The sequence below is a fragment of the Odocoileus virginianus genome, chromosome 1, assembly GCF_023699985.2.
Source record: "Odocoileus virginianus isolate 20LAN1187 ecotype Illinois chromosome 1, Ovbor_1.2, whole genome shotgun sequence".
NCBI lineage: Eukaryota > Metazoa > Chordata > Mammalia > Artiodactyla > Cervidae > Odocoileus > Odocoileus virginianus.
In genome coordinates this window covers 14,824,578-15,401,293 of record NC_069674.1, presented here as the reverse complement: position 1 = coordinate 15,401,293, position 576,716 = coordinate 14,824,578, and the positions used below count along the sequence as shown (strand labels likewise).

The following is a 576,716-nucleotide window of genomic DNA, read 5'->3' as shown; positions in this document are numbered from 1 at the left end:
TTACAAGTAGGAGTTGTCGAGTGTCCATCTGCTCTGGCAGCTAACAGTGCCACAAGCTGGGGGTCGGGAACAATAATTTCGCCTTGACATTCCTTTGAAAATTCTAGGCAATGTCACCTGGTCCTGGAGATTTACCCATATGCTTGTGCTTATGTCCTCAGTGGCTAACTCGTGGCTGACTCTTTGTGACCCCATGGACTGTAGCCCACCAGGCTCGTATGTCCATGTCATTTCCCAGGCAAGAACACTGGAGTGGGTTGCCATTTCCTCCTCTAGGGGATCTTCCCAACCCAGGGATCGAACCTGCATCTCCCTCGTCTCCTGCATCGGCAGGTGATTCTTTACCACTGAGCCATCAAGGATTACTTGTCTTAGGTTGGCTCTAAAAGACGCTGCCATGTGATCCCATGTTCAACATCCCTGTGAGCATCACAGGAACTCCCCAATCCCCATCCCTCAACTCTCCAGAGGCTGTGCTGAGGCTGAGTCAGGTGAGGGGAAGCCATTGGCATTTCAGACAGGGTTACAGGGCTAGTACTGGGGCTGAGCTGCAAATAGGAAATGAGGTCAGAACACAGAAGAGCAGAATCAAGTTGCTCACAGCTGGGAGAAATTAGGTTTGGGAATGAGGACGGCCAGGGTCAAGAAGGGACGCGTCCGCTGGAGCCCTGATGGGTAGAGAAGCTTACAGTCTGAGGGTGGCCAGGCGGCTCCCCAGTGGCCTGCACTGGGGGCATGTCCCCTCCTTGTTTTCCCAGAAGTGATGCTTTCCTGGGAGCTCCTTAGCATCTCCTCGGAAAGCTGGCCATGCCCACCTAAGGGGAGATTCCCCCGCAAATCCCCCTTTCCATTCTGAAATCCCTTTCCTCCTGACCTCCCACTTTCTCTTATCAGCGAACCCCACCTGTTCTTGATCCCCCTCTGTCCACCTAAGGCTCCACCCACCGGTGAGGTTCCACCCACCACTCATCTCACTGGAATTTGCAGCCTCGCCCATTGTCTAAGCCTATCAGGACCACTGACCTTGAAAAGCCTCTCCTACTTCCTCAAGCTACTTCCCCTCTGAATCCCCACAGTCCTCTGCTAGTTTTTAGGGGCCTGGTAACCTGTTTCATGTTATGAAGATTTGTACATGTCTTATCTTGCTTATTACCCTGCAAACCTCCCGAGGACAGAGACTGTCTATCTTATTTATGCAGCACCTGCAGTTCCGAGCATAATATCTTACCAGTGGGGCCAATAAATATTTACCCTGTTAAATTTTACGATAGTCTGATTTCTAAGAATGAGTACTTGTATTTCCCCCTATCTTTTTCCTCATTACAAAATGCAGTCACATTAATGTGGTCACATTACACAAAGGTTTCTCTATAAATAAAATAGCTACTGGTTTCTGTTTTATCCTCCACAGGCTCCAGTACCCTCTCCTGCCTTCCTGGGTTCTCAAACATTTCTTCAAGGCAACAGTTATTTGATCCCTCTGGAAAACACTATTTTCTCATTCTGTGAGCTTCCCATCACACCTGTGGACAGCTGACAACTTTCTCGGTTTCGCTCTGGCCTCCAACTGCAGCCTCCTATGTTTGACGGAATGTCTCTGGTGCATCTTGTTAGCCTGGGCGGGCAAGCAGGCCGGCCCCTGCATCTTCCGTGTTACGAACCTTTGGTACTCAGCAGCCCACTGTCACTCACCATCTCTGGCTGTCGCTCACACATGCACCTATCGTCGGGCCCTTCTCTGCCTTCCCCTAAGTCGTGACTCACTGACACCAAGGTCCTCCCTGCTGCCACATGCTTCAGCTCTGTTCTTTCTGGGCCCTGGGGCTGCTGCAGAGGCAGCCTGCACTTGCGGCTTGCTCTGTGCCCTCGGCCCTGGCAGCGGCCTGATGGGTGGAGAGCTGGCTTTCTCATCCTCCTTCCCTTCAGATTCACTATTCGGTTCTCTCCTGAGCACATATGTGGAGATTCCGCATCAACTCAAATGTTAAAATGATATTCCAATCTAGTCAACTGTCAGATTTTAAAATTGCCTTTTTCCAGTTGTGGCAAAGGGCTGTGTGAGGTTGCCTGTTCTTCTTATGCCTGATGCCACAGATGTGTGGACACGCTGCTCCAGGCCAGGGCCCAGGCTGGAGCTGGGAGGAGCCTTTCCCTTTGGGAAGGGACTGGGAGGCATGGGGCATGGACTCAGCTTGGGACTGTTCTCCTAAGGAAACAAAGGAAACTGAGGCCAGTTCTGGAACAGGCAGGCTGAGGATGAGGCACTACGCTCCAGCCCTCAGCTCCTTGGCCCCTCTGGCACCTGACCCAATGCTAGGACAGAAATGCTCCATCATGTGCTTCTCTGAGATACACTGAAGATCGGGCTGGGCCGTTAAAGAGGACACTGGATTGAGTGCTACACAAGCCCTCTCGTGAAAAGACAAGACGCTGAGCTCATTATAGAGGTGGGAAGGGAATGCCCCATACAGGAAGGAATAGCTATAGTGACAAGGTTTTAATCAGTCTATCAGCACATCGTGTAATGATTTCAAAGGTAAGAATTTATTATCTAATCAAAAGGATTTGTGATTATAATCAGTGACATTGTACCCAATTAGGAATTAATAATTTGGGCCTAAATGTGAATATTATCTTTACACTGGGTTACAGGATGTGCTCTAACTGGCAGGCCTCCCTTCCCGGGTCCTGGGTCCCAGTGGGAAGAGCCAGCAGGTTGGGGTTGTGAAATTTCAGATCTACAAGGTCCTGAGGCCCAGGAATGCTAAAGACCAGGAGACTGACTGGAGGGAAAAGTTCCAGGGGACCATCAGACAGCCCAAACTCACACCAAACTCTGTTTCAGTCTGGCTGGCAAGCATAGGAAAGAGGCTCTGGCACCAGGCTTAACAGTCTTCACAAATATAATAAATATTTCTTCCCTCTCCACCAGAAGCATACAGAGAGTGAAATGAGTTCTTACTACTTTGGAATAAACAGTAATGTTCTCTGGATAAAAGGCCACCTGGCAGTTTGAAAGATTGGGTTAATCAGACACAGGGAAATTTCTGATTAGTTGGACAATTACCTCAAATTTTGAGAGAACCAAGGCAATGTTTGAGAAACAGCCTGACCAACTGGGAAACATTCAATAGCCCGAGGCAGAGATTTTTTAGCTTATGAGGGCTGAAATATAATGACACTGTGTGCCATATTATGGTCTCACGCCCCCCAGATGTAGAGGGTCTATAACTATTTTTTAAGACCAAACTGACTCAAAATTATTTTTGGCTTTCAATAATTATAGAAATCTGTTTGAAAAGTAGAAAGTGAAGTGTTAGTTGTTCAGTCATGTCCGACTCTTTGTGACCCCATGGACTACAGCCCACGAGGCTCCTCTGTCCATAGGGATTCTCCAGGCAAGAATACTGGAGTGGGTTGCTATTCTCTTCTCCAGGGGATCTTCCCCACCCAGAGATCGAACGGAGGTCTCCTGTGTGACAGGTGGATTCTTTACTGTCTGAACCACCAGAGAAGCCCAAGTCTGTTGGGCCCTTGAAATCACTTCAGGGCTCCAGGACCTGGCAAGGCCAGGATTCAGGGGCCAGGCGAGAAGGATGGATCATCACTTTGGATGACGGGGAAGTGGTCCAGGCCCAGCACCGTCTCTGGGTGAGTCAGCCATGCACCGCGCCTCGACTCCGCTCCTTCCTGGTGTCCGAGGCGGCCTCACCTGGTGGGGGCGTGCTTTTGCTCCTCCTCCTCGTCCGTGTCGCTGCTGATGGTGATGACGCTGACCGTGGGGCTGGGGGTGTCGGGGATGACGATCGTCTGCCGCTGCCGCTCCCTGGTGGTGCTGGAGGCCCCGTCGCCCCAGCCGCACGTGACGGACGAGCTGCAGGCGGGGCTGCTGTGCACCAGGGCGCAGCGTGGCGGCGTGTTCTCCTTGACGCGCTTGGACCGCTGCGGGGAGCTGACGGCCTGAGAGGAGGACACCTCACAGGTGGAGACGTTTCTGGAACGACAAAGCCACACACGCTCATGGAGAAGGTCAGGGCCGGCAGGTCCTTGCTAGAAGCCAAACTGTCTACAAACACCATGGCCAAATTGAGAGGGTAACAGGCCTCGGGTCTCCAAATGGAGGAAACAGGCTGCAAATGTCAGACATTTTTTTAATCTCTCCCTTAAGCGGCAGGAGGAAACAAACTACAAGTGTCAGAATTTTTCCTTTTAAAATTCTCTGTTGCCATGACGACACCTAGTTCCACCTGAACTTAACTTTTCTCAAACCTTGAGCTCACCAATGCGTTTTTCTTATGGAAATGTTTTTCTTAAGCTGTGTTAATGAAACTATGTATTTGCTTTGGAATTTGCCTTTTTTCAAAATGGTTCCACCTAAGACTAACTTTTGGCTGATAATAGCTCAACAAACCAGTATTCATATCAATTGTTTTATGGCTGGGGGATAACACACCTCGTGTCATCCTATCTCAAAAATGTATATTGTGGGAGAGGGGCCTGGTGAAACTCCCTCAGCCTTGAGGTGTCTCTATCTCATTAGTAGCTTTCTTACAGACATAAAACAGCTTGCTAAAACTAGCAGGGGGGGCACTCCCCCTCCCCGTTCCGATGTCTGTGTCAGAAACTTTCTCTGTCTCTTTTTTATACTTTAATAAAACTCTGCTATACAGAAGCTCTTGAGTGATCAAGCCTGGTCCCTGGTCCCCAAGTTAAATCTTCTTCTTTGGAGATCACAAATCCAACACCGTTCATCGTAAGTCATCAAAATCTCCATAAATCGGATAGAGGACCAGCATACTTGAGCCTAACCAGACTGCAGAGGCGGTGGCCTATGGGGCTCTTTCTTTCAATTGCTAACACAGACAGGGCAGCATCCTGGCTTCTCTGGGCTCTGTCCGCTGCGGGACAAAGTGGGTAGCCAGGGCCCTCAGGAGAGGACAGAGGACCGTACCCAAGGACTGGGCCGATCTTGTGCTGGTGGTAGTGGTGGAGTTTCAGGGGCGTCTGCCCCAATGCAGCCCCCTGCCATCAGGGTTAAAGCCCAACTTCATAAGTTCAATCTTGTCATCCTCCCCAGTGTACTGAGTGAGGTCTTATTTTGGAAGGAGGTGGAAGAAAAGATATTTGCACATAAAGCTTTCGTTTCCTTGCTCATGGCTGGTTTACCACCGATTCAATGACAGCACTCATTTCCTAAGACTTCCTGGAGCTAAAAGATCTAAGGTTAAAGTGTAGCTTTGCTTCGTTCCTCCTCTGGGAAATGGACATGACCATAAAAATATCTCTGGGGGTATAATTTTTCAAAAATTTATTTTTCTGGGGACTTAACGGGCAGTCTAGTGGTTCAGACTCTGCCTTCTAATGCAGGGGACATGGGTTCAATCTATGGTTGGGGAATTAAGATTCCACATGCCTCGCAGTGCAACCAAAAAAAAAAAAAAAAAAAAAAACCCAAAACAAATCCTGGATTTTGACACATGAGCCTCACAGGAAGCTTACCAGTCTGTTTCAATCATAATGAAAAACCAGGAAAAATGAAAAAGGAAAATGTATGCTTAAGGGACCTGTAACTCTTGATTTTGACCAACTAGAAATTACTTACCAAAAAAGCCAACGTAGTTTCTGGTAACGTTACAGAAAAAAGACCTTACCTTTCCCCTCCCCATCAACCATTGCTGACCTTGGTTGTATCTATACAATGAGACCAAAGCCAGCCTATAATGAAACTTAAGATTGTGATATGTCCTTAGAGATTGTAGCACCTTCTAGCTAAAGGGAAGGTAATTAAATGAAAATTACTCCATAAAGGTGGGTCTATTTAATTTTCTATTTAGTATCAGATATGTTGCTTGTTCCTTTTGGGGGGCTCCGAATAAGAAGTTTCACTGATAAGATTGTTTTATTATTTATACTTACCAGAGAACTTTGTATTTGTTATTACTAACACAGTACAATTTTGAGATTAAGTTTTCACTACTTGAGCAGTTAAAATATGTCTACTTGGCATTTTTAAAGAAAAGTATGCCTGATGGTACTGCCTGCCAAAGGGGAGAGCCTTCTGGTTTTTCCAACTGTTTTGCCTAAGGCATTGGTCTTAAAAATAGGCAAACCCATAATTTTCACTATAGTCCCACTGATCTTGAAATGCACTGGCAGTGAGCCTTCCAAAGCCAGCTGGGTGGTAAGAAGGCAACAAAGAGGGACTTACCAACAGGTCAGAGGCTAAGGGTTCTTCTTGCCCCTCCCTGGCCAAGGTGAGCACACAGAGGCTAAGCTCAAGCCAGACCAGGGTTCTGGCGACCACCCACCAGACTGAGCATGATAGCACGTGCGGAGTGAGACAGGGGCCTCTGGTGCCACCCAATCTAACACAGACATGGGTGTTCTGTCACAGGGCTGTCAAACAAAAGCATTCTGGAAACTGCCACTGATCTGACATGAATTTCCCTAAGTTGTCAGAAACAACCAAGTAAGAATCTTGTTCAGGAAGGATGACAACTTCAGGAAGTCAGCTCTTGGATTAGCTTTCAAGTGAAAAAGAATCAAAAGAGGCAGATCTAATTTCTGGCATCTTGCTATACAAGGAAGTATAAAATTCACTAGACATTTCATGTATTACTTGACTTCTCTTGATTAACCTATTCCAAATAAGCAATTAAGGACCTCCAAGCCACTGGAGAGAGATGCAGGAATAATTTTACAGCCATACAATTTTGATATCGATTTTTTTGTTTGTTAGGAAAACTATTTTTTTAAGTAAGGTATATTGAGGTATCATTTACATATAGTGTAAGACACCCCTTTGAATTGTTTGATGAGTTTTGACAAATGTACAGTCATGTAATGCCCATCACAATGCAGATACAGAAATCTGTCATCACCTTATAAAGTTCCCTCTAGTCCTCAGCAGCTCCTGATCCATGTCTCTGTAGTGTTGTTGTTCAGTTGCTCAGTTATGCCCAACTCTTTACGACCCATGGACTGCAGCACGCCAGGCTTCCCTGTCCTTCACTACCTCCCAGAGCTTGCTCAAATTCATGTCCGTCGAGTCAGTGATATCATCCAACCATCTCATCCTCTGTCCTTTTCTCCTCCTAACTTCAATCTTTCCCAGCAATCTTCAATCTACACATTCTATGATTTTACCTTTCCCGAAATACCATATAAGATGAATCAAACAGCACATGGCCTTTGGTCAATCTTAATTTTTTTTAAAGAGTTCATGGAGATGAAACTGAATTTAGAGGAAATGGGAAAGATCATTGTTCTTCTGGTAGTGTCTATGATTAACCAAAGTTATTGCTTATATTTTAGCAAATAGCTGAATGAGTTGAATTTCTGACATTAGACTTCAAATAAAACACATCTCTCTACTACTTCTAAAAAAAAGTTATGGTTTCAAAAATGCATCTTCAGAGGGCAGTCTGAGTGTTTTCTAGATAAGTGGAAGGGGACAAAATCACTCAAGACATGGACACTGAACACTGTGGTCTGAGGGCCCCACCCTTAGGGTGCTGGTAGGGCCAGCACTCACATAGGCCTCAGGATGAGTGCCTCCTTCAAAATCCCATTCCAGGGATCCAGATCTTTAACTTCCAATCTCCTTGAAGTTTTCTTTCTCTGACACTTCTTACACACCTACCTCGCAGAGGACTGGTGTTGCTTATTCTTCCGGGAGGAGGTGGTGCTGGTAGGTTGCTGCCGCATCACGTGGGCCACGCCCACATTTAAGGGTTGAGCTGCTGGAAGGGTCACATGACCAGTCAACAATGCAGGCTGCTGCATGATGGGATTGTAATGGCTGCCATGAGCATGTGTGTTCCTGAAAGGGAGATAGGAAAACAGATTCTTTGATGGTTTAATAGAAACAGAGCTCCTTGAGAAGATAAAAGTTCCCTCCCCCCATTAAAAGTCAAATTAAAATCAAAAGGTAGTTCTCACACGGAGGGGAGAGTTGTTGAAGAGATGAGCCTTCCCAGGTGACTTCATTGGGTATCTCTGGTGTAGGAATGTTTAAGTGGCATGGACACAATTTGTTGGCGAGTGAGAAAGGGCATATTTCAAGTGGGGAGAATGCCAAGTAGGCGGACTCAGCTTAAGTTCTGGGGAGAGGAAATAAATATTCCCTTCTGCTCTTTAAGGCCCTAAACAGCTAACTGGGCTGTGTATTTTATTTTATAATTTACAAAGTGCCTTCAATGGGTTGTTTCACTCTGTGAGGTAGGCAGGATATCTTAGTAATACCGTTTTGTAAGTGAGAATATTGCAGTTTATGTGAAAAACAAACTTTGAAGACTGGGAGTCATGTCTTTCTGGCATTAGGAAGTGTTAACATTCTTTAGAATTCTCTCAGCAGTTAGCATAATGTTCAGGAATGTAGCAGCTGATCAGTGAGTTACATGCTTTCTGAATGAACAATTAGATTAACTGAAGGTTGACTAGACATGTATAGAGTTTGGTACTAAGAGCAAATTAGTAACAGACACATGTTGATAGAAATATTGGCAGCCATAATCCTGAAAATGGGTTATGTGAGATCTGGGTTGTAAGGTGCTGTTAGGCTTATTCCCACAGAAATATTAAGAGTGATGATGAATTTAGAGAGTTTCCCATAAAAACTCATTTAATACATGGTAAAATGAAGAGCTATAGGAGAGTTCATATGAATTTTAGGAAAAAAAATTGAACACAAAGAAAAGAAGTAGGGAGACACTTTTGAAGAGATCCTGATAGTCTTTTGGACATTTAAATGAACTTTAAAAACTGATGTTATAGCTCCTTCATTTTGTTGATATTTCTTCTACAGACACGGCATTTTCCCCTTTGACACAGATCTAATACTAGCCATGATTCCAGATGTACATATGAAATGGAGAAGAGACTGAAAAGAAACTGTGTTGGCTTTAGGTCTCTACTGTGGTAACCAGGTAAGAGATGAGGAGGGACGAGAGATAAGATGATGTGCATGAATGAGTTAAGAATGTCAGTATCTCTGAAATAAGCTGTAAATGCTGAAAGACAAAGGAAAATGGAAGTACAGCATATTGTGGTCTTCTGGGAGAAAAAGGGGTAAGGAAAAAAACAACTGGTCAAACAGCTTTCCACTTGGTTGCTGCTGCTAATGAGCTGGAGAGGGAAGGTGGTCTTGCTGAGCGGTCATGCTGTGAACGGGGGAAGGGCAGATAACAGATTTATTGCTGCCTGTCATGGATCAGGCGCTGGTATGCAGTGAAATGTTATTCACCCAGTCATGTCCGACTCTGCGACCCCATGGACTGTCACCCGGCAGGCTCTGTCTGTGGGATTCTCCAGGCAAGAATACTGGAGTGGGTAGCCATTCCTTCCTCCAGGGGAGCTTCTCAAATTAAACCCAGGTCTCCTGCATTTCAGGCGGATCCTTTACCCACTGAGCCACCAGGGAAGCCTGGGGCTGGAATGGTACATGTTAAATCCAGTCAAGTGCTTTGTCTTTTATCTTAAATTTAAACTTCCCAACAATCCGATGAATAGGCATTACTGTCTCTACTGAAGAACTGAGGCTCATACAGGTTTAAGTAACTTTTCCCAGGTCACGCAGGGCCAGAAATGAACCCAGTTTACCTGGCTTGAAAGTGCTTCCAGTGAGAGGGGGTGGACGTGGGGGGATAGCATTATCAGTGGAAAGTGAATGGGACTGTTATAAACAGCCTATGTTCCTCTCTTCTTCCTACTAAATTAGAATTAATAAATTAGTAATTAGAAAACTAAATGGCAGGACAGAGGATGCTGCAGTTGAGGCTTAACTGGGGGCCTGTCTCTGCCTTTCATCAGAGCTCTTCACTCACAGCAGCCTTACAGGACAGGAAGAGAACTGTCGAGAGGCTCCATGGCTGGTTTGGGGACTGTCAGAGGGTGAAGGGTGTGAACTACTCTGATGCTTCGGCTGAAAGAGAGACAGGCCAGAGGGCCATGGGAAGTTAGGGCCAACTTGGGGGACTGACATTCAGCTCTGCACTGGTGAAAGCGGACACTGTGGGTGGTGTTGGGATGGCACAGGTGGCAGGTATAAGGAAAAGAGGAAAGTGGCCATAAAAACAACAGAGCCACATGTTAGTGATGAAGCTGGTGAGTAGGATGGGGTGGAAAGTTCTGGAAACAGATGCAGGGGTCGTGGTGTGCTTGTGGCTGTCAGCTGGATGTCTCTGGGCTCTGTGGAAAGTGTACTTTGATCTCAAAGATATGAGCATCAACTGAAGAGACACACTCAGCAAACACAGCAGAGTTTACCATTCCAAATAAACCCCTGTCTGTCAAGCCTTCCCCAGGAGGTCTGATGTGACTCCCGCGTGCTCATGTCTGAAAATGCCTCGAGAACACTTCCTAGAATTGCTTAGGAGCCCCTGGATCTCTTCTGCCTCCTTTCATGGGTAACAGATCTTTGTTTTCTGGGAGTGGAATTGAATTCGGAGAAACAACCAAAAATCATCCCAAGTCAAGTCTGGTGAATCACACTGGTGATCAGATAATGGAACTGGATTTGGAGTTCAAAATGACAACAGATCCTAAAGTAACCAAGCTGGTTTGCTGGTGTCCCGGTGTACATTCATTTAAAAATAACCTCTCGTTACACTGCAGCCTTAGGCCACATGGTGTGCTTGTGTGCTTAGCTGCTCAGTCGTGTCTGACTCTTTGCGACCCCGTGAACTGTAGCCTGCCAAGTCCCCCTGTCCATGGGATTCTCCAGGCAAGAATACTGGAATGGGTTGCCATGCCCTCCTCCAGGGGATCTTCCCAAACCTGGGATTGAACCCAGGCAGGCCACATGCTACTCTCTTTAATTTAAAAAGCCCTCTACAAAGCAGGGGACTCTGGTACTGGCCAGCCTGGCCGCCCTCTGGGTCAGGGGTGGGCGAGCCTCCCAGCCCAGCCCTGCCTGTGCCTGCTCACCTCCAGTCGGCCAGCTGCTGGGTGCCGGCCATGGTCTCGGGAATCACAGTTGCGTGCTGCACCGAAGTGTGCGTGGCCACGCCGGTCAGCTGTTGCCACGCCGGGGGAAGCAGGATCTGCTGGGTCCCACTTGGCCAGGCCTGCTGCAGACAGAGGACACCTGCCATCACTATGTCTGACAATCATAAATCAGCTGGCATGAGTCAAGTGCTTATTCTGTGCTCAAGGTTGTGCTAGACCCCTTGACAGGTGCGACAGTGGAGACCCGCTCTCTGACCTCAAACACCAGGGCAGATAAAATGAACACTTGTGAAGTCAATAGAAGATAATAGGTAGGTATATGGGCAAAGAACTATATGGAAGCGATTCATTCACACTGAGGAATGATTTATTTATAAATCTGCTCTAATGAACAATGCTTAAAATTCCCCAAAGTTCACTTATTGATTTGTTTTGTGACACAACTGTGTGCAAGAGATTGAGGGAGTTGATTTGGGTCATACAAAGGTAACTCCTTGCCCTCAAGAAGTTTTCTGCCTAGTATCCTTTATTTAATATTTTACATTTTGTTTAGCAGTTAGAATGTAGAGGTGCAACTTGTGTTATTTTCTGAATCTAAGTTAACATAATTCTGAGATCACCAAGTATCTGACACCTGCCTATATCCGAGGGCAAACAAGCGTGAGGTGAAATTCTTAGCTGGGATCTTGAGCTTAACTGAGAATACTTTGACTCTTCAAGGCGAAAATGAAACAGTGAGGAAGTCACAGTTCGATTTTTTTATAAATACCAAGCTATTTCTTAAAAAGTTGAAAATGAACTTTCCTGATTCCTCCTTGAATAGACCTACAGGCATGTGTGTGTACACGTGTGGGTGTGTGTTGTTTTGAGCCCTCTGTATCTTCAGTCACTATTCTGCTTGCCTTTGGTTATTAAATGATTCATTCTGAACAGTTGTCCAAAGTTGGACACTTGAGGGAACGCTGCTAAGGTAAAACACCTCTTGGGCAGGTCAAGGATTTCAAGACTTGGGATCTTAGCTCTTTCTCTCTCTTCCCATCAGGATGGAGATGACTAACACTGGCTAATTAACCTGAAGTCGTGCTCCACAAACTGTGCATATGTTCAATATGTGTGTTTTGGCTCATATCAACAAACAAGCACTTCGGGAAATGGATTATAAATCTGAGTCAAAACTTCATAAACAGTGATGTGTACTAAAATGATACGGCTTCCTCTTAGATCTAAGTGCATAGTTCACCTGGTCTATCCTCTTATCACTGTTGCACATGAGACTCAGTGAGATCTCTTATGCCTTTTAGATATGCCTGTTTGCTAACTGATCTTTTACAATATAGTCAAAAAGCTCTGGGACCACAGATTATACAATAAGTGCTTAAGAAATGTTTGTTGATAAAATGAAAGAAGCGATTCTACCAACGCAATTAACTATACTTAGCTGTATTTCAGGTTTACGGAGTTCAAACACAGTAAGCAGAAAAATAATTTAATTGATTAAAATAGTTATGAGCTCAAAAGCTTAAATGAATAATCGTCTCATTGGCAATAAGAATTCTACTGATTTTGTCTGGAACTTATTTCAGATCCCATGAAAAGCCTGTGTTTCGACTTAATGTCATTTTGAAATAATATATCTTGATATCAAGCTAAGGACATTATTTCTTCCCTGTTTCCCTAAAATGAATCTTAGCATTTTACCTCAAAGAGATGGGGTAAAAAGATATTTCTGGACCTCTATCACTGATGGATATGTTCAACTCATTTGAGACAATACTTTGCATCAGATATTTCTATAATTTATTACTACTCTATAATCTGTAAGATTAGAGCCAATATTTCTGGATGCACATTGTGTGCCAAGCATACAGCTGAGACCATAAATGGATTTTCTGACTTTATCTTAACACCAATCCTGTGAGGTAGGGACTATTCTCCCCTCCCATTTCTCAGATGAATAAACTGAAACACAGAGAAGTTAAATAGCTTGCCTGGACATATAATAAATTAAACACACATTTACAGCCCTCCTTCTTTTAAGCCCAACTAAAATGACAGTGAAGGAATGAAAAAAAAAAATACAGATCCATAAGGACACAGAGGACAGGGAGGGACGGCAACAGTTCACAGAGTTTTAGAAGCTGGAAAACAGAAGTGTGATCACTAAGTTCGCAGACTGAAGGGATGTGAGGTCAAGTCTAAATATTAAACCCTGGGATTCTGTCACCCTCAGGTTCCTGGTACGAAGGATTGTTACCCCCCACCCCCACCCACAATCTTAAAGCAGGAACCTAGTGGATTCTCTTCGGGGAAACTGACTATTCCAAGAGGAAAAAAACTATAGATACATTCGATGAGAGGGGACCGGCCAATGAAAATGCTGAGGTCACTCCTTATTATCCGATAGAGAAGTCCATGCCCCTGTCCCTGAAGCTTGCCAGTCAGCTTTTAGTCCTTCAGTCTTAGATATGAATGAACAGCCAAGGATCACCAGACTTTAAAGGAAGTTTCTATCATGAAGGAGACTAAAACAAAAAATGAAACTCTGAGGAGCAACAACAGTATAGGAATCGGAAGAAAATCTAAAAAAAATGTAATTAGTGTCCTCAAAGAGGCTAAACGTGTATATATATCCATGAAACAAGATATAAAGGATATATATCTATATTCTGAAAACAAGAAAACTCTTGGAAATGAGAACAATGACAATAGAAATGAACAATTCCATACAGATGGGAAAATTTTAGAAAGTAGCATAGATAGAATATACACAGAGAAAAGGTGGATGGGGTGAAGGTGGGAGATATGAAAATCATTAGATCAGTTCAGAAGTACCAGCACTCAATTAACAGGAACTCCACAAAGAAGGAACAGAGGAAATGGAGGTGAAGAAGTTAACAAAGGCAAAAATAAAAGAAAATTCTTTTATCTTTTCAGATAAAAAGGGCAAATAGGATGTACCAGACAGTGTATTCTAAAAGACTCATAAGAAAGCATGTAGCCATGAATCTCAGACCACCATGGACAAGGAAAGTCTTAAAAAGTTTTCAGAAAGGAGGAAAAACAATAGCCACTGAACTTCTCAATATGCTCAAAGACACCAATACATCAAACACACAAGCCTTTTAGAGCTCTGGAAGACTTTGGGGCTGCATGATAACACATACAGAGAAAACTGACCCAATGAAAAGATGAGACAATATTAATTCCAGGAAAAAAAAGTTATACAGGAAAGGAAGCAGAATCGTAGTATGTTATGAGGCTCAGCTGAGAATAAAACAATGCAATATTGATGACAATAATTATGTAGATAATATAAAGTGGTTGAATAAAAACTTACAAGGGAGGAAAAGGGAGAATGGAAAAGTGAGAGAGAGGAAGACAGTGTGCATGCGAGTGGGCTTTATGTTCCAGGGATTGAGGGTTAGAGGGCTAAGCATTCTTCCATAGTTGATTGATACCTAAAGTGGAAAAATCAGTAAGAGGCAGTTAAAGAATGCTATCCAGAAACATGGATTTAAAAAACTAAATGAAACAGAAAAACAGATGACCATCCAAGTTCAATGCATGAAACAGGGCACTCAGAGCTGGCTCACTGGGACAGCCCAGAGGGGTGGGATGGGGAAGGGGTGGGACAGGGATTCGGGACGGGGGGACACATGTACATCCATGGCTGGTTCATGACGGTGTATGGCAAAAACCACCACAATATTGTAAAGTAATTAGCCTCCATTTAAAATTAATTAATTAAAAAAATGATAGTTTTGGGGGAATGGAAATTGGGGACGGGATTGGCAGGAGACTAATATTTTCTTAGAAGTTTGTGGTGGCATTTAACTGTAACAATTAGACACATGTATTACTTTGAAAAAGAATTAAATTTAAATTCAAAAATAACTTCTCCGAAGTCAAACAGCCAGTGAGTGGAGGGGCTGCTATCTGAACATGGGCAGTGGAATTCCAGAGCCCATGCTCTCAGCCAATATACTACTCTTTTTATGGAGGTGATACACAAAAACGATGGCCCAATTCAGGATCAGGTGCCCAATAGTCGTATGAAAAAGTCTTCCTTATTTATTAGCAATATCAGGCACCCAGCAAGACTGACACAGACAGCAAGACAGAATGGTTGGAAGGAGTGGTTGCTGAAAATGACCAGAGGAGGCTTTGAGAAGCGTTGAAGGAGAACTACAGGCCAATATCACTGATGAACATAGACGCAAAAATCCTTAACAAAATTCTAGCAAACAGAATCCAACAACATATTAAAAAAATCATACACCATGACCAAGTGGGCTTTATCCCAGGAATGCAAGGATTCTTTAATATCCGCAGATCAATCAATGTAATACACCACATTAACAAATTGAAAGATAAAAACCATATGATTATCTCAATAGATGCAGAAAAAGCCTTTGACAAAATTCAACATCCATTTATGATTAAAACTCTCCAGAAAGCAGGAATAGAAGGAACATACCTCAACATAATAAAAGCTATATATGACAAACCCATAGCAAGCATCACCCTCAATGGTGAAAAATTGAAAGCATTTCCCCTGAAATCAGGAACAAGACAAGGGTGCCCACTCTCACCACTACTATTCAACATAGTTTTGGAAGTGTTGGCCACAGCAATCAGGGCAGAAAAAGAAGTAAAAGGAATCCAGATAGGAAAAGAAGAAGTGAAACTCTCTCTGTTTGCAGATGACATGATCCTCTACATAGAAAACCCTAAAGACTCTACCAGAAAATTACTAGAGCTAATCAATGAATACAGTAAAGTTGCAGGATATAAAATTAACACACAGAAATCTCTTGCATTCCTATACACTAACAATGAGAAAACAGAAAGAGAAATTAAGGAAACGATACCACTCACCATTGCAACAAAAAGAATAAAATACTTAGGAGTATATCTACCTAAAGAAACAAAAGACCTATACATAGAAAACTATAAAACACTGATGAAAGAAATCAAAGAGGACACAAACAGATGGAGAAATATACCGTGTTCATGGATTGGAAGAATCAATATTGTCAAAATGGCTATACTACCCAAAGCAATCTATAGATTCAATGCAATCCCTATCAAGCTACCAACGGTATTTTTCACAGAACTAGAACAAATAATCTCACAATTTGTATGGAAATACAAGAAACCTCGAATAGCCAAAGTAACCTTGAGAAAGAAGAATGGAACTGGAGGAATCAATCTGCCTGACTTCAGACTATACTACAAAGCCACAGTCATCAAGACAGTATGGTACTGGCACAAAGACAGAAGTATAGATCAATGGAACAGAATAGAAAGCCCAGAGATAAATCCACGAACCTATGGTCACCTTATCTTCGACAAAGGAGGCAAGGATATACAATGGAAAAAAGACAACCTCTTTAACAAGTGGTGCTGGGAAAACTGGTCAACCACCTGTAAAAGAATGAAACTAGAACACTTTCTAACACCATACACAAAAATAAACTCAAAATGGATTAAAGATCTAAATGTAAGACCAGAAACTATAAGACTCCTAGAGGAGAACATAGGCAAAACACTCTCCGACATAAATCACAGCAGGATCCTCTATGACCCACATCCCAGAATTTTAGAAACAAAAGCAAAAATAAACAAATGGGACCTAATGAAACTTAAAAGTTTTTGTACAACAAAGGAAACTATAAGCAAGGTGAAAAGACAGCCCTCAGATTGGGAGAAAATAATAGCAAATGAAGCAACAGACAAAGGATTAATTTCAAAAATATACAAGCAACTCCTCCAGCTCAACTCCAGAAAAATAAATGACCCAATCAAAAAATGGGCCAAAGAGCTAAACAGACATTTCTCCAAGGAAGACATACGGATGGCTAAAAAACACATGAAAAGATGCTCAACATCACTCATTATCAGAGAAATGCAAATCAAAACCACAATGAGGTACCATTACACGCCAGTCAGGATGGCTGCTATCCAAAAGTCTACAAGCAATAAATGCTGGAGAGGGTGTGGAGAAAAGGGAACCCTCTTACACTGTTGGTGGGAATGCAAACTAGTACAGCCGCTATGGAAAACAGTGTGGAGATTTCTTAAAAAACTGGAAATAGAACTGCCATATGACCCAGCAATACCACTTCTAGGCATATACACCAAGGAAACCAGATCTGAAAGAGACACGTGCACCCCAATGTTCATCGCAGCACTGTTTATAATTGCCAGGACATGGAAGCAACCTAGATGCCCATCAGCAGATGAATGGATGAGGAAGCTGTGGTACATATACACCATGGAATATTACTCAGCCGTTAAAAAGAATTCATTTGAATCAGTTCTAATGAGATGGGTGAAACTGGAGCCCATTATACAGAGCGAAGTAAGCCAGAAAGATAAAGACCATTACAGTATACTAACACATATATATGGAATTTAGAAAGATGGTAACGATAACCCTATATGCAAAAAAAGAAAAAGAGACTCAGATGTATAGAACAGACTTGTGGACTCTATGGGAGAACCCGGGGGTGGGATGTTTCAAGAGAACAGCATCGAAACATGTATATCTAGGGTGAAACAGATCACCAGCCCAGGTTGGATGCATGAGACAAGTGCTCAGGCCTGGTGCACTGGGAGGACCCAGAGGGATGGGGTGGAGAGGGAGGTGGGAGGGGGGACCGGGATGAGGAATACATGTAAATCCATGGCTAATTCAATGTATGACAAAAACCACTGCAATGCTGTAAAGTAATTAGCCTCCAACTAATAAAAATAAATGGGAAAAAAAAAAAAAAAAGAGAGAAGCGTTGAAGTTTTGTATTTTGGACAGTTTAAAGAGTCCAAGACAATGGTTTAGCCTCAGGGAAACATTTAAAGGGGTTCAGGTGACATGAGTTAATTGGTTAGAAGAATGCACTAAACTTCTTCACGGCAGGGCAGAGTCTACAAGGATCTGGCAAACAGAAATCTCCATATCCTGGGGGCTCTGGATGGTCCTGGGGGTTTGGGATCCTGCCATTTGAAAAGTGAGATAAATTCAATACCATCTCAATCAAGACGTGTACTTCCCATCTCTCTACCTTTACTGGCTCATGCACAATTTCTTTTTTAAAATTTTAAAAATTTATTTTATTTGTTTATTTGGCTGTGCTGGGTCTTAGTTGCAGCACATGGGATCTTCAACCTCTGTTGTGGCAGGCAGCATCTTTAGTTATGGCATGTGAACTTCGTTGTGGCATGTGGGATCTATTTCCCTGACCAGGGATTGAACTTGAGCCCCCTGCATTGGGAGCGTGGCGCCTCAGCCACTGGATCAGCAGGGAAGTCCCTCATTCACAATTTCTGATGGTAGTCAAGATGCCAATTCTGGGCACTGGGTGGACAGAGGTGAAAGCTCCTTTTAGGCGATACCAAAAAAGCATTACTGGTAAGGCAATCTATATGATCACCCTCGTTTTACTGAAATGAGAGGTGTGATTATTTGCAGAGACACATCTTTGGGGTGCACCAGAGAGACTGTTTCCCATTTTAGGGACATATGATGCTACTGGAGAGGGGAGGTTGGAAAATGGCAGAGCAAACAAAGCTAACATGAGGGATGGATTCAAAAGACTATTTTTAAACATGCACAAACTCCTTGAAAAGGTTTAAACATTTAGATAAAAAGAAATGTACTGAAATTTGGGGATATATTTAAAGTAATAATATTTGGAGTACCTCTGCCTGATACCTAACCTAACCCCAAGAAAAATGAGGGCATCAGTGTCAATGTGTAATTATTGCTTAAAAAAAAAATAGCTGCCATACTTGTTTTATAGGGCTTCCTTGGTGGCTCTGACGGTAAAGGATCTGCCTAGTTTTGAAAGTTGCTTATTTTTTTTCCTTTGAAGGGATCATTAAAAAATATCTAGGAGAAAGCTCCACCTTAATAGGCTAACATATTGGCATGGATTGGGTGACAAACAAGAAAAATCAAAAGCAATCAATAAACAAAAAAGATACACAGTGACACTGGATAGAACAGGATCGTTCTTGTTTTTTTGTTTTTTTTTAAAGTTAATATCTCTTAGACAACTCTGCATATCAAGTCACTTTGGTCTTCCTTGTCCTTTTAATGGCTATGTGGTGTTCCATTTTATGCCCTTATCAATTTAAACCGATTTCCTACTGATGAACATTCAAACTGCTTCCAGCAGTTCCCTGTTATAAACACGGTAGCAATTAAAATCCTTGAACATGTATTTTTGGTTCACTTCCCCACTTAAAGCTGTAGGTTAAATCCACTTGGAGATTTATAGTGCTCCAAGGACTCCTTTTCAAGCAGGCAGTTGCTAAAGCCCTTCCCTGCTATGATTAAAGGACTAAGACAAATTCGGAAATGCTGGGCCTATTAGTTTCCACCGAACTGAACAACGAGGAATATCTACTTTAGCTGGTAAGCGATGCTATGTATTATTTCTTTCAGAGATGGTTCCTGGGTTCCTAGGGTTAAGTATGCAAATACAAAGGATCTATACGTGTACGTTTTAAGAGTACGTGTGAATTCTACAGGTTTTGGCTCACAGAGGAGCAGCACTGGGAAACTGGCCTGAAGTCGGCTCCCAGTCAGATGAAGTGTGAACAGGCTGCCGTGCCCCTGGAGTGAGTGGTAGTTCTCTTGATCTACCAGGGCCTTTTCTGAACTCCGTACTACCAAACTGTGCAAACAAAAGGGAGCTATGAGAGAGAGGAAGCAATACAGGTGTGCTTTATATATCAAAGGCTCTCTATTTAAACTTTCAGCAAGACAGAATTGCGTGTGCCACCAGAAACTGGTGAGACTGGGCATCTGCAGTCTCAATCTGGACATAAGAACAAAGAGATGAAGAATGGCTAGTGTCAATCTCAAACAAGCTGTTCCTGAAAACAGAAGTAGTAATATCCAACGTATCTTATGAGCCTGGGTATAGTCTCCATGCCCAAAACAGATAAAGATTCTATAAGAAAAAGAAATCCATGCCACCTCCTCACATATGAACATAGATGCAAAAATACTAACTGCAGTATTCACAAACAATCCAGAATTGAAAAGCATACAAACACATCAAGTACCACATGATCAAATAAAGTTCACCTTGAAAATATTGATACAAAGATGATTTAACATTACAAATCTATTAAGTAACTTGTTACATTAACAGTTAAAGGAACAAAAACACAGGAGAATTTCAATAGGTGGAGAAAGAAAATTTGATGCAGTTGAATATTAATTCATCAAAAAAATTAGCAAACTTCATAAAGTGTCCCTAACCACTTTAAACAAAATCTCTAGTGGCAAACAGCAAGAAGAATTTCCTTTAAAGTTAAGTTCAAGTTAAGAATGCTCAATATCAGCACTCTTATTAAACATTGTTTTGGAGGTACTGTTAGCACAGTGTCATTAGAACAATAAATAACAGTTATAAAGACTGGAAAGGAAGAAACAAAATTGTATCACTTGTAAAGGAAAAACAGTCTACATAGAAAATCCAAGGGAATTCACAGAAACAATCAGAACTAATCAGAGTTTGGAAGGACTGCTGGATAACAAACTCAGTGGAGCAAAACCAGTTATATTCCTATTAACCAAAGACAAATAATAAGAAAATATAGTTAATAAAGTTATTCATAACAGAACTATAAAGTATTTAGGAATGATTCTAACAAAAGAAAACTCTAGTGAAAGGAATAAAAGGTAACTTATATACAGTTATATACCGTGTTCAAGGATGAAATGACAATATTACAAAGAGGTCATTTTTCCTAAAAGTGAATATAAATCCAATGCAGGTCCAATAAACACAAATCAGGGTGCTGGGTTTTTGTCTTGTTTCTTTTGGAACTAAAATTCTTATGTAAAGGTGAAGATAAAATTCACACAGGAAAGCAAAGGGACAAGAAGAGACAAGAAATTTTGAAGAACGTGATAGGATCAGGGCTTTCCCCACCAGATATCAAGACATACATTAAAGTTATAAAATCAATAGTAAAGACAACAGGATATTAGAGAGGCCAATGAACTAGAACAGAGTGAGTCCAAAATTGCTGTTCAGTTGCTCAGTTGTGTCTGATTCTTTTGTGACTCCGTGGACTGTAGCCCGCCAGGCCCCTCTGTGCATGGGATTTCCCAAGCAAGAACAGTGGAGTCAGTTGACATTTCCTTCTTCAGGGGATCTTCCCGACCCAGGGATCAAACCTGTGTCTCCTGCATTGCAAGTGGATTCTGTACCACTGAGTCGCCAGGGCACCCCATGAGTCTAAAATAGACCTATGCCATTTGACTACATTAAAATTAACCCCCAAACTTCTGTTCAACAAAAGACACCATAAATAGTGTCTTTGGGAACCAACTTCATTTAACAAACAAAGGTGCTTTAAACTAACACTTCAGTCACGTTATCCCTGACTGCCAACAACAGAAACCATGATAAAGAAACAGTGCAGCGTGACGGGTTAAAGCACGCGTGCTGGTGTCAGACTTCTCGGTTAGTGTCCTGGTTCTGTCACCTAATTGCTGTGTGACTTTGAGCCGCTGCTTGTGCCTCATTTGTCACAAGGAGACAAATACTTTACCGTATTGTGGGGATTAAATCAATAACAACTACCAAGTGCTCAGCACAACCAAGATGTATTTGTTATTAATGTCCAAGTGACATTAAGGATCGATTACTTATTATCATTACACCACTTTGTTACCTAAAATTTTCATAACACGTCACAAATTTTCAACCAGTTTCACCTCTGTGATCTCATTCGAGGAATCTACCAGAGTACCTATGTGAACAGATAAGGAAGGTTCCAGCCCAAAGCCTCTGTGATCCTGGTTTTCAACTAGGAGACAAAGAGATAATCTCCAAGGCTTTTTTTCTGCTTTCAAAAAATAGTTTTAGTTTATAATAAGGAAATACTAACTGACTTGCCTTGGGTCACAGAGAGTTATTAGTAGAGTTAGGATTAAAACCTAGGTCTCTCATATTAATCTGCATTACAAAGAGACAATAATAATAATAATAATAATAATAATAAATTTCCCCAGACTCCCCTTGTGTCTAAATTTCTTCTTGGAACTGTAAGCTAGATACTTAGGAAGGTAATTCACCTGGGGATCATTCGGAATACTACTTATATATTCTAATGACTTGAGGCATCTAACTCACTGCCAGGGAGGGAATTATCGGAGATATACCTCTTTTGTGAACAACATTAACATGGATCGTGGTAACACCAGTGATAATAAAGAAAGAATTACCTGGGCAAGCAGACCTGGTTGGATTTGAAGAGGCTGAGCTCCTGGGGCTTGAGTGACGATGGGAACGGCATTTTCCATTCGTACAGAGTAGCCAGCATGTTTAGAGGGAGAGGCCTGCAATCCTAGTGGAGACAAGGAGTGAGGGGGAGAAGGGCTGAGTAACTGGAAAGAGCTGGATGAGGAGAGCTTCCTTGCCCGCTCTGTCAGCCCTCAACATCCCTTTGCACTAGTCCCCACCAGACACTGCCCGGTCCTTTGGAAGTCTTCCCCACCTCAGTTTTTAACTTAAAAAAAAAAAGGTTTTTTTTTTGTGTTTTTTTTTTTTTCTTTGGCCATGCCACATGGCTTGTCGGGATCTTAGTTTGCCGACCAGGTACAGAACCCAGGCCTTCATCAGTGGAGGCATGGAGTCCTACCCATTGGACCACCAGGGAATTCCCTCTAACTTAAAATAAAAAAACCAAAAAAACCCCGACCTTTTTGAATTTTTCAAAGACTCAGTCAAATTAAGGAGTCTTTAAAGCCAAGAGTGGAACAGTTATGCTGACAAATTACAGCAGGAAAACAGCTGCTCTTGTCATGAAGATATTGGGTCAGAGCGGGGGAGAGAGGGTAAGGCTGCTGGGACAGCACTGACTCAAACTGAACCACACAGACTCACACCAGGGCGTTTTCAGAACCAAATTCTCGAGTTTTCTGTGTAAACTATAACCAGGTACCCGGTCAACTCTTGCTTAGAATTTTTAGGAGAAGAGTGCCGGGGTGCCTGGCCAGAGGTGGGGGGTACAGGCCAGGAAGTACTTTTCAGAAAGGTTTATATTCTTCACAAGAACGGGGGCTAGTGCACTGTCAGAGGCTGGCAGTGTGCTATAGATAATCCACACAGAGGTTATTCCACGGGAGGCACCGCGAGAGCTGACATCAGCATAACAATGGGAGCGCACACAATGTGCTGATTTACAGATGGCGGCTGAGCCAGGACAAAACCACTGGCAGGTGGTGCGAATAACAAGGAACGGACTTGATGCAGAAGCCAAAGTCCATTGTTTCTAGGTTGGCCGCCCCTGGATGGGGGCCCTCAAGTTCAGTGATGCCAGGGCTCTCGCAGAAAGAAACAAAGAGGGCTTTAGCAGGACAGAAAAGCATGGGGCCAGCACCACAGAGGCGGTCCTGGTGGAAGCAGGTGGGAGGCTGGGTGCACTCCGCCTTACCTTGGAAGCCGGGTGGACACACGATGAGTGCTTGCTGGAAGGGGTCGGGCCGAGCGCAGATCTGGGCGGCTCCCGTCTGCAGGGGCATGCTCCGCTGGGCCACCGCGGCCATGGATGCCGCTGAGGGCTGGCAGAGTGCAGATTGGTAGTTTAGTATGGAGACCTCGGGATTGGCTAGGGAAAGAGTGGCACTGGTGGAGGTGGGAGCCTAAAGGAATGGTGGGGTTAGACAAAAATAAATAAAACATGAGGGAGATGGCATGTTGGGAGACACGGATCTAAATCAAATAAATGAACTCAAAAAAGAGCAAACGAATGAATGAAAACAATGAGCCAAAAAAAAAAAAAAGCAAAAATAGGGGAGTGGAAATACAGTTGGAAAGTCTCAGGGGAAAGTAGGCACCTGCAGCCCAGGACACAGAATCACCTCTGATGCTTAGATTTGGGCCTGTTCTTAATATTTTCAGGGCCTGTTCCTAATACTTGCAGGGCCTGCAAGTGCACACGGATGCCTGCATGTCAAGTCTAAACTGCAAAGTTAAGGACTGGCTAGAAAGAATTATGATCTGCCCTTCTACTTGGACATAAACACTTTTATAACCACCTGGAGGGCTTTGGTTTGAGTCTGAATCCGGGTTCCTTGGCTTGGGCCCTGAATCTGGAGGCGAGTGCCTGCCTGCCTTCTCTCCAGGCCCCAGCTCCGTCCCACAACCTGAGGGCCCTCGGGTGCAGGTATTTGGATTTGGTTTCTACTGGGGAGGACAAAACTAGAAGTGGCTCCTCCAGGCCCCGGGTCTCAGACTCCTGGAGCCTGACACGGAAGCAAGCGTGCTCGGGGAGAGCCTGGGCAGCAAGGTCTAAGGGTAGCACTTTAACAGACGCCCTCAGACGTTCACAGACCACAGCTGCCGTGGAGAAGTAACACTACGGACACAGAGACACAGGGGGACAGGCTGAGGCTCAGGCTACTTGTTGGAACTCGGTGCGTTCTCGAGCTGGCATTCCGCAACTAAGGCTAAAGGGCAAGGAGAAGGTGCCAGGGGGTCAAGAGAACTTGAGATGGGTTAAGTTCAATGGAGCTGTGTTAGACAGACATTGCAGTTATGTCCTCTCTCCTTTCTCTTTCAGAAAGAGACAGCATTTGAGGTTGAAGTTCCATGTGAAGCAAGGTCATGGAAGGAAAAGGAATTCTACATTGGCAGTTTTCCAGTTTCACCCCATCTTAGTCTTCTTCATGCTGATCCTTTAGTAAGATAGGTGGAGTAACCCATGGCTTCAATGTCAACCTCACTTATGAGACATTTTGCTACTAGAGGCTACAAGGACTAAAAAAGTAAAAAGGGAAAGAGCCACAAGGGCATTGGGAAATTAGGACCTTAGGAAAGGTATGCATATGTGTCAAATTTGATGAAAAGGATAAAGTCTCATTTTACATGTCTTTTACACTTATATTTTATGCTGAATTTCAGTGCAAAGCATAGAATTTGTTTGAAAGTAATCACCAAATTAGGTACTGCCCATGTTTAGATTTTAAGATATTATTGTAACAACAAATGTCTCTTTGTGCAGCATCACACAGTCAGCCTGCAGGTAGTGTGACTGGGAATGCACGTGTGACACATGTGTGGCCAGCATCTCTTATCACTATTTTTTACTGAAGTGTAGTTGATTTACAATGTTGTGTTATATGTATATATTCTAACAAAGGGAAACTCTAGTGAAAGGAATAAACACATATGCTTTTCCTATTCCTTTCCATCATAGGTTACTAAAAGGTACTAAATACAGTTCTTTGTGCTGTGCGGTAGGTCCTTGTTCATCTACTTTATGGTCACTTGCATGGGGCCAGCATTTGGGGTTGCTGCCAGCGGCATGCCTTGTGTTTCCTCTCTGTCTCTCTGCAGCCTCACCTCTCCTGGAGGCTCCCCTCAGACACACCTCCCACTAGCACCCTGCCTTCTACACACCAGAGTCCACACTCTCCCCTCCTCTTCCTGCCTCCTGGCTCCCCTCCCCGGGGCACTAGCAGCAGTCTCCTCCAGGTTCCCACACGGGTGCTCAGTGGCTCCCCCTTCTGGTCAGCCACTGGTCCTGCTGCTCCTTCCTTCCAATGTCCCTGGGACCCTCTCCCTCTTTTTCACTGATACTTCGCTAAGGCCTTCTGTCCTGGGGCTTGGGACCTGTAAGGCCTTGACTAGTGATGTTCTGGTCTCCAGTTCTCTTCTAATTCTTCTTGGGCACAGAGGCTAGAACATTCTTTCCAAATGCCTACTTTGTGTGTGATGCCACCTCTGCTCACAAGTCTCTGGCTGCTGCCTAATGAACACTGTACACGCATCTTAGGCTGGCCCTCCTTCCTCACAGTCAGGCCCAACTTCCCGTCTCAATGTATCTTCTACTCTCCCTGCTCAGGGCACCAGCCAGACGGTCTGCTCACCGTGCTGGGACTCTGGTGACGAAGAGCAGAATCCCCGTGGTCATTGAGTTCACCTGACTGGCGGTGGCTGCCCTAGCCTGAGGACTGAGCTAGGCGCTGGGTGAGAATGTTTATCGCACAGGACTCCAGGCCTTAGAGAAATGAACTCTTCCGGCCGAGGAGAACAGTAAGGACACCAGTGGCCTCCAGGGGGCAGCAGATTCTAGGCGGCCTCTCCTAGAGGGTAGGCAGAGGGGGACAGGAACAGGCTGGGAAGGAAAGCTGGGCCTTAGCAACCAAACGTGCTGGGAATGGCCTGGGAAGCAGGGTCAGTGACTCTTCATGGGAGCACGGGACCTGTCTAAAGAGAGTGGATGGCCAGGCAGAGTATTCACACTGGAACATATATGCTCCTTTGCTGTCGAGGGGTGTGGTACGTGCATGTATACACACACACGCATACACAGGTGTGTTGTTATCATTAAAGACTGATACCAAGACTGAAGAAAATCTAGGGACACTTTCTTTGGGGGAACTGGTAATACTGGTAGGTAGGAATAAAAGTTAAAGCTCTTAGATACCAGAGGCTGCCTGAGCAAGGGCTTGGAGACTCTTCATATAGTACGTATTTCCTGGGTATCATCCATATTTCCAGCAGTAAATTAGGTGCTAGATTCTGCAAGTTTTCTGCAAGAGGTTTGAAAGCTGTGGGTCCCCTTTTAGTTCTCACTGCTGAGATTCTGGTGACAAGACTTGGAAAAGGACAGGTTTTGTCTGTGTTGAAAAGAGATCATGTGGACCCAACACTGTGGACATGAGGAGCTGGGGCCTGAGCTGGATGACCACTAGCATCCATCCCTTCCAGTTCTAGAATTCTCCATCAGGCAGATGTCAGACATGAGAGGATCCCAGCATCTCCTTTACCTTATTCTCACAGCAGGACAGGAAAGCAGTAGGAGGTACCATTTCAGAAATAACTCTCTTAGTGAGTCATTTCTGGGACCTTTCAAGGGTCTAGGAGTCAACACAAAGAATGCCTGAGGATCTCAAAGGAAATAACGACGAGGACAAACACCTTCTTGCAGAGCTGAACGTGACAGTAGAGGGATTCTGTCTGTTGTATATGATAGTGGAGTTGCCTCCTGACTCAGCTTGGTGGGAAAATATAATCCCTGACCTTCGCTCTGTCAGCCCCCTGTCTGCCTTCCCCTCTGCTCCCCACTCACCTGGTTGTGGACAGTGTTCAGCTGGTTGTTGAAGGTCATGGTCAGGTTGGTGGATGTGCTGGGGGCCACGTGCGTGATGAAAGGGGTTTTGCTCTGGTTCACCGTGTCATACATGTTCACCCGACGCTTGCAAATCTCCATGTTCTGGAAACATGATTTGACGCTGTTCATGCAAAAGGTAGAGACAGAGGTGTCAGGGAAAGAGAGTAACATGGAATTACAGGGGAGAAAATGGAGAGAGAAAAAGAGAGGAGAGTTAATCTAATAAACGAAACAACCAAGACACTTCACTTTGGGTCTCAGGTTCCTGGATTTCTCAGGCAATGTCTGCATTTGCAAGAGTTGGTAGTATTTACAGGAATTCCACTCCCCTCCCCGCCTCCTCCCACCCCACACCTTCTCACTGCCTCCTCCCCCTCCTGGGTGGGTAACAGTTCTCCACCAACACAAAACAGACCTTTTGGCTCTCACTGCATTTCCTCCTGCTGCTGATCTGCCTCCTAATTTCCACAGCTCATTCTTGGTTTTCAAAGTGGTTTCTGGCCCATAAATAAACGTGTAAGTTCTCTGATTGGGACAGGTCAGCAATGGATGACCTGCCTCCATCTTCCTTGCCCACACCCTTTCCAGCTAATCCAGGGCACCAGCGCCATCTAGGGGTCAGGCAAAGAATAGCCAACCCAGTATCAGGACCTATTGGCACTCTTAATCCTCCCTGGATTGTGCATGGATGGAGAACAATGATTTTAACAACTACTAATAGCGATGACGTTTACTGACAGCGTGGCAGCTGTTCACAAGCACTCTTTCACTCAGTCCTACAACAACCACGAGGGGAAGACAGACAACTGTTACCCCTATTTTGCGAGTAAGGATAAAGCAGAGAAGGGATAGGTAATTTGCCAAGATCAAGAGCTTCACAAAGACATGTACATTCTCTTTAATTTCCTTCATTCTTCCTTTTTTCTGATTCTTACCCAGTTACATAAAATAAAAATTCTCTCCCTCTTTTTCTTCTTCCATTGCATTCTTGAATCAAAACAAAACTCTTAATTATGAAATTCAAGTATAAAAGTGTTGCAGACACCAGCATTAAGGACAAAGAAAGCCATAAGCGGCCCTGACCAAGTTCTTGAAAACCCACCACAGGATTTTCAATTGTTTGTACATTGTTTCTCATTCACGTCTGCACCTCTCAGGTGGTGTGGAGGTAAAGAATCCGCCTGCCAATGCCGGCGACACGGGTTTGATCCCTGTCTGGGTCGGGAAGATACCCGGGAGTAGGAAATGGCAACCCGCTCCAGTATTCTTGCCTGGAACATTCCATGGACAGAGGAGCCTGGTGGACTACAGTCCGTGGGGTCTGAAAGAGTCAGACACAACTGAGCGCATGTGCCACGCCAAGTCTCATTCACTTCTGGGTCTTCTTCTAATTAAACTTACTTTTTCCTCAAACGCTAATATTTAGGATAGCAAGATCCCATTTAAAATACTTAATTATAAGTAGTGTAGTCACAATAAAATTCTACCATTTTAAGATGACAACTACATACTGTACTACAGGTAAGTGAGATTCTGGGCCAAGTAGATGCTTGTGGGCTATCCCAAAACATCCTCTCCGTGAAATATTTTCTGAACTGACTTAGACATTCTTTGTGAGTTAGTGATGACTTACACTGGCCACACAACGCACATGAAGTAAACAATGACTGATGACCCTGGAAAGAAGGAAAACGTGTTCTCCGGTGACCAAGAGCTAAAAACACGAATGCTAGCAATGCCAACACGTTCTGAGCATCGACTCAGTACCAAACCTACTGCTCAGTGCTTTCACATGGAGGCTGAAAGAATAAAACAATGGATTTTGTGTTCTTTTGGACCGTATTTAATGCATCAATGGTTTTTCGACAATTCAACACAAAGCTTTCAGACTCCGAATTCTCTAACTGAAACGATCTGAGTTTTTAGTTTCAGAGGGAAGGACTTTCACACTGGGTTAATGTTGAGAATGGTTTTTAAGGAATTCGTGCACTAGAATCTTGGCATGGAGAAACGAGTGGAGTGTCTTTCATCTGATAATCTAGATGTGGGGGCAGCCCTGGCCCAGCCCCAGGGGTGGGCTGGAGGTTTCTTTTGGCCCCAGACTTCTTCACGGTCTGCCCAGCAAATTCTAGGGTTACTTGGGGATCAGGCCTACTTTGTGCTCCAAGACCCTTCTTTCCTTCGGAGGCCTATTTTCTGAAACCTAAGTTGTCAGTGCATCCCCTGGTCCCACACCAGGTTCTGAGTTAGGAGCTGATGCCCGTGGTTTCCGTGCTGGGTCTTCACCACACACAGTGAAACACCCTGTATTTGCTTCCATGCAGAATCAAGAGACAGGCAGCACCCTGAGGTCATCCAGCCAAGCCTCAAACTTTATGCATGAGACTGTCTCACTGACAGTGCAGGTGGCTCCCCAGGTGGCTCAATGGTAAAGAATCCACCTGCTGATGCAGGAGACGTGGGTTTGATCCCTGGGTCAGGAAGATCCCACGCAGAAGGAAACGGCAGACCACTCCAGTATTCTTGCCTGGGAAACTTCTTGGACAGAGGAGCCTGGCGGGCAGCAGTCCACTGGGTTGCAAAAAAGCTGGACACGGTTGGGCATGCACTAATGTCTCACTGACAGTGCACGTGGCTACCAAGAACCGTCCCACCAGCGCCCCTGCATCTCCTATCCACAGCTGTTTCTCAGCCATCCACTTCACTCCTGATGACACGAAGGCTGATCTTATGGGGGCCCTATGCAGTAAATCACCAAGTCTGCCTCTCTTCTGTGGTTCTGACTGACACCCCTTGACTTATCCCTCCTATACCCAGAAACAGGACAAATCCTGTAATGAGAGTTTGCAAGGGATGGGTCCCAGTTCCTTCTCTGTACTCGGGTCTGGTTGTTTCAAGCATGCTTCTAAGGCAGAGGCACTATCTGGTTGTTGCAATACAATCTGACTTGCTCAACAACAGCTAGTAAGGAACAGACCGAAAAGAGAGGAAGCACCATTGGTGATGGGTGCCACACCCTCATTTCTCGTATGCTGCTGAGGGTCAGATCTAGTCTTGAGACTTGACCCGATCTGATTCTGGCTGTGGCAGGGCCCATGGTGACCCGTGGCTGTCTCAGCTGCAGGCTCTTTCCATGTATCCCTCTCTCTCCTGATGCCATCTGAAATCTGCTGCTCTCTTGAGCACCCTGCTTCTCCCTGCAGACACCCAGGGAGTGGGCTGTTTATTCTTTCATGTTCCAAGTGCCTCAGAGGTTGAAGTGATCTCTCTCCTTACTCTCTGTTTATAGGCTGAACTGTGCCCCTCAAATTCACATGTTAAAGTTCTAACCCCCCAGTACTTAAGAATGGGACTGAATTTGGAGATAGGATCTTTAAAGAGGTGAAATGAGGTCATTAGGGTGGGCACTGATCCAGTTCCTTAGAAGGAGGAGGAAATCAGGACAAAGACAGCATAAGAGGAAGACCACGGGAAGACATGGGCAGAAGGCAGCCATGTGTAAGCCGAGGAGAGAGGCCACAGAAAAAGCCCACTCTGCCGGACACCTCGATCGCAGGCTTCTAGAAGAAGAAAGTGAGTGTCTGCTGTTCATGACACTCAGCCACTCAGTGGTGCTTTGTGGTGGTGTCTCCTTAAACTAATCCTCCCTCCTCTTCTCTCCCCCTCAGTCACCGGGGCCAGGCCACTAGCTCAGTCCTGCCTACCTGGGAGACTTCCAAATGTGAAAAAGTAGAAGTGTTAGTTGCTCAGTTATGTCCGACTCTTTGCGACCCCATGGACTGTAGCCTGCCAGGCTTCTCTGTCCACAGAATTCTCCAGGCAAGAATACTGGGAGTGGGTTGCCATTCCCTTCTCCAGGGGATCTTCCCGACCCAGGGATCGAACTCGAGCTGCCTGCATTACAGGCAGATTCCTTACTGTCTGATCCAGCGGGGAGGCCCTTCGGAGGTCACCCAGATTCCTGGTCGGACTCCCTGGCTCCTTACTTCCTTTTCATCTCCAGGGACCTGCTGTCAACACCAGCCACTCCAGACCGTCAAGCCTGAAACCGCGCCATTTCCACAACCACAAATTCAAGCATCCCACCTCCTGAACACACTTTCCACCCATCTGGCTAGTTCAGCTATTACTATACTAAGCATTCTCTGAGCTGATCAGACCACTCAGTCTCTTTGGACCCCTCCCAGCTTCACTTCCTTTCTCTTTTAGCTAAGCCTCGCATGGCCATGACTTTGGATTACAGTCTCTTCACTGCCAACACCATAAATCTGTGTCAATCTTTTTCTCTTAGCAGCCCAGCCAAATGCCAACCTGGAAGGACCCTGTTGATTCCATGCCTTCACCTGGGGAGTTAATTTACACCCCGCGGTTTTCACATCCAACCCCCATACTCAGCGATTCTGCTCTGTTTCTCTGTTCAATTGTCTCTGCTACCTTCCACTACCTAAGCTTTCCAGCCCTCCTTTAACCACCAATACCATTTTCAACAAGGAGAGACAGAAGCTGGTGGAAGAAGCCCCTGAACTCTCCTCCACTGCACCAGGCACTTGGAATAGCCAAATGCTCTCCTCTGCCCACCCTCTGATGTTGCCTATTCCTCTACCTGCCCTCTGAATCCTGGTCCTTCCCACTACCTCGAGAAACATTTTCTTAGTATCCTTTATCTTTAATCTTTTACTTACTACCAGGCACTTCCCATTAGCCTCTTAAGATGCTCAAGTCTCTTCCATGTGAAAAGAAAACTCCCCTTTGGGCCTTCCTGAGTCACCCCTCTATTTCCTCCCTCCCCTAACACAGCCTTCCTTCCTGAAAGGGTACCATCTATTTCTTCACCTCTTCCTCAATCTTTCAGCCTGCTAAACTGGTTTCTGCTTTTACCATCCATGGAAACAGCTCTCCGTAAGTTAACAGCAGCCTCCAAGTTGCCAAATCTGATGGGCATTTTTTCCAAGCTTATTTGACTTGATCGACCGACAGCAGACCGATCTTTGTTTAACACAACTCCAATCAGCCATTCCCTGGCCATCAGTCCTTTAATGACTTCCCATTACTCTTAGGAGAAAGAGCGAAATCCATAACACGGAAGCCCTGCCACTGGCTTATCCTGAGGCCTCACCTCTCCCTGTCCCCGGGCTCTTGTGCTTGATCTTGCCCATGCTGGGGTCTCCGCCTGACAAGGCCCCTCCTGCTCTCACTGGCCTTTCCACCAAGCACCTCCTTCTCCTTGGGCGGTCACATCCATGGGTCATCCCCGCCCTGCCTCCAGCAAGGTCCCCTTGTTACATGCTCTGCTCGTCCTTTGTATCCCCTGAGAACAGCCTGGTTATTTGGGGATTGCTGGTTTAGTGCCTTCCTCTCTCCAATAGGGGCTTCCCTGGAGGCTCAGCTGGTAATCCGCCTGCAGTGTGGGAGACCTGGGTTTGATCCCTGGGTTGGGAAGGTCCCCTGGAGAAGGGACTGGCTACCCACTCTAGTATTCTGGCCTGTAGAATTCCATGGATTATAATAGTCCATGAAGTCACAGAGTCAGACACAACTAAACAACTTTCACTTTTCACTTTCCCTTCTATAGACTCTAAACTCCCCAGGGTGGCCATCTGCTCTGCTCCCCACTGCCTCCAGCCCCTGGCCCAGCCCTGTGAATGAATGAATGAATGAACAAACCAACAGATCCCAATCCACACGGGACCAAGTCCACGCGTGACCTCTGGCTTGCACATGGCTTTACATCACAGATGCCGCCATTCTGAGCACCTCCTTTTGTGCAGACACCCCGGGTCCGGTCCACCCGGCCTCTGCCCTCTCATTCCCCACTGTTCCCTCTTTTTGGTGTTAAGAAAACTTCAGCCCAGGGTCCCAATGTGGCTGCCGACTACTTTTATAAATACTGTTTTAGTGGAACACAGCCTCCCTTGTCAGTTTCTGTAATGTCTACAGCTGCTTTCAACTCTAATGGAAGAGCTGAGTTGTTGTGACAGAGACCATACGGCTACAAAGCCTGAATTTTTTTTTTTTTTTTGGGCCTCGAGGCATGTGGGATCTTGGTTCCCTGACCAGGGATCAAACCTGCGTTCCTTGCATTGAAAGGAGCTCAGAGTCTTGAACACTGGATCCACCAGGGAAGTCCCTACAAAGCCTGAAATATGCACTACCTGGGGCTTTAAAGAAAAAGTCTGCCGACCTCTGGGATAAAGCACCGACTGGGACACCTACTGTGTGCTGTGGGGAAAGTCGAGTAAGTGCGTCATGGTGACGAAGGGGTGGTTCAGGGTCTCGATTGGAGTGATTCTCTTATCGGCATCTATGGTCAGCATCTTCTTCAGCAGGTCGATGAACTCCCGCCGGTCCGCCTTCTCCACCAACATGTCACTCCCTTCCAAATCTGTCGTCATGTTCACCTGCAAGCAAGTGGGGACAAGTTACCAAGACCCTGCTGGGCCTCCCTAGCCCCATTCCTCTTATTCTGTGCTCTGCGGCTCCATCCTAATCTCTCAGTCACCCCTTCCCAACCCCCAGAAGGCTGTGTCTGCCCCGTGGGGGGTGCTGCCACAGGTCATCACTGCCTGCAGGTCATGGCTGTTCTCTCTGCAGGAGAGGCCAGGGGAGGCTGCTGAGGGAAGAGAGGCCCCTGTGGGCACCTGCACACATATGAATGTGCGGGTGCAGCTGGCTCCAGCTTTCATCGGTTAGGTTGAAATGCACCTTGCATCATGCCTCATTGAAAAGAACCATAAGATGAAAAGAATTCTGGAGACTGAGCTTATGACAACGTGAATATACTGAATGGTATACTTAGAGTTGTACCATTTTCAGTTCAGTTCAATCGCTCAGTCGTGTCTGACTCTTTGCGACCCCATGAACTGCAGCATGCCAGGCTTCCCTGACCATCACCAATTCCTGGAGTCCACCCAAACCCATGTTCATTGAGTCAGTGATGCCATCCAACCATCTCATCCTCTGTCCTCCTCTTCTCCTCCTGCCCTCAATCTTTCCCAGCATCAGGGTTTAGGCTACACATATTTTCCCATGGTTAAAAAACAATAATTACAACCAAGCAGTAAAAAATAAGATGCAAAAAGGTTTATTTCTTTAACCTTCCAAGAGAGGTATTGGGGCCTGCTTCCCACACCTATAGTGGGTCAGTCTTCTTGCAACTCCTGAGCCAGGGTCTGAGTTATTCGAGTCCCTGGGTTCACTGGGACTGCCTCTGGTGAAGGCAGGCAGGATATCTGAAAACAGATTTTTCTTCCAAGAGCAAGTCTATTTTGTGTGTGTGTGTGCTCAGTTGTTTAGTTATGTCCGACTCTTGTGACCCCATGGACTGTAGCCCACCAGGCTCCTCTGTCCGTGGGATTTCCCAGCAAGAATAGTGGAGCAGGTTTCCATTTCCTTCTCCAGGGGCTTCCTGACCCAGGAATTGAACTTGTGTCTCCTGCATCAGTAGGTAGATTCTTTACCACTGTACTGCCTGGGAAACCGATACTGGGATGACCTTTAAAAGCCTTGTTTTGTGGTGCTTTCTTTTTCTCCCCCCCAAGACATGCACTGGAAAGCAATTTCAGTTTTCTCAGAAAATCAAAGCTTCTCATCAACTGACAAGTATACTTTACTTGGAGTCATGAGTTTTGGTTACGCTTATCTTCAGTAAGAAGTGTCCTAAGTGTTTATTGGTCTGGAGCTGTGTTCCTCATTGCTTTGAAGAAAAACTCACTTTGGGTTGCCCTGATTTTAGACTAGGTTTTTACTCTAAAAATAGCTGACGTTCTAGAATTCTCTCTGGACACAAAGGTGACCTGAGAGAGACTGACTGCAGTGGGTTGTGTTCTCACAAAAGATGGATGTCTTGGTCCCTAGTATCCGGGAATGGAACCTAATTTGGAAACAGTCTCAGCAGATGTACCCAAGTTAAAGTCACAATGAAGTAGGGTGGGCCATACAGCCAATGACTGGTGTCTTTATAAGAGAAAGAAGGGAGATTTTGGATCCAGAGAAAAGTGGGATCACAGGGATGAAGGCCACATGAAGGAGACAGAGATTGGGGGATGCAGATACAATTCAAGGGAAACCGAGGGTTACTGGGGGCCACCAGAAACTAGAACAGCCTGGGCCAGTTTCTTCCTAGAGCTGGTAGAGGGGACATGGCCTGCTGGTACTGTGATCTCAAATTTCCAACCTCCAGTGTCGCAAGAGAATAAACGCTGTTGTCTTAAGTCACCCTTGTTAAGGTGGCACTAGAAAACTCATCATGGTACTCAAATGAACTAACAGGCTTGAATTCTTCTCATGAAGACATCAGTAAGATTGGCTAGTGCTATTTTACAATTGAGAGCCAGTGAACTAAAGCTATTTTTAAAGAGCTGGTGTAAGGTCTTAAAAATGTTCCACAAACCCAGTGGTATACTTCCTAAGGCCGACATATCACTGTTTAAGGTCAAGGTCAGCCACCACAGGTGGATTTCTACCCTCCATCCTCTGTTAATTACTCTGGCAGAAGTGTTGTGCTTGGTTCTGAAAGGGCTAACATTGTATACTCACCCACGGAGCTTACCTGGGCCATGTCATCTAAACAGTTGAAAATGTACTTCCTTGCTTCTTTTGACTTAATCCCCGTCTCTGCTTCATGGTCATCTGGTGTCTGGTCAAGAGAGGCAACAGCCCATTGGTAATGTGAATTATTTCCTAGTCACTGTGACTCAAACCTGTCAACCTCTGCTTCTCCCCCTGAGGATCTTTTCCCACCTTTCAGAGGAGACAGGATTCTTAAAGCGACCTGCCCAGGAATTCCTTCCTCTCTTCCTGCTCCACACTTAGGTCACCCCTCCTCCTTCCTCCCTTCCCATGAACACCTGTTGGGGGGGGTCAGCTCTGAGTTGGGTCTAGGGGATCCCCAAAAGGCAGTATATGCCACAACCCCAAGAGAACCACGTTTTCCTCTAAGTTTAAGGGATGCGGTTAGGTTTCATATGTGGAAAAGCAGAAGCCCTTTGTCTGCACATTTTAAAATTTTAATTTATCAAACTCATACAGACAGAGCTCTTCCTATGTGTCAGGCACTACTTTCTGAAAAAATTATTTATCTATTTAATTATGTATTTATTTTTGGCTGTGTTGGGTCTTCGCTGCATGTGGACTTTCCCCAGTTGTGGCCACTGGGGGTTTCTCATTGTGGTGGCTTTTCTTATTGTGGAGCATGGGCTCCAGGGCATGCGGGCTTCAGTAGTTGGGGTGCACAGGCTTAGTTACCCCTCTGCATGTGCAGCCTTCCCGCAACAGGGGTCGAACCCGAGTCCCCAGCATTGGCAAGCGGATTCTCAACCACTGGACTGCGAGGGAAGTCCCCAGGTACTGTTCCAAAGCATGTGAACTCATGTAATGCCCTTCACAGCCAACTTAGGGAGGCTGATTACCAGCCCATCTTCCAGAGGGGCAAACGGGGGCAGAGAGCTTGAGGAGCTTGCCAAGGTCCCATGACTGCTGGCTCAGGAGTCTGCTTGGCAGTCCCCTCTGTCTGGGTCCAGGGGACACACGTCCGGTTCCTGAACTGGCCTCAGTCTAGGAAGCCGCTGTTTCCAATGACTATGGGGTTTTGGACTCATTCATGGATCACAGGTAACTGATCCTCCAAGACTCAGTCAAGGACAGCACACCTGGAGCTGCTAAGATCCAGGCTTCGACGCGGGAACAGCTGGCCATGAAGGCCTGAGGCTCCTAAGACGCAGAAGTGAACCCCACCCCTGGCCGGCCTCAGCCTCCTCCCGCCAGGACTCTTTTTCACTGGACCTGACCTTGAGCCGCTCACCCTCAACAGCTACCAAATGCCAGCCTCCCATCAAGAGCCTCAGAGGCCTGCTCAGCTGCCAGATCTCTTTTCTAAATCTTTTGCCATCACTGACCATGCATTATCTCTAAATGTATTACAGTTTGGCTGTGGTTTCTGTTAAAAAAATACCCACCCACACTCTTGCAAAAAATAAAGAAACACCTAAAATGAACACAAAACACACTTAAGACATGTATTATTTTCTCCTTCCCAGGGGGAAAAAAAACACAACATTAATTTTAATTACTAGGCACAGATCAAAGTGAAAGCAAAATATGTTTCCGTTAAAGTCAAACTGCCCGAGTTTACAGTGTGCAGTGAGGCGCTACACCACCTGCTGGCGGGGCCAGCAGAGCCTCCCGGAGCCTCGGGATGCTGGCTGCTGCCCGCAAAGCTCTGCACCCTTCAGGGCCTGGCTCAGATGCTCCTCCTCGCCCCTCTGCCGTAGCAGGAGCCAAGGCTCCCTCCTCCAGGCCCCCACACTGTTCCTGCCTGGAACAGGGTGCTGGTCATGGGGAGGGGGCAGGGCCTGTCACACAAGTTCAGTCTCCCTCTGCACTGGGAGCTCCTTAAGGGCGGGGGGCCGTTCACTTCTTTCATTTCTCTACCCAGTAGCCAACCAGGCAGGTCGTCCAGGTTTACTGGATGAAATCGAGGGAGTTTAGCAATCAGAGCTTGAGCTGCAAAGGCAGTAGGTCAAGCAAAGCGGTGCTTTCTGAACATTCGAAAATCCATCCACCATGTATCAACCACAGTCGCGCCTCCCCTGTAGCCGAATCAGTCAGAGCCAGGACCAACATGCCTCATTTAAAGGCTCCCCACAAATGGGACCTTCTTCCCCAAAAGCTGGGTGTTGGTGAGGAACGAGGTGTGCGTTCTTCCTACCTTCAGCCTCCACAGAGGATACGGCGAGTCCGTGTCCCGGTTGAAAAACCTAGTTGTCTTTGTCCCTGCGCTTAATAAATATTCTGCTGGCAAACCCTGTGTTTGTGAAATATACCGGATCTGCAAGGAAAGATGGGAATGAGGTCAGGGCTTTTCCTGTCACCATACACGTGGTATACTAACGGCTCTAGCGTCTCGGAGAAAAATGACAATTTTATAGGGAGAGAAAGAAGTAATCAAAGGAAAAGGAAGAAGAACAAAGAAAAGCCAGGCGATCCTCAATTGTAAATTTGGATACTGGTACTTAAGGAGATAACACAGATAAGATGCTTCAATAAAGGTCGTGGCTAAATTTTTTAAAAAAAGCAATAGAAAGGAAGCAAGGTTTGGGAGACAGTATCACACCTCAGAGCCCCACCCCTACGTCAGGTTATGAAAGGGGTGCCCATCCAGACAAAGGGAGAGAGCTGGCTGAGGACACCTGTCCTGTCTGGACCCACCTGATCGTACTCTGAAGCTCCTGGATATAGCGGCCAGCCCAGGAACAGCTCTGCGATGACGCAGCCCAAAGACCACATGTCAATTGCCTCACAAAATGGTAAGCCCAGGATGATCTCAGGGGCCCTGAAAAGGAAGAATGGGAAAAAAAAAAGTCATTAGCAATTTGGAAATGCAGGAAGCTATTTCTATATGAATTCTACACACACACACACAAAATCCAGTCTTTCAAACCAAGCTATCGTTAGTGACCCTCTCAAGGTTCTGTTGTTCTTGAGCTGGGTTGCAATGATCCCTGCATCCTTTGGCCTGGTTCTCCCTTCAGCGGGGAGCCTGGTTGGATGACTGGCTGAGATGCATGATTGGTCTGAGGTTGCAGAGAAGACCCAGAGGGAACCACAGCTATTGCTTCATTACCATCATGCTCCAGCCAGATGAGCTAATCAACGCTTTTGAGATACTCAGGAATTATCTTTTGTAGCTGAAAACCCAGGAAACCAACCTTTAGAGAATGCCCAGGGTTTGTTTTTTTTTTTTTTTTTTTTTTTTTTGCTGAGTGGCCTACAGGATCTTAGTTCCCTGACCAGGGATCAAACCTGCACCCTGAGCATTCAGTGGAAGCTCCGAGTCTTAACCACTGGGTCACCAGGGAAGTCCCAAGGATGCTCAGTTTTTATAAAGGAATTCTGAAGCAGAAGTATTCTATTTTCAGTCATATATAAAACAAGTTGCCTCCACCCAGAATGGGATTAAATCCACTATCTGTTTATGCCAACAATCCCTTTTTAGGAGTTTGTATCACACTTTTCCAAGGAAACACTAGTTTTGTTTTTTTATTATCTTCTAAAGAATTCTCTACCATGACAATTATAGTACCTGGTTCATGATCTGTTAACCAGAATTCCATTATAAACCCTTTCCTAACTTTAGAAACGACGTTCCTTCACATGATAAACCTGGTTATCTGCTGGAACTTCTGAAGGAAATCACCTAAACTCAAAGAGAAAATTTCACATGTAGTTGGTAATCAAAACCAAAGACCACAGAGTAGCTCCGCTTTTCTAGGAATTGGTCATGACTGCTAGGTGTACATTTTGGAGAAAACCATGTTCAGAGCATGAGATATGAACTCAGTTTATGACTTTTTTTTTTTAAACGTGGCTCAATGCACTCTGCTGATGCACTGGCCCAACTTCTGTTTTCTCTACCAACTGTCCCCTTGATGAAGTGATCCAGGAAGATGAAACTCCACCTTTTTAGCAGCCTGGAGGGGGAGCCCGGGAGCTGGGAGACTTTTCTCTCTCTGGGTTATCTTTGCCCAGCCAGCAGGAGAGGAGGGAGGGAGGGGGTGCCAGGAGCACCTCCACTTGTTGGAGCTTCGAGCTGAATTTTCCCTGCCCACAAAGCATCTCCCTGCCTGCTCCTTTAAATTGGCTCCATTGCTGTTTTTTTTTTTCTCTACATTTGAAAAAACAAATAAGAACCAAAAGGTCTTGCTATCAAGTCTTTTGATTTTTCAGCTGTGAAAAGGAGTCTCTTCCCTTCCTCGGAGCTGGAGAGGCAGCACTACTGTTGGTGCTTCCAGAGCGCCGAGATTGTGGTCTGGGCGGCGAGGCCAAGGTTGGGTCTCCGTGGGCTTGGAAGGCGGGGATTGCTGCGGAGGGCTGGGGAGAGAGCTGTTACTTGAGGGGTCTCCCCTGTCCCCGTCCCCTCGCTGCTGGGTGTCTTCTGCTCCAGTGTTGTGCCTGGCACTTCACCCTGTCTTTGGTCTTTGTCTCCTCCCAGCCTAGTTGCTGACAGTTCGTGTGGACGTGGGGGACGGCTCTTGCCCTCCAGCATGGATGCCCTGGGGAGGCATCACTGCTGGACTGTCCCGGGTCATGGGACCTTTGACCTGGTCCAAGTCACTGTGTCGAGCGGTGCCCCCACACACCAGGGCTTCCAGAGCCACAGATCATTATGTGGAACTGATGAGACTACCGCAGGTTGCTTCCAGCAATGCCACTTCTTCCACGGTGGTTTTGATTTAAAAAACACACACACACACACATCTTTTTGAAAAGAAGGGAGTATCTCAAAAGAACATGATCATGAAAACAACTCTTATTACACATGTGGCAGAACCTGCTTTGCTCTGCTCGACAGTCAGATGTGTCCACCTGCCTCCTCTCACATGCAGGCTCGGGCCTCTCCTCGGGGAGGTACCTGTTCTGGTCCTGAGAAGCCCCTCCTGTGGCAGCTGCTGCTGGCTCAGAATCAGGCATCTTAGCACGTCTGTCCCCCGTTCTTGTGACCTGTCCCTTTGGCCACTGTAGCCTGGACACTCCAGTCTCCAGGTTGGGTCTTAGGGTCAGGTTGCTCTGGTTCTGTGGGGCCATCTCAGGACTTGACCATGAGGCTGCCCTTCCTATCAGGTTAGTTAACTGGTCCTCATGCCCCAGTACTCTTGTCTGGAGAATTCCAAGGACAGAGGAGCCTGGTGGGCTACAGTCCATGGGATCACAAAGAGTTGGACACCACTGTGTGACTAACTCACTAAGGGCATGTACTTTTTCATGCCCTTAAGCAGACCACTGGGAGCTCCTGGAAACCCATTTCCCAGATTCTGTTCCCTGATGATCTGCCCAGCAGAATCCAACAGGTAAGACTGTCATGCAAAGGGCATGCCAGTAATGTTCTTGGGCGAGAAACAGTAGGCTCACGTTTCAGGAACGGGACCTGTGAAAATCATTTAGCTGGGGACTTCCCTGGTGGTCCAGTGGTTTAGATGCCGAGGTCCTACTACAGGGGGCTCAGGTTCGATCCCTGGTTGAGGAAGTAATATCCCATATGCTGCAACTAAGAGTTCTCATGCCTCAACTAAGACCCAGCACAGCCAGATAAGTAGTAAGTAAATATTTTAAAAAATTGTTTAGTCCATCAGAAAACGGAATGACAGCAATTCTTGGTGTCACGATATGTACGGCAGAGGATTTCTTTTGCTGTGATCCTAGTGAGCAAATGCGTGGGCATCAGGCAAGGCAGCTGGGAGACAAAAGAAACAGACGGTGCAGCCCTGTCCCCCATGGGTCGCTGGGGAGGCGACACCAAAGCACAGGTGACAACTGAAGTCAAGCACGAAAACATACACAATACGCGCACACAGACACAAACACACACAGACCTAATCCAAGTGCACACTCTCGCTCCAGTGTCTCCCGTCTAAAAACAATAAAACAGAACGCAAGAACAAAACACGCGAAAACCAAACCTCTCCTAATCCCTTCAGCTCCCTGCAGCTGTTGCCCTAGTTCTCTGTTCTCCTTCCAAAGCCAAATCTCTGAAGAGTCATCTCCGGCAGCTTCCACTGCTCTGCCTCTCGCATCTTCCCTCCCTCCTCTCACTGGACATGCCCCTCCGCTCCACTCAAGCGCGGAGCTTGCGAGGCCAGCAGGGACCACGTTGCATCTACTGGTCAGTTTCTCAGCTCTGGAGCCTGACAGTTGTGTTTCTTCCACACAGGTGATCGTTTCGTCTGGTCTTGAAACACATAGTCTTGGTTCGCATGACACTACGTGCTCCTGCATTTGTTCCGCTGTTGGTCACAGCTTGTCCTCCTCTATCCAAGTGCTGCCAACCGCAAAGCCCCAGGACCCCTTCTCTTCTCTCGTTTCATTGTTTTTCTAGGTAATTCTTATGGGGTTGAACCATGTCCCAAAGTCACGCTGAAGTCCTAATCTAGCTCAACATGTGCCCTTCTTTGGGAACGGGGTGACTACAGATGTCACAGTTACGATGATGTCGTCCTGGAGCAGGGTGCATCCTTCATCCAGTATGACTGGTGTTCTTAGAAGAAGGGGGAGATCTGGACACAGACGTAGAGGGAAGATGGCCGTGTGAAGACAGAGGCAGAGACTGGAGTGATGCTGTCACAAGCCAAGGAGCCAGAAGCTAGAAGAGGCAAGAAGGCCCCTCCCTGGAGGCTTCAGAGGGAGCATGGCCTTGATTTTGGATGTCTAGCTTCCAGAACTGTGAAAGAACAAGTCTCTGTTACTCTAAGTCATGTATTTTGTGGTACTCGTCTCTGCACACTAGGAAATTGTGACGGTCATCGTGTCCATTCTTAGCGGTTTAAATCCCATTTTGTGTATTTCCAAAAGTCTGTCTCCTTCTTGGACTTTTCTCGGCTCCAGCTTTATGTTTCTGATGGCCTGACACTTCTGCTGGAATATCTCTCAATCACCTCAACTTGTGTTTAAAAGGGAATTCTTCTCCTCTGCACCCTCCCACCCCAAATAATTCCTCCTTCTGTCCTCTGTTTCATTAAATGGAATTACTATCGCACCCCCCATCCCCGGACCCTGCCCCATTACTCATGCTGGAAACCTGGGATTGATCTCTGATTCCTCTCTCTCCCTCTATATCCTTGCCACTCAATAATGGCAGCTCCGAAGTAGCTCAATTGGCCCCGGATTCTCCACTTCTGCAGCCACCGCTCTAGCCCTGACCACTTCACCTGGGCCTTCCTATCTTTCCACGTCATTGCTGCTTCCTGCAGTCCACTCTCTACCAGCTCAACAGGCCACGGGCCCTCAGCGTGAAGTCCTTCCCAGGCTCCCTGCCACCCTGAGAACGAACTCTCAGTCCCCTGCGCCGGCTGGGCCCTGCCCAGCCCGGCAGTCCACTCTCCCAGTTCAGTAAGCCCCAGCCTAACCAGTTTCCTGAGCCTTCCCGCGGAGCTGTTGCTTCGGCGTCAAATGCTTTCTCCGCTGGTTCTCAGGTGGCGGCTTCCTTCTTGCTCATCCTTCAAACCTCTGCTTAATTGTCACCACCACCGACAGGCATCCCTTGACACCGGTTAGTCTCCATCTCTGGTGCCGTAAATGTCACTTTACAGCACTTTCCCAATGACCTCCGCACCGTGTCTGTCTCCTCTGCCACGTCCATGAGGGCAGCACAGGGTCTGGCATTTAGGAGCCAATCAGTAAGGATTTGTAGATTGAATAAACCTTTATTAAATATAAGAAAGTGCTAAAATATGTGATTCGGATGGAAAGTTCTAAGGCTCGCAAACAAAGGAGGGTGTAAGGGGAGAATCTTCATGAAGGAACGGGAGCCCAGGCGCGAGCCTTTCGTCTGGGGAAGAGCGGGCCTCTGTGCGTATGAATGGGCAGGGCTGATAAAGGTCCATCTCTTCCCACTTCCTCTAGAAGCCATCATCCACTCAGCTCCACCCTGGAGGCTTGCTGGAGCCCTCTGTGGTCCAGCCCTCTCTTGTAAACCCCTACTGGTCTCCTGCCTTTGGGTTCAACCTTTTCCAATTTACTCTGAAACTCTTCCCCATTCAAAGGCTGTGTCCTCTTGTCTGCACACATGACACGCTGGTCACATTTCTGAGACAGCCTGTCCTCCCCCGCCCCTTCCTCACTCAAACACACCTTGCTCTCGGCGCTGGTAGACTGCGTGATGAACCTACAGACACGAACCACGAGATCGGTCCAATAGATATCAACTGACCACCTGAAGGACTGATGCTGAAGCTCCAATCCTTTGACCAACCTGATGCGAAGAACCAACTCACTGGAAAAGATCCTGATGCTGGGGAAGATTGAAGACAGAAGGGGATGACCGAGGATGAGATGGTAGGATGGCATCATCGACTGAATGGACATGAGTTTGAGCAAACTCCAGGAGACAGTGATGGACAGGGAAGCCTGGCTTGCTGCATTCCATGGGGTTGCAAAGAGTCGGACACAACTAAGCGACTGAACAACAACTGTTGTATATATATGTCCGGGTGTTCGCCCTCCACTATCCCAAGGGCAGGGCCTGTGTTTTGAGCCTCAGTCTGGTACATAGCAGATGCTTCATAAAAATCTGCTCAGCACGAGCCCTCAGGTCAGGAAGGTACTTCTCTATCTGGCCCCTCAGTAGTCCCTGGGGAACCAAAGACCCCTCTGCTATGATCGGGCAGATGCCTGGTCCCTGCTCCACTGGTCTGTAAGGCTCCAAGCTCCTGGATGTTCAAAGTCAAGTCTGAAATCGGTTTCTTTGTTCAGTGCACCAGAAGCACATTCGATGGTTGCTAAGGTGTATTCACTCTTCAGGGGAGACACCATTATTAGCAGGGGTTATCCAAAGACAGAGTTTAGCACCCCTCATTTAGTCACTTAGCGGGGAATAATTCAATTGCCATTTTCCTAAGCATTTCTATGTGCCAGGAACTGTGCTGGGTGCTGACGATCAGAAACCAGACCCTGTGGTTCCTCCAGGAGTTCACTATCTAGTAGGAGGCAACCATGGGCCTGCGGCCAGCACACACCTAGGTGAGGCAAAGCCTAGGGGGTGGGGTGGGGCGGGGGGAGGTTTCTGGGAGAGGTGAATGGGCGAGGTGGCCTCCAGGCACAGGGCGGGGTGAGTACAGGTCCATCCCTGGCCTCTGGCTGCACCTCTGGAGTCTAGCACAGGCCTGGAGCACCTAGGTGCTCACCACACCTCTGGAGAAGGAATAAACCTTTCTGTTTCAACCTCACACCCTTAGCAGGCACCAGTTCTTCCTGAAGCTGGCGCCATCTCCTTGGCAACACTGCCTATGACAACAGGCAGACTACTTGGCCTTTCTATTTCAAAGTTTACATGCTTTAAAAAAGAAAAGAAAAAAAATCATATCCTGATTTCTTGCATGGGGGCTGTCTCTGGTTTCGATTTGGGTCCGCAGCGGGTACGACTGCCAGCTTGGGACATGGCCTTTCCCCTCTGGACTCAGAACCGCCTGGGCTGTATCAGGGACTCAACCTTCATTTACCAGCCCATGGAATTCTCTTACAGAGGCTCCTGGCTGCTATTTTGGGACATCAAAAATACTTGAAACACACACGAAGTGTCAGACAAAATTTGCACCTAAGAAAGAGAGATTGTTCCTCTCCAACATTTCCATAGCAAGACATGGAAAATTCTATCTTTCTATAGAAAGAGAACGAACAACTGTCATTTTCAACACACCAGTGATTAAGCTTTGATATTTCACTCCAGTGGCTCTCCTGACAGTACATGTAGCTGGTGAGGCATTCCCAGATCATGTGCAGATGTTGTGACCCTATGGGGGAATGACCCCTGACAGAGGCGTGGACACCACCTGAGTCGAGTGGAAACACTCAGAACCCCAAGTTCACAGTGCCATCAGGTTGTGGCTGTATACCAATTTCCTGACGTTGGTAGGAGGATAAAATGAAACAGCATCACAGGAGCTAGCACAGGGCCTGGCCTGGCGAAAGCAGTCAACAGATAGCACATCACTTACGTGTTATGTACAATGTGTCTTAGTCCATGGGACGGCAATTAGATAGAGAGCATCCCTTTTCCTCATTAAAAAAAGTTTTATTTATGTTATTTACTTTTTGGTTGCGCTTGGTCTTCCTTGCTGCATGGGCTTCTCTCTAGCTGCAGCGAGCAGGGGCTCCTCTCGAGTTGTGGTGTGACGGCTTCTTATTGCAGTGGCTTCCCCTGTGGCAGAGCACAGGCTCTAGGCACACAGGCTTCAACAGCTGCGGCTCGCAGGCTCTAGAGCATGGGCTCAGGAGCTATGGCACAAGGGCTCAGCTGTCCCACGGCATGTGCGACCCTCCCAGGCCAGGGATCAAACACATGTCCTCTGCATTGGCAGGCGGATTCTTAACCAATGGACCACCAGGAAGCCCCCCTTTCCTCATTTTAAAGGTCCATTTTCTTCCTTATAAATTGAAACATTAGGAAAACTATTTAAATATATTAAAGCATAACCATTAAAGAGTTTTTTCATTTATCTATACGAAAAAGGTACAAAGATGAATATATCTAACAATGAAGTCCCCACCATTTAGCTTTAGAAAGAAAACTGCCCATCCACAACCCCCCACGTCCTCCTACTGGAGAGCATGACCCTAACCCTGTATCACCTTTCACAGTACAAGCCCTTCCTTATCCAACCTCCCCGGCCAAGTTCATGTCTCCATCATCCACACTAATAACACAAGTGCAAGGTTCACAGCCACTCCCAACTTGGGCAATAAATCTGCAACACTAATCAGAGAGCACAGGAAGGACTGTGCATTTCTGGAAAAATGTTACTCAATTTCTCTGGGTTTTTATTTCACCATCTATAAAATGTGATTATTAATCTTGCTTTTTCCCTTGTCTCTGCAGCAGCTTATGAAGATAAATTACATTTGATAGAATTGTAAAGCAGTTTGAACTCTCTGGAAGCAAGACACTCTGTTAGTCCATGGTATTTTATAATCACTGATATTATAAGGTGTACTTGAATTGAACTGCAGTGAAAAAGCCTGTTCCCACAAATATATGTAGATTGAAAGTAACCTCAGTATGGCTGGGGCAGAAGCAATCAAAATGTAAAATTGTATTTCAGATGGGTTGTTAAATCTTATGTTTCCGCTGCAAAAATAAGGAGACTTGGAAAGGCTGACACCCGCTCAGAGGCACTATTTGAGTTGGTGACCTGGACTAGGAGGCAAAGGATTACATCAAGGCAACACAGGACCCTAGGAGTGGCAGAAATCTGAGGACTCAGAGGAGGCTATTTTAGGGAAATTGGACCGCAAAGCCCAAAGGATTTTCACAGAAGACAACCTGAAAGGTGAATGGTGGAGAGTGCCTCGGGGCAGTATTCCTAGAAGATGGGTTGGTACCATGTCAGGGGGACCCAGAAAGGTCCGAGTGGAGATAGCAACTGAGGCCTGGCTAATCCAAGGTCAACCTGGGGTTCGATTTTGAAAAAAGATACAGCTTCCTTGGCACACAGGAGATAGTAAAGAAGCAGCTCTGTCTTTGAGGTGCTTGACAAATGGGTGAAAGACAAAGCGACTCAGAGACAGGGCTCCAGGAAATCACAGGGTGGGGTTGACCAGGAGCCCGCTCACTGTGCGGTCCTGCCCTGAGCCGAGGTGGCAAGGAGACTGGTCCAACCAAACACTGTGCATCCTAAGAGCGCCACACACCCTCCACAGAAGAGATTTGCTTCTGTAAGAAAATCTGCCTTGTAGTACGAGGAGGAGGACGCTGTCATCTGACAGTGACAAGGCTCTGACTCCAGAAGGGAAGCCAGGAACACACCCAGCTGGTGCCTGTGGGGGTCCCAGCTTGATGCTGCGATTTCACATGCAATGAAATTGTTTCAGAGGGGTTCTAGAAGTTCTTTCTCGGGGCCACTGCTGACAGCCATAAAAGTGTGTGTGTGCCGTGAGGATTCAAGATCCTCACTGGTGATGCCGCTATAATTGAGCATCTCCAGTTCTCATGAACAGAAATGCTCAAGCCATCAGAACAAAGCATCACATCCACCTGGAAAGTTGATTATATATAATCAGGGTTTGACTGTGGTGGTGACGTCATCCTCACGCCATACTTGGACAGTCTCCCATAGGAAGTGCGTTTCCTTGAGTCAATCAACCACTTCAGAACAATGTTAGAATCAGAGCGGAAATTTTTTTGGATTTGTACTGGCAATGAACATTTTGGCTCTGAGTAAGACTTGCCTGGTGTACACTAAATATATGTGCACACACACACACGCATACATATCTCCACCCTCCCATTCCCCACCCCTGTGCTGACCCTTGGTTCCCAGCTCGGCTTCAACTCTGCAAAGTTCAGCGCTAAAATCTAACCTTCTTGCTTATGTACCAGAAGAAAAGGTTGGATCTGGAACTCAATGACTATAGTCTCCAAAGGCTTCTAACAATATTGGTATAATTCGGAAACCAGTTCCCAGATATCTAGAGGATATTCTGATGCTAGCCTCTACTTCTTTGTAAATCGCTTTAAGAAAAGTTCCTGGGAAGAATGACTTGGACCCCATAATAGGTCATTTTGAAAACATGGACCCTGTCCTGGAATTCCTTATCCTCTTGACATGTACTGCTGTACTGAGTCTACTCAGCCCACCCCAAACCTGGTGATCCAGTATCTCTCAGGTCTCTGGGGCTTGTTATCAAGAAGTCAGGGGATGCTGGAAAATGCCTGCTCTTGCCTTCTAACACCCCATGGGACTATAATATTACCAGATTTTATGCTCATACTTTTGGTGAAAGTACATGCTCAGTAAATGTCTATGCAAGCACCTGTTGGCCAGGGAAATGTAATCTCAGATTTTGGCACCTGTCTACATCTGGTCCCATCACTTCATGGCAAATAGATGGGGAAACATGGAAACAATGACTATTTTCTTGGGCTCCAAAATCACTGTGGATGGTGACTGCAGCCATGAAATTAAAAGAGGCTTGCTCTTTGGAAGAAAAGCTATGACAAACCTAGACAGCATATTAAAAAGCAGAGACAGTACTTTGCCGACAAAGGTCTGCCTACTCAAAGCTATGGTTTTTCCAGTAGTCATGTATGGATGTGACAGTTGAACCATAAAGAAGGGTGAGCACCAAAGAATGGATGCTTTTGAACTGTGGTGTTGGAGAAGACTCTTAGAGTCTCTTGGACTGCAGGGAGATCAAAACCAGTCAACTGTAAAGGAAATCAGTCTTGAGTATTCATTGAAAGGACTGATGCTGAAGCTCCAATACTTTGGCCACCTGATGCAAACAACTGACTCACTGGAAAAGACCCTGATTCTAGGAAAGATTGAGGGCTGGGAAAGATTGAGAAGGGGGTGACAGAGGATGAGATGGTTGGATGGCATCACTGACTCAATGGGAGTTTGAGGAAACTCCGGGAGTTGGTGATGGACAGGGAAGCCTGGCGTGCTGCAGTCCATGGGGTGGCAGAGTCAGACACATGAGTGACTGAACTGAACTGAACTACACCTAGGGATTCTTTTTACACACGTACGGCTCCAGGTTATTTTATAAAATAAAAAAAAAAAATCTTTGATTGTGAAGGATAACACATTTAAAAAGAAGTGCATACAGCAAAACATAACAGCTCCGTGGCTCATCAGAAAGCAACGTCCAGTGTCCCTCATAGCTGGGTGGAGAGATGCGGTGGGCATCACCAAGCCCCTCCTGCACACTGGCCCCTCTCTGCATGCTGTGGTGACACGTGGCCTGTACAGGAGTGTGTGCATCTTGTAGCGTGGCCCCCACACCTCCAGGGATCAGGTCCTTAACAGGAGGACCAGACCAGAGTCCTGGCTCACAGTGATAGGAGTGCAGCGCAAAGCCCAGGGCAGCTGGCTGCGGGTGAGAAAGAAGACAAAACCTCGGATGTTCTTTTTAGTTCTGCTGGTTGACTGTTTCTTCTGCTTTGTTGCTAGTCTGCTGACTGAAACTGAGGGTTGAAACTGCATTTTGAGCTTCCCTGGGAAGTCTGCTGATATCAAGAAGGCCTCACCCAGGTGGCACGGACACTGGCTGTCACCCTTCGCTTCTTGAGGCCACTCCTCTTTTCTCTGCACTCAGAGGGAATTTGGAATTTCAGTTCCAACCCGTGGCAGATGCAGCCCCTCCACTTTATTCAGAGTGGTAATGTGTCACCCCCAGTGGGGTGGAAGTGGGATGTCAGGCCAGGAAGAAAGGAGGGGTCTCCTTCATACCTTTGAGTAAGTTAACTCAAGGCTCAGTCATTGATACCTTCAAACTGGGGTGCCAGAGAAGACTCTTGAGAGTCCTCTGGACAGCAAGGAGATCAAACCAGTCAATCCTAAAGGGAATCAACCATGAATATTCACTGGAAGGACTGATGCTGAAGCTCCAACACTTTGGCCACTTGATGTGAAGACTGATTCATTGGAAAAGACCCTGATGCTGGGAAAGATTGAAAGCAAAAGGAGAAGGGGGCAGCAGAGGATGAGATGTTTAGATAGCCTCACTGACTCAATGGACATGAATTTGAGCAAACTTTGGGAGACAGTGAAGGACAAGGGAGCCTGGTGTGCTGCAGTCCATGGGGTCACAAAGACTCAGACGTGACTTAGCGACAGAACAACAGCCTCTATCCCAAATGAAAGCACACTAAGAAGGTACTATTACTTACTTATAAGAAATTTTTGATTTCAGTGGAAAACTTTCCATTGGTTAACACTTAGCTTCCACTGGCCCATAGGGAGTTCTCAGAAATGTTTCTCAGGGCTGGACTGAACCAGCACAAGGCTGGAGAGCCAGTACGCTGTCCTGCGTGGGGCCCCCTGATGCCCAGCTCTTGGCAAGTGAACGGTACCAAAGTCAAGGCTCATCCTTGGGTTATTTCCCTTCTTAAGGCACCATCTGACTCTGTGGCTCACAGAGCTAAATCAGGAGGTGGTCTTTATGGCTGATGGATGGGGGTGAGGAAGACAGGGCCTGGCGATAAACCTGCTCCTCTTTGAAAGGGAGATGCATTCAGTGTCACCGATTGGAGACGTACCAATCGAGAGAGCCGGAGCCGAAACCCGAGATATGGAGAGAAGCCCGCTGAGTAAAGATGCTGAACACATGCTGGAGGGTCACTTTTCCTGTAGCCATGGGGATATTTCCATCCTCAGACAAGGCCTCCCTCCTGCTACTGCACTGTTGGTAGAGAGTTATAGAGAAAGAAGGGTCAAAGCCAGCTGATACGCTACCTAAGCAAGTTTTCAACTAAAGCCAGCGGCCATCCCGGCCGACGGAGCAGGTTCTGGTCCACAGAATGTAGGAAGGGTCCTGTCTGCACATGGACAGGTGTGTGGAGGAAGAGCCAGGTGGATGAGGCTGGCTCTGCCAGGAGACCAGATGGGTGGAGGAGAATGGAGGTACCATTCTTCACACAATTCTACCGCAGGACACGCTGCAGAGGGTCTGTTTGGACCTGCCCTGGTCAGAGCAAAGATGTGGCCCCCATGGTGGCTGGTTGTTTGCTCCGACGGGAGTTAGGACAAGCTTCTGCCGCCACTAAATCACTTCAGTCGTGTCCGACTCTGTGCAACCCCACAGACGGCAGCCCACCAGGCTCTGCCGTCCCTGGGATTCTCCAGGCAAGGACACTGGAGTGGGTTGCCATTTCCTTCTCCAATGTTAGGACAAGAGAGTGGGCATAAATCCCAGGTTTCCAGCCAAAGGCAGCTGATTTAGGGAAAACCTAATACTCAACTTTTCCTAGAGGAACTGGAAACAAAACAAAACAAAACTCCAGTTGCTTTCTTGTGCTCACTTGGGTCGTGGAGGAAAAACGAAGCTGGCTTTTTGCAGCTAATACGAGTGGCTGCCGGAGTGCAGGGGTGGATGTACGCTCTGAAAGGCCCCCCGTCCTTTGACTGCTGCAGGACAGAGGGATGGAGGCCACCGGGGACAGCCAGGGACATCACCATGACAGACCCACAGCACACTGCAGACAAGAGCCTGGAAGACGTTTCTGCCGGTGGAAGGGGAGCAGGCTGTCCCCCCAGATGAGAACACCACTGCTTATCTATCCAGAAACTTGTTTTCCTCATCCGAACAATGGGGCCTCTTTGTAACCCAAGAGTTGGGACTCTCGGATCTTGCCTTTGGAATGGAGCAGCCTTCAGCAAAAGAGATTAAAATGTTCATCTGGTTCCTTGGAGCACTGAACCCCAACCTAGCTGAGTGGATTAACCCGAGTGTAGAAAGAGGGTATTGCACGTCAGTTGGCTGGGGCTCAAGAGGAATAGGAAAGGAAGATGGACTTGAGAGGGAAAGGGGGAACTACCTGGTGGGAGCATAAGAGGCAACAGGGCAGAACCATCCAGACTCATCAGGGCGGTCAGGACGAGGCCCTGGCAGCATGCCGGCATCCCGTCCAACCCCCTCGCCCCCCACCCCCAGCTGCACCCCCAGTTTGCCTCTATGGAAAGCCTTCCTCTGGCAGTCAAAACTTCCGACTCGAATCCTGCCTCCTCTAGAATGCTGTCCTGACCAAGGCTCTCTCTGAGTCTGTGTCCCCACAATACATCTGCCGATTCCAGTCTTTCATTCATCCCTGCCCTGATCACTGTTTCTTAAAAGGAGAAAAATCTATCAGTGGCTTCTCAGCTGGACCGGAAGCATCTTGAGGCAGTGGGCGTCTGTTATTCATCTCTGTACGCCTGGCACAGGTGCTGTGGGGGCGGGTCCTCCACACGTATGGATGGTCACGCTTCACACGCACGGGCTGAGAGAGGCAGAGCTCTCAGTCTCCTCCTACCACAGACCCTGCAGGATGTAGTCAATGTTCAACACACAGACGCTTGCTGACGAAAGTCATTTTCTGAGGAAGAAGTAAACACGGGGACTTCTTACTATTTGTTGTTTATGTATCATAGATGTATGTGTGGTTTCCTTGATAGCTCAGGCAGCAAAGAATTGCCTGCAATGTAGGAGATGTGGGTTCGATCCGCTGGGTCAGGAAGATCCCCTGGAGGAGGAAATGGCAACCCACTCCTGTATGCTTGCCTGGAGAATCCCATGGACAGAGGAGCCTGGTGGGTTACAGTCCATAGGGTCGCAAAGAGCTGGACATGATTAAGCATGCACATGCATGTGTTTATGTGTCAGGCAAGAGAAGGGCTAGAGAACAAGTCAGCCCTCTCTAGTACTTCTCTGGTAATGGGGCTTTCCATGGAAAAATCCTTTATTTTTAATGGGAGAAGCTTGACTTAGGAAGTCTGTATCTTTCAAAGATATGGAGGAATGGTAGGTGAAGAGAAGAAACTATTTATCTGGAATTGAGGAAAGAAATAACAAATGGAGATGGGAAGAGAGGAGGCAGCTAGGGAGGTTTTAAAAGATACAACTAAAAAAAAGAAACAACAAACAATTAAATGAATGTTTGAAAGAAAGGGAGCCATCATTGATACGAAGTTTTGAAAAATCATTTACAGTAATGGAGCTTGTCATTCTTGCCTCTGTAGAGTGTCAGTGACATAAGCAGGTCTTTGTATGTGTGCATTTGGGCTTGTCCTGGCTTTCCCCATGAGATCAAAAGCTCCTTGAGAAGACAGAGCCTATGTGCTTCCTAAGGAAGTGCTAAGCCTCCAGAGAGCAGCCTGCACACAACAGGTGTTCAATCAGCATTAACCAACCAAGTTCCGACCCCTCACTGAAAGCCTCTGCCACAACTGTCTAGTTCCTTTTCATTCAGGCTCAAAAAGGGTTTGTTTTTCAAGAAACAAAACAACCCCAAATACCCCTAAAGATTCAACTCTAGATTCAACTTGGCGGCTAAGTGGAACATTTCTGCCTGACTCTTTCACGATGCTAACTTGTGTGAAAAAATCAAACAGATGTCTTCCTTCCTCTCTCTTCTGGGGTCCCCTGACTTTACAGAGGCTGACAGGCTTCAGATGATCACATGGCCATCACCGGGGACTCACAGTTCAGACCAGGAAATCAATACCGCTGGAGGAAGTGTGGCATGTACAACATGGAGGACTTGGGGTTGCGTAGAGGTAAGGCTGATAAAAGAAATACGGCACATGTTCCCTAGCCTGGTTATGTGTTTTATTTTCTCTGCGATTGCATCAGCAGTTTAAATGTGAGTTTCATTCCTAGGTGCACCTTAACATCTGGTGAAAATGACTCCATTTTGCAAGGTGGGGCTGAAGGTCTGTCATCGGTTCCATCATCCCTACTGAGAGGCCACATCCCAGACCTCTGTCACCAGCCCATCTGCATTATCCTTAGGACCGTTCTCAGGCCTGTCCTGCTTGCCTGGGGGAGCCAGCTTGTTGGGAGGGAAAGACAGGGGGCAGAAGTGGGGAAACGATGCTACGTGGGTATTTTTCTTTCCCAGTACTAACTGTGTTCAGTATGGACAAATATTTGTGTAGCCTCTATATTTACCATTAATACTGGGATGAAGTAATTAGGGACTACTAGATTTTACTGTGGGAAGCAGCAAAGCCTGGGGCCAAGTGGGGGAGGGGACAAGGAAAGCAAACCCCCCAAACGCAAGAACACAAACACGCTCAAAGCTGGCATATGAAGGTATTATTCACAAACAATATGGGAAAAGGCAGAAGTGTATTTCCTCTGTTCTTCTAAAGGGAAGTTCAGAAAAAGGTCAGGCATAGAACAATGCGGGCCATCTATCACAGCAGCCTCTAACCTATAAAGGTTACTTCCACGCCTGCAGCCTCCCTTCTCAGTTCTGTAATTACCCCTCCCCTTCCACAGATCGCACGCCACTACAGGCCTTATGAATTATGTATTTCATTTCCATCTACCTATACCCTTCTCGGTGACCGGGGCTAAGGCGGAGTGGGCGGGGCGAGGCGGGCCCCGCCCCCCCTGCGGCTGCTCACGCAGACGCGCTGGCCCCAGAGCACTGCGCAAGGCACACTAGTGTGGATTTGCCTGGTGTTGACCTTCAATTCCCAGACTAAGGTTTTGTTTATTGAACAAATAAGCACTAGCTACCAGCAGGGATTTTCCTAGGGGAAATCACGGTGGGGCACGTTTCCTTCCCCTGAACATTTTTATTGAGGCGAAATGTGGTTAAAATGAGTATTTAGGGTGGTCTTAAAGCAGGCAAAGGCAGGGCGCAGCCTGAGGGCGGGGTGTGTGTGTGTGTGTGTGTGTGTGTGTGTTGTGTCTGTGTCTTCGAGGTGCAGCCTGAGTGATGCATGTGGTGTGTGTGTGTATTTTGTGTGTCTACGTTTGGAAGCAGGCAGCAGCTCCCACTCGGTCCTGCTGCTGGAGCTGGGGTGGGAGCTGGCACAGGGGATACCTGAAATAGATACAGTGGCATGAACTTCTGACCCTCTGAAAACTGGCACGCCTCTCCTACCAATTCAGAGGGTCCCAGGAAGTCTCTGGGGGCTATTAGTCTTCACAAATGATATTAATATACCAAAGCGGGTACCATCCTTGGCTCAGGACACTACTTCTTGGGGATTTTCCTTTCAAATCTTTAAAAAACATTAGGCTCACTAGAGAAATGTCATCTCAGACAATCCAGAGAATATGAGAACAGGGAAACCCCCGAGAAGCAGACAGAAGGAAGCAGTAATTGAAAGCCCTTCCCTGAAAAGCAAATAGTACACTTGAGTCTATCACTGTGAGAGGTGATACAGGTAGAATTTATAAATCTACTTTTGAAAGTGATTTTTGACACATTGGGGGATGACAATTTTAAGACAGGATATGAAAATAGGGTATTTAATTCCCAAGGTTAAATTCATCTCAAGAACACAACAGCAAATGAGATGAATATTAGGGATAAATCACTAGGGCATACGTGTTATTCCTTTAGGTTTGTTTTTTTTTTTTTTTTTAAACTACTCTCAGTGATCATCTGTTTAAAAAGGATTTAGTGACTACCAAACTTCCCTAATGGCACACTGGCTAAGAATCTGCCTGCTAATGCAGGGGACACCAGTCTGACCTCTGATCTGGGAAGATTTCACAAGCTGTGGAACAGTAAGCCCACATGCTGCAACTACTGGAGCCCAGGCTTCACAAGAGAAGTCACTGCAATGACATCAAAGAGTAGCTCCCATTTCCTACACTTAGAGAAAGCCAGCAAGCAGCCATGAAGACCCAATGCAATCAGAATAAACTAAAAGGATTTCGTGACTACTGTGAGGGCAGCTGTGACACACAGCGTCCAGGAGCCTCCGAGATGGCTGCGAGACGCGCACCTCATCATATTCCATGGTGAATCCCCTCCCACGCTGAATCCAACAGGATGCTGCAGAAACAATGTGGCTGCTGAGACGAGGTCATAGCAGACGCTGCAGCTGCCACCCTGCTCTTCTTGGATCGGTCACTCTGTGAGAGCCCCGTGGCCATGTTGTGAGGGTGCTCAAGCAGTGCTGTGGAGAGGCCCACATGAACTGAGGTCTCCTGCCAACCGCCTGCACCAGCCTGACCCCAGCCAGGACAGACAGCCACCGAGGAAGACCCTTTAGCTCAGGCCAAGTCCTCGGACTGCGGCTCCCCCTTGAGAACCTGCCTGCAGCCCTGTGAGAGAACTGGAGCAGAACTGTCCAGCCAGGTTGCTCTCAGATTCCTGGCCCGCAGATACCGTGAGATAATACATGCATATTATTGTTTCATGTCAATGAATTTCGAGGTCATACATTATGCAATGATGGGTCACTAAAATCCACGTGTGACCAGACTTCTGAGAGCAGGGACCATGCAAAAGAAGCCTGAGACTTGTTCTCGAGACAAGCCTTAGCTGAGCATCTGCCTGGTGCCCATCGCTGTACTAGACGCTCCTCCTGGTCCCTTCTCTGCGGGCATACACACTCTGCATGCCAGTGATCACCCTCTTAAAAAAGTAGGTGGCACAATGAAACCAATGACCACGGAGGACTTTCAAGTGCCCAGAGGCAGGAATGCCTGAAAGACAGAACAAAGGTTGTAAACTGCTACCCCGTAGGAAGCATGTGACACAGACACATAAGTGGTTGGGCCTGCAAAGAGTTAAAAATTCTTTTTGAATTAGTTGTTAACATTTAGAAATCAAGTGGTATTTCTTAAAAATCTGGATTTCTGGCTTCTCTTGAAATTCCGAGGCTCTGGCAACTCAGGGCTACAGGCCTGTGCTGGCAGCAATTAGCCTGGGCTGGAGAGCCCTGCCCCCTCACATGGCATACAGGTGTGTCTCCTGCTGTGCCCTCACAGCTCGCTGACTGTACCCGCCTGGGCCCAGAGGCATGTGAGCTTGCCACCCACAGGAAAGAGGCAAGAGGAAGGATGAGTGCAGTAGCTAAGCAAAATGACTGATTTTAGCTTCTATACTGAAGACTTTTTTGAGTGGTATAAAGCTAATTATCTTTTATTAGACCAAAAAAAAAAAAAGTTTCATCAACAGCTACCCCAGCAGCCAGGGACACTTTAGAACTTAGAAGGAATGTACAACAGTGATTACACTTTACATTAAACAGCATGAACTTTAGAAGGATCCCACGTGAAGTGTATGCAGTGTTTGTTTATGAAGGTCTCCATTACAGAAGACCTCAGCGGAGAGGAAGTGGGATGCCGGAGTCTCACTGCTGACCTGGCTTTCGACGAGCACAATAATTCACAATAACAGAAGAAAGAAAGGCTCTGGCGCCATAACTCAGTGAATATCCGCTGGATTCGTCTCTCCTACAAGATACAATAATATACCCTTCTTTGGCCCTCTCCCAACTCTCCATTTGAAATAGGATTAAAATCAGTTTTCAGAGTGGCTTACCCAGGAATTAACCAACCAATCCCTGGATAACTTGATTCCTGAACAATTCTATACAATCCTTCGAAAATTTATAGACGAGGAATGCAGTATTAACAACGTCATGCTCTTAAGACTATCCTTTCTAAACAGTCAAGTGCTGAGTGGGAGGACAGGGCCCCTTGGGCTTCCTTAAAAAGCTGCTCAAGGTGGTTTTTAGAAGAGCAAGAGAAAGACACTCTGCCTGCCTCGCCACCCCCAGCCCACCCCACGCTCAGGGAACATTACTGAGTGACCATGTCGTAAACATGATCACCAGAATTTATGGAGCTCCTCGTGTGTTCCAGACTCTGCTAGAGGGTGATACAAAGTCATGGTTTCTGCTCTCAAGAAGCTTAGCAGCTGGTGGACACGGATGGAAGGATGAACACAGACAGAAGGGATATACCTCGGATGGCTGCTAAGTTTACAGACAGTAATCGCTGTCTTTCATTCAACAATACTTATCAAGCATCTACTCTGTCCTGGTGCTAAGTATTTGGCAATGAACAAAAACGGGGGTCTCTGCCCTCCTGGGGCTTACACTCTAGTGGACTTCAGTGACTCGATCCAGGCTGGGAAGAACGCAAGAAGGTAGGATTTACTGTGACCGCCAGGGGTGGTAATGGCTACCCACTCCAGTATTCTTGCCTGGAGAATTCCACGGACAGAGGAGCCTGGCAGGCTGCAGTCCATGGGGTCACAAAGAATCAGACACGACTGAGCGGCTCACACACTAGAAGTGGTAGACTTTCAGCTGACTCTTGGAGGGTCCCAGGAGGGGAGAGGGCCTGCAGACGGGAAATCTGTAAGTGAAGGCGCACAGGCAGGAGAACACAGTAGTGTCCAGGGGAACAAGGACGGGACACCAGGACCTATGACACCAGGGCAGCAGACACTAACTCTGCATTTCTGGTGCCCTGGTCCTGAGGTCAAATAATAACCTATTCTTTGATTCCCTTACTCAGAAAGTACAGACACAAGGGTGTTTGTCTCTAACCATGTGTAACTGGAGAAGATGGCACTGGGGATTATTAAATGTCATAAAGTAGATGGTGGGGTTAGGTACCGCATGGGACAAACCACACCTCCCACACCACTGCTGTAAAGAAGGCTGAGCGCCCAAGAATTGATGCTTTCAAACTGTGGTGCTAGAGAGTCCCTGAGACATTAAGGAGATCAAACCAAGTCAATTCTAAAGGAAATCAACCCTGAATATTCACTGGAAGGACTGATGCTGAAGCTGAAGCTCCAATACTTTGGCCACCTGATGCAAAGAACCGACTCACTGCAAAAGACCTTGATGCTGGGAAAGATCAAGAGCAGGAGGAGAAGAGTAACAGAGGATGAGATGGTTGGATGGTATCACCAACTCAATGGATATGAATTTGAGCAAACTCTGGGAGATAGTGAAGGACAGGGAAGCCTGGTGTGCTGCAGTCCATGGGGTCACAAAGAGTCGGACAAGATTGAGCAACCAAACACCACCACCAGAGCCATATACTGTAAGGGCCTGACACACGGACCTCGGAAGGAGACCTTCATGTCCTGTTGGCGATGCCACTGAGAGGTGAGAAGTGAGAAAGGAAGTGAGCCACACAGCCTCAGGGGGCACAGCCCAGGACATGATAGATGATGCCAAGTTCTCCGTCATGTTAGCAAAGCTTTTCCACCCATTCAATGTTTCTTCCTTCCCAGAGACTGTGTGTGTGTGTGTGTGTGTGTGGGGGAAAGCAAACCCCATCCCTCTGGCCCCAGAGACTTGGTCCGTAGTAACATGAAACAGTTTTGTGTACATGCAGCCTAGCATGTTGGATGACAGAGAAGCAAAACAGCATCCTAATGGTGCAGAGACCCAACAGACCCATGTTCAAGTGGGCTTAATGGTATGGGACACACAGAAGTGGCTGCTGCCTGAGTGGGGCTCTTCAAGGTAAACGTCATTCGAAACACATCTTAGGAGCTGCCTCACACATTTAGGAAGGAGTGGCCCTGTTGTGGACTGGGTTTCACTGACCTGTCATGTGATCCCCTGGGTCCCCCCATGATAGCATCAGTGCGGTCTCCATGGAGGGGGTGGTGGCCAAGCATGATGAGGATTCTTAACAAATCCAGCCAAATTCTGATTTTTCAAAAAGTGAGCTCGTTTTGATATTCTTGGTAATATCAACTCTCAAACCTCTCCTTGGATCGCCCACCCAATATTTATTTTGGGAACAGCTTAAATCAAGAGAAAAGCTATTTATTTAATAGGTTAAACAAAAGCTGTTGCAGGGATTCCTCATGAGTGGGAGGCTGGACGGGGTGATTTCTCAAGTCCTTGCCAATACCATGGCTCTAGGATTCAATTCCACCTTCCTTCTGATCACATGCAATTACACAGGCAGAGGGAACGCAGAGCAATGGAAGACCACGCGTTAGCATGAAGGGCCGTTATGACCATGGAGAAATTCACGAGGATCAGAAAGCATCCTTGGGGATGAGGGTCCTCAGCCTGGAGCTGCGGTTTGTCAGGCAGTGGCTGAATTCCAGGTGCCCACAAGGTGCAGAGTCAACGTCAGTTGTCAGTAACCAAGGGAGCGCCATTGCAATAAACGCAGACCAGGGAAACAGCGGGCAGAAGTACTGAGAAGGCAAACAAAGCAGGAGCAGATGAAGCAAGTGGTGATAGATAAGCAGACATCGATCTTCCCTTTAGCAAAGGGAAGGTGTATTATGAGTTAAGCCGTTAGCTGCAGTGGCCGGTCCTGGGTTCCTGGAGATGCAGGAAGGAGGCGCCGGCAGTGCTGTCTGCCTCCCTCTGTAGCTGCTGATCATCCCCTGCTGCAAGGCTTTTGCTTCGGGTTCAGAAGTGCTTACTTCTCTTTCTTTTCTCCTTTCCCTTCTCTCCTTCATCCTTTTTTAAAAATTTTTATTTTTGTCTGTGCTAGGTCTCCTTTGTGGCATGCAGGATCTTTCCTTGCAGCCCACAGGCTTCTCTTGCTGTGCACAGGTTCAGTTGCCCCGTGACATGTGGGATCCTAGTTCCCCAACTAGGGATCGAACCTGCATCCTCTACATTGGAAGGCAGATTCTTTACCACTGGACCACCGGGGAAGTCCCTCCTTCTTCCTTTTAAAGCAGTGTTGGCTACCCGACTTCAGTCTCTACTACAAAGCCACAGTCATCAACACAGTATGGTACTGGCACAAAAACAGAAATATAGATCAGTGGAACAAAATAGAAAGCTCAGAGATAAATCCACACACCTATGGACACCTTATCTTTGACAAAGGAGGCAAGAATATACAATGGAGAACAGACAATCTCTTTAACAAGTGGTGCTGGGGAAACTGGTCAACCACTTGTAAAAGAATGAAACTAGAACACTTTCTAACACCATACACACAAAAAAACTCAAAATGGATTAAAGATCTAAATGTAAGACCAGAAACTATAAAACTCCTAGAGGAAAACATAGGCAAAACACTCTCTGACATAAACCACAGCAGGATCCTCTATGACCCACCTCCCAGAATGTTGGAAATAAAAGCAAGAATAAACAAATGGGACTTAATTAAAATTAAAAGCTTCTGCACAACAAAGGAAACTATAAGCAAGGTGAAAAGACAGCCTTCAGAATGGGAGAAAATAATAGCAAACGAAGCAACGGACAAAGAATTAATCTCAAAAATATACAAGCAACTCCTGCAGCTCAATTCCAGGAAAATAAAAGACCCAGTCAAAAAGTGGGCCAAAGAACTAAACCGACATTTCTCCAAAGAAGACATATAGATGGCTAACAAACACATGAAAAGATGCTCAACATCACTCATTATCAGAGAAATGCAAATCAAAACCTCAATGAGGTACCATTACACACCAGTCAGAATGGCTGCTATCCAAGTCTACAAGCAATAAATGCTGGGGAGGGTGTGGAGAAAAGGGGACCCTCTTACACTGTTGGTGGGAATGCAAATTAGTACAGCCACTATGGAAAACAGTGTGGAGATTCCTTAAAAAACTGGAAATAGAACTGCCATATGACCCAGCAATCCTGCTGCTGGGCATACACACTGAGGAAATCAGATCTGAAAGAGACAAGTGTACCCCAATGTTCATCACAGCACTGTTAATAATAGCCAGGACATGGAAGCAACCTAGATGCCCATTAGCAGACGAATGGATAAGAAAGCTGTGGTACATATACACAATGGAGTATTACTCAGCCCTTAAAAAGAATACATTTGAATCAGTTCTAATGAGGTGGATGAAACTGGAGCCTATTATACAGAGTGAAGTAAGCCAGAAAGAAAAACACCAATACAGTATACTAACACATATATATGGAATTTAGAAAGATGGTAACGATAACCCTGTATGCGAGACAGCAAGAGAGACACAGATGCACTGAACAGTCTTTTGGACTCTGTGGGAGAGGGTGATATGGGCGAATGGTATTGAAACATGTAAATTATCATATGTGAAACAAATCACCAGTCCAGGTTCAATGCATGATAAAGGATGCTTGGGGCTGCTGCACTTGGGATGACCCAGAGGGATGGAATGGGGAGGGAGTTGGGAGAGGGGTTCAGGATGGGGAACACATGTACACCCATGGAGGATTCAAGTCAATGTACAGCAAAACCAATACAATGGTGCAAAGTAAAATAAATAAATAATTAAAAAAATAAATAAATAAAGCAGTGTTGGTCGCTCTATGCCCCCTCTGATCAGCGGAGCCCCTTCTCCTCAGACCTTCCGCCACTGCCCACGTAACTCACCCGTCCAACTTAAGATGTGTGATTAGATCTGTAGTTTAGAAACACAACCATTAATCACTTGTGACTAAGATTTGAAAGAAAGAACTCTCTCCTGTCAGGCCCCCAGAGAACCAGTCAGAGCTGAGAAGGCCGGGGGGAGGGAGTCCGGGGCCCAGCATATCACTCCAGGTGGGTGGGGAGCCCCCTGGAAGCCCCCCACCACTAGGAAAACTGCCCTTGTAGCAACACAACCTGCTTCTGTGCAGACCCACTGGCCTTCTCAGTTCCCATCCTTAGCCTCCCCGACCACCCCCTCCTTTCTCTCTAAAATTTTATTCATTTAGTTTTTGGCTACAGTGGGTCTTTGCTGCTTTTTGAGGGCTATTTCTCTAGTTGTGATAAGCAAGGGGCTACTCTTCATTGCGGTGTGTGGGCTTCCCATTGCGGGGGCTTCTCTTGTGGAGCACAGGCTCTAGGGGCTTCAGAGGTTGCAACGCATGGACTCAGTAGTTGGAGCTCTCGGGCTCAGTAGCTGCTCTTTGCGGGATCTAGAGCGTGGGCTCTGTAGTTATGGCAAACGGGCTTAGCCGCTCTGCAGCATGTGGGATCTTCCTGGACCAGGGATTGAACCTGCGTCCCCTGCATTGTCCCCTGCATTGGCAGGCGGATTCTTATCCACTGTGCTGCAAGGGAAGATCCTCCCCTCTCTTTGATAGCAGATAATCTTCAACTCATTCTTTTTTGGGGGGTGCTGCACTGCATCTTCACTGTGGTGCTCGGACTTAGCGATCAGATTCAGTAGTTGTAGCTTATTTTGCCCCGAGGCATGTGAGATCTTAGTTCGCCAACCAGGAATTGAACCCATGTCTCACAAATTGGAAGGTAGATTCTTAACCACTGGACCGCTTTCAAAATCCATTCAGATGTGTAAATGTGTTTCACTGGCTCTCCACTGGTTTCTCCTGTCATTCCTGTCTTTCCTTTCTGCCTCCTCTTCCTTACTGTGGACCCCCATCCCTCCAGTGACACTCGTTCACTGTGGTTCACTGTCAAGCATCAGCCATCAAACATCGGTCCCAAGCCCTTCACCTCTAGGCCCATATTCTCAAAGACAAAAGTATCTTTACTTGGGTGCCCCAAATGGAACTATCACCTTCCCCTTTCAAAATGGGGTTCCTTTCCCATATCACCCCATTTTATCCCAGTAGAAGCATTATTTTTCAACTTCAAAATTAGGGCCCTCAAGTCACATCTGCCCATGGCATCTTCCCTTAAATCCCAAGTTTCCGCTTCCTTTGTTTCGCACAGTCACCTTTCCCCTTCCCTCTCGGTGCCACAACTCCCAGGGGCTTTACCCAGATTTCTGAGAGTCTCCTGGCTGGTTTCTCTGCCTCTAATCTTTCTCCCTTCCCACCTTGTCTCAGATGCTGCCAGGCTTGTTTTCCCAGAACTGCTTTCATCATACCAACTTCCTTCCTCCAATTTTCTACCCCATGCAATCCAAGTTCTAATTGCCTCCCAGCCCCTGAGCAGCCGTTCCCATCTTTTTATCCTATCTTGTTTCTCTCTGTTTAATAACTTCTTTCAAGCCAGTATCTTCCCTTCTTACTCCTTACTTTTCTGTGTGTCACCTCCACCTGAAGCACCTTCTCCATCTCCTAGTCAAATTGTAAGCATCCTCAGAGTCCAGCTCGATGCTCTTTATTAGCCTCACCCACGCTCTTCCCCACCAGGAGCCCCAGACTGCTCTCTGTCCCTGCTTGCTCACCGCCTCTCACAGGAGGCATCGCACCAGCCTGGAGACTTCTCTGTTAGATACCGTTTGCTTTGCCTTTGCAGGTCACGATCCTGCTGTTTACAGACTCAGGATGACCCCAGTGTCCCTTCAGACCTCATCTACTCAGTTCTTCACTTTACTGGTCCAAACTCTTCGGCCTGACCTCTGTAGAGCTTGCGGACCTCACCTTTAGCTCCTCATCTCTAGATTGGACAGTTCCTGCATATTCTGCCTGCACCCAAACGACCCCTGGCCAGAAGGCCCTGCTTGCTAGCTTTTTTTTTTTAAAGAAAAGTTTTTTTTTTTCTTAATTGTGGTAAAGTCACATAATATAAAAGGTACTATTTTAACTGTACAGTTCAGTAGCACTAAGTATGTTCACATTGTAGTGCAACTCTCACTATGATCTGTCTCCTGAATTTTTCACCTTCCTAAACTGAAACTCTGTTCCCATTAAACACTAACTCCCCATTTCCGCTCCCAGTCCCTCAGTCTCTGGTTATGCAGTCTTATCTCTGCCCAACATGCAGTTCTAGTTCTTCCCCCCGAGACTTTATTGGTGCATTCCAATAAGTTCTTTCCCAGAACTCTCTTCTTTCCCTTCACTCACCTTCATTAAGGTTAACTGTTTATAGGAGTAGCAGTTTCATCCTTCCAATTAAGCTGTAAGCTTCTTGATGAAAAACCATGACATCTTCTTTTCCTGGACACCCATGCCTCTGCCCCTTGTCTTATACATTAGGTGCTCACTGAAACACAACTTGTCTTATTTTGCCTCACACCATGCACCTGGCCACCATTCTTCAAGATTCCCTTTAAAAGCTCTGGATCAGGGATCAGGAGACCTGGGTTCTACACCTGTTCCTGGTTAAATCTCTTAATTGTTATGAGCCTAAGTTTTCTCAACTCTTAGATTGTAAGAATAATTCCTACCTGGTCACCTTATATATTGGGGTAAAGATCAACAGAGTGTCAGTACATGTGAAAGACTATTAGTCAAAGCTTAATTTTCTCACTGAATTATTCAATGTATGCTATAGATATGACCAAGCTATTAAGGGACGATGAGCCAAGAATTTTCAACCCCACTATTTTCATGGAGTAATTTCCATGAGAAATGGGGAGGCAAAAACAAAATTTTTTTCATAGGAACTATCTCAATGCTAACACTACTGGAACCAAATACTAGAAGTTTTGATGCAGGAGAGCCTTTGGAAGCATAGATTTGGTTAATTAACTTCATCTTGGGTAAAGAGAGGGGGCAATTGGAGTTCTGATGGGTACCTCAAAGTTAGGAGATGCTTCAAAGGCAGCTAAGACCTTGTTCTGTATATTCCCAATCTCAAGTGCCCCCTAGTCCAGCTGCTACTGTAGTCCTTTTCAGGCGGAACCTTGGCAAGTTGCTAAAATACTTGATGATTTTGTATCAGAAGGTCAGGCACTGCCAGTCTTTCTTAAGGTGGGTTCTCCTCTTGAACCACGGGAGACAGAAAATGACCTGAGTCACTGTCATCTTTCCAGGCAGCACCCCAGGTATTCAGGGGAGAAGCTGCCTTTTTTTGGTTTTGGTTTATTTTTTCAAATTGGAGTACAATTGCTTTATAATGTCATGTTGGTCTCTGCTGCAGAACACCGTGAATCAGCCACGTGTGCTGTGCTGTGCTGCGCTTAGTCGCTCAGTCGTGTCCAACCCTTTGCAACTCCATGGGCTGTAGCCCGCCAGTCTCCTCTGCCCACAGGATTCTCCAGGTAAGAATACTAGAGTGGGTTGCCATGCCCTCCTCCAGGGGATCTTCCCAACGCAGGGATTGAACCTGGGTCTCTCACACTATAGGCGAATTCTTTACCAGCTAAGCCACCAGGGATGCCCTAATAATACATATATCCTCCCCCGATCCCACCCCTCTAGGTCATCAACAGAGCACGGAGCTGAGCTCCCAGTGTTATACGGCAGCTTCCCTCTAGCTATCTATTTTACACATGGTAGTGTACATATGTCAGCGCTACTCTCTCATTTCATACCCTCCTCTCCTTCCCCCTGCACCTACAAGTCCATTCTGTATATCTGTGTATCTATAACTGTGTCTCTATTCCTGCCCTGCAAATAGGCTCATTAGTATCATTTTTCTAGATTTCACATATATATGGAGCTGGCTCTTTACATACAGTCTAGGGCAGGACAGCTTCATTTTCCTGAAGCTCTGACTGCAGAAGGCGAGATGTTGACCAGCAGATATATTTCTCAGTGAGGCCGTTTCTCAGACAGCATGTGGCCAACCAAAACCAACAGGGCCTATTTTTCTGCTGCCAGAAGGGGCAAGGGGCTTACAGCAGCCCCAGCCTGCGGGCTCCACAGAGCTCTGACCCCAAGCTGGGGCTTTGGTAAGGCTAGATTGAGGTTGCTCCCTGGCCTCCTGGGGTCCTGGGATGGGCCTGTGGTTAATATGATCATCAAGTCACAACCTCCTGTCATCCTACAGCTTCTGCAGTAGGACCCATTTCCTCTTCACTCCCTGCCCTTGGCCTACACCTTTCTAAGGATGTGTCCCTAGCCTGAGACCTGGTGGTGCTACAGCTGCATTCTCTTTCCTGCCTTTTCTTCCTGTTTCACCTTTCCACCTTTATTCAGGTCTCTCTGACCCTTCTTCACACTCTAATCTCCATACAAGGACAGAGCTCATCTTCACTGGGTTTCCTGCTAAGTCGCTTCAGTCATGTCCGACTCTTTTTTTTTTTTTTTTTATGTCCGACTCTTTTTTGTGACCCCATGGACCATAGCCCGCCAGACTCCTCTGTCCATGGGACTCTTCAGACAAGAACACTGGAGTGGGTTGCCACGCCCTTCTCCAGGGGATCTTCCCAACCCAGGGATCAAACTCACCTCCCTTAAATCTCCTGCATTGGCAGGCGGGTTCTTTCCCACTAGCGCCACTAGGTTTAGTCACTTCTAAAACAGACCTCTTTATAGCTTCACATTACTGCATGTTAAAAACAATTAGATATTGAGGTCCAGACTAGCTTGCTCTATGGCTCAAAAATCACCTTTGGATAGGTTTATTTGGCAAGAAAACTTTTTATCAAATACAGACTGTTCCCTGGTTGGCAATGTGAACTTTCTTGGAAGGCCCATTCCCCCAGGTCAGTTCAGTCACTCAGTTGTGCCATCTAACCGTCTCATCCCGTCATCCCCTTCTCCTCCTGCCTTCAATCTTTCCCAGCATCAGGGTCTTTGCAAATGAGTCAGTTCTTCACATCAGGTGCCCAAAGTATTGGAGTTTCAGCTTCAGCCTCAGTCCTTCCAATGAATATTCAGGGTTGATCTTCTTTAGGATGGACTGGCTGGATCTCCTTGCAGTCCAAGGGACTCTCAAGAGTCTTCTCCAACACCACAATTCAAAAGCATCAATTCTCTGGCGTTCAGCTTTCTTTATAGTCCAGTTCTCACATCCACACATGACTACTGGAAAAACCATAGCTTTGACTAGATAGACTATTCCCCCAGGTACAGCCTACCTATTCCTGGGTGCTACTGTTTGTCTCTCCTGGGGAACCAATAGCAGGAGGGAATGGGGAGAAAGCATACTGCGGAAAACAGAAAAGCCTTCGGGGTTTCAAGTGGGATATAGGAGACATACGAGAAAAGTGAAAACAATCAGTTTCTTGACTAAGAACTTCAGAACAAACTCAAATAGTATTTCCGTGACCACAGTTGACTGCTGTCTTGTCTACCACAGGATATTTGCTTTTCCCTTTTACCTGACTCAGGCTTTCTTCAAATCCTCTCCGTAAAAAGAAGTGAGAGAGAAAAACAATAGGATGAAAATCATTGTTTACCCTCTGCCCATGAACCATGGGCACAGAGGCTGATCTGAGATCTACTATGGGCCGCATGGCCTGCAGGGGGGGCTTCGCTCTGGTACCTGTGACCACATGTTCCCTGCAGCCCCTGTGTTTCCAAATCATGGAAACATGTGTTTCCAAATGAGTTCAGATGGCTGAACTCATCTGTGACTCACAGTTCTTTCGGCTGGTGCTGAGAACGGAGTGGGGCTGCCTCTTGCTCAGGGCCAGCCAGTCGAGATACTGAACAAGGAAAGAATTATTCCAAGAAACAGAAGGTATCTGAGTTTCCCTGGCAGATCCGGTGTCAGAGAAACTCCCAGGCCTCAGATCTTGGCAGGAGATAGGAAGTGCTTTGAGCACCAACAATGGGAGCTGCACATAATGGAGGGAAAGAAAATCTGAAAAGTCCAAAGAACGTAAACAGGGATGTTCCCTTCTTCGATCTGCTGTCTCACATTCCAGAAGCTCACAGCTTCCAACAGACACTCTTTATTCTGGACAGTCCTGGTGGTGTGCTGGCCTGCTGATGCTGGGTGGGGATGGAGCGGGTCATCTATAATATTTGCAGGCTTCCGTGGTATAAATGAAGGCTTCCCAGGGGGCACTAGTGGTAAAGAACCCACCTGCCAGTGCAGAGACTTAAGAGACGTGGGTTTGATCCCTGGGCTAGGAAGATCCTCTGGAGGAGGGCATGGCAACCCACTCCAGTATTCTTGCCTGGAGAATCCCATGGACAGAGGAACCAGGCGGGCTACAGTCCATGGGGTTGCAAAGAGTCGAACACGACTGAAGTGACTTAGCATGCACACACATCATATAAAGAAAGCCCCCCATGGCTGATTTCAAGCTACCAACAGTTGAATTCCTGGCTTGCAAGATTCCTGATTATTTAACCATTAGCCCCTGCAAGCTGGTACAAGTCCCTAGCACATCACTGGAAAATGCATGTGAAACCACAGAGTATAACCCTACACCCAATATCAGAGTCTTTCTACAGCCTCCCTGAAAACTGTTCATCAAAGCTGTTTAATCCTCCATTGATGAGCTGCTCACTGGGTCTGAATCTGCTTAACCCTAGAAATTCCCTAAATGTGCCCACTGGAGGGGTGCAGGATGAATCTACATGTCTTGCATGGTGTCTAAAAATTGAATGAACTCTTTTTTTAAAAATTATATTTATTTATTTATTTGGCTGCACTGGGTTCCAGTTGCGGCACTCAGGATTCCTTTTAGTTGTGGCATGTAAACTCTTGGCTGTGTCCTGTGGGATCTAGTTCCCTGACCAGGGATCAAACCCAGGCTCCCTGTACTGGGAGCGTGGAGTCCAAGCCCCTGGACCACCAGGGAAGTCTCTGCATGAAGTCTGTCGACAGCTCTGTACCCACCACTCAGCCTTACATAACTCTCTCCCCCAAAACCCCCACCCCCACCTACATCCCCAAATCTTTTACCATATTCCACACCTAATTCACGTTTCTTCCGTTAATTGATTTTTTAACAATACCATGCTAAGACGATGTTATTCTTACTAAATGTAACACGGTAAGCTTGCCTCAGGCTTTGGTCCTATTGAGATCTTTTCCAATTTTGAGTCTACCGTCCAGGAACATAGCTATTCTTCCAGTTTGTGTCACCTAGAAACTTGATGAACAAGCCTTTTATGTCTTCATTTAGTTCCCTCACTGAGAGTTGTGGAGCGGCTATCAGAGACCTTCCACATAGAACAATTCTTTAACCCATGATCTTTGGGTGTGTTCCTCCCACCAGCTAAAATCTACCACCATCCGGTCTGTATTTCTCCATCTTGCTCCTGGAGTTTCAAACACCTGTCAAATGCTGAGCTGAAATTTAGAATGGACTTTTAGCAGAAAATCACTATAGAAAGGAAAGGATTTGCTTATTATCCACCCTTCCTCGCTGCAGATCTATCCTTCCAAAAATGTGACGAAAAAAATAACTGAGACCTTACGATGAGTCCATAGTTGTATACAAACCACTTGCCAATTAATCCTTTTCACAGTCTTCTTGGGAATCAACAACATATTTACTACCCGGGTTCTCACCTGGGATCCTACAAGTCTCTTTAACTTGCTCTCCTGTGTGTAACTGCCAAAGCAAGTTTCCTAAAATGCCCCTTTCTTTATGTTGCCCTGTGTTCAAGACGTTCCTGGCATCAGCACCGCACTAGGCCATCTTCAGCTCTATTTCTGGCGCCTCCTGTCTGTCCGCTGCTGGCCACACTGAGTCCTGCTTCCACCGCCCTCAGCTCATAAACTCTCCCTGCTTTCTGCCCTGCTCACTCCTACCTAATCTTCAAGGGGCCCTCAGGCCCCCTCCTCCATGAAGCTATTCCTCTCAATTCTGGTCCTTACTGACCTTTGCCTTCTTTGTACAATATTCATCTGAATGTTGATAGCCGTGGAGTCACAGGATAATGGCCTCTACGACCCAGAAGACCGGACTGGAGACCCCGGAGCCGAGCTCTCCGTTTAGCTCGGAAGGGAGTTTATACCCACAGAGGCAGCAGCCCACGTGGCTGGATGGCCTCAAGGCCTGGGCCCGAGTGACACCTCTGCCACTCAGGCGCTGGGGGACACAGCCCACGGGCTCCTCGACTGTCTGAACCTCAGGTGTGAGACGACAGCGAAAGTTCTCTAGGAAGAGCCACACAGACTTTGGCTGCCCGTGTTGGGACTAGTACCATCAGCTAGAGGGTGAAAACCTTAACAGTTAACTGTGGCTGGAGAGGGACTTCATTTAGCTTTTATTTTATTTTTCATTTAGCTTTTAAATAATGATGTTTATGGGCTTCCCAGGAGGCGCTAGTGGAAAAGAATCCACCTGCAATGCAGGAGACATAAGAGACTCAGGTTTGATCCCTGGGTGGGGAAGATCCCCTGGAGGAAGGCATGGCAACCCACTCCAGTATTCTTACCTGGAGAATGCCATGGACAGAGGAGCCTTGCAGACTACAGTCCACAGGTCACAAAGAGTCGGACCCTACTGAAACGGCTTAGCACGTACAATGCTGTTTATATGCATTAGGGACCAGACGAACTTTAATAGCTTCAGGTAAAACTGGGTTCTTGAGACATTTGAAAAAAACAGACAAACAGAAAAGATATAAAAGCTAAATTCAGTTAGACTCTGTACAGTTTAACCTTGACAGACCAGCACGTTCCACATTCCAACCTGGAAGCTAGAGACAGTAACTGATAAGAAGCAACTAGCCCAGAGACCTCCGCAACTCTGTCTCCAGCGTTCCTTCAAGCTCACCTGTGCTCTGAGAGCGTGTGGTCCAGCAACTGTCACCAACAGGCTGAAGGGGTGCCTGGGCATCCCACAGAGTGGCGGCTCCTACGGGGACCCTCTGTCCTCACACCTGATCACTCCCTTCACTGCCACCACCCTCCAGCCTCCACGCCTCTACACCCAGGCTTCTGACTGAGAAAGCCCTCACTGGGGTCACTCTGCATTCATCTTCCCTTTCCCCTTGTCATCTGCTTTGTTCTCACCCTCCTTTCTCAACTACTCCAATCTGCTTGGCCCCCTGAAAACTCCCTCCCTCATCTCACCACGTGGCTCCTGTCTGCGCCGCTGTGTTAGAACATTCCCTGTGGAGGACACAGAGTGTCCCCTCGGGTGGCCTCTGTGGCGGCAGTGAGGTGGGTCTGAGATCACACTGTGGCCCTATTTCCCTGCTGGCTTGGCTCTTTTCCCCTCTCCACCACTGACTTAATCCTCCCCTTGACTTTCTTTTTTTAAACAATTATATTTTTTTATTTTTGGTTGTCCTGGGTCTTCGTTGCTACGCGCAGCCTTTCTCAAGCTGTGGCGCGCAGGCTGCTCATTGTGTGGTGACTTCTTTGCTAGAGCATGGGCGTCAGCAGTTGTGGCACATGGGCCGGGCAACCTCACGGCATGTGGGATCTTCCCGGACCAGGGATCGAACCCGTGACTCCTGCATTGGTAGGTGGATTCTTTACCACTGAGCCACCAGGGAAGCCCCTCCCCTTGACTTTCAACTGGGTCCTCCTTCTGCATGTGCACTCATCTGAAGAACACAGATCGCACAAGTCTAACCTCTGGTCCTAACTGCTCCCGAATTCTATACCTTAATCGTCCAGATAAACATCCTACTGATACCGGAGAGTGACAACACACCAAACAAGCAGCCTGGAATCCCTCTTCCGTCTTATTATAGGTACTCTGTCCCCAGCCTGTCATCAACACCTGCACAACAACAGTTTCCAAATGCTTAGAATTCCTTCCCCTTGGTTACCCTTCCTTCTTCTCATCTCACATCCAGTACTTTATGACACCCAGCAGATTCTTTTTCGGTAAAAGATCTGACTTTTGTCTTCCCCATTTTCTCAGCAGACACCCCAGTGCTGCAGGCACTGACTCAGCTCTCCTGGGTGGACTCCTGTCTTCAGCCCCTTGGCCATACTCATCAGTGAATCCGTCCCCTAGTCATAATTTTTATTCCATTACTCACTTTCCAGAAATTGACAACTGCTCTTTATTCTCACTACCTTACCAAATTCATCCCTTTTTAAAATTGGTACCTGGTGCTTGACTTTCTCTTACACGCATAGTCACTCCAGCTGGGACATCCAGGCCTCAGCTAATCTGAGCCTGCTACTCACTTGAGGATCACCCAGAACTGGGGGTTCAGTGCAAATACTTATGGTGTGACCAGTTCATCTTGAACTTTGGGAATGTTCTTCAGTTGTTCTGTTTCCAACTAGACTGTGAGTTCTTTAAAATCAGCTAAGTCAGTAAGCGGAACTTTTAAAAACAAAAACATGGTGATGCTTAGATGGTGGTTTCAATGTGGCAGTTACTTAACATACTGTGTGGATGGGCAGTGACCATTAGTAGCCAGAGGTCAGTTTCTACAAGGGCCAGCAACATCGCACAAGCAAAAGTATGATGAACCTGTCTGAAAAGCAGAAACAGAGACACAGACGTAGTAACAAACATATGGACATCAAGGAGGAAAGGGGCGTGTGAGATGAATTGGGAGACTGGGATTGACATATACATACTACTGACACTCTGTATAAAATACGTAACTAAGGAGAACCTATTGTACAGCACGGGGAACTCTACTCAATGCTCTGTGGTGACCTAAATGGGAAGGAAATCCAAAAAAAGGGGAGGAAGGACTGATGCTGAAGCTAACTCCAATACTCTGGCCACCTGATGCGAAGAGCTGACTCATTGGAGACCCTGATGCTGGGAGGGGTTGGGGGCAGGAGGAGAAGGGGCTGACAGAGGATGAGATGGCTGGATGGCATCACTGACTCGATGGACATGAGTTTGGGTAGGTTCCGGGAGTTGGTGATGGACAGGGAGGCCTGGCGTGCTGCAATTCATGGGGTCGCAAAGAGTCAGACACGACTGAGCGACTGAACTGACTGACTGATGTGTATACTTACAGTTGATCCACTTTGTTGTACAAGAGAAACTAACACAACATTGTAAAGCAACTATACTCCAATAAAATTTTAAGAAAGAAGAATATGAAAAAAATACACCTAGAAAAAGACAAAGATGACGTGGTGAGTACGTTTCTGGTAAATTGCAATTTTTCAAAATAATTTATTGGTATAGGTGAAGAGCAAGTATTTCACTCTTTGGGCCGTCCTTCTTTTCATTAAAAAGGTTAATATATGTGTTAGGTAAATCAGAGTTTTAAAGAGGTGGGAATGCTCAGCTATTCTTAACCCGCAACCCAGCGACCATTTCAGCCTTCTGAGACTCGAGGAGGGGCTGGCCAAGGCATGCTCTTGTGAGAGGGGCTGTCACTATGTCACTATGATAACACAGAAATCCAAGGCTCACTCGAACCATTAAAGACCCTCTGGCACTTCTTAAAAGTCAAAGGTCAGGTGGCCAGATGTCATTTTATGGACTGGTAAATATCATCTTCCTCCTTGAGGTTTTAACTAGACAGATAAGACACTCCAGAAGAAATTGTTCCACCATGTAAATGACTCTCTGGGAGTTGGTGAGGACGCTTAGAAAGTGCAGACATTCTTTGAGGATGCCACAAATGGATGCAGTCATTTGCTAAATGGCACCAAGAGACACCTTATTGTTGATGGTATGATCTGCAGTCATTTTGGCTGATCCTTTCAATTCCTCATTGAAGTGCTATGGAACAAAAATATGCTAAGCGATGTATTCAACAACTTTGAAACAATATTTTAAAAAATTAACATTAAAGAAATCTAGATTACTAATATAACATAAAAGTTATTAACTTAAAATTTTTCATATCATTTTAATCACAGTCCACATATAATTTTGCATTCTTTTGTCTGGAACCCCTCTTGTATACTTTTGATCTTTATACTTATAATACAGACTCCACCTGACTATTAATACTCCATTTTCAAGCTTTCATCTGTCATTGCTCATTTGTTGATTCTGTTGTCTCTAACATTCAATTCTAATATCCAACTGTCCAATGATAGTTGGATAATTACATACATGCTGGTGGCTCAGATGGTAAAGCATCTGCCTGCAATGTGGGAGACCGGGGTTTGATCCCTGGGTCAGGAAGATCCCTGGAGCAACCCATTCCGGTATTCTTGCCTGAAAAATCCCATGGATGGAGAAGCCTGGTAGGCTACAGTCCAGGGGGTCGCAAAGAGTCAGACATGACTAAGAGACCTCACTTTCACCTTTAAAAATCAATTAGTTATAATTTTAAGCAATGAGATGATCAGGTGAAAGGATTTAAAACTATTTATGGCTGCTGTTATAACTGGCCAAGTTGATCTTTAGTAGCATTGTACAAACATAGAGTTTCAAATTCAATTTTATGATTTTTGATCTACCCCTTGCATTAAGTCACTGCTGTAGGATCCTAAAAGAGTGACTGCCATTTCAGAAATGGCATTGACTTGTTGGTTTTTATTATAAGAAAACCAATAACAAAGGGGAAGCTCTTACCAAAAAAGCCATAGTCCCTGGAGAAAGTTTGTACGTTTGTATAATATACAAAAACATATTGGTTAATTTCCTTTACACATAGAACAATCTGGTTTTATATGTAATAAGTGATGAATACATTCTATTTCACCTGGGTTATCTTTTAGGTAAGAGGGAAGAGAACATTTATGATTAAATAAATTAAAATTTATCAAATTTGAGTCAATTAAAATCAACAATATCTTATGCAACAATAGTCAGATGACTTACTATTAACAAAATAAGTCTGATTAATGCTACCTGTTGTGGGAACCAGACATGATTTACTTTTAACTGGGTGCTGGTGAGACATCACTCACCTGCTTTGTCAAGCTGATTTCTTCTAGATTGACTTAGAAGAAATTAACAAATGAAATCAATTCTATTAGCATTTAATGCCATTATTTCTGTGACAAAAATTATAAATGTTATTCAGATTTTCTGGGATTGTCTGGCTAATGCTAAAATTGCACATTTGATTGGATATTAGCTGTTCTATTTAGCTGAGACAGAATTCAGCTCTGAATTCAAGTGGTTAATGGAGATGTAAAAAACGACTGATGACTGTCTTTTATTCCTCTAAATTTAACTATTTACATTGATTGATTTTTGTCTATATGCCTTTTAACTTCAAGATATTTTGCAAATAATCAACCACAGAAGAATTTAAGTGGCAGGATCAACTTAACCTTTGCTTTCTAATGTGAGGTGTAGAATTTACAGAAGGTTCAATTCATTTTTCTTAATCAAAAACAAGACCAAGAACGTGGCCTTAACATTCTTTCCTTGGGGTTAATTAATCCCTTTAGATAACAATTACATTCAAAAGAGGAGGGTTTATTATTCTGGGTAGGGAGTGACCTTTCTTGAAGAATCTCTCCTCCTACTTAGGAGGTCACAGTCTATCTAGCCTAGGCCAGTGGGTCACTGTGTACTCAGCTTGCTCTTAAGTCCTTTAAAAGGATGAACCATAAACAGCAACGGTGATCTCTCACTTTGAAGAGGTGGTGATCTGGCAGGGGAGATAGCTACTTCCCAGGTGGTGCTAGTGGTAAAGAACCTGCCTGCCGACGCAAGAGACAGTGAGATTGGGACAATCCCCTGGAGGAGGGCATGGCAACCTATTACAGGATTCTTGCCTGGAGAATCCCACGGACAGAGGAGCCTGGTGGGCACAGGGTCAGACACGACTGGAGAGACTTAGCACGCACGCAACATTAATAAACCCAGTTTTTCTTCTGCAGACTGAGATAGATCTTAAAAACTTCTTGAATCCAGTTTTTCATGACTCATTTGTGAATGAGAAAACACAGCCGTAAAAGGTTCTTATAAATTATCTGATGAGTACTGTTCTTACAGAGATTCCATCTGGCGAATGGAGAGATGACCCTGAAACCACGTAAACACAGTGGGAAATTCCTGGGTCTCACCAAATTGTTCCACGAGCATCAGTACTACCACAGTCACCGAAAAACTTAAGCAATGAAGCAGAAAATCCTAGGATAATCAAAAAGATTATATCTCACAAAAGACTTCAATAATGATTGTGCGACTACATCAAATGTGATGGGAAAAAATAGTCTACACACATTATAAATGTGTTAGTGTGGCTTTTAGAGGAAATGGATTAAATATAAAGAGCTATTGATGGCAGTCATATGGCAATGAGGTCAACACAACAGCCAGGCACAGGCATACCCATGGCTGAATTTTAAACTGGGATAATTAAGCTTTATTTACTTCCTGTCACGTCCATCATTTTAATCTTATATTTATGGAGGTTCTAAGACAGGGCAAAATGTGGCACCATTAACAAGTTAAATGTAGTTCTTTACTGTGCTTTGTGTTCAGTCACTCAGTCGTGTCTCTTCGCAACCTCTTTGTGACTCCACTGACTGTAGCCCACTAGGTTCCTCTGTCCACGGGATTTTCCAGGCAAGGATACTGGAGTGGGTTGCCATCTCCTTCTCCAGGGAATCTTCTTGACTCAGGGCTCAAATTCATGTCTCCTGTGTCTTCAGCATTGGCAGGCAGAGTCTTTATCACTGCACCGCCTGGGAAGCCCTAGTTCTTTACTAGCTCTACTGAAAGATTTGGTTTGAATTATTCTCAAATTGCTTTCGGATACTGGGCAAGTGAGAACTTACAGTAGAGGCTAAACATTTTCATCTCTCATTACAGGATGGAGAGTCCAGCCTGAGAAGTCTCAGAAGTCATACAAGAAGCTGTTCTTCCTTCGGTGGACACCTCTCCCCGCACAACTGGTGGAGGGATGACAGAGCCAAAGGGTCCCCCCAGGGCCTGCACCATCATTAAGATTCTAGACTCTTACATGGCAGGCGTGACATGACAGAATTACTGATCATGGGAAGGGAGTGCCATGGGGGTGGGGGCGTGGGGGGTGGGGTCGCTCCTCTTATCCTGACACTCAACTGGATTGTCTTCAACCAAGTTTAAACATCTTAGTTTCTTGGTTTTTTTTTTTTTAAACATCTTCTAGTTTTAACTACAACTTGAAAAGTAACACTCTTAAAACCCACAATTTGAAATAGTGAACCCAAAGGAGTAATTTGCAACAGAAAGAACATTAAGATATTTTTATAATACTTGAAAACACAGTATTACAACTGGAATTTGGTGACGTGAAACTGGCATGTCAAACAAAACAGAAGATTACAAGAGTAAAGGTAGAATAATTAAAAGAAATAGTAATTACACCAAAGACAGGTTTACAGAAAACCACACTGGTTAACTTTGTATTTATAGACTTCAAAAGAACTGCGAACGTGACATTTTCTCTAATATTGTGATTGCTCTGCACCCAGCTTTATGCCAGTCTCTATAAAGACTGCTGAATACAGATCAGAAAATCAAAGTCGATTAAGAACTATTTCTATGATCTGTGCACCCAAACAGACTGGACTCCTTACAGTACTTTCAATTCTGAGTAAAGTTCTAATGCAGGGACTACAGTGCATCTACTAGAAAAGGGCATTACCAGAGTCTGAGCATTGAGTACTGCAGTTCAGATGGGCAATGCAGACTGTTTTAATTCTTCCCACTACAGGCAGACCTCAGAGGTTTGGTTCTAGAACACCAAAATAAAGCGAGTCACGTGAGTTTTTGGTTTCCCAGTGTATATAAGTTATTTTTACATTATACTGTGGTCTATTAAGTGTCTAAAAAAGGGCACTTACGTTAATTAAAAAGTATGTTGTTATTGCTGAAAAATACTAACCATCATCTGGCAAGGCAGGGTGGTCACAAACTTTCAGTTTGTAAAAACCACACTATCTGTGAAGTACAATCAATCACGGTATGTTGGTATTTACAGCCTTAGTTGAAAATGACACATTTGTGATTTAACATTATGATATATTCTGCATTTTTGTAAAAAGATTTTTATTAATTCTTATAGTTTGTCTATAGCTCACTTAATCACTCATTCATTCATTCATTATTTATCTCGTGACCACAACACATGCTCGGCACTGTTTTAGATCCTAGAGATAGTACAGTGAATAAAATAAACACAAGCCCTGCAAACATTGCTGCCCTCACAGAATTTACATTCTACCTTGTATAATACTTGGAATGCTAATAGAATTGATTAGCTATTGACTTAGTGATTTGAAAATACATTACGTTTAAGTTGGTGTGAGATTATACAATATCTTTGATATGGAAGACTAGTCAAATTTATAAGAAAAATTGGGACAGTTTTAAATATGTCATATCAACTAATCATAAACTGACTGTAGAAAGGTCAGTTCAAGTCCTGTCTCCAGAGCATAAGAACTTTAAAAAAATAATTAAAAGTAACATTTTTATTAATTCTGGGGTCAATTAAGGTCATTCAACCAGAATCATGATTTATTTAGTCAGGGTGGGTTGTCCTCTACATGTCTATCCCATCTTTAACTCCTATTATATTTAAAGAATTTAAATTTTACTATTCTCAGTCATGGTATGATTTAATACTTTATAATGCATTCAGTATCCTTCTTGCAAAAAAAAAAAAATAATAACGCAAGTTGGAACAAAGCCAAGAAGGCAAAATTACCACCTGCAACAATTAAGACAAATATTTTAACAGCCATAAATCTGTCTCAAACAGAAAGTCTCAGTGGTTAGAACAGTGGTGATTAGAAAAGCAGTGGTTGGAACATTTTAATGGAAAAAAAAAAAATGGGGGGGGGAGGAGAGGTGTGAGGGGGAGAGGATGGCCAGGAACTGATATTAGAGGCCCACAGAGTCACCCCCACCTACTCTGGGGCCCAGGGATGGGCTGAGAACACGGAGCCTGAAAGGGTGTCAGCTGGGAAGAAACAGAAGGAGCATGCTGGCTGGCAGCGAATGAAGAGCGCGGTGGCAGGCGTCTGACCTTGACAGTGATGTACTCTGGTTCTCATTCATATTCTGTCGGCTCTGCTCTCCCCCTCACAGAGGAGGAGCCGGCCAGTCACCAGTGCTCCTGAGCACACTGCCAAATTCCCTCTCTCCGAGTGGCGGTCCAGCTTGGCCTGCTTCTTTTCGTAAGACTACATGAGGAAGATGAGACTGGGGGAGCCCTGGGGACCGAGGTCCACGGGGCCATCTGTGTACGACGCTGGGCAGGTGGGGAGGGCGGGGAGATTCAGGCAGGACGGGGCCCAGGTGCCTGCATTTGAGTTCCCTCTCACTGTTTCAAGTGGGTCTTCGCTGTCCTTCGACCTGCAAGGGCAGTAGGTACCCGGAGGAAATCTGCTTTTAAAACCGTCTATTTGCAGCACGTTGTCTGGCGAGGGTAAAGCTCGTTTACAAAGAGTGGTGTTCAAAAATCTGTTGACTTTCGGTTTGGGGATCTTCAGTATAAACGCAGTAGAGAAGCTATACATACCCCTAAATAATTATGGTGCAGTAGAGAAGCTACACATATGCCAAAATAATTATGGTGCCGGTAATTACAACTTGTGTGGCCTTTACAGTGCATAAGGTGTCTTGCCTGACACCCTCTCCTCCGTCCCTCTGAGATGTGCTGAAGGCGGCTTATCAGAGCAGAGAGGTCCAATTTCACACTATGCAAAGTGAGGCAGAGATGTCTGTCTTTAATCTTTTAATACTTTCCCCTCATCCCACATATAAAGCAACAAGAAGCATTACACGAGAAACTGCTTGGTATTGATTAGGTAAAATGGTGACTTAAAGAGATCCACAAGGACCAAGACAGCTGGAATCCATGGCGGGGTGGGGGGGTGGGGGGCGAGGTGTGGGCGAAGCCTGAGCAGGTGAGGTGTTGGAGGGAAAGGTGGGGAGATGGGCCCTTGGCTTGTGGATGATGTAGGAACAGGAGCACAGAGCGGGGCACCAGACAAGCTGTGAGAAGAGCAAAAACGAATCTCAGGCTGACTGATCCAGCCTGGCCCCTGATGTCAAACCTGGCATGGACCCGACAGCGGCTCCTTTCCACAAAAGGAAGAAAAGGGAACACAGCAATCATGCTAATCAATTCATCTTCTGTTCCCAATGTCAATTACCGGAGCAAATTAATTACTCCATTAAGTAGAAGGTTCTCCATTGATTTAGGTCACTAATGAATATTACCAAGTAAAACTGGATTCATGCTTCTGACGTTTTTGCTTCTCATACCCTCAAGACGAGAAAGGGGTGCTGGATGTGACCTTGGGGCTCCAGCCCCAGCCATTACCTTCCCTCCATTCACCCAGGCTCTTCTCTGTAAGAACCATTGAACTGAACTGTCCTAGGAGTCCAGACACCTTAGCATCTGCCTCTGCAAATCTTTATTAAACTAACGTTTGGATAAACACTCTCATCTTTTGTGTCTGTGCTGTGTCTAATTTTAGTTTTATTGTACCAAAATGACTGACGTGGGTTTAACCGCTCTATCTGATGGACGTGGCTTCGTCAGACAGACAGATGCTTGCTCTTACAATTATCAGCCTGATGTTTTCTGACTAAAATGTGGAACGAGATAGGGTATGTTTTCTCTAACAACACGTACTGCTCGGTGACTGTCTCGTCACCAAACATTTAGAAGTGACTAGTGATGTTAAAAATACCAGCTAACCGCTGAGAGAGGTGTGGCAGGCTGAAGCCCCTGGCCTCAGGGCATGTGCACAGGCTTAGAGACAGGACACGTGTCCTGACAAACAGCACCACAAGTCAGGGCGCAGTCAGCTGGGTGGGACTGACGTGCGTTTTTTTGGAAGGAGGTGGACCCCCAGCTAGTGGTAAGGACTAGGAGAAGGCAAGGGTTTCTAGTCCAGGGACAAAGTATGCCAAGTCAACTCTCATCTGAGACTCAAAGCCACGTACTCCCCTCCACGATGCCTCAGCAGGTGACTGACTGCGGTTCTTGGTGGTTTTCCTACACTCAGTTCCTTCCTTGGTGTGAATCACTGCCACAGCAACGGTCTTCAACCACACCTCCTGTCAGGGCAGCCCCCGGCACGGGAGGACCAAGTGCAGGCTGTCCCTCTACAACATGGTCCTACGGTGCCTGTTCCTTCGTCGGAGGAGAGGCTGCCACCCTCCTTCTGTGAGTGAGCTAAGTGAAGTCGCTCAGTCATGTCCAGCTCTTTGCAACCCCATGGACTATAGCCCACCACACTCCTCTGTCCCTGGGATTTTCCAGGCAAGAGTACTGGAGTGGGTTGCCATTTCCTTCTCCAGAGCATCTTCCCAACCCAGGGATCGAACCCGGGTCTCCCGCATTGCAGGCAGACGCTTTACCATCTGAGCCACCAGTGAAGGGACACGTAAAAACCGATCTCAGTTTTCAGGCCATGTTGTTGCAACTACTCACCTCGGCCCGGCGGGCACAGGCGCAGCCACAGTCTCCTGGCGATGAGGGGATGGGGCTGGCCCGTGAGCCATGGCTTGCTGACCCTTCAGCAGACATCCCGAGGCTGGGCCCCGCCATGCGGAGTCCTTGACCGTCCCCCTCGGGCCTTCTAGCTGAGAGGCTGGCCCCCTCACCTGGGGCCTCCTCACACTCACTGCTGGACTATCAGCGTCCCATGCTCTCTTCTGCCCACTGCACAGGCTCCTCCACCGTCACACACATCTGCTCCCCCCCACAGCCCCCTTCAGCACACACTTGTGGGCCGCCTGCTGTGTGCTCAGCGCTGGGTACACAGAGTCAAAGGCCAGTCCTGGGTACGCGTAGGGGTGACAGACAGGTGAGGATGATTTTGACAGCCCGGAGGAGCTGGATGAAGCTCCCCTGTCTCTGACCTGCCAGGGCACCTTCTCTCTACCACCAAACACCTCATGCTTCTGTATCTGCACCTGGTAAGGGCAGTTCCTCGGGAGAAGACCACTCACCCAGCTCCTTGCACACGGTGGGTGCTCAGAAAACAGTGACCGGGGACTTCCCTGGTGGTACAGGGGCTAAGACTCTGTGCTCTCAATACAGGGGGCCTGGGTTCGATCCTGCACAACTAAGGCCTGGCACAGCCACATAAATAAATATTTAAAAAAAAAACAAAACTGTGACTAAAGTGAATTAAAGAAAATCTAAGTTAACAGTACCTTATGTCTACCTGACACATGCATACGAATTTTAGAACTTTAAATAAGAACCTATTGTATGACATAGGGAACTCTACTTGATACTCTCTAATGACCTACATGGGGACAGAGTCTAAAAAAGAGTGGATATATGTATACATATAACTGATTCACTTTGCTCTACACCTGGAATGAACACAACACTGTATATCAACTACACTCCAACAAAAACTAAAAAAAAGGTGTGTTGAACCCATTGAACACCTTACACACATGCAATGTTGTATGTCAACTGCATCTCAATACAGCTGGAAAGAATTTTAATAAAATAAATTTTTAAAATTATAAAAGTGCTTAGAACTTTAATATTTCTCAATAAATTCGATGTTACGGTGAGAGGACTGACTTTAAAGAACATGACCATAAAAGAAACCTGGTATTAAGCAGGAGCTGGAGGCTAACACACGTATTTTTGTTTTACGCGTATCCCAAACAACAACAATAACAACACAACAGCTCTGTGATCGTCCTTCTAGCCAGGCAAAGCAACTCTTACTTTGCGGACAAGCACTTGTGAAGATTATGCTCAGGAGATGTGGCCACTCCAAACAGATTAGAGGAGTGGAAATGGGGCTATGGAATCGTATTAGAAACCCCATATGCTTGGAGGGACCATCCTGAAATTAAACCTCCTATCAAGCCGCCTTCATGGGATGCTGCCAGTTATAAATGTGCTGCACTCGACTCGGATAAAATTCCATGAAAGCTTACAAAAAACCTTGCTAGAAGCATTAAAAATTCCTAGCCGTTTCATTATTTGTCATTCAGCAAATGTTAATATTTCTTTTTGTATTCCTACTGAAGCTTGAAATTAACATGGCTTTTTGTTTATTTCTTCATTTCTGCACTCTTGTCAGCTCATCTCAGGAACGCATTTTGTTAGTCGGCTGCAGCAGAGCCAAATAAAAAAAGCCAAAAGACACTCACACCCTGACTAGTAAAAGGCTCTGCATGAAATTACATTTGTTCTTTAACCTCTCAGAAGTAGAACATTCCGCTTAAAATAAATATTTAACACCTAAGACGCGTTCTATCAGGAATCACTTTGACATGGACATTAGTCTCTCTCGGTACCCAAAGCCAGAACCCTGGGGTGCAAAGCTTCTACCGATGAAGCCAAGGGAGAGTGTGGATGGGGTAGGAAGGCTGGCAAGCAAGGGCAAACACAGAATTTGCTAAAGCAAATTGATCTCTGAAAAATGCCCCTCCCCCAACCCAAGACTCTTCAAGCAGAATTTAGCCCAAATCTAAGTGGTTTTCAAATCAGGCTGGGATGCGGGTCCCAGGGAAGGGCCCCTCTGCCCCTGGACTGCTTGTGTGGGATCCAGCCTGCTTCCCAAGGACCTGGCTCTATGAAGCCTCCTCCCCACCAGGAACCTGATTATCACCCCAGTTTAACTGGTGCCCTGACAGCTCCTGTGGGCATGTGGCTTTGGAACAAGAGTCCTGCCCTGGGGCACTTGGAGAGGGCAGCCTCAGGCTCAGGTACCCAATAGTAAGCACTTCCCTGCTGGCTCAGATGGTAAAGAATCGGCCTGCAATGTGGGAGACCCAGGTTTGATCCCTGGGTTGGGACGATCCCTGTGGAGAAGGGAATGGCAACCCACTACAGTATTCTTGCCTGGAGAATTCATGGACAGAGGAGCCTGGCCAGCTACAGTCCATGGGGTCACAGAGAGTCAGACACGGCTGAGCGACTCACTTTCACCCAATAGTAAGTTTATGTTGCCGACTTAAAATCCTGCCCCATGGGGAGGTGCCTTGGGTGTCTGGAGTACGCTGCTTTATGAAGGTTTTGTGGGGGGCAAGGGATGTTTTGAAAAGTACAGACCATGACAGACACGGTACTGAATGCCCCCAGGAACAGAATTATCAGGGATGGTATACAAAACTGGCCTAAAGAATGCCTCCAAAGTGCAGGTCATTTTTTAACTTGATGTTCAGATGGCTCAAGAGTCTTTAGAAGACAGACTCTTTTGCTCATGCCTGTGGGCATGTGTGTGTTTAAATGTGCTTCCAGAACTTTCCAACTAGAACAGAAGGGAATAGCCCTCCCGGTTCAGGACACAGCGCCTGATAAAGCTCGGAGGACAGCCCCAGGGTAGTGCTGCATATCCTTTGAAGGCTATTTCCACATACTGTGTCTCCTGTCTGTCATGAGGACCCCCAACAGACCACAGGGCCTCTGGTTAGACCACAGCACCCCCTCGGGCCGGGGTGCCTGCCTGTGGAGAATATCGTGATGCTATATTCATCCTTCCTCCCGGCTGATGTTGACTCATTATATGACAAAGCCACTCTTCAATCTCTATTTCGGGTAGACTTTGCACTTTGGGGGAGCTGGTAACACGCCTCTCCTGATAAAAATGAACAGGAGAGGCCATTAAAGGCAGCCCTCTGAAGTCTTAATTGGGTCAATTTCTTCCCTGCCCCATCACGAAACCAATGCGACCTTTTCTCCGGTATTGGCTTTTAATCCCTCTTGTTCTTGGCTCGTCTTGATAATGGAAGCCCACTGCCACCCCACATGAGGATGGCAGACAGGATAGACGTGAGTAGAGAGGAAGAAATCCTGCTTTTAGGGTCCTTCCGTGTTGCAAGAATCTAATTCCAGAGCCAATTTCAGCATTACCTGCTGTTTTACACACCGAACCCCAAAGCTCCATCCACCTTCCCATCTCCTCCTCCCATCAACCTGGACAATCAAGAGGTGACTGTGAAAAATCATCTCCAATGATCATTAAATGCCGTGTAGGAAAAAAAGTCACATTTTCTGTAAATCCAAATTAAGTTCTGTTTACTCCACAGAAATTAAGGTTGCCGCAGCTACCATCCGGAGGCACATTTGAAGATTCTCACGTGACATGTTCTGTTACTCCAGGAATAAGAGGTTCTCTTTAAGCGAAGTCCAGAATGCAGCCTGGACCCTGCTCTGGCCAAGCCCAGTCCACGGCGGCATCCACAGATCCTGGGAGCAGAGGGCCTCCAGTTCTCCGGGCCGGAATCTCGCCATGCATCTCCATGGAGCCACCTGCATGCAGGAGTGCCTCCCTCTGGACTGGGAGTTGCCCCAGCCCGCGACGGCTTGGCCTCAGTGGGGTCTGATTTTTCTAGCCCAGGAATCACAACTGCAGCCCTCAGCTCTGGTTCCTTCTCTTAACATGCCACCTCTACTGCTGGCACACTTCCCTGGTGGCTCAGAGGTTAAAGCATCTGCCTGCAATGCGGGAGACCTGGGTTCGATCCCTGGGTCGGGAAGATCCCCTGGAGAAGGAACTGGCAACCCACTCCAGTATTCTTGCCTGGAGAATCCCATGGACAGAGAAGCCTGGGTGGGCTACAGTCCACGGGGTCGCAAAGAGTCGGACACAACTGAGCGACTTCACTTTCACTGCTGTCACACGGCTTGTGCCCCTTTGGGGACAGACCCTGGGTGATGCCGGGGCTCATAGGAACACACCGATGTGGCCCCCAGCTTCCATCTCTCCTTGGTGCTGCTGACTGTAGGCCACATTGCTTCCACATGAGAAGGAAAACACCCCTGGAGGCCAATTATTAGCTCAATATTCATGGCATCCCAGGCCCTTACAACTCAGCCCCAGTTACTTGCCAGTCTCATCAATCATCACTATGTATATTCACTCACTTTTTCATCTGTTCATTCAATCATAAAGATCCTGAGGCCTCCCGTGAGTCAAGCATTGTGATAGACACACAGAGACACTAATAACACCCATCTCCAGATGAGCTTCCTCAAGAAGCTCAGACTTGAGTAGTGGTAGCCGGATCTATCAGCACAGATGTGCAGCAAAGGGTCAGGATGAAGGGTCCTGAGAACCAAGGCAGGAGAAGGCAGTTCTCTGTTTCTCGGGGCCCAGCTTGGAGACCGCCTCTGATGGGAAGCTCTCTCTCCTCACTCAACCTTCTCAGGGTCCTTCTGGGGTCAGGGCAGTAATGAATGTACTCAGCCTGGGCCCCCAGAGGCATGGACACCCTTGAGAGCGGGAACAAGGCTCTGCTCCTCTGTGCTCTCCACACAACAGGCACCCTGGCTTGCACACGGCGGGTGCTCCGTGCGTGTCTACTGCTGATTCGAATGTGCCTAACGGTAAAACTTAGGATCAGGGTCAACAGCAATCCTTCCTGAAGTATTACTAGGAATCTATTCCTCCTTCTGATGGAGGGGGCAGAACTGTGCCAGATGGCTCCAGTAAGGAGTCTGACTGCCGGCCCCAGCTCTCCACTCTAAGCTGTGTGCTTTGCAAAGACCCTCCTCTGGCCCTTGTCCCCCAGTTGTATCTGCAGGACAGCAGAGGCCCCAGATGCGGAGCAGGCGGGAGGAGAGGTCCAGGCCTCAGGGGAGCGACACGGCAGCAGGAGGAGGCTTTCTGGTGGTGGACGGGGGACATGCCTCCCCACTTAGAGAAGAGGCACACTCACCACTGACATGCCATCCCATAAGGCCACTCAGTAACTACTGAACAAAACCTTGCTCTTTGTGTGATACCGAGTATTACCCATTGTGGGGGTTGGCTTTCAAACTCAAGAGTCTGGACTACGACCACTATGACCACATCAAGCTTGTGTGTTTCATACACACACACGGGTTACATGTACCGAGATAAAAATACCGTAAGACCCCATATTAGCTATCTGTTGCAAGGCTGACAAATTACCATGAAACTCAGTGGCTTAAAATAACAGTCATTATCTCATAGCTTTTGTAGGTGGGAGATATAGTAGCGGCTTAGCTGCGTGGTTTGGTTCAGGGTCTCTCATGAGGCTGTAATTAACATGATCTGCCTCTAAGCTCACCTACATGACTACTGGCAGGAAGACTCAGTTACTTTCTGGCTGTTGGCTGGAGGCCTCAGTTTCTTCCTATGTGGGCTTCCATTGGGCTGCTCACAATACACACACACACACAGAGATTTTTTTTTCCCCGCCTGTGATTTTGAAGGCTGCAGATGCTTTAGAGAAGAGCTGTGAAAATTTAACAAGGCTCAGAATTGGAGAAAGGATATTTGCCTGTCTATCCACGCACATATACCTATAAACACAAACATATATGTATGTGTTTTTTTTAGTGTGTGGGTGGTGGTGGTGGTTTCGTTGCTAAGTCGTATCGAACTCTTGTGACCCCCTGGACTGTAGCCCTCCAGGCTCCTCTGTCCATGGGATTTTCCAGGCAAGAATACTGGAGTGGGTTGCCATTTCCTTCTCCAGGGGATCTTCTGACCCAGGAATTGAACTCGGGCTATGAGGGAAGGCTAGTGTGCGGGTAAGGGACACTAAGTACATTCACATTGTTGTGTGATCACCGTCACTATCCATTTCCAGAATTCTTTTCATCTTGTAAAACTGCAAGTCTGTACCCATTAAATAACAACACCCCATCTCCCCTCTTCCCTTCCCCTGGCAACAACCACTCTTTCTGTCTCTATGAATTTGACTGCCGTAAGTACCTCATATGAGAGGAATCATACAATATTTGTTCTTTTGTGACTGGTTTATTACACTTGATGTCTTCAAGATTCATCCATATTGCAGCATGTGTCAAAATTTCTTTCCCTTTTAAGTGTGAATAACATTCCTTCCTATACACACACATAGCATTTTGTTGGTCTCTTCATCCATTTATGTACACTTGTGTCCCTTTTACCTTTTGACTATTCTGAATTATGCTGTGACTAACATGGATGTACAATGATTACTTTTAAACATGTTAAATATGTAAACATTTTAAACATGTCTAAAATATTTTCAACAATTCATGTCACTAATAAAATATCATTTCAAGACCTTAGTAGAAAATATTCTTGTTTCTGAATTAATGCCAAGGTTAGTGGTTGGGAAACTTTATGGAATAAGGGTAGATCTTCTCGGGACCCCCAGGGACTGGGCTGTTCACCTGGACAAGTTGGGGCATGGCAACCTGGTGAGTATCATGAATAACTGTAAAGAAACTCAAGTTTAACTCTATTCAAAAATGTTAACACTTTAAAAAATAATGTTGGATAGTAAAATATATGTGTTCTTCCAGCATCCAAAAAAACAGCTCCATTGAGAAGTTTACAACAGACTCTGAGTTAGAGCCTCTGCAAAGGAAATAATTATAACCAGACTTTGGCTCTTATAAAATTCAGGTAATAATTCTAAATAGCTGGGGTGGGAAGTTTAAAAAAAAAAAATCAATAAATATAAAAAGATAAAAATTCTTCCCTTCTCTCCAGCAGGAGGGCAAACTCCGGTCATTTGGTCTATGAAATGATTCCTTTACTAGGCCACGGCTACTCATCACGAGGTGAAACAGGGCTCTGTGCAAATGAGGGGAGAAAGGGGCGCTAACTGAGTTTCTCACGCCAGACCATCCAGAGCCCTGAGGCCAGTCCACAGAAGACGGAGGGGGTGTCCATAGAGACATATGCACTCATCCAGGAATTAACGAAGCTGTTAAAGATAAGTGATCAGTGATGGAATTTTATGTATTCTTCAAAACTCTAAATGTCTACCACTTTAAAAAGTTTATCTGTAACATTCAGCAATATATTCATTGAATTCTTATAATGTGCCAAGCATTGTTAGGTGCTTGGGATACGGAGCACACTGATATAGAAAACAGACAAACGAGCTGAACAGAGAACATCTGATGTTATATAAGAATTTTGGTTTTAGTTTGAACAAAGGGTATTATGGGTGCTATGCCCCCACCTTTGTCTCAGTCCCTGGATCCACGTGTCCCATCCACCACCAGGCACCCTTGCCAGGACCCACAGGCCAGCACTGGGTAGGAAATCCCTGGATTCCTCAACTTGCAAACATGAAGCAGCACAGAGCGGGTCTAATGATCAGCCCCTCCTGCTCCAACATAAATGAAATTCTGGCCAAAACAGCACAGGTTTATGTTCAATAATGTGAGGCAGTTTGGGGGCTGGTGGATGGCTGGTTGGTTGAGAGAACAATCTAGATATGAGATGAGACAAAATTTCCCACAGAGAGGGCAGAAGTCTCTGAGAAGCAGCTGATCTGGGGCCCTTCCTAGCCCTGTGCTGCAGAGCGGAGTTTGAGCACATCTGGGGGTGAGTCTGCCCTTGTTCTCCAGCAACACGGGTTCCTATCATCCCAGTCCGCTGTAAGTTGCTGCCAAGGCTGACAAACACAGATGTCCCGCTGGGTCTGCAGGGACAAGTCCAGTGGCCACTGCGTGTACACACCCATACTCACAGCCACGCACACACGCTTCGTCCTGCTCACTGCCCCGGCCTGCTGAGGTCCTGCTCCTCCTTGACCGGGGGGCTCTGGCGTGGAAGACTCTCATTAACCAGATTCTTTGCTGGCTCTGCAGGTTCCTCGAACTTCTCCACATTCACCCTCTCCAGCTCGCCTGTGGCCGATGCTGCTCACTGGGTTGTTGTCGTTCAGAAGCTCAGGCGTGTCCGACTCTTTGCAACTCCATGGACTGTAGCCCACCAGGCTTCCCTGTCCATGGAATTCTCCAGGCAAGAATACTGAAGTGGATTGCCATGCCCTCCTCCAGGGGATCTTCCCAACCTGGGTCTCCTGCATTGCAGGTGGACTCTTTTACTGTCTAAGCCACCAGAGACAATCTGACTTCTTCATGTCAGAAGCAGTTGAGGGTAGCCTGAATCTGGAAAAGCCAGGAAAGTCTGGGAGAACTGGCTTCTTTGTCTCCCACCTCTAGAGTCTGGGTCAGATGTCCAGAGTCAGGAGGTGGGAGCTGTCGGATGCTGTCTGGTTCTCTCCTAGGGGCTGTTCACAAGGGGTCTGCTCCCAGCTACAGGTATACATCTCAGAGGGCTGGTCTTCTAACTTATTTTCAACTCCAACCTACAATTTTAGCATCAAACACTTCCCTGAATAATGTGGTATGAGGTAATCATTGTCTATCACCTGTATGTCTCCGATGATCACTATTTTTCTAACATCAGAAACGAACGCCCATGTACAATCACTATCCCTCTTCCCACCTCCCACCTGACCCACACATGGACAACCAACTTAGAAATATTACTGTTCACTACAAAGGGCATTCTGCTCATGTGTATATTTAATATTACCGGGACAGAACCTGAAAAAAAAGTTGGTGAAAAGGTCCATTAACTTACAAGACTCTGGGGTACTTTCTGGAGCTTTTGTGTATTAAAATATACTTCTAGTTTTATCTATTCTTCTTTTTACTCTTTCCCATCTCTACTCCCTAGCCTACTTCTAGTTTAAGAGTTCATGTCTTCAGATATCACTGCAAGTCAAACCCCAATATTCATAAGGCATATGAAGAGAAATTCTCAACATGAAAACATAATTGCCAGTTGGTGACCCAGCACAATAGCTAAAGAATAATCCTGTTACGCCTTGGACCATAAAGAAGGCTGAGAGCTGAACAATTGATGCTTTTGAATTGTGGTGCTGGAGAAGACTCTTGGGGGTCCCTTGGACTGTAAGGAGATACAACCAGTCAATCCTAAAAGAAAGCAACCCTGAGTATTCATCGCAAGGACTGATGTGAAGAGCCGACTCATTGGAAAAGACCCTGATGCTGGGAGAGATTGAAGGCAGGAGGAGAAGGGGAAGACAGAGGATGAGATGGTTGGATAGCATCATGGACTCAATGGAGATGAATTTGAGCAAGCTCTGGGAAACAGTGGAAGACAAAGGAGCCTGGTGTGCTGCAGTCCATGGGGTCACAGGAGTCAGACATTGGGACTGAACAGCAACAACCCTGTTATAGTCAGGAGGTGCCTGGTGAACGCCAGATTTGCCAGATTTGCCAGGGAAGGGGGATAAAAGCAGCCCTGGACCCTGTGGTCTTCTCCCAAGAACTGGGAAATGGTGCAATTCTGTCAGGGAGGCCTGCTCCCTACAAGTGAACATCAACCAAGTCGGGCACAGGCAGAGAGAGGTGGCCCCACTCTGCTGCTGTTGAGGAGGCTGCCTAACCCAATCACAATGAAGTTCACCCACAAAACAGACCCCTGTTCTCACGATTAAAGTTTAGCCAGTACAAGCACCATCACCTTGGAGTTATTTACGTCACATCTTTTCCTATGAGAAAGAATCATTTTGCTATCCCATTTAAAAGAAAATAAATATTTCCTGTGAAACAGCCCCAAGTTATTTTCATACAATATCATTTATATGTATTTGCTAGACTGTTGAAGTTGTCCAGGATTCTTTCTGCTAGTCTGCCTGCAATGTGGGAGACCTGGGTTCGATCCCTGAGTGGGGAAGGAAATGGCAACCCGCTCCAGTTATTCTTGTCTGGAAAATCCCATGGATGGAGAAGCCTGGCAGGTAACAGTCCAGGGGGTCGCAAAGAACTGGACACGACTGAGCGACTAACTCTTTCACTTTCTTCCCTCTAATGAGCCCAGACCGGAGCTGTCCCCATGCAAAGCTGCACATCCCTGCCGGTCCCCCACTTCCCGCTGGCTGCAGGTGATGCCTGACCTCCACTCAACTGGCTCAGAACTCCCGCATTATGGCTTGAGTGTTGTGAGAGACTAATGGGGTGGACAGATACCTAACTCGGAATCAGAAAAAGAGGAGGAAAGGGTCGGGAGAAATGAGCCAGCAATCCTGAGAGACACAGAGCTTCCCTGACGGGGTCAGAGACAGAAGTGGCCCAGGGCACAGGGGCCTGATGGCAGGGACCCGAGGACAGGGAGCAGCAGAGATGACAGATTTCAAAGGGACAGCAGGGCACATGCTTGGGGGGGAGCTGCGCTCGGCGGGTCTGGAGCACCAAAAGCAGACATCGGTGGGTTAAAGGCCCAGGGACAATATCAACTAAGGCCCCCCTGCCTGTGTTTAGGGAGCACTGGCCACGGCATCAGGGGGAATGTCCCGGACATTGAGGAAAACTCTGTCCTCTTCTGTAAATTGGGGGTGGGGCAGTAAGAGCCACATGATAGTAACTATACTTCTATTATCTTCCAGTTGGGAAAATACCAAACGCCAAAAAGCTATGGTAACCAAGTAATGTTTTTCAATATATGAATCACAAGAATATCAATGTGCATCAAAAAAAAAAAAAAGTGGCATGCATCTGTACCAAACATAACTTAGTCTACACACGCTATGTGGAGGGAACACACAGAGTTTACCTACATGTGTGATCAAGGCTCAGCTGGGAGGCAGAAACTAGGAGCATCCAGCTCTGAGACTTCAGGAGGTTAATGACTTACTCAAGGTCACACATCTGGCCTTGAGGTCAGAATCCAGGTCCTTTGGTTCCTATGCCAATATTTTTGTAATACCTTTAACAAGTCTGGTTACTTGACTCTGCGGTCACAAACAGATTAGAAGGTCACTGTGGCAGGCGGGAGGGGTCAGCGTACTGACAGCAGTGAGCAGAGATGGCTGAACCCTGGGAGGACCAGGGGACAGTTACCGTGAGAAAACATGGACGCTCTGGAGGCAGAAGGATCCAGCTCTATCACTGAGTGGCTGTATGATCCCGGGGTGGGGGGTTCTTAACCTCTCTGAGCCCACTTCCTCATCTATGAAACGGGGATAATACTCAGCTGCAAGAGTCGTGGAGAAAAGAGATAATGTATGTTAAGTTCCCAGCACATAATAGGCATTTAACAAATGGCAGCTCTAGTTATTATTTTAAGAACTCAATGAATATAGATAACGGGAGCCTTTTAACTCTGGAGCAGAGAGAATGAAACATCTACATAGAATACGTAAGTGCATGTCTGTAGTTGAGCACATTTCATCACATCATAAGGATAACCCTGAGGGGTTAAGAAAAGGCTCAGCTGGGGAGAGAGCACCCTTTGGTAGGAGGAACCTGTGTCTGGGAGTCTGACACTCTGGACCCAATTCCAGCAGCACTAGTTACGAGCCTTGTGACATGTGGCGGGTGGTTCCCTGAAACTCAGCTTTCTCATCTATTAAATGGGGATAATGACGGTAGTCCCTGGCCTTTAGCAGGTATTTATTATACGTCAGAGCCATTCCCCCTTTGTCTTCTATTCCATATAAGAAGGCAGTGGGTGCTTTGATGTCTTCCTGTTAGATTTTTGTCCAGAAAAATGAAAACATTTTCAAGTATGGTATTGAAATCGGTAAGTTTCAGTCACCTGGGAAAACTTATACATACAGGATGTTCTTCTGTCTCCAATATTGTGCAACTCACACGAGCATTTCTTAAAAAAATCCACATTCATTGGAGCACTAAAATACAGTATGGAGCATGCAGTAAGCACTTAATGAATACTTGCTGCAAATCAAATACATGAAAGGAATGATAATCCAAGCGAAATAATCCAACCTAAAAATAAGCCACTTTTATGTGCATAAAAAGTGCAAGCTTTCCTTAAAATAATTCATTCTAAAGTGAGGAAAAAAATCTGGAATTGAAAAAGGACGAACATACTTTTTTTCCCCCTATTCAATAAGTAATCAAGAATGGTTAAGACTAGGTGTCCTGTATTCCTCAGCACTTGGGGTTTCTCAAGCTTCTCTTTTGACCTTGCTGAAATAAGACGATTTAATTTTGACTTAGCCAAAATTCATTTCATTTTCCTGACTCACGAGAGAGATGTATTCAATAAAATTCGTGCTGGCACAGCTCTCACATGGTCGGTCCTGCCCAGACATGCGCGCCATCAGGGTGCCACCAGACAGCAGAGATGAGCAGGAGTGAGGTTCTGTCCCTCGGCCCAGTGAGGCACAGGCCCATGTTCCCCACAGACAGGACGTGCCCTGACCGTGACACCCCAGCCACACTTGGCTCAGAGCTCCCTGGGCCGTCTTCCCCCAGGGCGGGACCAAAGGCACGTTCTTCCAGGTAGGACCACCTCCTGTCTCTGGAGACATGTGGGCACTCCGCTCTGGTCTACCTGGGTCTCAAAGGGCCCCAGGCGAGGGTTCAGGGGTCAGGGCAAGCTGACAGTCACCTGCTGGCCCGATCACTTGTGTACACTTCAGTGCTGTCTGTGGTCATGCAAGAACGGAGACAGATGGTGAAACGCGAGGGTGGGGGAGGCAGTGTCTGCTCCGGGTTGGTGGAAAGATGCTGCTGAGGAGAAGGTGAGGGATGAGGGCTGGGGGGTGCACGGTGAGTGGGGCGCAGGGCGAGGTTCCCAAGTCAACCGTGGGCGAGCGACGGGGCATCGCGTGTGGGGCGAGATGCTGCCGCAGCCACATCAGCAATTCCCTGAAACACTGCTGAACGACGGTACTTATCCGCCTTGCCTTGGATGACAGTCACAACATCAAAATCCCCAGGGTCACCCCATGTTAGAAGCCAGCTTCTCCTGGCTAGCTGCTCCTAAACATGCCCTTCTCTGGCTGTGTCTTCGCCATTTTGTCATGAAAACAAAATGCCTGTCTTCAGCCCGGTGCCTGGGCTTCACTCGCCAACACCGTCTCCATGAAAACCTAATGAAAAAGTAATGAAAGTGACGTATGGTTTATTAATATTCACGCTGCCTCCCTCTGGCCCGCCAGCATTAGAAGGGGAGGCTGCTGGCAGCTGGCTCTCTGGGAACAGCGGTCCCTTGCCACCAGCGTGCCCATCACAGCGGCGGTTCCAGAGCGAAGGGGGAGGCCTAAACGTAACTGAACGGCCATCGAGAGGTCCAAAGCCACCTTTCAGCCCCAGCCGGTTGGGTGGCCTCTGTGGGAGGTGTAGGGGATCTCACCACACCACCTCATGGGGCCACCCCAACCATGAAACAGAGCTGATAACGTCAGCCCAGTTACCTGACATCACGGCTACCGGGACGAAAACCTCTGTACTCACGACACAGAAGTGGATCTATCTGAGCTTGAGGATCTTAGAAAGTTTTCTGAGAGGCCAGAGAAGAACACAGAACCGGAACAAACCAGAGCTATTGTACTGAGTGACTTACGGGACAGACGATTTGTTACAACCAATACAAACTTCTGAGAGGAGAAAGAGTGTACGCTCATGAGAAAACTGTCGGGACTTCCCTGGTGGTCTGGGGGTTAAGACTTTGCCTTCCAACACAGGGGGTGCAGGTTCAATCCCCGGAATCCCTGATCGGGAAGCTAAGATCCTGGATGTGCCTCACTGCCAAAAAACCAAAACATAAAGCAGAAGTAATACTGTAACATTAAATTCAACATTAAGGCTCAACATTCAGAAAACTAAGATTACAGCATCTGGTCCCACCACTTCATGGGAAATAGATGGGGAGACAGTGGAAACAGTGTCAGACTTTATTTTTGGGGGCTCCAAAATCACTGCAGATGGTGGCTGCAGCCATGAAATTAAAAGGCACTTATTCCTTGGAAGGAAAGTTATGACCAACCTAGATAGCATATTAAAAAGCAGAGACATTACTTTGCCAACAAAGGTCCGTCTGGTCAAGACTATGGTTTTTCCAGTAGTCATGTATGGATGTGACAGCTGGATTAGAAAGAAAGCTGAGTGCTGAAAAATTGATGCTTTTGAACTGTGGTGTTGGAGAAGACTCTTGAGAGTAACTTGGACTGCAAGGAGATCCAACCAGTCCGTCCTAAAGGAAATCAGTTCTGGGTGTTCACTGGAAGGACTGATGCTGAAGCTGAAGCTCCAATACTTTGGCCACCTCATGCAAAGAATTGACTCATTGGAAAAGACCCTGATGCTGGGAGGGATTGGGGGCAGGAGGAGAAGGGGACGACAGGATGAGATGGCTGGATGGCATCACCAACTCGATAGACATAAGTTTGAGTAAACTCTGGGAGTTGGTGATGGACAGGGAGGCCTGGCATGCTGCGATTCATGGGGTCACAAACAGTCGGACACGACTGAGCGACTGAACTGAACTGAATATTGTAACAAATTTAATAAAGACTTTAAAAATGGGCCACATTAAATTAAAAAAAAGGAGAAAACTCTAGGGAAGGAAGATTTACAAAACCTGTCACTAACATCCCCTGAAAAAGATGGCTTGGACAAATTACCCCAAATGATGGGGCAGCATGACTGGGGAGTAAAAGAGCTATAAAAACAGAGTTTAGTGAAATCTCCCATTTAAGGCAGCTTAACTTGGATCATAGAGATTTCTAATTTTCCTTACTGGATTCTTCCTGAGAGAGCGGTCTACTTCTGGATTCATCATGGCACACTGCCTGGCTTATGAAAGGTATCCAGTAACTGCTTCCTGAATGAAGGGGGAAAGAAAAGCCGTAAGTCAAGACTTAGAGAAGAGCAGACCTATTATGAATGTGGGAAAACCGGCCAGGAGGGAAAAGCATATTGCAGAGCAGCAGACACCAAGGCAAGGAGTATCGGTGTAAGAGAATGTTTGTGGAACTTAGGTTGGTTTTGTGGATGGTAGGGGCAGAAAAAGCAAATACATAAATATACATGTGAAAGTGAAAGTCGCTCAGTTGTGTCTGATTCTGTGTCCCCATGGACTATAGTCCATGGAATTCTCCAGGCCAGAATACTGGAGTGGGTAGCCTTTCCCTTCTCCAGGGGACCTTCCCAACCCAGGGATCGAACCCAGGTCCCCTGCACTGCATGTGGATTCTTTACCAGTTGAGCCACTGGGAAGGCCAAGAATACTGGAGTGGGTTACCTTCTCCAGCGGATCTTCCTGACCCAGGAATTGAACCGGGGGGTCTCCTGCATTGCAGGCGGATTCCTTACCAGTTGAGCTACCAGGGAAGCCTTCTAAAGATTTGGCCTGCTTTAATTTAAGGTTCCAATTCTCACATAATCCAGAGAATATGTCCCATGTATTAGCTAATGAGTAATAAGGTGAATCTTCCCATCTGGGAATAAAAACTTCATCAACCTTAATCTCTTTTTTCTTAAAGAGTGGCATTTTGTCTCACAAATCCTGCTCACAGTGCCAATTAATGTTTTGTCGAAAGTTTTCACTTTGGTCTCAGGTTCAAAGGATTTGTTAACTATACATGTTAACATATGTATACATTTATATTTAACATTTACATATTAAAATATGTATATATTTAACACATGTTAAATATACATGTGGTAAGATGCAAATTCATTTTTCATCTAAAGGCTAGTGACAATAAAATTTAATCATCTATGTGGCAATTTGGGGTGGGGGAGGGTGAAAAGCAAAGTTTTTACTAGGGAAGACAGCTGATGTGAAAACAAATAAAACCCAGGTACCGTGGCACTTCCTTTAAAGTGCAGAGCCAAGAAAGGGTGTGACATAGAAGAGGCAGAGATGTAAGGAAGGGGGGAAAGGGCCAGATGGGAGGCAAGCACGAAAGGAAGGGACCTGTGTCTCCCTGGGGTACTCATTCCTCCGGGGACACACTCTCAGCGGTTTCCTCTTCAGAGAAGTTGACATTTCTGTGCACTTCCACGGGCCAGGCCCGAGTGCGTGGATTCATTTAATCCTCACGCTTTTCTAAGACGGTGTTCTTGTCCCTGATGAAGGGATTAGGAAGGTTAAATAACCTGCCCAAGGACACAGTCCGGAAGCTGCAGAACTAGAATTTTATTTCAGGTTTGCCAGCTCTAAAAACCAACAATACCATATACTTTAGGAATACTAAAAGTGTCATAAACAAAGGTCTTTTTTTTTAAAGACCAAGATTAGTCTCCCTTATAAGATAGAGCAAGCGCGCGTGTGCGCGCACGAGAGAGAGAAAGAGAGAGAGAGCGCGAGCGAGCGCAAGCGAGGAAGGCAGGCAGCCTGGCTCTAGGACTCCCAGCTCACTGCTCACATTGCACCTGCTCTGCAGGTAAGATCAGTTTCCTCAGAGCAGCATCGACTTCCACGTTTATACTCTGGGTGTCCAGCGACCTCAAAGAGAGTAAAGATAAAGCTGTTCCTGGGACTCCCCTGGGGGTTCAGTGGCTAAGACTCCACACTCCCAGTGTAGGGGGCCCAGGTTCAATTCCTGCTCAGGAAACTAGATCTCACATGTCACAACTAAAGATCCTGCATGCTGCAACTAAGTCACGGCTCAGCCAAATAAATAGTTAAAAAAATAAATAAAAGCTGTTCCTTCTCTTGCCAAGTCAAAAAATATATATATATATACTTCAGTGTTTTGGCCCAGCACCAGAAAAGTATAAATGAACATAAAAAATCTACTTTTGTAAGGATTTTAAAATCAGCTCCCATAGCTACCACACAAATACAGTTCTCAAAGCTACTCAGATTCAAGCTGGCATTTTTTAACAATTCTGGGTCCCAGTAAAATCTCATCCCACTCCAACTTTTTAGCCTGAAAAAGTTCCTTTCTTTTTAAAAAGTAATTTATTGAGGTGAAATACACATAATATAAAATTCACCATTCTGTGGTATTTAGTATATTCATGGTGTTGTTTGATCACTACCCCTACCCAGGTGCAAAACATTTCCATCACTCCCTCCCAAGAAAAAAACCTCTTCCTCACTCAGCAGTTTCACCCATTTCTCCCCACTCCCTATCCCATCAACCATTAATCTGCCTTCTGTATTTATGGGTTTATCTGCCCTGTTGCTGGGCTTCCCAGGTGGCATTAGTGGTAAAGAACCTGCCCGCCAATGCAGGAGACACGAGAGATGTGAGTCCAATCGCTGGGTCAGGAAGATCCCCTGGAGGACGGCATGGCAACCCACTCCAGTGTTCTTGCCTGGAGAATCCCATGGACAGAGGAGCCTGGCGGGCTACAGTTCATGGGGTTAAAGAGTCAGACACGACTGAAGCAACTTAGTACACTCTGTTCATATAAAGAGAATCACACAACACTTGGCTGTTTATGTCTGGTCTGTTTCACTCAGAACAGTGTTTTGGATGTACACCCATGCTGCAGTGTGTATGTGTCAGTACCTCTGTCCTCTTTATAGCTGACTATTAATAATATTCCATTGTGGGGATCCACCATAATCTGTTTAAACATTCATCCCCTACTGGACATTGGGGCTGTTTCCACCTGCGGGCTATTGTGAATAATGCTGCTATGAACATATAAGTATTTGTCTCAGTATCTGCTTTCAGTGCCTCTGGAATAATTCTACGTTTACAGTTTTGAGGAACCGCCAAATCTTTCTACAGTGGCTGTGCCATTTTATTTGACCACCAGCAATGTATGAAGCCTCCTGAAATAGTTCTTTTAAAACATCTAATTTATGAAAAAAAAAAAAAAAAAAAAGCCCTGAAACGATTAATGCTGACCTTTGCGGCTATGAAAGGCTTAGGGAATTTATGCAACAGCTTTCCTTTAACAGTTCTTGTGAAATCTCTAATCCTCAACCCCCTCTCATAAGTATGGAAGAATATGTTAATCACCAGAACCCTCAGGACATTAACAATCTCGCTGGTCGCCCAGGACTAATACCTAGGACACAATTACGAAACAAACATAAGTCCAAAAGTTCCATCAAATGCAAGGAGGCCTAAAATACAGACTTTTAAAGCAACAAGAATTTATAGCAGACAAGGGAGCGATGCACCGGAGAGCAAAGTGACTAGAGACAGATGAATAGAGAAATGAAGTCTAAGACCTTGAAGAACCGGGGTATAATAAATAAGAAACACAATAAGCCCTGGCTTCTATCCAATGGCCGCCCTAAGGACTGGGGGGTGGGGGGGTGGTGCTCTGTTACTGCAGGGCAGCTTGGGCAGCAAGCACCCTGAGACCCAGACGAAGAGCTGGGCTCTTCCATCTCCCTGGCCAGCACCTGGCACAATCTCATTTCCCAGGGGCGGCAGGGAACAAATCCCCTGCAGAAGAGCACCCCCCACCACCTGCTAAGAAAGGCGAAGTTGTCATGTTTCGTTAGAGATGTTCAATTTCTGTGGCAAAACAAACCCAACAATTCTCATGCTGTGCAGGCAAAATTGCAAGTATTTAAGTGTGGTGAGTCTCGATGGCTAGATAGAATGAAGGATCCCATGAATATGTACAAGGTCCCTCCTTGCTTAGACTGTGCGTGCTTTCCTTCCACAGCCAGAAGTTAGATTTTTGTGTGGAGGGACCCTTCACCTCAGCTCAGGCCCGTTTACATTTTTCAGTGTAAGCTCTTGGGGCCAAGGCTGACCTGTCCCCGAAGGCATGGAGGGGGCGAGGCACAGGCCAGGGACACCCCCAAAGGACGTGCACGTGCGCTGCAACCGCGTGCCTGCACCGTGGGCTCTCCCACTCAGACTCATTCATTTCTGAGTGTGCGCGGATGTCTTCCTGTCCTGCGTGTCAAGGATGCTGTCCACTAACACCAGGACAGGGAGGGAACAGCAAACAAAAGCAAACAGTATGCAAATCCGAGAGTTGGGTGCGGAAGCAAGCAGGCGCGTCCCAATGTGGCGGGAACACCAACCGTGGCTCCATGGTCCCTCCAGAGGAGAGTGGGAAAGACATCAGCCGGGACAGGAGGCTGCTCACATCAAATACATTCCTGGGCCTGCGTGCAGACCGGGTCTCTGCCTCTGCATCCGACGTTGTTCTAGGTTCCTTGGCTGGTGGCGGCAAGGCGCCTCAACCGGGCAGGAATCACCCGGGCAGAGTGGGACATGCAGGCTGCACCCGTGGGGCTAGTCACCAACACGTGGGTGACCCCTAACAAGCCACTGACCACACAGTGAGATGGTAACAACGCTGCCAGAGCTACCCTTGGTGTTATGGTCACATAAAGCCATGTCCCTGGGGCGCAGAAAATGCAAGCCGTCATCATAACCAAAGGCCCAGGCAAATACAAGCTGTTAGCTCTCACCCAGACAGGGTCTGGCAGACTCGGCACTTTCACTGAATTCTTTGATGGCTTCGTGTTCCTGAGACTTCTGTCCAAATGGGTGTGTTCCGAAGAGATGCTCTCTCCAGAGAAGCTGTGGTTCATCCCCCAAACCTGGGGGGTGTGTCCGCACGGGTCTGCAGCCTCACACACACACGTTTGACATCCCTTGCTGAACAGAGCTTGTAAAGTAAAGCAACGAGATGCAGATACGGGTCTTTCTATACAAACCATGACACAGAATACCAACTGGGAAAAGTTGGGGGAAATGTTAATGGCTCATTTTCAGAAAAAAAATCTATCTTCAATCTTACTATTTCTGTCCGCACCAGCAGGAACCTCATTTGGGTCTGCATGGCCCCAAACTGAGAAGTAACATGAGTACATTTCTTGTGGGGGCAGCAAAGCAATTAACTGGTAACACTCTGAGAGCCAGGGTCTCGCTTAATCGTGTCTTCAGAGTCTACTTATGGCGGTGCCTGAGACGTCCCACCGCTGCTGATGTACCTGGATTAGTGTGGGAGTACCTTGGGAACACAGGTAGAAGAAGAGAAGAAAAAGGAAAAGCCAGGGATAGAAAGGAAAGGCCGGGCATGGTTAGAAATAGTAACACTGACGGTCTCCGCCATGGCCAAGACTCGCAGGGCTGCATGAGGCTAAGCACAGAGGGGTGAACTCACACAGACCTTCCAGGTGCCCACGGCCCAGGTGTGCTACGTCACCTGGTCCAACTAAGGAGATGGCGTGTCAGGGACATTAGGAGACCCACCAGGAGTCACACGGTAGGCGGGATGCTGAGACCCGGGTCTCTGTCTCGATCTCACCTCCCTAGATGCGCCAGTGGTGGCTGGTCATGCCGGCTCCCTGGAACATGGGTTGTTAACCTCAGCCCTGGTTCTTTCACGGGGTCTAAGAGCCAGACTCTGGTCCCAGGAAGTGTATCATTTCCTTGGAGGTCAAATGGACGAGTGAATAATAATCAGTGTCCGAATGTTTCCAGAGGAAGAGGTTATTTCTAGTTGTGGTGGATTTGGCACTTGGCTTGCACAAAAGGAGTGGGACAGGGCTAGGTTTCAGGGTCTGGGTGTTGGGGAGGGTGGGGGAGGGATGCTAGGCTGAGGGCGCGGGTTGGGGGGTGCAAGGGAGAAGCTGGGGCCTTGGAACAGGACTCAGGATTCTGAAGCGGGACGTGGGAGTGCGGCAGGAAACAGGAAGGGACACGGAATCAAGGAAGGAGCCACAGGGGGCATCTTCTGAGAAGGAAAGGACACAAGGAAGAGCAAGCAAGGATGCCCTGGTGCTCCTTGGAACTGACACAGAGAGAGACAGAGGCCTGGGAGACAGGGCAGGGGTGGCCATGAGCTCCGACCTCCCACTGCAGAAAAGTCAGAGAAAACCCGTCTTCAACCAGCTCCTCAGAGCTGCAGAGGGCGCAGTGAAATGACATTTACATGCTGTGGACACTCCTGTTTCTCCCAAGGAAACGAGTGAAAAGTTCCTGTCAGTGGGGCGGGAACGGAAGGGCCTGTGGCTCGGGGCCCAGAGTGTGGCCTTGGGCCATGGCCCAGTCACTGGGGTGCGTGGCCCAGGTTATGCTGCTGGGAACCAGCCTCATCAGGCCTGGGATCACCACTGGGGACAGGGGCCCCGTCTCCAAGGCCTGTCACTCAGAACGCACCCAGCAGAACTCACTGCATCCAAGATGGCGCACAGATGCCCTCTCTTTGAGGGGATAAAGACCCTTCCTACAAAACCAGTCACCCCTCGGTGAAAAGCCAATGTCCTCACAGGTGGGAGGCTTGCCATTGGGAAAAGCTTGGTTTTTAGGAAAGCTACTTCATTGAAAACCATGTTGCTTCACTCCCGGGTTTGCTGGCCAAGGCCACAATGAAGTAAGAGCCAAGGGCAGGGCTCCGCAGACACAAGTGAGGCTGGATGACCAGATTCCACAACGTCTTCTTCATCTTCTTTCAGGAGTCTGAGATTTCAGAGGTAACAGTCCTTCACATCTCTGCTTCTAACGGTCACTGTCCTTCACTTTTAGAGGACAAGTCCATGAACTACATGGAACAGCACATGTAAAGAAACTCTGGGACAGAAACACTCCGTCATCAGCAGCTGTTTATTCCCCAGAGCTGTTTTCATAGTTCCCCGGGGCCGGCCGTTTCCAGTAATGACTCGCCCTACTGGCCCTCCTGTTACAGGATGGACAAAGATATCTCTTTTACCCAAACAACACAGCACAACAAAAACAGGAAGAGAAACGACGCAAGATAAAGCTTAAGGGTTTAATATTACTAACAGTTTCCTTGGAGAGCTTTGGGGTAGATTCTAAATGTTCATTCAGAATTTAAAAAATTTTCTGTGTAAGTTCTATGAGTTTTAACCCGTCACCACCTCGACAGTCGGGACACAGAGCCATGCCACCTCTCAAAGGTCTCCCTGCCGTGAATATTTACCTTTTACAATGACAACATCTGACTCTCGATGCCAGAGCTATTTCTATTCTGAAGGTTCACACTTAGTGCATTTTTATTTGCCAATATAAGTTCTAATTTACAAAGAGAAGAAGACTGGAAACCCTTCACTGGAGGTCAGTGGATGGTAAATAAACACTACCCACGGTCTCTCCCTCATGTTCTGGCCAAAAAACTGATTTTTATGGTTAATGATGACATAAATTAGGTTGTGACTGGAGGGTACACTTCTGCAGCCACACAAAGCCGGATCTGAAGGGATGGCAAACGTGGAGACCAGCCTACTTCCTGCCACTGAACCGCACAACTTAGCACACCCCCACCTACCAACACTTATCACATATATAATATACACCAACACACACGCCGTACACAATACACCCCCCACATATACAACACACAGACGTATACAACATATACCAACACACACACACCAACACACCTCCCACACAACACACATCACATATACAACCCACCAACCACAGATCACATATGCCACACATATCAACACACATTCACACATCCAAACACGCCACAGATATCACACACACACACACACACACACACACACACACAGACACACACACACACACACACACACACACACCCACCCCTTCAGGGAGTCCTTGAGCAGAGTGCTGCCTATCACTCTAGTCTTGGCCCCTGGACCTTCCTGATGTTGGAGGAGATGGAGAGTGGATGCAGGAAGCATGGCAGGTGGCAGATGCATGGTAACTTCCTGAGGCTTGCGTGCCCGGCTCCCCACCACCCCGAGGTTTTGGTACACGGCTCCCCACCGCCCTGAGGCTCGTGTGCCCCAGTCAAGCAGAAGATCTGAACTGCAGCGGCTGTCTGCAAGCAGCGAATGTGAGCAGCGGCAGGAGCGTGCCGGGCCGGTGCCCTCAAGTCGAGAACACTGTACCCGTGTCTCTCTCCTGACTCAGGAAGAGAGGTCGCTCCTCTCCTCAAACACTGACCCCCTCACCGCTGCACTGGACACTGTCTCTTTCTGACACCAGAGGAAGCCCACCAAACACAGTCCTTAAGCGCGTGCTGAACGTGAAGGAGGTGCTGGGCCTCCACATGTACAAGAGATGAGAAAGAAATGACATGTGACCCCAAGGAGTTTGGGGGTGTCTACAGCTAACAATGATACCAGGTCAAAGAAAATAGATGCACATAAACCAGCAAGGGGGCCCAGCGGGGAGCGTGATGGTCACTAATGGTCGAGGCAAGGTGCACACGGGTGAGCCACACAGCAGCCATCTGGTTTGGTTGGTCCCTGGAACCACCTTGAGAACCGCTCTCATATCTCTCTTGTAAGAAAAAGAACAGGGAGCCTCAGAGAGGTTTGGGAACTCACCTGAAGTCACACAGCTATAAAGCAGCAGATCTGGAATTCACATCCAGGTCTCTGCCAACAGAGTGAGGACGGTAAGAATGATGACAATGATGCTAAGAGTAGCAGCAGGGAAAGCAGTAAGAGCAGCTAGCGTGGGCTGAGTGCCTGCCACGTGCCGGGCACACACTGAGCGGTGGGTGATTTACTTTATCCTCTGCACACTCAGCTCCTAAGGAAGAAGACAAAGTTACAGGGCCCGCGATGAGCATGTTTGGAACATCTCCCAAAACAGGAAGCAGAGAAGGGGTCAGCGGCCTGGAGGACAGCACTGTCTGCACTCGCGCAAGGCTCCCTGGTCAGGTCGTGCTGTGCTCGGCCCCTTCTCTGTGCGGGGAAGTCATTTCTAATTTTCTGTAAAGGTGTAATGGGACATGACAGATGTTGGCTGATTTCAGGGAACTAATCTGTTAAAAGCCGAGTCAGCTGTCCTCGGGTTTCAAATTGAACTCTCACAGGTAGAAAAGCAAGATGGAATGAACATTTTTGGTGAGATGTGTCTGCTCCCCAAAAGGTTGATTAAGTGGACCTGTATGATCCAGGTTTCGGGGATGCTGGATGCCATGAGTCCAAGGTTTAGGGCAACGGTGAGAGGACTTGTAGGAAGAGACTATAAGAAGCTGGGCATGTGGGGGGCTTCTGGTGCATAACAGTATGAGTTGAGCTATAAACACACGAGGCCACTGAAACCATCCACCCATCCATCCACCCACCCACCCATCCATCCATCCATCCACCCACCCATCCATCCATCCACCCACCCACCCATCCATCCATCCACCCATCCATCCATCCATCCATCCATCCATCCATCCATCCATCCATCCACCCACCCATCCATCCACCCACCCACCCATCCATCCACCCACCCATCCATCCATCCATCCACCCATCCACCCACCCATCCACGCATCCATTTGGCAGCTGGTCACCAGCCCATTCATTTGACAGAGGTGCCCTGGGGACCAGCACCTACAGTCGCTACTGGGCACCAACAGAGAGAACCCGCCTCCCCGCACCCCACTGCTTCTGACAGATTCACGCTTCAGGCACCTCCCCCTGCTCAGGCATTTGCGCTCTCAGAGCCTGGCCCATCTTGCATGTCTAGCCAGCAGGCTGGACAGATCAAAAGGGAGTGGGGTGAAGGCAAGATTCATTCTTTTTTTTTTTTTTTAAGCTTTTAAGTCAGATTCTTCAACTCCAAAATCAAAATTTGGAGTTCAGTTCCAAATTCTTAGCCTCTAATACTTAAATTTGTCTACAAAGGCATTTCGCCTATATTCCCTTTCTATTTAAAAATGTCACACCTGCAACTGGTGGGGAGGACAAAGCAGATCCCTGGGCGTGGGGCTGGAGCTCACACTTTGGTGGCTCCTGGGGCCCGTGTCACATTTCCCGCTGATCTCGGCCACAGTCATGTGGTCTGTTCTGCCTCACGGGCTCCCCTGCGTCTGCTGAAGCCCACCCAGAACTCGAACAAGCCTGGCCCACGAAAAGGCACAGGACGGTCAATGCCCCTGAGGGCCCTCAGTCTCTGGGTGGGGAGCCCCAGAACCCCAGCCTCCCCTTGCCTGGGGCAAGATCCCTGAGGCCTATAGCAGGCCCCTAACTCCCTGCAGTATCACCCCCCCACCCCCCAGCTTCTTGATGTCTTCTCCCACATAGACGTGCAGCACTCAAGCTCTGCCCTGGGCTCTGCTTTGGGGACCTAACCCACGACAATTGTTTCTGCAATGTCACCATCTCCATCTCTACCCAGGAACGAGGGCCAGGGCCCAACACTCAACACCAACAGCCCAGCTCCTCCATCTGGTTTTAAGGCCCCGTGAGCCAGCAGCTGATGGAACCCAGGGAGGAAGGGAAGTCCTGACTGGAGTTGCCCTGCAGAGGCTGAGGCTGGACGTTCCCTCCTCCTCTGGAAGCCTGGTGAGGGGGTGCAGCAGGATGGCCAGGTCTGTTCCAGCTGTGAGGCAGAGATCCACTGCTGGGGGTGGGGCAAAGACAGGTGGGGAGGGCGGCATTCCCTGGGGAGGGCACCCAGGGAGACCGGACAGAGCCATTCAAAGGCAACGCGGTCTGCCTTCGGGTTTTAACAAGACATCTGCGCCGGGGCGGACCAGGACAGAGGAGCCCGACGCGCCCCCACTGCCTCCCTGGGGACAGCTCACTCCGTGACAGGCTTGGGGGTAGAGCCGCATAGCCGAGGGCACTCCTACTCGCCTCTTGAAACCTCAGCACAAAGCACAGTGTCTGGCACATCTTCGGAATTCAAAAAATTACTTGTTGGATCCAGAAATGAGGATTACAGCTTCAAACCCAGCTGTGGCTATGGGGAGAGTTCAGTAACTACTTAGCCGTAAATGCTACATCGATCGCAGATTATGCAAAGAGCCATGTGAATTAAAGTCTCCGCCATGCATTAATGCTTCTCCATGCCCACCCACCCCCATCACACCCCACTCCCGACCACCCACTTGTTAGTTTACCAACCCACATAAACCCCTCCTGTCCCATGCGCCAACTATTTTTGGATCTTCACTGTCACCACAGTTGAAACATAAAGGGTCTGACCACAAGGAATCTAACAACTGGGCCCCGAGGAGGGGCTGTCAGCCACCGAGGTGAAAGGTCAACAGTTCCACGCCAGGCTGTCAACAGTGGCCCCACCGCTCCCATTTTGACGGGGCAAGTAGTAATGCCCTCTGTGGGGTGAGGGACTCTGGGATCCAAGCCAACTTGAGCAACAGTTCTCAAAGGACAAAATAATAATTTTTAAAATGTAAATAAAGAAATAAAACAGGAGGAAACTCCTGGAGGTGATAGATCTGTTTAGGGCACTAACTGCAGTGATAGTTTTACCTCCAAATTCATCAAGTTGTACACATTAAACATGTAAGGCTTTTTGTATGTCAAGGCATACCTCAATAAAGTGGCTTTAAAAAAAAGAAAGAGCTGCAGAGCTTGTTTAAATCATCTGGCCCCACCCCCAGAGAGCCTGTTTCTTAGATCTGTTTTGCAACCCAGGAATCTCCGTTTTTAACAGGCACCTGGTTGGTACTGCGGGAGAAGGGTCCTTCGATCACACTTTGAAAATGACTGGTTCATACCCTCAGCTCAAGAATGATTCCAGCCCTACCATCCTCAGGTTTGGGGACGTGTGGATGGTAGTTCTGCAGCAAGGCAGAAAATTGGGTCAAGTTTCCAGGGCATCAGCACTGCTTTTGCACCTGGGCCTTTGGCCTTCAGGGTCACTCTGGTTGGCTCATGTGATCTTGAATGTATGTGGTTTTCCCGTGTCTGTGAAGTTGTGGGTATGTGTGTCCTTCTCCATGTGGCAGGCATCCGTGTACATCAGCATCTTTGCTAGAGCTGGGAGCTAGCTTCTGTCACCAAGATGCTCACAAGGTGTGCCTAAGTCATGTGTGGGCTTATATTGTGTCATCTGGGTTTATTTGCATGACTGTGCATATGTGTGTGTGTGTGTAAGAAGGACTAGAATACCGGGGTAGAGATACACTCAAAAAAAACCAGAGGGGTTCTCACTTTACTTCATACTAAAGCAAAATCCAATTTCAAATCATTTCACCATACAATTCAAGGTCTGAGAGAAAAGCAAGGGAAAACCAAAGATAACCTAACAGCCCAGATAACTTATTGATTACTTCTCCTCAGAAAAGAAATTGCAACTCTAAAAGCTTTCACATATTTATAAACCACCTCCTTCGTCTGGGTGAATGAGACTGCCAGCGGGTTGAAGATTTCACTCAATATTCTCAAGGGTAAACTAGCACCCTCTCCTGTTGCATCTACTAGTAATGAAAGACAAATTAACTGAAAATCTAACGCCTGCAGTTGCTTTCAGAGCTCTTCTTTCCAGTCAAACCTAACTTCCACTCAGGAATCTTTTACCCTTTTTAATCTGCACGAGCTTTGCAGTTTTGGAAACTATTTTTATGGCTTTATTAAGTTATGCCCCTTTTTTGAAGTGACTTAAGGCATTTTGGAAGATGCCGTGTTCCCTGTTGATGGGGAGGAGGTGATGGCGGGTCCTCATGTGAGCTAATGAGATCAAGGTCAGCCCACAGGAGGGGAAACTGTCCCCTGGCCATGGACGAAGCACAGGCCCTGGTCATAATGGGATCCAGATGGGGGAGTGGGGACGGCTCACAGTGGATATTCTATCAATACACCAACTCAGGGGAACACAGTCAGCTGGGGATGCACAGGGCCAGGGCTGGAGCTAAGATCTCTCAACTCTCCTCCCAGAGCCTGTTACTTAATAGCACTGGTGGGACTTGAAACCAGGTTCTGGAGGCCAGAGCCTCACAACTGTGCCTTAGGGAAAGCAGAGTCCATGAACAAAAGACATCAAAACAAACAAACCGACCTAGTCCCTCTAGCCAACTCTGCAATCACAATACCAGAATCTAAAGGCATTAAAAATGTTCACAAGAATTTCCCTGGGTGTCCAGTGGTTAAGAATCTGCCTTCCAAGGCAGGGGATGCAGGTTTGTTCCCTTATAAGTGGGAGTAGTGACAGACTTTATTTTCTTGGGCTTCAAAATCACTGCGAATGGTGACTGCAGCCATGAAATTAAAAGATGTGTGCTCCTTGGAAGAAAAGCTATGACAAACCTAGACATGTATTAGAAAGCAGAGATACCACTTTGCTGACATAGGTCTGTATAGTCAGAGCTATGGTTTTTCCTGTAGTCATGTACAGATGTGAGAGTTGGACCATAAAGAAGGCTGAATGCTGAAGAATTGATGTTTTTGAACTGTGGTGCTGGAGAAGACTCTTGATAGTTCCTTGGACAGCAAGGAGATCAAACCAGTCAATCCTAAAGGAATTCAACCCTGAATATTCACTGGAAGGACTGATGCTGAAGCTGAAGCTCCAATATTTCGGCCACCTGACGTGAAGAGCTGACTCAGTGGAAAAGACTCTAATGTTGGGAAAGATTGAAGGCAAAAGGAGAAGGGGGTGGCAGAGGATGAAATGGCTGGATAACATCACCGACTCAATGGACATGAGTCTGAGCAAACTTCGGGAGACAGTGGATAGAGGAGCCTGGTATGCTACAGTCAGTCCATAGCGTTGCAGAGTCAGACATGACTTAGTGACTGAACAACAACAAGAGGAACTAAGATCCCACATGCTCAAGAACAAAAGAAGCCCTGCACTGCAAAGAAGACCCAGAGCAGCCAAAAAAAAAAAAGTGTTCACATTTATACTGGCGGGGGTGGGGGAATCCCCATTATAATCTATGGCCTCTTCCCTTTATTCATGAATAACTAGTATTGTCTCCTAGCCTCTGCGTTCTCCCACAATTTCAATTGATTAACTTCACTAATATTCTTAATGTCACTGAATTATTCCTTTGTTAAATCCAAGCCCCTGAAGCCTCAATTAAAATTCTCCACTGTCCGGACTCCCTCACCTAACCCTTCCTTTCCAACCCAGGCCTCTGACTACTTGCAGGTCTTATGTCGTTTTCCCCATCCCCACCATATTCCCTTATTTATTCTAGTCTTCATGCCTCTCAGGCTGCCCCCAACCCCCCTCTCACATTTCCTTCAAGATGGACCTCAACAGTCCTTCAATATATAGCTGTGCTCTATAAATCGTCCCTATTAATCCATCTTGCAAAATCTTTCATTGACTTTGAATCTCTTTTACCGGTTTTTCTCATCACGGGTTCCCTAGAGTCTCAATGAGTATCTGCTGAGTGATCAAACATTTGCAATATCAAAGTATCAGAATTACACTCCAGGCAATCTGCTTGTGTCTTTTAATCTCCTCAGAGAAACCATAAACTCCTCCAGATTGGAAATCTTGTGTCTTATCTCTCCTACCCTTCAGTGCATCCACTACAGGACAGACAGTAGGCACCCAATGCACATGTGATGAACTGAACCGAATTAAAATATATCTCTGCCCCCAATTTGAAGATAGTGTCTGAAACCTTTAGAACCAGGCAAAAAAGGCTGGATTATTCTAAAGGAAAAGATTACTGGCCGTTTTTTATGTGTTTGGTCCTGGTAATAGTGTTAAGTATTTCAAATGAAATCTAGACAAGAGTATTTTGAACAGCTTGGAGCAGAAACAAACAAAACATTCACACATTTTAATCACTATCTCCTGCCTGAATGGCATGTCTTTTTGTTTTTCCTGGGTAGAGTTTAATATTTAGTCTTGTTTGCAGTCTGCCGGTCACACTGACAGTGGAAATATCCAAGCATCGATTTACTGCTTGCTCCAAAAAAAAGAAAAATAACTGGCATCAATACAGAATCAAATGCAGTAGTCCCTCCCCCTTAATCATAGTCAACCTCAATCCAAAAACATTAAGGGAAAAATTCCAGAAACGAACAATTCTTAAGTTTTAAATTGCCTGCTAGTCTGAGGAGCGTGATAATAGCTCACCAAGTTCCACTCTATCCCAGCCAGGACGGGAACCTTCCCTTCGCTCGGCATGTTCTGCCCATGAGCCCCCAGTAACGTCTCCGGGTGGCCAATCTGACGGTTGGACTGACTGTGGTATGGCAGTGCGTGTGTTCGGGTAGCCCTTATTTTACTTAGTAACAGTCAAAACCACAAAAGGAGTAATACGCTGGCAATTCAGAGATACCGAAGAGAAGCCATAAAGAGCTTCTTTTAAGTGGAAAGGTGAAAGTTCTCCATTTAATAAGGAAGGAAAAAAGGTATGCTGAGGTTGCTAAGATCTATGTTAAGAATGTTGTTGTTTAGTCACTAAGTCATATCTAAGTCTGAGCAACCCCATGGACTGTATGTAGTCCGACAGACTCCTCTGTCCAGGGAGGAGCTCCTCTGTCCATTTTCCCAACCCAGGGGTCAACCCCAACTCTCCTGCAATTCTCCTGCATCTCCTGCACTGGCAGGTGGGTTCTTTACCACTGAGCCACCAGGGAAGCGTCTGGGTCGGAAAGATCCCCTGGAGAAGTAAATGGCAATCCACTCCAGTATTCTTGCCTGAAAAACCCCATGGACAGAGGAGTCTGGTTGGCTACAGTCCATGGGGTTGCAAAGAGTTGGACATGACTGAGGACTAAGCACTGGGGATTGGAATACATAGGTTTGGAACTATCCTCAGTTTCAAGCACCCACTGGGAGTCTTGGAAGACAACCCAGAAGATAAGACATGGAAACAGCAGGGGCTTCCCAGGTGTGTTCACAGACCTGCCCGGGACTGCCTCCACATCCACTCCTTGGGGAGTGAGCACTTGAAAGGGGACTCCACTAAGGAAATTCCTTTCTCCCTGAGTGGGCCTCTGACCACCTGTACAAGCTCACCTTTGATTCCCCGTGGTGAGTCCTGGGACATGTGCAACGAGAAGACGTCTCTGGGGGTCCCCCTCTGGAGAACTGGGGTGCAGTGGGTCTGGGGCAGGACTGTGGCATAAGTGGGTTCTTAACAAACTCTCCAGGTGATCTTATGCACAATAAAGCCTGAGGGCCAGTATGGTCGGTTGGTTTAACAAAGTAACTGACCTTCAACTTGGAAGGTCAGGTTGGAAGGGGTTACCCATGCATCAAACAATGAAAACAAGCAGCCTTTCTTTCCTAAGAAACACACTGTCAGGCTTGCCCCACAGAATACCTACAGCAACGTGTTGGACCTTGACCAAGCACATGCCTAATAGCTGGGGAAAACTATTTGCTTCCCAAGACCCACCTACTTTTCTAGGTACCTCCTCTCCCTCCAGGAGGACAGGAAGATCTCTACATCATAAGGTTTCCACGTCGCTAGGTGGGGAAGAGGGTGGGATGAGACATTTAGTACTGTCCATTCAAAAACAGGGCAGGAAATGTAGACCTTCTCCCCTTTGAAAGTGGGATCCCTAAAGCAACTACGCATGCATACTAAGTCGCTTCAGTCATGTCCGACTCTTTGTGACTCCATGGATTGTGCCCCGCCAGGCTCCTCTGTCCATGGGATTCTCCAGGCAAGGATACAGAAGTGAGTTGCCATGCCCTCCTCCAGCTGGTGGTGGTTTAGTTGCTAAGTTGTGTCAGACTCTTTTGACATCATGGATTGTAGCCTGCCAGTCTCCTCTGTCCATGGGATTCTCCAGGCAAGAATACTGGAGTGGGTTGCCATTTCTTTTTCCAGGGCATCTTCCCAATCCAGGAATCGAACCCAGGTCTCCTGCATTGCAGGCAGATTCTTTACCAACTGAGCTGGTCTTCCCAACCCAGGGACTGAACCCAGGTCTCCTGCATTGCAGGTGGATTCTTTACCATCTGAGCCACCAGGGAAGCCCAAGAATACTAGAGTGGGTAGCCTTTCCCTTCTCCAGGGGAATCTTCCTGACTCAGGAATCGAACCAGAGTCTCCTGCATTGCAAGCGGATTCTTTACCAGCTGAGGAACCAGGGATGCCTGTTTTAAGTATGCACTGCCTTTTAAACAGAGCTTTTAAAAGCCTTTTTACAAGTTGCTGGGTTTGATTTTTAGTAAACATGAATAAAGCCAGTATTCTTTACTAAACAGCATCAACTTAACAAAATAATAAAAGCCTGAGCATCCTGACTCTGCTGCAGTTCACCCTAAATTCAGGCCAAGACCCAGGAAGAAGTGGCCTCTGACATGCTGGTCCGGCATCCCCAAGTGTAGGGGGACAACAGCAGCGGGGAGCTGGCCACAGAGCTGAAAATCCCTCGGACGGGCGGATGAGCCTACGTGATGCCACCCAGACTGCACGTTGCGAGAAGGGCACTTCAAGAGAACGCCTGCCATCCCAGCCCTGCCCAACCACCTCCTTCACACCCTCCCCTGGGGTGGAGGCCCAGGCCCCCTTCTGCGGCAGCCACGGCACCAGCCTTACAGCCTCCCTCTCTGCTTGGGGGCGGAGGGTCCGACAGCTGACCACAGAGGTTTAAGAAGCAGGTGAGTGGAGAGGAACCGGGTGAGCAATACAGATTCACCCCTCCAGAAACCTAGGGGACACGGAGGTGAGGCTCCTCCCTGGATGCTCAAGAAGGGATGGGGGGATGGTGGTGGACGGAACAGGTGGAATGGCCTGCAAACCTGTTTGAGTCAGGACTGAGATGAGGGAGGTGGGGGACCATGGGGATACCTGTCTCGTGGCCACAGACCATCCAGGGGAGGGGGCACGAGGCCATGGATGGAGACCCAAGGGTGAGGGCCGGGCTGGGACAGGAGACCCTGGGGTGAGGGCACCTGTGCAGATCTGGCCAGGGGGAGGGGTGGGCAGATGGGCAGACAAGGCCGGGAGGCGCCAGGACGGCCTCAGAATGGGCTGATGGGCTGGCTGTGCCCACGTGGCTCAGACACACTCCCCTCCTCCGTGGCCGGGACGGACGGGTGAGCGGAAAGTGTGTGCACCCTCGAGGGCCGGGCCCACGGGGCCTAGGCAGGATGAAGTCGAGGGATTCAGGTTTTACCTCCCACATGTCAACCTCCTAAATGTGTTGTCGGCCCCCAGCTTCTCGTGGGGGTTTTAGTTTCATTTCTTGCCAACCTTCAAGAGTCTCGGACCATTCAAACATTCCCTCGAGCGCAGCCCACTGCCATCTCCCAGAACAGATTCACTTGCTCCCGTTCCTATCCAAGCCCTGGGCGTCCACCACGTGCCGGACTCAGAGCCGAGCACCCAAGCCATGTCCCAGCTCCATCATCCAACAGCCTCACACAGCTGGTGCCTGGACCCACCCAGTTTCTGGGTCAGGAACGAAGGAGGAAGAGAACAAGGCAAACAGCCTAGCCACACACTTTAGTGAGTAGAGCAATGAGGCTGCCCTGACCCGAGCCAGTGCTCTCATCTGGGTCCCTCCTGAGCGGTGCCTCTCAACCTTGGCTGTGTGCTGGGAGCCCCAGAAGAGCCGTGGCAGTCACCCGCAATCACCCGTGCAGGACACCTCCCCCAGAGACGTCCGTTCAGCTTGTGGGGACTGGGACCTAAATCAGGTGTGTTTTTTTTTTTTTTTAAATCTCCGTCCACCCGCTGGTGACTTTGACACAGAGCCAAGGGTGGGAAGCTGTATAGATACTACAGACTCCAGGATGGTGAGGGCCTTGCGCCTGCTGTGCTGGCTGTGTTCCTGTCCCCAGCACTGTGCCTGGCTCATGAAAGACGTGAAATAAATCCTTGTTGAGTGAAGGAATGGAAGTTTCACATTTTCCCACCAAGGATGCTACAATCCTCCTCCTGACCCCAAACCTGTAATTCTCCCATCACCACTGGTCCCCAGGCTACAGACCCTCCCCCGGCCTCCTCCTTATACAGAGACATAGAGCCACCTTCTCAGAGCATCACTTTCACCCATTACCCTCTGCTACGCAAATGCTTCAGTGCTTGCTTCATGTTTACAGACGCAACTGCAACCCCGTAGTCTGGCAGCTCAGACCCCAGCATCCTGGTCCCAACCTATCGTTGTGATCAGGTCTTCCACCCCTCCATGGATCCTCTGTTCTGGCCAGGTGGGTGGTCCTCCTGGTCCACTGTGAGTCTTTTTCTGCATTTTGCTGGAGTGACTTCATAATGTGTGTCCCTCTCTCTCCTTCATCCGCATTTGGATTCTATCTGTCCATGACGACCTGACTCCCCTGCCATGCCTCTGCTCTTAGCCCCAGCCCCCACCCTGCCAGGAATCCCTCCCAACTCTGAACATCTATGCCAAGAATCTTACTTGGCTCTGTTTTCACGTGACTTCTAATCATCATTTCCAAGTGCACGTCCTAATTTCCCGACTAAATCGTGACCACTGAGAGCAGCAATTTTATCTCCCCGGCAGTGACCAACACGGCAAACGCCTTGTGAGTGCCGCTGGGCATTCAGCATCTCTTATCTCAGGGCACATGGCCTTACCTGTAATATCTAGACTGTAGGTAGGTGGAGCACACAGCCTTGGACACGTGACTGGCGGAACCGAAGTCGATGACCTTCACCCTGTACGGCTGTCTGGATGGATCCACCAACATGATGTTCTCCGGTTTGAGGTCGGCATGGATAAGACCTAGACTTTTCAGTTTCATCAGGGCGGTGGCAACCTGCTGGAGGACCGGGCGAATGTACTTGAGGGGCAAGGGGCTGAACTTGTTCTGCTTCAGAAAGTCATAGAGGTTCTGCTCCAGCATCTCGAACACCAAGCACGTGTGGTTCTTGTGCTGGAAGCACTCGTAGGCGCGGACGAAGTTGTAGTCGTCGGCGCTCTCTGTGCTCAGGCGCGCCAGGATGCTCACCTCGATCTGGCCTTGGCGGGCGTACGACGGGTGGTTCTTCAGGATCTTGATGGCCACGATCTCGTTGGTGCCCCGTTTCCAGCACTTGACCACTTGCCCAAACGTCCCTCGGCCCAGGAACTCTAAGACCTCGTACGTGTTGGTCATGGAGCACAGCACCTCATGCTGGACCAGCTGGTAATCCCCCTCGCTGTTGGAGCCGCTGTTTTTGGAGGTGGCAGTCGAGGTGGTGGCAGTGGCTACGGTGGCCCCGCTCGCATTGTTCTGAATCATGGGTGGATGCTCTTCGATGATCTGCACGCTGCTCGTGTTCTCGATCTCCTCACTCTTCCGCTTGAGTCCACATTTTTGGTAGGTGTCAAGAAGGCTCACAGTGCTGCGACGCATGAGGTTGTGCGGTCCGCCGAGGACGGGCCCGGAGACGGAAGTGCTGCTGGCTGAGGTCACGACAATGTGCCCGGTGCTTCCTGGGAAGATGATGGTCTGCTCGTACGGGAGGCTGGGGTTGGGGATGGGCAGGGAGGCGCTGACGGTCGCGGCGGCTGGCTGGGACGGTGGCGCGTTCTTGCTCGGGCCGTACACTTTGCTGTGGGAGCCGTACCCGGTCATGTCCCAGTTGGAACTCGGCTCTACTTTCAGTTTCTTCACGCTACAGAAGGCACTTGATTGAAGGGTGTGAGGGGAGAAAACTTGCACATGTGAGGCCATACCTGCGGGGGGAGAAAGAGATATATGAGTTGCCGTTGCATGAATAAACGTTGACACTGCCCCTTGGGTTCTGACCGGTAGCATGGTCCTAGAGAATACTGTCTTTCCACTTCAAAGCAAGGGTGAAGTGGCTTCCCTGGTGGTCCGGGGGTGAAGAATGTGCCTTGCGACGCAGGGGGACGCCGGTTCGATCCCTGGTTGGGGAAGATCTCACATGCTGCGGAGCGACTAACCCCATGCATCACAACTACTGAAGCTTGCATGCCCTAGAGCCTGTGCTCCACAACCAGAGATGCCACTGCAACGAGAAGCCCGAGCACCGCAACTAGAGAGGAGCCCCCACTCGTCGCAACTTCAGAAAGCCCGCATGCAGCAATGAAGACCCAGCACAGCCAAAACAGAAATAAATTAAAAAAAAAAAAAAGGTTGGAAAATCGGATCTACTCCACCCAGAAGCACAGTCTGGTCACTAAGCCTATGGGCCCGAGGAGTTCCAGAAGACTTGTAGGGTGGGAATACGGCCAAATCTCAGAGATGGAATTAGAATACCAGAATTTAGTTCATCATGTTGGGTTTTTTCCTAATAAATATTGTCTGTGATAGAAACAAACTCTTCCTCAGTTCTCACCGGGTGCCAACCCAGTTAAAACTGAAGGCTGCCTCAGGTGGCCCGGTTACCTCTCGCATACTTAGCTGTCTCACACGGTTTGGGTGCTCCCTGGCCATACACAGGCCCTGCAAGTGTCAGGCTTGCTCATTTGAGGAAAAAGCTTCCCACACAGGTCCAATCACAGAGCCACTCGTGATCTGCTAGCTTCCGGATGAACCATAATTACCCCCTGGTGTCTTAGTCACCTTAAATCATTCTGTAGGGCTGAATCGACCAGCAGTTGGTCTGACGTTTTCACTGAGATAGTCTGAATCATTTTAGCAACTTTTTTTTGCGGGGGGAGGAAGGGGAGGCTAGGGGGAATGGGTAGCTTAATTCATGGGCTTTATTTACTCACTTTTCCTGCTAAAGTCATGTATTGATCAATTTAGCTAGAAAGTATTATTATTTCATATCAAAACCTCACCCACAATTTAAGGAACCTCAGTAATCTAGAAGACCATAACTATGGAAGAGCTGTGCAATTTATAACTATGGAGACCCTGGACACAGACAAAAATTCATAGACAATGAATTAAGGAAAAGTAACGAGGTGATGAGGAAGGGTAAGTCTTAACAGGTAAAAGCAGAAATAAACACTGCCCATCTTCTAAAGTGTAGTTAAGAAACATTTCCTATAAAAGCACACAGAAAGTGTGGCTTCTCTTGAGCATCATCGGTGTTAAGTGATCCCAGTGTGTGTGTCTTTCTGACCCCCTAGCATTGCCTGTGGGTGGTTATTTAACATTTTCCCTTTGATCTCATCTACCTTTTCCCTCAGCAACAACCCACGTTCCACATCGTCCAGAAGCCTGAGGCCAGCAGCCTTGCTTTCCACGTCTATTCTCTTCATTTCAAAACACCCCTGAATTTATCCCTGCCCTCCATCCTCTCTTCCATCTCTCCGGTCTCAGGAGAAGGGTCTCCCTGTTCTGACACTAAAAGATTCTCAGGATTCAGCCTCTCCCATTTCCTTTTGAATTCCCTCCATGGTCTGTTCTCTTTCGCTTTTCAATTTCTCGGTGTTAACTGGATCCAAGTTCTTAGCAGGTACTTAATACAGTTTTGCCAAAAGAATCAACGACAGTCTTTTTCTTCTGCCTTCACATTGTGCACATGGACACTCTCAGCTTGGAAGGGGAGTACCAGCTGAATCCGTCCCTTTTGATCCTTCCCTTCTTCTCACCTGTAATCAGTGGTTGATGCTCCCTTGTCTTCAAGGCTCACTCCTTAATCCCTCTCCACCCATGCACACATACACCCTGGACAGGAGTGCCCTCTTAGAGGTAAACAACTTCCTAATTGCCCAATAAATGGCCTTTTTTCAGCTTCTATTCTCTTTGCCCTCTCGGCAACTGACCAATCTGATACTGCTGACCACAACTTCCTTCTTGATGCTCTTATCTGTGTGCCCTGAGAATCTGTAAACTCCCCATCCCGCATCTGATTGCAAACTGTGCTGGCTGCTTCCTGTTCCTCCTTTAAAATGCGGGCATCGCCAATGCCTGGACTTTGCTCTCTCTGGAGTTAAGCTCTCATCTCTATGCAGGCGACCCCCACACGTTCATCACAGGCCAACTGCTCTCACAGGAAGGTTATTTCTGCCTCCTGCTACAGTATCATAGATGCTCTTTCAAAGATGAACTCCCTATCTTTTCCTAAAAATCTAGCCATTTCACCTCCGTGATCATGTCCCCATGGCTGTTCATAAAATATTCTTCTAGTCACTTGGTTCCAAAACTGTGGATTTGCCTTTGATGATTCTTCTTCGCCTCCATGGACAAGAAGGCATGGACTCTTATTCTCCATCCTCCAAAATGTCCCTTGTAACCATCTCTTTGTTTCTGCTCTTGCTGCCACTTCCACAGTGAAAACATTTATCACTCTCCAGCAGAGCAAAGCAAGCCCAGACATCTGGCCTACCTGAGCGCTCGTTCTTCCCCCAAGCTGCCCATATTCAGCCACCAGATTATCTTCCCAGAACATTTCTAAGCATGTCACTCCTCTGTCCGAAAACTTTCAATGATTCCTTAGTGCCTAGAAGATAAATTTGAGGACTCTTAACACCTTCACATTCTGATTTGAACTGCTTTGCTGGCTTTACCTCCAACTATTAACCTTCCTGAACCCTCAGTTTTAATTAAGCTGTTCTACTCACTGTTTCTAGACTGTCTCTTTTGTTTCCTACCACCATGCTCTTATGCAGCGCCTCCTACCCCCATCTGACATGCCTTCACCACTTCTCTCAAGTTATCCAAAGATCAAACAATTCAGATGCCTCTTCTCCCCGGACACCACCAAACCACAGTGATATTCCCAATTCTCCGTTTCTAAGCCACTTACCACGTGCACTGCCCATTTGCTCACAAATTCATTTCTACCTTGCAGAATATCTTGTCTTGAGTTGAATGACTTAGCTTTTGTGCTATGTAACTTTTTCCATGTTTAAGTCATGTTTCCATAACCAGGCTACATTCAGAGGGCACGTGGTACAGTTCCCACCCCATACTTCTTTTTTTCCCCCAGCATTAAGCCACGATTGTTATATATAGAAGGCATTCAGTTGATGGAATGAAGCACTCTATCTGACCAGGCCTCCAGGAGAGCTTAGTTCTCTAGCAATAGAGTAATCACCAGTCACAAGTACCTATGGAACCTGGCCTCTCTCCGGAGAATAAAGAAAAACCTGCTTATACTTTTCCACCCAAACCAGGGCAGAGCCTAGGTAGCTCCTGTTCTGGTGTCAGCAACTGTGTTCTATCTATACTTCATCTTCGATGTGCTCTGACTTCCCAGGGTCAACCTCAGCCCAACACCCAACACCTGATCTGAACCCTACCTTGACCCTGACCACATAGATCTGACAGAGGCTTCCTGTCGTCTTTGGTTCCTGAACTCCAATATTTACTTGTGTGACATGACTACACTTCTGTAGACAGCCTTCTGCCTAACAAGACTATTCTGGCTTGCTCATTCAGAATAAAAAACTTAGCCTGTTTCTTCCTGCTGTACTTTTTGTTCAAGTCAATTCCCCCTCAGTTCTACAACAGCACAGAAAATGTCTATTCTATATACATCAGTATTAAATAACCATACTATTCTAGATCAAACCAGTCAATCCTAAAGGAAATCAACCCTGAATATTCATTGGAAGGATTCATGTTGAAGCCGAAGCTCCAATACTTTGGCCATCTGATGCAAAGAGACAACTCATTGGAAAAGATCCTGATGCTGGGAAAGATTGAAGGCAAGAGGAGGAGGGGATGACAGAGGCTGAGATGTTGGATGGCATCACTGACTCAATGGACATGAGTTTGAGCAAGCTCTGGGAGATGGTGAAGGACAGGGAAACCTGGCATGCTGCAGTCCATGGGGTCACAAAGAGTCAGACATGACTGAGTGATGAACAACTGTTCCAGATATTTTATACAATATATAAATGATCAATCCCTTGGCTTTTGGTTACTTTATCCCTGAAAAGGCAAAGCAGTAAGCATTTCCTTTATTCTCTGATATGAAGCTTGCCCCTAACTTCTTCATCCTTGGTATTTCAAGGCAGGAGAACTAAGGCCAAGGAATTGCTGGGGGAAGGGGGCAGGCTGTGCAGTGAAGAGGTCAGAGGTGGCAGAAGAAACATGCTGAAGTTACATAAAGGAGATGCAATTCTATTCTCTGTTTTCACTGTTTCAAAAAATCTTGGTGGAAAGGCCAGGATGTAGAAGTGGAATTTTACAAAGGGGAAGAGAATGGCTTACGACTTGTTTGCTACTGGGATGACAGCCAAGGGGCATAAAATTGTGGAAATTGTCATTTGCTGTCTCTGGTGACAGAGTCCCAGGATCAGAGAAGAGATCTGCATGGCTAGAGATGCCCTTTGCCACACCAGCCTGGCCTGGTATGGCCACTGCTGCCCCTTCATAAGATCAGCAGCCACTGTTCTAAGAACTAGTCACAAGTCCTGATACAGTCTTATTTCCCAACCCCCTAGCTTTACGAGATGTAACTGACATGAAATTGTGGAAGTCTGATGTGTACAACGTGATGATTTGGTATGCGCTGATATTGCAAAATGATAATCATAAGGTTAGTTACCACTTCCATCACCTCACATCTTACCTTTTGTGTGTGTGTGGTGAGAACATTTAAGATTTACTCTCTTAGCAACTTTCAAGGATACAATACATACAGCTTGTTAACTACAGTCATCAGATTGTACATTACATCCCCAAGCTTACTTATCTTGGAGCTGGAGGTTTGCCAATACAGTCTTATTACCCTTATTCTTTAGCAGAGGTCATTTTGCTCTGCAAAGCAAACTGCTCAAAGAAAATATAGCAAAAGAAAGTCTCCAATAATAACAACAACAATAATTTATTTTTAAATCTCCAACCTATAAGGGTTTATAAAAGACTGCTGGTAGCTGCATAGCTTAGTCTTAATCTTACAGGAATAACCAAACTTATGCAAACACTTCTTTTTGAGAATATTTTTCTTGAACAAAACCTCCTGATTAATGGAGTCCCCAGGGAGCCCAATCCACACCTTTTGCATTTGATTTATTCAGATCCCCCAAGAATGGGGACGAAAAAGGCGACAGTGTTTATGTTTCCCACTCTCAGTCAGTTCAGTTCAGTTCAGTTCAGTCACGCACTTGTGTCCGTCTCTTTGTGACCCCATGAATTGCAGCACGCCAGGCTTCTCTGTCCATCACCAACTCCTGGAGTTTGCTCAAACTCATGCCCATCGAGTCGGTGATGCCATCCAGCCATCTCATCCTCTGTAGTTCCCTTCTCCTCCTGCCCCCAATCCCTCCCAGCATCAGGGTCTTTTCTGATGAGTCAACTCTTCACATGAGGTGGCCAAACTATTGGAGTTTCAGCTTCAGCATCAGTCCTTCCAATGAACACCCAGGACTGATCTCCTTTAGGATGGACTGGTTGGATCTCCTTGCAGTCCAAGGGACTCTCAAGAGTCTTCTCCAACACCACAGTTCAAAAGCATCAATTCTTCGGTGCTCAGCTTTCTTCACAGTCCAGCTCTCACATCCATACATGACTACTGGAAAAACCATAGCCTTGACTAGATGAACCTTTGTTGGCAAAATAATGTCTCTGCTTTTTAATATGCTGTCTAGGTTGGTCATAACTTTGCTTCCAAGGAGTAAGCATCTTTTAATTTCATGGCTGCAATCACCATTTGCAGTGATTTTGGAGCCCCCCAAAATAAAGTCTGACACTGCTTCCACTGTTTCCCCATCTATTTCCCATGAAGTGATGGGACCAGATGCCATGATCTTAGTTTTCGAGCTATTTCCTCATCTCTTTTTTTCTTTTTGGCTGCACTGGGTCTTTGTTGCTTTGCATGGGCTTTCTCTAGTTGCAGTAAGCAGGGTCTACACTCTACTCATGCTCGGAGGCTTCTCTTGTTGAGGAGCACAGGCTCTAGGGCCCGTGGGTTTCAGCAGTTGTAGTGAATGGGCTTAGCTGCTCTGAGGAAAGCAACAAAGTTGTGGGATCTTCCCGGACCAGGGACCAAACCCATGTCCCACTGGTTGGCAGGAGGATTCTTATCCACTGCGCCACCAGGCAAGTCCTGTTTCATTTCATTTCTCTCTGTGTTGAATTCTGTACTCTGCAAGGCCTGCCACCCTCCTTATTGGTCGATTTTCTTTTTAGAAAAGGCAGGGGGGGTTAATGGACATTTTCGGTTTGATCTTATAGCACAATCTCAATTGCTTTTTAAGTCATCTCTGCCCTTCCTATTTGCCTCTTGGAAGAGAAAGAGAATTTTTTCTCCTCCTTCCATGGGAGACTAGGGTGTGAGGGGGGCTTCTGAGCTCATGAGGAGGAACCTGGGAAATAACTGTAGGATAAATCTGCAAAACTCAACACCTGCTCCTTAGAGGGGCCACGAGAGCTAGACCAATTCACAAAAGTCTGCGTAGCCTCCCCCAAGGTAACTCCTGACATGATGGTCACACTGTCACTCAAATGAATGCACAGCCAGGCACCGTAATTTAGAACTCCAGCTTCTAGAAGGCCTAGCCCTGTTATCATCTGTCTCATAACGAGGTCAAAATCATCAACACTGATTATTAGATATTCATCAGGGCCTTGTGTGCTTTTTAATGTTACTGATACAAGTTTATGTGGATGTTATAAAAGTGACCAGTGAGAGGCACTTAAATTTATTAAACTTTAAGTCAACTAATACAACTGTATGTAATATATTCTTCCTTGCATGGGGCAAATGAAATATAGCCCCTATAAAATAGGCATTAAGATACATCCTACAGTCAGCAGAATTAAAGCCCATGACTTGTAAGAAGGTATTTCTTCTTACCAACAAAGACAAAAGACCTCTCACACACCCCAAACAAATCCAGGCTCCTGATACTTAGGGTGCATGTTTGACAGCCTGTATACTAAAGGCAGAGAAAAGCACTGGGCTCTCTTTTGGTCACTTTATTCACATCCTCATTTTGCATTTAAAAAAAAATCATGTGGAATTTCCCTTGTGGTTCAGTGGTTAAGACTCTGTTTCCAATGCAGGGAGCCCAGGTTTGATCCCTGGTTGGGGAACTAGATTTCACATGCTATAACTAAGACACAGCACAGTCAAATAAATAAATAAATAAATAAATAAATATTTTTTAAAAAAGCATGCATATAAGTCTGCACTTCGAAATACTATTTTTAAATGTGTGTGCTCAGTCGCTCAGTCATGTCCGACTCTTTGCAACCCCATGGACTAGAGACAGCCAGGTTCCTCTGTCCATGGAATTTTCCAGGCAAGGATACTGGAGTGTGTTGCCATGTCCTACTCTAGGGGATCTTCCTGACCCAGGGATTGAATCCGTTTCTTGTGTATCCTGCTTTGGCAGGTTCTTTACACCGTGCAAGGGACTGAACCCACGTCTCCCACATTGCAAGTGGATCTTTACCGCCTAAGCCACCAGGGAAGTTAGAAGCCATTGATGTCCATAGATGTGATCACACTTGATTTCAAACCCTATTACTCAGGAGTCTCATGATTCTCCAGAAGTTAAAGTCTTGAGCACCTAGCATGTACCAGGCTCCAGGCCAGATTTTTCATGAACAGAGTAAACATACGTCTGACTTTGGGAAAATCTGGAACTACCCCTGTTACAACAATTCGATTAATGAGGGCACCCGTCTTACTTTCATTCTTACAAAGGTCCTAGTTTGAAAACTAGGAAGTCAAGTGATGGATTTAGTAAAGCACCTATAATAAAGTGGAAAAAACAGACCTTGGCCCCAGAGGTTCAAATCTGGGTAATTCTATGTGCCTTCTTTGTCTTAATAGTTCAATGAGAAGTTTATTTTTCTAGGGTTAAGAATAATTTTTTTCCACCTTAAAAAAAAAGGATAGTTTAAAAAATTTTCATGATCTTTCTGAGCTCTTAAGTCACAAGCATTTTTAAAAGGTCATTTGTTAAAGGATTGGTTTATTTAGCTCATTTTTTCCCATTTATTTGCTTAGTTTCTTCATAATTTTATATTTCACAATTAGATGAGCTGAAGAGTTGCTTCACATGAGTACATTTCCTTTTCATTTCACCACCCCAGAATTATCTACTGGAAGATCAGACTCTGGTGAAACTACAGGGACGAGTGAGGGTTCAATTATGATTAAAAAAAAAAATTAAACTGAATTCAATTGCACTGGGATTGAAGCTCAAAGCTCAAGGGAAGGAATTACAAGCCAAATAGTGGCACCATTTTTATCAGGATGTAGAGTTTAATTTTGGTGTTGCAGATCACCACCCAGAATCCAGTTACATTATTAAAGAGAATGGAATCACAAACATCTTAGTTTGGGAATTTCCTGGTGGTCCAGTGGTTAAGGGTCCACACTTCCATTACAGGGGGCAAAGGTTTGATCCCCGGTCAGGGAAACCAAGATCCTGCAAACCACATGATGTAACAACAACAGAACAACAGCAACCTAGGGAAAAAGAGAACACCGCAGTTTAAAAGGCGCCGGCTTCACCACCTTGACAGGCCTTCGGACACACACTTCTACCAAACAGCATTCGATAGAAGCTACAGACCTCTTCGTTTTTTTTGGAATCCAGAACTCAAAGGATGGATTAATTCCCATACCTAGCTGACTGCTACATCTCTCTTACGAATCACATTATGCACATAAGACATAATAAAATCACAGAATATTTCAAAAATATTAAAAATATATGAATGTTAGAAAAATGCATCTGAATGGACATTTAAAAACACTTAGAAAAGAGTTCATCAGTATAATCCTTGATTACCATAATTTGATGCCTCTGGGGGTTGAAAGCTAACAGAAAAAACTTCTTCATTGACATATATAACATTATTTATAAAATTTTAATGACAGTAATCCTACTTGTCAAGTTTCTATTTCACAAGTACAAAAATAATTTCAGGTTAGCCTATTTCTAAATGACATATTTTCAAAACAGTGTATACTAAATGTCCGTGAAATTTGTATATGGTTTTCCATCAAAGTCTAATTATCTGCTAGCTGTATAACGTTAAATGTATAGTCTATCCCACCAGAACTCAGTTTAGAATCAAACACAAGCTCTACAGAATTCTTTATCAATAAGGACAATCACAATACTACTGATTCCATTAAGGGTTCTCTCTATAAAAAGGCTGGAATTGGGTACAAAAGGAAGCATAAGATATCTAAGACATTGGCTCTGTGCTAAAGGAGCTTAAAATCTCATGGGGTTGCCAAGGTCAATGCAAAGTAAAAAGGACATCTGCCAATTCTGATCAACATAAGCAACTTGCCAAAATAAATGCAACAGGAGTTCAGAGGTGGGAATCACCATGGGCTAAACAGTTAGGCAAGGGTTTACAGGGGAGGTAAAATAAGAGTTGAGCTGCAGTGAGAGAGATGTGTCTTTTGAAGGGCAATGTTCCAGCTCCTGCTGACTGGGCATTGGGAGCTTGCAGCCAGCACTATGGCCCCTACCCTCAGGAAGATGAGGCTTTGCTTGGAAACAGCAAACTTAGGAGTTTTTACTAGTAGTCATACATTAACAAATGCTCATTCCCAACGTAACTACTAGTTTACACTGGTGCCCCAACAGTCTACTTATCCAGAATTGTCATCTTCTGATAACTTCAACCTTCTAGAAGTAATTTTTAAATACTGAAAAAGCTGGCGTGAAGCCCTACCACTAGATACTCACTTTACTATCATCTAACATGCAATTAACAGGTTGGAGAGCAACTGTTGTGACTGGGTTTGCTCTGTGTCAGACTCTAGGTGTGCACACCTCACAACTGTAAGGTCAGGTGCATTTCTCATTTCATTTCTTCTTATGTCTTTTAGTTCTACCAGTTTATTGCTACCAACCCATCTCCCTCCACCCTCATGCAAGCATGCTCAGTCATGTGACCCCATGGACTGCAGCCTGCCAGGCTCCTCTGTCCATGGACTTTTCCAGGCAAGAATACTGGAGTGGGTTGCCATTTCCTTCTCCTGCATTTCCCATTTTAAAGACAGGTAAGTTGACTGTGAAAGTGTGTTAGTTGCTCAATCATGTCTGACTCTTTGTGACCCCATGGTATGTAGCCCACCAGGCTCCCCTGTCCATGGGGATTCTTCAGGCAAGAATACTGGAGTGGGTTACCATTCCCTTCTCCAGGGGATCTTTCCGACCCAGGGATTGAACCCAGGCCTCCTCCATTGCAGGCAGATTCTTTGCCGTTTGAGCCACCACGGTAGTCCAAGAGATGATTTAGCTTGTCCAAGCTCACTCTACCACTACCAGCAGGGCTGGGATCTGAACTGAGGTCTGCCTGACTCACAAATCCGTGCTGTTAACCCTTTCTTCTTCTTCATGCTTTAGAGTCTTGGAGTCAAAGCACCAACTAAGGGGACAGGTACCATAACAGCCAAGAAAAAATGAAACCTGATGAGTGAGAGGAGACTGATCTAAAGTAGGGGGTAGGCTGACTGCACACCACCTGGGAAATCAATGCACCCCACAACAGTGCTCCCAAGTCACTGGCATTTCTCTATCCTCTGGTTAGGATGACACTGGAGAAATACAACCATTCAAAACTATTCACATAAATTTACCTCCTGAAAGAGGTAAACTTCACTTCTCTGATGCATAGTGGCATAGTGGACAGAACACTGGTCTTGGGTGAGCTGACCTGGGCTTTCCCAGCAGTGAGGACCTGGACTAAAGAATTGCCTGAAAGAACAGAAAGAAAACAGCAGAAACTAAGACTGTGCAGAGAAGAGAGGCAAGACACACTGATGGACGAGCCGAAAGGGCAACGGCGAGGGCGCAATCAAATATTAACGTCTGGGGGCCGAAAGGAGTGGGCTTCCATGGATGGTGACACTGAAGACGGGAAGTGGTCTGAAAGTGTTGTTTCTCTTAGGGCACGTGATAATCAAATGTGTTTTCAAACAAGTTGAATGACAAACAGTGAGAGGAGATCTAAGTTGAAATATTCAGTGTTCGACCCTCCATACTGAAACTCTGAGACAAGGAAGTGCTGAATTTACCAAAGTCACAGTGTCAGGACCTGCTGGTCACTGACGATCAAGCATCTACTTCCCATTTGCTGAGTTGAATCTCAAATGAAGATAAACCATTTGGAAAGAGAATGGAAATCAATAAGATGGGCTCAGCCTGTACAGCATGAATCAGAGGCGGAAGAGGGCAAGGTGACCCTGAACCAGTCCATGCACAAGCCCAAGGGCAAAGAGGTGGAGCCCAAAATATGGCTCGACAAAGATGAGCAGGTCAGAGTGACAAAAATATGGAAAGGGAAAAAGACTGAAATCAAAGGTTCATGTTTCACGACCGGAACCGGTGTTGCCAAAGATGAGAGCAGAGTCCACTAGGGAGAGCTTGGTCGGGGAGAGATTTCACTGTAGGATTAGTAATGACAGAGCGGAGATGTTCTATAGGTACCAGGAGAAAAACGAGGATAGAAGAATGGGCAAGGGGTCGCTGACCTGAGGGCTGTCCCCAACACATCTATGAACATGGAATCCACGTGGGAAAAGCTGCTCCCCAGGAGAAACGGTGTAGAAAGTAGAACAGATGGCAAATAAAGTAATCCTTGGGGGCACAGACGTTTATGAGTCACACGGAGACGTCAAAGATAAAACGATGAAAACAAACAAACAAATAAACAATTAAGGGAACAGAAAAAGGGCTACAGGGCCTGGCTGAGAATAAGCCACCAGCCCATTTTTCCCCCCCACAGGGTCAGGAGGAGAGAAGGAAGGGGTGCTCCCTTGGGAGAAGAACCAAATGCACTGTGTTATGATCCTTGTTTTCCCAAAAAATAAGATTCTCTTAGGATTCAAACTCCTTTACGTCATCTTCTTTGAATCTGCAAATTCTACCATAAGCTGTGTTTCTTCAGTTGAGAAAGTATCCTCTTCCTACCGTTTGCAAATTCTCCACATACCTATCTACCTACTGGCTCGTTATTCATCCAAATCAGCCCTTCTCCATGTTCAGACTGATTTTCTCTTTCTGAAAGTCGCCAGCTTCACCTCTGAAAGCTTCATGCCTCCCAAATTCCCTTTTCTATGTCTCTGTTTCATTGCTTGGGACTAAGCCATAAGTCACTGTGGATACACCAGCCTTTCACTGTCGTGGGTAAGTACAGGCAGCCTACAAATTGATTAGCTAGAGGCCATGTTACCAAGAGTTCATAAGCAATCTGAAAATTGCCAATCCAAGAGAATTCTGGTGAAGGAAATAAAGATATGATAAAACATGCATGCTTGTTTCAGGAAACTGGAAGATCAATGAGAGGAAAACAAATTTTATACACACACACACGTATATATATATATATATATATATATATATATATACACTCAAAACTCAAAAACTCTGTTTTCAAGGGAACTTCCTGGAGATTCAGTGGTTAGGACTCGGTGGGCTTATTGCCGAGGGCCCAGGCTCAACAATCTGTAACTTGACCACCTCTGTGAAGACCCTCCCCTTAACTGAAGTCACCTTGTGAGGTCCTGGGGTTAGGAATTAAACACAAGAATTTTTACAGGTGGGGAGACAATTCAACACTTAATGGTATTTTGCTACAGTGTAACTTTCTCAGGACATATTGTCATTATATTCTAAGAACTTTCTTTGTTTCTCCCTCCTTGGAGCCAAGACAGTCCACTCTGCGACTTCCCTACGTCTTGCCTCAAAGGACCCCAGAGGAGATGTCAGTTAGTTAAATATTAGCAAAAGCTAAGTGAATACTTTAAGTTAAATTCTGCATAAGTTTAGGTGACTTGTGCAGGGCTTCCAAAAAAAGTCATGCAGGAATATCTCTGCAATGTGTATCAAGGAATAATGGCAGTCATTCTGGTATAAAAGAGAATTGAACGTCACATATTAATAACACCAAAATGGGAGAGTAAACTAAGTTTCTAGTTTCTTTTAAAAAAAACATTTATTTTTATTTATTTTATTTATTTGACTAGCTGGCACAGAGCATCTTTAATTTTCGTTGTGGCATGCAGGACCTTTAGTTGCGGCATGAGAACTCTTAGCTGTGATGTGGGACGTAGTTCCCCAACCAAGGATTGAACCTGGGCCCACTGCACTGGGAGCGTGGAGTGTAAGCCACTGGACCACCAGGAAAGTCCCTCTAGCTCTGGTTCTGGGTGTGCAAACATTTCTGAGGGAGACCTTAGTACACTCAAGAGATAAATCAGTAACAAACTAGGTGAGGATGAAGCACTTCTGTTCTTCAGGGCCACCCCTATGTCTGGTGATGCTCAGGGAAGCCTTCAATTGAATTTGCTTGTCCTTCAGAAATGGTTTAGCAAGTCCAAATCAAGACTAAAAATCTGGTAGGTTTTTTATTTTTTTCTCTCTTTCAGGCCAAAAAGAGTAGTTATTCTTAAACACCTCTTACCCAATTATGCATTTTACTTAACCTTACCCATCCCATGGGTTACCCATGGGTATCCACCCCTTACCCAGCCCACAACAAACTTGTCTTGTGAACCTAGCTTTCACTTCAGAAATATTTGGCGCACTCAGGATCAAAACTGAAAATCTATTTTACTCTTTTTCATTTTGCTCTTCTTATTACAGCGCTGCTGCCAACTCTTTTGTACCCAACAACTTATGTATATCTGTTACTCTATATTTGGAGAAGAAAATGGCAGCCCACTCCAGTATTCTTGCCTTGGGAGATGCCATGGACAGAGGAGCCTGGTGGGCTCCAGTCATGGGGTTGCAAAGAGCCGGACATGACCGAGTGTGCGCACACACACATTATTCTATGCTGCTCTGTTACTCTAGGTAAATTATATTAGTAAGTATCCCACAGCAGGTATGTGGGAGTCCTAACCCCCAGTGCCTGTAAACATGACCTTATCTAGGAACAGGCTCTCTGCAGGTGCAATCAAGTTAAGGTGTTAAGGTGAGCTCTCATCCAATAAGACTGGTGTCCTTATACGAAAAGGAGAAGACACACACAGAGAATGCCCTATAAAGACAGAGGCAGTGCCTGGAGGGAGGCAGCTGCCAGCCGAGGGATGCTGGGGCTGGCTGGAGCGTGCCCCGGAAGCTGGGAAGAGGCAAGGAAGGCTTCTGCCTAGATTCTCGGCGGGAGCCCGGCCCTGCTGACACTTTGGTTTCCAACCTGCGGGCTCCAGAGCTGAGAGAATAAGTATCTGTTGGTTCAGGTCACCTGGTTTGTGGCACTTTGCTACAGCAGTCCTCAGAAACGCATACCCTCTGGAATATAATCCAAGATGCATTTCACTGAAGAAACATGTTTGTGCTCAAGCTGCGATAAAGCACTTATAACAATTGCAGACTCACGCTGGCCGAGCGGCAGTTTGCCCTGACAGCCTGTCTTCGCCGCCTCCCAGTTGAAAGACAGTAGAAGCATCCTCAGTCTAAACCCTCATCTCAGTTTTGGTACTGAGGTCCTGGGGTGGGGGGTGGTGCTAAACACTCCCTCTCTTTGAACAAATATACTTGTTCTTCATGTTGACGTGTGACTTTACAACCACATGACTTCTCTGGAAGGCAGAGAAAAATTCAGTCTGTCCTCACCAGCTAAGTGACAGTTAAGGAGTCCCTGCCACACTTCCTCACACCTGCCCTCTCAAGAAACCTCAGCTTCTTGCTGTCGTTCAGAGAAACCAGGACATCCCACGCTCAGTGCAACACCTGTCGCTTGCTGCCTCTTGTACTCGGGTTTCTGTATTTCTTTGAACACTTCGCTCATAAGACTGCTATCCACCTGCAAAGAAAACTTTGTGAAGATGTCATCCAGACCCCTTGGTAGCCCAGCGTGTAAAGAATCCACTTGCAGTGCAAGAGGCCAGGGCTTGATCCCTGGGTGGGGAAGATCCTGGTGAAGGAAATGGTAATCCACTTCAGTATTCTTGCTTGGAAAATCCCATGGACAGAGGAGCCTGGCAGGCAGCAGTCCATGGGCTTGCAAGAATTGGACATGACATAGTGACTAAACCACCATCAACCACCACATCCAGACCCAGCCATGGCCATAAGGCCAAGTGTGTAGAACTCTTTCCCCTGGGTTCTCTTCAGAGACCAAATTCCTTCCTTCCTCCTCTTAAAAGCCCAGTAATATAATCCTTACTTGATTTAAATGGTGACCGCTGTTTACAACAGTAACTCTATGTTACAGCTCCCTTGCTCCTTAGAGAATTTTTTCATTACTTTCAGTTGCCTTTAAAAGTGACATCTGATGAAACTCAACTAGCGATCAATTTGGGAGAGATAGAAGAAGCATTTCCTGACAGTGCAAAGGGAAGAAAAACCGGAGGAATGGTGGGGAAAGCAGGCTGGGATGCTGGAAAGGTGAAAGGTCGGGGAAGAGGAAAAGGAAAGAGAAATGAAAGATGGGGAAAAAGTGAGAAAATAGACTGCAGTGAAATGGTATTGTGAGCATAGGAGGAATAATAAAGCAACACTGAGATGTGCTTTGTAAACTATAAAGCATAATAAAAATGCAGCACAATATTATTTACAGTATTTGTGTGTGGATGATGCAGATATAAAAATCAGCTGGTACAGGGATCCCTTGGCCAGGCAACCAGTAGCCCGTTCTACACCGTGTAGATGGTAGCGGGTTTTTTGGGCTGCTGCAAGGACATTTTTATGCTGTGAGTCACTGTCATCAAACCAGTCCTGGTGTCGTTATGACCCAGCAACCCCACAGTGCCGGCCACTGGCACACGGCCTGAGGGGAGGTACCCATTCCGGTGATACCCGGTCTTGCTCCGTCCCCCCCCCCGGAGCACAGCGAAGACGTCAGAAAGCTCTCATGTGTCCTGCTCTGGGGCACAGAGGATGGCAGCTGGTGACATAGCTGGTCCCAACACTCAGGGTTTGTGTTCCGAAGGCTCATTTCAGGTTATTTCTGAGTTCCTGGCCACTGTGTCAGATGCGGGCTCTGCTGCTTGCTGGCTGCAAAGTTTCAGCAAGTGATGTAGCCTCTCTGAGCCTCAGTTTTCTCATCTCTGAAATGGGTGCCTCTTAGGTTCTGGTGTGAAGGGGAGGCGTCAGTGTCACGCTCTCACAGCACAGTCTGGCCCAGGGTGAGCTCTATGTTGGTGATAGAGGAGAAAAGAGAGGTCAGCTGGCCGGCTGAGGCCCAGGAACATGCAGCCCGGCTGATGCATGGCTGGCTGTGATGGACGGAGCTCACATGGTACCAGGGGCCTCCTCAGCACCATGCCTGGCTGGACAAGGACTCGGTACGCTATTTCTGAATGACTGGACAAGGCAAACACATGATGAAATGGGATAAGAGCTCATTTGTCACTTGTCTCAAATGCTGTTCCCCACGGAAAGGGAGGTCTGCTTAGGAAAAAAGCAACTTCCAAGGATTCTGAGGAAGACACAGAGGAAACTGGATGGATTCAGAAGATTGAGATTAAAAACTCTACTTTTACCTGTGCATGCATCCTAAGTCACTTCAGTCATGTCTGACTCTGTGACCCTATGGACTGTAGCCCGCCAGGCTCCTCTGTCCGTGGGATTCTCCAGGTAAGAATCCTGGAGTGGGTTGCCGTGCCCTCCTCTAGAGGATCTTCATGACCCAGGGTCGAGCCTGTGTCTCTTACGTCTCCTGCACTGGCAGGTGGGTTCTTTGTCACCAGCGCCACCTGGGAAGCCCATATTTTTACCTACTTAACCTTAAAAATGTATTCCATTTCTTTTCCATGTAACATTTGAATGAAAGGCACGATTCCTACACACTACTACACATAAAATAAACAACAAGAACCTACTGTATAGCACAGGGAACTATATTCAATATCTTATAACCACTTATAATGGAAAAGAATCTGAGAAAGAATATATATGTATAACTAAATCACTTTGCCGTACACCCAAAACACTGTAATTCAACTCTACTTCGATTTGAAAAAAAAAATTTTTTTTAAAAGCATTGCTCCAGGTCATAAATGGAAGTCACTTTCTATGTACAACACACTCATTGCACATTTGTATCTACTGTATAAACTATGACCTAAGCATTTCTGATTGACAATCAGTAAAAAAAAAAAAAAATGACCACTCCTAACACATGTGATATTTATTTTTAATAAATTATATACTTCTATTTTACTATTATGTTTCTTAAAAACACAAAAATAGAATATTTAAAAGGATGAAATAAAATATACATAGTCTAATGTTTTCTTCTGTACATGCATGCTAAGTTGCTTCAGTCGTGTCTAACTCTTTGCGACCCCATGAACTGTGGCTCACCAGGCTCCTCTGTCCATGGGATTCTCCAGGCAGGAATACTGGCATGGGCTCCCATGCCCTTCTCCAGGGCATCTTCCTGACCCGGGGATTGAATCTGTGTCTCTTATGTCTCCTGCACTGGCAAGCGGGTTCTCTACCATCAGCACCACCTGGGAAGCCCCCAATATTTTCTTCTCTATCCCAATAAACTGTCCTGAGCTCTTCACTTTGAAAATTCCTGTTATACCTCAAGTAGCTAAAGCCAAGTAACTTACAGTAAGTCTTGGCCATACGATTAAACTTGGCCAATAGAAAGTAGCCAGGTGAGAAGTGCCACTTCTGGGCAGAAGCTTTTCACAGCCAGTGTGCAATTGGCCTATCTGATCCCTCTATCCCTTGCTAAACTAACCAGTGATGATTCAGGGGTGGGAGCAGGAAGTGAATGAAGATGAGAAGGGGCTAAGACCACAGCTGACCCAAGGGGGACCCGCAGCAAGATGACGGAGCAAACCTTTGTTATTTTAAGTCCCTGAGATGCTGGAAGAAGTCTGCTGCCGCGGTATAACTTAGTCCATCCTAACTAGTACTGTGCTTTTCCTTGATGCTGACTCCCTAATGAGTCTGGATTAATGAGCTTGAATGTAATTACATTTCAGTGCTCAGCATCCTCACCCATCAAAATCAGAGCACACATTTCTAGAGACGACTTAAAAAAATTCTAAACAGTTCAATCCTTAGCTTCCAAAGTTTAGCATCACTTCTGTGCTTTGTGAAAATGCTTCCTGAGAGGAGGAAGAAGAGAGTGGGACGGATATAACACAGGCAGCCCCGCCTGGTGCTCTGTGATGACCTAGAGGGGTGGGAGGCAGGGAGGAGAGGGAGGCTCCCCAGGGAGGGAATATAGGTATAATTACGACTGACTCGCATTGTTCTACGGCAGAAACCAACACAATACAGTAAAGCAATTTTCCTCCAGTTAAAAAAAACAAACAAACAAACAAGAATTTACAAGTGAAAATAAAAATTAGTTTAAAAAGAAGAAAGAAAATGCTTCCTGAGATCAATGTGTCCAATGATGGGACAGCCCTGACCCTCACAGCAATTAGTGACCTCAGGTGTGCACCCACTCATCCCCAGCTGGTACTTTCCTGAGGAAGCAGGAGGTAGAGGATCACCCATCACAAATGCCTCGTTTGGAAACTTTGAAGCAAATAACTTCCCGGTGACAAAAACGGGAAGCTGTTCTCCAAATCCAAGCAGGAGTCCGGCACTGTAGAATTCAGGCTTCCCCGCCCTTGTGGGAGAACCAGCTTATGCTATCGCGTTCTCCGGGGAAAATGGACTTTTCACACCCTGCCCCCAGCTGCATGATGCAATGGTTATGTACTTGGTAAAGAATATTCAAGTTCTGACATCATAATAACCATGGGTATTACTCATGGTAAGCTCACAAGCCTGGCAAGGCACAGTCTGTACCCTCTTTATCACTGAGGTCAGCAATGGGTTTAAAAATAGCACTGCTCACATGTCCAGGGTACCACTGATTCATTAATGGCCAAACAAACACTATTCTGGATTCCTGACTTATATGGGATTTGGGACTGAGACGCCTAGACGTGTGCCACAGCATCTGTGACTCCCCTAGCAGGCGGGTTACGCTGCACTATTTCATAAATAGAGATCTGCAGATCCTAAAAGAATCCCCAACAATTACAAACCAGGAGGTAAGATGTCATCTTATTTGTGACTCAAACATGATAAGCCTAAAATATAAGTAACCAGAATATCTATAAATCTGGGAACTATAATGTGCAGAACATCTCAAAATAAAGAGGGCTGATGTGACAATAAGCGACGTTGTCCCAGTGAAGTCTATAAATAAAAGTCTGAGATTTTTCATTGTTTTGGAGGGGGAAAGAAGGTATTTGCATCTAGATGCCAGTTACTGGTTCTTGAGAGAGAAATATCCCTAGAGCAGAGAATGTTTTCATAATTTATAGGGATCTGGAAAAGCACAGAATGCCTAGTGCTCAAATTTTGTGCCCGGTAAGCAGTCTCTGATTTCCAACTGGGACTCCAGAAAGGACCTTGTGACTCAGGGAATGCCCCTGTAGATGCACGCCGAGGAGGAGATCTCTCTTAAAATGATTCAGATGAATCAGTCTTCTCTAAGATCGGTTTGCAGGCATCGGTCCTGCTGACCCTCAGAATGCTTGATGAGTTTACGAAGTCAGATTTCCAGATCTGCCAAGCTGAGGATTCTAGAGGCCATGGTGGGCATCTAGAAATAGTGACTAAGCGCCTGCTGTGTCCAGGCACCGCCTGGAGTGCTGAAGCAAGGCTACAGGCAGTGTGCAAAACAACACTACTGTTTTTCAAGAGACCAACAAGATGAGTGATAATGAGACAAGATAACTGACCGCAGAAGGCAGGCATAACCGTTACTGACCAACCGGCTAGAGGGGTCACAGGGAGGGTGGAGGCACAGGAGAACACCCCAAGAGGAAGAAGGGGGCCAATGGAGCACAGAGGCCAGGGGATGCACATCGGGCTTAGGGACTAAGATGAGAGCTGGTGTTAAGTTTTATAAGCCCACAGGACCTGGGGTAGTTTTTGCAGGTACAATGTAAAAATTAGATCACTTAAGACAAAAGCAGGGCAGAAGCCATCTAGAGGGAGCACAAGGAAGAAGGGTCTGACTGTGGGGGGGGCTCCTGCAGGGACAGTGCAAATGAACCTGGAGAGACTGAAGTTAGATGCGGAGGGCCTTTGTGCCAGACTTCACCTGTATCCGGGAGAGGGTAAGGGGTTGCAGAGGTGCTTGAGGGGAGAGCTGGGGAGGAAAGGATAGCAGGGCTATGGGATGGAAAAACAGACTTGGGGCAGAAGCCTGGAGGCAAACTGCTCACCTTGGAGGCGCATCTGGGAGGTAAGATCCTGGAGGAACCGTGGCATCGTGTGGAACTAAAGCAAGGTCACCGACAAGAGACCAAGGGGCAGTTAAAGACCTTGGCAACCGGTGGGGAAGGCAGAAGCCAGGAGAGGCGTCCACGATAATGTTGCGTCACAGTGACAGCCCAGGGGAAGGCTGGTCCCTTTCCTGGCGTGGCCGAGGGAGGCATGGCCTGGTGGGCATGGCCAGGCCGCCTGGGCAGTGGGCCCTGGGAACACAGGGGCTTCCAGGGAATGAGGACTCCGCTGCCAGAAAGAGCTGGGACACACCAGGGACAGGGTGGCTGCAGTGTTTCCCCGAGGAAACCCCGTCAGCAGAAAGCAGGGGGCACTCGTTGGCAAAGGACACCCCCCACCCCCACCGCCCTCCTGCCAGCCCCTAGCCTGCCCAATACTCAGTGCGTGTTACCTCCAAGGCCTGAAACAAACCAGTGCTCAGGCTGGGCCTATGTGTCCCTGTCCTGTGATGCTGGCCTCGGCTGAAGCTGGGACGCTCTCAGAGAACACAGAACCTTAGTCCTCAAGCTCGAAGACCTGCAACCCTGAGGGAGGACATACAGAAACCCTTAAAGAAACGCACGGATCAATCAGAACAATTTGGCCAATTAGGTACTTCTTTAAAAAATTTTTTTTGCTGCCCCACCAGGCATGTGGGATGGTCCCTGACCAGGGACTGAACCTGCAGTCCCTGTGTTGGATGCACAGAGTCATAACCTCTGGACCACCAGGGAAGTCCCTAGGGTACCTCGTGTTATACAGAAGACGTGAATGCAGAGCACATGAACCTATGTTCTCCTCTGATGGCTGGAGGCAGTGCCAGGGCTCTGAGTCTTTCACCAGCATCAAATGCACTCAGCTCACTCCTGCAAATGGGGAGGGGACCTGGTACTGCAAGTCCTTCCCGGGTCAGTTTTCAGAAGGCAGGGAAGGGCAGAAACTCCACTGCGCCTGCTGCCCCGCCTCAAGGTCCTGACCCTGCCAGCCAAGCCCTTTGCATTCTTTTTCAGTTGGAAAATGAAGCTATCAGTTCCATTTCCACTCTCTCTGCAGGACTCCATTTCTTCTTTCTTTCTTGGCTCAAGCTATACAGCTCATGTAAGATCCCCACTGAGTTCTTCGGTGATTCTTATCTTTTTTCTGCTGAACATTTTTCTAAGAAATGCTGAATCAAACTACAAGGTGGGAGAAGGTATGAGCATACGTTCTAAGGGGCAAATGGAAAGAAATATAAGAAAGGCGAAATGCATAAGCCTGTAGATTTCTTGCTTCCCAGCTTTCACGCTCTCCACATGATAAAGAGTCATGGGAATGGTGCCCTGTGGAAGTGAAGTCAGCAACCCAGGAATCTGTTTTCTATTCTTACTCTGCCGTAAAATTCCATGAAGTCACCAGGAACCCCCTGGAGGGTGAGCCAACACCAGTAGAAACCGCTCTGCAATTTGCTTGTTTCCCCCACATCTTATCCAAAGTATGGCTGAAAGATCACCAGAGTCCACGTTTCCCTGGACGGGGGTGAAGTGGGCTGAAGGTGGGCCAGGGTTGGAAGCACCTGGGCAAGTGGGCAGGGCAACCCCAGGCGGGGACCCCCTGGCCTCTACTCCATGATGGGTTCAGGCAGGAGGCTCCTCGGAGCCCCAGCCGCCCTGCGAAGTGATGTAGAGCCCCGGAATCACGACTCAGCCACAAAACAGAAAACAAACGGGCAACAAGATGAGGCTTTTGACTGCAGGCTGAAATGTGGAAAGTTATCAGAATAAAAGCAAAAGAGTGCAGTTGCTGGGGAGGCCAGTTGTCTTCGTCTCACAGGAAATCTTTCCTGCTGCTTTAAGAGCAGTGCTTCTTCACCTGCTCAGACACCCAACATCAGTGTTGAACAGGGAAGGGGGTTCTCCGGCCCGTGACAAAGATATCTAGCGATTTTTAATATGGGCCATTTTTAAAGTCTTCACTGAATTTGTTACAATATTGCTTCTGTTTTATGTTTTAGTTTTCTGGCCCCACGGCACATGGGAGCCTAACTCCCTGATGAGGGATCGAACCAGCAACACCCTGCATGAGAAGGTGAAATCTTAACCACTGGACTGCCAGGGAAGTTTCCTGCAAGGTCACTTTTGAGCTAAGGAAGTGCAAGCTGGCCCCAGCACATGAGTTAGAGAAAGGATTCAAGTTTGTGAAAAGAAGAGCCACAGGGAAGGAACCCCCAACACAAATCTGAACCGTCTCTATGTGGTTCACATGCTTCCCCCGAGCACAGACCAGGCCGATCTGTGCCACAGACAAGACTGCAGACCTCATTCCACAAGGAATGAGAACATCACTGGGTCTACTGACAAAACTGGAGTACGAACTGTGGCTGAGACGGGAGCTCTGAATCAGGGCTAAGTTCTCCTGAGTTGGGAACTGCACGGCGCCCTGTCCTCAGGACACAGGGCACACACGAGGAGCGTGGGGGAGGCAGGGCCGTCCACTCGAGCTCTGCACAGGGCTGGAAACGCCCGAAACCTCTTCTGACCCACACAGTCACCACCAATTGCACGTGGCTGCCAAACACTTGAAAGTGCGGCTGGTGTGACCCAGGAACTTTTTTACATTTTACTTTCTTAAAAAATATTTTTAAAATATTTATTTATTTGACTGTGTCAGGCCTTAGTTGCGGCATGTGGGATCTTATTTTCCCAACCAGGGACTGAACCCGAGTCCTGTGCGTTGCAAGGTGGATTCTTAACCACTGAACCACCAGGGAAGTTCCATATTTTATGGACTTTTAATTTAAATAGCCCTCTGTGGCTGTTGGCTACTGTATTAGATGGTGCAGAAATCAGTGGCCATGATATTTATAACTCACCCTCAAATCACTCAGAGCAAGTAGCATTTACATATATATAAATATGTATGCACACACACACACGTGTGACAACAGTGGAAGTGAGAAAGAGGGAACGTGTGAGTGAATGCAATGATAAAAGCAAATGGTGCAGAATGATGACCGGAGAACCTGGTGAAAGAATGGGGCTATTCTTCGCATTATTTTTATTTTTGTTAAGTTTAAAATTATTTCCAAATAAAATGTGTTTTCAGTAGGTGAGGGTGAACTCTCATCTGAACTCTGGGTCCAACTGGAACTTATGTGCAGATGGGGGGTTGAAATTAGGAAGTTCAGGGTACCGCCAAAATTTGAACAGATGTCATGGATTTCAGAGGACACTCGATGTCCCCTCAAAGCATGTCTCACCCCAACCCGCCACCTGGTGCTTCTCTTCTCCGCTCTTTTCATTTGTTTTCTAGCCTATACATCTATGTCCACAGAGCACTATACTGCAACGGCAAGTTCAGAGCCATTTTCTAAGTAAAGCTTTACTGACCTACAATCACATATCATAAAACACAGTTTCTTTTAAAACACAGTTCAGTGGCTGATAGTCTATTCAGAGTTGGGCGATCACCATCACTATATACTAAATAATTCCAAACATTCTGACTCCCCTCAACAGAAATGCCACACCCATTAGCAGTCCTGTTCCCTCTCCCCCAGCCCCTGGCAACAGCTAATCTGCTTTCTGTCTCCATGGATTTACCTATTCTGGACAATTCATATAAATTACATCAGATAATGTGGCCTTTTGTATCTGGTTTCTTCCACTTAACCTCATTTTTAAAAGTTCACCCTTGTCGTAGCATGTATCAGCATTTCATTCCTTTTTACTACCAATGTGCCATGGACTGCATACAGCACATTCGCTGACGCATTCGTCAGCTGATGGACATCTGGGTCGTTTCTAGTTTCTGGCTATATTTCTGGACAACGCTGCTGAGAACTCGTGTTTGGGAGTCCGTGTGGACAGACGTTTGCAGGTCTCTTGGGTGGAGACTCCGGAGTGGACCTGCTGAGTTGTGTGCTAACTCTGGGTTTAACCTTTTAAGGAACCGCCAGGCTGTTTCCCAGAGTGGCCTCTGAAGTCCCCAAGAGCCATGCCAGACAGCGGTCTCGGGAAAGCCCACAGCAGGCAGTTCCGCAGACACGGCTGCCCTTCTGTCATCCTGTGAAACTGCAGTCGCCATTCAAAGCAGGAGCCGGGGTTTGTTTGATTCGAGGTAAATAAATGAGGGAAGCTGTGACGTGCTGGGTGCCAGCAGCACGCCCAGCCCCGCACCGTCCCAGCACCTGGCGGGGCAGGCGGGGCTGGCACGTCGCGTGCTGGTGCCAGGCGAAGGGGCCTGTGTGCCCAGAGCAGCTGCAGCACGACGCAAGCCGGCACCCCCTCCGCCGGTCCCCTCGCCACGGCAGAGCCCGGGGAGGGTGATTTACTGTCGACCGCAGACTGCTCCCCAAACCACCTGCCAGGAAACTGGCAGAGAGAAGGGGGCAAGGACCTCGGGGCATCCAGGGAGCAACTGGACGGTGGCGGGGGTGGGGATGCGAGGGGGGTGTCAAAGGGACAGGGCCTTCGGGGCCTGTCGCCTGTTAGTCCTAATACACCCCTGGCCGAGGGCTGGGGCTGATCCCAGGAAAGCTGCCCTCATTGATGCAATTGGCAACCCAGTAGCAGGCTCGTTTGTGTTCCCTCCAGGCTGGTGGTAAACAAATGTCCGAGCTTCACATTAGACAGATATGCAAGTCCACTGACACGCAGCTTGTCTCTGTCTCCTTCCTGTTTCTCTACATGTGTGGACTGCCGGTACCTGGCTGCCACCTTCTTGATTTCGCAGAAAAGCCCACTCTACCCTCAGAAAGCATGTCATCTACTTGGAAGGGTGAAATAAATCAGAAAATTGTCCACTGTTAGAGCCAGAAGTTTCCTTGGAGATTATTCAATCTAATCTTTTCCAATCTCCCATCTTGACCGAAAACCACAGATACTAAATTCCTCTGCAAAAGTGCAAAAGTCACATGGGCAAGTTTTGTGATTGGGGGGATGGGCTGGGGAGGTGAGGATGATTTCTGCCCTGGGGAAACCTGGGCTCCGTCACAGCCCTGGGAGCCCCTTCTGCCATCCTGAACTCGGCCCTGCACTGCCCCATTCTCCCACAACCTGTCACATGAAGGTTTACTTCTCCCACCTGGGACAAACTTTGTTGCCAAATGTTTTAAAATAAATTGTATTCTCAAAGCAAACTGCTGTGTGTTTTACAAGGAACCTCCACCACATTTCCTTGCTGTGGGGATGGAGAAAGGGAAGGCGGGGGGCTTGAGATCTGAACGGCTCCTACCTTGGACAGAGGCTGCCCATCAGGCCCCTTGCAATCTACACGTTCAAGCCCATCCCTCCACCAGTGACCCCTTAATTCCATGAATATTTAGCAGCTCAATGCAGCTCTGCATTTCCATAGATAATTGCTGCTATCCCACGTGCCTTTATCCTATAAGTCAACACCATCCACTATGATCACTGTTATTGATTTCTCGGTGTCTGTAATATGCTTAAGCCTTTAAAAATCATAGACAAGGGGGGTTCAGCACCTGGTCTAAGGAGAAAAGTCTGAGGAATCAAAGATATGAACACAGATTCGAGCTGTGTACCATCTCATCTCCTCCTCACACCAACCCTATGAGGCTGTAACTGTCACCCTCTCCTTACAAACGAAGAGACACAGAGAGACTAAAAGGCTTAGCTGAAGGTCACAGTCTAGTAAAATGACAGGACCAGGGTTCACATACCGGTCACTATTATCCTAAAGCCTGTGGGTTTTTCATTAATAATGTGAATGACAATGTTTTAAACACCCTCTTTCAAGCATGCTATGGTTATTATTTGTAAAAAGAACAATGGATTGGGAGTTGGAAGATTTGGTTTCAAGTCTGGCTTTGTGTTCACGTTGAGCAAGTCATCTAGTATTTCTGAACACAGGTTTCCTTGTCAGTGAACGAGGTAACGGTTCCCAAAGTGTGCCTAGTGACCTGGGAGCTATAAATATCTGTTATGGAAAAAGAAGAACAAAACCTGTGATCAAAATGGTTTAAGGAAGGCCGGGTTAAATAAAATTAAGCTGTTGTCTTTGTTGCAGGACTTCTCAGAGCCTTTGCACATTGCGAGTCTCCAAGAGGGCCACACAAACATGCCCCACAGCCCAGAGTCATTTATCAAAGGAAACCTTTCCTTTTCCACATAAAGCACTTAATGGCTTTCAGTCAACATGGGAGATTGGCAAATATTAGACTGGATAATCTCCAAGGAATGCGTTGGCTCTAACAATGGACAATTTTCTGACTTACCTCACCCTTCCAAGTAGATGACACACTTTCTGAGGGTAGAGTGGGCTTTTCTGAGAAATCAAGAAGGTGGCAGCCAGGCAGCGGCAGGTCCACATGTGCAGGGAAGCAGCAAGGAGACAGAGACAAGCTGCATGACAGTGGACTTGCGTATCTGGAGGGTCCTCCTACCCTTTAAAAGTAAGAAGCCATCATCCAAATGCAACTGGACTGGCTTTGTCCTCTAGAGGGAATTTCCTGGGCATTAAAGTGATCTGAAACTCTCCTAACTGACTTAAGGGGAGAAATCAATGATATCTGTCCAAAACCCTTCAAATCCACATCCCAGGTAAGGCCATGTCTTCAGGGCAGATGTGTGACTTGACAGTTTTGAAAACTGGTGGTGCTCGCTCCCAAGGGGTCCATCCAGGCGGGACTGCCAAAGGCCTCTGCTTCTCTGGGAGGCTCCCTTCCCCTGGTGTGTGGCGAGAAGGGAACCCTAACTTCAGAGGCCCCGAGAGGCTTCTGGAGGGGCAGGAGACCATGCTGGGCCTTGAGGGGTGATCTGATTTGAGTCGGCAGAAAGGGAGTGGTTACCCATGCCAGGCTGGGGAAACGGGGAGAGAGGACGGTGGCTGCAAAGACATAGAAGCAGCAGGGACAGGACATGTCTCAGATGCTGAGTATGGGTCTCAGGACACAGAATCATTTCCAGGTCCTCTCAGTAGCTTCCAGGGTTTCCCATAAAACTCCCTTCTCTTTAAAACAGACCCGTGACTTTCCTTGGGACATTTTTATATACGACTTGAAATTGCCAAATAGTTCTTGGAAAACACGTGACTCACCGTGGCAGCGGCACTATGGAAAGAAGATGACGTTCTCAGATGTACCTCCACGTGGTCTTCAGCCCTGACACCCCGGTGCCCACAACACAGGATAAAGGATACCCTAGAGCAGCAGCAGCTAAGAAAGCTGTACAATTACCCCCCACCTCTACATTCTCCATCCAGAAAAAAAAACAAGACTTAGAAATAGCCACTGCTCCATGGGTCCCACCAGAACTCCTTTCTAGACCCTCAATCACTACCCCTGATTCTAGGTTCCAAATTTGGGCTTGAGGATCAAAAAGGCTGAGGACTCTGTGCTAAGAGCTTTACAAGAGACAGAAGTATAGGATTTAAGACCCAAGATACTGGATTTCCGTGGTGGTACAGAGGATAAGAATCCGCCTGCCAATGCAGGGGATGTGGGTTCAATCCCTGGTCTGGGAAGATTTTACACGCTGTGGGCAACTAAAGCCTGTGTGCTACAGCTACTGAGCCTGCGTGGCCCAGAGCCTGTGCTCCACAACAGGAGAAGCCACCACAATGAGAGGACTGTGCTCCGCAAGGAAGAGCAATCCCTGCTCACCTCAACGAGAGAGAGCCTTGCCCAGCAAGGAAGACCAAAAGGGAAAAAAAAACCTCAGGGGCTGCCCTGATGGTCCAGTGGTTAGGAAGCTGCCTTCCGATGCAGGGGATGTGAGTTCGATCCTTGGTCAGGGAACTAGATCCCACATGCTGCAGGGCAACTGAACCCACACACTGCAACCTAAAGGTTGCATGCACAATGAACATCCCATGTGATGCAACTAAGACCCAATAAATAAATATATATTAAAAAAAAAAAAAGACTCAGGATACTTGACATTCAATATCTGGGCAGTTAGTTCTAGATATCACCTAAAAGGTTACAGATTTCTGAGAATCCTGGTAAGAGCAATTAACATCGACTGCATGCCGATTTTAAAGGCAGGAACAGTATCTAGAATAAATTAAGAAGCCTTACAACTCAACAATAAAAAAAGACAAATAACCCAATTTTTTTAACGAGCAAAGAATCTGAGTAGACATTTTTCCAAAGGAGATGCACAAATGGCTAATAAGCTCACGAACAATGCTCATCAACACTAGTCAATAAAGAAATGCAAATCAAAATCACGAGACACCAAGAGAAGGGAGAAAACACGTCCACACGAAAACTCGTACACCAGTGATCAGAGCATCACTCGTAACAGCCAGGGAGTGGGAACAACGCAAGGCCCACCAGGCGCGGTATGTACGGCGCATCCATACGGTGAACGCTGCCTGGTGATGAGAAGGACGGAAGTGCTGATACACACTACAACGGGAACGAAACGTGAAAACGTTACACTCAGCAGAAGAGGCCAGACGCAACAGCCCACATGTTCTAGAACTCCATTTATATGAAACGTCCGGGCCAGGCAGACCCACTGAGACAGAAAGCAGATGAGACGGTCTAAGGATGAGGGGGAGGGGAGGACGGGGAGTGACTGCTAACGGGTGTGGGATTTCTCTGCGGGAGTGAGAAAAGTGCTCTGGAGTCAGATGTGTAATAATCAACGCACAACTCTGTGAATGTACTAAAAATTAAGTTGTACTTCAAAAGGATAAATCTTCTGTTGTATGAATTGTATCTCAATAAAACCGTTTGGAAAAAGAGCCAAAGGGTAGATACCCAGTGAAGCTGCCGCGTGTCCTCACTCCCTCTCTGCAGGTGAGGAGACCTGAGGGCTGGCGGGAATGCTCGATACATATTAACACCCAGTGAAGCTGCCGGGTGTCCTCATTCCCTTTCTGCAGGTGAGGAGACCTGAGGGCTGGCGGGAACACCCAAAGTGGCAAGAGGTGCCCGGCTGGCCATGGGTCGGGGTGCTCGTTTTGACTCGGGTCACTGACTCCAAAGGTTATATTCTGGCCACCTCATCATGCTGCTTCTTGCCAAGATGACAAGCTACCCGGCAACAGCCGAACGGCTCCTATGGAAAAAATAGCACACCCCAGACAAAGGATCACTGCCCGACATAAAAATGCTAGTGTTGGAAGTCACATTGCAGGGCATCTCGCCAAGTCCCTTCATTTTTCAGATGAATAAGTGGAGCTTCAAGGCAGTCAACTGACCTGCCCCACCAAGGCGGCAAGGCTGGTGGGAACGCTCACCCCTCTCCTTTTACAGAAGACGAGCGGGTGTATTGTTTGCTGCAATTAGTCAGGAATGAAAAGGCAGACGGAGTTCACCCAGTTGGGGCACATGGGTCAACAGGTATTCAGCAACCTTCAAACGTGCTGGCTGACCCCCGCAATCCAGCCAGGAGATCACTCAAGCCGGTTAGAGCTCATGCTATTTTGCAGTTACCCTGCAATTTCTCTCCCGACCCTGGGAGGGCTCTGAAAAGTCCCACCAGGGTGTGACTGTTCCAAGGATCCCTCAGAGCTTTTGAACTACTTAGTGGGAGCAGGGAGTTCAGGAGTTAGCATTTGAGTGTGAGGATAAAGCTCTGGGGGACTTAAGGAACGTCCTCCCCCCATAATCTGAAGTGACTCTTCGGGGAACCACTTGAGAAGGGCAGGGAAGGAAAAGTGAAAGTGCTACTCACTCAACTGTGTCCAACTCTTCTGCGACCCCATGGACTGTAGTCAGCCAGGCTCCTCTCTGTCCATGGGACTCTCCAGGCAAGAATGCTGGAGTGGGTTGCTATTCCCTTCTCCTCGGGATCTTCCCGACCCAGGAATTGAAGCCTGGTCTCCTGGATCGCAGGCAGATTCTTTACCGCCTGAATCACCAGGGAGCTGAAATCAAAGGCATTCCTGCTACAGCTCTGGGGTCTTGAATACTCTAATACCTGCTCACTGGCTCCACGGAGATGTCCTGTCCCACACTTAAAATGTCACAGATCAGGAACTTCCCTGGTGGTCCAGGGGACCTGGTTAAGAATCCACCTGCCAATGCAGGGGACAAGGGTTCGATCTCGGGTCTAGGAAGATCCTACATGTCTCAGAGCAACTAAGCCCATGTGCCACAACTACAAAGCCCTTGCCCTAGAGCCCGTGCTCCACCGCAAGAGAAGCCTGCACAATACCGTTAGAGCAGACCCTGCTCGTTGCAACTAGAGAAAGCTTGTGCAGCGACAAAGACCCAGCAGGGCCAAAAATAAATTAAGTTTTCAAAAAGTCTCGACTCAATCTCATAACCTCGATCCCACAAGCCTCCTCCTCCTCCTCCTGTCTTCCCTTTCTCCCATGACTATACCATCATCACCATTCTCCAGGCTTGCCTTCCACACGTCCCTGGCGTGGCGCCTGGAGCCCACGACTCTTAACCCCCCATTCACTGGGCCCAAGCGTGCTCCCTCCTCCTGTGCAGGCTCCCCGCAAGCCCCGTCCCAGACTCAATACATGTTCACTGACTCAAGAGGTCACTGCCACCCACAACCAATAAAATCCTACACAGCAAGTGGCGGCAAGACACAGGAAAAGAGAAGAGGAGGCGGGTGACCTCACGTGACTAGGTCACAGAGAGGTTATTAAATAAAAGACAGAGCCGGGAAGAGCGGAGCAGATGGGGCTGGGAGCATGGATTCTGCTGGAACGGAACAGCACACGGAGACACTGGCCGGGGCCACGGGCTGCACCTGCAAATTATTAATTATTTCAGTGTAGTCCCTCTGAACTCTTCCATCTGCTGACAGCTACTACAGTCAAACGCTGCATTCAAATGAAAAACCCCATGACCTGTAACTTGCACTGGTCGGATCAAGTCAGTCACCCACTGTCGCCAGCTGAGACTTGGGGACCGCCCCCTGGAGGACCCTTGGGCTCCCTGGATGCCCATCCGAATCAAGCCCATCCTTCAAAGACCAGATCAAATCAATACTGTCTGCAATGAGTTCACGATTTCTTGGAGAAGAGGGAGCCTGTGCTTCGGTGGGCTAAGACACCATCACATTGTCTGTGTGAGCGTGAGCCATGATGAAGGACCATTACTTACTGAGGTCTCTAAGCCCCCAGGTATGACAACAAGCTACTGAGTGTGCTGACAAGCAGTTTTCCTTCAACCCCGTTTCTCTCCCTAACCTCTCTCAAATGAAAACCCCTGCCCTCTAAAGCCGGAGAAGGAAATGGCAAGCCACTCCAGTATTCTTGCCTGAAGAATCCCAGGGACAGAGGAGCCTGGTGGACTGCTGTCCATAGGGTCACACAGAGTCAGATATGACTGAAGCGACTTAACATGCATGCCCTGGAGAAGGAAACGGCAACTCCCTCCAGTGTTCTTGCCTGGAAAATCCCAGGGACAGAGGAGCCTGTGGGGCTGCCGTCTATGCGGTCGCAAAGTTGGACATGAGAAGCAACTTAGCAGCAGCAGCAGCAGCAGCCCTCCAAGGCCTAGACACTTTCGGCTGAACATCCACCAGCTCCCAGCTCGGTCAGGAGAATCCGCCCCTTCCTTCTGCAATGCCTCCCCCACCCCACCGCCCTCCCACACAAAGTCCAGTCTGCTGCAGCGGAGGGGGGGCAGGGCAGAGACAGGCAGCACCCTCACATAGAGCTTCTCCGCGTGACACCCCTCCTTTGACTCGGGGTTTAGAAAAATCACAAGACTTGATGAACCATTTGCTTCTCTGTGAAATCAAAATGATAGCTAGAGTTGGAAAAAGGAGGATTTTTAAACGGTATGGGGCCCTGAGCCAAAGTTAGTGGTGAGACAATGACAACAGTCATTTGTCCGGGGCTGGTTGAACAGTCACGGGGACCCGTTCTTGCTCCATTCAAAACTGGATCTGAGAGCACCCGGCTGTGGTTCCATTTTAGGGTCTGAAAACCTCCCACGTGCACTCTCTCCAAACTAGCATCCCCCGGCCCGCACGTTCCACCCAGCAGCCATCAGTGCCGCGGGAGGGGTGGGGGTGCTGAGCTCGGGAACTCTCACTGGGCATCTGCACACAGCAAATCCAGCGCAGAACACTCCTGGAGGGGCCCTCCCGCCCTCAGAGAAGGGGTTCTAACCTGTGCATCACCGACTTCCTAACGCTGGGTCTACGCGTCCCTCCGGGCGGGACGGGGCAAGTACACCCAACCTGAAAGAGACTTCGAGGTTCACCTGGACCCACAGACCCAGCTTCCCCACCCCCTCCACTCCCACTCGCTCACCTGCCCCATCTCCCTACCGAGCATGGCACCGTCTAAGACGATCTGGACTCCGAGAGGAAGTCCTGTATCAAGCATCTTTTTAGCAAAGCATCTAGAGATGTTTGCTTGTATTTACCTCTCTGTGACTCCCACCAGAGCCCCACTGGCTTCCCTGGTGGCTCAGATGGTAAAGAATCTGCCTGCAATTCGGGAGACTCGGGTTTGATCTCTGGGTTGGGAAGATCCCCTGGAGAAGGGGGTGGCAATCCACCTCCGGTATTCTTGCTTGGAGAATCCCATGGACAGAAGCTACAGTCCACGGGGTGGCAAGGAGTCGGACACGACTGAGAGATTAGCACTTTCACACTTTCAGAGCCCCATTAGGTGAGGACAAGGACACACATGGGGGGCACTAGCAAACCCAGGGTGACCAGTTAACCCAACCTTCCCCTGAACCTCAGTAAAGACTCAACACCTCAGTCTTCTCCTCTGGGTCCTTTCCCACTGTTACTCTCATGTTCTGGATCCACAATGCTCAACATGGTGCCATTAGCCACAGGGAGAAACTAAAATTTTAAAAATTTCGTTCCTCAGCCACACTGGCCACATTTCAAGTACCACACAGCCACACAGGAGCATGGGGCTACCAGGCTGGAGGGCATGGATCTGGAACACTATAATCAGTAAGAAAGTTCTGTTGGACAAAGCATTTTTGCACAGTGAAACTTAAACTTAGAGGGGGCCAATTTTTTTTTTTAAACCATCACCTTAAGTTGTGAAGGGTTTCCCTTGTAGTTCAGTGGGTAAAGAATCTGCCTCCAATGCAGGAGACCTGGGTTTGATCCCTGGGTCGGGAAAATCCCCTGGAGAAGGAAATGGCAACTCACTCCAATATTCTTGCTGGGAGAATCCCACAACAGAGGAGCCTGGGAGGCTACAGTCTATGGGGTCCCAAGAGTTGGACACGACTTAGAAACTAAACCATCACCATGTCCTGAAGAAAATATATTTCCAACCCTAAAGGACAAATTGTTTTCCTTAAAAAAAAAATCCAGCAAGGCAAAAGGCCACCTCAGAACAATGGCCCTTACACAATAAGCATTCACGTTCTTCAGAAGGCGGTTTGCTTGTCTGTGCTTCTCTTCTTTCTATGTCCTGAGCCCTTCAGCCCCGCATCCAACTCCGGCACCAGTGGAAACAGTAACCCAAGTGTATGACTGACTCTTGGTCCTCTCCTGGGTTTACACATCGCTGTTTCTCCACAGGCTCTGTTTGAGCTTGCCAGAGCTACTGGGACCCAGGGCCAGAAACTGGGTGACTTACAACAACAGAAACTGACTGATCACCTAGATGACAGGTTCAAGGTCAAGGAGTCAGCGCGGCTGGCTCCTTTTGAGGCTTTGAGGAAGGATGTGTTCCACATCCATCTCCGAGCTTCTGCTGGCTTCTGGAAACCTTTCGTGTTCCCTGGATTGAAAATGCATCACCTGAAGTCTTTCAGTGATTTTGTCTGTCTTTTTGTTCACATATGTTCTATCAAGGTGCATGCCTGTGTCCACATTTCCCCCTTTAACAAGGATACCAGTCATATTAGGGGCTTCCCTAGTGTCTTAGTTGTAAAGAATCTGCTTGCCAATGAAGGAGACCTGGGTTCAATCCCTGGTCTGGGAAGATCCCCTGGAGGAGGGCATGACAACCCACTCCAGTATTATTGCCTGGAGAATCCCCATGGAGAGAGGAGTCTGATGGGCTACAGTTCATGGGGTTGCAAAGAGTTGGATATGACCTAGCGACTAAACAACGACCACCAGTCATACAGGATCAGGGTCCCCCATTTCAGTATGAACTCATCTTAACTACATCTGTTGTAATCCTATATCCAAATGAAGTCATGTTCTGGGGACTCAGACTTCACTGCTGGAATCTGGAGGGGGATGCAATTCAACCCATAATGGGCCCTCAAGCCTCCAAGAAAAAGCACTCCTCCTGGCACACCATCTGTTTTCCATTCTCCTATTAATACGAGAAGATTCATAAGAAGCTACTGAGGTTTGTGGGAGCAGGTGGTGACCCAGGCGGAAGCTTATTCCACATAATGCTGTTTCCATTATCCATCAGGGCAATTCAAGCTCACGATACTAGATTTAACAAGGTCCAAAACCAAATCCCAAAACCTGGACTTTGACAGAAAAGTGCCAAAGGAAAACTGTCACAGTTGTCACGGTTCCCAAATCAGTGCTGGGAAGTTCCTCCACACTCATCCAATCAAACCATCTCACTGTATAGGTATGATCTCCAGGTAGCATGACAAACAGATTGGGGAAAAAAATCTCTCCTCACTCAGACTCCTTATCACAGTGCTGCTTTCCAGTTATCATACAAGTCACTGCCCAAGCTTATCAACTGTGGTCATCAAGGACAGAAAGTCATCCACCAGCCCAGGGACCCAGAAAGGTGCTTTGGTTCACAGCCTACACATCTGAGCTGCAAGATACAGGAGAGTTATCTATAAATCCAGGCAGCATGGAGCAGAGAAAAACAACAGGCTTCAGTGCTAGAAAACCTGGGTTGACTCCCAGCTTCAACACTGATGAAAGATCTTGGACAAAGTAATTAACCCTCTCAAGCCTCGGTCAACCTATCTGTAAAATGGGGAGTGGACTTCCCAGGTGGCACTAGTGGTAAAGAACCTGCCTGCCAATGCAGGAGATGAAAGGGACACAGGTTCGACCTCTGGATTCAGAAGATCCCCTCGAGGAGGGCAACGGCAACCCATTCCAGTATTCTTTCCTGGAGAGTCCCATGGACAAAGGAGCTTGGTGGGCTATGGTCTGTAGGGTTGCAAAGAACTGGACATGACTGAAGCAACTTAGCACACACAATATGGGGAGCATGAGACTCAACTCACATGTTGAGAAAGACCTGCTGATGGTCATCAATCTTATAATGATGTTTACTGAGCACTGATGATGTATTCACAGGGTAGGGCGCCACCATTATGCCCACTTTTGGATGTGCACACTTAGGCTTAAAGTTGAGAGTTAGGTCCCTCTGATGGCAAAGCCACACCCCTGACCATTTCGTGATAGGCCGGCTACACAGTGGGAGCTCTATAAATGATCGTTCCCTCTGTACCCCACCCCTACTCTCTTCTGCGGTCCTGAACACACTGTATAACAACCCACACCAGGCCGCCGCCCATCACTGCTCACATCTGCACAAGGGTGAAAAGGTCATCGAGCGTCATGCAGAATAAACATCACCTGTCAGGACACAATCACTGCCTCATTTGACACCTCCCCAAACCCTGTGAGAGTGTGCTAGGTCGCTTCAGTCGTGTCTGACTCTTTGCGACCCCATGGACTGTAGCCCGCCAGGCTCCTCTGTCCATAGGATTCTCCAGGTAAGAATACTGGAGTGAGTTGCCACGCCCTCATCCAGGGGACCCTCCCCGACCCAGGGATTGAATCCGCATCTCTTAGGTCTCCTGCATTGGCAGGTGGGTTCTTTATCACTTGGGCCACCTGGGAAGCCCCTCCCCAACCCTTCCTCCCTGATAAACTCTTACTTGCTGCAAAACATTCCTGGAGGTTACAGGAGGCATCTCTGCCCACTCGTCCCTCCTCTACAGGTCCTGCCCTGTTCCTGCTCATTCCCACCCTCCATTCACACACTTGAGATGATGGGATGGGACTGGGTGGTCTGGCTTTTGAGGTCTCCACTCTTTTTGAGGTCCCCACATCATAGAGATGACACTGTCCTTGGGTGAATGGTGGTTTCTTGGTTATAACCTCATGGTTTTAACTGTTAGGCTTTGTCCTTGGGAGTGGTTAAATAAAGATAGATATTAGCACAGTTTTCCACCCAATTATCCTATTTACAAAAATAGAACTCTCCTCTGTGAGTGTTTCAAATAGAGTCCTTAATTTCTACAGAAGATGTCAACTTTACCAGGTCGATTTCCAAAGCCTCAGTGAGCTAGAAAACATGGTAGGCAATGGAATATAACCTCAAACCATCTCTTCATATGTGTGTATATGTGTGTGTGTCTGTGAACTCTCTCTCTATACACACACACACACACACACGTGCATGAATGTTAAGTAGCTTCAGTCATGTCCAACTCTTTGTAACCCTATGGACTGTAGCCCACCAGACCCCTCTGTCCATGGGATTCTCCAGGCAAGAACACTAGAGTGAGTTGCCATGCCCTCCTGCAGGGGATCCTCCCGACCCAGGGTCAAACCCGCACCTCCTGTGGCTCCTGCACCGCAGGTGGCTTCCTGACTGCTGAGCCACCAGGGAAGCCCCATGATACATACATGTATGTACACACACACACGGTATCTCATATTAACATATGTACACACACATATGCAGGCTTTCCTGGTGCCTCAGTTGGTAAAGAATCTGCCTGCAATGTGGGAGACCCATGTCCGATCCCTGGGTTGGGAAGATCCCCTGGAGAAAGGAACGGCTACCCACTCCAGTATCCTGGCCAGGGAACTCCAGGGACTGTATGGTCCACGGGGTCGCAGAGAGTCAGACACGACTGAGTGACTTTCACTTCACTTTGCACACATATACACACATGCCTATTCACACACACACACATATCTCTGTTAAAGGAAGTGATGGCTGTAAAGACTGTCTGATGGACACAGAGACCGGCACTTCCACTGGGTATTTTGGGCGTCGCATCACACCACACCAGCAGGCGGCCAGAATGGCACCGACTGAGCCGCACTCTGATGTTATGCCTGGCGCTTCCACTGAGGGCTGATGTGAGAAGCAGCTGTAAGAGCCCAGCTGTTCGTCTGCTGTGGGGATGCTCAGCACCCCGGTCGCGATACCACTCAGTTCTTCCTAGATAAAAGTCCACAGGCAAAATTGAGTTTCAAAGAACAAAAAAACTCTCTGCTTCTCTTGAGGATGTGGGACGTCTTCCTTCTCTGGCAAGAATTACTGAAGTAAGCAGTGCTCTTTGATCCTGTGAAGCTCTGAGACGATGTGAGGCCCAGCTGAAGCCAACGCAGGGGTCTCACTGTTGGCATATCTGAGATTCCTTTTTCCTCCTGGCTTTGAACTTCTATATTGATCTGCGTTTTTCCCAGTTCTGCTCTTAAATTCCTTTTTGTATTGTACGGGTGATTATAGTCTATGAATTTATCCTATAAAGCCGATCATAATTTGTAGAACAAGATGAGGTATAAATAATTAATTGAATAGAACCCAATTGAAATAATTATCATAGTAAACCGAGCCAAATTCAGAAACTGCTTTAGTTTAAAAAAAAAAAAAGACACAATCAGAACAAAACATTTAAAAAACTAACATGATGCAGCAGACACTCCAAGTTGATTTCCTCACAGCCATCTCCACTTTCTTCTCCTCTGGCAGAGCCTGGATCTGGTTCACACATCACCCTCCCTCCCTTCCACCACCACCTCCCACCTTCCCCCTCAGGACTCAGAATCCAATCCTGATGAGTCTAAGCTGACGGCTTCCTGAGCCTGGGAGGCCCTGATCTGGGCAGGGCACGTACCCGGTTCTACCTGAAGAAGGCAGAGAACGGCTGAGGGCCGTGAGGAAGGCTCCTTGTTTGGTGTTTACCTGGATGGATGCAACCACAGACAGATGGATGGACCAGTGGGTGGATGAACACACATGGTCTGCTGCTGGGCCAACCACACACAATAATTTTTATCATCATTAAGTGCTGGACACTAAACGCACCCGTTGGGAAACACAGAGTTAAGTGAGAAATGACGAAGAGCTGGAGGAGGCAGACACCCTAAGAACTGCACCCTCCTGAGAACACTGCTCCAAACGTGGCCCTCCAGATTCTCCCTGGAACATCGGGAGGCCTCCAGGGTTGTCTGATTAATGCTTTCAGAAACTCTACACAAGCACCAAATCCCTCCCTACCCTGACACCCACTAACAGATGAACGGCTCTTGAGGACAGGGGTCCAGGAGGCCAGGGGAGATTTGTACTCCACTGGGCAGCACACCCTGGGCTTTCTCTGGACCAGGTACGAGTGCCCCCCAGGTTTAAATGAACTGCTCTTCAGGTCATTGACAACGCTGTCTTTTCTATTTTTTCCACAGCTACACGCATGCTCAGAAACAAGCATAATATTTTTAAGGTACTCCACTCCACCCACACCTCCGCCCCTTCCCACACACTGGTCTGTCTTCCTTTTGGCCAGGTGGGGGCTGTGTCTCCCTCCTCTCCACTGCCCCCATCCTCTGACCTCAGGGTCAGTCGCTCCCACTCTGCGTCTTTGCGCCTCTTGTGGTCCCCATGACACCGTACCGTTGTCCTGGAGACGCCCGAGAGACGGCGCATCAGAGCTCTTCCCACCGCCACGTGGCCTTGCACACCGCAAAACCAACTCAGGCTCCTGTGCCATCCAGGAACCCCACCGCGGGACCTCCCTGCCCTGTGACTGTCTCACTTCCACACTCACTCACCCTCATCCTTCTGCACTAAGCCACAGCCATCTTCCTTCCAGACCACGGAGCAGCCAAGCATCTTCCTAAAGGCACCCAAAGCTAACTCCCTGGGGTCAGGACCATGACACCCAATAGCCCCTCATGCCTTTAGGTGTTTGCTTAGGAGGGAACGATTCTCCAAAGTCATCTTCTGTAAAGCAAACCCTACTTCTCACTAGTCTGTACTTCCTAGCAGTAGAAACGAAACACAGCCATAAAACTCTGCCGAACACATGGGGTATTTGGTCACACCTGCTTGGCTGAAAGGTGAGGGGCTTTACCTGTCAGGTCGAAAATTCCTTAAGTTACAATGTCAGTCCAACACCAATGCTACAGCCTGGACATCTGCACATCTGATTTAATCGCAAGGGGACCCAGGTGACAGACGAGGCAGAACTGAGTACAGGTTTGCCCCCATGACCCGGCAGTCAACGCCAATTCCATGTCCATCTAAGCTGGGAGAGCATGGGTGGCCGTCTGTCCCAAGGTTCCTCGGTACCTCTTTAGGCGTCTTCTCTCCTGTCTCTGGCTGAACCACTTAACGCAGGGCTCTACACCCAGTGGGCCTCAACTGCTGCTGTGAGGTTGACTGCTGAGAGTAAAGTGCTTGCAACTGGCTGCCTGATCACAGGAGAGGGCAGCAAGCTGTCACTGGCACACCCTGAAGAGAAGCCTCTGGTTTAAGACGAGTGGCAGGTAATGCAAACCCAGAGTCCAAAGGAGCTCGGTTGAAGGGGCTGGCTTATCAGCTGAACTGAAATCAGAGAGGATGAGCAACCATGGGAGGCTTCTCCATGTCCTGCTGAGGCCAGCCCCAACTCTCTTTCTCTCAGATGGAGAACGGTGAGTGCAAGAAGAGAAAGGGGAGAGATGACTGGAGAAAGATAGCCGGTGTCATGAGTGATAGAGCAAAATTCCAAGTTGGGACCAAGCAGAGAGACAGGTATCTCTCAGTCCAGCATGTCTGCAAAAAACCTCGTGCATCATAGTAGCCGAGCTGCTTTAAAATTTTTTTTTAGGTTGAGCACAGTAAGAGAAACACAAAAGTAAATCTTTTTTTTTCTCATTAAATTTTTTTTAATGGGTCTCAAATTCTGTGACAGATTTTTGGTCAAGTTGTTTTCATTAAAAAGTACTGATTTTAAAAACTAATAACTTAAACTGCCACACACAAAAGTAAATCTTAATCTCTGGCTCCACACTTCTGAAAATGACCACTCTGAGGGTGGAAGCATGGTGTGCCGGTGCTATGGGCATGCACGCATGGGCAGGCATGAAAACACACACATGCATACACACATGCAGTTAAAAAGGTGAAACTGTTGCTTTAATTGTGCCAATCATGGGACAGGGAAGGCGCCAGGCGAGAAGGCATTTGAAGCAGATTGCCCCATTTAGGGAGATATGATTCTTGGAAGCGAAGACTGGCACCTTGCCTAGACTAAAGGTTGCACTGAATATCCAAGGAGCAGGAGGGCAGCAGCTGGGCTGCTCAACCTGACTTTTCAGCCACGTGGAGGGCAGAGGGGAGCCGCTAGGAGCCAGGCTCCCTGCTCCGGTCCAGGGTGGTATCCAGGTGAGCCCCATGTCCACATCCTAAGAAAGCAGGTAAAAGCTGTGGGTCAGGCCTGAACCACAGGACTGGAGAGAGAACACGGCACACTGGGTGCCCTGTCCTTTCATTTCAGAACCATGTGAAGAGCAACAGTGACTTTATCCAAATCTCTCACAATGACAGGAGGAGTGTGAATGGGGGGCTACTCCATGCGGTCACCTAGTTTGGGGTCAAGGAAACATCCAGCTGAAGCTTCATCTGTGCTGGTGGAGAAGAGAACCGATGCATCAGCACCTCTGAGTGGAGGGCATGAGCAGAGCTGGACCCCTCACTTGTCAGACACACCAGGACTGGTACCTTCTCTCTCAGGAGGAATTCTGAAGGACACCAAGCTCAGCTTCTCCAGCGGTCCCACCAGAAGGTGCTCGTTTCCAACACCTCAGCAGGAAAGGAGTCTCTGATCCCCAGCACTGTCCACGTGTAGAGACAGTTCAGCATGAAAACGTTCTTCCTGAGGGTCTGATTACATGTGCCCCCTGTGGCTCCTCAGATCACTGGTTCCAGGTGGGTCCACAGCTACTGTTTTGACCCACCCTGCCTTTCAGATACTGCTTCTGTCTCGCACTGTTCAATTCTCAACTAGTGCCTTTCAGACGAATGTTTTCTTGTAGCTGATTCAGATGCTTTAGGACCATATTCTATCCTACCGTTCCCGTTTCTCAGGTTCTTTAAGGAAATCTATTTAAATGAAGGAACCGGTGAATTAATCAATCTGTCTCTTTCTCCCACCCTCAACCCATACATGCCTAATAATATAAGGGTAACCTTGTTGAAAGTCACATCTTTTGAACAAAATTGAGGCAATAAAAAAATCCAGTATTGTCAATCTCGAAACCCTTGGAGAGTGATCAAAAGTCTCCTGTAAACACACACACACACACACAATCTTACCTATTTTTATAAAGTATCTTTCTTCATACGCTGATATTGAAGAGAAATAATTTGTATTCAATCTTATTTTTCTGACATTATTTCCCTTTTCCTATAAAATATATTTTTAAGTTATGCTATTTTTTCAAAATTTTTATTATACTTTTTTTTTAACAGCAATTTTAGGTTCACAGCAAAACTAAGCAGAAGGCAGAGATTTCCCGTGCACCGCACCCCCCACCTACACTCATTCATCAGCCATGTGCTCTTTAATGTTCTTTAATGTTTCAGGCTAGCTTGAGACCTTGATCTTTAATGTACCACTTTTTTTCTATTGTTCAATGTGATCTGTAACCACACAACCACTTTATAAAAGAAATTCTGGAACACAGCCCCTGGTAAACGTACAACTTCTGAAATATTCCTGAGCTGATCTATCTCATTCAAAACTCCCTTCCCAGGACCAGAACACCTTTACCTAATTTCTCATGTTTATCTTATGTATCTTACAAAGAAGTCTCCAACAATAGAATCTAGGGCATAATATCATCCTCCTGCAAAGATAATGAGTCTCCTAGGCATAAGTTTCAGCAGCTCTCAGTCATTCATGCTAATGTAAGAGAAGGTAGCATTGGCCATCATAAACCATATATCACACAAAATTGTTTTCACAGGGTTGTTGGATATAACACACTACTTTCTTTCCTACAGAAAAAAAAAAACAACACCCATCCTCTAATTATATTCTGCCTAGGGTAAAATAATTAATTTATGTGTACTAAACCACACAGTAATTTTTAAAAGTAGAGGTGGTCTAGAAATATAATAGATCCAATCATTCATTTAAGAAGCATCTAGTAACACCAAGTATTTGCCAGGTTACTGGGGACTATTTAGGCATTGGGAATTGAGAACTGAAAGCCCACTCCAGTCCTCATTAAGTCTCACTAGAGTGGGTGAAGAAAAGAAACTAAATACACACAGCAATTCGCAAATCAAAGCCACAAGGAGACACTGCTTCACACCCATAAAGGATGGCTATGATTAAAAAAAAAAAAAAGACATGAGCTACAAGATGGAAGAACTTGAAAACATTACACTAAATGAAAGAAACCAGGTACAAAAAAGATCATGTGTTGTATGACTTCATTTATATGAAACTGTGTGACAGAAAGTAGATTAGTGATCTCCAGGGAATGAGGGAATGGGACTACTACTAAGCGGCACAGAGTTTCTTTCGGAAAAGGTGAGGGAAACATTATAAAATTAGAGAGGGGTAATGACTGCGCAATTCTGCACGTATCTTAGAAACCACTGAACTGTACTCTTTAAATGCGGAATTACAGCTCAGTAAAGCTACTAAAAATACATATGGAAATCAACAGTCTTCATACATACAAACAACGACAAATTAGAAAACAATGAAAGACTATTTACAAGCATAAACTTAAGATGTAAACTACATAAGCTTTAAGCAAACTTTAAACATTACTAAAGTACACAAGAAGAGAACACATGGAAAGAACACATGAACTCAGATAAGATTCAATGTCTTGTAAAGATGTTAATTCCCTCTGAGCAATTTATAAATTTAATGTGATCCCAATGGAAATACCAACAGATTTCTTCTAAAATCAAGACATGTTGATTCCAAAGTTCATATGGAAAAACAAACAAGGGGAACAGCCAGGAAAACTCTGAAAAGAACAGTGAGGGAAAACTAATCCTTTCATATATTAAAAGACAATATATACCTCAATAATTAGCAACAGACAGACCAATAGAAAAATACAGAGTCTGGAAATAGATCCCTGAGCCTACAGGAATTAAATATATGATAAAGTAGACATTATGATACTGTGGAAAAAATATAAACTTTTAAGTAAATGGTGTTTGGACAATTGTATATTGGAAAACTATAAGGTTGGCACCAAATCTCAGAGCATACCCTGTATAAACATCAAACGAACAAAGATATAAATGGAAAAACACAATCACAGAAGTACCAGAGGGAACTTAAAACTTGAAAAAGGTAAAGTCTTTCTAACTCTGACTCAAATGCAGAGGCTATAAACAAAAAGGTAAAAGTGATTACATAAAATTAAAAAGATTTTTAAAGGGCAAAAGATACCACCATCAGTGAATGAAAACATATATGACCAACCGAAAAGAATATTTGCAATTCATATCACAAACAATATGTAAAGAGCTCTTAGAAATAAAGGAGAAAAAGATCAACAACAGTAGGAAAACAGTTTGCATAAAAATAAATACCAATGACATTTAAACAAATGGAAAGATGCTCAACCTCACTTATAATAAAAGAAATACAAATTAAAACCACATTGAAATACCATTTCTCACCCACCAGCAAAAATCCAAGTGTGACAACAGAGTCTATGGGCAACAGTCTAGGAATCGGGCACATTCATATATGGCTTGTTCTAGTGAAACACGATACAAATCCTAACGGAAGGAATTTGCCATTGTCTTTTAAAAGTTACAGATGCACTTACCCTCTGACCATACAATCCCACTTACAGGATTCTGTCCTACAGATGCACCTGCATGAGTATGCAATGACATGTTTATAAGGTGACATACTACAGATGGTTTGCTAACAGCAGAGGGATGGATGTAATTCAAGATTATGTTACTATTCCATTAACCTGATACGTCAACAAAATAGGTACTTTGTGGCCATAAAAATGACTGAGGATAATCCCTACGTACTAATATAGAGAGAGTTCCAGAAGATATTCTTAAGAGAAAAGTTAAGATGTAGAACAATATTTATGTTACCTTTTGTATAAATGAATAAGAGTGTACACAAACACACACACCCTCACACAATTTAAATTTGCAAAACAAAAGATTCAAAGGGTCAAGCAAGACACTAATAAAAATGGCTATCCTGAGAGAACAAAGTAAAAATTTCATTGTGCATATATAGTTGATTCTTTCTATATAGTTTAAATTTAACTATTTTAATTTTCAAACAAAAAAATGTGGAAAGAATAACTTATTAAATTCCCATAGACCTGTCATCTACATTTAATATTGGCATACTTTTGACCTTTTGGTCATGAAAACGCATTACCTCTCTCAACGAAGTTAAATTATAAAATTTCTTAATTAAAATTTCAAAGCTGAAAGCTACGAACCTAATTATATGCTAAACTGTGACATAGTCACCTCGACAAAAAATTTACTTTTAGAGATTTCAGAACACAGGTTTAATTACACAATTGACCCTGGAACAACATGGGTTTTACCTGCATGGGTCCACTTATACACCGCTATTTTTCAGTAAACATATTGACTTTTTTTTTTTGTAGATTTGCAACAATTTGAAAAAACTTACAGATGAGCTGTGCAGCCCTAGAAATATTAAAAAAGCAAGAAGTTAGGTTATGTCATGAATGCATAAAATATATATAGACATACATGTAACATGAAGACGACATGGCAACCCACTCCTGTGTTCTTGCCTGGAGAATTCCATGGGCAGAGGAGCCTGCGGGCTACAGTCCACGGGGTTGTAAAGAGTCAGAAACGACTGAGTGACTAACACACACATGACATACAAAATGTGAGTTAATTCACTGTTTATGTTGGTGGTAAGGCTTCCAGTCAACAGCAGGCTATCAGTAGTAGGTTCTGAGGAAGTCAAAAGTTATACATGAAATTCTGACTTTGAGGGAGGTGGAGTGGGGGTTGGTACCCCTAACCCTTGTGTAGTTCAAGGGTCAACTGTATATCCATAGTAGGATGCATGCTAAGGAAAAGACAAAAATTACAAAGATGTGTTAAACTTTCTTTTGTAGTTTTAGCATTTGTAATAATATGAATAGTAGCATTCTGAAACTTAATTCCTATATTTAGAAGGAGAAATAAAGATTTTCTAGAATAAAGATTTTCTTAGAGAAGAGAAAGGAGTTACAATGATAAAATTGAGGAAAATAAGTGAAAGCACAGGCTAATTAAGACTAAATATGTATCTAAACTCTCAATTTTTAACAACATTTACTTTCCAGTTCTGTCCACTGAAATTTTCTAGGAAAAAAGTCATCTCTGCAGCAATAATCACTCCTAACGTTCAAACTGTGGTCTCTAACACCACTGTCTAATACCACTGCGAAGTCCAAGACGAGTCTGGGGCATTTGTGCCGTTTAGCAGGAAAGCTTTTCAAGACTACAGAGGTCCTGTCAAGAGGTCACATGAGCTAGCTGAAGGGGTCTCACTGCCTAGAGTTGTAACAAGAAGACTAATGATTAAAACATGCCAGATCAAGAAAAATCCGTGACTACATGGTTAAAAAAGGCAGAAGAAAACTCATTTCTCACTATTTTAAATGGCTATTATGCAACTTCTTACTTTGACAATTAATGATTAAAGGCTGCCGGCATGTGTGTGCTCAGACACCTTAGTCGTGTCTGAATCTTTGCGACCCTATGGACCACAGCCCGCCAGGCTCCTCTGTCCACGGGATCCTCCAGGCAGGAATATTGGAATGGGCTGCCATGCCCTCTCTTACGTCTCCTGCATTGGCAGATGGGTTCTTTACCACTGGCAAAACCTGGGAAGCCCAAGGAAAGGGTGCGTATTAGCAAAGACCCTCCCTTACCAGTGGGAACTATTATTTCAGGGCAACCAGATGGCCCCAATGCAAGAGGAAAAGCTTTACTTTACAACAGGATATGAAAGAATTGGGAAAACACCATTTTACAAAACTTAATGAAACGTATGAGTTCAGGAAGCCAAGAATTATCATTTGGTGCAATAACCCCTCAGAAAATGGTCTGTATGCCAAAGTTACACCTCACAGATCACTTTTTGGTCTCATGGGGGAAAATGGGAATGGACAGGGGAGGGTCCAGGCTGTCATAACCCTCATCCAGAGGTTAATCTGAGTATCACTAAGAGTGGGTTCCTGGACACTGAAGCTGGTGCCCAGAATCAACGCTGGGGTATTCTAGTCCCAAATGATGAACCTAAATTCATCGAGCCTACATACAGGATACAGGAGATGAAGAATCAAACTCAGCACCACCCAAGGAAGAAACCCTGCTCATCTAGAAGACAGCAGCTTCTATGGGCAACTGGCCCATTTCTTAAGAGAGAGAGAGAGAGAGAATGTGTGCCAGGTGGGGAAATGAAAAGAAAGTTACGACCAGATGCAGTGCATGGCCCTTGATTAGATACTGATTTCAACAAACTGGCTTCAAAGGACATTTGGGAATCAATAATGGAAAACGGAATATGGACAAGGAACTAAAGGAAAAATAATGTGCTGAAATAAAGGTGGGAAACTGTTCATTAAAAAAAAAAAAAGCCAGTTACAAAAGCAGATCTTTTACTACATCATTTTGGTGTAAAAGAAAAGAGTATATGTACATATATATGCACAGAAGAAGACCTACAAAGATAACAGCGGTAATCTCTAGAGAAAGGAAAGAGAAAGGAGGGGTGTGTTTGCTTGCCTTTCTTTACTTTTTTGAATCTCTTGGCTGCACCACACGGCATGTGGGATTCTAGTTCCCTGGGCAGGGTTTGAACCTATACCTCCTGCCCTGGCAATGTGGAGTCTTAACCACTGGACCACCAGGGCAGCCCTTTGCTTGCCTTTTTCTTTTCTAACTTTTTATGATGCCATAAGTGATGTTTCTATAGTACATCTCTTGAAGACTTTAAATAAGGTTTTAAATTTCATCACTGCTAATCTATGAAAGACCATCTAAGATGATGTATGATCTTCCTAAAATATGCTAAGTGGTCTGTCCACCGAGAGCAGGCAGAGTTCTTGGAATGCTCCTCAATTTGGAGCTTTGCTGCTTAGATGATTCTCTGAGAAAACAAAGATTTCTTCTCCAGACTATAGCAATGCTGTAGGAAAAACACTAATACCACTTAAGGTCTGAGAGGGGTGGGTTGATGCTTTTAGAGAAGAAATTACAGTCAGTGTTCAAAAGGGGTACCACAAATGCCTCGTCAAGCACACTTCACTTTCACTTCCCTCGTGTGAAAACGTTACCAGCAAAGTTCAAACAATCTTTCGGAGAAAAGGGAGACCAACAGGACTGAACACAGCACTCGAGTCCCATGGAGAAAGCCCTGGATTAGGTGTACCTGATGGCAGAGAGAGCCTCTGACAACAGAGACACACATTCACACCCACAGACAGAGTCGCGATCAGAATGACTTTCTTTAATCATCACTCTCAAATTGAGAAGATACATTAGAGGCTCTAGAAGGGTGACTTTTCCAGGTTTCTTTCATACAAAGATTTGTACAAACAAAAGTATGCTCCACAGTCATGCGTGCTGCTTTAATAAGTCTTGGGACGTGTCTACAATGCATGTGAAGGCAACTCAAGCAGAGAAGACAAAAACGACAGCTGAGGCCCTATCTTCCTAGAGTGTGCGGTCCGACAGGGCAGGCAGATGGAAAACAAACACACCCAAACACACGGATGCCTGGACACGCCAAGTGCCACGAAGAAAAAGAGCAGGGTGTCCTGAGATCAGAAAGGGGGCATGTACGTTACAGGCAGAAGTGACATCTTGGTTGTGACTACAGAGTGAGCGGGAGCTGGCCAGGCAGAGGGTGGGCGAGCCTTCCACGCCAGACTGTGAGCAAAGGTGCTGAAGCAGGAAGGAGCAGAGGACGGTCTCCCAGGGGCAAAGGGCAGGCTGACCTAAAGTGAGGCTGCAGAAATCCACAGGGGCTGTGCGGTAGCCACGTGACCCAGGATTTGGGCGTTTACTCCAAGTGTCAGGGGAAGTCGCTGGCCAGCCCAACTGTGACTCCAAAGTGGTCACATCTGAGTTACACTTAAAATCAACGTGGAGATTGGTTGGAAGTTCAAGAATGAATGGGGGGTGGGGGTGGGACGGTGGGACAGGTCGAGAAGGCAGTGCAGAGAAGATGTGAAGCTGGGTTAGACGGGGCTGCGTGCGTACTCAGTCACTTCAGTTGTGTCTGACTTTGTGTGATGCCACGGACTGTAGCCCACCAGGCTCTTCCTCTGTCCATGGGATTCTCCAAGCAAGAATAGTGGAGTGGGTCACCGTGACCTCCAGGGGATCTTCCTGACCCAGGGATGGAACCCACATCTCCTGCAGTGCAGGAGGATTCTTTACCCTCTGAGACACCTGGGAAGCTGAATGAGGCTAGAGGTCCAAACTACAGCCTGAAGGCAGAATTCAGTCCAAAGTCGGTTTGTGTAAACAGAGCTTTAGTGGAACACCACCCCGCCTGCTCATTTATGCATGGTCTACAACGGCTTTCACTATCTGGGCAGAACCCAGTAGCTGTGACAGAGGCCATCTGGCCTAAAATATCTGCTATGTGGCCCTTTAGAGAAAGCCTGCTAGCCAATGGACTGGCGGGTGGCAGTGGAGAGAGACAAAGTTCACTATGTAAAACTGATTGTCGCTATTTGCAGATTCCATAATCTCGCTAATATTTATTTGTAACTTCAAAATCAATCCTTGGCAGGTAGTTTCAGAGTCACCTGGGCATGCACACACTGTCAGGAAAAATCTGGGCTGCGTGATGCCTGATGCCTGTGTTCCCAGCTGAGGTCAAACGAGGTCGAGCTCCGACTTCTTGTTTCAGCTCTAACATCAATACTATAAGCAAGCTTACTTTCCATGGTCTATTTAGTACCACGTTTTTCACATTTGGGGGTATTTTTTGTTCCGGATTTTTAAAAGACCCCCAAGCATCATGATGAATGTGTGTCTAGTGTTTCTAAGTGTGAGCAGGCTGAGATGTGTCTTACAGAAAAATACATGTGTTAGGTAAGCTTCATTCCACCATGGGCTATAGTGTTGTGGGCTGCAAGTTCAATGCTAATCAATCAACAGTATTTATTAAAGAAGGTGTCATTAAACAAAAACACACATAAAACACAAGGTTCTGTAGTGACCGGCTGATGAAAATATGACCAGAGGCTCACAGGAAGCCAATCCTAGGGGCAGTGGTTCATCGTCCCCTGACGTGGCACCCGCAGTGACTTCACAGAATGTAACAACAGTGAAAAACAAGAATGGCTGTACTGGGGAGGTAAAAATCAATACAATTCAGTGAAGGATTAAATATAAAGTAAAATGAACTTGAGGATGACTCTCCGGTTTCTGATGTGAACTACTGGGTGGAAGGAGATGCTGTTTATGGAAATAAAGATTTCTGGGAGAAGTACACATTTTGGGTGGTTGATGAAGACTTTTCTGTTTTACACATTAAGCCTGAGATGCTTGTGAGACATCCAAATAGAGATGTCATGTAGATTGTTGGCTTTGTGACTTTGGAGCTCAAAAAAGAATTCTAGGTAAAGACCCAACTTTGGGAGTCGCAGTGGTGTGTGAAAGCCCTTGGAGATGGTCGTGACCCCCCAAGAGCAGGAGGAACCCTGTGCCTTCCTGAATTAGCAGGCAGGTGAACTTAAATCTTTATCAAGGTGCTTTGATTTAATATGAAAACACGTAGGGGAGGAAATTAGGTTAGCCCGGTGGTCTGGATCTTTGCTGCTGTTGTTGTTCAGCTGCTAAGTCATGTTCCACTCTTTGTGACCTCAAGGACTGTAGCCTGCCAGGCTCCTCTGTCCCTGGGCTTTTCCAGGAGAGAATACTGGAGTGGGTTGTCATTTCGTCCTCCAGGGGGATATTCCCCACCCAGGAATTGAACCTGCGTCTCCTGCACTGCAGGCAAATTCTTTACCACTGAGCCCCCAGGGAAGCCTGGTCTGTATCTAAGACCAGATAACAGGTCACACGCCTTGATCTAATAATGTTTCTTTGAAGAACCGATCCTAAAACCCAGACACCCCTAATGTTACCCCGAGTGACACTGAGGAATGATTCAGGATAGAAGAACCAGAAACAACTTTAACATCTGGGGAATGTTACGCTAACAAAACTACCAATATTTTCCTCAGTGATTTCTTTGACAGATTCTAAACTTAGAAATGTCAACCCCTCTGGAGGTTTAATAAATACCACTTCTGTTTCCTCCCAGCTTTCTTTAAAAATGGATTTTTTTTTAATCCACTGATAAATTTTACCTTTCTCCATGAAAACACAGGCTGCTTCAGGGTAGCGGCGCTCATGTGTTTCATTCATTGCTGCACCCCTAGCACCTAGAGCAATCCCTGGCTTCCTGAATGCACTCAACAGACTTTTGTTGAATTTAACATTTTAATCACACAGAATTTATGTTGGTATAATGATGTGAGGTGATACCATCCGTTGAGACTTTTCAAATTGCTATCACGTGGTCCCATCCCCATTTGCTAAATCAGGTTTCCTTTTCCCGACTGCTTCGTGGAAACTCCTTCATCATCTATTAAATGCTCACGGACAACAGGGCCTTAAATCTGGAGCACCTATTCTGCCTGCTGATGGGGCTGTCCAGTTTCGTGCCAAATCTGAAGCTTTATGGTTTGGCTTAACACATGGCAGAGCTGGTCCTTCCACTGCTCTTATCTTTCAGACCTGACTGTTCTATGCGCCCACCACCTTCTCTTTCAAGAAGACCAAAAGGAATCAGTGTTTCAAATTTTAAAACATTTATTCAGGTTCTGATTGAAACAAAGAACATTTACACTCGGGGGCAGAACCAACCTATTTACAAATTTCTCTTATCAAGGAAGGGACTGGAAGGACTTTCTGCTTTGCAGCTAGAGCCCAGTGGACAGGGGCAGGGACTCTGAGTCCAGGCTACTGGGGAGTGGGAGGAGCCGAGGATGGGGGGTAACTTCAGCTCAGCCACCTGGGAGCGGCTGAACCTTCTAGTACCTCTGGAGTGTAACACAGCAGGGACATAACCTACCCTGCTCCATTACTACAAGGTGATGATGATTTAACAGAACTGAAGACTGAGAATAAAACTGGAACTTCCAAGGGCTCTGTAAGTGTTAGCTGTTATCGTCTTTCCCTAACTTTTTTTCTGAGATTATTCTCAGATCTCCGTTTTAGCTGCTCAAAGGGGCTCATGGCTTGGCTTCCCCGAACTATACCCTCCTCTGTGCCAGCTATCGGACTAAGAGCTTGACACTCAGCATCTCATTTGCTTGACACTCACCATCTCGTTTGTTCCTAATGGATGGAGAGGGGGCGAAAGGGACAGCAGAGCGGGGGTGGGGGAACGGGCGTTTGTGACTTCAATGCTCTAGCACCATCAGCCCCCACCGTGGCCGCCCCTGCTCCAAGAAGGATCCCAGATCCTTCCTACTGGGGATCCTCCCCACTGTGTGCTACACCCCTCCAACTGCCCCATGTGGGGCTGGGTGGCTGGCCGGTCAAGTCAAGAACACACTCCAGTGTCAGGAAGCCTCCCGCCCTGGCTTATGAGATCCTGGACAGGTTAGTTAGTCTCTCTAAGCCTCAATTTCCTCTTCTGTAAGTGGAGAAAATCATAGCGCTGTTTATGTCGATTAATAATAATAATATATTGTTACTGGGAGACATACCTGCCCATTCAATTCTGGGTTCCCAGCACTAAACTGAATGAACTACAGACTGACCAGCTCTGGGGAGAGAAGAGAAAGTAGCCCCTGCGTGTACAGACGGGTCCCGGAGAAGATGGAGCCTCATCCCTCCCAGAGTTGAGGCAGGAAGGCTGGAAGCTGCAGGCTGTCTCAGCTAGAAAGGGAATCAGAGCTGCAGTCAGGTCTCTATGACTCCCACCCGCCCAAGGCAAGTCTCCATCAAAGCAACTACCATCTGATTTTAAATATGCACCGACTTCTCATTCTGAGTGCATTCCTCTAAAATTGGGGCTCTCAATTAGAAATGCAAACTCCCGAGCCCCACCCCAGACCTACTGAAACGGAAACTGGGAGGGTGGGGCCCGGGGATTGGTTTCAACAGGCCCTCCAGGTGACTGACAGTTCCCAAAGCTGGAGGAGCACTTCTCCCAAACAGCTCTCCCTCACAAATGCTCCCCAGAGAGGCCCAGTGTCCTGCTCTTGGACCCTGACACCCACGGGAGTGCAACGAGGCAGACACACGGCCAAGATACACAGAGTCGGGGAGGGAAGGAGCCCAGCTGGCTGTGGGCAGGTGAGCCGGGGATGGGAGGAGGCCGGCTGGCTGTGGGCAGCTGAGTGGGAAATAATAAGCAGGTGGAAGCAGAGGGGTGAGATGACATCAAAGGGGAGGACAGAAAGAGGAGCGGCTGCCTGTGTCAGTGGCAGAGACGGACGAGAGGTAGGAGCTGCGGGATGCACTGGGCTCGCTGGTGAGTTTCACTGTGGAAGGAACAGGCTATCGGCAGCCAGGAACAGGAAATGGGGCAGTTTCATCAACCCTGCTTTATGGAGCAACCCTAAGTAGAAGATCAAGGTGGAGGAGGGAAAGAAAGGAGCAGGGCATCCAGTGAAGCAATCGGCAGCCAGGACTTTGTATAAACAGGAAATATTGTCGGGTCGCCTTTGTTGCCCAAGCTTTTATAAGCACAGCTCTCACAACAGGGCAGCTGGGGCTCCAGCCCTGAACCCCATACTTTGCAGGCCTCAGCCACACCCCTCCCCAAGGACAGAGGTGTCCCCAGGTTCCCCGGGTGCTCTCCCAGACTATGCTCTGGGTCCCTGGTAATCCCTGTCCAAAAGACCTCGCACCTACTTGCAGGCCTTGCCAGGGCAGGTCCCTTCCCCAGGCAGGGGACCGAGCAGGTGGCCAGGAGGCACCCCGAGGTCCAAGGGGAGGTGGGGGTGGTCGTAGGCTGGACACACAACCCAGGAACTGGTGGGCTGCAGGCCGCCCTGCACCATCGCCCCAGGATTCACCAATGTCAAGTCAAGCCAAACTTTCATGTGAAAGTCTGTGTTCAAATACTATGATGGGTTACTCGTCAGGATGGAAGAGCTCCAAGGGAGGTGGGGAGCAGCATAAGACAGAAGCCACCCCAACAGGCATAAGACAGAAGGCCACCCCAACAGGATTCGGTCTGGGGTTAGAAATGGCATGCCTGACAACAGGGATGGGGTCAAGTTTGGTCAGGTCAAAGGGAAAGGATGACTTGAAGCTCTACCTTAGGAAATCAGTATTTTTTAAAATCAATTAATTTTTAAAACTTTATTCTGCATGGGGCGCAGCCTGTGGGATCTTAGTTCCTCAACCAGGGATCAGACCCAGGCCCTCAGCAGCAGAGTCCTCACCATTGGACCACCAGGGAATCCCCAACATTTTTTTTTTTTAAAGCCACTTAATGACTTGAAAAGTGCTCTGAGGTTCTGTGAAACCTGTCACAATTGTATTGGTTTCTCTTCTGTGATTTTGTGTGTGTGTCTTTGTTAATAAGTAGCTGGAGGTGACAATCTGAGAACTTGCTCAGGAAACAGAATTCCTGACAGAAGGCCCTTTACACACTGGTGCTGAAGGCACACGGCCTTGCTTTCCTGGGGGTGGGAAAGCACCCTCTGGGATGGGCTCGGGGAGGCACTGCGGGCGGCAGGGCACCCGGGGGACTGGAGCCTGGGGCCTCGCCTCTGGCCCGGGGGAGAAGGTCTGTGGTTCTGGCAGCCCTGTGGGAACCAGCCCGGTGGAGCTCCCAGGGGCCGTGCAGCCCAGCAAAGCCTCACTCAGTGGCCGATGTCCGGGACTTTCTGTGCCCGCGGCTGGGGAAGTGTGGTGGGGGGCGCCTTACTCTGCCCCCCTTCCAACTCTCAAGATGATGCCGAGGCAGCCTCTTCTCCCTGCTCTGACCTCAGTTTCCTCAAGTGTCTAAGGTGGACACAAGTGTGTGAAGACTTCCCTGGGGTTATACTGTAACCCAGTAAGATCCTGAAATACTGTGATGCCAGTGTAGGCTGTGAGAGAGCCTATAAAAGAAGAGATTACTGAGTAAGAATAAAGTCGACCCGTGGCATCTGAGGAGTATTGGTTCCAGGAGCCCAATCTCCTTGTACGCAGCAGTCCTTTATGTAAAAATATGTAGCATTTGCACATAACCTACATCATCCGCTTGTGTGCTATAAATCAGCTCTAGATTACTTACAACATCTAACACAATGTAAATGTGATGGAGACAGTGGCCAGGAGCACAACAAACTCAAGCTTTGCTTTTCAAAACTTTCTGCAATTTTTTTCCCAAATGTGTCCGATCCGTGGTTGGCTGACTCCACGGATGTGCAAGCTGTGAATATAGAGGGCAGACTGTAAATATCATGGTACTGCTAACAACAGCAAGCTTCCCTGGTCCCAGATCACCACCAAATGGGCTGGGGAGGAACGTGGAAAGGAATAAATATTCACTGAAGCCTTGGGTCAGGCATGCTGCTTGGTGTGACCCCAACAGCAACCCAGGTCCATCACCCTGTGCACACACCTTCCCCTGCACCACATGGCTCACCCTTGGGCTGCCTCACTCCCTCTGTCACACCTAGGCCAGGAAAAACTACCTTGTTCAAGAATCATTTCGATTATATTAGTCCCCTGCTTGGCACTATAAAATGCCTCTCAAATTAGCACCCGTTTTAAAAAGCCTTTCGACAACTGATCCCAAACACTTACCGATCTCCTCCACTGGTCTATTTTGTGCATGCCACTCCAGCCAAGCAAAAATGACTTTGCAAATGAATTCCATTAGGCCCTCTGCTTGTTCACCTGGTTATGCCAGCACAAGCGATCTGACGGCTTCCGCTGTCACTCCGGGTAGGACAGCCTCACTTATCTGACATCTTTGGAAATAAGGTCGAGACACAGAACTGATCTATATGAATTAATTTCCCCTCTTCCAGGAACTTAACTCTTTTAAGAGGCCTTAAATCCTTTTGGGGGAATAAGTCATGGAACAATTAAATGAAAGAGTTTATTTATAACCATTTTCTAATGCAAACATTTCTGTAACACATTAGAGACATTCCCAGTCTCACTTAACAAAACATAACGACCATCGATTAACCTCTTCCTGATAGTGCAGGTCATACTCATTAATATGAGTAACGGTGATCACAGGTGTGCTAGAGCTGAAATTGTACCTGCTTCAGCAGTGTGTGCTCCCACCAGCCCCGCCCACCATTACAAATTTCCTTGAAATTCACTTTCCTGCAGAAACTCCTTCTATCAGCCTGGATTCTAGTGCGTAGTGGACACAGAATTCTGGAGGGTGTAACTTGCTGCCTTTCTACAATTTCTGCAAAATTTCAAGAACTTACACGCTGCTTTTTTTTTTTTTTTTGGTCAGAGCTCTATTAATTCTTCATTAGAGGAAAAAAAAAAAATCAAAATTTCACAACTACCAACAAACCAGAGGTTCCCAATTGCTTTACCATGTGACTTTTGAAAGGACTCCAGACACACATATCATTTAAATCTGCTTCCCTGATGCTATGAAACTAGAAGTTCTCTATAGAACTGACATGATAGATTACTTTTATTATGTAAGTCCTTGGAAAATCAGCCTTTTATATTCAACTCCATAGGTTGAATCAAAGGGTAATATTGATATAGAGGAAAATGGTACCAATATAGGGGGGAAAAAAACCTCATTGCAGCATCAGGATGCAGTCTGTAACTAAGTAAACCCAAAGTGCCATAACCCAATGTTGTGGCAGGTTCCAAAACGATCTTTCACTGAGGACAGACAGCACACCTGGGGAGAAAATCCCTTGTCCACTCACATATTAAACCACATTCTTTCTGTGACAATGAAGGTTTTATGAAGTTTACAGCATTAGCACATGCAACAGTCAATCAATCTTAATTCTGCTTAAACACAGTGGCATTTAATTAATCAGAACCTACTAGAGCAAAAGAAGTTAGGCAAGAATTGCTAAAACAGACCACTTTCAAAAACATTACAAATCTCTTCAACGCTGTGTTTAGAAATAAGTGACTGGAAAACCACACAATTATTTTGCAGTTTTAAAAGTCTGCTGCTTTTTTAAAAATTGGCAACTATTTCAGTAGCTTACTTTCTAATGGTACAGTCACCCATCAGAAAATCGCAAATTGAATGACGTTGCCCATCACATCTTTTGTCTTTTCCATTGGCCCTAGACCAAAGACGGAGGGATACGAGCTACAAGTTTGACTTGTAACCAGTGTCATGAACACCTCACTGACTTGTTGTAGAGAACCTGGAAAAACAGGTATGGCTTTGGCTGACTCAGAACCTCTAAAGAATCTGACAAGTGTCCTTTCTAAGCCTGAATGAACCAACATTGCATCAAATTTTCAAGATTCTTCTGAGCCCTCTCTCCTCTTCTTTCGAGAGTAGTTCAACTTTTTTTTTTTTAATGACTTATGTCAGCCGCATTCTGTATGTAGGATCTGTTAAGTAAGGTTCTAGAGAGCTACAAACAGAAGGGTGAAATTCAAAGGGTCAAACAGAAGATGGCCTTGTTAGGGTGAGGGATGGTTAGACACAAGTACATACAGGAAAAATAAAGATCAGAACCGAGGGGACAGCAAGCTAACTAACCAGTCCAGGGCTGGTGTGACGAAAGGTACTACTTAGATATATTAAAAGGAAGTGTCAATTCAACAAGTACTTATGAAGCACCTACTAGGTTTAGGAACTGCATGGCCACTACAGGGGACACAGTGATGACTCTGACCTGCTTCCTGCCCTCCAGGGGCTCTCCGTGAGGCAAGAACCCTGAAGGAAGGGAACCGTTATTACAGAACTGTGTCCAGCTTTGATCACCACCATTTTTTCTGGTTTTGTGGAGAAATGAGAACTCTCAGAGGGAGAGGACCCAAAACAGGCTCTGTGAGGAAAAAGCAACCGTGACTCAGTTACTGCCTTCAAGTATATGAAAGGTTTCAGAAAAAGGAACTGAGTAAAAGAGAACAGGTTTGAATGACAGCAGACGAAATCTCAGGCCGACCCAAGAATTTCTTGATGATCAGATTAACAGAATACTGGAATTGGTCACTGAGGGAGTTCCTAGGGTGGCCTTTTCCTGGAAAAAAATTTTGTGGGTGAACAGACAATTCTAAGTCATGGCCATTCACCTTCCTGAATGCAAGAGAGTGAACTCATTTCTCCCGAGGTCCTCTCCTGTTCTGAGATCCATGCTCCTGCGAGGCGGAGTTGGTCTTCTTCCACAACTTCCTTCCCTGAGGGATCTACAGAGTGACCACCCAATCTATATCCCCACCAATAAGTATCACAAAGCTACCCGGAATTAAGGATCTCAGCCAGGCAGCAAACTCAGGAATTCATTCTCCGACAGCCACGTAAGATGAATAGGTCCTCTGGTGCTAAAGCTGGGGATGCCAAATGCCAAAAACAGAAAGTCTCCAAGCGGTGTGTGCAAATCAGAAATGTGGTGCATTTACAAAGGTATAAAATATAAGTAATGAAAGAGGAAGATGGAATCTTCTGCAAATTAGAGATGGTTAATTTCCAGGGAAATTTCTAAGGAGATTTGTAATAGGTATTTTCTGCATTCAGAAGTACTTTTTTGATCCCAAAGAAACAAAATCTTTCTAGAGAAAATAAAGAAATGGAGGTCTTCCCTTTATACCTCAAGAAACATGAGCATGTAAGAATTAAGAACTGGTTAAAGTTCTTAAAGGCACACACATAAAGGATTCTATCTTGAGTCAGACCACGGTTCAGCTCTTGCTTAGTTTTGATTTTCACTTCCCATCCCCCCTGAACTCAAGGACAGGGACCCCACACAAACATCTGTGAAATGGATAGTCTAAAGAAGTGCCCTGTCTATAAAGTGGGGGTGAAGGTATCTACTTTGTGGGTCTGTGAGGCAGACAAGTGGGTCAATGTAGAAAGAAGGTGTGCCACAAACTAAGCCACAATTATTACCATGAATTTCAGGCATCTTGGCTTCTTTTAGAGGAAAAATAAAGACGTTCCTATATTCCAGGTTTTCCATTTTCTTTCTCTGCCTCCAATCCTCACCCTTCACAACGCAATACTGCCACACGAAATGGAACTATTACGATTTGGGGCCTTTCAAGTTCATGCTTCATCGGATGTTATATAACATCTGCTGGCATTATTCTGAAACTCGCCTTTGACAGCAACCTGAAGAGCTTGAATTGTCATCATAAGACCACCAGAAAGCACTGGCAAATGACATGTTTGGAGAACAATAAAAAATGTTCACGTATCATACCCTTTTGAGCATTGCTACTTTGTTCCACTCAAAGTTAGTTCCTTCAAGATCGGTCTCTAGGAAGGAAGAAATAAAGAAACAAAAAATAAAATATGAAGAATATGAGCAGCTGTAACTTGCAGAAAGCATCAAAAATTTTTTTTGTAGGAAAATCACATTAGATGCATGGATCTAGTCCCTGGCTCGTGGTCGGGTGGGTGTCTCACCTCTGAGGCCCCTGGTAAATAAGGCACCTCGGGGCGCTCCCTTTCCTGGCTGGCCGTCTGGGTTACCAATGGATCCTGATAAAGGGCAAAGGTTATCTTTCACACTTTGGGATATTTTCCCAGAGGCACAGCTGCAGCCCCTGAAACTCAGTTCGAACCGTTTGTTGCTTCATTTTTAGAGCTGCAGAGAATGTGCCACAGGAGAAGAGAAATCTTCTACCTGAAACCAGCAGAAGCTCAGTGGGAATAAAGACTCTGGAAAGGTCACAGAGAGGGTCAAAAAAGGCTCTTTCTTCCCTGGCCATAGGGGGCTTATTGTTGCTGGTGCCCAAACTGGAAAAGGAATGGCAGGAGATTAATAATTGAAATGTTGCTATTATTGGTTTTCTAAACTATTTGTGGCTTATTCTGTCCCTGGAGTCATCATGCCTGTAAGCAGCTCAAAAGATAGTGGGATTTAACATGTACTGAGAAAATGCCTACTACAGCCCGACGCTTTACATATACTTGCTTCTAATGGAGCCCTGAACAATCGAATAAGGCTTTGAAAAGAATAAAAAAAGAAAGAAAAAAAAGCTCAGAGAAGTTAAGTAACATGCCCAAAGCCATATGGCTAGAGTCAAAGCCCAGGTTTCTCTGATTTGCGTATTGTACCACACTGTCCAGGATCAGGGATTAAAATTAATGAGCCTTGATTCACTTCTCAAATGTGGTAAGAAGGAAAACAATATTTATACTTACTCATTTTTAAAAATATAAAACATAAACACAGGAAAAGATATTTCTGAACATGTGTCATCAAATTCTTTTAATGGAAGATGATTCAGAATCCATTTCTTGGTAGGTGTCTTCAGACCCATCTGATGACAGACCTTGATGCTACAGTTTGGGGAAGTCTAACTGTATGAGGCAAAACTCGGGGACAAGGTACAGCCCAGGGAGAGTAGAATACAATTTAGGGTCCTCTAATTTAGCACCTGTGGCACTAGAAACCTCTGTGGTTGGCCTCTGCACTACAGGTTGGAAAAAGCCTTGCTAAGCAAGTTGATGGAGTAAACATAACTGCAAGGAGAATGTTTAACCTTCTAAAGAAAATAAACCTTTTAAAAGAAGTTTAACTTGATCAGTACCAAGCCATTGAAAACTAATATGCTATTTAGAAACTTATCCTTAAAAGCAGGCTGTGGAAGGCTGATCACACTTTCCTACCCGTTAATTTGTATTATCAAACATACCCTGTTTCAAACAGATCACTTCTCTCTAAATACCCAGCGGTTCAGAATGCTCCACTAATGCACTCAGGCCTTTACATCAAATCCTAGCCTGGGGCAAATGCACCTTATTTAAATAAATGAATATACCCCTGAATTCTGGCTTAAATGCCTCACCTGTCATTATCCTTCTTCTGAGAAGGATCCAGGGTTCAAATCTTTTAGTAGGATGAAAACTATCAGAAATCGCTCTTGGAGAATTCCACAGGAAAAGCCCTGCTCCTCTGGGATACACACAAGGAGTCCATGTGCTCCGACTGGGATGTGGTAAAAATCAGGTTCGCTAAATCCAGGGGGCGTTGCCAAAGAAGGGAAAAAGGAGGTCATTGAAGTTTTAGAGGCACTCATCACAGGAAGTAAATGTGGGTTTCGCAGTGCAATGCCTGATTAGAGGGGTCACCTGTCTGCTTCAGAGCATGACCAACAGTTGCTTTCAAAAAAGACCCAGGCCTGAGCTCCGGCAGTGATGCTGGACTGGTTCACAAGGGGTGAGGAAGAAGAGAAGAATTACAAAGATTCGAAGAAACATTGTGTCAAAGGACACAATGCCCAGGAATGATCCAGAAAGCACGCACACAAGACCGAGGGACCCAGGGGTGGCAGAAGTGGCCACGTAGGTCAGCTGGGACACAGAAGGCTGGCTTGCAAATAAAAAAAGTGAGCTCGAGACCTTTGAGATCTGAGATTATGCTTAAACCACAACGTCGTACACACCCACAGGTCTTTATCTGGTGTCATGCGCTTTTAAAAGAGCTCTGTAGGAAGAACGGGAGTGCCAAGTCTTAGCCGCAGGGGGATGGCCTACATTCCGTATGGATTTAGAATGAAAAGAACAGGAGGGGAACAGCACGGTTCCCAGGACGGCTTTCTACAAAGTTGACAAAATACATCCCAACCCACATACCCAGCCCCTTGAGAAAGGGAAAGCAGCCTGTTTTACTATAGTTCTGAATTCAATGCCAAGTTCCTTCTCCAATGCTCACCCGGAGCGTCCAGCAGAGGGAGTCTCAAAGAGGTACTTAATAAAGAGAAAATTGTTTCATTTTAACACTCCATAGACAGTGGGAGCATTGACTGTAGCCCCCTCCCAGAGATTCAGAGGAACAATGAATGCCCGACTGGGTCCTCCTAGCATGTTCACAGAGCAACCGGGCTGGCTCCATTCTGTGTGGTGGAGTGATCAGAAATTTTGTTTTGTTTTGTTGAATGGTTAAATGGACCTTGTGTTCTTCAGAATCAAAGAGGAAAGCCCCTGGAATAACATCTCTCTGTTGCCTTCTAAACAGGCCCCTTTGTTTCTAAGAGAGTCTGAAAAAAAATATTTACAGTCCATAGGTTATTTACAGCCTCGTTACCCAGGGCCTGACTGGTAACTTTATTCCAACCAGAAACCTAATTCATTTGGAGCTCTGGAACTAATAACAGATTTTCTTTTCAGATAAGTTGTTTTTTTTTTTTTTTCAATCTGCCTTTATAACAGAGATAAAACTATTAATGCGTTCCCTGTTTCACTGCCCATGACTGCTCTCCGGATTTATAGAGGATTAAAACCTCGCCCCTTCTCTCCATTCCCGCACAAACCCTTGCTTCCTCTCATTTGCTATTTCATCCACAGGATATCTGAACAAAACCGAAAGAAAGCCAGATGGACTGACGCTCAAAGTATGTAAAGGCTGCTACTTCAATGATTTCATGAGAAAGACATTTTCACGAGGAAAATGACTGAAAAAAAAAAAAAATCAGACACCCTTTGGTTCAAAATCCCTCCTACTACAAGCACACACACACACAAAAAAAACACATCGAAGTGTAAAAACTTAGTTGATTCCGGTTTGATTTCTGGCTGGAAGCTGACAGAACTGACTGAAGAGAAACGAAAGAGAGGGGGACTGCAGGGGAAACGGAGTATTTGTGCCTTCCGTTCTGGTCTTTCTTCCTAAAGACAGACGAGAAAAAGGACCCAGCGCCAGGTGAAGAAGGTGCACCGCGCAGGTTTACCCAGACCAATCGAGACCAGCGTCTTGGCAGCCTCCCCGCCGGGAAAACCTAAACTACATTTTCCCTTACACACGCTAATGCGGGGAGATTTTCGCCTATTTCATTGTTCTGCCTGGCTCTGAAATGGACTTTTCCTCTCTGCCCCCCTCTCATCACCTAGCCCCGCACATTCCGATCCGACAGCCCCCCAAAATCTGAGGCTCGCGAAGAATAAAGGAGTGTGTGTGTGTGTGTGTGTGTGTGTGTGTGTGTTGGGGGGTGGGGGGTGTGGAGGGAAACGGGAAAGGAGCTGGGAGGACGGAGAGTGGAAACAGATCACCCTAAAGGTAATTTTCTTTAGTGGCGGGGGGTGGAGATGGAAAGCTACACCGCATCACCTTTATTTCTTACAAATAAATAAAAAGCACCGTCACGGGTCTGTCTTTTTCCCGGTGCCCCCTCCCACCCAATTTCTTTTCTTCGGCCAGTAGCCCACCCTTGCACACCCCCCCACCCCACCCCCCCGCCTCTTTCTCCACCCTGGGAATAAGATCTGTCTGATTCCGGATCCCGGCCGATCGCCGGGCGACGGAGGGGGTGGCGGGGAGGGGGGCGGGCGACCGGTTCGAGCCCCGGGGGTGGGGCGCGGGGGCCGGGCGCCGGGGGTCTGCGGGCCGGCAGTGGGGGGGTGCTGCCCGGTGCGGGGCCGCGGGCAGAACAAAGCTCCGGGGGCCGGACGGCCGGGCGGGCGGGGGTCGGCGGAGTCGGCGGGCCGGCGTCGCTTACCTTCGTACACGGGGGCCATCGGGGCCGGGGTGTCCGCGATTCATGGCAACGGAGAAGGGATCGCGGCGCGCGAGCTCGGCCCCCCCAGCCTCAGTCGGAATCTGCCATCTTGAGCCTGTGTCTCCGCTCTCGGCGCAGCCGGGGCCGCCAGCGCCCGCATCACCGCCTCACTTGGCCGGCGCCGGGGGAGGGGGCCGGGCGCCGCCGCCGCCGCCGCCGCCGCGGCCCGGGCCCTGCGCGGGGCTCCCGGGGGCTCCGGGGGGCGGCCGGGCGGGCGCAGCGGCCGAGGCCGAGGGCCGAGCGGCCGCGGCCCCCGAGCGGGTCCGCGGTGGGGCGGGAGCCGGGGCGGGCAGCGCGCGGCCAGTCCCCGGCCGGGGCTCAGCTCAGCATGGCTGTGTGTGTTGGGGAGGGGGGGGCTCCGGCAAAAGTTGCACGGGAGGCGGGGGAGGGGCGGGAGGAGCCGGGGGAGGGGCGGGGGGCGGGGGGCGGGGGCGGGAGCCGCGGCCGAGCGCGAGCGACGAGCGAGCCCGGAGCGCGGAGTCCGCGCGCAATCGAGCGCCGATGGCACGGATGCGAGGCGGGGAAGGCCGAGCGCAGGGCAGGAGCTGCCGGGCCGGTGCGGGGAGGTGGGGGAGGTTGGCGGGGGGGGGGCGGATCCCGGATCCCGGGAAGCCGGGGAGGTTAGGCGGCTCCGCCGGGCGGCGGTGCATGCGCTTAGGTTCTGATTGGCAAGGGGGAGCCCGTCCGCGGGGGTGGCAGCCAGAACTTTGTGTGCGCGCGAGCTGGGCGGGAGGGGAACCGACTGGAAGGGAAGCCTCGGCCGCCGGCGGCTCGCCCTTTCTCGCACCTGGTTGGCGCTCCCCGAGATGGGTTTGGAATGAATGAATGAATGGAGGAGTGGGCGCACGCGGTCCTCCCCGGACGCTTGAGTGAGTGGAGGAGCTTTGGAAATCCAAATGAGGTCAGAGATGCGGGAGCCATTCCGCGAGCGCTTAAGAAATGCAGCCTTCGGGTGGTCGCTGGATTCCTGCGGGAATCTGGTTTCCATCCCCATCCTCAGGTCTACCAGGTCTTGAGGGTTAATCCCCTAACCCCTATCACCTAGACGAGTAGTTGCCACCGATTGGTTCCCAGGCCTCTGCCTTCCTCAACACTCTTGCCTCACAGAGCTTGAGAAGCGCTTCAGACTCCCCAGCCCCGAGGCTCGCCAGTTCACTCCTGCAGCTAGTCTTGGGTTCTTTGATGGGATGCCTGCCATCGCCCCCAACTTAAGAAGACTTGATCTTCCTCTTAGGCAGTGTTTTTAAAACTGTGGGTCGTGACACAGTAATTGATCATAACGGACATTCAATGGACGGCAACCAACTTTTTAAAATAATAAAATGTACTAGAATAGAAAGTATTAGACACCATTGCCCTTAGAAAGAGTAATTATTTGTTTCATAAACACTTTGTTTCATTTATATATACTGGACAACTGCACTGGACCAGGATACAAGTTGAATTTCCTGCTGTGGGTCATGGGTCAAAAAAAAAGAAGTTTAAAGTCTGTATTTGGGGGATGTAAAATAATGAACAAACCATTATTTTCCTACCACCTCTTACTTATCCCTCCCTTTCTCCGTGCCCTGTGACCAAACCCCCTCCAAAAAAACCTCCAAACTCACCTTGTTTTGTTAGTAGCACATCTTTCCCCCTTTGCCATGGATGACCTTTGACTCTTGTCTTCCTTGTCCCCATATTCAATGCTACACTTTGCACTGCTTCTGAGCCTAATGTCATTCTGATTTGCAGAATCCTAGACTACCATTGCTGAAGCGGCTCTCAGAAATCACCTGGGCCAGCCATGCCCCCTTAGAACTGAAAGGATGAGGCCCAGGGAAATGAAGTATATTGTCCAGTGTTATACAGTGTTAAATCTTGGGGTTCAGTATGGAAATGCCTTTAAAAACTAAAAAATAGAACTACTGTATGATCCAGCAGTCCCACTCATGGGTGTATATGTGGAGAAAACCATAATTGGAAAGAATATATGCACCACAGTGTTCATTGCAGTGCTATTCATAATAGCCAAGATACAGAATCAACCTAAATGTTCCTCAACAGAAGAATGGATAAAGATGTGGTTACATATAGACAATGGAATATTACTCAGCCATAAAAAGAATGAAATAATGCCGTTTGCAGCAACATGGATGAATCTAGACATTAGCATACTAAGTGAAGTAAGCCAAAGAGAGAAGGACAAATATCACATGACATCACTCATATGTGGAATCTAATTTTTTAAAGGATATAGATGAAGTAATTTACAAAAAAAGAAACAGACTTACAGATACTGAGAACAAACTTATGGTTACCAAAGGGGAAAAAAGTTAGGAGTTTGAAATGGACATATACACACGACTATCTATAAGATAACCAACAAGGACCTACTTTATAATGCAGGGAACTCTACTCAATATTCTGTGGTAACATATATGAGAAAAGAATCTGAAAAAGAATGAATATATGTGTATATATATATATATATACTGAATTAATTTGGTGTACACCTGAAACTAACACATTGTAAATCAACTATATTCCAATAAAATTAAAATTTTTAAAAAGGGAGAAAGCAAAATCAATCAATCAATCAATCTTGGGGTTAAGCTCTTGGCTCCCTCTCTTGTGTTTTTTGCTTCACATCATCACTCATCCCTTCCTTCTATCCCTCCTGTCGTCTACAGGTCACAGCCCGCTTTACCCTAAGCACTTCCGCCTTCAAAACACACAGCTCTGACCGTGCCATGCTCCTGCTAACATCCTTCAAAGAGTCAACCTCTGCACTCAGGGCTGAATTTCCTTGCTTCTTGGATCTTAATCAAGGCAGGCAGGCTCTGACTTACATTTCTAAGCACATAAGTTGAGTTCAGCAAGTCACTGCCTCTCCAGCCAGACTGGTTTCCTCACGGTCCTCTGCCAGCCTTGCCCATCTGGTGCCTTTGTCCAAGCTGCTACTTCCCCACCAAGGATGGCTTCTCCATCTTCTGTCTTTAAACAGACTACCTGTGCCTGTCTCATTTCCTCCACAAAACAGCCTGAGGGAGCATGAGATTAAGACAGGCCTGGGTTCCAATCCCAGCTCTTCCACTTAGTAGCTGTGTGACTTTGATCAAATAGTTTATCCTCTCAGAGCTTCAGTGTCCACATCTTGATTATAACATGAATAGTAATTGTTCCTCCATGCTACCTATAAGTCTCTATCATGACCTTTACCATACAGGTTTTATCTCTCATCCCTTTCCAGTATTACCTAATAGAACTTTCTGCAGGAATGAAAATGTAACAGTTGGTGGCTGCGTAGTGCATGAAGTGTGGCTGGTGTGACTGAAGAACTGAATTTTTCATTTTAGTTTAATAGCCAACTATTATGCTAGCCAGGCTAGTGGCTACCATACTGGATAATGCACATAAACCGTAAGCTCAATGGGAACAGAGACCATCTTGGCTGATGTTCTATCCCCAGCAGTGAGCACATTGCCCGACACATGGCAGGTACTGCACAAATATTTGTTCGATGGATAATTAGCCATCATTTATTGCATGCTCCCTTATGCCAAGCACAACACCAAGAACTTGGTGTAACTTATTTTGTAGAGTCCTCCCCACAGCCCCTGGGATGGGATTAGACTAGAGATAAAATGTGTACAAAGGGCTGACAGATAGTAGAGTTCCATAAAAGGTGGTTATTTTTATCATGAAAACCTCCCTGTGACCAATCCAGCTGATGTTTATCTCTTCTTCTAGGAAGCACAGTTCCTGCCTGTCACACACACTGTGTTGTGCTCTGCACACCCCAGGCTAGATGGCTGACTCTTCTTCTCTGTAGCAGCGCCCTGTCCCCACAACTGGGTTGGCAGCATCCTGGGGCAAGGTCCATGGCACACTTGTTTGCATGTCCCTCGGCTCAGAGCTCGCACCCATCCACGTTTAGTAGCTGCTCCTAACTTCGTCCCAGCTGCTGTCTAGCCATGAGTGACTCTAGGCAGTCTCACTCTCTGGAATGCCTCCTCTGTTCTCCCAAAATTCATATGTTAAAACCCTAACACCTGAGTGCCTCAGATGGTGACTATATTTGGAGATGTGGGGGTCTTTAAAGAGGTAACTGAGTGAAAGGAAGGTCATTTGGGTGGACCCTAATCCAGTACAACTGGGGTCCTTCTAGAAAGGGAATTAGGACAGAGACACATAGGGGAAAAGTCACATGAAGACACGGAAAAGGAGGCCCTCTGCAAGCCAAGGAGGGGGGTCTTAAAAGAAACCAACCCTGTCAACGTTTTGATCTCAGAGCCTCCAGAACTGTGAGAAAATTAATTTCCATTGTTAAAGCTGCCTGCAGTGTAGCAGTCCAAGCAAACTAATATACACCCCCGAGGAGGTGAATTAAAGTGAAGAAAAATCACTTGTGTCCAGTAGAAACATCTTGAGGGCAGCTTCCTTCCCATAGGAAGGAGGAAATGAGCGTGAAACTGGAGTCCCATAAAAGGAGAAGAAGATGCAGCCAAATAGACAAGGCCTCCTCCCACCCCCACCCACTTTTCAGTCACTGTGACCAAAGCTGAACCACATGATACACAACTTCAGCAGAAGACGGTCAGCTGAGCCAGCATACTTGGCTTCGCATAGGTGGGGAGATGTGCTTTGAATGGATTTAGGTATGTTTTCATGAACTGGCAGGTTGAGTCCACTTACCTGTTTCTCTCCTCTCCAGTGATTGCAATCAGGTGAGAGTGGGATATAAACCACACAGTCAAATGCCACGAGGGGCGTGTGAGAGCTGGAAGGGAGAGAGTCTGAGACGGAGGCCCACAGGGCACCAGCGTCTGAAAGACGGGAAGAGAGGAGAGAGCAGGGAAGAAGCAGGACAACTTTGATGCACGGCCCCTCGACATCCCAGGGCAGAAACCACTGCAAAGGGAGGTGAGGTCAGCCGTGCTAATCAGAGGTCACACGAGATGCAGGTGGGGGGGCGTCCAAAGGGCTGAGCAACAAGAGTGACATTGGTGCCTTTCGTGAGACTAATTATGGGGCACATGTAGGGTTCTTAATTCAGCTGAAAAGAATGTGCAGTGTTTGATGGATGGAGATGGGAGGAGGGGAAAAGGGTCAGGGAGATACCAGGAGAGGGCACTAGATAGCATTCCAGACCCAGAGCAAGACCCAAGTCCTGGGGTGGGACCCGAGATGGGGCCAGGAGCTAGCATGATTGATTTAGAGACAGTAGGCATTGTATTTTGCTTATTTAATAAACACATGAGCCCCTAGACAGTGTTCTATGTTAGTTGCTCAGTCCTGTCTGACTCTTTGCGACCTCATGGACTGTAGCCCTCCAGGCTCCTCCATCCATGGGATTTCCCAGGCAAGCATACTGGAGCGGGTAACCATTCCCTTCTCTAGGGGGTCTTCCTAACCCAGGGATCGAACCTGGGTCTCCTGCATTGCAGGCAAATTCTTTACCACTTGAGCCACCTAAGAAGTTAACAAATATTAGCTCATTTAACAAATTCAGTATTTTACATTACAGAGAACTCTGGTTTGCCGAAAGACCACTTAACTTCGGTACACTTGAGAAACATAAAGCAAAGGCAAGAGAACTGGAAAGGATATAGTAATCCGCTACAGCAGTCCCCTCTTCTTCATTTGCCTTTCTACAAAACGGCACGGTCTTTCTCAGGGGTTAGTAAACACGGGGGAGCTTGGACCTCGTTTCAAGTTCATTTTGCTCACAGAACCAGTGACGAAAGGTCTTTTCTTTGTTTGTGCCTGTAGTTGTGAAAATGCACAGCATCACACTATCCTCGAGGCCACAAGATGGAGACATTTCTCTTTGAGGGGTGTGTGTTCAGGTGTGCACGTCTTGTTCTTCTTCTCAGGCCAGCGGTCCCTCATTCATTCTTGCTGTGTGCTACCCGTGTTTTCCTTCTTGGTCTGTATTTCTGGGTGGGAGCCTGTGGCTTTGTCTTGGAGGATGTGGCCAGTGCGTGGGAGGGAGGTGATTCACTTTTCCGTATTCTTTTCAGATCACGCCTCTCTTTTGGCCTCTGGTTCTTTGTATATTTCCCTCTGCCTCTTTGACGGTGTATCTGTCTCACCTTCTTTTTCTCTGCGTCTTTCTCCCTCTTCCACACATGATTTCTTCTCTCCTTTCCTCTTTTTTATGTTTCTTAACAAGTCCCAACACAAGCCTATATTTGCTTTAGTTATTCTTAAGACATTCCTAGGCTTCCCTGGTGACCCCGTGGTAAAGAATCCACCTGCCAGTGCAGGAGAAGATGGATCTGATCCCTGATCTGGGGAGATCCCAGTGCCAAGGAGCAACTAAGCCCCTATGCCACAACTACTGAGTCTCTGCTCTAGAGCCTGAGAGTCACAACTGCTGATCCCACGTGCCGCAACTACTGAAGCCAGGGCCCTGGAGCCTGTGCTCCATAACAAGAGAAGCCACTGCAGTGAGAAACCTGAGCACCGAGACTAGAGAAAAGCCCCAGGCAGCGACAAAGACCCAGCACAGCCAAAAATAAATAAATCATTTTTTAAAAAAGAAACTACTTCTTATTTCTGCTTTAAACCTTTGATTGTCTTAAATGAGACATTTTGCACAGACTGATGTTTAATAACTACAGGACACTCCTGAAACAAAACCTTCAGAGGCAAGGTATTATACCGCAGAGGATGTGAAAGGCTGGACACTGCACTCAAACCGGGAAAAACAGGAGCTGTGGCTTTAAGGGCAAAGGCTAAAGCGAGGCTTGGCAGGGTGAAGGGAATTTGATTGTGGAAATGGCAGCCTTGGAGGAATTACAAGATCAGGGGAATAGGGGAACATCATTCATTTTCCACTTCTGCTCCTAGAAGAAAAATGATCTGACACCTGAACAGGGATTCAGGAAAGACGGAGAGAGGGAACAACATTCTGCAGAAAAGAGAAGAAAACAAAGAAACTCAAAACACCCCAAACCATAATCAGCCTATGAATGTAAAAGAAGGTGTGAAGTAGACACACGGAAGACAGGATGTTTGTGTTGGGGTTTCAGGAGTGGTAGGTTAGGGCAGATCTGAGGAGAAAAAGAAGCAATCCAGCCCCGCAGGGAAATGTTTGTGATGAGAGGAGATGGGTAACAGCTTGGCTTGCCGACGTGCAGTCGGGGCTGAGCTTGGACAAACTGGGAAGACAGGGCACAGAGAGAAGCCACTAGCTCAGGAGCGGATGTAGAAAAGAGGGTGGACACAGGAGAGCTCTTTTAAAAAGCCCGAGGGTCCTGTTAAGCCAAGTTAAACCTAACTCTGTGATTAATCAGTGAGATTGAGCATTTTTGTGCTGTGCAAAAATTGTGTCATGAAGTCTCCTCCCACTGGCATGAAAGTAAGATTGCCCCTCTGTGGCAACCCCCGGAGGGAGACTGACCGTAATGGCTGAGGGCTGGCAGGGCCGACTCTGCTGTGCATTCCTGGATGCCAAATCAAGTGCCCTTTTTCAACCCCTCCCCTGGTTGATCTCTAGGCAAACATTAGTTAGCCGCTGCTAATCCCTTCATCCTACTTGAATCAATCCCCTCCCTTTTCATAACAAAGCACTTCTAGAATTTCCTTTCAACTTTTTAAATCAAGCATCTCTCTTCCTTTCTCTCTCTCTCTTTCTCCCTTCCTTCCTTCCTCTTTCACCAAGAAATTCAGTTCATCAAATGTTCGGTGATTGATTACTATGTGTTAGACTCTACACAGAGGTGAGAGTAAAAAAAGAATAAGGTACAGAGCCCCCTTCCCTGCTTTCGAGGTGCTCAAGTTCAAAACCTCCAGGTAAAGAGTGTAGTACCATATGGTGAGTATAGCAATTAAAGGATGCACGTGGTCAAAAGATGGCACAGAAGGACAAATAGCAAGGAGTGTGTTTATAGGCGGGGGGAGATTGGTGTCTGAGTCCAGCAGCATGAATTCTGCCCAGGGGACAATATATAGAAAGACATGTGTGTCCAGGATCGGCAAGAAGTCAGAATGTTGCTAAACATGGAGAAGGCCCAGGCAGTGGTCCGGGATGGGGCTGAAGACAGAGGCAGGGTCTTAAATGCCAAGTCAAGGAATTTGGGCTTTATTCTATATATGCCAGGTGTGGGGAGAAAATGAGTTCAATTTTGAACTGCTGGGTTTAGGGTTCCTATGAAATATTCAGATAGGGGTGCTCAGTTGCCAAGTGGGTGTAGGGAGCTGGGCGATAGAATTTTGAGTCATCAGCATAAAATGCGTGACTAATCCCTAGGAGTGGGGAGGTCACACAGAGAGAGGTGGTACATGGTGTTTCTCAAAGTGAGGTCCTTGGGTCATCTGCTTCAAAACTCCAGAGGGGTTTTCTGAAGATGCAGATTCCTCGGGAGGAACCCCAAGCCTACTGACTTGGGAATCTCTGGGGTAGTGCCTGGGATTCTGCATTTTAAATTCACTTGCTAAGGAATACAGTTACAGAAGGAAAGTTCAACAGCCACTGGTCTGGGGCAGCCACTGGTATGAGAAGAGGCTGTGTTAGGTGTCAACCCAGAGCCTTGACATCGTGGACATGAACCACTAATTTCCAAGCTTCTTATTAAATCAGAGGAGTAAGGTCATACATCTCCTTCAGCTGGGGCTCTCATAACTTACAGCTCGTGTATGTGTGCTCAGTCATTCAATTGTGTCCAACTCTTTTGTGACCCTATGGACTGTAGCCCATCAGACTCCTCTGTCCATGGGATTTTCTCAGTGATAATACTGGAGTGGGTTGTCATTTCCTCCTCCAGGGGATCTTCCTGACCCAGAGATCAAACCCTCATCTCCTACATTGCAGGTGGAGTTTTATTGTTTGTTTGTTTGTTTTTTACTGCTGAGCCACCAGGGAAGCCCCAAATAATAGCTCACAACATCTTCTTTTGTATACGAAGAATTTAATTTGGTGGTTTCCAGATAGTTTTATGTTTTAGTCTATTTGTAGATTTTAAAAAACTCTTCAGCAGCCTCAAAGTGTAATTTTTTGTTTTTAAAAAAGGCTCTTTTGTCACAAAAGCCTGAGGGCTTTCACTGTACATGTGAGATAAATTTGAATCTTTAAAGAATTCCTTTTGAAAAACATGGCTGTATCTTCAGCTCACATTCCATTTGCTATAGGTGATACACTTCATCAACACTCAGAAACTGTCGATTTGCTTATCTTTTCTTGAGGAGATGTATACTGCCTGACTAATTTGTCTGGTTGAGTTGGATGTTTCAATAGAAGGCAGAACAACAACACAAAATAAGATTTCTTTTTAATATTCTTGAATTCCCTTGTGTTCTTTCAACCTTGTTTTGTTGATTCTAAACTCCTGAGTGTTATGTGTGCTGAGTCACGTCAGTCTTGTCTGACTCTTTATGGCCCCGTGAGCTGTATCCCCAGCTCACCAGGCTCCTCTGTCTGTGGGATTTCTCAGGCAAGGGGCTTGCCATGTCCTCCTCCAGGGGATCTTCTTGACCCAGGGATCGAACCTGCATCTCTTACGTCTCCTGCACTGGCAGGCAGATTCTTTACCGCGAGCGCCCCCTGGGAAGCCCAGGTGTTATATCCTGCGGTAAATAACCGCTGAGAGGGGAAGGCGGTGAGCTGCAGGAAGGGGTCAGAGTTCTTTCATCAGGAAAACTCACTGGTGAATGGCACGAATACATCACAGGGCATCTGAACTCTGGGCAAAGCCAAGGCCGTGCCTGGGGACGGCCCAGGAAAGCATGGGCTACATCGGCTCAAGAGAACATTAGGCTGAGGCTGACCCTGCCCACCCTCTCTACTCACCCCCTTCTCCTCCGCTGCACCCCGTTTCCCCTCCCCCCTGTTCTTAACCTTTTTTCTTCCATGAACTCCCTGGACAGTCTGGTGGAGCCTAGGGACAGGCTCCTTAGAGAAGTGCTCCAAGATGCATTTAGAAAGATACATAAGGTTACAAAAAATCTAATCATATTGAGATACTTACCAAATATATGTTTCTTTATTGATTAAAGACATTAAATAACAAAATCTAACTGTAGGCCCAATAGTTACAAAATTTAATGAATATGAAAAGTAATTCAAGATACCCATAACAACTGTCAATACAACATAAAAATACCTGTGACTTCCATTGGTAACACGTCACAGGTTCTGCAGTTTCTCCTGTGGTTAGCTGCCTTTAGTCAGATTTGAAGATTTAAGGTTCATGAAAATAAAGAAGTCATTTCTTTTCCCCGTGTAAGTTCACAGATCTCCTGAATTCTATCCATGAATCCCTCATGGATACTGAACTCCAGGATAAGAATCACTGCCCTTATTCTATTGCACTATCTTTCTACATAGTATTTATTATTTACTAACATATTATTTACTTATTTTTAAGTTCATTGTTAATCATCTGATTCTCCTTATTAAAATGTAAGCTCCACAAAGTCTGGAGACTTTGTCTCTTTTGTTTGCTGATGTGTCGTGAAAATCTAGAACAGTGTCTGGCACATCCTGCTGCTGCTGCTGCTGCTAAGTCGCTTCAGTCGTGTCTGACTCTGTGCAACCCCATAGACGGCAGCCCACCAGGCTCCCCCGTCCCTGGGATTCTGCAGGCAAGAACACTGGAGTGGGTTGCCATTTCCTTCTCCAATGCATGAAAGTGAAAAGTGAAAGTGAAGTTGCTCAGTCGTGTCTGACTCTTAGTGACCCCATGGACTGCAACCTACCAGGCTCCTCCGTCCATGGGATTTTCCAGGCAAGAGTACTGCAGTGGGGTGCCATTGCCTTCTTCGCTGGCACATCCTAGAGAACTGTAAATACTAGGGGAGTGAGAGAGGCCAGAAGATACCAGCTCTGAGTCTAGGTAGGAGGCATGGACTTCTCTTGTCTTCTCTCTGACTTCCCTTCCTCCTCTCCTTCACCATTTTCTATCCTCTTTATTTATCTTTACAGTCTCTCTTTCCTTTCTCTTTTATTAGCCTCTTTTTATTTCTGTCTCATTCAACAAGTATGTACGGTCACCCTCCATATCCAGGGTTCTTCATCCTCAGATTCAACCAACCTCAGTAATTTCTAAGGAGAAGACTCTACTGTTGATCTATCTATCACTTGAGGCTCCCCAGACTTTTGTATCCATGGGGGATCTTGAATCCCACCCCTACCATGGAAACAGAATGATGATCATACTGACAATGCAACTGTGACAAGACAGACCCAGGTGTCGGGCTCTAGAGCTCATCACCCCCTGGCTAAGGACGTGGCCTTGTGTGTGTGTTCAGTGGTGTCTGACTCTGCGACCCCATCATGGACTGTAGCCTGCCAGGCTCCTCTGGTCATGGGATTCTCCAGGCCAAAATGCTAGAGTGGGTTGCCATTCCCTCCTCCAGGGGACCTTCCCAACCCAGGGATTGAACCGGCATTGCCTGGATTTTAGGCAGATTCTTTACCACTGAGCTACCAGGAAAGCCCAATGATGTGGCTTTTAGGCTAGTCCAAGTTCAATGTCTGCCTCTACATCCTACTTGTGGTCCAACCTTGGGCAAATCTCTTCATCTTTCTGTGACTTCGTTTCTTTTCCATCATTTATTCATTCATCAGTCAATCTTTAGAGGGCTTACCCACCATGTACCTGATCCTGCGCTGGGTATTTGCAGTCTAGTGGGGAGAGAGACGAGGATACACATAAGAGTATAATATGATTAATGCTTTGATGGACAAAGGGCACATGCGCAGGAGAGTAACTCATGAAATTCTGAGGCCCATGAAATTCAGTCTTAGAGCCATAGTCAAGGATGATCCATTGACTCCAAGTAATTTATATATATATATATAAATATATATATATATAAATATATATATATATATATTGCATTTCTGGAAAAACACTAATGTGGATTCAAACTCATAGTGCTTGACAAGAATAATTAAATCTCCTTTCATTTTACCCTCATATTTTTCTTCTTCCAAGCACCTTAGGATTTTGTTGTGTGGATGGACTTAAACATTTGCCTTCCTTTTGGGGTTGAAAGAAGAAGCCAGGCAGAAATTACATGGCTGTCAATTTCAGGATTCTCTTTGGTTCAGTTCAGTTCAGTCACTCAGTCGTGTACAACTCTTTGCAACTTCCATGGACTTCAGCGTGCCAGGCCTCCCTGTACATCACCTACTCCCAGAGCCTACTCAAACTCACATCCATTGCATCAGTGATGCCATCCAACCATCTCATTATCTGTCGTCCCCTTCTCCTCCCGCCTTCAATCTTTCCCAGCATCAGGGTCTTTTCCAATGAGTCGGTTCTTCACATCAGGTGGCCAAAGTAATGGAGTTTCAGCTTCAGCATCAGTCCTTCCAATGAATATTCAAGACTGATTTCCTTTAGGATGGACTGGTTGGATCTCCTTGCAGTCTCTTTGATAGATAACAAAAAAAGGGGGTTGTGGATGCCCCCCTTAGGGCTAATTTTGCCCAGACATCCCAGGGAAGTGATATGTAAGTCAAACACTGAAGGATGAAGAGAGCGGGGCAGAGTTCCTGGTAGTGTGGGGGTCTGGGGAATGAGAGGTCATGGCCCTTGACTGGGGGAATTCAGTCTGCCTGGAGCATAGAGGATGAGTAAGAGGCTGGCAAGAGGAAGAGTGATGGGGAAGGTGGAATGGAGGGAGATGGGAGTGGCGGTGGGCCAAGTCACGCATGGCCTTATAAACCTCATCAGAACATTGGGATGTATCTAGAAATAACAGAAAGTGATAATGGAAAGTTACAGGGTGACAAGATCAGGGTTTGTAAAAGTCCTTATTGACTGAAAAGTGGGAATAGATCAGAGGCCACAAGATTAGGAGGCAGAGGATGAGTGAGACCTGGGCCATGGTGGTGGTGACAGCAGAAATGACTGGCTTCAAGAGACATTCCAGGGATTTCCCTGGTAGTCCACTGGCTAAGATTCTGCACTCCCAATGCAGGGACTTGGGTTTGCGCCCTGGTCAGGAAGCTAGATTCCACAGGCTGCAACTAAAGATCCCACAAGCCTCAACTAAAACCCAGCACAGTCAAATACATTTTTTTTTCTTTTTTCTTTTTTAGAAAAAGAGAGAAACATTCCAGAGTTGGAATCTATAGACCTTAATGACTAGCAGTATATAGGGTAGGGGTGGGGGCGGGGGAGTATTACCTGTTAAATTGTGTCTCCCACCAAAAAAGACATGTTGAAGTCCTAGCCCTCAACATCTCAGAATGGGAATTTACTTGGAAGTTGGGCCATTACAGATGTAATTAGTTAAATCAAGATGAGGAGGTGGTGGAGCAGTGTGAGTGCTACTCCAAAAGAACCGATGTTCTTATTTATGAGAAGACAGCCATGTGAAGGCAGAGACACTGGGAGGAGGCCCTGTGAAAATGGAAAATTGGAGGGATGCACCCACGAGCCAAAGAGTGCCAAGGGCTGCCAGAGCATCCTTGGAAGAGGCAAGGGTGGATCTCCCACCAGCTTTCAGAGGGAGCATGGCCTGTAGACACTGATGTCAGACTTTGTGCCTCGAAAACTGTGAGATAATACATTTCTGGTGTTTAAGTCACTGAGTCTGTGGTACTTGATTACACCAGCTAAAGGAAACGAACACTGGAGGCCAGAGTGCTGAACATAGGCTACTCTGAACTTTGATTATTATAATAATTACAGAGCAAGAGGTGATGGAAAATGTGAACACAAGCTAAAAGGGAAATGCCCAAAGGCTTCAGATGGATTCAGAAATGCCTGGAGACCTACAGCTGCTGCTGGACTTCAGCCTCCTCACTCCATGGGTTTAGATGTGGTGGTGTTGTTTAGTCAGTCATGTCCGACTCTTCACGACCCTGTGGACTGAAGCCCACCAAAATGGAACCCTCTTTCCATGGGATTCCCCAGGCAAGAATGCTGGAGAGGGTTGCCATTTCCTTCTCCAGAGGATTTCCTGACCCAGGGATCGAACCCATGTCTCCTGCATTGGCAGGGGGATTCTTTACTGCTGAGCCACCAGGGACGCCTTTAGATGCGGTGGTGTGTATAAAATTGCTTTGTACACAGAAAGTGTCTGGGTATGTTAAAAGCTTTGTCTTCATTTTTAATTAAATAAAAACACAAAGCGGTGTGTTGGAGTTGTCCACATAAATAGTTCCCACCCACAGGCCTGGTGACATAATTTGTGGAGCCCAGTGCAAGTTGAAAATGTGAGCCTCTCGTTCAGAAATTATTGACAATTTCCAGAGTCAGCAGAGCATCAGGTCAAGCACACGATCCTGTGTACCTGCCCTTGGGAGGGGGGAGCTAGACCAAGGGGGAGGCATTAGAATGCTGAGCTGTGCTCAGAGCATCACAGGATCCAGCTGGAGGGACAAGAGGAGGTAGCGAGGAAAGGTTCAGGGCTGGGCATGGAGGGATGAGTGTCACGCATTGAATGGAGACTGCCCTGCTCAACAGAGGACAGAGGTTCAGCAAGAATGAATGCAAAATACATGTAGACAGATTGGACCTATATTGCAGACAGCCTTTAGTGCCAAGGAAGGATGTTCAACTCTATATTTCTATCAGCAAAGGAGAAGCACTGAATATTTTGGAGCAAGAGTCCAAGCTGGTAGGGAGTGAAAAATGGAAAGGGATGTTGGAAACAAGAGCTATAAGGTTTTGAGTTTAGCTCAATCCCACTTTGTAAACTATAACCAAAAGAAGACTTAATCCCTCTCCCAGTTCTGTATGCCCGACACCCGCCTATTTGTGGAATCACATCCTTGGTGTGATGGTGTATCATTCCAAGCACACACCCCCACCCCAAGATATACCTGTTCACTTTTTGGTCTGTTTTGTAATAATTGGAGAAGTTACAGAAAATGCCTATACATTTTCTGCTGCTGCTGTTTAGTCACTAAGTCGGGTCTGACTCTTTGTGACCCCATGGACTGTAGCCTGCCAGACTCCTCAATTCATGGGATTTCCCAGGCAAGAATACAGGAGTGGGTTGTCATTTCCTTCTCCAGAGGATCTTCCCGACCCAGGGATTGAACCCGCATCTCCTGCTTGGCAGGCTGATTCTTTACCACTGAGCCACCATGGAGGCTATAGCTATACATTTAGTATCTCTTTATTAATAAAATTTCCAAGCCGGTGACTAGGATTTGATGATCTTTTTACTATGGTCTCAGATCATTGTATCCGGAAAGAGAATTTTCTTCTAGAGTATTTTGAGGTCTAGTTCTAGGTTAATTCTTCCTTCGACTCCCACTGAGCTTTAATTGCTGCTTTGTCATCTGAGGGCTTCCCTGGTAGCTCAGTCAGTAAAGAATCCACCTGCAATGCAGGTGACCCCGGTTCAATTCCTGGGTTGGGAAGATCCACTGAAGAAGGGACAGGCTGCCCACTCCAGTATTCCTGGGCTTCCCTGGTGGCTTAGCTGGTGAAGAATCTGCCCACAATGCGGGAGACCTGGGTTTGATCCCTGGGTTGGGAAGATCCCCTGAAGAAGAGAAAGGCTATCCACTCCAGTATTCTGGCCTGGAGAATTCCATGGCCTCTATAGTCCATGGGGTCACAAAAAGTCGGATGTGACTGAGCAACTTTGACTTTGTCATCTGAACAACATGGCTAGTTAGGTCCATTGGTGAAATGCCAAGGCATCTGTTTGTATGTTCCATCATTTTCTCCTCATCTTCAAGTGTACCTACCTCTCTACAACAACGTCCCTTTATCCCACATAACCTGTGATCGCATGGCAATCCTTCTAGCCTAAAAGGCTGCATCAGGATCTCAGGCTTTCTAAATAATTTGTCTGAGCTATAGAGCCAGTGGAGCTCTAGTTTAAAGTGCAGGTAGGGCCAAGAGCATCCTTTAGGTTTTGCGCTTGAAAGAAATATTCAAACGTCCCCTATTTCAACCACAACCATTAACAGTATGATTTTTTGACAATGGGAACAGCTTGTGCCTGTGTGTGTGCTAAGTTGCTTCAGTCATGTTCAACTCTTTGTGACCCTATGGACTATAACCCACCAGCCTCCTCTGTCCACGGGATTCTCTGGGCAAGAATACTGGAGTGAGTTGCCATGCCCTCCTCCAGGAGAGCTACCTGACCCAGGGATCAAACCTGCCTCTTTTATATCTCCTGGATTGGCAGGTGGGCTCTTTACCACAACTGCCACCTGAGAAGCCCAGGAACACCTCAAGTCCCACTAGATTCCTTTCATCCTCTTTTCTTTTTCCTCCACAACTGTTTTCTATTCACCTTTTATCCTACCTTTAAAGTAAGAAAAATTTAAACAATTATTTGGTAAATCTCCCCTCCTGTCAAGACAACAAATATAGCATGAGTGATTGGGCAAGATTAATTGGCAAAAAAACAATGCTCGAAAAGAGAAATAAACTCTTGGAGGAAATAAATCAAGTTTACACTGGGATCAAACTAAATGAAGTTACATGGTAGGTAGAAAAATGTTAATGTCAGACCATTTTCTCACTTGCTCCTATGTATTCAGTCTCATGGTAATTAAGGTGGGAGGTTTAGGTCTCCACATGAACTTTGTATGACTTAGTGGGTGTAATCATGATGGCATTACTGATTGATACAGGTTCTGGATTTTATGTCTGCTTATTCATAAATCAAACAAACAAAAAGAAAGTCTAATAGGTACAGTGGAAGCCATGGCCCCAGTTATGTAACACGTCTGATGTAACAGATCAAAAGTTACAATAGCCTAACACAATGGAAGTTGACTTCTCATAACAGTCCAGAGACTGTATTTAGCAGGTGGCCTTCTGAACAGTGATGCAGGGACGCAGGCTTCCTCCACTGGTGTGTGGGACCTTGGGGTCCTTGGCTTCCAGCTGAGAAACAAGAGAGAATGGGGGCTCCCAGTGGGAGGTTTTCATGGGTGAGGCCTATGCGTGGTGTTCCTCTCTTCTGTCCTCACTCCAAGGGCTGTAACTTAGGCTTGTGGCTTCATCTAACCACATGGGGACTAAGAAACAGGTCTATGGGAGTGTCCAGGAGGAGGAATGCAGATTATAGGAAACCTCACAGTCCTTGAACCACCAAAGGTCTGGTTCTGCTCCAGGTCATGTTCAAAGAAATAGAGGTCACAAGAAACCATCACAAGAAAGTTAAATTTAAACCCTGGCTGCTGCCATTCAAGAAAACATCAAAAGAGAATCATATTCTTAATGCACAAACTCTGTAAATCTTCTTCTCTTGACCTTTGTGTGTGTCCTGTACTCATGGCCACACCCCAAAGTCCTCTCCTCCCTACTCCAAGCTCCTAAATCTCTTTGCAGCTTAGATCGCTTGGACTTTTTCCTTCCTTTCACCCTAGCTGTGCCTCACTTAACCCTCTGAGCTTCAACTTCCCCATGTGTGAAATGAGAAACTTGAACAAGATGACCTTCATGTATTCAACACTCAACGAATATTTATTTAAGTGCCCACTGGGCTAGACCAGTTCAAACATTCTCAGACACTATGAAAAGGGCAAAATGCTTAAATCAGGGACTTTCTCCCATGGTGACAGAGACTCTTACAAGAATTCACATCCCATAGGTTTTAACAGCCCTTTCGTGTAATGAGGAGACAGATTTTTCTGATAAAAGTAAGGTCCTTATCTTTGTGTCTTTAAGAAATGGTCAGCAAAATTCACTGCAATTTATGAAAAACAGCTTATACAACCGAAACTACCATTTCTTTAAAAAAGGCATTCTCTTTGGGGAATCCAGTTTCTAGAAGTGAGAAGATCAATATGTAACAATATAGGCAAGGGAGTGTTTGACACCTTATTGTTTAATAGTTTATTGTTATTGTCATGGTCAAAGACTAGTCTTTGATCTGAAGAAGGACCCTAGGCATATCTACCCAAAGCAGGGGACATGATGTAGCCACTAAAAAATAATGGATTTGAATTATATTCATTGATGAATTAAGTAAGTTTCAGCGTAAGGTGCCTCATGTAAGCCCACATTTGTAAAAAGAGTTTGAAAACTCCTAACTGTGCTGCGTGTGTCTTTGTGTGATCCTGGCAAAAGGTGCAGAAAGTTGCTTACCCCAGTCTTTCCACTTTGGTTATGACAAGGATCAGGAATGGAGATGTGAGTTGATTAACTTTCTTTGCACATCTTTGGAGTTTGTGTTTTTCTTTTTTTCCTTTTCTTGCAATGATTGCATGCATATGTGCACGCTCAGTTTCTTGGTTTTGTCTGACTCTTTTGATACCGTGGATGGTAGCCTGCCAGGCTCCTCTGTCCATGGAATTCTTCAGACAAGAACACTGGAGTGGGTTGCCATTTCCTCCTCCAGGAGATCTTCCTCAACCCAGGGACTGTACCCATGTCTCTTATGTCTCCTGCATTGGCAGGCAGATTCTTTACCACTGAGCCAATGATTGCATACTTTGGAATTAAAAGAATTTTAAGTATGATTTAAAGATACTAGAAAAATAATACAGATGAACCTATTTGCAGAGCAGGAATAGAGGTGCAGCAGTCGAGAATGGACATGTGGACACAGTGGGGGAAGGGAGGGAAGGATGAATCGGGAGACTGAGGCTGACACGTATACACCACCGTGTGTAAAATAGCTAGCTAGCAGGAGCCTGCTGTAGAGTGCAGGGAGCTCAGCTCAGTGCTCTGTGTGACCTAGGAGGGTGGGATGGGGTTGGGGTGGGAGGGAGGCTCAAGAGAGACGGGATATAAGCATACATACAGCTGATTTGCTCCCTTGTACAGCAGAAACTGACATAACATCGCAAGGCACATACACTCCAATTTTAAAGGGGCAAATAAAAGTGAGTGTTAGTCACTCAGACTTGCCTGACTCTTTGCCACCCCATAGACTGGAGCTTGCCAGGCTCCTCTGTCCTTGGAATTCTCCAGGCAAGAAGACTGGAGTGGGTTGCCATTCCATTCTACAGGGGATCTTCCTGACCCAGGATGGAACCCCTGTCTCCTGCATTGCAGGTGAATTTTTTACCATCTGAGCCACCATCTGAGCCCCTTTAAAGTGTAGGGGGGAGCAAAGATACTAAACATAAACAAAGATGCATCTTCTTCTCTTTTCTAAAAAAATATTTATTTGTTTTTGGCTGCACTGGGTCTTCGTTGCTGCATGTGTGCTTTCTCTAGTTGCATTGAGCCAGGGCTTCTCTTCGTTGCAGGGCTTCTCGTTGAGGTGGCCTCTCTTGTTGCAGAACACAGGCTCTAGGCTCGAAGGTTTCAGTCGTTGTGGCACATGGGCTCAGCAGTTGGGCTCTAGAGTGTGGGCTCAGTATTCGTGGCATGGGGGCTTAGTTGCTCCTTGGCATGTGGGATCTTCCTGGACCCAGGACTGAACCTGTGTCCCCTGCATTGGCAGGCGAATTCTCAACCACTAGACCACCAGGGAAGCCCCCAAAGGTGCATTTTATAATGATATGTAAACGGGTGGTAGTTTTCATGAAATTTAGACAAAAGTTACGAGGAAGAGTGTGCCTCTGCATCTCCATGCCATAACATTCTCTTCCCTGGGAAAGCACTTTCCAAAGCAGGACTTGTGTGTGTATCAGGCTATGCTGTTCACCACAGCAAGTGCCCTGTAGACTCTGCCTCTGTGTCTGGCAAGCTCTCTCCCCTTTAGAAATGTAATTTATCAGTTTTGTGTATATCAGAAGTGAAAGTGAAAGCCGCTCAATCACGTCCAACACTCTGTGACCCCAGGGACTATACATTCCATGGAATTCTCCAGGCCAGAATGCTGGAGTGGGTAGCCTTTCTCTTCTCCAGGGGATCTTCCCAACCCAGGGAACCTGCATTGCAGGCAGATTCTTTACCAGCTGAGCCGTGAGCGAAGCCCAAGAATACTGGATTGGGTAGCCTTTCCCTTCTCCAGTGGATCTTCCTGACCCAGGAATCGAACCGGAGTCTCCTGCATTGCAAGCAGATTCTTTACCAACTGAGCCATCAGGGAAGCCCAGACATCAAAAGGGAATAGGACTAAATACTCGGACTGTAGATCTCTCGCTCTCCTACACTGGTGCTGTGATTTGGGGGAAAAACAAAGCTAGTCTGTGGTTTGGTTAGAGTGAATCAACTCATCAGATCCTGATGACTCTTGGGTAAAATGAAAACCAAAAATAATAGAGTTATCAAAACCACAAGGCTGAGACCTGGACCCCAGCTCTGCAAGATTTGGTGGAAACGCAATCCCTCTCAGGCAAAGAGCCAACCAGCCTGACTCATGATCTATTTGGTGGTTGGCTTCTGGCCTGTATTATCACCCACTCTCCTGTCTTTATTCTCTCTGCAGTTCCCAGAGGTTGAAGATGCTATGTTTTTGGTCAAGTTACTAGAGAACTTTGGGCTTCCCAGGAGGTACTAGTGGTGAAGACCCCACCTGCCAATGTAAAAGGCTTGGGAGATACAGGTTTGATCCCTAGGTTGGGAAGATCCCCTGGACGAGGGCATAGCAACTCACTCCAGTATTCAAATTAAAACATTCATAGCCACGTAGGTGGTTATGCTTCAGGATTTCCAGGAAGCAAAGTTGGTTAGCTGGGATGTGGAACAGTGAGAAGGGTCAGGCACCTTGTCTACTTAGACAGTCGGAGGAGCTGAGCTTGCTCTGAGCCAGGCCTTTGTCTACTAGATCAAGTCTGCTGCGAAGGATGAATGAGGGAGAAGAGAAAGGATTACTCTCATTCCTCTCCTCCAAAAGAGATGTCTTGAAAAATGCACTTTTTAAGTTATAAGCACCATTTGGTATTATTTGAGGTTCAGAGAGGGGCTTCCCAGGTGGTGCTAGTGGTAAAGAATCTGCCTGCCAATTCAGGAGATATAAGAGATGCAGTTTCGATCCCTGGGTCAGGTAGCTCCCCTGGAGGAGGGCAAGGCAACCCACTCCAGTATTCTTGCCTGGAGAATCCCATGGACAGAGGAGGCTGGCAGGCTACAGTCCATAGGATCATAGAGTCGGATGACTGATGCGGCTTAGCACACACGCATGAGGTTCAGATAAGAGGCCATCAGTAGGAAACAAGGCAAAATGGCAATGGAAGAGAGGAGCGGTGTGTGTTTGATGTGACATCATCTGACACCAAGAAGGGTCATGTGGGCTATTTGTCTATAGCCTGTCAAATTCATGGCTAACTAGGATCACCAGTTCTACACATGCAATCGAGTGGTTATCTATCAGGTGAATGGCACAAATTAAAACTTTGTGAGGAAGAAAACTAGCATAAAACATCTCTGCAGGTATCCTATTTGTCACGGGTACATTTTAAAAGTATTTATTGAACATTTATTATGTGCCACTGTTTTAGCACATGGCATCTATCAGTGAACGCCTCTCACAATCTTGTAGTGCTAGGCAGAAGAGAAACCCAGAAGAAATGAACAAACAAATAATATCCAGGCAGTATGTGATACAGGCCAAATGAAAGATTCATATTATAGATTCTATTGTCTTTTAGGGGATGGAAAGATCACAGTCTGCTGAAATAGTCAAGAAAAGCTTAAATTTTGAGCCAAACATTTAGGGATGGATTTGATTTAGAAAAGCAGAGAAGAAAAGGAAACATATCTCACATGAGTTGGGACAGCATAATAGCAGGGACATTTACAAAGTGCTCTATGGTTTGCAGGGCATTTTCTCATCCATGCTATAGAGTGGAAAATGAGCAAAGTGTTTCAGAGCCAAGAGCTGAGATGAAGCTGACTTAACAGAAGGGAACCACCCCTCCTTTCGCCTCCACCCTTCCTTCCAGGTCAGGATTCACGGTTTCACATGGACTTGCTAATCTAGAGCTCTGCTACATGGGAATTTCTCCCCACAGACGTGGCAAAGGGAACCAGGAAGCTATATTCTTCTGGATATCACTCACGAGTGTGTGTGTGTGTGTGTGTGTGTGTGTGTGTGTGTGTGTGCACGCATGCAAACTGACAGTTGGCATGGGGCATTGTATTTGGGGTGAATAAGACATTTTGCAGCTTATAATTTCAAATTAAGTAACTGCTGGACCTTGAAGGACTTCTCTTTCTTAGCCAACCTTACTTCTCATCCCTTCCCAGTTCAGATCTATCCTTCCTCCCTATTTCACAGCCCCACCCGGCTTTCCCCCTTCTACTCTTGCTGTGTGCTGCTTGCTCCACCAAACCAGATCCCACCACCTTCAGGCCAAGCCCTACTACCGTCACTAGCTCCTCTCCATCTGTTTGTGCCATAGTGATTGTTGGCACCCCCCTCATCTCCACAATGGTTCTTACTGTTAGGTGGAGGTGCAACATATCCTTTTGAAAATCCGATGAATGCTTTGGACCCTGGACACATATTGCAAGAAAAAAAAAATGTGTCTAATTTCAAGAGACTCGTGTTTCCTTGAGAACTTCACTCTCATAGCACACAATTCTTTGATGCAAGCCGTATACTTCAATGCTTTCAAATATACTTTTGTATTATTTTGTCTAACATATATTTTAATGTCATAATTAGAAGTAACCTTGAAAATAAAGCTATTTCAGGATTTTTGGAAACCCTCATAGAATTAGGTAGAATATAGAGTACATGGGAGGTATATAATAATAGAAAAAAAGAATGGATAAACAAACTGTGGTACATCCGTACAATGGAATATCATTCAGTAATGAAAACAAATGAGCTATGAAACCACAGAAAGATGTGCAAGAACCTTAAATGCATATTGCCAAATGAAAGGAGCCAGTCTGAAAAGGCCACATGCTATGTAATGTCGACTATGACATTCTCAAGTAGGCAAACCTGTGGAGACGTTAAAAAACTCATTGGTTTCCAGAGATCCCAGGGGGAGGGCAGGATAACAAAGATCACAGGGGATTTGGGGGGCAGTGAAACTATTCTGTCTGATCCTGTAATGGTGGATACATGTCACTGCACATTTGTCAAAACCCACAGAATGTATAATACTAAGAGGGAACACTAGTGTGAACTGTGGACTTCAGTTAATAATGTATCAATATTGGCTTATCAATTGTACAAATGTACTATACTAAGGTTTGTAGTTGTTCTTTAGTCGCTAAGTTGTGTCCAACTCTTTTGTGACCTCCATGAACTATAACCTGCCAGCTTCCTCTGTCCATGCAATTTCCCAGGCAAGAATGCTGGAGTGAGCTGCCATGCCCTCCTCCAGGGAATCTTCCCCACTCAGGTATCGAACCCGTGTCTCCCTTGTCTCCTGCATTGGCAGGTGGATTCTTTAACATTGAGTCACCGGGGGAAGTCCACTAAGTTAAGATGTTAATAACAGAGGAAACTGGGGAAGGGTAATAATTGAAATTCTGTATTTTCTGCTTCCTTTTTCTATAAAATTTCTGAACTTCTAAAACTGTCCTAAAAATAAAGTCTATGAGTTTTTTTTTAAAAAAAGAGTTTCAGATTTGACTATAGCCTCTAATGACTATTGGGATAGAGAATATGCAACTCCTAGCTGCGATGCATGTGTTTTAGATTCTCAGAGGCTGTACTTATAGTTGTTAAAGTCAATTAAACTTGTTGTTTGACATCATGGTGACACAATATCCAGGATTTTTAACTGAACTAACTGAATTATTAATATTAAGATATGTTCTCATGATATGCTGCAGCTAAGTCATTTCAGTCGTGTCCGACCCTGTGCTACCCCATAGCCAGCAGCCCACGAGGCTCCCCCATCCCTGGGATTCTCCAGGCAGGAACACTGGAGTGGGCTGCCATTGCCTTCTCCAATGCATGAAGGTGAAAAGTGAAGTGAAGTCCCTCAGTTGTGTCCGACTCTTTGCGACCCCATGGACTGCAGCCCACCAGGCTCCTCCATCCATGGGATTTTCCAGGCAAGAGTACTGGAGTGGATTGCCATTTCCTTTTCTAGTCCTCATGATATAGGCTCAGTCCAATCCTAATGTCAACGAAAGATTCAACACTATTATTATCATTATTATTATTTTGGCTGTTTCATGCAGCAGGTAGAATCTTAGTTCCAGGACCAGAGATCCAACCTGGGCCCCTGCAGTGAAAGTGGAGAATCTTAACCACTGGATTACCAGGGAAGTGCAATGATTCAACATTTAATACACATTTCAACGTGAAAAACCCCATTAGCATGTAAATGATGAGTCAGACATAAATGGAAAGAAGGCCTACCAAGACATGATAGTTGCTTAAAAGAGTTCTATTTTGGTTTGTCTATATTCCTAACAGAAGCTTTGAGGAAAAGCCATATCTCTCTGGAACAAAATGAGTATTTGGGGCCACAGAATATCAGTTTAGTGAGTAAAGGGCAAATTCAGAGTCTTGTTCTCAACTTTGAAGGAACAGTTAGAGGTGACTGACCCAGGAAACTTCTCCCCCGAGGTTATTTATGCCTGAATTGATTACTCTGAGGTCAACCAGGGATTTTGGCCACAGTGGTAGCCATTTGCCCCACATTGATTCTTACATAATATCATCTTGTTTGGATTTTTGAAAGCCTGAATTGATGAAGTGACCATTCCAAAGTCCTAGTATTCAGTTTGTCTTAACAAGTAAAGCTAATTATGCAGTGATTCAGCTGGTTGGGTGGAAAGCGATCCATTATGAGATAAGAAAAAGGGACAGCTTTCCTCTACTCAGCCATCCTTTCCTATCCCAAACAAATCTCCCAACTCTTTTACCTTCCTGTTTGCTTTTTGGCTTTGGGGTGAAGAGAGGGAAAGAGAGAAGCGTTAAGTCAAGGATCAGCAAATGCAGGTCCCCAGGTGGTCCCTGGGCCGCCCTGCTGTTCCCCCGTCCACTCACACCGGACACAGTGGACGCGATATGCAAGCTTCCCAAGGAGAGCCATGCTGCCCTCTCGGTGACTTTTGACCTCAACCGCTGTTCTGGCCCTGCAAAGTATTAATTTGATTCTGTTTATTATCTCCTTCAATAATTATAAAAACAATGCTTTCCAGATAAAACAAAGACACTGCTTGCTTCAACTCTTCTCCTCGAGGATTCGTGCTAGGCATTCAAGGTGCATAGCCTGGGGTCGCCATTGTGTACACACAATAAATCTTAGTTTATGGGGAATCCAGGCAGTCATGAAGCTTGGATGACAAGGGTTTTTCTTTTCTTTTTTAACAGACAGAAGTCAGGGAGGGCAGTCATTGCTCAGACGAGTGTTGTTCTGAATCTCTGAGCTCTGTAGGGGAGAAGTTGGGTGAGCAGGCAAATTGAGACAGAAGACAAGTGAGCCGGAGGGAAAGAAAGAAGTTGTTGAAGCAGGAAGAGAAAAAGGCATTTAAGGGAAGGAAGATAAGACATGGGAGCTAGGAGGGGAGAAGGGGATTGTCAGCAGGGGAGACTGCGGAGACTGAGTGGGTGGAGCAAGTTTTTGCTGTGCTGTGAACAGAGGCAACCAAGTATATTGTTCTGCAAACCTCATTATTAGCTGCCTACCATATGGCTTCTGAGATAGGTGGGGAAAGCAAAGACAGAAAATAAAATGTTAGTCAGCTGTGCTAACACTGAAAAAGAATGTGTAAATTTTGAGAAGGGAGAGAACAGGAGCCCTCTAAGGTGGAGATCAGTGTCTTTGTACATTTCATCTATCAAGGTTCAAAGAGGATGTTTTCCCAAACCATGTTAATTCCATCTCAAAGTTTCAAACCAACCATAACTCATGTTCTTAATGGTGACCCTGAAGCATGGTAAGAACCTAAAGGAAACTTCTGAGTTTTCAGAGATTAGTTATGTTGAGCATGGTTTGATTGGCAAATGCAGATTGAATGTTAAGTGAATGTTGGTGAATGTTAAGTGAGTGTTGGTGAATGTTAAGTGAATGTTGGTGTCTTCACATTTTTGGAAGATTGTGAATCCACGTGTGAGAGAGAAAGTCACCCTCAGTTACCTAGCATGCAGTCCATTTGGCAACCACTTTAGACATCAGATCTGATGCCGTTAACTATATTTATTGGCTGACGGACATTTCCGTCTGGGAGCCCTGTCATCATTTTAAAACATTATCCGAAATTGCCTCATCTCTCCACCTGTCCTTTTCTGGAACATTGGCATCATTCATCTTTCATCTCACGTTTGATTCTCTTTTCTTTATCTCCGAGGGCTGCCAACTATTTCTTCTAAATTTCTCAGTCCCTCCTCAACATCCTCACTATCCTGAATTATGCCCTGGTGGGCTTCCGTGGTAGCTCAACTGATAAAGAATCTGTGCAATGCAGGAGACCCTGGTTCAACTCCTGGGTAGGGAAGACCCCCTGAAGAAAGGATAGATTACCTGCTCCAGTATTCTTGGACTTCCCTGGTAGCTCAGCTGGTAAAGAATCTGCTTGCAATGTGGGAGACTTGGGTTCGATCCCTGTGCTGGGAAGATCCACTGGAGGAGGGAGGCTACCTACTCCAGTATCTCCAGTATTTCTGGCCTGGAGAATTCCATGGACTGTATAGAGCAGAAAGTGAAAGTGTTCATTGCTCAGTTGTGTCCCACTCTTGGACTGTAGCCCACCTGGCTCCTCTGTCCATGGGATTCTCCAGGTAAGAATACACGAGTGGGTTGCCATTTCCTTCTCCAGGGGATACGGGGTCGCCAAGAGTGGGACACGACTGAGTGACTTTCCTTACTTACTGGCCTGCCTCTCCACTCTTTTTATTCATGGCATGCTCCTCCTAGAACAACTTTCTCAACATTGCTTTCATCTGGGTCTGATCTCAGAGCCCAGAAGGTCTCCAGGTTGCCCTGGCTGCCCACCTTAGCCTGCCCTGCCTGACTTATTATCCAATCTTATCTGTTTATTTCTGGGAACCCTCCAACCACATCTCTGCCAGTGGGGAGCAAGTTTTCACAGCAGAAACTTGCAGATCACCCTGTACTCTCCCTCTCTTTTGACTATCCACCACCAAGCTCTGCGGGCTTCCCTGGTGGCTCAGCAGTAGATAGTCTGCCTGCAATGCAGGAGATGCATACTTGGTCCCTGGGTGAGAAAGGTTGCCTGGAGAAGGAAATGGCAACCCACTCCAGTATTCTTGCCTGGAGATAAACGTGCCAGTCTGGTGGTACCAGCTCACCCGTGCCTTCTCACTGCACTGCAGATAAAAGTTCGAAACCCTGCTGTCACCTCCAAGGTCCTGCATGACTGCCTCCCTGCCTCCTTCCCCCAGACCTCACATTGCCTGATCACCCACCTCACCCAGGGTCTCTGCCCACTGCCCGTTTGGACCACCCTTCTCTCTGCTTGAAACGCAGGTGCCTTCCCCTCTCTGGGCTCTTGGCTTCAATGTCATATCTTCAGGGAAGACCTTCTGGGCCTCCCTAAGCACTGTCCTTCCTCCTTCCCACCATTATTCCTATTGCCATGTTCATTTCCCCCAAACGTTTCATCCTAATTTACAGTTATTTTGTTTATTTGCATTTTTTCTGTCTGCCCTCTGGACTCTGTAAGTTCCAAGAGGATCTAGACCATGTTTGTCTTTTTGACCATCATTTCCCCAGCTTCAGTGCAAGGCTCAATGTATTAGGTTTGCATCAATTTAATACACTAGCTGTTGTGATATTATTTTACAGTTTATGTTATGAATTTGTATATTATTATGTATCCTTCTTATTATTAAATTTTTATTTGTGTTTCTTCATGATTCCAGGCTTTGTGGATGGAATATCCTCTCTTCTAGTTAGATATGTCTGGGCCTTTTTCTCCCTCCCCTTGTCTCCTCTGGTACATTCTCCCATGGGCATTCTTACTTTCCTAAATTTTCAGTCTTTCCCCATCGACTGTTTAACTTTTTCTTTCACCTTAAAAAACTCTCGTATGACTCAATCCCACCTTTCTTCTTTTTTTATACAAACCTGCCATAGGAATAGTCTATGCATGCGTGCTAAGTCGCTTCAGTCGTGTCCAGCTCTTTGCGACCCTATGGACTATAGCCCGCCAGGTTTCTGTGCCCATGGGATTCTCCAGGCAAGAATACTGGAGTGGAGCCATGCCCTCCTCCAGGGGATCTTCCCGCCTCAGGGAGCAAATCTGTGTCTCTGTCTCCTATGTTAGCAGGTCCGTTCTTTACCACCAGCGCCACCTGGGAAGCCCAGGAATAGTCTATACCCAGCTATATTTCCTCACTCTCATTTATTTCTTCCCTGTATTCAACATCTTCCTATCAAGTGTTTTTCATTACTTCAAATTAATTTCAGAAGCACTTTTTAGAAAAATTTGAAAATAATCCCACTGGTATTTTACTTAGGATCACATTAACTTTAGTTAGCTTTGTTAGTTTGAGGGGAATTAACATCTCTGTAATATGGAATTCTTTCTAATCAAGGACCCAATACATTTTTCCATTCATGTATTTTTAAATTAAATGATGTTTTCTTTGTGTTGGTCCTTTCATATTATTGTTAAGTTTCCCCTCAATATTCAACAGTTTCAATAGAGTATGTCTAATCTTGGACTCTTCTTATTAATTTTGCCTGACATATAATGAGCTTTGATCCATGATTGTAGGTCTTGCTTCAACTTAAAAAGATTTTCTTTTCTAATAGCCTTATATTATCATATATTTTCCTTATAATATTATTAAAAATCTAGATTTCTGTTGTTTATCCTCTACTTCCAGACCTGGTTTCAGATAATTTTGACCTGTTTGCCCTTTTCTCTATTGTGAAATAAAGCCCCAAGCTGGTCTTTCTTTTCATGGCTTGAATTTTATTTTGTGTCAGTTCTAACCATAGTTTATGCTAAATTCCTTCAAAATCCCACTGTCATTAAATGCTTTCTTTCATTATTTTCTTAATTTTGACAACTCCCTTATATCACAATGTTGACTCATCTCATTTTTTACCTTTTATTTCATGGAGCCTATAATTTTTATTTTGCCTTCTAGCAAATGTAGCTTAAATTTACTTCTATTTTCTATGGTAATTTTTTGTTTCAATATGTAATTTTAACATTTCTTGAGTGTTGTGTTTATCTTCATTCATGTTACAGAATTATTTCATAGGTCATGTGTTCTTTTTAATTTTCCTCTTCATTTATTTTAGAGTGAAGAAAGATCTGTCTTGACTAAACATTCACTTCAGGTCTCTCCCTCCTTCTTCCTTTCCCCTCTGTCTCCTTCCTCTTGAAACCCTCTTCTTTGCCTTCTGTCTTGCTTCGTTCTCAAAAGTGAGTCTCTGAATGAGCCTCTCTGTCCAGCCCTTTTCCCTCAGCACCTCGCTTCTCCCCTTTGCTCCATCCTCCACCTCCTGTTCTTTCCACTCTAGATACTCTCCTTGACAGCCTCACATGCCCTGAAGTTTTCACTACCGTCCCTACACTGATGGTGTCCAGCCCAGGGCCCCAGCCCGGCTGCCTTTGCAGCTTCGTTTAAGCACCCAGTTGTCTGCTGGATAGTCTCTCCCAGTACTCATGGACCAGACACCGAAAATTCAGTACCCTGGGCTCACAGAATATGCCTCCCCCACGGTGAGCAAGTCCATCTAGCTCAGCAGGTGTCCCTGACCTCTAGTTTGGCCACTCTCCAGGCAGGTGATGCTCCCCGCTTCTGTGAGGATGATCACCCCTCCTAAACTTCCTTGATGTCTCCAGCCCCAGCTCCTCAAGGTGGCTGCAAGTTCATGTGGGGTCTGGCCTCCTATACCTTCCACCCGCTGGGTTCTGTCCCCAGCTCTCCACTCAGCTTGGAGGGCCCATCTTTATTTTCTGGGGTCTTGTCCTCGCCTGCTGTTAAATGACCTTGTGGGGAGGAAATAACCTCTGATATGTAGCCCTTGTGTCTTTCCTGGGGTAAACATGGCCATCACAGTCAATGTCAGTCTAACCTGATGTGAGCTAATGTGGAGCTGGGAAGAGTAACCACCGTTAGACGGTGTTTCCATCATACACATATTAATACAACAGCCCTAAAAGCCCTTGAGGCATGGATAACAGTAAAATGTAATACAGTAATTAGGAAGTAATACATTTTCAGTATTTGTTATCTTTGCTTTTCATATTATCTAATTGTAAATGAATATAATCCAATTGTTAATAATGACCATGTTTTACAACCAGCTTGCAAGATTCCTAAATATTTAATGATCAGTCCTAGTGAATTGATTTGAACCAGCTCCAGGGCACCACTGACCCCGTTCCCAGAGCTCCCTCCTCCCCACTGACATCTGGTCAATACGTGTTCTTTTAGGGATCAGTGCTGCTTAGGCAGGGAAACCTGAGTCTAATTTGTCTCAACCATTGTTCTTACCACATTGAGTCTATTTATACACCTATCTCTCCTCCTATTCCACGAGCTTCTTGAAGGCAGAGGCTGTGTCTTTGTAATCCTAGTACAATACCTGGTACAAAGTGGACACTCTAGTAAACTATTGTTCAAAGAATGGATGATGCCTTCCCTGCTGGTACCATCCTTTCCTCATTCATATCCCTTCCCATCCATTACAGGAAGGGTCTTTGGCTGCACGATGGAACAGTGTTCTGGGTCTCAATGAAAACAATGCTCGCTGATTGGATTAACTGACCAAGTGGACTAGAATGTTTACAGGTGAGAATAGTTTACCCACAGACTTTAGAGGTAGGAAAGGGTGTACTCTCCCAACAAGTCTCCAGACATGGAGCTCCCATGCGTATCACAGTTCATGTCTATAGGATGCACATTCATCACTCTTGGGAAAGTGGCCATTCAAAGCACTTGTACACATTTGATGTCCTGCAGCCTTTGAAGCTCAGACCTAGTCTTTTCTTATGGAATGAAAATTAACATTATAAAGCATCATTCTGACTGATAAAAAAAATCAGACCACAGGGCTCCCCTGGTGGCTCAATAGTAACGAATCTGTCTGCCAATGCAAGAGACAGGGGTTCAATCCCTGATCGGGGAAGATCCCACAAGTTGTGAAGCAATTAAGCCCATATGCCACAACTATTGAGGCTATGCCTAGAGCCTGGTAGCCACAACTATGCAGCCCATGTGCTGTAACTATTGAAGCCCACACACCCCAGAGCCTGTGCTCTGCAACAAGAGAAGCCACTGCAATGAGAAGCTCAAGCACTGCGATTGGAGAGTAGCCGACACCTGCCGCAGCTAGAGAAAAGCCCTTGCAACAGTAAAGATCCAGCACAGCCAAAAAATAACTAAATAAAATTCCAAAAAAAAAAAAAAGGAAATCAGACCAGTCCACCAGGAAGACGGAACAGTGACTGAGATTTTTGTGTAACAAATACTGTATTAGCCACGGGGATGGATCAATGGGAAATGAATCTGGAAATGTCCTAATGATGTTTTTTCAGTTTTTCAACTGAATGCTTGTCATTTTAATGACATAGACTCTAATTTCTCAGCATTTTCAGAGTCACTCACATTTTTCGTAGCTGCTGAACCACATAGACTATGATCTAGAGTGACATATTTGTAGATGTGAAGGGGTAGGAGTGCATTTTCTAGAACTGTTATTTCATACTTCACTGGGATGATGTGTTTATACAAGGAATCTTTCTGTTTTCCAAGAAGATTCAACTGTTCCATTAAGCAGCAGCAAAAGCAAGAGTCACTTCTCTCTCACAGATCTCAATCTTAGCAAGATTTATATTTCACAAATAAATATTTAAAAGCAAATCATAACAGACTGACAACCAACATTACCACACATACCCAAACTACGCCAGTTAGTCTGGGTCCACTTCTCCTAGGAATTAGGTGTTTTTGAAACCTATGTCAATTTCACTGTCAGCTGAAAGAAAAGTTTATGTGTCTTTATGGCTCTATCTAGACACACACACACACATACATGCACACGCATACGCATATGCACACATACATGTCTGAAAAGAAAAATCAGAAGACTGAGGTTACTCTGCTTTAACTCATTCAGGTAAGTCAAATTTGAAGGAACTTGCTGTTTTGATTTGATTCAGCCTAAACAATTGATTTTTTTTTTATATCTCCTTTAATCAACCCTGAATATTCATTGGAAGGACTGATGCTGAAGCTCCAGTACTTTGGCCACCTGATTCGAGAAGCCTACTCATTGGAAAAGATTGAGGGCAGGGAAAGATTGAGGGCAGGAGGAGAAGGGGGTGACAGAGGATGAGATGGTTGAATGGCATCATTGACTCAATGGATGTGAATTTGAGCAAACTCCAGGAGATAGTGAAGGACAGGGAAGCCTGGCATGCTGCAGTTCATGGGGCCAAAAAGAGTTGGACACAACTTGGTGACTGAACAACAATATCTCCTTTTACAGGGGACATTATTTCTTGCCTATGAGAGGCACAAATCTATATATACTCTGCACATACAGTCACTCTTTGTCACCTTGGATAATGGGGCCCCCCTGTGCTGGACAGATAGTTCCCAACAGTCTAAGATTCATAAGCAAAGGTATGCCGTGGCTGACAGTGGTGCCTCTTCTAGCTGATGTGTCAAAAGAGAGCTGTGCCCCCAGTTTGTCTGGCAGCCAAGTGAGTTCTTTGGAAGCAGACAGAATGGCATGGGTGGGCTGTTTTGCTTGTCTTTGGAAAGATCAATATCTTTGGAGGATTGAATCTCTCTGTTCCAGATGATTCTGGAATCGAAATGATTCCCTGGCATGACTGAGCTCTTGAAAAGGGACGCTATGGCACTCGCTTCTACAAGAAAGATCTAGACGTGGTCTGCAGACTCAAGAACTAACCATTAAAAGAAAAAAATAAGGGAAGGAAGGAAAAAGGAAAAGGACTTTTTCACTCTGACAAGAACCTCAGGAATAGTTAACCCTGAAGATGGAAATAGCAAATGACCTTTGGTGGGGGGTATTCTCTGAGCATTTCAAGCAGGACTGACTGCTTTATGATATTTCACAAGGCATGGAAAGTTCCCTTATCATGGATGAGAAATATCCCCTTTAAAATGAGCAAAGCCTTATATTAGTCCATATGACAGTGTCTGGCCAGGTGGAATATTTCAATCCTCCATTCCCAGGCCTGTACCCTTTAGAGCAATTGTGTTTCATAAATTAACAGGAATGTGCCTGGAGAAGATGGTTGAGACATGGAAATGGTCATAAATCTGGGGCTCAAGGGCTTCTAGCCCCCCAAATCAAGGCTCTCAAGTGCTGGCCTTGGCACAACTGGAATTCCTGCCATACGACAGTCTTACACAGGCGGAAGTTCAGTATCTTATGTGTATTTCTGATCATCCTCCTTGAAAAGCTGCAGTGTATAGGAATGTTAAAAGAGCTCTCTTTTTCCATTACACCATAAAAGGTTAGATGGAACCTCTTTCCAAAGCAAAGATAAGTAGGTTGAAATGTTCTACACTCTGTGGCCAAGGCTGAATTCCTACTGAGCAAATAATGCATGAGCACAGGGAGGTGATATTGACCCCACATCGTTGGGGTGAACTTCTCAGAGAGACTCAGACGGAAGTAACACCTTCACCCATGAACTTATGCAGCCCAAATCAAACGTTTTCCCAGAAGTTTTTCTTTTCCATTACAAAAGTACTACATACTCCAGCTAGATTTTTTAAGAACTCCGGACAAACATAAGGAAGAAAACTTCCCTTGCTGTCTCTTTGCCAAAACATGTCTTTTGCCCTGTCTTGCATTTTATGGATTCGGTCTCAAGAAAGACAGAACTCTTCCTAGAGATGGGTTTCAAAATGAGTATAAGGGTCAGGAAAGGAGGAGCGGAGGTAGAATGTAACATTTCTCCACATTTCTGTTTTCTTTCTGGGAGGAAAGGATCCAGATCCTCAATGTTCCTGCAAGAATAACATGGCACTCGATCAGCTTCCCATGAAAAATCAAAGGCCAGGATGTGATGGTCAGACATCTGCCAACATTGGGTCAATGATGTCCTTTTGCCCACCTTGGAGGCATCTTATCTTCCCCCTATTGTGTAAGTCATTTCATGCCACTACTGGACTGGCTGCCGAGAAAAAACATTGCTAGTGAAGGGACTGAGGAAAACTTACTACCCACTGGGCTGTTTATAGCTTCTGGAAAAGTGTTTGAGGTAAAAGAATGCCAGGGTGCCTCAGGTTTATCCAAATGTTTAGCTATTTTGCATCCTTCTTCTTTTGAATAATAACACCCATTACAGACTTATGAACTATGTCTCCAGACCCTGGAGACATTTGGGTACCCAAATCCCATCATAATTACTTCTCTCTAATTATGTAAATTGAAGCCAAAGCCATCTTATCTGTGTCAGGAAACCTAGAACTCAGACTCTATGGATTTTTCCAGATCTTCTTTATAACTGTGTTGTTTAGTTGCTAAGTTGTGTCTGACTCTTTTCTGACCCCATAGACTGTAGCCCACCAGGCTCCTCTGTCCATGGGATTTTCCAGGCAAGAATGCTGGAGTGAGTTGCCATTCCCTTCTCCAGGGGCATCTTCCCGACCCAGGGAATAATTGTGCTAAATGTTAGCAAATACTAGGCTCAGTGATGACAGACATAGAATGCACTTCTTTTTTTCTGCCCAAAGCAGGTGTAAATTGGAGTTATGACCTTTGGAACCCCGTCTCCAAAGTAGCTGGGATGCACGAAGGGAGGGTAGAATGGGAGCTTCCAAGTCCTACGCTCACTCTCTCTATTCTCCAGGAGTGAAGTCTTCACTGCCTGTCTGTTGGTGCTTCTTTCTTTCTTTTTAATATTTATTTATTATTGTTAATAATCTTTTTGAAAATATTTATTTGTTTAATACTTGTTTATATGTTCTGCACAAGGGATCTTCAGTCTTCGTGGCCGCAGGCAGGATCTTTAGTTGTGGCATGGGAGCCTTTGTTGCAGCAGGTGGGATCTAGTTCCCTGACCAGGGATTGAATCCAGGCCCCCTTCACGGGGAGCACAGAGTCTCAGCCACTGGAGCCCCCAGGGAAGTCCTGGATGGTATTTCTATTGGACTGTTCGTGTGGCTTACATGCCTCCTCCGGGCACCACCGTCCCCCTTGTCTGTCCTGAATGGACCACTGCACTGTGGGGTGTGTCACCCCCTCACTACAGACAAATCATTGGAGAGTCAAGTAGCCTGAATCAATCTCTCTACATGGCATTGTGAGGAGCAGGCTTCCTTCTGACCCTCAGCTCACTTCTCCATCTGCTCAGGCCACCGCCTGGGCAAACACTCCTGTTCTCGACAAGAGGAAATCCTGGAGCCCAGGGTTTCAGCCCTCACGCTGGCATGCAGGCTCACTGGGGAGGTTGGCTGGTGGGTCCATGTCAGATTCAGGAAGCTGGACTCTGACCGCTCTCAGCACGATGCAGCATGTGATGAAAGTGCTGTCGGGTCAGCGGGAGAGCACCTCGAGTTCTAGTCTTGTCTTTGTCAAAGTTCACTGAACCTGACCGAGCTGGAGTGTAACTGCTTGGTCGAGCAGGCACCCTCTGGCCCTGCCTAAACCTGAGGGTGGTTGTCACTGCATGCTCAGTCATTTCGGTCGTGTCTGACTCTTTGCGACCCCATGAACTGTATGTAGCCCACCAGGTCCATGGGGTTCTCCAGGCAAGAATACTGGAGTGGGTAGCCATTCCCTTCTCCAGGGATCTTCCCAATCTAGGGATCGAACTCTGGTCTCCTGTATTGCAGACAAATTCTTTACTGTCTGAGCCGCCAGGGAAGCCCTAGGAGTCTGAGCACAGGTGGGGAAATTAGATGCAGGTTCTGAAACTGTGTAACAAGAGAAGGGCAGCTCTACAGAACTGTGCTCCCTAGAAGTAGGGGAATTCAAGCAGAGACCCCGCGGATTAGCTTCCAGGGATGCTCTGAAGGTGGGAGGCTAGATGAGGCGCCTGGAGTCTCTGCTTGGTGTTCCAAAGATTGTGATTCTCCAGACTTGCCCAAAGATGGTGATTTGTGACCGAAAGAGGACTGACCTGGAGTCCTCATATAGACACCGCCTCCTGATGTCCTGGGTCACCCCGCGGCGAGCTCCTTTCTTCGGATCTTTCTCATCCTTCTTCCTCTCCCAGACCCTGACCCTAAGTCTCTCACCTCCTGGGTGGTCCAGAGTGTTCGCTAAAGGACGATGCCATGCTTGGCTCCTCTGACCTCAGCTTGGAGCCCAAGTCCTATTTCAAATTTTCAAATTCAAACTGGCTTGGCCAGTTTTTACAAAACTTGTTGGGAGAAGGAGGGCTTGCATGATACCGACAGTGAGCATGATCTGAATCTCAGTGTTGCCATCCAAGTCTTTTATGTAAGGGAATGTGAATTTGAGGCAGACCTCAGCCTGGCTGGTCTGCACTGTGCTGGTCTTGCTGTGGAAGTGGCATCGGGAGCAGGACAGACGGGAGGACAGGGCAGATATGAAAAGGAGACAGACAGACAGACAGGAGGATGTTCAGTAAAGCAACCCATGGGCATAGAGCTTACCCTGCAGCTCCCAGCCTTCCGCTGGCAATTTTCCTAGTTTCCAGGTAGCCTGACCAAGCAGACAGAATAATGTGGCCACTTCCACGAAGAGGGTGCCTCTTTTCCTGTGTATGCGGCTAATCGGCGGCTCACTCAACAAAGCAAAAGCAGCAACTGACACACCCCAGCTGATTTTGTTGGTAAACATCACCCAACTGTTTTCTTATTAATTTACCTTGGCAATACCTCTCTATTATGTAATTATGTGGAATTTCAGACCCATATTTACTTCTTTCCCACACACCTTCTGTTCCTTCATCTTCCCGCCACCATATTGAGGGAAAGGACACACATCTTGTCTCAGCTCCTGCAGAACCTCACATAGTCCTCTTGGGAGAGAAGACAGATGTCATCCAAAGAGTGGGGTGAAACCAGGGCTGTGGCAGGAAGTGGTGACCGGAGGGGGTGGGGGTAGGGGCGCACACCTGCTCAGCAGGTGAGCTGGCCTGCCCGGAGCAGGCAGGATCCACCTACGGGAAATGCCAAATAGATATTTCTGGGAACAAGAGCTAGAAAAGCAAAGTGACAAGTGCCTATTGTGAAACAACCTACTTTGAAATGTTCATGTTGATCATTAGGGAGAACTGGAGAATTCTGGCCAGTTGAGTACAACTGTCAGGAAAAGAGGGGAAGCTGAGCTCTTTCCTGAGGCAAAAAGGAGGGTGTGAGAGGCAAAATAGGCAGAAACTCATAAACCAGAAACCAAAGAACTGCCGATGCACTGCCGCTCAAACCCAGCAATGTCTTCAGAGCTTCAGCACCCAGAGGTGCTGTCTTTGAAGCCACTGTGTAGGTGGAGGAAATCCCTCTAGGAGAGTCTTTTCAGCCAGATCAGATTCTGGTGGTTTGAGTAGGACTTCCCTGGAGGCTCAGACGGTAAAGTGTCTGCCTACAGAGTGGGAGACCCGGGTTCAATCCCTGGGTAGGGAAGATCCTCTGGAGAAGGAAATGGCAACCCACTCCAGTATTTGTGCCTGGAAAATCCCATGGTTGGAGGAGCATGGTAGGCTACAGTCCATGGGGTCGCAAAGAGTCAGACATGACTGAGCGACTTAAATTTCACTTTCACTTTTACTTTTCTGATTTAAGCATTAAAAAAAAAATCCTGCTATGTTTATAATACAAGGGCTTCCCTTCCCTTGTGGCTCAGCTGGTAAAGAATCCGCCTGCAATGCAGGAGACCTGGGTTCGATCCCTGGGTTGGGAAGATCTCCTGGAGAAGGGAAAGGCTACCCCCTTCAGTATTCTGGTCTGGAGAATTCCGTGGGCTGTATAGTCCATGGGGTGGCAAAGAGTCAGACACGACTGAGTGACTTTCACTTTCACTTTCAGGGGCCAGAAGGAAACTCTGTTCTCTAAGGGCAGGCCAAACCTGCAGCATCAGCGTCACCTGGGAATTTGATAGACATGCAGATTCTCAGGTTCCAGCCCTGCAGAATTAGAAACTGGAGCGGGGGTGGGGGTGCCAAGAAGTCTGTGTTTTAAAAGCCCTCCCACGTGTATCTGACATCTCATCTTGTTTGAAAATCACTGCGCTAGTGACATAGACACCTGGGGATGCTCCTGCGCTTAAAAATGGCTCTCCCTCTATCTTCCTCATCTCTCTAGAATCACCACCCCTGTCTCTCTCATCCAGACTGGGGACCTTGGAGTGTGCCCCACAGGGCTGCTGGTGGAGGGGGGCAGCACAGAATAACTGAGTCGAGGGGTGCTGGTCACCCGGGAACTTGCTAGACAAGAAAATTGTCCAGCAGGCGGAAGTGTCCTGGGGAAGGCATGCCTTATTTCTAAGTTGTACAAAGTCAGGGTTTAGCCCCATGGTGGGGTTCCATCCCAGGCTCTCTTTGCTCTCTCTTCTTCTCAGTCCGTCATCGAATCCTCCAGGGGTTCTACCTACAGAGCATCTCCTGAATCCACCCACCACCACCATCTTTCTCAACACCATCTGATACATGTCCCTCCCTCCCCATCCCACTGCCCTTTCACGCATGCACACACATGTGCATGTGCGCCCTCACATGCATGCACATGTGTGCACAACGCAGGAACCTCTGCCAGTAACTCTTGCCTGCGGGGTAAAGTTCATGCTCATCCTGGTATCCAGAGGTCTCCTCCTGCCAGCCATTCCTGACTGCTCCATGTTATCTCCTAGCCTTCTTCATGAACCCTCTGATCCAGCCAAACTGCTCTACTGGTAAACCTTGATAAGATAAGCTAGTCAAATTAGAGCCAGCGAACTCAGAACAGGTACAGGCAGCTACAAAGGTGGGTGGTCCAGCTGCAGAAACTTGAAATACTTAGGAGTCCAGATGGACACTCTTTGATAAACAGTCCCACACTTAGATAAGCGGAGAATGGTACTCACTTGAGTGGAAAGGGACTCACTCAGTAGTGCTTTCTCTGTACCTCTTCCTTTCTTTTGTTATATCTTTCTGAGAAAGTCTAGACTGAGAAACGGTTTTGTGGTTGTTTCTCAACAAACAATATATTTTATAGAAAATTAATGAAGTACTTGCATTTTGGGAGCAAATCTCAGTTGATGTCAGTGTTCCTGCAGAAAGAACATGACCGCCTACTTCATGACCCAAAGAGCACTATTGCCATCTGGTGGTTGCTACCTGAAACACAGGCAGACGTGCATTCATTCATTCGACAAACACTGCGGGAATACCTATTGAGTGGCAGACGGGCTTTCTCCTGGCCTCTGAGAATACACTGTTGAATCAGATAAGGTCTCTGTTCCCGAAACATTTACATCTAGAGGGTAGACATGCAATTAGTCAGGCAACTTCAGTGGAGAAAGCTTGGGGACCTGTGGTAGGACAGGGAGCTCATCATCATGGGTGGTCCTGGAAGACTTCCTTGATGAGGTGGAGTCCAGCCCAAGTGTCCTGAAAATGCACAGGAAAGAGTCTGGCCCGTTAGAGGACATAAGATGACATGGGGCTTGCCATAATTCAGGTGGGCACAGGTACAAGCCCGGCTGGGACTTCAGTACACAGACCAGTGCAGCTGGGACCAGCAAAGGCAGGAACTCGACAAAGTTTTCAAAGTACAAGGTTGACTTCTTCAGGCAGAGCAAATGGTTTTGATTCATAGTATCCCCTGGGGCGTGGAGAACTGAGGCTTGACTCAAGCAGCACTGGAGTCTGGGAGGGTCTAGGTTGGGCAGATTCGTCTTGTCTAGTTGGGTCTAGATGAGCATCACATGTAGGGGGATGGCACTAGTGGCCTCATGGAGCTGCAGGAAGACACCTGGAAGTGAATTAGAGCAGAAACCTAGCTAGCAGCTGAGGCTTGGGTGGTAGGCTCAGTCTCCTGGAGAGAGGTACAAAAACTTGGCCAGACGTCAGCATCATTGTGGAGGCCAGAGCCACTTTCTCTCTGATCCCTGAACTGACTACAAGCTTTGACTTTTAGTGTGTTAGTCTCTAAGTTGTGTCTGACTCTTGCAACTTCATAGACTACACTGTAGCCTGCCAGGCTCCTCTGTCCATGGGATTCTCCAGGCAAGGATACTGGAGTGGGTTGCCATCCCCTTCTCCAGGGGATCTTCCCAACCCAGGGATCGAACTTACATCTCCTGCATCCCAGACAGATTCTTTACCATCTGAGCCACCAGGGCGGCCCTTGGCTTTTAGGGGGGCCTCAGTTACCATTTCTCACCCTGTTCTGGCAGCCTGTTTCCTATGTAGGGGTTGTTGGATGGAGAACATGCCCAGGATGGGATCTATCTGTGGCAGGAACGCTGTGTGTTCGCCAGCCTTTTTTCTTTCTCCTCCCAGGTCTTCAGCATTTCTCAGCCTTTTACGCAGGCAGGTATGGCCCGTGTCTGAATTCTGTCCAAGGAAATATAGGTGGGCGTGTTGATGACACTTCGGAGTCTGACCTGTGAAGACCTTCCTCCCATCTTTTTCCTTTTTCCCATCTGTCAGCTGGTTGTAGATGATCCAGCATCTGAGTGTTAGTAGGTGGGGGCGGGATAGGGTCACAAGATCAGAAGAGCCTGCATTCTGGAGTCCCTGCCTGGAAGTTTGGCCACCAAATGCCCACTTTCAGATTGTTTAAGGTGAGTGAGAAGTAGACTTCTATAGGTCAAGCCCTTGAGATCTCCTTGTGTGTGTGTGTGTGTGTGTGTGTGTTAGTTGCTTCGTTGTGTCCAACTCTTTGCAACCCCATAGACTGTAGCCCACCAGGCCCCTCCGTCCATGGGATTCTCCAGGCAAGAACATAGGAGTGGGTTGCCATTTCCTTCTATAAAAGCAACTATAGAAAGAAAGAAAGTGAAGTTGCTCAGCCGTGTCCGACTCTTTGTGACCCATGGACTGTAGCCTACCAGACTCCTCCATCCATGGAATTTCCCAGGCAAGAGTACTGGAGTGCGTTGCCATGTCCTTCTCCATGAGATCTCCTTATTCAACACTTATTCTATCCATTCTTCCCCACCAGGAAACAATTCTTTCTATATTGCTGTTCTGGGGTCTGGGGGGCCTTACTATCTGCTGATGGGCGTATTTCCTTGAAGGCAGCTCCTGTGGAAATTTCTAAATATATTCTGTTTGGGGACTCCTCCTTTAGGGGCCTGTGCATATGTCATAGTGCCCTCTTTCCTCTATGCCGGGAGTTGGTGGTGCCAACTTGTTGCCTGGAATAGTACTTGTTGTGCCAACTTGTTGCCTGCAATCTGCTCTTAAACTCTGTAGACACTGGATTCTACTTTCTGGGTGTGTCTCCACCATGTCTGCCCCGCCTTCTGCAGCTAAGAGGTGAAAAATGGCTGTTCCAGACATTCACTTGCTAGAAAGCTCCAAGACTTGCTTTAAGGCAGTCAAGCTGTCTGCTGACCCTCCATCCACAAGCAGAAGGATGCTCGATTGTCCACACGTGACCACACTCTGCCATGAGAAGCGCCAGGAGAGCTTCGACGACAATTTAGGAAGTACGAACCTCTGACAAGCTGAGACCATGGGTGATGTACATTGACAGGCTGAGATGTGAGGGAAATGGGCTGGGCCATAGCATTCTTGCCTGACAAATCCCATGAAGAGGAGCATGGTGGGTGACAGTCCATGCGGTCACAAGAGTTCAACATGACTTAGTGACTAAATCAGCAGTGTGTCTGATTAGCAATATCAAGAGAAGCTTGGGACTTTCCTGGTAGTCCTGTGGCTAAGACTCTGTGTTCCCAATGCAGAGGGACTGGGTTCAATCCCTGGTGGGGGAACTAGATCCCACAAGCCATAGCTAAGATCTCGATCAGCCGAATAAATACATATTTTAAAAAAGAGCAGCTTGTAGTCAACAACTTCCAGTGACGATACAGTCAAGGTCTGGACGGTGGCACTGCTTCAGCATCCCCACTGTGTGACTGGGGACTTGAGCGACGTTGACATGCAGAGGGTAGACTGTAGTCTGATGAGCTCCATACTCGTTTTAATAATGAAGCCAGAGGAGAAACAGTTGACCTACGTAGAATCACATCACTCTCCTGCTTAAAGGCCTTTCTTCAGTGGTTCCCCTTTTCTCTGGGAAGGAAAGAGTACATTTTACACACCACAAACCAGGTCTTAGGTGTTCTGACCCTCCCTTTTCCTCCTCCACCATCCAATCTCACGTTTCCCTCACTCAGTGTTTCCCAGGCACACTGGCCTTCTCTGTGTTCTTCAGGTCCTCCCAGGTACCGAGCACAAACTCAGCAAATAAATGTTGATGAATGGACAAGAAACAGGGAGGCTGTTAGGAGACGGAGACCGTAGTGCTGGAATTTGGGTCTCGGTCTAGATAATATACAAGCACTCTCTTTTTTTTTTTTTTATATTGGCTGTGCTGGGTCTTCTTTGTGCCATGTGGGTTTAGTTGCCCTGATGGATGTGGGATCTTAGGTCCCTGACCAGGGATCAAACCCACATTCCCTGCACCGGAAGGCAGATTCTTTTTTTTAGTATATGTGCTGCTGAAGCAAGCACCGGAAGGCAGATTCTTAACCACTGGACCACCAGGGAAGACCCCAGATACAAGCTCTTTGAGATCAGAAACTTCGCATTCTTGCTGCCCCAGTGGATTCCCGTTGCCTAGAACAGTAGCTAACACGGAGTAGAGGCCGATACATTTTTCGAGCAAGTGAGATGAAGTGGAATGAATGAAAGAATGAATGACTAAAGGGAGCATAAATGGGAGAGACAGTCGGCAGAAGCAATAGGTTTTGGTGGTTAGCTGGGTGCAGAGGTGGAGGGGCTAGGAGAGAAGGAAGAGGCAAGGATGAGCCCAAACTCTTGACTTGGGAGCTGAGGGGAAGGAGGTATGATTCACAGAAGTAAGAGATGTGGGATGAAGGAGAGGTTAATGCAGGAAGGAGGCTGCTCTGATGGGTCTAGTTTTTAGACATTTGGAGTCTGTAACATCTGTAGGGGATCTGAGAAGAGGTCCAGTGGGCAGCTAGATATATTAATCTGAACTCAGGAATGAGAACTGGGAGGGAGAGAACAGACTGGAGAGTGATCAGCCTGTGGGTGTTAATTAAAGCCAAGCCAGTGTTTAAGATTGCAGTGTGACAGGCGGCATGGCTGTATGATGATATATAAAATATGGTCCCTGCCCTCATAGCTAATACAAAATCAAGATTTGACACAGACCTTTAAACTGTTTACAAACTCATTCCTGTCTCCATAGCAACCTGGAGGAGAAAAGATAGTTCTGTCCTTATCTCAGGAGGGAAAGACACACAGATGGCAGCCATGTCTTAACACAGGAGACTTTCTGGTTTCATGTGGGTTCCTCAAAAAGTAGATGTGTGTTCCCCCACATCTCAGCCACAGGGTCAGAGAGAAGGACAGAGAAGTCTGAATCAGTCCTTTCCAAATTGCCTTTTCTGTCCATCTCTCTCTCTATACCCACCATTCCACCAAAGCCATTCTGGGGGTGGCAGCAATGATCAAATTGCTGAATCCAAATGAGGATGCTTCAGGAACTGCCTCACCTGGTTTTTCGGTAACGTTCACACCCTTGGACTTTTCCGGCTTCTTAAATCTGTCCCCCTGTGGCTTTGGTGGAAACGATCACAGACCATGTGCACAGGTGCTTCCCACGTGTCAGGGCTCTGCTGAGCATGCTCCACGGGCACCTGTCTTCCTCACAAGAGCCCTGGGCAGTATGTACGGGTATCCCCACTTTACAGATGAGAAAGAGTATATAAGAGATTAAGTAGCCTCCCTAGAATATCCAAGCTAGAGAGCTAAAGGGGTTGGGTTTGATTGAATCCAGGACTTGCAAACAAAAAGCAATGCTTTAAAGAAAATGTCCCTCGGGCACTGCTGTTACTCCCTCTCGGAGCGACCTTCCTCCACTTCTTTTCTGGCCCCTCTCTGCCCCGTCCCCTGCAAGGCTGCTCTTGTTAGTGTCCTTCCCATGACCCACTTCTCAGGACCCTACCTGTTCTCCGTGGCCAATTTTGTCCTTACGGCCTTGCTCCATCTCTATACAAATGGCTCTCAAAAACTCCTTCTCTACTTCAGATTTCTCTCCCGACCTCTCCAGGGCCTGGGGCCTCCTGAGCATCCTTACCTGTCTGCCCACCAGAGACATTGTGCTCAGCTTGCTCACCATGGAAGCCACAATAACTTCCCTCCACTTATTCCTTCCCCAAGCCCTTATCCTGTTACACGACACCACATGGGCCCCATCAGTGGAGCCCGAAATTAGAGGGTTATCTTCAGCAACGCTTCACCACGACACTCAATGACCAAGAACTGTTGGTTCTGCCCTCCCCGCAATCTCAAAACCCAGCTCCCTCCTCCCCATTTCCACATCTACTGCTCCGTTCAGACCATCCTCTCTTACTTAGCTGACCAGTGTCTCTTCGCTGGTCTCCCATCTCAGCTGTAACCCCTCCGATCTGCCTTCCGAGAAGTATTTCTGTTTAGAAATAATAATAATACTGTTAGTGCTCAATTTTTGGTCCTGCCCTGGCTTCTCACTGATCCTAGGATAAAGTATAAACTCTCTGGTGTGGCCCAACTGCCTTGCCTCACCTGACCCCCTCCACTCACCCCCAGCATCTGATGCCCTCGGGCAAGCCTTAGCTGTGTGCTGCCTGCCAACTCCATCTGTCCTGCTGTTGTCGGTCCAGTCTAAGCTCAGGTGTCATTTGTTCAAAGCCTTGACTAAGGAATGCCCTGGTGGTCTAGTGGTTAGGACTTCAATCCCTGGTCGGGGAACTAGGATCCTGCAAGCTGTGCAGTGTGGCCAAAACTTTTTAAAAAAATAAATAAAGCCTTTACCAATCTCCTTCCTCCTGTTTTTGCCCCTTTCATGCCCTGTCTGTCTTTATGTCACAGTCTCTAGAACATGGACGGGAGGTAGGTGTTTACGTGTCTGCTTCCCTATCCTGCAAGCTGAGCTCCTTGGCTGCAAGACCTGCAGCATGGGGCCTTATATGCAAGGATTCTGCCAAGTGCACACAGACAGTCCAATACTCGTGAGCTGATTGAAGAAATAACAAATGGAGGAAACTGCAAGTCTGACCCCTGTTCTCAGAAACTGGACAGGGAGTCCGTAATACACAGGATGCTGTTGAGGAGGCTGGGCTGTATTAGAGTTAACTGAGGTTTTCCGCCTTCCAAAGAACCCCAGCATCTTCTCCATGGAGATAAAGCAGCTGGCGTACCCTTTCTCTCTTCAACTGCAGCAACTCTGCACCCCAGGGGCAGAAACACAGAATAAACTGTATCATACCAGGCTCTGGCTGGGTGAACTATGAATATTTAAATCAATACGTGATTTTAAGTTTAGGGAACAAAACTTTGGGTTTAAAGCCAGAAGATTGGGGTTTGAGCCTGGCCTCTAGGATTTATGAAAAGTCTGATATCAGACGGACTTCCTCAGTGGCTCAGCCGTAAAGAATCCTCCTGTAATGCAGGAGACGTGGATTTGATCCCCGGGTCAGGAAGATCCCCTGGAGGAGGCCATGGCTACCCAGTCCAGTATTCTTGTCTGGAGGAATCCCATGGACAGAGGAGCCTGGTGGGCTACATTCCATAGGGTCTCAAAGAGCTGGGCATGAATGAAGTGACTGGGCACACACACACACATGATCTCAGACAATCTTGTAACATCTCTGAGCTCCAGTTTTTCCCTCTGGGAACCCAGGAATGAAATATCCTGCTCACCTACTGCCCAAGTTTGCTATGAGGCTGAAATGAAGCTACAGGTCAGTGTTCCTTGATCAGCTATGATGCTGAGGACACCCCGCTGTCCTTCCCCTCAGGGTCCCGTAGGGCAGAGGGAACACGTTCTGAGGCTTCAAACCTTGTCAGAGACGTTGGGTTTCATGCAGGCCAGCTGGGAAGCTTCGGCAGAGAAGGAAGGCATTTGCACAGGCAGTTTTTAAACACAGGGAACGTGGAGGAAATACCACACAATTTATGGATGAAAGCTTTAAAAAGAAACACAAGACTTAAGTCAAAACAGTTGACTCAACTCTAGGGGAGGTGTCTGCCTAGATCTAGGAGACAAAAAAGCTAGAACTGGAGTGGGTTGAAACAGAGGGGTGTCCCACTGAGTGGGGTAAACAGACACGTTGATACACAGCTGGGGGCAGGTAGCCAACTGCCTCTCTAGAGGGTATCACCTACTAGCATTTTTGAAATTCTACTTCTGAGACTGTCACTTGGGTTATCCTCACAGTAATATGTATAAGGATGTTCACCAAAGATTCATTTGTAATTGGGAAAACTTGAAAACAGCTTGAATGCCATTTAACAGAGGAGGGACCTGTATGAACTACAACACAGCCAACCAGGGGAATTCTAAGGAGCAAGTGATGCATGTGTCTGTTGTTGTTTAGTTGTTGTGTCTGATTCTTTTTGAGACCCCTCCGCCATTTCCTCCTCCAGGGGATCTTCCCAACCCAGGGATTGAACTCGAGTCTCCTGCATTGAAGGCAGATTCTTTACCACTGAGCCACCAGGGAAGCCCCATATGTCTGACTATGAACATGGAAAGATATTCATCATAAGGTGAACAAGAAAGGCCAGTTGCACATGGCATGGATATGATGATCTTGTTTTCATAAAAACTAAAAATATACCAGTGTTTGCATATGTGTAGAAAAAGATAGTGGGGGACATAAACAAATTGGTTAACAGAGTTTATCTCTGGGAGTTGGGATTATAGACTATTTTTTATACAGTTCTGTAGAATTGGTTGTTCGTTTTCTATTTTGGCTGCATTGGGTCTTTATTGCAGTGCTCAGGCTTAGTAGCCCTGAGGCCTCTGTGATCTTAGTTCCCTGACCAAGGATCAGACCTGAGTCTCCAGCCTTGGAAAGCAGGTTGTCAATCAGTGGACCACCAGGTAAGTCCTAAGTTGGTTGTTTTTAATAGATATATATTGAAAAGAAAATATCTTGAGAATCAATTCAGTTCAGTCATTCAGTCATATCTGACTTTTTGTGAGAATAAAAAATCTAGAGAATAAAGGCCTAATATTTAATGATGATATATATTATGGCAACAGTTTCCTCCTCATTCTGGAAAAATCTCAACCAACATGTCCCTGCATTGCATCACAGATACCCAAACTATAATACATCCTTAATCATGTTACTCTACTGATGCAAAGCCTAAAACCTCTCGTGTTTGACTCTTGTGTTCCATCCGGATTAATTACTGTCCACAATTCACTGAGTATTATCTCTGTTCTGAGGTGAGCATAGAAAGGGGTTGATGATCTCTCTACAGCATTTACAGCTTCCACAAATCACAAATCACACACAAAGGACTCCAGAAATACTAGTTGAGGAATTAGTTGGGCTTCCCTCGTGGCTCAGATGGTAAAGAATCCACCTGCAAAGTGGGAGACCTGGGCTCGATCCCTGGATTGGGACGATCCCCTGGAGGAGGGCATGGCAACCCACTCCAGTATTCCTGCCTGGAGAACCCCCATGGGCAGAGGCGTCTGATGGGCTGCAGACCGTGGAGTCGCAAAGGGTTGGACACCACTGAGTGAATAAACTCAGCACGTGAATGAGAGGAACTGGTGTCACTAGGGGAGGTGACCACCCCTCAGGACATCTCTGAACTGATTGCCAACATCAAAGCCATCTCAGTGAACTGGGCAGGGCCTCTGACAGGTCCATCAAAGCCATCTCCGTGGAAAGGGCAGGGCCTATGACAGTCCCACAGGTCCATAGCAGGATGGGAGGCATGTATTCTAGATGCAGAGTCTGAAAGAGAGATGAGGGCCATGGTCTCTGTCACCAGGTGGCTGTGGGACTTTGTACCATCACTTTCTTTTTCTGGATTTCTGTTTCTTCCTCTGTAAATAAGAGCCAGGCTTGGTCAATATTTCTCCGAGCACATTCCTAAGAGCACAACACCCAGGCTGTGTTCATACATGTCCCTTAAGAGGGATTCTGTGGTCTAATGTGCTCGAGGAATGCTGCTATCTGCACCCCACTGTTGGAGAGTCACCATGCATGTCGGTAGGTTCAAATCTCCAAGAGGTCTTACGTAAATAAACTTATGCATCAACTCACTCCAATATTCTTGCCTGGAAAATTCTATGGACAGAGGAGCCTGGCAGGCTACAGTCCACAGGGTTGCAAAGAGTCGGATACAACTGAGTGACTGCGCATACGCACACACACGGTACTGGTCACATGGGAAAAAAGATATGTAGAATATGGAGAGAGGACAGGAAGTCCTAAAGGGCTTGGCTGGAACATGGGGCATGTCCAGATAGGTGTAGCCACTGGGGGACACCCAACTAGAGACGCAAAACAGGGAGGCAGGTCAAGTGGTTAGAGAATAGGCAAGGTGCTTGGAAGGAAGCTATTTGGTATTTGCATGGCTCACTCTCTTATCTGGGGCTGTTGCTCCTCAATGCATCTGGATTTAACTACCACTTGCATATTGGTGCCTTGAATGGCTGACTATCACCTTTTGATAAAGAGTATGGGCTTTGGAGTCATACCTCCCCTGCCTCAGTTTCTACTTCTGTAAAGTGGGATTAATAATAAACATTGCCTCCTAGAGTAGCTTATAAGGATTAGGTGAGCTAATATATCTAGATGTTCTTAGACTAGTATCTAGCACATAGTAAGTACTCCATAAATGGCATTGTCAGTATTAAGGATTATTATTTGTATTTTCAGCTGAGATTCCTCTCTGACTTGACAGCTCCACTCCGGTGTCTCCCAGGCATCTCAACAGCACCAAAACCCAACTTTTGACCCCAACAGTACCCCATCTTTTCCCAACCTTCTTCATCTCAGTGAAAGGCGTTTCCTCAAGTCAGGAACATGGGGGTCAGATATGCCACCTCCCTCCCCTTCCGTCTTCCTCCAGTCCACCAGGAAATTCTGCGGGGTCTGTCCCCAGAATAGATTTCAAACTCATCTACTTCTCTCCTCCTCCCATCCCTTCTCTAGTCTGAGCAGCCTCGTCTCAAGACGAGCAAAATCATCTTCCAAGCGGCTCCCTGCTTCTCTTTCCATGAATTCTTCACGCACGGTCAGAACAACTCTAACAAACAGAAATATGACCACACTAAACTGCTAAGTGGCACATAAAATGAAGCCCTGGCTGCTCGCTGTGGCTCTGAGCTGTCTGGCCTCTGTGGTGTCTCCTCCTTCCCCAGCTGCTCCTCCAGCTGGCCTGCAGGCCTCTCTCCAGTTCCCACAACAAGGGGAGTTCACTCCCACCTTAGAGCCTTTATCTGGTCACCTTTTTGGCCCAAAGGCTTTGCCTGTGGCCCTTTACCTGATGTCTCCCCCTCACCTGCGGCTCTTGGCTTCAAGTTGTCCTCCCCACATTTCCCCCCACACTCTCCTAATGGGTTACCCCAATTATTCCCAGTCACAGCCCTGTGTTCACGACCTTCACAATGCTATTCTCAACGTAAAATTACTTATTTATTTATCTACTTGTTTATTGTCTGTCTGTCCCCAGAGAAAAGTCTCCAGAGCCCAGTGCTTCTCTTTTCCAAGCACTGTAAACTCAGCATACAGCCTGGCCCCCCAACCCTTGATGAATGAACAAAAGACTGAGTGAGTGAATGAGTGAATGGCTTCCTCTCTGATACACCCTTCCTGTTACTAAAGGTGTCACCAGCTGATTAATAAGCAAAAAATAATCCAGTCCACCTTAGTCAGATAAGCTCAGAGCTAGAACAAAGGGCCCTTACACAAACCTACAGATATGCTTTTAGACATTTGAGAAATCCTCCAAGTCATGATGAGAGGGCTGACTCGAGGCAAGATCCTTAGGCATCAAGCAGGGACCCCACTGAACCCCTAGGGGCCGGGGGACCCCACAGAGTAAATGACCTTGAAAAGTGAAAGCATGACCTTGAAAAGTGAAAGCATAAGTCACTCAGTTGTGTCCGACTCTTTGTGACCCCATGGACTTTACAGTCCATGGAATTCTCCAGGCCAGAATACAGGAGTGGGTAGCTTTCCCTTCTCCAGGGAATTTTCCCAACCCAGGGATCAAACCCAAGTCTCCCACATTGTAGGCGGATTCTTTACCAGCTGAGCCACAAGGGAAGACCAAGAATACTGGCGTGGGTAGCCTGTCCCTTCTCCAGGGGATCTTTCCTGACCCAGGAATTGAACTGGGGTCTCCTGCACTGCAGGCAGATTCTTTACCAACTAAACTATTAGGGAAGCCCAAATGACCTTAGTGGGATGGACTTCCTCAATGTGGGATAGATGTCTTCAATGCAGCTGGCATTTTCATCAGTCTGAAGTCTGGCCTCAAATTTTTCTGGGACATTCAGTTTCCTGACCCATATGACCATTTAATGACAAATTAATTTTTTTTAAAGCATGTTCTTTCTTTAAGAAGTACTTGTCACGATAGAATTCTATGGTTGTAGCCATTTTCTTTCCCAGCAGACCTTGTGTCAGGTCTGCTGCTGCTTCTTTCCGGGGAAGTTAACATAAATGTTTATTGGCGGTACAGTCATGAAGAAAATTAAGTTGCTGATTCATTGCCTCACAATGAAACCCTTTGCTTTCCCCTCCTCTTCCTTCCTCTTTATAAGGAGGCACTTCTGAGAAAGAGCACACTTCGAGGACCCACATCTTGGGATATTTTCTTGGTTGCCTATGTCTTCTGTCTGCAGACTGTGGAGTTCCTGTAATAGCTGGGGGATCCGCCTTTCTCTTTCCTCTGCAGTATTAACCCCTTTAGGGTCTCTGAGGAACAATGGAAGTCTTAGGGTTCTTCAGGCTGGAAGTGAGTGGCCCCATGGTGACGGTGGCCCTGTCCGTGGTCCTCTTGGCCCTCCTGAAATGGTAAGTGCAGCCAGTATGTCCCAACCACGGTGACATTGTCAGAAATAGCAGTCTCGGAGCCATGCTGGAGACAGGGTGGGGTCTGTGGGAGTGTGTTTTTCTTCCCCTCTAATCTAGAGGGAGTTGAGTATTAACACAGCTTCAGAATTAAAAGCAAACAGCCTGGTTAATCTTTTGCTCTAATGCATGCGATGGAGGTGTCAGGAAAGGCTGGTGATTCAGTGACTGAGAACGCTACACATAATTAAGTTTGAAAGAGAGGGAGAAAGCAACAGATTGGCAAGGTTTGGGCAGAAGTATTTTCTTGCATCCCCATCCTATCTCCCCAGTCTGGATTTACAGAAGATTCAGCCTCTTGGTTCTGATGACGTTAAAAGCAAAAAAAAAATAAAAAGATAAAGGAGCTGTCCGGCGTCATGTTCTGGCAACATGCATGGGAAAGTCACTGCGAAGGGATTTCTGTAGGTTTAAAGATAAAGAGGTGGAACTAATTTCCTCGTTTTCTAATATTTGATAGAAAGGGATGAATGTAGTGTATGCAGTGCCACAAAGTCTGAGACCTGGGAGGATCTCAAATTTAAACTGGAAAGAACTCCCTGTGATCTTGTTAATTCAACAGAAGGTTTTCTGAAGTCTGACTTAATCAGAGACTGGATGTGAGGCCCCACAATATGCTTCATTTATGCATATTCACCTTGTCAGTGAAAGTTATTAAAACTACCCACTCCATCAAAAGCACCTGGATTTAGGCAGCTCTGGTTTTTGAGGGGAAAGTGGTAAAAATAATGGAGAGTTTGAGTTTGAACAGAATTTCAATTTGTTTCTGGTAGTAATAAAGCCTCCTCTCGATTAATAACTGGGAAAGCACTTTGAAAAGCATCAAGCATTATGCAAATGTGAGGTATTATTCTTTTGGAATTTGCATAGCTGAAAATGGAATTCACGTTTGATGTTCTATGATGATGAAATTACTTCTTGGAAATTGGCTCTGAAACCCAGCTTCAGTCCCAGTGCTGTTTTGCTTTCTAACTGGTTTAATTATCTTTTGAACTTTTCTCAGTGTGGCTTATCTTGCCTTGAAACCAGCCACATGCAAACCCAGGAGCAAGTGGTACCCTCCCTCCCCCACCCTGCTCCATCCTTCCATCCATCTCGGTGTGTTTCTGCTCAGAGATGGACTTAGCACAGTGCCTGATGTGTTCTGGGTGCTCAGTAGACATCAACCAGGACCATTAACTATCGTTTAATGTGACCTAAACACAGAGGGAAATAAGTCTTTTGTGCTTCAGGTATATTTAAAAGTTCTCATGAATATGCTTATTAATATTAGTTTCTCATCAATAGTGCACTGACTGTAATTCTCTGTGTGTCCTGTTTGAGGCCCCCATGGTCTCACAGCGTCCACGTTTCTATTGTATACTTCACTTCTGTTTCTGTCTTTATTGGGTCTTTTCAATTTCTGTAGTCTTAATTTCCAGCTCAGTGCCTGGTATGTATAGTATGGCTCCGATAAATGTCTGATGAATGGGTGAGTGAATTGCATACATTAATGTTTGTGCTTGTCCTGGAAAGGGGCATGTGTCCTGAGTGATAAGCTGCTGTAACTTGGTGTTTCTAATCAGCGTAGATCAGAGTCACAGCTAATAACACCATACCATTCAGCAAGGCAGTTGTGCATTTGTAATCTATTCTGGGGCCATGCTAATAACCTGGGTCAAAGACACTGAGATTAGAGAGAGGCATGAAGCAGAGGTGGTGAATAGGAAGCCAAAGCCGACTTCTATTTGTTCTTGCGAAAATATTTACTGATTTGTTCATGTGCGCCAGGCATGGCATGAGACCCTGGTACAAGGTCAGAAAACAAGAGGTCTAGATCAGATGCCCAAAGTGGGGGAGACATGAAGACTGTGGCTGAGCTGGGTGTCTGGGGAGGATGACGCTGAAGAGGAGGAGCCGCAGCCTTGAGGGGCCGTGGATGTGGTTCTTATTATCCTGGGTCTATCCGGGGATCAGCTCAAGGTCACCATCCTTGAGTTCTCAACACTCATTTTCCAGGCAAGACTCCTGAAGTGAAGTGAAAGTCGCTTAGTCGTGTCTGACTCTTTGTGACCCCATGGACTATACAGCCCATGCAATTCTCCAGGCTAGGATCCTGGAGTGGGTAGCCTTTCTCTTCTCCAGGGGATCTTCCCAACCAAGGGATCAAACCCAGATCTCCCTCATTGCAGGCAGATTCTTTACCAGCTGAGCCACAAGGGAAGCCCAAGAATACTGGAGTGGGGAGCCTATCCCTTCTCCGGCAGATCTTCCTGAGCCAGGAATCAAACCGGGGTCACCTGCATTGCAGGCCGGTTCTTTACCAACTGAACTATCAGGGAATCCCCAAGACTCCTGAGCAACAGGCATCAGCTTGAATGAGGCAGGGCCTCCCTCCTGCTTCATTTTCTTGAAAAGATGCACGTGGGAAAGACAAGGGCTCTCAGGGAGAGCCAGGGGTAGAGAGACCCTCAGAGCATCTGCCCCCAAGGAGGTCTTGTGCAGGGTGCAGTTTTGAAGGTTTAAACTCATTAGTCTTTCCTGCTAAGAGTTCCCGCTGCCTCTGGACCAGGAGAAGGTGTGATAAGAGCCTCGATGCTGGGAAGGTAACACGAGGAGGACCGCTTCTTGCCTGCTCCACCAGCCTGGGGGTTCATTCAAGTTAGGGGTGAGGTCCCGTATCTCACTGCAGTTCTGGAAACTTCTGTCCATGACTTGCCTGTTCTGGTGTCTGCTTTAATGCAGACAGGTAAAGTGAAGAAGTACACACGCATCAGCTCAGCACTCGGGATGCAGTCTTGGGTTCTCGTCTCTTTCAGCAATGTCATCCCCCAGACGCTGACTCCATCCTGTGGGCTTGGCAGTTCCGTGAATGGTCACATGCTCCACGCATCCAGGCCCTTGTTCTTGCTGTTCTCATGCTTGGAATTACCTTCCTCTCCTCTTTCCTTGAAGGAGCTCAGGGGCACCTCCCACTGAGTGTTCTGCTTGCCTACGGCACTGACCAGTCCCACTCACTGTGGCTTTCCTTGTTGTTCTCATCTCTGTCCCCCACTCCTCCACAATCCACACATGCAGCTGGTGCCTAATGAATGTTGGCTCTAACCTCCACTGGTATTTTCTTGCTGGCTCTTCCCTTAGGCGTCACAGCTCAATACAAGTATTAATTCTTCCGCCTACATGCATCATCCTTTTCCTATGGCCTTTTCAGTTTGGACCAGCTTGGGGTCCATGTTCTAATTGGACCCCAATAGGTGTGCTGTGTTTGGATCTCCACTCACCTTGCAGAGCAAGACTATGGCATGTACTTAAACATTCATTATGAAGTATATGTACGAATTTAGAAAGCAGGATAGAAAAGAATCAATTTCATTTAAAAAGAGACTAAACTAGGCATAGTATATTTTGATAGTTTTCCCTCAAGTGGTATTTGACACAAATTTTTTTGATGACAGTCACTAAAATTGATAGTTATGAGGCTGAACTGTGTGCACTGGGGTCTAAGGGGATCAGGGCGACTCCACTGGGGATTGGAGATGGAGCTGGGTATGTAGCAAGAAGCCCACGAAGCTCGTGATCAAAACACGTGACAAAACATCTTAAAAACTCATTTTTCTGTATAAAATTGTTTGAAATCCTGACTTTTGGAAGAGATTTATGTCCAAGAAGTAAGTGGTGTGAGTTGAATAGTGCTAGAGGCAATTTTAAGTACAATGTAATTAAACTTTGAAGAGCACCTATGAACTGGCAGCTGTAAGATGATAATCCTCATCTTCCCTGTAAGATGAGGATTTCTTTATTAAGAGAGTGTAAAGTGAAGTGAAAGTGAAAGTCACTCAATTGTATCTGACTCTTTTTGTGACCCCATGGCCTATACAGTCCGTGGAATTCTCCAGGCCAGAATAGTGGAGTAGTTAGCCTTTCCCTTCTCCAGGGGATGGATCTTCCCAACCCAGGGATCAAACCCAGGTCATGTGGGCGGATTCTTTACCAGCTGAGCCACAGGGAAGACCAAGAATACTGGAGTGGGTAGCCTATCCCTTCTCCAGTGGGTCTTCCCAACCCAGGAATTGAACCAGGGTCTCCTGCATTGAAGGCAAATTCTTTACCAACTGAGCTATCAGGGAAGCCCTAAGAAAGAATGTAAGGATTCCCTGTTTAATAATGTGCAAATTCACTTGCCCCATCCATACAGACAGAAAGTAGATTAGTGGTTGTCAGGAGCTGGAGGAGGGGAGATGGGAGTGGTTGTTGGTAGGTGTGGAGTTTCTTTTGGGGGTGATGAAAATGTTCTGAAAGTAGATAACACTAATGGTTACACAACTCAGTGAATATACTAAAACCACTGAATCACATACTTTAAAAGGATGAATTTTATGACATGTGAATTATATTACAATAAAAAATTCATCTGTACAGGGGAAGAAAAAGAAAAGCAAGAGAAAGAATGTAAGGAAATAGCCCAAATATCAATGGTGGTGGTTTAATTGCTGAGTCGTGTATGACTCTTGCGATCCCATGGACTGTAGCCTGTCAGGCTCCTCTGTCCATAGGATTCTCCAGGCAGGAATACTGGAATGGGTTGCCATTTCCTTCACCAGGGGATCTTTCCCACCCAGGAATCAAACCCTCCTGCATTGCATGAAGATTCTTTACTGACTGAGCTATGAGGAATAGTGGTAGGATTGTGGGGTTTTTTCTTCCTTTCCTCTTTCTGCATCTTCCATATTTTTAAAACAAATATCAATTACTGAGCAAAACAACAACAACAAAAAAGGTTTTACTAAATAGAGTAGGGAATTCCTCCTCTGTAGCAATGAAGAGGAAAGCAGTCTTATGCTTTGAACATGGAGGTTTCAAGATATACTCTCGCTATTCCAACAATGGAGTAGAACATACAGGAGAATTTGGAATAATCGGAGAACTTCCTGGCTGATGAAGCAGTGGGAAAAGTAAACTGTGGTTGTTGCAATAAGTGGCTAAACAAGGAAGAGTCATCTTGGGAAGGTGGAAGGGCTCTTAATGCCAAGCTGCATTTAAGTCTGAGGAGCCTGAGACCCAGAGGTATAAACTAAATGGACATTAAAATAGGAAACAGGGTAAGTTAGTGTTCTGATCAAGTCTCATTCTCAGTTCAGTTCAGTTCAGTTGCTCAGTCGCGTCCGACTCTTTGCGACCCCATGGTCTGTAGCACACCAGACTTCCCCGTCCATCACCAATTCCTGCAGCTTGCTCAAACTCATGTCCATCGAGTCAGTGATGCCATCCCAATCATCTCATCTTTTGTCATCCCCTTCTCCTCCCGCCTTCAATATTTCCCAGCATCAGGGTCTTTTCCAATGAGTCAGTTCTTCGCATCAGGTGGCCAAAGTACTGGAGCTTCAGCTTCAGCATCAGTCCTTCCAATGAATATTCAGGACTGATTTCCTTTAGGATCAAGTGGTTTGATTTCCTTGCTGTCCAAGGGACTCTCAAGAGTCTTCCCAGCACCACAGTTCAAAAGCATCAATTCTTCGGCGCTCAGCTTTCTCATTCTAAGTCTCATCCTAAGATCAGGTTAAATTAAATTGTGAATGCTGCTGCCAAGTCACTTCAGTCACGTCCGACTCTGTGCGACCCCATGGACGGCAATCCACCAGGCTCCCCCGTCCCTGGGATTCTCCAGGCAAGAACACTGGAGTGGGTTGCCATGTCCTTCTCCAGTGCATGAAAGTGAAAAGTGAAAGTGAAGTCGCTCAGTCGTGTCCGACTCTTCGTGACCCCATGGACTGCAGCCCACCAGGCTTCTCTGTCCATGGGATTTCCCAGGCAAGAGTACTGGAGTGGGATGCCATTGCCTTCTACGACAATGAAAAGGTCCATCCCTGTCTGTACCTGGAAGTTTCTTTCTCATAGAGCTTGCTTTACGTGTAGAAAAACTAGATTCTAACTCTAGACCTACATCTAATTTCAGACTATATTTAAAAGAAACCACTCGGACTTCCCTGGTGGTTCAGTACTAAGACTCTGAGCTTCCAATGCAGAAGGCCCAGGTTTAATCCCTGATCAGGGAACTAGATCCCATGTGCCACAACTAAGAGTTTGCATGCCGCAACTAAAAATCCTGTGTGCCACAACTAAAGATTTCACTTGCTGCAGCTACAGATCCCACATCCCTCAACTAAGACCTGGCACAGTCAAATAAACATTTAAAAAAGGAAAGAAACCACTGCTCCCAGGGCGCAAGTTGGTTCAATGTATGCAAATCAATAAACGTGATACACCACATTAACAGAATGAAGATACACCACATTAACAGATAATCTACAATTATCTCAATAGATGCAGGAAATGCAGTTGACAAAATCTGACTTCCTTTCCTGTTAAAAACTCTCAACAAATTAGGAAGGAAAGTACCTCAACACAATAAAGGCCATAGTTCAGGACAAACTCACAGCTAACATCATACTCAAGAGTGAGAAGCTGAAAGACTTTTCTCTAAGATCAGGAACAAGACAAGAATGCCCACTTTTGTCATTCAGCATAACGCTAGAAGTCCTAGCAGAGCAATTAGACAAGGAAAGGAAACCATTGATATCTAAATTAGAAAGGAAGAAGTAAAACTATCTGTTTGCAGAACATATGATCTTATACATGCAATATCCTAGACTCTCCCCCACCAAAAACCATTAGAACCAATGAAGGAATTCATTAAAGTTGCAGGACACAAAATCAACATTAAAAAGTCAGTTGCATTTCTACAGACTAACAACAAACTTTCTGAAAAAGAAAGCAATCCCATTTACAATAGCATCAAAGAGAATGAAATACTTAAGGATAACTTTAATCTAGGCAGTAAAAGATCTGTACACTGAAAATTATATGACATTGATGAAAGAAATGGAAAAAGCCACAAAATACATGGAAAAAAATCCCATGTTTATATGTGGGAAGAATTAATATTGTTAAAATATTCATAGTACCCAAAGTGATCTATGGAGTCAATGTAATACCTATCAAAATTCCAATGGCATTTTCCACAGAAATAGGAAAAAAATCTTAAAATTTGCATAGATCCACAAAAGACTGAATTGTAAAGTTACTGTTGAGAAAGAAGAACAAATTTGGAGCCATCACAATTCCTGATTTCAAACTATATTACAGAGATATAGTAGTCAAAACATGTGGTTCTGGAATTAAAAACAGACACATAAGCCAATGGAATAGAATAAAATATCCAGAAACAAACAGTCAACTAATTTTGACAAAGAAGTCAAAAATAGACAATGGGGAAAAGATAGTTTCTTTAATAAATGACATTGGGAAAATTAGATAATCATATTCAAAAGAGTGAAATTGGACACTTATACCATAAATAAAAATAAACCCAAATCAGATTAACAACTTAAATGTAAAACCTACAACTGAAAAACTCTTAGAAGAAAACATAGAGAAAAAGCCCCTTGACATTGGTCTTAGCAATGATTTTTTTGGATATGACACTAAAAGCACAGGCAATGTCATCACAAATAAGGTAGTGGGACTACATCACACTAAAATTGTCTACATAGCAAAGGAAACAATAAACAAAATGAAAGGCCACCCAGTACCTTCTAGATTTACTCCATGACTGCTTCATCTGTTGATGGTCTTGCTTGGGCTGCTGTGCTGAATCTAGCTGGTGAAAAACAAGTTGGAGAAGACCCAAGGGGTCTGCTAAGGGGTCTCCTGCCTGGACACCCTACTCTTCCTCCTTGGCAGTTCCTATGATGCTGAGTGTCCCAGGGCCCAGGAAATACCCTCAGGAGGCAGCTTTTGGGGGCCTCCTTGTAGCTTCATGCATGATTCTTGCTTCTCATCTTCCTGTCTTATTCGTTCAGCCTTTCTGGGTCACCAGCCAGGCACAGGTGGCTTTGGGAAGCAGGAAGGTATTGAGCTGGGTCTTGAGATGCAGGGAAGCACTAGCAGAGAAGAGGAGGGTGGACACTTCAGGTGGGAAGGTGTCAGAAGTGAGGGCAACATCAGACTTTGTAACGTTTGGTGGAACAGACCATTCAGAGTGTGAATAATGGCCACATTTTAGAAATACATTTTAGAGGCCGTGGATAATTTCCGGTGCCCCAGAGCATCATAGAAAAGATGCATGCTGTTTCCTTAATTTTTTGTGCTTTATTTTTTTTGTGCTTCTGTCTAGGATATGATGGGTACTTCGGTTTAATAATTCAGTGATGAGCTTGGAGATAAAATTGAGCCTGCTTATGAAAACTAGGTCTGTGTTTCCTTGAGGACCATTTTCACAGAATATTATTTTTTGTTTTCTCTCTTTTAAATAGTTGTGCACAATATCCCCAGCCTTCTCGCTTTATTGATTTTCCAGAACGAGAAGACGAGGTGTGACTATAAAGTAACGTGACTGATTATTTTAGCATACGCACCAGAACTTATACAGCCAAATGAATTTTATGACCTTCAAAGGCATTTTCCTGATAGGCTGAAACCTTACTGCAGATATGCCATATCAGAAAACACATTCTTAGCACTTTTCTCTGGAAGCGGTCCTCGGTGTGTGAATGCAGTCTTTCGACCACCCTCAAGGCACAAATCATTGTCTTTGTTGAGAACAGATTGATTTTTTCAAAAACAGCCCAAATTTTGGAAACTAGGCAATTAGACTGGGTAATATTATTTTTAATCCCAAGCAAAATGTGATTATAAAATAATAAGGCTTGCTGTCTTTTACCGAGAAGTTTATGAGCCATTTCTGGAAGCCGGGGGATTCTGTTGGGCCATACTCATTGGACATAAGAGTTGCTCTTAGTCAAGCTTAGTTTCACTTTAAAGACAACAGCAGCAATCATCTTAACACTTATGGTCATACATCCTTTTATCTTGTAAGGAATTCAGGCTTCTGGAATTGGTAACACTGACTCTTTGGGCAGAGATGAAAGAAGAAGCTCATTCACTCTATAAACAAAGCAGACCATCTGATTTGTGTTTGTGCCTTACTGAGCTGTTTGCTGCTCCCCCTGGGAGGGCGGTGGTTCTTCCAAAAATAAAACTACTTCAGGGACCCTCCCCTTCACCCCCAAACATCATGATCACAACCAACCAAACAGGCCGCCGTCTGACTTTGAAGGCAAGGGCCTCATCTTCGGGAACCTGAACAGTGTGGCAGGGACTTGTTTCTGCTGGCCAAAATGACACACATCTGTACAAGAAGGCGAGACTTTGGAAAGAGTGGGGATGGAGGCAGGTATCATGCAGCTAATGGATTGGCACTTCGGCAAGGAAGGGCCACCTTGTCCCTGGTTTGCCAGAAATATGTGATGCTGCACAATGTCCCAGGGCCTGGGGGACGGGAGGCACATCAGCTGAGCGGGGCGACCCCCGGAGCCCTGCTGTCTCACAGTCCCTACCCACACCCCACCCCGGACAGAACCTAGAGCTGGGTGACCCTGCAGAGCCATCTTAAAGTCCCAGGTAGTCTTGCAAAGACGTGTTTGCTTGCACCTCCGAAGACGGCAATTCCTGAGCTTGGTCCCAGAAAAAGGATGGCCCCCTCTTTTTTTGGCTCCAAGGTTTCTGGGAAAATGGTGTCAGAGAGTGAAGGCAAGGCCAACCGCTTACCGATAGCGGCTTCAACCGAAATCCTGTTTCCCAAGCTTCGCCCAGACCCCCGGCGAGAGCCAGGGCCGGGCCCCAAACCCCGCAGCTGCCTCTGCCCTCTGAGCCGAGAGGTATGCCAGGATCCTCCCGAATCACCTTCCTCTACACACAATCCGCCCCTTCGCGCCACACTCTGCACATCGCAGTCCCCGCTGCCTGATGCCCTTGCCTCTCTGTTTAAAGGAAATCCAACCCATCTCTCAAACACTTGTCTAAACATCGCCTTCCTGAAGCTCTCCTTAGCCAGGCCAGCCGTCAACAAGCCTGGCTTCCTCTGAATTTCTGTCCCTACCACGGTCTTGGCACTAGCTGTACTATTCCATTGTCTGCGCCTGTGTCCTCCTTCCTGGCCTGATGATAAGGCCCTGAGGGCAGGAGCTGAATCTTGAACCCATGAGTGCCTTTTGTGTAGCAGCTGCTCGGTAAACTTTAATGACCACACGCATGGCACAGCTTCTAAATGATCGCTGTCATGTGTGTGTGGGTGTGTGTGTGAGCACCTGTGTGTGCTCTGATGGATACACTGTGGCACCACGACCTCAACATCTGGCAGAATGCCTCGCACATGGGTCATTGCAATAGTAAATTCCTTCTTTGTTCATACACTCACTGACTGCTGAAGGCTTTCCCGGCTGTGTGCTGGTTCTACCTCATTGCTGGGCTATGGATCACATGCCCATGAACTCAGATAAAGTAATTATCACATTAGAAATAGAGGAGCAAAGCTCTGATGCAGAAGTTGGAGATGGGATAGAAGGCAGGACCCAGCCATTTAGAAGATGAGGTATGTGGGGAGCACAGAACCCCTGCCACGTAGGCAGAGTATCCTGACCACAGCGTGGGGGAGGGGAGGTCCAGCCCCCAGCAGAGGCATCGAAGGACAAACCCTTCATCCTTCACTCTTTTATTAACCGCTAATCCCCATAGTTCAAAGCAACGCTATCTAAACTCTTCACCAGCATCTTTGTTTATATTATTTCCCCATAGGTCCTGTGTTCTATTGTCCAAACAGTGATGTATATTTAAGTAATGATTGATTTATTTTCTCATTTTAATTATTCGAAGACAAGCTGATGGAAACCCTGCCAATGAGAATAGTGATCAATGAGAGAACTGGCATTTGTATACCCAGTTATAATTCTACTCCAAAGCAAAGAAACTTGACATTTTTGTTAACCTGCACAATCTTATTGTCAATAGAGGCACAATTTCCATTGAGGCTCTTCGAAATGTTGAAAATATCTCATGTACCCCCTTCCTGTCTCTACAAATCAATAGGCATCTGGGATCCCTAGGCTGTAAGCATTGTGAAGGATACTCAGCTATACATTTGATGGTTTGAATGCTATCTGTACAGAGAGTGACCGAAATTGGTAGCATCGTCTCATGATATAAGGGATGATAGAAGGAGGTAATTCGGCAGTTCTCAGGAGAAGTATGGCACCATGTGAGTCAGCAAGGCCTTCCTAGTTGAGGGCAGGTACACTTTTCCCCTAGAGGAGCTTGGGTACATCACTCCATCCTTGCCAGATTTTTCGCTGATAAGAGAGGGCTGACCGTCCATGGCTCTCCGAATATGGCAATTTTTTCCACCCAAACCCCCAGGCCAGCTCTCCCTTACCTGGATAGTCAACCCAGTCTTGTTTCCTAAGTGGTCCCTGAACCATTCTTTTCCCTCTATCTGCTCTTCTACTCCTGGAGTTGTGGATTTCAAGAGCATCTGGAAATAAGCACCCATCTTGTTTCCCTGTCTCCTGTCTTGTGCCCCTCAAAATTGTCCTTCACGTCTGCAGCCCAAAGAACAACCAGCCTCTCACCACTGGGGCAGAAAGCCCTCCCATGGCCCTCCCAGCCTGCGGAATTGGTCTCCTAGGCTGGCACAGGAGGCCCTGTCCAACCTGTTCTCATCCACTGCCCCATGGTCACCTCCTCAGCTGCTGCTTTGCTCACTGCTCCCTCCGTTCCTTCCACACACCATGTTGTATGCCATTCATTTCCTCCCCTCTCCTGGGATGCTCTTGATTCCTTCATTCTGGTGAGAGCCCTGCATCCCTGTGATCTTGGTCCCACCATACCTGGTACCTTCTCTCTCTCGAACCACTTTCCTGGCTCCCCTGTTAGAAGGTAAGCAGGCTGGATCTTAAGTGCCCGGCACTGTGCTTGTACATTTCTTTTGGGTAATAGCCACTCAGTTATTTGCTGACAAAGGTGAATTAAGAGGGACAGTATATAGGATTTTGTGTGGCACATGCTTGGCATATATAGACACAAATTCATGTTGTTCTTTGAAGCTATGAATATCCTCATAGAGAATTTCCATTTATTTTTAAATGCATATCACTGCAACCAAGCTGCCACCCTCACTTGTTATATAACAAAATTTCACTGCATTGAACTCTGGATCTCAGTGAAGGATTTCATCTTTATAATTCAGGTGTCACTAGGCTGTGGGTTGAAGTTCATCTCTGTACAGTGTATGAAGGAAGGATTGCTAAACAAAATCTTACTGTAAAGGTGACTTTTGAACCTCTTTAGGAAAATAAACTATCCTCAAGCACTTTCACCGATGTTAGTTCATCAACACTGCTTTTAAAAACACACTAAAAATACTCTGCTCTTGGCTGCCTTTCCCCCATGTATGTAATGTCCCAGAGCTTGGGCTTTGAAATCTGATTGCCTGGGTTCAAGTCTTGGCTAGCTTTGTGATCTTAAGGAAGTTGGTAAGGTCACTGTGTCTCAGATTCCCCCACTGTTAAATAGGAATAATAACAGTGCTCACCTCATAGCATGTTGGAAGGATTATATGAGTAGACTTGGAGCAGTGCCGGGCACAGTTAGTGGTCAGTAAATGTTAGCTATTGTTGCTGCTGTTTAGTTGCTAAGTCGTGTCCGACTCTTTTGCAATCCCATGGACTGTAACCCACCGGGATCCTCTGTCCTTGTAATTCTCCAGGCAAGAATACTGGAGTGGGTTGCCATTCCCTCCTCCAGGGGATCTTCCCAACCCAGGGGTCAAACCTGGATCTCCTGCTTGGCAGGTGGATTCTCTACCACTGGGAAGGTTGATATTAGTCAGCATGTGTTAAATGAATGACCCCAAACTTAGCAAACAGAACACAGGATGATGTGGATTAGCTGTTTGTGTTTACAAAGCACTACTGCAAACTTCAAAGAATTCACTGCCACAATTAGCCAGGTGGCGCTAGTGGTAAAGAACCGCCTGCCAATGCAGGAGACCTAAGAGACACAGGTTCGATCCCTGGGTTGGGAAGATCCCCTGGAGAAGGACATGGCAACCCACTCCAGTATTCTTGCCTGGAGAATCCCATGGACAGGGGAGCCTAGTGGGCTAGAGTCCATAGGGTCGCACAGAGTTGGACATGACTGAAGCAACTTAACACATATGCACACACCCCATTATTAACTGCAGGCTTGTACTCAACAATAATCGTGTGGGTCCTAGGTTATTAATTTTATTTATTTTTTTAAAACACCATTTGGAATTCTCACATGATCTCAAGGACTGCATTGAAGTGAAAAGTAAAGAGGGCTAAAGTTCAACCAAGTGGCCTCATTTTGAATGATCCTGGGCCTATACCATTAGGGAGCTTCTGATCCTGAGCAAGGCAGATGAGGTTTAAAAAATAACTACCGGATTTAGCAGCTAAGAAGTTTTAGGTGATGTTGGAATTGGGGGTGGTGAGAACAGAAACCAGAATGCAGCAGGTTTAGAAGTGATTGGGAAAGAAGGTCGTCAAGGAGGAGGGGGTGCCCTTTCTCTCAAGAAGAAGGTCTGGAACGTCAGCTGCCACTCTGAGCTTCAGCTTCTAGTGGTAAAGCAGAGACAGTCATCCTTTTCCTGTCTTCTTGACAGGAGTAGGAATACTTTGCTAATGGTAACTTTTACATCAACATGTGTTATTACTAGCCTATTGATGCAACCGTTGGTCTCTAAGCTGTAGGCTTCCCTGGTGGCTTAGATGGTAAAGAATCTGCCCTCACTTAGGAGACTAGGGTTTGATCCCTGGGTGGGGAAGATCCCCTGGAGGAGGGAATGGCTGCCCACTCCAGTATTCTCACCTGGAGAATTCCATGGACAGAGAAGCCTGGTGGGCTACAGTCTATAAAGTCACAAAGAGTTGACCTGGCTAACACTTTCACTTATAGGTTTTTAAACTTTTAAAAAAAAATCTGTTTCTTGAAAAGTGCTCTATAAATGAAGCTTTAAACTCAATTTGCTTTTCAGAAAATTTTCAAATTTTCCCATGACAAAATTTACATATCCTCTGATTTGAACAATAACAGCATGATTCTGTTGGTAGCCAAAAAAGTTTATTTGGACTTTTCTGTAACATTTTACTGAAAAACCCAAATGAACTTTTGACCAATACAATACTTTTCATTTGGCCTTTGTTTCACTGGTTGATGCTTGCCTTGTCCTTGGGTTTGAGAACTTGACATGTAAATGATGCATAGCAAATAAATCCTGGTAAGTTCTCACTCTAGTCTCTCTCATACACCAGACCTCTGGTTTTCTGCACACTCTGGTCCAAGACTCTGCCTTCATTTTACCTTTATTATGACACTGGAAATGTATTTCTGCAAGTTCAATTCTCTCCCATCTTAAAGCATACAAGTAAGCCAGCCAACCAACAACCACCTCTTCTTGGACTATGTGTTCTACCCCCACCTCCACTCCATCCCACCCTTCTCTTTCCAGACAAGACCCCACACTCCTCACTTTCTCAATTCCCATTTACCCTCAGCCCTGCAATGGGGCTTCTTCTCCATTGTCCACTGAAAGGATTCTCTCCAAGGCCACCACTAACATATGGTTCCTGAACAAAATTCACATTTCCCAGTCTTTGTCTTTCTTTAGCACTTTGCAGTATTTGACTCTGATATGCTTAGTCCCTTACTCTCTTGAGTTCACAGTAGGAGTCTCAGTTGTATAGTTGTGCAGAAAAGCCTGAGCACCTTAAATACAGTCCAATGACCTCCTTTTACAGATGAGGAAATGAAGGTCAAGAGAAGTTACATAACTGACCTCTATTAGTCAGCCAGTGCTGCAATAGCATTGTGTAACAAACCACCCCAAACCCATTGGCAAACAACATTAATTTTTCTCATGGTCTGGGTGTTGGCTGGGGGAGCTATTTTCCAGGTTGTAGGTGGGATTCATATCTGCTTCACATGGGTTTGTAATGGGGCACAGGCTGAAGAGGATACTTCAGGAAAGTTCTACTTCTGGTAGATCATAGGAGTGCAAGAAACACAAAAGGAGGGAATTCCATGGTTGTCCAGTGGTTAGGACTCTGTGCTTCCAGTGCAGAGGTTCAATCCTTGGTTGGGGAACTAAGATCCGTAAGCCTGTGAGAGATGGCAAAAAAAAAAAATGCTAGAGGAAATAAGCAATGTCTCTTCAGGGCTCAGCCTTAAAGTGGCTGAATGTCACGTCTGCCTGTATTCTTTGGTTAAAGCAAATCACATGCGAAAGTCTAACATGAATGAGGTGAGGAAGAAGACTCCACTGAAGTGGAAGGTATTGATACTTCAGAGTAACAATATTTCCTCTGATGATGTAGAACTTTGATAAAGGCGGGGGACGTGACGAGTTGGGAGGAATGATTCAGTCTACCACATGCCCAAAGATCACCCATGTGGATTCTGACCTCTGACAAAGGAGAAAGAGGACATGTGTGAGCAGACACAACAAAAGAAGAAACAAAGATAAAAACAAACAAAGAGCAAGCAAAACAAAAACGTAAAGCTAATGGAAGTTTGGGTTTTTATTGTAAACGACAACAATGATGTTTTCTGGAAAAAGAACAGACATGGATGGGAGTTTGACAAGACTCCAAGGTGGTGAGTCACAGTAGGTCTTGGCCATGAGGAGCTAGCCCCAGGAGGGCTGAAGCAGGGTCATGCGTCCAGTGCAGGGGCTCAGCTCGGACCTTGACTGAGTCTGGGGGTGAACCCAAGAATTTCTAGCTGAATAAGTGATGGAGATCAGGAACTGACCAATGATGGAGCCACAACTCACCCTGAGAAGGGTAAATATTGATACAGGGATGGGGTGGGGAAGAGTAGCTGCCACATAGAGGATCCAACTTGAGTCTGAAAAAGCAGGATTGAAGGGGAACATTTCTGAAGTACTCTGGAAGCCTGAAAGCTGAAAGTCTGCTGTGTTCACTATACCCTGAACTGTAACAACCAGGGGACATCCTTGTAGATTGTGAGCTCCATTGTTTGGGACAAATTCATTGTTTTATACTTGGCAATACATTTATGTAAGACGTTATGCCAAGACATGGCTACAGCTGGAAACATAAACAGCTCCAGAATTACTATAAATATTCTCGTGGATGCTGGGGCCCTACTGAGTTATTAAAGAAAAAAAAATGTTTTAGGATGATCACTTGCCCTTCCAGAAAATTTCCCATGGTGCTGGCTAGAGGCTGAAAGGAGAAAGCGTGTGTCTCAGCATCACAAGGCCTGTGAGACAAGGTGAACTGAACCTGGACTCTGAAAGATCAAAAGAGCCATGCTCTTCCCGGTCACACATTTTTGCATGTTCTCCTCTAGGAAGTTATTGGTGAGTCTCAACAGGGAGGTGCTCTTGCAATCCAAAATCAGCCATCAATTTCATTTCCTTTTTTTCCTATAAAAAGGATATGCTGACTCAAACAACTAAAATATAGATTAGTTAGCATACCAATAATAAAGACCGAAAAATCCCCAATAGACAAAAATCCCCACAAAAAAAAAAAACAAACAAACCAAAGTCTAACATTCAAAGTGAGCCAGGAAAAAAATGATTTTGAATTAGCATTTTCTTTCGTGAGAGTCAGTTGCTTTCCATGTCACCTCCTCTGACTCCAGGGTGGACGAGAAGACCTGTCCCCATCCACCTACCCATGTGTTGGCCTCTTCCGTGGCTGGTGACAGCTCTGGTGGTCTTTATACTGGATTGAGTAGTGTTAGTGTTCCCCCACCCTCCCCAAATTCATAGTCACTTGGCACCTCCAAATAAGGCCTTAATTGGAAACAGTGTCTTTATAGAGGCAACCAAGTTGAATGCTAGTGAGTCCTAATCCAAGACTGATATCCTTCTACAAGGGGATCTGGACACAGAGACACGCAGAGTGGACATGATGTGACTATACAGACACATGAGGAGAACATCATGCGAGGATGGAGGCAGAGACTGGAGTGATATATCTGCACAGCAACTCCAAGGATTTCTAACAACCACCAGAAGCTAGGAAGAGCCAGGGAGGGGCTTCCCTTAGAGCCTCAGGGTGGGCAAGGCCCTGCCGACATCTTGATTTCAGACTTCCAGAACCTCCAGAACTGTGAGAGAGTAAATGTCTGTTGTTGTAAGCCCCCAGTTTGTGGTATTTTGTTATGGTAGCCCTAGGAGATGACTATGGTCTCCTTCCCCTCACTGGCCTTGCTGATCCAGAACAGACCAGTCAAAGGCCTGGCTAGAGGCTCAGGCCCTCCGGTCAGACAGACTAGGATTGGGCTGCAGGCTGGCCACTGACTAGTGGGCTCAAAGTCTCAGTTTCCCCATCTATATGATGGACATAACAAGGATGTTGGTGGAGATTAAAGGCTGCCATGTTTATAAAGTGTTTGGTACAATGCCTGGCCCATAGCACATGTTTAGTAAATGTTAGCTGCTAATAGCCATTGGTTTTCACCTCAGTGTGAAGTTTTCCTGATTTTACTATTTTGGTAAAAGCCAAGTGGACATCTCTTCCCTTGGGGATGTACCATAGCATCTAGCTCAGGGTTCACACTAAAAGCATCTTTATGGAATGAAGAATGGAACAACTACATCTCATGATAGAAGGAAACTGCTTACAGGCTTCATGAGGTTTAGTAATCAGCTCAAAAAGTCCAAGAAAAAGGATATATTTTTATCAAATTATGAAAGTTTGAGGCTTCCATCATGGGCTCTTTCTCCTGGGTTGCTTGTTTGGGGGGAAGCCAGCTGCTATGTTGAGCAGCCTGATGAAGGGCCCACAAGATGAAGCCTGCCAACAGCTACACAAGGGAACATGACTGTGATTCTCTAGGCCCAAGGCAAACTTTAGATCACTGCAGTCTCAGCTGACAGCTTGACTTACCCTTATGAAAAACTCTCACCCCCAACTGCCCAGGTAACATACTCCCAGGTTCCTAGAAACTGTGTAAGATGATAAATGTTTGTTGTTTTAAGCCACTTAGGTGTCTAATTTGTTACACAGCAGTAGATAACCAGTACAGGTGATAAGATAAGAATGGCCAGGATGAGCCAGGGCTGAGACCAGGGACTGTAATGGGAGGCTAAAACATAGGAGGCAGAGAAGATGTCAGACCCAGATGGGTTGGACATGGAGATGATCAGACAGGTTCTGTGGGTCTGTGCCTCTGGCCCAGAGCCCAGGACAGATAAGAGCCAGAACCAACCACATCACTGAGCAGAAGGCACTGAGATCTTGGTGATCTTAGACTAGAGTATCGCCTTTTGACATAATTCTACACAATTCCCAGTTGGACCTTCAGTTGATCACGGTAGCTATGAGGTGATCAAAGACCAATGAGTGAATTTGTCCAGAAGTAGGTCAATACAAAGATTTGGGGATTCCAGTAACAAACAAAACGCAATGGGATTATAAATATTTTTGAAACACTCACAATATTCTTTTGTTATTTTGATATCCTTAGCTCTTTAAGTTGGCCGCCAAGCTGGGAGGCAAAATTAAGTTTCCTGGGCCTGTTCCAGGCTATTGGGCTGGTCATGGTGCAATAGAAAGTTAAAGATATTGCCTGGGTTTATAAAGACATACCTCACATCCAATTGGCAAATGTTTTCTGAATGCTTGCTAAGCTCATTAAAAAAGAACTTAGAGTCATTCTGTACACCTAGTGTAAGTACCCACTGCTCCTTATCCCACCTGTGATTTCTAATGAATGTGGAACCTCACGGGATCAAAAATCAGTTCCTCTATTCTTTGCACAGGCCAGGTCTCCCCTTTGAATTGACCTTTGTCTCAAGTCTTGGAACCCTGCTGACTCAGTGGCAATCACTTGACATTCAAGGGATAACAGGATCCCATGAAGAGCATCTGCTTTTTCACCAGTAAGTCAGAGTCCTTACTCCACAGAAGTGAGCAAAGCTTCCAACGGCCCCTGTCTTGCCGACAGGCTGAGCTCTAGGCAATTTGCTGCTCTGCAAATGCAAAATGAGACAAGCTGCTAGCTAAGGGCACAGGCTCACAGCCAGACAGCCTGGGTTTATATGTCAGCTCCACTCCTTCCTAGCTGTGCAACCTTAGGTGAGTGACTTAATCTTTCTGAGCCTCAGTTTTCCCAAATGCAAAATGGTGATCATAACAGCACCTCCCACACAGAGTATGGAGAGGAATAAATGAGTTGATGTATGAAGCACTTCGAACGGCTCCTGGCCCCTGGGAAATTGTCTGTAACTGTTGGTGATTATTATGCAGGATATGGAGGCAAAAGTAGCCCCCTCTGCCCTCTCCGGGCTCAAATGTCATTGTCTGTTGGGGTTCACTCAAGGCAGATGTCCCTCTTTCACAACATGCAAAGGGTTCTTCAAGGACTTCACGAAAACAAAAGGATTAACTACAGATGACTAAGCCCACATGATGGAAACAGAACCAGGTACAGTAAATAATGACCTTAGGCAGGATTATACTCCTACAAACAACACACTGAGTTCTTAGGCTTTCGGTGTGCAATCCACCTACCACAAGGGAGCCAGTGGCCAAGGACAATGTCCATGTGCCCAGGATAATCTGAGTGGACTCCTAGAGGAGGCAGCCCTCAAGCAGAGACTTGAAGAATTCAAGACTTGCCAGGTGGAGAAAGAAGATGTGTATACCAGGCAGAGAAGACTGTGCTGGCACCAGGGTGAGATAAGCAGGTACCTGGGACACAAGATTTAAGGGGGCACTCACTCTCAGGGCTATATGAGAGCAGTCAGCATCTGCACACCCCTGGGATTAAGCGCCTCCTTTAGTTTTGCATCCTAAATGCCTCTGTTGTGTCACCTTAGTCCTGGCCCTGGAGAAGAACCTGGGTAAGAGCCTGGAAAGAAATGTCTGTAACTAGAAATGTCCAAGTCATGAAAAATGGCTTGAGGACAGAGGTCACTTGGAGCAAGCCTGAGAAGTCAGGCTGGGGTGAGATCATAAAAGGTCTTATGCTCCAAATAAAAGAATTTACAGTTGGTCTAAAAGTGCCAGGGAGTCAGTGAAGAATTCTGAACTGATCTACAACATGATCAGATTTGCGCGTTAGCAAGATTTTTCTGGCATTGGCATGAACGGCAGATTGGTGGATGAGGGAAGAGAGAGAGATTAGGAGGCCAATTCAGGACTCCGCTGAAGAGTCCGTGCCCAAGGGAAAGACAGTGATGGCCTGAAATAGGGCAGTGCCAGTTAGAAAACTAACTGAGCGTTCTCTAGAGAGCTGGTTTGAAGGTAGAATTGACAGTCCATGGTGACTGAGGGCAGATGAGGGGTGACGGCAAGAGTCAAAAATGGCACAGTTTAGGGATTTCCCTGGTAGTCCAGTGGTGAACAATCCACCTGTCAATGCAGAAGAAGTGGGTTTGATCCCTGGTCCAGGAAGATCCCACATGCCATGGTGCAACAAAGCCAGTGTGTCGCAGCTACTGAAGACCTCACCCTAGAGCTTGCGCTCCTCAACCAGAGAAGCCACGGCCATGAGAAGCCGTCAGACCACAAACTGGAGAGTAGGCCCTGCTCGCCGCAACTAGAGAAAGCCCGTGTGCAGCAATGAAGACGCAGTGAAGCCAAAAAGTATAAATAAATAAATAAAAATGCTTTCCAAATGGCACAGTTTAGAAGCCTCAGGGAGCTACTAGGTAAGATAGAAGCATACCAAAGGCAGTTACAGGGCTTCCCCAAGTCCAAGGGAAACCTTCCCACCCCCCTCCCTACTGGTTTTCCATAGGATACAGTCTCTGGGGGTCAGACATGCCTTACTCTCTGAATGGTACCCACACTCTCTTAGCATCACCAAGCTGAGCTGAGCCACTTCCAGACCCCATTGGCTTTCCAAGCAGTCTTAAGGTTGTCAAAGTCCTTTTAAAGACAACCACACACACACACAAAAAAAGACAACCACGCAGCTGGGCTCAGACTGACACCCTGCCACGCCCAGCCTCTCATTCTGGATGTGTTGACCCCCAGGGCGCTGACCTGCCCCATCTGACCTGGCCGGGGGGCTCTGGGAGGTGCAAGGAGGAAGGGATGAGGGGGAGTGAGGGCCTGTCCAGAGGCCGGGAGTCTTCAGCCGCCTGTGAAGAGCCTTCTGAGCGACGCAGACCAGAAAGGCCGCTGGAGGGCGGCTGGGCTCGGAGGCGCTGTCCAGAATGGCGGAGGCAGCAATGCTGGGGCAGGAGGGCAGTGTTCAGGGGCCAGGCCCGGGGCGGGGGAAGTACTAGAGCTGTGGGCTGCCCATGGAGGCAACCCTGGGACTGACTTCTTCTGACCCCGCTGCAGCCGCGCACGCTGACCTCGTGATCCACTGAAGCCCTCGGATCTTCTTCTATGAACTTGAATGAAGCCAGGTCTCCTGCCCTCCCTGCACTTGAGAAGTCTGGAGAAGGCTGGTTCTGCACACATTTCTCCACGTTCTCACAAAAATCAAGGGAGTGAAAGAGCGAGTCTGAGCTCTTTGAAACATTAATTAAAGACACCATCGTTTCCTTATTTCACGGAGGGTTGCTACCCCATTTGGGATTATTAACAAAGCCAGACATCCTTTGTTGTGCTTGACAAAGTGATTAATTCAGACTCTAGGTGAGTCTTGGCTTTCTCAACATCTTTTGACGTGCTAAGATTCCCCAGCGAGGCAAAAAACATCATCAATTACTTAAACAAGCCATTACCTTGAGAGCACAATTACCAGTGAGGCCCAATCTACTAATTGGCAGATTAAGAGAGAGAAATGAACTTGGGCTGTGCCCTGGACACTTGCCTTTCCAGCAGGAGTAACAGTCCCTTCAGATGTGTCATGGCAATGCTCCTGCTGACCTGGGACTGCCTAGAAATTTTTCTGTCTCCACAAAAATTCATCTTGGGCCACTTGAGTCTTGGGAAGCCAGAAGCTTCCCATCTGAGAACTGCATTCTGGTGGGCGAAGTTGTAGGTCTCAGCGCAATGGCAACACAGAAGTGTTCACAAACTTCTTGCTTGAAGGGAGCTGGGAAAAATTTCTTTGGCTTGCTCTTTTCCTCGAAAGTCACAAATTCTCCAGCTCCTGGGGCAAGCAGGGTGGCAGGGTCTTCTGCAGGATGCTATGTCTGAGTGGACAATCCCTGACACATAAGAAATTCAAGGCCTAAATAAAAGAGGCAGGTTTTCACTTTAAAACATATAAACATATAAAATTAAATTTATAAATTCAAGTAGAGTGTAATACACTTAAATATATTTTATTTTAGAAATGCTTACTATAAATATACTTTTTAACGCACTAGGTCATGACTGTTTTTTTCCCTCTCCTCGCTAGAAGAGAGGTTCAGGGGGAGATTTTTTTGCTGTATTTATAGATGTCATTGGTTTTTCCGAATGGGGAGGGGGAGCTCAGTCTAGTTAAATTCAGTCAAATAACCAATACATAAAAAATCCAGAAGTGTTCCATAAATATCAGCCACTGCACTGGCCTTGTCACACAATTCAATTGTTCTGTCCTATTTTTAAAGTAGAAAGATGGGTCGCATGTGTGTTCATATTGTGAAACTACTTTGGGTACTGCCTCGATCGTTCTCCTCTAATTCTCACTGGCGCGAAAGGGCAAGGCGCCTTTCAGAATTCTTCCAGGAGAAGTGGTGGAGAACCAGGGGCGAAGGCAGAGGCAGAGGCTGGGCTGAGGCCTCACTCTGAGTTCCCCCCTGCTCAACCACCATCTCCCCCTGGCTCCGCTTTCTTCCTTAATTCCCGGAAGATGTCGGCTGGGTGGGGCCGGGCGCCTGAAGGCACGCCTGGGGAAGCAGAGCGCATAGTGCCCAGGGCTTCCTCCACAGGATCCCCCAGCGCTGGCTCTTTCCAGGGGCCCCCCAGGACACCCCTCCTCTCCAAGCAGCAGCCTCGCCCAGCACCTTCCCCTGCTGCACCTCTGACCTCAGTTTCATGGATTTTTGGAAACTGGTCTGCTTTGAAGGGCCCTGCTTTTGGAAAACTAGCCTTGGGGGAAAATAATAATAAGCCTAAGGACCACTTGCCATTTTTCTTCAAGTTTGACAAATATGCCCCATCCAATAGCTGGACAGAAGATGTGCTCTTAAGTGATCAAAACACAGTTTAACTGGCACACCCTCTGACACGTGAGCTTCTTTGCTGCAAGGGTCATCACGTAAACACTGCGTTGGCTGCTTGTCATTAGCCATTGAACGTGTGTGGGGTCCACAAGGCTGTAAGTACCACCTCCCTGTAGCTTCCCCCGGTGCTTTGCACATGCCTGGCTTGTAGGAGACAACGTATGTCTGCCTGATCATTCTCGTAACACGTCACTTGTAACATGTAGGTTACCATCAGCCGACAGAGATGAAGGATGTCATTCCAGGACTCCTCCCCTTTGTGAAGGTAAACTGCTATCACAGTTTGGAGTAAATCCAATGTCAAATGCAGACCAACTCTCTTTAGTTCTTAGAAATGAAATACACAAGATCCATTAGATCTAATTCTCCACATCTCAGTCCTTTGGGAGAGGGCTGAGATTCCTTCATTGTTCTCCAGCTGTGGTGTTAGATTGTCAGCTGAGCCAAGGCAACCTAGACAGAGCACATTTGAAAATGTGGCCCATTTGGACCAGCCTTGAGAGGCCCATCTTTCCGGTATCATTCTTGTGGACCATCCGTGGCCAGTGAGATCACTTTAGGGAGTTCCTGGGCTTTAAAATGTCCCACGGTAAAGTGTTTATTTTTACTGTTAGTTTTTCTTTATGGAAGTGGTAATGGTTTTCATTTATGGTCATGACATAAAGTTACCTTTTGTTTAAGTCTATATCAAAGAAAGTGGGAAGCAAGTGCTAGCCTAGGTGATTTGCAGATATGGCAAAAATTGTCAAGATGTTGTAGATTTAGAAGGTTAACCTCTTAATGCCAATTGAGATTCATTGACTCAACTCTCCTGTCCTGGCAAGGTGAGATAAAGCTGGAAAAGTTAGCTAATCCTATGCACTACAATAACCAACAACTGGATGGCACGATAATTTGTAAATTGTAGTCTTTTCTTTAAAATACTTATCTGTTTGGGTGGTAGGGCCCCCAAACCTGGTTGGTTCAGTGCTGCCTCAGACAGAGGCTGAGTGCTGTGGTAGCTCTGGGCGGTCCCTCCCCACCCATCCCCAGCAGCTGGCTCATCAGTTTTCTCTAAACAGGAAGCCTTGAGAACCTCAGCCTCCACCCCAGACACTTCTTCTTTTCAAGCACACTCCAAAAGACAGTCATCTGTACAAAACAGAAACTGGTGTGGGAGCTGAATAATGGCCTCCAAAGATGTCCACATCCTAATCAGAACCTGGGAATGCCACTTTACCCAGCAAAAGGGACTCTGAGGATGTGCTTAAGGGTCCTGAGATCAGGAGAGTATCCTGATTATCTGGGTGGACCCTCAATGTGATCACAAGGGTCCTTAGAAGAGGGAGGCAGGAGGAGTCAGGCAGAGGGGTTGATGTGATGTCTGGGAGCAGAGACTGGAAATGACGTGCCCGCAAGCTAAGGATGCAAAAACTGGATGCTCTCCAGGAGCCCACAGAAAGAACCAGCCCTGCTGACATCTCAGCTTCAGACTAGAGAGACTGATTTTGGACTTTGGGCCCCAGATCTGCAAGATAAATTGTGTCATCTTAAACCACTACGCTTGTGGTTACTTGTTTTAGCAACCATAGGAAACTAATGCAATTGAGAAAGATTAAACAGTTCCTTAACTTTCTGATAGGATTCACTACATTAATCCTTTATGTAAGGTATCCCTATAAATTTAAAATAATTCTAATTACAAGAGGTTCAGTTGACATGTTTTAAAATCTATTTAAGTTTTTGAATCGGCATCCACGTGGCTGAAATCTCAAACATAGTATCATGAAGTATTACTAAAATAGAGTGAGAAGTCTGCTTCCTGTTACGGCCCCTAGACACTGTTTTCTACTGAAAGGAAACACGGTTTCTCAGGAAAATGGCTGATTCAGGTCTAGGGCAAGAAATGTACAAGATGTACCTGGAACAACTTGTCATTTCAGAAAGTGGGGAGGCTGTTCTCCCCAAAAGTACTCAGGAACAAACTTATAGTGCTCTCCATAGCCAAAGATGGGACAATCTGATGAATAGAAAAATCATGGCAATGGATCAAAATACATCAAAATACTCTAAAACACAGTCGTCTGTACACAATAGAAGTTGGTGTGGGAGCTGAATCATGGCAGTGGATCAAAACACATCAGGTAAATTTAAATTCATGAGTTCATAATGATACAAAAACAGCATGTGTACCCAATGTAAGATGCTACAGAATCAACTTACTACTTCGAACGCTAACAATAAAAGGAAAGAATCAAGCACTGATCCTGCTTTTCTCATGTGAACTGTCCCTAGCAGAGGAGGATAAAATCAGAATTATTCCAGCTGGTAAATGGAGAAAGAATAACATGACTTTTCTGCCCCTGGTGCATGAATGGATTCAGGTGATAATCCTCACAGCTGCTCAGGTCATAATAAAAGAGACAACTAGATTATGAACCTCCTCTGGTGTAGTCTTGAAGAAAAAGCCTCAGGATCAGTGGTTCCTAAACGTGGCTGATCACTGGAAACACCTGAGGATCTTATAAAAATTCCAAAGCCCAATCACACCCCAGGCAATTAAGGGGTATGGGGAAGGATGGGAATGGGGTGAATGGGACACAGGCACCAGAAGTTTTTGAAGCTTCTCCAGGTGCAGACAAATTCGGGAATCAAGGGTTTAGATCCAGCTACAGGGGCTTCCCTTGTGGCTAAGATGGTAGAGAATCCATCTGCAATGCAGGAGACCCAGGTTCAATCCCTGGGTCAGGAAGATCCTCTGGCGAAGGGAATGACAACCCACACCAGTATTCTTGCCTGCAGAATTTCATGGACAGAGGAACCTGGCGGGCTGTAGTCCACGGGGTTGCAAAGAGTCAGGCACGACTGAGCGACTAACACTTTCACTTTTCACTAGGACTGAAGAACAGGTTAAACTACATCATGGGAGGCAACCAGCAGAATTTAGACTGTGGGAAACCCTACGAGACACCACCTGGTTTTGTTGTGTAAAAAATGCAAGGGGGAAAATGGGGGTGGAGGGGTGGGATTGGCAGGAGGATTTAAAGACTTAAAGATACTTATGAGACATCTGACCCAATTCTAATATCTAGACAGTGTTTCAATTTCCTCAACTGTCTCACAATTTTTCTTTGTAGTATGTTTATTGAGTGAGAATCTAAAGTCAGATGACCCAATTCAAACTATAGACCTTAGATTCTCACTCAATAAATATACTATAAAGAAAAATTGTGAGGCGATTGGGGGAATTGAAACACTGACTAGCTATTTGAAAATACTAAGAAACTATTGTTATTTTTAATTAGTAATACTGTGGTTATTTTTGGGAAGAGTCATAATTTATCAAAGGGATATGGAAATATTTACAGTTGGAATGATGTGATGTCATAGATTTGCTTCAAAAAAGTCTGGGCATGAGGTGGGTAGGAGTGTAACGCTGAGAAAAGATTGGCCACAAGTTGATGATTGCTAGAATGGTAGGTACATGGGAATCCATTTTACTCTTTTGTCTACTTTTGCACTTTCCACACTAAAACATCAAACTAAACATCTCCTTCCTGCCCAGCATCATCCCGCAGTTCCTTCCATCTGTGCAACTGGTAACCTCTTCAATTAACTCCTTATTTAGACTTACAGAGATATTTTTAATAAGCATAAAAGCAAATATAAATAATGTTAGGTTTCTTCTCATCATTTTTTTTTACATAAATGGAAGCACACTAAACTCAATTTTCTGCATCTTACTACTTTCATGTAATAGCATATTTTGATGACTTTCCATCTTTGTTGCATAGTATATTATTGAGTGGATACATCATAATTTATTTAAACAGTCCCAAACAGATGGACATTTAGGTTGCTTCCAATTTTTTGCTGTTATAAACACGTTAAAAATAAATACCTCTGTACATGTTTATGTAAAAGTATATGTGTAGAACAAATTCCCAGGAGCAGATTTGATGGCTCAGTGGATAAATGCATATGCAAGATGCTAGCAAATAACCCTGGCTTATACCAGGGTAGAAAGAGAATAGATGGAGAGAAATGGACAGATACGGAGATGGAGCTAATTTGAAGATGGAGCTAAAATTATTTGCTGATAGATCGTTTGAAAAATAAAAACAAAATTAAGCATGTCTAAAACCAGTCAGCTTCAGGTAAGTTCTGCCTGGGTAACAACTGACTCCCTTCATGCCCACAGCAAATCTCAGTGATTGCATACTCAAATATTTATTTCTTGGTCATGCTAAACATCTATCATGGACCACTTCTTCTTTACCCCCCATCATCTCCATTGCACGACCCAGGCTTCAGGAACAGCTCTCATCTGGGAGACTACAGGCCTCAGGGCAGAAGGAAAAGGACAAAGGCTCATCACGTGTGGCTCTCAAAGCTTCCACTTGGATGTAGCACACGTGGCGTCTTTTCATGATCAGTTGACCAAAGAAAGCCACATGATCAAGCCTCATGGAAATGAGGTGGAGATGTGTAGTCGTCCAATTGGGAAAGATTGTCATATTTTACATAATTACACACTCCACTAGTGAGAAATCCCACCTGCTAGTGCAGGAGACCTAAGAGATGAGGGTTTGATCCCTGGGTCGGCAAGATCCCCTAGAGGAGGAGGGCATGGCAACCCGCTCTAGTATTCTTACCTGCAGAATCCCATGGACAGAAGAGCCTCATGGGCTACAGTCCATGGGGTTGCGAAGAGTCAGACACGACTGAAACGACTTAGCATGTCAGCATGCACCACGTCTCAAAGGTTTCTGGCTTGAGCAATTGGGTTGTGGTTGTAACAGGGATATAGAGATGAAAGAGGAGATAGAGTTCTAGGGGGAAAATTGAGTTCAGATTTAGATATAAGTTTAAAACGCCTAATAAAACCATGATCACCCAGGTATTTTGGATACTAGATGGGTAGACAGCAGTGCATTTCCAGGTTCCCCTAATAATGGGGCTGGAACTTCCAAAATGCTCCCAGGGGGTGACCCCACTGCCTTGATACCCGGGGCAGCTGTACTGGACAGTAATCTATCCACCAGGCTGGCTCAGGAGAAGGCAAGTTTAGGCAGGACCGGCCAGGGCACAGTCAGCTCTATATAATACCACTTTAAGAGCCCCAAACAGTTTCCCGATTTTGAACTCAATGCTTCTGTACACACCTGTGTGACTGGAAATCAGCAGAGTTTTGAGGGACAGAAGTTTTCAATATGTTCAAGAACCTTTAAAGTCGTGATAGCTTTGATCAATCATGTAATGACTTGATCTAACTTAATTTTAAAAGTCATATGGTAAAATGCTTCATATGCAAAAGACATTTATTGTAGAATTCTGTATTGAATTGAATTGTAGTGAATTGAAAATAATTTACATGTCAACAACAAGGAAATGGTGATGGTTTAGTTGCTAAATCATGTCTGACTCTTGTGAACCCATGGCCTATACCATGGGTATAGTCTCTGTCCATGGGATTTCCCAGGCAAGAATACTAGAGTGGGTATACATTTCTTTCTCCAGAAGATCTTCCTGACCCAGGAATCAAACCTGAGTCTCCTGCATTGCAGATGGATTCCTTACTGATTGAGCTACAAGGGGAGCCTAACGCAGGGAATAAGCAAACAAATTATGAAATTTAAAACAGGCCTAATAAACATCAAGAGAGTGCAGCCAAGGTGATGTCTGGATAAAGATGAGTTCAGTGGAGAGAATGGGGCTAAAGAAAGCAATGTGGAAGTTATTGACATATAGATAGTGTTGAAAGTGATGGGACTAATTGAAGGAAAGGAGCTGGAAAAGACTCTGAGGACCAGCCCCTGAGGTAGGAGGTGTGATGTCATGGAAACCAAGAGAAGAGAATGTTTCAGGAAGAAGGAAGTGTTTATCTCTATCAAAATCCTGCTGAGAGCAAGTGGAAAAAATAAAAACAAAACTAACTATAAATGACTAGAATGACAAGATCAAAACCTTGGACAAGTGACAAGTGACCTTGACAAGGCCCCTTCCAATTAAGTGGTGGGTGCAGAAACCTAGTTGGGAAGATGGAGTAGAGAGTAGCAGTGTAGAAGAGGAAGAGAACATGTCTAGATCATGCTTTTAAGAGGTTTTACTGGGAAGAGAAAAGAAAAATAAGGGAAAATGAGGAAATGGCTGGAATCATAGGAGTCTGCTTTTCTTTTCTTTAGAATAGAAGACACTGGAATATGTCTGTATACTGATAGCAGTGATCCAGTAGAAAAGGAGAAATTGGTGCAACTGAAAAAAGAAACAGTTGAGAATTCTGAGTAAAAGCAGAAGTGAGGGCATTGGCTTCAGAAAGGCAAAGACTCTCTCGCTCATTATGGTCACAGTTAATTAGTATCTGTTATAATTATACCTTTGGTTTCTAAGAAACCTGCCTTTGTTCTCAGTATATTCTCTGCTTGTTCTCCTGCAGTGGTTTGCCAACAACAGCCTACCTTAGAGGACAGGAAGAAATAGGTCAGGAGGGTTCGCACGGCACCTGTTTGAAATGTGGCAGACCTGGTTTCATCTCTGGCTCAATCTCTTAGCAGCACTGCCACCTTGGGGGTGCTAATTAATTTCTTTAAGCATTAATTTCTTAATCAGTAATATAAGAAGAATATTTATGCCTATGTTTATAAAATTGTTGGAAGGCTCATACAGGAGAATGTATAGAGAGTTCTTGTCATAGTCTCTGGTACACAGGGAAGGTTAAAAATTATAATAATGGTGAGTGTGTATGTTAGCCGTTGTGTCCAACTCTTGGTGACCCCATGGACTGTAGCCTTCCAAGCTCCTCTGTCCATGGAATTTTCCAGGCAAGAATACTAGAGTGGGTTGCCATTCCCTTCTCCAGCGGATCTTCCCAACCCAGGGATTGAACCCAGGTCTCCTGCATCAGAGGTGAATTCTTTACCGGCTGAGCCACTAGGGAAGCCTCTTTGTTGATATAAATGTATTTTTCTTGTGCTGTGACAAAATTGTTGTCAGACTAATAACTACAGTGAGCAAACTCCAGGAGACAGTGAAGGGCAGGAGAGCCTGGCGTGCTGCAGTCCATGGGGTCACAGAGTCGGACACAACTTAGCAACTGAACAACAACAACGTTTTTGTGGCTCTTCTGTTATTGGAGAAAGAACTGCACATCAGTCAGATATTTGTGAATTTGTTCAGTAGTCCTCTATTTTTTTTCCCAGAAGAGTGAAGATTGTAAACAGTCTCCTTTCCTGAGTCTTTGGGAACAAATTATAATGACTGTTACTTAATTTCATGGATAGGGTTGAACAGAATTGAAAAACAATGGGAAATTCAACTCCAGAATATCTGTCCCACTGAGTTTTGCCTATGTACATCTTACAGCTTATTTTATATTCAGAAGTCTCCTATTAGAATGCAACTATCAGACAATGAAAGTAGTATGTTTCAAAATGCATGGGGTGCAGCTAAAGAAGTAAGAAGAGGGAGATTTATATTCTTAAATGTGCTTATTAGAAATAAAATAATATTGGCAATAAGTGAGCCAAGTTGTTAACTTAAGAAGCTAAAAGACACACTCATACACACACACACACACACACACACACACACACACACACACACACACACACAGAAACCCAGAGAACTAAGAATAAACCCAAAGAAAATAGTAGGAAGATCGTAATAAAAAATGAGCATAAAATTATGCAACAGACAACAGCAAAAAGGCAATGTAGAAATGAGCGACAAAAGCAAAAAGTTGGGACTTTGAACAGATAGATAAACCTATAGCAAGACTCTTCAAGGAAGACTCTTCCAAGCAAACTAGGAATGGAAGGAATGTCCTTTATAAGGACATTAACATAAAAATCTATGGCAAAATACTACACTTAATTTTAAAACATTAGATATATTCCTATAGAGTCAGGAACAAGGAAAAGATGTTCACTCTTACTGAATCTTTTAAACATTGTACTAATGGTCTTAGCCAGTGTGATAAGAAAACGAAAAGTGAGATAAAGGGATTAGGGAAAAAAGAGAACAAAGTGATACTGTTTGTATAAAATATAACTGTCAGCATAAGAAATCAAGGAGAATCCACAGGTAAACCAGAAGAACTAATAAGAAATTTTAGAAGGATCTTGATTACAAGACTGATGTAAAAAACAAATGGTGTTCCTACACATGAGCAATAAAAATAACCCAATATATGTAAATAGCAAAAAGACACTCTCTGTGCACAAAATTGCAAAATGCTACAAAGGACAGAGAATGAGTCAAGGGAGAGATATATACATAGATGAGAAGACTCAGGGTTGTAATAACATTGGTACTAATTTATAAATTTAATGCAATTCCAATAAAAATTCCCAGAGGACTTTTCATCAAACTAGACTAATCAATTCTAAAATTAATGGGAGAAAGTAAGATATTATAAGGTGTTACAGAGTTATCATAGTTAAAATTGTGAGGCACTGGGACAAGTCAGACAAACGGTCAGAACAGATCAGAGCTCTGATATTCCTAGGGTGTAGGATGGAGGCAGAGCTTCCCAGGTGGCACTAGTAGCAAAGAAATTGCCAGCTAAGGCAGGAGACATAAGAGTCGTCGGTTCGATCCCTGAGTCAGGAAGATCCCCTGGTGGAGAGCTTGGCAACCCACTCCAGTATTCTTGCCTGGAGAATCCCATGGATAGAGGAGCCTGGTGGGCTATAATCCATAGGGTTGGTTGCAAAGAGTTGGACATGACTGAAGAGTTGGACACAACTGCAGCAACTTACCATGGACCCATGATGGAGGCAGCCTTATAAACCAGTGGGGAGAGGGGTGGGTCTCTTTGCCAACCCTTAATAGAGTGCACTCAGCTGTGGGGCAGGATTATTTTTCCCAGGGTCCCATTGACATATGTTTTCTGATGAGCCACCTCTTATTATAGAACCTGCCTTAACACATCACCCTCTGATGATTGATTTGACGACTTCTCAAGTAGTTGAGAAGGATGTACTCTGAGTAGATACAGCAGCATCTTGTTTCTGGAAAAGGACACCTAGTCTTATAAGTTAATGAACATTCTGCTTTACAGTTTATAATCTTATGAGAGTCTCTTAACTGCTACTAACTGACACATGAGTGAATGCACACTGGATGGTTTCTAGTCCTGAGGGCGAGGTCTTAAGGGAACGGGTCTCAAGAGAGGGCACCAAATGTGAAGATGAGGATGTGAAAAAAGAAATGAGGCACTAAAAGAGGAACTGAGATGATCTCATAGAGAAATTCTATTTCCAAGGAACTCCTGTCTTGAGACACGATTGAAGAAGCAATTTGTATACTTACTGTTCCTTTAAGTGTTGTTGTAGGGGAAGAATGGGGGAAGGAAGAAGAAAACAATTTAAAGTCAGCTAACAAGGCTGCAGCTAGTTATTTGCTAAACAAAAGCTGTTCAGAATTCATCTGTGTGTCCTCCTCTCCCTGCCCAAATATGTGCTTGCCGTCAGCTTGCAGTCACCTATTGATGACTGCTCGATTCCCAACTAAGTTTTTAACCAATCTGTGCAGCATGATTCTGCCTGCCAGCTAGATAAACTGTAATGGGAATAAGGGGGAAAGAAAGGGGAATTTCAAAGTTGGAAAATATTTTTGAAATTGGAGGAAAAGCAATGGCAAAAAACGTTTTCTCTCCAAAAAAGTACAGACATCGAGATATTGATACATGGATGTGTCTACAAAACTCAGAAAAATTTAATGAGAGTGTTTGTTCAAATGGATGTACACTGATACTGAGGCTAACTGGGGCAAGCTTTCTGGAAAACAATCTGGAATTGCACGCCAGTGTTTAAAACCAGTGACTCAGGGATTTCAGATCCAGAAAAGCTTCATGTGTAAAATATTCTAAAAGCTTGATGTATAGAGTTGTAGTGGCCTAACTTAAATTAGCTAAAAAGCTGGAAACATCCTAAATATTTAACAATAAAAATAGTTTAGTAAACTTTGATATGTCCACAAGAGGCATATATAACCATAAAAATAATATTCATAAGGGATTTATAACATGGAGATATCTTCCTTATGTTGAATGGAAAAAGTAGAAAAATAAAGAAATAGAAAAAAATTACAGAGACTAGGATCTCAAATACATAAAAATATACTCAGAAAAAATTTACAATTTTAATAAAATGGGAATAGGCTTTCTCCCTTGATATTTCTAGCTCTTTTGCCCAAATTTCTGTCAAGGATCTCAAGATTTATTTTCTGGAAAGCTGGCAAATCTCATCTTCTGCTCCTGTGTCTTAAAATCTTTTGACGAGCCAAAAATGTAAGTCCTTATCTAATAAAGTTTCCCATGTGGCCACACAGCCTTTTATGGAATTGCTGGCTAAGCCTTTAATGGCTGTGCATTTCACAAGGAAAGCGTAAACATGACAAAGGCCTTTTCTTCTCCAGAGGTGGGACAGGTGGGTTACCTGGCACCTTTGGGCTTCATCTCTTCCTGGCACACCATGATTTTTATCCAAGGAAAATTGCTATTTGCCAAAGGAATCTTCCACTATTTCAAAAAATATCAATAGACTCCGAAATTTCCGAAAGCAGCTCACTAAGTAGAAATTCTTTGATAGGGATCGTGAAGACATAAAGAATGGATTGAGGATCTGTGGTTCCCAAAAGCACAGAAGAGAAAGGCCAAGTCCTCTGTGGCTGCAGCTTAAGATACACAGTGAGGGAAACTTGTAGAACAGACCACCGTTTGACTCTTTTCTACTTTGGCTCTAATCTCAGCTTCCCTGGTAGTTCAGATGGTAAAGAATCTGCTTGCAGTGCAGGAGACCCAGGTCTGATCCTTGAGTCAGGAAGATCCCCTGGAGAAAGGAATGACAACCCACTCCAGTATTCTTTCTTGGAGAATCCCATGGACAGAGGAGCCTGGTGGGCTACAGTCCACAGGGTCGCAAAGAATCAGACAGGAGTGAATGACTCTCACTTCAATTCACCCAGCTCAGTCATCTCTATAATACATCAATTTAATACATAATTTATCAAAATATCCCTCAGTTTATTATGAGTGGCTTCTTTGGCTAAGCAATTGGTTGACCACTCTTGTTGAATGCATCAGGAAAGGGCTTTGTCTTGTGGAAGACAAAGTATTGAGGAATTTCTTATTGAAAACAATCCCATGTGGTTCCATGTGGTTTTTGGTTTTTTTTTGTTGTTGGTGGTGGTTTTTTTTGAGAATGGACAGTAGAAGGAGCATCACTGGTACTGCAGGGTTTGAATCTTTTGGGGATAAATGACACTTTGGTTGTAAGCATAAAACCAAAGAATGCTATTTGAAGCTACTTCATATACTTTCCATTGTCATTTTCCAAGTTAAGTATCCTTAATATAAACAATGATAGATGTTCAAGATGAAAATTGTGAAATACACTTGCATTAACTCCCATCAGAGAAGCTGTTCTAAATATCGCAACATGGTGGCCACATGATGGCTGAATATTATCTGATTTACTAGCATCCTGGACCACCAGAACTGTTTTTTTTTTTTTTTTTTTTGGCTTCACCATGTGGCATGCAGGATCTCAGTTCCTAGACTAAGGATTGAATACACGCCCCATGCAGTGGAGACATGAAATCTTAACCACTGGACCGCCAGGAAGTCCCTGCCAGTTCTTTTCTAATAGCTCAGGGCTTAATGGTATAATTTGAGACAAAAAAGAAATTTCTTTCAAAATGATAATTTTTAAGGTAACAGGAAATTTTTTTTAAAAATCTTTTTTCATGGACTCTCTAAACTCATCCATGGGTATTCCTGGTGTACCCGTTTCCTAGGGCTGCCATATTAAAATAACACAAACTGGGCTTAAAACACCAGAGTTTGTCTCACAATTCTGGAAGCCAGAAGTCTGAAATGAATGCTTTTTGCAGAGCTATGTTTCCTCTGTAGAGGAGAATCCATCCTTCTTTTTCCTAGGTTCCAGTCATCTGCTGACAATCTTTGGTATTTCCTGGCTTGCAGGCATGTAACTCCAATTTCTGCCTTTGTTATCACATGGCATTCTCCCTGTGTCTCCATGTCTTCACGAGGCATCCTCCTGTAAGGACACCAGCCACAATGGCTTAGAGATCCACTCTACTTCAGTATGACCTTCCTCAATCCTAAGTTGCTTCAGTCACGTCCAACTCTGCAGCCCCATGGACTGTAGCCCTCCAGGCCCCTCTGTCCGTGGGATTCTCCAGGCAAGAATACTGGAGTGCATTGCCATTTCCTTCTCCAGGGGATCTTCCCAAGCCAGGGATTGAATCCGCATCTCTTTCATTGCCTGCAGTGGCAGGTGGGTTCTTTACCACTAGCACCCCTGAGAAGCCCCTCGTCTTTAACTAATTACATTTGCAACCACCCTATCTCCAAATAAGGTAGTAGTTTGAGAACAGGAATCCAACTGATTTTTGGAGGGGTGACACAATTCAACCCCTAATTCCTAGAGTCCATAGATTCTGGGTTAAGAACCTACTGAGACAGACAGAGGGGCGTCTGGGAGGGGAGAATATGAAACATGGATGCAGAAAAGGAACTTCGAGCAAGACGAACGGAGCACACTTTGTAATTCTGCTCAGAAGTCTGGAGGCAATGATCTCTCCCTGTTGAATTCAGTGCAAGGTCTCTAGTTACTGACGGCAACATTTGGCCCATTCCTAGCTGAAGACGCTTCAGTTCTATACTTGACTCTGGGCTGCAAAGTGAAGTTTATGGTTATGTCCAGAACATTCTCTGCTGATGCCATATGTTTGGAAATGTCTGAATTTTGTGCAGAGACACACAAGAGGTATTTTTGTAAGTGGAGTTACATAATTAGGGCATGGGCTTGCATGATAATTAGCATGTGTAATTAGGTACAGACTTCTTGTCCTTTAATTAGACAATCAAGACATCTAATTACAAAATTAAGATGTAATTACGTGGCCCAAGATCGACATATTTCTTTCTACCCATTAGAGATTACGTTTTAGAAAATAATTCATAAAAATTGATGAAAAAATGAACCAGCAACCAGATTTGAGGCCGTTGAGGGAAGTGTTAAGTAGACTGGTAAGTCACCTTTGGTCTTTCGTCTTAAGTGTTAAGGGGATTATTTAAAACATCACAGTCTACTTGAAATACTTTTACACACTCTGCTGTCAACCTTTGGCATATGCACTAATGAAGAGGAATGTTGGCATGACTAGTCCATGTAATTCACACGAGGCTCTTGAGTGTGGTTTGTAATTACCCTTGAACGTGGACTTAAATGTGATGTCCGGGGACCCATTCAAACCCAATAGTACAGCCACTCAGTGGAAACCTTGGTTTGGAGAACTGGGAGGAGAACCCACCTCCCCTTTTCACCCTGGCTTGATTCTCCCTGTGGCCACTTTAAAGGTAGGCATCATTGCTCAAAGTAACACAAATCAACAGTTAACCTGTTGTCCTTTCCCTGAATATTTGAGTATTCATTGCAATGTGCTTAAGTGCTCCTTCTTGGACTGCAGGCAAGAACAGGAAGGTCAGAGTCTACAGCAAACATTCCATCTTTCTAATGATAAGTGAGGCTTGGAGCTGTAGGATTTTTTAAGTTCCAGTGCTCCTGTGAAGTCTGACTGAATGGATATTCTCTATATTTTCCCTTGCTCTGAAATTGAGATTTGGCTGATCTTTGTACGATGCTAAACACCCAGTTTGATTCATTAATTTTTCTGAACTAACTGAACTTTTGACATAATTGGCTGGCTGATTAGGGATTACAGCCATATGCCCAGGTTTTTCTAAGCTAGTTCTGACTTTCACTGTGTTATCCCTCTGTTCCCATAAACTATTGAAATATCCTAGTAATTCCAATGTTTTGACAGCAACACTGTACTTCTCAAACTGTCGCTTTCTACTGGAAGGTGGCACAGAAATCTGTGGGGCCATGTTACCTGATTTGGGGCTAGGAAAATATGCTTCCCATATGGTCTCAGGCCATGAAAACAAAGACATAAAGGGTTTGCAAGCAGTTGGTGATGAGGTCTTGTTCCATAGAGTGTCTCTTCCTTCCCTGTTTTTTATTTTTCCCTATTAGGTCATGGGATGTGATGAGGGATAAATTATGTGCAGGGGTCAATTTGACCAAAAAAACCCACAGATTTGTGCAGGGAACTGATTTTTGCCATTGTTACTTTTTTCACCTCACCTTGCGAGAGAATTGTTGATGGTAGATTTAAAGGTTGAGGAGCTGAAATGGGCAGAGGTGCAGCTTTTTAGGGGTGGGGTGGGGCTATGCAGTGCGGCTTGTGGAATCTTAGTTCTCCGACCAGGATCGAACCTAGACCCTTGGCAGTAAAAGTGCAGAGTTGAAAGCACTCAACTGCGAGGAAATTCCCAAAGTGCAGTTTTAAATATTATTTTTTTTCTTTTTTTTAAAAATACTATTTATTGACAGAAACTGTAGGTGGGGAAGGGGTGTCTGGGCTACATCATCTCTAAGGGGACTTTCAGCTAAGACATCTGAGGATGTCTTAATCTCTAGCCTGTTAATCAGGAGGAATTTACTGAGTTCATGCCACTCACACACCTCTAGGCCTCCACCTCTTCAGTCCTAAGATGTTGTCACTTGGAAACTTCTCCTACCCTTACATCTGGAGAGCTCAACAATTCTGATATCTGATAGGGCCAAAAGTGTGATTGTAAACCTGTGTCTCAAAGATGTGCTTTTCCCCTCAGGTACTCCACATCAGCATTTTCAAGACTAGAGAAGTTGGGCATCAGACATCCCAAGCCTTCTCCTTTTATTGGAAACTTAGCGTTTTTCCACCAGGTAAGGGTTGCCTTCCACTGTCTTCTATTATAAGATGCTCTGAGCCCAGAGCAGCTTTACCCACAAAGCATTGCTTCCATTCAGGTCACCCACACTCAGGGAGGTCTGTGTGTGAATTGCATCAGTGTTTATGTGATGAGAATGATCCATCACTGATCACTCATCAACACATATAGAGTCCTGGTATCCTGTCATTCATGCAAAAACCCATTTAATGAGTGTCTAAGTGTGCCAGGCCCGGGAATGTGGAAGAAAGTAAAAGTTGCCCATGCCCTAGCGCTAGTGTGGGTGGTTAGACATGGCAGTTGTGGTTGGTCCTTCAGAGAAGCGGGAGATCCATCAGGGCTAGAGTCATCCTGGAGGACTTCCTGGAGGGGGGGCGGTCTTCAGGGGCAATAGACACAAAGACAAGGAGACCCACACCAGGTGGGAGCAACGATGTGTGTGATGGCGCCATATAAGAAACAGGGCACAGCTTGGGGAGCAGCGTGGACTAAAAAGCAGAGATTGGGAAGCACCAGGGAACACTGCTGTGAGAGAGAAGAGCAGGCTTCCCAGGTGGTGCTAGAGGTGAAGAACCCACCTGCCAATGCAGGAGATGTGAAAGATATGGGTTCGATCCCTGGGTTGGGAAGATCCCTGGAGAAGGGCACGGCAACCCACTCCAGTATTCTTGCCTGGAGAATGCCATGGACAGAGGAGCCTGGTGGGCTACAGTCCATGGGGTCGCAAAGAGTCTAACACAACTGAGCAACGAACACTTACTTAGATCACTGACAGTTCAGAAAGGCAAGTGAAAAGCTGTGCATGTCCTACCGGTGAGTAGGAGTGGGACAGCGAAGGGGAAGATTTCTCTGCAAGATTTAGATCAGGTCTGTAGAATCCAACTGTTGTTGAGGCCTCGCTTTGAAGCGGTGAGGGCTTGGCCAGGGTGGAGATGAGAGCAAAAGAGAAGAACTTTGGGGGCAAAATTAGTAACTCGTGGTGAATTAGGTGAGGAGAAGTCAAGGCAGAATGAGTCAACTCGTCTTTAAGTTTGGAGCCAGATAACAGTGCTAATGGCCAGGAGTCCAGGAAAATAAAAGGTCGGGAGGTCAGCTGGTTTAGGGAGGTGACTTTGATTTGCCAGAGTGACTCGAATGCCCTCTGGGCATTTGGAGATAAAGTCCTGGGACTTTATCTTCGCAGGTTATTTTTGTTTCTCACGTTGGGTTTTCTCAGAAGCCAGATGATTTATTCTGCCAATTCCTGTGGGGAGTGCTGCCCCCAGACCCAACATTAGGAGCCTACAGAAACTACATGTGAAGCCACTAAGCCAAACAAAGGCAGGAAGGACTAAATTGGGGCCAATCCTGATAACACCCCTCTAAGATCTCTTTAGGCTCTCCCCACCCCTGCCCCGGAAAGGCTGGCCCTTGGTGTCAGATAGAAAATAACATACGCTATTTCTGTCCCTTTCCTTTCTCATCAGTTTCTCTTCTCTTCCTTTCTGTCCCTTTCTTGGTCCAACACCCCTTCCCACTGTTTATTGTTGTTTCTATCTTCTCACTGTTATTTTTTAACACCTCCTTCTCTCCTCTCTAGCTCAGGGGTGGCCAGGCCACAACTTTCAGCCCACAAACAGCATCACAGTAAGGCTCCCCATCAGCTCTGTGAAGCAAGTGTGAAGACATTTCTAAGTGTCAAAACACAACAACAAACCAGATAGGAAATTAAAGCAAATCCATTTCACAGATTTCTATGGGGAAAATGATCAGTTGCATTCAGACTTGACTGAATTAATTCAGTATCAACATGTTGAGTTAAACCATATCCCTGTCGATGTGCCGAGAACAATGTGCCTGCCTTTGGCTAATTTCCACGTGTGCTCCTTTTTAGCTGCTCATTCTCGTGTGGGCAAACCCTGCCAAGTTCTTGCTAGAATATAGTCATTTCATTGACTGTTTTTACAGTCATATGAGCTTTCCTTGGTGTTAATATATGGCAAGCTTAGATAGAGGTGGAGCTATGGTTTTCCCAGTAGTCACGTAGGGACGGGAGAGTTGGACCATAAAGAAGACTAAGTGCTGAAAAATTGATGCTTTCGAACTGCGGTGGTAGAGAAAACTCTTGAGAGTCCCTTGGACAGCAAGGAGGTCAAACCAGTCAATCCTAAAGGAAATCAACCCTGAATTTTCATTGGAAGGACTGATGCTGAAGCTCCAATACTTCGGCCACCCGATGCAAAGAGCCAACTCTTTGGAAAAGATCCTGATGCTGGGAAAGATTGAGGGCAGGAGGAGATGGGGCAACAGAGGATGAGATGTTTGGATGGCGTTGCTGACTCAGTGGACATGAGTTTGAGCAAACTCTGGGAGATAGGGAAGGACAGGGAAGCTTGGCCTGGTGCAGTCCATAGGATCGCAGAGTCAGATAAGACTAAGTGACTGAACAGCAACTAGATGGTGGAGCTAGATTGAAAGAGCCTGGGATGGATTTTCACTAAGAACATCCACCTCTTCTACTTTCCCAGCTGTCTACTCTCACCCACCCTTTATGTGTCTACTTGTCCACTCCATTCCAACAACACAAGTCTAGGGGTCTCCTCTCTTCCACTTCCATCCCAATTGAAGCATGGTTTCATGTTTATTTCTTTCCTATAACACAATGAATCCAGCAGTTTTCAACCCTTTACCCTTACTATCCCCCTGTGTATATCCACACACAGACCCCATCTCAACAATACAGTGCGTCAAGCATTTTCTGACCCTGCTCCATGCTGTGTATATCTCCTGGAACCCTTCTTTCCCACCCCAAAATGTGTCTTATATATAAAGTAGCTCTAAGGTTCTTATGCCTTGAATATGTTGATTTTAGTTAAAATTTAACTTGGATCATAATTCAGAGTTTGTGATAATTTGGGTACACTCAGCAGACATTTATGCCTATAGTGGCTGTGAAAAGAGGCTCTGCCAAAAATAATAATAATATAAACCAAATTGCAGAGGGGAATGTTAGCATAGTTGAGAAAGCAAACAGTTTTCAAATATTTTAGCAGCAATTATACACAAATAGTATAAGTATAGATGATCTCATCTGTCCATTAAAACAGAGTTGACAGCGACTGTCTCTTGGCAATGTTATTTTTTCAAGCCACTAGTTTATTCTAATACTCCAAAGTACTGGAGTACTGAGAACTGAAACAGTTCTGAAAACAATACCACTTCAATTATTTTTTTATGGTTGATGTAATTGTGTTCTCACGATTGCAGACTTTTTTCTTGAAGAAGTTTGAATATTTGAAATTCTGTTTCATCTGATTTTTACTATAGTGCTATTTTCTGCAGGGTTTCTGGGAAAGCCACATGGAGCTCAGGAAGCAATATGGACCTCTGAGTGGGTAAGAAGAAAACTCCATTCTTCTCCCATGTATTTTGATTTGTGTGTATTGAAGTGACATGGAAGGAATGATGAGAATGGGCATGTTGCCTGTGTTTATCACTTTTGAGTATCCACAAAGAGTATGCTCAGCTATACAGAAGGGGCTCCTAGAGAAGATCCCAGGGTGGCCCAGGGTACATGGTGCTAGCCTAAAGAACACCATTTCCCAGTCTTTAAAGCCCACCCATCTGGGTCAGTCGCTGGGTGCCTTGACCGTCTCTGATCACTGTACCAAAGGCGTGTTCCAAGGTGGGCAGTGTCCCTCCACACCTCGGTCTAATTTGCCTTGACAACCCATGGCAAGTCTTTCCCCACGATCTTATCTAAACTGTTGTTGTTTAGTCACCCAGTCGTGTCCAACTCCTTTGGGACCCCGTGGACTGTAGCCCACCAGGCTCCTCTGTCCATGGGATTTTCCAGGCAAGAATACTGGAACGGGTTGGCATTTCCTTCTCCAGGAAATCTTCCCAATCCAGGGATCAAACTCACATCTCCTGCATTAGCAGACAGATTCTTTACCACTGAGCTACTAGGAAAGCCCCTTATAAACCTTATTTGGGCCCATTTTAATCAACTCTGTGGGTACAATATGCATCAGCCATATGGGCGTATCATCTGGTATCCAACACTGTACACATTTCAAAGTAAGAGGGGCTGTTACTCATACTTACTGCAGGACAGCAGTGGGAACTAAGGCTGACCTGGGTAGACTAGGTTGCATGGTCACCCTAATTCTCAGCCATGTAAAGTAATATAGGCCTTCCCCTTATTTTTCCTGTATTTTCCCTTTTTGAAAAAAAAATTCTTCATGTTTTCTTTTAATTGTGAGATATATATTCCAAAGAGCATGTAACATGTAGAATTTAAAGAATATTAATAAAATGAACATATACCTATCACCAAGCTTAAGAAATTGAATACCAATATCCTGTGTAGATTTTTTCTTTTATTTATTTTAATAGGAAGGGAATCACTTTACAGTGTTGTGTTGGTTTGTGCTGTACATCATTGCAAATCAGTCATAACTATATGTACATTTGTTGCTGTTCAGTCACTAAGTCGTGTCTGACTCTTTGAGACCCCGTGAGCTGCAGCACACCAGGCTTCCCTGTCCTTCACTGTCTCCCAGAGCTTGCTCAAACTCATGTCCATTGAGTCAGTGATGCCATCCAACCATCTCACCCTCTGTCACCCCCGTCTCCTATAGCCCTTATATTTTCCCTTTTTATGCTTCAGAGTATGCTCCTTTAAAAAAAAAAATTCTGGCATCTGACAAACAAACCCATGGTCAGACCATTTACCCTCTTCAATATTTAATAGACTTGAATCACAATGATTCTCAGCCTATGTCCTTCTAGGCCGGAGTCCTAATCATTTTAGTCTGTTCTTGCACAGCTTCTCCTCAGTTGCTGGATGATTTGGGGTAGCTTTTTTCCAGACTTTCAGGTCTCTGATAACTTTTCTAGGGGCAGCAAGGCTCTATGGTGTTCCTATTGTATATCCTAATGGGGTCCACTTGGTCTGTGAGCCCTTCTATCCATGGGGCATGTGATGTTTGTTCTCTCAGTGATGATTTTCAAGAGGGATTGACATGTACTCTGTGGAAATGCCAGGAGACCCACAGTTTTGGCCAAGTTCTTCTCATTTAGTTTGCTATGTAGCCCTGAAAATATGGTACATGAAGATATTCTACTCGATGGTCTCGGATTAGTTTGTCATTTCTGGATAAGAAACTACTCCAAAATGCAGTGACTTAAAGAACAAGTCATTATTGATTGTGTGCCTAAGGGTTGGCTCGAGTTGGCTGATCTGAGCTCGCCTGTCTGGGAAGCTCAGTTGGGCTTCCTGGGGCTTCTGCAGGTTCAGAAGCTGTGCCCCACCCTTCCCTCATCCTCCTTGGAAAGGCAGGAGGGCCAGGGCAGGCTCGTCTTGGGACGGAAAAGTATCAAGAGAGCAAGCCCAGTGGTGCGAAAACATATTAAGTTTCTGCCAACATCCTATCAGCCAAACCAAGTTATATGCAGAAACCAAAAGTCTGGGAGAAAGCACACTCTGTGTGCAGTTAGGCCAAAGCAAGTTACTCGGCCGAGCCCGACACTGGTGGACCAGGGAGACGTGTTCCTCTAAAAGAAGAGTGGGGAGATGGTGCATACTTTTAATAACAGGCAATTCCATCTCACTTTCTGTAATCCCTTTTAGCTTGGTCTCCTCCCACCCCTTGCCCCATTTTTTTTTTTTTTTAAGTGCATAGCTTCTTGCACTGAGTATAATAGGTACTGAAGAACTTATCTTTCCAACAGTCTCATTCTGCTGTGGACTTGACATTGACCTTGGAGACTGTCATATATTTCTGAGACATAGCACTGACTCACAAGGACAGTGGTTTCCCCAGAATTAGAAAAAGGCCTCTCTAAGTCTGATTCTAGGAATCACTCCCTTGAAGTAGTTCTGTACAGATTTTCAGAGTAGAGCTCTTGAGTATTTTAAAACAATTTTAAAACCTCAGATGAAGAGTTTAAATGGCACTGTATTAACTGGTGGATTGTGTTGTGGTGGTGATGGTGGTGTGTGTATGTGTGCATGAGACAGAGATAGAGACAGATTGATTTCCTTGACGACAGGATGGCCAATCAACTTCCCATTCTCCCAACTTTAACTTAACACAATTTACCCTCTTCATTTCAAGAAAGCTTGAATCATAAAGAACGCTCTCAAATGAGGTTGCAGAGAGAGAAATTGCAGTATGATCTTTGGTAAAAAGGGGAAAAAAAATGAAAGGTGATGGCATAATTTCTTCATACAAAGCTATCAACTTTCTTTGCTTTAGAAAAATTGATGAGCCTTAAAATGCTGACTTCTTTTTAAATGTGTCCACTGCCAAATTGAGAGGCACTGTAGTGGTGGGGTAAAGTCCTGTTTGAGCTCTGTGAAAAGTGAAAGTCGCTCAGTCGTGTCTGACTATTTGTGACCCCAAGTCCTGTAGTCCTGACCCCCACAGGCTCCTCTGTCCATGGGGATTTTCCAGGCAAGGATATTAGAGTGGTTGCCATGTCCTCTTCCAGGGGATCTTCTCAACTCAGGGATTGAACCCAGGTCTCCCATATTGCAAGTGGATTCTTTACCAACTGAGCCACCAGGGAAGCCCAGGAATACTGGAGTGAGTAGCCTGTCCCTTCTCCAGCGGATCTTTCCAACGCAGGCATCAAACCAGGGTCTCCTGCATTGCAGGTGGATTCTTTACCAACTGAGCCACTGGGAAAGCCTGTTTGAGTTCTGTAAACTGGGTGAGACTCAGTATGTTCACCCTTTCAGATGAAAGGGTTAAACTAGTCTGTATTTAAGGGCCTTTCTAGCCCTAAAAACTATTTTGTTACTTTTTAAATTTGAACAAAATGGTTTCACTGATTGGTAATGGCAAGAATGGACCAAGTTCAATGAAAGACCTCCTTCTTTTGGGAAATAATTTGGTTTGAATTGTCTTAACTTTTGGATTCCTTCTGTCATTAGGAAATATTATTGATGCCAGATTGGCCCCGTTAACATTGAAATAATAGATTGATTCATCATTTGATGAGGGAATCCCCATGCTGTTGATGCCACGCGGTGATGCATGACAGAGCATATATGTTGAAAGTGCGGGCAGACAGCATCTCTTTACTCTGTACCTGAACACCAAACATGATGAGGATTTATGCTTATTATCTGTGGTCATCATAGCAACTCAGTCAGAGTTTGGGTCCCCAAACTGGAAACCTGCCTCTTACCCTTTTCATTTTCCTGTTATGAGGAAAGTTAATTGCTGGAGAAGCCTTCTGCCAAAGGGGGTTGAGAGCACCAGTGTTTGTTACAATCACCACCACCACCACCACTGAGAGTGAAATGACTTCATCAAGTGTCTAGTTTTGCAACTTGCTTCTCAAGGTCCTGCGCAAATGAATCTATGCACATTGTCTCTGGTTTCTCTGAACTTGAATGTAAAACAGGAAGGCTGGCACACACACCTACACAACTGTTATGCACAACATAACATGACTGAATCGACTTAAACACACATGCACACACAGTAGCCTCTAGGAGTACGTTCCAAGACCCCCAGTGGATGCCTAAAACCGCTGAACGCAGTATATACCATGTTTTTCCTATACATATGTACCAAAGATAAAATTTAATTTATAAATTAGGCACAGCAACAATAATAAAAGAATCAACAACAATAATAATTAACTAGAACAATTATGGGCTTCCCTGACAGCTCAGTTGGTAAAGAATCTGCCTGCATTGCAGGTTCAATTCCTGGATCGGGAAGACCCCCTGGAGAAGGGATAGGTTACCCACTCCAGTATTCTTGGTCTTCCCTTGTGGCTCAGCTGGTAAAGAATCCACCTGCAATGCGGGAGACCTGGGTTCGATCCCTGGGTTGGGAAGATCCCCTGGAGAAGGAAAAGGCTATCACTCCAGTATTCTGGCCTGGAGAATTTCATGGACTGTATAGTCCATAGGATCACAGAGTCGGACACGACTGATCGACTTTCACTTTCACTTTTCAGAACAATTATGAAAGTGTTAGTTGCTCAGCTGTATCTGACTCTTTGCGATCCCATGGACTGTAGCCCACAGGCTTCTCTGTCCATGGGATCTCCCAGGCAAGGACACTGGAGCGGGTAGCTATTCCCTTCTCCAGGGGATCTTCCTGACCCAGGGATCAAACCTGGGTCTCTCGCATTACAGGCAGATTCTTTACCACTGAGCCACTGGGGAAGCCCACTATAACAATATATTTAATAAAAGTTATGTGATTGTGGTCTCTTTCCCTCTCTTTTTTAGAATACCTTACTATACAAATTTAGTGCCTTTTCCATCTTAACTAAGCATTTATCATGCACTGTGGCCATAACTTTTATAGTTTGAGGTGCAACTGAAAAACTAGCAGAAATTTCTTTTTCCTTCTCCACACTTTCACATATAAATGATTTCCTCTTACTGTATATCTTAGCAGCTGCTGAATATGAGTTTTTTTCTCTCCTTATTAAGTGGAGAACTTCCACATTTTCACTTAAAGGAAGTACTTTATTGCTTCTCTTCAGTGTATCCAAATTGCAATACAAGAACACTGTTCTTGTGTTTTGGGACTGTTATTAGGTAAAATAAGGGCTACTTGAACACAAGCATTGGGCTACCAGGACAGTCAGATGATCTGAAAACGGATTTGGCTACTAAGCAACCAATGGGAGGGCAGGATGTGCTGGACAAAGAGATGATTCACATCCTGGGTGGGATGGAACTTAACGGTAGGAGATTTTATCACACAGAACATTCTAACACTTAACAATCTAACACTTATGAGTTGCTTATTTCCAGAATTTTCCACTTAATACTTTTGGACTACAGTTGACCACAGGTAACTGAAATCAGGTAAAGCAAAACTACAGATAAAGGGGGACTAATGTACCCTTGGCAACAAAATACGGAGAAAGAAAGGCTTTGTTGTTTTAGATAAGCTTTGATTAAAGATTACTGGTTATCTCCTTTAGTCTGAGATTGAACCCCAAGTTGGATCTATATTCCTCCCCAAACCCTAAAAGAATAGTATCAACATAATATGTTTGTGATTGGGCATGGCAGCCCACTCTAGCATTCTCTCTGGGAAAATCCCATGGACAGAGGAGCCTGACGGGCTATGGTCCATGGTGTCCCAAAGAGTTGGGTACAACAGAGGTGACTGAGCATGCATAAACAGGATAGAGATTATGTCTCCTTCAATTTGTGACAAATTTTGTAATCCAGTGGGTGACAAGGATTTATTGTGCCAATACTAGTAATTACTTCTACTTACACAGCGATCTAACTTCAGTTCATGTGCAACTCCTGAAGCCTCCTGTTCAAAGGCCCCTTTCCCCATATCACCTCTCTTGTAAGCGATAGCTCTGCTATTATTTTTTATTAATACAAAAAAGTGTATATATATATATATAGTTCCGATCAGAAAATCTTTTTGTATTGTTGAATTTAATCTACTTTAATAGTATCTACATTTTGTATCTTGCTCAGTAAGGCTTTCTTCACTAAGGATATATATTTTTTAGCTTCTGTTTTTCCCCCTGGTGTTTCTTTGTTTTATTAAAAAACTTAGATATTTGATCCATCAGAAATTCATTTGAGGGTAAGGGTGGAAGTAGGGTGGTGTTCCATCCGGAAATGCATCCTTTCCCAATTGATTTAAAATGTCATTTTAAAAAATCATCTCTTGGTTCCTATATGTATTTCTGACTTCTCTGCTCCATCTTTCTGCCCAGTCTCATGCCAGTGCCATATTGAATACCCTCCTTTGGTACAGACAGTGCCTTCTTGTACCTAGCAGCACTAGAGTGTTCTAAGAACATCTTTGTAAGTATCAGAATCTAAAACAGTCTATCTCCCAGGGAACCTTGGGTCTTTGCACTTAAAACAAATCAATCTAGCAAATAAAGAAAACTTTAGTTTGGACATAAAGGACCTGGCACTTAGACCCAAAGTTCAGGCCCAGGGGAGGCAGAGGTGTCTCATATGCCTCCAACCTGGACATTCTTAGCACCATATTTTATTTAACTAGTGGCACTCATGAACTCATAGCACCTGGTCAACAGGGAGTGAGGAAGCTGAGAACTTTGGGATATATATATGGAATGTGGTATCAGCTAAGAAAACAATAGGGTTGTTCAGATATTTTTTTAAGCTCAGCTTCCATCACACCATCCATGAGGGGAGCGTGTTCTCCGGAAGTGACTAAGGTGTGAACACTTCTCTGTAAGTGCTCGTCACCATCGTGGTTATGTACTATTTAGATGAAGTTGAAGAGCCGCATAGAGATGGTTTACTTCAAGGCAGTCAGCTGGCCCTGTCATCATCATGTGGGAGGTTTGCTGGCCTACTTCCAGAGGACCCAAAATCCTGGGAACGAAAAGGCTCCTAAGGACTCGACCTGATGCATTCCTCTGCCACGGTCCCAGTCTTTGTTTAGAGGACACCGAGACAGCTCAATACGCTGGACTTGAAAACAAGGGAGAGGATGAGTTAGAGTGGAAACTATTGCCAATTTGTTCAAGAAAATACAAATATTCAGACCCACACTGGGCAACAGATATAGGGAGATTGTTCTCATTTTTAAACTGGACTGAGCGCAATAAAATCATAGATGTGGAAGAATGGCAGAAATCTTAGGCAGGAATGGAGCCACAGATGCAAAAGAGCCTCACAGACAATGTACAGGAGTCCAACTTAAATAAAGTTTCTGCTGCCAATATGGAGCACACGCCTCAGAATGAGATTCACTTACTAAGTGACCTAAAAATGTGACTCTGTCTTAAGAGGAATTGTTGTAAATGAAACTATGGAATTAAGTACAGAAATCCTAAATTATCTTCACATTTACCCAGAAGGCCAGTCTGGGGGCAATATTTGGGTCCCCAAGCTTGGTAAAAGTTGAATCTTTTATGAAAATGTTGAAAGCAAAGCTTAGAATTACTAGCTTCAAGTAATTTGAGTCTGAAACCAAAATTAATAGGAGATCTGATGGTCTCTATGCCACAATTATTGAGAATCATTCAATGAGTTAGCTATCAATACTCACTGGTCAACATAGATCAATCCTGATACTCTGCCTTTTAGAATACATGTTTAAGTGAGTGTTTATTAAAGTGATGCTGTACTTTAGGGGGCCACATGATTTCATAAAAGCAAATACCCTGATAAGATTGGCTGTTCTTTTCAGGAGGTCATGAGAACAGGAAGAAAGCTGTCAGAAAGAACATATTTGACAGTTACCAGCAATCCAAAGGAGCTTCCCAGGCGGCTCAGTGGTAAAGAATCCGCCCACCAACGCAGGAGATGCAGGTTTGATCCCTGGATTGGGAAGATCCCCTGGAGGAGGAAATTGTAGCCCACTCCAGTATTCTTGCCAGGACAATCCCATGGACAGAGGAGCCTGGTGGGCTACGGTCCATGGGGTCGCATTGAGCAAGCAACTGAGCACCCACGCACACACACCAATTTAAATGCCTAGCCCAATCGGGAGGATTATCGAAAGAACAACTGTTCTCAGACAAATGGGCAATTTAGACCAAGAAGAGAGAGATTTCTATTACAGCCCCATTTTTATCAAATGAAACTTTAATAGACTCTTCATCCCTGTCTGTCCCTCTCATGGCCTCTTGTGATCCCAAATGGTGAATTACTACAGAACTTTCTTCTCCCGTGCAGTTTAAGATTTTCCCTCTTCCTAAAAGTCATCCAAAGACCCTTCTGAAATTTACCCACTCTCCTGGACCTCTGACCTCTTTTACCCCTTATTTCACACCGCTTTCTTGCCCCCCCACCCCATCTTCATTCTATGACCACCTATAGGTGACAGTTGCTGTGCATTTTAGTGACTACTGATGTCAAAGTCTTTGTGACCCACACTTCTAAACATCAACAGTCTATCTAAATTCCTCTTGTTCGGCTAGAGAAACATCAAATAGAGCATGCCAACTTACAATAGAAAACTGAGGTTCACATTTCACCTCCAACTCTCTTTCTATTACTATCTGTTGGCTTCAAGGATTTGGGCCAGTAGCTTCCCCTCTCGGAGTCTCAGTTTTCTCAGGCACAAAATTAGGGGGTTGGGACAAGATCAGGGACTTTGACCCTTTGTTTAATTATGAGCCTCAGTAAATAATATATTTTACATTATGATCCAGTTCACACATACACCTGAAATCAAAGTTTTACTAAATATCTTTTACTATGCAAGATCCGCTTTGGTCCAGTCTGTTCTCCTCTTCTATTCTACTCTATTCCATGAAAAAACAAAACAAATGCAATCTGATCACGACCCACGAAATTGGTTTCATCGTCACTGGTGAGTCAAGATAAGCAATTTGAAGAGCAAAGGGCCAGATGATAACTGCAGTCCTTTCCAGTTCAAAACTAGGTGACTGTAAACCAGATGACTCAGCTCCAATCGTCTACATTAGAAACATTTTATTAGCCCCTGGTTTTATTTTGCCCCGGTGTGGTTTAAGATTCTGAAAAATCTCTGACCAAAGAGATTTTGTCAGCTGAAGTAGAATCAAAGATGAGACACTATTTCTCCAGGGATGAGGCTCCTGAACAATGAGGGCCTCAGCAGAGCCCTGGATGCCCAATAGCTTTTCCTTCTTTAAAATCTGAAGTTAATTAATTAAAATTAATTCTCAGAATTAACCCAGAATATTTCAAGCTAAAAAGCTTACCAAAATATATATAATTTGTCTATATACAATTAGTTGACACTGTAAAACATCTCTCCACAAGATTTCTGCTCATCCCCTTGGGTGTCTGGGCATGGGCACCCAACCAGGCTGTGTGCGCTCAGAGAGCGGGTTCCTGCCGATGAGCACAGCAGAACCTTTAAAGGGGAAGAAGCTGACAGCTCCATTCTAGGAGTCACTGGACAGTCCAGCAGAAAACTGCCCACTGAGAAGGTGCTGGCTGGTCAGTAGCCAGGAGTAGAAATCAAAAAAGCTCCCTAGTGGCCATTAGGGCCTAACTAGGGGGTCTTTGGGGCTTCCCAGGTGCTTCAGTGTAAAGAAACCACCTGCCAATGCAGGAGATGCTGGTTTGATCCCTGGGTTGGGAAGATCCCCTGGAGGAGGAAATGGCAACCCTCTCCAGTATTCTTGCCTGGAGAATCTCATGGACAGAGGAGCCTGGTGGGGTACAGTCTATGGGGTCGCAAAAGATTTGGACACGATTGAGTGACTAAAAACAAAATAGAAAAAAGGGGATGTTCTTGGCCCTGAGAAGAGAGTCTGGCAGGAGCCCAAACAGGGCCTCACGGGGAGGGGCCTAGGGGATAAATCTTGTGCAGATTCTCAGTCCTGAGACTGAGAGCACGATGTAAGGCTTGGGACTCAGCAACCAGACTCAACCCCTGTGACCAGCTGGGAACAAAAGGTCCATCCTGGCTGGGACAGAGTGAGGCCGAAGAGGCAGGCCATCACTTCACCTTTGTGGGCAGCTGGACTGCGGGTGGCAGATGAACATCCCTCTGGGAAGTCAGCCACGGACCTTCAGTTTGATCTGTGTTTCCCAAAATCCACCAATACACCAGGTCCAAGGTGGAAGGGGGCTTTTGCTCCATCAGTACAATCGAACACGGCATCAGTAACTTCTTTATCCCCCACAAATGACAGCCCTGCGAAGATGCGTTCCCAAACAATAGAACATCTTCAAGTGAAAATCACATAAGAGCTGTTTCCAGCTAATATTTTTGAATAATAAATCCCATATTTAATTGTACTGTACCTGCAACAAATCCAAGTTGTTCAACTCAAAATGCAAAATAGAGTTATGTAACATAGTCATGAATCACTGTGGCATTTGCCAAAACATTCTCCCATCTGGAAGCAGGTCCAGAGAACACATGGCATGAGGCATGTATCTTCTGTCAACAACTCTTTTGCACAGATAATTCCCCAAATGGCACACACTTACCCCGTTCTCATGGCTCTTAACCCTAATTAACTGAGAATGCAAATAGCTTCCCTATTCTATTCAAAGAGAAGAATGACAAACCATCTTTGATTTCATAATTTAAAAAACATCTTTGCTAAATTCAAGTTCAGTCACTTGGTCATGTCCGACTCTTTGAAACCCCATAGCCTGCAGCATGCCAGGCTTCCCTGTCCATCACCAACTCCCAGAGCTTACTCAAACTCATGTCCATAGAGTTGGTGATGTCATCCAACTATCTCGTCACCTGTCGTCCCCTTCACCTCCTGCCTTCAATCTTTCCCAGCAACAGGGTCTTTTCCCATGAGTCAGTTCTCTGCATCAGGTGGCTAAATTCAAAGAAGCAGCTAATTCCTAGTTCCTATGGAGCTTCAAGTTCCTCTTTGATCACTATTTTGTAGGCAGAAAAACTTCTCTCAAATAAGTTCTCAGAATCCTTGAATGATTAAAAAAAAAAAAACAGTTTTAAAGTGTGTTCCTCACGGAGGGCAAAAGGCAATGCAAAAACCAAATTAACTAGATTCACAGTGTAAGTTGCCAAACAGAAAAAGTCAGATACTGCACACATTTGAAATTCTACTGAAGACTGAGTAATCAAAGTTTATCATTAAAATGGAACATGTTCTCCTTTCGTCCTCAGGACCCTTAAATCTTTCAGAGTTTGGGTTGTTTACTATACATTCCCATTCTTCCTGGTCAGTCTTCTGTGTAACATGTCTGCAGCTGTGGACAGGAAGTAATTCCCAGCAAGGCTCTGCCAAGTTTTATGATGCCTGCAGGCCTGGGGCAGATCACAGAAACTTAACTACTCAAATAAGTCCCTTGATTATTTTTCACATCTCAAGACCATGTTCCTAACAACTTCTCCCCCATCTCACCCCCAAGATGCAAGAATTCTGCAGCCCACTATATCAACTTTTCCACTCTTGGTGAGGCTCTCAGTCTATTGGCCTGTTTTAAAAGGCCTGACTCTCTGACATATTTACCACATTCCCCACATTAACCACTAAGGAGGCACTGTGAGCAGATGATTCTATTTTTGCCTCCGCTTTGAGAAGAACTCACTAATCTTTGCTCTGAACACACGGCTGGTGGATGGCCTGTCACCACATGGTAGGTGGACGTGGGAAGTGTGGTATGTTGTGGTACAACATCCACCAACACCTCTTGATGCTACTCAGGCTACAGGGGAAATGGGCGTCCAGGTATTAATCAAGACTACTACAACAGGACCTCCAGGAGAAGCAACTCCAAGACTTCCCTAGTTTGTCCCGCTCCATGTTCTCAGCTGTGAATGCAGTACCTGGGTCACAGGACCCACCAGAGAGGCAGTTCTTGAGTGGATATTCCATTTGTCTTTGAAAGTTGTCTGTAACTCCTCAGGCTCTCTCCTCTATCTCACTGCTGGACCACAGGTTGTATCTTACGAGTGACATGGCCCCTGGATCTTTGCAAAAGACTCCAGCCCAAAGATTCTTAACTGATGCCCCCAAACCTTAGACTTCTCTGCTAGAGGTTGGGTTCTCCTGCACAGGCTCTAGGCACATGGGTCCAGTAATGTGGCACACAGGCTCTAAAGCACAGGGTCAATAGTTGCCCCGTGGCATGTGGGATCTTCCTGGATCAAGGATCGAACTCTGGTCCCCTGCATTGGCAGGCAGATTCTTAACCACTGGACCACCAGAGATGACCCCATCCTAGCCATTTTTAAGTGTAGAGTTCAGTGGCATGAAGGACATTCACATTGTGCAACCGTGACTACTATTCTTCTCCAGACCTCTTTTTCATCTTGAAAAATGGAAACTCTCTACCCATTAAACAATAACTCTCCATTCTCCCTTCCCCTAGCCCTGAGAAGCCACCATTCTACTTACTGTCTCTATGAATTTGACTAGTCTAGGTACCCGATGTAAGAGGAATCATACAGTCTTTGTCCTTTTGTGATTGGCTTATTTCACTTGGCATGATGTCCTCAGGGCTTATCCATGGAGCATGTATCAGAATTTTCTTCCCTTCTAGGTTTGAATAACAATCTGTCTTTTGTATTTACTACATTTTGTTTATCTGTTCATCTGTCGATGGACACTAGGGTGGCTTCCACCTTTGAGCTATTCTGAATAATGCTGCTATGAATACCAGTGTACAAATCTCTTCAATACCTCCTTTCCATTTTTTTTTTTAGATCTATATCCAGAAGTGGAATTGCTGGGATCCTATGTTAATTCTAGGCTTAATATTTTTTATTAATTAATTACTTTATTTTTGGCTGTGCTGGGTCTCTGTTCCTGCGAGGGCTTTTCTCTCTAGTTGCGGTGCTACTCTCTAGTTGTGACGCATGGGCTTCTCATTGCTGTATCTCCTCTTGTTGCAAAGCACGGGCTCTAGGGTATGTGCGCTCCAGTATCTGCGGCACGTGGGCTCAGTAATCTAGATTCTCCGGGCTCTAGAGCACAGGCTTGGTGGTTGTGGTGCATGCGCTTAGTTGGTCCGTGGCATGTGGGATATTCCTGAATCAAGGGTGGAACTCATGTCTCTTGCATTGGCAGGTGGATTCTTGACCAGTGAGCCTCCAGAGAAGCCCTATGTTTAATTTTTTGCAGAACTTGCCATATTGTTTAATGTAGCAGTTGCATTTGGAGTTGCAATGCTGTATTTTTCCTTTTGACCGTGACTGAGTGGCTGTCACTTCTTGCCTTCAACCCTCACAAGTGACCTCCAGAAGAAATGTAAACCCCTCCCTGTGCTCCGGAACCTTGCTGGTCAGCCTGAATGACACATTTCTGATCGGAATGCCCGGCCCTTGTCATCTTGCCCCGGCTTCCTGTTGACTACAAGCCAGTGAGCACATTCTTTACCAGACTTGCCCTGTTATCAACAGATGCTTGTACTGCACCATAAATTCAGTTCATTTTAATAAATTCCCAGTAGTCCTTACCCAGAGCCCCTTTTTGCCTTATCTCACTCCTCTCTGCCAAGCCTTTTACAATTTATGTGTTTGCTTTTCAATTCTGCTTTCAGCCCCCTCCAAGTTTCCTCTTTCCCACCAGGTCACTGTGGCCTTTGGGTCTCATTTAAATGTAACCTTCTCTATCTGGAACTCTTTCTTGTTCACAAGGCCTACTCTTCTCTCCTCGGCACTTTCCATCTCCAGGCTTCCTACCTGCAGCAATTTGTCAAGAACAGGTCCCTGTCATTTGTAACCTCTGAGTTCTCTCCCTCTGTGCTTCTTTCACAGTCTTTTAGCTATTTTTCGAGGCCTATGTTCCAGCTTTGTGGCCGTTTGCTGGAGGAGACTCGCTGAACTCCCCTGGGTCCTTCCCAGGGCACAGCGTGTGCTTTCATTGAGAGATTAGCTGGCTCTGTAGCTACCCAGGTAAGGGAGAGCTGGCAGGTGGCCTGTGGGCTCAGGCACATAGACTTGGGAGGAAGTTTAGAGGTTTTATCTGAGATGTTGAAAGGGAGACTATAGAGGCCAAAGGTGTGCTAAGAAAATGTGATGGTTTGGACAGTGGAGAGGACAACCTCTCTGCTGTGGCAGGAGGGGAGATGGATCTAAGGAATGGTGCTAAGGAAGCGGGTTATTTGAAGTAGGTTATTATTGTTCAGATGCACAGAATGGAGAAGGGCAAGGTGAGGAATGAAGGGAGTGTGTGTGTGTGTCACTCAGTCCTGTCCAACCCTTTGCGACCCCATGGACTGTGGCCCGCCAGGCTCCTCTGTCCATGGGATTCTCCAGGTAAAAATACTGGAGTGGGTTGCCATGCCCTCCTCCAGGGGATATTTCCAACCCAGGGATCAAACCTGGGTCTCCTGCCTTGCAGGCAGATTCTTTATCATCTGAGCCACCAGGGGTGAAGAGAGAGGATGGAATTTGTAAAAGATAAGCAGACAACCATTCTAACAACCCAGGTGAGCGATAACAGTGATTTGGATCATCAGAAACATGAGGAAGAGAGAGAGAGACTTTCATAAAGGACAGCAGAGTTGAACTACTGGTTAGTTACAAGGAATAAGGGCTAGGCAACATTAATCACTGATGTTGGCTTTGAATTCGAGAGAGAAAACCATCATTCCCTATGTAATGAGGAGATGGAACATAGCAGAGGGGAAGACAGCACCATCTTCGCCACCATCATTTGTAACTATGACTGAGACTTTGGGTCCAAGATGGCTTGGGAACAGAGCACTGGAAGGATTGCCTGGCCATGCTGGGATAGAGTAGTGGGTTGGGGAGCCCCAGGCTACACTTGGAATCTGGAATCTCCCGCCTCTTATCCTCCAGTGGCATTTCCCACAGTGCAGCTTCTGGACCATTTCCATTGATAAAAATAATAGTTCCATGGAACTAAAGTGGGGAGTCCCCCTCGGTCAAAGGCTGGAAACACTGGGTTAATCCTTGGAACACAGGTCTCTCAGAACTGTTCATGTAATAATGTGCTTGGAACATCTCCAAGTGGGAAATTTAGTATGCAGTGTTTATTTGACCACAGAACTTTTTTTTCTTTTTCCCCTTTCTGGAATGTCTCTTGGGACTAGAATATGGAGAACAGGCACTGAAAGGAAATGCTGATCTAATAAGCAGCAGCATTTTACTTCTAAAGAATTCCACATGAAAAACAGGCATTGATAAGAAGAGTTTACTTCACCATTGTAAATTATCAGTGTTACCGCCAGTGATTATTAATCACCTCCCTTTGGAGGTTGTGTGGGTGGGAGTGTGTTTATTCTGTGGCACTATGGAGAACTGGGGACACAGCCTCATGTTTTATATGTTTGATTACCTTTTATTCCCACACCTTTCTCTCTGGTCCCTTCCTGTCCCCAACAGACAACCACTCCATTGTGCTTAATGTATATTTTGGGAGGGGGGTGAGTGCTGCAAGTTCTTGCAAACTGGGTATTGTGGTTTATGTGTGTTCTCTTTGTTGTTATTCAGTCACTCAGTTATGTCCGACTCTTTGTGACTCTGTAGACTGCAGCACACCAGGCCTCCCTGTCTATCACCATCTCCCAGAACTTGCTCAAACTCATGTCCATTGAGTCAGTGATGCCATCTAACCAACTCATCCTCTGTCATCCCCTTCTCCTCCTGCCCTCAATCTTTCCCAGAAATAGGGTCTTTTCCAATGAGTTGACTCTTTGCATCAGGTGGCCAGAATATTGGAGCTTCAGCATGAGTCCTTCCAATGAATATTCAGGGTTGATTTCCTTTAGGATGGACTGGTTTGATCTACTTTCTGTCCAAGGGACTCTTCAGCTCATGCCAATGGTAGTGTCATATCACTCATTTATCCTTTAGTTTCTTTACTTCGCACTACGCTTTGAAGTTCCATCATGACGCTGTTCGCCCATCATGTCTGTTACCTCCAACTTCTGCCTGTCATTCTGCAGTGCAACCCCGCCCAACTTTCCCATCCACTCTCCCAGAGGGGGATACCCAGTGGCCTCCAGCAAACAACACTGCAGTGGACATCCTTTTTTGGGCACTTTCTGGACTGGTGCATGTATTCTATGGGCTATGTCCTGCTTTTAAGACCATAAGAAAGACAGATCTTTGTAGTAGTAAATGTTATTTACCACATGTAGTAAAATGTTATTAATCCAAAATAGTTTTCCAGTCCTCTGTCTGGGTCTTGACCTTTCAATACAGTATCTCACGTGACTATCCCAAGAACACTTCAAGTTTACCTGGCCTCATTGCATTAGCCTCAATTTATTGTGGTGACCAAAAAGTATGTTTTGGACTTGATGGACTTTTTGGCCAGTGCAATATTTGGGAACATCTGTGACTTTAAAATAAGAATGACATGCAGTTAGTAAGAGGTAATCACAGGGAAGAGCAGGTTCTCCTTGTTATGTACATGTGTGCTCAGTTGTGTCCAACTCTTTGCAACCCTGTGGACTGTAGCCTGCCAGGCTCCTCTGTCCATGGAATTCTCCAGTCAAGAATAGTGGAGTGGGTTGCCATTTCCTCTTCCAAGGGATCTTCCCAACCCAGGGATCGAACCTCTATCTCCTGCATTGGCAGGCAGATTCTTTACCACTGAGCCACCCGGGAAGCCCTTGTTAATCCAAAGCTTCTTCTGTTCCCCTGTCCCCGTGGTTGTTCTTTGGACACTCTGCACTCCTGCCTTAGGATGACAGCCCTAACAGCAGTTGTGTCATTGTTTACTGTCCTGCTGTCCTGCTAGAGTATAAACTCCATGAGGACACAAACCCTGTCTCTTGTTTGCCTGGATACTCCCAGGGCCTAGACTGCACAAGAAATGCTCAGGAACTATTTGCTGAATAACCAAAGGAATCTCCACTGAATACGTGCCTTTCAGGACACATTTGTCCCCAAGAAAACCTCAAACGGGAAGGTCTTGCTGTTTTGGTGATTTTGGTATTTAGTATTATTTCCCTGGAACATAATGAAAGGACTTGGGGAAAGTCTTTCATCCTAAAATCAAGGCTTTGGGTGGCAGTGACTATAATCTTTCCCCTTCTGTGACCTATGAGCCATCCATCTAGGAATTAGCCCATAAAAATATAGAATTGATTTAATCCCACATCAAGCCATCTTGGGACCCATAGGATAAGGTGAAGGGCAGACTCTTATGATGTGCTCCACTGGGTCGGGCTCCACTCTCAGATCACTGGTTTCCCTCCCCAGGAAAGCCTTTTCTCTAGCCCTACTCTTAGAGGTCTGCCTAAGGTGACAGGAAGAGCACTGGATTGGGAGGCAGAGCTGGGTCTGGTCTGAGCTCAGCTCCTCCCAGCTGTGGGACTAGAATGAGTGACTTGACCATCATATTCACTTTTAACAGATACCCAAGTGCCTGCCCGCCTCCCAGGCTGATGTGAAACCAAAGGAACCATCAGTGGTCTCCATCAGCACAGCCCCCACCCCCGCAGGGAGCAGGGATCCTGACCATGATGCCTCAGCCCCTCAGGGTGGGCTTTCAAAGGTCCTCTTGCAGCCACCTGCCATCCCAGAGGAGTGCCCACTGCAGGAGCCCGTTCCTAGCTAACTCTGGGGTGAATCTCCCCAGTTCTGCATGTGGGTGTTCTCTGGCCTCTCATGCCTCCTCCTGCACAGGGGCTGCTCCAGGGCGGTGGCCTGTGTCCAAGTGCTGCCCCCTAGTCATCTCACCTCTTGCGAACTCTGTTTTCCTAGCTACGAAATGGGGGTGTTTGGCTAGCATGATCGTCAAGCTTCCCTCTGTTCCTGAAATACTATGATCTGTGCTTTAATTTCCATCCCCTCACTGCCCTGCCTCTTATTTTTCCCCAGCTGTGTCTAAAATTCTGTGGCCATTAAATTCTCCTTTCTTGACAGTTCCACATCTGGGCTTTCTAATAATCCCTAGCCCGAGACAGCACATTCCTCGGGTGTCATGGAGTTCCAGGCCACACTGTCTTTTCAGGACTCATTCTAGCTCTTGCCAAGCCCCTCAATTCATATTCTGAGTTCACATATCATTGAGAGAGAGGAGATTTTGCTGCATACTCTCACACAAATATATGTCCTGCACATATTCTATGTAATAGCATGCATGTGTACTCACACACACACACACAAACACACACACCTCCTTCTGATGCCTGTGAATCTACACACTTGGGCATAACTGTGTGGGTGCAAATATTCTGGGACAGCCAAATGCCGATTTTAATGTTTCTTTGTCCCTGCGGTGCCATCTAACTATTTATTTAGTAGCTTAATGCTGTTTGCATCAACAACTTTGCCTTATAGGCTCTTCTTCATGTTTATGATTCTTACTGTGAAAAAAATTGCTTGCCTAACATCTGTTCTGAATTTGTTTTTTCTTCCTTTTTATTTATCTGTTCCCTACTGAATTAAATTTGCACCAAGGACAGTAACTCGAATTGGAAACTTCAGTGTCCTTCAGGATTTCTATACACTTCAATACATCTCTTAATTACTCTTTTTTTATTGTTATGAGATATACATATATATTCATGCTCACACGGGCAGATTGGTTTGTAGTTTACCTCTGTCTGTCCCCCTCTAGGGAATAAGTTTTATTAACTGAATAAATTAAATGGGCGGGTGTATCCAATAGAGTAGAGAGGTTTATCGTTGTAGGTTTGCTTCAGATAATTTTCCCCCATTGCTGCCGAATTCCCTCCTTTAGCCACAGCTCTGTTTGGGAGAAAGCTTGACTAGAGCTCGATGCGGCCACAGTTCAGCAGGAACTAGAAGGGCCCTTTGTCCTCCAGGCCCACTTACATGAACTCAGATCCGATTCCTTATTAAGCCCCTATTCTGACTACTTATAAACCCACACAGGGACCAAGCATGCACGTCCACAGTGGTAGAAGGTCCCTAAAGAAGAGTAATGAGACCTGCTTTTCCACCCACTATCTCTGCCAGGTGAACAGACTGTGACACCCAAGACTCAAGGAACTGGCCCCATGTCACCCAGTTCTAATTCCAAACACAATTCCCTCTGTACCCTCAGGTCCTCGCTCATTCAGGGAGGGCTCTCCATCCCTCCCCTCTTTCTGAGCTCTCCCACACTCACTTCAGTCTGTGTCTCTGTCTTCGGATGGCACAAAGACTGACAAGATGGTACCCTCACATCCGAAGAACTAGCTCCCTCTTGGCCCCGATCCAGACATCGTCTACTCACCAGGTAATTCGGTTTCCACTGAGTGTCTATCCCTGGGCTGAGGGTGGTGGGAGAAACCACTCCACTCTTCTCCCAAAAGCATCACTCATGTCTCTTTTCCTGAAGAAAATCTGGCACCTAATTTAGAAGAGAAACACAGACCTGGGCCAAGTCTCACAAGAATGCCGGGTAATATGAGTGACTGAATATGCCACATTGAACAGACAACCTGAAGCCAGAAATTGGGTAGAATCATGGGCCAGTGAAAGCAGAGAAGGCTTCCAGGAGGAGGCAGCAGTCGAACACAGTCTGGAATAATGGGGAAATGAGGAGGAGAAGGGAACAACGGTCTACCTGGTGAGAACAGTCAGAGAAGGACCTTGGGGTGGGGATGGTGGGAGGAGGGGTAGCTGATGGCTAGAGATGGAGACACAGAAGAGATGGGGACACAGAAGGGGTGGCCAGTTGCTGTTAGGTGACCCTGAAGGGACGCGGAAGGCTCTGAGCCAACCGCACTCTCTGCTGGAGCAAGATCTTGGCACCAACACATCAGGGAAACTTTGATTCAAACAAGATCTCTGGCAGAGCCATTGGCTTGCAACAGGAGCCTGGCTCACCGTGGTGACTCCACACACAGCCAGACCTGGGATGACCACAAAGATGAGCGCTCAGCTGAAGAAGCCAGTAGGGTGGATGCAAAGGTGATGCCCCTGCCAAGGGGTAGAAGAGAAAGGCAAAGGGTTAGCCACACATTTCAGAGTGGATGGGGACCAGTGACTTTGAGAATGCAAGATAAAGGCCAGTAAAGAGAAACAGGGTTCGAGTCTGGCTTCAGATCTGCCAGGAGCAGGAATTGAGAATGCAGGAAGATAAGAAGTGATTTCTTAGAACTAGAAAGGCAGATGCAGAATCGTCTTCCCAGCTACCTGTTGGTATGAGGTGCTCTGCCAGCTTCTCAGGGATGAAAGACAAATCAAGACAGGGCTTTGTCCTCAAAGAACTCACAGAGTAGTGAAGAGACTGTCAAGGAAGCCCAAGAAATAAAACAGTGAGATGCAAATCAATAAGATGAATGGACAAGATGCCATGGAAACTATGGGAAATGAAGGGTCTGAGAAGACTCCACAGAAGAAGCGACAGGTGACTTGACTATCAGAAAGGTTTTATAGACAAGATACAGACGAGGACTTTAGAGGAACAATCATGTGCAAAGGAACGGAAGCGTAGAAAAACAGTGCAAATGAAGGGAACCGCAAATGACTATTTCATAGCAGCAATGTATGGTTACAGTTCCCAAACTGTGCGCTAAGGCACCCAAAGGTGCCATAGAGAATTCACAGGGGCTTCCTGGGATATCTTCAATATTCATGGTGAACACAGTGACATCTGTGGGTCATGATGAAAACTACTTAGTGCAATATGTGCATTCTTTTTCAAATGTTTACTTAGTTGTTAGAACATGTGTTGTTGTCGTTGTTTAGTCACTCAGTTGTGTCCCACTCTTCGCGACCCCATGGACCTCAGCCTGCCAGGCTTCCCTGTCCTTCACTATCTCCTGGAGTTTGCTCAAACTCATGTCCATTGAGTCAATAAGGCCATCCAACCATCTCATCCTCTGTCACCCCCTTCTCTTTCTGTCCTCTATCTTTCTCAGCATCAGGGTCTTTTCCAATGTCAGCTCTTTGAATCAGGTGGCCAAAGTATTAGAATTTCAGCTTCAGCATGAGTCCTTCCAATGAATATTCAGGGTTGATTTCCTTTAGGATTGACTGATTTGGACTCTGCTGTCCAAGGGACTCTCAAGAGTCTTCTCTAGCACCACAGTTTGAAAACATCAATTCTTCGGTGCTCAGCTTTCTTTATGTGAACTTTCTCTCACATCCATACATGACTACTGGAAAAAACCATAGCTTTGACTAGACAGACCTTTGTCGGCAAAGTGATGTCTCTGCTTTTTACTACACTGTCTAGGTTTGTCATAGCTTTCCTCCCAAGAAGCAAGCATCTATTAATTTCATGGCTTCAGTCACTGTCTGCAGTGATTTAGGAGCCCAAGAAAACAAAATCTGTCACTGTTTCCCCCTTTTCCCCTTCTGTTTGCCATGAAGTGAAGGGACTGGATGCCGTGATCTTCATCTTTTGAATGTTGAGTTTAAAGCCAGCTTTTCTACTCTCCTTGGTGGAAGAGGAGTGGGACAAGGAGATAGTTCCTACAGGGCTCCTCATTCCAGTTAAGAAGCTTGGACTTTTTTCTTCAAACACTGGAGAGTCATTAGAGGTTTGCTGATAGTGGGATAGCACGGTCAGTTTGTTTCACAAAGGTAGACTTGGCCTTGATGGGGCTGTTGGTCTGGGAGTAGCAATCCATATAGTGAGCTACTTGAGTGTCCTAGAGGGAGAGATGGGCCTGGGCTCATGGGGCTTAAGAGGTCGGGCCTAGATACAGCCTGCTCCACTAACATTACAGAACTCCTGGGGGAGGAGCTAAGATGGCAGAGGAATAGGACGGGGAGACCACTTTTTCCCCTACAAATTCATCGAAAGAACATTTGAACGCTGAGCAAACTCCACAGAACTCCTATAATAAATTCAACCCTGTAATATAAATGTTAGACTTCAATGTTAGAAAAAGACCAGATCCTTGCATTTAAACCACTCACAACCAAGTAAAAATGTAGCCAAGAAAAGAACTACAGTTAGTGGAATACTGCTAGAAGTTAACCTGGCAAGATAGAAAGAGGAACGACTGATCCATGGAGGCAGGGGACCAGCATATGCAAAGGCTCCCGTGGATGTGAGAGGTGATGGAGAGTGTCAGGAAGAAAGGTTGATCATTGGTGCTCACTCTTGGGTGGTGGGCAATATGGAGGGATGAGGCCAGAAGCAAGGCAGGGGCTGGGCTATGAAGGACATTTGCACATGCTCAGGACTCCCAAAGGCTTTCGTGGAGACAAACCACTGAAGGATGTTAAGTAAAGAGAGCTACAATCAGATTGGCTCCCCCCCACCCCCACCCTGCGCCTTTGGACTGCAACAAGAGGCACACAGGATTTTAAGTTCCCTGACCGGGGATCGAACCCAAGTCCCCTGCAGTGGAAATGCAGTCTTAACCACTGGACCATCAGGCAAGTCCCCAGACTTGCATTTTACAAAGCCCTGGTGGATAAACGGAATCAGGACCCTTGTGCAGATAAGTAGTTGGTCAGGAAGACAAGTTAGAGGGGCGGAGGCATAAATCTGAGTGCATGGTCCAATGTCCAGCCGGGAAGTGAAGAACCACAGAGTCCACCGGCATCTGAGGGCAGGAGAGGAGAGCTGACCCGGCTCCAAGTATCACAGAGAGGGAAAAGGCTGACTCAGTCCTTGTGGCTCTGAGGGGCTCTGTGAGGTCAGGGCCCGCCCCCAGGCACCAGTGCCCTGAGGCTTCCCTGGGCAGGTAAGGCACACCCTGATCTGAGTGACAGGAGAGAGCCAGAAGAAAGCAGCTCCAACTCCTGGGACCTATGTCTGTCACTGGCTCCTCAAGAAAAGCATCCCCAGCAACTTGAGTAGACTCCACCTCTCTGCTAACTCAATCCTGCCTTGTTCTAATGACAGATCAGGTTGCTAATGAGAAAGGGCAGGATGCTCTGCTGAGTCAAGCCAGGAAGGAGCCACAGGACTGCGAAGCCATGGTTTCTCCACAGGACTGTGAGTCTCCCAGCCCGCCTACGGCCCACTACCAGGCTTGGATGCCTACTTAGCTCCCTTGGAACATTTTAGAGACTGATCACTCAACGTGGGATCTCCAGCAGTCAATGCCCACCCTTCCCCACTGAGATGCCCACGACCTTCTCATCCACAGTCCACGGCAGAGGTCAGAGTGAAGGCCAGGACATTCACCCTATTAGCCTCCTCAACCTGCTGGGACATGGCCCTGACATTGAGGCAAGGAGTCATCTAATGCTCACTGTTTAGCAGTCGTCAGTTGCTAGAGGCCTGCATCTTTGGAAAAGACCCTAATGCTGGGAAAGATGGAGGGCCTGAGGAGAGAGAACGACAGAGGATGAGATGGTTGGATGGCATCACTAATTCAAGGGGACATGAGTTTGAGCAACCTCTGGGAGATGGTGAAGGACAGGGAAGCCTGGAGTGCTACAGTCCATGGGGTCGCAGAGAGTTGGACACGACTGCGCAGCTGAACACCAACAAAAGAGGCCTGCATCAGTTTTTCAGTCTCTACCTGGAAACCTGAAGTCTCCAGAATCGCATTGGTTCTTTGTACCTGACCTCCTGGGGACGCTTATCATTCAGCTTCTTCATTCCTACAAAGTGACACCAGCAGCCACCCGCCCCACCCCCATGAGCTGGGGCCTTCACTCCTGATTGGGAGGTTATCATGACTGGTATTTGCCTAAAACCTTACTACAGACAAAGCATTCTCTTGTTTCTCCTCTGACCCTCATAACAGCCTCTTTATCCAGGAAATTGGCTCAGGAAGGTTGTGGTTTGCTCAAGGTGACGCAGCTGTTAAATCACAAGGACACGGCCTTGAACCTGAGTCCTGATAGCTGCACCACTGCCGACCCCCACCTCAGCTCTTGACAAGACAAACCTCTTTTTTTTTTTCCTTATTACAAAAGCACTCACTGTAAACTAGTGGAACATTAAAGACATTTGTTCGTTGTTCAGTCACTAAGTCATGTCAGACTCGTTTTGTGACCCCACTGACTGTAGCCCACCAGGCTCCTCTGTCCACGGGCTTCTCCAGGTGAGAATACTGGAGTGGGTTGCCATGCCCTCCTCCAGGGGATCTTCCTGACTCAGAGACTGATCCTGCATTGGCAGGCAGATTCTTTACCACTGCACCACCTGAGAAGCCCCTATTAAAGACACACAATGTGAAAAGTAAAAATCCCTATAAAATATGCACCGTTAGCTAATACATCTTCCTCCAGAGTTTTTCTAGGGATACTGTTAACATACATGAGCCTAGTGCCTGACAGTTTGTGCTCAATACATGCTTGTTGAATGAGCTAACCATCAAATGGACTATTATTTTATTTCCACAACTGTATGTACTATTTCCCAATGTGCTTTTTCATTCAGCTGTGTGACCTAGACATCCTTTTGTACTGATGCTTGTAGGTACCTTCTGATCAACCACCCTTTATAGCTTAGCCACCCTGGATGGGGGCAGGCCTTCTAGAACAGAGCCAGGCAGCCCACAGGCTAAGAGCAGTAGGCCACCAGGCCTCAATTCCCAGAAGGCAATTGTGGACTATTTTGATTGAACCGACTGGTCAGTTTTTTTAAAAAATAAGAAAACAACTAATTAAACAAGCCAAACAAGTATTATTTTTGTCTGCACAATACTTCACTGATTTGCCTAAATTTTCTCTTCCACCAGGTGCGTCAGAGTTGAGTAAGAACATTCTTATGTGCGTAAATAAATATAAATGAGTAACTGGCTAAGAATTTTTTGCCCCCCAAAGTGACGATCCATACATTTCAGTTAGAAGGGAGCAAGAAGTTACCTTCGTAATTAGGCTGGGGTGGTGGGTTGTTTCTGGGCCATTAAACAAGAAGCTGCTCTGACTTTCCACCTTTAAAAGACACAGTCTGCACAGCTAGAAGCCTGGCTGTTCACACACCTGCTCGGCCTGAGGAAGAAGTGTCGCTGGTATAGGCGACGGCAAGGTCGAGGCCACAGGCCCAGGCTCTGGCAGCCATCAGATTGGGATCAAATCCCTATCTTGGGCAATTACTTAACAACTCTAACATCTCTTAACTTAACATCTCTTGTCAGTTTTTTGTTCTGACAAGTGGGTATAGTAACTACCCTGTCCATTTTCTACGAGGAAAAAATGAAATCCTACAGGCAGTGCACTCAGAACATGGCTGGTAGGTAGTAAGCACTCAATAAACACTAACAATTGTGCTTATCAGATTCTGAGAAGGGTCTTCAAGTCATTCAAACACTTCACTGATTGATTCCACTGTTAACAGGATGTGTTTTCAAGCCCTATAGTTGTTCAGTCGCTAAGTCATGTCCAACCCTTTGCAGCCTCATGAACTTTAGCATGCCAGGCTTCCCTGTCTTTCACCATCTGCTGGAGTTTGTTCAAACTAATTTCCATTGAATCAGTGATGCCATCCAACCATCTCATCCTCTGTCATCCCCTTCTCATCCTGCCTTCAATCCTTCCCAGCATCAGGATCTTTTCCAATGAGTTGGCTCTTCACATCAGGTGGCCAAAGGATTGGAGCGTCAGCCTCAGCATCAGTCCTTCCAATGAATATTCAGGGTTGATTTCCTTTAGGACTAACTGCTTTACTCTCTATGCCCTATAGAAAGTAGACTTAAAATTCAAACTTCCTTTTTAATTCATAAGAACTACAGGATTTAAAGCAGAGCAAACTGTTGCGTGGTTTTACTCCCATGTTTCAGGGGCAAGGAAGCTGAAATGCAGAATTTCCAGAGTCCACCTATAAGGCTTGTATGAGTAAGCAGCAGAGCTGGGTGATCCTGGATCCTGACCTGGCCCTAGGGCATGTGGCTTTGCAGTATTCCACCCCCTCAGGGCTTCCTGGTGGTTCAGATGGTAAAGAATCTGCTGGCAATGCAGGACACCCAGGTTCCATCCCTAGATTGGGAAGATCCCTGGAGAAGGGACTGGCTACCCACTCCAGTATTCTTGCCTGGAGAATCCCGTGGACAGAGGAGCCTGGTGGGCTACAGTCCAAGAGGTCACAGAGAGTCAGATACGACTGAGCCTCTACCACTTTCACCCCACCTCAGGAGGCAGTGACATGTGGCCATACATTCATACCAGTGCACAAAACTGAGATCAGACCCTCTTTTTTTTAAAAAAAGAAAAAAATTGTTTATATTTTTGTCTTTGTTGGGTCTTCGTGTGACATGCAGGACCTTCATTGAGGCCCGTGGGCCAGAGCACGGGGGGCTCAGTAGTTGAAGTCCATGGGCTTAGTTGCCCCAAAGGATGTGGGATCGTAGTTTCCTTACCAAGGATCAAATGCACGTCCCCTGCATCGGAAGGCAGATTCTTAACTGCTGGACCACCGGGGAAGTCTCCAAGATCAGAGCCTCTTGGGGAAGTATGTTTTGAGAGGCAGAATGGCATTAGGTATTCACAAGGTTGAAAAGGAAAAGGAATACCTTGCAATATTTAGGACTTCTAGATTACAAATGATAGAAATCCAGCTCAAACACACTTAAAAGTGCAAACTAATTTAAGCTTGGAAGATGCAAGGAATACTGCAGGAAGCATATCTTGACCTGGAGTTTGTGCCAGCATGTGGTACAAAGATGGCCACTGACTGGTCATATATTCCTAGTTAAGCACCTTCAGGAGAAAAACAGAGCTTTCGTCAAGCAGCCTCCAAGTATATACTTACACATACACCCAATGAAGGATTCTGACTGGTCCTGACTCAGTCATGCACCCGCTCTGTGGACCAGTCACTGTTGTCAAGGAGATGAGATACCGTAATCAGCCATGCCTGATGGTGAGTCCACCCCCTTGGCCAAAAGGGCAGGCTCTGCCATCGACAGCTCCTCCAGAACTGGTGGTATGGGGGAGGGTGCTTCCTCAAGGAGGGCTGGGCAGACAAAAACAGGGCAGCCATTCAGACATCCGAAAGGAAAAACAAGCTTCATTTAAAGGTTTCTCTGATTAAGATCTTTCCAGGAGCTCCTCAAACTACAGATGAGTGTTTGTATAAATATAAATCCATAAGATTACACAATTTACATGTAAAATGGGGCCAGTTTTCTCACGAGGTTCATAAACCAGCTCTGAAGCAATTCTAAAGAAATGGTGACAAAATTGTTTTTAGCATTAGCAACATTACTAGAAAAAAGCTCAAAGGCTCCCAAGGTGCCCACTTGGAAGGACAACTTTCATCTGAATGTAGAAGTATTATTTGGGTTTGTTTTTTTTTTTTTGAAATCCAGATTATATGGACATGAGTTTGAGTAGGCTCCGGGAGTTGGTGATTGACAGGGTAGCCTGGCATGCTGCAGTCCATGGGGTCGCAAAGAGTTGGACACAACTGGGCGACTGAACTTACTGTAAAATTATTTTGGTAATAACTAAATCAATACAAATGAATCATTACCAAAATAGGTGTGCATCTCAATGTAAATGCTTTCCTTTTAGAACTAAGAATTTAGGGAAATGAGAATCACAGCGTGAGCTTTAGTTAAATCTAAAGCGGGGGTTTTTAACATGGGGTTTGTGGGTCCCCCAATCTGGTTACTGTCGATCCAGTACTGGTTACTGGAGAGCTTATTAAAGTTAGAAGGGACTGGGTCCCACCCCAGAGATGCTGGTCAGGAGGTCAGGCATCACTACTTTTTGAATCCTTGGCCGGGGCTTTTGACCAGTCCTTGAGGCCGAAAACCACTGCCCTAGAACAGCATTTCATGAATTGTGGGAGTAGTCCTTTACATCAGAATCTGGAGAGCCTGTTCAAATGCAGATTTCTGGGCTCCTCCCAGCCTACTAGATCTGCTCCAGGGAGGAACAGAGCTGTGTCTATAGTTTAAGTTTCCAAGTGACTTTTAAACATTTGAAATTTTTTGAGAGAAGTATAGATTTACAGGAAGTTGCAAAAAAATGTACAAAAGATCCTGTGTACCCTTTACCCTGTTTCCCCCAATGATTACCTCTTGCATAGCTACAGTACATCATCAAAACCAGGAAATTAACATTGATACAATCCATAATGGGCTTCCCAGGTGGCTCAGTAGGTAAAGAATCAGCCTGCAATGCAAGAGCTGCAGGTTCAATCCCTAGGTTGGGAAGATTCCCTGGAGGAGGCATGGTAACCCACTCCAGTATCCTTGTCTGGAGAATCCCAAGGATGAGGGAGCCTGGCAGGCTACAGTCTATAGGATCGCAAAGAGTTGGACACGACTGAAGCTACTGAGCACACACAGCATGATCCATACTTATTCAGATTTTATCAGATTTTCAAGCCTGTGTGTGTGTGTGTGTGTGTGTGTGTGTGTGTGTGTGTGTGTGTAGAATCCTCTGAAGTCTTATCAGATGTGTAGGTTTGTATAACCACTACTGTATATTAAGATACAAAACGGTCACCACAAGTCTCTCTTGTGTTACTTTTTACAGTCACACCACCCTATCACACCCCCCACATCCCTAGAGTTTAGAATCTACTCATCTCTTTTCCTTTAGAAACAACTAATCTCACTGCTGTTTCAAAAACATATAAATGAAATCATATAATATGTAACCTTCCTAGATTGGCTTTTTTCATTTCAGGTGTTGAAGAATTCCTCAAATTTCATTTTAAAATGCTATGAAAGGGAAATGTCTTGGGGAAATGTCCACAGTTTTTACCAGATTCTCAAAAAAATTCTATGACATGCCCTATAAAGTTTATAAAAGCATTGGTTTTTGGGGGGTTATTTCTGGTCTTCTTGGCTAAAATCAGTTTTTAAAAAACAAACTAGTGAATATTTTTTCTTCTACCACATCTGTTGAATTCCTGTGTCCCAAAGATTTCTCTAACAGTTTGGGAAATATGATCACTCAGATGAATATTTCTGAGTGCCTGACATGTGCCAGACAAATATTATTTTTTCCCTAGTTAGTAAGAAGGGGAAGAGTTAAAACATTAAAGACTCTTTTAGCTTATGAAAAGTTCTAAGTAACTAAGAAGTCAGAGCAAACTTTGCTGCTTTCTTGCCACATGACTTAAACTGCTCTGCTCTTTACCACTCGGAACTGGATGTGCCAGTGATCAAATAACATCCTGAAAAATAATTCCATACACAGGACTGAAAACATGGCATTATGCAGTGGGGTAACTTGTCATCACTCTGGTTGGCTTTATACAGTTGCTAGTCAAGAGCTTATAGCTCTTCCAGGCATGCTTGTCCCCGGGGAATTGTCAACTGATTCCTCTGCCTGCCACACCCTCACTCCCCTTTGCCACCCACCTATCTGGACTAATTCTTGTCCATCCTTTGAAACTCACGTTAGGAAGCACCACCTCAAGGAAGATTTCATTCTCTCTTCTTCACGCTTTCAGTGGGGTGTGCCCCCAGTGTCACCCACACTTGCCAGATGTCACAGTGGATGGTGATTATCTAATTGCCACTGCCACCAGGCTCTGAGACCCTTGAAGGCTATGACTGGGTCTTAGATGCTTTTGTGTCCCCAGCACTTTAATAAATAGCAAAATTTATTTAATAAATAAATGACAATATGTCCTTAAACAGCTTACTTTTGGCGTTTACCACCACTGCTGACTGGCTTAGATTTTCCTCCATTTCTTTTTTTTTTTAAAGACTTTTTTCATGTGGATCATTTTCAAAGTCTTTATTGAATTTGTTATAATATTGCTTCTGTTGGATGTTCTGGGCTTTTGGCCCCAAGGTGTGTGGGATCTTAGCCTCCCCAACAAGGGACTGAACCCGCATCCCCTGCATTGGAAGGCTAAGTCTTAACCACTGGACCACCAGGGAAGTCCCTCTGTTTCTTCATTAGTGTCATAGTATCTCCTGAGCTCCTTCACATGTAGGTGTAGCACCCCGTTGTTCGGTCTTTCCCTGCAAGTTTAATCTTCCCTGAATTCTCATAAAGGTTTATCACTACTTTATCTCATAAAGGTTTATCTTTTGCCTAAGAATCAGTATATACAAGTCACTGATCTTCTCTTGCTAGAATGCCTGTCTCCCCAATTTTGGAAAATGGGGACAACATTGACCTGTACCATTTTCCTTCTTGGTCTTACTACTGTATCCTATAAATTCTTTATTATTGTGTTTAAACTTACAGATCTGTCTTTCCTATCAAGGGGGCAAGTTTCCTGGGGCTAAAGACTGTCTCTTATTCACCCCAGAGTCTCCAGGGACTGGTACCAGGTGGGATTCCATAAATGTTTGTGGAATGAAGTTTGGTGTTAGGTCATCAGAGCTCTGCCGTTCCTCACACTTAGCACGTGCATTTCCTCATCTTCTCCACACCTTCACTCCCTATTTATCCTTTATCCCTGATTCTAAGCCACTGTGAATTCTTTCTGGAAAGGAGAAGAGAACAGACAAATACGACATTTATCATTTTTAATTTAAATTTAATTTAAAGTCATTTTAACTTAAACATTTTAAAGTAGTTCTCTTATTCCTCCCAGGTACTATCTTGGTCGTCGGATGTTTATTGTTATCTCTGAGCCAGACATGATTGAGCAGGTGTTGGTTGAGAAGTTCAGTAACTTCACCAACAGAATGGTATGTAATTTTCTTTCTGCATATGGATGGAGGGGGAATCCTTCTAAGATGCAAGGACCACACATCACATCTAACAGGGACGTGATTGGGCCTCTTACAGGGTTTAGATCAGTTCAACTCAAAACTGAGCTCCCCAGTGAATTTGAGTTTTCAAAAGAGATGTACAGGCCTTTTACAAGAGAATAGCATTTACATTTAAAAAATGCTTCAAGAAAGCAAAAGCTCAAGAGAAGTGGTAGCTGATAAAAATGCTGAAACTGGGAGGGTGTTTAAAGCTGTGTTCAAACCTAGAGGAATCCAGAGAGCATAGGTCAAGCGTCTGAGGAAGACCAAGGAAGGTTAATAAATATCAGAGGGAAAGTAACATTTCAAGACTCCTGTGCTTACAGCTTTCCCAGTGAGTATCAACCTCTTAAGATTGGAAAAGGAAGACAAGTAACATGAGGAGGGAAATTCATCACCAAGTAACATGTCTCTAGCCCACTAAAGGAGGTACATATTCCATTTTTTTTTGCCCAGTACATACCCTACTCTTTGTTTTTGATGAGAAAGCCCAAAGAATGGAAGAGATGACAGACAATGGCACAGGTCAGGGCTATCCGTATTTTCCAAAAATGAGGAGATAAGAATCCTAATAGAGATGATCAACAGCCTTCATGCTGACTTTTGGAAAATAGTCTAAAGTGAATGAATAAACAGTTGCTTGTGAGAATTCATAAAATCTCTATGTGCCAATCTTTTTTTTTTTTTGTCAAATTAAACTCATCTTCCATTCTTACAGTAATAGTAAGCAATGTATTCACTCTTTTGTTGGTTATTTGACCAACCTTTGCACACTTGTGATATATACCAGGCACTGTCTAGGTACGGATTAGAAAGAGATAGAAAACTCAGGATTGTCCTCGAGGAGCTCATAGGCTAATGACAGAGGCAGAGAGGAAGAAAACCAGTATAATACAGAATGGTGAGTATGGAAAACGCTGCTTCACCCAAAATGGGAAAAGGGAAAGGCTTCTTAGAGGTGAGGTGGCTGAGACTGTCTTATTAAAGAAATTAGTGCCCACCTGTGTTCTGTACTGGTTGAGCTGTCCAGAGTATTTCTTCGCATTAAATTTCACAGAAACTTATGAGATTGGTACAGTTATCATTTGTATTTTACTGACAAAGAAATAAGACTCAGGTTATAGGAGGAAGATTAATAGAATCCATGTGCCATCTCCCAACTCAAGTCCAGGGCTTTTTCTACTGCCATTATTGTAACATCTGCCTAGGTGATGTTTCTGGATTGTTAAGGTTTCACGGAGTAATTGGTTACTTGCCCCAAACACACTCACCTTCCAGTCCCAGAGTAGCATGTCCAATTGCTATTAACAAGAGAATCCCTCACCTTTACTACACCCATCCAAACCCTTGGTATTCTTCCAGGCTCTCCTCAAATTCTTTCTCCCCCATTAAACTTTCCCTACTTCAACTCTTATTTACTATCCCCACCTCTCTTAAGTGTAACAGCATTGATCATCTGCATCAGTGGTACCCAACCTTTTTGGTACCAGGGACTAGTTTTATGGAAGATGATTTTTTCAACAGGCTTTGTGTGGGGAATAGTTTCAGAATGATTCAAGCACATCATATTTATTGTGCACTTTATTTCTGTTATTATTACATCAGCTCCACCTCAGATCATCAGGCATTAGATCCCAGAGGCTGGGAAGCCCTGGACTATGTCACTGCCATCATTTTCTCAGTCACTCCCATTGTGCCTTCGACTATTTACTGTAAATGAATGCATGACTTTCACCCTAACTTGATTAACTTTAAGCTTATCCTTCTATTTTATACCCCAGGGCCCAACCACATGATGACTCCTCAGTATTCAATATACCCTTGTTCAAACTGAATTGACTCTCCATCACCTTAATCTTCTCCCCAGATGATTGAGGTGGCACTTGGAGATTCATTATATACTCTTCCTCTTGTAAGTCATTCACAAACATGTAAGAAGATCCATCAAGAATCAGATCTCTAGGAAACCCCAATGTTTTTCCATCTGGGAATATATCCACTTATCTTCAGCTTAGTTTATGGTCTTTAAGCCAACCCCATATTCATGATAAAAACAATTCTTAGTGACTCAGTTTTTAGAAGACCATCTTTAGAGTGGGATTTTCTCATAGGTTTTGAAAGTCAAATTAAACTGGGCTCTGCAGTTCTCTTATCCATATGCTTATATATCTGCTCAGAGAACTCAAGGAGATTACCGAGGCATGATTTCTTCTTCCTGACATCATGCTACCTCCCCTCTAATAAGCCATGTTTACTTGAGTGTTCAGTGATTCAGCTTTATTACACATTCATTCAGTAAACACTAAATGCTTACTCCATGAAAGCCTCTACCAAATGGTCCCTCGTGATACAGAAAATACCTCCGCATATTACTTTGACGCATTAAGTGAAAAGGAACTTAAATAACGCATGGTTTCATTTTCCAACTGTGAGAACCCATCTCTGCTCACAAATCCAGGCTTGACTTACATGTACGCATGACAGCCTGGTGGAGAGTGGTGGGGATGGGTTCACCTCTGAACTTGGATGTCGGCTGTAGGCATCCCATGAGGGACTAAATAGGGCACATTTGGCTGGAGGTGGGGTGACACCATGGGGAAGTCCCTGACATAAGTCAGTACTGAGCATATATTTGAATTAAAAAACTGTTCAATGATACATTTTTTTTTCCAGTTCAAGAACACGGGGCTGAACAAACTCTCTGGGTTGGACCCAGGGTGGCAGTTGCTATTTCGAGTTTCCCAATTCACATTTTCAAGGCACTCAGTGGAATGTGACTGCTCTGTCCTGCCTGTTTTCCAAATGGACCCCTTGGGCCTCTCTCCCACCCTCAGTACTTCCTCAAGTTGCTTCCGGTTGGGTGCAACCACACTTTATCGTTAAACCCCAGTCAGTCTGCTTAGCATGTACAGAACCTGTTTTCCCAGCACTTCCGGTCTTGGTTATTTTTATGCAGATGTTTTTACTTAGCTCCTCGTGGCTATCAGGTACTTGGTGAAGCCACGGGGCAGCTCTGTTTTTTTTTATCTGCAGAAACTGGAGCTGGGTCCATGTGACTCAGCAGAAATGGTCTTACCAGTGCTAGACCACTTCACTCCTGGCCTGTTATAAAGGCTCAGGGTCGGGAAGCCATGGGAAGGGTGATGAGAGGAAGGGGTGGGGGGTCTTTGACCCACATGAGGTTGGTCTAGCTGGACGCAGATCCAGACTGAGGGAGTTTAACCGCTACAGCTGCCACCTGGAGCTCTTGAGTTCTGGTCTGAAATGAGCCTGGCAAGCGGGTCAGGCAGCAGGCGCGCCCATTGCCAGGTTTTGTTATGTGTTTGTGGAGTGGACGGGAAGGTGGTGGTGGTCACACGTGTGTGGGGTGGGGGTGCCAATCCTCAGGTCCTCGCAGGCAACTCGGGGTCAACCGTCCAGGCACAGGTCCAGCCACACTGTTAACTCACATCTAAAACTACCTGATGGAGTTGGTGAGTGGTTTTATCCAGGACCATAAAACCTGCTTCCCAGATGGCACTAGTGGTAAAGAACCCGCCTGCCAATGCAGGAGACAAAAGAGATGTGGGTTCGATCCCTGGGTCGGGAAGATCCCCTGGAGGAGGGCATGGCAACCCACTCCAGTATACTTGCCTGGGAAATCCCATGGACAGAGGAGCCTGTTGGACTACAGTCCATAGGATCACAAAGAGTCAGACACAACTGAGTGACTTAGTACATAACATGCACATAAAACACCCGGGCCTGATTCCCCAGGGGCAGCCTCTTCAAGGCTACCTTCGCCACCTCACTGCATGGACACTGGAATCTTAGGACGAGTTCGTGTGAAGCCATGAAGCCCTTGGCACCGCAAAGAGTGCTAAAGTTCTGAGCAAATGCATCACTGCAGACCTTATAACCCACTGCACCTGTAGCCAGGCCCCACCCTAGGAGCAGGAGCGCGTGGCTGGTTGCAGAGCTCAAGAGCAAGGCAGACTCCACCCAGTGCTCCAGGTGGGTCAGTCCACCTGAGCTGGGCCCCCAGGGACCAGCCTGCTGCCACTCACTGAGGACAAAAGAGCCTCGGCCAGCTAGCCACAACCATGCCCCCTCCACCTGCAGCCAGCACCTCTCCACCAACGCTTTGGAATCTTCATTCATCTAGAGTTTCTGGGCCCCTTTCTTTTAAATAAAACATTGAGTCAGAGAAAACATTCCAGTTTTCAAGTGGGTGTAGGAAGATTTAAGTTGTGAGGATGGTTTGGTCCATAACGGGGAAGCTCTCATCACCGAGTCAAACACTGACTCCTTTTTTCAGCTTTGCATTTCTCAAGAAGGGTCAACTCACATGATGGATCCACAGCTCTGGGGGCCATTCTTGCTTAAAGCCTAAACAGACTGCAGAGAACCAGAAGCACAAGTGTGTGACCTAATTTGCCTGGCCCTGTCTGTTTTGAGGCAGATGTCATTGGGTTTTTAATATATAATTGAATTTATTTATTTTTAATTGAAGGATAACTGCTTTACAACCAAGCAATTGTATTGGTTTCTGCCAAACAGCAACGTGAATCAGCCATAGGTATACATATGTTCCCTCCCTCTTGAACCTCCCTCCCACCCACCTCCTCTCATTGAGTTTTTTGGTTTGTTTTAATATTTATTTATTTGACTGTGTTGGGTCTTAGTTGCGTCATGAGGGATCTTTCGTTTTGAGGCATAGGCTCAGTCCTTGTGGTACACGGGCTTAGTTGCCCCTTGGCATGTGGCATCTTCGTTCCTCACCAGGGATCAAACCTGAGTCCCCAGCATTGGAAGGTGGATTCTTAACCACTGGACCACCAGGAAGTCCCAGGTCTTGTTGTTTTATGTGAAACACTGTACCATGCACAGGAAACCCTGCAGCCTGAGCTGAGTGCGTCTCCTCCTGGGCTGCACTGCCCACGGGAAGCCCCCATGGAAGTGGCCACGATGGGATGCCTGCAACCTGAAGGTCTCTCCTCTCACCAGCTTTTCCCGTTTCTAAAAAAGCCAGAGTCGGGGAATTGCACTTGATGATCTCAAGCATCTTCCAGGGCACCGGGTGTTCTGTGAAGCCTCAGTAATGTAGTAACAGTGCTAAGTGGTATTGATTGAACCCTCAGCTGTTCTATCAGTGCCTTGCAGAGCTTTTCTAAACTTCAAAATCTTGTTGAAAATACTTTTATATTTTTGTCTTGCTAGACCTTTGGTTCGGTGGGAAGCCATCTTTAAATTTTTAAAAGAGAAATAAGTAAAATCTTGTTCTTAGATTTGTATCTTCCTTCTCTGACTTTTGTGGTGGCAGAGGTAAAAATAAATGTGTAGGGACTCCCCTGGTGGTCCAATGGTTAAGAACCCACCTTCCAATGCAGGGGACATGGCTTCAGTCCTTGGTCAGGGAACTGAGATCCCACATGCTGTGGGGCACCAAAGACCCAGAGCAACCAAAAATTTTAAAACTGTGTGAGCCAGGAGATTAATAGCTAGAATTCTGGGAAGAGATCAGGAAATAAGGCATAGAAGTAATTCTGGTCTCTCAGTGGTTGTGTTCCTGAACTTTCTTGGGCAGGGCTGCCATAGCCAAGTTCTTGCTTTTGTTTAAATTAGAAGACTCCCCACCCCCTCACCTTTCATTGGCGGCTGCTGAGTTGGCAGATGGAGCCCAAGTTGGAGTTAGCCCCACCTGTCCCCTGAACCTTAAATAAAATGTGCTGGATCCCCTTGAGCCCTGGGCATGCCACATCCCTTGCTTGGAGGCCATGCCTTTGGGCTGGTCACAGTCTGAAGCCGAGAGAGGGAAGACGGTGTGATGTTCATGACCATCTTCTACTGGCAAAGAGAAAAGGGACAAAAATTGCCTTGTGGAGATGCAACATCAAAATAAAAGCCCTGCTCAGCTGGCTCAGTTGCTCAGTCTTTGTACAGCCAGATAGCGGTAGTCACAGGTTGAAAATAGTGTATGTTCTCACGCCTAGGACTGTGCGTTCCCCAGGTGACAGAATCCTAGGGTTTTCATTGACTGTAATAGACTGAGGGGCCTGGCGCAGTGTTTCACACACCTGGGGGTAGGAGAGAGAGGGCCAGTAACCCTCTGCTTCCTTATCTGTGCAATGTTGTGTGAGGAAGACTGTAACCACGGACCTGGCCTTTCTGTGATCATGGCATCCTTTCTGATAGCAATATTTCTGCAGCCTCCTTGACATACTTAACACCAAGCAAATCAGCAACACTCCGGCCTGACCACTGAAGTAGGACAGCATCTCTTGAGTGTTTAAATCACCTCGCTCTGTTTACCTGCTGCCTGCAGCTCTGTGTGGTCGTGGGAGAACTGTGGACTGCCCTGCCAGGATATCACAGAGCTGATACAGGCCTTGCGTCAACTCTCTGGCATGTTCTAGGACACAAGAAAACTATTTTTGGCTATGGCTTTATATCCCATTATGCCTTTTTCATGGTAACACGTGTGCCCATTTACAGCAAATGTACATTGCATGCATCTTGCAGCACTCTGGGAAGATGCTGACGGTTCTTACATGGCTCCACTGGGCCAGTGGAGAAACACTGGTTTGGCCCGTGATAAACCACCCTATGCATGCTTCTTCGCTTCATGTGAGCACAGCATGCAGGGGAATCGGCTTGAAAAACTGCTCCTCAGGATTGTTTGATTCTTCAGTGTTTAAAGTTTATGCTTAGTTGGTCTGAGTTAGACTCTATTTTAAAGAGTTCTTAATTGAGGGGCTTCCGTGGTGGTCCAGTGGTTAAGAATCTGCCTTCCAATGCAGGGAACCCGGGTTTGATCTCTGGTCGGGGAACTAGGATTCCACATGCCTAGGGGCAACTAAGCCCAGGCACCGCAACTACTGGGCCCATGTGCTCTGGAGCCCAAGCTCCACACAGAGAGAAAGTCCACACACCCAGTGGAGACCCAGGGCAGCCACAAAAATGGTTTTAAAAAAGATCTGAATTGAAAAGACAAACACTTTCCACTGTCTGAGGGAAATTTAGCAAGGGAGCCATGAGGCCACGGCTGAACCAGGCTGCTCGTCAGGACAGTTTCCTAACTGTTGGAGAACTATCCCCAAAGTAATGAAATAATGTGAAAAGCACTTTGAGTCTTGTGAGATCCACAGTATCGGTCACAAACCACCCCATCTCCACCTCCAAACCAGCTGTGAGCTCCTTGAGGACAAAGCGTTCCATTCTTTGACTCAACAGTTTCAGAGCCTCCACGGCACTGGCACATACTAATAGTAGGTGCTCAGTAAATGTGCACAGCTTGGTAGCATGATGACTGACATGATTTCAGCTGAGGGTGAGGATGTCTCTCAGGTTTGGGTTAGAGTAGGGTTTTCAAATGTTTTTGACTGTGACCTCCAGTAGGAAATGTATTTCACATCAGTACACAACACATAACGCTTTCTCTCTCACATACACACACTCACATACTCTCTCCAACATTCCCGAAGACACACCCATAAATATATCCCCATCTTGAACAAAACTTTGACAACAAAAAACCTTTCCTTCACTTCACAAAATGCCCCTCTAATATTTTCTACTCTGCCCCATTCCTTGTTTCTCTCTTTCTTCTTTTCAATGCTGGTTGCCATCCACAAAATTCATTCGTGACCGGTTATGGCCTGCAGTTTGGAAGCCCCTGACCAGAGTCTGAGTGGAGCCTGGTTCCCTGGACCTCCCTTCCTCAGCCAGGTCTTCCCTTCCTGCCTCAGCACTCACAGTCTGGCCCCATCAGTTTTACCAGTCTCATTTCTGCAGGGCAAGCCCCCCCATACCTTTCAAAGGCCTCGCTCAGTACATCTAATCAGTTATTATGTGTAGATGGGGCTGGGGGAGGGGGATAGATGGGGAGTTATTGTGACAGGGGTGTGGAGTTTCAGTTATACAGGATGAAGTTCTGGGGATGGATGGGGTGATGGTTGCACAGTAATGTGAATGTCCTTAATACCACCGAACTGTCCACTTAGAAATGGTTAAGATGGTAAATGTTACATTATGTGTATTTTGCCACAACTAAAAAATACCTGTATTATATATGCGTGTGTGTGTGTGTGTGTGTGTGTGTGTGTGTGTAAACAAACAAACTGGCTTCCCTGGTGTCTCAGACAGTAAAGAATCTGCCTGCAGTGAAGGAGAGCCAGGTTCTATCCCTGGGTGGGGAAGATCCCCTGCAGAAGGGAATGGCTACCCACTCCAGTATTGTTGTCTGGAGAATCCCATGGACAGAGGAGCCTGGTGGGCTATAGTCCATGGGGTTGCAGAGTCAGAGGCAACTGAGCAACTTTCACTTTGAAACAAACTAATTTTAAAATAGCTGTAGTGGTTTAGAGAAGGAACTTATGGTTCTCAGGGGGGAAGGATGGGAGGAAGGGATAGTTAGGGAGTTTGGGAAGGTCGTGTACACACTGCTGTATTTTAGATGGATAACCAACAAGCACCTGGAACTCTGCTCAATGTCATGTGGCAGCCTGGATGGGAGGGGAGTTTGGGAGAGAATGGATACATGTATATGTTTAAACTATACCTGGTGTGGTCATCAGGAGGTTAATTAAGTCTTTGAGGTTGAGAAAGTTCTTAAAAGTCATTTAGACACCTCCCTCCACCCGGGTGTGACCCTGTGGACTGTAGCCTGTCAGGCTCCTCCATCCATGGGATTTTCCAGGCAAGAATACTAGAGTGGGTTGCCATTTCCTCCTCCAGGGGATCTTCCCAACCCAGGGATCAAACCCAAGTTTCCTGCATTGCAGGCAGACTCTTTACTGCCTGAGCCAGCAGGGAAGCCCATATTTTAAATGGATAACCAACAAGGACCTACTATATAGCACCAGGAACTCTGCTCAAGGTCATGTGGCAGCCTGGGTGGGAGGGGAGTTTGGGGGAGAATGGATACGTGTATACCTTTAAACTATATATATATCTGGTGTGGTCATCTGGAGGTTAAGTCCTCAGAGTTGAGAGAGTTCTTAAAAGTCATTTATACTCCCCGTTCCACCCAGGCCACTCAAACCTCCCATGCAGAATTTCCAAGAAGTAGGATACAGTCTCCAGTGACAGGGGCTCACCACTCAAGGCAGGTTATTTTTATCTTGGAACCTTCTGACTTTATTGGGAAGTTCTTTAGGTGAGCTGGAATTTTCCCCACAGCTCCCACTATTGACCCCAGTTCTACCACCCACGGTCAAAAAACAAGCCAAGTTTCCTCCTCCATGTAACATGCATTCAAGAAACAGCTTTTGAGAACAGATTAAGGACCATGATCTGATCTCCCAAGCCTTTTCTTTCTGGCTATTCATTCCCAGATCTGTTAGCTTGTCCCCTCAGCATCCAACCACTCTTCTGGAATGACCAATTGGCTGATTTCCCTCTTCCAGTATCATATCTAGAAATGAAACCATTACTCTAATCAGTGCCCCTGAAATCCTCCATCAAGGAAGGAAGAATTCTAATAGAAACTGTAGGCCCAGGGGACAGTATTGTCTTGGCAGGCCGTTAAGGGAGACCAATGCTGACATATTACACAGGGACTGGATTTCTCCTCTAAGTGCAAGATAAAAATTTTCATGGAGACTATCCTTAGGTCTGAAGGACAGACATGAAATCCAATCAACCTTGGCTCATCTCCAATTTATTCTGTTTCATCAGAACCCTATAAACCACCACCCATCTTTCCTTGGAGTGAAATGCTTTATTACATGTAGCATAGCACAGGGCTGGCATTTGCCAACATACAAATAAACATAATGTACGATTTTCTCCTTTGACTCTGGAACCTAAACAAATGGGTTATGTTCTAAAAATTCCATAAAACCACAATTCTGTATAGTGACCACAGTACTCCTAAAGAATTTTATTCTAAATATAGAGAGGTATTCCTCTGCAGAAAAATATCCCAGCAACTTGGTTCTATTTAATAACATATAATTAAGTCCCTCCAGATACTTTACAGTTATGTTTTATAGCTTATTTTGAGTGTTCATATTTTATCAGAAAATTATAATTTTCTTTTAAACAGGAGTTCTTACAAGGCTTTTGAGTTATGGTGGCTGGCTTCATGTTTCAACTATAATTAAAATAGTGAAAAGAAATAGCAAAACCATACATCACATGTGTGGTTCTGAAGAAAGCTTGGTCCTCCAGTCCCCCTACTTCCCCTCACCCAGCAGTCCTAGGGCTAGGGGTGCTCTGAACAGCTGTGGAGGCCCCCCAGTTTTGACCACTTGGTCAGAGTAGCTGGTTTTAGGAAGGAAGAAAATGACCTGGGAAGAAGGGATGATGAGAAGAGATTTCCCTGGTGGTCCAGTGGTTAAGAATCCACTGTGCAATGCAAGGGATGTGGGTTTGATCCCTGATCGGGGAACTAAGATCCCATATGCTATGGAGCAACTAAGGCAGCACGCCACAACTAGAGAACTCATGCACTGCAACTAAGACTGGATGCAGCCAAATAAATTAAATATTAAAAAAAAAAAGAAGGGACGAGAAGACCTCATTCTTCACATGCTTCCAAATTCACCTGGACTATCTCCTCCTCAGAGAAGCCTTCCTGGCCATTTAATCTCCTATCATTTTCTCACCTTGTTGCCCACCCTCCACTTCCTTCATAACGGGCTTCCCTGGTAGCTCAGCTGGTAAAGAATCTGCCTGCAATGCAGGAGACCCTGGTTCAATTCCTGGGTCAGGAAGCTCCCTGGAGAAGGGATAGGCTACCCACTCCGGTATTCTTGGGCTTCCCTCGTGAACAGATGGTAAAGAATCTGCCTGCAATATGGGATACCTGAGTTCAATCCCTGGATTGGGAAGATCCCCTGGAGGAGGGCATGGCAACCCAGTCCAGTATTCTTGCCTGGAGAAACCCCATGGACAGCAGGGCCTGGAGGGCTACAGTCCATGGGGTCACAAAGAGTTGGACATGACTGAGCAAATAAGGACAGCACTCCCTTTGTAACACACACTTTCCTCTGAACTATAATGATAGCTATTTGTCAGTTTAGGAGCCATCTGCTTCCCCACTAGATTACCAACTCGGTGAGAGTCAATGCAATGTCTTCTTTATTTAGCACTGTATAGGCAACTTCTCATATAGACATTCAACAAACATTTGCTGAATGAGAAAAATGAATGAATGAATGAGTGAAAACACACACAAACATAGTGACAGGCGTTCTCTTGGAATCAGCTCTGTTGATGCATGCTTCTTAAGGACTCTCTTTCTTCCCCTCCCCTCTCCTCCCCCATCCCACCCATATTCCAAGGACCAGACATCTGGCCCAACCTAACCAATCCAGCCACACAAAACCCCCTGCCACATAGTTCAGACATGACACTCAATCCCAGAAAAGACCAGCCCACCTCCAAGAAGCCTGCTGCTGGGTCTTCAGGGAACGTTCACTCAGCAAGGGGCTAAAGAACACACAGAAGCCCCCGAGTTGTCTATGGTGATGACCACAGAGTAACGAGGTAGAACTGGGCCAGAGCAGCCTCCCCGTCTGCTCCCAGGGGGACTCAGCCATGGATCCTGAGATCACTGTCCATGAGCCTTTATATTCCTCATACCCTTGCAAAAGAAATCTAATTGTTGGTCACAGGTAACTTTAACCAGAGTGTTTATCGTGGACTCTGTGGCCACCGAGCTGGCTTGGGTGTCCTGGCATCCTAATTCTCTGCTTGTCTCTTTCCAAAAGGCAACGGGTTTGGAGCCCAAACCAGTGGCCGACAGTGTCCTGTTCTTACGTGACAAAAGGTGGGAAGAGGTCAGAAGTGTCCTGACTACTGCTTTCAGTCCTGAAAAACTGAGTGAGGTAAGACACAAGAAATGCAGAGTGTCTTCTGTAAGGAGCAGGTTTCCTCTCTCCAGATTGTGAGGGGAGGGGGTTCACTTTGCGTCACTTGTCCAATGTCCTGCCCACTGTGCCCTTCAATCCTGTTATCCAGAAAGCACATGAAACTGTCCTGGAGAGTCTTTCCTTTCTCCAACCTATCACAGCCCCAGTTGCCATGAATATGTAGTGAGTCAGCACACACATGGGACTTTCCTGCTGAATCCCAAACTCTGGCCAGGGTACTTTGAGGGCACCTAGGAGAAAACTGGAGGGGCTCTCCCCAGACTTTCCTGTATAACAGGTCACCTGGAGATCTTGTTAAAATGAAGATTCTGATTCAGTAGGTCTGGGGTGGGCCCTGAGATTCTGCATCTCTAACAAGCTCCCTGGTGATGTGGATGCTTCTGAACAGTTTACATGTTGTTGTTATTCAGTATCTCAGTCGTGTCTGACTCTTTGCGACCCCATGGACTGCAGCTCACCAGGCTTCCCTGTCCTTCACCATTTCTCAGAGTTAGCTCAAACTCATGTCCTTTGAGTTGACGATGCCATCAACCATCTCATCCTCTGTTGTCCCCTTCTCCTCCTGTCTTCAGTCTTTACATAGTAAGGAACTAAAGAACATTCTGAAACAAATGGGAGCTTTGAGTCAAGTCCGAAATAGGGAAGAAATGGCCATGGATTATTAGGGAGGGGTATGAGAATGGCCTTGGCAGACCTCCGGGCAGGCAGGCACACCCAGGCTAATCTTCATGGCCAAGTCAGAGGGAAGAGTCTCACTTACAAGATGACATTAAACCCGGGGCTCCCTCCTTCCCCCAGCCAGGGATCCACCCTTCCCTACCAGTTGTACAAATAAAACCTACTGTTTGTCCTGCTTCCTGGCCGAGTTCTCTCACTTGATCCTCACTAACGGCACCTCAACTGCTGGTCTGACTTCGATGTCTGTTCTGAATTCTGCAACAGCTCAGGACTGAGTCCTTGAGCACCGAAGAGAAATGGCTAAGGGGCTGCTATGGTCTTTCCAGTAGTCATGTATGGATGTGAGAGTTGGACCATAAAAGAGGCTGATCAGTGAGGAATTGATGCTTTCAAACTGTGGTGTTGGAGTAGACTCTTGAGTGTTCCTTGGACTGCAAGGAGATCAAACCAGTCAATCCTAAAGGAATCAACTCTGAATATTTATTGGAAGGACTGATGCTGAAACTGAAGCTCCAATACTTTGGCTACCTGATGTGAAGAGCTGACTCATTGGAAAAGACCGTGATGCTGGGAAAGATTGAAGGCAGGAAAAGAAGGGGATGAGAGAGTATGAGATGGTTGGATGGCCTCACCAACTCAATGGACATGCGTTTGAGCAAGCTCCAGGAGATGGTGAAGGACAGGGAAGCCTGGCGTGAGGCAGTCCACAGGGTTGCAAAGAATTGGACACGACTGAACGACTGAATGCCAACGGAAGCTCACATCCACTGGAGAAAGATAATGGCAACCTACTCCAGTATCTTGCCTGGAGAAGTCCCTAGGCAGAGGAGACTGGCAGGCTATAGTCCATAGCGTTGCAAAGAGTCGGACACGTCAGAGCAACTAACACTTTCACTTTCGCTTCAAAGCTCAAACATTTCTTACCATGTGCCAGACAACACTCTAAGGGTTCCCCCTTGTTTCAGACAGAAACCTCCTTTCTCTCTAGTAAAGCTGTTTGAGAAACTCTGCCTTCAGGGTGTGGGCTTGCTAATGCTTCACTGTTAGGGGGCAAGAGCAGCCTAACCCGGCAGGAGTGCGTGGACTGCATGGCGCAAGAGCAGGCCTGTGCATGCTCAGTGCCCCCTTTCCGCATCAGGGCCTGATACGGGAGGGCATGTAGAGCCGGAGTGGGTATGTAGTCGTGTCACCTGGGGACCTCTGCAAACTGTTGCTGTCTGGGCCCCACATGGAGATGAAATTGGTTTGGTTTGGAATGCAGCCTGGTTTTGAGGGGACTTTACAGCTCCCCAGGCAATTCTGATGTAAAGCTGGAGTTGGGAACCACCGCTGGTAGAGAAATTCCCCACAAGGAAATATGAGAAGGGGATTGTCCTTCTATAGCTGGAGTCCAGAGCCCTGATCCACAGCCAGCAGTGTTACAGACTGAGGTTTCATGTGAGAATTAGTTTGAAAGAAGGGCCTGCTTCTTTTAAAAGCTGTAAAGCATTATCTGGATCACCTTTATTACACCTGGTCACTAAAATGTTGAGTTAACCAAAAGGGGGGGAGGGAGGGGCGGAGACAGGTAAACTGTGGCCCACATCAGGAGCTCAAACAGGCTGCAGCACACTTCCTTATTCGAGAGTAAACAAAGACTTGATAGTGCTGTAGATGCAGAAAGAATCTCATCATTCGTTAAAAAGAAGAAATTGATGAAGGGTACCTGATTTTTCTTTTTTTTTAAGTAAGAAAGAAAGATTTTGTTTGTTTTTGACAGTTTTGTGCCCTGTTTTTTTGAAGGAACAAAAGAAAAAAGGGACTTCTTTGGTGGTCCAGTGGTTAAGGCTTCAACTTCCAATGCAGAGGGTGTGGGTTCAATCCCTGGTTGGGGAGCTAAGATCTCATATGCCTTGGGGCCAAAAAACCAAAACATAAAACAGAAGCAATATGGTAACAAATTCAATGAAGACTTTTAAAAATGGTCCATATAAAAGAAAAGATAAGACCCTTATCTTTTCTTGTAATTTCTTTAACATTTTACAGGGCACACTCTAGAAACTGATACAGTGTCATTGCCCAAACAAATTTAGTGCTCCTGGGATCCAACGCATTTTCTCCTTTTGGTTCAGAAATCAAATTCTTAGTGCCTGAATTAGCTGCAGAAAACAGAGTTCCTCTAAGAGGTTCATAGCACTAAGACGTCTAGGAGAAAGGGGCTGGTAAGAAATAAGAGGGAGGGCGAGGAGAGTGGAGGAAAGAGAAAGGGGGAAGAAATTTCATAGAATCCCTAGGTTTTGCTTCAGATCCACCTAATTGTTTAACATATTGTGCAAGTAAACATAAAGCTCCATTGGAAATCATCTTTCTACTCAATACAGTTCAGTTTAGGTTCTTGGGTTTCAATCAAAGGGATGCTGTTCCTGGGCAGAGGGAGTCACCTTTGTCCCCACCTGTGGAGAGTTTAGATCTGGTGACTTTAAGGTTTCTGGGTCACATCTAAGGCAGAAGTTGGCAGCACATCTTCAGCTCAGGAGAGAAAGGTAGGAAAGATGGGCCATGGGGATGTAAATATATAGTGTAAGGAATATGATCAATAATACTGTAATAACTTCATATGAGGACTGATGGTTACTAGACGTAGGATAGTCATCATTTCATAGTGAATGCAAATGTCATATCAGCTTGTAGTATGCCTGAAAGTAACATAATATTGTATGTCAACTATATTTCAATTTTTAAAAAGAAAGAAAACCCAGACATGGGTGAAGTCACCCCAGGAGTATACAGAGAATGAGAAGAGAGTCGCAGGGAGAACCATACATAAGTGAGGGGCAGAGGAGAGATCTATTAATACAAAGATGACTTGGGAAGAACAGCTTGACATTGAAGTCTAGGAGAATGTGGATGGGAAAATGTTTTTCTAGGAGGAAGAAGCAGCCAAAGGTGTTAAATGCTGCTTAAACAGAAAGAAACACAAGGACTAATAAGCACGTGACAAGATAATAGTTTTTGAATGTTAAACCAATGTCTGCATGCTTCATGCTCCATAAACCGTGTCCTGGATTTTCTCTCCCCCACTGAATCCTTGCTTCAGAAGTAGGTGGCAGGTGCCATCTTGGAACTGGGAGTTTTGTAGGGAGTGAAGTTATCCTAATTCCCAAAGCAGCTCTCTCTGCATATGAAGAGCAGAGTTTGGAGCTCTGAGCAAGGAGTGTTAATCTATACCAAGGTGTAGACAGATGGAGGCTCTTCTATCCTATGGAAGATAGGTGAAGGAGAGAAAAAGGGAGAGCTGGCTGCCAGATATCAGTGTCCTGACTGCCTCCTTTCCCAGCTTCCATGACCCTCAAGGTTTCTGGATGACCCTGGACTTTAACCTCTCGTTGGCTTCTGCTTTCTAAACACTGGTTCTCAAGCCCTGTGTGACGAGGGGCTGTATAAAAATTACCTAATATCCTTGTTTAAAACAGTTAATTCCAAGGACTTCTCTTCGGGAGACTCCATGCTCCCAGGGCAGTGGGCCCAGGTTCAATCCCTGGTCAGGGAACTAGACTTTATATGCTGCAACTAAAGAGGTCCTACACTGGCAATGAAGACTCAGGGCAGTCAAATAAATAAAGAAATAAAAATGTATGGGCTTCCCAGGTGGTGCTAGTGGTAAAGAACCCACCTGCCAATGCAGGAGATGCAAAAGATTCGTATTTGATCCCTGGGTCAGGAATATCCCCTGGAATAGGAAATAGCAACCCACTCCGGTATTCTTGCCTGGAGAACCCCACGGACAGAGGAGACTGGTGGGCTACAGTCCATAGGGTTGCAAAGAGTGGGACATGATTGAGTGACTTAGCACAGCACACCACACCCCAGAACCTGAAGAATGAGGATTTCTAGGGTGACTGAGAATTCTGTATGCTTCACAAGTTCCCTGGCAGGATTCTGGTTAGAGCCAAAGTGGAACACACTGGTGGTTCCAATCTTCCTCTTGGTCCCTTGTCTGACCTTCTCAACCTGTATCCTTCCCAGGCTTGCAAGGGTTGGGCCCCAGAACCCCCCACTCCCTTCCCAGTTTTACTTTTCTCTGTAGTACTATCACCAGCTAACATTCCATATATTTTACTTATTTTTCTCCTTTATTGTTCATTGTATAGCATGAAGCACAAGATGGGCACACAATAATGATTTGCAGGATGGAAGGATGGATGGATGGATGGACGGATGGGGAATCATAGAACCAGGAAGCTTTCTACCTAAGGATGTTTTACAACTAAGATAAAAAGGAAATGAAAGGGAAAGAGTTTCAGCAAAGAACAACTGTATAAGAGGATGCAGCCAATTGTTGGCTCTCTCTTTAAAGGGTCTCAGGCCTACACATGCAGAAATAGAGAAAGCAGATCACAGAGACACAGAGATGGGAAGGAGGCTCACCAAGGGCCTGGGGTGGAGGAGATGGAAGAGAGAAGCTCAGGAACCCACAAGGAGCCCTAAGTCCACTCGGATGAGGGTACCTGACTCAGTTTTCCCAGAAATAACTTTGAAATATCAATATAATCTCCAGTCCTTTCTTAATTTGTAAGTTGTTTTTGAACTTTTATTATCAAACCTCAGAGTTTATTATTATCATTATTTTGCTGCACCATGCAACAAACAGGATTCTTAGTTCCTTGACCAGGGATCGAACCCATGCCCCCTGGATCGGGAGTGTGGAGTCTTAACTACTGGACTGCCAGGGAAGTCCCACTTCAGTGTATATTCTTGAAATAAAGATTTGTTTTCCCTTGAATTCTGAGGCTTTTCCCTTCAGCCCCTGGCAGCCTAAGTCTTTCACTTCCTGGGTCTGTGTCATTAATATTCAAAAAGCTTTGGGTGGCACCATCTTTATTTGTGTGGATATTAGGCTGCCTTGGCCAGCAAGGCTTGAAAGTTCCTCTAAAATCAGCATTCTTTCATGAATCCTTAGTTTCATTTAAAATAAAATTGGTTTTTGGTTTATGTCTTACCAGGGATAATATAGAGAGATAGAGAAGGAGTGAAAATTTGATTGACGGTTCCCTGGTTTCAGAAGAGACCATTGCAATCATGGTCCAGTGACAGACAAGTTATTGGGGTTTATATTAAAAGATGGCTGAGAGTTATAGGGAAAACAACTTTTTTTTTTATTAGAGAAAATCTTGTCTGATTAGCCTGCCAGATTTTCACCCTAAAAGATTATTTTTTTAAAGGGTGCAATGAATAGATTTATGTGAATTTTTACAGACTCTTTGCTAGATTCTTTCCAAGGACTATTAATAAGTAACCCTGGGATTGTGTAAAAATTTATTATGGGTCAGGAAGTAAATAGATTTAATTTCAAGGAACAAAACTGGGAATAAATTAATCCTTCTCTGAGGGAAATATATAAATAATAGGATTCACTGGGGACCCAGGTTAGTGCTAATTTTATTTTCAAATTTTATAACTCATCTGAGAGAGGGAGTACACCATGAAATTTATGCATTTGGATATTTCTCCAAATTCTTCTGATGTGAAAAATATTAAATCAATTGGGATAAGTTTCTAAAACTCTTCTAAGATTGTGTAAGTCAGCATGAAAGCGACAGATAACCTTCAGGGTAAGCAAGAATAAAATAGTACATTTAGGACACAAGCATTTAAATGGTACTTATATGATGATGAACTTCAAGCTATGAATTACTACCAAGGAAAAGGATTTGAAATCCTTGAGGACTGGGAAGGCTCCATGGTCATCTAATTCAGCAAAATATTGCAAACCAGATTCCTCTATGCATAGGGATTCACTACGCATATTAAAGACTTAGGGGGAAAACTGCAGTAAGAAATATGTTTACTTTTGTTTATTCTGGGTTCAAATAAGTTTCTAATAAGTGAAAACAGAAGGAGTTAACATCAGAGTTGACTATGGAAAGAAATGAGGCGTTGAGCACTGTGCCTTTGGAAGTAGATTCTACCAGGAACTCCATGACCAAGCACCCCTAGCAGAAACCAAGCTCCAAATTCGATGGACCATGGATCTAACCCAGTATGGCAGCTCGAATCTCGTCTGTCCTTAAAGCCTAATAGAAGAGATGGGTATGTGCTCATCACCCAGGTAACTAAGCCCATGGTGACCCACGGAGCAGACAGAAACTGCCCTGGCAGCTCCATACATGAGAGCCTGAAGCTGGGTGTGTCACTCAAGAGTAAGAGCCAATCACATGTCTGCACGTGGAGGACTCGGTTAAAGAGAAGCCAGACCTACAGGGAAGTAGCGGCGAATCTAGCTCCACGCCTAATTGTTCGCTTTCATCCAGATGTTCCCTGTCAGGAAGGCACCGTCAATAATGTATGAATCTCGAAGGCGGAGACAGATGCGGTTATTATTCCCTCTAGGCCTTTCCTGCCTTGGAGAAGACATATGACTCGGTAATGACTACAGTTTAAAAAAATTTAAGTTGATACCGCCAGCTTATGAGTAAATGCGTAGCTCCGACCATTTCAGAGCGAACGTCTTTGCAGAATTCCCGTCATCGTCGCAGTTCAGTTTGGCCTGTAAATTGGCACGGTAAACGCTTCAGACAATAACACACGAGGGCTTCTCGAAGGGAACACAGCCTTACTGCGGTGTTGGAGCAGGCGGCTTTCTCTGGGCTGCATCAGCCTCCAGAAGCCTATTTTTAATATTTGCTTTTATTCCTTAATCCTTCCAGACAATAAACATGAAAGTCATTATAACCAAGTGTGGCTGGGGTAATAAATACTTCACAGTCCAAAAATACATGGTCCCTGCCTGACCAATTGCCCATTTTCCAGAAGGTCTAGGTATTTATCTAGCAGCAAGAGACCATTATCTTGCCACACAGTTTATTCCACTGACACCTAATCTCCTAATTAAAATCGGTATAATGATGGACTGTTTAAATTCTGGTTAAACATGTTCCTTTTCCATTTGCATTCAAAAGAAAACACACTCCTCATCACAGGCACCCCATCCTGGGTTCTAATTTGGTTTTCCCTTGCCGGCATCATCATGGCACTCTGACTTGCCGCTGGTTAAATCTAAAAGAGCATCTAAATGTGCCTCCCAGTTTGCCTGTTGCTTGGCAACACCAGCAGCCACCTCCTCATCAGGGTGAGTTCTAATTGGTCACAACTCTTGACAGGAGCCACTGACTTGTTAGAAATGACACTTGATTATTCACCTAGATGGCTACAGCTAATACTTATCAGCAGGAAATTTTGCGTAAGATAAGTCATGGATGTTTTTAATTATCTGGGTGGCAGAAGGAGGCCATAAGTTTCGTTAACTGCTGTTAATTTTACATTTGTTAGTCACCAGTTTACAGTGCTCTTAACATATTACTTTTTCCATTATCCAACAATACGTTTAAGTACCATCCCCCGTCCCTCTTAGCTGACCCTTATTTATTCAGGAAATCCCCCTTCTGATATCCGTTCCCAAACAGCATTACAAAGGGGTCTAAGAATGCCACACAGAAGGAAACATTGAATTCATACAATTCAACCAATATTTATCAGCTCCTGCCCCTAAGGGGTTTATCATATAGCAGGTGCAGAAATTCCTACATTATTACAGATTGTGACAGAGCTCACGTCTTCTCTTGAGCACCAGAAACCTCTTTAGGAGGGCTGGGGGTGAGCAGCATTGCAACTGGGCCTTGATTCTCTTAACTGAGTTTTGACGGAAGGAGAAGGTGCATGGCAGGTGGAGTGAGAGGCAGGAACAAAGACATCTAGACAGAAAGTACAGGGTGTCTTCAGGGACTGGGGGAGTACAAATGGGCTGGAACACAAAGTCCGTGTAAGGGATTAGTGAGGGGAGACTGGAAGGAGGGGTGAGGCATGACTGCGGCTGTTCTGTGCCAGGGCAAGGCTTGGTGTGAACTTCACTGGAGAGTGAGGAGCTATTAAATCATTGAAAGCAGGGGAGTGAGGAAAAAGTGTTTCCTCCTCAGCTGTTTAACCTCCAAGACGCCACCCTGGACCCTGGGGTGGAGGAGGAGAACTGCAAGGCCACAGTCTAGAGTCCCCACTCTGCCGTGGCCCCCAGGCAAGAGACTCCCAGAGGCATGTTTGATCTGAGGGGTGTCCTCTGCTCAGGCTCTTCTCTTCATCCCTCTTTGTGGGTGGACACATGTGTCCCCTAGCCTACACACCATCTATGTGGAGGACATCTCAGTTGACACAGGAGGGACCCTCTCCTTGCCTCCCTCTGCTCAGGAATTGTGTCTTCCTTAGCATTCAGACCTACTCCTTTCACCAAATTTCCAGGAACTCAACAGCCTTCATGGTGTGTGTTTGTCAGCTTTTCAAGTTCATGGCATCAGAGCTGCACTGAGCAAAATTATAACCTAGAAGTTAATTAACAGAGGAGCAAAAGAAATGTGGATGCTGACTTTGGAAGGAAAGGCAACAAGCCAGGAGTCAGTGGACCTAGAATTCTGACTCTCACTTTTATTGAATTATTGAGCATAAATATAACCAGGTTCTTCCTTTTAGATCTTTATGTATTTCTGAAGTCAGTGCATCAAAGAGACGCCAAAAGGCCTTCTTAGGGATGTCACTGTTGGAGACTTTGTTTGGCCCCACTAGGAAGCTGCCTGCTCTTTCCATGGTCCCTGAGCAACTGTCCCAGCTGCTGTTTAGTGACCTTGGAATCCAAGAATGTCCATGGAAAGGGACTTTGCAGCTTATTGCAATTGGCTCCTCACTTGGGAGTGAGGACTCAACTGCAGAGAGAGTCAAAGGACTTGTCCACAGTAAGAGATAGAACCAGCATGGGTCTCAGCTCTTTCATGCAGGGCTAGCTCCCAGCAAACTGCACTATATCCTTGCTACAACAGGAAGAACACCTCAATCTATTAATGTTTCTGACATCGCTTCTATGTTAAAGCCCTTAGGAACATTGGCATCATGTTCTAGAGAATCCACTGAATGTGTTGCCCTGCACTCCTTTCTAACAGAGCAAATACTGAAACCCTCAATCATACATGACAACATGCACTAGTTGCCAGAAGAGGGTTAGGGTTAGAAGAGGGTGACAATGTAAGTGTGTCAGTTATCTCTTGCTGTGTGACAAATTACCCCCAAACTTAGTTTAAAACAACAAGCTTTTAGTAGTTCATTGATTCTGTGAGTCAGGAATCTGCATGGCTTAGCTGGGTACCTCTGCATCAAGGTCAAGTAGTCAAATTGTTGGTCCTGGGCTATGATCTCATCTGAAGTTTTGACCAGGGGGAAATCTGTTTCCAAGCTTATTCACCTGGTTATTGGCAGTGTTCAGTTCTTAACAGGCTTTGGAAAATAGGAAACTTGTCCTATGCCCTTCAATCAATGGGAATCTCCACAGAATCTTAGCAATACGTTGCTCAGATGACAAGTATTTTCAGAAGACCCAGCTGGTGACTGAATATAGGATAGACTGGAAAGTGAAAAGACATGAGGCATTTTCAAAAATTGCTTTCTTAGTATACCTATATGCCAGGCACTATACAAGGCATTGCGCGCCTAGTTGCTCAGTCATGTCCGACCCTCTGCGACCCCGTGGACTGTAGCCCACCAGGCTCCTCTGTCCTTGGGATTCTCCAGGCAAGAATTCTGGAGTGGGTTGCCATGCCCTCCTCCAATACAAGGCATTAGGACTATTAATATAAAGATGCTTAAGATAGAGTCTTTGTTTTCAAGAAGCAGATGTCAGCTCTGTTTCAAGTGATGAGTAGCAAAGCCTGAATTAGAGTGATCACTGGAGAGATAAAAATGAAGGAACAGATGCCAGAACGGAAGTGATGTTAACTTGGTGAGGGAAGAACAGGTGACTCCAACAGGACTTGTCTGGGAGGAATAAGAGATGCCAGGCATCCAAACAGTCTGGGAGCATAGGACTGTTCCAGAGGAAGACACTTGGGGTATTCAAAACCTTTTACACATTTGTTCTTAATCTTTGACACAAATTTTCAACATAAATATCATTATTCCCATTTTGCAGATGACTAAATAGACTGACTAAGGTTAAATGATTTGCCCAAGGTCACACAACTAGAAAGGGCCAAGGAGAGGAAACCTATTCATTGGTTTTGAGTGTTTTCTCTCCCCAGGTCAAGTGTATTTAACAACTTCAGAGTCTTAGCCTCAAGAAGACCTCTCTACCTCTTGGAATTAACTCTATTGTGCTCTGTCTACACCTTGAATCACAATTCCTCAGACTCAGTCCATAAAGATACCATTTGTTTTTCACTGGGCAATTGAATAATGCTGTAAACGCCAGATGAGTAAGGACTTCCTTCCTTGTGGAATTTCCTTCCCAGACTGATGATGGTGCTTTGCCCTTGATGACTAGTAAGCTAAGCAGCCATATACTCAGCATCACCTTATAATAAAGATAGCCAATGTGAGAGGTGAGAGAAGGAGAATGGGAAATTTTCCCCCAGGCTTGGCTGCTGGACGATAACCCTTCCCCCCAAATCATTCTTTAAAAAATTAATAACATTAATATTTTATCTGATTGTAAATATAACATGTATGCTTTATGAAGAAATGTGAGATAAACAAAAATAGGAAGCATTCATTATCCTACAAAGAAGATGAAACAGAACAACCAAATGAGAGTCTTTTGTTCAGATCTGTGAGATGATAGCATTGTATGTTCATCTGTGCCTGTGTGTTTGCACAAGCCACCTAGGCCTGCTTGTCTGCAAATCTAGGGAAAGAACTGTGGGGTTTGTGGATTGTATAAAGATGATTGCAAGCCCAGCAAAGAGAGCTTTTGTTTGTATGCAACTCGTGTAAGAGTAAATATTCCATAACTGCTCGGGTACAGGCAAGGAAGAAAACCTGAAATGATGGCTATTGGCGAACAGACAGATTATGCTCCACTGTCTTATAATATTTTCTCCGCACTGTTTTTTAAAACATTTTTCGTATTACATGCCCCATCTCATATCACATTAACCTAAATAAAAATGTCATTATCCATTCAGTTCGACAGACAGCAGGCAGAGTATGGTAGAAATTACAATCACGCCAGCTGACAACAAAGCATTCTAATCATGAGCAGACAGAAGAACCGAGGGTAGGCAGCCGGTCCAGCCCCCATTTTGCACCGTCCAGGCATACGACTGGGGTCAACAAGGGGAGACCCTTCTTTATACACAGGACACGCTTCTGAAGAGTTGCATGTAGATCAAATTTCAAGTTGCGTCCCTGTTTTGTTGCATTAAGGAAGCTTCTAGCTTGATATCTAAAGAGACTTCCTTTCAAATGGCATTTTTCTTTTTACCATGTTACTATTCCTCTGAAATAAATCGAAAAGATATTTTGGCATAAGAATTTATATTAAAGCACAGTTCACTTGAACTACTAATTTTATTAAAATAATGGAAGGAAAGGTGGTCAGTGAGCCAGTCATAGGAATGTGGCTTAGACAGTATTGAGTTCTCCATCATTAAGTGAGTCTGAGATTTACTGAGAGTAACAGCCTAGAGGCTATTAGAAGTGACCCCTTGGCCCATACTTTTGTACTAATGGATTATTAAATTGATGGTTTGTGAAAATTTAGAAAAGAATGCAGTAGTTGTAAGAGTCCGCTCATAATTACCAAGATAGTAATTCAGAATAGTCATCCTCATTTCTTTTCTCCCTTTCTTTCTTTCTCTCTCACTGTCTCTCTTTTTTTTTCCTTTTGTTTAGTGGACTTCAGGATAGATAGATGAGATAAATTACATTTCTGTTTTGGCAAGTCACTTGACAAAGTCTTTCTATGCTAACAGTGATAAGATGGTGCCTGACAGAACCTTTATTTAGGTTCATGCACAGTTGGCCAAAGAGCTGGAAACAGTGATACTGACCAATTCCATGGCTGCTGAAAGTAGAGGGCCATAGCTCTGTGTCTGATCCTGCGTATACAGTGACAAACCAAAGGCTTACAAGGCACACTGACCAACCTTCAAATGGAACAAAGAAGGAATAGCCAAGGATACAGGAGATGAGTTTTGAATGCGTGAGTACACCCCTGGTCCACCCATGCCTAGTACAATCAACCAGCACTCTAAACCCTTATGGCTCGATGAGCAGAAAATTCTTCCCTAGCTTTCCTCTACAAATGCTCCCTCCAAGAGTCTCTGCAGTAGGGAACACAGGAAGGGTCTCGGATACTCTGCCATCTCTCCACTGGGTGTGTAGGTGTGTTGTGCTTTAAATATATACTCCTTGACCTGTTGCCTGGCTGCCCACAGGTTCCTGCACTGAGGAACCCATGCAATCCTGAGCTCAGACCAGCTCGCTCACTCTCACTCAACAGAGGTGCCCTTCTGCTTCTCTGACTATCCCCCACGGACAGTAGGGAGGCCCCTGGGGACACAGCACTTTCATTACACCCCAGACCATGTAGGGCTGGCTTGGAGGAAGTTACGGGAAGGAGGGGTCCAACAAGACCGTGTGCCGCTCCAACCTTGGGCAGCAGCAACCCAGGCTGGCCCCCTACCAGGCCTCTCCAATCACCTGACTGTCTCAGGGCAGGGAAGAAATGGCTCTGCTCAGAACAGATGGCAGGACAACTTTCTACAGAGGTACATGTTAGGTAAATGTAAAGCCTTTCTAATGAATGGACACAAGCGTCAAAAAACCAACTGCACCTGATGATGACTCATGGAAAGAAAATTTGTGGTTTTCGTTGACCTGAACCTCAGTATTTGCCTGTGTTATGTATCTTCAGTCAACACATACCTGGCTTTGCAACTGACATGCAGGGAAGTGATCTCTTCATGACTTACGGGACTGCACCTGAGGTGCTGCTCCATTTATAGGACTGCCTTTCAGGAGTGAAGTGAAGTCGCTCAGTGGTGTCCAACTCTTTGCGGCCCCATGGACTGTAGCCTACCAGGATCCTCAGTCCATGGGATCTTCCAGGCAAGAATACTGGAGTGGGTTGCCATTTCCTTCTCCAGAGGATCTTCCTGACCCAGGGATTGAAGCCAGGTCTCCCGCATTGTAGGCAGACGCTTTACCATCTGAGCTACCAGGGAAGCCTTTCAGGAGTGATGCTGATTAAAAGAGAGAGAGAGAAGTAAGAGTGAAGAGTGTAGGCAAACTATGTGGTGCCCAGAGTAGCTGAAGCACTAGGGAATGATGGTCCAGCAGATGCTGAGGGGTGAGGGTCAAAACTTGCTGTCCAGGTATCTGAAGCATCCAGGTGGCTCACTGGTAAAGAATCCACCTACCAACGCAGGAGACGCAGGATTGACCCCTGGGTTGGGAAGATCCCCCTGAGGAGGAAATGGCAACCCACTCCAGTATTCTTGCTGGGAAAATCCCATGGACAGAGGAGCTGATGGGCGATAGTCCAAGTTCAAGTTCAGTCACTCAGTCGTGTCTGATTCTTTGTGACCCCCTGGACTGCAGCATGCCAGGCTTCCCTGTCCATCACCAATTCTCGGAGCTTGCTCAAACTCATGTCCATTCAGTCGGTGATGCCATACAACCATCTCATCCTTTCTCATCCCCTTCTCCTTCTGCCCTCAATCTTTTCCAGCATCAGGGTCTTTTCCAGTCAGTCAATTCTTTGCATAAGGCAGCCAAAGTATTGGAGTTTCAGCTTCAACATCAGTCCTTCCAATGAATATTCAGGACTGATTTTCTTTAGGATGGACTGGTTGGATCTCCTTGCAGTCCAAGGGACTCTCAAGAGTCTTCTCCAACATCACAGTTCAAAAGCATCAATTCTTCAGTGCTCAGCTTTCTTTGTGGTCCAACTCTCACATCCACACATGACTACTGGAAAAACCATAACTTTGAATAGATGTATCTTTGTTGGCAAAGTAATGTTTCTGCTTTTTAATATGCTTTCTAGGTTGGTCATAACTTTTCTTCCAAGGAGCAAGTGTCTTCTAATTTCATGGCTGTGGTCACCATCTGCAGTGATTTTGGAGCCCAAGAAAATAATGTTTCTCACTGTCTCCATTGTTTCCCCATCTATTTGCCATGAAGTGATGGGACCAGATGCCATGATCTTAGTTTTCTAAATGTTGACTTTTAAGCCAACTTTTTCACTCTCCTCTTTCACTTTCATCAAGAGGCTCTTTGGTTCCTCTTCGCTTTCTGCCATAAGGGTGGTATCATCTGCATATCTGAGGTTATTGATATTTCTCCCAGAAATCTTGATTCCAATTTGTGTTTCATCCAGCCCAGCATTTCACATGATGTATTCTGCATATAAGTTAAATAAGCAGGGTGACAATATACAGCCTTGACATACTCCTTTCCTGATTTGGAACTAGTCTGTTGTTCCATGTCCAGTTCTAACTGTTGCTTCTTGACATGCATACAGATTTCTCAGGAGACAGGTCATGTGGTCTGGTATTCCCATCTCTTTAAGATGGGCTATAGTCCATGGGGTAACAAAGAGTCAGACACGACTATGTACACACACACATGAAAGAAGAAAGAAATGAAACCAGCCAGGGGTTGTTAGAGGGAGTCAGATTCTGCCTCAGTACAACAATATACCTTCTAACAAATAGATTAACATTTTACAACCTTTCCCAGTGCCTCAAGCCTTAACTGAACAGTGGTTTTATATAATCATTAAAACTCATTCATTCATTCAACGAATTACTATGTACCAAGTGCTGTTCTAAGTGCTGAGGATACAAAAATGAACAAACAGACAAAAATCTCCCCTGATCTCAGAAAGTGAATATTTTAGTGTCAAAAATGTAAAATCTAAACATAAGCAACATTTCAAAGGAAGTTTTCCATAAGAAATACTCAAAACACTAGACCACAGCATGTTGTTTTAGCTATGGTGTCAGTCCTGATTGTGACCTGGTTCAAAGGATTCCCTCTGATGTTTCCAACTTGGCTTTTCAGAAATACAGGAGAAAATAAAAGGTCATGTGGGTGTCCATTGGGTTCCACAAAGAATTCCACTCACTGAAGTCAGACTTTTAGGGTCAATGTGGTGGGCAGCCAAAATGAGAACTAAATTTGTTGAAGCCAGATCATAGTGACATGAAAGTTCATAATCCCTACCATTCTTTCTGTGTGTATGTTAGGTATTTTCCATAAGAAAGATATTTTAGTATTCAAAAAAGAAATTCAGGGGACTTCCCTGGCAGTCCAGCAGCTGAGAATCCGCCTTCCAATGGAGGGGACGGTGGGTTGGGTTCCTAGTCTGGGAACCAAGACCCCACATGCTGCAAGGCAACTATGCCCATGTGCTGCAACTGGAGAAAGCCTGTGCACCACAACAAAGACCTAGCACAGCCGAAAAAACAAGAGAGAAATTCAGCAGTAGTCCTGGATATCAAAGGCCTCTTGAAATTGAGGGTTCCCTATATTCGAAGTTTTTAAACAGCTTAAGCAGAAATGAATAACCATCCATTCACATGCTCTAAAAATGATTTTTGTATTGAATAAGCAGTAGAAAGGGATGAACCTTAGGTTCCTCTCAGGACTGAGATTCTACATTCTAGTGGAAGATCTAAAGTATAATTGGAATCAAGCAAACATGGATTTGGGCTAATTCCCGAGTTAGTACATACGGATTGTGGTCTATTTACTCTCTAATGCTAACCAAATGTCAGAAAACTCAGTGCTGATTCTCATTTCTAAGCATGTAATGATCATTTTTATAATTATTTCACAGTATTTACTCTAAATCCTTTCTCCTTTTTGCTTTTTAAAAAAAAACAGATTGAGCTAAAATAGGCATTTACAGCGATTGTATTTTACAATATTCGTGAATTTTATATCTTATTCTCAGTTACCCTAAAGTTACATCAAAATGATAACCATTTTCCCAGGAAGCACCATACATAACCTCTTCATTTGCTGCTAATTTAGGTGTGCTCCCTGCATGGTGTCCTAATTGCACCTTTGTTATCTGTTCTCAGATGACTCCTTTAATCAGCCAGGCCTGCGAAGTGCTCCTGGCTCACCTAGGGCGTTACGCACAATCTGGGGAGGCTTTTGACATCCAGAGGTAAGGGCACTGTGTGGCTATATTATAGATGAGAAATCATATTTTTAAACGGCTGCTTCTTGCAACTCTACATAATTGCTGAACAATTACCTTGGGACCAACAAACTATGGAAATGCTTAAAAGCTCCAAAAAGTGTGGGTGGACTAAGAAGAAGAAATGAAACCCATGGAAAATGTGAAGCAAATACAAATAAAGCCCCAGGGGCTGTGACTTGTGCAGGGAACCCTGAGTGGGTGTGTTTTGTGGGGGAGATTTGCCCTCTGACCTCTGTAGACCCAGGAGTGAGCAAGATATGTCTGCGCAGAAAGGACAGGGTCTGGGGGGGTGCAGTCCATGCAGTTTTAATTCAAGAAAAACTGTGCCCCTCCGCCCCTAGCCTGAAAGTCATGACTTAGCAGTGGAGCCTCAGTTTAAACAACTGATTGTCTGGCTTTTTGCCTAATTGACCTCTGCTAAATTATGGTTTATATCAGATTAAGAGTCACACAGCAGATCAGCCAGAAGCCAGCTCGCTCTCATTATCAATGTTAATAAAATCATAACATAATCATCACCAGCATTTACATTCTACCATATTGTTTACAAAATTCTCTCCTCCACATTCTCTCTGGTCATGACATGCATGAGCTGGGAGTTGGGTGCTCAGTTGGTCCAGCAGCCATAAAAGCAAAGTTAATAACTCTTAAAACCTTTACATCTTCCATGTTTAGGATCAGATGAAATCACATTCAGCAGTCGCATTGTTGTTTTTGCTGTCACTGGGAAATGTGTAATCAATTGTAGAGACGTTCTCAGTAAAAGAGGTCAAAATAAAATGCGTCATCTGGAGATGTCAGGTAGTCCTTAATGATAAGTGGTTACAGAATTTATGAAGAAGAGGAACTAAGGGTGTACCTATGTCAAGCCACAAAAATAGACCCTTTCAATAGCAAAGGATATGAATTCCCAGCTGTTAGCCTTTTGAGAAGCAACCTAAGTACCCCTACAAAGAAAACCAAAAAAGGTTATTCTCTTAGAGCTTAAAATGGCCATTTGAGGGGCAGGTTTCCTAGAGCCTAAGAGGTTAATTTTTCTGGAGCTACTGATAGACACTTTTCCTTCTGTTTGTTTCTAAAGTGCAATGTGTGTTTCCTGTAATAATATACATATGTTCGTGAAACTGCTCCCAAAGTTTGTCTTGTGTTTATTTGAGTGTAAAGGGGCCCTGGTTTTTTTTTTTTTATCTGTTGCTCTGATGAAAACTGTAAAACAATTAGGAGGAAGAGGGAGACAGAGTTAATAAGACTAGACAATCAGCTTGCTATTAATAATTTCATCAATCACAACTTGGTCTATCTACATCAGTCAATCGTTAGACACTGGCCTTGGAAGGGCTCTGCACAGCTTTGGAGTAAAGCACATAGACTCTGGGCCAAGTGTTTTCCCTCCTTCATGGGGAGGAAAAAGTAAAGTGTATTTCTTGGTATTTGACTTTGTCAGGATGACCCCATCTTTGTCTAGATCAGCTCCCTGTTACGTATTTATGTCTCCCCTTGAATGGGCTTCCCAGGTGGCTCAGTGGATAAAGAATCTGTCTGCAATGCAGAAACCTCAGGAGACCTGGGTTTGATCCCTGGGTGGGGAAGATCCCCTGGAGAAGGGAATGGCCACCCACTCCAGTATCCTTGCCTGGAGAATCCCATGGACAGAGGAGCCTGGCGGGCTACAGTCCATGGGGTCACAGAGTCAGACACGACTGAAATGACTGAACACACACACACACTCCCCTTGAATTCTGCTGTCACCCTCCCAGGATCTCACTCTGATGTGGTAGGGGGGAGGGTTCCTCTCCTACCAGCCCACTCCAGATCTGCTGGAGCCCCACTTTGAACAGGTAGATGGTGGAGTCGTGCACTCTGGGAGGAAGTGGATGGGGAGGCCAGTGGCCACCTCCTTCCTGAACACAAATGGATCCCTCCCCTGTAGGACCTACTGCTGCTACACCACAGATGTGGTGGCCAGTGTCGCCTTCGGCACCGAAGTGGACTCCCAGGAGGCTCCTGAGCACCCCTTCGTGGAGCACTGCAGGCGCTTCTTTGCATCCTCTATCCCCAAACCTCTCCTGGTTTTACTCTGTAAGTAAAAAAAAGTAAAAAAAAAAAAAAAAAAAGCAGTCGGCAGCTGCTGCCGACCGGGGTAAACTGGGCAAGTTGGGCAGACCCCGTGGCACCCCAGTGGCCTCGGGTAGCTTCGGGGCTCCACCCCAGACACCAGGAAAAGGGCACTCGGGGTGACTCTGAGTCACCCTGTGGAGTCTGCCCTGCAGAGCCCTGGTCTCCCTGGAGATGCACAGGCTCCTCTGCACCAACCTGGGGCCACTTAGCCACACAGGCAGGCCTGGCCCAGCTCACCGTCCCCGCAGCGAGCACGGCCGCAGTGCACGGGGCTGAGAGGCCTGCTGCACTGCCTCTGCTAGAGCCTGTTTTCACCCCGTGAGGAAGGCATTCTCCTCCCCACTTCACAGATGAGAAAACTGAGGCTGGAAAGGCAGAGCCAAGACGGGAACCTAAAACCTTTCATTTTCTAGGACATATTCCTCCCCTCCAGCAAAACCCTCTTTAGAACACCACTCTGCTTGAAGTCCAACACATAGTGAACGAGAAACCAAGTGATGGGTGACTAGCAGATTACCCAATGGTAAGGAGACCGGTCCATTTATCTTATTTCTATTTTAGAAGTGAGTGTTTACCCTCTGGCCAATTCCAGTGTCTTCTTGCTTTTATGGAAGCACTGCAGTGTTGTTATTATGGTTATTGATTATTGCCATAAGTCCAAACCATTCTGCTGGGCTGGTAAATTCTATTTCCTTCCTTGGTCAGTTTCATTCCCATTTCTGAGTCAATTTCTGTGGAAGCCCCTGTCACCTCCATCTGCTCTGCACTGATACTGTATAGCAGTTGTCGCTATGGCAGTCAAAGCACAGAGGGTTACCCCTCACCCTCTATACCCCAGGGGAACTGGCTCCCCTTGCCATCAACCACAGGGCATCATGTGCACTGCAGGGCACATGGGTCCACTTCCCATGGTGGCTGCCACTCCAAGCCCTCCCTCCCTGCTGTGTCATTTTGGTGCAGGCCCCTGCTCTTGAAAATGGGCAGAGCCTGTTGAGACATGTATGGATCAGAAGGGTCCTTTCCCCCAACTCCCGCGTGTGCCTGTGCACGGGAGACCCTCCATGATTGCTGAGGATCTGAACTGAGCCACGCTCCCCAGGGACAGGCTTGGCCCCCATGGTTCAAGCTATCATCCAGGAGGGAATAAGTGGCAGCTCTGGGGAAAATGATCCAAAGGAAAAAACAAAAAATGCAAATGACCAGAAAGTTAAAAAAGGAGATCGGCTTCTACCACTTGCTAAGACTTGAAACATGGCCTGCAATCTCTTCTTTCCTGATGAAATACACAAACCTTGGACCCTCCTATCTAGGTCTAGGGAAATTAACTTATAAACATGAGACTGGCTGCTTGAGGGCCAGATGGAAGTGGGCCCTCAAGTGAAGCCCCACTTCCATCGTAAAGACGTTTATCGAGCGCTTACTTCATGCAAGGAAGAGTGAGGAGTCCAGAGGTAGAACCCTGCTCTGAGCAGTGGCAATTCAGAGGGGAAGACAGGCCTTCAAAAGACTAATTCAAGGCCAGGGCTTGCTTCCTGGCAACAGGCATCTAATAGCCCCGGTTTATTCTCACCCTCTTTTCAATGCCACTTTTGTTTTTCTCTTTCAAGTATCATTTCCATCCATAATGGTCCCACTGGCCCGGATTTTGCCCAATAAGAACCAAGATGAACTGAATGGCTTTTTTAACAAACTCATTAGGAATGTGATTGCCTTGCGGGACCAGCAAGCAGCCGAAGAGGTAACGTATTTTAATAGGACACGGCGTTGAAATGGAATAGAAGCTAATTTGGCATCGCTGTCTGCTTTCTCTCCCTCCCCTCCCAGCCCCACACACTCACGCCATGCTGTCCTTCAGTGGCCTAGCACTTAGAGCTTGCCGGGCGGCCAAGAGAGAGAAGGCGGGTGGGAGGCGGGGAGGCAGAGGAGGAACAAAAAAGGAGAGAGAGGTGAAAGCAGGCAGGAAGGACGGCGGGGAGCAGCAGCCCAGAGCAATCTGTCCACCCTCTGACCCAGGGGAGTAGAATTAAAGCTGCCCTCCCCTCAAGCTCACAGGCCGCCTTATTTCAAGCATCACCCCCAGCACAGGTTATGGCCACCCCAGAGAATTTTCTAGATAAATCTGCCCACATGTGCTTTTCATCACTATATTCTTTATATTGAAAAACAGCAAGATGGAGCGTTACAGCATGAACAGCATCGTTTTGAGAGGGGAGTTCAGGCAGCTGTCACCAATCCCACAAACCCTCTCTGCATGGAGGGATGGAGGGTGTTACGGCAAAAGGCATGGCTGAGGGCCCTCACGTGCTTCACTGAGAGCTAGAAATTTCTTTCCCCTTTGTGACTATTCCCTACGCTTGGACACGTAGGAATCGAGTAAATATTTGTTGATTGAACTTGGCTGAAAATAGAAATAGGAATGTTCAGTGTTAAGGAAAATAGTTTCAATATTGGATATGCTCGTGCATGTATAATGCTATTCTTTATGGGCCTTACTCTAGTCAAGAAAATTGCTGAAAAGGAAAAAAACAGGGCTGAAATGTCTCTTCCTGAATTGGCTTGCATAAGATGTAGCTTTAAAAGTGTTTTCTCGGGCTTCCTGGGGTGCTCAGTGGTAAAGAATCCGCCTGCCAATGCAGGGGATGTGGGTTCCATCCCTGGTCCGGAAAGATTCCACATGCCACGAAGCAGCTCAGCCAGTGCGCCACAACTATCAAGCCTGTGTCCCAAAGCCTGGGAGCTGCAATTACTGAGCCCAAGTGCCCCAACTCCTGAAGCCCCTGTGTGCTAGAGCGTGCGCTCTGCAACAAGAGAAGGCACCACAATGAGAAACCTGCCTATCCCAACTAGAGAGTAGCCCCTACTCGCTACAACTACAGAAAAGCCCACACAGCAACAAAGACCCAGAACAACCAAACTTAAAAATAAATAAAAAGGGACCTTCCCTGGTGGTCTGGTGGTTAAGAATCTGCCTTCCAATGCAAGGGATGCAGGTTTGAACCCTGCTTGAAGAACTAAGATCCCACATTCCACCTGATGACTAAGCCACAATGAAAACCTGACACAGCCAAGTAAACAAACATTTTAAAACACAAATAAATAAAATTATATTTTTAAGGTGTTTTCTCAAAGACTGGGCAGGTCAGAGAGGTTACCAAGGGGAAGATGTGTGGTCCAGTGTCATCATGCTGGCCGAAGATGAGATCAAGGCAGACGCAGTCAGTTAGTGGCCAGTCGCATGGAATAGCCTCTACCTGCCCCAGCTTCACATTCTGGACACTGTGCAGCAAAGGTATCCTTGTCCAGAAGGTGGGGGAAGGTGCAGACAAGCTTGCCCTTTGGCCCATACCACTTGGAACTCAACCTGCCACCCTTAGAAGTGTGAGAAGAATCAGTTCCTGGTGTCCTTGGCCCAGCTCCGCCATCTGAAAGGACAGAACATTCTTATCCAGGTCCATGCTTCTCCAGGGTGAGCCTGGGGAAGGAGGGATGAGCAAAGTCCCGTTTTCAAACCTTAATACTACTGTGAAGGCCTTCCTTCATGCGTGTAAGGTTTGTCACACACCCCTCCTACCCCTAGCCTGAAACCCAATGGTGGTGGAATCAGGCTGAAAATTCTCAAACTGTTGCACCAAATAGCTTGCTAAGAGGTGAAGGGTTATTAAAGATCCAATTACTAGGATTGCCTGAAGCTTTTCCTTTTTTAAACTCAAGAGCTATTTGTTTCAAACAACTAGTTGATCTGAGAAAAACCTCCCAACCATGAATCCAGGACTGCCCGTGTCAAGACAGAGCTATATAGTTACTAAGAAAACTTGCTTTAAACCCATCTAAACTCCGTAGACATTCCATCAAGCAGATGTGTGTTTGCACAGTGGAAAATGCAGCACAGATGTTAAAAGGTAAATATTTTTCTAAGCTCTCGCCAATGGATGGATTAGACACCTACATCTATCAGGGTGCATATTTTTCTTGGATATAACCATAAACCAGCACTGTTGCAGGCCTAAATGGGCAGTGTTCAAATAGCCTCTGTGATACAGTGCAAATAAAAGGAACCCATCAACACTAATGCTCCTCTCCAGCGCACAGGCCCCAGAGAGCCGCCCTTTCCTCTGGCTTCTGGGGTTGGAGGTTAAGACAGATTTCTATAAGGCTCGGCAGCTCTGAAGCAGCCTGGCTGAGGGGGGATGAGAGGAAAGGATGCCAGCTGCAGCTCTGCCCCAGGGTAGACCCAATGAGGTGGATGTGGCTTTGCCCTCCCTTCCCCCATTTTCCTCATGTGACTCCAGCAAAGCCACAAGAAAGCTTCGGGGATTGCAACCATATAGCATCTGAGGAGTTTCAAATGGGTTGGCCAAAAGAGAGCCTGGGATGCTCTGGGGTCCCCGAATGGCATCTGGGAGCTGAGAGAGCTCACCTCCCATTCATGCCATCATGCCTGGCCCCGGGACCAGGGTTAGAGTCTCAGATGTTGCCCAGGCAACAGAAAGGAAGCTGGGGAAAGTCAGCCCTGTGGATGCTGTTTGGGAAGCAGATTGAGCAGGGCCAGGGTGGAAAGAGAGGGGCAAGGGCCATCCTCTCAGCCAATCCCATGCAAGCAGGCTGGCAGTATGTGGGGCCTTGCCTCCCTAAGTCTCAAGATTCTTGTGGCCCACAGGCTGAGCTGGGAGCCCCACTGGAATCTCCACAGAAGACACCTTCCAACCAGTAGAGCTGCAAGGGTGTCATGACCCAAGAGTCTCATGATCTAAGGGGGTCACAACCCAAGGGTCTCATGATCTAAGGGTCTCATGATCCAAGATTCCTGCTCCAAAGCATGCAGTAACAAGTAAATCCAACACAACCTTCCTCAAAATACACTTTGGACACTGCAGGTTTATTAGTATTTGTGGAGTTGTTGATTGCAAACCTAACATGTGCTTGGCCCAATACAGGCATGGGGTAGGGATGGGGGTGAGGGTAGGGCACAGGATCCTGCCCTGGAGATGCAAGCAACCCTGTGTGACCTGACAACCATCTTTGTTGTTGTTGTTGTTGTTGTTGTTTAGTCGCTAAGTCGTATCTGACTCTTTGCGACCCCATGGACTATAGCCTGCCACGCTCCTTTGTTCATGGGATTTCCCAGGTAAGAACACTGGCGTGGGTTGCCATTTCCTTCTTCAAACAACCTCCTTAAAAGATGCTAATGTGTGTGACATAGATTATGGATTCAATAGAAATCCAGAAGCCAAAGAACTGAGAAAATAATGCAAACAAGTCAAGAACTTTGAAATGATCATTTTTTCTCTTGGTGGTTCTAATACTCGCCCTTTTGGTGTTGAGTCCCATAGACTTCAGAACAGAGAGAGAAACCCATCGGTGGTCCTTCATCACATTCAAGAGCTGTTCAAAGATGAGATGTGTCAGGGACACACTTTGTCAACGCTAAAGTGAAAGTCGCTCAGTTGTGTCTAACTCTTTGAGATCCCATGGACTGAATTCTCCAGGCCAGAATACTGGAGTAGGTAGCCAGTTCCTTCTCCAGGAGATCTTACCAACCCAAGGATCGAACCCAGGTCTTCTGCATTGCAGGCAGATTCTTTACCAGCTGAGCTACCAGCTGTGTTAGCACTAAAGTAATACATAAACACTCCATTGTTACACTTAGGGGTAGTATAAATAGAGAGAATCTGCAAACTACTGATAAGGAAGGAGGGGGAAATGGTGAAAAAGCTTTAACTTAAATGGGGCAGGAGATTACTGAGGATAGCAGGGACCCAACCTGAGGAGGATGAGCAAAATGCAGGCTGGAGACTTGGAAGGCAGGCTTCTTCAGATGAGTTCCCTCCCTGGCCCCAGGTCCTGTGAACTCCCTGTTGAGACAAAAACTAGACACGGAAGTCTGCCCTGGAGGGTGGGGTATGAACAATGGAGCACTTACTTTGATTTATATTTTAAATATTTATCTATTTGGCTGCGCCTGGGCAGGCAGGATCCTTAGTTGCGGCATGCAAACTCTTAGTCTCAGCATGTGGGATTTAGTTCCTTGACCAGGGATCGAACCCAGGCCTCCTGCACTGGGAGCGCAGAGTCTTAGCCCCTGGACCACCAGGGAAGTCCCTAATTTAATTCTATATGATGCTCTGATTGCTTTATTATCGGAAAAACCAACCAACCAACAATACAAACGCAGATGAAGGAAAATAATAAAAACCTCCCTGGTTTTCCCAGCTCCCTCAGCTCACCGTGAACTGCTGGGTAGGATGTTGCTAAACATTTTCTACATGTGGACACATGTAATTACAGACATTGTCCAGGTGCCGTTCTTACAGACATGAGGTTCTGCTATACATCCTGTTCAGCAACTTGCTCTCTTTACTTATCAAAGTGGCTTAACAGCTTCCTGAATCAGCCTGGAAGAACGGCCTCATGCTGTATCGGCAGCAACACCGTCTGCTGCTGGCTGTACTCAGTGCCATAATGAGGGGCGCTGGGAGGGTGAGGTCCCAGGTTCCCCCCATCTCAGACAATCCCGCAAAGAAAATCCTTGTTCCTGTGGACTCATTGAAAGCTGCATGTTCTCATCTTCTTTTTGCTGTGAGAGTGCTCTCTTATGTGACTCTAAGGCCCAAATGTGTGTTTTCTTCTTTCCTCCCTTAGAGGCGTAGAGATTTCCTCCAAATGGTCCAGGATGTGCGCCATTCTGCCGCCACCATAGGCGTGGAGAATTTTGATATCGTCCGTCAGGTCTTTTCTGCCACCAAATACCCAGCGAACCCTTCCCAGCGACACCCACCCAGACCCCTGTCCAAGTCTTTGAGTGTGGATGAGGTGGTGGGCCAGGCCTTCATCTTCCTTATCGCCGGCTACGAGATCGTCACCAACACTCTCTCTTTTGCCACCTACCTCCTGGCCACCAACCCTGAGTGCCAAGAGAAGCTTCTGGAAGAGGTGGACCGTTTCAGCAAGAAACATGTGAGTACAGTCATCTGTGTGGCTTTGTGTTCATCAAAGTGAAACTCACTTGCTAAAATCACATTCTAAGTGTATAAGCATGCTGTAGCCCAACTTCTCCATCTCTCTGGGTTAACAAGTAAAATGGAGTACTCAGAACAACATAGAGGAAAAAAAAAAAAGAATTGTCACATGCCTTCATTGCCTGGGATGGTCCATGAACCAAGCCTGGCTCAGGAAAAATGCAGAACCCCAGGCAGTCAGAGGTCAAAGGTCAGGGAAAGGGAAGGAGACCTGATTTCCCAACACTCTGTGGATTCTCCATGCTCAGGGAGGTGGGAGTCAGCCAGAAAATGGGGCCAAGTGGAAGACAGAAGCAGGCCTAAGGACAAGCCAAGTCAACGCAGGAATGGAGATGGGGAGAGTGCTAGGGAAGAGGTCTGGGAATGGAGTGACTGAAACAGGGCTGGATTCTTAGATATTCCTTCTAGATGGGGCTGCTCATTGCTGGACCAGAAGTAAACTTTAGGGTGCAGAGCTTGGCTACTTCTTCACATCATTTTTTCCTGGATGCTTATGTGTGCATTACTTTAACTTATGAGCTGTTAAAGAAAGTCATTTAAAAAATCTGTGCTGTCAAAGGAAGACCACCATAATAGAATCCTTTCTAATACATTCTGATGATGTAAGGACTATTACATTCACAATGTTGGGAGGAGAGCTGTTCCATTGTAGGAACTGTCAGAATTTTTTTTCATATATTGAGTTGAAAACCGATTCCCAGGAAATTCCACTTGCTTATTCCACTGGGGAAAGTATTGGGTTGGCCAAAAAGTTTGGGTTTTTTTGATGCAAGGTTAGCTTTTCTTTTGAAAACTACATTAACTGTGTTGCTAGTTGCCTCAACTTCTGGCTCATTGAGAGCTTGTGGTCAACTTAAAGTCCTGTAATGTTTTGACATCTGCCAAGCCAGGTTTCCCCAGTCCATTGCTTGGACTATTGATTTTCTGAGCCTAGATGCAAGAGTATATATTTATCCTTATTACTGCTCAAGTCAGTCAAAATAATTCTGAATCTTGATTCTGGCATCTGTCATATTATAATTCCTCCAGCTTTGTGTCATCTGGGACTTGCTCAGCTTGTCTCCTATTTCATCCAAGTCATTGATTAAAGTGTTGAACAGGACAAGTCTTCCCTCCAGGTTGACATTGATCTATTAATCAATATTCTTTGGGCAGGGAGTCTCAACAAGTGATGAATTCAAATAATCCTACCACCTCCTACCATCACCCATCTCATCCTATTTCATACATAGTTGTGTTTTTGTTTTCAGTTGAGATGGGGATGGAGGAAGGAACAAAGATGATTGGGATACATTACTGCAAGAGAAAAACAGGGAGCTGAAGGTATATTAGGATGCTATTTGGGGCAGGTGACAAGACCCCAAACCAAACTGACTTAAGAACTAAAAAAAAGGCAGGGAGACGCTTATGAATACAGATAATTGAGCAGCTTAGGAATAGATGATGTTGTTGTTTAGTCACTAAGTTATAGCTGACTTTGTGACCCCATGGACTATATAGCCTGTCAGACTCCTCTGTGCATGGGATTTTCCAGGCAAGAATAATGGAGTGCATTGCCATTCCCTTCTCCAGGGGCTCTTCCTGACCCAGGGATCAAACCTGCTTTTCCTGCATTGACAGGTAGATTCTTTATCACTGAGACACCAGGGAAGTCCAGTAATAGATGTGGCTTCAAACAAATCTTTATCTAGGCTCAAAGATGGGCTCTGGTCCTAGTTTCTCCCCACTTCTTGGCTGGGCTCTCTTCATATTGGTCCCATTCTCAGGTGTTCCCTTCTCTTGAAGCCCCAGGCAACCTGCTGAGAACATCTGGGAGACAGGCTTCCACTCATAACCAAAGGAGAAGAGTCTTTGACCCCAAATTCTCAGCAAGAGTCATTGGGTTCACTCTGGTCAGAATGCTTAGGTCACTGCCCACTCTTGAACAGACTATTGTGGCCAAGAGAACAGGGGCATGGGTGGGCTTAAGTCAATCCACCCTACCCTCAGAGTCAACTGTAGCCAAGTCCTATGACTAAGAACTTGGGAGCGGACACTCCGGCAGTTACTCCAGGAGGTGGTCAAGGCAGAAGAGGCAATCCAGCCCCCTGGTCTCAAATAAACCAGGAGGCAGGTCAAACTAAAGACTTTCACGCATCTGAAGAGTGGTCCGCCATGGAGTGGATGTGGTGGTGGGTTGGAGAGGGGGCAACAGCTCTGAGAGGTAGAAGTCATGACTCACCTTCAGGGAATTTAATTGCCAATTAAAACAATAGTCTATATCTATTACAACAGTACCTCCTTCCAAGTGAAATTCTCCAGGGCAACAGAAGGCAGCACTTGATCGAGTCTAGAATGAGTGATGTCATGCAGAGACCTTGGGGCTCTAGGAGTCTGTCCCACCAGCTACTCTGTAATTCCATCTTGTTATGTTCATCCATCAGGAGAATACAGAGCGGGTTTCCACAGACCTGCATTCAGAGACCTTCGGCACACAACCCCTTACCTCTGAGGTGGCCTAAACTGACCTTGACCTTGAGGAGGGCGATACTATCTCACTTTACCCTGCGCTCCTTCAAATCCCCTCGGCCTAGGATGGGGGCTTCTTTCCTCAGAGAACTACCTCCTATGGGACTGTGCAAAATGTGTGTGTGTGTGTGTGTGTGTGTGTATGCATGCATGTGCATTCATGCTCAGTTGTGTCCAACTCTTTGTGACCTCCATGGGCTGTAGCCCGCCAGGCTCCTCTGTCCGTGAAATTTTCCAGGCAAGAACAGTGGAGTGGTTTGCCATTTCCTTCTCCAGGGGAACTTCCCCACCCAGGGATAGAACCTGCATCTTTTGTGTCCCCTGAATGTTGCCAGTCAAATAAACAGATTTTAGGAGGTATAGTTTCTCAAACTTTAGCATACAGAAAATCATCTAGGAAGTCTGTTAAGATGTAGAGTCTAGGGCCCTTTACACAGAGATTCTCCTTCCATAAGTCTGGGCCAGGGCCAATGAACCCCCATTTTAAATACATGTCCCAGGTGATTTTCATGCAGATGATCTCTGTTTCTACCTTGAGAATATAACCTTTGTACCCAATGCCCTGCTCCAGCTATGCAAACTCCAGGGTCATTTTCTCTCTCCAGGTAACAGCTGGGACTGTCTCTGAAAAATGGGAAGTATATAGAAATGGTCTATAAATCAAATAAATTTGGCAGTCACAATAGTGTTAATAGTTGTATAGCCTTGCACATGGTATACATGCAATAAATATTTTCAGGTTCTCTTTTTTTCTGTTCATTTTTTTTTTCTATAATCAGAGTTCTGTTAATATGGGCCATCTGTCAGAACATGGAAATGCAGATTAGCTGTTCACACATTAGATATTTTCCTGAAAATATTCCTGAAAATTTGCATGTAAAGTAGGACTTGTGATAATTTTCCTGCTGGTTTCCATTCAACAAATATTTTTTGAGTGCCAGTTAATGCCAGAGTCAGGCTCCAGACATTGCACCCAAGAATGTTCTGACCTGGTTCTTCCATAATATCCCTGAGACCCCCACGCATCTCATTAGATGGTCTCCTCTTGTATTTGTCAATGAGATCATTAGATTTGAGCTTTTGAGTTTCTCTTCCCTGAGCCATACTATTTTTTAGCAATGCCCTATGGGAATCCAATGAAATCTATGTTTTCTCCCCATGAAAAAGTCTATGGGCACTGTATCGGGATTCTTTCTGCTGACAGTGACAGAAAATTCAACCCAGGTTGGCTCAGGAAATACATTTACCCATATAACTGAAAACTCCAGCATAAATCTACCTTCAGGTATGGCTTGACACAGGGGCTCAAAGTCTGTCACTGAGACCCAGGTTGTCCTCTCTCCCCTTCTCAGCTCCAATCATGCTGGGCATATGCCATTCTCACACAAGATCTCCCCTAATGGTCTCAAGACAGCTGTATAAACAGTTTGTTTAATAGCCTGAACTAAGTGAAGTATTGATACAAATATGGAATCCTTTTGTGCTTTCCCCCCCAATTCTTTCTTTTTAAAATGCTCTGATAAATCGCCTTCCCTCTCCTAGATGATATCTTAAACAGATTGTAAAGGTTTCCATTCCCTTTGGCATTAAATAGTTCAAAACAGTCTGGTCCAGTTTACAACTTCAGTCTCAGACCCAATCCAATGCTCTTAGCTCAGGATGACCTGTGGTCTGAGGGAGCCGTCTAGGGGAGGGCCCTTGGTCTGTTCTTTCACCCTCCTTCCTCTCCTCCCTCTGATTCCTGGACCTCCATCTCCTCCCAGGAGTGGGCTTCTAACAGATCCTCAAATCCTGTCTACAGGGGGGCATCTGTCAGCCCTTCCCCTGTGTTGCCCTCTGGTATGCAGTGGAAGCAGGCTGTCTCCTGAGACCACCCCTTCCCCACAGCTCCTGACAGAGGAGGGGCTCCTGCCTCACAGCTTCTGGGTGCTGGGGTCTCCTGGTGGCAGCCAACCCTCTTAGTGCTGGCAAGACGCCTTGAGCTGACCCATGATGCCTTGCGCAGAATCTGAGTGGTCACACACCTTGGCAGTACCAACAGGGGCTGCTCCCTCTGTTGTCCCCTCTCTGAGCCCTGACATGTCTCTCCAGTTACTTAGCCTTTGCTCAAATAAACAGAGGTCAAATGAACAACCGTGGCTGCATGGGCAGGTGGCTCCCTGAAGAACCACAGCCAGACTCAGGCAGCTGCCCCACTCTCTAGGTATGGCTCTTTTGGACCCTCTTCCCCTCGCTGCCGTTTGACTCACGACAGGAGAACTCTTCTCTAGGCTGAAGAATCCTTGCTCCGACAAGTCTTCCTTAAATCCCTCTCATCTTTTCATGGGCTGAGGATAGGGACATTCAGTGTGAGAGCCCATTCAACTCCCGCGTGAAGAAAAGTCTCTTTCCTGGGGATCTTAGTGAAAGTCCCGCTGCATCTCACTGACAGAGATTGATTGGGTCACGCGCGCACCTCTCGGCCAATCACCTGGACTCAGGGAAATACGACGCTTTGATTGGCTCAGACCTGGGTCACTCTCCTAGTCCCTGGACGAGGACTCAAATGGAGTCAGTCCCCAAGTGCCCACTACAAGGAACTCACAGTTCCCTGACAGGGGAGGGGCTCCTGCCTCACAGCTTACTAGAGTGGGGTGAATGGCTGCTGGGTGCCAGAAAACAGTGTCCATCCCGGTACCTAGAATCCATGGTTTCCTCCTTTCAAATTACGTGTTCTGCAATCACTCTCACCTTCGTTCTGAGCTTCTAAAAACTAGTTTTCCAGACTTGAAGGTACAAATCCAACAGTGCTCAGTACTGCCAGCTCTTTTGCATTACTAAATGGTGTGTACTCCTAGCAAATGATGTGACCACTTCATACCAAGTGTCTGGTGATGTTCACTTCACAAAGCCAGCCAATGCTTCTTTATTGGTTAGAATGACACCCAGGTTGGCAGTTGGCCTTGTAGTATCCTTTCCCAGTGAAGAGGGGAAATTGTCCGTGGTAAGGTCACTAATACAGGGACTCTCCTTGAACAGATTGAACGTCTGGCAGATATAGGACTACTCCAAGGTCTTCCTTCACTATTGAGGATTATCTTAATACATGTTTTACAATCCACTTATTTACTTTGGTAATACCCTACCTCTCACCATCCTTTTTGATTCAAGTGGCCTTGATTACATCTCTCCTTTCAGGGCAGAGATCTCTGTTCCAGATATAAAACAGCTATGTGTGTGCTCAGTGGCTGTCACGTCTGACTCTTTGGGACCCCATGGATTGTAGCCTGCCAGGCTCCTCTGTTCATGGGATTTCCCAGGCAAGAATACTGGAGTGGATTGCCATTTCCTATTCCAGGGGATCTTCCTGACCCATGGATTGAACCCACGTCTCCTGCATTTCCTATATTAGCAGGTGGATTCTCTACAACTGAGCCAATTGGGAAGCCTGTAATATAGCTACAATCCATTCTCTAATTCATGCCTAGGGCTACTTCTTTCTAGAACATGTATGTTTTCTCCCAAATCATCTGACTTTGGAATCATGTATTTGGCTTCCCCTCCTTTCACAAAATCTTCTTTCTCAAATCACCAATCTCTTGGCGAACTCTTGCTTTCCCCATGTGTTTCCTTATTCATCTTAAAGGGGAGGTACCTTCATTAAATTCAGTAGTGGAGGAGCAGGGAAAAATTTGTACCATTTGGACCACTCATAAAATTGAGAAAACATGCCAATTATTTAATAAGACCTCTGTACTATGGATGCTTCATTGTGTTCTCCAATACCTAATTTTGACAAGGATGAGAGGAGGGGAAAAAAAAAAACTTCTTTCCATATAAATTGTTTTTGCTATAGCTTTAGCACTTTATGTTGAAATTATTGACTTTTGATCTGGCTAAACCATTCTCTTCTATTCTTGTTGGTGCCGGACTGTGCCAGCCAAAATTTATGACCCATTTTCCTTCTGTTTAATTGTTGTTATAAATCTGCTGTGAAGAACCTAGTTGTAAATTTATCACAAATTGGACTAGATTGATATACAGCCTCTCTTTAGGATAATTTGAGCACAGTTATGCCTTAGAAGGAAGGCCAAATTCTTAACTTCTCTTGAGGAGCTGCTTTGTAACCATTATAAATACCTAATTAAAATACAACTTACTCTCTTTTTCTCTTAAGGATAAAAGAGCATTTCATGCTGGGTATTTCAGCTGATTAGCTCATACTGCTAATATGAGCAAGGCTGAGGATTTGTTCCTTGAAGTAGCCAGAGGATCTCAAAGGAAAAAAAGCATATTCTGTGGCTATACACACACACACACACACACACACACACACACACACACACAGTCATTTCACTCCAACCACCTGTCCTTTGTCACAGCGGGTAAGATTGGGTGAAAAAAAAGTGCCTATCTTAACACAGATTCTTACTAAGGAAAAAAAAAGTCTCCCAGTTTGTATTTCACTCAGGGTTCTTGTCATAGGGAGTGTGTGCTCAGTCACTCAGTTGTGTCTGACTCTTTGTGACCCCATGGACTAGAGCCCGCCAGGCTCCTCTGGCCATGGAATTTTTCAGGCAAGAATATGGGTTGCCATTTCCTTCTCCCGGGGATCTTCCCAACCAGGGATTGAACCCACATCTCCTGCATTGGCAGGTGGATTCTTTACCGCTGTGCCACCTGGGAAGACCTCACAGGGAGTAGGGGACTTTAAGATTGAAGTGAAAAACTGGAAATGGGTTTCTCCCCATTGAGAAGGTTTCCTGCCTTTGTCCGGGTCTGCTGGGGTCCTGCTGTTGGATAGTTTAGAGGGAGTAAGCTGAGGTGTTCCCCACAGTTCAGTTACTCAGCCACACAGGGCTTAGTGTCTCTTCTGTAAGCGTCCCTCTCCTACACATCCCACAGTAGCACACCAGGACACAAAGCAACAAGGTACAGAGAAGAAGACAGCAACAAAGAATAGCTTAGGCCCCAAAGTCACACTATGAAACAGAGGCGAGAACTGGGACTTCAGCAGGCTGAGGGCAGCAGCAGCGGGCTGTGGTGTCAGCCTCAGAGTCTCAGAGTATAACATACATCGGAATCCCCAGGAGCTCTTGCTAAACTGCAGGTTCCTGTGCAGGAGGTCTGGGGTGGGGCCTGAGACTCTGCATTTACAACAAGTTCCCAGGTGACGCCAATGATGCCAGTTCATGGCCCACGCTCTGCGCAGCCAGGTTTTAAACCCTAAAGACTGTTCTCCCTCTGTTGTGATACACATAGCAAATATTTATTCCCTGTGGTGGTTTAGTCGCTAAGTCATGTCTGACTCTTGCAACCCCATGGATTGTAGCCCGCCAGGCACCATAGGATTCTCCAGGCAAGAATACTGGAGTGGGTTGCCATTTCCTCCTCCAGGGAATCTTCCCAACCCAGGGATTGAAACCTCACCTCTTGAGTCTCCTGCACTGGCAGGCAGATTCTTTACTGAACCACCAGGTTCAGTCAGTAATGAATAAGTAAATAAATAAATTCATTTTTTCCTAATGATAGTTAAAGTACTGATGTTCTGCTAATGATTAATCTTTTGTTAATAAAGTAAAACAGATTCAAAATTACCCCAGCAACAATGGTGCCACTCTCACTTGATTGAGTGAGGGATAACGTGATGCAGGAATTACTCAGTCCTGGATGTGTCTTTAGTAGCGTGTTACCCATAATCCTGGTAGCTCAGCTGGTAAAGAATCTGCCTGAAATGTGGGAGACCTGGCTTCAATCCCTGGGTTGGGAAGATCCCCTGGAGAAGGGAAAGGCTACCCACTCCAGTATTCTGGTCTGAAGAATTCCATGGACTCTATAGTCCATGGGGATGCAAAGAGTCAGACACAACTGAGTGACTTTCACTTTCATCCATAATCCTCCGATCATCTCAGTTCTTTAAATACAGTTAACCCCTGAACAACAAGGGGGTTATGATTGCCAACCCCCTGCACAGTCAAAAATCTGAGTAGAACTTTTGACTCCCCCCTAACAAATTTAACTATTAAGAGCCTACTGTTGACTGGAAGCCTTACCGATAACATAAACAGTCAATTAACATATATTTTGTATGTTAGGTTATACACTCTATTCTTACAGTAATCTAGAGAAAAGAAAATGTTAAGAAAATCATAAGATTTCTAATTATTTCATAAGATTCATAAAATGGTACTTTATAATACTATCCTGTATTTATCAATACTGTAAGTTTACTTCATCTGTTTACAAGATGAATCATCAGTCAATGCCTTCATCAATATTGTCTTATAGGATACAAAACATTTTGTAGATGTTATAGGTACTGCTAATGCTATACATATAGGAAAAGAAATTCAAATTTATTTACAGGTATAATGATTCATGCATTAATAATGAAGAAGCGGCAATATGCTTGCTGTATGGTAACCTACCATAATCAATATGATTGCTTCACAGTTCAGTTCAGTCGCTCAGTTGTGTCCAATTCTGCAATGCTATGGACTGTGGCATGCCTGGCTTCCCTGTCCGTCACCAACTCCCAGAGCTTGCTCAAACTCATGTCCATCAATTTGGTAATGCCATCCAACCATCTCATCCTCTGTCATCCCCTTCTCCTGCCTTCAATCTTTCTCAGCATCAGGGTCTTTTCGAATGAGTCGGCTCTTCACATCAGGTGGCCAAAGTATTGGAGTCTCAGCTTCAGCCTCAGTCCTTCCAATGAATATTCAGTGTTGATTTCCTTTAGGATGGACTGGTTGGATCTCCTTGCAGTCCAAGGGCCTGAAGAGTCTTCTTCAACACCACAGTTCAAAAGCTTCAGTTCTTTGGCACTCAGCTATCTTTATGGTCCAACTCTCACATCCATACATGACTACTGGAAAAACCACAGCTTTGACTAGACGGACCTTTGTCGGCAATGTAATGTCTCTGCTTCAAAGTAGCCTAGCCTGTATACTAATCATTATAAAGTTTCTATGGTATACAGTATTACAGTCACATTCATAATACAGTATTGAAAACATTGTTACATTTTTTGAAAAACCACTGACCTGTGATGCTAGGCTGTTACAGTGTCTTCAGTTATAGGAGAAGCAAAGTGTAGATAATGTAATTCTTCGAAAGCAAAGTTACCAAACATTAAGAAGATAATATAAGATTTTATATTAAACATCACCTTTATGCCTGTGTAAGAATAGACTAGTATCTATCCATCTATCTGCTATCTATCTATATATTTTTTGGGCAGTGTCATGCATCATGTGGGATCTTAATTCCCTGACCAGGATTCAAACCCATACCCCCTGTGCTGGAAGCACAGAGGCTTAACCACCAGACTGCCAGGGAAGTCCCAGTGTCTACATATATTTCATGCATGTGTGACATACCTTTTTCTTAATCTTTTCAATATTACTAGGCTGTGTGATTTTGAGTTTTTTCAAATTGTCACAAACCTCCAAAAAATTTTTTCCAAAATATTTATTAGAAAAAAATCTGCTTATAAGTAGACCTGCTCAAACCTGTGTTGTTCAAGGGTCAACTCTTAATTTCCTCCAGGAGGTATTTTGGAGGCGGGGGTAGGTTTTGAGTTGATTTTAAGTTGTTTTCAAGGCAGATGAAGGTGGCAACCAGAGCCTTCTCTCTGGATGCACATATAGACTGGGGACCTGTCGCATCCAATAAGCAGCCCCCCCCAGCAGCTGCACCTTTTGGGCAGGCACCATCTAGACTATAAACACCCCTTACCAGCCCTTGGTGTATACGGCAGCTCTGGGTGCCAGTTGAAATGCCATGGCAAAGAGAATGTTTTTGATGCTCTCTCCCCAGGGGGCTATACTGTTTTCACTGCAGGAGCAGGAGCTGCAGGGGGCGAACCCTGGGATGTGACCAACTTGCCCACTTTCCTGTCCTTCTCTCTGGAAGTGTCTGACCCAGAGAAGCAGACTCTCTCACCCTCCCCTGGTATCCTAACAACTAACATCAGAGCAGAGAAGTCTTGACAGTTTCCCTGGTGTATGCCTGATCTCCATCTTGTTAGTTAGGATTTGTGGCTACTGCTTCCGAACACCAATTCCAGGAAGGAAGAAGGAAGACAGGATAGGAGGCATCTCTATGCCCATCTTTAGACAACTCAAGAATCCCCAAAGCAAGGTGAACAGCCAACCTGGATCAGGGGGACAGGGGCCCCGGTTTTCAAGTTCTCAGATACACGCACCACCCAGGGCTCAAATGATTCCACACTGATTGAAGATGTCCAAAGACACAGCATGTATTAGTCACTCAGTCGTGTCTGACTCTTTTGTGACCCCATGGACTGTAGCCCACTAGGCTCCTCTGTCCAGGGAATTCTCCAGGCAAGAATACTAGAGTGGGTTACCATTCCCTTCTCCAGGGCATCTTCCTGACAGAGGGATCAAACCCTCAGGGTCTCCTGCATTGCAGGCAGATTCTTCACCATCTAATGGCCAAAGTGACCCGTGGGGAAACCTACCTGCCCTGACTTTGAACTGCCCCAGGGACCTCAGCAATGGCAGCCACATCCCCAGGCCTTGTGCTGTCCAGAACTCAAGGGATCTGGGCAGCTCCCTGGCCTCTTCCTCTCTTTCCAGTCCCTTCTCATCTACCTCATTTCTCTGTTTCCTCTCCTGTCTTCAACATCTACAGCGCCTCTTAGCCTTCTTGCTGTCTCTCTTTCCCTGAGTCTTGTTCTGGCTCTCTTTCCCAGATTCAGAGAGATACAGAAGCTTTCCCACTCCACCCCGTGACCCACTGCCCCCTTGGGAGCCTCTGGCCGTCCCAGAAGCCTGTACCCATACGGCGATGTCCCACGTGCGTGCACTGGGGGTGGGCAAGTGAGAGGCTGACTGAGAGCTGGAAGGACTTACAAGTGTGTTTTCTGGGCCACCCGGCCAAGTGTGGCACGACAGCACAGTGAAGTGTGGTGAATTTTCAGCAATTAATGCTCCACCTCCCACCTCCCCTGAGTCCCTGCAGAGCAGTTCCGTCTCGGCAGAGGAGAGGTGACCTGCAAAGAGATGCTTCCCCTGGGAGTGGGCCACACCAATCAGCACAGATTTTGGTGTCTTTCATGTGGTGACTCAGAGTATTTTATATTCAATACCTGGGCCTCTAGAGGGGCTGGGCTTTGCAAAGCAAATAAGCCAGTGGTGCTGATTCACATCAATCCAGAAAAGCAAGAATTTAAAAATAAAGTTGGGAAGGTGAATGCCACAGGTGAAGCTTGGTGTTCAGTGGGTCCACTTGGCACTGAACTGGATTCTCAACTGCATGGCTCATTTATTTAACTACTGCTCACATTATGGGCTTTTAAGACATCAAACGTCTGTGTTTTATTCCCAACAATTAGATTCTGAAATAATAAATAAACACACACTTTTAAAAAAAAACACACTTCAGTGGACTCTATTGGCCAGTGGTGGAGCAGGAACCTCAGAATGGTGACATCCTGGGCAAATGTAAAGACTTTCTTGATCCACCCATCACTGGGCATCACATTCTGCCATTAGGAGGTGCTTCCTTTGTCTCAATGCTTATCCCTTATTAAATGCCATTGCTCCTGGGAGGGGTGCTGTAATCAAGTCCCCACCAGGATGTTATTCCCATGATAGCAGGGGCTCTGCTTGGCATGCTGGTGTATTCCAGGCACTCCAACAGCACCTGGAATGCAGGAGGCTTGTGGCAAATAAATGTTGAATGAATGAATGTATATTCGTGTGTGAGTGCTTGCTTAGTTGTGTCTGACCTTTTGTGACCCCATGGACTGCAGCCCACCAGGCTCCCCTGTCCATGGGATTATCCTGGCAGGATAATAGACGGGTTGCATTTTCTTCTCCAGGGGATATTCCCGACCCAGGGATCAAAAGCCCTGTCTCTTGAATCTCCTGCAATGGCAGGTGGATTCTTTACCACTGAGCCACCTGGGAAGCCCGAATGAATGTTTGCTCCTTTTCTAACTGGAGACTACCTGAAAGCAAACTTGCAGTGGGGAGGCATAGGGAGGTTCCTGCAAACTGGATGGAAGGAAGTAGGCTGAAGTCGGAGAGAGAGAAGGCACTGCCGAGGGATGTGCAGGCAGATGAGAGTGGCGCTCAAGGCCCCTGTAGACCTACAGGCTTGTTCCCGCAAGGCTCCCATGGGGCCCAGAGCCTGTCATGCCAAGGAAAGGATGGAACCTGAGCCCTCAGGCTGCAAGGGGACCTTAGAGGTTAGGTAGAACAGCCTCCCACCCAGAACTAGTATCTGAGAGAAGATCATGCCCCTCTGCTTGATTGCTCCCAGGAACAGGGAACTCACTATCTATCATCTTCCCTTTATCCTTGATAAAGCTCTTCCTTACAGAGGATTGAACTCTGTCTCAGCAGACAGCCCACCCACTAGCCCTTGTTCCACTTCTCTCTCAGTTCATGGTATTTGTCCACTAGCAGTCAGCAAATTAATAGTTTCTGCCAGGAGGCAACTTCCACACTCACTAATAGCCAGTCACTGGGCATCTCAGAGACAGAAAGAGGAAGGAAAATTGAGAAATCAGTAGAGAATAAAGAGACCTTTCTAAAATGTTTGCTTGTGGTCCAGATATTCAATTTACTCTGTTTTCTGGTAAGACTGTTTTGCCCCAGGACTGTGGGCAGTATTGTGAGTCGCTTTTTTTTTTCCAGCATTATAGCTGAATATGGTATGTGTGAAAAATATCAACCACGTGAGCCTGTTACTCCAGGCATAGGAATATTCCAGATCACAGGGATCGTTTGGCTCCCCTAGGAAATGCAATGTGTAAGGTTTATAAAGTTAAGCACTTAAGAATTCTGTCTTTAAAATTTAAATATTTAGATTGGGTCTCTAGGACACAAAAGGCAATGCTGGTTTCTCGCTTGCTTAATTTGATTTTTTTTTCTTCCTTTTTGGTAGCACAAGTTGTGTTTCAAAGCCTCATTCCTTGAATGTTCCCTATAGGAGGAATGTAATTAAACTCCACTGGCCTCCCCTGCTGGGACCAAACTGGGGCCAGAGCTGTAGGAAGCATGAGGCAGATGCCCTGCGAAAAGACGCCTTATTATAAAGATGAGAAGAGAATCACCTTCCCTCCGGTTATGAACAAGATGCTTTAGAAAGCCACCCAGGCTCCTTTTGCAATGGGCTTAGTCTCCAAGACATTTTAATTAGTCATTTAAGACTGCAAGAAAGAGGAACAACTCCTCACCTCCTTACAGTAGACAGGGACTTCAGCTCCAGGAGAAACTGGTTCAAGTGGCTGAGGAGGTGGGAGGCCCAGTCGGAGGGGTTCTCGACAGATTTTTTTCATGGAAGCGGCACAGCTAGGTATCGTGCCCGCTCATTCACTGTTTGAGGTCCCATTTGTTGAAGGTGGTTCTCAGCCTTCCTGGGGGACAGGCATCACCTTTTGCTGGGACACCTGGAGGGGGCAGAGCCAAGAATCACTCACTGAGAGAGGGGCTCCCGATCACACACAAACCAAACCTCAACTTCTCTCTGATCCAGGAGCAATGCCGCCCCACCAGGAAGGGCTAGGCTCAGCCCTGCCCAGTGTCCACAGGAAACACAGAGCTGCCACATGCTGGCAGTGTGGTGTGGTGACTGGCATCATCTCTTTGTTCCTCAATTTTTCGTATCTGCGAAATAGGAATTGCAACAGTGTGTAGCTCATAAGGCTGTTGAAAGGGCTATTGGACCAAATCCATGTATGATTCTGGGCAGTGTCTGGGTATGTGTATGTGGGTATGTATATGTGTGTGGGGGTGTTTATTGTTGTTGTTTAGTTGCTAGGACATGTCCAACTCTGTAGCCCACTAGGCTTCTCTGTCCATGGGATTCTCCAGGCAAGAATATGAGTGGATTGCCATTTCCTTCTCCCAGGCATCTTCCTGAGTCAGGGATCGATCCCATGTCTCCTGCATTGCAGGCGGATTCTTTACCAGCTGATTCACCAGGGAAGCCCCGTATTCTTTAGTAAAGAGCAGGAAATGAGCATCTGAGATGTTTGTCTTGCAGCCTCACTACCAGCCTGCTCCTCACACCCCCACCCCATCTGTCGGTCCCTGGTGCTGTGGTGGAGTGGAGCACTGTCCTCTCTCTCCCTGGGTCTCTATTAGAAGCTATTAGAGCATCTATCCAATGCTCTCCTGGCTGCAGCCAATCGCTAACAGCTGCTGCGGCTATCCATTTTCATTTCAGTTAAGGAGAATCCTTGGATGGTCAGGAGCCAGGGAACAGCCCTGCAGCCTGAGGCTGGGGAGATACTGCCCTCCCTCCACCCAGAAGGAGGCTCTTCTCGCCTGACCCCTCCCTGACATCACCGCTGCACGTGGCTGCTCTCCTTGGAGGCCATCAGAGCAGGACCACCCCCTCCCCAAATTCCCAGAGCCTCTGACTGAAGTGGGCTGACCCTGGTGTTACAGAGCACAGCTCAGCCCACCTCTAGGCAAAATCAGACTTCCGGCAACTAGACTTCCTCACACTTCCTTCTCTTATCTGTAGGGCAGCTCAGAGCAAGGACCCAGTGCAAATCACAGCCCAGGGGTATCCCACCTCCCCGAGAATGTCCTAAAAAATCTCACCTACTGGGATCCACCTCCCGAGGTTCTGACTAGTTGGACCAGGCAGCCCTTTCTTTAAAAGCCCCCAGGTGACTCTAAGATGCAGCCAGGTGAAGAGCCATTGCCATACTCCTGCGAGATGTATTTGTTGTTGTTGTTCAGTCGCTCAGTCACGTCTGACTCTTTGCAACCCATGGACTGCAGTACATCAGGCTTCCCTGTCCTTCTCCATCTCCCAGAGCTTGCTCAAAGTCACATCCATTGATGTGATGCCATCCAACCATCTCATCCTCTGTCACCCCCTTCTCCTCCTGCCTTCAATCTTTCCCAGCATCAGGGTCTTTTCCAATGAGTCAGCTCTTCGCATCAGGTGGCCCAAGTATTGGAGCTTCAGCTTCAGCATCAGTCCTTCCAATGAACATTCAGGGTTGATTTTCTTTAGGATTGACTGGTTTGATCTCCTTGCTGTCCCAGGGACTCTCAAGAGTCTTCTCCAACACCACAGTTGGAAAGCATCAAATTTTTGGCATTCAGCCTTCTTTATGGTCCAACTCTCACATCCATACATGACTACTGGAAAAACCATAGCTTTGACTATACAGACCTTTGTTGGCAAAGTGATGTCTCTGCTTTTTAACACGTTCTCTAGGTTTGTCATACCTTTTCTTCAAAGCAGCAAGCGTCTACACAAACTTCAGTTTAATAGTGACCTTGGGTTGCTTTCTTAAGGACAAGACTAATTTTATAAATACAATGCATAATGACTGGAGCTGCTTTTTGGTTTTTAGACAAGTCACTCATCAGACCACCAGAAAGTAGTGGGTTTTCTGTGACTGTGTTGTCATTCAGATCCAGCCCATCTAGAGAGCGAAGAAACAAAGGCCGTGCCTGGAGAGAACCACTAGGTGGTTGTTCTGAAATACTGAACAGACTGGCTTGTTTGATAGCACCTCCGAGAGTTATGGTCCTTGGATCTGGAGGCTACCAAACCCAAGAGGTCATCTGGTCTGTGCCCTGCCTCCAGGGGCAGGATGGGCTATTTCTCCATCATACAAACAAGAGGACGGAGCCCCCAGGAGGTTCTCTCAGGCCAAGTGTTATCTCTGAAATAAAAGGGCTGTTTTTCTGGCTGCTCTGAGCCTTCCCCTCCTGCATCCTCTCATCTTTCCCTGAAAAGCTCCTTTAATGATTCCCCAGCCTGTGCGCACATTAGTGATTCGTAGACCTGCAAGATACTAATTACGGTGGTCACCACCATCATCATCGTAACAGTAAACATTTATGGAGCACCATAATTATTCATCATAAATTTTACGTGGTAAATAAACCTGATATAACTCTATAAAGGAAGAGGCCCTTGCAAACCAAGAATACCACATTAATTAGAAAACTCCCAGAAGTTTTCTAATCCGTCAGGTTCCATGACACAGGGAACACAGGGAATGCGTCAGTTTCCATGACACACGTACCTACCATTCGGCGGTTTGGTTTCCGGACCTGATTTCCGGGGAGTCCCGTGTACAATGTCAGGGCTGTTGTCCATCTTCCCCGCTCTCCGTCTGTGACCTGCAGCCAGTTGTAACCCTCTGCTGTTCATGTGAGCTGTGTTAAGGTCTGCTGCAGAAGCACTCATGTCCACCTTGTTTCTTTTTTTTTTTTTTCATTTCTTTATGCTTGCTCTGGATCTCTGTGGCTGCACTGGGGCTTTCCCTAGTCGCGGAGGGCAGGGGCTACTCTCTAGTTGCAGCGTGAGGGGCTCTCACTGCCGTGGAGCACAGGCTTTAGTAGTTTTGGCATGTGGGCTCAGCAGTTGCAGCGCACGGACTTAGTTGCTCCCCGGAACATGGAATCCTCCCAGTCGAGGGATCGAACTCACGTCTCCTGCACTGGCAGGTAGATTCCTATCCACTGTACCACCAGGGAAATCCATCCAACTTGTTTCTATACCGAAGTGATCCTTAGGGATCAAGTGTTCAATACTGACTAATATTGATCGTAATTATGATGGACATAAGCAGAATCACTGTTCATTGAACACACGCTCTGTGTCTGGTACTGGGCCAAGCAATTCTAACAACCAACTGGATATTTTCTAAATACAGAAAATAATTTCCACTTTAGAGATTAAGAAACTGAAACTCGAAGATTAAGTGTCTCGCTCAAAGTAGAAGTAGAATCCAGATTTGAACTCAGATCCACAGGCTCAGAGTTTCTCCGTGCTGTCTTGGGAATGATCACCTGGCCTGCAGGAGATTGTTCTGTGAGAGCATATCGTTGGCCAGAGTGGTTTAGCACAGCTTTGGGACATATCCGTGACCATTTTACTAGCATCGTAACAGTGGGGTCTCTGTCAGGGTGTTTGGGAATCCCCAAAGTCATCCTCTCTTGGGCGTTCCCTCCCTGTCCTCTGCCAAGTACCTAAGGACATTATCAGAATAAATGCCTTTTTTACTTGGATCTTTGGCTTTGAGACCCTAAGAAAGTCAAGATGTGTTGGTCTTTACCATAAAAACAACAAATAAGTCAATTTACTTCAACAACAAATAAACAGATCAAACAGCATAAAAATCTATAGCAAAAGAAAGGGGGGAAAAAAAACCCTAAGCCAAGAAGTATAATTTCTTTTTACTTAACATTTGACCAATTTACAATCTCCTCATCTGCCCTTGGGTGTCTTAAAATTCTATTGATATTTCCATGTAAAAAAATTTTTTTACATGTAAAATATACTATATCATGAATCCCTCTATCATTCTGTCCCTTGAGTTTCAGAGAGACAGATTCTTCCTTTGGGAATAAGTCATGTGTCAGACTTGTCATTTATCACCATGTCTAGTAGAGTTTTTCTTCCTGTCCCTCAAATTTTAGCTTCAAGCCCACTTAATAATGTCTGTGAATATCCTGACAAACATCCTTCTTAGGTGCCATGAGATTTCTGGTGACACAGGCCATAATCTAGCAAAAAAAAAAAAAATCCCTATCCCTTGTTGGCATCAGAAGAGTATACATGGATTTCCCTTGCAGTCCAGTGGTTTAGAATCCATCTTGCAATCCAAGGGACAAAGGTTTGATCCTTGGTCTGGGAATTAAGGTCCTATAGGTAGCAACTAGAACTTGACACAGCCAAATAAACAAATAGTTGTTCAGTCGCTCAGTCATGTCCAGTTCTTTATGATTCCATGGACTGCAGCACGCCAGGCTCCCCTGTCCTTCACTGTCTCCCGGAGTTTGCTCAAACTCATGTCCGTTGAGTTGGTGATGCCATCCAACCATCTTATCCTCTGTCATCCCCTTCTCCTCCCACCTTCAATTTTTCTCAGCATCAGGGTCTTTTCCAATGAGTCATCTCTTCACATCAGGTGGCCAAAGTATTGGAGCTTCAGCATCAGTCCTCCAGTGAATATTCAGGATTGATTTCCTTTAGGATACATGAATACTGGAAAGACCGTAGCTTTGACTATATGGACATTTGTCAGGAAAGTGATGTCTCTGCTTTTTAATACACTGGCTATGTTTGTCATAGCTTTTCTTCCAAGGAGCAAGTGTCTTTTAATTTCATGGCTGCAGTCACATTCTGCTGTAATTTTGGAGCATAAGAATATAAAGTTTGTCACTGTTTCCATTTTTTCCCCATCTATTTGCCATGAAGTGATGGGACCAGATACCATGAGGTTAGTTTTCTGAATATTGAGTTTTAAGCCAGCTCTTTAAAAATAAATAAAATAAAAATAGGAAAATAATTTTTTTTAAAGAATATCCTGTTACATGTCCATACTTACTTTCCTTTTCAACAACTGGAATAAGGATGAAAACATCACCCATACCTCCAAATCTTTTTCCTACAACTTGAAAGCCTTGGAGATCAACTTTCATCTGAAGAGGTCATTCATGTCCATGTGAATCAGTTGAAGTGAGAAGTGGCCTATGAGTTTAATCCATCTCTTCAGGTGCTCCCTCTTGAACAGAAATTTCTAGAAATCAGCACATCCTAGTTGTCCAGGTTAGGTCATTAGAGGCCTCTCCCTCATCAACTGGGAAAACCAGTGATCAGAAAAGCAACAGATTTCCCCCTTAGAACTTGTCTTCCTTAGTCATTTTCAGACAGTCAGGAGTCAGCAACCTTAGAAGGAATTTCATACATCCTCCCCTTCCTCCTCCTCCTCTCATTTTCTTAGGCAGAATGACATGCTTCTGCTTGTTGGCCCCTGGACAAGCTCAGCTGTTGACACCCTAAGTGCGGGGTCCTCTTGGTCCTTACCTCTGGGCACATTGTAGGTACTCAATGCTAGCTGAATGAATGAATGAAACCTAACTTGGAAAAAAACACTTAGAAATCATTCAACCTAAAGTCCCTTTATTTTGCAGATGAGGAAACTGGAATAAAGGAAATTAGGAAACTACCCATGCTATTTGGGTGAGGTTTCGAACTCCCAGGCCTGTCCTCATTTCTCAGTGCGTTCTGATAGCCTGTCCTCCTATCCTAGCACAGAGTGTAGATGGATGATGCACCCTTGTCCCTACCCCCACCGCTGGGGCAGAGAGAGTTGGCATTTGCAGGGGGGGAGTGAGAACAGCACAACCCCAGAACGCCACTTTGAGTCCTTCCTCAGCATCTGTATTTTCTCTTCTGGATGAACAAAGAAGCGAAAAGTGAAAGTGTTAGTTGCTCAGTCATGTCTGACTCTCTGTGACTTCACAGACCATAGCCTGCCAGGCTCCTCTATCAGATTCTCCAGGCAAGAATATTGGAGTGGGTTGCCATTCCCTTCTCCAGAGGATCTTCCTGACCCAGGGATCAAACTCGGGTCTCCTGCATTGCAGGCAGATTCTTTTTTTTATTTATTTTTTTAAACTTATTTATTTATTTTTTTGGCAGGCAGATTCTTTACCATCTGAGCCACCAGGGAAACTGAACAAACAAAGAACCATTTTTAAATTGTATAAGCATTACCTGCCTTCCTCCTGTAATTTCTACTGCAAACAGCCTGCCTTCCAAGCCTGGCCTGGCAATCTTCAAAGATTCCTTAAGGCCATCTGGCTCTCTTGTCCTCCTTTAAGTTTCTGCTGTCAGGACCCCTTTGGGGGTTGTAATGTACCCTTAACAAGATTTTACCCCTCCTTTCCAGAACAGACACAGGCAACTCATCCACAAATAGTATTCCACATTTTTTTAAAAAATTATAAATGTTTAAAAAAAAAACTGGTGGTATACCAGGAGCCTCCAAGAGGATGATGATCATCAGGTAAAAAATTCAGCAAATCAGCCTAAAGATAAGGCATATCTATTATGCTCTGAATACTAAATTAGCCAACTGGTGGCCATTTCTACAGCAATGCTTAGAAAGCAAACAGCAGAAATTGCTTTTTTCCCTTTCTGTGTATAATCACCAAGAAACATGAAGGCAGAGATTAAAAATGAAAAAAATTTTCCCATCTTGCTTGTCCAGTCAAGCTAACCTTCATAATGCACAGTGTTGATTGGTGCATGTGCGTGTTCAGACGCATCTGACTCTTTGCGACCCCATGGACTGTAGCCCACAAAGTTCCTCTGTCCATGGGATTTTCCAGGCAAGAATACTGGAGTGGTCGCCATTTCCCACTCCAGGGGATCTTCCCCACCCAGGGATTGAACCCTTGTCTCTTGTGTCTCCTGTATTGGCAGGTGGATTCTTGACCACTGCACCACCTGGGAAGCCTGGCGGTTTATTGGTGGGAAACTGTCAACTTCTAGATGACAGGCAGGGGTCTTCTTGCCTGTTATTTCACAACCAAATTATGTTTTCTTCTGAAAGGCATTAAAATGGAGGGAAAACAACCACTGGCCACTCACTGGGATTGTTCTCAAGGATTCTAGACACATTATAAGTAATTCAGTGAGTCACTCACAAAGACCCTGGCTCTGTGAGTTTGTGGCTGCAGCATTCAGGCAAGCCAAAGGTAATCAGTGCCACTGAAATGCAATGCAGTACTCTTATCAGAAGATGTCATTTTTCTCTAAATGTCATATATACAATTTTTATTGGAGCGTGATGACAGATAGTGAATAACTTAACATAAATTTGCATAATACAATACAGCTGTTAATTTATGAGCATATTAAAGCACAAAGTTTTGTAGTTTGGGGCACTTAAAAATCTTACTCTTTTGCAACTCTCTCCTGTTTGCTTTTTATTTATTACTTACTTAGGGTTGCTGGATAAAATACAGGTGTCTGGTTAAATTTAAATTTCTGATAAACAATGATTCATTTTTTAGTATGAGTCTGTTTCATACAGGATTTGGGACATACTTATATTAAAATATGATTCATCATAGATCTGAAATTCACATTTAATTAGATGCTTGTATTTTTATTTGATAAATCTGGTACCTCTATTCTTGCTTCATGAACACCTTGGCCTCCATTGGCTCCTTGCTGGCAGGGGAAAGGGGGCTGTTGTGGAGGAATCTATGGGCCCTTGGTATCTTCATGCAGATTCAAAAGGATCAGGTTATAGAAGAGCCAGTGCAAAGGGCGAAACTGAGGTAGGCAGACACCTTTGCTTTTCTGGCAGTGCTGGGGGTGTTCATGCTATGTTTTTCAAACTTTTTTGACCACGACCCATCATAAGAAATATAATTTATTTTATTTTTTAAGATAAATGTGTTAAATTTTAAGAAATATTTATTTACTTGACTGTACCAGGTCTTAGTTGCAGCATGCAAACTCATAGTTGTAACATGTGGGACCTAGGTCCCTAACCAAGGGTTGAAGCTGGGCCCCCTGCAATGGGAGCACAGTATCTTAGTTACCAGACCACCAGGGGAGTCCGTGAAAATATAATTTATAATTCATCCCAACACACACATAGCTTTGTCACTTAGAGCTCTTATGAAGCAGTAAGTAGTCTTCTGGTATACCCAGGTGGCTCAATGGTAAAGAACCTGCCTGCCTATGCAGGAGCCCTGGGTTCAGTCCCTGGGTTGGGAAGATCTCCTGGAGGAGGAAATGGCAACCCAACCCTAGTGTTCTTGCTGGGACAATCCCATAGACAGAGAAGCCTAGTGAGCTGTAGTCCACGGGGTCATAAAGAGTCAGACACGACTGAACATGCACAAAAGCAGTTTTCTCCGTGTGATAGACTCTGTCTTCTATTCTATTTCATTTTTTTAAAATTCTGGTCTTAATCCTCTAAATTGAATTCATAATTCCCTAAAGGATCATAGCCCACATTTTGAAAAACACTGGGTTAGGTGGTGACAGCTCAGGAAAGTGAATGAGGAGATTAAAAACTTTGCTTTACGATGAGGAAACATGTCAGATCAATTAAGAGACCTTCCAAGCCATTTCACTGATTTGTGGCCAAACTAGGAATGAAACTGATGGGTGTGTGCTCAGTTGCTTCAGTTGTGTCTGACTCTTTGTGACCCCATGGACTGTGGTCCGCCAGTCTCCTCTGTCCATGGGATTCTCTAGGCAAGTATATTGGAGTGGGTTGCCATGCCCTTCTCTCGGGGATCTTCCCAACCCAGGGATCCAACCTATGTCTCCAGCATTTCAGGCTGATTCTTTTACTGCTGAGCCATGGGAGAAGCTCAGGCATGAAACTCAGGTCTGCCACCTCCCAAGCCTGTGTGTTTTGCTTTCATTCTATCACATTTTCTAGCATTCATTTTCCTGATCTCCAGGTTATAAACCACATTCTGAGAGCCACATTTTTTGGTTTTATTTTCTCTAATTATATTACATCTATACCATTTTGTTATGACTTCAGGTTCTTCTAAAATTCCCAAGATTTATATCAATTTCTGATCTAAACTGACTACATCATTGCTTGTGACATCCGTCTGACTTATATCGACATTTAAACTAATTCATCTTGGTACTTACCCTTTGATCTTTAGCATCTTACTGCCCTCCTCCCCCACCGACCCCAGCCTTGTCTAGTGAGAAAAATGTCTCAGGACCTCTTTTCAGTGCATCTTCCCTGGTACCCCCGCCCCCAGGACTGGCACTGTCAGAGATGTGTAGTATGTGGTTTTGTTGCTAAGTCGTGTCTGACTCTTGCGACCCCAGGGACTGTAGCCAGCCAGGCTCCTCTGTCCACGGGATTCTCCAGGCAAGAATACTGGAGTGGGTTACGGTTTCCTTCTCCAGAGGATCTTTCCAACCCAGGACCCGAACCCGGGTCTCCTGCATCTCAGGTAGATTCTTTACCTACTGAGCTATGAGGAAAGCACGGCAGAGATGTAGAGAAAACATTAACTATTAGTTGTTGGCATTTGTTCTCCCTAGTCTATGAAGTTGATAGACTATCTTTTATGAATATTCCCTTTTATAGAGTTGAGACAACATTGTCTCAGCAAGGTTAAGTATCTTGCTCAGAGTAACACAGCAAATACAGAACTCAAGTTTTCTTGCTCTGACTCTTACGCTCTGTCATCAGGACATGGGGGTCTGCTAAGATGCCTGCAACTGGCAGGAAAAAGACATCAATCTAAGAGATGTCCAATATATATTGCATATTTTTCTCACATGCTAAGTCTAGACATTGAAAGTCCATACAGAAGTTTCGCATCTTATTCAGTTTACTATCCTCTAGATCCTCTCCATGGCCACCCACCCCACACATTTTTTTTCCTAGTTATAGTAGACAAATTCCAGGGAAATGCATGGTCTCTGAAGCACTGTTCCCATTCCTCCTCTTGCAACTGTGCAAGAGTGCATCTTGGCTTGCAGAACTCAAATTCAGGGGCTCCTTCCAATATTTTTGTTAGCTCAGTAGTCAGTCAATTTACACAGGAAGTCAGTCTGGCGCTCTCCCATCCCATGGAATGAGCTTGCCATTTGGCTCCTCTTGAGCTGCCAGTGGAGAAGGTGGTTCTGGGCAACCCCACAGGGCTCAGGGCAGGGAGCCTCAGCCATCCCTCCAGGGAGGTGCAAAGCAAGACCCACAGACAACATTCAGCAAGTCCCATGGCCCTTTCACCAACTGATTTTCACCCATCCTGGATGGAGCCAGGCTGACAGCTGAGAACATAGGCTCCAGGTCAGACTCTCTGTCTCAAAGCCAGGCGGAGCCCACAAAGCAACCATGTGACCCTAAACCTATCTCCTCAGCTGTAAAAGGGGATAACAATCATATCTGATTAAGTGAGATAACATATTAGTGCTCAGCACAGAGCCTGGCACCTAGGGGCTCTCCAGAAACACTCATTTCTATTTTGCTGTTGTTTCAAATCTTCCCATTATCCACATCCTACAGATTGTTTCAGAAACCCTGCCTGTGTGCGTGCTCAGGTGCTCAGTCGTGTCTGACTCATTGTGACCCCATGGACTGTAGCCCACCAGGCTCCCCTGTCCATGGGATTCTCCAGGCAAGAATACTGTAGTGGGTTGCCATTTTCTCCTCCAGGGGATCATCCCAACCCAGAGATCAAATCTGCATCTCCCATGTCTCCTGCATTGCAGGCAGATTCTTTACCTGCTGAGCCGACATGGAAGCCTCAGAAACCCTAAGTTGTCACATGTCTCCTCCGAGTGTTCTTCCCCACCCCACAGCCACGCTGCTACTCCATCCAGGGTCTCAGCATCTGCTCCCCACCCCTGCCGCTCCCAGGTCCCTCACTGCATGGTTCCTCTGAGCACCCCCACCCCCCACTACCACTTTCAGCTCAGAACATTTCTGTCCTCATTCTATCCCAACAAAACTCACACTTTCAATACCCCAGTTGCCAAGACAGTATTTTCCACTTGGGCTTGGAAGGATTTCAGAGATCACCAGTTGGTCCCAGACACCACATCAGGCCCTGCAGGAGACTGATCCTCCAGCCACTTGCTCTAGGAATGCAGGATCCCCTCTCTCATGTCACATGGCTGGACAAGACCATTAATCCATTTTCCTATAGCATCTGACCATGGCTTCACACTCTGGGACCACATAGAACAGCCTTTTTTAAAGTTGGAGACTACAGCCCCTCTGGCTTCTGCCCTGTTTCCCATGTGGCAAGGTTTCAAGCCCCCTGCCTACCTGAGGCCCCCTCCAGCCTGACTGACTCTGTCCCTCTCGGGGGTGAAACAGCTGGAGTGGTGGCAGCCGCTTCCATGAGAGCTGTTTCCCAGGGCCACAGTGGCCCCATTAATAACTGACCACCTAGTTACCACCCCTGAATTTATCAAAATCTATCTCAATCATTGTAACCCTGTAGTGTAGTAAGTCCTGTAAGTCTAAAATACCCTGGATGAAAAACATAACTCCTTTCATTTGCTCCTCAAAGTTAACTCTTTCAAGCATTCTGCATGCTCAGTCACTTCAGCTGTGTCTGATGCTTTGTGATCCTACGGACTGTAGCCCACAGGGCTCTTCTGTCCATGGGGATTCTCCAAGGAAGAATACCTGGAGAGAGTTGCCATGCCTTCCTCCAGGGGATCTTCCTAACCCAGGGATCAAACCCACGTGTTTTATGTGTCCTGAATTGGCAGGTGGGTTCTTTACCACTAGCACCACCTGGGAAGCCCTCACATGAAGCAGGGCAAACAATCACACATTTTACCCTCCTCGGATCTTTTCTTCAAAACCCTTAGCTCTGTTGTGGTTTTGCACTTATTGACGGGATTGACGGCTCCTGCACTGGGCTAGGAGCGCCACGTAGGGAGGGATGCACTACAGAAGCCCCCATGTAGCACAGGACCGGGAGCACCCAGAGGACCCTGAGGGAAGGACAGGGGAATCCTTCCTCTAGACTCTGATGAACTCCATCTGCTTCTGTCTTATGTCCCAGACAGTCAGGGTCCTAGACCTGAGGCTGGGCAAGCACCCAGGGCCCCATCCTGTTCTCAGCCTGGTCTCCAGGGAGGTGTGAGACCCGAGCAGTCATTCCAGGATCATCTTCAGGGAGAAACCAAGTCAAAGAGCTGGTCAGGCCTACCAGAGATGCGGCCAGCCTGAACCCAGTGGCCGAGGGGCGGCACTGAGGGGACCAGCCTGGATGGACCCGGGGAAGCCCTATAAGGCTACAGCTGCCACAGCAACCAACACTCCCTGGTCCTGGGCAGGCCAGGCCATGTTAAGTGCTATCCATGAGCCAGGCTCTTGGCTGACTATGACTTGATGGAGGAGAGCTAGTTCTGTCCCTGTTTTACCCATGGGAAACTGAGGCTGACAGGTAAGCTATCCATGGCTGCACCGCTGGATAGTGGTGAGACACCAACTCAGACTTGGGCAGAATGACTCCTGTGTGCGTCTAAGTGCTGCATGACCTTCTCCTAGGGTGGAAGTTTAAAGTAGGAAACGGGGGGCAGAGCCTAGAAGAATTCCTCAGGCTCTCTGCACAGGGCTAGACTTTCTACCATGTTCCAGAAGTGGTGGGCTTGACCAGTGCCCCGGGAGGTTACATGTACAGCCTTGAACTTGGGTCTCTCTCAAGGCTTCCCTCCGGGACATCTCAGGGTCCCCAGTGATCCCAGGGTGAACCGCTGTGATGCCCTTTCCACAGCAGAGCCCAGAGGCTCTGGAGTGGGGGGAGTCTAGAACCCGGGTCTCACTTCTATCCCCCAATAGAAGCTAGTTTCAAATCCACACAGACTGAGTAAGGGGCCAGAGTTACTGGCCCTGAAGGCTGACCAACAGTTCTGATAACCTGGGCCAGAGACTGGATGCATTTTCTTTCGACCGTATTTCACGCTTTTCAATTCACTGGGCCATTATTCTCACAGGGACCCCAGGACCGAAGTCTCCTTCCCTGGCTACATACATATAAAGCCTCACCCCATGCTTCCCAGTTTCACTGGCCATAAGTCAGTTTTCAGGGCCTCTGAGCCTAAAACAGTCACCTAATTATAAAACACATGCTTGATTATAACACGACCCTTCCACTAAGATTACTCATCAGAAAGGTTAACCCACAGGGACAGTAAGAGCTTTCTGAAATGAGTTCTAGGCATTTTGACTTTAAATCCATGTCATTGTTGCGCTATTTTTTTTGAGTTGTCTTTTTAAAAAGTCACTGGGAAAATAAGTAATCTGGGGGTCCCAAAGATCGGAGCCAGTTGACCAGGGCACTTTTTGCCTTGACCTAGAAGAGTCTCTGGGTCACAGGCCCCCCTGGAGCTCCGAGGGTAGGGGCATTCTTAAAGGAATGGTGCTTTTCCATCAGGCAGATCTTCCCAGTTTTACACAGTTCAACTCCCAAACCAGAAATCCAACTCTGCTTCCTGATCGACTAGGTTTTTGGAAAGGACTCTCTTTTTTACACTGGGGCAGTGCTCACGGCATCCTGTAGGCTGGGCCAAGCAAACAGATACAAGAACAATTTCTGGGGAAGTTGATGGCTCCTTAGCGGGATCCACAAGCCTTGAGAAGTTCCTGAGGGTGCCCCTCCTCTGGCTAGATTTAAGTCCATTTCCTCCTGCCAAGCCCTTAGCAGAAATTAAGAACAGATGGGCACCGTGCTATTTTCAGTAAATTTTCCAATATACTCACTGGTCTGGCCATGATCCTCAGGGGTGGCCCCTTTGGCCCCTTGTTCTTTAAGAAGACTTCTCAAGAGTCTTGAAGAGCAACACCTGCCTGTGGGCCCGGTGCCTCCTGAGATGCTCAGAGCGCTTAAAGGTCAAGTCAAAGGAAAGCAATAAGACAGGGACTCTCCAGATCTAACACGTGAGAGCAGGTGCCCAAGAAATTCTCTGTGGCTTCCTCTCCCTTCCTGGGAGCAGAGAGGTAAGACGGGGCCTCACCAGTCGAGAACCCTGCCGGCACCCAGGGGACTAGGAGGTCTCTGTGTGGCCCCATCTGCTCCTGGCCTGGGTTTAGGGACACTCAGGATGAGCCCAGGTCCTCCCTCTTCCTGGATTCTCCCAGCTGCCCCCTCATGCACTCCTGCTGGGTTTCTATCCCCGCTTCTGAAGCATCCACCCCTGATCCCAGCTCCTCCTACTCCTCCTCCAATGCCCTGCTGAATAAGGAAGGGAAAAGCCTGCCTTTCCTGTTTGTCTTTTTTTGTGTGTGAGTATTTTTGTTTGAAACTTTTTATTTTGTGTTGGGAGATAGCCAGTTAACAATGTTGTGATAGTTTCAAGTGAACGGTGAAGGGGCTCAGCCGTGCATATACACGTATCCCTTCTCCCCCAAACTCCCCTCCATCCAGGCTGCCTCATAACATAGAGCAGAGATTCTTGTTCCTGTTTGTCTTTACTCAGCCTTATCGTGGCCTCTGGAATTGAGTAGATGGGTCCTTCAGTGGGCCCTATGAAAGTGAAAGTGTGAGTCGCTCAGTCGTGTCTGACTCTTTGCAACCCCATGGACTGTAGCCCGCCAGGCTCCTCTGTCCCTGGGATTCTCCAGCAAGAATACTGGAGTGGGTTGCCATTCCCTTCTCCAGGGGATCTTGTTGACCCAGGGATCGAACCAGGGTCTCCTGCATTATAGGCAGATTCTTTACCATCTGACTCAATAAGCCCTATGAGCCCCTCTTTCTGCCAGGCTCCATCCCCTCTCTGCCTACTGACTTTCTGCATAGACCCCTCTGAGCCTCAGTTTTCTCAGCTCAGTGGGACTCCCCTGGTGGTCCAGTGACTGGGGCTCCCTACGCAGGCGCCCTGGGTTCTACTCCTGGTTGAGAAGCTAGATCCCACATGACACAACTAGGGATCCCTTGAGCCGCAACCGAGACCCAATGCAGCCAAATATATATATATATGTTTTATATAACAGCTCAGTGAAATGATCTGCTGAAACTCACCCTGTGCCCACCCCAAGAACTGGGTCAGGAATGCTGGGTGAAGCTGCAGGACTTTGTGCTGGTCTCCTGTCTCCCTCCCCAACATTTTCTCCACATCTCCCCACTTCTCTGCCCTCCTGAGGGCTTTGGCTCCAGGGGGGAGACGGACCAGCTGCGAGGGCACAGCTGGCGTCCAGGGGCCAGGGGAGCGCTTTGTCCGGGCCGCCTCTCCTCCTCATAAACGCACACATGGGTCTGGCGCTTATGGGCAGATTCACCAGCTCCAGCAGGAGAGCCTCCAGCAGCCTGGGCCTGCTGGAGCAAGTGGCGGCCTTGAGAGGAGGGAGCTGGAGGCAGCAGCTGGCCCCCAGACCCGTCACCATGAGGCACATGGCCCTCATGGTGTCCTCCGGGGAGCCCAGCCTCCTTTGTCTACTTCGAGGGCATCCCACCACCTCTGGTCCTGACCCCTGGGGGCTGCCAGGCTGTGAGGATCTTGGCCCAGGAGCTCCCGGGGCCGCTCTGCCATCACCCCATCAAGGGAGATGTAAACGGCCTTGCCCGGCTCCCCTGTGCCCACCCTCTCAGGGCAGCTTCTCTGTCCCCGGGGTGTCCAAGTGTCCATCCCTGCCCTGACCCCACCTGGTCCTCAGCTGTCTTGGCCCCAGGGCCCTCTGCACCTACGATCCTGCAAAAGCGCTCCAGCCAGTTGGTCCCATCTCTTTTGGGGCCTCCTGGTGTGACACTGTCCCCCGGAGGGACGCCAGCCTGCCCCCACCCTGAGGTTAAATCCCCCTTGAGAAGCCTCACTGCCTTGCAGGGGCAAAGGCAGTCAGGCCATGAGGCTGATGGAGACTGTCTGACACGAGGCAGCAGGCACGGAAGACAAAAGAAACAATTCCTTCAGATCCACGGCCAAAACAAATTGCCGTAATTAACACGCGCCACGCAACCAGCTAGCGGCTGAGATGTGGCTGGCGTGAGGCAGCGGCGTGAGCCGCGGAGAGCACGCACTCCAGTAAAACAGCAATAAATGGTGCGGCTGTGATGGAACGCGTTTCAATTTGGTTCCAAAACCTTGCTTAAGTGCTTTTATTGTTTCTGTGTGAAAGAACGAAAAGCTGTTTGGAAACGGCTGCTAAAGAAACCGCACCATCCCTGTCGTTCTGACTCCCCAACTGCCATCCCGGGCAGGTTCCGTGGCCCCTAGGATGGCCCCTCCAAGTTCCCAGGGCACCCACGCTCCCCTCCAACAGAGCCTTGGCACCCAGGTGTCCCCTGGGCTTCTCTGCCTCCGGGGACAGAGCGCTGCCCATCTCCGCCCCACCCCCGGGACCCTGCAGGATACACAGCAGGCACGAGGTGACAGCCAGCCCAGAAGAACGATGGTCAGGGCATGCAAGCAGCACTTTATAAACATCAGGGGACCCCAGAGGTGGCTCAGGGGGACCCTTTCAGGACAGGGGAAATTCCTTAAGAGAGCTTATTAGAAATTTCCCTAAATTAATACTAAAAATAAAAGCAGAAACATAGGAACACATTCAACAGAATCTTGTTTTCACGGGAGGAGGGATAGGGAGGGTTGATTTGCCATCTTGTGGCCACAGTCACCCTTCTGGGGTTTGTTCCACATGAAAAGGATGGCCCAGTATCAGAGGTAAGAAAACCAAAACCGGATTGACAAGCGTGAGGCCAGAGGGGGGAGGGGTGGAAGTCGGCCTGGGCAGCTCTGCTGCAGAGTGGAGTCCGGTGGGGGGCTCCTAACCCAAGCCTTCCTTGGATGCCTCCAAGGGGAGGCAAGGAGCGTGGGCTGGGAGCCCTTCTGTGAGATGCCACGCGTCCCCCACCCCCTACCCCCAATTTCATGAGATGCAGCGCATGGCTCTCATTTTGGGGAAGCCATTCTGTGACCTCCTCTCCCTCCTGCAGGCGTGGTGGGGCACATGAAGGGCGGAGGATGGCGTGGAGTAGCTGTCATCTCCCCCCATGCCCACCCCGGAGGGGTGAGCCCTCCACATCTGTAATGTGGATAGAGGGGGTGGATCTTCCAGGCCCCTCCTGAGAGGCCGGGTGCAGGAGGTAGGAGGGGACCACCTGCAGGCCAGCTGGCAGGAGCCTGGCGGTCTGGCCCCTGTAGCCCCCCTCCACCCGGGACCGCAGCCTGCACCCAGCAGACCAGAGCTGGAGCACAAATGCCTTGGTCTCAGCTTCTCTGAAGAGCAATCAGCTCTCAAGGCTGTAAGCACATGCCATCTGTGATTTAGTAAGTCTCCTCCCACCCCTAATTCAATTTAAAAGAAAAAAAAATTTCCTTCCTACGGACCTCATTCTTATTTATCCAAACCTACTCCTCCAGCTCCCAGCAAAGGAGAGGAATGCGTTTTTGTGTACCTGGGCCCACAGCAGTGAGGACACTTGTGTCAGCTATTACTCTGGAACCAATTTTCATATGCTTTGCCCTTATCAAGGACATTCTTGGCAAGGGAGTGAAATGAAAGTTGCTCAGTTGTGTCCAACTTTTTGTGACCCCATGGACAATGCAGTCCATGGAATTCTCTAGGTCAGAATACTGGAGTTGGTAGCCCTTCCCTTCTCCAGGGACCTTCCCAGGGATCAAACCCAGGGATCGAACCCAGGTCTCCTGCATTGCAGGTGGATTCTTTACCCGCTGAGCCACCAGGGAACCCCAAGAAAACTGGAGTTGGTAGCCCTTCCCTTCTCCAGGGGATCTTCCCAGCCCAGGAATCGAACCAGGGTTTCCTTCATTGCAGGCGGATATGCCAGCTGAGCTACCAGGCTAGGGAGCCTTTTCACTAAAAGCCACCAGCACAGAAAAGGGGATACAGCTAAGCTCGCCTAGGGTAAAAGAGATGAGGAGGTGGTAAGATGGTCCTCAGGAAACTCCAGCTCCCCCAGGGACTGTCTGTGTGGCTCGGGGCACTGGAGCTGTGGCTCTGTGCCAGGCACTGTGTGGCTCTGGAGCTCTGAGCTCCAGAAAGCCCAACTCCTCCTGAAAAAAGTGGGGTCTTCTGAGAACCTGTCGAGATGACGGGGATGCCCTTGGCTTGGAGCTTGGCAAAGGCAAGAGTTGAGAGGGGGGATTCCAAGGATCAGCTGCAGCTCGGCTGTAGCCCCTGCTGCATCTTCTAGGGTGTATCTTCCAGCCTCCTCTGATGAGAGGAATGGGGACTTCTCACCAGCCTCTCCCCTACTGCCCCCAGCTAATTTCTTAATTATCATCAGCACAGCTGTTTCCATGTCTCCTGAGATGACCCCAGGCTCACAGCTACCACTCATAGGGTTGCTCATGTACCAAATCAGGAGAGTTAAAAACCCAAAACTTCTTAAGAAAAAAACCTTACAGGGCACTCATGAGGAATCCTCACTACAACCTTCAAGGTGTGGTTTCTCCCCATTTTACAGATGAGCAAATTGAATGTTGACATGGCTTAATAACTTGCTGGCTGTCTTCCAGCTATGTCTGATGAATTCCACATCTCTGCTCTTCCTGTTTATAATTCTGCCTGCTGCTCATAAATTTCAAAATCTCAGGAGTTAATTGGGGTCAAAGTGTTAGTTGCTCAGTCATGTCTGACTCTCTGTGACCCCAAAGACTGTAGGCCCCCAGGATCCTCTGTCCATAGGATTCTCCAGGCAAGAATACTGGCGTGGGTAGCCATTCCCTTCTCCAGGGGACTTTCCCAACCCAGGAATGCAACCTGGGTCTCCCACATTGCAGGCAGATTCTTTACCATCAGAGAAGCCCTCAGGAGTTGATTATTACACAAATAAACAAAACAAGCAAAAAACAGTAAATTGCTCTTTAGACTTTTTTGTCACTTCAAAACTTACGCTTAACTAGGGTTGGGTTTATATTAAAGCTGAGCTGGTCTAGTAGATCTTTTTAAAGAATGATAAGTGAGAATTTCTGGGTGGGCAAAAGTGAGGGCAGGTGCCCTCAGCTCTCCGGGCTGGGGCCGCTCACTGGAACAATGGAAAGGTTGAACTCTTGTTGCTTCTTAGTCTCTGATCTTTCTTCCCAGTCACGTGCCAGCTGAGAGTACTGGGTGACCCTCCTTTCCCCTGGACTGGCCGCCAGATAAGCCTCACTTCCAGCATTTGTTACAGTCTGGTACCAGATGCCACTTGGACCTCTGGACATCGTTCTTAGGAAAAGAGATTTTTTTTTTCTTTCGCTTTTCTTTTTTTTTTTTTTTATAGCTCCAGCCTAGCTTTTCCCACTTACATTCTGAACTGTGAAAATGGACTGAGCAGGCAACAGAGAATTTAAAATGAGCTGGGGGAAAAAAAAAGTCCTGCGACAATAAATCGCATCACAGTGGCGATCTCTATCTAACCAGAAAATTCTCAGCCCAGACAATGGCTCATTTATTTCCAACAATATTCAATACAGCGGAATTCCAGGCCCACAAAAGGATTTCTACAGATTCTTGGAGTTGCTTGCAAAGGGGTTTAACCTACATAGAAAAAGAGACCTGTTCAATTATAGATTCCCAGGCGTGAGGGAGACCTTTGTAAATAAATTCTAAGGTGGTCTGCTGAAAATGTGGCTTCTTCCCTAAGTGGGGGAGCGCCTCACCTCCTGACAGTGCAAGGCAGCAGCTCCAGGCCTCACCTGGGGAGGATGTTTGGGTGAACATCTGGGTTGAGATGTCTGCTGGCTGGGTGGGGAGCAGAGCCCACTACCCAAGGATAGGAGCCCCCTCTCCCAGGCCCTCAGCTGATATACTTTATAAACATCCAGGCAGGTCAGCCTTGCAAGACTCCTGGGCTTTACAAATACATTTCAGATTCCACGGTCAGCAAGACCGTGTTCTCAGCATGGGCGGGAAAGAGGCGGCAGGAAACAGGAGGGCAGGGAGGGGTCTGGAAGCAGCCTTCTAAATTTAACATGCAGTTGCTTTTAGGCCAAGTGGATGAAGAGTAAATTCCAGCGCTTAAAGCTCTTATCTTTGTTTACCATTTCCCCAAACAGTAAGTGACCTGGGCTCTGCTTTCAGCCTGAATTAGCAACCAAGATGCACACAGGAATGAGCGATGGGATGCTGGGGGCTGGGCCAGGGGGATAAACAGGGCAAGCTGACCCCTCCCCACCTTGACGGGACATTTGCCGAGCGACCCGACATGACGTCGCAGGCCATCCCTGGGCAGGCGAGGGCGCGGTCGTGATGCGTCAGATCATCCCAGATGGGGGAGGACCATGGAGCCTTCCACCTCCTTGATGAGGGAGCCATAAATATCCTAGAGCGACCTTTTCTGATGCTCAATAATAGCTTCTCAACATCTCCAGCGGGCGAGGAGCGTGGCTGCTTTATTGTTAACTTCTAGTCATTTGAAAATTCCTCTGTGTATGCTGAGGCACAATTTTTTCTCTCTGGGACTTACCGTTGGGCTTGGTTCCCTCCTCAGTCACGGTAGGAGCAGCATGTCCTTTCTGCCACACGCCTGCCACTCAGACAGGTGGCCGTGCCCTCCTGTCTCCCAGCGGTTCTCCTGAGTTCTCCCAGTGTGCCTCACTGAAGCGAGTCGATCCACTTTACCCGTCCTGGTCCCACCTCTCTCCCTGCCCATCCCTCAGCCTCACAGACGCTGACTCTGGCCTCACCTTTCTCCCTAGATGACGGCCCAGTGGCCTTTCCAGCCCCTCTGCCATCTTCCCCTGGACAGTCCTCACATTTCAGTCCTCGGCTACACGTCAGTCCACGGCGTCTGCTTTTCTCTCCTCCCTCCATACCAGCGGACCTGTGCACACGCTATGGGTTGAACTGCACACCATTCCCTGCTGGGGCCCCCAACGCCACCCTACGAAAGCCAAGATCTTCCTTCAAGAGGCAGCTCCAGCCAGGGCCATCCCAGTTCCCTCATTTTTTTTTTCAGCCACCCCAGGATGAAATCTGGAAATCACATTTATCTCTTGGTTCCCTGACCCCTTATATCCAGAGACTCGCCTGCCCGGCTAGTCATCCTTTGCACCAGTGACTCTGAGAATTACCCTGGGAGCTTTTAAAACCATATTAACTCCTGTGCCCAGTCCAGACCAATTAAAGTGGAATGTTTCTAACTGGGGCTGGGCATCAGCTGAGAACAACCAAGAGGGGGAGTCACTGCTAACATTCCTCCTGTTTCTACTCCGTTTCCTGTTCTGACAGCTGACACTGTCCTCAGAGCTCATCATCTCTGCCTGGACTCCGGCACAGTCTCCTGTTTTATTGCTTCATCCCCCCAACACTTCCAACTATCCCCGCATGTCATTGTCAGGTCACAAAATAACATCTTCCGTGTGTCACCTCTACGCATCAAACACCTTCAGTGGCTCCCTAGTACCAAAATAACAAATCTTTGAGCAAGTAGACCATTTCCTGAACATGTAGTAAGTGGTAGGTATGGGACTGGACCCCCCACCCCCAACACTGCCAAGTGCAGGTCAGGTACTCAATGTCTATCTGAGGGGAGAATGAACAACAAAAAAAATTTCTCTGCAAATTAATGCCATAACTCCCTCTACAAGGGCAGAGAAAACAGGCTGGGTGTTTAACTATCATTTACTAAGGGGGTTATTTCTTTAAACATCACCTATAATCAACTGTGGACAATCCCTGCTAATGGAGAGAACCGAATCCTAAATATTACAGCACAGCAGATAATTCAAAAACTTGAATCTGGTTGATCTGGGGATGTGTTCTATGCTTATGAGGGCTTGCGTCTGATAACTGAGATGATTTTAAAATTAGGTAATTAGATGTGTCTTATTTGTTCCTCCCCCTATGCGGTCCCCATATACACTCTAGGAATAAATAACTCAGCTCCCAAAATAATATGCTATTTTTTTCCCTCAACCCTTTCCTGAAATAGAGATAGTGGTTACATTCCAGGGTACTGAAGGGGCAGGCAGAGGGAAGAAGGCAGAAACCCACAGTGACAGTAAAGAGAGGGGATGGGATGGGGGGTGTCAACAGACTGCCCTTCAACTGATTCACCATTAAAATGTAGCCAGTACACACAACCAGCCTGCAAACTGTTCACAGTATCTGCTAAAGCTGACCACACACATCCCGTGACCCAGCAATTCCACCCCTAGGTACATACCCAACAGAACCATGACCTACGTTCACCAAAAGCCACATACAAGGGTGTCCCACTTTCTTCATGATGGCCCCCAAACTGGGGACAATGCAAATGTCCGCCCACAGCTGGAAGGATGAACAGATATGGAATGGACACACAACTCCACACCATACCACCAGTGAGTCTCAAAGACACAACAGTGAACACAAGAAAACAGGCGCAAAAGCTGAGGTTCTGGATGTTCCATTTACGTAAAGTTTTAAGAAAGGCAAGATAACCTCTTGTTTTAGAGATCAGGCTGATGGTTACTTTTTCTGGGGGGAGCTATGATGGGAAGGGGTCACTGAGGTATTTGGGAGTGCTGGAACTGTTTTGCATCCTGATCTGAATGCTGGTGACACAGGTGCGCTTACTTTGTGAAAATTCACTAAGCAGTATGCTTTTGTTTGCATCATATTGAATACTTTCCTGTGTACATGTTATTCTTCCAAAAAGTATACAAAGGAAAGTAAGGGAGGAAGGAGGGGAGGGGAGAGAGAGGATGAAAGGAGAGAGGGAGGGTGGCGACACTTGATGGTAAAATCCTTGGAATCTGAAGATCTGCCTTTAGTTCTTTGCCATGTGCTAGCTGTGTGACCTTGAACAAGCCACTAACCTCTCTGAGTCTTTTTTTTTTTTCATCTACGAAATAGGAAACAAAATGCCCTACCTGCTCCACAGCGCAGTTGTGAGGACCAAATGATGTAAGGGATATAAAAATTCTTCAGAAGGCAGTAGAGTACTGCGGGAGAGGAGTACTATTATTGTCATAATAGAGCACTGCAGACAGAATTCCTGCAGTGTCAGTACCATCAATAGAGCTGAACCTAGGGCAGTCAGCGGGGAGGGCTGACATGGTGGAGGGGTATGTGTGTGTGCGGGGGGGGGCAGGCAGGCTGGTTTATGGTCTTTCATTACATCTCCTCATCTAATCCCTTAATGGCCTAGGCCTCAGTGTACAAGAGCACCTGGAATAATCCCTGTGTTTATGTGAGATGGGGCTGTCTCATTCCTTTTAAAACGGATATAAATAGATGCCACACACACCCTCCTAATTACCTTTTCTAAGGTAGGAGGCTTGTCTACTCCTAAAGCTGCCAAATTCTTTAGATTAGCATATGCAGGACTGTCTGGGTATTAGGGAGGCAAACCAGCCATGTAGAAGAAGCCCCCCCCACCCCCAACAGCTTTCCCCCCATTACTTCTTGCTCCAGGCCTGAAACAACTCCCTCCGAACATCTATGGATTTCAAAGTTGAAGAGTCAGAGCCAGAAGAACCCCAGCGCCCCAGTTTAAGTGGGCCATGGGGAACCCAGGCCTGGGCTCAGCCTTGCCCTGCGGACTTGGCGCTCTGCCTGGAGACTGGCCGCCAGGGGACTACGGTTTTTCTTCCGGGTCAGGGGGCAAAAGGGCAAAGTGAGAGTCGCCACCCTTTCCCTGGGAGGATTCCATCTTATGGTCCATGTTCCCTAGGGAATGAGCACAAATGGAAACCTTGAGTCTTCCCAGGTCTCTGTTGTCCCTTCTGTCTCTAGGCTTGACCTCCCTAGGCCTTATCTTACGGCACGCCAGGGTCCCAGCTTCTAGCAGGTGGGGGCTGACCTGACCCCATTCACTATGTGCAACACCAAATCTGCTGCATGTGTGTGAGCATTTGGCAAAACCATCTGATGCTGGTACTTCTTGGGAGGAACAAAACTGAGACCTCCCCCATTTCTATTTCCTTTAGAAAAATAAGAAAATATTAATTTTTCTATTAGATCCCTGAACCTCCAGGAAAAATCTTTTTGAAAGCAGTGACATTTTAATTTTCTTTTTATCATTCTACTCCACATGGTATCACCACACACCCAGAGTGAGGTGTACATGTAGGTGTGAGTGACTCAGAGAGTGTGTGTGTAACTTGCAGAGAAACTGGTACACAAAAATCCAAATGTAACAAAGTGAGGTTAATAGGCAAGGATAGTATTTCCCACTTAAAATTATTTGTCAATAGAGTTTCCCATAGAGTTCCCTTGTGTGTGCTCAGTCATGTCTGATACTTTGTGACCCCATGGACTGTAGCCTGCCAGGCTCCTCTGTCCATGGGATTTCCCAGGCAAGAATACTGGAATGGGTTGCCATTTCCTCCTCCAGGGATCTTCTGGACCAAGGGATTGAACTCACATTTCTTGCATCTCCTGCTTTGACAGGTAGATTCTTTACCACTGTGCCACCTATCAAATTTAGCTACCACATTTAAATATCAGTTTGCGAGCCTAAACTGAATGATAGAAAGACCAAGAGACTGAGCGATTTAGACATAAAATTAGCAGTTATTCCCATTGAAAAACCAAATATAGATGAAAACGTCTCTCTGAAAGAACTCTGGATCGAGAGTGCATACCATAAGGCAAAGATTCCATTCACTTTTTTGCTTCTATTTTCCCCCAATATTTAAGATTTAATCAATATTTCCCAATATTAAACGTTAGTAAATATTTAATATTTATTTTCAACCATCTAAGAGTATCTGCGTGTATGCTAAGTCCCTTCAGTCATGTCTGACTCTTTGCAACCCTGTGGCCTGTAGCCCTCCAGGCTCCTCTGTCCATGGGATTCTCCAAGCTAGCATACTGGAGTGGGTTGCCATGCCCTCCTCCAGGGGATTTTCCCAACCCAGAGATCGAACCCATGTCTCTTACGTCTCCTGCATTGGCAGGCAGGTTCTTTACCACTGAGCCACCTGGGAAGCCCGTCTAAGAGTACAGTTACTTGTTTTGCAGAACTGGTGCCAGCTGAACTGGATTCTGTAAGATTGTAGAATGGCTTTCCTCCTTGACACATCCTTCCAGGGCAGTTTAACATGGAGAACAGAGGGCCTCATGCCGAAACGTGCTCCTGGCCTCTGAATATTACATTTAAACAGAAGTCCTGTCTGCCTGTTTGGTACCTTAGTTTCCAGAGACTTTTCACCTCTGCCATCTCGTTGGCTCTGCTCCAAGAGATGGGTGGGGAAACATCACGACCTGGAACTCAGAGACCAGGGGACCTGTTGATGTTGCCTTGGTGACTGGCCCCAGGCCAGGGCTACTGGGCAATGGATGCAAGACAAAACCCCTGGCGGGACATGGTGACCATCCCGAGGCCTGGCCCAGGCCAGCCAGAGAGGCTGCAGGGGCATCCTCGTGGGGTGAGAGGCAGATTGTAAGGGCTTTCCCAACTCTTAATTCGGGTAGCCTGGCCTGTGCTATAGGCTTTGGGGGGAGTGGGTACCCTTGGGGTTCCAATTTTAACATTATCTCTTGGAAACCCAGATGCTTGAAGTGCTTCCTGCCTTGAAATACTCTGCTCAGATCCCACTGCCCACAAGTCCCCCAACACTTCAGGCCAAGCAGACCCCCTTGGCCCTTGCCAGCACAGACAGAGGGTCTGAGCACACCCAGGGGTACAGTCCAGGGCCAACCAGTGCAAATCTCAGCCCCAGCTCCCCAGGCTCTTGCCAGCAAGGCCCCCGCTTCTAGTTAAACATCTGGGCCGAGCCCACCAACCTTTTCTTCCAAGGAAACGCACTTCCTTGACTAAACTTTCTTTTCTTTCTCTTTTACTTCAAATAAATTCTACTCCCACCCTCATCTTAAAAAATATTTATTTGGCTGCCCAGGGTCTTTGTTGCAACATGTGGGACCTAGTTCCCTGACCAGGGATTTTACCTGGGCCCCCTGCATTGGGAGCGTGGAGTCTTAGCCACTGGACCACCAGGGAAGTCCCCCCACCCCCATTTTTTTTAATGTGTTTTTTCCCTAGATGGCAAAGAAAAGCATGCCACCTCTTCCATTTCATTTCCCCCACCACGACCCATGCCTGCTGCATTTCGTTCATGTCTGCCCCGCCCCAGGTACCCTGCACAGAGGCCCTTCTGTCTTCTGTGCCTAGAGCTCTGCTCTCCAGCCTCCAAGACATCCCAGAACAGCCCCTCTCCCACTCAGCAGCCTAACACAACCGTTTTGGATTCTTTCACGCATCTCAGATTCTTTGCATAGGCTGTTCCACGCTCTATTGTTATTTAAATTTCTATCTAGTACCTTAATTTCTTATGAAGGAAAACGTAAGTTGGAAGAATAGCTGAGTGTACCCCTGTGTACCCATCACTCAGCTTCAACAAGTGTCAACAGTGGCCACTTTGGTTCCCCCGCCCTTCCCTACTCTGCCATTTTCTTTTTTGGTTTTTAAATCCCAGACATCGTCTCACGTTTTTCATCTCTACTGTGAAGACTTTGGATTCAAGATTGCCGAGGTCCTCTTGGATTCAGTTTGACTCTGAGCAGAAGCGCAGGTTCCCGCCCCGGGAGTCCTCGTTCGCCATACACTTGCTGCCCTCTGCTGGCTGGGTTGGCTCAGGACACCTCTGCCCTCGATGCTGGCCCAGATTTTCCTCAAAGAACTTAACCCAGGAGCGGGGGATAACCGGGTTCTTAGGGGTGAAGGGGCGTCTGAGTGGGTGGGTGGGGACTGCCTCGCCTGGGTTTGGTTAAAACGCTGAGACCTGAGCACCCCCCTCAACCACATCCATACATCCATGCAGAAAAGATCACTAGGGCAAGTCAGACAGATAGTCTGCAGCGGTTTCACCCCCACTGGCTGCACAAAACCAGCATCCAGGCCCCACCCTGGACCAACAGTCAACCCCCTGAGGGACCAGGGATCAAGCACCCTTATATACTAAAAGCCCCCTGGCCACATCTAACGTTCAAGCACATCAAGAACTGCTGGGCCAACGCGCTTATGTTGGTATGCATCTTGAGTCCAAGGTTAAGAAGTAGTGATTAAAAAAAAAAAAAAGGCTCAACGGGAAAAAGAATAAATGAAGACTTGACTTCACAATACAAATTACCCTTGGCCTACCTTAAAAAGTTCCCTTCCAAGTGCTGACAGCTTCTGGCCAGACACTTTTGTTTGAGGAACCAATACTATGGACTTGTTAGGGATGCTACTCCTAGATCTGGCTTTCTTTTCTTTTTTGAGATATAGTTCTACATTTGGGTGAACAGTACCACTGTTCTGTTCTGGCTTTTTACATGTCTGCATTTGTTAAGACTCCTTTGGTTGCAGATAACAGAATTCGGCTGTCACTAAGTTAGGTCAAAAATGAGAACTTGCTGGAAGGGTACTGAGACGCCACCCGCAGTGCTCCTTGCCAGGAGCAGCTGGCAAACAGGACACAGGAAATGGACTCTGTCCTTTGCCTCTGGTTCTCTGCACATCTAATTCTTTGTTTCTTTCTCATGGCAAACGTGTTTACTGCTCATTAGTCCGCAAGGTGGAACATGGCCACCAACAGATCACGACTCACCTGTGTTCAGCTTCCAGCTGCTGGAGAAAAACTCCTTTTCCTTCTGCCTAGGTCCAAATGTCTAGTCTGATGCTTTCATGTCAGAGCCCCACTCGTGAGCCAGTCAACTGTGGCCTGCAGGGCTGCTATGTAATTTGTCCAACCTGATGCCAAGTGGAAAAAAGCAAAGGAAAGTGCCATTAACAGTACATAGAAAGGCTCTTCCTTTCTTCTCCCATCTCTCAAATTATCACAGTGTTTTTTATTTTCTATTTAACACCAGTCTAAGTAAAGAAAACTCTAAATTTTAAATTATCAGTGTGAATTTTACCACTCATCTCTGGATCATGTAATGCCACTTTTAAATGGTAATATCAGAGCATTTAACTCACATGCAGAACCACTGAAATTACATAACTAGTATTTTGTGACTCATGGGCCAGAAGAAATAAGGATAAACCAAACTCAAGATTGGAAGGAAGATGAGGGGGTGCGCCAGGTTCCCCCAGAGTGTGGGGGCACAGGATGAGCTGGGAGAGTCAAGGGCCTGGGACCTCTGCCCCCCTTCCAGCCACCAAGCCCACCTACATATGGTGCCCCTAGACGCCAAGGCAGGGTCTAGGGAAGATGAGCCAGGTGTCCCCCCTCCCCAGATCCAGTCCCCAAACCCACAATAGGCTGTGACCCCCCCAAAGATCTTTAAACTTCTGTGCCAGGAAACATGCAGTGTGAGACCAGGAGTGGGCAGAGCTTGCCCAGGCCAACACACAGCCACAGTGCTGCCTGCCCAGGGCAGGGACGGCCAACACCATGCCCACTCCAAGATGCTTCAGGGTGAATGCATCCCGTGCCTACCTTCTCCACACCTGAGCCTAGGCCCCTGAGGAATGGAGGGCAATGGTGGTCAAAGGGAAAGCAGAGAGGGGTGGCCAGGCTGGGCCCAGAGCACCAGGGGCAAGAGAGCAGGCAGCTGAGAATCCGCCCTGGGGAAGAAGCCAAGGTGGCAGCCCTCACGGGTGAGGCTCCAAGCCCCAGTGCACACCCCAGTGTCCCCTCAGACTCTGCTCCCTAAACACAGATTCAAAGATATGACGATTGAGAATCTCCACAGGGGACTCCGCTGGCAGTCCAGGGTTAAGACTTCGCCCTCCAACGCAGGGGGTGTGGGTTCCATCCCTGGTCTGGAAGCTAAGATCCCACATGCCTCAACAGCCATATATATATATATATATATATATATATATATATATAAAATAGAAACAGTATTGTGACAGATTCAATAAAAATTTTGAAAAAAAAAGAAGAATCTCCACTGGGCAACCACAGAGCATTAAACCCCAAGCATTAGAGCCCCTCCCCAGTTACGTGTTTATCAGGCCGACCCTGGTGGCCCGGGAGGGAGGTGGAAGCGTGGGGTCAGGAGATAACCTTCTAAAGAAACAGTTCCCAGAAATGAAGACGGAGAATGTTGGGAAAGCCAACTGTTTTCATTTCGGCCTTTCAAATTTGTAAACATTAGGCTGCACGTGAGCAACTTGACTTTGTGTGTGTGCGTGTTAGTCACTCAGTCGTGTCCAACTCTTTGTGATCCTGTGGACTGCAGCCTGCCAGGCTCCTCTGTCCATGGAATTCACCAGGCAAGATTAGTGGAGTGGGTTGCTATTCTCTTCTCCAGGGGATCTTCCCGACCCAGGGATCCAACTCAGGTCCCCCTTGTTGCAGACAGATTCTTTACCATCTCAGCCACCAGAGGCATTTCTCACTCAGCAGTATTTTATGCACCAATGGCTACATTATATTGAACGTTATACTCTAACAGATTAGCTAAGGTATTTACCATGGACTTCAGAACTCCACGCGTTCTGGCCCATCACTCTCCCCGCTGCCTGTCTGCCCCTCACACACTAAGCACCTCCCACCCGGACCTGTGCATCTGCTCCTGCCAGCGTGGTCCCCTCCCCCATGGGGACAGCCTATTGGCCCTACCTTAGAGTTTCAGTTCTGTCCTGGTGTGTGACGCTGCCCAAGGATAGGCGTTTCTAAGGCAACCCTGATGTTGCTGATCCAGGGAGTTCTATCTTACAGTCGTTGGTTTAGATCCCATGCAAGGTGGCCGCCGCTGCAGGCTTGTGAGCAGCTCCCAGGGGTAGATGGGGCCTGCAGAACGGACTTGCCCCAAGTGCTGCCCCCTGCTGTCCTGAGAGGAGAAGACAGAAGCAAGCCGATCTCCCAAATTGAAGACTTCTCTTTGAACATCACTAACTGATTTATGACTTCCCAGGTGGCACTAGTGGTAAAGAACCCACCTGCCAATGCAGGAGGCATGGGATATGTGGGTTTGATCCCTGTGTCAGGAAGATCCCCTGGAGGAGGAAATGGTAACACACTCCAGTATTCCCATGGATAGAGGAGTCTGATGAGATACAGTCCATGGGGTCACAAAGAGTCTGACACAGAGTAGGACACAACTTAGCTACTAAGCATTCCCACAACTGATTTAAAAAGATGAAACTGTCATCAAGCAGGTAACTTCACTCAAGTGCTGAAGGGAGTGGAGAGACAGGACGGGAGAAATGGGAGGGGAAAATATCCTTCAATCAGCAGAGCAGCTAATAAACTTCTATAACCCTGCACTAACTCATCCCACCCACTGGGGTGCCCACACCTAGCCTCTCGACACCCCGCCAATTCACTATCACCCCTTCCTCGTATCATGGGGTGACGGCAGAGAGTGACAGTGTCACCCCATGGAAGTCACCCGGGGGTGTTAGGGCTCCCCAACACTGGGTGCTGGACTTGTGCTTCTCCACACCTTTGCCCTGATCAATATTTTCCAGCTTTTTCTAATCTGATGAATGAAAACCGAATCTCATGCTATCAGTTTGTATTTTTCATCAAGGGAACTCATACTTGTTGCCTCTTCATTTCTCTTGACCACTTTTCTGAAGAGTTTCCTTTCTTACTGATTTACTGTAGCTCTTGGAGTTTTGGGGCTTTCCGCATAGCTCAGTTGGTAAAGAATCTGCCTGCAATGCTGGAGACCTGGGTTTGATTCCTGGGATGGGAAGATTGCCTGGAAAAGGAAATGGCAACCCACTCCCGTATTCTGGCTTGGAAAATCCCAAGAACAGAGGAGCCCGGCAGGCTACATACAGTCCATAGGTCACAAGTCAGACATGACTTAGCACTATCTTTCTTTCTTTTCCAGTTTTTGTTACCACTGATCCTTTCTAGATGCAGCAGTTGTTTTTGTTTTGCTATTTTACAGTTGTCTTTTAACTTTATGATGTGCACATTACTACCCTGTGGCAACCTCCCTGATATTTGCTAGAGGATAAGTGTCAACAAAAATAATAAACAATCACTAATAAGAATAGGAAAGAGTTTTATTTGAGCCAAACTAGTCCAGAAGCCCGCTTCCCAGGTTACTCTGAGAAATTGCTCTGGAGAAGTAGGGTTTTCAGCCCAGTTTTATATCTCATCAGAACAAAGAACATTAAACAAGTCAGGGTTACATTTCTTCAAGGTTTCAAAAAAAAAAGACAAGCTCATACATAGCAAGTCAACATGGCCTTGGCACCTGGGAAGGGAGTCTTATCATCAAAGGAGAACCAGCATTGGCTTCCCAGGAAGACAGGCATTTAGTCTTTACTTTTAACACAGACAGTCTTTACTCCTGGTCAATGTGCTGGTTTCTTTAATAATTGAAGCAGTTGTACAGTGTATGTTTGACAGGCCACAAAGGGGCTACTTTAGTTAGCGTAAAATTCAACTGAACTCATGTATAAGCCAGAATGACTTCCCTATATCTTGATATGAAAAAATTTCTTTTATCATAAGGGAGTGTGTACAATACGTAGCCTGCCACACCATCCGTTCTCAATAATCGCTAGCAGGGCAGCTGTCGCCGTTGTTTTATCACAAACGTCTGACACCCAGAGGCCCTGCAGTCCCAGGCCTGCTGGTCTTCAGTAACGCACAGCACCGTGAAACCAGAGTAATAGAATATGTAGACTGTTCTGCGGAGTGCTAATCTAATGCCATTTGGATGGGATCATGTTTCATCTTGTGGGGTTTCCATGTAAGCGCTTGTGAGCACTGAAGCTCTAAAGTTAGTGGGAAAGACTGGAAGCTGTGGGACTCAATCTAACTCGGTGTTCCTCCTCTGTCACCGCCCCTCCATCAGCCGGCCCCTGGGTACCGCAGCCTCCAGGAAGGCCTGCCCTACTTGGACATGGTGATTAAAGAGACCTTGAGGATGTACCCGCCAGCTTTCAGGTAAGCCTGCACCCCAGGTCTTCAGGCTGTCACCACCTGCATTGTGAAGAATGCTGGACCCAAGCTCCTGGAGGGGAAGGTCTGAGTATTGGGGGTTATCTCTGGGGGGCGCAGGACACCATGCCTGACATACGGTCACTATGGCAATAAATGTCTGCCCTGTATTCCTGTATGTTAACCATCTTTTCAAAGTGTCATTGCTGTTTTCTTAACATGACCTTCCTCCCCAACCCAAGCCAATCTCTTTGGCCTCCTAGCCTCAGATGACTTTTGTTCTTTCCCCAGCCTGTTCATTCATACATTCACTGGCTACTTATTAAGCATCTACTTTATGCCACACTCTGAGAAATCAGCCAAAAGAGATAAAGCATCTGCCTTTGGAGTTGACAGTCCAGAGGGGAGCATCCAAGGCCTGGGATGCTCCTTCATTCTCTCCAATGATCCGCACCCCGCCCCATCCTCAGAGCTCCCACCCAGGACTTAGCGCTCCAGGAAGTCTGACTCAGCCAGCCTCACCTGTTCCCCACTGGCTCTCTCCCCCCACAGCACTCTGCACACAGACTGTACTTCATATTATATTTTTGGACACTTTCCAACTGCTCTGCAACATTTCACCAACGTGCATCCAGCCACACCAACCTGTAAATGCCTTGAGAGCAGGACTCGGGTCTTCTGCTTCTTTCAAGTTCCCCCTAAATGAGATGTTACCAAATTCCAGGCTCATTCACCCCAAGCACAGTAAGCCAAGCGCTGAGATGCTGAGGTTTGCAGCAGAGAACAGACATGTTCACACGGCAGCCAAGCGTGGAGTCAGAACAAATCTCCAAGCTGCCTCCCCCACGGCAAGTGGCCCAGGTATTCATGGGATAAAGCAGCAGCTGAGGAGTGTGGGGAAAGGTAATGATTGGAGATGACAAAAAGGTGAAGCAATTGTAGTTCTAAGCAGGTGCAAGGAAGCTATAGGGGTCTCCATGGGAAGCAAGTTCAGAGTATGGCAGCCTTAGTGTCAAAACAGAAGAGAGCTTTGAGCCCTCTGAGGTCAAAAGGTCAGCGAGAAGCCGCTTGCGCATGCCCAGTTGGAGTGTCAGCGATGTTAACCAGTCTTAACCTGCTCAAGCTCCAACTAGACACAGCTGTCTTCAAGTTCCTGAAAAAAAACAACTTGGGCAAACATCTTAGGTTGAAGCGGCCTAGCCCTTACAGTACGTGCAGGTTGTTGTGTAGCAACAAGTAAAGCGAGCTTGCTTCATCAATGAAGGCAAGCTGAATGGATCTAACTGAGGACTACCCTGGGTTTCAGAGGCGGCCCAAGGAGCACAGGGTCTTAACTTGGGTCTCCAGACCCTCAGAGAGTGAAACATTGCTAGAGCTCAGACTCTAGGAACAGAGGCAACCCAAAGCATGTAACTTATAAATTCTACTCTACATCTCTAGGAAGCATTGTACCACATAAACCATATGGAGGTAACTTTTGCCATTTTAAAAAGAGAAAATGTGGATGATGTGAAGGTATCTCAAAATTATATTCCAAACCAAAAATATCCTAGAGAGTGTGATTGTAGATACTGTCCAAAACGTTCAGATCCAGAGCCAAGAGAGAATTCCCAGGGTGTGAGTCAAATCACATCCTTCTCAAGCACACATGGTTTCAGTCTCCTGGTCCAGGAGCAGACAGGAACGCAGGGCTCGCCTCGTTGCTCTCCTGACACTAGTATTAAGACCTGATCCTGGGACTTCCCTGGTGGTCCAATGGTTAAGACTCTACGATTCCACTGCAGGGGGCAAGGGTTCGAGCGCTTGTTGGGAAGCTAACATTCTGCATGCTGCGTGGCCAAAAAAATAAAAGACCCAATTTCACAGGCCCTACCTGACTTCCTTGGGAGCCTCAGAGCAAACTGTCATCTGGTCTATTTTTTGGTTTTGTTTTCATTTTTTAATGATTTATACCAACTTCCTTCCAAGGGAACTGTGGGCAGCTGCTATACACATGAAATTCAAAATAAGACATTCAGTGATATAACAGATCAAAGACTGTTCAGAGGAAAGAATCCATGATGGGACCCCAGAGACGGTGACAACTGGGGTCAGGCTTGGTGGCTGAGGCTCCCAGGAGAGAAGAAAACTGGTTGAGTTGAACCATCCTGTTCTCTTTTGGGAGGAAAGTGTAGACTGATCAAAGACACATCATTTCCTGGATCTAAAGTCAATCAAGCATTCATCACATGAGACCTTGCATAGATGACATGTTGAGCAACAAAGTCCACAGTCTCTTCAGCACTAAAATTCTTCAGGCAATTCTCCTCCTGATCCTTTATAAGCAGCAAAGCGTAAAAGGAAGTCAGTGAAGGCATTGTTCTGGGGAACCAGGATGCTGCGATCTCACCTGAGGGCAGGACAGAACCGAGTATCTAGATGGATTTGTTAAAATTCCCACTATATAAAAAAAATAGATCCAGGCTTCCCTAATGACAGAGCCAGTCTGGACGGAAAGTCAAGACAGTCTCAGTCCTGCCATTAGTTTATTGTGTGATCCTGGGTAAGTTCCGGGCTGTTCTGGGCTTCTGTTTCCTGTGCCTTTAGAGGGTACACAACACCTGCTCTGCCTACTCTGGAAGTGTTAGGAGGATCAGTGAGACAGCAGCCGTGGAAACACGGTATCCCACAGGCAGCGTGTCGTGCGAGGTATGAAGTAAAGAGCAAGAAGCGTTTGAGTTGAACGGCCTGCACCCAGTCTGGTCCCAGTCTCAGGCAAGCCATGGCCTCCCTTCCTCCAGACCTACTCCTCTGGCGGCTTAAACCCAGTCACTCTATGGACTTCTGCCATCAAACAGCAGAAGTGAGAGAGGCAGACAAGAGGCCCATTTGCTTTAGCCCAGGCATAGGGTTTGGGGGTGAACATAGAATTTTGCTTTTTAATTTTTTTCCTTTATTATTTTCATCTCAGAAAAACGCTTGACTCTTCCCAAGCACTGACACATTTGACTGATACCCTTATTCCTAAAAGTAAAAACCCTCAAAATTGCCTTTGTGGAAAATGTAACAATTCTCTTTGAAGAATTAATTAATGTCAATCCAGGAATGTATGCAGTATAATTCAGCAGATTCTGGCCTGGTATGCAGTGCCAATATTTTGGCCACCTGATATGAAGAGTCAACTCATTGGAAAAGACCCTGATGCTGGGAAAGACTAAGGGCAGGAGTAGAAGGGGGCAACAGAGGATGAGAGGGTTGAATGGCATCACTGACTCAATGGACATGAGTTTGAGCAAACTCCGAGAGATAGGAAAGGACAGGGAAGCCTGGCGTGCTGCAGTTCTTGGGGTCGCAGAGTTGGACATGACCTAGCAACTGAACAAACAAAAACTGTGGCCTAGTCTAGCCAGATAGGAGGTCCGATGATGTACAGAAGGGAAGGCCCCGTTTTCTGGCTTTTAGGGGTTCTTGCCTCTAGATCCAAGCTATTTCTGGTAACTGAAAAGGAAGGAGGTTAGGGTATATCCTTATCTGCTCCCCCAGGACTGAGGGTGCACACATCAGAGCCCTCGCCTGCTCTGATTACAGCAAGAGTGTTTTGTGACCAGTTCCAAGCACGCGGTAATTGCATTTGTTGGTTAGGCTCTGAATGGGAGTCTCACAGCCCTGACCTTTCACGTTCCTGATAGTGAAGGCTCATAACAGTGACAAATGCAGCAAGGAGCCACGAGTTACTCTTCGTTTCTTTTATAAGCAGGAACACGGTACAACAGTGGTTTGTGTAATAACTTTATCTCTTCTGAGATATTTAGGGAAACCTAGTTCTGCAACCTGAAGTAAAAGCCAGCATAAATTGTTTTTAATTTTTAAAGTAATTATTCATATTATCAAAATACAATTGCTTATACTTAAAAAAAGAATGAAGAAATACAGAAGGATACAAAGAAAAAGTCGGCCCCCCTGGTCCCCCACCATCCTCCGCCCCAGTGCCACCCCTTACGGGAGGGCATGGGAGAAGTTTAGGTATTCTTCCATAAACATTATGTTCATAGGCAGACACATATAGTCTAGCCTTTTCAAATAAGACATGAATGGAAGTAAGCCATTGTCCTTTGGTGAAAGAAACAATCTGATCAAGATGCTTTCCTCTCCAGTAGAAGTTCTCCATAGCCACACAATGAAGGGGAACAGATGTGCAAACCCAAATTTCTTGTAGGTAAAGCAAGTGTGTGGCCCCAATGGGAATAGGAAGAAGATGGCATGGTGGCCGAGGGACGATCCCTGCATAGCTTCCAATGCCAAGGTTCTCGTGCACCCCAACACCAGGCATAAGACAGGTTCTTCAAGCTGAAGGAAGGGATGGATGAACCTAGAGACCCCCGGGTCCCAGGCAACGTAGGGTTAATAGCCAGAGTGGGGGTGGGGCTGGGGTGAGGATTGGTCCCTGTCCAGGTCACCTACACCAGCCCCCTCCCACACTGCAGACCTGGGCCCCAGCACGGCCACCCCCAGGCTCTCCAGCTCGTTTCCGCTCTGCCTCAAGGCAGGGCTGACCCATGTGTCCCACAGGTTCACGCGGGTGGCAGCACAGGACTGCGAGGTGCTGGGCCAGCGCGTCCCCGCAGGAGCCGTGCTGGAGACGGCCGTGGGCGCCCTGCACTACGACCCCAAACACTGGCCGAACCCCGAGAACTTCGACCCCGAAAGGTGAGTACTGCCCCCTCTAAAGGGCTGGCGGGGGGAGTGAGTGTGAGGATTGGAGACAGCTGCCAGGAGACACAGATTTCATCAAGTGCCCCCAAAGTCAAAAGCTGCGACAACCAGAGAGAAGTTTTTGAGGCATAATTTCTAAAGGAACTAAGCGTACCATTTTTGAAGAGATCAAAACCCAATCCAGAGGTTTAGCCATCTCCACAGCACTGCATGCAAGTAACAAGGCACTCTCAGATGGGTGCCCACTGTTTGTTCACACCGAGAAACAGGACACCTTTCAGAAACGTGTTAAGATGTAGCAGGATATCACTTCCTTTTTTAAAAAATGAATGCCTGTTCCAAAACAAGAGTATCAACAATTTCTTCAGAAATTCATGAAGCCCGGCTCTGCTAACATGGTAGACCTGAATGCCCCCTTCTGTCCCCGGCATGGATTTGGTCCATTGTCTAAATCTCATTTCTAGACTCCCAATTTAAAATGTCTGAGCAGGCATCCGCACTTCCTCCTCATGAGAGTGGATGCATGCTGCTTCCTGGTTGATCTGGCAAGTTGGGGGCTGGCCAGCTGGCAGCTGTGTTTCCACCGTTAGTAGCTGCATCTTCCTGTTAATGCAGCCCCGACTCTACAACCCTGGTCCCTGGGAAACCATGGGCAGTGGGACCCAGATAAGTAACACTGTGCTGCTCAGCAGCTCCTAGAATTACGGTAGAGATCCAGACATACAAACTGCAGCTGCAGGGTTTATAGCATCACCTTTGAAAACAAATGGCCTTGAAACAAAAAGGGCTTCCCTGGTGGCTCAGGCAGTAAAGAGTCCCGCCCGCAATGCGGGAGACCTGAGTTTGATCCCTGGGTCGGGAAGATCCCCTGGAGAAGGAAATGGCAATCCACTCCAGTATCCTTGTCTGGAGAATTCCATGGACGAAGGAGCCTGGTAGGCTACAGTCCATGGGGTCGCAAGGAGTCAGACACAACTGAGCGACTTCACTTGAAAACAAAAGTGCCTTAACAAGATGTTGAAAAGGTGGGCCAAGGGCTTCTTGGGCCCATGAGGTTCAGAGGCAGTAATAAGTGAGCTGGCTACTATTACAAAATAGTGGTTGTCACCAAGCATTACTGTCACAGAACACATGTGGCAAATGTCATTTGGAGCTGAAGAAGAGCTTCCAGTGAATCAAATACTGCCACTCCCAGAGGTTCAAGTTTTGTTCTTGAACCAGAAAGGCAAATGTGGGCAGGGAGACAGCTCCCATCATGGCATCAAGAGACAAACTGGTAGGACACGGCTGTCAGAGGGGGCTGGTGCCCAGGGACTCTGCTTAGGAAGTGGATGCCAGAGGGTGACACTCTGGCTGCTGAAGAAACTGGAGCCATGGGTAAAGGGAGGGCTGTGGTTTCTTGGAGACTTTCACCCAAGGATTCTAGTGAGTCTGCAGGCACGTTAACCACACAGTGAATTCATAAGAAGAGGCAGAGAGGGCAAAGGGGACATTCCCGGTGATTCTTTGAATTCAACAGTGCTTAAAGGAATTCAACAGTGCTTGGAGGGCTTGGCAGCACGGGAGGAGGGGAGCCTGGACTGAAGCGTGTGGACGGGCGGCCACCTGCTCCGGAGCCTTGGGGACTGACGGGTCCAGCAGAAAACGATCCTGCAGACCCCGGGGGGCAGAGGGTGGAGGGTTGAGCCCCCACCTGCCTGGTAGGAGGAGCGTGAAGCCCTGTAAAGGGTGGCAGGGTTCCAAGCCCACCCTGACTGAACCGCCCTGCAGGTTCACAGCCGAGGCGCAGGAGCGACGGCGGCCCTACACGTACCTGCCATTTGGGGCGGGCCCCCGGAGCTGCCTCGGGGTGCGGCTGGGGCTCCTGGAGCTCAAGCTGACGCTGCTCCACGTCCTGCGCAAGTTCCGGTTCGAAGCCTGTCCCGAGACCCAGGTGAGCCCCGCACGCTGCTCTGGGCGCAGGGGTGCCCACTGCATCCCAACTTCCCATTCCAAGAGCCTTCCACCTGCACCTCCTGCCTGCTCAGGCCACTTCCCTTTCTGGAATTCCACCCCTCTCCCTTCCCCACCCCGTCTAATCCCACCCTCCAAATCCAAATTGGTGTTCCCTCAGACCCCAAAGTGGCCCGGAAAAGTCCTGCTCATAGGGCATCTCCCATTCCTACCCCACCCCAGGTGCCACTTCCTCCAGGAAGCCCTTCTTGACAACTTTGCCAGCCACAGCAGACTACTTTTTTTGAAGTCCTATTTCAAGTGTGCCTATACCTGCACTGTCTGGTGTTACAGCCACTAGCCACATGTGGCTATTTATGTTAGTAATAAATCAATACAATTAAAAATTCAGCTCCTCATTTGCATTAACCACACTTCAAGCACCCAGCACCCACTTTCACTAGTGGCTGCCACAGGGGATAGGACAAGTCTAGATCGTCTTGTTTCTTGAACCTGTAACTGGTCTTCCATCAGGACTCAGACGTCGACTGGAAAGCCTGCCTGCCCCCAGCACTTAGGCCTGGTGGCACTTCTCTCCTTGGAAGTTCCATGGTAGCCACTGAATAGTCCTTTCACATGCACCTGTAGAGGATACCTTGCTTCTCGAGTAATTCTGTGGCTTTTCTTCCTCTTCTCCATCCCACCATCCATCTGCCCAAGTTGGACATAAGGAAAGCCTTCTGAATGGCAGCGGACTTTAAGCAGGGAGCCCTCCCCAAGCCCCTGAGAAAGGGAGAGGGGGCTACTCAGTTTCTGGCTGGGCCCCAGGGCGAGAGATGAGTAGATGAGGAAGGGCTGAGGTTTCATTCACCACTTGGCACTCTGTGCCCTTGGGCAGGTCGGGTGGCCTCTCTGAGCCTGTATTTTTTCATCTGCAGTGCTCTGCTCCCACCTTACAAGCAGGCTTGTTAGGGTAACTGGGGGACCTCTCCCCTGCGAGATTCCCTGGTAGCTCAGCTGGTAAAGAATCTACCTGCAATGGAGGAGACCTGGGTTTGATTCCTAGGTCAGGAAACTTCCCTGAGGAGGTACAGGCTACCCACTCTGGTATTTTGGGACCTCCCTGGCGGCTCAGTTGGTAAAGAATTCACCTGCAAGGTGCAAGACCTAGGTTCAATCCCTAGGTTGGGAAGATCCTCTGGAGAAAGGAATGGCTACCCACTCCAATATTCTGGCCTGGAGAACTCCATGGACACAGGAGCCTGGCAGGCTACAGTCCATGGGGTTGCAATGAGTCAGACACAACTGAGCAACTTTCACTTTCACTTTCCTCTGCGGGATGTTATTAACACAGGAAAGGGGTGAGTCCCTGTCCAACACCAGGCTCAAGACACAACTCTGCAGCCTCTCAGAGTCCCCCTGGGGAGGCCACTTTGCTCACTCTCAGCCCTGCCCTCCCTCAGCCCTCAGCCCAATCCCCACAACCTGCCTCAGGCCCATTCCCAGGGTACTTTCTTATCATTAGGATTAATTCTGACAGATACCTTAATTTCCTCTATTTTAGGTACCACTGCAGCTAGAATCCAAATCTGCCCTAGGTCCAAAAAATGGCGTCTACATCAGAATCGTCTCTCGCTGACGCCACCCTCTCATCCAAAGAAAATCCTTGTGTGGAAACATGGATTTTTGTTAAAACATCACTGAAGCAGTTGAAAGCGTGCCTGGCCTATGAATATAAAATTGGCCGTTTATGTAACATTTCCTAAATGCTTAATAAATGTGTGTTGCACTTAGTTTTGACTTTGCTAATGGTGTCTGAAGAACAGATCGTCCTCTCAATAAACAACCGCTGCTAAATGAGTTAAAACATAGTTTGATCAAAATGACTGAGAACTTGGGGTTTTGGAAGAAGGTCTAGCCTCAGGATGGAAGGCATCGATAGGGTAGGGGACACACAGATGCTCAAGTTAAGTGGTCCTGATGGCCCGAGTATGGGGGTCTTTTCAGTGTCTGGTGCATTGTGATGTTTAACTTAAGACAATAATGTTCACCAGAAGCTCAACTTTAAAAGTGGTTCAAAAGCTTTATAATGTTTTGATTTTTCTAGGTAGAGTACTACCAACATTTTAAGTTTCAATGCACAGAAAAGTGATAGAGGCCACAATGTACTTTTTCCTTTAAAGAACATCCTATCTTAATGCTCTGTGGTGACCTGAATGGGGAGGAAGTTCAAAAGGGAGAGGTTCTATGTATACATGTAGCTGATTAACTTTGCTGTACACTAGAAACTAACACAACATTGTAAAGCAACTACTGTTGCTGATCAGTCACACTGTTGAGTCTCTTTGCCACCCCATGGACTGCAGCATACCAGGCTTCCCTGTCCTTCACCATCTCCCAGAGCTTGCTCAAACTCATACCCATTGAGTTGGTGATGCCATCCAACCATCTCATCCTCTGTCATCCCCGTCTTCTCCTGCCTTCAATCTTTCCCAGCATCAGGGTCTTTTCAAATGAGTCAGCTCTTCTCATCAGGTGGCCAAAGTATTGGAGCTTCAGCATCAGTGCTTCCAATGAATATTCAGGACTGATTTCCTTTAGGATGGACTGTTTGGATCTCCTTGCAGCCCAAGGGACTCTCAAGCGTCTTCTCCAACATCACAGTTCAAAAGCATCAATTCTTCAGTGCTTAGTTTTCTTTATGGTCCAACTCTCACATCCATACATGACTACTGGAAAAACCATAGCTTTGACTATACAGACCTTTGTTGGCAAAGTCATGTCTCTGCTTTTTAATATGCTGTCTAGATTCATCATAGCTTTTTTTCCAAGGAGCAAGTGTCTTTTAATTCCATGGCTGTAATCATCATCTGCAGTGATTTTGGAGTCCAAAAAAATAGTCTGCCACTGTTTCTTTCCATTTTCTCCCATCTATTTGCCATGAAGTAATGGGCCCAGATGCCATGATCTTATTTTTTTTTTGAATGTTGAGTTTTAAGCCAGCTTTTTCACTCTTCTTTCACCTTCATTAAGAGGCACTTTAATTCCTCTTCACTTTCTGCCATAAGGCTGTGTCATCTGCACATCTGAGGTTATTGGTATTTCTCCCAGCAACCTTGATTCCAGTTTGTGATTCATCCAGCCCAGCATTTCACATGATGTACTACTCTGCATATAAGTTAAATAAGCAGGGTAACAATATATAGCCTTGACATACTCCTTTCCCAATCTGGAACCAGTCTGTTGTTCCATGCCTGGTTCTAACTGTTGCTTCCTGACCTCCATACAGGTTTCTCAGGAGGCAGGTAAATACTCCCATCTCTTTAAGAATTGTCCAGTTTGTTGTGATCCACACAGTCAAAAGCTTTAGCATAGTCAATGAAGCAGAAGTAGATGCTCTTCTGGAATTCTCTTGCTTTTTCTGTGATCTAACAGATGTTGGCAATTTGATCCATGGTTCCTCTGTAACTATACTCCAAAATTTTAAAAAGAACATTATAATTTTCTGTTTCTGGCTATGCTAGGTCTTTGTTGCTGCGTGTGCTGTGGGCTTTCTTTAGTTGCAGTGAGTGGGCAGTTACTCTTCATTGCAGCACATGGGCTTCTCATTGCGAAGGCTTCTCTTGTTGCAGAGCACAGGCTCAGTAGTTATGACATGCAGGCTTAGTTGCTCAGAGGCATGTGGAATCTTCCTGAATCAGGGATCAAATCCATGTCCCCTGTGTTGGCAGGCAGATTCTTAACTGTACCACCAGGGAGGTCCCCATCTATCATAATTTTGATTAAAAAATCAAAATACAGAACTGAATTTATTAAGAATAATTATTGTGTTGCTGAGAAGTTCAAATGTAACAAACAACTTGCAAACTGAGTCTCAGATCAGTTTGATCTGAAAGCCGTGTGGTCTTTTCACCTCTGTGCCGTTTCCTCATGTATAAAACAAGGACGCTGACCTAGACCACAGCCCCCTCCTCTACGCAACATCCAAGCAGCATCACAGGGCTGATGTTGTACAGGTAACATAGCAGGAATCTGCAAGGATGTGGTACCAAGGCTGACCCTCCAGTAGGAAGTGCAGGCTGTTGCAGGAGAGCCTCCCCGTGTCCACCGCTGTGATTGCGGCTTCTGCTGTTCTCCCTGCCTTCCGCTCCCAGCACCCCATGCTTCCCCCAAAGTGCCCACCTGGAGAGACCCCTTCTCTTCTGGCCTCTTAGAATATAAGAGGCCAGCCTCATGACTATTTGTTGTCAATCTCTATCTCATACACACGTACGCATGCTCTGCACCCCACTACCTCTTTGCATGGGAATTCTGAGAGGTCTTTTTGACTTCTTCCCATCACAGTCCCACTCCCCTCCCATGCCCACAGGAACAGCTGCCCTCCACTCCCACCCACAAACCCTGACCCTTTCCTCAATGTCCAGTCCAGGAAGGTGGCGATGTGCTTTCTCAAAGGTCAGCAAGGGTAGAGGCCTTGGCCGTCTCCACAGTTCACTTACTTTTCTGGCACATTTGATCAGCTCCTGCTGTTCTCACCCACACCCCCAGTGAAGCCACTCCTGCTACTTCCCACCACTCAGCTCCTAGCAGTCTCAGATCTGAGAACCGCAGGCAGAGGCATTGTATGGGAACTAGACACACCATATCAGGAGGCTGGGGGATGGAAAGGAAGGTGCCGGGGAAGGAAAGACACCTTGCTGAGATCTGAACCGAGGCCAGCGGGCACAGCCACCCAGGACGGGTGGAGGGCCTCCAGGGGTGGAGCCATCCTGCCAGCCCCTCCACCCGTCAGAGACCCTCCCAGCCACTGTGTATGGAGGACACACAGAACACACCATCCCCTCCACGTCCAGAACACCCTGCACAACAGTGGGTCTGGGTTTTGTGGGGCTTGAAATCTGAGTTGAGGGAAAGAAAAAGAAACAAATATGTAACTTTCAAATTAACCCAAATGTATGATCATGCAGCCAGGTAGCAGTGGTTCCCCCTGAGGGCTGTGGAAGGAGCCCCAGTAAATGAGGGGCCGTGAAGCTTCAGCTTCATTACCTTCATGATAAAACCATGCATAGCCCTCCTCGAGGCCAGAAACAGGGGCTCTGTTTTATCCTGACACCCAGAAAAGTGACTTACCCCACAGGCGCTCGATAAACAGACACTAAAGAATGAGCCGCAGCTGTCACCCATGTCAAATAAATATTTTTTTATTCCCAGACTCTGCTATGACACTGCAGCACAGGTATTCAGATCTCATGGGGACATAAAACCCTTATTCAGAGGGTATTCTGTGCAGAGGCAGGGACAAGCATTCACAGGCCAGGCCAGGACCTGGGAGAGCCACTCATTCCTGTCACCTGCCACGACTAAGGGACACCAACAGGGATTCAATGACACTACACAGCAGCCACTGGTTTAACAACTGGTCTAGCCACTGGTCTAACATGGGCCAATTTCAAGGCCAGAAGCCCAGGAGAAGCAGCAGAAATGCTGCCTGGATTAGACACATCGCAACGGACATGATGTGCCTGCCAGGCCCACAACCCAGGACTTCCTGTACCAGTGGCTACTGTGTCATTCTGATAAAAACAAATCCAGGTGCCACAAAGACCCTGAAACGTCAAACCACTGAAGAGATGGAAATTGTTGCAAATTTAAACCAATCCATAAAATAGCGTCTGGAAAATCTGTGCCTGATGCCAATCTGCAGCAAAGTCAACAAAGAGTAAAAAATAAAACTTTAACACCCAAGTAAAAAGCAATAATGGATTCGCCTACCATCATTACTGGCTAGTCCAAAAGTGATTTAAAAGTAAAAATATTATCATCAGCCAGAGATTAAGAATCTTCGTAACTTCATCACAAAGTCAATGTTAAATGAACAGTTCATTAAAAGTTTTTTGTTTAAAAAAAAAAAAAAACTTTCCCTAAAGAACTATTTCAAGTAAGATAAGCCAGAAAGGCATAAAACCATCGGGGCGCTCACTGCCGGCCGCTGAAGAAAGAAGCCAAGGACAAGAGGGTGGGAGCAGCGGCTGGGGGCTTGGTGGAGGTGGTGTACTGGATGATGTACTCCGGGTAGGCCTGGTGCTTCTCGAAGATCACGAAGATGGACGGTTCGGACATGCTGTTGACGCAGCTGTCATACAGGATGTTGCCTTGGGCCTCCTTCATCGGGGGGCGGACGTAGGCAGTGCTGCCCCGGACAAACTCGCCCACCAGCACCCGAGCCAAGAACATGGCATGGATGTTGGTGTCGGTTTTGCTGTAGTGGTGGGAGTATGCGGCGTCCCGGGCAAAGTAGCTCCCTACAAGGACACCAGGGTCAGCCTGTGGCCAGGAAAGGCGTGCCCACTTCCTGTCAACAGGGCAAGATCTACAGCCATTACCTTCCCTCTGCTCCCATTTTTCCAACTTCTTCCTCATGAAGGGCGTCAGAGGGGTCATGAAACTCTGAGATGGAAAACTCCTTTCAAGTAAGATCTGTCACTCCAACTCTAAAGGTCTCTGGGCCCCTCATTACTGCCCCCTCCCCTAGAATGTCAGCTTCCTGAGCCATAAGATGGGGCTGTCAGCCCAACTTCCCAGGGTTAGTGTGGAAAATGACCAAGACCCCACCCATGGAACACGCTGCAGACACCCACCACCCGATACATAAGATTCATGGATGGGAATCTGAGTTGGAAGCTGCTGCCTGCACATTCAGATTTACAACCCACCACTGGCTCCCACGCACCCTGACCCCACAGCTGTCAGCATGCAGACGGAAGCTAACAGACAGACCTGGCCGAGAGGCTGCTGACTACAGATCACACCACTACAAGGTTCTCTCAATTTAGCAACCACTGAAGAGGAGAGGAGAATGTACCTGTTCTCAAGAGGTGTTTAAGGGTAAAGTGGTATGATACATGCCACCTACTCACAAATGGTTCAGAAATAAGAGACGGGGGTGATAAATCCAATGTGAAGTGTTAAAGCTGATGAACTGGTAAAATTTACGTGGGAGGGTTTTTTAAATATTATTCTTGCACCTTTCCTGTGAGTTAGAAATTATTTTCAAATAAATTTTAAAAATAACCAAGAGACAAAACCAGGTAACACATTATAGCAAGAATGACATATTTACCCAAGCGTATCTGAGCGTTCGGATTTTTACTCTAAGGTAACAGTGTGGACAGATGGGGACCTGACTCCTCTCCTCACCCCCCCACACGGATGCAGGCGCATCTCCCAGGGAAGCCAAACCCCAGCCTAAGCAGCGGGTCAGACCTGGGGCTGCACACGGTGGGGAGGGAGAGTCAGGTGCCGACAGCTGGGTCCCCCACATCCTGGCCCGTCCTCCCCAAGTCTGAACTACTGGTGCAACTCATGCTGGTTCCCCCCATGCCCTCTGTCAATTTAAGGTGGTTTCTGGGTCCTGGACAGTGAGGCCAAGAGGATTCTGCCAGCAGGGGTGCTTACCCTTGCCGTAGGAAGTACCGTGGAGACCACTAACCCGCCAGTCAAAGTTCTGCTGGCAGATGGCGTCAACAAGACCAGTGCTGGTGCCATGGAACAGCTGCCTTTCGTCCACCGTCTTCCCACCATTTCTCTTCTGCATCTGCTCCTTTTGCCTAGAATCATGAAGGGAACGTGTGCTGGAGGCAGAGGGCACTTGCCACCAAACACAGGCTGCCCAACCCAAGGAAACATGTCTTACTAGACATGCCATGAGACCAGGAGCCATGAGACTCCAGTCACGGGCCAGGAGCCTGGAAAGCTGACAGCAGGACCTGGGTGAGAGCAGAAGGAAGCTCTCCCTCCTGGGCTCCAGGCCTCCACGGCTCCTTGAACCCCCAAAGTAGATGGACAAGCCTTGAGAAGCCAGGTTACTTCTCCCCAGTATCCTGCTCCCGCCTGAAGCCTAGCCAAGGGAGCTGGAAGATGCTGGACAGCAGGAGCATCCTCATCCCTCTCCTCTAAGTTCCCTGATCTCATCACTGGGCTGGAGTTCAGATGACCCTGCTCCAGCCTCTTGTGGGGAAAGGGAAGCAGGACTCCAGGCCCACCACGGAGACCTGCTGTGGATTTCCTTCCCACACGGACATGTGCCCAGGGACATGCCAGTCCTTGGGCACAAAAAGGAGGCCCTTGCCCTCTGGCTGCCAGGACAATAGCTTTACATACCCCAGGGTGAGGGGTGGCTTCTATGGACCCTAGCAACAGGGGACTGTTGCTCTCCAGAGGGTCTAGTGCAGGAGCTGGCTTTGTCCCTAGGGAAGCCATAGCACCCACCCCCGACTCCGCCCCATCTCTGGAGGGACATGCTGGCCCTGAGTTGTACAGATGAAGAGGGGGACAGAAGAGGGACGCAGCTCCTGATCCCTGTGGCCTGGGGCAAGCAGCAGCTGTTGTGGCAGATTGTCGCTGCTGCACCGGCATGTCTGGGAAGCAGCTGTCTGAGGGAATGAGGGACTAGCCCACCGAGAGCGAGCCCTGGACACACCACTGGTAGACTTCCCAGAGGGCGGGGTTCTGGACCCGTTCAATCTTCTGAATGGAGTAGAGAGGCATTGTACAGGTGAAGAGGCTCCAGACCTTCTGAAACTCTTCTGAGGACGAAGGGACGGTGATCCTCTGTAAGGGCCAAACATTTTTACTCTGTTATCGTCAAAGTGTAGAATACAGCTCTCTTCCCATGGCGGCTCATGGAATGCCAGAACCACAAGCAAACACAGACATCTTTCTGTGTTTCAGTAAAGGGGAGCATTTTCCCCACTCCCCTTAACTCCGAGGGGCAGTCTCTCCAGGCTCAGATGTGTGCAATCTGTGGTCACTTCCCTCCTTTCCCTGGTGAAACCAGCCAGCCAGAAGGACAGGCAGGCACTGCTACATCAGTACCACCGCAGGAGTTCAAGCACGGTCCCTGCTCCCCTCCCAACCCCACTCAGGGCCGACTACAGGGTCTATGAGACCCAGAGCTGGTGCTGGTGGATGTGGAACACACACGTCTGGCAGAGAAGAGGTAAATCCTGCCACGGGCAGTGATGAGGCCACGCACAGCACATGCTGAGGGAGAGGCCAGGCTGGCAGACGGCACATAGCAGCTCAGCTCAGTGAGACTACGGGCAACCCCTCCCAGGTGGGTCTGCACCTCCCCTAGCGTCTGGCTCTAGGAAAGCACTCCTGACAAGCCCGCTGAGGCCCCGGATTGTCACACAGAGCGACAATGCACAAATCCCTGCTCCTGTTGTCTGGACCCCAACCAGCTTGCCTATTGCCAGGTCCACGAGGCTGGGCCCAGTGACCCTGTTCCAGGATCTCTGGGGATTCTCTCTGCATCATCCTTTCCCCCACCCAAGTGCAGTCTTATAATAACCGTCTCATCCCCCACAGACCCTAAATGATCTGGGCTCTGTGTGAACATCCATGGCTCTCTGCAACCTACAATCTGACTCTGGTTTCCCTGCTCCTGTCTCTCTGGAGGCCACCATGCCCTCTCCCTCAAGCCTGCCCTCCCAGACCAGAGCCCGACAAGGACTCCCGCACCTGTCACGGCCTGCAGTTCAGCCCCCTGACCATGGCACTCCACAGCAGGGGCCCGACTTCCCTCTCCTGTGCCCCCACATCTATGCATGCCCTCCACCAGAGACACTCCGTGTCCTGTCTTGGGTTCCTTCCCCATCCAATTCACATGCACCAGCATGTTCCTCCCCACCCTCTCCTGTGTAAGCACCAGCCGTCACCAGGTGTGGACCCAGTGAGGCCTTCCTTGATCCCTGAAATACAGCGGCCTGGTCCCTGATGGCCAAGTACTGCATCTGCAGTCGCCCAGCCCTCCAACATCCTCCCGGGACTGCTGGGGTCTGGCTGTGCTTTGGGCGTCTCCCAGGCAGGGGCTGTCGAGTTGGAAAAGCCAGTATGCACAGTGCTTGCCGGGTCAGAGCCAGAAGCTCCACGTACACCTGGCGGCACCAGACCCCGGCCTCAGCTCTCTACCCAACTCAGCACAGCGCCCACTGCAAGCTGCTAAACGGAGTGTTCATTCTCTCATCTTCCAGTAAGTTCCTAGTATCCTCCTTCCAACTGCAACTCCTCCTTTAGATGGCCCTCATCACACTGAACCCTCTCCTGGCTTCTTTCCCTTTCCTTCTTAGTAAAACTTTAATTAGCTAAGCAGCTTATTTATGCCCTTCCTAGAAAATTTCTAGTTCATCTTCCTCCCTCCACCACACATCCTTCTCCCCTCAGGCCACAGCCACCTCCTGAGTAGTCTTTTAGCTGTATATAAGCCCCAAATCTGAAAGGTATCAAACTTAGGACTCACCTCTCAGCAGCAGAGGACACAGCACAGCCTGCTCACACCTACCTGTGTCTAAGAACACCTTCCTCCCAGCCTAGGTCAGTGCCGGTGTCATACCTTAAAGCCAGTGTCCGGCAGGGCCAAGCGATCCCAATGGTCAGGAATGTTCTTTAGGCCTTGAGAATTGATGCTGCTACAAAATGTAAAGTAAAACACTTAGTCTGTTATTAGACATAAGCAGGCCTCTCAGAGATGCCTCCAGCAGCCTAGGCCATCAGCCTTGAGTTTCAGCATATCGTCTGTAAAGTCAGGGAGAAGGCAAGGAAGCACATAAACACACTCTCCACCACCGGAGAGCACTTCCATCTTGGCCTGTGTGGTCAAAACCAGTCGGGCACAAGGGATCTGTTTCTCACCTGCACCCTAACTCTACCACATAAGGGAGAGAGCATTATGACTAAAGCTGCACACACAAACCCTCCCCATAATTTTATAAAATTCAAAGAGCCTTGAAACTTTCATTAAAAACAGCCTCAGGGCTTCCCCAGTGGTGCAGTTAAGAGCCTGCCTTGCAATGCAGGGGACAGTGGTTCGATTGCCAGTCCAAGAAGATTCCACATGCCATGGAACAATGAAGCTTGTGTCCCACAACTAATGAGCCCACACACCTCAACTACTGAAGCGTTTGGGTCCTAGAGCCTGCACTCCATAAGAGAAGCCACTACGATGAGAAACCCGCACACAGAGCAGCCCAAGCTTGCTACAGAGAGAAGGCCCACAGAGCAAAGACGACCCAGCACAGCGAAAATTAACTAAATAAATAATTTAAAAAAAAAAACAGCCTCAGTGAAACACAACACTATAAATCAACTATACTCTAATAAAAAACAAATTAAGTTTAAAAACTCAGCTTCGATGATGTATAGTTGGCAGAACTATATATGTTTACATAAACATATGTGATGTTTAAAAACATTTTTTTAAAACATAAAATTGATGTCAAAATTCACTTGGCAGTAGAAATTTGACTTGAACTGCCAAGAGGCTACTTGTGGTCTCTCTCTTTCCTTCTTAAAGTGACTATGCAAAAAATATTAGCATGTGTCATTGCATGTATCACATAATACAAGCAGCACATGCTCTTTTTAAAAATGAAATAAAAACTGAGTTCTAAAAAACATGTGGACCAAAGGGTTTAGAAACAAGGACTGTGAAACTAACTCCAAATCATTCCTAGTCTGTTTCAGAAGGCTCTGTTCTTCCCACAATAGATCTACCTTCTGTTTCTGCTGGCATGAGATATGTACCTTCTTCCTAAGCCTCAAAGAACTCCCACAAATAACTTTCCTAGGAAAGTGGCACAGTTTAAAAATAACTTAAAAAGGTCCCACAAGCAAGAATCAGCCAGAAACAGACCCATGTAGATGTAAGATGCTAAAATTAGCAGGCAGGTTATAAAACAACTGCCTGCTAATTTCTTTCTATGTTTAAAGAAATTTAAGACAAACTTTAAAAACATATGCAAGGAACAGAAAACTATAAATAGGCCTGGAGGATTTAGAAAAAAAAAAAAACCTGTAGAAATTAAAAAAAAAATCTTTGAAGTGTAAGTTCAACGGACAGGCTTATTAGCAGATCAGACAATCTAAAGAGAGGGTGGGTGAGCTGAAAAGTAAGAGCAGTGAAATTATCCAGAATGTGGGGCAGAGCAGTAAGAAGATGGGCAAGGAGGGAAGAAGCCAAGACATGGAGAGCACAGTGAGAAGGCCTGAATCTGGCCATAGCCAAACTGAAGCTCCAAAAAGACAATACCAAGAACAGGGTGAAGGCAATTTCAAAGAGCACTAATGAGACACACCAACCTACAGATTTAAGAAGCACAAAGAATCTTCAACAGGACAAATAAAAATGCATATCTAGACACACCAGGGTGACAGTGCATGATACAAAGACAAATGGAAAACCTTAAAAGCAGCCAGAAGGGGAGAAAAAAAGTGATTCTGGCAAAAAGCTTCAGTTAGACCAACAGCTGACTTCTCAGAAACAGCAATGGAAACCAAAGGACAGTGGAGTGATATCTTCAATGTTCCAAGAGAAAGAGAAACAAGCAAAACGTCTGTACTTACGTAGATCCAATGTGGAGATCATATACTGGGACCCCACTAACTGTGCAAATAAAGCATTTCTTTCTAAAAGCCACCCGCACTAGAGTCCCAAGTGGCCATGGAGGACCAAGCAAACTTGCTTGCTGGAGTCATGACCACCAGCTTCCGTCACACAGGATAGAGGGAAGCACCATGCACTTTCCTGCATCAACGCGTGCAAGAGAGCAGGAAGATCCTGCTCCATCGTGTCTTAGTCTGAATCTCAGCAAAATGACCACTCTGATTTCTGACATGTGGTGTCTGCCATGGGCCCCTGAAAACAAAGTAGAGTGAGGACAAAAGAGACCCAGTTTCAGAAAAGAGACAGGTTTTTCTAAACTGTATCAGGGGTAGGCTCTGGATAGGGAAGGAAAGAAAAAAAGACGTCCAGGACTTCCCTGGTGATCCAGTGGTTAAGAATCCACCTTCCAATGCAGGAGACATGGGTTAGATCCCTGGTCAGGGAACTAAGTTCCCATATGCTTTTGGGGCAACTAAACCCAGGTGCCACAAATACTAGGCCTGTACACCATATCAACGATTCCACACGCTGCAGCCAAGGCCTGACACAGTCAAGTAACACAAATATTTTAGAAAAATGATGTCCAGAAGTAGGATCACTCATAATTAACCAAAACTAAATCCAGAAGCAATCTAAATAGAAGAGACAGATACATTTAACTAAATGATAAATATTTCTGCATGGTAAAATACTTCATAGACAAAGCCAAAAGGCAAACAACAAGCAAAGAAAAAATACTGCAACTTACATGACAAACTAACGGCTGATCTCCCCAACAGAAAGAAGACTCTATGTTTAAGAAACATACCAAAATGTTGGCTGAAGAAAGGACAAAAAGACAAATAATCCCCAGAAAAAGAAATGCAAATGGCCCTTACATGTTAGGAAAGAAAATTAAACCTCACTCATAAGAGAAAGTGAATTAAATACACTGAAATACCCTTTCCCACCTTTACTGAAGAGCTTGATGACTTCCTGTTTCAAGGCTGAAGGAAACAGGCACCTCACACATTCTGGGGTGAGTGCATTAAACCCCACAAAGAGGAACTTGCATTTACCATCTAGGACTCCAACCTGATGGCTCACCTCCACAACCAACAAATAGCACATACAGCAGACATTCTTTGTGGTATCATACTCATACTAGAAGATCACAAAAAGGCAAAGCATTCCTCAAAAGGGGACAGATTAAATCATGGCAAATACACATGATGGAGAATCACGAAGACAGAAACAGAACTGAGAAGACTTCAATGAACTAAAAGAGAGTAATTTCTTTTCCCCCCAAATTTGTATAATACTCTAAGTGAAGCTTTCCTGGTGGTTCAGATGGTGAAGAATCTGCCTGCAACGCAGGAGACTGGGTTTGATCCCTGAGTCAGCCCTGGAGAAGAAAATGCGCAATCCACTCTGGTAGTCTTGCCTGGAGAATTTCAGGGACAGAGGAGCCTGGAGGGCTAGAGTCCCTGGGGTTGCAAAGAGTTGGACAAGACTGAGCAACCAATATACATATTGAAGTGATCACAACAGTAAGTCTAGTAATGATGTATTAACTGAAAGACAAAAGGTACAGAATAGTATAGATAGAATGCTACCTTTTATTTAACAAAAGACGACACTTTTATGTACACTCATTTGCTCATTTTTGCAAAAAGAAACACAGTAAAGATAAACCAAAAACTGATGAAAATGGCTGCCTGCCAAGGAAACAGTACAGAGATATAGAGAGGAGAATTCTAACTACTGAGTATATCTTTTCACAGTTTTGACTTCTAAATCATGTTTTACACATAACCAAAAATAAATTTTATTAAGAAAGGGAGGAAAGAAGGCACACCTGGCTTCAAGGAAACAGGGAAGGGTTACTCTGTTAGACTCACAGGCACTCTATTTTCTTGGATTGATAATACCTTTTCCCTCTAGCTTCTTTAAATGACCTTCCCACGCTCCACAAGTACAACCATTAAAGTCCATATGTGACATCTTAAAATAAGAAACGGAAACACTCTCGGTCCTCTGTGAAACAGAAATGAGCCAGATTTCTCCAGCTAACAGAAGGGGCAGTCCACTTGACAGCAGCGCTGGCTACAGTCCTGGCCTGGGCTGTCACACATCAAACCAATGGGCACTGTGGTACCTCTCGCCATCCAAGCCACCATCCCCAGATAACTGGCCATAGGGGTTGGAGAGAACTGACCCCTCCCCCAACTCCAATCCCAGCCCACATGCCTCAAACCTAAAACTACCAATTCAGGTGTCTGATCAGTGCAGAGCTCACAAATTTGTCCCTGTCAGCAGCAGGAGAGCCCTGCTCCTAAATGCTCTGAAGGCCAGGCACAGCCCTACTGGCTTCTGGTAGTCTGGGATGTAAGGGAGCCCACTTTAGGGATGAATTTGGCCCATTAGTGCCTGCAGCATCTGCTTTTGGTATTTTTAATATTCCATGATATTCAAGTATTAAAATAATGGAGTTTTGGAGGCGTATCCCATTATTTCAACATTTAACAAAAATTCAAGTCTGTGATTCAATTATTCACTTGAAAAGACAAGCTGATAAGCTAGCTTCAAGTCTAGACTGGCCTGTAGATCACAACAAGCAGCCTTGCAGTTAGATATCCCAACACTGCTACCCATAAGGATAATTCTTTCTCTGGTCCAATGCCTTTACAACTAGTGGAATATGTATGCCAGTAGTCAAACTGCTTTAGATGACTCTGAACTGGAATTCCCATTCATACATACAACTGGAGGACAAAGAGGAACTTTAAATGCTTTGTTAGAAACAAAAACCACAGTTTGCTACCAGTGGGGGAAAAAAAACCAGCCCTGAAAAACGATACTGATGAACCCATTTGCAGGAGAGGAACAGAGACACAGATGCAGAGAGACTTGCAGACACAAGGATGGAAAGAGAGGGTGGGACGAACTGAGAGAGCAGCACTGACATGTATACACTACCATGTGTAAAACAGGTAACTAGTGAGAGTCCGCCGTAGGGCACAGGAAGCTCAGCTCTGTGCGTCGTAAATGACCTAGAGGGGTGGAATGGCCGTGGAGGGAGGCTCAAGAGAGAAGGGGTGTATGTACACATGTAGCTGATCCATGTTGTTGTACAGCAGAAACTAAGATAATGTTGTAAAACAATGATATTCCGATTAAAAAATAAAAACAAACATACAAACAGAAAAACCCAGAGCTGTTCAAAAAGATATCCTCCAAGTTATAAAGCAAAAGATACAATCACTTGAAAATGGAACCAGAAAATTATCAGAGTTAGATTATTATTATTTCTTCACATTCTCTAAGTTAACTCTAAACTAAGAAAGAATTTTCTGGTTTCTTGGGAAATCTGCACAAGAATACCTTCATGTCACAGTAATACCACTGGCAATCTTAAAGATAAAACATCTAATTAAGTGATTTTGAGGTATCTTTTCCTTTCTGTTGTGTTTGGCTTATCATTTAATGCTTTGTTAATTGTATCTGTATCATCATTAAAACAATTATACATCAAGTATTTACCTTTTTATAACTTTGTTAAATATTATACCTTTATAATACATTTTTTACTTGAAGTGTGGTAAATATACAGATTTTTCCATTTTATGAAGCCTCCACCTTCTTACAGATCACTCATATAAAGAGTAGCACTTTGGTATTAAGTGAAAAGTAAAGTGGCTCAGTCATGTCCCGACTCTTTGTGACCACCATGGACTGTACAGTCCATACAATTCTCCAGGCCAGAATACTAGATTGGGGAGCCTTTCCCTTCTCCGGGGATATTCCCAACCCAGAGATCAAACCCAGGTCTTCTGCATTGCAGGAAGATTCTTTACAAGCTGAGCCACAGGGTAAGCCTGGTATTAAATGAAGCAAAGTACAAATATACTCAGAGGAGGGCAAGACATAGGAAATAGAGACAGAGTGCCAGGGCATAAGTTTGCAAGCCAACTAACCCTCTTGATGCTATACCCAGTCTGAGTAGGTTCAGTACCTGCAGTTGAGCACATATCAGCTGATACACATATTACATAACAAATTCCCCAAATGCCACCTACCAGGTTTGCTTCATCTTCACATCTTGGGGAGACACATATTTGGGTCTCCGGCAAACCTTTCTAACTGTGCCATAGATCACGTTTTTCTGAATGAAGGCTGGGGGGATAAAACCACAAATATACATATAGGACAGCAATGTTTTATAAACACAAATTAAACAGGTTGTAACACTAATCCAAATGTTAAAGCCCACAATCAATCTGTTAAAAATAAGGCAGTTTTACACATTTCAAATATTCATAATAGGTATCTGTAGGAGACTGGATTTAATGAATAGATGAATGATTAGTAATTGACATATCAATTATACATGAGTGCTTTTAAATTGTTCCTTCCAATCTTGTTTAAACTATTATTTTGCTCAGCAATTTTTCCCAGCTTGGATATAAAAAAGCTTCAGCCCAGCCTGAGACCAAATTACCACATCTTGAGCCAGTGGGATTTAGAGTTAATATAATCATTTTATTCTTACAACTTTTTTTCTTAGTTTGACTAAACTTACTCAACAGCAATATTTCTCAACCTTTTAAAACCTGTATCGTCATTAATAAATTAAATTCTTACCCTATGCCAACCCCCAAGATTCTTATATTCATCCTGACGGCAGAGAGGGGAACCTGTCTTTCAGGCTGAAAAGTCACAATACCTATAGATTGCATGTCCCAACCACCAAGAAATCTCTGTCAAGTCTTACTTTCTGCACTTAAACAATTTATTTGACTTGAAAAACTAATTCGCCCTACTGCATTTGAGCATACACCCTGTGATCACCTAGGCGTGTGTCCCTCGTGCCAGAGTCCAGGCAGTCAAGAATGGGCACTCCCTGGCAGTCCCCCACATTCTGATCGGGAGACCACATTCCAGATAAGGCTACCACACCCCCTTCAGTTATCCATCACTCAGCCTCTCACCAATACTCTGTTAATTAGCTTACTTAAACAGGTTTTTCACTGGTCTGTTGACTAGCATTGCAATGACTCTTAAATAAGTTTTTATAGATAAAATTAAAAGGTATTTGAGACACGTGAATGGACCAAGCATTTGTGAGACCTGTTCCCTACGTCCCTTGAACAGAGTAAAGCATGAGGCCATCTCCCTAATTTAACATAAAAGAGGATACACTAGCTGAAGTCCTAAACAAGCCCTGACCATGGGGATTCTGCCAACTGATACCAGCTAACAGACATCAGAATTCTGCCTCTGGAGTCGTGGCATTTCCCTTCAGTGACTGTTCTGTAACAGGAGTCCTTGAAAGGACAGAGTCAAGTCTTCCCTGATGCTACAGAACCAGTCATTTGGCCTGCTGTGTGTGATTTTGAAACGACTTGCTTCCTAATAAATGTTTAGTAAGTAAACCTGAGTGGCAGACTGCCGTCTGAGACTTGCTTTCACTCTGCCGAGTAGTGAGGTTATGGAGGAAGAAGTTAAGTCACCTCAAACTTCTGTGGCTACTGTCATCTACCAACACACAGACCAAAGAGTTTTGCCCACCAAGTGCGCTTGGGGCAGTCTGCAGGAAATATGCTTTTCTTGAGTTTGCAGTAAACCCAGTGTGTGTTCTTCCCCACCCTCATCTTGACTATTCTGTCCCCTAGGGGAACTGCCTGTGTTGACAGGCTGCATCTGACATTTCTGGTTGATTTGTTTTGATAGTGTTCAGATACTTTAAAGAAATATTTCAAACTGTGGTCAGCAGCAGTCAGATGGGTGCTAGTTGTATAGACTTGATCTTCAGGGCAGTCCCAACTTATTATTCCATAGATTTCTCACAATCCCCTTGAGTGCACTTGTGTTTATCAGACTGTGGATTGTAAAACCACCTCACACATGATTGATGTTTCCCAGCAAATACTTAAAGCTGGAAGCAGTTCTCACTGTAGAGTTGAAGAAACTTTTAGGCTCTGTGCACAGGCACATCGAGGGGGCAGCGATTCTACCTTAAGCAGAATTACAAGTACTACGAAACCACAAGCAAAACTAACTGGATAAAAGTAGGCAGACAGAGTGGACTTAGGATAATTCACCAAAGACAATTTGCTGCCCTCCAAACAGATGGTCCACAAAAGTAAACAATAAACAGTGCTTAAAGTGCTGTTTTAAAAGTGCTTAAAAGGAGGTCCACTTAATTTCCTTAAAAAAATGCTGAAAATTCATAAGGATTCAGAGATTAAAATGTGAATTTAAAGGCAAAACTGAATTGAACATGGATGAACTGATAAATCCATGTGAAAATGACTTGAAAGAAGCCACAAGAAACCGAAACTAAAGGAAAAAAAACACCACACCTGACAAATAAGTCACTGGAAGACCTGACCAAAGGGTGTTTGGTCTGCTTCTGTCTGTCTGTCAAGGCAAGCAGAACAAGCCATTAAGGCCCAGACTCAGGCTACCACAAGCAGAGCACCTGATAATCTGCTTCACAGCAATTTTTAGCTGATGTGTGTGTCTACCATGTGTTTCCAGCCAGCCACCAGTGCTGAAGGCGCCTACAGAAAAGCTGACATGGACTCTGAAGCTGGGAGCAGGAGGCGGAGCTGCAGAGCAGAACCACTGTGACGCGTGTCACTGACTAAAGTTAATCCTCGGACACAGGGACTTACTTGCCCACGGGCTGCAGGACCCTGCCTCAGTGCTGCCTACACCACCACTGCCCACAGGCTGATGCCACTTGTCCCTCCACACTCGGGGTTCCCATCGCCTGCTATCTACCCCAGGCAGCTCCCCCTGCATCCTGCTGGCTGGCTCATTGGTTGATAGGTCTATCCTCCCTTCTAGATCCACAGCACTTCAGATCAGGGACCACTGCATCCTTCTCTTTCCTGGCCCTCAACGTGTGTGCAGTTTCTCCAGGGTTAAGATGGAAAAGGCAGAGCCAGCAGATGATCAGGCCCTACTGGGTAAGTGCAGTAGATCAGGAAATACCTTCCCCCAACCTCGCCCTGGCCATGCCACACAGCTTGTGGAATCTCAGTTTCCTGACCAGGGACTGAATACAGGCAAAGCAGTGAAAACCCAGAATCCTAATCACTAGGACACCAGGGAACCCCAGGAAGTACCTTTGAAGTCTAACTCATATGTGTGCTTTCCTGCTTGGAACCTCAGGGTGGCTGCCTGGGGGTTAGACCCCGGGGCACAGTACGCCAGGTAGGCCTTCTCCAAGTCACTGCTGGTGATGCTGGTCACAGGGTGATCCATGCCCTATGAAGGGAAAGCCAGATAGATACATGGTGAAGGCAAGAAGATAAGACGTTGGGGGCCATCCACACACCCTGCAGACAAGCCCACAGTGGGTGTCTGTGTCCTGGGGGAAGCACATGAGAGGAGCTGGGAGTGGGGCTATGGTCATAGAGAGAGGCACAGAATAGGAGCCAATAGGACTACCTGCTGTAAGCTTCTCAGAAAAATGGAAGACAGCCCACATGGGCCCAACTAACCTGGATAACTGTGACGGGAGCAATGGAAGAGAGGGTATTCAATTACTTGTAACAGATGACACAACCCTTCAAGTGCAAGTGACCTCGCAAACGTTATTTCACTGAGGACTTGAGCACCACAGCCTCTTCTGTCCATTGTTTTGGCCTCTCCCCTCCCACTTCTGACCAAACTCAGAGCCACACTAGAGAGCCTCCCTGAACAAATCCAGGGAAGACGGAAGAAATCCCAGGATGCTCGGGGGGAGACAGGTGGGGCAGAAGACGGATGGAGCAATGATACAGGAAGGCTGGCACTGAAAGAAGAGGGAAGGAGGAGGGAACAAGTCATCTGCTGAGAGTGCCCACGTCCATCTGGCCAGCGGGAATAGAGTGGCAATACCTCTGTTTCATATGGCCAACGTCTTTCTCCTGAGGACCTGCTATGTGCAAACACCGTCCTCAGCCCGGGGGCAGGTCAGTGGCAAAAGCTCCCACGAAGCTCACAATTACAGAGTTCCCAGAGAGAGAGACATTCCAAATGCAGTCAAGAGCATGAAACTAAAGCTTTAATATAGCCTCTCACAACCCAGAAAAATACAAATGTCTATTAGACCACATATCCCAACTGTCATTTGGGAGAAGCTGTCACTATAGAAATGGTGACCTCCCTACACATGTATCTCTACAGGTAACCGGGGCAGGGGGGGAGCTCCCTCTAAACTTGACTCATCTATGAACATCTCCAAATAGTTGACAGCAGCAGTTACTTGACCCAGATACCAAATCAATAGCTGAAACAAGTTAATTTCATATACTTGTAAACCTTTTGTAAAGTGACTACTATAGATAAAGCAGAAAGCCAGTTTTGAAAAGCCTTAAGCTTTATTCCACAGCTACACAAACACTCCTGCACACCCAGGCACTCACTCTGGAGTTACCTGCTCAACAGTAAGAGAGACATTTTTCTACCCCCATTTAACAAACTATGATATCACTACAACCAAAGTTACTCAGTCCTCATGAACTAACAGATAGCTAATTGTTTCAAGATGTGACCTCATACAAATGAATTCTAAATTATCCAGTTCTGCCATAATTCCCCCAAAGCAAGTGAGTCATAAGGGGACGTGGGGATCTTTGGCTCTGTCAAGGGCTCCCTGGAGCAGTCCTTGTGCCCATGTTTGGAAAGGCTCCTCCATCATGGACCCACAGGAAGAAACACTCACCCTCTTTCCATGACACTTACTTGTCTTCCATATTCCTGCCAAGAGCCGAACTCATCAGTCCAGTACCAAACCCAGTTGGTGGTGAGAATGAAGTGTGGAGGTTTGGTGACCGAGGAGGCCGTGGAGAGACGGCGAGCCCGGGTGGCACCAAACTTCATGTTGTCAAAGTTCAGAAAACCAATGAGAAAGCTACTGGATGTCTCGGTGCACGTGACCCTGCAAAAGAACACAAGATGTAAGCTGAAAGTCCACCAGCCACATGAACGTGGGCCCCTCAGCCTCCCTTGAGGTTCCCGAGTCACTCGGCTGAAAGATGTGAACATACATTGGATCTGCACATTTAAAACAATGTGTCAGGGTGGGAGGGGACTTGCTTTAAGATCCATTTTGCTGTGTGAAAATAATAAAATCACAATACTATGGAAAAGAGCCCCTGGAGGAGAAAATGGCAACCCATTCCAGTATTACTGCCTGGGAAATGCCATGGACAGAGGAGGCTGGCAGGCTACCGTCCATGGGAGAGTCAGACACAATTGAGCAACTAAGCACGCAAACACACACACACTATGGGAACCTGTTATCATGATATTCCTTTCACTACACAAAAATGCTAGGTAAAACAGCTTCTTAAAAAATGCATTACTGAGCTGACAAGAAACAAAAATCCTTAGAAGCCAAAAACAGTTAATATACACTGAATGCATGTGGGCTGGGCCAGTCCCCCTGCTAAGTACTTTATACATTTTAAGGGGTTAAAGTCTTCATTGTACCAAATCTGTGACTTATCCCCATTTTCACAAATGTGAAAATAGAAACCCAGGGAGGTTCAGAAACCTGTTCAAAGTTAAACAGCTAATAGATGGCAGAGCTGGGGTTTAAGTTAAGCAGTTTGGCAGAACAGCCTGCACTCTGAGCCACCAGGATCTACTCACTTTCCAAATGCTGTACTGCCCCAAGAGGAAAGGGAAGGTCTGGAACCAGTGAGGTGAATGAGAACTAAAGCCAGTCCAAAGGCAATGTCAGTGAGTAGTGACAAACAGCCCTATTTTTAGTGGCAATGAGGAAACAGGAAACAAATGTAGGATCTGAATATGGTCAAGGGTTAAATCTCTAGAGAGATATTTCAGCATAAAATCATGATTCTAAAAGACTTCACATCCTTAGTGAAGGGAGCTGGGAAAGGAATCTGCTTTGCAAAGGAAGTCAGCAAGGAAATTTGCCTATGTCAGAGTTGGCTTTAGAAGGAAAGGAAGAAAACTTCCACTGAGAACTCACAAACTGCTCACGCCTCAAGGAAGTTAAGTTGATTCGCACTTCTTTTGTGAGAATTAAATTTAGAGACCCACAGTGGCAGTTCCCATAGAAGCAAACACAAATCCTCTCTGGAAGGAATTCACCTTCAACTCAGGCCTCAAAAGAATTTCTATAATGCTGAAGAGGGTATAAAAAGAAGGGAACTCTCCTACACTGCTGGTGGGAATTTAGATTGGTATAGCCACTATGGAGAACAGTATGGAGGTTCCTTAAAAAACTAAAAATAGAGCTACTATATGATCTTGCAATCCCACTCCTGGGCATATATCTGGAGAAAAACATGATCCAAAAGGATACATGAACCCCAATATTCATTGCATCACTGTTTATAATAGCCAAGACATGGAAGCAACCTAAATGTTCATCAACAGAGGAATGGATAAGGAAAATATGGTGCATATATAGAGAGATATATATGAATATTACTCAGCCATTAAAAAGAAATAATGCCATTTGTAATATGGCATTATTCTGGGTGGATGGACCCATACTCTCTGGGTGGATGGACCCAGAGCATCATACTGAGTGAAGTCAGTCAGGCAGAAAGAGAAACATCGTATGACATCCCTTATATGTGGTATCTCAAAAGAAATGACGCAAATGAACTTAAAGAACAGAAAAAGACTCACAGACTTAGAAACTGAATTTATGGTTTCTGGAGGAAAGGGACAGTTAAGGACTTTGGGAAGGTCATGGACATTGCTATGTTTAAAATGGATAACCAACAAGGACCTACTGCATAGCACATGGAACTCTTCTCAATGTTATGTGCCAGTTTGGATGGGAGGTGGGTTTGGGGGAGAATGGATACGTGTGTGTGTGTGTGTGTGTGTGTGTGTGTGTGTGTGTGTGACTGAGTCCCTTTGCTGTTCACCTGGGGGAGAATGGATGTGTGTGTGTGTGTGTGTGGGTGTGTGTGTGTGACTGAGTCCCTTTGCGAGAATGGATATGTGTGTGTGTGTGTGTGTGTGTGTGTGTGTGTGACTGAGTCCCTTTGCTGTTCACCTGAAACTACAACAATATTGTTAGTCAGCTACGCCCCAATACATAATAAAAGGTTTAAACTTTAAAAAATTTCTACAGATAAAGTTTCAGCAAATATGAGCTTATAATCAAATAAACCAGAAACAAGACACCATAAGCAAAATCCAGCAAAAACAGTCTGCTAAAGACAACAAATATCAAGAGTTGCTGGATATAAATATACAATATGAATAAAGTGTTTTTTAAAGTTAATATTGAGTATCAAAAATATGAGTATGGATTAAGAAACTATAAGAATTAAGCAGATAAAATTTGAAGAAAAAAACAGAATATTTACAAGTAAATAATTATAATTTTAAAATCACAGTAGACAGGACACACTGCATCTCAGACAAGGCTGAACTGATGAACTAGGAAACCAAGTGAAGAAATTCCCCTGCATAAAGGACAAAGGATGACGTGAGAGAGAAGTCAAAAGACATAAAAAATAGAGTAAGAAGATACTAATATACGTCTAATTAGAAGTCCAGAAAAGCAATATTTTTGAGGAATTTTCAGAACTGATTAAACATAAAACCTCCCACTCAAGAAGAATGAATTATAAATAGACTAAATAAAAATAAATCCACACATAGACAGATCTTAGTGAAACTGTAGCACCAGAGGCTGACTGTATGTTTAGTCAGAGAGAAAAAAACAGATTACCTACCGTAATGTGTTGAACTGTATCCTCACTCGTGGCAGCTGAAATGTGATCTCACTAGGAAATAAGGTCTTCTCAGATATAATTAAGATGAGGTCATACTCAATTAGGGTGAGCCCTAATCCAATGACTTGGTGTCCTCATAAAAAGACAAATTTAGACACAAAAACACGTAAGAGAAAGCCATGAGACAACAAATAAAGAGATTAGAGTAACGCAGCTATAAACCAAGGAACGCCAAGGAATATGAAGGGCTGCCACCAACCACCAGGAGCTAGGAAGAGGCAAGAAGGATCTTCCCCTGGCATCTACAGACGGAGCATAGCCCTGCTGACACCTTGACTTTGGAATTCTAGCCTCCAGAAACATAAGAATAAATTCTTGCTCCTAAGACACCAAGTTTGTGGTCATCGGTTATGGCAGCACCTCAGCCCCAAGCCAAACAATGTATTTATACTGATAACTAACTTCTAAATAGAAGCAATGGAAGCCAGAAAACAATGGAATAATCTTTGAAGAATTGAGAGAAAACACCCAATAAACCTATTTTTCAAGAATGAAGATGAAATAAATACTTTCAGACAAACAAAAAACACATCTGTCACTAGACTCTCACTAAACCAACTTCTAAAAGATGAATTTAAAAGAAAATGATCCACAAGGAAACGTATGCAATTTTATACAGCACATTTTATATGCCTGGCACTATTCTGAGCATTTTACACATTAATTCTTTTAATTCTCAAAATAATTAATCCTTTAATGTAGAACTATTATTTTTATATACTTGACATAAGGAAAAACTGGGGCACATGAAGACTAAGTAATGTGCCCAAATTCACACTGTGGTAAATGAGTTTGAATGGAACTAGTCAGAATTCAAGTGTTCAAGACTCTCTTACTGTTCAAGAGAATGATAGAATGTATTGATTAGCTTAAGTTGTTAAGCTAAAGTTTATTAAGTTAAAGGGTCTGTATTCCAGAGTAACCACTAAAAGAACAGAAAGTCACTATAACTTTCAAATTAATAGATAAGGGGGGATAAAATCAAATGAGGAAACATCTAAGAGAAGACCAAAAAGAGAAAAGAAAAACAGAAAAAGCTGGTCAAATAGCAAAAACAGACAGTAGAAATAAATTCAAATGTAATCACTATGTGTAAATAGGCAATCCCAACAAATGAATAAACCACTATAAAAAAAAAGATTAAAAGACAAAGATTGTCAAACTGAAAAAATATCCAGTTTTGTGATGTTTACAGGAACTATATCTAAAATAGAAACAAGAGTTTAAAAGTAAAATGGTGAAGCATGGCTAAAAGAAAGCAGGCATAGTTATATTAATATCAAATGAAACAAGACGTAAGGCAAAAAAAGCATTACTAGAAATACTAATAAAAAGCATTCATTTTATATTACTACCAGGTTCAATTTACTGGGAAGATAGAATTTTTAACTTCTATATACTTCATAATAGTTTTTAAAAAATTGATGGGATTACAAGGAGAAACCAACAAATTCATAGTCAATTGTTAACATACCTTTCTGGCTAACTGATACAAGAAGCAGACAAAGAAATCAATAAAGATACAAAAGATTAGAACCACACAATTAACACCCTTCATCTAACACCACATACAAAACACTTTGTATACACAGAACTTTTACCAAAATTAACGATGTACTAGCCTCCCTGATAGCTCAGTTGGTAAAGAATCCCCCTGCAGTGCAGAAGACCCCAGTTTAATTCCTGGGTCGGGAAGATCCCCTGGAGAAGGGATAGGCTACCTATTTCAGTATTCTTCGGTTTCCCTTGTGGCTCAGCTGGTAAAGAATCTGCCTGCAATGCAGGAGACCTGGGTTCAATCTCTGAGTTGGAAAGATCCCCGGAAGAAGGGAAAGGCTACCCACTCCAGTATTCTGGCCTGGAGAATTCTATGTGGTCACAAAGAGTCGGACGCAACTGAGCAACTTTCACTTTCACAACAAAATTCAAAGAATCTGTTACTATACAGCCTGACCACAATGCAATTCATTTGAATTTAAATTTAAAGATTAATTTTAAAATATACTTAGAAATAAACCATAGGTCATCTAATCTATGGGGTCAAAAACAGACAGAAGTCTGTTCCTCCAAAAAAGAAAAATATGAGTAATAAATCTCTGCAAGACTGATGAAGAAAAAAGGGAGGGGAGAAAAAAAGATTAAAAGTATAAACAGGGACAAAATTAAAGATGGCATAGACACTAACAGGGATATTACAAGTAACTTTATGACAGTAAGTTTTAAAATAAAATGACCAAACTCCTGAAAAAATATCAGCTTACCAACTGACTCAAGGAAAAACTAAAAACTTGACTGATCGTATAATAATTATAAGAAATTGGGTAAATAGTTTAAAATCTTCCCAAGAATTAAACATCAAGACTAGAAACTTTCAGATGCATAATCATTCAGGAAAAAAATAACTCTAATTTCACATGGCCTTTTGAGAATAGAAAAAATATCCATCCCAATCTCATTTTTATGAGGCCAGTAATTTCATAAGATAAAAACCAGGCATCATTATACCGTACATCTGTAACATATAATATTGTACATCAACTATACTTCAATTTTAGAAAAGAGGCAAAGACAACATGAAACAATTATAGACCAATCTTATTCAAATATAAATTCAAAAATCTTAAACCAAATAGTGCCAATCCAAATTCACCATTGTGTGTGTGTGTGTACGTGTGTGCCTACATACGCACAGGCATGACTTAGGCCTGGGAGTGAAATGGACTCAACATTAGAAAATTAATGTAAATCACTGCATTAACAAGCAAAACAGCCCCTGCCTCCTGCCCATTTGGCTCCTCACTATCATCATGAAAGTATTTTCGTTTTTACATTTTTTTTTGGCTGCAAGGCTTGCGAGATTCACTTCTGACCAGGAATTGAAACTGTGTCCCCTGCAATGGAAGCGTCTTAACCACTGTATTGCCAGGGAAGTCCCTGCTTCCTCTGTTTTAAATGAGGCTTCCCTGCTGGTAAAGAATGGTAAAGAATCTGTTTGCAGTGCAGGAGACCCGGGTCAACCCCTGGGTTGGGAAGAAATATGTAGTGTGGTTTCTTGCTTTCCACCTTGGACCCTGACTTATTCAGGAGCCTCGGGCATGGGTACCATAATTAAAGCAAGGAGCATGGACAAGGTCCCAAGTGAGAGAGGGGAGACCCAAGCCCAGAATCCCAGGGGGCACAGATGTAAGGAGTTTTTTTTTTTTGGTGGGGCTGGCTAGGGAATGGGGACACTGAAAACAACACAAGAGAAAAAAAATCTGGGGCAGGCAGAGAACAAGCAGAGTGAAGTGCTCCAGAGATCAAGGAAGGAGAATTCCTAAGTTTGGAGCATTGTAAAGCAGATGCTCCAGAAAAGGCAGAGAATGAAGTTGGAGGACAAGACTTTTAACTCAGTGATGTCCTCAGAGGCAGAGCCTCAATGGAGAGGAGGTGGCAGAGAACAGATTAAGTGTTAAAGAACAGGGCAGGGAGTGAGGTTTGGGAGGCCAGAGTGAAAGTAAAACATTTCTTCAGGAAATACTTACTGAAGAATTGAAATGCTTGCCAAGTATATTTGGTACTATGTATGGTAAAGTACCAGGCCTAGGGTACCTGGTGTGCAAAGATGAATAAGTCATGGTCTCTGTTCTTAAAGCATTCTCAGTGGAGAGAGGGAAACAATCAAGTGTCCAGAGGTTTATAGCATACTGTAATATGATTCTGATCTATGCTGCAGGAGCAGAGAGAAAGTCCTACTGAGCTGTGGGGAGGGGCTCAAGGAGGACGTCCTAGAGAAGGTACCACTGGGTTTTGACAGATAAGCAGGAGTCATGCAGATGAAATGGGGATGAAAGGGAGGAAAAAAGCATTCTGGATGGAAGGAACAGCCTGAGAAGGGGCATAAAGGTAAGAAATGTTACTGTGAGTTTGGGGAGACCACTGTGCTGGTAAAGCAGAAACTGTGTAGGAGGAAATGGTAGGAGATGAGACTGGGAAATGATTCCAGTGGAATAATGATCTAGATATGTCAATGGGAGCAAGAAGGCAGTGGGAGATTCACTAAAAAAAAAAAAAAAAAAAAAAAACAAAAAAAAAAACAAAAAAAAAACAAGCAAAACAGAACAAAACATAGGCTCTTAATGCAGAAACAGCGCTCAATAAAATTTAATTTCCATACACAATTAAAGAAAAACCCCTGGCATATTAGGCATAAATCAGAATTGATTAGCGATGCTAAAGGTTGCAAACATTCACATATGCTTAAGGGAAAACATTTTAAAACTACTCCTTTTAAAATTAGGAAAAAAGTTATTAACACTTCTGTTCAGCATGGTACAGGATATAATAAGGTATAATAAGGCAATCAAAAGAAATAAAATTTTTAAGAATTAAAAAGGAAAAACTTAAGAGTGCTATTCACAGATATTAATTTCTAAACATGTATCAAGTATATCGAGAATTATATAGATAATTCAAATAGATTATCAGTAGTTAAGATATTTCAGTAAAGTTGCAAGAGATAAGGCAGAAAAGTCAACTGCCTTTCTACACATCAGCAGAGAGAAAATAAACAAAAAAACTTAACTAGGGATGCAAGGCACAGTATGATCAACTATAGTTAATGATGCTGTATAGCAATATTTGCATGTTGCTAACAGAATGAATCCTAAAAAATTCTTACCACAGGAAAAAAAGGTATTAAAAAACATTTAAATGAGTTGCTACATTATGATGTCAGTTCTCCCCAAACTGGTAATAGACAATGCAATTTCAAGTTAAAAAAACCACAACAGAAATTTCTGTGAAAACCAACAGGCAGATTTTTAAATTTCTGAAGAGGAGAAAAAGACCAAGAGGCAAGACAATCTGAAGGAAAACAAGGTGGGAAACTGCCTTACCACATGCCTAAACTTACTGTAAAGCTCTTCTATATGAGACAGTGTAATACTGATAAGAGACACACAGACCAATGAAGCAGAAGTGGCCAGAAAAAGAAGGGGTGTGTATTTGCTAACTCAATACCTGACACAGACAGCACTGAAAACAGGTGCAAAAAAGATGGCCTACTTACAAAAGTAGTACTTGGCATCTAAGTCTGAAATTAACCTATAAAATGTCTTAACATTTTGTCAAATCTGACTCAGTTTGGGTGGGTTTAAAAATCGACTGACTTCTGGAAATGAACAATGTAAGACAGCTGAACAACATGAATGTATTTAATGCCACTGAACCTTACACTTAAAAATGGTTAAGATGGTAGGTAAATTTTATGTCTGTTTCATTACAATTTTTTCTTTTGCTGAGTAGAGTTTAATATTTGGCAGGGGGTGTTGTTCTTTTGTCCATAAGATACAAAGTTGAATTACAAATGTATTTTAAAAAAATGACCTGAAATACTTCTCTCTCTATATATATATACATATATATGTCCCAAATATATTTTGGCTCACTTTTCTCAGTTTGGTTATTTTGGTGTTTTTTTTCACATGGACTGTTTTTAAAGTCTTTATTAAATTTGTTACAATATTGCTTCTGTTTTATGTTTTGGTTTTCTGGCCACAAGGCATGTGGGATCTTAGTTCCCTGACCAGATCGAACTTGTACTTCTTGCACTGAAGGTGAAGTCCTAACCTTTGGACTGCCAGGGAAGTCCCTGCCTCATTGAGATTTACTTTTTGAATCTTTTATGTTTTTAATCTTAACCTTTTATTTATTTTTTAATGCTTTACTTGTTTTAAAATTTTTCATTTTGGAGTGTCGCTGGTTAACGATGTCATCTTAGTTTCAGGTGCAGAGCAATGTGATCCAGTTATACACACACACACACACACACACACACACACACACACACACACACACACTTATCTATTGTTCGTCAAATTCTTCTCCCATTGAGATTACTGCAGAACACTGGGCAGAGCTCCCTCTGCTCTACAGCAGGTCCTTGTTATCTGTTTGAAATACAGCAGTGTGTACACGGCAATCCCAAACTCTAAATTTTTAATTGAATATATTTTTTAAAGTGGTCTTTGGAAATTCATCTGCATAAGGATGAAACTGGACACATACTCCATCACAGGCAAGGAGAGGTTAACGCAGTCCTTAAAATGTTAAGAATTTTTAAAGAAAATTCAGGAAAATTTTTTGATGGTCTCAGGATGAGGAAGAATTTCTTATGACACAAAAAGTAGAAACCCTCCAAAAAAAAGGAAAAGAAAAAAACAGTATAAAACCACAAAGAGGAGGATGGAAAAATACTTCTCTTCATTAACAGATACCATAAGCTGACAGGAGGAGTTCATTTCTTTTCTTTTTTTTTTCATTTATTTTCAAAATATACTTAATATCCAGACACTTGAAGAATTCCAAAACTAAGGAAAAGCACAACCTTTCCCCTCAACAAAACAGGCCAACTACAAACACAGACATTTCACGCAAAGAAAGCACAAGTGGGCACTGAACATGAGAGGAGACACCTTTCTTCACAAGGACTCAAGGATATGCAAACAGAGACCTCATTTTACACTGAAGACTAGAAAAGCGCAGATATCAGACTGCACCAAATGTGAGAGCCACGTTGTTACAGACCGCTAATGGGGTGGGAAGCAGTACAGTCACTGTGGAAAACAACCTGGCAACCCCCAACCGAGCTGAGGAGGGACCAGCCTGGCTCCCAGCAGGCTGACTCCCAACACCTATCCCACAGAAGCCAGAGTACATGTGAACATATAAACACACGGAAACAGTCCAGAGCAGCTCCCTTCAGACCAGGTTCAAGGACAGGCAAGACTATCTGTGCTGGCAGATGTTGGAACAGCAGTGGTTTGTGGTGTGGACACTGACTGGAAGAGGGCTGGAAGGGGAGCTTCTGGGTGATGAAAATGGTCTACAGCTGGATCAGAGCACTGGCTGCACAAGTTATGCCTTCCTCAAAATTCACTGACCTATATGCTTAGTATCTGTGCATATCACCAAGTATCCATTTTAACTTAAAAAGCCTCAGAAAAGGAGAGGAAGAGAAGGGGGAGACTTAGATAAGGGCTGGCTACATGAGCCACTTAATCTTCCAAAAAGGGGATAATTTGTTTCACATACTTTACCAGCATCAAGTTGCACATAACTGCACCCTAAGCACAAATTTATTTTACCCACTCAAAAAACGGGCTCAAATTCTCTTCTTGGCAACATATATTCCAAGGAATCCAAGACACGGTAAGTATTTGAAAATAAAGTTACTCAACACTTCCCCATTTACTCTAAGTGAAAATTCTAGGACATACATAGAAAAATAAAAAAGACTGAATGATAAACAGCAGTTCAGCTGCATGACTTTACAGGCAAAGGCTAAAATTTCACAAATGACTACTTCTTGCTTTTCTGGACTAATCAATGAGGATATATTTACATGATCGATCCCAGCATCAAATAATTCAGAACTTACTTGGTACCCCTCCCTCACTCCTCTCCCCATAGTTCCTCCCTGAAAAAAGAGGAAGATGAGGGAACAGAGGCATCAACCACCAGCATGACTATCAACCCTCAATTTCCAGCCCAGAGCCTCTGCTTGTACACTAGGTAGCCTGCTTACTCCATGTATGTGTGTGTCTGTGTCTGAAGCCCATCAAAACTAAACCCCACTGTGTCTGAACTTCTTACACTGCACACAAAAGCCCAGGCACAGACAGACACAGGTGACATATTTCATACCCGTCTCTTGCAGGATTGCTATATGCCTCTTCAATAAGCTCCATTTTGTGCAAATCCTTCCACTTGCCTCCATCTAAGACTTGCCATCGATATGGCAAGTGGAAATGAACTCTACTGCACTTATCTGAAATAAAAATATAAAGAAGTAAGCACATTGGCAGCACATAGCATGGCCCAGCCCTGTGGTTCCCAATGGGTGTGGTGCTGCCTGCTGACCTGGCAACATTTTAGAAATCTGTGAGGGAACCTTTTTTAATGAAGTCATACCTGAGCATTTAGATACTGAATTTTATTATACACACTTCCCTTTTAAGTCTCCCTTTTAACAGGACATTAAACACATCAAACTTATTTTTTTAAACTGTGTGTTGGTAGGTTACATTATGCATGAATTACATCTCATGAGAGTAAAGCAGCTGATCATGAGATGGTCAAAGCTTCCATCCCTGCAGGGGGCAGTCTGTCCATGCATTATTGCCATATATGTGACATTTGGATGGGGAGCGACCAGACCAGAAATGGAGGCAGGTTCATCTCTACTAGAACCATCCCAACCCAAACAGGTCCTACCACAGGTGGGTCAGCAGCGTGGTTCCAGTCTGCCTTGATCTTTGTGGCTACCAACATGCTTGCCCCTTCTCAACACACCCCACTCCTGGAATGTATTATACACATGGCCTGGGTCTGTGGTTGCCAGCCAACTGCTCCCACTGCCTTCCCTGTGCTCCCCGGGTCTGTCCTTCTAGCACGTCCTGCCTGCTGTGCCCTGGCCAATGCCAGCAGCTCACACCCCCTTCTACCTGCAGAGGTTCTGGTACATCCTGATGGAGGAATGTTGTGAGAGGAAAGGGAGACAGCAAAGAATTGCAGTGGCAATCTCCACACTCTGATACCTGCAGGATCTACAGTATTAGGTAGAAAGATACACAGGTGTGGAATGCCTCTATTTGGGTGAAAAAATAGAAAAGACAGGATTAGATATATTCTCACTAAATACACATGTGGGAATGGGAGGGGGAAGACTAGGTGGCTGAGCACAAAGGTATGAGGAAAGATTTGCTTTGAATTTTGAAATGAAAAATAGTCCAAAAAAATCAAACATCTGTATCATTTGAAAAAAGGTACGAAAAAGTGTGCATAGTGACCTTGTGCAAAAAGAGACTAGATATACACTTCTGCTTGAATAAAATCTTTACGGAAGGATATTCAAGGAACTAGTAATAAGGACTGTTTCTGGAGGGAATCTTGGTGCTGGGAAAAAGGGGTGTGAGGAAGACATTTCTTACTGTCTTTTGTACATTCTTAATTCATCTTTCAAAGTAATAACAATGAAGTCTGGCTAATTTGACATCTGACAAAGATGTGAATAAGGAATATTGAAAACTATTACAAATCAATAATGAGATCAAACAACCCAACAAAAAATGGGCAAAACAGTCACAAAAGACCATACACTGTATGATTCCATTTATACGAACTATCCAGGCAAACCCATAGACATAATGTAAAGATGTAGTTACCAGGAGCCTGGGGGAGGGGAGAAGGGGCAGTGACTGCTAATGGGTTTCTTTGTGGGTGATGAAAATGTTCTAATATTGACTGTGATGATGGTTGTACAAATCTGACTATGTTAAAAACCATTAAATAAACTGTATACTATGTGAAATATACTTAATATCTTAACAAAGCTGTTATCTGCCTGCAAAATAGGCAAAAGATTTAAACAGATACTTCACAGAAGATACGCAAACAGCCAAAAGACACATAAAAATAAATGTTAAACATCATTACTTATCAGGGAAATACAAATGAAAGTCACAATGAATATTAGTACTCATTTACTAGGATGGCTAAAATTTACAGGACTGACAATACCAAGTGATGACAGTGATGCAGAGCAACCAAAACTCTACTACACTGCTGGTGGGAAAGCAAAATGGATCCACTTTGGAAGACAGTTTGGCAGTAACTTGTAATGTTAAATACATGTTTATCATATGATCAGATATTTCACTTTGAAGTCTTTACCCAAGAGATGAAGACATATACCCACATGAAAACTTGTACATGAAAACTGACATAGAGGTTTTATTCATAAAAGCCCCAAACTGGAAATAACCCAAATGTTCATTAATGTATATATGTATAAATAAGTTGTAGTTAATCAATGCAACAAAATACATGATTACATTTATTTAAAATTCTGGAAAAGGCAAATCTAGTCTCCATCAACAAAAAGTAGATCAGGGATTGCCTTGGGTCAGGAAACTGGGTGGTGAGGATCAACTGAATGGGGGCATAAGAGCAATTTTTGGAATGAGAGAACTGTTTCACATCCAGATTATAGTGATAGTTATATGGGCAAACATATTCACCAAAACTCAAAGGGTACATTTTATTTTGTATTAGTTATATCTAATAATGCTGATTTTTAAAAACATATATATACATACACACACACACACACACACGTGTGTGTGTGTGTGTATGTATGTATCTCACACATTGCCTGACCTAGTATTCCATGTCCAGGAATCTATCCATGGTAATATACATGTATACTCAGATGTTCAAGAAAAAAATCAATCTAATTAAACACTACACAGTTGTTTTTAAAATCCAGGTAGACATACACATATGTACTAACATAGAAAAAATCACCAAGACACACCATTAGGTAAAAGAAGTAGGTTAAATTATGCATACCACATGTTCCCATCTGTTGAAATACATGTAAAACAAATATGACCGGAGCCCCATGTTTACCTTTGGAAGGCTGAAGGAAGACTTCAGTCTTTACTCTGTACCATTTCACTCATTTACAAAGTGAAAGTATTCATGAATTGCTCGGGTAGCTTTTTAAAGACTGAAAACAAAACAGGAAGTTTGGGTGTTTGGTTTTTTTCAAGAAGAGTCACCAAATTTGAGAAGGAATCATTCTTTAGTCAAAGCCCAGGATAGCAGCAAGAACACGGATTTAGTAAAAATGCAGTCACAGACACACACATACACACAAAACATTTGCTACATCTGATAAAAAAGAGAGTATTGAGAGAAACTCCAAACTTAAAACAAATTCTCATCCCCCAAGAGTGCACACATGGGTCGCCTCCTGAGAAGAGGGTGTTCCTAGGTTCTGAGGCATCTCTGAGACTACGAAGGGAACTAGACTGGGCATCCGAGTATTTCTGTAGGTTAGTGACCTCACACTAAGCTAACCAAGGGGCAACACCTGACATTCATTTGTTGCATGAAACAAACAGTCCCCCAAACTCACCTACAGTTTGATTTTTAGAAACTCAAGTATTCAGTAATTGTTACCACTCTCAACTCCCCAACAAAATTACTAAAGTGCCACCAGCTTGCAGTTAAGAATGCCTGAACCTCTCTGGATGGGGGAGAGGACCTTGAGGGGTGACATTAGAGCAGAGCTCTGGGAACCAGGAGCAGCTGTCCCGCCTGCAAGTGGACGAAGGGGTTTCCTCTGACTCACCTTGAAAGCTACAGCTCTTCCAGATATGGAACAAGCAGATCTGATCACTCTCCTCTTGGGTGGCAGTGTTTAGGGACACAGGACCTGTGTCTCTTCTTTCTACAAAGAAAGACCACAAAGATATGTCACCAGTGCTTCTGATATGGGGTTGGAGTACTTCAAGGTGCAAAGAAGAGAGAACAGAATTCATTCATTCCTCTGCATGAGGCAAAAGTGGGCAAGGCAACCTCACAAAATCTTATAATGTTCTAGATGAAAGCACCCTCAGACATACAGGTGGACCCTCTCTGCCTTTTAGGGAGGAATCCAGGAGCTCAAGGCCATATAACTGCTGCCAAATCCAGGATATCATGGTTGGGGGTGAGCTTTTTCTCAGCTCTGGCTGTGCATCCAATTCACTAGGAGACCTGTTTATAAACAGAAGTACCCAGCTCTCCCTCAGACTGACTCAATCAGAAGCTTTCAACAGTGGAACCTGGGACACTTTAATGGGGAGGGTTAGGGAACCACTAACCAACACATTTTCCTTCTGTATCTACAGCTGTGATTACCCCAGAGAGCAAGTGAAGGCTGCATTTTATAAACTAAATTTGATTCCAAAAGCAAATGAACTATGAGAATTGGGTTCCAATACCAAGAAAAAATAATTAATGGAAAGCCTACAATTCAAAAATGAAACCTAATTGAGGTTAATTATAAGAATTTCCCAGGTGGCATAATGGTAAAGAATCCACCTGCCATTGCAAGGAGACACAAGAGACGCCAGTTTGATCCCTGGGATGGGAAATCCCCTGGGATAGGAAATGGCAACCCACTCCAATATCCTTGCCTATAAAATTCCAAGGACACAGGAGACCAGCAGGCTCCAGTCCATGGGGTCACAAAAAGTCAGACACAACTAAACAACTGAAAATGCACACACACACAGACAGATTTTAATGTAACAGGAGGATGCACATGCTTTCAAAGTCTACCTTTACTAGAAGTGCTTCAATGAGCCATTACCTAATAATTACATTTGGGCATGCCCCAACTGCCACCATGTAAGCCTATAAAACTCATAAACAAACGCTCCCTATTTAGCATCACCTGTCATTTTGTTATTCATCTTCCCTTTTTGTTTTCCAGGCCCCTCAGACATCCACCGGAGAAGGCAATGGCACCCCACTCCAGTACTCTTGCCTGGAAAATCCCTGGTAGGCTGCAGTCCATGGAGTCAAAAAGAGTCAGACACGACTGAGCGACTTCACTTTCACTTTTCACTTTCATGCACTGGAGAAGGAAATGGCAACCCACTCCAGTGTTTTTGAATGGAGAATTCCAGGGACGGGGGAGCCTGGTAGGCTGCCATCTACGGGGTAGCACAGAGTTGGACACGACTAAAGCGACTTAGCCAGCAAATCTGGAAAACTCAGCAGTGGCCACAGGACTGGAAAAGGTCCGTTTTCATTCCAATCCCAAAGAAAGGCAATTCCAAAGCATGCTCAAACTACCGCACAATTGCACTCATCTCACATGCTAGGAAAGTAATGCTCAAAATTCTCCAAGCCAGGCTTCAGCAATACGTGAACCGTGAACTTCCAGACGTTCAAGCTGGTTTTAGAAAAGGCAGAGGAACCAGAGATCAAATTGCCAACATCTGCTGGATCATCGGAAAAGCAAGAGATTTAAAAAAAAAAAGAAAGGAAAAGCAAGAGAGTTCCAGAAAAACATCTATTTCTGCTTTATTGACTATGCCAAAACCTGTGACTGTGTAGATCACAACAAACTGTGGAAAATTCTGAAAGAGATGGGAATACCAGACCACCTGACATGCCTCTTGAGAAACCTGTATGCAGGTCAGGAAGCAACAGTTAGAACTGGATATGAAACAACAGACTGGTTCCAAATAGGAAAAGGAGTACGTCAAGGCTGTATGTTGTCACCCTGCTTCTTTAACTCATACGCAGAGTACATCATGAGAAATGCTGGGCTGGAAGAAGACCAAGCTGAAATCAAGATTGCCGGGAGAAAGAGCAATAACCTCAGATATGCAGATGACACCACCCTTATGGCAGAAAGTGAAGAGGAACTAAAAAGCCACTTGATGAACGTGAAAGAGGAGAGTGAAAAAGTTGGCTTAAAGCTTAACATTCAGAAAACTAAGATCATGGCATCTGGTCCCATCACTTCATGGGAAATAGATGGGGAAACAGTGGAAACAGTGTCAGACTTTATTTTGGGGGGCTCCAAAATCACTGCAGATGGTGACTGCAGCCATGAAATTAAAAGACGATTACTCCTTGGAAGGAAAGTTATGACCAACCTAGATAGCATATTAAAAAGCAGAGACTTTACTTTGCCAACAAAGGTCCGTCTAGTCAAGGCTATGGTTTTTCCAGTGGTCAAGTATGGATGTGAGAGTTGGACTGTGAAGAAAGCTGAGCACCGAAAAATTGATGCTTTTGAACTGTGGTGTTGGAGAAGGCTCTTGAGAGTCCCTTGGACTGCAAGGAGATCCAACCAGTCCATCCTAAAGGAGATCAGTCCTGGGTGTTCATTGGAAGGACTGATGCTGAAGCTGAAACTCCAATACTTTGGCCACCTCATGTTTAGAGTTGACTCATTAGAAAAGACCCTGATGCTGGGAGGGATTGGGGGCAGGAGGAGAAGGGGACGACAGAGGATGAGATGGCTGGATGGCATCACTGACTCGATGGACATGAGTTTGAGTAAACTCCGGGAGTTGGTGATGGACAGGGAGGCCTGGTGTGCTGCGATTCATGGGGTCGCAAAGAGTCGGACACAACTGAGCAACTGAACTGAACTGAAAGCGACTTAGCAGCAGCAGCAGACATCCACAGGCTGGACCTTAAAACTCTCACCTGTGGCGCTTCAGAGGTTGCCTCCCTCTCCCTCCAGGGGCAGGTATCCTTCCCTGCCTTTCTAATAAGGCCATAATCCAACTGACACTCTTAACAATCTATTAAAGCAAAATTGTTTGCTTCTAGGCTTCCTACTGTTAGAAGAAACTAGCCAAAGGTAATTGAAGAAAATGTAAAGGAAACATACAGTGAGGACACCTTTCAAATATAAATCTCAGGTAAGTTTACAGTGGTAAGTTAGTTTGCTAGTCATCCTGGCATTAATAATTTAGGAAGTGGTCTATTAAAAACCCTAGATTATCAGTACAGCTAACAAGTTGGGGGAGCCGTGTCTCAGAGACACCAAGGTAGAACCAAGGCCCAGGACACTGGCCAGTACACGGCAAGGACTCAAATTTGTTGAATGAGAAAATGGCTTATCAGGATGGCCAGCCAGCAGCAGATCGTGTGAAAGTCACAGGACACCAAGGCATTGTAGCCTCCCTGGTATTGAACCATGGTATTCACTTCCCACACTTTAACAGGTACTCAAGAAATGCTTACTGGGACTTCCCTGGTGGTCCAGTGGTTAAGAATCCACCTTGCAATGCAGGGGACAGGAGTTTGATCTCTGGTCAGGGAACTAATAGTCCAAGTGCAACAGAGCAACTAAGCCCATGCAAGGCAATTAGAGAGTCTGTGTTCTGTGACAAAAGATCCTGTGTGATGCAATGAAGATCCCATGTGCCACAACTAAGACCCGACACAGTCTAGTCACAAGCTTTATATAAAGAAAGAAATGCTTACTAAAGAAACAATCTCTGCTCAAAATTCCCCCATATGCCTGTCGCTAAGCATGACATTCCTCAAAAAATAAAAAGTATCCTGGCAGGTTCATCATTCAACAAAAGTCAGTGCCAACTGTGGCCCAGCAGGTACCACTTAGAGATGAGCACTGAACAAAGTAAATTTGCAATGATGAATAAAAATTCCATTCATGTCAAAAGAGAGCCAAAATTTAAAAAAATAAATAAAATGTGCCTCATGCACTCATTAAAAAAAAAAAAATTTAATAGAACATAATAGAACATAATGCAAAGGATGACCCCAGAATTGTAGAGCACGGCATTCTTAACTGTGGGGTCCTTCACAGGAAAACAAGCTCTTCAGGGTGGAAGAGGAAAGACTGGAGAGGGAGAAGCAGCATCGCTCATCTCCATGCAGATCTCAGGCCCAGAGGGAATTCACCCACCATCCACACCAACCCGAATTTGTTTAGAATGTCTTGTTTGTTCACAGCTCTGATTTCAATTCATCTTCACAGCTTCCACTGGCTGGAAAGGGGTGGCCAACCCCCTTTTTCTCGGAGCAGCACAGACTTGCCCAAAGTCACACATTCCATTTAGCAGCCAGCTGGAATCCAGGAGCCCCAGCCCAGAGACTTACCGGAAGTCCCCTGTGACTTCGAGGGTGGAGGTGGCACCCGGATGGAAGCAGAGCTCTTACTCTTGATGTCATGAGCATTTCTGTAAATGGAAGGCAGCTTGCTCACCAGCTCCGGCCTCATGCCCAACTTCTCCAGTTTTTCCAGGTTCTCAGAATTAGAGAAGTCATGGGATCTCTTACAGCCAGTGCCAAACTTGCATTCACCCTGAGAAAAATACTGGCAGACATGGAGCTTGATACAGTGCTTTTTAAAGGAACAAGAGCCGTATGGTCCATCTCCTTTGTTGTAATGAAGGCAGATCTGTTAACGAAGAAGGAAAAAATACAGCAGCTTAGAAAGGCCTCACATGACACTACCTCCTTACTGAGCAGTCTCTGGTTAATTGATGCTCCTCCAGAGACCTAGCCAAGGCTGTGACCCCCTCAGCTCTGAGAACATCCCTCACTCTAGATGGACAACTGCTAGCACATGCCCTTGGTAAATGGGAACCAGGAGGACAGCAGACTGCCCAGAGCAGGCTTCTCTGGCTGGAAAAAACAAAACAAAACCTCCAGCTGATCAGAGTTGCTCCCTTCATGAGACAACATTTTAATGTAACTCACACAGGAGCATCCTAACAATCCTGCATTCTACCAACTGCACCCCCCCCCCCCCCCACTGATTCACCAACTCCCTCTAATCCAGGACCCAGCTTCTCCCAACTTTTTTTTTCTCCAATTCAAGGTCAAAGAGGCTCTGAGGGTTTCAAGAAGGCCAAATACAGCCCTTTCAAAATGAGACTCAGTGAAGTTAACAGGCTTGCTCTAAGTCACACAGCTATCTAGTACACCTGGCACAGGTGGTGTCTGCTGAACTGGGTTGTTGGTAAGGTGGGACTTGAATTTCAATCAGTTGTTCATTCTCCTCTACATTCCACATTCCTGGAGCTGGGAACCAAGCCAGAGACCACCATGGACCCACCCACTCAACTCACAGGCATTATATCAAACAGAGGGCTGCAGAACCCAGACCTAGATCATCAGGGACCACCTTCTGGGGATGAAAGCTCCAGGGAGAAGATCAGCAACAGCTGAGCCCTAACCTTGATCCTGACACTTACAAGCTGCCCGACCTTGAGCAGGCCACTCACCAGCTCTGAGATTCCATTTCTTAATCCCCTAAATGGGACTAATGTTACCTACAAAGCTGGGCTATTGTGAGAATTAAATGAAAAATATACAAGTGACTAGAACCAGTGGGTGCTCAGTTCATGGGGGCGGCCCCTCAACGGTCATCTGATGATGAGGGGACTAGCCTGAGAGCAGCAGTCCTGAAGGAAAGCCGCAGTGGATCCGAGATAGCCACAGCCCATGTGCTAGCACTGTGTCCTGAACCACCTCACACAGCCCAGGAGACAGACTGCACATTCCAGACGGATTACCTGCTGATTCACTACTCACACCACTAACAAGGTGATTGCTCCAAAAAGTTAATGCCTACCCTCCCAACACAACCTCGCTCCAACTTCCTCCTGTGAGACAGGAGGCTGTGCAAATGAGCCACCACCCACCCAGTTCTCTCTCTCTCTCCCTCCCACCCTAAATCCAGGTCATGCTGACGTACACATTGTGCCCTGACCAGGCAGGCTCTCTGCCTCCCTCTTCCCAGATCTTCACCCTCCACTCATCCTCCAGCACCCAGAGCAACCACTATCTGCTCCAGGACTCCTTCCCTGGTGCCCAAACTGTGCCCCTGAGACCAGAGCACCAACTCCAACTAAAGCACTGACAATCCCACTAAAGCACTGACAACCAACAGCACCGTGCTATCAACCGCCAACTTGTCCCACCCAGTAGCTGTGCCCTGCCTGGAAGAGCTGAAGGGGTTTCTCATCTCCTTAATGCCAGTGCCTCACCTGTAGTGGATATCCAATAAAGGTTAACTGAATTAAATTGATACTAACTTTCAAAAGGCAAAGAAAAACAGTTAATACCTATTATGTGCCAGTCATTTGCTCTATAGCATCTTTCTCAAGTAAGTGATTTCAACTGAATAATAATTCATTAAAATATAAATGTTTTATGTTATTAAATGTCATTAAAATATATCCATCTCATCGCTGTCACCTCATCCAAGAAGCAGGGCCAGAACAGCCCAAAGAATCCATGCTGGCCAGAGAATGACCGCTCAGATCTGCCGCAGAGCACAGCCAACACTCGGCCTGGCTGCTGCCCTCCGCACACAGAGGTCCTACCCTCAGAGGCAGACCGTTCTGGGGAGACACAGATGTCGCCAACAGGGACTTCAACTGAGAACTTTGTGCAGGCTGGGCAGAAGCTTTTGGGGAACTGCGCACAGTTGGGGTTCTTTCTGACCCAGTCTCCTTTCCTTCCCCTCTCCTGCCACAGATTTCAGGGCACCATCACCACATGGAGGCTCCCCCACCTTCCCCTGCTCCCCTGAAATCAATGTCTCCCGCTTCCAATCCCGTCTTGGTGTCCACTTCTCTTAGGACTCGAACTCGTCCACAACCACTGCAGGGAGCTTCAAAACAAGTGGTCTCTGTCTGAAGTGCAGTATGAGAATTCACAATGACCCAAGTTAGAAAACTTCCCCACAGACCTCCAAAGCCCAGTGGTACCTGCATTTTTTTCTAAGTCCAGCTAGACAGGGAGGGGCTGGCTGGAATCCCAAAACCCCCTAAGCTCTGTGTAACAACTGGCTGCAATCATTGGCCAAACAAGCTCCCCCAACCTCACAGAAGCCCTGCAAAGGAAGTAGCAGCCCAACTGACATAGAAGGAAAGGAGGCTTCAAGAAGTGGCAAGGTTGGTGCAATGTCACAAGTCTAAAAATTAGCAGAGCCAGGAATCCAGTCCAAGGCTCCCGACAGACAGACCTCAGTGATCACTGTGGGGCCCCTGGTGTCTCTTCTGCCATAGTGTTTCCCTGTCTTCCAACCTCCTGGCCTCTTCCTCATCACTTACCCTCAGGCCCACCCCTCCTGGCACTCACCTCTGGCAAGAGCAAGGGGTCGTTCTGAAACAGGAGCATGCAGAGCTCACCATAGTTGAGGTGGTCCACGCCATGTGTTTTCAGCACGCTCACGTTGTGATTGGACATCAAGTTGTGACCGTTCCTACATTCCTTCCTGCAAAGAAACAGGGCTAGGGTCACAGCTGAAATGTCTCCCCCCAAACTCTTATGCTGAAGTCTTAACCCCCAGTACTTCAGAAGTAGTTGGGAGTCTTTCAAAAAAGTGATTAAGTTAAAAAAAAAAAAAAATGAAGTCACTGCGGGGGGTGGGGGGCTCGAGGGGCGGGCTAATCCAATCTGGCTGGTGTCTTTATTAAAAAAGGCGGGGGGATTAGGACACAGAGGGAAGACAATGTGAAGATACAAGGAGAAAATGGCATCTACAAGCCAAGGAGAGATGCCTCAGAATATGTTGACACCTTGACAGTTCTAGCCTCCAGAACTGTGAAAAAATAAGTTTCTTAAGCTACCCTGTCTGTGGAACCTTATTAACGGCAGTCTGAGCAAACTGAAACGACTGGTAAAATCAATCCTTAAGATAATTTTTCAGGAACAGTTCCTGACATTGTTTAGAAGCATCAGAGAAAACCTGCATGTCCATGAAAAATCATAGTGCTCATTTGCAAAGGAAGAGATGGTGCCTTGTGAGTTCTAGGCCCAGGGAAGCACCTCTCAGCAGGTATTTATTGAGACTTACAGGGCCATTCCCCAAACAGTCAGTGTGGCAGTCACTGAGCACTTACTGGCATTTAACATTGGCTGAATAAATGAGTGTGGATGGCTTATGACTACAGGTGTGTATACAAACACATACAGAGACACACACAAACACACCACTGAGGCCCAGCCCTTTTTTCTGCTCCCTTCTTCCATTCTTTTGATCAACAATTGCTTCTTGAAAACTCACTGTGAGCCAAGAACTGGCACTATGCCCCAAAGATCCAAAGATAAGCCTTCAAATGATCACCTGGGTCAACAGAACCCAGCAGAATCAGGTAAATCACATCTGCTAGACTCAGACACTGCCATACCTATGATAAACATCTCAAAAGAAAACTGAACCACTGACCTACTCCCCAAACCCGTACTTCCCCTGGGCTCCCCCAACACAATAAAGAGCAACTTCCCTCTTCCACTGCACAGGCCAAAAACCATGCAGCCATCTAACCCCCCTCCTCTCTAGTGGATACACAAGACATTGAGATGACTCTAAAAGGTGGGAAGCGCAAGGTCAGCTGTAATCAGGATCCATCAACACACAGAGTGACACCTGAGCCTGACAGGAGTGGAGAAGCAATCAGGGAGGGTGCCTGAATGGTATAAAGTCTGAGCCTGATACTAAGGATTGAGGAGCCAGGCATGGAGAGCAGGAAAGACCATTCTAGGCAGAAAAGTGAAAGTGTTAGTCGCTCAGTAGTGTCTGACTCTTTGTGATCCCATGGACTGCAGCCTGCTAGGCTCCTCTGTCTATGGAATTCTCCAGGCAAGAATACTGGAGTGGGTAGCCATTCCTTTCTCCAGGGTATCTTCCTGACCCAGGGATCGAACCCAGGTCCCTGCACTGCAGGCAGATTCTTTAAGATCTGAGGCACCAGGGAAGTCCCATTCTAGGCAGACGGGCTTCATAATTACAATGATCATGATGATGATGATGGCTACTAAAAGGGCATCTACCACAAACCAGGGTTTGCCTAAATGTTTTGTGAATTAACTCACAGTGTCCTCAACAAGCCTATAAGGTTGGTAACACCATCCCATTTTGGAGATAAGAGAACTGAGGCTCAGATAAAAACTAATTTGTCCAAGATCACTCAGCTGGCAAGGAGCAGAGCCAAGGCAGACTTGTCTTGAGGCTGGGTTCTTGACCACTTGCTCACTGTCCCCTAAGCAAAGGATGGAATCAGGGACCTAGGACCCTGTTCAGAGGTCACCAACAAAAGCAGCAGTGATGATCTATGTCTGCGATAGCTGATTCTGCAGTTGAGGAGGACAGATAGCTTCGCAGGGTAAGCACAGAACATGCAGCTGACCACACCCACTCTCCCTTATGTAATCCGGAAACAGTCAAAGAAGGAAGGTTCAAGGGACTGTCCTGTGTAAACCACAAAGAAGACAGAAAAAAAAAAAAAAAAAGAGAGAACTCAGGATCATCCAGGCCAATAAATACTAGATTTCCAAGACAAAATCTAACCCCAATTTTGGGAATTAGCCTATCTAAAGATAGCAAGTCTGCTATCTTTATTTTACCAACTATAGACATTAACAAGACCCACTAGTGATCTCTGTCATTAGATCCCTCCATCTACCACCTACTCTATCTACCTTCCTCTCTGCATGCTGCTCCTCCTTCCACCCTGAGATGCTGCCTCTCCATCAGCCTCTGAAGGCTCAATTGCCCTGGTGCTCCACCCTCAGCTTCCACCTCAGATCAGACCCACTCTTGCTGCTGCAGCCACAGTAAACGCTGCCCCCAAACTCCCAAAACCTGCATCTCAGCGTCCTGGCAATCCTCCCAAGTTTCAGACCTTCAAAACAAAACCCGCTCCCACTCTCTGTCAACAGTAAGAAAGAAGTCATCTCCGAGTGAACGATAATAAAGAAAAATGAGTGATCAACTCTCAAATCCTGTCACCCTCCTCTTACCTAGTCTCCCAAATTTCTCACACATACATCCGTTCCTCATAAGGCCTTATCTGGGTCTTGAAATACTCGAATCTAAGGATTTCTGGACAGCTGTTTCTCAGGGACATTTTCCAACTCCCTCTGCATCCAGGTAGAGACATCCTGTGGTGCTTGGGTCGTGGACAGAAAAATAGCTACCATTCCAGAACTGGCCCATAAACATCTCCAACTAGCCTCTACTATCCATCTTCTCTACCTGCTCCTTGGAACCTGATACCCAGATGGCCTTAAGAGTCATGGGTTGAAGAGAAGAGAGTCTAGGTCTGCCAGCCCGGGTCCCTAAACGACTGTATGGATCAAGGTCCATACTTCACGCTGTTAAATATCACAATTAGACCTGATGTGAGCATGAAATAAGGTGACCCTGTTGCGGTAGAAAAAAAGAAAAATAACTAAAACTCTTCCAGATGACTGGACTAGCTTCCAAACGGAATCATCATATCCTCCTCTAAATGAGCATGTGTACCACTATCGAAGCTAGCTTCCTACAATGCACACCTGATGGCTGCCCTCTCCTGCTACTTGACCGGCCCCCATTACCTTCAGGGTGAGGTCCAAATTCTTTAGCATTTACCTCATGAATCTACTCCACCAATCTGAGCACCTACCAGGTGCAGAGCACAGAGCTGAGGGCCGGGAGAGGCCAGCCAGGACGAAGACGGAGGGGGTCTCTGTTCTCCTGAGTTTACATTCTACTGAAACAGTGGGGAGGCCATGATAGGCGCTATGAGAAAAGTAAACAGAACGTGATGGAGAAGAAAAGGGCTCCAAATGAAAGAGATGCCTGAGTCGAGTCCTGAAGGATACACCAGGAAAACTAGGGAAGGCGGTCCAGGAGAGCAGAGGTCACCCGATGAGCAAAGGCTGGAGCTGTGCCCGGACCGGAAGGGCACCCTGAGGCGCCCAGGATGGAGGGCCGGTGGGGACCCGTTCCGTGCCCTCAGGGGCACTGCGGGCCAGGGTTAGAAGCTTGCATTGTATTCCAAACACAACGGAAGCCGCCGGCGTCTAGTCAGCAGGCGAAGAGAGGGTTTCAAAAGATGCCTTCTGCGGCGAGGCAGCGAGAGCTGAGCGGCCCTCAAAGCGGGCTCTCGGCACCCGGGGCCGCGGGCCCACCCCCAGGCTGGTTCGGCCATTCCCAGGCTGTCCCTCCCCGCGCTGGGCTCTCGGTCCCTCCCCCAGGCCACCGCTCGACGCGGAGCCCCACGCCCAGTTCCACGTATTCAGAAAGCGCTCAATAAACGTTCGCTGAAGAGGAAGGAGAAGGAAGGGGGGAACAAGCCAAGGAACAGCCACCTCATAGTCTCTTCCCCAAATTGACTGAGGGCGGGGAGAGAAGAAGACGCCCTCCCCGCCGTCGGGCTCCCGGCGCGGCGCCTTACCCGTCTCTGAGTAACTTGCACTTGCCGTAGAAAAAGAACTTGCAGAGGTGCAGCTGCGAGCACAGTCCCGAGCAGCCCGGCTTCGCGCCCAGATGGGCGCCGCATAGCCGCAGAGGCGACACAGCCAGCACCACGCGCTCGACGGCCGCCGCGCCCGCCCCGGCCGCCCGCCGCGCCACCACGAAGCGCCCGCGCTCCCGCAGCAGCCGGTCCAGCACCTCGCCGCCGACGCCCGGCCGCACGCGGCGCCATAGCTCCTCCAGCTCCAAGGCGCCCCCGGCCGCGCACAGCACCTGGGTCACCTCACGGAGGAGGGCGGCCGGCGCCATGGTCGTCGGGCCCGCGACTGAAGGGGCGCAGGCGGCTCCCGCGGGGAGGAGACTGCGGCCGAAAACGAAACTGAAAGCTCCCCCGGGCCGGGGGAAAACAGAACCCGGCGGCCTCGCCACGCCTCCGGCTCTCCGCTGAGCGAAGCTCGGCGCCTTCCGGCACCGGGCCCCTCAGCTGTGCGCGCCCGCCCCGTCGGAAGCCCGCAGGAGCTTCTTCAGCGCCCGGGGGACTCGCCGAAGAGTCCCCTCAGAGTGCTGACAGGAAGAGAGTCGACCCAGCCGAGGGGTCGCGCTTGGCGTTCTGGTAGCGCCTTCGCCGGGACGAGGGGGGTGGGGCCGCCCAGGGGCGCGCGCCGCCCGCTTTTGAGTCCGGGCGTCGGGAAATAGTGCGGCAGGCGGACCGCGCACCTTTGCGCCAGGCGCTGGGAGGAGCGGCCTGGGACGCGCACTTGCGAACCGCTAGGCGGCGTCGCGCGAGTCAAACGCTAGATGTTGAGGGAAACCGGGAAGAGGGGCTGGGACCGCCTCAGGTGGAAGCAATCACACAGAGTCGCGAAGCCGGCCTCAGTTTTACTTTCTCCTCTGCGCAGGCTGTGAATCCCTTGTTTTAAACGTAAAAATCCCTTCTTTTCAAACGAAAAGCCATTTCTCCTCGCGCCTGCTGAATGCACTGTATTAAAGGCCACGAGGGCACAGGAACACCTCACGAGCGTGGCTGACTGACATGTGACGTGTTAGACAGAGCCTTTTGGGAAAGTAATCCCGGAACCGTTACTACAGTGTTTAATGTGCGTGATCTTTGACCTAGCCATCTTTCTGAGAATCTTCTAGAAGTAAAAGGAACGGTAGATAAGGTACGTACAGAAGCATTTGTGTGGAGGAAGTAGGGTGATGGGAGCAACGCGGTTGATCGTTATCCAGACTGGGAGACAGCTCTAACCAGCGTGCGTTAAATCTCTGCCTATTGACCTGGAAAGACATCTATGATGTGAAGTGAAAAAAGAAAGCTGTATAAAAATGTCCAAATCGGTAGCAAGAAGCGAATCCCATGTGTGTGTGGGTATGAATGTGGTGGAATATTTTTGAACGAGCAGAGAAAGCTGAGGCAGGACCAGGGCTGTGGGCACTGATATTGTAGGAAGTATGCAGTAGGTGGTGTTAGAAAAGTGGGAAAGAAAGTTGAAGGGCAGAAAGATTGTGGGGGGAAAAATACTTACCATATTCTGTTAACTTAAAATGAACATAAAATTCTAGTTTTAATATTACTACCAAAGTGCTATTAAGTGCTGTTAAGCTACCAAAGATCTACTAAGTGTATGGATGAAGAGTAGATAGTAACACGGGCAGATGAAAATGAATTAGGGGATGGGGTGAGGAGCAATTTTTCTCCTGGATTTTAACTACTTAAAAAATTGTCGTTGTGTATTTTTTAATAAAATTTTAAGTTCAGTTTTGTTTATTTTTGGCCATGCTATGGGGCTTTCAGTTTCTTAGTTCGCTGATCAGGGATTGAACTTGGGCCTGCAAAGTGAAAGTGCTGAGTCCTAACCACTGAATCACCAGGGGATTTACTGAACTTTTAAATTTTAATTGTGGTTTTAGTACAGTTTGACAATAAAATAACATTTTTTTTAAAAAAGAGTAAAGGTGATTTTGTTATCCGAAAGCTTGGTTTGCCCCTTAGCGGGTGTTGAGCCAAAAGACACAACCAAGCCAAAGATCTATCAGGAGAAAGGACTTATTACCTGCAGCAAGAAAGAACACTGGTGATCTTTCCCAAGGCAGTGTCTCCCCAAACAGCAGAATTGGGGAAGGTTTAAGCTAAAGGTACATGCATATTCATGAAAGGACTTGAGCAGAAGTCAGCATAGAATTGGGGTAAACTGACAGAGCCCAAGCTTTAGTTGATTGCAGTCATGAGGTTCAAAAAAGGTCAACAGCATCAGGCCTTAGTTTCTAGTTGATCTGCTGGTTGAGCACCTGTTGTTGCTTAGTCGCTAAATCGTGTCTGACTCTTCAACCCCATGGATTGTAGCCTACCAGGCTCCTTTATCCATGGGATTTCTCAGGTAAGAATACCAGGGTGGGTTGCCATTTCCTTCTCCAGGTTGAGCACCTGAGGGGTGGTTAACTTCTGCAGAACAGCTCAAGAAAGTGCTTCAGACTAACTTTACCATTGAAACAGAACTGGGAGTCTTTACAACTGCTTTGTTATCTTTGCTGTTGTTACTTCTCTTGCCTGTTAACAGTTTGTCTGCTTTTGTTCCCTTAAGATCATTATTACTGAGACCTGTTCAAGGGCAAGCATTGTGGCCAGAACTAGATCTCAAAATAGCTTAGGCCTAAAATGGCTTCAGCCAAAATGGCTTCTCTTCTGTCAAGGAAGCCATGCTTGGTTTTCTTTCCCCAGTGATCCCCTACCTTATCTGCTTACAAGATAACAATGGCGGCAGAGATTGTAATGACATGTACAAATCTAGGAATGCTAAAGATTGCCATCAGTCATTAGAGGCTTGGAAGATGCAAGGAGGGATTCTTTGGAGCCTTGTGGAGCCGCCTTCTTGGAGCCTCCAAACTTTCTTTGGAGGTTGTGGTTTGAAGCACAACCGTGCTGATGTCTTGATTTCAGGTTTCTAGCCTCCAGATCTGTGGGAGAATAGATTTCTATTGTCTTAAGCCCAGTACTTTGTTATTGCAGCCCAGGAAACTAATTTAGGCTTCTATTTTCCCCGTAGGATGTGGAGAAGGATTATCAGCTGCAAGTGGGGCTAGAGTGGGGGCCAGGGAGGGAGAAGATACGACCCAGGGATCATATCAATGGCTAGATTAGTTGCTTCCAATTTTCAGGGAAGTTGGGTTCAGCTTGGATTTGGGTTTTGCCCTTTGAATTCAACGTGAATGGAGATCAGGACAAGTTTTGGAGGGCTTTTGCAAAGGATAAATTGTCTTAATAGATCATGAAAACCAGTCTGGGTTGAAAGGAGAGCGAAGGTGAAGATATAAGAGATAATAATTAGACATCCAAGTTAGAACGACCCCTGCAAAAAAAAAAAAAAAATTCAGGGATGAAAACCTGGGGAATACATGGCACAGAGTAGATAAGTAAATAAAGACAATAGACAATAGTGAAGGCATAGAAAGTAAAAAGAGTTTGGAGGATAGAAGATGGTGAGCAGAAAGTGGTGACTTGAAACTTAGTAAAACTTGTCTATGAGGGAATTAAATCCTTATATAGGGAATGAACCTGTTTTGAAATGTCCTGCTGCTGTTTATGGGAAGTTGAAGTCACCTCATTTGTTCTAGGAACAATCACTGTGTAACCCCTCTGTAGTATGTATTTTAGGGAATGTGGGAGTCTCATTGTCTGAGCAACCCTATAACAAGACCTTGTTACTTTGTGGCTTGACCACATTGCTCTCCCAATACCCTGGGTTACACAGAGCTGGTCTCTGGGGAGGAGGAGAGGCCAGCAATACCTTCCTTGATCATCACCCTGCCCTGGGTTTAAAGCAGAAGGAGCAGCACCCATGAAGGGCCCTGCCTCAAAACTCTGAAAAAACCTCTCTATGGAATCCAGTAACACCTTCAGGAAGCACCTTCTCCTTTCCTTCTGATAGAAAAAAAAAAAGTCCTCTCATAATCTAATCTGTTTAGTTTTACACAGTAACCATTAGAACAATCTATATTTCAAATCAAGTCACATATACACCAAAGTTTGCAAAGCATTACCATAAAATTTTCAGTTTTAGGTTCTAAGGGAGGGAGAGACTGGGGGAGGGAATGATGAAAATGAGGACTGTCCATATTTGTTCACCTGTTTATCCAATATATTTTTAGTATGCTAAACTCCAGGGATGCGAAGAGCTGACTCATCTGAAAAGACCGTGATGCTGGGAAAAATTGAAGGCGGGAGGAGAAGGGGATGACAGAGGATGAGATGGTGGGATGGCATCACCTACTCGATGGACATGAGTTTGAGTAAACTCCAGGAGTTGGTGATGGACAGGGAGGCCTGGCGTGCAGCAGTTCATGGGGTTGCAGAGTTGGACACTCTACTGAGCGACTGAACTGAACAGAAACTCTGGGGAGGTGCTGATGATAGAAAACACATGTAATCCCAGCCCTAAACTCAGGCTGGTAGTTCAGACAAAACAAGGGACTCTGCAGAGTGAGAAATGGAGCACAGACGTGGCTGCGAACAGGGGTGGAGGGGGTGTTTTCCCCCTGGTGACTGGCTCTGTGTCCCATTCAGCATCCTGACCCAGCCCAGCCCTGCTAGGCTGCACCCCGGGGAGCAGAAGTGATAGGGCCAGAGTAAAGGGACAAAGTAGGTGATTAAATAGTTATTCCCACTGGGGGATTGTAAGTAGAAAAAATATGGGAAACCCCTGTAAGTTAACGGTTACTCAAGAAAGCAGGTTTGCTTAGCAACAAAATGCTAAAAAGCTTGTTAGCAACAATGCAGCAGAAGCATGAGACATGCTCCAAAACAAAAAATAAGGGCGGCATGAGACCTACATACTGCCCAGTGAGCTCAGTAAGTTAATAATCCGTAGGATATGCTTTCTACATACATAAAAAACAATTTGTGGACCTAGCTTGGCCTTGCAGACAAGAAAACTCCCCTGCTCAACCTGGAGGAGCTGACGATGTAAGCATGAAGTCTGCTCAAGAAAAACAGTTATTCTCCCCCTCCCCATTTTTCCTCTGATTATTAAACTGTAGCCCAATAAGTTCTTGTGGCCTAACATTTCTTGCCCACCCGTTTGTAAGCTTCACAAGGGTCCTGTTCTGATGAATCACTTATCACTGCCTCTGGTTGAATTCTTTTCTGCACTAACACTAAAGACTATGGTATAGCAGAGCTCTTCGGAGCCCCTGAAACGACACCTAATGGTTTCAGAGGGCCTGTTTCTGATGGGTGTGAATAGGTACATGGTATAATTAGCATCTTGGGGCGGCTAATCCATAACCCTTATCTTTTTTAATTACAAAACTGACATGTTATTTGAATTAGGAAAAAAACCACCCAAATCATAAAATCAGAGTGTGTGCAGATTCCCAGCTTCAGTGACCCCTCTGTCCTATTCCCATTCCCCAGAGGTCATCTGCCACCCATGGGTGTTACTCCAGAACCTGAAATCAAGTTCCCTAGGTAGGACAGCTTCTAGAATAAATGCTTAAGGGAACGTCAAAATACTATCTTAATATTACTGTGAACCTTTTGTTCCAAGTTATATCTGCCACATGTATTACATTCTGTTTTTAAGCCCTTCATTTTTTCCTCTGTGTCCAACTCTGGCATAGAAGGAATATGAATCTACAGAACTTCAGAACTGGCTTTTTAATAAAGCATAAAGCATGTTTCTGGGCCCAACGGTAGCAAGAGTCCAGCAAGGAAGGAGAGTCCGGGGAACTTAAGAATGATGATGTGTGAATGGTGATTGGGATGGGAGTGGGAAGGGAGCCAGGCTCTGGAAATCAGAGCCTCTGTATCAGCAGGCGCAGGCAGAATGGACAGTCTTTTTCCTTCCTCATCTGGGCCAATCCCCTCACGGAGCCAGCAGCCGAGGGGCTGAACAGGATGGCAGAGAGGCCACAGGGAAGGGCTGCAGTGGTGGAGGCAGCGCATCCCGCAGGGGGCGCGGGCCAAGCTGGTGGAGGATGCACAGGCACGGCCTTTACACAGACCCTGGGGGCTGCAACTGTGGGGATTCAAGCTTGCTTCCTGCGTCATGTGCCCCTTGTTTACAGCCAGAAGGTAGGTTCCTAGAAGAGAAACCTCAGTCTTTTCATGTGCACCCAGCCCCTGGGAAAGTACAGACTCAAAACTTCAGTTGAGTGACAGGAAACTTCTGTTAAAAAAATATGTTTTGGATCCCAAATGGGTGCCTACAAAGAAAATTTTAGAACAGAACCATTCCTAAAGACCATCTACTCCTTTTGATCCCAAATAAGTGCCTACAAAGAAAATTTTAGGACAGAACCATTCCTAAAGACCATCTACTCCTTTTCAATAATTCAAAGTATATAATTAATCAAGAGAACTAAGATGGCTTTTAGATTTGGGCTTTGATTCCTATCTCAGTTCTACTCATTGGCGGTGTGTTATTTACCCTCTGGCCTCAGTTCCATCAGTAGGGTGGGGAGGACAGCACCTCGCCCTTTGGGTGATTGTGAGGAAGAAATTAAAATATGCCTTGCCTACAGTGAGTACTTAATGAAACAAAGATAATGAGGGCTTCTGGTCAAAACCCTGACTGCCGTGGGGCACTTGTTCCCCCCACTCTCCAACACTCATATCCTCTGCTCCTGTGTATCTCACAGTCTCACTGCTTGGTAGAAACAAAAAAATCAGGCTCTAAAGTCTAATGAGTACAGGTCCTGATCATCAGTCCCAACAGATAAACTGGAAGAAGAGTAAACACCTCACAGGCTTATAGAGAGTGTGTAGATTTTTTTTTGAAACAGCTTTCCTCAGATCTAGGTTTCTGTCAGTGGGAGGAAAGCTGGCCAGTCAGTAGAAAGAGGTGGTGTAAACGTGGCGTAAACGTGGCTTGGGTAACACTCTGGTAAGGCTGCTGGGGTGTGCGCCCTGGGGACCTCTATTCTCTTGGGCAGGGGCAGAGCAGAAGCCTCTGCCCGTCTGTTGCTTTGGTTTCCAGGATCCTCCTCCAAGGTGGTCTCTCTGCTCACTTCCCACCCTGCTCCTAGGCCCCTCTTGTGCCCTGCGCCCTGAAGCGCTGCCTGCACGGGTCCTGCCTCTGTGCTCTTCTCTCCCGGTGCCCTCAGATCTCGCCAGGCCTGGCTCTCAGAGTCCTCAGAGCACCTTGTCCAGAGGGACCGCATTCTCCTCAGTAAAGCCACTCCACTCCCATCTTCACGAGGCAGCCAGGCCCCAGGTGCCATGTCCTTTCACAGCCACAGAAGCTTCTGGAAAAAGAACAGATCTGCTGTTTGTTCACCCTGTAAGTAGAGCAGCGTCCGGATTATTGCAGGTGCTCTAAGGGTGTGTGTGTGTGTGTGTGTGTGTGTGTGTGTGTGTGTGTGCGTGCGTGCCGGGATACTGCGGAGGGGTGTGTGTGTGTGTGTGTGTGTGTGTGTGTGTGTGTGTGTGTGTGTGCGTGCGTGCGTGCCGGGATACTGCGGAGGGGTGTGTGTGTGCATGATACTGCAGGTGCTCTAAGGGGGTGTGTGTGTGTGTGCTGGGATACTGCAAAAGGCTGTGTGTGTGTGTGTGTGTGTGTGTGTGTGTGCCGTGCGTGCCGGGGGTGTGTGTGTGTGTGTATGAATGAGAGATATTGCGGGTGCTCTAAAGGTGTATGTGAGTGTGCGCACACCAGGATACTGCGGGTGCTCTAAGGGTGTGGGTGTGTGTGTGTGTGGGTGTGTGTTTGAGAGATACTGCGGGTGCTCTAAGGGAGGGTGTGTGTGTGTGTGTGTGAGAGATACTGTGGGTGCTCTAAGGGGGTGTGTGTGTGTGTGTTCAAAGGGGTGGGTGTGTGGGGGTGTGTTTGAGAGATACTGCGGGTGGTCTAAGGGGGTGTGTGTGTGTGTGTGTGTGTGTGTGAGAGAGATACTGTGGGTGCTCTAAGGGGGGGGTGTGTGTGTGCGCGCTCACTAGGATACTGCGGGTGCTCTAAGGGTGTGTGTGTGTGTGTGTTCGAAAGGGTGGGGGTGTGTTCTAAGGGATGTATGTGTGAGAGTGATACTGTGGGTGCTCTAAAGGGTGTGTGTGATACTGCGGGTGCTCTAAGAGGGGTGTATGTGTGTGTGTGCTCTTAAGTGACCATGAGGAAGCACCCCCACCCATGACCACAGAGTAGCCAGTCACCCCTCTGTGTTCCTGTTTCAGCAACTGCTTCCTTAACAACACATCTAATCAGGTAATAAGGCATTCAAACTTTTCACACTGAAACTTTCAGAACTTGAAGGAGCCTAAGTTTGACACAGCTTTTCACATTCTCAAATAATTCTCTCAAGACTCAATAAGCAGAAAAAGGGAACAGAAAGTCAGAATTGGATATAGAATTCAGATTTTTTTCTTTCAAAGACACATTTTATACAACTTTCAACATGTATACTTTCAAACAAAAGGAGCAAAAAATACACCGAGTACTAAAAAAAAAAAAAAAAAAAGAAGTAATACAATTTTAATTTCAATATTTTAAAATACAGAAATTGAAAAGTAGGAATACCAAATACAACTTTAAACAAGTCACTTGTCCTCCTCTATAATAATCAATGTGAACTACTTAAAAACTTACAAATTTAAAACAGAAACAAAATAAATACTGTACACTTTCCCTGCCTGCAGGCAAAAGATGGGAAATACTGTTATGAATCCAAAAAAAAAAAAAATGCTCTTAAAGCTTCAGCATCCCACTTCCCAGCCACACCCCACTCCACCGTCACAGTGTGCTTCTTATTCAAAGGACACACATGTGCACACACGCTGACTGCCTACCCACACAACAAGACACTACTCTGCAGACACCCCGAACGAGAAAGGCTACCAGTCACCTGGGACCATGGGCATGAAAATCAGGTCAGGAAAGTCAGTCAGGCTAGCAAAACATTACTACAAAACTAGTAAATACCAGAGCCAACAACTGTCCCTTTTCAAATTTCACAGATTTCAACCCCCTAAAACCAAGACTACCCCTCCCTGTCACCACCCTCTACCCTCCCCTCTGCCCCCCCCAAATCAAACAAACCTGCTGAAGCACTGGCGAAGTTAGACATTTCACAGCAAATGTGAAAATTCATATTATATAATCTCTTAAAATGAACCTTTTCACCCTCTTTCCACAGCATGAAACTGTTATGGCTTAATTTATATTAAAAGTAGAAAAGTCTTTTCGGAAGGAAACGCGGTCTGCCAAGATGCATGTGCATTTCCTGATCAGTGCTATTTCATACCTAACAACTGCATGACTTGCTTTGCAGTCAGAAGCTGTTTTTGGAAAAACTGAGGTTATAGCTTTTGATTCAGTCTAACCATAAATGTAAGGCCCTTAGTTTGGTTTAGGTTTCTTTTGCAAGATAAAATAACCTTGGGGTTCACTTAGCAAGTTACACCTCAGGTCCCTGACTATAATGTGGAAGTTATATGTATGCTTTGCAAAAATAAAAGGTGAATCCTATGAATCTTAGAGGGAAGAAATGATTCTAGGCAAGGAATCAACTCCTTATTATATATTACACCTGCTGCTGGTAATGGTTAACCACCAAAATCCACCAAAGAAATATGAGTATTTCTGGGTTATTTTTTTTCCTGCAAAATATTATATATTCTAGCACTTATGATCATTGTTTTGGTGAAAAATCTTGGGGGAAAACAGCTGACACTTTGAAAACGAAATGGCCAAAATAAAACTGGGTGGAGGCAAGGTTTGTCCTTATGGTTAAGTTTCATTTAAGGTTGTCTTCTGAAATAAAAGTGAACTCAGAACGTCACAGGTCTTGCATAGGTAAACTACTTGGAGGTCTTGGGCTACGTGGTAGCCAAGGTTTATTAGTGAAACAGTGCAGAGCAGATAAAACTTGTTGGAAGAATCACTGAACACAGTTTCAAAAAGGCTTTAACAAAAAGAAAATTCAATATTACACTTGTTAAGACAAAACTACAGGACACTAGAAAAGGACAGGAAGGGTGAGAGGGAGACTCTGAGGAGTAGAATGCAGGTAAATGAGTATTAAGTTTCCTCTACCCACTGAAGAAGAAAAGAAATACCATAACAGAATAAAACCACAGTCTGATAAGCTAATTGCTTTGGAAATAGGCATTTGCTTCTTAATGTCCTTAACTTAAATTTTTAGGTAAGGGGTATCAAATAATTGACTTATGGCATGACGTTTACTGAAAAATAAAAAAATAAGGGAAGGTTGTTTAGTAAGGCTACAGCATTAAAATTACGTTACGCTCAACAGTAATGTAGTGAGTATGTCACTTCCTCTGTCTTTCCCCTGGCTTCTAGGGAGCATATCAGCATCACCCACCACAGACAAGCAGAGGCTGCGGTGTCACAGAAGAGGGGCTGCCGTCGGGAGCGAAGGTCCAGAGGTCTAGTATCCACTGAGCCCCCAGCTGGTCACTGCCCTCTCTGGGTTTCATTCGTCTCTTTTCTCAAGCTAAACATCAGATGTTCAACCTTCTCAAAACTGCTTTAAATGAAAATCTGGGGAATCTGAAATGACTGATGACCTTTAACTTCTCTTTTTGGAGGAAGCAATTAGCTTAATAACTAATGAGAAAAATGAATTTTTGAAAAAATTTCAAATCTATAATGAAGCCCTCATCTCTTAATATGAAATCATGAAATGCTTATACACCGCAATAGCTACTACAGCAGTAGTATACTGGGCCATACAGTTTCATCAACTCTTTGAGGAGTTGACATCACTAGAGAACACTTCTTGCAAAAAGCAGAATCTTTTCTTCTGAAGCTTCCAGCCAAGACTCCCTTCCTACACTACAGTGGTTTCTCTCTACCCAATGAGCCATTGTTGGCCAACTCAGAGCTGTCTTTGCTCAGAGCTGACCCCCCATTATTCTTCCACCTTATTTTCCTGCCCTACTACCGTGAGTAGTTGCTAAACCATCCTAATTCCATGATTTATTTTACCCTATATTAGTGCCTTGAAGAGTACGCAGAATCTGTGAAGCAGTAATCTTTCAGAACTCAAAACTAATTTTAATTACTTTAAATCATCTAATCATCTTAATGATTACTTGGGGATAAACATTCTCACTCTTCTCCACAAACTATCTCATTCCTTTTTCTTTCACCTCACACACTGATTCTGAGTTTAATTCAGCACCTTGTTAGAGACTCTTCAGTTTTTTTTTAGGTAGCATGCTCTGGGCACATATTTGATATGAAGCAAATTTTATGAGCAACAGCAGTTTTCATTTAAAAAATGCACATAAATGTGCATTCGTTGTCAGTTGTAACTTATCATAAATTCTCTGCAAGTATGAAGTGTAATTAGATTAACACTTTTCTATGTTTTTCTTAACTGAGTTTTGATCCAAATTTACAAATGAGAAAACTAAGACTCAGAAAGAATAAGTGACTTATTCAAAGTCACACAACTGAAATATAAAGGGCAGAACTTGGACAAACACCCAGGTCTTCTGCTCCTTTCATGCTATAACATGCTCCTGTGATTATGAACATTAAATTATTAAATTTTGAAAGGTCTTTTAAATTTTGAAAAAATTTTTTTTTACTTCTATAGTTATAGAGTGTATTTCCACTGAAACTAATAAAGTTATGTCTTGTTTTTTCTATGAATGGGCCCTCTTTTGTTTAAGTTTGCCTAGAAGTGAAAATAATACTGCCTATTTCCTAGAGAATACCTTCAAGAGCAGAGACCACAACTCCAACTTTATATCCCCCCACTCCCACAGTACTAAGTAGTGCTGGGCACACAGTAGATGCATGATAAATATCTGATCTCATATGAATAAATACAGTAGAGTTCATTAAAAAGGCAATAATTGGATTAAAAAATAGAGCAGTATTCAGTGCTGAATATTTAAGTAGTGATACAGATGAGTTTGTTTTCTGAGTTTGTAAGATGGTTTTGGTCGGAATTTTCAATTCTGTATGCTTTAAAAATCAACTGATGCTTATTAAGTTCAAAGTATTTCTAGGATATTGGACTATTTATGAACTGCCAGCTTTGTAGAGTATACATCATTAATCAATACTGGAGAGCTTAGTAGTACGTGATATTATGAATTAGAGTACAGTGGATCGCAGGTTAACAGAAGTCACTTATTTGAATCAATAAAGGAAAATGATTACCTGCTACTACAATTAAAATTGCATATGTTAAATGACAATTGTTGGTCATTATTTGTATTTGCTTATAACTAAATGCCACCACTGCTGTCTTCCTAAGTTGCAGTGTCTGTAGGGTGGTATTATTTATAAATGAGACGGAGGGAACGATGAAAAGTTATTACAGTCGAGTCCAGATGCTGGCAGCAGTCACTTCAAAGTTTACTCATTTCCACAAGATACAGGGATGCAGCACAGTCAGTGATTTTATAAGAGCTTTGACTATGGAGGTCACTGGATTCAGTGGCTGGATTTTTACCAATTCACAAAAAGTTTACATGTATTCTATTTTAGTGGTTATTTCATCTTACTGAAAGGTTTTAAAATTTAGCCAGTTAATGGGCTAACACTGCCAAAAATGAATCCACAGTACCTTCACTTAAAAGTTCCATATACTGGCTACTTAAAATTAGTATTTATTGGCCTAAGTACACAGGGCAGATACTGGCCACAATTTTAATTCGTAAAAATAAATTATTTTCATTTTTATGCCTAAAGGAAAAAAAAAGTCAGGTAATTAAAAATACTTGGAGCTGTAAAAAATGTAAAGACAACAAAAGAACCCAGAGCATAATGTAGCTGGAAATGATATTCTCATTTCTAAACTAAAACCAAAACATGTGTACTATAACACTAAAACGGTTTATCTACAGAAAACCAAAACATCACAGTACTATATTGTGTGGGGAAGGTGGGAGAATCACGCAAACCCACATTTTTGATATCTTGAGATCTGATGACCAACCAAATGACTGACTGTACCTAATTCTTACCTAGTTTTGGCATAGTGTAGACAGAGTTTTAAGTCAGCCTATTATAGACATTAGTACTTCCATAAAAATTCTTCCTGAAACCCAGATAAGAATCAGACAGTGGTCCTGTCATTTAAACCAAAAAGGCTAATTCATAAGATATATATATTCCATGAAATATTGGAATGGAAAGAGAGTAAGAAATATTTCTCTTTGAAACCATGAAAGACAATGATATAGACTTCTTTTTTCTTAGCTCTTCAAGTGATACTTAAAAGGGAAAGTCCTGCTACCTTGCTGAGTGAAAAAAAAAGACAAATCCATAATATGGCCATGTTTCTTTTCCATAAAAATAAATTTTATCCAATTTGCCTGTATTTTTTGTAGGAACTTATAAAATGCTCTATTGTCAGAACTGGAAATATCTCCATCCCACCCCCCCAAAAAACAAGAAATTACTTGTTTTTATGTCACAGGCGGAGAGGAAAACATAAGCTATTGCAAGCAGCTGAAAACTGGCATTTAGTAAAAATTGTGCACAAAGGAGATAAATGATTCCTTAAAGCTCAACCGGATACTTAACCTCACTATGCACTGGTTAAGTTAGGACAGATGGAAGAAACTGCAGAAAGCACCCATTTTACTCCAAATCTACATCTTAAATAACGCTTTAGAAGGTTAAGAAATAAAAAACTAAACACACACACACACACACACCCAATTCATCTACTCCAACATGCTTGCTTCTATACAACTTAATATAGTATAGTCTTATATTACGGCTTATTATGCAGATTTGAATATTCTAAGTCAAACCATATTTCATATTTTCCAACAGATTAAGTATACAGAATAAAAGCATCATAAAATATAACCTCTGTGGCAGGTGCTGGCCCTGCCCTCCAACACCAGCAGTATGAAGAAGGCCCTCTGGAGTTACAAATGTATTTGGAAAACTACAAACATGACAATTTAACCAAACTTATAATACTTTTCCCACAAGTAGGGAAAAGATATTAAAGCTGTACTCTTTGGGACCCAGATATCATCACCAAAAGTGAAAATGCAAGAAGCCTATTTTTCTATTTAGAAGAAAACTGCAATGTCAAACGAAATGAGAAATGTGGCGTCTTGAATGTAGTTCTTACACACTGGCTACGAAAGTGTTTCCCTGCAAAGAGAAGAGTCTTGTGTCATCACGAAATGAGGGGGAGTGCAGAGGGAAGGTGGGACATAGGTAATCGACCTGGATAACAGTATGCACCTTGGATGTTAGCAAAAGCGAAGCTAATAGCTTATAAAAAACACATGAAATATATAAAATAAAATGATTTTCATATACATCTTAATTTAAAATAATTAATGCATCAAATCCCTGTTTAAGACTTTAACCTGAATAGCAAATTTAAGAGTCCAGACTAGTTACTGTTACCGTGGCTCTTCCCCACGTGTAACACACACACTATCAAAAATAATTTAAAAACCTTCACATTCTTAAATCTAAATTAGTGAGATATTTCTCCAGAAATCTTCCAAATAAATAGCTTTAAAAAAGAAAGAATTTAAAAGCTGTTAACTTTAAAAAAAAAATCTGTTAAATAAATTACTGATAATTCTTTACCCTATCACTGAAAATAAATCAAAACACTACCAACAACAAAATGAAATTCAAGCCCTGACAAGAGACCCTTTCCAGTTCAAGGTCTCTTTTTAAGGTTCTACCCTCCTTCTTCCTCTCCCCACCAGGTCCAAAATGGTTATTGCTGAGTGGGTGTGGCACAGTGAAAATGCAGCATCAGGTTCATTTTGTTCTTCAGGCAGTGTTCCCTACTGTACATGCAAACTGCTTCAGTGGGGCGCGTGGAAGCTCCAGGCTCCCGCACCCCAAGACCGGTCTCCGAAGGGAATAGTGGCCACGGCCACAGCTCCGTCACACAAAGAAACGTGCGTGGCCATTTCTGTTCAGCTTAAGGATCTTCCCAAGACGTTGCTTGGCTGTTGCCATTCCTTTTTTTGGACGTTTACCTACAAAATACAGCACACCAACAGCAGTGTAAGTAACAGTGAAAATCACAGTTGACAGTACCTGGAAGACTTAAAGCAGAACAACACGGCAGGCAAAGGCTTTCAGGCGTCTTGAAAGGGTCGAGTCACATGCCTGGAAGTCCACTGCTTAAAAACCGTTCCAGCTCACCCACGAATTAAGGGCCAACCTCCTTCCTAAGACTTACAAGACTCTCCCCCGTCTGAGCCCTGCCTACCTCTTCAGCACCCGTCCTACCCGTCAAACTGTGCTTCAGCAACGCAACTGCTTCCCACTCACCCCGTGCTATTTCTCCCCTTTGTCCTGCGGGTCACGCGGTCTCCTTCGCCTTCAGTGCTGTCTACACTGTCCCCCCCACCTCAGCATGGCCAACCCATTACCGCCTTTCCAGGATCTACCTCCCCCTCCAGGAAACCCCTCCTGCTCCTCAGGGTTGACTGAGATACCTTCTTCTCTGTCCCCATAGTAATCTGAGCACCTGCTATCAGTGCTGCGTCCATACCCAGCAGGCTGTGAGCAATGACTGCAGAGACATGTCTATTTAACTTAACCTACACACACGTAACATTACCTTTTGTTGCCTGGTTGCTGATAGGTGGTGGATTTGACGCAGGTCTCTTGGTGGGGTGAAGGGGCACTGAAAAGGAAGTCTCACCAACAGGCCTTTCTGGGCTTATACTGCCGTTACTTAGCTGGCATGCCCCTGATATCAAGCTTGAACTCTGCGTATACTTTGCATTCTGAAGGCTTGAGCCACTGCTGTCCACACAATTCCTACTTTGTACTTTCTGACTGATTTCTGATGAAACTTCCTTTTTGATGCATTTCTGGCCTCTGTTTAGATCCTAAGAGAGAAGGAAATAAGGCCAAATTTTTAGGGTTTCTTTAAGATAAGTAATAACAATTTGAGAGAGAGAAGTAGATTACTGAACTTGGGTTTTCTTAACATGAAGGAGCCATAGATGACCCCTCCTGATGGTCATCTCATTCCAAAACCTAGTAGCTCTGAAGGATTCAGGTTTTGAAGATGCCTTGTAACTTAAGTTGAGACATCTTCAAGTCAAGAAGAAAACATTATAGATAGATAGATAGATGATTGGTGGGTCTTGAAATCAAAACAGAGAGGGTCCCAACCAGAATTAAAAAGAGAAAAGGAAAAGAACTTTCCATAAACTTGGAAAGAGCATACTGTAGCTGTACTGTTTCATGAAACTAGTTTTAAGTGTGTGTTTGTGTGTGTGTGTATTAAAGTGAATTTCTGATTCTGTAATGGTCAAGTTTTAAAAATAGCATTAAACACAGACTTGCTTTAAAACAGTCTTACAAATACGCTTGAGCATGAAGAAACAGCTTTTCAATTTGACACACTTTTCTAATACCACTCCAGATTACAAGAAACAGAAATTCTATTTTCTCTAAGGTGATCTTGCTAATCATTTGTCTTCTACTTCTTTATTTTCAAACACAATTATAAAAGCAACAGCTAGATTTAAATAACAGCTTATCTTTTAATACTAAATCCTATAATGCTGAGTTATAAATTTTGTAACCAGTGAGGCACTATAAAATCATACATTAATAAGTGAATTCTTAATAGTTAAGGAATTTCTTACCTGACCTTTGTCTCTGGAGCATATCCTCCCATTAAAAGAACTTGTACTTGCCTTTAAAAAATAACTTGGTTCTTTCTCTTATTATAGAAGTAATTGACAAGTATTTAGAAAATATAGATAAGCCAAATGAAGAACATTAAAACCACCCATATTTCTGTTATTCAGAGAGCAAATGGGGTTGGGGAGGCTTGGAGACTCCACTGTGCCACCTAAGAGTTTTGATTCTTTCTTTGGTTGTCATTTTCCAAGGTCTGCAGCAAAAAGGTCACGCTGCTGCTGCTGCTGCTGCTGCTAAGTGGCTTCAGTCACGTCCGACTCTGTGTGACCCCACAGACGGCAGCCCACCAGACTCCTCTGTCCCTGGGATTCTCCAAACAAGAATACTGGAGTAGGCTGCCATTTCCTTCTCCAAAAAAGGTCATAGTCTTCCTTTTTTGGTGCTACTGGCAACGTTTTTTTAAAAAAGGTATTTTGGGGGTTCATTTTGTTTGGTATAAGCATTCATACACGAGAATCCAAGACATCAAGTCTTAGGATCCATCTTCTCTTGGAGCAGTGACTCTTAATCTGGAGTTAACGAATGGTCTGGGGTGAGGGTGGAGCACAAACATGAGAAAAATGTAAGCACGAGTCATATTTATGGAGAACATTTTTTGGAAAGAAAACATTTTCCTGTAACTGTCATCAAATTCTCAAAGAAATTTGGTATCTAAAAATGCTCAATAAACAGCAGAGATTAAAAGGATCCTTGTGGTATTGTGGTACTTTTTTCCTTTCATGTTTCATTCTAGCCAGACGTAACCTAAAGGTGTTGGCAGCCAGGAGTTTTTAACTGCTTTCTTAAATAAGTTGCTTTTTTCCAGATAACATTCTATTCATAAGCTTTTCATTGGTTAGTCAGAATCCCTAAAAATGGACAGCTGTTCAAATGTACATTTAATGATAATTGTTAAGCTTTCTATATCTGGGGGTTGATTACTGATTGCAGTTTTAAAAACAAAAGCAAAAACAGAGCTAATGACAATCCTATTTCAATATTTCAAACCTTGAATATACCTGAAGATTAAATCTGGAAGTTGTATCAAATTGTTTAATCCAGGAAGAACTCCTCAAGTCTTGATCTTCAGTCTTGACATGATATCCTAAAGAGAAATTTTAATTAAAAATCTTCTCACAAACTGGATCTTAAAGAACAAAGTTAGCCTGCTGCTTAAAACTGAAAGTAAATTTATGTTGACATTTTATTTAAAAAATGAGCATGCTAACTCTTTATTCATAATACTTTCACCATACTCCTTTCCCTCTCAACAACAAAACAGTCACCAGCTTGCAATCCAACATGTTAATTATTTCAATTCTCTCAAAGACTGTCTTTCTTTCTATGGCAGGTTTTGGGCCAGATGCTGGAGGACCTAGATCAAATTCTGTGGCCATCTGTTGTAGATGTAAAACCAAGTGCAATACAGTTTCTCTAAAAATAGTATATTTTCCCATACAGAATAAAGGCATATGTTTGCCTGAATCTGGCAGCATTTCCAGAGAAGCTTTCTTTTCAAGGGGCCAAAGAGATTACAGGAAGAAAGAATGGTAAGTGGAAAGACAGAAAAATCCAGATTTGAACTTGAGACTTTTCATTACCAATGCAGCTTTAGGCAAGTTATATAACCTCTTTAAACCTGAGTTTCCTCTTATACAATAAGCAAAGATTTTGAAATCACGTGATCTAGTCTTGGGTTCAAATTCCAGTCACTGAGTATCCATGTAAGTCTGGGCAAGTTAACTCCACTAAATCTTTTTTTCCTTACCTATTAAAGCTACATTACACACATCCAATGTGTCATTTCAAGAATTAAGTGAAATGAATGCCAAACTCCTGGCACATAGCTGACACAGCTAGGTGGGAATTAACATAATTCCTACAGGAGACTTCAGTTTTAATGTAGTACCATCTTTTCCCTAATCCTCCTCAGATTTTTAGGGAAACAAAATTTCTCCCTAAAAGCAGACAGAAGAGACCACTATGCGGCACCACTGATATTGCCACGGAGTCTTCTCTCTTTCCCAAAGCCTCCTTTTCAAGTAGGAGAGAATACCCTCAAGCAGAAACAGTTCCCTTCCATAAAAGGAAAAAGAGTGGATTGTTCAAATTTAGCACATCAATTAAGACACAAACATTCCCTCCATTCTGATCAGTTTATAAAAGGGAAACAATACTGTCTTGCAAGTCAGAGAACACAACTTCTTAATCCATTAATTTACATTTTAAGTTATTCTATTTGCATCTACCATTTGTCAACATTTTATATGTATATAGCCAATATGTCTAACACCATCTCCAACTGAAGATGTTTAATAAACATTTCTTGTTCATAATCTCGAACCTCAAACTAGGATTACAGGGCTATTAAGGTAAGGGTTCTATGTTGTTTTTCAGAGACTTACAATTCATGTTTCTTACCACTTTCCACTGGCTTGTCACCGCGATACAACGGCCTGACCCCATGGTCACTGCTGTGGCAGCTGCTGGGGTCCTGGAGAGAGGGCCTCTCACCACCGCAGTCTGTGCGTTGCATCTGCCTTTGTAAACACGTGGAGTAGTGCAACCCTGCCATAGACAGCATGCCCTGAATAGCTTCTTCCTCTGTGCTCGTGGAGGTAGGACATTCCCTGAGGGGCAGATCAGCAGAAAAGACAAGAACTTTCTTACTCAAAGGAAATATTTGGTAAAATTTAAAACCAACACACACACACACACACACAACACACAAAAACAAAAACCCCAAAACAAAACAAACAAAAAAATGTTTTCCTATCATTTATATCACATTGTAATAAGACCATCATCGTCAGCATGCCTACCTTTTAACTGGAATTTCGCTTCGAGATGGCTTCTGGCTCTTTTGAAGGAAGTTCCTCATCACATTAGATTCTTCCTTAAAGTTTGATGTTATCTCTTGTTTCTTTTCATCACCTGAACTTTCAGACTCTTCAGTGGTAAAATTATTTTTCTGAGATAATTAAATGGAGGGAAATCTATATAAGAAATCGGAACACGTTTGTACAAACTAACCAAAAACACTTTATCCATCTAAAGGGAAAGTGAGAACTTAATTATCATGGAATTATTTCTGTATTTCACACGAAAAAGTGGAAATCTCTAGTTACTGCAGTAACATAATTCCTTAGTTTAAAAAACCCCACACAGTACAGGCTTTCTTTAACGCAAAATGAAATATAACCTATGAGGAAATATGAGAAACAGGAGAGCTGTATGTCCCTCTACTCTTTCCAAAATCAGACAGAAGCTTTGTTGATCAGATGTAAGTAGTCACACGACAGGGTGTGTGTGTAATTACCACTGCGGAGAAGGCTCTGTGCCACAAAGGTCAGACAGACAGGCTTTGGGAAAGCTGTCATCCACTTTCCTCCCACATAAAGGAAAGTGGGTGTTCATCTTTCCATCACATAACTCTAAGTTACAGGGTCCCAGGCGTACCAGTGCAGTGCAATCAGGTCCAGAGTCTTCTGAATCAGAAATATCAGAATATTCAGATGATCGATTCCTGAGTTCTGATTTCATACTTGTTAAAAACCCTGAGGAGGAAAATGATCAGAGAAAAAGAGCCATCAGAATTGGAACAAAGTGCCATCCAAAGCCTGTCCAACTCCTTTCTCACTGCTTTCACTGTCTTCATTTCATTCTTCCCCCAAGGACTTTTTCCCTAATTAACCAAGATACAGATTGAAGTGTATTCTTAAAACGTCTGTGGTATTCATCGAATATGGTTTACAACCCTTGCATGGGTGGGTTGACTATTATATATTTCTTCCCAGAAAAAACCTCAACACTGAAATTAGCTATGATGCTTTTCACTTTCTGTTGTGCTTTATTTGTCTCAACAGAAAACAAAACAAAAAAACTCTCCTGGGCCTAAGACACATTCAAGTAGACAGTGAATTCAACAAGCTTATAGACCAGGCTTCACCCTTGCCTCTCTTTCCCCACAGCACTTTCAGCTAGCAACTGCTGGATAAAGTTTCCATTGATCAGCTTCCTCTCCCCTGGCATGTGAACAAATGTAGAGTCACAATAATAACAGACTTATCTGGAATTAGCAGCAACTGAGGTATTCGGCATGGATTAAATAATGTTAGTTATCTAGAACTTTCACTTATCAAGTACTAAAATGTTTAACTACTTTTTAAGATAGAAGGGTATATGGAGGCTCTGAAAAATGTTGAGAAAATGAAGACTTCATTCAAAGAAGATCTCAAGGAGAAGGAGGTGTTGCTATTCATTGCATTGATGGTAACCAATCAATAACGAAGTAGAGGGCTTCTTGTCAATATGCAATCAAATAAAATAATATTTGTGTTACTAATAGCTTCAGATCAGCCAGTTATATATGTCTCCTAATTCTGAAAACCATATGTATATTAGCTAAAATTATTTTGGAAATTTTACTACATTTGCAACTGCTTCATAATTTTGAGTAGAGGCCCATAAAATGCATGAGCTTTTATGTGACTCTTGTAAAAACTGTCATTAGATGAGGGTGTCACTGGCCGATGACATCCTTGTCACTAATACCACCTTCCCCGGCTGCCACCCCTCATTGGGAGGTCACATTCAGCATTTCCCTGATGGAGAGATGACTCAGAAATGCTCCAGATTTCTCAAAAGAGCATTAGGGACATAAGAAATTTTAATCCTACTACTAATTTAAGCACTTTAAAATGAGCGAGTTACCTGTCATATTATTAGCATATTAATAATGAACAGACCTTTAAAATGACCATTAAAACAAACATACTGTTAAGTGGTTTTTGAGACTCTTCATTCTCCACTCCCTCTATTCCTGAACTCTCTTCCATCTTCACTTTTGCCTTTTTTGTCCTTCTCTTATCCTCTTCATTTTCACTATCTGCTGTATAAAGACTCTGATCTGTGAAGGGTTGTCTCTCATCCCTGTATATAGAGGGAAAAATAATCAGTCAGAAAACAGTGCAACTGTGCAGCCAAACAGTATCACACCCTCCTTACTTTGCGGAGCAAACTGAGAATTGAGACACTTTCCCCATATTTCAGGCAGGTGTGCAATGGTCTGGACCCAGAATAAAATGAACAGAGGGAATCCACGGAAAACTAAACTCTCTGATACTTTGATCTATTTCACGTACTTAATTATCCTTCCATTTGTCAGCAGCAATCGAAGATCATTATCTTTCGCTCTCCATTCAGGTACTGTGGAAGATGGCTGGAGATGTTTGTTGAATTTTCCATTCAGTTTTGAGCTCAAGATGTCCTTAAAGTATAAAAACAGAACTTACTTAACCTCTACCCTCAAATATACCTGCTTGACAAGTAAAGGAGCAGGACAGTATACCACCACCTCCCCCTGCCCTCGTCCCTACTGCCCTGCATCCTAAGAGTGCGAGGCAGCCTCCAAGGCTAGGGCATTTGCAGTGTTGCAACATGGAAACTAAATGGTTCCTAAAACCAGAATGAATGTGGTTCATCTTTCTGTAGGGCCAGTAACAGTAAAACACACTCTACAAAGCAGAATATAAAATCTGCCTCACGTGAATTCAGACATTTCACTCTTGTAGAAAGCTGAAAAACGGGAGACGTACTGCCTTCATGTACTTTTAATTCACTTTCCCTTGTTTCTCCCTAACTGCTAGGTCCTTTCCGGTCCCCCTATTTCCGACCTAATCTCTAGTCCTCCCACCAGGTACTCTCAGCAACTTACGGGTCACCACCCTGCTATCACCAGGAACAAAGGCCACCGAGTGACATAAAGGCACAACAGTAGCTGGTTTTTAAAACATAAAGAATATTTCCTTTAATATTTTTCTTTAATAATACATAGAGCTTCTTATAATAACCTGAATCTTCTCCCAGACGGCTACGGGCTGAAGGAGGTTTAGAACAACAAAAGCTTAAAACAGTATAAATGTAATTATATAAAATTTAAAATATTTAAGGAAGCTTTCATTTCTATATAACTTCCGTAAATATGTTAATTCAGAGATACTGCTATCTTTACTCTTTTTAAACTGTCCTCTCCTTAAGATGTACAATCATGGATGACACAGATCTCACCACAGGTCAGTAGCATGTTTTACAAAGGCCCCACGCTGAGCTCATTAATCCGTTAGACCAGCATTTCTCAAACTGTAATGAGTTTAACAGTCTCCCAGCCTAACAGTGATGCATGCTGCTGCTGCTGGGCCAGGGAAAGGCCTGCAGCACCTGCACTTTGCTCTGCCTTCAATACTCCTCCTCAAGTCTGTATATCCACCTGACATCTTCTGCCATGTAAGTGTCTGTCAAACGCACCCACCTGAGCGGTCCTCCGACCACCTCAGCAGAAGCAACCAGCCACCCCAGCCCCTTTATTCCACTGCTCTCTTCCTTTACGGCCTTTTTATCTGAAACTACACGACTTGAATACCTGTCTCTGACTTCGATCCTTCCAACTTGAGCTTGGATGGAAGCTACATGAGGGCAGGGCCCTGGGTTCTGCCCACTCTGGTAGCTTCCCCAGAGCCTAGAAGAGAACCTGGCACTCAGTAAACACTCCATATACAGGTCAGCAAACCGATGGGACCTGTTCGTCCTACCTCTACACCGAAGCAAGTCCCCATCACGAGCAGAAGTGCTGCTGACCCCTAGGGTGCTAAGCAAAGATCAGACAACAAGAATGGCCAGCCTGTTCTCTTTCTATCTTCCTTTTGAAGGCACTTCAGAAATGACTGAGTCTCTCAAGTGACCACGGAACAGAAGCTTGCCTCTTCCCAGGGACACATCTCCAGTCTTCTGAGCACCTCCCTCGTGTGGAGCTCCAGGATGTCGAGGTTGGAAGGAGTTCGGACATTGTGGTCTCGAAGTTTCCGCATCCTTCGTCGGGAATGGTATGGGGAAGCTGCTTCACTTGAGGACCGTGAAACTGGACACACAGAAGGGATTCCCTGAGATTTAACTGGTTTGCCATTTTCCTCCTTTAAGAACAAAATTTGGGGTATTTTTATGACAAGGCCACAAACATAGATGACTAAGTAATCATCTATAAAAATATTTTAGAAAACAAAAAACATTCCTTTTAATCATATAAACAAAAAACACCAAATTATAAAACTTGAACAGCTCTGCTGAGATCTTTTCCCCTTCTCTCTGCCACCTAAAATACTGTGAACATATATGCTTGATTTTCAACATCATTTTAAAGGCTGTGTCATATTCTACTGTAGAGATATAGCATAATTTATTGACCTAATACTTAGGGATAGATATTGTTTTCATTCTTTTACTATCATTTTGGTTCCAAGAGGTGATAGTGGTAAGCAGGTATAGTCATGTATCAAGTTTAACTGGAATTGTCTCATTTACTTTATTAAAGTAATGCTAAGTCAGGTATATGACAGTTAGAAATCATAAACTAATTTATACTTCCTATCAGCAGAGCAAAAATATAGAATTTTATCTTTGCCAATGTGATAAACCATCATTTGAAACCATAAATTATATGGTAATATGTGGTTGAATACTTTTTCACATATTGAGAATATTTTTCATATTTTTATTGAATTGGCCATTTCCATCTCTTCTTTAGTGAAATTCCTTTTTATATTTTCTTTGTACATTTTTCTACAGCCATTTTGCTGCCTTCTGTACTCCCTACCCTCCAATTAAAAAAAAAAAAAACCACTTTGGTGACTATTTTTGTCTGATGATTCTTCCAAGACTATTTTACCATTTTCAATCTGTAATACTAATTTGGAATTGACATATTTTAGAAATGACACTCCCATTTATTAAACTAGAGTTTTATTTCTCTTAGTAAAGATTTATAGTTTTTCATATAGACCTACACTTTCTTATTGAGTGTATTCTTAGTTTTGGTTGTTGTTGTTATACATGATATTTATATATTTATACATTTGCATATATTAAAATTAAATATATGACTTTTGACTTTAAAAATTCATTTATATGCAGCTCTTCAAAAACATAAAATAATCTCCTACTATATCTGAACATGTTGAGAATTATATGAAATACTCTATCGAAGGATATTAAACCCAACATTTTAATACCTCTTTTTTGTTTCCCAAATACAGCCCTGATCTGAGCCGTTAAACTATCAGCATCCATTCCTCCACTTAACTTCCTTTCAGTTCAAGCTAGACACTAAAAGAACCACCTTCCTGAAGAATTACTTTAATTAAAATCCCCTATCTTTAACACATAGAATATCTTCTAATTAATAAAATACCTAATCTCACACTTCATGGGCTTTTATCAAAGGGCATATACCTAACCCAGTTGTCATAATATTTTCAGTTGAATGGGTCTCCTTGCCCCAACCCTCTTTCCAATCCAGCTTCACCGGTTCTTACTCATCTTACACATCTTAACATGTATTCATCTTTGCATTGCAGAAATGAATGACATCTGAAAGTTTTGTCTATTCTGTATTTTTTCATTTTTGGAGTAACCTGAAGAACCTGAAGTAACCCAGTAACTACATCCTTATTACTTCATTATGATAAAACATTCCAGATTTCTCTGTAGGGCTTTGAAACCCTGAGACTTCTTTCGAGATACAGTTCATTCTAGTTCTTCTAAGAATGTCGAGGCTTTCTAGTATTTGTAGTATGGTGGTAGATCCAACTGCTTCTCAAGGTAGATAGGAACCAAGCATTTAGATGATAGTTTCTACTCTTACCTCTATTGCTCGAATTACTTTAGAAAGTTCTTTAATAAGATGTCCAGGTCTAACATTGTCTGGAATTTCAAAGGCATGTTCAGATACAAGCTGTATTTGGATTAACAAAGATAAGACAACCAAAGTTATTTACATTTTAAGATGTAAAAACGAATCGATTTTTAGATTCTCTAGATTTCATAGACACAGTCAAATACCAAGAAGCCAGGTCTCAGAACTCATGGAGCTGGTTTCATATCTTCTAAGGAGATCCTTATTAACTTATGAAATCCTTTTACTTTGAGTTAAACATGGACTTGTCTTTCTGTGAATTTTGCCCAATATGGACTAAAAGCCTACTGTAATTCTAAATACTACTATAATTAGTAAAGAAACTAATTAAGCCTTAAATTTAATTCATAATACAAAAGGATTTGTAAGGGGAAACACAGGCACTAAAATAATCCTAGCTTCTCATGGTAAGTCTAATTCATAAAGTCTTTTTTTTTTTTTTTTTGCTTCTCAAAAGTAAAACAGGAAAAAGATTCCATCAATAGGAAAGAGGAATTAATTGGCGAGTTACCATATCTACTGAAGTGCAAACTGCTATCATTGTTTTATTATGTCTAATTCCAAATATTAATCTGTTTATCTAAGAACAGGCTTCCCAGGTGGCTCCGTGGTAAAGAATGCACCTGCAATGCAGGAGATGCAGGTTCAATCCTTGGGTAGGAAGATCCCCTGGAGAAGGAAATGGCAACCCACTCCAGTTTTCTTGCCTGGGAAAGCCCATGGACAGAGGAGCCTGGTGGGCCACAGTCCACGGGGTTGAACTGAACACAACTTAGCGACTAAACAACAGCAGATCTAAGAACGTTTGACCTTTAGATGCCCTTCACACACTTACTGCTGCTCCTGCTTTACAACCTCTCCCTGGTTTTAGCATAGTTTATTAAAACAGACTAATAACAACAGTAACACTAAGTGCGGACTACGTGCCAGGCTGAGCAACAACAAATTAAATAACAACAAGAAAATACCTGAGCGGCTGAACAACAGCAAATGTGCCAGGCAAGATACAGCTGAGCACGTTAGAGATGTTAACTCATAAATCACTTCAACACTAGACAAGAGGTTCTACTAGGACTCTCATTGTACAGGTTCGAGCTTTATCAGCAGCACAGCTAAGACTTGAATCCAAGCCTCTGACTCTGGAGTCCACACCCTGAACCACTAGGCTACTAAGCTGCCTCTCAATTTAGAGCAAGGTTAACAATTAACTACAAACATCATGCTTTTAAAAGTGTACTTCAGATGTAATGAATTAACAGTATCTATTATTGATGAATTTTGTTGTTCAGTTGCTTGGTCGTGTCCGACTCTTTTCAACCCCGTGGACTGTAGCACGCCAGGCTCCTCTGTCCTCACTGTGCATCAAAATCATCCACAAGTTTGTTAAAGACAAAGGTTCATAGCCTACTACAGATCTATTATACCAAAATCTCTCAGGAAAAAAGGTTATTTCTAAAAATCTCTAAAGGCAATTTTGATAAACACACAAGCTTGAGAACAACTTGTCTAAAGCTTTCAGAAGGAAAGGAATTACACAGTTTTTGCAAGATGCCCTTTGTTTTTACCTTGTTATATACGATATACTTTTGTAATCTGTTTTTGCCTTTACTTGTCATTTAGATGATGACATCTTTGACGCTGATTTTTATTTTCCTATATGCTTCCACAGCGCCCCTGCTCTAACGGGTATACAGCAATGATAAAAAAAAAAAAAAGAAAGGAAGCATAAAATTATTGGGAGGGTAATCTATTACCCTCAGAGAGTAAAGAATCTGCAGGCAATGCAAGAGACGCAGGTTTGATCCCTGGATGGGGAAGATCCCCGACAAGGGAATGGCAACCTACTCCAGTACGGCTGCCTGGACAATCCCATGGACAGAGGAGCCTGGCAGGCTACAGTCCATGGGGTCGCAGAGTCGGACTTGACTGACAGACTAACACTTTCCAGTATCTTTTAGGTGGCTCAGTAGTAAAGAATCCGCCAGTCAATGCAGGTGATGCAGGTTTAATCCCTGGGTCGGGAAGACCACCTGGAGTAGGAAATGGCAACCCAGTCCAGTATTCCTGCCTGGAATATTCCATGGACAGAGGAGCCTGGTGTGACAATCCATGGGGTCACAAAGAGTCAGACACAACTGAGCAACTGAACACAAGCACACAGCAAGTATCTTTTAAGAGCAGGATTTTTATTTCAAGTGCACATTTGAGAAATCAGTAGGGAAACATATTTTCATCAGATAAAATATTTATCACTTATTAAAGCATTGTGTGTAAAGTTCCAGGAAGGAAATAAAGATGAGAAAGTCCCTGTTTTTTAAGAGCTCATAAATGTAGACAACAGGAAATGGACACATTACTTTATGGACATTACTTTTAAGTCCACTGGCACAAGAGATATGCTATGGACATATAATGAAAGGACCTATGAATTCCAAATGGAGAGATCTGAGATGACCTCTTAGAGGTGGTAAGATTCACATGCAAACTAGACCACAGTTCAGGGAAAATGGAAAGCTCCTGCTTGAACCTGGACCTCTCTTTTCCTTTGTTCTTACATAAGACCAGCAGAGGGATAACAGCATAGACTTTGCAAACACAGAGACCAAGCTTTCATCTTAGGTCCACCAGTTGTCTTGGGCAAGCACTTAAACTCTGAATCTCAACTTCTCCATATGTAAAATGGGGACAACAAAAGCACCCCAAACTCATTTAGTTGCTCTGAAGAGTAAATGAGTTAGTAAATGCATTTACAGATATAAAGACTAAACACAGTGGTTAGCACACTATGTGAGCACAAAGTTATAATTATTATTCCATATCTACATGTTAATTTCTTAGTTAATATCCCAGATAGTCTCAAATTTACTTTCTTTTCAAGATTAAAGAAATACTAGGTACTTCATTCTCATAAATATAAAACCCAGCACATCTGCATATACTACTAAAACACAGGTTGAACTTCTCAGTTAAAGCATGATTCCTAGTCCTTCTACCACTCCCATTCACTGACAAAACAGCATAAAGGCTCTGTTTTCCTGACCTTGCCATATGAAAATTAACAGTTCCCCTGATGGCTCAGATGGTGAAGAATTTGCCTGCAGCACAGGAGACCCAGATTCAATCCCTGGGGTGGGAAGATAGGGAATGGCTACCCGCTCCAATATTCCTGCATGGACGATTCCATGGACAGAGGAGCCTGGAGGGGCTACAGTCCATGGGGTTGCAAAGAGCCGTGGACACAACTGAAAGACTAACAGTTTCACACTTTTCACTTTCCTGACCTTGCCATATAAAAATTAAATTATTTCACCAAAGACAACTACTTACTTCTTTTTTCATCCATAATTTTAAAGCAGTATGCAGTGCTTTCACTCCCTGTACTAGGTAAGTCTGAGGCTGGAAACCATCCTCTCTCAATTCTGTGGGAATGAAGTTAAGGGGGAAAGGAGTTAGGTTCTGTGGCAAAGTGTTTAACTTTAGGCTTTGAGTAACCATCAAATATCAAACAAGTTAACAGAGAAGGAAAAAAGTGAAATAAGAAACAATCAATTGACAAGATGAGAAAGGAAAAGAAACAGAACTACACTAAATACTAACTATTACCTCCATCTTACACAGCAGAACCACTCAAGACACCCACCTCCACACAGTGCTACAAGGTGTGAGATGGGGTTCTTACTACTTGTTCCTTCCAAAGAAAGTGAGCCCACCTCACCCCTTTTAAGGAAACAAACCATGAATGAGTTCTATCATTTAATTCTGGGCATGCTATCCTGCAAAAAGAGTCATTGATGTCTTTTCATTCTACCTTTTCTTCTTGTGCAACTTTTAAATGAGAAAACCCCCAATATTTAGAATAGACTTTGCTGTTTAATCTGTTTATACCTCTTCTTCTGTGGAAGTTAATTATAATAGTAGCACTATTTCCAAACTTACTAGAAATGTAAGACAACACAAAAACTAGATCGACTGTATTCTCATGGGCACAAGTGTAAAGCAAAATAGATAAAAGTTAGAAGTGACACTGAGTCTCCAACTTGACTGCTCAAAAATCATTAAACCAATAGTAAAACACTAAAATCTGAAAAGCCACATAAAAATGTAGCTTTCACATTTAAAGGGGTATTTCCCCACCCACCCACCCCCCAAAACCATTCTTCTTCAGCCACAGATGCACAGCCTGACACTAGCTGGTTTACACTAACAGGTGCCTTATTCTGACCACATAACGGTCATAACAGTGACAGCACAGGCACCACCTGATTCTCTCAGGACAAGAGAGTTATTCCCTTGAATTTTTTTAAAGCAAATGCTTGGGGACAAATATTAAGTAACAGTCTTTGGCTTCAACTGCGTTTTTTGCTAGGGAGGCACTTTTACATGCCTGATAATCTGTGCAGGTGACTAGAGTCCCACGAGAAAGGAACACTTTTCAGTACTACCTGTGTGGTTCCAATGCAGCAGTTCATGTATTTTTACAACTATGGACTAGAGATCTCCTAATTTGTTAAAAAGGTTCTGAATAGGGGGAAATCACGCATTTAAAAAACAAAATAGGGACACTAGCCATCATATTTTTAAAAGGACCTCTCTGTCAGTGACTTAAAGTGAATTTACAAATATCATGCATCACATGAAACAACAAAATGTTCAGATTATTACCTTTTAGGGTTTCCAGCAAGTTTTTGGCTACAAACCAACATATGGCTTCAAAGAAAGGGAATTTGAAAAGATCTGGTGTTTTAAGTCTTTTTTCCATCTCATAACACCTAAAATAAAAGTTGAAGAAATTCAACATTAGCATGTCCAAAGTTAAATGGAAGCAACCAACTTAACTGAAATAAGGCAGCCCATGAGACCGAAGACCAATGGGGTCCTACACATTGCTCAACACCACACACGTGGGTAGGACTGAGTCGTGATCTGACTCAGGTCTGCCCTTATCAGACCTGACAGTATACTGAAGAATTTACACTGGGCTTCAAAAAGATCACCCCTAAGGATCTGTAGCCTAGTTTTAACAGGTGGAATTTTACAAGGGTTCCACTGTAATAAATACAACACGTTTAGAAATCAGCTCCCTGTGTTGGACAGCACTCCAACATCCCCTTGTGGAGTTTTCTTTAGGTCCCACTAAGCATTCCAGCTCAGGACCACACTTGGGAGGGGTCAAGGTGAGAAGGCAGAAACCATAGGGTGAGTTTTCTCCAAGAGTCCTTGCAACAGTCCATACAGCCAGGAGCCGTCTTTCTCCAGGAACAGCTCAGGTATAAACAAGATTCACTTGGCAAGTGCGAGAGTTTGGCTTAAAGCTTCGTGCCCCATAAGTACCAGTATCTCTTGTAATAACTTCACTGATGCATGGCTTCCAGGGTTCCCCATGGGCATGCCAAGTTACAAGTCAGGAAAGTCAAAAGACATGGCTCCCTACCAGGTTATTTCCAGTTCTCCCAGTCCTTGTGCAGTTTATCAATGAGGAATCATTTTACCATAAGCAATGTTGCCTAATAACATTCTTCTCTGATTAGGCTACCAGAGGAAGTTTTTGCCCAAAAGTCAGATTGTCACGCAGAAGGGGAAATAGTTGGTAATCCTTCACCACAGCAAAATTAAAACAGGTGTTTCCTAACTTCGAATTGTTCTGTCCCAGCCCCATATGTTACACCTGAGTCTGACCTGATTTAGTTCAATTCTCTCACTGTAAAAAGAGCCAAAGGAGAGCCTATCCATCTCTGTAAAATTCTGAAATGCGGGGAGATATTTAGTCTCAACTTGAATAAATGAGTCTTTTTGTTTTAGATTCATCAAGGTGTCCTCCTGTCAAAATTTTAAGACAATATTTTTGTTAAAAGTTTCAAATAATTTCTCAGAGCCTATCTCCACGAGATCACAATCAAATGTGTTGCTGAAATTATTTAACTTTCAAGTCCTATTCAAGAAAGAATGAAAAGATCCTTCAAGACTTGATAACACAAACCTGAGCTGCATGCCAATGTTAAGGTTGTGCAGAAAGTTCCCCCCAAAAGCCATACAGTCCTGAGAAGTGAGCACAGCATGAATCCACCCTGAAACAGTTAAAAGGATATGTCAGGGACTGTTCAATATTTAAACAACACAAATGTGATATCTACCTGTTTTACGAAACACACAAAAAATCAGTTTACCTCATACTTCAGTGCCAGAGAAGCTAATGTCTATTATGATCTAAAGATGCAATGATTCAAGTATTTATTAAATGCCTATTCTATGCCAGCTTCTGTACTGTGTTTCAGATTAATGCATTGACCCAATTAGACAAAATTATGGTGCAGAAGGAGGTTTTGGTAGTTGTTACTGTTTTCATTTTTTAGTTTAAAAACACATCTAACTTTATGTTAAAGATTTTACTCTAAGACAAGTCAAATCTGGTTAGAGTGACGCAAGCACGTTTTCATTAAATGAACAACTGGAACTGGCTGAGCCCCTGGCGTTCCTAGTGTCATCCCGAAATGATTGCCCATAGGGACCAAGCAGAGGAGGATTGGTGGGACTCCACCCAGGACCTGCCTCTAAGAAAGAAAATGTAGTTCCCACGTATTCCATTAGGCAGGGTTATGGCCCTACAAATACAAACACTGGCGATTAGAATGATATCTTCCCATAAAGCCAACATGTTTCCAAAGTGAGGCTCATTTCTTTTTTTTTTTTTCATTTATTAGTTGGAGGCTAATTACTTTACAATATTGTAGTAGTTTTTTGCCATACATTGACATGAATCAGCCATGGATTTACATGTGTTCCCCATCCTGAACCCCCACCCACCTCCCTCCCCATCCCATCCCTCTGGGTCATCCCAGTGCACCAGCCCCGAGCACTTGTCTCATGCATCCAACCTGGACTGGCGATATGTTTCACACTTGATAACATACATGTTTCAATGCTGTTCTCTCAGATCATCCCACCCTCACCTTTTCCCATGGAGTCCAAAAGTCTGTTCTATATATCTGTGTCTCTTTTTCTGTCTTGCATATAGGGTTATCGTTACCATCTTTCTAAATTCCATATATGTGCATTAGTATACTGTATTGGTCTTTATCTTTCTGGCTTACTTCACTCTGTATAATAGGCTCCAGTTTCATCCACCTCATTAGAACTGATTCAAATGAATTCTTTTTAATGGCTAAGTAATATTCCATTGTGTATATGTACCACAGCTCTCTTATCCATTCTTCTGCTGATGGGCATCTAGGTTGCTTCCATGTCCTGGCTATTATGAACAGTGCTGTGATGAACATTGGGGTGCACGTGTCTCTTTCAGAACTGGTTTCCTCGGTGTTTATGCCCAGAAGTGGTATTGCTGGGTCATATGGCAGTTCTATTTCCAGTTTTTTAAGGAATCTCCACACTGTTCTCCACAGTGGCTGTACTAGTTTGCATTCCCACCAACAGTGTAAGAGGGTTCCCTTTTCTCCACACCCTCTCCAGCATTTATTGCTTGTAGACTTTTGGATAGCAGCCATTCTGACTGGCATGTAATGGTACCTCATTGTGGTTTTGATTTGCATTTCTCTGATAATGAGTGATGCTGAGCATCTTTTCATGTGTTTGTTAGCCATCTGTATGTCTTCTTTGGAGAAATGTGCTTAGTTCTTTGACCCATTTTTTGATTGGGTCATTTATTTTTCTGGAATTGAGCTGCAGGAGTTGCTTGTATATTTTTGAGATTAATCCTTTGTCTGTTTCTTCATTTGCTATTATTTTCTCCCACTCTGAAGGCTGTCTTTTCACCTTGCTTATAGTTTCCTTTGTTGTGCAAAAGCTTTTAAGTTTAATTAGGTCCCATTTGTTTATTTTTGCTTTTATTTCCAATATTCTGAGAGGTGGGTCATAGAGGATCCTGCTGTGGTTTATGTCAGAGAGTGTTTTGCCTATGTTCTTCTCTAGGACTTATGTAGTTTCTGGTCTTACATTTAGATCTTTAATCCATTTTGAGTTTATTTTTTGTGTATGGTGTTAGAAAGTGTTCTAGTTTCATTCTTTTACAAGTGGTTGATCAGTTTTCCCAGCACCACTTGTTAAAGAGGTTGTCTTTTTTCCATTGTATATTCTTGGTGAGGCTCATTTCTAAGAGATGATGTGTAACTTTTGAAAGAAAGGTCTTAGAGACCAAACATAAAGATGTTATACAAATGTAAATAAATATATTCACATACATTTGCATGGAAAAATTGACTGTTAAAATAGACAGATCCCATTTTCTTTATACTTTTCATAATTCGATTTGTCATTGTTCTGTGATACAGTATCTAAAAAAGGCCAAGAAGACTAGATTTCAAGTGGTGGCCATTTGTGTGTTCAAAGGCACAAAGTCTTGAGCTTGACCCTGAAATCACAAATTTGAAGTCTGTGTCGACTTCAGATTCTGGTTTGGAGAGTTCGGGGCAGGGTGGGCGGGGCTGTCACAGGATGGGGAAGCTCCACTGTCCTCTTGTGAGCGGGAGCCCGGGTGCGACAGGCAGGACAGGGCCACACAGCAAGACTGTCCTGCATTGGCCAGGACTTTCAAATATCTGCTGGGCATCCAGACAGGTACAGAATCTGTCACTGACTGAGCCCAGAAATGACAGCTCCATTAATATGAAACAGCATCTTTTGCAAGGTTTTGGCACAATTTTCTAGGAACACAACTAGGTAGCCTGTACACTGAAGAAAATTTATCAGTTGCCAAATACCTTGGTGGAAAAAAACCCACACTATCTATAGCAGTGGTTCTTCAAATGTGGTCCCCAGACCAGCAGCATCAGCCTCAGCTGCAAGCTTATTAGAAATGCGAATTTTCAGGCCCACCCCAGAGCTGCTGAATCAGAACCACTGGGTTAAGGCCCAGTGCTCTGTGTTTTGGGCTTCTCAGGTGGTGCTAGTGGTAAAGAACCCACCTCCCAATGAAGGAGATGCAAGAGATGCAGGTTTGATCCCAGGGGTGGGAAGATCCCTTGGAGGAGGGCCTGGCAACCCACTCCAGTATTCTTGCCTGGAGAATCCCATGGTCAAAGGAGCCTAGTGGGCTATGGTCCACATGGTCGCAAAGAGCTGGGCAGGACTGAGCACACACACGCTTCGTGTTTTAATAAACCCTCCAGGTGACTCTGAGGGCCCGTGTTGTTTGAGAACCACTAATCCACACCAACGCTATAGACCCTGAGCTACCCGCCACACACCTGTACTGCTTAGCTGGCCTGTGCATCACCCTGCCTTCCAATGCTGCTGTGCCTGAGCAGGGACATTGCAAAATAGTATTTTATTATAAATTACTTCTAATTTCTTTATAATCTAATTAGGTTATTACATCAATTGGGGGGAGGGAACTATTGGTGCTGGCGGTTATACTGATGATAAATTTGAATTTAAGATTTTAAAACAGATATAACAAAATATTTACTACAAAAGGGAGCTTTGGGGGTCTTTAAGGGAGGGGTTTGGCCCATTCACAGTGAAAATATTGATAGGTATCTAGATTTTCTAAATTCTGGTAGTTCTAGGCATTTGCTCATTCATTTATTCAAGACACACTTCTTACATACTCCAGAGCCAAAGCAAGAAAGCAGGGCCTGTAAGATCCGTGCAAACTCTGCAGCCAGTAAGGTCACCCAAATCAGAAGAGCACAACTCTCAGAACCGCCGGCCTGCAGAAGCCATACCCCGCATTCAGGCACCTCTCAAAATGATACACCTGATGCCTGTACTTGAGGCTGTAACTAAGGCTGATACTCAATCCCTTCCTAGGCTCCCTCAGAACATACTCATTTGCCTCCTAATTATCCCAGGACAGCAGCCCAGATTCCTACAGCAGCCTTGGCCTTCAACATCAGCGTAGAGCTGACCAGTTAAAAACTGAAGGGAATATCATCAAAATTTTAAAATTTTGTGCAAAAGACATTATCAAGAAAGTGAAAAGACAACCCACAGAATGAGAGAAAACACTGCAAATCATATATCTGAAAAGGGTCTATTCAGAATATATAAAGAATTCTTACAACTCAACAATAAAAAAGACAGCCCAGCTTAAAGATGGGCAAAGGATTTAACAGACATTTCTCCAAAGAAGACATACAAATAGCCAGTATGAGAAACACTTAGCATTGTTACTCATTAAGGAAACACAAATTAAAACCACAATGAGATACTAGTACTTCACACCTACTAGAATGTCAAAAATTAAGATGAGCACAGTGTTGGTGAAGATGTGGACAAACTGAAATAACTGTACATTGTTGGCAGGAATGTAAAATGGTGCAGCCATTAAGAAAACAGTTTGGCAGTTCCTCAAAAAGTTAAACATCATTAAACCATATGACCCAGCAATTCCACTACTAGGTATAAACCCAAGGGAAATGAAAACAAACCTCCACACAAAAACTATCACACAAATGTTCAAAGCAGCACTATTCATAACAGCCAAAAAGTGGAACCAACCCAAATGTCCATCAACTGATGAGGGGATAAATGAAATGTGATACATACATGCAACGGAATATTATTTGGCCATAAAAAGCAATGAAACACTAATAAGAGATACAACATGGATAAGTCTAGTAAACATGATGCTAACTAAAAGAAGCTGGATACAAAAGGTCACCTATTATATATGAAATGTCCCAAACAGGCAAATCCAGAGCCAAAAGAAAATTAGAGGTTACTAGGGGCTGAGAGGAGGGGAAATGGGGAGTGACTGCTGCTGGTACAGGGTTTCTCTTTGAGGTGATGAAATGTTCTGGAATTAGATAGGGAGAGGGTTGCACAGTTCTATTAATCTACTAAAAACCACTGAATTGTACACTTTTAAAGAGTGTGTATTAAGGTATGTGAATTTTTCAAAATAAAAATGAAGGCAAATGACATAAAAACACAATGCCAAAACAAGTTGAACCACAAGAGAAACCCTCTAAGGGACAAAGACGTGAAAAGTTCAACATAAGAATTATCTCTCAGGCTATGCAAAGCTACTTTCCAAACATGTTAAACTCAGAGGTTCCAATCAAAAGCTGACTCTGTGATGAGCAATTGCTATGGGGAGCGGGGATGGGATTAAAACCTTACCTGTAGGAACAAATAAGGTATGTCCCTGCTTTACCACACATTTGTAGCATTTATCCACCTTATCTCCAAAGAACACTTCACTCTGGGTCACAGATGAACTCCAAGATTCATAGAGGGCCAAATTGTCATCTGTTGGCTTTATCAAATAAAAAACCTTCTCGCCCTAGGAGGAAGTAATCACACTATTTTTGAAAAAGGAAATGCCATTCTCAGGGTGGCCTATATTGATGCAATTTCCCAATACAATGTTCTAAAGTACATTAGATCATTGTCAGATTTCTCAGAAAGACATATTTCACATGCCTGATCAACAGCTATTGCCTTTAGTAAGCATCTTCACAGGTACTAAGGCTCCCCCTCCCAATACGACAAGGGGTCAGTAAAGTCATGATGGAGAAACAGTTACAGGAGAGGAGGGTAAAGAATCACAAGCATCCTACTGATCTCATGTTCAAGGTATAGAAGTAAACACAGGTTAACGGGGCCCAGGTTACAGAGAGTCATCTCTGCAAACTCCGCCCTTTCTCCCAAGACCTGTAACACTACAGTTGTTTTTAAAGACTTGTGAACAGACTTTCTTTAGTGACCTGACCCTCTGCTTTCACATGAAGCAAAAGAGCTCAAGGCACAGCATCAGAGTCCAGAGCGTTGCTGATGCACAGGCACGTGGTTTAGATGAAGATCTGGTTCAAGACTGTCACTGTCCTGTGACGGTGGAAATGCTTCCTATCTGTGCTACCCGATACAGTAGATGAAAAGCCCTAAGTGGCGACAGAGCACTTGAAATGTGGTTAGTACAAATGCCGAACTGAATTTGACATTATGTTTATTATTTAAATTTAGCCCCATGTGCTAAATGGCTACTGTATGGAATAACACAGTTCTAGATAAAGCAAGGTATATATATATATGCTCCCAAGGAGAATTCGTAACTTTATGGGCATTCCTGACTTATCCAACTAGCTGTCTTTAGCCTGACTTTAAGATCAGAAGCAATTATTACTAACTTTGCTCCTTCTCATGTATCTGATTCACGGATTGACTGGTAATTGACTAGAGGGAAGAAGACTGTATGTTTTTGTAGTTAAGTGAACAAAGAAATACACCAAGCTTACCCAGAGGACATGGTACCAAACTGAAGTCCCACCAAAATCAATGTGGAAATCTGTGTAGCTGTCTTGAACTCCCATTAAGCAGTATTTCTGAACAAATGGCTTGGGAAAGACTGAATCATCTGGCCAATAATTTTCCACCCAGGAAAGTTTTCTGGCTATATCAGGAACCTCCACCAATTCAGACATCCTTTAAAAAAAAAAAAAACAGACACACACAAACACACACACCCACATCATGCAAATTAAAACTTCTTAAAACTGCACCTCCCATCTCAACCCCAACCAAGAAATTGACTGGAACTCAAGGCTAACAAGAATACTTAAAAGTTTGAGCATGCCAAAGCAAAATGTACAACATAGCTATATCTCTGGACCACTTTAGGAGTCATAATTATGTTTCTTACTAAAATAAATTCATCATTTAACTACATTTAGCTAACACTCACAAGGCTAAATCAAAATGCCCAGAACTACTCACTTCGTATCTGAAAATTCAAGGCTGATCACATTTAACACTTTTGGTCTGTTGGGATTCGTGAAGTATTTCACATAATTGTGAAGTGTCATTTTGCTGTCTGCCTGCCTTGCCACATCAATGACATCTATCACTTTGTCACCACCTGCAGAGAAAAATTATCGTCTTATTATTTTGCTTAAGAGTTTTATCAATAGATGCCCTAAAGAAAAATATTTTAAAGACCACATTTACTGCACATGATAATTAAGCCATCTGTAATAACTACATACCTAGACAAAGACTCTTCCTATATCCTTACTTTTTAAGTCCAACTAGAACTTCTGAACAAAGGAACAATTTTTGAAAGAATAAAGCAATTAAGTCAAAGCTACATAATTAACACCGAGTGTGAAAATTTATGTGTTTACAAAGGTTTCCATATAACAATGATTTCTTGTGCAGCTTATGACAAAAATGTATATTACATTGGCAGGTAAAAACTGTGCCACATGTTCTGGCTGTTAATTCCTGGTGATCAATAATTATAATTAATAATTCTACACAAAATGTGGACACAGACTTTTCCCTTTTACTTCTTTAACACTTAAGATTCTGAGTCCATCATTGTGAGAAACCAATCAGTCATTGGGGAATTAGTGAACAAATTAACCAGGACAAACAATTTCTGCTTGCCGGGTAGTGTCTTCTCTCCTAATATTCTGCTTCAAGAAAAAAATGAAACAAAAATCAGTTCATATTATTGTCTGTGAAATGAGTTCTAAATTGGGATTAATTTACAATTTTCCTATAAAACCATGAGGTACTGCATGTACAACACTGAATCACCCTAAAAGCCAGTTAGTTTTACAATGTCCTACAGGGTAAGGTGAAATTCAAAATACGGCAATACTTAATCTGAAACAGGAAACAAATAAGTGCCAGTTTCTTACCTGAATGTAACTTTAAACAAGTTAAGAAAGTCAAATAGACTATATTATATTTAGCAGGCAAAACAATTCTGTTAACTGAAGCTTTTTGCAGTATTAAAAAAGTTAGCTATCAAGTAGTGTGAACATTTTACCTACACTTTTATTACACTAGCTATTTATTTTACAATGTTATCTATACAAACAGGTTTACGTGAAACCTCAGCCTCATCATCTAATTTATCAAATAGTTCAAAACTAAGCTGAATGTGAAGTCAGACAATTTAACTGGATTTCCTCAGTTAAACAATTGGCAATGTCAACCAATGGATCGATAAAGGGACAAATGCTCAGATTATTTCATGCTCAGAAGATAACATACTGGAAAGAATAGACAGTTTGAGTCAAGATAGACTTGAGATCTAATCCTCAAATAATCTTTATCTGCTTTGCTGACAAGGAATGAGATCTACATAAAGTCAGCTTTCTCTCTCAATACGCTGATGAGAATTAAAGAAGTGACCGAAAATGTCAACAATAATGCAACAGATAAAGGGTCTTCGACCCTGCTTCTTATACCTTTCTGAGACTCAATACAAAGCATTAAGTCCAAACATCATTAAATGGCAGTATCCTCAAGTCATTAAAGTAAAACTAGGTTTGAAAATAAGCTTCTCTTTTCTAGGCAGCAGGAGGTTACTAAACCAGGATCCAGAAATCTTGTACCTGAATGCTGCTACCAAGGTCTAGAACTCACCCAGTTTCCCAAAGACTTCTTTTTCATATCTGTAGCTTCCCCTCTGTAATAATTTTTCCTAGCAAGTATCAGTAAATTTGAAGACAAAAAACAAATAAAGCAACAGGATGAGGCTGTACAGAATGCTTCCTTCTGTCCTTCTGAAAGTAGGTCTGCTGAGAAAAAAGTTTTCAACGTACATGACATTGCATTTCACTTTTCCTGACCCAGAAACTGAACTAAACTAACACCTCTTCATTCAGTTTTTAGTATTTTAAGATAATATCAAGTTTATTTTTACCGTGTTTTCCCAAGCAATTAAAGGAATCAAGTTCGTACCTACATAACGTTCCACATCCATAACAGAAAAAGTTGGTGGAGGGAGCCTGAGTCCTAGATCATCTAATTTGGGAACCATTATAGGGACTTCAAATCCATGTTTCTCCAGGTATCTTTGTGTCAGCTGGCTGCCATGCATCTTTACAATGATTTCATCGGCACTAAAGAAAACATAAAAGTAAAACGTCATCTTTGCTGATAAGTTCAGCTAAAAAAAAATCTGGTAATGGATTAATTCATATGCTATATTATTACCTGTATCAGTGGTTCTCAACCTATCTCATACCTAATTTTCCTTAGTTATAATGTTTTATAAAGCTCCTTTTAGTATCCTACATATAATTGGGAAAATATATGTGAATTATATAAAATGCCTTAACTATAACAAGAGAAAAAACAAACTATAGCAAACTATGGATTGCAATATGTAAATATTCAGGTAAACAACACTAGAAAAGGTAACAGAATAACAGTTCAGTTCAGTCACTCAGTCATGTCCTACTCTTTGCTACCCCATGGACTGCAGCATGCCAGGCTTCCCTAACAGAATAACAAAATAATGGGATGCCTACTATTAGTCGTAATGAATGGTTGGATTTAAAAGAAGTAACAAGATTAGAAGTAACTCAACACATGCTGCATAGAAGACCAGAAGAACAAAAGGGAGGGGGTACAATACAATAAGAGTTGGTTAGGATAAGTAAAACCAGATCATATTTTATCTGGCTATAAAATTCTAATAAACAAATATTTATTAGACATCATAAAGTCTCCCGAGACATAGAACAATTCATGTTTTCCTGCAGACTGGAGGATGACTAGCATCCATAGTCCTTACTCATTGAAACAACGTCCAAATGCCCCAGTTGAGAATTCCTGATTTAAAAGATCATTATCCTAAGTATTTAATAAGTTTTAATACATTAGTCACCTTCAGTCACTAAAAACGGGTGCATTCTGGCTGCATTCTTTAATGACTAACCTGTTCTAGGCATTACACTCAAGTGAGGTTTGTCTGTCCCTTTTCACTGTCTCCTCAGTTCAGTTCAGCCACTCAGTCGTGTCCCAACTCTTTGCTACTCCATGAACTGCAGCATGCCAGGCTTCCCTATCCATCACCAACTCCTGGAGCTTGCTCAAACTCATGTTCATTGAGTCAGTGATGCCATCCAACCATCTCATCCTCTGTCGTCCCCCTCTCTTCCTGCCTTCAGTCTTTCCCAGCATCAGGATCTTTTCCAATGAGTCAGTTCTTTGCATCAGGTGGCCAAAGTATTTGAGCTTCACCTTCAACATCAGTCCTTCCAATGAATATTCAGGACTGATTTCCTTTAGGATGGACTGGTTGGATCTCCTTGCAGTTCAAGGGACTCTCAAGAGTCTTCTCCAACACAACAGTTCAAAAGCATCAATTTTTTGGCATTCAACCTTCTTAATGGTCCAGCTCTCACATCCATTCATTACTACTGGAAAACCATAGCTTTGACTAGATGGACCTTTGTCGGCAAAGTAATGTCTCTGTTTTTTAATATGCTGTCTAGGTTGGTCACAGTTTTTCTTCCAAGGAGCAAGCATCTTTTAATTTCATGGCTGCAGTCACCATCTGCAGTGAGGAGCCCAAGAAAATAAAGTCTGCCTCTGTTTCCCCATCTATTTGCCATGAAGTGATGGGACCAGATGCCATGATCTTAGTTTTTTGAATGTTGACTTTTAAGCCAGCTTTTTCACTCTCCTCTTTCACTTTCATCAAAAGGCTCTTTAGTTCCTCTTAGTTTTCTGCCATAAGGGTGCTGTCATCTGCATATGTGAAGTTACTGATAATGTCTCCTGGAAATCTTGATTCCAGCTTGTGTTTCATCCAGCCCAACATTTCGCATCATGTACTCTGCATCGAAGTTAAATAAGCAGGGTGACAATAGTCTGCCTTGGCGCACTCCTTTCCCAATTTGGGACCAGTCTGTTTTTCCATGCCTGGTTCTAACTGTTGCTTCTTGACCTGCATATAGATTTCTCAGGAGGTAGGTCAGGTGGTCTGGTATTCCCATCTCTTTAAGAATTTTCCAGTTTTGTTGATTGTTCCCTAACCATAATCAGTGATCTCTAAAAATGGAGATATTCTCAATTTTATATTCCAAATGCTCACAGAATTGCAGCTGCTATACATTGAAAGTTAAGGGCAACATTTGCATAATAGGTTAAACACAACAGTTTCCTTTTTTACAATCAAATCTTAGCTGTCTTGATGTCATCTGTAGCCTAGCTGTCAAGGAGATAACAGGAGAAACTAGGTCCCTGAATTACTGAGCTCAGATCATCCCACCTTCTCAGAAAGAGCAGGTCAGTTTAAGGCCTTAAAATATCCAGACAGACTTTCCTTGGACAGTCATGTAAGTAGAAGGCTTAGAGCTTCTTTACCTGACTCACTGAGTTCTGTATTGCCTTTTATTTTCCCCATAAATATCCTCAAATGTTTCTTCTTCCTCAGCCTCTGAGAATTTAACAATTCCTTAAACCCAATCTAAGGGAGAATCTTAAATCTCTTGTACTCCTTCTTTAAATGTTTGGTGTTCTACTCCTCCAAAGTGATCAAAAATATATAGGTTCAAGTGCTCAAAAATATAGGTACATCATTACTTACAAAAGAGAAAAAACTGGACCCTTTACCATAGTGGGATGGTTAAGTAAACTATGGAACATATATATGGTACACACACACACATACTATTGCACACTACATAGCAGTTAAAGAGTGAGATAAATTTATGTATATATATGGAAGGCTATCTATTAAATATAACAGTAAAAAAAAGCAAGTTGCACAACATATGTGTAACATAACTGCATTTTATCTTTTAAAATTAGAAGTGTATATCCATCACACATCTGTACACATAATTGTTTTTAAAAATTATCATTTACATAAAAAAAGGATCTGGAAAAAACTTTAAGTCTTAAAATAAGGGTGGAGAAGATAACCCATTCACTTTATTTTATACATTTCTACGCTAATCCCATTGAATATGTGTGATTTAGTTAATTATTGTCACTCTGTCTTAGGAGGTTTATGGAGTTAAACAAAATAAAACCAAGACCTTTAATTAATCGTAAGTACAGTGTGGACATTTGTGAGCATTTTTGTAATCTGTATTTAACTCATTTGTGTTTAACACTTTGGCAGAGAAACCACAGGAATCACTGGGCCAAGATTTTTGACACTACTCTTTTGGGTTACAAACCTATTTAAAAAAATGAAAACTATGGCCTCGCTCCCTGAAAAAATCACATCAACAATAAATAGTTTATACAGTTTTAGGGAACTCACAAGCCTCTCTGAAGCCAGTCGAGACACACTGGCTGAAAATTTGGGCTCCAAATCAGTCAATGAAAAGAAACATTTCTCCAATGACTTTGATACTGATAAAAGAGAATATCTGAAAACAGGACCTTTAATATCACAAAAAGCACATGGAAATCACTGTGTTTCATATTTTTTTCTCTCTGTTACCTGCGGGAGCCAAAAGAAGCCGCTTATCATTCATGCTTCTGTTTAAGGGAGGGGACTGGCCAGGTATCCTCAAGATTACAAATAAAGAGCAAGGGTTTTACACTTATAGGATCTGAAATAATTCCATAATAGGCTGCAGGTGATATTGTGATTGAAATTTGAATGGTACTTCCCCTTTTTAACAAGCTTGGATGTGATCCTGTGTAAAAAGCCTATTAAGCATTATCACTTTAAATAGATGTCAGGCAGTGAGTAGGAAATGATCTAAATTAGCATGACTAAATGCTGCATAATGCTTTTGACACTCTTCTCTTGGGCCACACAACTCAAATACATTATCTTAAAAAAAAAAAAAAGAAAACCTAGTCTTGCTGCCACCAGAGGCTGAGCAAGGCTGTGAGCACTTCCGGCCAAAGTAGAGTGGAGACGGATCGGAAAACAATGTAAGGGAAAAACAGCGTGAAAACAGGAGCAGGTGAGGTAGAGAGGAAAGAGAAGCTGCAGGTGTACAACACAAGGAGTCAAGAGCCTCAGATCGATGTGCTTCAAACTTCTCAGATTGAGACCTACAGTTAAGAAACACATTTTCACACAGTAATCCAGTACACATACATATAACAAAACTTCCACGAAGCTATGCTTATTTACTATTACTTGCAATGCACCAAAATTTTCTCTTCTATTTTATCTTCAAAAAGTAAAAAGCTGGTTGAGAACAGTAATGGCTTGCAACCTGAAGCTTGAAAACGCTGCTTTAGATAATGTCACCTTATTAGGTAACATTCTTAAATGTTCTTTGGTCATAACAGGTTTCCATACCTTGGGAAGACTCGAGAACGTAGTTCCTTCACAAAAGTTCTAGTTCCAGCCTGCACTGGTTTGGAACCATCATCAATTTCTGTGTAGTCATGCCTGTGCCAGTTCCTCCTCTTTTTCACTGGATTTTGAGAAGATTGAAAGAAGAAAACATCTCTGTAACTGGTGGTACCACGTACTTTCTATCATTATAGTCTACATAATCAGAAACAATTGTTAAGTATAATAATACTCACATTTTTAAATGTATTTCTAAGGCTGAAGAAGTAAAATTTACTTTATGGAATGCTGCAACTATAGGCAGTTAACTGTGGGGTTTTTTAAATCCTTCTACTACTATTATTATTATTATTATTTTGGCCATGCCTCACAGCATGCAGGACATTAATTCCCCGATCAGGATTCGAACCTGCACCCCCTGCAATGGAACCTCAGAATCTTAACCAGTGGACCACCAAGGAAGTCTTTTAAATCTTTTTACTTCAAAAATTATTTTAAAATTAAATCAAGGAATTCAAATTAGCAGATTGAGCCTGTTATAATACCCATATTTATATATGCTATAAACCTCACTACTATTTAAAATCTGGACTGTCACTAGAACATTAGGTCATAACATGATTTTTATAGATCATCCAAATCAGTCTCTCAGGACAGGGCCTTTGATCTCACATCAGAAATCTATTTTAACAGCACAGTCACTTCTCTTTTATGTCAAGATTTATTCCCAAAATAAGCATGGTTACAATGACACAGGAACAGCATCATAATATAAGGAGGACAAGTGAGGTGACAGAATAAAGACTGTAGGGTTCATTCTAACGCTCAGATCCTGTGAGTCTATAGCTCTGGGAGGCTAAAACTTGAGTAGGCACAGCAACCACAATCAGGACACTTGGCTTTGACTCCTAGCTTAGTCACAACGTACTCTGCGCATGTATGTGCACGCTCAGTCACTTAGCTGTGTCTGATTCTTCTGCAACCCCATGAACTGTAGCCCACTAGGCTCCTCTGTCCATGGAATATTCCAGGGAAGAACACTGGAATAGGATGCCATATCCTCTGCTAGGGCATCTTCCTGACTCAGGGACTAAACCTGCATCCCCTGCACTGGCAGGCAGATTCTTCACCACTAGTGCCACCTGGGAAGCCCCTACTTACTCTGCAACATGTCTGGGTGCAGTGTCCTCGATGTGGAAATGAAGGGGCTGAGTTCTATTTTTCAGACTGTGCTGTGGAACCTTAATAAAAGGGAAGATGGAAAGAGACTGAGGTAGGAGCTCTGGACCTCATTCATTCCTCTTTTCCTCAGGGTGGAACTACCTGCACATCTTTTGCTTGGCATCCAGGTAAGATTTCAGTTTTACATCTCTTTTTTTTTTTTAATTTGAAAATCACTTTTAAGCCTAAAACTTCCATAATTGTGGGAAATGCATGTAAGCAAGTGAAAGTCATTCAGTCATGTCTGACTCTTTGTGAACCCCATGGACTATATATATAGTCCATGGAAGTCTCCAGGCCAGAATACTGGAATGGGTAGCCGTTCCCTTCTCCAGAGGATCTTCCCAACCCAGGGATTGAACCCAGGTCTCCCTCATTGCAGGCAGATTCTTTACCATCTGAACCACTAAGGAAGCCCAGGAAATGTACTGATGTCTGTAATTTACTTAGATTGAATCAAAAAATAAGATGGGCAGTGTACGGTGGGATAATTAATGGACAGATATGAGATAAACAAGTAACGTGAAAAGCTGATAAGTGGAATCTAGATGGTAGTTTTAGAGGTAATATTCTTTCAACTTTTCCTGTATATTTGAACATTTTCATAATAAAACCTTGGCAGGGGTGACAACTTTATGAGTCTAAGTTATTTCAAACCCTTCACCTTACAAAGATCATAATAATAAAATACTGCTGGATCCTCATACGGATAAGGAGAAGCCACATTTAAATAATCAACAGGGGTAGAAATTAGGTTCCTTCATATCTAAGTCTCAAACAAGATTCCCAAGTAATTTATGGCAGTCAGATCCTCAACATGGAAAAGAGTAAATCCCACTTTTAAAAAAACCTCATGGAGAAAAACTGACACTCATTAAGCAACCTCCCTAGAAAACACCATTAAGGCATCCTTCGTGTGTATGAGTGTGTATTCTTTCTTCCTTGCTTAAAATCACTTCTAGGGAATTCCCTGGCGATCCAGTGGTTAGGACTCTGTGCTTTCACTGCTGTGGGCCCTAATTCGGCCCCTGGTTGGGGAACTAAGATCCCGCAAGCCTCGCTACACAGTCAAAAAACAAAACAAAACAAAACTCAAAGGTATATGATTCAAAGGTATCTGATTCCAGGCTTTTTGCTTACATATACACAGATATATAACCCCATTTTATTTTCAGCTAGGATCATAATATTTATGCTTATCTTTACTATCATGGGCATTTTGTCCTTATTAAATGCTCAAAAACAATTTAAAGGCAGCCTAGAATTTTAAGATGTAAATGAAGATGCATCTTTAAACAAAGATGAAATTAATATTTATATACATAAGTCTGTTTCTGGCTACATACTACAAAATTGCCTCCAGAAAAGTAGTAGGTAACCTATTCTCACCAATATATATGAGCAACCTGGTCAACAGCGGGAAAGAGGGAGGAAGGGAAAAAAGAAAAAGAACTAACTGCCCATTTGAAAATTAATAATGATGCCACATTGTTTTAATTTTCATTTTGACATAACAGATTAGAATTAAAACAGATTGGGATTGGACAGCTACGGGTTCAAACTCCAGCTCCGCCAAAAAGCTACATCATAGACCTAGTAAGATCATTTTTCTCACATCAAGGTGTTACAAATATCAAAGGAGATAACATAAATCTATTAACAGTACTTCTCAGCACAGTGTCTGGGGCAACCAATAAGCTGCCAATTACTTTTCTTTCCTTTTAAATGTGTTGACTTGCAGGATGTTAATAGAAGACTACACTGTCCTGTTGGACCAACATCCTCAACACATCAAATCAGCCACTGCAAGAGTTGACTGGATTTCTCAAAGGAAGGAGGCCAGCGAAAGAATATTTTAATAGTGGTCATAGGGAAAGGAGAGAAAATTTTGCATTTGGATTGCATGTGCCTGAGGAGCACTGAGAATATATGTTTAAGTATTGGGCTGGGTTTTTTGAGACTGGGCCTCGAACAGAGTTCTTAATCCCCATTAAGAAGGAAAAGTCTAAATTCACCATATTAATGAATATTTTACTGTCCAAATGGAATCTGTAGTAAGGATTCCTGGGGAACTCTGAAAGAAACAGGAATCTTTGGTAGCAAGTAAGAGAGGCTTAAGAGCATAGAGAAAACGTCCAAAAGGGATTACCCAAACTAGGTGTGAGGGTGAGGGGTGGGGAAATGGAACGTTAAACTGGGATAAAACAGATTGCTGGATCTGTGGCATTTTTCTTATGGGTACTTAAGAGTTGGACTTTTTGCCCAGAAGACAGCCCATGCCTAATCTTATGTTATTCACAGATGAGAAGAATATGAAAGGGCAGGTAATAGTCAAGCTCCCCTCTGAAGCACTGTTATTCAAAGTGTAGCTTCATGATCTATTATGGATTGTAAAATCAATTTAATGAGCATGACAAGCTTTTAAAAAAATTAAATCGCACAGGAAAAAAGAAAATAAGAGTGCATTACATGGAGTAGTGTTTTAAATACTACATTATTCTGATTCATAATAACCTATATAACATTTCATAGAAATTAAATTCAAATTATTTCATTTGGGGGTTATTTACTTAAATACTAAACTGAAACTTACATTTCAGTTCTGTTTGTCTTCTTGATATAACAAGCCAGTATTATTTATTTCCTCCAAGAATTACACTTGGTCAATAATTACTTCAAGTTATATACTACATACTTCAGCACTACACAAAATATGAAACTTTATAAACATTTATGGGACTTCCCTGGTGGTCCAGTGGTTAAGAATCTGCCCTCCAGTACAGGGAAAATGGGTGCGATCCCTGGTTGGGGAATCAAGATCCCACATGTGTGGGGGGCAACCAAGCCCATGTGCCACAACTAGAGAGCCTGCGCTGCAATTACCGAGCCTACTCGCCACAAAGAGCATGTGGGCCACAACTAAGACCCGACGCAGCCAAGTATATAGATACGTAAGCATCTTCTTTAAATTTGTGACAATAAGTCAATTATACATGTAACAATTCAACCAACTTGCTAACCTCAAATTTTATACTGCATAACTAACAAAAAGGACAACCTATATTTTACAAAAAAATTTTCAATAATTTATATAGCTTAAATTGTTAAATCTCTTAGAAACTAGGTAAATTATTAATATTTCTAACAGAACAGGTAAGCAGTCAGTTGCTACTAAGTCGCTTTTGAAAAATCACTTGCCCATAATCAGAGAACACAATTTCTACTTTAAAAAAGTACTAGGGAAAAAACTGAATTCAGAAAAAGAGATTGTCTACATTACCCACATCTGATCCAAGTGTGTGCAAGGTATGTTCGGGAAAAGTTAGTTCTAAAATGATAAGTCTATTGTTTTCCCCTTTAGTTTTACGAACACAAAAATGATAGGATGCAGTCTAAATTTTTAAGAGAAGAAATAGTTAAAATATATTCCAAAGCCTCTTAAAAATCGCTTCTCCACTCTCATATCTGTATGATAACTAATATTCCAATATATTCTGAAGCTTTTGTAAGAGGCTAGCAACAAAGGGGACGACAGAGGATGAGATGGTTGGAAGGCATCATCGACTCAACGGACATGAGTTTGAGCAAGCTCCAGAAGATAGAAAGGACAGGGAAGCCTGGTGTGCAACAGTGCATGGGGTCGCAAAGAGTCGGACACGACTGAGCGACTGAACAACAATCTCCTTGCCTGTCTGTTGCTGGCGCACTCCAGAAGACGGGTGAGCTTCCCTGCCTATGCCCGTGCCCCTCAGAAAGGACAGTGTGGGCAGAGACTTGGTCTGGCCTCTGTCCTTGGGACAGGACAACTATGAGAAGGTTACTTCCATCACAGAGGACTGCTAGACAGGACTCTAGGCCATACTCAACAGCCAGACCTAATTCAGACAACAGAAGTAACACCTTGGCATGTCAGTGCCCTAAATTTTTCCTCCAAGTGTACTGCACATGTGCATTAAAGTCTTGTCCTATACACTGTCCCAAATAGTACTGATTATTTTCTTCTTCTTTCAGTTTTACTGGGATATAATTGACATACAGCAATGAATAAGTTTAAGTTATACAACGTAATGGTCTGACTGACATACATCATTTCATGATGACCACAGTAAGTTTAACGACTATCCATCATCTCATGTAGACACAAAATAAACAAAATAGAGAATATTTTCCCTGTAATGAGAACTCTTAGGATCCACTTTCTTAACAACTTTCACAAAGAACATACAGCAGTGCTGAATCTTATTTACATGTTGTACAGCCCTAGTACTTATTTATCTTATAGCTGGAAGTTTGTACTTTTTGATCACCTTCATCAAATCCTGCCCCCCACCCCCGACCCCTGTCTCTGGTAACCACAAATCCATTCTTTTATGAGCCTTTGTCTTTGAAACATAAATGGCCAATAACTCTGTGTTAGTTTCTAGTACACAACATAGTGATTCAGTATTTCTATACATTTCAGAATGATCACCAGTAAGTCTAGTTACAATCCTTTTTAAAAAAACATTTAAAGATAAAAACAGCCAGGATCAGAAAAAGTTTACTTTACTTTACTTCTCAAGTTGAAAGCTATGAAAAATATGTGTTTGAGTTTGGAGCTTTGCACTGGCAATTAAGAACAATAATTTTTTTCAATTAAAGCTTTGACTTGTTAACTAAGTCAGTAATTCAAACAAAAACTGTACTCTCGATTTTTCTGTACTCCAGAAAAATCTTTCTTACAGTTCTTGGTGGGTATAATAAAACTAGCCAGAGTATCATTAAGTATTGTCATGTATATATTAAGTTCTAAATTCCAATTTTGATTTAAGTTTCCAGTACTCACTCAAGGAGGAGCCATGCAGAAGTGCACAGTTGGGACAGTGATACAGGTCAATGTCGACGGCATGATGTTCTTCTACTCCAACACAGCTAAGGCAAAGAAACATAAGGCCAAGATGTAAATAAGGTAAAAATCTTTACTTAACTATAATAGATTGGTTAGAATCTAGCTAAGAAATGCACAACAATCTCACCAACACATTTTGAAGAGTACAGAAACACATGTAAGAATAAACTTTATTCTCTTCTCTGCATACTGGAGAAATGTCAACCCACTCCAGCACTCTTGCCTGGAAAATCCCACGGACGGAGGAGGCTGGCAGGCTACAGTCTATGGGGCAGCAAAGAGTCGGACACAAGTGAGCGACTTCACTTCACTTCTGCATGCTGGAGTGGGTAGCCTTTCCCTTCTTCAGGGGATCTTCCCAACCCAGGGATCGAACCCAGGTCTCCCACAGTGCAGGCGGATTCTTAACCAGCTGAGCCACCAGGGAAACCCAAGAATACTGGAGTGGGTAGCTGATCCCTTCTCCAGCGGATCTTGCCCACCCAGGAATCAAACTGGGGTCTCCTGCACTGCAGGCAGATTCTTTACCAGCTGAGCTACCAGGGAAACCCCTTTTCTCTGCATATTTGCTGAATAATTGTGGGGGAGAATATACCCAAATACATGGGCAGTGATTCACTATTAGCAGCAGTAGAGACAGCAGAAGTATAACATATTTATAACATAATAAGTATATTTTATTTTATAAATGTATATTTTATTTATAATGTTATAAATAAATATAACATAAACTGTAACACCCTCAAGCATTATGTAAATGCTACCTGCTATGGACTCAGTGTGTTTGTGTTCTTCCAAAATTCACATGCTGAAGCTGTAAACCCTGGTGTGACTATGTCTGGAGATAGGGTCTCTAAGGAAGTAATAAGGGTTCAGTGAGGTCATAAGGAGGGGGCCTTAATTCAACAGGATTACTGTCCTTTTAAGAAGCAACTCCAGAGAACTCACAAACCCTCTCTCTCTCTCCAGTCTCTTCTCTCTGCCTCCCTTTCCTGGGTAGATTAAAACACCACCTAACTGTAAAATATGGTCATCATCAGCCAGGGTGGCTAGCAAATTTGGGTAACGTCACTGACGTGGCGAGAGCACTGAGTCCTAAAAATTCTGCATTAGGTCTCATACCCCTAACTAACCAGTTAAATTAGTTTGAGGCATTGTATCTGGAATACTCTATTCCATGGAGTATACAGCAGTAGCATTTAAATAAAGACTGAGGGAACTAGGAACTTGAAAAACTATATAGTGACATCTTGAACACAGGAGTAGTTCATCAATCAAAGACCACAGCAGCTTTGCTTACTTTCTAAGAAATTTATTAGGGTAAAATTCTACATGTCTGTATTCCCCAAAAGTGTCAGAACAAAAACAGAACCACAACTAGTACCTGAAAAAGAGCCAAAGCAGCACTAACACAGAATTTGGGGGTACAGGTGATAGGTGTTACAGTGGAAGAGAAAATCAGTGAAATGGATGGTGGTCACATTACTCAGAAGGCAGCAAAGAGAATAAGATGACAGGAAACACAAACAAGAGCGTGAGAACCATGAAGGAGAGAATGAAAATGTAACCTACATTTAACCAGAGCCTCAGAAGGTAGAGAGAACAGGGGCAGAAGCAATACCATGAGCTAACAGCCACAAATTTGCAGAAATAATGAAAGACACTGATCTCCAGATTTAAGAAATCCAACACATCCCAAGCAGGATGAATAAAAAGTCAACTCACATCACAGTAAATCTGTACAAAACAAAATTTGGGTAATTTCAAAGCCATAAGAAGAAAAAAGCACAGATTACATGCAAGGATGAGAGACTTCTCAAAGAAATAATGAAAACTGGAACACATTAGAATACCTTACATGTGCTTAAAGAAACAATCTGCTAACCTAAAATATCTATTAACTGAGCATTCAATATTCAGTTAAAATGTGTTTCAAGAAGGAGGGGGAAAGAAAGAAGCTGTACAACCAAAACAGAGTTTACCCCCAGCCAACCCACAGTAAAGAAAATGCCAATGGATGTACTTCTGGCAGAAGGAAGATGGTCACAGACAGGTCTGAGATGCAAGAAAAATGGAAAAGCCAAGAAAAGTAGAGCAATATCTCTGACAGAATACGTAGGCAAATCACAATCTATGAAACATACAAGGTTTGAACTGCAGAATTAAAAAAAAATTACCTAATGAACATTTATAGAACCCTACACCCAACATCCATAGAACACACCCTTCCTCTCAAGCACACATGGACCATTCTTAACAAGCAACCACACACTGGGCCACAGTCAGTTTTGCAGGTGTGAAATCAGAAATTCTCTGGCCACAGTTCAGTTAAGAGAGAAAGCAATGACAAAAAAGGTAACTAGAAAATCTTCATGTGTTTAGAAATTAAGAAATAATATTATAAATAAGCCAAGTAAAAGGATAAATCATAACGAAACTCTAAAAATTATTTTGAGCTGAACAGTAATGAAAATGCTACATAACAAAATGTGCCAAATGCAGAACTTGCAAACAGAAATATATAACTTTAAATATATGCATTACGGGAAAAAGAGGTTAAAATTAACGAAGTAATAAAATCTACCTCAAATAGTAATAAAAAGAATAGCAAAATAAACCTTAAACACACAGACAGAAGGAAAGCTAAAAGAGCAGAATTGACTCAGAAAACAAACATACAATAGAGCACTGTAGCCAAAAATTGATTCTTTGGAAAGACTTATAAAATTGTCAATCCTCTGGCAAGCTTATGAAAAATGAGATAAAACATAAATAACCAATGGTAGGAATGAAAAGACAGAGAAAACTATAAATTCTATAGATACTAAATGTAAAAGAGGGTATTATGAATGATTTTATGCTAAAGGATTAGAAAATATAAGACAGGCAAATCTGAGTCACAAAGAAAAAATATTTGCATAGTCCTAAAATTGTTACTTATAACATTAAAAAGTTATCCCCCCCTCAAAAAATTCCCAGGCCCAGATGGGTTCACAAGAAAGTTCTAGTAAGTATTAAGGGAATAAATAATTCTAATATTACAAATTTGCACAAGCAGGTAGAAAAAAAGGACTTACTTTCTAACTCATTTTATGATAACACGACCTTGATATTAAAACTTAGAAAAGATGATACAAGAAAGAAAAACTATAAGCCACTCTCATTTGGAAATATCAAGTTTGGTATATCTCAGGAATGCAAGGTGGTTTTAACACTAAACAAAATTTAATCTGTGAAACTTGCCACATTAAACAGATTAAAAGAAAAACCCACATGACTGTTTAAAAAGGAGCAGGACAAGTATTTGGTAAAACATTTATTTCTGACTAAAATGCAAACAAAATTCCTTAGAAAATTAAGACAAGGATACTTACTAAATTTATATTACTAATACTTACTAAAGGATTCTTATAAAACTCCTAAGCAAGTAACATGAAAGTAGTCTCGGGACTTCCCAAATAAATTAATAAATTTTTAAAAAAAATCAAATTAAACATAAAAATTAAATATCCCTAGACCAAGAAAGTTATTTCAGATCTTTAAGTAGATCTAAAAGGAATGACATACGTTTCAGTCTCCTCTCTCAGAAGGAAGGATAACTTCTCCCACTCCTCAGCCCCCATTAAAAAAATTCTACAGTCACTAAGATTTCCCTGATGGCTCAGTGGGTAAAGAATCTGCCTGCAATGCAGGAGACCAGGGTTTGATTCCTGGGTCGGGAAGATCCCCTGGAGAAAGGAATGGCTACCCACACCAGTATTCTTGCCTGGAAAATTCCATGGACAGAGGAGCCTGGCAGGCTACACACAGTCCATGGGGTCACAAAGAAGTCAGACATGACTGAGTGACTAACACTTTCACTTTGCTAAGTCCCTACAGCTTTAACAGATATGTTAAGAGCAAATGCAGTGGGACACATAAGATGCAGAACTCCGAAAGCAAACTTTCTAAGACTAACTTTCAAATCTCCTTCAGTCTCTCATAAAACCTTCCTTCATATACCAATCACTCCATTTTCTCCTAATGGCAAAATGTTTCTTAGTGTTTCTTAGTGTTTCTTAGACTGTTGTGAGTGTGTGTGTGGAGGGGGTGCCTTCCTGCGGGGGTGACAATCTGACCTTTGCTGACTAGCTTCCATCTACAGAACAGCCTCAGTGCCTTTTGGTAAGTGGGACAGTGACAACTTTAGCACTTTCTGTTGTCTTAACCTTCTGAAATTGTTGCTTAGCTAGCTTTTTTGTGTGTGTGTGTGACACTTGACAAGAACAGAATTTAATTAATGACTAACCAGGATTCCCTGGGATCTGCCAAACATTCTTTTTTCTCCTCCTGGATAATGCTCCCATTTATATTCCCTCCTCTCAATGTTAGAAGAGTTGGAGGCCAAATTTTTAAAGATCTTCCTGCCAGCAGACTTCATTAGATATTCCTCTTGCTTCAAATCCTCTCCCCATTCCTCACCAAGCAATCTTACAGACTCTCCTTGGTGAAACTTCACTGGATCACCCCACAGAAAGTTCTGCAACACTTTATTCACACACATCTCCACTCGTGGATGTCTAATACTGAGCTGTTTTACATACCTTACTTCCTGACTTGAGCTCAGACTTCTCCCAGGATCACTTATAGTGACCTCTCAACATGATGATCCCAGTAAATTTTTTATGATTATTAACTGTGCTGAAAACTTATTTGAAAATCGATCCATTGTGGCAAAGTTACAAGCAAGTTAAAAAAAAAAAAATGTCCAGCTTGAATTTCTGAAGAATTTGTATAGGAACTAAAGGCAACACAATCTGTAAAAAAAAAAAGGGGGGGGGGGCGGGGTGGGCAGGGTGGGGGGTGGGAAACGATCTTTCAATGTATGAATTAGTAGATTTCTCATCTTTCCTTAGATGGTAGAAGGATGCAGTAATGAAATTCATTAATTTACAATTTTGCTTCATTGCAAGTTTTCACCTGTGTTTCAAAAGTTCACCCTGCTACCCAAAAGTAATCTTTACAATTTCTCCATAAAGGACTGAGTCATCCATTGTGCAAGCCCCAAAACCTCAGAGTAATATCACCAAAGAGGCTGGGGAGTGGCCTTTGAGATGAATTAACTCCAGGAATAGAGAGGGATGTTTATAATCTGCTCTTCATATTTCCTTTCATATGACGCTGGAGTCAGCTGAGGACTTGGGACAGCTATAATCCAAGCAAGGACTACTCAGACCAGTTTCAAGCCACCAGAAAAATAGGGGTCAATTGGCTTGAGTGGGATGCACAGATTTTGGAATCAGGAAAACTGATTTGATTTCTAGCTCCAGAAGTTTTGACTTTGAGCAACTTTTTTAATTCCTCTGAGTAGGAGTTCCCCTAGGACTAAACAGGACAATGCAGGTAAATATGTAATGCATATGGCTTAGCATATAATAAGCAATGGTACAGTAAATACATTAATAAATAGTAGCCATTAACATTATTATGCTTCTATTAGGTACTAATCACAGCTCATACAGGTCTGGGCTTATTACCTACGAGGTCTGAGCCCCACACAGGAAATTCGGCCTTATGATTAGGCTTAATATTTTTTCCTTCAGTGATGTCTCTTCAGAGTACACGTTAGACACTCAAATGGCCATTCTTAAAGGGAAAAAGAAGATAATTCTTTTTCAATTTTTAATTACTTTTTGATGGTTGAGTTCTCTGGAGTCAATCTACCTATGTTAAAATCCTGGACTACTACCTATGTAGGACTTCAGGTAACTTTGTTCTTTGTCTCACTGTAAGGATGGAGATGACAGTATCTCCCTCAAAGTTAAGCATATTAATTAAGTTAATAAACATAGAATGTTTAGAATGAAACTGTAGAACAATTGTTTTGAAGGTCCAAAAACCTTACTTTGTTTATTGATATTGGCTTAATAGGTTGACATTCCTGCTAAAACTATACTAGAATGCCAACAGCCATTTTCACATCTAAATTATGTTTCATGCAGTGTTTTAACCCTAAGATACTTTATTATCAAGTATCAGCTAAAGCAAAAATTTGTAATTTGCATGTATGAAATATTTTCACTGAAAATCAAACTGGTAATTTTTAATTAAATCTTTGGTTCAGAAAAACCCAACGTCTGTTATTCTCTTGCTGACATATAAACTGTGTTCATAAAATTAAGTGCTTTTTCTTACACGTTAAGCATGACATTGAAGACTTTATTTTTGACACATCAAAGCTATTTACTGCCATATTATGTGCTTAACTATATTTAACAAGGATTTTGAATGAAGTGCATACTGAACCAAATTCTTTCAGTTCATAATAATCTCAGAAAAAATGTGACACTTTTCCTACCTCTAACAGTTGGCTCATCCTTCCAACCGTCCTAACGGCTTCCTGAGTTATTTCCAACCAGCTGACTCAGAACATTCAGGTTACCAAGGGTGAGGGAGGAAGACAACATAAAAAGGAATTGAACAGGGATTTCTTGGTGGTCCAGTGGCTAAAACTTCATGCTCCCGATGCAGTGGGCTGGGGTTTGATCCCTGGTCAGGGAACTAGATCCCATGTGCTGCAATTAAGACCTGGTGCAGTCAAATAAACTTTTTTTTTTTTTTTTTTAAGGAATTGAACAAAGAACATGACAGAAAAATAAGAGGGACTGAAGAACCAAGAGATGAGCTCACTGATATAAAACACACCCTTCAAAAAGCTGAATATCCTGTTGGTATGCTTCTAATAAAACTTGTTCCAGGATGAATGTGTGAAATATACACATCAAATATAATTGATGTTACACTATTTACCTCTAGAGCACTGAAAAACATGCTTGTTCTGCTTGTCACTGCCTGACACCTGAGTACATAGAGGAGGTGATATAAATGGTAAATAGTTTAAAGGATCTTTGTGAAAGTGGCTTAGTCGTGTCCAACTCTTTGTGATCTTATGGACTATACAGTCCATGGAATTCTCCAGGACAGAATACTAGAGTGGACAGATCTAGAGGATCCCTCCTCCAGGGGATCTTCCCAACCCAGGGATAGAACCTACGCCTCCTGCATTGCGGGTGGATTCTTTACCAGCTGAGCCACAAGGGAAGCCCAAGAATACTGGAGTGGTAGCCTATATCGTCCCCAGCAGATTTTTCCAACCCAGGAATCTTAACAGGGTCTCTTGCTTTGCAGGTGGATTCTTTACCAACTGAGCTATCAGAAAGAAAAGTACTACTATACTTTTCAAGGTACTGTAAGATTAAAATTGTTTATTTTTTGTGTTTAGTTTTTATGTACTATTTGTGTGAAAAGTATTATAAACATATTATAGTACAGTGCTGTGTAACCAACTGTGTTAGCTGGGTACCTAGGCTACCTTTATTGGACTTGCAAACAAACTGTACTTACGAACCTGCTCTTGAAATGGAACCTGTATTTATGGGACTTACTATGCTGTTCTACTCTTTAGCAATCTACTTTCGGCCTGTCCAGCTATGTGTGGGGTGTGTCTATAGTGACTAAGGAAAGCTATAATGCAAACAGTGCCCAGCAGATTTGCTATTTCACGGAGATAGACTATACTTCTATTTATAACCAGTGAAAGGGCAAATAAATGCCATCCCAAAATGAATATTATTTGAGAATTAAGTAAGAACTTTGTAAATCATCTCGGGGGAGAAAAAACTTGTCATGATAATAAAGGATAAACAGAAACAATTATGTAACGAAATGTCCTTAAGTTAATAAAGGAAAGAATTAAGAACTATGCCATCAGTATATGCATTACTGCCTTTGTGTATGTCTTAATAATTAATTTAAAGAGAAATTTAAACTCCACATCTGCAGCTATAGGATTAAAAAAAATCTTGATTTCATAAATGCATTTGTGTATTTTTGACTGATGATTTCTCAGTTCAGTTCAGTTGCTCAGTCGTGGCCAACTCTTTGCGACCCCATGGACTGCAGCACACCAGGCCTCCCTGTCCATCACCAACTCTCAGAGTTTACTCAAACTCATGTCCATTGAGTCAGTGATGCCATCCAACCATCTCATCCTCTGTCGTCCCCTTCTCCTCCCACCTTCAATCCTTCCCAGCATCAGGGTCTTTTCAAATAAGTCAGTTCTTCGCATCAGGTGGCCAGAGTATTGGAGTTTCAGCTTCAGCATCAGTCCTTCCAATGAATATTCAGGACTGATTTCCTTTAGGATTGACTGCTTTAATCTCCTTGCAGTCCAAGGGACTCTCAAGAGTCTTCTCCAACACCACAGTTTAAAAGCATCAATTCTTCAGTGCTGAGCTTTCTTCACAGTCCAAATCTCACATCCCAATAACTAAAGTAAAAAACATACAAAAGTCTGTCCTAAAGCAATTTGAATTTATAAGTACAAGAAATGTTTGCGGAATTCAGTTCCTTGCTGAGAAACCTCGAGACTTAGGGAGATAACATCTAAGAAAACGTTTTCTAAACCCATTTAACACTTTAGTCTATCTGTGGGCTCCAAATCTAGCTATGCATTAGAATCTCCGGTGGAGCTTTTACAGGCTGTGTGAGGCAGCCTTTCAAAAGAATGAGGCAGATCTGCAAGAAAGGATATGGAAAGATCTGCAGGACATGTTGGAAAGCAACAAAGGCCAGGTGCAAAAGAGTATGCCCCCACCCACCCATGCCTGCAAATGCAGAGCATAATGTGTGGAACCATCTGCAAAAAAAAAAAAACGTGTAAGAGAAAGAAAACCGAATGGATACAGAACGGAAGGGAGGGACAATTGCTTTCACCACACAACTTTCTACTGTGGTTTTTTTAAATTATTGTTTTTCTTTTGCTTTGATAAGAAAGTAGGATATATTGGTGGGCATGCGTAAGGAGAGGACAGTGCCAGGTTCTCATGAGAGCGGGGCCCACCATTTATCCAGGGGAACATGAGCAGGGATCTATTTGACTCCACAGCCACCCTGGATGGGCCACTTTTCTATCATGTTTTCAAATTCATCAGCATCAAACTTAGTAAATCTCCACTTCTTGGAGATGTGGATCTCCTGGCAGCCAGGGAACTTGAACTTGGCCCTAGGGAGGGCCTTAATCACATGCTCCTTGTTCAGCAGCTTGGTGCGGATGGACACTGTGACTTGGCCGATGTCAACCCTGGCCACTGTGCATACCTGTCTGGAGCCCATTAGCTCCAGCACAGCATAGCATCTTGTTCGTGTGGATAACGTGGAAGGTGTGGATAACGTGGAAGGTGTGGAGCCACATTTGGATGTGAAAGCCATCTTTGCCACTGCTTTTCACCATGTAAAAATATGGGCACTTGTTGGCACAAATACAGGCAGCCTCCAGGGCTTCAGAGGAGAGTGGCTCCTACGCATCTGACACTGTGTGGCCACAGGGTGGGAACTCAGCTTCTTTTGGTTTCTTCTGCCCCAGGTCAAAGATGCGGATCTTAGCATCAGGGATACACCTCGACTGGAAGCCAGACTTTGAATAGAGCTTGTTCTTACAGTACAGGTAACACCGGGAGGGGTGGCAGTCATGGTGACACCAGGATCTTCAGTGAAAAGAGATGTTTTTCTTAAAAGAAAAAAATACATTTTTGAGCCCCACCTTAGATCTACAGGGAAAAGTTAATGGGTGGTACCTAATAATCTTCATTTTTAACAAGTTCCCCAGGCAATTCCTTTGCTCAGTAGAGAAATGGTGGTTAGGGAACTATTGATCTAAAGCCCTAGCAGACAGGCTAGGGCAATGCCTTATTCACAGCTGTTTCCTGTGAAAACTTTGTTACTCCAATTAGACTTCATATTTCTTAAAGATATGAGTAATGAGATCCAACCAGTCCATCCTAAAGGAGATCAGTCCTGGGTGTTCAATGGTAGGACTGATGTTGAAGCTGAAACTCCAATACTTTGGCCACCTGATGCGAAGAGCTGACTCATTTGAAAAGACCCTGATGCTGGGAAAGATTGAGGGCAGGAGGAGAAGGGGACAACAGAGGATGAGATGGTTGGATACCATCACCGACTCAATGGACATGGGTTTGGGTGGACTCTGGGAGTTTGTGATGGACAGGGAGGCCTGGTATCCTGTGGTTCATGGGGTCGCAGAGAGTCAAACACGACTTAGCGACTGAACTGGACTAAATAGTTGCTTCCCTTGTGGCTCAGGTGGTAAAGAATTCGCCTGCAATGTGGGAGACCTGGGTTTGATCCCTGGGTTGGGAAGAACCCCTGGAGAAGGGAAAGGCTACCCACTTCAGTATTCTGGCCTGGAAAATCCCATGGACTGTATAGTCCATGGGGTCACAAAGAGTAGGACATGACTGAGCAACTTTCACTTCACTTCACTTGACTGCTGCTGCTGCTAAGTCGCTTCAGTCGCGTCCGACTCTGTGCGACCCCATATTCAGCAGCCCACCAGGCTCCCCCGTCCCTGGGATTCTGCAGGCAAGAACACTGGAGTGGGTTGCCATTTCCTTCTCCAGTGCATGAAAGTGGAAAATGAAAGTGAAGTCACTCAGTCGTGTCCAACTCCCAGCGACCCCATGGACTGCAGCCTACCAGGCTCCTCCGTCCATGGGATTCTCCAGGCAAGAGTACTGCAGAGGGTTGCCATTGCCTTCTCCACCACTAATAACTTAGAATTTCCTATTCTCTGATCTACCTAAAGCTGACTATACAGTAGATGCTCAAAGAATATTTACTGATTGACAGAAAGCAGAAATTCCAAGCACATTAGAGAGGCATTAGTTTGGGCTACTATCCTGGCCAATATTCTACCATATTCAAATTAAACGTGAATTTTGCAGACAGAAAGAGGTAGAAAATGGATGTGACAGGGAAAAAAATTAATAACGGATGACTTTTTCTTTCAAGATCTTACTTTGAAATGTCCATACTTTTTGTTAATGAAAAATAATGTAGTATTACTGAATGCTCAAATATAGTCATAGGTATTTATAACCCTACTGTGCAAAAAAGGATCTCTGTTCTTTACAGATTTATATATTATGTCCATTTACTCTGTTCTTCTTTCTTGTACCTTCTAAGTGTCCCTATCTTAATTTTGCAAGTGGGGTTATCTACTAGAAGAATACATAGATTAAAAAGATTATAGGTTGAAACAGACTTTTAAAAGATGAACCAATAGCCCAGCTCACAGTTCTACTTTCCACTGTGAGTATGGGAAGGAAAGCTGTATGTTCTAGGGTCTAATGACATCTACAGAAAATTTAATGTATACAGGGCTAAGAAATCACACCCTGGGATAAAATACAACAGCAAGTCATAAACTTTTATATTGAGGACACTTCAGGGATGAGTCAGCTACAACGGACAGGAATCAACTCAAGCAGATCTAGTGCCCTAGTAACCTTTCTCCTCTTGTGAACAGTCTTCAGTGCCCAAACCTAAGGGAAGAGATTACATGCCGAGCCCAGCCAAGAGAAAGGATTCATCTTAGAGAACTTCCTGTTGGAACAGAAACTAAAGTTTCTGGGAGGTCTACTCAACACCCTTAGCAGGCTTTTTCATTCTCGATGAAGGATGAGTTAGAGTAGAGGTTTGGATCATAGAAACCTTGACATAATCCTTAACAAATATCCCTACAGCAAGATTTCAAAGAACTTCAACAAAATTACAAATCAGAAGTACTCAACAAAAGCAAAATGGGTAGTGCTAATTGTCCAGAAAAGTCAGCAGCAAATAGTGCACCATACTATTTCAAAACATACCGTAAGGGCAAAGTGTAAAGTGTGTAATATGGAGGGATTTTTACCTATTAGATCCATTCTGAAGAAAATGTGTAAGTTCCTCAAAGCTCATTTTGTAATTTTTCTTTATTTCCACTAGAGGTCAGATGACAGATGATGGCAAATACAAGAAAAACCCAGGCAGTCCTTGCTTTGCATGGTAGTGTGGGACCATAAAAATACTTACAACAAGTTGAAACCACACAAAGCTCTCTTAGTAATCATTGGGAAAATCACAACTGTCCCCTGAGCTTCAAAAATGTTTGTGAAAACATTTAAAACTCTCTTACTGTTAATTGTCATGTATAGAGAAATGAAAAATCAGCAAAACATTTATTTAGTACACTGTAATTTAAAATATGATGCTGTTAAGTGTATCTTCACTAAGTGCTTCTGGCTACACATCAAAGAGTCTCTCAAATGGCAGCAGTGTCAACACTCTCACCATCAGTTACTCATTTTACTATTTCATTTATGCTCAATTTAAATTTCACTTCCAGAAACATCACTTTTTGTTCTTTGCTGGACTTTCGTCTTTATTGACCACTTCCCTCTTTTGATCACCCAACTTTGCATGATAAGATGGGTAAGATGTCAGGTTTATTGGTGGGAAAGCAGGATGCAGCACAACATCCTTTCCTGTCTGTGTGTGAGCTGAAGGATCGATGCCCAGCTGTCACTGACATACTGACTTGCTGACCTGCAAACTGAGGAGCTAGCAGCAAACTGTACTTTATTTGCACAGTTAATATATCATGGCGGCCAAAATTTGAATCGTGTTATTCAGGGACTGGTATTTAACTGAACCATGGTGATACAGTGATGTAAGGAGAAATATACATTTGGTCTTCCTTCCTGGTTCCTCGCACAACAGTACCTAAAACCTCTGTAAAGTTCCTGAGTGACAGAGGAGCACCTTTGTTATTCACAACAAGCCCCTCTCGGCACACTTGAGTTTATGGCGATACAGTGACTCTGGACAGGCCCATGGATAGCTTCACGATGGTCAAGTTGCCCCCGGAACCAACTGTGTGATTAGAGATTTAGAGCTTTCAGCCCATGTCCAACCTTCAAGGAAGGGAGAGAAGTTGGAAATTTAAAAAAAAATCACCAATGGCCAATGATTTAATCTATCACGTCTACGTAGTGAAGCTTCCATAAAAACCCTACCCAAAGGGTTTGGAGTGCTTCGGGGTTGGCGAATGCATTCAGGGCCCAGAAGAGTGGCATATCCCCAACTCCAAAGGGACAGAAGTATGTGGGACTCTTAGGACTTTGCCCTATGTACCTCTTCACCTGGTTATTCATTTATAACCTTTATAATATCTTTTATAATTATATAAAGGAAAGTGCTTCCCTGGGTTCTGTGAGCCATCAGAGCAAATCATCAAACCTAAACAGGTAGTCGTGGAAACCCCATTTGCAGCCAAGTCAGACAGAAATGGACGTAACCCATGAATTCACTATTTGTGATTGCTGTCTGAAGTAGGGGGTACGGATTAGTTGGACTGAGCCCTTAACCTGTGGTGGTGATGTTGTATAGTTGCTAAGTCATGTCCGATTCTCTGCAACCCCATGGACTGTAGCTTACCATGCTGCTCTGTCCATGGGATTGTCCAGGCAAGAATAACGGAGTGGGCTGCCATTTCCTTCTCGGATGGCATCTTCCCGACCCAACGATCAAACCCATGTCTCCTGCATTGGAAGGCAGATTTTTTACCACTGAGCCTCCAGGGAAGACCCCAAAATATGGAACATTTCACAGTTAACCTGTGAGGTCTACTCTAGCTCGAGGTAATCACTATCAGAGTTGAATTAAATTGTAGGACACCCAGTTGGTGTCTATAGAGAACTGAGTGTAGAAAACCCACACATTTGGTGTCAGAAGTGCTATAACCAGAGAAACAGTTTTCCTTTGCATGGTGACGGAAATCTGTGCAAATCAGAACCACACAAAGTACGGACTGCCTATACAGCATTCTCTAAAACAGTATTTCTGAAACTGTCCCACGGAAGTTAAGGTTACACACGTAAAGATTCCACAGTCAAATAAGACTAGGGAGGTGCTGGGCTGAGATCAAATCATTTTATTTACCAGAAAAATGCCTTGGAGAATTCAACCAGTTGATGTGCACATTGCATTTCCCAGATGAGGATCAAGATGGTGCTATTATTTCCCACCTTAGGAATGTGTTATAGAAGCTAATGTTCAGACTCACCACCTGTAAATATTTACTACAAATTTAATGTTTTATAATTGCAATTGTTATAGTTTAAATGTACAATTTTTTTTAATTTACAATTTTTACAATTGGTACAAAGTACTGGTATATTAAATGTTTAGTAAAACCACTCCTTTAACACAGGATACCAAATCAGCAACAGCATTACCAATCACTTACAGCATACAGTATTGGAAAACATATGAGCAAGAAAAGTCAATAACTAATAACACACTAAAACTTTTGAAAACTATCTCTGTCTCTCTTCTTGCATTAGGGATCCAGTAGTGGCTCAGAGGGTAAAGAATCTGCCTGTAATGCGGGAGGACCTGGGTTCTCCCTAGGTTGGGAAGATCCCCTGGAGGAGGGCCTGGCAACCCACTCCAGTATTCTTGCCTGGAGAATCCCCATGGACAGAGGAGCCTGGCGGGCTACCGTCTGTGGTCGCAAAGAGTCAGACACGACTGAGAGACTGGGTGCAGCACCGCACAGGGGACCCTAGTTCCCAATCAGGGATCCTGGAACCATGACCCCTGCAGTGGAAACTGGGAGTCTAAACCACTGGACAGCCAGGAAAGTCCCTAAAACTATCCTTTTCACCTTCAAAGAAACTTATCGGGATGTCTGTCTCATATTTCCCTTATCACAATATAATTGTGTGTGTGCTCAGTCGCTCAGTTGTGTCAGACTCTTTGTGACCCCATCACAATGTAATTAACAAATATTGATAGGGCACTTCCTAGGCTCAAGCCTAAAAACTGTACCCTTACCTTAAAGAGCTGACAATTTTATCAAAATACACAAGAAGAAGCAAGATACACCATATCGCTATGCCAGGCATCTGATTTTCTTCTGGACAAAATTACCTATAAGCCAGGACCACCCTTCTCCACAGAGCTTCTTTCCCAGGGTTAGGAATTCAAAGCTACCATCCAGCATTGTGGGCTCTCTGACCTCAAAATGGTAACCCTGCCTGCCAAGCCTGTTTAGGTGATATCTGCAAAGTTCCTTCTGCATTGCTTGACTCCATTCCTGGCTAGGCCCATCCAGCTGTCACCAACGTATCAGAATGAGAATGGGCAATTTAAGAAGACCTCTTACTGAATTCCCCATCAAAATCTTGAAGTTTTTCTCTAGGTAAGAAAACAAAATCAGAAGCAGCAACAGGAACCAGTTAAAAGAAGATAAGAGACAGCAGGAAAAACATATATCAAGGAAGGAGATGAACACTGCTAAATAAATGCCCATCTGACCTGCGACAATATAGTGCACAAACTGGACAACACATGCCAGGAGCTCACAGGGCACAAAGAGTAACTTAGGTCCATGACGGTGAGACATTAAAATTAAGTGGTACAGTATTCTATCAAGAAGAGCATAGCATATTACTAAAATCCTTCTAAAAATAGTTGACACATAAAGAATTTTAACTTCTGAGTAACTTTTCTGAGGATACTCAGCCACATTTCACAAGTAGAACCTTGGGGGAAATCTTGTTTAAGTAGTCTATAACATTTCCCAAAGATGGCAATGCCATTGCTAGTTTTTTATATGCTACTTAATCTGTAAGATGTTAACACTTCATTGCAGTTGTTCCCAGGTTAAAGGTTACCTATTATTATTAAATGTTTCTAGCATTTTAAAAAGTAGGGATTCAAAAGGAATAAAGGGAGAAATAAATTAAAAGTTTCAAATTAAAATCATATCACACAGAAACTGCAAGTCAAGGCATCTTTCTAAGGTAGTAGGACTAGAAAATTATTCCGTGAAGTAAGCAAGCAACTTTCACATTCTTTGGTAGTCATGGTCCAAAAATATCTGCACAAACATAAGTAAGTGAAACACTCTTATTATACAGGCATAATATTGTATATTATTATATAATGCATATAATAGACTGTCATGCTATTAATAAGTGGAATCCAAATTCTACTTTTGAATCCAGTTATCTTTCAACCATTTACTTATGATCGATCACTCTTCAATCAACAAATTTCAACCCACTGAGGCTGGGTGTCCCAGAAGCAGACCGTGACACACAAATCTGAGTGGGGTGTCCATAGGGGAGGTCATCTCTGGAAGCACTGGTCGGCGAATGGAAAGGGGGGACAGGGAAGGGGAGGAGGCCACAGCAGGCACCTTCAGGAGCATTTACTCCTTTGGGGACACCTGGAGGACGAATCCATGCAGAAGGGGCTTCAGGTGGTCCCAGCAGTGGAAGAGGAAGCTAAGGTATTTATCCACTGTCTCCCAATCAACAAAGGTTGAGGGCTATCCAGAGGCATTAACTGCCCAAAATTCTCAGCCTGCTTCAACTGGTAAGCTGCTGAGCACCTGGAGCCAGAAAAAGCCCTCGGGTCAATTCTCAAGTGCTTTCAACAAGAAGGTATTCCAGACTTAGGGACGGAGACAAAGACAGAGATGATGATGTCATTCGGTTGTGTCCGACTCTTTGCAACCCCATGGACTGCAGCACACCAGGCTTCCCTGTCTTTCACTATCTCCCAAACTCTGGGAGAGACAGAGATGGAAATTCAGAAGCCAGGGGAGATGGGTGGGGTTCAGGAGAGCCTGCTACCTGGGTGGACTGTAGTCGAGCCAAACTAATGTGCAGCAATACTGAATTTGTTTACTCTTTGTACATATACACATGCTCATCTTAACATTCACTGTGTTCTTCATCCTTCTGTCCATTATTCCTCCATTCTCTCTGTGACGAATAATGAACAAGTATATACATAAAATACATATGATGGGTGTGGAGAAAAGGGAACCCTCCTACACTGTTGGTGGGAATGCAAACTGGTACAGCCACTATGGAGAACAGTGTGGAGATTTCTTAAAAAACTGGAATTAGAACTGCCATATGACCCAGCAATCCCACTTCTGGGCATACACACCGAGGAAACCAGATCTGAAAGAGACACGTGCACCCCAGTGTTCATCGCAGCACTGTTTATAATAGCCAGGACATGGAAGCAACCTAGATGCCCATCAGCAGACAAATGGATAAGGAAACTATGGTACATATACACCATGGAATATTACTCAGCTATAAAAAGGAACACATTTGAGTCAGTTCTGATGAGGTGGATGAAACTGGAGCCTATTATACAGAGTGAAATCAGTCAGAAAGAGAAACACAAATACTGTGTATTAACATGTATATATGGAATTTAGAAAGACACTAACAACAATACTATATGCAAGGTAGCAAAAGACGCACAGATGTAAAGAACAGACTTTAGGGCTATGTGAGAGAAGGCAAGGGGGGTATGATTTGAGAGAACAGCATTGAAACATGTACATTATCATATGGAAAATAGACGACCAGTGCAAGTTCCATGCATGAAGCAGGGCACTCAAAGCGGGTGCTCTGGGACAACCCAGAGGGATGGGGTGGGGAGGGAGGTGGGAGGAGGCTCAGGATGGGGGGACACATGGCTGATTCATGTCAATATATGGCAAAAACCATCACAATATTCTAATTATCCTCCAACTAAAATAATTAATTTTAAAAATAAATAAAGGCATATGCTACACACACACACAAATACATATGATAAAGTTATTATACATAAATAGGTACAGACTAAGTAAATAATATTAATAATGTTGCCAATTAATAAGTAATATTTAATACTTAATTTCTGAACAAAGATTAAGGACAAAGTTGTCCAACTTGATGAGGAAATCCAAAACTGATTTGTGCATATGGGAAATCAGCAACACTCCAGAGGGAGAAATAACCATTCCTACCAGTTCCAGAGACACACATAAAGTTGATGGGTTATAAAGATCTGTTCTGTCCCACCTCTGAGAGCAGCCGCAGCTCTGGGCCCGCTACCATGAATCCCTTGTGAGACAGGACATGATGCAGAAGAAATGAGACGGGGAGCAGACGGAAGGAGGGCAATCATCTTTTAGACAAAATGGATTAAAATATTTTAGCTATTTTAAGAGAAGTTCCGCAGAGAAAGTAGCACTTCAGGAACTATTTTTGAATGAAGAAAAGACATCATGGTGATGACCAGGGAATTTCCAGAGATTTTTTTTTTCCTGCTGAAGAAGGAAAGTGTTGTGCTATACTTACATATCTGTGGTGAGGGCTGGGGGTTGCGGGGATGGCTAGAGGGAGGGTAACACTAAGGAAAGGAGGGCCGGGGGCTACTCTGAGAATGAGGAAGGAAAACAAAGAAAGCTAGGATAAGGCAGAAGAGAGGAGATCATGCCGCGACAGCAAGAGGCAGAAACAAAATGAAGAGGGATTTCTGCAGGTGGAGGCACAAGCCGTATGAGTTCATTCGTTTGTGCGCCTCAGGACGGTACACGAGTAAAACAGGCACTTGACACTGTCTGCTTTCCTTCCATCAAGCGATGAACTCCCGTGTAAAATGAACCCAAATGCCTTCTATGGCTCAACTAGTCACTCATTCCAAGCACTCTCAGGACGCTGGAAACACAGCAATGATAAAATCAACAAACCAAGTGTCTACACTCTTGAGGCTTACATTTTACTGGAAGGAGACAGACAGAAATGAGGCTGGTACAGCCCGAAAGAGCAGTGGCAGGGGACGATGCCGGACAGACAGTTGGGGACAATCTGCTGGGTCTTACAGGCCACAGGAAGGCTTGCGCTCTGAGTGGGATTCCAGCAGAAGAGGCACAGGATCCGACGTTTTAAAAGCACTACTCTGGTTGCTGTGTTGGCAGGAGGAGGACTAATCAGGCAGCTAATGCAATAATCTCAATTTATATAGGAGAGGGAAGTGAAACAACGAGAAGCAGTGAGATTCTGAAGGTGAGCCAACAGGAGTTTGCTGAAAATTTAGCGCAGATTATACGAGAAGAAAAGTGAAAGTGTTAGTCGCTCAGTCAAGTCTGACTCTGCGACCCTGTGGACTGTAGCCAGTCTCCTCTGTCCATGAGATTCTACAGGCAAGAATACTGGAGTGGGTTGCCATTCCCTTCTCCAGAGAAGAAGCGAGGATGACTGCAAAGATTCTGACCCAAAGGAACTGCCATTAACTGAGATGAAGAGGACTGTGGGAAGAGTGGGGCTGACTGGGAAGCCAGATCTGGAGTTTGACTTTAGACACACTAGAGGATCGGATGCTTACTATTCATCCAAGTAGAGACACTAAGTTGGCAATTACATATTTAAGATGAGAGCTCTGGGAAGAGGTCTACAAAGGTGATAAAAATTGAGGGATCACCCACACACAGATGAAAGCTGAAATGGTGAGACCAGATAAATGTCAAAAAAAGAGAACTACTGAGGAATGAACCCTGCGGCACCCAGTGACAAAAGACCAGGGAGATAAGAAGGAACTGCAATGAGGACTGAGGATGAGGAGAAGGAAGGAAGAGTGAGGCAGGGGAACTATCAGTATAGGGATCTTCTAGAAGCCAAGTAAGGTGAAACTCATCGATAACTTTGAAAAGAACTGCTCCAACGGCGTAGCAAAGATGAAAGTCCCACTGGACTAGGTTCAGAGACAATGGAACTCAACTAGATAGCGAGAGATGGGAAGGAAAACCACAACTGGAGGCAGCAAATACAGACAATCCTTCCGGTGAATTTTACTACAAAGGGAGAAAAGAAATGAGGTTACAACTGAAGGATGAATGTCAGATCAATAATTTTTTTAATGAAGTTAAATCTTATTTGCACACTAATGGGAGGAAAATGATACTGGGGAAGGGGGTAACTGCTGGGGTCAAGTCCTTAAATCAGGGAAAGGAGATGGGATCTTCTACAACGAATACACCTACAGATAATGTCCAATGACTTAGCAGTTTCCTTTTCTTTCTGAAATTACATTTCCAGAAAATTTCCTATTTCTGAAAATAGATCTCTCCAACTAAAGCAAACTTTGGCTCACATACAAACGGTTGAATGTGAGATGTGTAGCACTGACACTTCAAAAACAGTGACTAGAATAAAAAATGTCTGAAGGGGGAAAATGTCATTTATTTGAAGAATATATACTATTTTGACAAAAGAGATAAACTACTTATCATCATTTAAGGATCCCTTCTTTCTGTGGGTGTGTACAAACCCTTTAGCTACATTTTATTAATCTACTTCAAGGTCTACCGAAGTGTACCGTTGTGCATACTTGAATGAATAGATTTCAAGCAGGCTTGAAGTCTGCTAGAAAGATGGCCCGCCTGAGCAGCTGATCTACAAGTCATCCCATCTTGCCATAAATGCTGAGGAATGCGCTGAGGCTGTGAGTAGTTACTCACACTGCTGGGCAGGCAAGGTCACCGTTAAAACAGAGGAACCCAGAGGACCCTAGCACGGTCAACACTGTGAGAATGGCTGAACCTGAGGGGATCCAGTTCCTGGATGGTACTGTCATTGGCAACAGGACATCAGTATGAGAACTGAAGACCAGGTTAGCTTGTCCTGCCAATGGGACAAATTCTGCAGAGGCTTCCGCTTTACAGAGCCATTCTCATTTGGTTAAATTCTTCAATCCTTTACTTCTATTAGCAAAACCTGTATCCTTTACCTGTATCCTTTCGGCAATCACCATCACCCTTCTCACAATCTTACACATAAACATTTTAGATAATAACACCTCTTTATCTCAATAAATATATCTTTTCTCACAAATATTAAAATATGTAGTAAGCACTGCAAACACAGGATTTAACAGATACCACTGTTTAGGACAAAATTAAATTTAAAAAACCAAAATCCATTTAAGGTGGTTTTAAGGAAAAATATTAAGTAAACAGTACAAGTGGCACGCAGATGCGGCAGAAACCATGATGGTGGTCAATGAAAGCTTGAAATGCGACGGTGGTAATGAAACCAAAACTCACTGATGTGGTGGAGAGAGACGAAAAATCATGCATATCTGAACATCACTTGATCCTTAAGTTCTAAAAAACTTGAACTGCAATCTTCCTCTGTCCGTCCAAAGAAACAGAGAACTTCTCAAAACATCAATACCAGTGAATGCATCGTGCACCGGCCCTGCAGCAAGGACAAGGCTGAAAACAAAGCACCGTGCAACTGGCAGGAGGCAGGTGGAGAGAGCCACTGGGAGACACTCCTGAAGGGACAGGCAGCCCTCAGCGAGGCGATCCTGGGGGAGAGGGGTGTGCGCAAGACTGTGGAGCTTCCAAAGGCTAATAATTTCCAACAAGGGCTTCAAGGAATGAGAACCCAAGCTCAGGGCAGGGAATCTGACCTCTCCTCCCACAAGGGGAGAGCAGAGAAGAGGAAAATAAGGCAGGCAGGGTCCAGTGCTGACCACTTGGCATCTGGATGGCTGGAAAAGTGGGCATGAGGAGAGAAGTCCCTGAATCAAACAGAAGGGACTCTGCTCTCCCCGTAACCATGGCATCGAAGGAAATGTTGATCCTCCGATATGCAGAAAATAAGGACAGGCCAGCAAAAAAAAAGGAAAGTGACTTCAAGAACCAGACACACAGAAAGCCGGCCTTAAAATAGGAAGAATGTAAGAAGGAGTATGAGTCAGACCTGTGACAAGTTAAATTAAGTAAAAAAGCTCCCATTCCTCTAATCTGCAGACAGCTTATATCCTAAGGTGCCTTCATGAAGCAGTGATGTGAAAAAGACTGACCACGTGTCTATGGTGCAGCGTGTGTGACCCGTGAGGCTCTGAGGGAGGTCACAGAGAAGAGGAAAGTCCCAGGAACCCACAAGCCCAGGCTCTGGAGAGAAGGCGCCCATGCAGTCGGCCACCACAGAAAGCTTCTCAAGTCATCAATGGGAATCATCCAGAAAGTCTCTGCTGCCAAAGATGCCTTTTGCACCATACTTGTCACAGAGATTCCTGGGCAGTGTAAATAACTCCAGGACTTCCAGACAGATGTCCAGGGCCATCTTATTTTCTTTTTAATATTTATTAATATTTAAGTATCCATAGGACACTGCATAAATCAAAAGGACCACAGTGGACTATGTCCCAATTTCTTTGTTAAAGAGGACCACTCATCTGCCAACACCTTCTGTGCATACAAAACCACTAAATTATCTACAATGGTATAGCTTTACCCAGCTTCTGCAGTTTCGTAATTTACTGCACACGATGTCAAGACTGTTATGATTATTGATAAACAGAAGTCGATATTATGCTTGAAATCCTGTGTTATGAGCTCAAGGAAAACATTTCCACTTTACAAAGGAAGAGAAGTTTAACACTTCACAAAGCATTCTGAAAGTTTTACTTCCCCCTACCCATAAAATGAGCTTCCCTGGTGGCTCAGATGGTAAACATCTGCCTGCAATGCGGGAGAGCCGGGTTTGATCCCTGGGTTGGGAGGATCTCCTGGAGGAGGAAATGGCAACCCACTCCAGTATTCTTGCCTGGAGAATCCCATGGACGGAGGAGCCTGGTAGGCTACAGTCCATGGGGTCACAAAGAGTCAGACACCACTGAGAGACTTCACTTTCACTTCACCCGTAAAATAAAAACTGGATATGTCACTGTATTTCCTCTAACAATGATTTTTGATGTATTAGAATTACCAGATGAATGCAACCTATAGCCCTGATAAAGAAGTATCTTATATTTGCATAGTTAGTTATGTTTAAGCTTATCAAACTTATATTTCACTACAAGTGCTCCTTACCCTTTCTGTCTTTGATCAACAGTCTCTTTGAAAATAAATTTTAAATAGGGTTACAGCTAAAAAAAAAAAAAGTGGGCTTCCCTAGTAGCTCAGCTGGTAAAGAATCTGCCTACAATGCAGAAGACCCCAGTTCGATTCCTGGGTTGGGAAAATCCCCTAGAGAAGGGATAGGCCACTCACTCCAGTACTCTGGCCTAGAGAATTCCATGGACTGTTTAGTCCATAGGGTCACAAAGAGTCAGACACAACTGAGCGACTTTCACAGCTAAAAACAATTTGAGAATGTATAATGCTAGGAACTTAACAATGTACCTAAATGCTTATCAAGAATAAAGATAAACACAAAAATATATACAAATACATTGCAGCACTGTTAAGTACTAAAAAAAAGAGAGAGAGAGAGAGAAACCAGCTGAAGAATTCATCAACAGAGAACCAGGTAAATTATGGTAAATCCACAGAATGGAATTCTATGCAGCCATTAAAAAGCATGAGCTATCTGTATATACTGATGTGAAGCGCTCTCCTAGACCACTGGAATATTTTTAAAAATTAAGAAGAACAAGGTACAAAACCATATATACCACATGACCCCTTCTATCTGGATAGAAATTCAAAATTGTTAACGGTATTTCCCACTGAGGAAAGGGGACTGTAGGAAGGAGACAAGACACTTCCACTTTTCATTTTTTTAACTTTCTATATTGCTTGAATTGCTTACCAGATTTTGGAGGATTTTTGTTTCTTAGTTACAAGTTATGTGGTCAAAGGAGACATGGACCTTTTTTAAGATTCATCATTTTACTTCACATTGCTTAAAACTAATACATATTATACACTGAGTTTTTTCCTTTAATAACCAACAGAAGATACTAATGAGCCAATTAATTTCAAAACTAGTGATTAAGGGAAAGAATCAAGCATTTAATCTGCCTTTCCTATATAAACTGTACCACTACGTAACCAAAGGAGTAGACAAAAGGAAGTTTTCTTGTTATAAAAGTACTCCAGCTAATAAATGAAGAAGAAATTTTATAATTAAAATATTATTTTGCAACTGCTAATGAACAAATGAATGGATACTGGCATTGACCAATGGCAGCAAATGTAACAAAAATAGAAACTACCAGACATTTCATGCCTCCTGATGGAAGACTATACCATCCATTCATAAAATACTCTTGGGGGGAACAATACCTGAAATTGGATCAAGATCTTCTAGCTCCAACTATCAATTTACAGGGAAGAGAGGAACATGTTGAGAGATACTACAGGGATGTAATAAGCAAAATTCAGAAAGTGGATAAACCACCACTTTCTGCAAGAAATAAATTGCAAAGGAAAAAAGAGAAAGAAGACCAAAACCGACAAATCAGGGTTTTCCAACAGCAGGACTACTGACATTTAGGACTAGGTAACTCTTCCTTACAGGGCTGCGCTGTGCGTGATGTTCAGCAGCATACCTGCCCTCTCCTATGACATGCCTGGAACAACTCCACCCACCCCCTGCCAAAATAACAAACGTCTCCAGACACTGCCTCGTGTCCTTTGGGAGGCAGCATCCCATCCAGCTGAGATCCAATGATACAACTAGTCAAATGTGTGGACCTTACTTGGACCTCGATGCAAACTGTTAATACAGTACCAAGATTTGCCATTTATTGTAGTTTTTCTTAGAAGAGGCCTTATCTAAAGAGAAACACGTGCTAAAATAGTCACAGACATAACGATACACCCCAAGTTCACTAAAAATAACACCAAGGGCAAGGGAAATCAGGGCAGGGTTAAATGAAGCAAGATTGGTAATGAATGAATTGTTATTCACTAAAACGGAGTGATGGTCTCTGGGAGCCCATTATACTGTTCTGTTTATTTCTGTTTATGTCTGAAATTTTCTTAAAAAAAAAAAAATTAAAATCAAAGCCAAGACCATCATGGTGGCTAGCAACATTCAACTGAATGACAAACCAACCCACTGAAAGAATCTTAACATTCAACTAGTTTCCATTAACCATGCTTGGGGCTCTCAGAATATATAAACAGATGATTCTTTAAAAAAAAAAAAAAAAAGAAACGGAAAAAGAAAATGGCCCCGAGTCCCATGAAAAATTGTTCAAATTCATCTGTAATTTTTAGAGATATGCAAATCAAAACATGGATACCATTTTTGACCTCTTAGGTTGGCAAAGATTAAAAATATGACAACAGGTCCTGATGTCAAGAATGTGGAAAGTGGAACTCTCCTACACGGATGGTGGGAACGAAAACTAGTCCAACCATTCAGGAGAGGATCTGGTGAGCCTGACAAAACAGTGCACTCATTTTTGACCAAGTAATTCTACTTCTAGCGATCTAACCTGGACCTATATTTCCATTAAAACAAAAATACATATGCACAAGGTTACTCATTACTGTAATTATAAAAACAACCTAGATGCCCATACACAAGAAAATGGATAAATAGATCAGGGTATATGCACACAAAGGAGTACCATACAGCTGTTAAAAAGAATAAAGAAGAGCTCCACAAAGTGACATGAGTGATTTCTAGTATACACTGTCAAAGTTAAAAAAAAAAAAAAGCAAAGAGTATATATTGTATGATACACTTTGGGGGGGGGGGGGGAGCGGTCGTGAGAAAATACACATGGATCTGCTTGTTTTGTGAGAAAACAAACAAAAGACTTCACAGGGAAAGAGACTGATGACTCATGAGGACACGGGAGATGGGGGACGCGGAGGGGCAGGAGGAGTGAAGGGGGCATTGACACTTCTGAGTATACCTTTTCAAATAACTTCTGGTTTCTTAAAACCACAGCCATGTATCACATTCTCAAAATACAAACCAACAATTAAAACCAACCAGGACAGAGGAGGAATCCAGAACGCAATATAAACAGTAACAAATAAACCTAAGTGAAAGTCACTCAGCTCAGTCATGTTGACTCTCTGCGACCGCATGGTCTATAGAGTCCACGGAATTCTCCAGGCCAGAATACTGGAGGGGGTAGCCTTTCCCTTCTCCAGGGGATCTTCCCAACTCAGGGATCAAACCCCGGTCTCCCGCATTGCAGGCAGATTCTTCACCAGCTGAGCCACCAGGGAAGCCCCACAAATAAACCTAACCATGTTACAAATAAATAACTCACTAAAGTAGAAGAAAAGAACTAAGGTAACTTTGGAAAACAGTCTTCTGCCTAGATATAAGGCTATAAAGCTAAAGACAAAAAAAAAACTACACAGATACTAGAATCTACTTAGCAAATTGCATTTCTCAGAAGTGTATAGGTTACCAACTTGAGAACTATTTTATGTACTTTATGTATACACTAGGATTGAAGAAACAAGTAAATTATATATTGTAGATAATGAGAGCTGCATCTCTGTTAGCTAATAAAGTTCTAAGGAAAGGGGAAGGTTAAAATGAACTCTGTGATGTTAGATTAGAATCAAAGGTATTATAAAATTTTACAGTCTTAATACAGATAGATGCAAACACACACGTGTGTGCATGTATGTGGCTAGAGTATTTCCTAGCTCTGTCCATTGAGAAGGCCTAGAAGCAATCAATCCACCGAGCGCCAGACCTTGGTCTCTAACAACCATTCTCCAATAAAAGGAACCAGGGCTCACACAAATACTCACAAAAATCACAGAAGTTACCACTAACTCACTCTGTAGTTAATATTCATAGAAAAGTAAGTAAACAATCACTACAACAGCAAAATGTAACTTCCAAAAAGAATTAAACACTTGGTGGCAGCTGCAACCTCAGCATTGACCTGCTGCTCAAAAGCTGCGCAAATTATTGTGGTGTTTCAACTGCTCAACCCGCCAAAGCTCACTTTGTGATCAATTTCCTTTATACCTGTTCTATTCTTATTCTTGAGCTCCACCACATCAGATCATCAAATAAAAAGGCGTTCTTCCCCTTGGTGATCAGTAAACTCAATTTCATGCCTAAGAACACGAGATATGAGAGCAAACCAAGCAGAAATCTGCCCCCAAACTAACGGTGTAAAATTTTTTACAGCTTGATGGGAGAACTATATGTTAGTGTCACTACGCATTCTGTGACTCCATTTCACAACGTATTTTCGTTCAAAAAGCAACACCGAGCATGTATGCATAATTACAATTGTAAGTGAAACATATGAAGAAAATACTCATATATTCTCCCATGATAAACTGTCACATCAAAAAAACAGATGTTCAGAAATTCAATAAATAGACTTTTTGTCTCTTACAGGGAGATGATACATGTTCACGTAGTATGTTTATAATACTAAAAGACTTGATCATTAAGCAGAAATGTATATAAAACCAATTTTAAAAATAATTCCCAACCTTGACATTAAAAAAAACCAAAATACACTCCAATAAGAAGTCCATTATAAGAAGGATGAAACAGAGTTAATTATAAAATTTTTCAAGTAACTGTTTTACACTGTTCAGTTATGATTATTTTAAACCTATTTATGCCACAGAAATTAATTGTAATAAAGAAAAATAAGGAAGATGTTTAGAGATGTATTTCTGTGGAACCCGGTCACATCTGTTTACCTATGCCACCACCCCAGCACACCAGCCACCCCAGGACAGAGGCGGAGTTCAGATCTCACTCTACGACCTTCTAGCTCTGCAACCCTGGGAAAGTTACTGACCTCTCAACCCTCAGACTCCTCATCTGTAAAATGGAGATAACACCACCACTTATCCAGCAAGGTTACAGTGAGAATTAGATGAGTTAGTTAACAGAGCTAACACAGTTAGAACAGCACCTAGCTCTGGTGAAGCATTCAGTTTCAGAGTTCGAGTAAGTTCCCAGGACTCCACAGTGAGTAGCTGGGAAACTCCTATCCAACAGCATTATTCTTGGTAACATGCTTCTATCCTCACAAACCAGGCTTTTCATTCATTCAAACTTCAGGAATAAAAATTAATATAGGACCTGTGTAAATTACCAAAACCCACTCAAACACTCTAAATCATCTCTCATCTGGATTATCACAATGGCTTTCTGACTCGTCTGCCTGTCACCTTCACTCCCCTCTCTTTTCTCCATGTAGCAGCCAGAGGGAATCTTTTAAAGGTTAGGTCAAATGGTTTATTCCTCCACTCAAAATATTTGACTACTTGCTCCAAGTGAAATCCAAAATTTTTTAGCATTCCAATGTCTCTTTCTCAAAACCTCCCATAATCACACCATATGAACACAGACTTACACTACCCCCAGTCCTTTCTCTTCTAACTCAATTTTTCTTCACAGCACTAAACATTCTTTTGGCATGTGTATTTGTTCATCTATCCCACCTCCCCACCACCCCTGTGCATGTGTGCTCAGTTGAATCTGACTCTCTGCAACCCCACAGACTGCAGCCCACCAGGTTCCTCTGTTCATGGGATTTCCCAGGCTAGAATATTGGAGCAGGTTGCCATTTCCATAGAATATGTTACAGGAGACCAAAGACTTTGCTTTACTCACCACTGTATTTCTAGCACCAAGAACAGCGCCAGGCATACTGCAAATTGGGCCAAAGCCAACAGCATTCTTGATAAAACCCAAGAGGCAATCCCTTGTGTCAGGAACAAGAGATGAAATAAAATCACAAAATACTGTGTGTTGTCTATTTATGCCACAGAAAATAATTGGAATAAAGAAAAGTAAGGAAGATGTTTTACAGGGGTATTTCTGTAAATAGATCTTGCTCTATGACCTTCTAGCTTTGCAACCCTGGGATAGTTACTGACCCCTCAACCCTCAGATGCCTCATCTGTAAAATGGAGATAACAACAACACTTATCCAGCAAGGTTACAGTGAGAATTAGATGCAAAGTGGCAAATTTTTATTTTTTTATACTTTTCATTTTAATATTTGAAGTACAATAAAGTTTTTAAAAAATCTTCAATGTGTATGCAGATCAGTGAACCTCTCCACCTGTATACACACATGACCAAGATACAGAATATTTCCTGCACCTTGGAAGCTCCCTTCCGCCTCCTCTCAGGAAACACCCCTGGAGAGGTGAGTACTAGTCTGACTTCTATCAGCCAATTATGCCTGCACTTGAACTTCACAGAAGTAGAACCAAATAGTATATGCTTTCATGCCTGTCTTCCTTTGTTCAACTTTATATCCATGAGATCCACCCACGTCATTGCACACATCAGGAGCACAGTCCTTCTTTAAGGTTAAGTAGCATTCCATGAGTATGCCACAATTTAAACAATTAAGTATTGATGATATTTAAGCTGTTCCCATTTGGGGATAATAGAACAGTGCTGCCATGAATGGTTTTCTGGGTTCATGGGTATGTCATTTGGTGAAAATATTCAATTATCTGCAGAATGGCAACATTTTTTGTTTGAGGATTTTTGGGGGGGAGGGGGGTAGTAATGGTTAATAATAATACCTTAGTGAGAATCCAGGAAAATACAAGTGGGCAATGGGTAAGAGTATAAACTGAAATAACCTTTCTGGAAGACAATCTGGCAATAGCCACAAGAAGCCTAAAAATATCTATGCCCTGTGACTAACCATTCTACTTCAAGGAAGTTTCTTATTGAGTATTTACATGGCTCAGATCATCTTCTAAGTGTTTTACATGTGTTAACTCATTTGATTTATTCTAAGGAAATGATTAGAAATGTTCACAATTGTTTAGAAGGCTGTCGACCATCCATCATTAGGAAATACAAGAAGTCATAAACAAAGTAAAAAACTAACAAGAGGGGAATGATTTCTAAATGCATTGTACTTCCATGAAATTAACCTCTGTGCAGCCACTGAAAATGTTTTTCAAGAACATTAAAGATAGGAAAAAGTAAACATTTATAAATGATAGGAAACAGTAGAATGCATAAATTCCTAGTTTTATTTTTTCCAGTTTTATTTTTAAAAGTACATGCCTATAACTTAAATGTTAAAATGAATATGTGACTAACAAGACTAGTAAATAAAGATATTTACATCACAATAAGGAGAGAAAAGACTTTATAATACAACTAAATTAGGGCAATGATGCAATTCTGCATAGGATGATACAAAAGCACTATGGAAAGACATCTAGCCTAGAGATTAGGGGGAAGGGCATTGTCAAGAAAGTTCTCCATTGTCTTACTTCCACTAAGGACTCTAAGAACTCCGTCTCCAGGTTGGAAAGAACCTGCCCAGGAAAGTCCTGTTAATTCCTCAGCTCACCACCCCCAGGGTATCAATTATCAGTTGTACCCTGAACCCATATTCTTTTCCTCCCTGGACCCATATTCTTTTTCCCTCTTACTTACAGAAAAGACTTAGGTAGACTTGAAGAACAGGATTCCTAAACACTAAGGATGCAATCAAAGTTCAAAAGCCTCAAACTTGGAGGAAGCTGGTTCCATCTGACCTCATGCCTGACTAAAAAGCTTCAAGGAAGGTCTTCCCAGTCAGGATAATTTACGGCAAAACCTTTTTGGATTTCCAGATGCCAGGAACTCCAGACAGAGTAAACCCAAATTTATACCAAAATTCACTGACTCCTTGAGATTAAAAAATTTTTTCTACTTGAAAAAATAAAAGTATCAAGAAGTTATCCAGGTAGAGATAACTCTGTGTATCCACTCTCCTATGCTTTCTTTCTCTTCTGCAGATGGACCATCCCTGGAAACCAAAGGAAAGTTGAGCATGGGGATTGAAGACAGGAAGGTAAGCCTAGGTGCTCAGTCATGCTCCACTCCTGTGACCCCGAGGACTGTAGCCCATGAGGCTCCTCTGCCCATGGGATTCTCCAGGCAAGACTACTGGAGTGGGTTGCCCTTTTCTTCTCCAGGATTAAAGATACACCATGGTATTTTAGGGGCCAATTCTCACATAAGCAAATGACATCTGTTTAATAATTAATACATAAGAACATTTTACTGTGTTCACTAAACCATTCATTTGTGGTACAATAAATGGAATAAATATTGATTACAAGAAAAACATACGGACCCCAAATTACCATTATTTCAGAGTTAAACTTGCTAATAAGATACTGCTTTTGCACCGTAGGGCATTATGTATCACTAAATTTTCTAACTTTTGACATCTGAATCATATTAAGTTCTCAAGGGTTGCTGGTCAAAAAAGCCCTGGGTTCAAAAAAAAACATTTTTCAAAATCACCTCCACAGATACAAAGTCACACAAATTCATATGACAAAGCAGCCCACACTCCTGCTCTCCCTCCTTCATACACGCCCTCTGTTTTCCCTTCAACCTTTTCTGTTTACAAATTTAATACTTAAATGTATTAACAAGAGTTCTCATAAACTACCTGCAGCTTTTCACGGTTATAGTGTTACCTAAATTAAGATAAATAAAATTCCAGTCTAAAATTTATTAACCTAGCAAACTTCTACATTGTACAATAGGATAAATTTCTTATGAAGCTAAAACAGTTCTTTGAAAAAATAAGTCTGCATAATCACCAGGGATTCGGGATTTATTCTGCACGGAACCTAGATTTCTGGATCATCTCTATTCTGGTTGCATATGACGGGAATAGAGGATATAGAGATAGAACTGGCAAGGCTTGTATCTTCCAATTTCAGTTTTACGTACAACCAAAATATAGGAAAAGCATCGGTTCCAAGTAACGAAAAAGAACTTTAGAGGATTTGTTTTTGATTACAAGCGGCACGGCTATAATAACACTCCCAGCATAGACTGTGAAGAGGATCTGCCACACAAAGCAAGGACGCTGTCTTACTTTTACGTCGACAATTTGTTGGTTTTACTCTCCTTCTGCTGTTGCTGTCAGAATTAGGCAACCTGAAAACGGATCAAGTAAAACTAGCTGTACTTGAAAATTAAGTAAAACTAAGTGTACCTAGCGCTCAACACTGACAGCAACGCTGTAAGTGAACTGGTTTTCTCTCCCAGGACCAGTAGAGGGAGACTAAGACATCTGGCCTGGTCGCGTAGTGTTTCTGCAAAATTGGGGAGGGGGGGGAGTGGAGGCTGTATTTAAATGTCCTGCTGTCAATCAAAGGACACTTCCTACAATCACAGTCACCATATCTGCTATTACCCGCGAGCGTACTCTCGCCCAGAAACACCCCGAAACGGGGCTCGGGAAACCTGCTTCACCTAAAAGTGACCGCAGGCCTTGCCACAACACCCAAATAAGGACTTGGGGAGCCCAACCTCAACTAGTTTCTTTGTTTAAATGCCTGCGAATCCCTCCCACGCCGGAGTCAAGAGGCTGTGGCGCCGCCCTTTATTAGCCTCACACTTTGATTACAAAACACACGAGTCGGCGGCTCGGCGGCGGGGGCGGCCCGAGCTCTCACAAACGTCAAACCCGAGACACAGGCGGCGGCCGAGGCAGAAGGCGACGCTAGCCGCCCCCGCCACCCGCCCCGAAGTCCCCACCGGCCGGCCAAAGTTCGCCCGCTCCAGGCCCCCCGGGCGCTGGCCCCCGGATCGCCAGCCCCCGGTCGCCGTCCCCTCGGGCGATTGGGGACGTTTCACTCTTTGTAACAAAGTTTGAGCCGCGACGCGGGGGCGGCCGCGGGGGATTGGGGCGCGAGGCTGTCCCTCGGGGCCCCGCTGCCCACTCCATCCGCTCCACCCCCGCCGGGACGGGCTGAGCCGCTCCGGCGGCTGGGGGCCGAGACCCGAGCCGCCCCGCCGCCCCGCCCGGGACCCCCGGCCCGAACTTCCGACTGGCATCTCTCTCGAGTCCCCGCAAGTGCCTCCTCATCTGTTGCTCTGTTTACTCCGCTGGAGCCCCGCCGGGCCAGCGCTGCCGACGCCCCCGTCCCAGCGCCCCGCGGCCGAGGAAGTTTGATAAAAAGCCCAGGGAAGGGGGCGCGACCGCGACCCGCGGGCGGGCGAGCGGCGGAGGCGAGGAGGGCAATTTCTGGAGACCCCCGGGCCGGGGCCGGCGGCTCGCCGCCCGGAAGGGAGGAGCGGCGGCCGGTCGGGCAGGGCGGCCGGCCGGGTGGCGACTCCGGGCCGGGAGCCCCGGCCGGGCGGGGCGGCGGCCGGGCTGCGGGCGCGGCGGGCCGGGCCGGGCCGGCGCTCCGACCGCCGCCTCCGCTGGCGCCTGCCCCGGCCGCGTCCCCTCTCCCCGGTACCCCCCCTGCCAACTTCTCGGCCGGTCCCCTTTGTTCCCGTTTGTTGTGGCGACTCTTCGGCCGGCCGGGCGATCCCACCAGCCCCCTCTAAGCCCGCTGGGCGCCCGGCGAGCCCGGGGCCCCGCGCGCCCCGCTGCCCGGGCCGGGGGGCTCGGCACCCGGGCCCCTCGGCGCTCGGTGCCGCGCGGCGGCCAGCGGCGCAGGCGGCCGGCGCGGCGACGGCGGCGGTTGGCCGGTGGCCGGCGGCGGCGGCGGCGGGGCTGGAGGGGGTTTATTTACCTGCCGTGGAACCAGTCCTTGCAGATATCGCACTCGATCATGAAGCGGTTCACGTCGTACGGCTGCCGGCACACACAGTACACCGGCGGGGGCGGCGGGGCTGCCGAGGCCCGGCCCGGAGCCGCCACCGACACGGCTGCCGCGGCGGCTCCAGCTGCTGCTCCCGCGGCCACCGCCGCCGCCGCTCCGGCCATCTTTAAAAAACACACACACACACGCTCGCTCGCTGCTCCGCTTGCAGACTGGAGCGAGCGCAGCCGCCAGCCAGCGCCGCCTCCTGCAGCAGCCGGAGCAGCAGCCGCGGCGGCGGCGGCGGCGGCGGCGGCGCCTCAGTGCGCGCGCGCGAGGCCGCAGCCGGGCCCGGAGGGGGCGGGCGGCGAGCGGCGGCGCGCGCACGCCGCGCGGGGACCGAGCCCGGCTCCTTCCGGCGCTCCGCGCGGGGCCGCGCGTGTCGCGCACGTCGTTCTGCCGCCCGGCGCGCGCGCCCGCTCCGCTCGCGTCGGCCGGGCGGAGGGAGACGCGCTGAAGGGCACGCGGGGCGGGGGAGGCGGAGGGAAGCAGAGGCTCCCTGAGGACACGCGCGGCGGCGCGGGGCGCGCGGCCCCGGGAGGAAGGCGGCGGGTGCGTGCGAACGGCCGGCTCCGGCATTTCTGAGTGACCGCGGAGGCCGGGGAAGTTCCTGCGCAGTGGAAAGCGGCGCGCTACGTCTGTGCCCTGGCCCTGGACCCGAGGAAATTAGAGCCCCACCGGGGCCACCTCCCGACCCCGGGAGTATCTTAAATCAATTAACCTCCGCGGGTCCGAGCACAGCACAGCGATCTGCTTAAGTCCTGCTGAGGGGCAGGAGTATGCTAGGGAGTCATTCAAAGTTCCAAAAACGTCCCACCCGAATTCCCACCGACCAAGCCAGGAATGCAGTTTTTGATGGAGCCACTGGTAGGTGAAGGAGGTTGTTCCCAAGAGGAATTCATTTAATGTCTGGGAGCCCAGAGGAACCAGTCTTGAAATGTGGTGGGTGGAGAAAGGACCGGAGAGGAATCTGGAGTGCTTATAAACAGCACGACTTAGATGCGAATACTTAGATGAGTTCCAAGTTTGGAAAACAGGAATAAAATTCTAAGTGACAGTGACACGTCGGAAAGGGACTATTAGAAAAACGATAATATGGGACTTGGCAGATGATAGGCCATTAATAAGTATTTTTGAATGAAGGATGAGACATAATAAAAACAGCTAACACATCCAATAGAAATGGATTGCCTTGGTATCATAATTGAGGCGAGTTGGAAGGGATGTTAAGAATTATAGAACATTGTAAATTAACTATACTTCAATAAAATTATATATATATATAGGAATTATGGGAACAGATGTTCACAGCTACATTTCGAAGGCATGTCTATCATTGATTTAAAAAACAAACAAAAAAAAATCCTGTAGCTGCCTTCTCACTCAGCCCAAGGCAGAGAATCACTGATACCTAGTCTAACCTTTTTATAATTGAGGAAAGCACTTAACTTGCTTAAAGTCTCAGATCTGGGCTTGAACTAAAGTTTTAAGTTTCTTGATTCTGCAACCAGTCCTTTTTCTACCACACCATTGCTTGTCTCATATTTTGCATGAAAAGAAACACCTGGAAGTTACCATAGAATGAATGAGTTGGAAACCTGTTTCTGCCAGTGAAAAAAGAAAAGTCACTGTAATTTCGGCATAAATTTAGAGGCATCCTGGATTGGGGTAGTGAAGAGCCTTACATTCAAATCCTGTTTTGTCGAAGCTGTGTGACTTTGAGCGGGTCACTCTGTTTTCTCTTGAATTAGATTTTGAAGATCTCTTCGAAGAAAAATTATGGATAATAATATCTTTCTTAACTACCTCACAGAGACTTTATCTCAAGCAGAAGAGACCATGTATTTTTAAGAGTACACTGTAGAAGATGTGTGTTGTCACAGAAGGGGAGGCAGTGGAAGCTGTCATGTTGGTTCGTGATGAGAAGGGCATTCAGACAGGCACGTGGCCTGGTATGGGGGTGCTCTTGGTGCTAGAGGACCACCTGGCCTTGGGATGTCAGCGTGGATGGAGTGAGAGGGTAGCCAAGCAGAGGAGGAGGCAGCAGTGATGATCATAGATAGGTTATGTACAAGAGGATTGGTAAGTAAATATATTAAGGAATTTAAATGGGAGCTAATTTCTCACTGTTGAGAAAGAGAGTTAGAAATATGGAAAGAAAACTAAACTGAAACTTGTAGTAGTGAACTGGTAATGGAGGTATCAATCTATTTCTATTTCTAGAAATAAATATAGGTATATAAGTCCTTGCATACTCTGTCCATCAAGAGAGTCGGGACACAACACAATGATGAGGGCGTCTAGCCCAGATCTTGGTTTCTAAATACTATTCTCCTCTTCATTTTTCTTCTTGGCCAGATGGCTGATTCCAGGACTGGAGGAGAGAAGTAAAACAAGAGACTAGAGTCCCTATTTGTGCCAGAAAACAAGGATATGTTCAAGAATGATGGGGCATGTCAAAAGGACACGGAATTTTGTGTCCCAAATCTGGGACCAAAAAAATGTGTTAAAACCCATTGAATAGCACAGGAAACTATACAGATGTAAATCAACACAAATTGAAAGTTTGAAAATGATTGGAATATTTACATACTTTCAAAGTATCTACTCACAGAACTCTTACTAACTACAGAGAGAATTAAAGTAACTTGACAGTGGAGAAGTCTAACAAGCACCACCTTTTCAGACTTCAACGAACGTCAGCAATGGGACAAATCAGACACTCACTCCTGAGAGGATCCAGTGAGGAAGCTAGCATCGCTTCTGTGTGTTTTCACCTGGCCTACTTAGTTGAGTCTCCAGTGGGAAATGCAGCTAGTTTCAAAGGCACATCAGAAAAATCTGCAAGAATATAAATACTATAAGGCATATAGATCTGTAAGGAAAGATTAAAGAAATTTAAACACAAAGATTGGACCTTGAAAAGGAAGGGATGAAGGCTGGACCTCTGAATGATGCTGAAATTTTAGTGACAAGCTCCATCCCTAATAATTAAGAGCATGTGCTTGAATTCCATAGTCTCCTATCTCTGTGGCAACTAGCTATTGGACTTTAGTTTTCTTATTTGAAGGCGTGATAAGAATATCTATTTCACACAGTTCAGTGCATTAAATGAGATAACAAAATGCAGGTCACAATTCCTGGTACATACTAATCCATATAGCTGTTAATTATGAGTGTGGCTCAGTGGTAAAGAATGTGCCTGCTAAGGCTGGAAACTCAGGTTTGATCCCTGGGTCGGGAAGATCCCCTGGAGAAGGAAATAGCACCCCACTCCAGCATTCTTGCTTAAGAAATCCCATGAACAGAGGAGCGTAATGGGCTACAGTCCATAGGGTCACAAAGACTCAGACATGACTTAGCAACTAAACAATAATAATCTGTAATTATTTTATTTGTTTATTAATAATAGTAGGACTGAAGGAAGAGAAGCTAGAAAGTTAGGAGGGAAGATTAGGAAAGTATTATCCCGAAAACAAGGGGGAAGAGAATTTCAGAAAGAAAATATCTTGAGGAGAGACACCCAGCTCCATGCCAGCATTGATTGGCACTGACATGGGACTCCCTCAGCCTTTCTCCTTTGAGGGTCCTCTAGTAACTACCATGGGCTTTCCTGATAGCTCAGTTGGTAAATAATCCACCTGCAATGTAGGAGACCCTGGTTTGATTCCTGGGTCAAGAAGATCCACTGGAGAAGGGATAGGCTACCCACTCCAGTATTCTTGGGCTTCCCTTGTGGCTCAGCTGGTAAAGAATCTGCCCTCAATGCGGGAGATCTGGGTTCAATCCCTGGGTTGGGAAGATCCCCTGGAGAAGAGAAAGGCTACCCACTCCAGTATCCTGGCCTGGAGAATTCCATGAACTGTATAATCCATGGGGTCACAAAGAGTTGGACACAACTGAGTGACTTTCACTTTCGTAACTACTGTACATCTTACTTAGCGTTTATATCAAGTGTAAGTCATTTGTGGATTTTTTTTAATACAGCACTTATCTGTAAACCCTCATTTCTCTGATAAGAAATGTTTGCTCCAGCCTGACAACTTTGCTTCTCTCTACGACCAATACTGGTCTATCTCCATGACCATGTCTGCTAGTCCCTTCCTCAGTATTCCCTCTCCTTCCTTTTTCTTCAAAACCCACCTTCTCTGACCTCTGATTCTTCCATGTTCCTTTCTATACAAAAAATTTAATTTGCATATCACTGGTGTGCTCCTCAGGCCTTCAGTCAGTGCCTATTCTTTTTTCCCTAGAGGATATTTACTTTTCTTCTTAGAGATTCAGAAAAAGAAGGAGCTTGTTTCCAAAACACTATCCATACTTGAAGAAAAAACAGAATATTAGAAAAAATGAATAACTTTGCTGTACCCCTGAAAGTAAACATTATAAGTCAACTATAGTTCAATAAAAAGAAGAAAAGAACTGTAATTTATGAACTTTAATCCTGATTGAAAGAAAGTCTAGACAATATAGTTAGGGGTATTTGGGGATATCTTAGTACAACCTGTAGATAACATTAAATAAACATTCATTTTCTTTGGTGTGAACAATATTGTGCTTTTATAGAAGAACGCCCTTATTTTTAGGAGACATATGCTAAGATATTGATGCTTTCTAACTGTGATGCTAGAGGAGACTTTTGAGAGTCCTTTGGACTAAAAGGAGATCAAACAAGTCAGTCCTAAAGGAAATCAACCCTGAATATTCATTGGAAGGACTGATGCTGAAGTTCCAATACTTCGGCCACCTGATGCGGAGGAGCCGACTCATTGGAAAAGACTGATGCTGGGAAGGATTGAAGGCAAAAGGAGAAGGGGGCAGCAGAGGATGAGATGGTTGGATAGCATCACCCACTCAGTGGACGTGAGTTTGAGCAAACTCCAGGAGATGGTGAAGGACTAGGAAGCCTGGCGTGCTACAGTCCACAGAGTCGAAGAGAGTCGGACACGACTTAGCAACTGAACAACAACAACAAAACTAAGGCTTTAAAAGTAAAGCATTATGATGTCAGCACTTGCTTTGAAAGGTTCAGCAAAAAAAAAAAAGGAAAAGCAAGATGGAGATGAATGAAGCAAATCCGATAATATTAACAATTGTTGAATATAGGTAATGAGATGTGTATGAATGTTCATGGTACTAGTCTTTCAACTTATCTGTATTTTTATAAGTCTTCATAAGTTTAAAAATATAACCTCTCCTGAGTCTTTTCAGAAGTTAAATGATATTTTTGCAGTGGATAACACTTTTTAGAGTTACACCCGTCTTTCAGAGATCAAAATGCTATGGGACTATTTTTTTGTTTGTTTGTTTAAGCTTTACAAACCAAAGGGTTATGAAATAAGAGGGAAAATTTGACCCTTCTAAAGAGGAATAGGGAGGGGCACCTTTTACAAAATAGGTTTCCTAAATGCTCCTAGCGCTCCCACCACTCCATCCCTTGTGTAATGAGAGATGATGTTACTCGTGGGCGTGTGCCCCACATGTGGACAACGACGATGCAGCAAACTGTTGATAACCACTGTTTTGGACTATTATCTCCTTACAAAAAGCTCCAACTGTGCCCCAGTCTAATCATGAAAAACACACAAATTCCATTAGAAGGTCATTCTACAAAGTACCTCACCAGTACTCCCCAAAACTGTCAGGGTCATGAAAAACGAGAAAAACCCGAGAAAATGTCACAGCCAAGAGTCGTCTAAGGAAACATGACAATTAAATGTCATTTAAATCCTCACCAGGCAGAGAAGTTAACTACGTGATGGCCAGACTGTAGCCATGGAGAAGCTGCCAGTTCTGAGAACTGGCCTCAGAGACATGGGAACAGACCCGCCGTTCATTGAAGTTTAACTGTTCTTAAAATGACCCAGATGCTGCTGACCACACCACCACATGACCAATTTCAAGATGACTGTCACAGCTGAATGTTCTATTTCTGTATGTAGCCCCCCTCCCTCAGTCTAGAACTCTCTTGCCCACTGATTGTCAGTGTGGGGAGTCAGCCTTTGGACAGGAGTCTGCCATCCCTCTCTTCCCACCCCCAATTGCTGGCATCCAAAATAAATCAAACTTTCCTTTCCACCAAAAAATTAAAAAATAAAAGCAAGTCTAATGTAGTATCCTAGATGGGATTCTGGAAAAGAAAAGGGATATTAGGTTAAAACTAAGGAAATATGAATAAACCATGAGCTTTAGTCAATTATAATGCATCAATGTCCGTTTGTTAATTGTAGCAAATGTATTGGACAAGTGGAGGATGTTAATAACAGGGGAAACTTGGTAACTGCTATCGTCTCAATTTTTCTGTAATTTAAAACTCTTCTTTCAGGGGCCTAGAGCTTAGAGTTAGCCCATAATCACAATGCTTTGGATTTGTCATTGTTTTGATCTATCAAAAAACTCTTCGGTATGTTACCGACATAGCCCCCATGTTTCAAATACCAATCCACTTACTAAAAGACCTATGCAGGGCATTAGATCATGGTTTCGAGTTCTGAGTTCTGGCGTGCTTCATTGCAGTTGGAAAAGATACACCTGGTAGGGTAAGCAACATCTTATTAAGAATTATTTAGTCTGGAAAATGTTGCATGTCTGTGTCTGTATGCATATGTACCTGTCATTAGCCTGAGGGGTTGGAAAAAATTAAAAGTATTTATTCATCCATCTACCTCTTCATACATGAATTCATTGTTGAGTGTCTGCTCCATCCAGCTGGTCGTCGCTAAGAACACAAGAGCAAAAGACATATCACGTGTGCTCAGTGTCCTCATCATGAGTGGGATAAACAAGTAAATATAAAATTGTAACATAACACGCTGTAGAAGACAAACGCAGAGAGCTCTGGCCACTCATAGGACAGACATCTAATCTGGTGGGGTTAATCAGGGAATGTTTAGTCTGAAAGGACAGAAAACTATTGAAAAATTATATTTCCTTCACCATCTCTGTTTATGAAATAATAAAACAGATTTACTTTTCAAGCAGTATAAAACAGTTGAACTCCCACCTCTAGAAGAGGTGGGATTTATACATTGGTTTATGGGTGTCAGGTTATAAGAAGCAAACCAAATAATCAAGGTCTAGTACTTACTAGTCATGAGTCTGGGGTATCTATCATTAAAGGGGACTGAATGAGTGGCAGCAGAAAAATCTGATATGTAACAACAGAATTTATAAGTACTCGAGGTGGTGTATTCAGCTGTATGTAGATTTAAGAAAAATTTGCTAAACACTGTAATAAAAATTGTAGACAAGTTATTGGGACTTCCCTAGTGGTCCAGTGGTTAAGATTCGATAGTCCCAATGCAGAGGGCACGGGTTTGATCCCTGGTTGGGGGACTAAGACCCCATATGCCACACGGCACAGCCAAATAAAAAGAGAAAATTATGGACAAGTTCTTAATAAATTTTGTTTGCATTCTTATTTCAGGGGTGAGTCCTCCTTGTTTCTGATTGATGGCAATCAGCAGTCACTCCTAATGATCCGTAAACAAATGTTTTTAAAACTCAAAGAATCTCTTTCAAATTGAACACAAATGACAAGTAATACTTTTTGTGACCTGAAAATTGCAACATTAATCTATACGTAATGTTTGGATATTGTTCATCATCTTTGAATCCCTCATGACTTATAAACCTTCTGCCTATGGATAATTTACAAGAATAACTTACAACATAATTTACAACCTATTACGTCTATAGATTTAATTAAATTGTGAGTCCTGCCTCTTAATTGTATTGCATCACAGATTTACTCTTTTATAAGTCCTAATTAAGAAATTAACATTAAAACAAAAAGGATGAGTGGGAGGAAGGCGTAAGAGGGAGGGATATACATATACATATTCACGTTGCGGTACAGCAGAAACTAACACATAATTGCAAAGCAATTATCCTCCAATTTTTAAAAACAAGTGCTTTGAAGTTTTAGTTTTGTTTTCTAATTGCACAGAAACTATAAAATACTATAGTATTAGAGATAGGGTTTAAAATTCCCAGCTATCTTTTGCTTAAGTACTTAAAAATAGTAATTCATGTATAGTCAGCCTTAATATTCAGGGCCAGTTATGGGAAAGAAGCTTATAGTCTCATATGTTTGAGAAAAAATTGCTTTAAAGATGATTTTAACAAAAATACTAAAAAGAATTACTTTAGCATGTAGAAACAAAAATAAGTTGGATTAATAAGATTTTACTGAGGCCTGTTTCATGTAAGGCAGTATATTAGATGCCATGAAGAAAATGAAAGAAATGTATAAATGATTCCTGCTTTTAAGAAACTTATAATTTACAAGATTAAAAAAATAGTGAGCCGAGTTAATCATGTAGTACACAGGCAGGCCTTTTAATCCACGATTTTCAAAGAACTTGGTGAAAAGAACATCCAGTCAAAAACAAATACAAAATTGCAGCACAGATTTGTATAAAAGGTGTGAGGAAGACCAAAGCCTAGGATGAGCTGGGCCTTGCCAAAATAAATGTGGGACAACTAAAAGGACTCTCGGATCTATATTTAGAGTAGGGAAAAGAACAAGGAAGGTGTAGGCATAATGGTAGAGGCGGATGGCAGAGTATTGACAGATGATAAAGCAAAATTCTCAACATCTATTTAATTTTCATCTCTTATCAGATGTCTTTTGAGCTAGAAAATAGTCTCTGCCAAAAAAAGATGGTATGTGAGACTAAGTACGGGTTTGACCTACTTATTTGTAGCAGCATTGGGAAGACTAGAAATGTTCTTTGTTTGATACTAGACTTAGCTTCTTGAGTGAGCAAAAGGGAAGTATCAAAGGATAGGAGAGGCAGAGGCAGGTGATCCTAGAGAGATCCAGGAGAAGATGCACAAAGGACCAGTACATCCACCGGAAACAGTAAAACCAGATGACAGTGCAAAGAAGGCTGTTGGTGATAGGACTAGAGACAAGGGGTAGAGAATGGAATCTGGAGCTATCAGGTTGGCCGAAAAAGGTCCATTCTGTTAGTGAATAGGTTGTTCAATAAAGTTCTTTGTGAAAATGATAAATGTGTCTTTTTCTTACAGCCAAACAAACTTTTTAGCCAACCCAATATATATATATGCAGAAACTATCCTAGATTCTTAGTGTACATTATCATATATGTGTGTGTGTGTGTGTGTGTATAAATATATATTAAGATATGATGGCAACCCACTCCAGTGTTCTTGCCTGGAGAATACCATGGACAGAGGAGCCTGGAGGGCTACAGTCCATAGGGTGGCAAAGAGTTGGACACAACTGAAGCAACTTAGCACGCGCGCGCACACACACACACACACACACACACACACACACACATATCTTAATGAGAGTAGTATTTTGATCCTTGGACTTTTCTGATGTAAGAAAATAAGAAAATAAGACAACTTGCTCAGGCTATGCAGCTAGTAAGAGGAGCAGGTGAGATATGACTCCAGGTCCATATGACTTCACAGTCTCTTTCCTCTGTGTGCCAAAGATGGCCCAATAATATGGAATCCAAAGGATAATAAACTAAAGAATCAAAGGTACCCTATTGGCATCAAGGAAGTGTGTCAGCAGCTGTGAGGGTTACTGTCTTAGAACTGGAGTTTAGGAGTCGGGTGGCCTTCCCTGGGCAAAGAGACTGGCAGGAGCAAAGTTAGGCACTAGGCCTATGTGGTCTTGGATATATCAAAAGAATGACCTGTCACAGGGACTAGGACAGAGGCCAGGAATTAGAAATACAATTCAAGGAAGATGACTTGCTGCTGAGGTGCTTAAGTACTTCCTGCTAAGACCCATGCAACCCAGGAGACTGGTAAAGGGAAATCCCAGGGTTACAGAGAGCAGAAGGCCTAGAGAGCGATCTGTCAGATGAGCGAGGATGGCGGAACAGGAGGACAAGGGGAAGGTCTGCAGGGACCAAAATATAATGAAACTTCAAATGATCTTGTTAACATAAAAAAAAAAACCTGACGACAGATGTATTGGAGCATGTGTGCTAACTCACTTCAGTTCAGTTCAGTCGTTCAGCTCGGTTCAGTTCAATCGTGTCCGACTCTTTGCAACCCCATGAATCGCAGCACACCAGGCCTCCTTGTCCATCACCAACTCCCGGAGTTCACTCAAACTCATGTCCATCGGGTCGGTGATGCCATCCAGCCATCTCATCCTCTGTCATCCCCTTCAGTTGTGTCCAACTCTTTGTGACCCTATGGACTGTAGCCCACCAGACTCCTCTGTCTATGCGATTCTCCAGGCAAGAATACTGGAGTGGGTTGCCATTTCCTTCTCCAGATACTGGAGCATGGGGTAGCAGGGGGAGGAGAATTAATAATTAAGTATTTAGAAAAATAAGCAAATTAAAAAATAAGTTGATTTTAATTTTAGGATACACTAAAGTTGTAAGAGAAAGGAAACAATCGGAGTACACTATGGAATTCTATAGCGAACCCTATTTAAACTCTGGCTATTGTTTTTTTTTTAATGGTAATATAAGTGTACTTAGAAGATGGAGAGTCTAGAAGAGGGGTTGGATTGAAAGAGTTAAATCCTCAATAACAATAACAGGAAGTCATTAGGCAATATCCAAAATTGAGAAATAGCCATATAGGTATTATATTTAGAAATATGAAGTGAAATAACAGAAAAATGGATAAAAGTGTTCAAAGTACTTGCTAGTAGAGAATAGGTCTGGGAGGCATGGGGACAGAGTGTGGCGGGGTAGGGGTAGCCAAGGTGTAGCAATGATAGCAAAGGACAACTTTTTTCACTGTTCAGTTCAGTCGCTCAGTTATGTCCAACTCTTTGCAACCCCATGAACTGCAGCACGCCAGGCTTCCCTGTCCATCACCAACTCCCGGAGTTTACCCAAACTCATGTCCATTAAGTCAGTGATGCCATCCAACCATTCCATCCTCTGTTGTCCCCTTTTCTTCCCACCTTCAATATTTCCCAGATTTTTTAACTGTAATTCCATACTATTTGATTTATTATTACTTATATCATTATGAAAAAATTGCAAGCATTTTAAATGCAGATGGGATTGGACTGGTTGAAAAAGAGAAAGGAACCACACCAAAAGTAATTGTGGATCGTCTTAAGAAAGCTTTAGGGAAGCTTCAAGCTCCAGTCAATACATTTAAAGACAAAGAGAGAACTATGGGACAATCATGAGGGTAACTCATTAAAGAAACCTTCAACCTCCTGGAACAGGTGTATCCTCGCCTCTCCTCCTCAGAAACAAGAGTTGCTGGTCGGCATCGGCTTTGCCTTAGGCCGATAACCAATGTCAGATTTGTTGTTGTTGTTCGGTTGCTCAGTTGTGTCCGACTCTTTGTGACTCATAAACTGCAGCACGCCAGGCTTCCCTGTCCATCACCAACTCCCAGAGACTACTCAAACACATGTCCATTGAGTCAGTGATGCCATCCAACCATCTCATCTTCTGTCATCCCCTTCTCCTCCTGCCTTCAATCTTTCCCAGAATCAGGGTCTTTTCCAGGCTCTTCGCATCAGGTGGCTTCAGCTTCAGCATCAGTCCCTCCAATGAATATTCAGGATTGATTTCCTTTAGGATTGACTGGCTTGATCTCCTTGCAGTCCAAGGGATTCTCAAAAGTCTTCTCCAACGCCACATTTCGAAAGCATCAATTCTTCAGTGCTCAGCCTTCTTGATGGTCCAGCTGTCAGATTACTCGGCTTGTTTTCAGGCTTGTTAAAACCCAGATTGCTGAGCCCCACCCCCAGAGTCTCAGTAGGTCTAGGGTGGGGCAGAGAATTTGCATTTATAACAAGTTTCCAGGTGATCCCTAGGCCGCTGCTGATCTGGGACCACACTGAGAACCACTGAGCTAGAGGGAAGCTAGAACTGCCCTCTAAAGAAAGTGGGCAGCATGCCTACAGAGCTCCTAATCAGGACACTGAGGGATGGGAGAGAAACGCAGCAGAGCTTAAGGTAATCCCAGGCCTCCATAACAGACGCCAAGAAAAAAAAGGGAAGAGACAGAGTGGATGATAAGGATAGAAATACACCAAGCAGCCATTTCCCCAGAATAAAGCCCTTCCTCCTTTGATAATTGAGAACTTCCCCAACCTGCTGGCTTGCTGTTCACAGACCTGATCTGAATGCCTGATCTGTAAACACTCCTTGCCCATCTACCTAAAATACACAATCAGGGTTCCTATTGAGGAAAGAACCGTGTGGATAAACTGCAGAAAAAGCCCAAACCAACTCATACTAATAAACAGAAATGTGTATTACAAAGTGAAGGACAAAAAGGCACATGAGGAAAATCTACAGCATAAAAGAGAAGCACTAACGTGGAAAACAAGCTCACAAAGAAACAGCTCACTAGAAGAAGCATAATTCAGGAACATAAGAGAAACACATCTTCTCTGAATTCTAATGAGTAGCCTCAGAGAACATTGAGAGAGAATTTCAAGAAACAAGAACAAGCTGCTACAAAAAAGGAGCCTTCTTGGCTCCTTCAGAGTTCCTCACAGAGTTTGAGGAACCTGAAAAATATGACTACTGGAATAAAAGAAAAGAAGTGAATGAGTGAGATGATGAATGAACAAAGTTAGAAGCCAAATTAGTGATCTGGAAGATAAATCTAAGGACATCTCCCAAAACATAATGCAAAAAGGCAAGCAAATAGAAGGTATGTGAGGGAAATTGAGTCATAGCAGATGAAGAACGTCCACTATTTATTAAATGGAAGTTCTGCAAGAAGGGAAACAAAGAGGGGGCAGAGAAATCAGAGAAACAATAAGGAGAAAATTCCCTACACTTAAGAATGAATGATTTCAGATGGAAAGGACTCACTAAATGCAGAAGCAGAGCAGTTATAATGAGACCCAAAGAAAGGCGCATCTTGGTGGAAATCCAGAATAAAATTCAGATTAAAACATTTATTTACTTATGCATATTGAAAGTTTCCAGAAAGATAAAGCATATTGCCTACCAAGGGATAATAATTAGTCTGTAGCCAACGGGAATTTGCTGTATGTCTCATGAAACTCAGAGGCTCTGTATCAACCTAGAGGGGTTGGGATGGGGAGGGAGATGGGAGGGAGCGTCAAGAGGGAGGGCACATATGTGTACCTATGGCTGATTCATGATGAGGTTTGACAGAAAACAACACAATTCTGTAAAGCAATTATCCTTCAATTAAAAAAAAAAATTAGTCTGACTTCAGACTTGTCCACATGGCTAGATGCTTGACTATCTTCTGAAGAGGGCTTCATAATTTGCAGGGCTCAGGGAAAATGAAAATGTGGGACTCCACAAAAAAAATTATTAATAATTTCAAGACCCTGGGGCTTCTCTGGTGGCTCAGTGGTAAAGAATCCACCTGCCAATTCAAGAGACACGGGTTCAGTTCCCGGTGGAGAAGATCTCACATGCCTCAGAGCAACTAAGCCCACGTGCCACCAACTACCGAGCCTGGGCCCTAGAGCTGGGGAATCCCAACTTCGGAAGCCTGTGCTCTGCAAAAAACAGAAGTCACTGCAATGAGAATCCTGAGCACCACAACTAGAGCAGAGCCTCTGCTCGCCAAAGCTAGAGAAAAGCCTGCATAGCAACGAAGACCCAGTGCAGCCAAAAATAAATAGGTACAAGATTTTCAAGATGGGACAGGGGAGACTTAAGCCAAACAAGGGCCCTTCTAAATATAAGCCCTCTTTAATCGGTACTTCAGTTATTTCCAGGTCATTCACAGCTACCAATGCTTGTATTTCATGCTGCTCTCGTCCTTGGAGTAAAGGCAGCCCTACTTCCAAGCTTGGAGAAGCAAAGACTTTGAACCTAAAATTTTATACTCAACCAAACTGTCAATTAAGTAGAAGTGCAAACTGATGTTTCTGGACTTGTCAAAATTTAGAAAATTTGACACTTGCCCCGCATGAAAAAAAAAAAAGTATGAGTGGTTTTCAAAAACAAACAAAAAAAAAAAACAAAACCCCAGAACTTCCAGAAAAATAAATCAAGAATTCCAAGAAATAGAGTGACTTAAAAAATCAGAAGCAGTGGTAGCTGACAATGACCTAGAAGTAAAAGAAGATTTAAAAAACAGGAGCTACGTTAGGCATTGATGCATCAGTGATTTTTCTTTAGGCTTCAAGGATTTAATAACATTGGATTACATTCTTTCCCTACAGAGCTAATCACTGTTGGTTCAATGGCGAATAGCATTTATTTATTTATTTCTGCCTATGCTGGGTCCTCATTGCTGTGCAGGTTTTTCTCTAGTTGTGGCGAGCAGGGACTTTTCTCTAATTGCAGTGCAAGGGCTTCCCATGGCGGTGGTTTCTCTTGTTGTGGCCCACGGGTTCTAGAGCACGGGCTCAGTAGTTGTGGTGCTCAGGCTTAGTTGCTCCAGAGCATGTTGGATCTTTCCAGACCAGGGATGGAACTTGTGTCCCCTGAACCAGCAGGTGGATTCCCAACCACTGGGCCATCAGGGAAGTCCCTGAATAATATTTAAATAATTATAATACTGTTATGGCTTTTTACATGCTTTTTATTTTTAGAATCAATCTATAGTCCAAACATGAAAAATTTGACTTACGGCTACAGAACAGAATGTATATTTTAAATCTTGATAACATAAAAAAATGTCTAATAAAGAAATGAGAGGCAGATGAGAAAAGAAAGGAAATAAGGCAATGTGCAAATTTCTTCATCTGTCAGCAGAGATTCAATAGGATCTGCCTCAATTTGATAAACCCAGAAAAAAGGCTTTAGTATTTTATGTGAGGTTATAAGCTATCCCATAGAAGATGTAAAGAACTGAAATAACATATCTAATAAAACTGGTTAGGGAGAGTAGGCAGCATTATAGATATGTTAAATTCTTTATTTGCATAGCAGGGAATTAGTAGATACTTTCTACATTGATAAATCAAGAAACAGTCATAAACCAATTATTTCAGTCTGTATCAGAACTACCATAAAATGTAAAGCAGAAAATCTTGACAATGGGGGCTTCTGAGGAGTGAGTCTGAGGGAGCAGTTTGGGGAAGGGAATGTGAAGTTTATTTTCCATCTTATACTTTTATTGTATGCTTTTTTGTATCATTCTAATTTTGTTATGTGCATGCATTATTTCTAAAATTACAAAGCAGTTAAGCAAAAAAGGAAACGAGGGAGATAGAGATCAGCAGGAACCGTTATGATTTGAATTTGACTTTCTTTCCTGATTACTAGACTAGGAGATCACAAGAATTCATGACCACTGTGTCTCAGACCTGCTTCTTGGAGCCAGGGGTGCAGCAGTGAACTTTAAAAAGTTAAAAAAAAAAATTAACTGTCCTCATGGAACTTGCATCCTAATGTAGGAAGCTCACATCCTAGGCAATATGCTCTTATAAATAAACTTCAACTAAGAAAATGTCCATATAGCCAAAGCTATGGCTTTTCCTGTAATCATTTACGAATATGAGAGTTGGACCATAAGGAAGGCTGAGCGCTGAAGAACTGATGCTTCCGAAATTATGGTGCTGGAGAAGACTCTTGAGAGTCTCTTGGAGTGCAAGGAGATCAAACCAGTCAATCCTAAGGGAAATCAACCCTGAATATTCATTGGAAGGACTGATGCTGAAGCTGAAGCTGCAATAATTTGGCCACCTGATGCAAAGAGGAACTCATTGGAAAAGACACTACTATTGGGAAAGATTGACGACAAAAGGAGAAGAGGGCATCAGAAGATGAGATGGTTAGACAGTGTCACCAACTCAATGGACATGAGTCTGAGCAAACTCTGGGGGGAAGTGGAAGACAGAGGAGCCTGGCATGCTACACTCCACAGGGTCGCAAAGAGTCAGACACTACTTAGCAACTGAACAAAAGAAAGGACAAGGGGATAAGAGTGTGAGGGCTGATGGATGGTAGTTTTAGACTGAGAGAAGACATCATGAGAAAGTGACTAAATGACTTACACATGATAATGATGAAGGACTGGTAGTCTGGCTACCTTGGCCAACTATTCCAGAAAAAAGAGCTAGTACACAGGCTCTTGGAGCAGGAATATATCCTGTAAATTCCAGGAACAGCAAGGAGGCCAGAGTGGCTGGGGTAGAAAAAGCAAAAGGGAGTGTTGTCAGGGAGGATATGAGAGAAGAAAGTGAATAGGGGCTAAGAACCATCAAAATTTCCTTTTAACTCTATGGAGAATTTATAATTGTATAAACTGCATTATCAGTCATATTCTTGACAGGCAAGAGCTATCATTTCAACTAGGCATTGATGAGAACCAAATCATCAATGTGCAAATTTATATACTGGATGACTGAAAGAATTTTCCAGACTAGCTTCTGGTTCCAAATGTTTAAAAACCTAATTTCTGGAGAAGGAAATGGCAACCCACTCCAATATTCTTGCCTGGAAAAGTCCATGGACAGAGGAGCCTGGCGGGCTGCAGTCCGTGGGGTTACATGACTGAGCATGTGTGCACGAGGATGGAGGGAGATGGGTTGGTAGCAATAAAGTGGTAGAACTAAAAAAATAAATAAATAAAAACTTAGTTTCTCCTCCCTTATTCACATGTTTCATAGCAAATTCCTGATTCTAGCCCTGCACCTTTCTGACATAAAACAGGGTGAATCTACAAAGTGGGCAGTAGACATGTCCTGGTTCATAGCCCTGTGATGAAGCTGGCTCCCTCTGGCTCACAGGAGTCCATTGTCAGGTTTTCAGAAATTTGGGGGGTCTATAGTTAAACAGAGACATCATTAAAAGTTAAATAAATAAACAATCACTAAAAGATAATAAATATTCAAAACTCATCATCTTCCAGTTATCTCACTACATTTTACCATTACTATGCTGTTAAGGTTATTTGCATCTTTTGAGTCTATTGAATGTGAATACTATATAATGGTGTGTCCTCTTTCCAGCTCTGCTTACAGTGATGTCACAGTGACAGCTTGAAATGTGCGCTGGTGGGTGTATTTACACCATGTTGCGATAGTTGTTCATTCGCTTAGTCATGTCCAACTCTGCGACCCCATGGACTGCAGCAGGCCAGGCTTTCCTGTCCATCACCAGCTCCTGGAGCTAGCTCACACTCATGTCCATCAAGTCAGTGATGCCATTCAACCATCTCATCCTCTGCCGCCTCCTTCTCCTTTTGCCGTCCATCTTTCCCAGCATCAGGGTCTTTTCCAATGAATCGGCTCTTCACATCATGTGGCCAAAGTATTGGAGCTTCAGCTTCAGCTTTAGTCCTTCCAGTGAATATTCAGGGTTGATTTCCCTTAGGATTGACTGGTTGGATCTCCTTGCAGTCCAAGTGACTCTCAAGAATCTTCTCCAGCACCACAGTTCGAAAGCATCAATTCTTCAGTGCTCAACCTTCTTTATGGGCCAACTCTCACATCCATAGATGACCATTGGAAAGTCCATAGCTTTGACTAGACAAACCTTTGCCAACAAAGTGATGTCTTTGCTTTGGAAATTAGCAAACACCACAAATCCACTGCTAAACATTCACTAGTGCACCTCAGCCTGGTAGCCATTCCTACCCCAGGACAGCTAGCCATCAAATAACTGTACACAGACATGACTACAATGTACACAAATATGTTCCACAAAAACAAACAAAAATGAAACTCCAACTCAAATTTTCCTTAACTGTAGCTACTCTCAACATGAGAATAAGTGTAAATATTTATTCATTTATTTACTCAGCTGCATCGGGTCTTAGTTGCCACGTGCAGGCTTAGTTGCTCCTCAACATGTGGGATCTTGGTTCCCCAACCATGGATCAAACCCACGTCCCCTTCCATCAATCAAGGGCAAGATGGATTCTTCAACACTGGACCATCAGAAAGTTCCTTGCCAATTTTTAAAAGCAAGATTATGTGAATACTCTGCTAGAGCACCTCCTCAGACGTTGGAAGAAGCTCCAACAAGTTAGGGGCCCTGAAACGTAAGCTTCATTAGCTTCATGGTAAATGTGCCTCTGCTCCAGTAGTTTGGAGATATTTCTACTGCTCCTCAGTGGCCCCCCCCCAGGGCCAACTCTAGGGCTGGAGGCAAATGGAGTATGGGGACAGCGAGAGCCCTAGGCCACACACGTTCTCCACGCTCCACTTGAGTTCTGTGCACTGGCTCGCCTGCCCATATTCTGGAAGGACTTCGTGTTCCCCTCCAATCTTCCTATCTGAACATCACTGTCCTAGTAGCGTGGCTTTCTTATTCTTAGTTGCCAAATCTACATTAATTTGCTAGGAGCGCTGCAACAAAATGCCATTGACTGGGAACTGTAAACAATAGAAATCATTTTCTCATGGTTCTGGAGGCTTAAAGTCCAAGATCAAGGTGTTGGCAGGATTGCTTTCTCCTGAGGCCTCTTTCCTTGGCTTGGAGACCACCATCCTTGTGCTGTCCCTCTGTGCTATCATGTTTCCTTGTGCTTCTCTATATGGCCAAATTTTCCTCTTCTTCTTAGGACACCAGTAAGATCAGATCAGGGCCCACTCTAAAGACCTCGTCTTAACTTCATCACCTCTGAAGATATATCTTTAGTCACATTCTGAGGTACTGGAGGTTAGTACCTGAACAGCTGAATTGGGTCAGGGCTGCGGGGGGGGGGGGTGGTCACAATTCATCATAGAACTCTATCCTCCCTGGAGACACTAAGCCTCAGACTCTTATCCTACCGTTAATATTGATAGTGAAAAGACCACTGAAGGACTTGACTTACCAAGAAGAAAAATACAGCAGTAAGTGTTTTAAAACCTATCACACTGTTACATAATGATTCAATAGAGATTCATAAAGAATAGGAATCAGAACTAGGGTTTGGAATATACAGGGAGGCAGGTTTTAGTTTTGTGTGAAAGTACTGTGCAGAAGAGGTACTTCCTGGTACCCAAAGAGCTCTCCATCACCTAATGCATTCAAACAGAACTCAGCTATCAAAGAGAAGTGCCCACATAAGGTTTTATTTATTTATGGTTGTGCTGGATCTTCATTGCTAAGCACAGACTTTCTCTAGTTGCAATGAGCACAGGCTACACTCTGGTTGTGGTTGCATTGGTCTTCTCATTGCTGGTGGCTTCCCTTGTGAAGTCCAGGCTCTAGAATGGGCAGATTTCTGTAGTTGCAGCTCACAGGCTCTAGATTGTGGGCTCAGTAATTATTGCACAGAGGCTTAGTCACCCCATGGCACATAGGATCTTCCCAGACCAGGGATCAAACCCACGTTCCCTACATTGGCAGGTAGACTCTCAACCACCGGATCACCAGGGAAGTCCACAGATAAGGTTTTGAATTAGATGATCTTCAAAACACTACTCACCCCATATTCCCCAATTTTTTTTTACAACCAAGATGGCAAACACACTCCTAGATTCAGCAAATTTCTTATTTTTCAAATGTAGGATAGGTTATAATTCAAAATATATTTCACAACTTAGAACTATGGCTCAGTAATTTAAAGTCATTTTCTTTTAACATTTTATCTGGGAAAGATCTGAAACGATCGAGAAGCAAAACGAAAACAAAAATTGCCCAAGCTCCAAGATTTGAAATTCAAGAAAAAGTTTTCAGGTCTCAGCACGAAATGATCCAAAATAGGCAATATAATTTTTACATCTCTTGGAAAAATACTGAGTCATATTGCCCACCCACATCTTACAAAAATAACAGAAATCCAATGATTCAAGCAAGATACACTCTGCCATTGTCTGAAGCAAACATTTGAGTCATTCAGGAAAATGAGGAGCAAAGTCTCGTCAGTGACAGAAGTTTAAATACTGTGTCCCAAGGAAAATTTTGGAGTGAGGAATTTTTTCCCCTTCAAACATGATTTTTCCTTGCACCCCTGGTTACCCGAAGACCAGAAATCACCCTCTGCCATGAGAACACCACAGAGCGTTCGCTGAACGGGCAGAGCATGGCCAGGAATCCAGCCAGCAGTTATTTGGACTCAACAAACTGTCCCCAGGGAGAAAACGAAACATCCTGGATGAAGAATGCAAAAAGCTTGCTAGAGACCCTCACGGCCCAGGGCAGAAGGAGGCCACACTTCATCCCCACTCTGAACTCCCTCTCCCAGACTTTCTCTTTTTCTAGATTCAGAAGCCACAGCCTAGGGGCTTCCCTGGCGGTCCAGTGCTTAACACTCCCAGCTCCCACTGTAGGGGACACAGGTTCAATCCCTGGCCAGGGAACTAAGATCCTGCATGTCATGGAGTGTGGCCAAAAAAATTTAAGAGTTTGGACAAGAGTTTGAATATAGAGCCCAAACCTGTTTGGCTTTTGAGGTGTGAGTTGCCCTAGGTTGGCAAGCCTCAAAGCCTCTCTTTCCAGAACAAAATACCCTCGCTCCCGGAAAGGAAAGTAGAGAAGGTGTCTTGTTGGTGCCAGGGAGTCTAGCCTGAACCACTGGACGGTGGATAAAAGGAGCACAGAATAGACCTGAGAGGTCACAGGTGCTCAGTCCTGCTGAGGTGACACCCTCTACACCCTGGTGGAGAATAGGCCACCTGAAGTTCCCTGACTGCACGGATAGCATGCCCTCATCCCCTCCTCCTTGGGGCTGTCCTGGTGGTTCAGTTGGTTAGACCACCTGCAATGTAGGAGACCCAGGTTCAATCCCTGAGTCGGGAAGATCCCCTGGAGAAGGGAATGGCAACCCACTCCAGTGTTCTTGCCTGGAGAATCCCATGACAGAGAAGCCTGGCGGGCTACAGTCCATGAGGTCGCAAAGAGTCGGACACGATTGAGTGACTGACTAAACTACCACCGCTACCTCCTCCTTGTGCCCTGCTCACACCATGCAGACCACGAATATTGGTTGGAATCATGAAAGGAATATGTGAATAAGATAGGTTTCTGAAAAGCCATGTGTTTTTCTGGAAAGCTCAGTCTCTCCGTGAAACACCTTAACGATGTTTCATTAGCCCTGCCCACAGCAGACATGAGGTGTCCGGCACTGACTCCACAGGGAAACGGGGTCTAATTAATTGGTTCACAGACGCAGAAGTTTTTATCACCCTTCTGTTTTCATTTGTCTGACCCTCAACCATTGTTTAGGGGGCCGGGCCAGCATCCTTTGACTCCTGTCATTGACCTCTGACCTTTCAATTGTTTTCAGTGGTTCTCTGTCTAGGAGCAACAGGGAGGGTGGGGAGGGGAGAAGGAAGTTCAAGTGTCTACTAAGCATCAGTAGAAGAGATTCTCTTTTGATGAGAATCGGACAGAAAGCCTTGAAATAGACAGCAACAGAGAACAGGGAGAGAGGGTAAGAACCAGATACAGAATCTTTTTTTCTATGTTAAGTACTGGTGACCCTGAAGGTGGAGACAGCCAAGAAGCATCAGCTCAGACTAGCTCAGTAGCACCCAGGAAAAACATCCTGCACCCACGGTAATCATGTATCAGTTCTCATTAACTGGGCTGAAGCAAGAGCCTCCATTTCCCCTGTTCCTCATCTTGGTCACAGAAGGCAGGCAGGATGCTACGGTAGCTGAGAGCACAGACTCAGGGCATTATCCACCAGAGTTCGCACTCCAGCCCCATCAACAAATACCAGTGTGATCTTGGGCAAAAACTCCCACGTGCGTGGTCGGGCTGAGTTAACAGAACCTGCCTCACGAGGTTGTTGTGAAGATTCAATGAGGTAGGAGTGTAACATGTTTAGAAAGACCCTGGGACATAGCAAATCTCGGTAAATCTGAACTGTTAGTCTTTTATTTTCCAGAACTTTCTCCTTCCATGTTCCTTTATTTATTATTATTATTTGGCTGCGCTAGGTCTTCGTTGCTGCTCGGGCTCTCTCTAGTTGCAGCGAGCGAGGAATACTTTCTAGTTGTGGCGGCTTATCACGTCGCAGAGCATGGGCTCTAAGGTGTACCAGCTCAGTGGTTGGAGCAAAAGGGCTTGGTTGCCCCATAGTATGTGGAATTTTCCCAGACCAGGGATCAGACCCATGAGCCCTTCATGGCAGGCAGATTCTTAACCACTGGACTACCAAGGACGTCCTATTTGAGGGTAGAGTGGTAGAGTGTTACAAAAACCTGAAGACATGATGAAACAAATGTCTCTGGGGAATAAAAAGAAAACAGCGACACTTAGCAAAAGAGAAATACATTTAATGGGAAAGATGCACAAATGCCCTTTTGAAGGCTGAAATCACTTTGCTATTCGGGAACATTAAAATGTGCTGTGTATATAGCCTACCAGGCTCCTCCATCCATGAAATTCTCCAGGCAAGAATGCTGGAATGGGTTGTCATTTCCTTCTCCAGGGGATCTTCCCAACCTAGGGATCAAACTTGGGTCTCCTGCATTGGAGGCGGATTCTTTACCTCTGAGCCACCAGGGAAGCCCGTAACTTCTGGTCAAATGTTTTATATAGCAACTCTAAGAGCATAGCTTACCTAAGCACTGGCTGTAAATTTATCAGTTGACTTTCTTGGTATATGTTTTGAATTCCTGTTGTGAACGAAACTAATGTCAAAGGAAACTGACTTGTCAGTTTTTGCCTGTTTTATGAGAATCAGACAAAATCTAAGAACTGGGGGTTGAAGGTTGGGGGTGGGGGTCAGCCTCGTAGTAAAACAAAGAAAGTCATTATGTTCTCTGTATTCAGTGTCCTCCACTGTGTCAAAAAGATACAGAAAGCCCTGTTTCCAGAAAAGGAGCTGAGAATAAAACGAACCCAGGTTCATAGAGAACATCTTGTTTTCTCTCTCCCCAGTTTTCTAATCAGTCTTGTTTTCTGCGCTGCCACTAACGTTGTCAGTTTTTTTCTTTGTTTCCTTTTTATCACCTTCAAGGATTGTGGAAGAATAACATTTCACCCATTCCCAGCTAGTTCAAATGGTAAAGAATCCACCTGCAATGCAGGAGATCTGGGTTTGATCCCTGGGGTCAGGAAGATTCCCTGGAGAAGGGCATGGCAACCCACTCCAGTATTCTTGCCTGGAGAATAACATGAACAGAGGAGCCTGGCAGGCTACAGTCCATGTGGTGGAGAAGAGTCGGACATGACTGTGACTAACACACACACACACACACACACACACACAAAATGAATTGCCCTATCTTTCCCATGCTAGATTATTTCTGGAAGAAACATATGTCATTTGTTGGTTCACTCGATAAATACTAAGGCTCCCCTCCCCCACCTGGTGTGCCAGGCACTGTGGTCATGGATGGAAGTACAGGCCTGGCCCCTGCCCCTCCGGAGCTCACAGGCTGGGGAGGAGAAACTTGTCCAGAAGTAAGTGCAGTGCAGAGTTACATGAGCAGAGCCTGGTGTTCAGATGAGGCCCTGGGGGCTGGGGGCCCTGGGGGCCGTCCAAGGGGAGGGGAGGCTGAGTCTGCCCATGGGTGGGAGGGTTAGGAAAACTTTGGGGAGAGGCAGTTGAGGACTCCTTTTCAGATACACTTTCCAAATGGACTTCCTCTTTCCCATTCTGTGGGACTCAGTGGGGGTGGGGGGTCTCTGGAATCTTCAGGGGCCACTACTTGCAAAGGTCTCATGGAAGCACGGTGGGAGTATTTTTAGAGTCTCAAAATTAGCTGACATTGGAACTACCCTGGTAGTCCAGTGGCTACAGCTCCCTACTCCTAACGCAGGGGGCCTAGATTCAACCCTTGATCTGGGAGCTAGATCCCATGAGCTGCGACTAAGAGTTTGCATGCCCCAACTAAAGAGCCCACATGGCCCAACAAGGATCAAAGATCCTGAGTGCCGCAACTAAGACCCAGCACAGCCATATAAATTAATTAGTTAAAATAAGTAAGTATTTTTTAAATTAGTTGACATCATTAGTGTTTCTCAGGAAGAGATATCTGACAGAGAGATCAACCCAGCCTACATTTCCTTACTCAATCGGTATTTGTTCAAAGCCTACTGCAAGCCTGGAGGCTAGTCCTACTAACTGCCTTTGCGGAGCTTCCCTAGTTCAACCCAGAGGTCATTCTTTTTTTTTTTTTAAATAATTTTGTTTATTTATGTATTTATGTTTGGCTGTGCTGGGTCTTCATTGCTGTGAGGGCTTTTCTCTCATTGCAGCAAGTGGGGGCTACTCATTGTGGTGGCTTCTCTTGTTGCAGATTTCATGGGCTCAGTAGTTGTGGCTCCTTGACTCTCAGAGCACAAGCTCAGTAGTCATGGTATACAGGCTTAGTTGCTCCGTGGCATGTGTGACCTTCCAGGACCAGGGATTGAACCCATGTCTCCCGCACCAGCAGGTGGATTCTTCACCACGGAGCCACCACAGAAGCCCAGAAGTCATTCTTATCAAGGACAGCAATCCTTATATCTTGAAGTCCTTTGGGCACCTCATGTTTCAAGAGCTTCTTTGTTTTTTATAAATGCTCACAGCGCCTTATCAGGGGACCCGTTCAAAGATTCCCTGCATAGTTTTTCAGTGTTGTTTTCCTTCCAGACATCTCTTCCTGAAGATGGTATCTACCAGAGTGGCTTTTATGGCGATAAAAGGTCCTGACTGACAGGTGAGTATCTTCTCTGTAGTAATATCTTAGGACTTAGTACAAGGAAGAATGTGAAAGGAACCAGAGTCTGGGTGGAAGGGAGTGAGCAGATGGACTGAGTTAAAGTCCCAGGAGAGGAACAAGCTTCAAATCTCAGGCTTCCAGGGTCTCAGGAGCAAGGAGCCAGTGCAGAAGGCAGGAAGATGCTTCCAGACCCCATCACTGCCCCATCTTCTTCATATGAATACCAGGTCCTAAAGACAGAACCCTACTCTGATTTCTAGAAGTGTTCATTCTCTGGTCTACCTTCCCCAGATTTAGAGATAAACAGGAAAGCTGAGCACTGAACAACTGATGCTTTTGAACTGTGGTGTTGGAAAAGACTTTTGAGAGTCCCTTGGACTGCAAGGAGATCCAATCAGTCCATCCTAAAGATCAGTCCTGAGTATTCATTGGAAGGACTGATGCTGAAGCTGAAACTCCAATACTTTGGCCACCTGATGTGAAGAACTGATTCATTTGAAAAGACCCTGATGCTGGGAAAGATTGAAGGCGGGAGGAGAAGGAGACGACAGAGGATGAGACGGCTGGATGGCATCGCCAACTCAATGGACATGAGTTTGGATAAACTCCGGGAATTGGTGATAGACAGGGAGGCCTGGTGTGCTGCAGTCCATGGGGTCACAAAGAGTCAGACACGACTGAGCAACTGAACTGAACTGAACTGATGGTTTTCCCAGTAGTCATGTATGAACGTGAGTATTGGACCATGAAAAAGGCTGAGCACCGAAGAACTGATGCTTCTGAACTTTGGTGCTGGAGAAGACTCTTGAGAGTCCCCTGGACTGCAAGGAGATCAAACCAGTCAATCCTAAAGGAAATCAACCCTTAATATTCATTGGAAGGACTGATGCTGAAGCCAAAGCTCCAATACTTTGGTCACCTGATTCAAAGAGCCAACTCATTGGAGAAGACCTTGATGCTGGGAAAGATTGAAGGTGAGAGGAGAAGGGGGCAACAGAGGATGAGATGGTTGGATTCATCACTGACTCAATGGACATGAGTTTGAGCAAACTCCGGGAGATGGTGAAGGACAAAGAAGCCTGGTATGTTGCAGTCCTCGGGGTTGCAAGGAGCTAGACATGACTTACCGACCAAACGACAACAACAGATGTCTCAGGTTCCCAGGCACACAGACTCTGGGACACACACTGGCACACAGGAGGTTTACTGGGAAGGCCCTCGGGCTTAATGATGGCCAAGGAGTGAAGGTTGCAGACTCAGGCAGAGGGAGGAGCGAGCTGTGAGGGGCTTGTGAGAAAGGCCTCACTCCCCGACAAGGAGCTCTGGAGCTGGGATAACCCCTCAGAGGGCCCAGAATCTAGGTAAGGGGGCCATACCCTAGCACTGACCAGTCAAGGGATGTGGCTTGTCCCTGGAGGAAGGAGGTAATCTTGAACAAAGAGGGCAATTCCTGGCAGGGACTCAAGAGTTGAGTCCACCTGCTCCCAGCAGCACCCTCAGAACCCACTACTGAGTGATGTGATTACATTAAAAGTGACTAATCATTACCCCTACTTCTCATTTTGTGTCTCCACTGGGTGATAAACACGTTGTGGGAAAGTCTTGCCCTTCCAGCTCTAAGCATCCCTCGATCAGCACTCCATGGTTTCTGAAGGCATGCCCAGACAGGAATACCAGGTGGCTCTGCCATGACCAAACTCAGTCCTTCATGCTACAGGGACACCAGCCATGAAAAACTTGTCTGCGGAAGACTGTCATCCTAGCTCGGGATCCCTCGTCTTCTGATCAGGAAGCCAAAAGTCAAGAACACCTCTCAGAAGCTCAACCTCCTACTGACTCAGAAACTTTAGTACACACAGTGGGTCCCAGAGCACGGCCCTGGGTCCAGCCTCAGCATCACCTGGGAACTTGATAGACATGCAAATTCTCACAACCCAGACCTCTGAATCCGAAAATCCAGGGGTGGGGCCAGCTACAAGCGTTCTAACATGCCCTCCTGTGACTCAGGCCCACTGTTTGGGAGCTGGGCTTTAGTGATGCAGCCTCCAAGGGCCACACCTGGCCGGGGAAGACAAGGACAGGCACGGAAGGGCAGAGTATCAAGGGCAAGGTGTCCATCCAAGGACCCACCCTGGCCTGGGGAACAGGGGAAGGAGCCAGGCAGGCCCGATGCCACCTGAGACGAGGTGCGACCAAGGTGGACAAGCATCTCTGAGGGCACCCCCCCCCCCCCCCGGGGCTGTGTTCTAAGGGTCCCTGGGCTGGGCTGTGTTTCCTTACTGCAGTGGAAGGGAGGTGCCCTGGGTGCCACTTCCTTGGTGGAGAAAAAAACAAACTTCTGCCCAAGCCACTCCCCTCTGTGGGAAGGAGAAGTGAAACGGGGCTACAGAGCAGAGGGGGGCCGACTGGGGTCCTCCAGAGACTCCGAGACTTTCTGGTTTAGTCTGCCTGCACAGCCCCAGCCGTTCTAGGAAAACAGAAGTGGCTCCCTAGGAAGCTGCTTCCATTTCTGTAACTGCTCATGAAGCAAGAATTTACGGAAACCTGTACGTGTGCTGAACACGAAAGGCAGAGCTTTGTCTGCCAGGCTCGTGGAGCCCAGTTAAGACAGACAGGAGTCACGCACCGGAACGAGCAGCTGATGGACTGGCTTGTATCAGCGAGAGGAAGATACAGGAAGATGGAGGAAGACGCCCCGGAAGAGGCTGGAAGGAAGGAAAGGCCCTGAAGCCAGGAGGAAGGAAGGGAGAGAGCTGGAGGCATGAAAGCGAAGGACCAGAAACCAGGAGGCTGGGAGGCCAGGAAGGACCCAGCTCCACTAAAGTTGAGAATCCTGAGCTGGGCAAGGGGCCAATCCTGCCTGGGAGCCCCCTTCCATAGCGTGGTCAGATAAAATACAGGACATTTGGTTCCATTAGAATTTCAGACAAAGCAAAGAGTAATTTTTAGTATGAGTGTGTCCCAAATATTGCAAAACTTTTTGTTCTAAAATATTATCCGTTGTGTATATTTTCTAGTTCATCACCTGCTCTTCAGTAGCATCTTGTGAAGTGGTTCTAGTATCACCATCATTCCTATTTACAGATGAACAAACTGAGTCATGGAGTTGCCCTTGGCCACACAACTAGCGAGTCTGTTCCCACAGTCCGTGCTCCCAGCTTCTGAGCTACCTTACAGAGTTTGCAGTCCATCAGACCTTGATGCAAAGTCTGGCTCTGCCACCCACGAGGTAAGGACCTAGTAACAGTCACCTCTGGCAGGTCGTTGAACCTCTCTGAGCCTCAGTTTCCTCAAGGAGTTCCTGCCTCAGTACCTTTGTGCAAATTAAGTAAGGTAACTGAACAAAAAGAAAGTCCTCAATAAACGGTACTTTGATGATGAAAGGGAGGAAGATGAAGATGATGGTGGTGATACCAAGCTTTGAAAGGCATTAAGAGGGTCACTTACGTTACAGAGAAGGGGCTACCAGCTGGGCTGGAGCAGATCCTACCATTTCTTCCACCTTCTCATGCAGCCTTCTCCCTAGACCTGGCTCTAGTCTATTCAGTTTTCTAACTTGTCTCCCTGTCCCGACCTAAGCTGCCGCATCCCCTGTATGTCAGAGGTTTCTTTCCCAGAGCTCCCAGGAGCCTGTGAGTCCAGAGTCTCTCATTACTGGAGGCAGGGGTTCCCTCCCTGCACTGCTAGCTCATGTTCTCGCCTGTAAGCAATACAGGCCTTTCCTCTTGTCTGTCAGCCCCTCGGTTCTCTGTGCAGATGTGCCTACCTCCTAGTTCTTGCTGCCACTGGGGAAAAAATCCAACAGATGGAGTATTTTGCGCCCATCGCCAACCACATATGACAAACGGTTTCCCCTCTCTGTTACGCAACTCAATCTGCTTCAGACTGCCAGTGCGCATGCTCAGAACTCCTTTAATCTACATATGCACTGAGTAAGATCCAGATAGAAACTATCTGATGATTGGGTTCAGTTTTAGTCATTTCCTGCCTTCCCAGGACAAGTCAGGTCTAGAGTTTCGCTCCTGGCCCCTCAGTTTCCCACTGAAGCCACCTCCCTCCTCCAAGGTCGCCTTAGCAATGGGGCATTCCTGACAAAACAACCTCACCCTCTAATACCTGGGCTAGGTGTCTGAGGTGCTGGGGACCTAAATCACTTCAGTCATGTCCGACTCTTTGCGACCCTATGGACTGTAGCCCACCGGTCTCCTCTGTCCATGGGATTCTCCGGACAAGAATACTGGAGTAGGTTGTCATGTCCTCCTCCAGGGGAATCTTCCCTACCCAGGGATTGAACCCACATCTCTTATGTCTCCTGCACCGGCAGGGGTTCTTTACCACTAGCACCACCTGAGAAGCAGAACCGTGACTGTTTACAAGTTTATTCCTCATGGCTTTTTACCATCAGTGCTTCATGTGGGTATTAATCCTAGTAAATAAACTTTTTAAAAATGTCTGGTCAGTTCTCTCATTAGACTGCTCGGTCTCCCGGGACTGAAAGGGCCACCATCAGCCCTGACCTTCAAGAGCCATAACTGGCTCTCAATGTGATAGTGTGACGCTTTCATTCCAGACTGTGTTCTAAGCAGTGAAGATTATAGCAAAGATAAAGAGAGACAAGTTCCTTCTTTCACGGGGCAAATAGTATTTGGACCCAGATACCAACCATGTGGTCACTCCCAAGTCTCTAAGTCACTTTCTTACCTTGACTTCAGGACATGGGGCCTTGCCTGACTACCAGGCTCTGGCTCTGCACATTCCTAGCTGCCAACTGTGATGGACATCTCCAGATCTTACCTGTTCCCATGCCCCTCACCTGTGTGGTGGTCCCTGTGAGTTTCTAGCCTTTCTCAGACCCTCCCAGCCCTAGTGCTGAGTCCTAACCTGAAGACCCTCAGCCACCCACCCTGTGACACTGACAACACCCAGAGTCTGGCCATCTGGCCCTCGAAAACTGTCCCCAGCTCCATGCCAAGCTGTCCTACAGATTGGCCCTCAGTTCCCTAGGAAACCACAGGCTGAACTGGCTGCCAAGTCAATGGAGGGTTTCGGCCATGTGGTTGGTCACCTGGGCAGAAGGCTTGCTCATTGCTCTCCTACCTAGCACCTTCCCTTCCTGAACTATGGAGCCCAACCCTATCTGAGTCACCTGGGCCTTGGAAACCTGTTGCTTTGAAGTCACGTACAAACTTGGAAACCCAGTCCTGCTGGATCACAGGCACTGTGCATATCTGATGAGTGTTCTGCCTTAATGAAATCTTTAGGTCTCTGAAATATCTCTTCCTGTTTCTGGTGTTCCCCCTGGATGCCCTAAACCTGTGAGAGCTGGACCTCAAGAACTGGCCCCCTGTCCCTAGAAACTAAGTCACCAGAGACTTGGTTACATTCCTAGATCAACAACACCCTGCAGCCGTGTCAGAGTCCTGCCTTCACTCGCCCCTCTGCTCATTCATCTATTCATCCAGGCAACAAATGTTTACAGAACATGTGCTTTGGAGCCAGATAATGTGCAAGTTGCCCAACAGTGAATGGTGAGACATGCTTCCTGGACCAGAGGAGTTCCCAGCCCATTGGAAGGTATCCAAGCAGATCTAATCTATTTCAACGATGTGATCAGTGTCCCAGTGGGATGGAGCAAGTTCAAGGTGCTCGGGGAACACTAGGAAGCCATCTAATTCATGCCCAGGGGTGCAGGGACTGTCTTCCTCAGCGAGCAATGTGGAGTCTAAGCTGCATCCTGAAAGGCAACAAGAGCTGGTGAATGGGTTCAAGTGGGAATGGCAGATCTCACATGAGAAAAACCTCAGGGAAACTGAAAAGGTCAATGTGACTGGGGCAGTTTGGAGGAAGAGGCAGGGCCCAATCACAGAGGAGTTGGTTGGCATCCTGGGGGCGAAGGGGAGGCATCAGGGGGTCTGAGTGGTACCCACTGCACCTGCCCTGCTCTTCATGACCACGGGCTGTTATCTGGGAAGCTTGCTCAGCCACCTGATGGAGAATGAGTGAGAGGGAAGGCAGGTCCTGGGCAGGAAGGGGTGACCGTGGCAGGATTCCAAGCATGAGATGATAACAACTTGCACCAAGGGAGTAGTAAAAAGGACTGGGAATGTAAGATCAATGGGACTTAGTGGTTGACTGAGCGTGAAGTGTGAGAGGAAGGGGGGTGGTCTGGAGGCCAGGATGATGGACGATGGGAGCGTGGTGGTGCCATAAACTGTCATCAAGGGACAGAGGAGGAATGAGGGACAAGGCCCTGGACAGGAAGAGCAGTTCTGACTCTAAGGTGGCCACGGGTGAGGGAGTTGTGCCTGCAGGAGCCATCTCGGCCAAAGACAGAGGTCTGAGAGGTGCACCCAGAGTAGCTGGAACTACACACACTGCCGAGTGAGAAGAGCCAGAAGCTAACGAGGGAGCACGAAGACGTAGGAAGTTTTATAATCCTGGGACTTCCCTGGAGGTCCAATGGTTAAGACTCCAGGCTTCCACTGCAAGGAACATGTGTTCAATCCTTGGTTGGGGAACCTTATAAGACCCAACATGCTGTATGGCCAAAAGTAAGGAAAATAAAATGATGAAGAAAAATATTATTGAAAAAGAAACATACATAGTCTCAAAGTGTCTTCCATACATGACACTTTTATTATCACCAAAATGTAACTTTACAGTGTAAAAACATTGAAGTTACTAACAAAAGTAACTTTACAATGGAGACACCTGCCAGATACCACCCTCACCCAATGATCAAAATGAACATCGCCACTAATGGGGGAGATAGACATCACAGGCCTCCTGATACGAATCACTGGGAAGGAAACAACATCACTCCCATGACATTCCTGCCCAAAATTCATAATCTGAGTCTAATCATGAGGGAACATAGGACAAATCCATATCGAAGGACATTCTACAGCATTCTTATTTAGCTAGGAAAGTAATCAAGACTCTGGTGACTCACAGAAATGGTTCCTAGGGGCAGGGTGGCCAGTTCTTGGCATACAGCTCTCACTGGTTAGGACATCCAGGAGAAACTCCAGAAACAAGATGAGATATTTCAAAGACCTAAAGATTTAACTAAGACAGGGCAAAATAACTGGCCTGTGCTCTTCAAAAATTTCAAGATCATGAAAGGCTAAGGAACTGTTCCAGATTAAAGGGGTCTAAGTCACAAATATAATAACTAAAGAATTCAATGTATGATCCTAGATTAGATCCTGTAGCAGGAAATACAAGATACAATTTATACAATTTCTCTGTAATAATCAGCAAAATTTGAGATAAAGTTTACAGTCAATATAGACATTAGTACTAAATCAGGGGTTTTATAATTTTGATCTGACTTTTGCCACTGTACTGTGTAAGAGAAAGCCCTTTTTAGGAAATACCAATAGAAGTATTTAGAGCTAAAGAAGAATTATGTCTATAGCTTACTCTCTATAGATCAGGAAAAAAGTAACATAGATAGATAGATGATAGGTAGATAGATAAGTAAACAGATAAGGATAAAGCAAATGTGATAAAAGGTTAGCTGTTAACATTTGGGGAACCTGGGTACAGGTATTCTGGAATTCTCTGTTGCATTGTTTTCAACTTTTCTGTAAATCCCAAATTATTTTGAGGTGTGAATTAAAGGCTAGACATTTACTAAGTAGTGTCAAAACTGACTTGTGAGTTGTTCCTCCAAAAATTTCAACTCTCATTTCTACCCCTTCCTTTCCTTTGCAATGTAACTAAGACTTCAAGTGTTAGTCACTTAGTCGTGTCCGACTCTTTTTCGACCCCATGGACTGTAGCCTGCCAGGCTCCTCTGTCCATGGGATTTCCCAGGCAACAATACTGGAGTGAGTTGCCATTTCCTTCTCCAGGGGATCTTCTCAATCCAGGGATCAAACTAGTGTCTCCTCCATTGGCAGGCAGATTCTTTACCACTGAGTGACCTGGGAAGCCCAAGACTTCAAACGGCATTCTTTTTTATTTTTTAAAATTGTGATAACATAACACTAAACTTACCATCTTAACCACTTTTCAAGTGCACAGTTCAAAGTGTCAAGTATATTTACATTGTTATGCAACAGCTTTTGGTAACTCTGAAAGTTTTTTTTTTTTTTAACTTTAAAAGTAAGAAGCTTTATTTTATGTTGGAGTATAACTGATTAACAATGTTGTGACAGTTTGGGGGTGGAGAGCATGAAAGTATTTTTAAATAAAATTTTTAGGGGCTTCTCTGGTGGCCCAGTGGCTAACAATCTGAGGTTCCACTGCAGGGGGTCCAGGTTCAATCCCTGGTCAAGGAAATAAAATCCTACATGTTGTGCAGTGGCCAAAAAATAAATAAAAATTTTAAAAGAAAAGAAAAAAAGCAGAGGAAGAGGTTCCCTGGGAGGAGACAAGAAAGAATAGGCACAGAGGAAGCAAGAAAACATGAGACAGTAAGGTGACAACAGCCCAGGGAGGAGAGTGTCAGGATGCTGAGCAGGAACTTGTGGTCTGAGGGGTCAGCTCTGCAGACAAGTCACAGAAATGTAAGGGGGAGACAAACAAGACAAACAAACCACAACCCCAAGTGTTTGCTCTAGAATACACCATACTCCTCCCACAGGTGCTAATGGTGGGGAGGGAAGCCGAGAATATTCTTTGAAATCACTGACTCCATGAAAGAAGGGTTGGCCTCAGAGTATCTGCCAGTGTTTCATGTGGCTAACGGTGGAGCCCCCAGGATGGAAGGGTGAATCAGGGCCTGCTGGGTAAGTCCAGGGGGGCTCACCCCCAGGCACCCATCCTCACCCTCACCAAAAAGAGAACATCAAGTCAACACGGAACTGAAATTGCCCAGCGTAAAGAGTAAGAGTTATTTTCATGGGGCTTTGGTGACCCCAGAGACAGAACGTTGGGGTGGGCCTTTTGACTCAAAGAAACTGAAATCTGGGAGGAGATTCCAGGTGGGGAGTAAGGAGGCTATAGCCACAAAGCAAGAGAGAGTGGCCAAGAAGAGAGGTGCTAGGAAGAGATTCCACAGGCCCAGTGGCCAGCAGGTCACAGGTCATGGGAAGGGTGCCCCGTGCTCTCTGCTTCCTCACCTGTGCGGTAATGCCCTGGAAGCATCTATAAACTTAATAAATGTCTCTTCACCCGGTTGCAATGAGTGAGTGGTGTGTCCTTGGTATAAAGACAGAGGGGATGTGTTCTTATCTGGGGGATCACATAAACCAGAGAGAACTGGGACAGCCCTCAGGAGCAGGACTGAGATAGCCATGGGAAGGGGGATGGGACAGTGGAGAGAAAAATTGCAAGAGTTTAAAAACATACAACAAAGGTTCATCTAGTCAAGGCTCTGGTTTTTCCAGTAGTCATGTACGGATGTGAGAGTTGGACTATAAAAGCTGAGCACCGAAGAGTTGATGTTTTTGAACTATGGTGTTGGAGAAGACTCTTGAGAATCCCCTGGACTGCAAGGAGATCCAACCAGTCCATCCTAAACAAGATCAGTCCTGAGTGTTCATTGTAAGGACTGATGTTGAAGCTGAAATGCCAATACTCTGGCCACCTGATGCAAAGAAATGACTCATTTGAAAAGACCCTGATGCTGGGAAAGATTGAAGGCAAGAGGAGAAGGGGACGACAGAGGATGAGATAATTGGATGGCATCACCAACTCAACGGACATGAGTTTGGGTAGACTCTGGGAGTTGGTGATGGACAGGGAGGGCTGTCGTGCTACAGCCCATGGGGTTGCAAAGAGTGGGACACGACTGAGAGACTGAACTGAACTGAACTGAAAAACATACAGGTACCACATCCCCTCTGAGGTGGGACGATCCTCAGAAACAGTGGGGGGTCACGTTGTACTATGCCTGTTACCTACATGACAATTTTTCTCGGGTAGGTTAAAGGGTAACCAGGACTTCTCTGGCTGTCCAGTGGTTAGGACTCTACGCACTCACTACTGTGGCCCTGGGTTAAATTCCTGGCTGGGGAACTAGGATCCCAAAAGCCTTGTGGTGCAGCAAAACAAAAAGAAAGTAAGTAAGTAAAGGAGCCAAAGCAAGTAAGCTCAAGGAGCCAAAAGAATTAGAGATACTCAGGGCCACAGAAGGGAAATTGGTCATTGGGGCTGTCTGGGACCTTGGCAGGAACAGATTCCATGGACACATGTGGCATAAATCCATCACAGGGAGCTAGGAGAGCATAGGTGGGGAGGAAGGAGAGGCAGCCAGTGTAGAGAGCTTGTCCAAGGTTCTCGACTGTGAAAAGAGGAAAGACAAGGGTACTGGAAGGTGGAAAGGCTTTTGGTTTGTTTCAAGATGGGAATGACTTCAGAATGATTAATTGATGGTGAGTGGGCAGAAATCAGTAAAGAGGAAGAAATGGAAGATTTGGAGGAGAAAGTAAATAATAGCCATGGGATTTGGTTGGTTCAGCCTTGTCTAACTCAATGAAACTATGAGCCATGCCATGTAGGCATGCCACCTAAGACGGACGGGTCATGGTGGAGAGGTCTGACAGAATGTGGTCCACTGGAGGAGGGAATGGCAAACCACTTCAGTAGTCTTGCCTTGAGAACCCCATGAACAGTATGGAAAGCCAAAAAGATAGGACACTGAAAGATGAACTCCCCAGGTCAGTAGGTGCACAATATGCTACTGGAGATCAATGGAGAAATAACTCCAGAAAGGATGAAGAGACAGAGTCAAAGCAAAAACAACACCCAGTTGTGGATGTAACTGGTGATGGAAGTAAAGTCCAATGCTGTAAAGGCAATATTGCATAGGAACCTGGAATGTTAGGTCCATGAATCAAGGCAAATTGGAAGTGTTCAATCGGGCAATGCTAAGAGTGAACATCAACATTTTAGGAATCAGTGAACTAAAATGGACTGGAATGGATGAATTTAACTCAGATGACCATTATATCTACTACTATGGTCAAGAATCCCCTAGAAGAAATGGAGTAGCCATCATAGTAAACAAAAGAGTCTGAAATGCAGTACTTGGATGCAATCTCAAATATGACAGAATAATCACTGTTCGTTTCCAAGGCAAAACATTCAATATCACAGTAATCCAAGTCTATGTCCTGACCAGTAATGCTGAAGAAACCTAAGTTGAACAGTTCTATGAAGACATATAAGACCTTTTAGAACTAACACCCAAAAAAGATGTCCTTTTCATTATAGGGGACTGGAATGCAGAAGTAGGAAGTCAAGAGTTACATGGAGTAACAGGCAAATTTGGCCTTGGAGTACAGAATGAAACAGGGCAAAGGCTAATAGAGTTCTGCCAAGAGAACGCACTGGTCATAGCAAACACCTTCTTCCAACAACACAAGAGAAGACTCTACACAAGGACATCACCAGATGGTCAATACCGAAATCAGATTGATTATATTCTTTGAAGCCAAAGATGGAAAAACTCTATACAGTCAGCAAAAACAAGACCAGGAGCTGCCTATGGCTCAGATCATGAACTCCTTACTGCCAAATTCAGACTTAAATTGAAGAAGGTAGGGAAAACCACTAGAACATTCAGATATGACCTAAATAAAATTCCTTATGGTTATATAGTGGAAGTAACAAATAGATTCAAGGGATTAGATCTGATAGACAGAGTGCCTGAAGAACTATGGACAGAGGTTTGTGACATTGTACAGGAGGCAGGGATCAAGACCATCTCCAAGAAAAAGAAATGCAAAAAGGCAAAATGGTTTTCTGAGGAGGTCTTACAAATAGCTATGAAAAGAAGAGAAGTGAAAGGCAAAGGAGAAAAGGAAAGATATACCCATTTGATTGCAGACTTCCAAAGGATAGCAAAGAGAGATAAGAAAGCCTTCCTCAGTGATCAATGCAAAGAAATAGAGAAAACAATAGAATGGGAAAGACTAGAGATCTCTTCAAGAAAATCAGAGATACCAAGAGAACTTTTCATGCAAAGATGGGCACAATAAAGGACAGAAATTGTATGGGCCTAAGGAAATAGCAACCCACTCCAGTATTCATGCCTGGAAAAACCCCATGGACCAAGGAGCCTGGGGGCTATAGTCCACGGGGTCGCAAAAAGTTGGACACCACTGAGCGACTTCACTCACTCACTCAACAGAAGCAGAAGATATTAAGAAGAGGTGGCAAGAATACACAGAAGAACTATACAAACAGATCTTCATTAAAAAAAAAAAAAAAAACTTCATGACCCAGTTAACCATGATGGTGTGATCACTCACCTAGAGCCAGACATCCTGGAATGTGAAGTCAAGTGGGCCTTAGGAAGCATCACTATGAACAAAGCTAGTGGAGGTGATGGAATTCCAGTTGAGCTATTTCAAATCCTAAAAGATGATGCTGTGAAAGTGCTGTGCTCAATATGCCAGCAAATTTGGAAAACTCAGCAGTGGCCACAGGACTGGAAAAGTTGTTTTCATTCCAATCCCAAAGAAAGACAATGCCAAAGAATGCTCAAACTATCGCACAATTGCACTTATCTCACACGCTAGTAAAGTAATGCTCAAAATTCTCCAAGCCAGGCTTCAACAGTACATGAATCATGAAATTCCATGTGCTCAAACTGGATCTCGAAAAGGCAGAGAAACCAGAGATCAAATTGCCAACATCTGTTGGATCATCAAAAAGGCCACTCATCTAGAGCCAGACATCCGGGAATGCGGTCAAGTGAGCCTTAGGAATGATCACAACAAACAAAGACGTGGAGGCGATGGAATTCCAGTTGAGCTATTTCAAATTCTAAAAGATGATGCTGTGAAAGTGCTGCACTCAATATGCCAGCAAATTTGGAAATCTCAGCAGTGGCCACAGGACTTGAAAAAGTCAGTTTTCATTCCAATCCCTGGTAAAGTAATGCTCAAAATTCTCCAAGCCAGGCTTCAGCAATACGTGATCCAGGAAAACATCTACTTTTGCTTTACTGACTATGCCAAAGCCCTTGACTCTGTAGGTCACAACAAACTGTGGAAAATTCTTAAAGAGATGGGAATACCAGACCACCTGACCTGCCTCCTGAGAAATCTGTATGCAGGTCAATAAGCAACAGTTAGAACTAGATATGGAACAACAGACTGGTTCCCAATCAGGAAAAGAGCATGTCAAGGCTGTATATTGTCACCCTGCTTATTTAACTTATATGCAGAGTACATCACGAGAAATGCTGAATTGGATGAAGCACAAGCTGAAATCAAGATTGCAAGGAGAAACATCAATAACCTCAGATATGCAGATGACACCACCCTTATGGCAGAAAGAGAAGAACTAAAGAGCCTCTTGATGAAAGTGAAAGAGGAGAGTGATAAAGTTGGCTTAGAGCTCAACATTCAGAAAACTAAGATCATGGCATCCAGTCCCATCCCTTCATGGCAAATAGACGGGGAAACAGTGGAAACAGTGAGAGACTTTATTTTCTGGGGCTCCAAAATCACTGTAGATGATGACTGCAGCCATGAAATTAAAAAATGTTTGCTCCTTGGAAGAAAAGTTATGACCAACCTAGACAGCATATTAAAAAGCAGAGACATTACTTTGCCAACAAAGGTCCATCTAGTGAAAGCTATGGTTTTTCCAGTGGTCATGTATGGATGTGAGAGTTGGACTATAAAGAAAGCTGAGCGCCAAAGAATTGATGCTTTTAACTATGGTGTTGGAGAAGACTCTTGAGAGTCCCTTGGATAGCAAGGAGATCTAACCAGTCCATCCTAAAGGAAATCAGTCCTGAATATTCGTTGGAAGGACTGACGCTGAAGCTGAAACTCCAATACTTTGGCCACCTGATGTGAAGCACTGACTCACTGGAAAAAACCCTGATGCTGGGAAAGATTGAAGGCGGGAGGAGAAGGGGACGACAGAGGATGAGATGGTTGGATGGCATCACTGACTCAATGGGCATGAGTTTGAGCAAGCCCCGGGAGCTGGTGATGGACAGGGAGGCCTGGCGGGCTGCAGCCCATGGATCGCAAGGAGTCGGACGTGACTGAGCGACTGAACTGGCCTGGGCTTCCCCATTGGCTCAGGCAGTAAAGACTCTTCCTGCAATGCAGAGACACGGGTTCAATCCGTGGGTTGAGAAGATCCCAGGAAGGAGGAAATGGATACCCACTCTAGTATTCTTGCCTGGAGCATTCCAGGGACAGAGGAGCCTTGTGGGCTACAGTCCACGGGGTCGCAAAGAGTGGGACGTGACTGAGCAACTAACACTTTCACTTTCATTTTGTTTGGTTCTAGGGCACTACACAAACCCTGTGGGATTGGGGCTCGGCCCAGACGGCACTCAAAGTGATGTTTCAAATCCCCTGTGTCATCATTTTTATCTTGAGCTAACTGGAACTCATTGGCAGAATCCATAAGACTAGGCCTTTCTACTCTACCATAGCCCCCTAAGTTGTGGGGACCCTCTTATGAAGGGGTAACATTCAATAAAGTAACAGAATGTTCTGGGGTTCAAAAAGTCAGACAGGACTGAGCGACTAACACTTTTATTTTCTTTTTCAACTGAATGTTCACAGCCTACTAATCATTACGTACTTGATTACATTTAATTCTCACAGCAGGCATTATTAACCCCATTTTATAGATGAGCAAACTGAGACCCAAAGAGACGGAGAATAAGCAGCAGATGGCAGAGGAAGAAAACAAGCCTGGATCTTATTCTGAAGATCATTTTCTCTTCACTCTAGCCCTTAGGAAATTCACCCTAAGTCCCTGAGTCAAGAAAATTATGTCTGATTATCTACAGATTCATAAAAGTATGACCAAGCTTTTTTTCTGACACCTCCCTGGATTTTCAGAATTACAGAAATGCCTCTGTTTGTATCCTGAACCAAAGAAATTTGAGCCTACATAAGCTGTCCAGTTTGCTCTTCTTGAAACCCAGAAATTCTGCACTATTGCTCCAAAGTGTCTCCCCCCAGGCCATGGAGACTTAGAGCTGCTGAGCTCCATGGTAACATAACAAATCCGATAAGATAGACATTCATGGGCTCCTCTCCTGCCTCAGCTGGTACCTCCCATTCACCTCTGAGGCAATTCCAAGAAACCCCAAGACTTCATGGAATGATTTAACAGCCTCAACTATTGATCATAAAGTCTCACTTTTTTTTATGAAGATACTAAAGCTCGAAGAAGTAAAGTGATCTGCCTATGGTCACACAAAAAAGTGAATTATAAATTGGAATAAGATGTTCATTTTACAGCTTCTAAATCCAGCTTTCTCTGATATAGGCTTCTAGCTGCCTGCCCAACCCAACAGCAATGTTCCTTCTCCCCCTTTGGATAAGAGAACTCCAAATTTATTCTGAGTAGCACCATACCCTGCTAAAGTATTAATTTTCCCAGTCTTCCTCCAACTTCATTTGGCCATTAAGTTCTAGCCAATGAGCTATAAGCAAAAGCATAGTATGGTTCTTCCAGAAAGTCTCTTTGTCCTGCTGCTTGGAAGTCAGATGTGATGGCTGGAGCTCCAGCAGTCAATTTGGACCATGAAGGTGGATCACACTGTTTAGGGAGAGCAGACAGTTCTGGAAGAAGCTTGGGTCCCTTAAGATGGTAAAGCAACTAGACTATGTACATGAAAAGCTATTTAGTATATCTTGGTTAAGTTGCTGTTGTTGCAGCTTAATCTGAAATAATTGATACAAATCAGGAGCAAGTTCAACAGTTTTCTCTAGGCCCTAAGGATAATTCCCAACTGTATGGCCTGGGAAGTATGACTAGCAACCTTCCATTCACTCTCAAAGCCCCTGTGTGCTGTGTTTCCTGAGGCAGAAGGCCAGCCTAGCTACATTACTCAGTCCTTGGAGTACCAGGTCATCTAAGTCACCGATATAGGCTCATCAAGAATCTGTAAGTCTACAACTGGGCTCTATTTCCAGAACTCCCAAAGCCCAACCACTTCCTGAGCCTTCAAGCTGCTGTATTCCCTTAACCTCAGAAAACCCCTGAGGTTGTGTGATTAAGAAACCCAAACAAGGGTCAATGAAAACTGCAAGAAGTCATAAAAAGAGACTACTTAACCTTGTCCACAGAAACCCAGTAAAAATATTAATACACCTAGTAGCCAAGAGTGAGGCAAAAAGAATAAATATAAGGAGACTAGAATCCAACCGTGATAGAAAGAGCTAGAATGGGATCCTGAAAACTCCAGTGAAGTTTTTCATTCAAGCAACAAATTCAGTCCGACTGGAAGAGACCAGAATGTAGGAAATTTCCACCTACTTCCCACAGATGAGACACAACTTAGGAACCACAGCTCTGTCTGAACTTAGCAGTTCCACAATCATGCAACACTGCAACATCTCTGGAGCTCTGACCTCAGTCCTAGGAGTGAAGTGGGGAGATGGTAAACATCTGTCAGTGTGAAGACACGTGGGCACTGGTTAGCACCTTAGCCGAGCCGTCCGGGCAGCTAACAGGTATGGAAAGCACCGTATTGGTTCCCATACTTATGAAATGAGGCAAAAGGAAGGTTATCTTTTGATCAAGGTGGATCCTGACATTTGCAATCATCTCAATTATAAAAACTGCAAGAGAAGGGTGAAAGTGAAAGTTGCTCAGTCGTGTCCGACTCTTTGCAACCCCATGGACGTCCATGGAATTCTCTAGACCAGAATACAGAAGTGGGTAGCCTTTCCTTTCTCCAGGGGATCTTCCCAACCCAGGGATCGAAACCAGGTCTTCTGCATTGCAGGCGGATTCTTTACCAGCAGAGCCATAGGGAAGCCCAAGAAACTGGAGTGGGTAGCCTATCCCTTCTCCAGGGGATCTTCCTGACCCAGGAATTGAACCGGGGTCTCCTGCATTGCAGGCAGGTTCTTTACCAACTGAGCTGTCAGGGAAGCCAAGAGAAGGGTAGTATGTGCCCATGGGAGAGATTAGCCACAATGGAAGTGGTCAAGGAGCAGATAAGAGATTACCTCACCTGTGATGCTGAGCATTATGGTGGGAACCACAGGTGGAGAACCTAGGGAGAACTCTTCCTCCTGGTGCTGTTAGCACTGATGAGGAAAGTCCCCCTAGTGATGCTGAACACCTGCACGGATGGGACGTTGTGCCTCACACCCTCTTTCTGCTCCAGCCCTTGCTTTGGCAACCAACTGCATGGGAGGGTCATCTACAATGCCTTTTCTCAGCTATGCCCTGAATCTCTTGCTTTCTGGCCCAGGGTCTCTCTGCTATTGTGTGTCATTGGTAGCCTGCAGGAACCCCCTCACAATGGCTTGACTCTCAGGAAGCAAGAACCAGTGAACATCCTCCTCCCCCTCCCCTTGAGCGAACAACGCTTAGGTGTGGGCTATGCAGCCCCCAGGGATATTAAGCTCCAATCTGTTGTTGTTGTTTAGTCACTCAATCATGTCTGACTCTTTGTGACCCCATGGACTGCAGCACGCCAAGCTCCTCTGTCCATGGATTTCCCAGGCAAGAATACTGAAGTGGGTTGCCATTTCCTTCTCCAGGGAATCTTCCCAACCCAGGGGTTGAACCCCTGTCTCCTGTATTAACAGGTGGATTCTTTACCACTGAGTCACCAAAGTCCAGTTACCCAAAGCCAATAGGATGAGCTTTTCCCCTTCCTGTTTCACTTCCCCAGTCCTCTCTCTTGTTCCTTGGAATCTCTTTGCAAAATAAATGAGAGGCACATCTCATTTTATTGTACTTCGTTTTATTGTGCTTCCCAGACACTGTATTTTTTTTCCATTTATTTTTATTAGTTGGAGGCTAATTACTTTACAATATTGTAGTGGGTTTTGTCACACATCGAATGAATCAGCCGTGGATTTACATGTATTCCCCATCCCGATCCCCCCTCCCACCTCCCTCTCCACCCGATCCCTCTGGGTCTTCCCAGTGCACCAGCCCCGAGCACTTGTCTCATGCATCCAACCTGGTCTGGTGATCTGTTTCACCCTAGATAATATATATGTTTCGATGCTGTTCTCTTGAAACATCCCACCCTCGCCTTCTCCCACAGAGTCCAAAAGTCTGTTCTGTACATCTGCAGACACTGTATTTAAAAAAAAAAGAAAATTGAGGGTTTGTGGCGACGCTGCATGGAGCTGGTCTACTGGTGCCATTTATTTCACCAGCATTTGCTACTCTGTATCTCGGTGTCACATTTTGGTAATTTGCACAATATTTCAAACATTTTCATTATTATTCTCTTTTTCATGGTGTTCTGTCATCTTTGACGTTACTATTGCAAAAAGATTATGACTCACTGAAGGCTCAGGTGATTGTTAGTATCTTTTTAGCAACAAACTATTTTAAATTAAGGGATGCATATCTTGCTATTGCACACTTAACCAACTACAGGATAGTGTAAGCAAAACTTTTATATGCACTGGAAAGCCAAAGCATTCATGTGAGTCGCCTTATTGTGAAATTCGCTTTTTTTGCAGAGCTCTGGAATGGAACCCCCGGCATCTCTGAGGTCTGCCTGTAACCTGGCAGCCAGTCCTCCTCTCAGGCTCTAAATTCCAAGGAGAATCAGGCCAGGAGAATGTGGACTAGCACAGGTGCACCACCTCTGGAAATGACCAGCCTTGTGAGGTCAGAATGGAATAGCTCTCACGTGTAAGAAAATATCAAGGGAAAACTATTATAATATTTGGGAATACGCCCCAAAGCCAGGGACCCTGAATTCCGGGACAGTGTGGCTCGCGTGTATGCTCTTTGGACTTCATTCCCTTTCTTCAACTCTTCTCCTCCGAACAGTTCCGTCCACAAGACCTCGCCTTCTCAATTTCTACTGAGTTTCTGATATTGCATTGGGTTCACAGCTCCATTGTCTCACCCAGGCTCTAGGCTCATCTTAAAGCATCTCACCCTCAGCATCTCACTGAGAGCCTACCTGGATCAGAAATGGTCTCCCCTTCCCAATTTCTTCCCTGAATGTACAACCACCAGTCTTGAGTTTCACATTCAGAATTATTTTCAGCCTCCCGTCCTTTCCCTGCCATGTTCAATCAGGCAACAAGTCCCGTGGTTGCTTTAGAGACGTGCTTAATATCTTCACTTCTCCTTCCATACCTGGCCCCAACCCAGGCTGGGACACCTTCCCCCAAATTCCCCACATGGCAGGTCCGCCAGTCGGTGATCTTCAGCGCTTTCTTCCTCTTATCTGCCCTGTGAGCTGTGCTCAAGCATCACTGACATGGCTGAAGTTTCATCTCTGCACCCCTGCAGTAAGGCAGGCTCACGGGGCTCAAAGGTCCTCTGTTCCTCCTGGGGGTGCACAGAAGGGCCCCAGAAGTTCACAGCAGCCTGGTCTCCCGGGAGTGAGTGGGGAGACGAGCCTGGTTTCTCTGGCACCTGCTGGCTGAGTTGCTTTCTCCATAGACTCCGCCTAAGTACTATGGCTCCCAATCTTTCCCACAACATAGCCCTTGCTTTCACAAAATGCCAGAGCTGACGGTCATTCCAAAGCCTTCCACTTTTGTTTTTGAGTTTTCACCGTTGCAAAGTTTTTTTGTTACTTGAACCAAGATTGCTCTCTAATTTTGCCCGCTGGCTCCCGTCCTGCCCCTGGGCTGTCTCTGCCTTGCTCTGGACTTACACACATCAGCCTGATCCCTCTCTCACATGGGGGCTTTTCAGACGTGAGGACATTTCTCCTGCCTACATGCTTTCAGCTCTTTCAGCTACTTCCTAAATGACTTGGCTTCCAAGTCTTTCATCATCTCCCCAATTCATTCATTTATCCAATAAATGGACATGAGTTGGAGCAAACTCTGGGAGATGGTGAAGGACAGGGAAGCCTGGCGTGCTGCAGTTTGTGGGGCCACAAAGAGTCGTACATGACTTAGCAGCTGAACGACAACGACATCCAGTAAATAAATGATGGTGCACCCACTTTGTGTCAGATCTTGTTAGGCACTGGGATACAATGTTGAAAAGGACTGACCTGATCTGATTTCATGAAGCTTATTTCAATCTAGGGAATGCTTGAGTTTATTCTTGTTCCCCTTAAAATGTGATTTGTTGCTGTTGTTCAGTCACTAAGTCATGTCTGACTCTTTGCAACCCCATGGACTACAGCATGCCAGGCTTCCCTACCCTTCACTATCTCCCAGAGTTTGCTCAGATTCATGTGATACCTTTGTCCCTTGGACCTGTTACATGTTCAGTGGGGCTGCTATGTCCCCTGTAATCTTCCTGTGACTTGAATTTCATATTCAATGGAAGTAGAAAAGCACTGGAGTTGGGGTCCAGTTCCCTCTCTGTCACTGAAGGATATAAGCCTCTTCAAAACTTTGATTTTCCATTCATAAAATAGGGGTAAAAAATACCCCACCGATCCAGCATCATTCCTGGTGGCTCAGCTGGTAAAGAATCCGCCTGCAATGCAGGTAGACCTGGGTTCAGTCCCCGGGTAGGGAAGATCCCCTGGATAAGGGAAAAGCTGCCCACTCCAGTTTTCTGGCCTGGAGAATTCCATGGACTGTATAGTCCATGGGGTCGCTAGGAGTCAGACGTGACTGAGCCACTTTCACTTTCAAACCCAGTTTTCAGCAGCCTGGAGTAGAAATCAGGTAGTTTTTAGACTGGGACTCCAAGTCATGATGATTCCAAGGCCCCAGATGAATCTGAATGCAGGCCCACAGCTCCACCCCTGAAAAGTCTCCCCTGGGTCTTTCAGGGAGCCCTGAAAAGGGTCCCCCAATTAGTCCCTATCATTAACATGCCCCTCCTCTGCCCTGGCTTCTCTGGCTGAGGTCCACAGCCCCTAAACCACCAGTAGGAGCCTTGAGGGCTAATGTTAGGGAGCCTATTTGGCTCCAGGCTTGTATGTGTGTGTGTGGGAGAGTACTGCCAACCCCAAAGCTCACACCCTGATGACCCAGCAGCGCTGACTCTATACATAGGTGGAAAAAATGCATCTTCCATTCATCCACTCCTACAAGCAACTTTCAGCAAATACATACCCCTTCCCCCGCAAAACAAACCAATTAAGAAAAACACCAATTTCCACAGGAGTTCAAAAATCTCAATCATTTGCACCCCCCAGATTCAGACCTGGCTCAGCTTGATGAATGATTAACAGGCTCAAACTGGACCTGTGAGTCTCTGCACTTGGGCGACATAAACAGCATCTTGCCAGCTTCCCTCAGGACAATAAGGCACATCTGCCCATCGGGCGGTCTTCAGGAAATAGAAACTCTGCCCCAGAGCCGAATTGAAACATCCACTTCAAAAAGCCAGAAAACTGCCAGCTGCTTTTAAAAGGCAGTGCCTCCTCCCTCCCAGCACCTGGGCTGCCCTGCGGCTGAAGCCACCTGATCACATTGAAGCAGGAGGCCAGAGACCATCACCGGGAAAAAAGTGAGGGAAGAGGCGGGAGGGGGGTGGGCCCTGGGGGTGGTACCTGGAGAGAAATGGTGACAGTGGTGTGGCAGAGATGGGAGGGCACGTGGGGAATGAAGAGTGTCACAGAAAATCAGGCGAATGCAAACACAAAGCAGCTACCACTCCAGGGGAAGACAAGGGTTGCAGGTGAAGGGGGGATAGCCTATAGCACTGCCTGGCTCAGAGGCCCATAGCATTTGTCCGGTCCTAATAACATGAAAACTAATCATTTCATCAAATGATGTGATGCGGGGGCAGGTGACTCCTTGGCTACCACAGTTAGAAGTAACCAGGTAGTATCCAAAACTGAAAAATCAAGCAATAGTAACAGAAGCATATTATTTAGAACAATAGAGTTAAACACCAGGATAAAGGCTATTGGGATTGGCTGTCTCTGGAGAGAGCCACAGGGCAATGGATGAGGGTGATGGCTGTTTTTCATCACAATTTTAATATATTTATTCCATTTCACTTTTTTTTTTTTTTTTTTTTTTGCTGCACTGTGCAGCATGCAGGATCTTAGTTCCCTAACCAGAGATCAAACCCGTGCCCCCTGCAATGGGAGTGTGGAGTCTTTAACTGCTGGACCACCATGGAAGTCCCTCATTTCACTTTTTAAACTATGTCCGTGTATCATTCTGTTAGAGAAAGAGAGAGGGGAGGTAATTTTATATAAAACAGATCCTCTCGGCTTCTATTAACACAAAGCAGGATTTCAAAAACCTCAGGGCTCTGCTCTACCCGGGAGGCCATCAAATACGTGGCCATGTGTATTACTTACCAGACTGCAGCAACCAAGTGCTACAGACTCAGCAGCTTAACCAACAGACATTTACTGTCTCACGCTGCTGGAGGCAGAGGCTGAGATCAAGGTGTTGGTAGGGGTAATGCCTTCTGAGGCTGTGAGTGAGAATCTCCTCTGGGACGCTCTCATAGTTCTCATGATTTGCTGGTGATCCTTTGCCTTCCTTGACTTGTAGACACATCACCCCCTTCTCTGCCTTCATGTTCACAGGGCATGTGTTCACACGTTCACTCCCTGTGTGCGTGTGAGTGTGTGTGTTAATCGCTCAGTCGTGTCTCTCTGCGATCCCATGGCCGTGGAAATCCGTGGGACTTTTCAGGCAAGAATACTGGAGTAGGTAGCCATTTCCTTCTCCAGAGGCTCTTTGTGACCCAGGCCTCCTGCACTGCAGGCAGATTCTTCACCATCTGAGCCACCAGGGAAGGCCCCTGTGTAGATATCTGTGTCCCAATCTCCCCATTTCATAAGGTTTTGTTTTCAGCCGTGCAACCTGGCTTGTGGGATCTTAGTTCCCTGATCACAGGTTGAAACCAGGCCCTAAACTCTGAGAGCGCGGAGTCCGAACCACAGGACCACCAGGGAATTCCCACTTTATTCTAAATGAGCAAATTACACCTGCTATGAACCTATTTCCAAATAAGGTCACATTCTGAGGCAGTGGAGGCCAGGACCTCAATATATGACGGGGGGGACACAACTCAACCCATCACACTGTGGTGGAACTGGGCGATGTCATTGCTATGCTCTGACACAAATTGGCCATGGTGCAGGCACGTGACATTTCAGCCTTCAGGCTCGCCACCTGCTGCTCCTGATTCAGTTCAGCAAGGGCCCATCCCTCCTCTCTGCTCCCTGAGTACACACCTCTGAAAAGCACTCTCACTTCCTGCTAACCCAACAGCGATCCCTGTGTCGTCCCACCATGTCATTTCCCTCAGCCGCCCGCTCAGCCACCATCCGTAGCTGTCCTCCCCTTCCCTCTGATTCAGCCAGCTCCTTTACCCCTCACATGGACTCAGCCCAAGGCCCCTAGTTCCCCACAGCAAGAACCTGTACTCAATCCACAGCACAGAAGAACGAATGCTCCCATCTTCAGTGTCTGAGCTGGGCAGTCATGAACAGGAGTCCTTACCATCCACTCACTAGTCCAGAGTGTGCGTGCTCAGGCACTAAGCCATGTCTGACTCTTTGTGAGCCCATGGTCTGCAGCCCGCCAGGCGCCTCTGTCCATGGGATTCTGCAGGCAAGGATACTGGAGTGGGTTACCCTCCTCCAGGGGATCTTCCCAACCCAGGAATCGAACTCTTATCTCTTATGTCTCCTGCACTAGCAGGCGGGTTCTTTTACCACTAGTGACACCGGGGAAGCCTATACATATATATATGTATAAGCTCCCCTCTCTCTTGAGCCCGCCTCCCATCCCCCCCATCCCACCGCTGTAGGTTGTCACAGAGCGCTGGGCTGGGCCTCCTCTGTTATGGGGCAGCTTCCCACTAGCAATCTATTTGACACATAGTAGTATATATATGTCAGTGCTGCTCTCTCAATTTGTCCTACCCTCACCTTCCTCCACTGTGTCCACAAGTCCGTTCTCTACATCTGCGTTTCTATTCCTGCCCTGCCAACAGGTTCATCAGTATCACTTTTCTAGACTCCATACATATGCATTAATACACGATGTTTGTTTTTCTCTTTCTGATGTACTTCACTCTGTATAACAGGCTCTAGGTTCATCCATCTCAGTTCAACTGAGTCACATTCATTCCTTTTATATGGCTGAGTAAACACTCCTAAAAAGTAAACGATTCAGTAAATAATGTTGATTTGCTCTATGAAATTTTAAGACCAAGTTAAGTTACATTACCCATATCATTTGACACCCTCAGGCCTAGAAGCACCCTGCTGAGCGCTGGCCCACATGTTTGTGAGAACTCTCTCCCATGGGGAAGGAAGGACAGATCAAGCCTGGAAGCACGTCTCCACGGGAAAACACACTGTATAGGTTGTCTTGGAGCATCTTGGTCAAGAATTCCACTGCTAGGGCCATTTGGAGATGGCTCGAAGTAGAAAACAGCCAACCCCTACACGTTTCTAACGGAATTCATTCAGGACCTAGAGAGTGTTCTACAGAGTGAAGGAAGTCAGACAGAGAAAGAAACAGCGTGTGACATCCCTTGTATGTGGAATCTAAAAGAAATGACACAAATGAACTTACAAAACAAAAAGGGACAGAAAACGAACTTACGGTTGCCGAGGGGAAAGGATAGTTAGGGAGTTTGGGAAGATCATGTACACACTGTTATATTCAAAACAGATAACCAGTAAGGACCTATTGTACAGCACAAGGAACTCAATGTTCTGTGCTGCCTGGATGGGAGGGCGGCTTCAGGGAGAACGGATACACATATATGTACGGCTGAATCCCCTCGCTGTTCACGTCAAACTACCATGATTGGCTATACACCAATACAAAATTAAAAGTTTAAAAAATAAGGGACTTCCCTGGTGGTCCTGTGGCTGAGACTCTGCACTTCCAGTGCCAGGGGTGCATGTTCAGTTTCTGATCAGGGAACTAAGGCCCCACATGCTACACAGCCCCCCTCAAAAGGAGTTTAATAAATAAAAGAATTCACCCAGGTCTGCTGCCTACAGTTTCTTTAGAACTTGCCAATGCAATAGAGGGAAGCCTTATGCTTATTATTTGTATTAACAGTGATGAAAAGAATAGCTAAACTTTCATCATGTGCAGACTGTGGTTCAGGCACTGTTGTGTTTTGTGAGGCTTGATTCGTTTGATTCATCCAATTAACTTTTAGTGAGGAGGTGCTCAGGAAGGAGTGCTCATTCCCACAGCTGCCTGGCCCTAGGCCTTCAAGTTCTCTCTATAAACGGAGGATAAGACCCGTGTAATAGCTTTGTTTTGAGGATTAAATGAAGCCATGTAGAGAACTTTAGCCCAAGATTTTCCATTGTAATTTCACAGACATAGAGAACTGAACGATACATTTGAAAAATATGTACTGCGTTAGTTAAAAAACAACGGGAAAGGGGGAAATGCGAGATCCTTTCCAGAGTATGTCAACGGGCCCCTCAAGACGTCCGTCCCGGTGGAGGTGAACTTGGAGCACTGTTTGATCGCTTGATCCCGGTAGCCAGTCTCTGCTAGGCCTGGCGTCACCCCACATCAAAGCAGACAACACGAAGTCAGAAGAGCCGAAATGCGGCCCCCACTTCAAAGGGAGTTCCTCTCCCGGAAGCTGTTAGAGTCTTACAAGGACGGTAAACAGCAATACACCTCAGGGGCCTCACAGCGAGGTACAGCTCCATCCAACCAGCTGCCTCTCGCATCCAACTCAGACCTCTCTGGGACCCAAAGAGGACACCCGAGAATGAAGATGCCGCTGTGTTTGAGGATGTTGGTCCCTCCTTCCTAAATTCCCTGCAGCCAGAAAGCCCCACCGCAGAGTGGGCCGTGAGGCGGTATCCCGTCTTCCTTTCTGCCCGTTGTGAAGTCCACACCGACAGCGCTGATTCCTGGGCTCCAGTCCTCTGGCTTATATATACTGTATGCTTCTGTGTTTATAACTTACAGCCAGAAGTAAAACACTCCTTTTTAGAGCGGGATTGGAGTATAAGTCCGATGGTGAAGGAGGCACCTAAAACAATCTGCCTTCTCCTGCCCTAGGTCCAGCATTTGCAGCCCCGCCTCCCTGCCCTCCGACCCTTGGCTAAGCTACCACAAGGAAGATGCGCGGGTCATCACACCCTTCTCCACCTGTCTGTGGCCCAGATTCTAGCGACAGGCAGGCTGAGGCCGACGCGGGAGATTCCCGGAGCTCCCTTGTATATTACAGTTGGGGGAGGGGGGAGGCCGAGCGGCGGCGCGGGGAGTTGGGGGTGGTGGTGGGCGAGCGGCGGAGGACCCTCATGTGACCCAAGGGTGCCCGGATAAACTCATTTGGCGTGCCCGTACTCCCCCGGCCCCCCCAAATTCAGACGCTTCCCCTTTCACCACCCCCGCCCCCAGGGCCTTCACACCCCATCACTGCCACGCCTGCCGGCGCCTTCCAGACCCCTGAGAAGCCTTCCGCCCCGCACGCTCCCATCCCCGAGACCCCTTCGCAGCCCCGCCCACCCGCGCGCTCGCAGCCCCAGACCACCGCACGCCCCCCGAGGGCACACCCCCACCCCCGCACCCCCAGCCGAGCCGGCGCCGGGCGGGGGCCGGATGCGCAGACGTGCCGCACGTGCGCCGCGCGGTGATTGGCAGCGCCGGCCCCGCCCGCGCCCCCGCCAAGCTCTCCTCGCAGCTCGCCCAGGGGCGTCCTGGACCGCAGCCGCTGATTTCCGACGCTGGGGCTGCCCGGGCGCATCGGCCGGGCTGCGGGGTTCGCCGCTCCGGGAACAATGCAGGCTGATGGGAAGTGCGTGTGTGGTGCGGCCGGGGGGGGGGGAGAGGAGAAACCGCTAGAAAGCGCCCCCAGCTCACCAGTGTTCTCTAGCTAGGCGGTGTTAAAATAAGGTTGCTCTGAGGAGCCGGAGATGCTATTCCTGACGAGTGAAAATACTTTCTGTAAGTGATGAAAGAAATGTTCCACTTTATTCGGTTGTGCACTGGGGCCCAGGGCATTCACGCCCCAGCATCCTTCACTTCCCCGGGAAGGGGAAGCGTCGGGAAGAAGCCTAAGCTTTTTAATGCCGCCGGTGCGGGCCTGAGAAAGTGACAAAGGCACTGCTCGCGTGGCGTTGAGTGATGCTCCGCCTCCGAGTAGAGAACCAGAAAGACGTCTTTTAAGGGGCCGGTGGTGGCTGGGTTTACCTGGGAAACGTTTCCCAAAGAAGGCGATTTGAGCAGAGGCTGGAGATGGCGGGTCTAAGACTGGAATTGCGGCCCGGGACAGACTGAGCGCGCGGAGGAGGAGCGCGCTCCCTGGGACCGATGAGCACCGGGGGGCGGCGAAGGCGCAAGCGGCCCTGAGTGGTTCTCGGCGGTGAACCTCGGAGGAGCTGTCTCTCCTCATCCCAGCCGCAGTCAGCCAATGAAAAACACGCGCAGGGGGCTCCCCAGCCAATGGAAGCGCGCCGCCTGCCGAGGCATTGCCACTGGAAACACCGATGGAGACCCGGGCAAGCGCTTTTTCTCCGAGGCTGCTTTCCCAGAAGTCTAGGATCGGTGTGTATCAAGGACCGAAATACCCAGAGCCAGTTCATTTACTCAGTCTCTCGGCTTAGAGCGCCTGCTGTTTGTAAGGCACGCGCCGTGGCGGGTGGAGGGGGCCAAGGAAGAAAGGGAGGAGGGCCGAGGGACGGAAACGCGCTTCCTGTCCTGAGCGTCGCGGAAGCTGCCGAAGGGCTTCTCCGGCTCCTCTACGTCCCGCGTCGTTTCTCCTACTAGAAACGTTAGCATTTTGTGCTTGTGCAGTGCTTTACAGATTCCAACTTGCTCTCACAAGCGTGATCTTATTCGGCAATCATTATAACCTAAGAAACGGGTGTTATTACTCATATTTTACTAGGGAGAGAAGTGGGGCTCCAGATCAATTAAATGATACACCCAGTGACACAGCTGTTAGCGTTGGGACTAGAACTCAGCTGTCCAGGCTGCAAATCCAGGGCTCTTTAAATTTATCAAAGGAAGGAAACCAGTTCTGCTTTATGACCGGTGCCCAGGGCACACCCAGCAATTAAACCGAAATCCAGAAGGGCTGGGTTAATTTTTTTTTTTTTTAAGCCTTAGTCATTGCCCTTTGAAACGCAGCTTAGCAATGCTGTTATACACCTGGGTGTGAAGAGGAGTGCCCATGGACTCGCCGCCAGGAAAGTCAGAACCATAGGGAAAAGCAGAATGAGAAGGATGAGGATGGGTTAGCAACTGTGGGTTTCCTCCTCACCTACATCCCTGGGGCCAGTCTCTGCCTTCTTTCCTATTGGCCCACAACTGAAGATGCTGCTTCCTGCTCCTTAGGCTAGGCTTTGCCTGCCTAGTATAGGCTATACTCAAGGGGACCGGTGAGACCTCCCCGACAGCCACCGTCATCACCCCAGCACTGAGGAAATGAAAGCGCCCCACCCCTTCCTCTGTTTTTTCTTTCGGGCTGTAAAGCATGTGGGATCTTAGTTCCCCAAGCAGGGATTGAACCTGCATTCTGCATTGGGAGAGCAGAGTCTTAACGACTGGACTCCAGGGACGTCACACAATGGCATTATTAAAAGGAATTTTGCTCCCAGAGGATATGTTACTTTGGAACTTGCTGTGTCTCTGTTACAGACAAAGTCTCTGTCCTGGTCAGCAAAATCGATAGTGCCCGAGGCTGAATGCCCATAACAGTCATCTGAGATTTTTATATTATTATATTATTGTTCCAAGACTCACCTGGGGATCTTCGTTCCCTGACCAGGGATGGAACTCTCAATCACCAGCAGTGGAAGCTCAGAGTCTTAACCACTGGACCACCAGGGAAGTCCCTGCTGGTCATTTTTTTTAAATGCACATCACTGAACACAACTCTGGATTGTGATTCAGAAGGTCCTAGTTGTGTTATTTGTTTTGTCTTCTTTTAAATACTCTGAAGTGATTCAGATGACCAGCCAAGTTGGGAACCCACAGATGTAGACTTTCATCAGGAAGTTTGAGATAACCCAAGGGTGAAACTGGCAGGTGATTGGTTAGATGAGGAAACTGTCATTCATATGTTGATACTGTCTAAGGTTGTGCAGAATGACAACTCCATTCATTAGAGAGCCTAAAGGGGAACTAAAACTCCTGAAAGAAAGAAAATACTATGTTGAGTAATCTAAGACTTCACAGGAGTATAGGGCTAGGGAACTGAGAATGGGTGGGTACCTTACTTTAACTAAAAGTTGTTGTTCAGTCGCTCAGTTGTGTCTGATTCTTTGTGGCCCCATGGACTGCAGCATACCAGGTGCCCTATCCTTTACCATCTCCTGGAGTTTGCTCAAACTCATGTCCATTGAGTCAGTGATGCCATCCAACCATCTCATTCTCTGTTGTCCCCTCCTCCTCCTGCCTTCAATCTTTCCCAGCCTCTGGGTCTTTTCCACTGAGTTGGTTCTTCACATCAGGTGGCCACAGCATTGGAGCTTCAGCATCAGTCCTTCCAATGAACACTCAGGACTGATCTCGTTTAGGATGGACTGGTTGGATCTCCTTGCAGTCTAAGGGACTCTCAAGAGGCTTCTCCAACACCACAGTTCAAAAGCATCAATTCTTTGGCACTCAGCCTTCTTTATGGTCCAACTCTCACATCCATACATGACTACTGGAAAAACCATAGCTTTGACTATTCAGACCTTTGTTGGCAAAGTCATGTCTCTGCTTTTTAATATACTGTCTAGGTTGGTCGTAGTTTTTCTTCCAAGGAGCAAGCGTCTTTTAATTTCATGGCTGCAGTCACCATCTGCAGTGATTTTGAAGCCCAAGAAAATAAAGTCTCTCACTGTTTCCACTGTTTCCCCATCTGTTTGCCATGAAGTGATGGGACTGGATGCCATGACCTTAGTTTTTTGAATGTTGAATTGTAAGCCAGCTTTTTCACTGTCCTCTTTCACCTTCATTAAGAGGCTTTTTAATTCTTCTTCACTTTCTGCCATAAGGGTGGTGTCATCTGCACATCTGATGTTACTGTTATTTCTCCTTGCAATCAATTCCAGCTTGTGCTTCATCCAGCCCGGTATTTCATATGATGTACTCTGCATATAAGTTAAATAAGCAGGGTGACAATATACAGCCTTGATGTACTCCTTTCCCAATTTGGAACCAGTCCATTGTTCCATGTCCGGTTCTAACTGTTGCTTCTTGACCTGCATACCAGGTTCTCAGGAGACAGGTCAGGTGATCTGGTATTCCCATCTCTTTAAGAATTTTCCACAGTTTGTTGTGATCCACAGAAGGTCAATGAAGCAGAAGTAGGTACTCTAAAGAGAGATAAGGTCAGTGACTCACATCTTACATAACTTCTATTCTGATCAGTGGACACTGTTTGCTTTAGTTCTTTATCATGCTTACCCTCTAGACCAGCACATACATTGTACTGTATAATGTTTGATACAGTAGCCACCAGTCATGTATGGCTATCGAGCCCTTGAAATGTGGCTGGTCCGAACTGAGATGTGCTGTCAGTGTAAAATGCACACTGGATTTCAAAGACTTAGCCAGAAGAAAATGGATAGTT

At 45.1% G+C, this 576,716-nt stretch overlaps 4 protein-coding genes, 7 long non-coding RNA genes and 1 pseudogene across 20 annotated transcripts in view; 7 read left to right on the top strand and 5 right to left on the bottom strand.

The window, feature by feature from the left end:
• The window catches only part of HIPK2 (homeodomain interacting protein kinase 2), a 210,892-nt gene extending 30,921 nt beyond the window's left edge, over positions 1–179,971 (bottom strand). Inside the window, exons 1-12 of one of the 5 annotated variants that reach the window (XM_070465041.1) lie at positions 179,611–179,971; positions 115,704–116,787; positions 38,299–38,422; positions 37,799–37,918; positions 35,642–35,728; positions 33,307–33,491; positions 27,052–27,214; positions 23,410–23,617; positions 22,199–22,320; positions 10,927–11,069; positions 7,643–7,822; positions 3,713–3,994 (exon numbers count right to left, since the gene is read on the bottom strand). In XM_070465041.1, the coding sequence (XP_070321142.1) occupies positions 3,713–3,994; positions 7,643–7,822; positions 10,927–11,069; positions 22,199–22,320; positions 23,410–23,617; positions 27,052–27,214; positions 33,307–33,491; positions 35,642–35,728; positions 37,799–37,918; positions 38,299–38,422; positions 115,704–116,787; positions 179,611–179,629 (2,717 nt within the window). In that variant the 5' untranslated portion in view covers positions 179,630–179,971. The remainder of the gene's footprint in view (positions 1–3,712; positions 3,995–7,642; positions 7,823–10,926; positions 11,070–22,198; positions 22,321–23,409; positions 23,618–27,051; positions 27,215–33,306; positions 33,492–35,641; positions 35,729–37,798; positions 37,919–38,298; positions 38,423–115,703; positions 116,788–179,610) is intronic. The other 4 variants (XM_070465024.1, XM_020899418.2, XM_070465034.1 and 1 more) reach the window with 4 other exon arrangements.
• LOC139034338 (uncharacterized) lies at positions 53,322–77,094 on the top strand. 2 transcript variants are annotated; one of them, XR_011486760.1, is made up of 4 exons: positions 53,322–53,615; positions 65,518–65,638; positions 73,179–73,299; positions 76,898–77,094. It is a non-coding gene; the product is annotated as an uncharacterized lncRNA (long non-coding RNA). The 2 variants fall into 2 exon arrangements; XR_011486762.1 differs by lacking the exons at positions 73,179–73,299; positions 76,898–77,094 and adding an exon at positions 69,500–70,391.
• Positions 135,625–141,927, top strand: LOC110140793 (uncharacterized). Its single transcript, XR_002314852.2, has 3 exons — positions 135,625–135,914; positions 141,064–141,234; positions 141,711–141,927. It is a non-coding gene; the product is annotated as an uncharacterized lncRNA (long non-coding RNA).
• Positions 156,853–158,668, top strand: LOC139034337 (uncharacterized). Its single transcript, XR_011486759.1, has 2 exons — positions 156,853–157,368; positions 157,481–158,668. It is a non-coding gene; the product is annotated as an uncharacterized lncRNA (long non-coding RNA).
• Positions 169,161–175,369, top strand: LOC139034335 (uncharacterized). The gene is made up of 3 exons (XR_011486754.1): positions 169,161–169,344; positions 173,284–173,375; positions 175,119–175,369. It is a non-coding gene; the product is annotated as an uncharacterized lncRNA (long non-coding RNA).
• A 50,038-nt stretch (positions 179,972–230,009) lies between the features above and the next one.
• Positions 230,010–393,512, top strand: TBXAS1 (thromboxane A synthase 1). 4 transcript variants are annotated; one of them, XM_020899413.2, is made up of 13 exons: positions 230,093–230,266; positions 267,997–268,090; positions 271,417–271,469; positions 301,798–301,894; positions 313,654–313,770; positions 330,378–330,466; positions 332,433–332,581; positions 334,228–334,358; positions 339,260–339,574; positions 385,010–385,101; positions 389,644–389,781; positions 391,558–391,720; positions 393,284–393,512. In XM_020899413.2, the coding sequence occupies exons 1-13, from the start codon at positions 230,178–230,180 to the stop codon at positions 393,356–393,358; spliced, it is 1,602 nt and encodes a 533-aa protein (XP_020755072.1). In that variant the 5' UTR covers positions 230,093–230,177; the 3' UTR covers positions 393,359–393,512. The 4 variants fall into 4 exon arrangements, with proteins under 4 accessions (XP_070321090.1, XP_070321099.1, XP_020755072.1 ...); XM_070464992.1 differs by having other exon boundaries at positions 389,622–389,781; XM_070464989.1 differs by lacking the exon at positions 301,798–301,894 and having other exon boundaries at positions 230,010–230,266; positions 389,622–389,781.
• Positions 393,513–396,904: 3,392 nt separating this feature from the next.
• Positions 396,905–438,932, bottom strand: PARP12 (poly(ADP-ribose) polymerase family member 12). 2 transcript variants are annotated; one of them, XM_020899412.2, is made up of 12 exons: positions 438,474–438,932; positions 434,389–434,524; positions 431,395–431,695; positions 427,106–427,204; positions 423,613–423,736; positions 412,880–413,075; positions 411,277–411,418; positions 408,220–408,316; positions 402,113–402,188; positions 400,199–400,329; positions 399,175–399,326; positions 396,905–398,021 (listed from the first exon to the last, which is right to left on the bottom strand). In XM_020899412.2, the coding sequence occupies exons 1-12, from the start codon at positions 438,800–438,802 to the stop codon at positions 397,696–397,698; spliced, it is 2,109 nt and encodes a 702-aa protein (XP_020755071.2). In that variant the 5' UTR covers positions 438,803–438,932; the 3' UTR covers positions 396,905–397,695. The 2 variants fall into 2 exon arrangements, with proteins under 2 accessions (XP_020755071.2, XP_070321077.1); XM_070464976.1 differs by having other exon boundaries at positions 402,113–402,185.
• Positions 438,933–444,135: 5,203 nt separating this feature from the next.
• On the bottom strand, positions 444,136–445,828 carry LOC139034330 (uncharacterized). Its single transcript, XR_011486747.1, has 2 exons — positions 445,632–445,828; positions 444,136–444,571 (listed from the first exon to the last, which is right to left on the bottom strand). It is a non-coding gene; the product is annotated as an uncharacterized lncRNA (long non-coding RNA).
• LOC139034329 (uncharacterized) lies at positions 444,262–450,102 on the top strand. Its single transcript, XR_011486746.1, has 2 exons — positions 444,262–445,770; positions 448,783–450,102. It is a non-coding gene; the product is annotated as an uncharacterized lncRNA (long non-coding RNA).
• On the bottom strand, positions 449,583–522,160 carry KDM7A (lysine demethylase 7A). Its single transcript, XM_070464968.1, has 20 exons — positions 521,870–522,160; positions 488,863–488,948; positions 482,820–482,937; positions 478,496–478,656; positions 476,516–476,657; positions 476,038–476,224; positions 474,923–475,085; positions 469,824–469,911; positions 468,509–468,615; positions 467,174–467,265; positions 463,796–463,885; positions 461,859–462,068; positions 460,245–460,369; positions 459,878–460,032; positions 458,560–458,657; positions 457,923–458,071; positions 457,522–457,730; positions 456,120–456,205; positions 454,022–454,295; positions 449,583–453,431 (listed from the first exon to the last, which is right to left on the bottom strand). The coding sequence occupies exons 1-20, from the start codon at positions 522,061–522,063 to the stop codon at positions 453,337–453,339; spliced, it is 2,829 nt and encodes a 942-aa protein (XP_070321069.1). The 5' UTR covers positions 522,064–522,160; the 3' UTR covers positions 449,583–453,336.
• LOC110140767 (large ribosomal subunit protein uL16-like) lies at positions 497,638–510,737 on the bottom strand (annotated as a pseudogene).
• Positions 522,161–522,455: 295 nt separating the features above from the next.
• LOC139034325 (uncharacterized) lies at positions 522,456–528,600 on the top strand. Its single transcript, XR_011486743.1, has 2 exons — positions 522,456–522,805; positions 524,297–528,600. It is a non-coding gene; the product is annotated as an uncharacterized lncRNA (long non-coding RNA).
• Positions 528,601–576,716: the final 48,116 nt, after the last annotated feature.

Excerpts from the sequence above, each read along its gene's own strand:
- TBXAS1 (XM_070464989.1), top strand. The coding sequence starts at position 230,078 with ATGTCTTCTGTCTGCAGACTGTGGAGTTCCTGTAATAGCTGGGGGATC. Across the intron at positions 334,359-339,259 it reads ACCAGCAAGCAGCCGAAGAG|AGGCGTAGAGATTTCCTCCA; the intron begins GTAACGTATTTT and ends TTCCTCCCTTAG. Across the intron at positions 339,575-385,009 it reads ACCGTTTCAGCAAGAAACAT|CCGGCCCCTGGGTACCGCAG; the intron begins GTGAGTACAGTC and ends CCCCTCCATCAG.
- PARP12 (XM_020899412.2), bottom strand. The coding sequence starts at position 438,802 with ATGGCGCCGGCCGCCCTCCTCCGTGAGGTGACCCAGGTGCTGTGCGCG. Across the intron at positions 434,525-438,473 it reads TGCAAGTTACTCAGAGACGG|GAAGGAATGTAGGAACGGTC; the intron begins GTAAGGCGCCGC and ends GTTTCTTTGCAG. Across the intron at positions 408,317-411,276 it reads ATATGAGTTAGACTTCAAAG|CCTTCATTCAGAAAAACGTG; the intron begins GTACTTCCTGGG and ends TTATCCCCCCAG.
- KDM7A (XM_070464968.1), bottom strand. The coding sequence starts at position 522,063 with ATGGCCGGAGCGGCGGCGGCGGTGGCCGCGGGAGCAGCAGCTGGAGCC. Across the intron at positions 488,949-521,869 it reads AAGGACTGGTTCCACGGCAG|CTGTGTTGGAGTAGAAGAAC; the intron begins GTAAATAAACCC and ends TCTTTGCCTTAG. Across the intron at positions 457,731-457,922 it reads AGCGAAATTCCAGTTAAAAG|GGAATGTCCTACCTCCACGA; the intron begins GTAGGCATGCTG and ends TCTGCCCCTCAG.